The sequence below is a fragment of the Gorilla gorilla genome, chromosome 16 (genome assembly GCF_029281585.2).
Source record: "Gorilla gorilla gorilla isolate KB3781 chromosome 16, NHGRI_mGorGor1-v2.1_pri, whole genome shotgun sequence".
Classification (NCBI taxonomy): Eukaryota; Metazoa; Chordata; class Mammalia; order Primates; family Hominidae; genus Gorilla; species Gorilla gorilla.
Genome location: NC_073240.2, coordinates 78,004,377 through 78,507,231, shown reverse-complemented (window position 1 = coordinate 78,507,231; position 502,855 = coordinate 78,004,377). Strand labels below are relative to the sequence as shown.

The window sequence follows — 502,855 nt, the reverse complement described above, 5'->3', positions numbered from 1 at the left end:
CAGAGGAGCACGAGGGACAGGGGGAGGGGTCCTTGGGTCTGTATACAACAGGAGGCCAAGGGAGTCTTCAAAAACCCCACAAGCCTGCCCCTCCTCCCAGGAGAGACCGACACATGGGCCCCCTCCATCGTCCCAGCCCTGCCTCTCCTCCCAGGAGAGACCGGCGCACGGGCCCCCTCCATCATCCCAGCCCTGCCCCTCCTCCCAGGAGAGACTGGTGCATGGGCCCCCTCCGTTGTCCCAGCCCTGGAAGCCCAGTTGGCACCGTCCTCTGCAGGAGGCAGCTTATATGGGTTCTTACTAACCCCTCTGGGATGCCTCAGGGCTGGTAAGAGCAGGGAGGTCAAGGGGCCAATTTATTCCTGGCTACTGGGAGAGAACGGCCCCCTGAGGAAACTCAAGAACATGAGAAAATTACTAGGTTGTTTTCAGATGGGGGCAGGATCAGTTTGGGGGAATGTGAGTGCCCAGGACCCATGGACTGGGTTTGCCCAAGCAGAGAGGACTGGGGACTGGGCAGAGCCCAGGTGGGTTTTAGTCCAGGTGCAGCCCCTTCAGAGCTGTGTGACCTTCTTCTGTGGAAGAGGGTTGTGAACTCAACTGCTGCTAAAAGCACTGCTGGATTTAAAGGGCATCGTCTGGGAAGCCAGGCTGGAGAGGCTGCTTTCTTCATGCCTGGACAGCCTCTGAGACGGGGAAAGGAGGAGCAGATACTGCCTTGCCCTGGCACACACACAGCTGGAACCTGAGGCCAGAGGTGGTTTGAAGGGTCAGAGCCTTCCTGGGCCACCCACATTCCCCCAGAGCCCTGATGGCCCTGCTCTGCCTCAGACCCCATGGGGTGTTGGAGTCAGGACGCCCTGCTGCCTCAAACCCTACTGGGAGCCCGCTGCTCTGCTCACCTTTTAATCTGGGGCCAAGGGGATGAGGTTGGAAGAAGCTGTTGGGGAAAAGGCAAGATATTGAATCCTGAGAGTCCAGCCTGCTTTCCAGGAGACTGAAAGCAGCACAGCCTCCAGGACTGCTCCTCTATGAGGCAGACATGCCGGAACCAGAAAGGATGCTGAGACTGGGAACCCACCGTCGACATTCAAGTGGACCCGCCCGAGGGCGGCACCAGGAAGATGAGTATTAGAGGGAGCAGTGAGCACCAGGACCCTTCCCTGGTTTACCTCTCACAAGTCAGAATACAAGGCTCAGAGAGGGAAAGTAACCTGCCTAGAGTCACACAGCAGAGTGGTAAATGGAACGTGAGCTTTGGAGTCAGGCTGACCTTGGTTCAAATCCCACCTCCACCATTGAGTCCCACAAGCAGAATAGGGTTAACTCCTATGTTTACAGGGTGTCTGGGAAGATCGAAGACAGTGTTGTAAAGTACCCACCTACACAGGGTGTGGCACCTGTTGGGTACACTAATGACCACTGTTACTAGCATGACATCTTTATGGGCAAGCAAGGGAGTGGTAGCTGAACTCAAGAACTGGTAGGGTAAGGGACTGTGCGGGACACAACAGGGATGGCAAATGGGTTGGGGTAGAAACCAAACCTGGCCATACCCTCTGCTTTGCCACTGGAGGCCTCAGGGCTGTGTGGAGAGGATAGAAGCAGACTCCAGCCCATGAGCCCTGTTTGCCCGGGAGAGAGAGTGGCTGTGCCCTGGGGCCCTGGAGGACAAGGAGACAGGGGAATATGTCACAGAGAGCAGGGGAGAAGGGGTAAGAGGAGGAGTGTAGACCCCTGGCTGGTATCAGGAGTCCCTGGGGAAGTTCTGCCACCAGCTGGCCAAGGGCCCTTGAGTATTTTAGGGCCTGAAGTCAGGGTTCATGAGGTACAAGGAACAGGGAGCACAGCCCACTTGGAGCTAAGTGATTTATGGAACCCTCAGAGAACCTGCTTCCATATCACCTTTCCTGCTTCGTTCCCCAACTTGGTGCCCTCTGATGACATGACAGCCTGTGCAGGACTGAAAGTCACCCACCCACCCCCGCCCCAGCTCCCATTCAAAAACCCCAAGCTCCAGCCTCCTTTGTAGTCTGGCTAAGGCCTTTGATTTCTTCATTCCTAGTCTCCAGAGAAAAAAAAAAGGCTGAATGGTCACTCACCAGCCAATCGGTTGACTGCCTTGAAGTCAGGTGCCCATCCCCTTGTCCAATCAGCTGGGGCCAAGGAGCTCAACCTTGCACAAGCCAAGTTGGGGTGAAGATGGTGCAGAAAGCATGAAGGATTGGATCAGTTATCTATTTCTGCATAATGACCACGCCCACAACTTCGTCTGTTTATTTGTTCCTAGCTCTGGAACTTGGGCAGAGCTTGGTGAGAACAGCTCATCTCAGTTCTGTGTGGCGTCGACTGGGGAGACTTCACTGCCGCTGAAGGTCCTAGATGGCTTCTGACCATGTCTGTTGCCTCGGCTGGGAGGCTAGAAGGACTGCAGGGCCGCTGGCTCCTCTCTTTCCACATGGTCTCTCTGAGTTTTAGACTTCTTTAGGGTAACTCAGCACTCCAAGATGACATAAATGGAAGCTCCCAGGTCTCTCGAGGCCGAGGCCAGGCAGACCCATAGCACCACATTGGCTGCATTTTATTGGCCAAGGCAGTCTCAGATCCCCCTAGATTCAATGAGAGGGAGGACAGAGCCCAGCTCTCACTAGGACAAGCTGCAGTCACACGCAAAAGGGCACTCAGGGTGTGAGAGTTGTCACGGCCACCTTTGGAAGTCACCTTGGAAGTCCCTGGAAGTCACAGGGACCTCTGTGGTGCCTTATTCCTTTGAGGAACCACTCATGGGTGCACAGCCCTGTATGGTTTGCTCAGGAGTAGGGGGCTTAGAGAGAGATGGTGACTGTCCCAGTGATCTACAGCTGGTAAGGAAAAAGCCAGGACCTGAACCCAAGTTTGCTGTGCAGTCTGAGTCCCTTTCCATAGTGAGGGTACGGGGGAGGTATGGCAATAATCACAATAGCTACTGTTCATTGAGGGTTTGTGCCAGGCCCCAGGCCAGATGCTCTATGTGCCTTCTCTTATTTCATCATCCCAGGAGGAGGGGCTTACAGGCTCCCTTTCAGATGAGAATACTGAGAAGTGACTATTTGCGGCCCACCACCAGCTAGGTGCTGACGTCAGGATTCACACTTAGGGCATCAATACTTCCCTGAAACAAAGCCCCACATTGGGCCCAAACCACTCCAGACTCAGGCTTCTCATCTGTGAAGCAGGCACGGCCTCCTTTCTTTGTGGAAGTTGGGGGAGGAGGGCGTGCTGTGGCCTGGATGGGTGAGCACATGGTGGTGGGGGCATGCTCTAAGCTTCTGCCAGTCAATTCCCCCATCCTGGCCCCCAACCCACCTGGCATCCCTGTGGGGCCCTGAGACCCAGGCCCCGCAGCCTGCTCTGAGGGACTGGCACTCTAGGCCTGGCCTGGTCCCTGCTGGGCCACTAGGGACCATGGGGCAGGAGTCTAAGAACAGCAACCACATGACACATCCCTAGGAGTACAGGGCCCTCCCCCGGGAGCTCCAGCCTCTGCCTGCCTGAGGGAGCTGATTGCTCAGCCTGGAAAGGGATTTACAGTCTCCCCTTAAGCCTATTATGGCTCGTCCTGTGGCCCCAGCCCAGGCCCTGTCATCCTGCCAAGTGACAGTGCTGGTGTCTGAGAAGGGGCCACGGAGACTGAGGGATGCCTCAGTGCTCGGCCCCAGCTCCTTCCTACCCCAGCCTTCAGGCCAACCCAGGAGGCCTCACCATGCCCTATATGTGACCCCAGCAGGGACCCAAGGTCTGGCTCTCCCTGTACACCCACTGCCTACGCCCCCTCACTCCCGGTCTGGACTGTGACACAGCCACGTAGACAGCCAATCCTGGGGCTGGGGTGGCAGGATATTCCGGAGGAACAGAGGAGGAGGAGGAGGAAGCTGGAGGCAGAAGAAAGAGAAAGCCAGGCAAGAGAGAGGATAGGCGGGCCCTGCCCGTGATGCATCCCTCCTGGTTCCTGCGGTCCAAGCTCAGCCCAAAGGCAGTGGTCAGCATGGCCGGCTCCCTATTCTGCTGATGAGAACCACAAACCTCAGAGAGGCCCAGCCACTGTCCAAGGTTGCATGGCTAAGCCATGGAGCCTCAGAAACCACAAAATGCCCCTTGTGTGCGCACATTCTGTAAATGAGGAAACTGAGGTACAGTGAGGGGAAACTGAGGTACAGCGTTTTGTGACAGGCCTAAGGTCACAAAACAAGTCAGTCGGCAATAGCACCAGTTCTGACTCAGCTGAACTGGGAGGTGGCCATTTCCACGGCATCCAGAAAACCTTCCTATGGGAAACACAAGGTCAGACTGGCCCCAGGGGGACACCCATTCCCGGGGGCGGGGGCGGCAGCTGGAGGCTCTGACTTCCTGCCTTTGCTGTCTGACTTGCAGACATTTACGTAGCTCATTAAAAAATATGGTGTCGTAAAGAGGAGAGAGCCGGCTCAGGAAAGCCTCGTTCCCCCGTTGACTGCCAGCCCTCTTGCAGGACACTCCAAGGGCGCAGGGAGCAGACCTGGACGGGAGGAGGTATGCAGCTGCCCCTCCGCAGCACCCAGAGCTGGGGCTGGGGGAAGCTTTCAAGGCATCTGTTTTCCTGGGCTCTGTCCACAGCCCTGTGCCAGGAGGTGGTGTGACCTTGTATAAGACCCTGAGCATCTCTGGACTGACCCCTCCCAAGGGCCTAGGAGAAGCCTACACTAGGTATCTCACATTCTTCCAGCTTCAGGGTTCACCCCAGGCCTCAGTGGTGTCCCCTATCTGACTTCCCTGCCCCCACGCCACTGCCAAAGTGCGGCAGAGTCACAGCCTCTCTAGCAGAATGACCTTTATGGCCCAGCCCTATACCTGGGCCCATAAATCCCTCCCTCCACGCCATGCAGTCTCCTGGAACAGAGCAAGGGGTCTGCTGACCCATCCGCCTGCCCCACCCTGGCCACCCCAGGACCACCTCTTGCCCATTTCCCAAGCGCAGCTCAGTCCAGAGCCAGGATGTCCAAAGCCCCCAGGATCCTTGCCATCAGAACAGTCACTCCCCTCCACCCAGAGGTCACCTTTCTGGAGTCTTCCTGTGTCCTTCTCAGGCAGCCTGCCAACGTTGACCACCTGGCGGGAGTCCTCGCCCCTCTGCCTCACTTTCCCTCTCTGTACAGCCAGAGTTGGGTACAACGGGCTCTGAGATCCCAACCAGACAAGATGATCTCTGGGGAATAACAAGGTCCTCTGCCCATGGTGAGCCCAGGCAGAGCTCCTAGCTGGGAAGTAGGGACTGTGGCGAAGCCCTGCGGCCAGAAGCGTGAAGCAGGACTGCCTGACCACTGGCTGGCACCTGGCTGGCCAGGAGCCAGGAGGACAGTTGTTCCCTTTCTCCTGCAGGGCAGCTGGAAGAGACAGGGACGCTGGAAGGTTGATGGGCTCCCAGGGTCATCCAGAGGCAGGAGGGACTGCTGGAAGTGTGGGGTAGATGGGGAATTGTTCTGTGTTGAGGCAAAAAGCTGCAGGGGCCAGGACAGCCTGTGATGGGTTCCCAGGTCCCAGCTGTGCCCTCCAGCTGACCTCCAGCCCAACCCCCACAATAGAAAGCTCTCCAAACACTTTTACGGGAAGACAAGGACCACACCCCAGGAGCACCCTGAAGCCATGGAACCTAGTGTCCCACAGGCAGTGGGGGCGAAGGGATAGTAACCATTCATGTAGAGAGAGGAGATCAAAGGCAGGCACCAGCTTTGCAAGTGTCCCCAGGCCCTTAGCTCCAGTTCCCGGGCTTAGGATGAGGAAAATCTGCTTTGAATATTCCATCCTTGCCCTTGAAGACTCCCCTGTGCCAGAGACAGAATTGCCCCCTCCTTCTGGCTCTTGCTGCTCATGTGGAGTGTAGGATGAGTGTGGGTGGTTAGGGAAGCTGAGGCAGGGTGTTCTGTAGCGTACCACCCAGGCAATGGGGAGCTATGGTGGGTGCTTGAGCATGAGAGGGACACATCTCAGAATCTAAGGAGGAAAGATTTGAGGTGTGGGAACAGAGGAGACAGAGGCCAAGGCTTGTTCTTTAGGATGAGTATGCACACCTCTGTGCTCACACACACAATGCCCCTTGTGTGCAGGCAAGCACAAGTGGGCACACGGAGGAGCTCACATATGTACAGCCTCACATATTCTCCCACAAAGCCAGGCAGCAATTCGGGTCCACACAAAACCTTTTCACATGCACCCATACAAGCACAAACCATCAATATACACCAGATAAATAGCTGTTACACTGGAACACTTACACGTGACACTCTCACCCTTGCATTCACACGAATGCATAGACCCACAGAGCAGCCCCTCCTGCACACACACAGAGGCGCAGACACGCTCGCATGCCCGTCTCCATGCCGCGGCCTCTCTCCTTCCTGGAATCACAGCGCGGCCAGGCTGGCCCCTGGGCTCAGTGCTCACCTCCCCCTCAGACACACACACACACACACACACACACACACACACACACACACACACACACACACACACACACACACACACACACACACACACACACACACACACACACACACACACACACACACACACACACACACGGACTTGCAGGGGGGCAGCCCCCGGAAGCCTCGCTCCTGCCCTCGGAGCCTCGGCTGGCCAACGAGAGCGCGCCGGGCACTGTCTCCTAGGCGACCAGCTGGAGCTGCCCGGCTACGAGATGGGAGGGGCCAGGGAGGGGCGTGGCCACAGGACCCCTGTCCCACCTCCCGCATCACTCGCGACCCTTGTGCCCTCGACCCTCATTCTCAAAGGGTTAGAATGGGGCTAGGCTGAGGGCAGGAGTGGCAGGGGTGCCTCAGAGGCGCCTGATAATGAGCCCAAAATGAATCCCAGAGATGCCCTTCCCTGTGGATGGGCCGGGGACAGGTGCGCATCCTGGCCAGAGGTGAACTGTGTGGCTGCCAGGGGACCTGGCTCAGCTTCCAGTCCTCTGTGACTCAATCCTGTCACCTTCGCAGGATTCTGAAGAGATTACATTGACCTCCTTTCTCTTCCCCAGATGCCCAAGCTCCTTTCCCTCTAGGCCTCACCATGTGTTCCTCCCTCTGCTTGGAAAGTTCCCTACCCTTTCTCCCCCATCTCACACACGCGCACACCTATACACACGCTCACTTTTTTTCTGGCAAACTGCAGCTCATGGCATAGGACACACACACACACACACACACACACACATTCAAAATAAGTCCCCTGGTTTAGGGCCTGTGTAAATGGGGACTAGGCACTACCAGTCCTTGAGTTTTTGATCATGTTGAAACACAAGGCATATGTTGAGGTGGAGGCTGGTCAAAGCAGCTAAGTGCACGGCTTTAACAGCATGGGGTCTGGAGCCAGATGACCTGGGTCCAGATCCTGGCTCTGCAACCTAGCAGCTGTGTAACTTTGGGCAAGTTGCCCACGTAACATGTAAGGAGTAAGTGAGATCATTCCCGCAAAGCACTCATCACAGTGTCTGGCGCAGAGCAAGTGACCAATAAATGTTGGCTTCTACTGTTATTATTCTTGGGAATTCCTCACTCAGCTTCCAGTCCCCAGACTTCATTCAGAACATTCAGAACTGTCGTGGGCCCCTAGACCAGGTGACTCACGGTGAAGGGCAAGCAGGGCATGTCCTTGCCACACAGCCAGACCCATTCCAACACCAGGTGCCCTGTCCAAAAGGGAGACTTGTCTCATTGGGGTAGAAAGTTAGAGTCTGTGGTGACCACCAGTCATAACTGTCTTTGACCACATTGGATGGACAAGCTTATCTGTCTCTCTCTCTAGGAATATTATGGGCAAGCATGATTTCTAACAGGCCCTGTGCTGAGACCCTGCAGGCCTTTTGCAATCTCCAGCTCGTGGCCCATCTACTGCCGCTATGGGCCTCAGAGAGAGCCATCACTGTTCATTCCTCCTGCTCCCGCTGGAATGGGAGGCTGTTCCTCACCAGAGTGTGGTCTCAGCTGCAGGAAGGGGCTTTGCTGAGGGTGTCCTCACTGCTCCTTCATTCCACACCCAGTCTGTATCTATACATTTATCCCAGATTGCTCATACCTCACCCATCTTAGAATCTCACTCCTACTTTTCTCTCTGGTTCCTTTCTCCTGACTCTGGGCCAGGTTCTAGCACAGATCAGCTGTCATTCTCTGTGAACCCCGTCAGTTTCCCCTCCCTGAGTTTTCCTTTCCCCATCTATAAGATGATGTAATGATTCTTGCTCTGGAACACTGTGTCCCTTCCTCCTTCCCACTTATTCATTGAATACCTACTTTCATTAGTCACTGGCTAGGCATGGGAATATTATGAGGAACAAGGTAGGCAAAGCTCCTGCCCTCAGGGAGCTTACAGTCTGAGAGGGAGACAGACTCCAAATAGGGGATCACTCAAACAATACACATTTGAAAATTGTGATCAGGGATACCAGTCCCTGGCATTATGAGAAACCATGCCGGATGGCAGAGGAGCAGGCCCTGTGGTTCACCGAGTGCTCTTTAGCCTGGATGACAGCGACAGTAACAATGTGAGTAATCATAGCTTCCTGTCTCAGCTTCCAAGCACGCCGTGTGTGTGGACTGTGGGCCCTGCCTCTTCAGCAGCATCTCTCAGGGCCTGGGCCCAAGTGGAGCTGTCCTCAATGGGCAGCCCTGCCTTCCTCTCACACCTGGTCCCCACTCTGGGGACGGGCAAGCAGCAGCCCCCTACTCCCTTACTGCAGCAGGACCTCCACTCTACTCTGTTTTGCATAATTGGTTTCCAGTGAGATCCATTGGAAGTGATTTGGCATACCCAGGTTTATGTCTCTGCTCTGCACTAACCAGCCAGACACCCCAGGGCACATTACCACACTTCGCTACAAAAGCGGACAATCATTCCCACCTTACAGCGTTGTTGGGAAACTTGTGCACAATGCCCATGGAAAGCACCTGACTTGTGGATGTTCCCAATAGGTGCCAGCTGCTGCCCTGTGCTGGGCCCTCCAGGGAATGCAGTGTGGGGCTCTGGGCTGGGACAAGTTTTAGCTTTCAGTGTTCTGTATCCAAACCTATTTGACTGCAAGGAACAGTGTTTGAAGACATCCTCTAGCAGGGAGGTTTCTGTAAGGATAGAGTCTCCGGGAAGCCCAGGCCAGCCTGGGGGTTGGGGATGCACTCCCTCTCTCTCCCCTTGGCTCAGCTTCTGGCTGCACATTGGCTCAGGTCACCTGTCCCTCTCTGCGAAGCAGTGGCTTCCTCTTCTGCCCAAGGTGTCTAACTGAGCACAGTTACCCTAAGATGGCAGCCTCAGCTCCCTGGAGCAACTTAGCCTCTGTGTTCAATTCCAAATTCCCAAGAGAAACTACAATGGGCCAGGATTAGGTCGGGTGTCCACCCTTGGTCCAATTAGCTGAAGCAGGACCAGAAGGTCGGGAAAGCCGTCTTTTCCACGTTGTGGGAGAGGCAGGATCTTGCAGTAGGAGTGTGGGTAGAGTGAAAATGATGGCTTTCCCTAAACCAGTGGTCCTCAATCCTGGCTGAATGTTGTAATCACCAGGGGAGCTTTAAAACATACTGATATCTAACTCCCGAAGATTCTGATTTCATTGGTGCAGGGTGCTGCCTGGGTAATAAGCATTTCAAGATCTCCCCAGGTGATTCTATGGTGCAGCCAGGGTACAGACCACTGCTTTAAAGACCTCCTGGTAACTGAGTCCATGCCACAAACGGCATTCATTCCTCTAGTTTGGTCTTATTTCAGGCCAGGTGAGAGGTTTACCCTCCATGGCCTAAATCAGGGTTTCCTGGCCAGTCACAAGAGAAGATAAAGTCAGAATTCTGATTCCTAGACCTAGTCCAGCTCTTGTGAATCAAAATGTCTGAGAAGGACCCCTGGTGAGTCTTGTCACCAAGTAAGCTGGGGAACACTGGGCTAAGTGGTAGCTTTACCTATCAACACACCTGCCATAAGATCATGAGAGGAAGTCAGCCCAAGTGCAATGAAAACTTCTGGGTAGCCGAACAGGGAGGATGCTAAGTTTTTAGCCAACACTACACAATTGTCATCAACAGAGGCCAACCAGGCCCCTCTGCTTTTTCTGAGAGCAATAGGTGGTAGGAGCAGGCCTGACCTCCCCAGATGTCTGTGCCAAAGAAGAGTGGACATTTTTGTGTGTGTCTGCACAGAAGGGCCCCTGATTATGTGAGGTGTTCCTTGCCCTGTCACCCCAAATCATACAACATGAATAGAAACTGCTGTCTTCTTATGAAACCCACTACCCTGGACATGGCCTGGTCTAGGGGAGGGAACCTGACCCAAGCTGGGTCAATCACACCCACATCTCCTTGTTGCTATGCGTGGACAAGGAATTGGCACCTGCCTCAAGTGCTGCTAAACAGAGCCCTTCCCTAGGATAGTTGAACTTGGAACCGGAGCATGTCACTGTGAGTTTTTCTCTGCAGCGGGGCTGGGAAAGGTGAGCCTGGGGGCTACCGAGAGCCAAGTCTGCAGGTCACAGAGGATGTGAGGAGGGGCAGAGCCAGGCTAGGGGGAGTCGCTGATTCTGCTTTTCTCTGTGGTCCCCTGAGTCTGGCTTCCAGAAGGTCCCGGGGTCTAGGACCCAACACCTATGGGGCACGGCATAATTAGCGGCTTTGCTATCACATACCACGGATCACAGACTCCCCCCTTCATTCTTTCCCAGCTAACTCTACATCTTATCTGAGGGTCTATTTCTGGTCACCTCAGTCCTGGTGTCAGTCTCTGTCTTAAGGCCAGTTTCAGTGGATTTCTGTCCTTCTCAAAGTGCCCTTTGAATATAAGGTTACAGAGAAATTTTAGGAAGCACAGTTGCAGAATGAACTGCCAGGCCTCCCTCTCCCAAACTGAAAACCACCTGTCTGTGTCTATCTCCACCTGGAGCTGCAGTCTCTCTCCTCTCTCTTCCCTCTGAATGTCTGTTCCCTTCTCCTCCTTGTCCCCTCTTCTCCTTCATTTATCAACTTGAGCTTAGCTGAGCTTGACTACCCCAAAATGGCAGCCCCTGCCGGGAGCCAACACACCTTGTGTTTCAGCTCCCTGCAGCTAACCTAATCTCTGTGCCCTGATTTCAAATTCCCATGAGACGCACTCTGATTGGCTGAGTTGAGTCAAGTGGCCTCAGCCTGGCCCAATCACCTGGGGCTGGGGGAGGGCTGCCGTGGAGAACCAGCTGCCTTCCTGGCTGGGGAGAGGAAAGCAATGACTAGCATAGTAAGCTCTGGGGGTAGTGACTTCTACCCTGGAGGCGCCAGAGACTATGGGCCTCAGAAAGGCTCCACCTTATTCACTAGCTCCTGGACACCATCGCTGGAACTCTGGGACATGAGGGAAGTTACTTTGGACAGATTTCAATGAAGCCCCACTTCCTCCATGAGAGCTTGTTCTTCAGCAAGTCAAGAAGAGGGTGGGGGTCTCAGCCAGGGGGTCAGCTGGTTCTGCCAGCAGTGCCTAGTGGCTGGCGAGGAGGGATGGGCAGGGGTGACCCTCACCCTCAGCCCCTAGGCAGCAGCTGCAGGCCTGCTTTGCATCCTGTCCAGATATTTCCAGTAAATAAACATTGACGCTTTCGATATCATGTTAATTTCACAGGCGGCTGCTCTGCTGACAGTTTCCACACTCCGCCAGCACCTCTTGTCACTTTTATACTCGCAGGCCGACGCCAGCCTTGCTCACGGGCCGCCCGACGTACAGACATAAAAACAAATGGCTCAGAAAAGCCCTGGCGAAGGGATGGGAATGACATAGGTACCAGGCTGGGGAGAAGCGGTCCTGTCCAGGGTACTAACGTCAACTAGGGCAAGGACCAGGCCACAGGCTTACAATCCACTAGTGTGACCTTGGTCAAGCATCTCCACCTTTCTGGGCCGTAGTTTTTGCATCTGTGAAAAGGGTTCATGTTGTAGGAATGCTTCTTTGGGAACCTGGGCAACCCCTGCCTCTTAAAGCCCCTTAAACTTTCCAGGGGAATCCAATCCAAGTAATGATTGCTGCCTGGCTTTGACCTTCAGCACAACCCCTGGAGGCAGTTTAGGCAGCGATTTGTCGCCATTGTACAGATGAGAAAGTAGAGGCCTAATGCAGGCCAGTGATTTGCTCAGAGTTACAGCAGAGACAGGAGCAGAACCAAGGCAGGAAGTGGGGTTCCTGCTCCTTCAACAGCTGTCAGCTGTATAAGCCAGGGTTCTAGGGCCACAGGGGTGGTAGGGCTGGGGACCCTGTCTTGTCCCAAGCATAGCTGAGCCAGCCCCGTGGAGCCTCTGGGCTTCTTCCTAGCATGCACAGTCATGAGGTCTCGTGCATAAGTGTGGTTATTCCTATTCTAAGCTGAGCTAGGTGGAACTTTCCAGCTAGCACCTCCTCATCACAGGGGCCCTCCTGTGCTCTAGGACTCCCACTGTCCGCCCTGTTCCTGGGCCTCAGGCTTCCCTCTTACCAGCAGCTCACCAGCAACCCACCCCCAGTCCCATCCCAGCCTCCAGTGGAAGCTAAAAGGGGGGTAGCCAGATGCCAGGTTAACTCCTTTCCTTCTCTGGCCACACCTGCACCCTTCCTCCAGGTGGGAAGTGATGCTTGTGTCCACTGGGCCAATCCTGCTGCACATCCCTGCACCACATCCCCAAAGGCCGAGGTTGGACCCCAAGAGGGACCAGGCTGCAGCTAGATCACAAGCGATTGCAGTGACCGCCCACCTCCTTGTCTGCTATTTACTCCCTGAATGAAGGCTTCACTAGCCTAGGATGACAGCTGGGAGCACTTCAGCCCAAGGGTGGAGATGGGGGCAGGGGGCCGTATCTCAGCCTCCCAGTGGCTGTCCAGGGAGGCTCAGATGGCCATCTTTTCTGGGAGCAGAGCTCTGGGACGCCCACATGGCACCTCACACCCACGCACTCCTGGCGCCTGCTTCTGCTCAATAAAGACTTGTTAATGGACCAAAGTGAATTAGAGTCATTAACACTGGTATCAGAGACAGGCAGAGGTCGGCGCCTGTCCTCCAGGCCCAACCCACAGTCTGGGAAACTTGGGCAAGGCCTTCACCTCTCTGAGCCTCAGGGCCCTCCCCTGTAAATCAGGGCATAAATGTCCCCCTCAGATGGCTTCTCATCATCAGCAGGCTGCTGAGGTCAGCATTCAAGGCCTCTTGACCCAGCTCCTTTCCATCTCCCTAGGCCCCTCCGCCCCACATACAGATTCATGTGCTCACACAGCCAGCAGGATGCACGAGGCGCCAGTGTGTCTCCAGCCCTCACACACATTGTTCCCTCTAACAGGAAATTCATTTCTTTCTCCCTCACCCTGCCCCCAGACCGCTAAACTCCTGAGCAGACTTCAAACCCCTGTGACACAGTTACCTCCTCCACGATGGCTTCCCTGACACGTCCCCACCCCAGCCCGGCTTAGGTGGTCTGCTCAGGGAGGGAGGCTGGAGGGGTCTGTGCGCTTTCTTCTTGCCAAAAACCCTTTGGAGAAAGGACGCCAGAAGGAGCACCTGGAACTACCCTCCATTGCCCGTTCTGAAAGTCCAGCTGGGGAAAGCGCCTACTGTGCGCTGGGGTCTGCCTCCACCGTGGGGTCTGTTTCCCACCCAAGAGAACCACTCATAAGGGAAGTTATGTTTTGGACAAATTTGAAAGAATCTCCGGTTTTGCCATGAGCAGTTGCCCAGGAAAGCTTGTTCTTCAGCAAGCCAAGAAGAGAACAGGGGTCCGGAGCAGGGATCCTGCTTCCTTCTGTCATCTGCAATAGAGTTCTTGCCTATTTCAGTGTCTGCCTCGCCCACCAGGCTGCCCACCCGCTGTGTGAAGCCGGAGCCCAGGTCTGTCTCACTCCAGGGCTTGGTGCACAGTAGGCGCTTTCTTTAGCTGGGCTTCCAGAACAGGCAATGAGGGGTAGTTCCAGGTGCTCCTTCTGGCACCCTTTCTCCAAAAGGTTTTCAGCAAGAGGGAAGGGCACAGCCCTCTCCAGCTCCCTCCCCACCCCCCACCCTGTCCCTGCTCAGCACCTTTAGAATCACTTAATTTTTACAGATTTTTCCTCCTTAACTACAGCCCATATAACAATAAATAAACTGGAGGGAGGAAGGGAGGGAGGGAGGGGAAGAAGTACAAGAAAGCTGCCAATCTCTTGTTGCCACATTTCAGGAGCTCTGAGCCAGGACAAAAGGAGGTGGGAGGGAGGAACAGAGGATTTCAGGCTGGAGAACAGCTCACTCTCTCAATCTCTTGCTGTCTTTCTTGCGGGTACTATGACCCTCCTCCCCTAAACCATCACCGCCCAACCCCCAAGTGCTAAGACATGATGCACTGGGTCCTCTCCAGGCCACAGAGAACTTCTGGACCATACTAAGCAAATAGAAACTGCCTAGGCCTCTCCCTTCTCTGGTTCCTGGGGAGGGAATTATCTCCTAAATAATCAATGACAATGGCCATTTTTGAGGGCCTTTTATCTGCCAGGCAGTTCGCTCACCCACTACTTCTGACCCTCACCCTAAGCCATTCTGCAGAGGAGGAAACTGAGGCCCAAAAGATTAAGTGATCTCCCCTTATGAGGGGGTCTGATTGCAAAGTCTGCACTGCTCACAAAATCACACAGCGTCCCACATGAGCAAGCCTCCCTTGTGGGAGGGATCAATACCCCACCCGTGGCTGGAGCACCTCTTGGGGGTTTCGCACCATTATTTCTGATGCCCAGCAAGAGAAACACATTTTCTCTTTCTTTTTTTTTTTTTCTTTTTTTTTGAGACAGAGTCTCACTCTATCCCTTAGGCTAGAGTGCCATGGGATGATCTCGGCTCACTGCAGCCTGTGCCTCCTGGGTTCAAGCCATTCTCCTGCCTCAGCCTCTGGAGTAGCTGGGATTACAGATGCCCACCACCACGCCCAGATATTTTTTGTATTTTTAGTAGAGACGGGATTTTGCCATGTTGGCCAGGCTGGTCCCAACTACTGACCTCAGGTGATCCTCCCACCTCGGCCTCCCAAAGTACTGGGACCACAGGCGTGAGCCACCGCGCTCAGCCCTCTTCCTTTTTCCTCTCTGGCCCATGTATAGACAAGGCAAAGCCACTGAAGTCCTGTCCCTCTTTCTCACTGCACAAGCTGGACGGGTGGAACTTTATTGCAAAGGATGTAAAACCTAAACACAAAGTAGCCCCCCACCGCCTTAAAAAACCCAAAACAAAAGAAGAGAACTCATATTTTTTAAAGCATGTAATCATGATGGCCAAGTCCTGACTTCTAATCCGTCAAAGCCACAGCACCCTCCATGGGACAGGCAGAACCTAGTGTTCACTAGGCCTGGCTCTGGGGTTCTGAGTCACTTTTCCTGTCACTGACAGACTCCCTGGAGAAGAAGTGGACGCTGAAGAATAAAACACCCAAATCCCAGCCTCCCCAGGCCGAGGCTGATTCCCTCTGAACATCAAGAGCCTTGTCCCTCAGAGGACTCTGGACTTCTCTGGTTTAAGGAGTGGTGAATTCCTGTCTACTTCCCCTACCCCCAAGGCTCTTGGCAACAGGAATGGACTATGGTGGCTTTGGCCTCTAGAAGGATGGGAGGAGGCAGCACGCTGCCCTGAATGTGTTCCTGCCTCTGCCCCTGGCCCATGGGCTCTACCCAATGTTCAACTGTGTGGCAGGGCTCACAGGAAAAGGCACATCTCTGCTCTCGGGAGCAGCCAGGCCGGCTGGGGAGGCAGCAGCTAGGGCAGGAACAAAAGGCAGCCATGCAAGGTTTGGCAATGCATTCATTCATTCATTCATTCATTCATTGAATGTTTATTGAATACCTACTGTGTGCCCAGCAGTGCACTTACTGCTGTAGGCATTGGGGACATCTTGAAGAACAAAACTGACAAAAGTTCCTGCCTTTGTCGATCTTGTAATCTCACATACAAGTGGTATATATTTTTTGTAAAGTGCCAGATAGTAAATATTTTAGGCTTTGTAGGCTACATACTGCCTTGGTTGCATATTTATCTTTGTTTGTTTTCTTACAACCACTTAAGAATGTAGTAATTAGCTGGGCATGGTGGCTCATGCCTGTAATCCCAGCACTTTGAAAGGCCAAGGTGGGGGAATTGCTTGAGCCCAGGGGTTCAAGACCAGCCTAGGCAACATACTGAGGCCCCATCTCTACTAAAAATAAAAAAAAATTAGCCAGGCATGACGGTGGGCATCTGTAGTCCTGACTACTCAGGAGGCTGAGGTGAGAGGATTGTTTGAGCCCAGGAGGCTGACGTTGCAGTGAGCCATGATCCTACCACTGCAGTCCAGCCTGGGCAAAAGAGCAAGACTCTGTTCCAAAAAAAAAGAATGTAATAACTATTCTTAGTTTGTGGGCTGCACAAAAACAGGCTGCTGTGTGAAGCTGGCCCACAGTTTGCCAACCCCTGGTCTAGAGCAATGCTGTCCATTAGAAAAATAATGCTAGCCACGTATTTAATTTTAAATTTCTAGTAGCCACATTAAAAAAGCAAAATTAAATAGGAGAATTAATTTTTGTAAAATCATTTATTTAAACCAATATATCTATAATATTATCATCTCAACATGTATGTAATATTTTTAAATGAAGATATTTTACTTCTTTGTACTAAATCACAACCAGATTTTGAATAATTTATCAAAAGTATTTTATACTTATGGCATATTGTCACTGGGACTAGCAACATTTCAAGTGATCAAACATGTGGCCAGTGGCTACAATAGCGGACAACACAGGTTTCATAGGAGGAATAGATAATAAACAAGATAAGTAAGTAAAATACATCAAATATGTGAAATTGGTAACTGCTGTGAGGGAAAATAAAGAAGGGGGATAGGGAGTGTTGTTTAAGAGTCACTTTGACTCCTGGGTGGCCCCCTTGGTCTGGGAACTTCATTCAGGGCCAAGGATCTTGTAATTCCCAGGGAAGCAGGAAGAAAGTCTGCACACTGTGGAACCTTATAGTGGACGAGAACTGACAGATGGCATCCTGCGCAGGCCCTGCCCAGGGCATGGGATGTCTTTCCAGCCCATTGACAGATGCCCGTCCAGCCTTTACTTATTCACCCCTCAGTGGGAGCTCACTGCCCCGCTAGGCAGCCCCTTCCTCTCAGCTGGTGTCTCTGATTTCACCCCTTCCTCCTTCTTGACTTCGCACCAGGAGTGATATATTTTTTCTCAATTTTTTTATGGTAGTAAAATACACACAACGTGCAATGTACTAGCTCAACCATTTTTAAGTGTACAGTTGGGTGGTATTGAGTACACTCATCATTGGAGCAATATTTTTGGTTTTTTTGTTTTGTTTTGTTTTGTTTTTTGAGACGGAGCCTCGCTCTGTCACCCAGGCTGGAGTACAACGGTGCGATCTCAGCTCACTGCAAGCTCCACCTCCTGGGTTCACGCCATTCTCCTGCCTCAGCCTCCCAAGTAGCTGGGACTACAGGCACACGCTGCCATGCCCAGCTAATTTTTTGTATTTTTAGTAGACATGGGGTTTCACCGTGTTAGCCAGGATGGTCTCGATCTCCTGACCTCATGATCCACGCACCTCGGCCTCCCAAAGTGCTGGGATTACAGGCGTGAGACACCGCGCCCGGCCTGGAGCAACATTTTTGTTTTGTTTGGTTTGGTTTTGAGACAGGGGTTCAATCCCGTCACCCAGGCTGGAGTGCAGTGGTGTGATCTCGGCTCACTGCAACCTCTGCTTCCTGGGCTCAAGGGATTCTCCTCCCTCAGCCTCCTGAGTAGCTGGGATTACAGGTGCCTGCCACCATGCCTGGCTAATTTTTGTGTTTTTTGTAGAGATGGGGTTTCACCACATTGGCCAGGCTGGTCTTAAACTCCTGAGCTCAAGTAATCCACCTGCCTCAGCCTCCCAAAGTGCTGGGATTACAGGCATGAGCCACCACATCCGGACTAGAGTGATATTTTTTTAAAAGAAATATTTTCATGTTAAAAGTCTTCAGTGGTTCCCCATTGCTCTTAAGGTGAAGTCCAAAGTCCTCACCACAGTCTACACAGATGCATCAGTCAGGAAGCTTTGGGCTGCAAGTAACAAAATGTCCAGGTGCTACTGGCTTACACCATAAAGAAACATATTGGCTCACAAAACACGAATGCTTAAGTAGGTGGGCCTCAGGGCTGGTTGATTCAGCAGCTCAAAGATGTAATTCCTCCTTACCTATCATTGGCCAGAAGTGGGTCACATGCCTATTCCTGAACCAATCACTGGTTAGGGAATAGAATCAGCAATTTGGCAACATGGCCTCCCATGATCAGAGGTCAGTTTTCCAAACTGCATTGTTGGGGGAAGGCCGGGGAGGATGTTGTGATGCCCATTGTGTCCACTGTATGCCCCTGGTGATGGGTTCGCCTCATGCCTCCAGCTCCACCCCACCACTCCCTGCTTAAGTCTCCCTGATCCAGCCTCCTCTGGCCCACCAAAGTGCCCACCTTTGCCTCTGAGTCTTCACACATGCTGTTCCATCTCCTTGGAATGCTTTTCCCATCCTCTGCCTCCCTCCCTGCCTTTACTTGTCTACCTTCTCTTGTCCCCTAAGCCTCACGTCATTTCCTCAGGAAGACCATCCTGGTCCCCCAATCAGCTTGAGGGTTCCATGAAAAAGGACAGGACCACAGCTGACTCACTTCCCAGTGCCTAGAGCAGAACCTGTGCAGAGTAGGCACTCGATAAATACTTGTTGAATTGGACTGTCTTTGGGCACAAGTCCCAGATCTGCCTCTGACCTTGGACATGACCTTGGCCAGGTCATGGGCTTTTCTCCAGGCCTGATCTGGGTTTGGGATGGTAGGTGGTTGGGTGTGCTAGGCACTGAGGCAGGCAAGCAAACCCAGCTCTGTGTGGCCAAGGGCCACCGGCTGCGCCTCTGTTCAAGACAGGGCCTGTGATGCCCACAGAGCTCATGCAGAGTCTGGGCCTCCCCAGCAGGGACAGCTCCGAGGCTCTAAGTGAGTGGGAGGCAGGGAAAAAGCAGGATTGAAATTCCATCAGGCGCTCACCGAGCCTGCTCCCTGGAGCCCCCACGCCTTTGTTCCATTTAATCAATATGTAATTAAACTGAAATCCCAGCTTAAGAATTTCCAGCGGTGCTAAGACCAGGCTTTCAGAGGGTCTGGCAGAGCCGAGGCTCCTGGGTCCTCCAGCTATTAGCCCCTCACCAGCCTGGCCGGCCTCCGCCTGCCGGGCCTCAAGGTCACCTTCTCCCGCCGGCCAGGCCAGCACAGGACTCCAGTCTTCCGCTCAGCTTCCCAGGAGAAGACACATGCTCACTGGATCCCCCCTGCCGACCCTGGGCCACCGGGGCTCTGGTCACACTCGTGTGAACGGGAAACACTGAGACTCAAGCCTGCCTGCCCCAGCCACCACCTCCTATCTCCTCCCTCCTTAGAGTGGCCCAGACAAGCTCACCAACGCCGCCAGCTATGTGTGCTGAACGCTTGCTGTGTGCCAGAGGCGTTCTGACTTCTCTACATGCATTAACCCATCTGATCCTCACAACAACCCCGTGAGGGAGGCACTACTATTAACTGCAGTTTAACAGGAGGAAACTGAGGCACAGAGCACCAAGGGCCACCTGCTAGTTGACAGTGGAGCTAGGACTTGAACTCTGGACCTGAGCCATTATGCACAAGGGCCCTAGTATGTTGGGACCTCGCTAAGGGCTGCCTTGGAGGGCACAGGCTCCTTGACACCCCCTCACCAGGAGCGGGCAGAGCCCTCAAGCCCCTCCTCTGGCAACTCTGCCATACCTGCCACGTGGCCTCCACACACCCCAGAACTTGCTCTCAGGAAACAGGCAGAAACTCTGCTGGGGTTCACAGGATCAACACCAAAAGGTCCCAGTGATCCTGCAGGCAGCGCTGCGTTCAGGGAAATCTGAAACTCTGCCCTTAGACCAACACAGGCCCAGAGAAATATAACATGAGCCACACACAAAAGGCACATATGGAAGCTAAACTTTCTAGTAACCACATTTAAAAAAGAAGTGCAATGAATTTTAAAATACATTTCACTTAACCCAGTATATCCAAACTATCATCGTTTCAACAATAGGTATTAAATATTATTAATGAGATCTTTTATGTGTTTGATTGTTCTGTACTTCTGAGATCCAGGACGTATTTGTGGTTTTTTGTTTGTTTGTTTGTTTTTGAGATGGAGTCTTGCTCTGTCACCCAGGCTGGAGTGCAGTGGCGCAATCTCGGCTCACTGCAATCTCCACCTCCTGGGTTCAAGCGATTCTCCTGCCTCAGCCTCCGGAGTAGCTGGGATTACAGGCGCCCGCCACCATGCCCAGCTAATTTTTGTATTTTTAGTAGAGATGAGGTTCTACCATGTTGGCCAGGCTGGTTTCGAACTCCTGACCTCAGGTGATCCGCCTGCCTTGGCCTCCCAAAGTGCTGGGTTTACAGGCGTATTTGTGCATTTTATGTTCATTGCCCATCTGGATTCAGATGAGGCATATTTTAAGTGCTCCATAGCCACATGTGTCTAATATGGGTGGCTCCCCTATTAGACAATGCAGCTGTAGAGAGTAGCACCCTGTGTTCTGTTAAAATGCTCCGGGAAAGGAGAAGTTGGGATTCCTGCTTTCAGGGCACTCTGAGCTCACTCCAGCAGGGGACCTGTGGGAGAAAGTCCTCAGGGTAGAATGTGAGGTAACAGGCGCATTCCCTGCCGCCTTTGGGGGTTTCTGGGAAGGGGAGAGCACAGGAGTTAGAGCCTGGAAAATCTGGCTTTGGGGGTCTAGGCACGTAAGGGGGATGGGGGAGCAGGCAGGAGGAGGCCGAGTCCCTCGCAAACCCATCCCCTGCTCACTCTTCTCTCCCTGTCCCTAGCAGATGCCGCTCCGAGACTTGGGGGTCTCTGTAGGGGAGAAGAGGGAGCCAAGCTGGAGGCAGCCCTGGCCCTCTCCCCAGAGTGTTGGAGAACCCAGGCACAGGTGAGCAGAGAGTAGGTGTCCCTGATCCAGGCCTCCTCACCCCTCCTGCCCCTGTGCCCTTGGCAGGCGGGGAAAGCTGCCCTGGGCTGAGTCGCTCCTCACTCCTCGTAACAAGCGTGCTATTGCCTTAATCCCCCTCAGAGTCTGGCACAAGCCCAAGGCCAGTTCCCAATAGGCCTGGCCTGGCCCAGCCCAGGGAAAGGAGGAAAATGGCTCTGTCCCTTCAGCAAGCAGAGGCCACACTTTCCAAACAAATCAGTGCTTCACCTTCAGAAACATCAGAAGCTCAAAGGCAACACAATCAACATCTTACGGTGACTGCCCCCATGCCCTGAATCAAGCCCAGGGAAGTACGCCGTGCACCCCCCAACTGCCCCCCGCCGACCCCCGGGCATAAGCCAGCAAGATAGAGCCGCTGGGGCCTCAAGAGTTGGGAAGCCTCACTCTTGTACTCTTCCAATCTGTTCTTGGAATCTTCCACTCCTTAGAATTATTGGCACATCTGGCCAGGCATGGTGGTTCACACCTGTGATCCCAGCATTTTGGGAGGCCAAGGCAGGCGGATCACCTGGGATCAGGAGTTCAAGACCGGCCTGGCCAACATGGTGAATCCCCATCTCTACTAAAAATACAAAAATTAGCTGGGCATGGTGGTGCATGCCTGTAATCCCAGCTGCTCGGAAGGCTGAGGCAGGAGAATCGCTTGAGCCTGGGAGGCAGAGGTTGCAGTGAGCTGAGATCGCGCCACTGCACTCCATCCAGCCTGGGCGACAAGAGTGAGACTCAGTCTCAAAAAAAACCAAACAAACAGAATTACTGTCACGTCTTAGATCTTTCCAATTTAGGTGTTGCAAAGATGCCTGGAACTAAAGTGTGTAAGTACATCAGTCCCTTGGAAACGTCTCGTTTGAAGAGCTCCCACCTGAGCTGGACTAACGTGCTGCCCTCACCTCCCTCTCCCCTGCTGCCTCTGCAGGGGGCTCAACTATAGCTGAAGTGATCTGCCTGGATCCGGGGCCATCCCAGGACTTCCCATCCAAATGGGCTGTAGTTGGGACCTATTTCCTTTGCACGCCTTTGACACGTGCCTTTGTGAATGTCTGACTTCTCAGCCCTGGGACCTGGGGTGCTGTAGTGAGGACTCCACAGCTGCTCACGCCCCGGCTCCCACACTCCCTTTGTCCTGGGCTTAGTTTCCTGTCACAACCCCATTGCCCAGCCTCTTGGCCTTGGTGCACCCCCATTCCTTAGAGGAGGGGGGCTCCTGGAAATTCTCCTTGTCATTCCTGATGTCCAGGAAGGGCTGCTCCAAAACACCCTAGAAATGTGACAGATTGTCTCCCAGCTAACCCAGAAGAAGACAGCAAAGGAGCAGTGAGTTCCTTCAGCCAGCGCCCAGAAGAAGCTGGCAGCCAGGCACCCACTCTCCAAGAGTGAAGGGCACATAGCTGGCAGGACAGCCTCCCTGACCAGCCCTGCTCTTTGCCGACATAGCCTCGTAGGTCAAGTTTTGGGGCCAGGAAGGAAGAGTACCCCTCCTTCCCCACGTAGTTTACAAAATCTGCTTAAGACGCATTCCAGGGAGCCATCCAGGACCTCAGTAACTGGCCTGAGCTGGCCCCAGACAAAGACTAGAATTAGGTGGGGGAGGCCAGGCCAGCCATCCTGGGGTTTCTGAGCGGACACATCTGTCCAGCATCCATTCCCACTCCTCCCTGTCCCCAGGTAATGTAGTAAGTGGATGGCAGAGCCAGGGCTAGAAATGGGTCCCAGCTGGAGGGGCAGGCACGGGGGGAACTCAGACAGCTGGAGAGGAGTCAACGGGGGTGCCCCTGGGTGGGCAACTGGGCGCCTAAGTGCCAAGTAAGGGCACCTGAGAAGCCACGTGTCCTCTGTCCTCCTGGTCCTTCTGGGACGTGGGCATCCCAGGTGGACTCCATCAGGGGATCCAGGACCAGAACCTACACACCACCCTGGGACTTTGACCCTGAGGGAGGCCAGGGGCTGGGCCCGGGGACATTAGCCCGGAAGCAGGCAGCAGCAGTCTGACCAGGCCACTTCGATCTTCTCTGGCCTGGTCAGATTCCAGTGGAGATGCTGACACAGTCCTGCAGTCTTTTTAAAAGGATGCTATCTGTGGAAGCACCCGGAACCTTGCTTGGAGTATAGGAGCTCAGCTCAGTGCACTCTTCCTGAATCCAGACCTGTAGGCCTTCGGGATCCAGTGCAAGCGCCCAGCGGGAGAGTGGCCAGAATGGGACCCCAGGGAGCAAACGGCACAGAACAAATGGGTAGGGCAGTGGGGCCAGAGCTGTAACAATGACCCTGCTCAAAATGACCAGCCCCAGGCTAGGCGGATCTGGCTGGATCATACTTGTACTGAGCAGGGCAAGAGGGCCCCAGCCAGTTCTGAGCTGGGTAGGGGACTGGCCAGATTGATCTTTCTTGATTGGAGCCACCAGAAAACTACCGGGGCCAAAAGAAACCTCTTTCCTGGGGACGTCCCTGCAGGCTGCTCCCCTCCTGGCCTCCCTCCCTCGTAGCTCACGCCAGCCTTTAAGGATGATCTATGGGCTGCACGTGGAGAAAGGGCAAGTTGAGACTGAAGAGAGAGCTAAGAAAATGTGACGACAGTTCAGCTCCGAAGGGGCAGGTAAGAGCGGGAGGCTGGCTCAGGGGCATGACAGCCATGGTGATTACAGTCCTCCCCAGCCTCCTCCCCTCCCACCCCCGCCAGGACCCTCCTTTGGAGCAGGTGGCAAAGGCTCTTGGGCCCCTGTTACAAAGGCATAGCCAGGGGATCTAGCCCCTGCTTTTGGAGCCAGCCTTTTCTGGCCTGAAGCCCCATCTCCCAGCTCTTAATTAATCTTTCAGCTGCCTCTGAAATAGCACCTGTAGTTACCAGAGCAGGCAGGATGAGAGGAGGGGTCAATGGAGCAGGGTTGGTGTGTGGAGGTGATTTTCAGATTCAAGGGTCAGTAGGTGCCTGGAGACCCTGGGAAGCACACAGCATCACTGAGAGCCCTAGGGCCTTAGCACGTCAGCATCTGGGAGGCATGGGTGTCATGCGCAGCTGAAAACGAGCCCTCCACTTTAGCCCAGAGATTCCCAAACTGCAGTCATTCGAGGCCCACCTCATGATTTTTGCCAAACCATCACACAATCTATATTATTCTTTTTTTTGGAGACGGTGTCTTGCTCTGTTGCCAGGCTGGAGGGCAGTGGTGCAATCTCAGCTCGCAGCATCCTCCACCTCCCGGGTTCAAGTGATTCTTCTGCCTCAGCCTCCTGAGTAGCTGGGACTGCAGGCATGTACAGCATGCCTGGCTAATTTTTGTATTTTTAGTAGAGACGGGGTTTCACCATATCGGCCAGGCTAGTCTCGATCTCCTGACCTCGTGATCCGCCCGCCCCGGCCTCCCAAAGTGTTGGGATTACAGGTGTGAGCCACCTTGCCCGGCTGATCTATATTATTCTTTAAATCAACTTATTTATCTAGAAAGTTTATTTTAAAAGGCACTTTTCTCTTAGTACCCAAAACCCGGTCTCAATTTTCACAAATAGGAGGCAATGTAAAACCAAAGACAATAAAAGTAATAGAAACAAAACCACATTTTAAAATATTAACTGGACAGAGAAGCCAGGAGTCTTTGAGTGTCTGGTCATTTTTGGTTAAGGTGAGAAGGTTTGCAAAAGTTGGAGGTGCTGAAGGCCTACCAGCACCAACTAGAGACGTTCTCAATGTTTCCAGAAGGCTTGAAACCAACTGAAAACAGCGTAACGTTCTAACCAGGTGATGCTTTGATGACGTGATGGCATGTCCGCGTGTGACCCAGAATCACCTTGCTACCACCAGTCATCACCTGGTCCTCCACTTTCATTCTTCCCACCTGGACTGCCATCATCTCTCACCAAGGTTATTACAGCGGCCTCCTCATAGTCTCCCTGCCTCCACTCCTGTCTCTTCCCCACAGGGCAGAGCAATTTGTTAAAACAAATCAGGTTCCATCACTCCTCTCCCCAAAACTGCGAGTGGCTCCCACCTGGCTCAGAAAAAGCCAAAGTCCTCCCATGACCATGAGACCCCATTTCTTCTTCAATGGCTCCTCCTGACACTTCCCAGCTCCCTCCACTCCAGTCCCCAGACTGCTGCCATGAGCCCACCGGGGCCTGGGCACCTGCTATCTCCTTTGCGTGGCTGGTTTTCCCCGGGGTCTCTTCCCTCCCCTCCTTCAGGTTTCTGCTCAAACGTCACCTCCTTGGTGCGGCCCTTCCTATCACCCTAAAATGCCGCTCCCCCTCCCAGCCACTATGACTGAGAGTCTCCTTCCCGACCTCTTTTTCTCCTTAACATTGATCAACATCTAACAGATCATTGATTTTACTTATTGATCTGATTTATTGACTATTCCCCACTAGCTCACAAACTTCATGAGGGTGGGGATTTATGTCTGTTTTGTACCTAGAAAGTGCTCAGCAAATTTGTGTTGAATGAAAGAGCGAACCACATGCCCTCAGCAGCCATGGGAAGCAGATTTTGCTATTACTATTCCTATATTGCAGATGAGAAAATTAAGGCCAAGGTCACAAACCAGTAAGTAGCAGAGTGAGGATGTGGAGACAGACTTCAAACCTTGTGCTCTTTCCAAAATGTCACTGAGTTCAGGCCCTTTGTGTTGTAGAGAGAGAGATGGAGACGTCAGGATAGAACAGACTGGGAGGGAGGACTCCTGTCCTTCATTTGAAAGACATTACAAACTCACTGCAAAGCTGCCCCCATAGGTGACAGGCCCAGGGTCTCCTCACTACTCCGCCCTCCTCTGGGGGCACACATACCCCAAGGACCTGGAGTGGAGGAGCCCCTCTCATGCCCTGCCCCTCCCCACAGCTGCTTTTTTCTCACAGCCCCCACCTCCACCCCACCACCCTGCTCTCTCCCCCAGCCTGCCCCTTCAGTCCTGTACACCCAAAGCCACCTCTAAGGCTCCTGCCACTTGCAGGGGGATGGCCCTGGCAGAGCCCAAGGCCACCTTGCCACAGAACTGGGAGACTCCCTTCTGGCAGAAAGGGCTTTTCGCTGAAATTGCAAAGGAGAGTGGCACCAACGCTCCAATAATCACAGCAAGCGCCAAATTGTTGTTTCCACGATTCACGTCTTTTCCTCTCAGCAGCGCCCTTGGGCTGGTAATGGGAAAGGCATTCCTTCACCCCCAGCCAAGTGACCATGCCCTTGTCCTGGGCTTCCAGAGCATGGCCAGCGCCCTCATTCACTCCAGGAGCCGGTCCTTGTCCCAAGCATCTGCCGGGGGCCACACTGGGGCCGGGTCCCTGTCCTCACCTCCCCGGGGCTCACAGCCTCCTGGGGCCTCACAGTCTGGTGAGTTCTCAGATGTTGCATGAGGGTGTGGGAGCCAGAGGGGACCCCCCCACCCAGGAGTCCAGACTTTGTCCTGAGGGAAATGGGGACCCCTGAGGAAGGCATGAGATCAGAGCCCAGGGTTTGCTTTTGTGAGACTGAAAATCTCCTCTCCCCAAGAGAAACAGTCCCAGCAGGCACCTACCACATGCATGACGGTCTTAGGCTGGGTTCCCCAGAAGTAGACCCCAAGTCAAGGGTTGGAGTGCAGGTAATTTATTTGGGAAGTGACCCCAGGAAGCAATGGGAGGGGAGGGGGAATTGAGACAGAGAAGGGACAGAAGCCAGTACAGGGTGCATTCATGAGAAGGCGACTGCTATGGCCACGGGAGTCTAGTCTCACTGGGGGCCTCAGAGGGGCAGCAAAGAGCACACCTCCGAGCTGCCCTATGCACTGGGAGAGGAGGCTGGAGTATTTGTCCACCACCTCCCTGTGCCTCGGTTGAGGTTGCTTCCTGGAGTGACAGCTCCCGGCATTGCTGGGGTACCCCATCCACGGGCTGAGCTATCTCCAGGGGTCAGAGGTAGCCCTTCAGCAAGAACTGCAGGTGCCTGCAGGGGGAAGCCGTGGGGTGAACAATCACAGGACTAATGAGGGCACCGGCAGGGCCCTCCAGCACCTGCAACACAGAGATTGTTGAAATGTCATGTAATCTCTGAGCCTTAATCTCCTCACCTACAAAGTAGAGACAATAGCAACTCCCCTAAAGGGTTATTTTGAACTTTAAATGAGATAATAGTAGCACAGTGCACAGCACATAGTGAGAGCTCAATAAAGATTTGCTTCCTTCTTTGACAAGATTCTTGACTATTCAAGGCTGTTTTGGAGCTTTGGGAAAAGAAAATACACTGGTAGGGTCATTGATGACTGCCTAAGCCACAGTCCACATTAGAGCCCCAGGCCTATAAACAAAGACATCAGTGATTATTCTCCTGTGCTTATTCCAAAGTCACTAAGATGGTTACCTGGTCCTCTTAGGGAGTACAGTTCCTCCTGGGCCTCTCCTTGCACCAGTAGTGCCATTACTCTGGTGCCACTGTTCATGCATGGTGTCTTAGCCCATCGGGGCTGCTGTAGCCAAATACCTTAGACTAGGCGGCTTACAAACAAGAGACATTTATTGCTCACAGCTCTGGAGGCTGGGAGGTCCAAGATCAAGGTGCTGGCAGATTCAGTGTCTGGTGAGGGCCCGTTCCTAGTAAATAGCCCCTTCTCATGGTGTCCTCACATGGTGGAAGGAGCAAACAAGTTTCCTTGGGCCTTTCTTTAAAGGGCACTAATCTCACTTGTGAGGGCTCTGCCCTCATGACCTAATCACCTTGTAAAGGTCCCACCTCTTAATACTCTTGCACTGGGGATTAAGTCTCAACATATGAGTTTGGGAGAGACAAAGATGGGGGAGACCATGGCACATAGGCAGAGAGGCCTGCAAGGTGTTACCCGGGAGCCTGGGGGCCTGTAGAGAGCAAGCCCTGTCCCCTCCCCATCCCAAATCCTGATTGTCAGAGAGGCCACAGCACCAAAGCCAGGAAGGCCAGGGAGGAGGAGAGGTAGACTGTGCAGAACATGGAGCAATCCTGGGCCCCACCTGCAGAAGAAACCTCCTGGTGAGAAGCCAAGGAGATCACGGCAGGTCTGCTGAGGGGTCAGTGCCCCCTTACCTGGGAGGCTGGGGAGGAGCCCAGGAGAGACTCCATGGAGCGGGAGCCTCTCCCACAAGCCCTCTGGCTCTGTTCTACTTCCCCTCCACATCAGCCTGGGGGTCCCCTGAGAGGGAGTCAGGCCAAGCAGCTTCCTGGCCCTGCCCTCAAGACTACGCTGCTGGCCCAGATGGAGGCTCAGATGTCATCTGGAAGGACAGGAGGGAGAGGCTTCTGTAAATATCAGAAGGGTGAGAGCCACACAGTGGAGCTTATGCAGCTTCCTGGATTCCAGCCAGGAGGAGTGGGGGCCAGGCTGGAGAGTGGGGAGCCAGGCTGGTGGGCGCTTATTTTTTCTGTCCCCACCCTATTCACACCAGAGATGCCAGCCCCCTGCAACTGGCCTAGGATCCCCAGCACAGCCATTGTCACTGCCCCTTTTATGGGCGGAAAACGAATCAGAGCGAGGCTGTCTCCCCTCAATTGCGTTCAGGGCTCCCCTTGCAAGAGAGTAATAGTGGCACTAATGGGTTAGTGGATTTGTCTTCCAGGATCTGCAAGACACTAATAGGGGTTCCTAGTAGCCTCAGGCATCCTTGGGGCAGGGCTCCGAGAGCACCCACAGAGCCCCCGGGAGAGTGGCGAGGGGTCCTCCCGCTGCACTGACCTGGTCCTCTCCCCAACATGAGTGCCCTGGCTGGTGTCCCTCTCCACCTGCATCCCCACCCACATCCCTGAAGGAGGAAGCTCACAGCACTGAGCAGGTGCGGAGAAACTTCCTGCCCACTCCGGGGCATGTCTGTGCTCCCGTCACGTCTCCCTGGCACACACCCCTTAAATGCGGCTGCACGCTCGCCACAGAAGAAGACCGTGGAGAGAGGTCCAGGTGAGGAGGGGACTAAAGGCTGGCTGCTGGGTGGGAGGCCCAGGCCCTGTCAGGACCCGGGGGTGACCTCTGCTGCTTCTCCTCCACTCACCTCCATGGCGGGGGGGTGGTCAGCCACCCTCAATCCAGGTGAGACAGGCCCCTGCCTGAGCCCCGCACTTTAGGGGACCCTGGAACTCTGCCAAAACGGGCTTCTTCCCTCGGCCTGCCAGTGTGCACACTCAAGTCCTGAGGGGTGTCCTGGGGGTGTGTGCAGCGGGGAGGGAGTGGGCAGAGCTTGGCCTTGTCAGCCGGGGTGTCTGTCCCCACATATGTGAACAAGGTCCTTTTAAGGGTGGCACAGAGCTCAGGGTAGGGTAATAGGGGAGGGGCTGGGCCAGGGCCTGGGGCTGGGGTCTGAGGGTCAGTTCTTTCCGACAATTCCATAGCTGAGCCTGGCCTTCCAGGCTGCTGCTTGGCAAGGGAGGAGCCCAGAACGTGTTTTATTTAACAGTTTGTTGGCTTGATTGATAACCTTTAAATATCTAGATACATGGTGTGTGGGCCTCCATTGGTACCATTACCCCACACCTCACAAGTGTTAGGTGTGGGCCGGGGCAGGGGCTGGGGCATTACACAGGAATTCCCTATGCTCTCAGGTAACATCTCTCAGCAGTGGGCGGCAAAGAGTGACTAAGGGCACAGCTGCCAGCAGGCACCAGGCTACGGAGTCTCACCAGCTGGCAGGAGAGACTTGTTCAGCAATCAAGCCTCCATTGTACAGATGACAAAACTAGAACCTAGAGGGAGGCAGGGGCTTGTTCAATGATGTGCAAAACCCCGTGGGCATGCACGGGTGTGTGCAAGTGCAGGGCACCCATGCGTGACAGTGGGGGCAGTGCGTGCGTGGATGCGAGTGCTCACAAGGGCATGGATTGCCGGGTTGGTGGGCTTTTGTTCTTCTCCACATTTGTTCTGCATCAGAGAAGACCCATCATTTCCTTTTCCTGTAATGATGTTGACCTGATTAAAATTTTTATTGGGTTTCACAAAATAATTTCATACACAACGTTCCCTGGGGACCCTGCTGGAGGAGGTAATGGCAGGGGATTGAGTGGCTGGGGGGCTAATAGAAGAGCTAGTGACAAGTAGATTTAGAAAGAGGTTGAGGTGGAAAATAATTCGTGTGCTGCTGAAATGGTCGGTAGGGGACAGGCCGGGCAGCAGGGAGGTTAAAAGCCACGCCTTTTAAGTCATACTCTTAGGAAGGTGCAAGTAGAAACATTGACATGGGCCAGCCATGAGAAGATGTCGGATGGCCCTGGCAGAGGGCCTGGCAGAGGACAGAGAGCAGTGTGGGTCCATGGCTTTAGGAGCAAAGGGTGGATACTCATATATCTCTCCCAGTCCAAGCCTCTGGTCCATCGCTGGGTCAGGAATGTCAGGGTCTGGGGGTGCACTGGGGTCTCAGGGCCAAAGCCAACAGTCTCCAGATGGCGATAGCTGAGGGCAGGCCTTGGAGGCAGCCCCTTTCTGCTGTTAGCAGCCATGTCGTGGGTACATTCCAGGATGTGTGGTACAACTAGCCTGGCTCAGTCCCCTATTGGCCGGGTGACCTTGGGAAAGTCATTTCACCTCTTGAGCCTGAGTGTTCTCACCATAGGAAGCATGAGAGGATTCAAAGAAATAGTAGACGCAAAGTTCCTGGCACAGGTGGGTGCCCAAACATGACAGCTGCTATTGTTATTATTACTACTGTAATTTAGTCATTCTGTTATTTATTCTATAAGCTCTCATTCATTCTACCTACTATCCTATGCACTGGGGATAGAGTAATGAAAAGTCTCTGACCTCATGGGGCTTACATCCTAGAGGGGAAACAAACACCAAATGAAATAAGTGGCACGGTCTCACTCTGTTGCCCAGGCTGGAGTGCAGTGGTGCAATCATAGGTCACTGCAGCCTGGACCTCCTGGCCTCAAGAGATCTTCCCACCTCGGCTTCCCAAAGTGCTGGGATTACAGGCATGAGCCATCATCCCCACCCATGAATTGTATTTCAGATGGTGATAAGCCCTATGGAAAACAATTAAGCAGGGACTTGGGGGTGCTAGGGAGGAGCTGTAATTTAAAGAAGTGGTCAAGGAAGGCCCCACTGAGAAGGTGGTCCTTGAGTATGGATGCAAAGAGGGTGAAGCCGTGAGTCCTGGGGGGCCTGAGCTAAGAGGATCTGAGGCCACAGGAACAGCAAGTGCAAAGGCCCTGAGGCGGGCGTGTGCCTGGCATGCAGAAGGAACATTGACGAGGCCAGCATGGGGGAAGCAGTGTGAGCTGGGGGTGGGGGGAGCATGAACCCTGAGGTTAGAGAGGAGAGGGGGCCTAACCAATATGACCATGTAGGCTGCTGTGAGGACTTGCGCTTTTCTCCAAGTGTGACAGAGCCTCTCAGGGTTAGCCTTCTCCCCGCCAGACGCTGGACTGCGTGGGGGCTTGTTGTACCTTTCCCAGCCCCAGTGAGCCTGGTACCTACTCCCCACCTGAGAGAGGATGGACATGCCAGTTTTTGACTCTTCTCAGGAAAATCCCCAGAGGCAGCCACAGCCTGATGCAGGGAAGGATTTCGGGGTGGGTGGGGGGGGTGGTGAGGCTGAGCAGGCCCCAGGCCCCAGGACTGCATGGCAGCCCTGCCTCGGCATCTGCCCCTCCCTGTCCCGGGTTCCAGCCACCTCTCCTGGCTCTTGTTTCCAGGCCCTCCCTATCTGGGACACCCCAGCTTGTCAGTTCCAACCGTGGTTTTTAAATTCAATATAATTTTATTTTTAGAGACCCGGTCTCACTGTGCTGCCCAGGCTGGTCTTGAATGCCTGAGCTCAAGAGATCCTCCCATCTCGGCCTCCCAAAGTGCTGGGATTACAGGCGTGAGCCACCATGCCTGGCCTCCCACAGTGGTTTTTGTTTGTACAGTGTCACCAAGAGCAGGAGTGAAATCAGTACAATCCCTGGGGAAATGAGCATGCTCGAGGCTGGACAGAGCACCAGCTGGACCTAGCCAGGTGCCAGGCTGGAAGCCCCATCCAGGTGAGTGCCCTGTTGCCACAGACATAGCTGGAAGCACACAAGATAAAGAAGAAAACCGAAACCCGCTGTGGGAGCTGTGACCAGCTGGGGGAGAAGGCTCAAGACGAGAGGCCCCTGTGAAGGACAGGGCTCACTCCTCCTTAACTCAGCCCACTCCCTCGAGTGCCCGCTCTGTGCCAGCCAGCCCTAGGGACACAGTCAAGATAAGTGCATTCCAGGATCACCGTGCCCAGCCGAGGGGGAAGGGGCCGAAGTCTAGCCCATGCTCCACTTGCCAAGCCTTGCACCACAATGTGAGGCTGTGGCCACCCAGAGAAGAGTGTCTCTAATTCTCACAAAGGCACTAGCAGCCCTGGTGCCCTGGTGCGGGCTGGCAGCCCTGGTCCCTGCCAGGAGGAGCTCCTTAGTGGTGGTGGATGGACCAGGGCTAGGGCTGGGGCCTGGATGGTGAGAGACAGATCAGTGAAGGTAAAATCACTGCTCAGTGTTAGAGGGACTGACGGGGGTCAGGCCAGGAATGCCGGAAGAGCTGGCCCAATCTGAGCATCCCCAAGAAGGCGCTGGGAGTAGCCAGGTCCATGTTGGGAGGTGTGTGGGGAGTGGGGGGTGGTACCAGGGAACAGCCCTGGCAAGGGCCCAGAGGTCTGGGCAGCATGGCTGGATGGGGGTTTTGGAGGGGAGGGGGAGAAGGCACTGGGGAAATGGGCAGGGCACAAGTACCCAGCTGGGGGGCTTGCAGGCGACACAGGAAAGCCTAGAGGATTCTAAGTGGGATCTCAGAGGGCAGCAGGTTTGCATTTTAGAGCAGGCTCTGGGTCCAGTGTGCAGGTTGAATTGGAGGAGCCAAGAGGACCACTAAGGCCCCCAGGAGAGAGCTGGAGTGCTGGAGTGGGGCAAGAGTTAAGGGGTGTGGCGTGAAGACCACTGGGACACAGATGTTTCCTGAGTGGGGAGGGAGGAGCCAGGTTCTAGTGGGATGGATAAAGTGGGGATGCTGCAGGCCCAGGACTGAGATGTGGGGCAGAGCCCTGGGAGCAGAACAGATCTGAGGGCCAGGGAAACAAGGGTGAGTTGGGGCACACCTGCCTGAGCGGTGTGTGCAGTCTGCCATTCCCACCCGTCAGAGGTTTGGGAGCCAGCTCTAAATGTGGGCTTTCTCACGCCTCAGCTCTTGCTTCCTCGTTCCACTGGCCCCTGCAGTCTTCTCGCCCTTCTCCTTCTATCTCTGCCAGTCCCCCACTTACCCATCCAGGTCCTCAGATAGAAAGCCCTGGAGTAAGGGGTCAGTGGAAAGGTTTTTGCTGAGTGGAGTTATTTTTACTAAGTGCCCAGATATTTTCAAAGTAGGCAAAGCTGGCAAGGTTGCATGCTTCTAGGGTCTTGCTAAATTGAGGATGGGGGCATGGACCAGCCTGGCTGGCCCAAATATTTGCCATGTTGCTGGGTAACCACCAGTCGGCCTGCAAGCTGGCATCTGTGGAAACGAGGACTTGGAAGGAAATTCACACAGCCACCAGGGGCCTGGAATCAGTTGGCAAAGCCAGGAAGCACCCCAAATGTCTCCTGAGAGTGGGCAGGCTGATCTTCCGGAAGCTGGCCCCCAGGAGAGAACAGGCGTGAGATGGGATTAGCAGCTTCCTACGGACACCCGGTGGCTGCAGGAGCCGGCTTGCGCAAATGAGCATCACGTGGCTCCAGCTGCATGGCCTAGAGGGGGAGGCCGGCTCACTGCTCCATGCCCAGGTTTCTCTCTCCCTCTGTTGTTCTGGGCAGCTGCTGTGGTCACCCACAAGGGAGTACTGGCTGTCTCTATGAGGATCTGCCCATACCATGTCCAGGGAGAACTTGGGGCAGGGAGAGGCACATAGAGAGAGGAGGCAGCCCACCACACAGTGAGGTTGGAGGGGCTCTGAGAGGATACCTACACACACACACATGCGCCCATTCTGATCAACTGGCCTGCTGGAAATTCCACGATTAGGCATGGAATTCCTTAAGAGTTGGGAAGGACATCGGAGGGGGCCAGGACACCTTACATGCAGGGCAGCGATCCCAACCACACTAGCCCAGGCCCAGACAGCACCAGCCTCTGCGTGCACATCCTGAGAGCTGGGGAGAGCACCACCCTCAGAAGCATTTTGTCATCTTGGAGACAGCAATAACTGCTAGCATGTTTCTGAGCCTGAGCTTGACTCTTCCCCCGTGGGAAGGCAGGGGCTATGGGAACACCAGTCACATATGAGGCTGTGATGACCCAAGTGGGCTTTCCTGCTGCCCTAAGAGCCCACAAAGGAGGGCTCAATGGCCAGGCTCTGGGAGAATAGTGTGACAATGTACAAAAAGTAAGACCTCTACCTGTACTTCTCTAATCACAGAGAGCAGGTGGGCAGGCAGAGAGCAGAACCTGCGAACTCCAGACCAAGTACCCCCAGGCTGGGAGAACCAGTGGGGCTTTGCTTCTCTGAGCCTCTATTTTCTCCTCTGTAAAATGGGTACAACATGAATACTGCAGGGGCCATGGTGAGCAGGCAATGGTTAATGGTCATAGAGCCACCAGCAAGGGCTGTGTGACTGGGAGATGAGGAGGTGTCCCCTTTCCCTCTCTGGGTGGCTCCTGCTCTGACCCAAGCATGCCTTATTTTCTCTGGCATCAGAAAGCCCTCTCCTCACTCTATTCCATCCTCCCTCCTTCTTTTCTCCCCTTCCAGCTGAAATCCTCCACACGTGGTTGCCATGAGCCTGCTCCTTGCAGCCTGGACAGCTGCCTTCCGCTCACCTCCACCAAAGGCCTCCAGCAAAGGTCTCAGTCTCAACCCCTACAGGCCTGTCCTCCTCCCCCTCCTCCCCCTCCTCCCTCCCCCTCCTCCCTCCCCCTCCTCCCCCTCCTCCTCCTCCTCCTCCAGCATGAGGCACAGCTGACCATGTTCCTTCACACATTCTGTCTGCCCAAGTCTTTGCGGGCTGTGGGCTCCAGCCTCCCCCTGCTCCTCCCTGGCAGTGAGGACAAAGGCTCTGGCTTAAAGGACCTTTGCTGAAGCCCTGTCTTCTAAAATCTTATTCAGTTCTCCCATACCTCTGGCAGCATGGCACACAGGTGATATTCTGCCCATTGAACAGATGGTGGGACTGAGGCACAGGGAGAGGAGGGGACAGGCTGCAACGTAAAGAACCCAGGGTCTGCAGTCTTGGGTTCACACCCCCCTGCCATTTGCTAGTTGTGCCACCTTAAGCAAGTTGCTCAAGCTCTCTGGGTCTCAGCCTGCTCATTTGTAAAGCAGGGAGGAAGATAATCATATCCTTCTCATCGAGTTGTTAATTAATGAGTGAAAGCACTTAGCCCAGCACCTGCCTTATCGTGAGTGCCTGGTAAGTGTTGGCCCTTCCCTGGGGCAGAATCTCAATGTGGAGGAGTCCAGCTCTGCGGGCCCCACGTGAAGCCGGGCAGCACAGGGTGTGGGCAGGGCGGGGAACTCGGGGCCTGAGCTGCAGCCTCAATCCCGGACTGGGCAGCCAGGGACCTGAGTGAGCAGGGAAAGTGCTGAGCTTGTTGGAGGTGGGAGGCAGGAACGCAGACTCAGCAGTTCTGGCCTCCAATAGGATGGGATGGGATGGAGGGCCGGGCAGTTGTTGAGGGATTCTGCTAAAGTGGGGTTTCTTGTGTCTGCAATGACTCCCTTCCTCTCAGTCTCCCTGTTTAAAAAAAGGGCCTGGCTCGCTCAGTGTTTGTTGGAAGGAAACTCAGGGTGCCCTGCCTACCTTCCTTCAGAGCTCAGCTCCAGCGCCTCCGCTTCCTTATACCAGTGGCCACCGCCCTCCCTTCTGCTCATTGTCTTCATCTTTTAGAGGTGGGTGGCTCGGGGCTCTGCATCACTGGGAGTCGTAGCACTGTGCCCCACCAAGTGCCCAGGAACTGTGGGGCTGGGTTCAAATCCCGCCCAAGCCCTGCCTTTGTTCACAGAAGGAAGAAAGTTCCCATCGCCAGGCACCCACCATGTGTCCCCATCCATAAACTCATCAGTCCTCACAAACCTCTCCCTTCCGAATCTCCAGATCCCCGTGCTTGGAGTTGGTACCCACAGATTCATCTGAGAAAGGCCCTGCATGGCCAGCTGGGGTTGCCAGCTCAGTTCTCCACTTCCTTGTCTTCTGGGAGGAGTCCCTAGTATTCCCCAAGGAACCTCCCCCTTCCCTCAATCCTTGTAGTGGGGCTGACTCCTCCCATGCCCCTAAGGGTCGGCATGTGACGTGGGGCTTGACCACTGAAAGGGCCACATGCTTCTGATCACAACACTTGGTTCAGCTTTGGGCACACGGCCCAAGCTAAATCAATACCACTAAATTCTGGATTTTAGCTGGAGCTGGTGGGAAGATGTTCTGATTCTCCTGGACTTGGAGCCAGTAGGACATAACACTAGCATTTCCAGGGGCCATGGCAGGGAGGGAGCCAGTTTAAGCCACCACTGAGGAAAGCAGGGTAGAAAAGACAGAGAGAGACAATGTCCTCATGCTAGTGTTTGAGCCTCTAGATCCAGCTGTGCCTGAAGTCCATATACCCCTGGATGTCTCAGTTACATTAGAGAGTAAATCCTCTCTCTTTTTTTCTTTTGCTTAAACCACTTGGAGTTCATGCTACTTGTACCCAAGAAAACCTTAACTAATCTAAGAATAAAAATGTTGAAAGGGCAGGGACAGAGCGCTGTGGCACTGCTATAGGGACATCCACCTGGACTGACAGTAACGGTGAATTGGTTCCCTTGGGGGCAGCTGCTTGACCAGGCAGTCACAGTCTCTGCCCTGTCCTGCACCTTGATCCTCAGGGCACTATCCCAGCCTCACCAGCATCAAGTGCAAAGCCTCATGGGAGCGCAGACACCTGCCTCGTCATGCCCTGTCAGAAAAGAGGCTTTGGTCACTCTGGCCTCACCTACTCCTGATGAACCACGTAGAGCTTTCTCAGGGTCCTCAAATCTCCTTCATGATGGCCCCTTGGAGGGCTGCATGGAGACCAGTGTCACAGTTCACAGGCAACTCCACTCGGCAGCTGCAGAAGGGCTCTCTCTGGGGACCTAAGAAAGTCTGGGAGGCCCATCCACCAGCCCCAGAGAGGTAGGCAGACAACAGGATGACAGGCCAGACTCAGAGCAAAGGAAGGTAGGAGGGGCTGTGGGCAGGAGAAGAAAGGGCCACTTCAAAGCTCATAAAATCACAGCCAATTGTACTACCTGAGATGAGCACTGGCTGGTTCCTAAATTATGCAGATTTGTGCAAATATTATGCAAATTAGTCATGCAAAGGTGGCAGGGGGCACTTGCTGACAGCCTGGCTCTGCAGCCTTCTCGTCAGTCAGCCTCGCCTTGTTCAGGGAGTGGAGGAGCTGTCACCTGCCAGGCAGCAAGAAGGGAGGGACAGGTTCTGCCCTATCCCAGCCTTCTGCCCACCCTTCCACTCTGGGGGGCCTCTTCAAAGGCAGGCCCGCCCCCCAATCCTCCACTTCTGGGTCCTGCCATGGACTGCCAGCCCAGGGACAGCCACTCACAGCTGGGCCTTTCTGGTCACCTGGCCCAGCCACACCTTCCCATTGCACAGATGAGGAAAAGAGAGGCCCAAAGCTGGAAAGGACCTGTCCTGCCTCTTGAGGCTCTGTGGACCGACTCAGCCTCATGCACCCACCCGTCACCTCCTTGAAGAGGTGATCTTCTGCATGGTCACAGTAGGCAAACATGCACTTACTTCCTACTTCGCCTTGGGCCCCAGACATCTTTCCCAATCCATTCACCGTACCTAGAACCGATGGCATCAGTCATTAGAGAACTTGGGGCTAAAAGCAGGCAAAGTTTGGTCCCCAGAGTATGGGTGCCGGGGCAGGGCCCTAGATAATTCAGCAACTTCAAAGCCTGTGCTTCCCTCCTTGTGCTGGGAGAGGTGGAGGAGATTCCTCCAGCCTTGGTGCTGTTAGTCCCACCTCGGCAGCCACCTGGGCCGCCTGCCCTTCCTTTCTCCACCGTTTCCTATTCATCCCATCCTCTAATCACAGTGATGGAAACAGCAACCCAGTGGCTCATCTTGGTTGAGCAATTGCTTTGCACCAGGCGCCACTATAAACGTTTGGAATCCTCCCAACATCCCTCTGGGTTCGAATCTATTATTACTCCCATATCATAGACAAGGAGACTGTGGAGCAGAGCGGCAAAATCCCTTGTTTATACTTGCACATCCTATAAGTGATGTGGTGGTATGCTTGGCGTCAGGGCACAAGTTTCAGAAACCCGTTCAGTGCAGTCTCCCTCCTCCTTTTCCTCCAGGAAGGCTGTGCTAAAGCCATCTGCCAATGTTGGGCCACATTCACTGACTAATACTCAAGGCTGCTTCTTTATTCCTCTTTCTTGAACTCCTGTAGCCCCAGTGTCCAAATCCTATGGCTTGGCCTGGAATTTATCTACCAGGCCTGGCCAGGGCTCTCTGAGAACAGGACAGAGCTTAGCTCCACCGGAATTTATTTCCCTGTGGTGGGCCAGCACCGAGCGGTTGCCCACTGGGGGCCCAAGCAGATCTGGGGCCTGAGGGAGAGCAGCAGGGGTGTCGGGGGCCCCAAAGCCTGGACAGCTGTTCCAGTGCCAGATCCACAGAGCCCAGTGAGCCACATCTGGATTCTTCCTCCCTGCCAAGTGCCATTGGTGGAAAAGAGAGAAAGAGAGAGAGAAACAGGAGACTTAGCCACCCTCCAACTGCCCTCATACCTCCTGCTCCCCAAAACAGCTTCCAGCTCACCTGTTCTTCTGTTCCCCAGAGCCCAGGGACCCTCCAGGAGCCCCGACCTGGGCCTCCCGGGATGCTCCCCTGGAGTACAAAGGGAGTCCAGCTGCAGCTTCCAGGAAGGCCCTGAGAGATGTTAGTTTGCAGCCCCTGACGGTACAGCTGTGTGTGCTGAGTCAGGGTAGAGGTGCGGTCTGAACCATCTTCTCCCTGCACCAGAGAATATGCCTTAGTCCACAGAGTTAGAACCTCTTTTATGGTCCCAGATACTTTGGAAAATCTGAAGAAAGCCCTAGACCCTAACATGGAGAGTCAAGGAAGGACCTTGACTTTTCACACCCCACCAACAGGGTCTCTGGCCATTCTCCTTGCCCTTTGACCCCAAAGCCGGACTTGGACCTGCTGGCCCAACTCTACCTGGGCCCCACACCACTCCAATGCCAGTCCAGATCCTGGGGGATGCTTCTTGCTATGCCAAGTGACACCACGATGGGAGGAGCCCGGGCAGCCCAAGGGTCCTAGACGGTCCGTCACCGCTAACCTCTTCCCCCAACAGCCGCCAGGGTGGCAAGAGGCCTGTGGGGCTCTAAACCTGGCTTCAGTGGGGGCCAAGGCCAAAGGGAGGCAGCCAAGGAAGATGGGAAGACTTGGGCTGTGCAGTCAGGCAAAGCAGCTGTGTAGCCTGGGGCAAGTCACCTCACCTCTCTGGGCCGCATTACCAGTGCCGATAAATGGAATCATTGCTACTACCCAGGCTTGAAGTAAAATCATATCCAAATGCCCCAGCACAGTGCCCAACACCAAGCAAGCACTCAGAGAAGGTGAACTGCCTGCTCTTTACCCTGGCCGTGTGACCTTGGAGGGTGCCCATCGTGGACGTCCCAGGCAAGCCCCAAGCTCCCCTCAGACCAATGTGGTTTGCAGCCAGTGGTGCTATATCCACCCTCGGATCCTCAAAATTCCTCCTCTGAGGCTGCCCTGGGCAAGAACCAGAGACAGTGGGCAGTTAGAGGCATGGCATGATGTAAGGGGTAACAAGATGAGCCCACCACTGGCATCTCACAGCCCCAAATGCCACCACGCATGCATCAGCTCTTGGGCTCAGCATTCTGCTCCTCCCCTAGGGGGCGGGGGGCAGGCCTCAGCCCCTTCCTACTCGGGTAGTGTGTGGATCAGACTCTGTCCTTTGTCCAGGTGGGCCCTGTGCACCTGGGGGCTGAGGGAACGTCTGAGCTGGGCCAAGAAGACAGGATCATCAAGGATGTTTCCAGCGCCACCATTTGTCAGAGGAAAAACCAGAAACAACTCAAATGTCCATTAACAGGAAAATTGTAAAAAGAACGAAGGCCCCAAAAAATTTGCACAAAAATACTTTGAAGCGACCGGGCGCGGTGGCTCACACCTGTAATCCCAGCACTTTGGGAGGCTGAGGCGGGTGGATCACCTGAGGTCAGGAGTTCGAGACCAGCCTGACCAACATAGAGAAACCCTATCTCTACTAAAAATACAAAATTTGCCGGGTGTGGTGGCGCATGCCTGTAATCCCAGCTACTTGGAAGGCTGAGGCAGGAGAATCGCTTGAACTTGGGAGGCGGATGTTGCCGTGAGCCGAGATCCTGCCATGGCACTCCGGCCTAGGCTCAAAACTTAGTCTAAAAAAAAACCCCAAAAAACAAAAAAACAAAAAAAAACCTCAAAGCAGTTATAGATCTATATTTAACGTAGGACAATTTTCCTAAACATATGGGGAACAAGCAAATTCCAGAGCAAGATATATCAGTAGGACCCTATTTATGTTATTTAAAAAACACCATATCTGTGCACATGTAGGTATTTTGTATGGTTTTGTTTGTTTGTTTGTTTTTGAGACAGAGTCTTGCTCTGTCACCCAGGCTAGAGTGCAGTGGTGCGATCTTGGCTCCTGGGTTCAAGCGATCCTCCTCCCTCAGCCTCCTGAGTAGCTTGGGATTACAGGTGGGCGCCACCACGCCTGGCTAATTTTTGTATTTTTAGTAGAGACAGGGTTTCGCCATGTCTCAAACTCCTGACCTCAAGTGATCCACCCACCTTGGCCTTCCGAAGTGCCGGGATTCCAGACCTGAGCCCCGACACCCGGCCAGTATTCTGTATATTAATATGATATGTGGGGAAAGTCTGCAAGGTGTATGTCAAACTGCTAATGATAGGAAATGGTGGAGGGTGCTCCGCAAGGACAGGGAGCCTCCTGTGTAATGTGCTGGTTGTTTGAGTTTTTGTGGTGAAAATTTATTCGTGGATTACCTGAATACATGTGTAAATATTTTTAAGATCCTAAGATCATAAAATTGAATGCACACACACACATTTCAAAAGGCTGCACAGGGGTCTGGAGGCCCCACCACAGCTCCCCTGGTGCCCGGTGGACCCCCTGCCTGGCTGCTCTTGGCTGCCTCCCTCCCCCAGCTCCCCTCCCCGCACCACCACAGCCAAGCTCATTAGTTCTCACTGCTGCCCTTGTTCTGACCTCAGGGTTATGGAAACGTCAGCTCTGTTTTCACAACCTTCCATCAGCCATGCTCTATGGCCATCCCTCTCCCCTGATCAGACTCCAATCCCATCAGCTTTGTAACAGCTGCTCCCTCAGGCCCTAGCAAGAAGCCACGAGCCAGGGACAACCTGGGATGAGGCCTGGGGGTCCTGGCTCTCAGGCCGTGGCCCCCTTAGATCCCACGGAAAAACGGCTGCTTCCCAGAATAGCAAAGCCATAAATCTGCTGTACTATGAGGAAGAAAAAGCCTGAAGCCAAACTGCCCTATGTGTGGGAGGTTGGGGGTGAGAAAGGAGCAAAAGAAGACCCAGCCCCGCACTTAGGAGGCCCCAGTCTGGAAAGCCGGGGAGACTCCCCTTGCGCAACAAGCGGCAACAGAACTCAGCGATCGGCCAGACCTTTCGTTTTTAGGTGGAGTAACAGAGGCTCAGGGAGGGAAACGGGTTTGTCCAATACCTCCAGTGAGTCTGCACAAAACTTCTGCCTCACCCCAAGCTCCTGCTCCAGCCCTGAGCTTTGGCTTGTCTGAGTCCTTCCCTGCCAGCTCCCAGTAGCAGAAAGGTCGTGATCCACCAGCAGGAAGCTGACCAGGCAGAGCAGCCGGGTCCACGGGGCCGGAGGCAAGATAGAAGTGTGTGCATCTCTGCGGTGGCCCAGGGAAAATATTGACTTTCTGGCTAATAAAGCCAAATTCCATGGAAGCTACAGCTCCGGACTGAGAAAATACATCAGTGTTTCATAAATATTTGAAAGTGTCCAATGGATACTCACCGTGCGGTGGCTGAAGCCTGGGTTCGAGGGTGAACAGGGACAGAAAGCCCAGCCCTCACACAGCGCGGAAGCTCCAGAGTCACTTGGCCATCCATTCAGAAGCTGCCCGTATTTGTATTTGCTTTTGAAAGCAAAAGGAGCTCTGAAAGGACACACAGGAAACGAAAAGCAGGGTTACAGAGTAGGAAGGCGGAAAGGCTTCTTTCTCTATGCCGTGTTATCTTGTTTGGATTTTGAAACATGTGAATGTAATCCCTTTTCAAAATAATAAAAAAATTTTAAACTGCTTCTGGGGCCACTGTCTCCCTAGTCCTTTCTGGGTGCCAAAGGGAACTGAGGAGGGTATAAAACGAGGCCTGGCCTGGGGGCAACCAGCTGGGGGCAGGGGAGATCCAGTTGTCCGTGCCAACTTCCATCACAGCTTTGGCTTGTGATTGTTTGTGTGCCTCTCTCCCTGCAGGCCTGTGAGCTCTGGAAGGCGCAGAGCTCAGAGGAGCGCATTGTTGTTAAACAATCCTGAGTGTTTTAGGGAGAGCCTCTCCATACTGCAGATGCCGAGCAATGACAGGGTCGTACAAGTACATTCATAACAGGTAGGGGCCTATGACTGTTTACCCCCACTGTGCCCTCAGAATTCCTGCCCATGCCCCCAACCCATGCTGCTGGGTTGGGTTGGTCTTCATGGCCCAGGGTTGCTTGCCTCAGCCTCGATCATAGTAACAAAGCATTCGAGCCAGACAGGCCCTCGGGAGTCACCCAGTCCCGAGGGAGTTATCTAGCACCAAAGGGCGTGTCAGTGGCAAGGCTGGTCCTGGAACCTAGATCAGTTTATGATGTTTAAACCAAATTTCTTTCTCCAATGCATGGCAAGCCCTCCTTTATCCAGATGTCCTTGGTGATGAGGAGGTCGCTTAGCCAGCAGCCTATCCTCCCCAGAGCTTCGCCAAGAGACAAGGAGACTAGAGCCAGACTCCGTCCCAGGTCCTCAGGGCCTTGCTAGGTGTTATTGAAGAACACAGCTTCCTCAGCAGCCTCAGGCCAGCATGGGGACTTGTCCCAAAGCATCAGCAGCTTCTCACCAGCAGGTCTGGGGACCCTCGGGCCTCTGCCCCAGCATAACTCAGCTTCCTAATCACTGCTGTGCACAGCAGGCTTCCTAGGGCCTAGCCTGACAAAGACAAGGGAGAACTTCTACCTCTTCCAGAGCAGCTGGTGGTCAGCCTGAGGCCTGCAGAGAGTGCCCGTGGTCAGCCCCAGCACAGTGGTTTCAATTCCAGCTGCAGGAGAATGGGGACAGAGGAGCATGTACTGGGAGTAGATGGGTGGGAGTTCCTTAAGCGAGGGGGCTGAGCTGGGGCTTCGAAGGCTGCTACTCATCATTTCAGCTGCAGATCCAACCCCTTCCCTCATGGTCTCACGCCTGTATGTGCACACACATGTGCAAGCCTGAACAAACATGCACAAACACATCGTGGATGTCTGTGTGTGTTTCCATATGTGCCCAAGTACACAGGAACATGGAAAGTGCATGCACATGAACAAAATGTCCTTCAACGCACACAGGTAGACAAGCAGGGGGTGCAGTGGAGCTTGGTGGGCCCTCGAATCCTCAGACAGGGAGGCTGGGATGGGGCAGAGTTGGGGACTCTGGCAAACAAGAGCCTCCTACTTCCCAGCTCCGGGTCCTTCACCTACCCCCAGGTCTCTCAAGGGGAGAGGAGAATCGGGGAAGGGAGGAAGCCCTGCACCCCGCCTCTAGCACATGCTTGCATGCCCACACTCCCTTACACCACATGGTGTGGGCGTGAGCTAGAGTCAGAGGGCCACGTTAGGACATTGTTCTGTGCTAATTAGTTTCTGCAGCCCAGGTCGGCCTGGCAGAGATAGGAGACCCCCTTTGGCCTGGCCCAACTCCCAGCCTGCCTGCTGTCGTGGCTGTGCCCCCTGTCCAGCCCACGATCTTCTCTCTCTGCCCTCCTCCTGCACCCACCCCGTCAACCCTCAGCTCTCCCGTCTTGGGGGTGAGCTCTGGGGGTCTCCCTGGGGTTCCATCTGCCATGTGGAGCACTCCTTTCCAAAACCTCCCAGGCCACAGACCCTTGGCTTTGAGCAGATCCCAAGGGCAGTATCGACACTGGCCAGTGGGGCTGCTCCAGCTCTGCTTCCCTCCAGGGACCAACTGCAGCCCCACTGCATGCGCACCTGGGAGAGTCCAATGGGATGCAACTGGGATGACACCTGACATGGCTCATTTCATCCTCTCAGCAAACTGTGGTTACAACTTTTATTCTTATTTTATTAGTGACAGTGGGGAGGGAGGTGTGGTCACAGAGAGTCTGAGCTAGGTGTCACACATGTCCAAACACCTCTTCTCTCTGTCTTCCCAGGCAGCCTTGTCCATTGTGGGGCCTCAAACACCCTCTCTATGTTCCTCAGACACAGTCCCAAACCTGCCCCTCCTGCACTCTCTCCCATCTCAGGAAATTTTCCTCTATTCACTGGCCCCTCATTGACTCCTTTTTCTTCCTCACCCCGAATTCCAAGTCCTGTCTGCCTTTAGGATCTCTCTCAACCCCTCCTTTTCTCCGTGTCCACATTACCACTGTCCTGTCCCAGGCTGCTGTCATCTCTCCCCAGAATGAACGCAACAGCCTCCCCGAGCTACTCACCCGCTCTCACTCTTCTGCAAGTTTCTCTCAGCCAAGCAGCGAGATCTTTCAAAGCCATCAATCAGATTTCATTTCACCACCACCCCTCCCTTAAAACCTTATAATCCTTCCCAGCTCCTAAGGTGGCTGATAGCACCTGTGAGGCTTCTCTGGGCCGGTTCACCACACATCCCCGCAGCACCCTGCCTGCCAGCCACACTGGCCATGCTGCCTCAAGGCCTTTGAATAGCATGGGCTGTTCCCTCCACCTGAAATATCCCTGCTGTGCCCCCAGCAAGATCCCACTTCAGGCCTCAACCCAGGCCTTTCTTTTCCCCTAAAAGAGCATTTTCCTGAACCCCCAAAAGCTCCTCCCTTTCTCTTTCTCATTCTACACTCTTCCTTTAGAGCACTTATCCTAACTTATTACATATTTATTCCTTTTTTTTTTTTTTGTCTAATATCCATCTCTTTCAACAGATATTAGCCCTGAGAAGAAACCAACGTCTATTTTACCGATCACTAGAGCACTGTCCCTGGCACAAAGTCGTTGCTCAAGAAACACTTGAATGAACGAATGAATGAGTGGATGAATGAATGGTAAGCCTCCTTGGCTAGAAGAGAGTGGAACGTGGGCACTCACAGAGGACGGGAGTCGGTACAGGGAGGGCAGCCTGGATCTGCAAAGACAAGGACCCTGGCCTAGCCCAGGACGTGGCTCTGGTTGGAGGGGGCGGACAGTGGAACGAGCCCCCTCGGCTGCTTTGCGGGCAGCGGGGTCAGGGTGCAGAGGGAATGGATGGGAAGGGCTGGGGTGGGCTCATGTGTGGGTGCGTGTGAGCGCGCATGTATGGAAGGAGTGACGCGCGCGCTGGCTGCCGCGTGGGGAAGGGGGAGCCAGTCTCATTGCTGCAGATTTGTATTCCTGCCGACTTTTATTTCAGGCCTTGTTTATTTCTCCTTAAAACGTGGCTGCTATGCCAAGAGTCGTACCGAAATTAGCTGCGAGTGTGTAATTTTACAGCTATTACCCGGGTGTTTCTGTGACTTGGGTAATAACTAGGGAAATATAAACAAACAACAGCAAAGGCAGTTTAGCAAGGAGGCCTCTGAGTTCGGTGTCTCTGTTTTGAAGTGGAACAAGTCCCATCTCTCCCCTGTCTCCATTCCCACCACCCCTCTCTGAGTCACATCCAGCCCAGTAACTGGGGATTGGGAGGCCCAAGGGTCCCAGAGCCCCAGCCGCGAAATCCTCCTCTCGTTGCCCCTCCCCCGGGAAAACAGGCCCATCCCCAGAGGCACAGTCCCACCTACCCACAGCGAAGACCCCCTCATGCTCCTCCTCCACAAAGGCAAACAAAGGCTGGCCTAATTCTGTGATATTTCCCTTCTCTGGTGGCTAATGGCACCAGAGCGTGTGTGACATTTCGCTCTCTCTCCTCTTTTATTCCTGCTTATTATCTGGCTGCTGCCAGAGGCTCTGGGCTGAGGCCGGCACTGGCGCCCACCCCACCCTATCCCTCCTCCTCTTTGCCTCTGTCCCTTTTACTCTCCCTCACAGTACCTTCATCGTCTCCTCCCAAGAGGGACAAAGCTTGTCCCTCATCCTCCAGGCCCCCTCTGAGGGAAATGGGTCCCAGCAGAGGTCTGTGCTGGGAGGGGGTGGCCTTGGGCACCCAAGAGGGGGGCAGGTCCTCAGGACCCTGCATCTCACCTTGGCTCCAATGCAGCCTCACAGAAGCCTCCGGTGTACCCCTCCCTCCTCCGTGCCTCAGTTTGCCTCTATCTGTGCCATGAAGAGGTGAGTCTTGATCCCGAAGGCTCTTCCTGCTCTAGTATTGAAAGTGAACCCCTAAAGGCTTGAGGGATGGCAAAGCCATCGAGGGGTTTTATGGAGCTGTGGGGAGTCTAGGCTGTGGGATTTGCAGCAAGAGGGGTGGGCTTGGGCCAGGAGTCGAGGCAGAGCCAGGGAGCCAGGGCAGAGGAGAAAAAGCTGGAGATCCTTGTGTGGGCAGCTGGCCTCCATTTCAACACACACAGTCTTTGAAAACGCTAACTTTGTTTTTCTTCCAAATAATCTTCATTTTTAAAAAATTACAAGAAAGAAAGCAAAAAACGTCAAACTCCCTCTTGTCTCCCCTAGAAGCAACCCCTGTGAATGCTTCACTGTGTATCATTGCCAGCTTTTTCTGAGGTGTCCCTGTTCTATATATTTTTATACACAGACTTTTTTAAAAAAACAAAAATTGGGTCATGGCATACATATTGATCAGCCACTTGCTTTTTTCCCTCACCAATATATCATGGACACCTTCCAGGTCGGTACAAAAGGATCAATTTTTAAATGGCCACAGGGTGCTCCATTGTACTGCAGGACCACCAGCCCCACACGGAGGGACATCTGGGCTATCTTCAGTTTGGAGCTGTATCTGTTTTCTGGCAGAATAAATAATGGTTACCTGACAACCCAAAGCTTAGCATCTTAAAGCAAGCATTTATTATGTTCGCAAGTCTCCAAGTCAGCTGGGCAGCCGTGGGCTGGGCTGGGCTGGGCTGACTCCCAGATGGGCTCCCTCACAAGTCTGTGGTCAGCAGGAGGATTGACCGGGGCTGCTGGTCTAGGATGGCCTCACCTGGGATGACCCACTTCTTTTCCTCATGTCTCTCATCCTACAGCAGGCCAGCTTGAGCTTGTCCTCATAAATCATGGAGTGGAAATGAGAGTTCAGAAAGAAACCCTCACATTATGGTCAATTGACTTTCAACAAGAGAGCCAAGACCATTCAATGGGAGAAAGAATAGTCTTTTTGACAAATGATGCTGGGACAACTGGATGTTCATATGCAAAAGAATGAAGCTGGATCCCCTTCCTTGTGACATACACAAAAATGATCTCAACATGGGTCAGAGACCTAAATGTCAGGGCTGAGGCAAGGGAAGGCCAGGTTGCTGGGGCCAGAGGTGGGAGAGAGTTGGATTAGCCCCTAGTAAGGCCCTCTTGGTCTTCTACAGTGATTGTCATGATTACTTTTTCCTTGGACTTTTGAAGTTGGCAAGTGTCAGTAACAGATCCTGGGGTGAATCAGTTGACACAAGAAGGCTTTGGAAAGATTTTTCATCCCTCTCCCAGTTTATCTACTTTGGGGTTGGTGGGAGTGGGAATTGGTACAAACTTTGGGGGACAATTTTGCAGTTAATCGCACCATCCCTCAAGAATGCAAGAACCTTAGCACCCCCTCATCTCTCCTTTGCCATCTACAGAAATACCAGCCTCATGGAATAGAATGGTGTCCCTCACAGAATTGCTTCTAACCGCCTCTTTGTAGATCAATCACAAAAGTGGCCCCACACCTCCCTGTATCTACCCCTTTCCAATGTCACTTTGCAGCTCAGTCCATTAAGAGGTGGAGTCAGTTTCTTCATCCCTTGAATCTGGACTGGCTTTGGCCATTGAATGTGGTGGCAGTGACTCTGAGCCAGTCCCAAGCATACACCTGAAGAGTTTCTGTATACTGCCACTGGCTCTCTTGGAAGCCTGGTCAGGATCTGCTATGAATACTTGCCAACCTCAAAAGTCAAGGAAAAAATAATCATGACAATCACTGTAGGAGACCCAGGGGGCCTGAATAGGGGCTAACCCAACTCTCTCCCGCCTCTGGCCCCAACAGCCTGGCCTTCCCCAGCCTCAGCCCAGAAATTTAGGGCTCTCTCCCCATGGATATTACAAACAATAGAACAAAGGGGTGTACACCTTTTGCGATATTGAGAGACATGTCATCACCCCCTACCCCAAATATTATGAACAATATTACAGGGGGTGTACACCTCCTGAGATATTGGGAGTAATATCATTCTCTCCCACCCTGGATATTATGAACAATATCACCAAGGGTGTACATACAGGGTGTTTATGATATTGAAAGTAATATCATCTACCCCCCTGAATATTATGAAAAAGATCACAGGGGGGTGTACACCCCTTGTGATATTGAGAGTAATATCATCATCTCTCCCCCTGGATATTACGAACAATATAACAGTGGAATGTACACACCCTGTGATATTGGAAGTAATATCATCCTCTCCCCTCCCCTGGATATTACAAACAATATCACAGAAAAGTTCACACCCCCTGAGATATTGGGAGTAATATCGTCGTCTCCTATTCTGGATATTTCAAACAGTATCACAGGGGGGTGTACACCCCCTGCGATATTGGGAGAAGTATCATCCTCTCCCCACTTAATATTTCAAATAGTATCACGGGGTGGGTGCAACCTCTTCAATATTGGGAGTAGTATCATCTTCTCCACCACTAATATTTAGAACAGTATCACAGGAAGGTGTACACCCCCATTGGGAGTAAGCTCATCACAGAAAAATGTACACCCCCCGCGATATGGGGAGTAATATCACCCTCTCCCCACCCGGATATTACGAACCATATCAGACCCCCCGCGATATGGAGTAATATCACCCTCTCCCCCTTTGGATATTACAAACCATATAACATGAATGTACACCCCCCAAGTTATAGGGACAAATATAACCCTCTCCCCCCGTGGATATTACAGACCATATCACAGGGGGGTGTACACCCCTCACGATGTGGGGAGTAATATCACCCTATCCCCTTCAGAACATGACAAACCAGATCACGGGGGATGTACATCCCCCACGATATGGAAAGTAATATCACCCTCTCTCACCAGGATATTAGGAACCATATCACACCCCCCGTGATATGGGGAGTAATACCACCATCTCCCCCCTGGATATTACAAACCATATCAAAGCGGGGTGTACAGCTGCCACGATATGGGGAGTAATATCAGCCTCTGCCCCCCTGGATATTATAAGCCATATCAAAGGAGGGTGTACACCCTCGCAATATGGGGAGTAATATCACCCTCTCCCACCCTGGATATGATGAACCATATCACAGTGGGGTGTACACCTCCCACGATATGTGGAGTAATATCACCCTCTCCCACCCTGGATATTATGAACCATAAAACTGGGGGGTGTACACCTCCCACGATATGGGGAGTAAAATCCCTCTCTGATCCCCTGGATATTACAAACCATATCACACCCCCCGCAACATGGGGAGTAATATCATCCTCTCCCCAACTGGATATTAGGAAACATATCACAAGAGGGTGTACCCCGCAAGCGATATGGGGAGTAATAGCACTCTCTCCTTCCTTGGATATTACCAACGATATCACAGGGGGGTGTACACCCCCCACAATATGGGGAGTAATGTGACCCTCTCCCCGCCGAATATTACCATATCACAGGGAAGTGTACATCCCCCGCAGTATAGAGAGTAATATCACCCTCTCCCTCCCCAGATATTATGAACCATTTTACACCCTCCACGGTAGAGGGAGTAATATCGTTCTCTTCTGCCTCAGATATTACGAACCATATCACGGGGTGGGTGTACAGCCCCCGTGATATGGGGAGTAATATTGCACCCTCTCCACCTGGATATTATGAACAATATCACAGGGGGGTGTACACACCCCATGATATGGGGAGTAATATCATCCTCTCCCCCCGTGGATGTTAAGAACCATATCACAGGAGGTGTACACCCCTCGCGATGTGGAGAGTAATATCACCCTCTCCTCCCCTGGATATTACGAACCATATCACAGAAAGGTGTAGAACCCCGCGATATGGCGAGTAATATCACCCTTACCACCCTAAATAACAGGAGGTTGTACACCCCCCGCGATATGAGGATTAATACCACCATCTGCCTCCCTGGATATTACGAACCATATCACAGGGGCTGTACACCCCCCACAATATGAAGACTAATATCACCGCCCTCCCCGGATATTATGAACCGTAACACAGAAGGGTGTACACCTCACGCGATAAGGGGAGTAATATCATCCTCTCCCCCACTGGACATTACGAACCATATCACAGGGGGTTGTACAACCCCCACAAATATGAGGAGTAATATCACCCTCTCTCTTCCTTCATATTACGAACCATATCATAGGAGGGTGTACACCCCCTCTGATATTGGGAGTAATATCATCTTCTCCCCCCCTGGATATTATGAACAATATTACAGGTGGGTGTACACCCCCTGCGATATTGAAAGTAGTATCAACCTCTCCGCACCGGATATAACGAACAATATCACAGGGGCGTGAACACTGCCTGCGATATTGAGAGTAATATCATCTTATTCCGCCTTGGATATTACAAACTATATCACAGGGGCGTGTACATCCCCTGCAATATTTGGAGTCATATCATCCTCTTTCCTCCGGAATGTTATGAACAATATTACAGGGGGGTGTACACCCACTGAGATATTGGGAGTAATATCATCCTCTCTCCTTCTGGATATTATGAAAAATATTACAGAAGGGTGTACACCCCCTGCAATATTGGGAGTAATATCGTCCTCTCCCCACCTTGATATTATGAAAAACATTAAAAAGGGTGTACACACAGGGTGTTTACAATATTAAGAGTAATATCATCTCACACCCCTGGATATTACAAACAATATCGCTGGGGGTTTGCACCCCCTGCGATATTGGGAGTAATATCATTCTCTCCCCTCTTGGATGTTACCAACAATATCACAGAAAGGTGTACTCCCCCTACAATATGAGTAGTAGTATCATCCTCTCCCTCGCTGAATATTACAAACAATATTACATGGGGGTGTACACCCCCTGCGATATTGGGAGTAATATCATTCTATCCTCCCCTGGACATTATGAAAAATATCACAGGAGGGTGTACACCCCCTGCGATATTGGGTGTAATATCATCCTCTTCCCCCCGGATATTATGAACAATATCACAGAGGGTGTACGCTCAGGGTGTTTACGATATTGGGAGTAATATCATCTGTTCCCCTGGATATTACAAACAACTGCAATACGGGGAGTAATATCATCCTCTCCCTCCCTGGACATTACAAAAAATATCGCAGCAAGGTGTACACCCCCTGCGATATAAGGAGTAACATCATCCTCTCCCCCCCGGATATTACAAACTTGTACTTCCCCTTGTGGTCTATGTGGCCTCTGGTTTTCAGGCCCTTGTTCAGGCTGACCCTCTACAAGGAATGTCCTCCCCACCCAGTCTACTTGGAAGCTCCTATGTCTACTTCTGATGCCCAGTCAAGTCTCTCCTGCTCTGCGCCTCCTTCCCTGATGCCCACCTCCCCTCCCCACTCTTGAACCACCATAAACCGCCACTTCATATGCTGACTCTTCCTTGTCTGTTTACATATCTTCCTCCCTCTTGGGTCTGTGAGCACCTTGAGGTCCAGGCTTAGAGCAGGTAGCAACGTGTTTGTGGTGTAAATGATTGAGGGAATGACAAGAGGAGGGAGGCAGGTGCAGAGCCCCTGTCTGCTCCCTCTCCATACTTTCTTCTTCCTCTTCTTCTCTCCCACCTGCTTTGCCTTCCTGGCTTGCTCTTGGCCCGCAGACTCCTTGCAGGGCCTAGTACAGTCCTGGGTCTGGTCCTGCTCAGCTCAGTATATTTGTTTAAATTTATACTCAGGACTAAACATCCAGTCACTCTTTAGCTTGATGTTGCCTGTCCTTCCAGTCATCCCTGTTCCAGTCAGAAGAAGGAACTTACTGTGGGGGGTGGCAGGGGCTGTGCTTAAAGAGTTTGTTTTCCCATGACCAGCAAAGTAGAAGACCTAGGAATTTGGTTCTATTCTCGTTTGCTTCTCTGAGCCTGTCCATGCCCACTGTCTGCCAGTGTCAATCCGGCCCAGCTCTGAGAGTCCAGAGGAACATGTAGGACATGGCAAGTTGACCCTTGCATCTATCAGAGATGGCATTCAATGGGCCTAAGACACAGGGGGCCAGTAATGTGCTGGCCGCACACCTCCTACACAACTCTCATGGGATGTGAATGTCAAAAGCCCTCTCTGAGCTGCTTTGGGAACCAATATGGTGAAGTCAGGCCATCTGGCCACTGACCACCCCCTCCATTCCAGCCAGGCCAGGCCCCTCCTTACCCCATCTCCATCCTTCAAGGACCCTTCTGGAGCCTGCCCAAATAAGCTGAGCCTGTGCCATTCACAGCCCCTCTGTCCACCCTGGCCTGCAAGCTCCCAGAAGACAGAGTTTGGCTTTCAGCAGCCTAATCTTGAACCTGACCTCCACACTGGGCAGACTGGAACATTTAGGGGTTCCTGGTGGGATTTGATAGTCCCATCGCTGTACACAGCAAATGACAAGAGACATTGTTTAGTGTGTCAGATAGTAAAGGCTTTACACTGTACTCATCATCTCATTTGACCCCCATTCCCACATGTGGGAATGCTATTACCTCATTTTACAGAAGAAGAGATGGCAGCTCAGCCCTTGGAAGTCATGTGCCTAAAGTCTCACAGCCACAACTCACATGTGGGGTGCCTGCCTCCCTTAACCACAGTATCACACTGCCTTTGGGCAGCTGTTTCAAGCCCAGAGTGCAATGGACTAACACTGAACATCGTGAAGGACTGGTCTCAGGAGGTACTCAAGGAAGAGGGCTTAAACAACCAGTTAGGCGGCACAATCTCTCTAAGTTTCCCTGCCCTTGAACCCCTATGATCCTGGCACACAGTAGGTGCTCAGTAAATGTTGACCAGTGAGTGATGGCATGAATGGAACCTGAGGGTCTGAGGCTACACAGTCTGTTGCAAGCCCGGGACAAAGATGTGGCACCGGCAGTGTGGGGAGGGTGGAATGCTGGCCCAGGGCAGCCGTGCCCTTGCTGGCCTTATCAAGAAGGACACTGGGCCCCTGCGCCACCTTCCCAAATCCTGCCTCGAGCCTGCCTCCCGGGGAGTTTGGCAGCCACCAAGGCTGGCCTCACTATCTCTCTGTGCTCCTTGGGAGGGAAGCCTTTATCAGCAAACACTGCATTTGAAAGCCCTAATTGTCAAGCACGGTCCCATCAAAGCAGCCGAAAGCCAGGCCGCCCCCATCCCTCATGGCCCAGCAGGCTCAACTGGTTCCCCACGATGGCTGACGGGTGTATATTTTAAAATATCTAAATGCAGCTGAAAATAAAAATTATTTACACTCCCCAACCCAACTGGCAGGCCGCTTGCAAGTGCACGTTAACTGTGTCTCTCCCTCCCCATCTCTCCCTCGCTGATAAAGGGCCATAAACAAGGCTGACACATTTATAATAACCTTTTTTCTTTCTCTCCTTCCTCCCTCTCCTGGGCTCCCATCTTGGCCTCTCACTCACATGCTATGAGGGATAATTTTTTATTATTCTGCCATTAGCAGAGAATAGAGCGTTTGATGGGGGGGAATAAAATGTCAAATCATTTAGAAAGAGACGGCAAAAAAACAAGCCAGCAACTTCTATTTTTCCACGTCAGCGGCGGCTGTTGGGATGTCACCAGCACATACAGGGTCTGGAAATGTCTTTTCCAATGTCTCCCCCTCCCCTGCCTCCCTTTTATTTCCTACTTTCTTTCCCAAGAGGTGGGAGCTGAGTCCACAGGATTGAGGGTGGGGGTTGGGGGGCTGGCTGGGTTTTCCTGCCAGGTTGCAGAGGGAACCTCGGCCCAGGTGGAAGGTGGCGAGGAATTTCTCCGGACATGAAGAGGAGCTCTGCTGAGTTTCTGCCCCGTGGGGTCTGGGCATGTCTGGGAGCAGGTGTGGACGCTGCAGTGTGCAAGCCTCTGTTTATATCGGGAGATGTGAGGGCAGCCAGGGGGCTCTGGAACAGCTTGGCATCATGGTATATGGTGGGGGTGCTGTGTGCAGAGCCTGGAGGGGCTGATGGCACACAGGCTGGAGTCCCAGAAGCAGGTGCCAAAGCACAGCACAATTGGAGTGAGGGGCCTGTCTGTGGGTCTCCATAGACCTGCCTGGCAGAACCTTGGTATGGTTGGTAGGATGGGGGTAACTAGGGGTAAAAGGGACATGGGATCTGCCTTCCCAGTGAGTGTGGACAGAAGGGTGTGGTGAGGCTCCCCTCTATACAAAAGGGGCCTTTCCAAAGAGCCTGGATTCAGAAGGCCGCAGAGGCCCTGTGGCTTTCAGAGCCTGCTCAGCTGCACCAGGGACCTTTCTAAGGCATTTTCTTCTTGAGCTGGAGCATGAAGCAAGCCCTCTTCTTCCCTAGATGGCTGGCAGGAGCCTGCTCTTCCCACCCTGCCGAAGGGCTAAAATCCATCAGGACCTGCCTGTGACCTGGCTGCTGCCTGCACCCCAGGGCCCCTCAAGCACTGATGGAGACCTGGCTGGGTCTCCCTGAGTGGGCCCTCTCTGGGGTGTGACAGTGGAGGAGAGAATACTGACCTCCCCACTGGTGAAAGTGTCCCCCATCGTGTAACCATGGCTCCTAGGTGGGATGCCCAAGCCCAAAACTGCTGTCACCAAGGGTGGGATGCAGGCTTCACATCAGGTGCTGTGCAGGCCCCAGGCTGGAGGTCAAAGGGCTTCGTGGAGAAGTCTGGTAGATTTGGGTTGCTGAGAGAAGGGGCAGGGAGAGTTTCAAGGCCCTCACCTCACTACCGCAGAGTGCGGTGCCCGCACTGTGGTCATCCTAGATGTGTATGTTTAGCATGACATTCTTCAGCAGACTGGCAGAAAAGCGTCTGGAGGAAGGAGTGCCTTTGCTGATTCTTACAAGGGTATCCTATGGCCTAGCACCGGTGCTGCAGGTGCTCCAGGCAGGGCAGCTAGGTGAGCCCAGAGTAGAGGTAGGACTCAGAGGAGCCCAGAGCCCGAAATGGCAGAGTGTCTCGGTCCTGCTGGAGTGAAGGCCCAGCTGGGGCAGGGGGTGGAGGCCCTGCATGCACGTTCTCGAGGCCCATACACGTGTGCACACACACATGGGCTTAGTGAGACACATAATAGCCAAGGTAGCCGCAGGGAGGTGAAGTGATCACTCTTCCTACTCTGCTCTAGCTCCCAACATACAAGGCTGTCCTGTCATTGCAGGACTGGCTGACCCCCATTTAGCCAGCAGGACAGTGGCCTCACTGGACTTCAGCTGTGAGGAAGTAGCCAGTAGGCGACCCCTGATCCCGGGACAGCTGCCATTCCCTTGGCAGTTGGAGCCCCAGTGATGGGTCCGGCTTCACTGTCCATTGGAAGTGGAGGACGTGACATTCATGATGGACTCTCCATTGCCTGGATGGCCACAAAGAGGAGACTCGGTCTCCCCTGCCCCCTCCCCACCCTTGCTGTACAACATCCTTTCTTCTCACCATCAAAGGGACATCTGTCTCTCTGTGGGAGGGAGACCAGCATCCTGGGAACACTCAGCTTTGATGTCCGGCTCAGCTGACTTGGCCAGGCCAGCAGCAGCCCCTCCTCCCTCCCCACTGCCCCGGGCTGCGGTCCCCTCCCAACATGCTCCCTCACACACTGTCCATCTGGCTCCCTCCTCTGAGCCCCCTCCCTCTCTCATCTCCACATCTGCCCCTCTCTGCTCCCTCTTCAGCCCTAGCCCCCAGGATCAGCCCTGGCCAGGAAGCTCCACCTCCACCAGTCCTTGATCTGGATAGGGGGTTCCAGGGGGGTCTGTCCTTCTGCGCTCGCTCCCCAACGGCTGGCTCTACCCCAACCCAAGTCCTCCACCAGGCTCATTTCCCCATCATCTCACTGTGCTTTATGCACATGTGTGTGTATGTGTGTGGGTGGGTGAGTGTGCGCACATGTGTGTTATGTGCTGGCCTCTGACTCCCAGGACAGGGAGACACCCGGAAGTGAGAGCCTGGGTCCCTCTCCTCTGCCCTCAGGCTGGTCCCCACAGTGGAAAGCCTGCTTTGCTTTCTTGCTGTGCCCCAGCAGGGCGGGCCAGTGCTAGGCACCAGTGAATGAATAATGGGGACCTGGGGAAGCAGGTGGAGAAAAGTGGGTGTTATAGCCGAGAGGAACTCCTGGAGGCTGGAGTTGGGACTTTAGGGAGGGAGAAAACCACAAGAGGGCCTCAGCCCAGGGCCCAGGACCCCCCTGAGTGGAGGTGGCTGGCCCATCAGGAGCATGAGATCAAGGCAGCGGGGATAGGAGGAGTGGGTTGACCTGTCTGTCGTTTCTTCATCATCTCTCCCGTGAGGCAGCAGGAGGCAGCAGGCCTGGAGCAGAGCTAACAGAGAGGCTGGAGGTGCCGGCAGTCACTTGAAGGGCAGTGGGCCCCAGGGGGACAGGTCCAGGCTCCCTGAGATGGGCCTGAAACTAGTTTCACTCTGAGTCAAGGATGGGCAACCTCCCTGGAGACCCTTCTCGGCCGCCAGATGCAGATCATTCCCTGAACCTCTGTCCCCTGCCTCTCTGCTTCTCTTTCTAGGCAATAGGACCCGGCTCCTTCCAGCAAGAGGGTTGGAATGAGACAGTTGTGCAGGGTCTGGGAGGGGGGACAGAGTTCGGAGGAGGAAAGGCCACCCTAATGACCTATGCTCTGGAGACGTCAGGCTTTGTTAAGAGAAGTGGGGCACCAGAGGGAGGGAAGCAATGGGTCCCATGTTCTGGGTTCATCCAGGACAGTCTAGGAGCAGTGGTGGGAGGGGACAGGCTGCCGGTGGGGGGCAGTGGGTGGTCTCTGCACATGTCTAGGGCAATTGTGGGCTGTGAAGGATCACAGGACAGATCCAGGGTGCTGGGTAAGGAGCCTTGATGATCACGGGATCGAGGACATGCATCTCTCTCTCTCACACACACACATGCACACACACAAATACACACACACAAATACACACACACGCACACATACACACACATATGCACACACATGCACACACACAAAAGCAAACACACATGCCCACTCCCTACACACACCCTACACAAAATCACACAACTCACACACACATATTATACATATACACACATCACATGTACATGCAAACTCAGACACGTTACACACACACCATAGACATAGCCATAGACACATATACATGCTCACACAGGCACAGATACACATGAGTACATATGCATGGTCATATTTGCATGCCGTACAATTAACAGCCATACAACACACTATGCATACACACATGTACACACAGACATACCAGATGTACACACAGCCCCTGCCTGCTCCCTAGGCTCTGGCAGCAAAAGCTCTCACCTCCTTGCCTTTGCCTACCAAACCATCAGCATTCACGGGCCCTAAAGCAGACAGAACCCGCTCTTCTCCCCTCTAACCCCTCCAGTTTGCTCACAGACCATCCTGCCTCAGCCAGGTCCCCTCCCCTCCCCTCTGAACCGCATCCTCACACACCAGGCACTGCTTTGCCCCAGGCTACCCCGCCCTCCCCTGCTGGCTTCTCTTTTTTTTTTTTAAGCCTGAGGACTACAGTGGACAGGGCAGAGCATGGAGGGCGGCGGAAGCAAGGGGAGGAGCAAGGCTATTCTCTCCATTTTATAGATGAGGCCACCAAGGATCCCACAGGGTATAATGGGCCTTTTGTCTATACTCATCCCAGATCAGGGTTCTTTGAACTGCAGGGAAAGCCCAGCACCCCACACCCCGCAGTGTGAGGGCCAGATCCTCTCCAGGGAGGAACAGCAGGCTGTAGCCCTGGGCCTTGTGGATGGAGAGGACCAGAAAAAGTGGAGATTGCGGTGGAGGGGTTGGGGGAGGCAGTCCTTCCAGGAGGACGTAACAGCTTCAGCCAAGGCTAGGAAGTCGGAAAGTACAAGGTCCAAATGACACCAGCAAGTCCTTGAGCTTGTGCACACTGAGGCACAGAGGGAGAAGGGTGTGGAAAGGCTGGCTGGGGCTTGAGCCTGAAGTGACATGAAGCCAGGCTGAGCCCTTGCTCTGGTGACAGGGAGCCCCTCCTGGCCTTCCTGACAGCCTTGACCTCCAGCAGGGAATCTGACTGAGACCTGCAGCCTCCAGACCTCAGAGAGCCAAGACAGGTAAGAGCTGTCCAGAGCAGGGTGTGGCCCGGGCTTGGGTCACACCTGAGGAGCACAGCCCAGACACTGTCTGGGGCCTAGAGGCTGCCCTGCAGGTGAGGCCCACACAGACAGCCCTCCTGAGATAGGTGGCACTCCCCAGTGCCACCTGTGCTCCTGCTCAAGGACATCTTCAAGTGAATATGACTTAATTATTTGAGTAGTGATCACTGGCCACCCGCAATGCAGTTTTCCCCTGGTTAACGTGACTTCGGAGGGTCCCAGCAATGAGCACCAGGGAAGGGGCAGGTCCTGCTCTCCAGCTTGGGCATAAATCTGTTGAGGGTTCGGGGTGGGAGGTGGAGTGAGGGTGTCACCCTTCTGGACTCATTAGCTGAAATGTCTTGTGGACCTAGGGGGCCAAGTCCACACCATTGCTTGGAACAGACTGGTTCAAGGCTGCTTTGGAGGACTCCAATCCCACATGTTTTATGTTTTGTGTATTGATTCTTTATTGTTATTGTTGATGTTCTGTTTGTTCCAAGTAAATATCTAACAATGTCCAGGTCAGTGGGTTCTACGGATGAAATGCCCCAAGCACAGTGTCTCACCCTAACATGACCTGAGATGCTGGCACATTTATGTTGCTTCCCAACACACGTGCTTGGACACAGGAATGTGTATATGAGGATGAAGCTAGGCAGGGGCAGCCCCTGCCTCCTGCTCTGTCGCCACTGGCTAGACTCCAGGAGAGAAAGAAGGCCTAAGGGGCCGGGGTCAGAAGGACCCCACCTGTCCCAAGAAGGTTGTGAGAAGGTAAAGGAACCCTACACCTAGGGTTCCTCACTCCGGCCAGGCCAGCCAGGGCCTCAGAGGCCGCACGCCTGAGCAACATCCTGAACAGAGCAGTGTGGCTGCGTCATTCAGGGATCTAAGACTGCGCCAGGCCCCATGTGATCTCATGCCCTCCCTGGGCCTTGGGATCCTCTTTTGAGGACAAAAGCAGGCAGTGGTGCGGCTTTGGGATGCCAGCACTCAGAGGCCCCCAGTCCCCGTGGCCCAGGCACAGCAGCCCCAGCTGGTTCTCCCACATGGTAGGAGCTCCCGGTGGCTGTGAATGGGCCTCCCTCAGGCAGGCCGCATGGGCAGTCAATGGGGCAGGGAGGCCATAAATCCTGGCTCAGGAAACCTGCCCCGCCTGGCTACAAGACGGCCACTTAATTTAACCACTGCTGTCACAACAGCTTTGCGGGCCTGCTCGCCTGGGCCTATGGGATTTATGGCCCTGGAAAGACCTTCTCATGCCTCAAGTACTAGTGGAATGCCCAACCCCACCCAGCTCTGGAGAGACGCAGGGTTAGAGCAAGAAGCCCCACCAGTGAGGGTGCCACAGACAAGAGCAGTCCCTCTGTCCCCTCCCTGGGCAGCCCCAGCATCTCACCCCACTCTGAAACACCTCCCTTCTGCTAACAGGGTAGGACTGAGGACTAAGGCAGGGGTGTGGACAGATGGCTCTGCCAGGTTTCTACCCTGAGATGCACTGGCAAGGAGGGCAGCCTCCCTTGCCTCCTCTGAGGATCCCAAGTGGTCCTGTCCTCCCCCACCCCTCCTGCCTCTCCTCTTTAATAGGGACTTCCTCAGAGGCTGGCAGTGGACCCCAGCTCACACCAGGTCAGGGGGCTGGGTATTCATTGACTGTGCTGCCGGCCTCAGCCCCACAGCTGCCTCCTCCAGCATCCAGATGAAGTTCTGCTAGGTCTGGTAATCAGGCTGGATTACCTGGGTAATCCTCCCCGCCCTGAGGCTCCCTGCCCGCTTCTAAATGAGGAATGATGATGTCTCCTGACCTTGGGGGCCACAGTAGAGTGAGCAGGAATACTGATGCCTTGCCCACCCCTCCCCAAAGCCACACAGACTCCGTGCTGGGCTCCGTGCCCCACCCCACCCTCCCAAGTGGAGCCTCAAGAGATTCTACCACCTGTGCTGCTCCTGATGCTGGTTTTGTGTCCCAAAATAATGAGATTCCTTACAACCAGTACCAGCCACGGAGCTGGGCCATCCAGGGTTTCTCCGTGGAACTGGGCAAGCCGGGGTTTAAATTCCAGCTCTGTTCTTCCCTCGCTGTGCAACCTTGGGCAAGATGCTCAGCCTCTCTGAGCCTGTTTTCTCATTGTGAAATGGTGACCTATAAGATTGCTGGAAAGATTCTGTGAGGCAAGACTCCTAAAGCCTGCAGCCAGGGACGGTAACATTGCAGATACCCAGTGGACCCCACTCCCTTTCTGAAGTCTGATAGGGTCTAGAAGGCAGCTGTGCCTTGTCCCCACTTCCCTCCACTAGCCAGTCTGGCAGGATGGGCACTGTCACCTGCTCTGCAGGGGCAGCCCTCCTGGCTTGGGTGGTAGAAACTGGGTGGAGCTGGGCCTGCTGCCAAGGTATCCTCTTAGACCCAGCTGCGTGGGCTCAGGGTCTGGAGGCCTCCAGGAAGCCAAGCTCCTCCTGGCCCCTTGCTGTCCACCCTACCCCCAACCCCAGCAGCTGAGCCAGGCCAAGCTGGCCTCAACAACTAGGCTGGTCCAAAAGAGGCCTCCTGACACACCAAGGCCACCCCATCCAGCCTCCTCCAGCCCCAAACCCCACCCCAGCAATCCCAAGAGTACCCAAGATTGAGAATCTGAGTCAGTGTGGCTGCCAGAGACCCAGCCAAGCCCCTGAGGTGCCCCTGTGGTGCCCCTGGGGAGGCCAGAACACACAGCAACGGCCCCCAGACCTGACCCCATGTGAGCTGGTGATGCTGCTATCTATCCTGCCAGAGGGGGAGCTCCTGGCGTGGGGACCTGGCTGTCTCAGCCAACCTCCCCATCTGTCTCTTGGATCCACGCCCCCAACCTCCACGCTCCCCATGTGCCTAGCCCTGTGCAGGCTGCTGCGGGATACCGTGGAAGGAGTGGGCAGTCCCTGTCCTGTACCCTGGCATGGGGGCGGCCTCCTCATCCCTGGGCAGGTACAGGCCACAGTAGCTGCCGGGCAGCAGCCAGAGTGTGAGCCCCAGAGCCGGCTTCCTGGAGGAGGCAGACGTGCAGGGAGAGAAGCAACGTTCCGAGGTGGAGGGGTGCAGGAGTTCTTCCTGTGGTACCTCCCACCCTTAGGAAGCAGAACGCATTGGCTCCGTTTCACAGATGCCACCACTGAGGCTTGGAGGGGGCAGGTAGCGTAGGGAAGGTCACAGAGCTGGTGAGGGACAGGATCTGGCCATCTGAAGCACAGTTAGAGCAAGGTCATGGGGCCAGCAGGGTGCAGGCTGAGGAAGGAACAAGGAGACAGCTGTGGGAGGAGCAGAGATGAGGCCTCAAACCCCCCATGGTGGGGAAAGAGTCGGGGGTTGGACTTACCCTTCCCCCACCCTTCACACAGCCGGGACCAGGAAGGCTTGGGGAAGACTGTGGGGTGATAGAAGGGCCCCACACACGTGGTGATGGCTCCTCAAAGGCCTGGCCTCTGCCTCTATGGCTCTGGGAGGCTGGGAAAGAGAAGCGGCCCCCGCCCCTCTAATAGATTCCTCTTTGATCATGTTTTTGTGACCTTTGTAAAAGGCAATTTAAATTCTAATTGTCCTGTGAGTACCAGAGGAATCAATTAGAGACAAGAGCCCGCTAATTGTGCAGGGGAGGTGAGTGGGGGGCAGGAGGCGCTGGGAGGTACAGGCATCCAGCGTCCCCACCTCCTGCCTGGTAGCCGGCACTCAGCCTCTCCTCTCCCGTCTGAGGGTGGAGGTTGTCGGGGTCCTGGGGCCGCAGTGCTGGGAGGAAGCTCCTGGGGCCAAGCAGAAGGCTGAGCAGGAAGTCCCCAGGCCGCCCGCTCCGCCTCTAGGCCCTCCCATGGCAGCAGCATCTTCCCTCCACCCCTTCTTCTGACCCTGCCCACCCCTCCCACCCTCAGGAAGAAGGTGCCTTCCTTCCTGAGCCCTGCCCCGCCTGGGTCTGTGGGTGGAGGGGACTTAAGGGATAAGACCCCTAAGGAGACAAGCCCGCCTTGCCCACACTGGCATACCTATCCGTGTACACACCTGGACTCACACTCATCGCAGAGCTCTGGGGTATAGGACACACTCACGATTAGTCCTGATGTTCAGGGCTAGGCCTGGGGGGGTGGTCCCTGCCCTGCTCTTCCACACTGGAGCCCTGCCTGGTTCAAGCACAAGTGACCAGTAAGCACAGTGCCTCGGCCTGACCTTGAAGGCCTCTATCAAGTCTCTTGCCCACACCCACGCCTTGCCCCCTCAGCCAGGCAGCCCCCTGGGCCCCCAAGCCTCAGTCACACCTCTGCTCACAACATTGCCTGGCACAGAAAAGCTTCAGGCCTCTCCAGTCCCACCCTTTCTGAGCCTCAAAGATATCTATAAGACGAGGATGAAAATTATGATAATGTTATATATTACCCTCTTGTAAGGATTATGTAATATGTGTAAAGTCCCCAGAGCAGGGCCTGGTACGCAGTAGGCACTCAATAAATGTATTTGTTATGAACACCCATCATCCCCCCAACAGAGTCCATCTCACTCACATTCCCCCCAACACAGCACACACAGTGTGTGTTAGGACGATCTCGTCACAGACAGTATACCCCCTGAGAGCAGGAATGTGGAGTTTTCTCTCTGTGTCACCAGCACCCAGCACAGAGTAGACAGCAATTAATTGCCCTTGAACTGTACTGGTCTCCCAGAGCCTGAATACTGGCCTCTCTGAGGTGTTGTGATCTTTACAGTGTCAGCCAAGCATGCATCAATAAGCAAAGTTATAGCAACGCCCAACCCTAAGAGAGCACTCACCACATGCCAGGCACTAAGCACTTAATATAAGTGAACTCCCGAAGGGGTAAGTGCTATTATCACCCCCACTTTCAGATGAGGAAACTAAGGCACAGAGAGGTGAAGCAGCTTGCCCATGATCGCACAGCTGGGATGGGCAGAGTCAGGATTTGAATTCCAGGCAGTCTGGAACTCAGAGCTTGGAACTCCTAACCACCACCCTAGAACTCATTAAGGGAACTCTTCTGTCTATGCCCAGTATGTCACAGGATGCAGTGATACAGGGACAGCAGTATACCCAGGACAGTAAATAGCTCCATCTAAAGGCAATTGTGTCCTGAGGACCCAGACAGCTCAGTAGTAACTGATGAGCTTTTGCGAGCATGTGAAGCATCTGATGCCACAGTGATGAACACAGGGACACTGCCGCTGGCTCCTTTAGGGTGGTTTTGAATCTTTTTTCTTTTCTTTTCTTTTTTTTTTTTTTTTTAGACAGAGTCTCACTCTGTTGCCCAGGCTGGAGTTCAGTGTTGCAATCATGGCTCACTGCAACCTCCACCTCCTGGACACGAGCAATCCTCTCACCTCAACCTCCTGAGTAAGTGGGACTACAGGCGTGCACCACCACGCCTGGCTAATTTTTGTAGAGACAGGGTTTCACCATGTTGCCCAGGCTGGTCTTGAAATCCTGGGCTCAAGTCATCCGCCCTCCTTGCCCTCCCAAAGTGCTGGACTTATAGGCGTGAGCCACTGTGCCCAGTGAGTCTTTTCTCAATGGTGCCACTGAAAGTTCCAGTGTTCACATGTATGCCATGAACCCCCAGAAAGCTGAGGATTCCTGGGCATGCACATTGGAAGTGCTTTCTCTATCTTGCCTTCAGTACTCCAGGCTTGCTTCCTTGGCACTACTAAGCTCCCTCTCCTTCATCCTCACCTCAGGGGAGAAAAGGGGGAATGGAAACAGGAAGGTGTTACCTAAGAGCCTCCAGCTGGGTAGTCCTGTTTCCTTGGACTGTGACAAGGATGAGGGCTCAGACTGTGAGCAGGATCAGGGCTCAGTCTATTAGCGAGGTTGGGATTCAGTTAGAGTCTCTGACCCTCAATCTCCACACTTCTTTCCTTGTTTGACAAGGCAGGGTATGTGGTCTGGCTCGCAGATTTCACTGGCCAAATTAGGCATGAATCACCGGGGTTGATTGCAGTGCCTTCTGCTCTCCCACATCCTCCTGGCTGTCTTACCTGTAGCAGTGCTTCTGGGCATGCAGTCACCGCCTAGCTCCTTGCATGCTGATGACCTCTACCCTGAGTGGCAGGGCTACAAGCTAGCTGTAGCAATTTGGGGGAGTCACCTACCTTCCTTCTACTTCTGAATGTCCCTGTAGGCACCTTGAACTCAACCCAACAGCCTGAACACTCCCTGGAAGCCTGCTTCTCTCTGACGTCACCAGTTTCAGCCAAAGGCACTCAGTGGTCCAACTTGACAATGGGACATTGCCCTGGAACCTGCCCCTAGGAAATCAATCCCAAAGCCTCCCCGTCCAGTGGATCACCCCCTGCTCCCCATTTCTTCAGCCACAGGCCTGAATGTTTTTCCGCTGAGACTTAGAACAGCCACCTCAGGGGTTCCTCTGTCTCCACCATCATCCTCTCCTGCCACACTACAGTAACAGTGGCCTTTCTAAAGTGTAAGTCTAACCATGTCACTCCCTGGCTGGACCTACATGCACTCAAGGGAGAGGGCTGAGCTAAGATAGTAATTTGGGATAGATCACTTTACAACCATGAGAGAGGTGGGCTCGCCAGGGGAGGGCGCGTCAAGTGAGAAGAGAAGAGGGCTTAAGCCAAATCCTGAGATTCTTCAGGGATGGGAGGGGAGTACCCAGTCCCAAGAGAGAGCAGGGTGGAGGAAACCCAGGAGCCAGTGCCACTGCAGGAAGGAGAGAAGCTGTCAGGTAGATCCATGCCCAGACCCCCTGAACAGAGCGCTCACTTTGTTCAGCAACTTAGAGGTTGCTGGTGACCTCAGTGAGAATCGTTTTATCTGGGAGACATAAAAAACAGAGGGCAGAGGCGTGGGCAGGAAGTCAGAGGGGGGGCAGTGAATGTACACAACTCTCAGTAATTGGGACTGGGGCCAAGGTGGGAAGATCACCTGAGGCCAGGAGTTTGTGATCAGCCTGGGCAACACAGCAAGACCCCATCTCTTCAAAAATTTTTAAAAAATAACCGGGCATGGTGGTGCACATCTGTGGTCCTAGCTACTGGGGAGGCTGAGGTGGGAGGATCACTTAAGCCCAGGAGTTCAAGGCTGCAGTGAGCTGTGATCCTGTCACCGTACTCCAGCCTGGGTAACAGAGGGAGACTCTGTCTCTGGAAAAATTAAAAAAAGAAGTGAAACTGGGACAGATCTGGCCATGGCAGAGGAGAGCCAGAGTCAAGGGAAGGTTTTATTTGGAATAAGAAGGAGCAGACCCACTCTCAGTCCTATATCCTTGGCCCAAGCCTGTCCTGGTCACTCTCACTACCTTACCCTTCTGGCTCTGGCTCCCAGAGATGCTACCTGCTCTTGAAAATTCTGGCTGGGGGAGGTGGGAGGGAGTGATATACACAGACTGTCAGATTCAGAGTAGGGAGGCCCAGATATAGGGCACGGTCACCTAGATGTCAGCTGCAGATCCAGGGCAGGGGTGCTGGTCTCCTGGGCCCTGCTCCCCCTCTCATTCCCCACCTTCATCGAGCTGGGGCCTTTCTTCATGGAGCTCTAAGAAGGAGAGGAGAGGCAGGAGGGAGCTGGAGGTGGGGTAGAGCACCAGGAGGCTCCGTAGGCATCTGGAGAAGTGAGGAGGGACAGAAAGGAAATATTTACTCAGTCAGGGAGCCGTCAAGGTCCAGAGTTGGGAGTCTGTGATAGTTCAGGTCCTAGGCCTGCCCCCACCTCGTCAAGTGATGCTAGGCTCTGTCCTATCATATCCGAGCCTCCGAGCCCCATCTGTGACCAGACGAGGCTAAACAAGCTGACCCCAGTGGCCTTCCTGCCACGTCTTCCTGAGAGGTGAGAAGCAAGGGTCAGTCTGTGCTGCTCTGGATGGGAGTGGAGCTGGGAGCCAGGGCAGGGCAGGGCAGGGGATGACAGGCACCACTGCGCCATGTTCCAGCCCTTCTATCTGTGTGGAGGACACGGCTGTGAAATGTAAGTAAAACCCAAGGCTAATTTCCTCGGTCAGAAGGAGGAGGCACTGCAGCATTTTCAAACCCTAATTAAACCCGCTCGGGCGGTGTAACACCAAAATCAGTTCCAAGATCAATATTGCTATTCATTTAGAAGTGTAACGAGGTTAGAGAGGTGAGCAAAGGAAATAATTAACTCATTTGCAGCCTTTTTAAACAGAAACAGTCGTTTTAATCTCCAGGGTAATTAGCTATGCTCTGTCCATCAATCATGACCTCGGCCATTATTTTAAGTATTTGATTAATCAAGGAGGAAAGGGGTTAAGCCACCCCTCCAAGCCCCCAACATTGGCCCAGGTATTGGGGATGACCCCTGGGCAGGCACTAGAAACACTTCTCCGGGCGGGGGGCAGTCTAGGCCAGCGTTGAGAGTGGCCAGCAGGGAAGGGCTACAGCACAGAGGGTGTCCCAGGTGAGACACGTGGGCAGGTGGGGAACAGCTCCCTCTCCTGGCTGGTCTCCTGCGAGAGGACAAGCCCTCCCTGGGCATGGAAGTGCTGGGGCCCTGGAGCCCCAGGTCCTGGTCCATGTACCGCGCCTGGCTTGCTGAGTGACCTCAACAAGTCCCTGCTACCATCTCTGTCCGTCCTAGGTGGAGACGGAACCCCATGGAATTAATCCGGAGCTCACGGGTTCTAAGTGCCCAGGGGCCTCCGGCCACTGGAGGGCAGCAGAGCCCCAGGGACCCCTGAGCCCGTGGGCTGGGCTTGCCAGAAGCGGGCGGCGGCTGCGCGGGAGCTGCTGCCTTGGGAAGCCTGGGTTCTGGCGGGTCCGATGGGAAAGTCCGGTCTGGCTGCCATCTCCAAGTCCTCACGGCAGCCGGAGGGGCGGGTAGCCCCGATAAGTGTCCTCATTTGGCAGACCAAATGAGGCTTTGGCTTTGGCAGAGAACCAAAGCCTCGGGGAGTGCCAGGACCTCCCCGTGCGGGCCCCCACACCCCAGTTCCTGAGGCTCATCCCTGAAACCTGGAGGGGACGCCCCCGGAGATAAGGAGGGCAGAGCTGCCCGGACTGGCTTCTGTCTTGTTCTGACAGCCCGGGCGTGGCCACCCTTCTCAGCCAAAAGGGGATCCTCAAAGACCCCTGGGGGAAGCCAAGGCCCAGACATGGGGCCTCAGATGGGGGAAACTGAGGCCTAGAGAGAGGCAGGGCTGTGCTGATGTTCTCATTAGTATTTGTTAGCAAATGTGGGGCACAGAGTCACTGCCTCAAGGTCCTTATGATGCACTCGGGAAAACCGTGTGCAGATGGTGACCAGGCCGTGGGTGAGAGCTCTAGGAGGCAAGCCCGGGGTGGGGAGCCCCGTGGGGCAGTGGGCACAGCCCAGGCAGTCCAGGGAAGCCTCCTGAAGGAGGGGGCCTCTGAGCTGACTCAGAATGAAAGGTGGAGAAGTGTATTCCTGACAGGGAGGAACTGGTGCAGGGCACGAAGGAGTGGGAGTCGGTTGAATGAGTCGTGAATTGGGCATGGCTGGCCCACAGGCCCTGCAGGAGAGCAGGAAGGTGACAGGAGCCTAGGATATGGAGGGGGATCCAGGAGTGTGAGCGGAGACTCTGGAAGGGATGCGTGAGGGCGGCTAGGGTGCATGTGGCCTGCCCTGCTGAGCCCGTTTCTGTCCACTCTAAACAGCTGTACTGGGCGTTGGACCTGCCCTATGGTGCTTGATGTCACTGGACCCGGGACCACCTCTTAGTGCTGTCCTCCTCTCTAGAGCCCAGATGAAAAATGAGGAGACCTTGGGAGGGCAGGGGTTGGGGAGCAAGTGTTCCTAAAGGTTCTGGGTATTCAGGGGTTGGGGAAAAGGAGACGGCCAGGACAGACATAGGCCGAGCCCACATCGACCTTCCTTCCAAGACAGCCCCTCACTGCCCTGTGCCATGCCAGTGCCAGCACCATCATCACTGGAAAGGCCTCTCCTTGCATGCCTTCGGCTTTGGGGAGCTCACCACCTCAAACAGCTCTAATGGGGAGAAATTTTCTTCAGCTGCTAAGTCTCTTGTCTCTCTACAGTCCCTGGCTCTTTGCCTGGGGTACCCTGAGAGCCCTGCCTCAGAGTCTTCTGGGACATCGCTGGGGTGCCCAAGACTGCAGTAGTCAGTCCCATGGGCAGGCGGGGAGTACTGACTGTCATCATCAGCCAACGAGCAACCAGAAAGGCCAGGGGACTTGGCTGGCTGGCCTAGCTGGCATCAGATTTGAGGGGAGTCTTCCAGCCCCAGGCACTGTCTCGGCAGATTGGGGGAGGGCAGGAAGGATGGGAATATGGAAGCAGAAGAAGGAGGAGGAAAAGAAGGGAAGGAGGAGGAAGGAGGACCAGGATCTGGCCTGGAGCTCGGTTGCCAGGGGCAACAGCATTGCATTCTGAGGAGGAACCAGATGCTGAGGAGGGCGGCAGGAGGAGGGGAGCTGGGGTCCAGGCAGCAGATCCAAGGCTCCTAGGGCTTGGGGGCGGGGGTACCCATTTGGCAAGAACCCCAGGAGTCCCAAGTGTGTGTGGAGCCCTGGTGAGAACTCCTTAGTGGCTATTCTGACCCCAGGGCCCAGAGGCAGCATGTGGAGTGGGAGGAAGGCGGGGAGGGCTGGGCCAGCCACATTTGTAAGCTCCCCACAGCCGCTCTCCAGGCTACAATTTGTCTGGGACTCCAGAACGCAAGCAGTTGTGAGGCTGGGACCGGGGCAGGGCTGGGGAGGAATGCTTAATCCAGCCAGCGCTGGAGGCCACACCCAGGCCTGCTGGGGCACTGGCCTTCCCTCCCCTCCTGCTGCCTCAGTCCAGGGGAGGAACAGGAAAAGTGCACACTGAAGGCTGGAGTCCTCTAAGGCCGTGGGCACTCCCAGCCCCTCTCAGCTTCATTTTCTGTGTCTATAAAATGGCGCAAAAAATCCTTGCTCTTGGACACGTTCATCAGCAGTTGTCTACGTGCAATGTTGGGGGCGGGGGGTGCTTGTTAAGACAATAAGAAATAAAGGAGAAAAACGTGATCAAAGGAAGTCACATTCACCTTGCATTTAGTGGGGGATTTGTACCCCTATTTTCCAGGCCAGCAAACCAAGGCTCAGAGAGAGCTGGGTATTGAAAGTGCTGGGAACTAAGCATACCCTGTAAGACTCCAAGCCCTCCCCACCTCTTGTTGCTCCCACCAGGACCTCCCTGATGTTGCCCTTGGAGTAACCCCCAGGCCAGAACTAGGTGTCATTTTCAAGTCTCCTCCCCAAATGTCCCCGCAACCCCTCCCTGGTTTCCTAGCATCAACCTCCATTCAACCTCCTCAACCTCCTCTGCCCCTAACCTGACAACAGGGGTAAAACTCACCCCTTGCCCGAGCAATTGAGGCTCCATCCCACCAGCCAGTTAGCTTCCTGTCCCTGCCACACAGCCACAGCCTAGCCAGTTCCCTTTCTGCCTGCAACTACCATTGTTGTGCAAGAAACCACCCCAAAATATAGTGGCACAAAACACTGACCATTTTCTTCTGTTCATGGAGTCTGCAGGTCAGGCATCGGACAGGGCACAGAAGAGGCGGTTTGTATCTGTTTTGTGATATCTGGGGCCTCACACAGCAGGCACCAGTGGCTGATGGGGGCTCGATGCCTGGGGTCTGGAACCATTCAGAGGCTTTTCACTCACGCGTGAACACGCGGTGGATGCTGACTGTGGGCTGGGAGCTAGGCTGGGGCTGTCCCCCAGAACACCTGCATGGACCCATTCACCAGGCCCGGGCTTCCTCATGGCATAGCAGCCTCTGTCCTAGGAGGACATCTTACCTGGTGGCTCAGGGATCCAAGGGTGAGTGTCTCAGCACGTAAGGTAGAAGCTGTGCTGCATTTTATGACACTCTTGGAAGCCCCAGAGTGCCACTTCTGCCATACTCTATTGGTCGAAGCAGTCACAAGCCTGCCCACGTGTTTTTGTTTTTTGTTTTTGAGGCGGAGTCGCTCTGTTGCCCAGGCTGGAGTGCAGTGACTCGATCTTGGTTCACTGCAAGCTCTGCCTCCTGGGTTCACGCCATTCTCCTGCCTCAGCCTCCTGAGTAGCTGGGACTACAGGCGCCCGCCACCATGCCCGGCTAATTTTTCGTATTTTTAGTAGAGACGGGGTTTCACCGTGTGTTAGGCAAGATGGTCTCGATCTCCTGACCTCGTGATCCACCCACCTTGGCCTCCCAAAGTGCTGGGGTTACAGGCATGAACCACCGCGCCCGGCCCCGCCCATGTTTTAAGAGGGGGAACACAGGCCTACATCTTCAGGAGATGAGGGGCCAGAAAGGCCAGAAGACCCTGTCTCTAGCGGCCCCTACAGTCAATTCACTGTAGAAGGGCCTGCGGGATAGGGGAGATTGTTGGAGCCATCTTCAAAGTGCAAGCTGCCCTGTGGCTCCTCACCATGGCTGTGATGAAAGCCGCCCCCATTCCCTTCCTTTCCCAGCCCTGCCCCTCAGTACCAAGACACTGTCCCCTGCAGGAAACTTGCCTGGATTGAAAGCTATAGCTCCCACACCTCAGGGGACGGAATCACAACCACAGCCATGACGCCTCCAGGGAACATCTGGCCTCCCTCACTCTTCTCCAGAAATCTGGCCTACCCAGCTCCTTCTGCTCTCTTGGCCACTGACTCACCTGTGCTTCCCAGGGCTCCAGTACTGTCTTACTGAGGACTCTCCTGAGACCTCAGCCCCTTGCAGGACCTGCAACCCTATCTATTCACTGATGATCACCCAGTCAGTGGTTTCAGCCTAAACTTTTCCTAAAGGATCAGGTGCCCTCACCTACCTGCCAGGTGCAGAGGTCTCCCTCTTCCCTTGCACTCAGCACAGCCCGAGCCCAAAGGGCAGCCCCAGCCACCCTGGCACTGAAGCCAGAAGCCCCTCTCTCTAGTGCCCCCTACACAGGCACTTCATCTCCAGGCCCTCCCAGCTAAACTCCCAGGTCAGGTCCCTCCTCTCACCTGGCTCTCACCTGGCTGCTGGCAATTGCCCCTTTCCTGCAGAGTCACTTCTCCAAGCAAGCTTTTCTAACATGAAACCCGACCTTGACCTTGCCACTCCCAGCTGAAACCCTTCCAAAGGCTCCCCAAACGTTCAAGACAAAATCCCAGCTCCTTGCCAACACAAGCAGAGCCTTTAACTGCCATTTGAATTCTTCCACTCTCTCTAGCTTCACTTGTCACTGTTTCCCTCCTCCTCACACCTGTGCTCAGGGCTCCAGTCCCCTGGGCATGCTGCCATCCACTTTCAGGCGTTTGCACAAGCTGCTCCCTAGAATTGGAACACCTCTCATGGCCCTCACCTGGAGAGGGTCTGTTCCTCCTCACAGCGCCATCCAGTAGACGTTTCTGGACAATGGAAATGTTCCATTTCTGCACTATTCGACATGCTGTCCACTAGCCAATTGAAATGTGGCCAGTATGACTGAGGAACTGAATTGTTTATTTGTTTTTTATTTAAATGTAAATGGCCACCTGTGGCTAGTGGCTACCATATTGGATAGTATGCAGCTCCAACATAACACCTCTTCCAGGAAGCCTTCCCTGACCTCCCAAGCCTGGGCCAGTTGCTCCCATAATGCTCTGTTCTCCAGGTGTTTATTCACCTGTCTCCCCAGCTGGTCTGTGAGTTCTTTTAGAGGTTATCTCTTGATCATCATGGTATCCCCAGCTCCAGGCTCTTATTAGTGACAAGTAGCTGTGCAGAGTCTATGAATTTTCTGAATCCACATCTAGGCACAGACTGGACCTTCCACGAAGACCAAATCCAAAATAACTCTGCTGAGGATCCGAGTAAATGTGTGTGCGTACACACATGTGCAGTGAATTCACATGTAGTCATGTGCACACCCATTTGACCTTGGCAAGACCCGTGCAGGCCCCCACCCGGCTGGGGACAGTGGTCTCACACACAGATGCTGGCGCGCTGGGCTGGACAGGAAGTGAGCCTCTGAATTGGCTTTTGTAAAAATCAAACGCTGTTTTCATTCTTGTTTCTAAGATGCTTCATCTGCATTGCAGATGAATCTTCAGGGAGTTTAAAAAGAAAAGCTTCCAGTTTTCTGTGTGGGACCACCTGCACTCTCAGCTCCACATTCTATAAACAAGCCCTTGCAGGCACAAGGGGAATTTGCCATTTAAATGAGCCTTCACCTCCTAAGTCAAAGGCCCATTTCTTGGTTATGAAGCTCTTGTTAAAGTTTTGATATTGGGTTTTATTCAGATTGGGCCTCACGCTTCTGTTTCCCCCACTCGTCTCCCCTCCTTTTCTCCTCCTGTCCTGGCTCCTCCCTCCCTCTTAGGACACCACCATACCTCCTGCTCTGTCTGGGATGGGGTCTTCCACCCAACCATGCCAGGGTCCGAGAGAGGAAACAAGCCAGTTTCCTGCCCTCAAGGAGTTCCCACCTTTCTGTTCTGTCCTCAGTTCCCTACGATCTCCTTAAAAAGCAGAACCTTAGAATTATGCACCGGACAAATTCTTAGAGGCCTGATCCAATTTCCCATTGCACAGAGAGAGAGACTGAGGTCTGGGGAATGAACTGGACTTAGCCACACAGAACAGGGGAAAAGAGCCTCAAGCCCTCCATCCTCAGTCTGGGATTCTGGACACCACATCCCCCCACCGCCTACCCCGACTCCCTCTACCCCCATTTCCTCTACCTGGCTGCCACACTGGTGATCCCTGACTCCCTCCTGGGCACAGACTGGTGACTAACCACCCTCAGCTGTGCCCACGGTCTTCAAGGAGGACTCCTATTTAAGAAGTGAGGGGAGACTTCACCCCTTTGCCAGGCAGTCGACAGTTCCCCCCACAGGGATGTAATAATTACCAAGCCAGGCAGCAGGTGCCTCTATTACTGCTATTGTGTTCTGAGTCTCTTAAAATGGCATTGAAAGGGCATGTCAAGATCTTACAGCCTGCAATGGGACCCCCACAGAGGACTGAAAGGCGGCCACTGCAGCAGAGGCAGAAACTGGGTGTCAGGCATATGACTCAGCCAGAGCCTTCCAGAAAGCTGAGGGCAGGGGGTAGGTTGGGGAAGGGCAGGGAGTATGGGCAGCTGGCTCCAGACCCCATTCTGCCACCCACTCTTTCTGTGGACCTGGCTGGCCTAGCCCCTTTCATTCTCCATGCCTCTATTTCTCTCTTTTATTGAGGGTGGGGAGAGGGGAGGAACAGGGCTGCTAATGCCCTATATATGATGTGAAGGGTGGCCAGGGTCCTCTTCTCCCTGTAGCAGCCCCCACGCCTGTGAGCCAAACCCCAATCCGCAAAGGCTCCAGCAGCTACAAGGAGACTCTCTTACCCCAAACAGCTCTCCTAGCTTTGTCCCCAAATTAGCCCTCCCCTGCTTGGCCCTACATCCCTTAGACACTTAGGAACTGAAATCATGAATGCTAGTTGAAGCTTAAGAAAGTCGAAAAAGGAGTCAGTGTCTTCAATTGTTTTGATAATGAGGGCATTGAGCAAAGCACTTTCCAGCCCCCATCAGACATCAGGAGGTGGTCTCCCAGCACTAGACCCCTAGTCTCTCCTGCTTCCTCTCTCTCTACACACACACACACACACACACACGCACACACACACGCACACATGCACACACAGTGTGCCATGACAAGTGAGCTCTGGAAAGGTGGTGTAGTACCTCCCCCACTTGGTGATTCCCAAAACTGTTTAGCATTTAAAGGCTTTGGGAAGTCCTGCAAGAAAGATTCTGTTTAACTTGCTATTTCCCAAGCTTATGTGAGCATACTTTTTCTCAGGGTAGCACCTTTGAATCAGAAGTTACCTTTGCCTCCTGGTAACAGAGATCCAGCCATAGTGGCCTAAACAAACTAGTAGTGTCTTTTACTCTCCCCTGTACAGAGGTCAGCAGCCCAGGGTTGGGATGGTGGCTTCACCATGCCTTCAATGTCTGAAATACCTTCTCTCTCCAGGCTAATCATCCTCAGCACTGCTGTCTATCTTCAGTGTCACCTCATGGTCCATAGTGGCAGCTGGGCTCCATCCTATCTGTATTCCAGGCAAGAAGAAAGAGGAAAGGGGGAAAACCCATGCTCTCTACCTGTCTCCCTTTTCCAGAACTTTCCCTGGAGCCTCGCCCAACAATTCTCTTGCTCATATCTCATTGGCCACCCCTGGCTGCAAGGGTCGCTGGGAAATGTAGTCTTTTAGGTGGACACCTTGCTCCCCAGAATAGAATAAGGGTTCTGTTACCATAGAAAAATGGGAACATGGCCAGGCGCGGTGGCTCACGCCTGTAATCCCAGCACTTCGGGAGGCCAAGGCGGACCGATCATGAGGTCAGGAGATGGAGACCATCCTGGCTAACACGGTGAAACCCCATCTCTACTAAAAATACAAAAAATTAGCCAGGCGTGGTGGCAAGTGCCTGTAATCCCAGCTACTCAGGAGGCTGAGGCAGGAGAATAGCTTGAACCTGGGAGATGGAGGTTGCAGTGAACCTAGATCGCGCCACTGCACTCTAGCCTGGGCAACAGGGCGAGACTCTGTCTCAAAAAAAAAAAAGAAAGAAAGAAAAAGAAAGAAAGACAGGAAAGAAAGAAAGAAAGAAAGAAAGAAAGAAAGAAAGAAAGAAAGAAAGAAAGAAGAAAGGAAGGAAGGAAGGAAGGAAGGAAGGAAGGAAGGAAGGAAGGAAGGAAGGAAGGAAGGAAAGAAAGAAAGAAAAGGGGGAACATGACTCCTGGGTGGACAAGTGCAGTCTCAGTCACTGCTTCTTTGCGTTGCAGTATTCTAGGAACTGCTTGGAGTCAGGACCAGCTGGGCCCAGCCCCTACTTCCTGCCTGTGTCTACAGGCTGTGCGGCCTTGAATAAGCTTCCTAACCTCTCTGAGCCTGTATTATTGTCTTTAAAATGGTGGTTATCATGAGGACCAAACAAGATAAAGTATGTGCAAGCAATTTATAAAGTGTAAGTTGTTATAGAAAAGAAAGATACTCTTTTTTTTTTTGAGTCAGAGTCTCACTCTGTCACCCAGGCTGGAGTGCAATGGCACGATCTCGGCTCACCGCAACCTCCGCCTCCCAGGTTCAAGCGATTCTCCTGCCTCAGCTTCCCTAGTAGCTGGGATTATAGGCGCGTGCCATCACGCCTGACTAATGTTTCTATTTTTAGTAGAGATGGGGTTTCACCATGTTGCCCAGGCTGGCGTCGAACTCCTGAGCACAGGCAATCCACCTGCCTCGGCCTCCCAAAGTGCTAGGATTACAGGCGTGAGCCACCATGCCCGGCCCAATACTCTTGTTTTCATTCATTCCTCTAAAAAGCCTTGTGAAGCAAGCAGGGCAATACCTAGCTCTATATTTGAATGGAGAAGAAACCGAGGCTCTGAGATAAGAATTGACTTCTGTGATGATGAAATCTGAGCCCTGTTTTTGTTAATGGAATGAACCTTGATTCCATCCTGAGCCTGAGCCCTGACCTTGGCCTGAGGTCAGACTGAGCCTTGATCCTGGCCTGAGTTGAAGTTCTGATCTTAGTTTTAGACTGAACCCCAATGCTAGTAGGACTGAACCCTGCTCCCCACCTGAGCCTAAGCCCTGATCTTGATCTCTGAGTCCTGATAAAGAGGGGCCCTCTTGAACCATCTAGCAGCACCCAAAGGTGTCCACTGGGCTTCAGAGAGGCACAAATGGATGATGCTGATTCCTAGGCCTGGAGGATGGGGCTTCCTCCCATTTCGTGGTTCATCCAAACCTTGCTAAGTAGTGGGGAGAGCAGACCAAGTCTGTGGACCCTGGCAGAGACAGCCAAGTAGACGTCCAGAGAAATAGGAGAAGCACATGGCCTGCTTCCCCTAGCAATTTTCCCAGCCCAGACAGCTGTAATGGGGAAGGTATTGAAATTTAAATCAGAGCCCAGCCTAACCTCTCTGCCCGCCTGCCGCCCGCTGCTGCTTCGCCTGTAATCTCAGGCTGGCTATCTCCTCCTTGGGAGAACGACAAACCGACTCAGGGAAAGTGATAAATTTTCAATTTTATTTTAAAATATACCAGATGTGAGATTTTATTGGAGCCATAAATATGTCAAGAGCAATGTTGGTGTGTGATGGGCGATGCCCCCTCCTTGGGGCCTCTCTCCCTGTTTAGAAATTCCATCAGATTCTTAATAAGAGGCTCCAGTTCGACTGCAGCAAAATAGTCTCTATATTAAAGCAATTGAATTTCCATTTGCCAGACATCTTGTGCTTTAAGCTTCCAGGTTCCAGGGGTGTGGGGTTGCTAAGCCGATTCTAAATGAACCTAAACTAATAACTGCACAGCACGCTGGGGGCTTGAAAGAGTGGGAGGGGAAGACTGGGGAAGGGAAGGGGAGGAGGGGAAGGGAAAGGAAAGCAGGGGAGGGAAGGGGAAGGAAGGGACAGGAGAGGAAGAGAGGAGGAGGTGCTGCCAATCACAAACCCCGGGCCGGGGAAGGCAGGGACCTCCCTCACTTTTCCAGCTCCTGCTGCCAGCCTGAGATGAAAATCCTGCAAATGACAGAAGGGCCAGCTCCCTCTGTTCACAAAAGGAAAACTGAGGCCAGAAAAAGGGGTGAGGGGTGATGATGTGGCTGGGATTCTGGTCCCTCTTCCCTCCTCATTGCTTTCATTGCTGTCTTCATTGATTTGCTATTTTGCAGGCCTTCTTGGGTAGGGGTCCTTGTTGAGGTTGGGGCTGCGGAGCAAGGCTGGCCCCCTCCCCCAAGACTCTCCCCTGCACCCTTTGGAAGGCTCTGCTCTGCCTTGGGGATGTGCCTCACTCACTTTCCCCCAACAGCCTTTCTCTCCTGCATCAAGTCATTCTTTGCTCCTGCAGAAATGTCAACCTTTCACTCGACCTCAAGCATCTCCTTATCCTAGAGAATGGCTCAGATTATGGCTCAAGGACATCAGAAGTGAGAGCATCGAAAGGCTGGGACACCAAGGCTCAGAGGCGGCAAGGGCACAGGGAATATGATTCTTCTAGAACAGTCCCTGGACTGTGGGTATGAATACGTGCTGCCTACCCACAACCTCTCCATCCTCCCCGCCTCAGCCAACCTCAGCCAGGTCTAAGTGGCACCTGCCCAGGTTTGACAGAGGTGATGCCCAGGTAGTAAGGGACAGAGTCGCAGCCAGAATTCCTCCCTTGTTGAGAGCAAGGCTCCTAATCTCACTGAGCCTCCATTCTCAAAAATGGATATACACTTCTGAACACCAACAACAAACAAAAATTGTGGGCATACTGTTATTTACACCCCAAAATATTTGAGAGCTTAAATGAGATAATCCATGAAAACTGTGTAGCATAATGCTGGTCCCTAGTAAGCGCTCCAAAATGTTAGCTATTATTATTCCTTTGTTATGATGATAATTATTACTGCCCTGGGTGCTTCCAGTGGGAACTATATCTCCCTGTAGGTCTGTGTCTCCCAAGCTGTCTGGCACAGAATTCTGTAGACAGTAGCTGCTCAATATTGAGTTAAATAGTTAAGAATTTTCCATCCATTGGGACAAGACATGGGCTCTGGAGGTAATCAGAGTAGATTCAAATCCTGGTTTTGACTTCTTTGCTCTGTGTGCTCCATGACCTCTCCAAGCCTCAATTTCCTCATCTGTGAAATGGGTGAATAATCCTTTCCCTGCCTTCTTTCAGGACTGATGCATGAACCAGAGCTGGAGAAAACTTTCTTAAACTACACTCTTTCTTATTCCTCCTGCCTGTCTCATCAAACTGGGTCTTTCTCAGGGACCCTATGTACCTGAGTCCCAGGAGGGTCCTAAGAGAGGCAGGGCTGGGGACAGCTCCCACCATCTGCCCCTGACTCCCCCATCTCCAACCCAATCATGAGCTGTGTGCTGCCCTCCAGGGCCCAGCTGCTGAAAGTGGACCCATGGACAAGATCATGGCAATGGCCATCCTGGTATCACACAGGATGTTGGAGCTAGAGATCTGATAATGTGGCCAGAGAGAACGAACATGTGGAATCAAGCAACAGAGATCAAGGCCAGCCCCAGCCATAGTGACAGCACCACTGGATAATGACTGCCTCATCCACAGGGTTCTGAGCGATGGGGTTTTTGCCTCTGGATGTGGATGTGTGCTTCTCTTTGGGGAGAAGGTCCATAGTTTTCACTATCTTCTTAAAGGACTTCCAGACCCTCAAACTGTTCAGAACCAGGAGCTCAGTTCTCCACCCAGGGTCTGCCTCCCAGCCACACCCATGTCCTTACTGACAGGGAGAAGAGGCAGGCAGAGGGTGCACACAAACCTGAAAGCTCCACTGTCCGGACCCCGGACGGGCCTCAGACAGGACAGTGAGCTCCCCGGAGACACATAGAGAACCGTGGTGAAACCCTCCAGCACGGTGCCTTCCTCATGCCAGGCGTGAGGTGGTTTAAAGTCGAGTGTTCAGTAAAGGGCTGACTCTGAATTGTCACACCCTGGGACAAGCTCCCGATTGCCTCCGGGCTCAGCAGCCACTCTGCTGACCTCCAAGGTCCCTGCCCACTCTGCTGTTCTCTGCTCCTTTATTAGGGAGGGCCAAGGACAGTCTGGTGGTTTGAAGCAGAGGAGTGAAAGTCGTTCCTTCTCGTTGACCCAGCAACGTCTGGATCAGGTGAACTTTTCCAGAGGGCTCGCCATGTCCCTGGCATAGTGCTGCCTGCCCGTGGGGCTGAACCTGCTTCATCCTCCATTTTAGAGATGGAGAAAGCGAGCCTCAGAGAGGCCAAGTGAGTCCATCAAACATTGAGGTCACATGGCCAGTATGTAGGGGCTGGATGGGGCAGAGTGCCGCGAGGCAGTCCTGCAGGGATGCCATCTGCCAAACCCTTTCCTGGAACTCCTCTCTTTTCATTCTGTGGGCCTGCAAGAGAGGCCGGGCAGGGGCGCTGTTAGGAAGCTGAGGCTGCAAGAGTTAGAGTGACCTGCTCAAGGTCACACAGCGAAGATAGGGCAGAGGTGAGGCTCCAACCTAGGTCTTCCAACGCCCCATTCTCTGGTCCCTAAAGAGACAAATGTTACAGATACTTTGCTTTAAGATGTACTGAAACCCATCCACTCATCTGCTCACTCATTCCGCAGGTGTTTCTCAGGGACCTACACTGTGTTTGGGCACTGTGCTAAGTACTGGGGAGGGTTTCAATGTTATCAAAGCAAACAACAATGCCTGCCCTCCTAGAGTTTATATTCTAATGCAGGAGAACGAGAAACAACATAAGTAAGTTAATTACAAAGTGCCAGAAGGCAATACATCTGTGGAATGCAACAGAGCAGGGTCAGGACATGGGGAGGGCCAGGCGGAGGCGGTTTAAAGTCGAATGTTCAGGGCAGGTCTGGTGAGAAGATGAACATCAGGCTGGGTGCAGCAGCACATGCCTGTAATTCCAGCACATTCCACCCTCCTCACCTTGGGAGGCCGAGGGGGGTGGATCACGCGGTCAGGAGTTTGAGACCAGCCTGTCCAGCATGGTGAAACCCCATCTCTACTAAAAATACAAACATTAGCCAGGCGTGGTGGCATGTGCCTGTAATCTCAGCTACTAGGGAGGCTGAGGCAGGAGAATTGCTTGAACTTGGGTGGCAGAGGTTGCAGTGAGCCGAGATCGCACCACTGCACTCCAGCCTGGGCGACAGAGTGAGACTCCATCTCAGAAAAAAAAAAGAAAAAAAAAAAGATGAACATTAAGCAGAGACTTGAAGGAGCTGGGGAAATGAGCCAGCCATGTGGACCCAATGGGAGGAGTCTGTCAGCAGAGGAGCCACCTGTGCGAAGGGCCTGAGGTAGCAGTGGGCCTGGGGTGCTTGTGGACAGCAGGGAGCCTGGTGTGGCTGGAGCAGAGGAATGGGAGAAGAGTGGGAGGCGATGATGGGGGAAAGGTGGGGAGAGAGGAACAGATCATGCCTTGGCATTAAAATTGCCCATGGGCAGATGGGCCTTCCTGGGCAAATCTGAAGGTCTCACAAATGATGGAGTCACATGGGGCTCATCACAACCAGAAGCAGAGTGGGAGTGGGGGCATCCAGCCCTCTCACCTCCCCTGGGAGGAGTCTTCTTCCTCCACCTCTCCTACCCTCACCCTGTGCCACCCCATGCTGCCCCTACCCCACCTCATGCTTGTGGTGTGTCCCCAGGGAGACTGGGCCAGGCTGGGTGAAGGAGGAAGGTCCATAGCCTTCCCCAGCCTAGGAGTCTGCTGGCTGTTAGTCTGAGTGATCTTTGAAGCTGCCAGGCCCTGCAGGTGCACTAGAAACCATTAGCAGGCAAACAAAAGGCCTGGGGAGGCCTATGAAGCCACCATGGAAGCCTACAGCTAGGTTTATTTCGAATTGAATAAAGAGCCCTGAAGCCCAGCCATAACCACCCCCTACTCTCCACACCCCTCCCAGACTCCTGACCTGAGGAAAGGCAGGCCCAAGGGCTTGTCCATGGCCACACAGCAACCGAGGCCAAAGCCCTGGTCATCTCCAGAGGGGAGAAGCTTTCTGTGCCCATGAGTGCAGGGCAAGCCACGGCCCAGAGAAGGCCACCACACGTGAGGCCCAGGCCGGGCACGATGTGCAGAGTGGGTAGGTAGACACTGAGAACCCTTCGGGTGAGGCCCGAGCCAGTGAGTTCAGGGGCTGAGGGTCTCCTCATCTGTTTACTCGCTGTGTGACCCTAGAGAAGTGTCTTAACCTTCCTGAGCCCAACTGCAACATGGGGTTCCTAATAGCCCTACTTTACAGGGTGGCTGTAAAGATGAAGTGAGCTCACCCATCTAAAGCACTTAGGCTACTGTGTGGCTCAGGATAAGTGTCATCCTCCCACTGCCGTCCCTCAAGTAAGAATGGAGGGGTGGGCAACTGCCAGGCGGTTCCCAGGCCTGGGTCCCCAGGGCAGACCGGCACCTCTAGCGGAGCTCATCCCTGAACTGAGGCTGCCTTCCCCACCACCGGCCGCAGAGCCTCAGAGGCAGCCAACCAGACGGGCGCTTTTAACAGCTTTTTAATGTGATGGAGCTCGCTGAGCTTGGAGAGTGGAGGCATGTCAGGGGCTTGCCTGGGGAAGCTTTCAAGGTCAGCCAGCAGCAGCCTGACCTTGAAGCCTGTCCCTTCCGAGGAACAGCCCAGGGGCTGCCGAGACCATTCGCCATCAAGGAGGCCCTGGGGGCCCCAGCTCAGGAAAAGTATTAAAAAAAAAAAAACAAAACAGCGATGAAGAGGCGTTAAATGGATTAAAGAGGCAGGAGGCCAGAGAGGATGAGGGGCAAGGCTGTGCCAGGGACAGCAACAGCAGAGACCTCCTCCTCCAAGAGGCTTCAAATCGGCTTCTCCTCCCTCGTCACACGCCAAACAGTCTTCCAAGTGGAAAGACTGGGAAGATAAGCAACTTCCCCTTCATCTCCTCCTTCTCACAGTCTCCCCAGCAGGACAGCGCTGCTTCCTTCGTCCTGTAGATTCATAAAAATCAGGGTCATCTCCCTGAGAAATGGCTCAATTATCACCTCCCCTCACAGAGAGCACAGAATAAGATGGGCCTTACAAAGTGGGGCCACCCACCAGGCTACCCGCACCCCAGCACACTGCCTTGGCGCTCCCCAGAGAAGGCAAGAACTCTGCAGGGAGGGCTTGGCACTGTCACCGCCCTCCTCCCCACCTTCTGGGGGCCTCTGCCACAGCCCCAGTGGTGGCAGGCCTGTCTAGGCAAGATGGGACTTCAGCCCTTTCCTAGCTGTTGCTGTAAGCAGGCCGGTGGCCAATGGCCTCAAGTCTAGTGTGTAGGCTGAGCCCCTCACAGATCACCTGGCACTTCACTCCCATTATCCTCTGTAAGGTGGGGAGTGGTATACGTCTGTTTTAAAGACTAGGAAATTCAGGTCCTTCAGCCAATAGACAGAGGAACTGGAATTCAAATCCAAGTTCTGGTTCCCAGACCTGGGCACTGCAGAGCTGGCATGGGAGGAGCCTTATAGGCCTCTCAGCAGTGGGTCACATTCTCAGGGACTGGGGGGGCTCCCCCAGCAGACAGGCCAAGGAGACCCCAGGGAGAACAAGAGCAGAGGGCAGCCTCTTCCCAGCTTCCCTTCTGCCCAGGGCCGGGGTCGTGGCCAGGGCACAGTGGGAAAGGCCAGGCCCCTTCCAGGATACACACCATGCCCCAGCCCAGAGGGAAGTCATGGGAAACTAAGGGCTTCAGGAATCCCGGAGTGTCCACCCTACCCCAGAGAAGCCCAAAGGGATGAGGGGATTTCAAGTTGGGCTGGGAACCAGGTGGCCTCGTTCCAGTCCCAGCTCTGCCATGGACGAGGAGTGGCCCTGGACAAGTTCCTGCCCCTCTCCTCCCTCAGTTTCCCTGTTTGTGAAATAGGTGATGATCCTCTCTAAATGGGAAGATCTCTCTGACTCACCCCCAGGAGGATCTGGCCACCCTCTCACTCTAAACTGGCCTGGGTAGAGCCAGTAGCTGGAAGAGCCAGGGCTGAGCCCACCGCATGGGAATTCAGGGATGGGGTCTGCTGAATTCCAAACTTTCAGCAGCAGAGCGGCTGCAGGGCCCGAGCTTTCCCACAGATGCAGCTCAGCCCCCAGAGCAGGCCCCACAGTTCCCACTGCAGCCCTTCCAAGTGGAAACCACAACGCTGTGGAAGCCCGGCAGAAAGTAAACAGAAAGCACGTCCCCAGGACCTCGAGGCCCCGGGCCCAGCCTGGGGCAGCCCTCAGGGAGGCGGCTCCAACCAGAGCAGATTCCTGCCGAGCCTGTCTGGACTAGCCTGGGGCCCCTGAGGGAGGAGGCAGCCACCCCCACCCCCACGCCCCCTGCTCAGATCAGAGAAAATGCTGTCTGCCTCCTGCTCAGAAGCGCCAAGGGGTAGGGGAGAGCAGGCCCGACACCAGGGCACAGGGCCCTGGTCTTAGCGCTGCTACAGACTCCCTAGAGGGGCAAGGCCGACCCTCCCTGTGCCTCACTGTCCCCATCTGAACAACAGACGCGGCACATCAGCTGCTTTCTAAGGTCCTTCCCAAGTACCGAGAGTTTGATCTTAGCACGTGGTACGAGGTGGTCGGCTGAAAAGGGGAGGCGAATGGGGGCTGTCTCAGGGGCTCCAGCTGGGAAGGCAGGCTGGGTCTCTTAGGAGGGACCCACGTGGGCGTCTAGTCCTGGCCTCCCTCTCCCCCTCCACATGCCATTTTACAGCGGAGGAGATAGAGGCCTTTCCCAGGCCAGCCACACAGAAATGGAGCGCAGGGCTCCTTGCTGGCTCTGGGGTCCTGAGCCCAGGCCCTTGAGGAGGCTCATGCAGGCCCTGGCAGGTGCAAGTGAGGATGGGGGGAAGGCAGTGTAGTGTGGGCCAATCTTGCTCCACCCTCTCCTCCCGAACCCCCCAGCTTTTCTCCAGGGCCTAACCAGGCCTCTAGCTTGGACCTGTCTTCGGGCAGGTGAGGGGAAGTGAAGTGCAGGGGACGGGGAGCAGGCAGAGCCGCAGGACTTGTTCCTCTCCATCTCTGGGCCCCTTGTGATGTCCTCTGCCCAAAGGGCCTTGTTTCCCAATCTCCTCCAAAGTTACAAAGTCAGCTCCCTGTCATCCACACAGCGCTGAAGCCATGCTGGGTTCTGAGAAGATGGGGGAAGGCCTCCACTGGGAACCACACCCCACCCAGGACTCAAAGCTTCATTGGCTGGCTCCAACACTCCTGCCCCTTCTGCCTGTGGTCCCTCTCCTCACAGGGCCTGGACACACGTCCCTGAGACTGGTCAAGGGCAATCGTACTCCAGAAAGACCCAGACTTACCTTCCAACTTCTATGCCAGATTGTTCTCCTGAGCAGCTGCAAAAAGCCACCTCACTTCTGTGGCAAAAGACCTTCATGCAGATGGTCTTGATGGCCCATGACATATGTCCAGGCCTGTTAGAATCCTGCTTTGGTCTCTAGACCTACCCCACTATGTCCATGTCCACACGGAAAGGCTCTTGGGATCTCACCCCAGGCTTGCCAGCAGGATCCTCTTCTGGAGTTGGGAGGCAGGAGAAAGAGTCACTGCAGGGAGTAGACAGGACAGGCCCCTGGCACCAGCCACGTGTGGCTGGAACAATCAATGACTGAGCCCTGGACCAGGAGCCTGGGTTCTAGTCTCAGCTCTGCTGGTGACTTGCTGTGTGATGGTTGGCAAGATACACCTTCTTTCTGAGCCTCAGGCGCTGTTTTTGAAGTGGCATTGTTAACTGCTCCTCATTTGGCTGTAGGATCTCCACCACACATCACTGTTACTCCTACCTGGGCTCAGAGCTTTCCCTGGCATCTTTTCCTGCCCACCTCCCCCGACTCAGCACCCCTTGGAAGTGCTCCTTCTTGGGACCTGAGGAGGGCATAGGCAGCATGGCCCACGTACCCACCTCTCAAGAGAGGCCTCCAGCAATGCCTCCTTTTAGCCATAGGCCCTGGGACCAGTGAGCCAGGGCCTACAGCAGCCCACATGGACACATGGACACATGGAAACGTGGCCACACTGCCACAGATTCAAGAGCCCTTCTCCCTGCTGAGCAGGCTAATGCCTTAATCCCTTTACACAAAGCCTGCTGATTCTTTCCTCGGGGGGGAAAGTGGTTGGGGCACAAATTGGCTTATTCCACTGATCCAGAGAGAGGCTTCTCCCATGAGGCCAGCAGATCCATCCCTGCATGTGGCTGTCGCTCAACTCTCTGCAGCACACACACCCATCATTACCCTCACCCCCGAGCCTCCAGGAATCCTTGTAGATTCAGAGATACGGAGACTCCCCGTGGTCCTCCCTCCCTCCTTCCAGGAGAACTGCTGAGTATTGGAGATAGACAGGCCTGGGCTGCCAAGCTCCTACACTGACTAGATTTGGGGTGTCTGACCCCAGGTACTAACTGTTAGGGAGGACACAGAGAAGGCAAGAGAGGATACACCACCCAGAAAATAGTAGAATGGGAGAAGTTTCTCTCCATTCCTTTCACTCACTTTCCATAGCCCTATCCAGGGCCCAACCTGGCCAGAAGAAAGATATTTTGTAAGCTTCCTTCTGGTAAAATTGCAGACCATCCAGAGTGAGGGTAGCCTCAAAAGAAGGGACAGCCAGTGGTGGAGTTTCAGGCATTCACAGAAGAGATCATTTGGGTCAGCAAGCTTTTTTGGTATCCATAAAGCCCATGGCCCTGTGGCACCTGCGTGTGTGCATAGTGAGGTCAAGGGGAAGGTGGCATTTCCGAGGGAGGGAGGCAAGTGGTGCCACGAAAACCAGTTCACACACAGACTCGTCAGAACACCCGCAACAGGCTGGTTCGTAGTGACCCAGAACTGGAAACAACCCGATGTCCATCAGCAGGTGCCTGGATTCCTATGGTACATTGGTGCAATGAAATACTACTCAGCCATACAAAGGCATGAACTATTGATACACGCAACTAACTGGATAAATCTCAAAATCACTATCCTGAGGGAACGGAGCCAGGCACAAAAGAATACATTCTACACAATTCCAACCATGTGAAAATCCAGAACAGGCAGCAGAACGGATCTTGGTGATAGAGGTCAGATGGGGAGGAAGGAGGGGGTGAGAGGAAGAACACGTGAGAGAACTTTCTGGAATGATATGAAAGACGTGTTCTGTATCTTGATTTGGATGATAGATACATAGACAATTGTCAAAACCCATTTAACTGTACACTTAAGGTTGCATGTCAATTTTATCTAGTATGTAAATAATAAAAATAAGCATGGAGTTTTTTTAGTCAGTTAGTTAAATCTTTATTTTGGAATCATTGCACACTTACAGAAAAGTTGCAAGACCAGAACAAAGAATTCACATTCACCCTTCACCCAAATCCCCCAACAACTAGCATTTTACCACAATTGGTTTATCATCCTTTCTCTCTGTCTGTCTCCCTGTCTCTCTCTTCATGTATATATAATTATACATACATTATGTATATGTCCTACATATCATTGTTTTCTGAGCCTTTCAAAAGTAAGTTACAGATATCATAACCCTTTTGCTCAAAATAGTTGTGTGTATTTCCTAAGAATAAGGTTATTTTCTTGTCTTTGTTATCAAAATCAGGATATTAGCATTAATAATAATATTTTCTGATCTATATGCCTTCTTATTCAAATTTTGCCAATTGTTCAAAGAATATCTTGTATTAATTTTTTTTTTTGGTCCAGGATTTGATCCGGGATCCCAGGTTGCATTTACTTGTCATGTCTTGTTAGTCATATTTAATTTGGAATTGTTCCTCAGCCTTTCTTTGTCTTTCATGTGCTTGGCATTTTTGAAGAGTGTGGGCCAGTTATTTTAATAAATGTTCTTGGCTGGGCATGGTGGCTCATGCCTGTAATCCCAGCACTTTGGGAGGCCGAGGCGAGCAGATCACAAGGTCAGGAGATCAAGACCATCCTGGCTAACACAGTGAAACCCCATCTCTACTAAAAAAAAAAAAAAAAAAAATTAGCCGGATGTGGTGGTGAGCGCCTTTAGTCCCAGGTACTCAGGAGGCTGAGGCAGGAGAATGGCGTGAACTTGGGAGGCGGGGCCTGCAGTGAGCCGAGATCGCACACTGCACTCCAGCCTGGGCCACAGAGCGAGACCGTGTCTCAAATAAATGAATAAATACATAAATATTCTTTAGTTTGGGTTTGTCTGATGTATCCTCATGATTAAATGCAGGTTATTGATTTTTGCAGGATTATCACAGAAGTGAAGTTGTGTCCTTCTTGGTGCATCATCTCAGGAGGTACATGATGTCTATTTGTCCTATTACTAGTTATACTAATTTGGATCACAGGTTAAGGTGTGGTCTAGCACTATAAAGTTACTATTTTTCCATTTCTATTTAATAAATATTTTGTGGGCAGCCTGGGCAACATAGTGAGACCCAGTCTCATACATATATATATATATATATATATATATATATATATATATCAATCATATATACATATATGATAAGTCTCATATATCTATATATGATATGTCATATATCTACATATATGATATGATGTATATAACTTACATACGATTATATATATCATATATATGTATATGTATATATTAGCCAGGTGTGGTAGCATGCACCTGTAGTCCCAGCTACTCTGGAGGCTGAGGTGGGAGGATCATTTGGGTCCACCAGAAGTTTGAGGCTGTAATGAGCTGTGATTGTGCCACACTGCATGCCAGCCTGGCCAACAGGAGTGAGACCCTGTCTCTCTCTCAAAAAAAAAAAAAAGTGCTTTGTGGGGAGTTACCTTTAGACTATATACATATCCAGTTCTTTGTCAGATTTTTCACCCACTAATTTCAGGATCTATTGATGATTCTTGCCTGAATCAATTATTACTATGATGCTGGTCAAATGTAATTTTCTAACCTCAGAATTTCCTCTTTATTAGTTTGAATTTTACTATACAGAAGAGCTTTTTCTTTTCCTCATGTATTTATTTATACTTATTATGTTATCTCTGTATGGACTCAGGGATTCTTATTTTATTCAGTGGGTTGTAATTCATTTTTATCATTATTCATTTTGGTGCTCAAATTGTTCCAGGTTTGGCCAGTGGGAGCTCCTTCAAGCTGGCCCCTGTGTCTTTTTGACATTTCCCCATCATTCTTTGAGCATTTTCTTACTTTCAGGTTCATCACGTACTTGTCCTGGAAATCAGCTATTTCTCCAACGATCCCTTATTCATTTTAGGAGAGAATGATCTGGGAGGTAGAATATCCATGACCATATATTAACATCTCTATATAAAGCCATGTGCTCATATGGTTACCTCCAATTTCAATTTAATACCTAAGGGTACATTCTTGTCTTCTCCCTTCCAATACCTGTAACTCACTTCTCCAACAGTGAGAAACTTGGACCCCGTGATTGTCATTATATTTACTCATATGCCGAAGCCTAGAAGTTTCAGAATGGCTAAACCATACCGCTGCAAAAAACAAACCTGCTAACTAGAGTCTGACATTTTTGCAGATCTTTTTTATCTTTTGTCTGGGCGTATATAGTAAAATACTGTGTTCAAAATGCCCTTGGGTCAGATTTTCCCCTCTTTTTAGTGTGGTTGTTATTCATTTGAAATGTATTAGGTTTGTTTGTTTCTGATTGTATTACATTTTAGAGACTTCTCCCATCCTTTATTATTGTTGTTGTTTGAACAGGTAAAGCACTGATGTGGTTCTGAAAGCCAACACTATACAAAACATTTATACTCAGAAAAAATAGCTCTCTGCTCATATCCCTTCCACCCCTTTCCCACCCTACCTTTGTAGGTAACTGATCTCATTCGTTTATCCTTCCTGTGTTTCTTTTTGCAAAAATAATCTTCTATAATATAATATAATATAATATATTATAAATATATAATATAAATTTATATATTCCCCCTTCCATAATATATAAAAGGGTAATATTTTCTTATTTCCCCTTCTTTCTTACACACAAAGTAGCATTCTAGAGTTATAGTTTTGCACTTTAATATTTTAAACTTAACAATACATCCTGGATTCACTCTATCTCAGTTAGTAGAGATTGTCCTTAATTTTTGTAAGCTTACATTTTTATTGAAGAATAGCATACATACCGAAATCATAATGTACAAGTCATAAGCGTATGGCTTGATGATTTTTCACTTCGTGAAAAATGTAACCACCACCACATAACTGTAGCACCCTCATGCAACCAGCACCACCGAAATCCTTTCTTGTCCCTACCCACATTAAGGGACCCCGCTATCCTGACTTGTAACACCATTGATGAATGTCTGGTTTGAAAGCTGTGTAAATGGGTTCATATAATATTTGCTCTTTGGTGTCTGACTCATTTTGCTCAGCATTATGTTTGTGACATTTATCCATGGCTATGTGTAATAATAGCTTGCTCATTAATATTCTATAATTATATGACTATATATATATTATTTATTTTTTTTAGACAGAGTCTGGCTTTGTCCTCCACGCTGGAGTGCAGCGGCGTGATCTCGACTCACTGCAACCTCTGTCTTCCAGGTTCAAGTGATTCTCCTGCCTCAGCCTCCCGAGTAGCTGGGACTATAGGTGCACACCACCACACCCAGTTATTTTGTAATTTTAGTAGAGACGAGGTTTCACCATGTTGGCCAGGATGGTCTCGATCTCTTGACCTCGTGATCCACCCACCTCGGCCTCCCAAAGTGTTGGGATTACAGGCGTGAGCCACCACTCCCGGCCTTGTACCACAATATTTTTATCAACTATGTTTTTCTGGCTGGGCTCAGTGGCTCACTCCTGTAATCCCAGCACTTTGGGAGGCCGAGGTGGGCGGATCACGAGGTCAGGAGATCAAGACCATCCTGGACAACATAGTGAAACCCCGTCTCTACTAAAAATACAAAAATTAGCTGGGCGTGGTGGTGCGTGCCTGTAATCCCAGCTACTTGAAAGGCTGAGGCAGGAGAATCACTTGAACCAGGGAGTCAGAGGTTGCAGTGAGCTGAGATCACACCACTGCACTCCAGCCTGGTGACAGAGTGAGACTCCATCTCAAAAAAACAAAACAAACGAACAAAAACCAAAAAAAAAAAAAAAAACCAAACCAAACCCTATGTTTTTTATGGGTATTTGGGTATTTCCAGCTTTTTGGCTTTATAGTTAGTGCTATGAAAATTCTAGTACCTGGAATGCTTTTGGTACCTAGAAATGTAATTGCTGGGTTGTAGGGTCTGCATATGGTTAGCTTTGGTAGGCGTCTTTAGACGCTTTTGCAAAGTGCTGATATGCCAGTTTGCATTCTTACCAGCCATGTAAAGCACAGTTACAGTTGCTGCACATCCTCACCAACACCAAATTTTTAAAATCTCTCTTACTCATTTTAGCCATCCTGAGGGTGTGTGTTGTACTGGGGTTTTATTTATTTATTTTTATTTCTTTTTACTTTTTGAGACGGAATCTCGCTCTGTCGCCTAGGATGGAGTGCAGTGGCGCGATCTCGGCTCACTGCAACCTCCAACTCCCGGGTTCATGCCATTCTCCTGCCTCAGCCTCCTGAGTAGCTGGGACTACAGGCGCCCACCACCGCACCCGGCTAATTTTTTGTAGTTTTAGTAGAGACGGGGTTTCACCATGTTAGCCAGGATGATCTCAATCTCCTGACCCTGTGATCCACCCGCCTTGGCTTCCCAAAGTGCTGGGATTACAGGCATGAGCCACCGTGCCTGGCCCCATGTACTGGGGTTTTAATCTGTATTTCCTGGATGAGCAAATAGCACTTTTTCCCAGGATCACTAACAAACTAGTCCCCTTGGCTCTGGCCTTGGAATCAGAAGACCTTACCCTGCCCACTCTGATTGGGTGAGTTATGTGACACTGACCTGTCAGTCCTTTCCTGCCATGGCAACAAAAAACTTTAGATTGGGTAATTTATAAACAACAGAATTTTTTTGCTTGCAGTTCTGAAAGCTGGGAAGTCCAAGATCAAGGCCCCAGCAGATGTGGTGTCCGGTAAGGGTTTGCCTTCTGCTCCATAGATGGCGTCTCGTTGCTGTGTTCTTATGTGGCAGAAGAGGCCAGGGAGCTCACTTGAGCCTCTTTTATAAGGACATAATCCCATTCATAAGGGCAGAGCCTTCAGGATTTGATTACTTCCAAAAGGCCCCACCTCTTAATACTGTCACACTGGGGATCAAGTTCTAACATGTGAATATTGGAGGGACACCAGCATTCAGACCATAGCATGATCTATCTAAGTTTTCTCATCTGTAAGTGGGAACAATAACCCTTGGCCTGCGTTTGCAGTAGGCGCACACTGGTGTTGGAGTTGGTGGAGCTCCAGGACTTTCTTCTGGGTTTGTCTCCCTACTTCAAGGGCACAGGTGTTTTTAGAAGACAGGGTTTGTTGCCCACATGCCAGTCGTCTCCCCTACTTCTACCCTGGATCTTTTTCCTCCTTTGACAGCATCTCAGGGCTTCCTCTTCCAGATCACCTTCATCTTTTTTCTATATCACTGAGGCAGGATCTAGGCCAGAAGGGACAATGGATGGACCCAGGAGGTGGCCATTTGCATTTGGCTTGCTCTATTGCTGCGTGACCTGGGCTGGTTTCTAAAAGGAAATGGGGTATAGACATTGCCTGCAGCATCCCTGGGGCACTTTAGTGCTCTTGTGTGCTGTGCTGAGGAGGAGGTCATCCAAGCAGGTTAGCAGATGGGAAATAGACAAAGCATCTTTGTGTACTTAGGATGCCAGATAGACATGCAAATAGCTGCCACATGCCTGTGTGGCAAAGAAAGTACAGCACCCCCAAAGGAACTCTCAAATTCCTTTGAACAGCCTGTGGGAGGAGTGTGCTCCCAGCTTTCCATCCTTCAGTGCACCTGGACTGTTCTGAGATGGGAATGACTTGAGTGTAGAGAAGCCCAGTCCCTTATTCACTCCAAGAAGATGCTGAGCCATGGTGTGGTGCAAAGCGAGAGGCAAGGCTCTGCCTGAGTGTCCTCAGGATGGCTCGGTTGTGGACCCTGACTACAGATGCCCAGAGCCCATGGGGAAGCTAAGGCACAAGCATAAACAACTGTGGACCAAGTTCTGGAGGGGCACAGATGGTTTCTAACATGAAGGGCTGGTGAGTAATGTAGGTAAGAGTGAGGGAAGGTGTAGCAGGTCCAGGGACCAGCCTGTGTACAGTTGTGGAGATGGGGACCTGGGGCATGTTCGTGGAGTGAATGAATGAAGGCAGGTGGGCTAGATCACCAAGGCTTGAAAACTTGGCTGAAAGGCTGGGATTTTATCCAGTGCATAATGACCACTGGTGTTTATGAGAGGGGTTGGTGCAGGCGTGGTAGAATCACAGCTGATCACAGATGCTCACCTTTAGAAGGTCCCCAGCTCACAGAGCCTCCCCTATCGGCTCCCCCACCGCCTTCCACTATTTGAACTCTCTTCCTTATTGAACCAAAGACTTTTCCTGCTCCAAGAAATCCTCACAAAGTGAAAACTCTGGGTGCCAGCTCCATCCTTGATGGGATCAGCTGCTCAGCCCAAGACCCTTAGAGAGGTTTGTTTCCAGAGGCAGGGGCCAGGCTAGTGTTGATGAGAGTGAACACAGGGATAGGTGGGGAGGGATTTTTTTTAACATCTGCTAATGATAGGCATTATATTAAGTATCCGACATTCAATATTTCATTTACTGTTTGTAGCAACCCTATCAGGAAGGCATTCTCCCCATTTTACAGAAGAAGAAACGGAGGCTTGGGCAGACTAAACTATCCACATAGTAAGTGAGTCTGTTTGCAAAACCTGAGCCTTTTCTGCTGCCCCAGGCACAGTGTATGCGAAGTGTCTCCAGGAAGCTGGGTGGGAGGGGAAGGGTTGTCTGAGCCCAGTGCCCATTTGCCCCATGACATGCAGCTCTGAGGCCTGGGCCTCAAATGCCGTCGCCCACAGAGCTGCTCTGGTGATCTCCCCGACTGGATGTTCCTGGCTAAAGGTACAGAATTGCAGTCTTTTCAAAGTACACCAGGAGATGTCAACAGAAAGAGTGAAATTGTGCTCAAATTAGAGACAATTTTCTGGAATCCTCTGTTTTCCTCTCCTTGACAAGCTGAAGCATGGCATCCATTCAGCAGCATTTATGCTTTTAAATAAAATGCTGCCATAGAATCCCTCGAACTGCCATTTGTGAAGCAATATTCTCATCACTATCTCCAGGTCACAGACACTGGATGCCATGTCATGCAAAGGGTTGACTCGTTCACCATTCATTCAACAAGCATTCAGCAAATACCTGCTATGGGACTTGCTCTGTGCTGGGCACTGGGAACACAGATGTGGATGAAACCCATGTAGACCACGAGATCCTCAGTGGCTACAAAGAAAAACAGACATTGTAGAGGATTAAGACCTCTGCAATGTGATAGAGTTGACAGAGGCTTGGAGCAACCCCTGATGGTCTCCGCAGGGGTGGGAGTAGGCTAAGTGATAGGGATGCCCGTGGATCCCCATAGGGATTCAGACAGGCACGTGGGCCTGGCCAGGGCCTCAAGGAGCCTAGGTCTTCTAGGACCAAGGTGAGCGTTGGTGGAGGGGAAGGGAACTCCAGGTGCCAAGAGTGGCTTGAGCAGGGGTCTGGACGAGGGACTGACATGTGCAGGACGGTGAGGCCGCCATGCTGCGGGGACGCGAGGGAGACAGGTTATCAGCCTATCACAGCAGCCTCCACCCTGCTGGTCCTGCAGCAGTGCCCCTGCCTGGCACCTGGCCTTAGTCCCCTTATTTAGTGTCACACACCCTTAGCTCAGCTGCCCTTTGTGTCCCACACAATCAGGCTGTGTCTCACTTCTAGCCTACGCTCTTGCTGTCCCCTTTTCCCGGAATGCCCACACCCCACTCCCCTTCTTCCCCTGGGAAGTTCTGTTTAAGGCTCAGCTTAGCCTTCCCCTCTTCGCAAAGCCTCGGGGTGGAGTTCAGTGCCCTTCTCACCACTCAGACATCTCCCCTGGGGACTCTTGAGGGGGATGGTCATGTTGAGCTCGTTGGTTTGTTTGTCTTTTGGGGAGGGTCTGGGTCTTGGAGCCCCAAGTGGGACACACATGGAGGGGTAGTACAGCGGAGGATGTGTGACCTCATCGCATCCTAGAGGAGAAAAATATCTTTGTTTCTTTTTCAAACACAGGGTCTTGCTCTGTTGCCCAAGCTGAAGTGCAGCAATTCGATCATGGCTCATTGCAGCCTTGAACACCTGGACTCAAGATATCCTCCCACCTCAGTCTCCCGAGTAGCCAGGACTTACAGGTGGGAGTCACTGCACCCAGCTCAAATAACTATCTTAACTGTGAGAAATGGTGAGCCGGCAAAAGTTCACAACCTTGACTATGCATGCGATCAATGCCAGCGATGACTGTGCTGGCCATTCACCATGGCCAGCCGTGTGCTTCTTGTTTTGCCACGGTGTAAAAGTCATACATTTTTCATCAAGAGAGAAAATGAAATCAGAGCACCACCAATTTCTCTAATCCAATTCCCCTCGAGCAGTATTTATACCTTGCCCAGTGTCTAGGGGTCCTAAGGGAACTTTAGGCTTTCCCCCTCAGTGTGTGAGACCACCTCCTCCTTGATGCCTCCCTGGGTGGCCCAACTCCACATCTGCAACTTGCAGCATCAGCCCACTAGAGACCAAGGGCCTCTGGAGGGTGTCATGGGACCCTTGCAGGCTCCTTTTCTCCCCACACCTTTGAATCGGATCTGGCCTTGCTCACAGATCCACTGCCACTCTTTCCCCCTCACTATCCACTTGCTCCTTCTGTCTCACCCACAACCCTGCCCCCAAGGCCAGCCACATTCCTTCTCAAACCTCTGTCTCAGGTTTTCCAAATGGTGGCCCCACGTTCATGCAGGTATGTTCTGTTTGGCCTACAATGTTTAGAGTGTTTTGAAAATCAGCATGAGTGAATTCACTTCGTGATCACCCTTCAAGCTGTGTGCTTAACATTTATGTTTTTCTGCATGTATCCTTCCATTTAAAATGTATTTTTTTTAATCAGCAGATTTCAGGCAAGGCATGGTGGCTCATGCCTGTAATCCAAGCACTTTGGGAGGCAGCAGGTAGGAGGATCGCTTGAGCCCAGGAGCTCAAGACCAGCCTGTGCAACATGGGGAAACCTTATCTCTACCAAAAATACAAAACTTAGCCAGTCTCACAGCCAGCCTCAAATAAATAAATAAATAAATATTTAAAAATAAGATAACTTTTTTAAAAAAACAGCAGATTTCATATCGAAATCCAGACTTCCACCCTTTCTTGAACACTAGGAAGGCCAGTACTGCTGGGCGTTTATCCTAAATCAGGTTTAGCTGGCGGCTGCCTCCTTCACAAAAGACATACACTCCCCCTTTTCCACAGTCTCCACCACTGTCTATTGCACCCACTGGCCACTCCCCTCATTTGTGTACCTGTCTGGCCCCTAGGGCAGGCATTCAAGCCCATTGTCTTTGGGTTCTCCTGATTTATTTCCTACTGCCTCCATGGGGATCTCAGACTCAACCCAACCATGACCAAGCCACATCCTCCTCCACTGTCCCCAAAACCTCCTCCCCTCTAATATTCCCCATCTCAGGAAATGCTTCACAATCTGCCCAGACACTCAAGGAAAAAACCTGGACATTTCTAGGACTCCTTGTGTATCCCTTGCCCCACCTACGACTTATCATAAACCTGACAATTCTGCAAAGCTGCCTGCTGCTCTGCATCCCCACAGCACATGCAGAGTCAAGCCACCGCCACCCGGAGCTGGGACCACAGCAGCCTCATGACTGGTCTGCCTGCCCCGACTCGGGCCCCTCTAAGCTGCTGCACCCTCTGCAGCCAGAGAGGCCTTTGTACAATGCAATGTGATTATGTCGCTTCCCTCTTAGACCCCTTCTATAGCTTCCACAGCTTCCCATTTTCCCCCAAAATCCAAATTCCACAAAGGTCTGATATCAGGGCCTGCCTCCCTCCCTAGCCTCTTCCCACACCTCCTCCTTCTCCATGGCATACACATTAACCTTATTTTAGTTCATGCTGTTCCCTTCAACACTTCACTCCACACTTCACTTTTTGAAACAGGAGGTGTAAATTTTATAGAGTAAACCATCCACATCTTACATGTACAGCTTGAATGATTTTTATGTATGCAAACACGCATGTAGCCACTATCCATTTCAGTATCCCCGAGATCTTCTTTATGTGCCTTTCTGGCAGTACCCACCTATCATTAAATCGACTTTGGTATAGCTTAGTTTTGCCTGTTCTTGACCTTCATAGAAATGAAATTATATAGTATATGTTCTTTTGTGCCTGGATTATTTTGCTTAAGATTATGTCTGTGAAATTCACCCACATTGTTGCGTGTACTAATAATTAATTCATGCTGTTTGCTGTGGACTCTTCCATTGTATAGATATACCACTGTTTATGCATTCTACTGGTGATGGGCATTTGAGTAGTGTTGTGGACTAAATTGTGTCCACAGATTTTATGGAATAAAGTCCTAACCCCTAATGTGTCTGTATTTGGAGACAGGACCATTAAGGAAGTAATTAAACTTTGCAATTATGTAGACAGTAGGGAAAAAGGCTGAGTGTGGTGGCTCACGCTTGTAATACCAGCACTTAGGGAGGCCGAGGTGGGCAGATCACAAGATCAAGAGATTGAGACCATCCTGACCAATATGGCGAAACCCCGTCTCTACTGAAAATACAAAAATTAGCTGGGCATGGTGGCGCATGCCTGTAGTCCCAGCTACTTGGGAGACTGAGGCAGGAGAATCGCTTGAACCCGGGAGGTGGAGGTTGCCGTGAGTCAAGATTGCACCACTGCACTCCAGCCTGGCGACAGAGCGAGACTCCATCAAAAAAAAAAAAAAGGAGGTAGTGAAGGTTAAATGAGGTCATAAGGGTGGGGCCCTGGTCTAATAGAACTGGTGTTCTTATAAGAAGAGAAAGAGAAACCAAGCGGGCCATTTGAGGACACAGTGAGAAAGCAGCTATCTGCAAGCCAGAGAAAGAGGACTCACCAGAAGCCAACCCGGTCAGCACCTTGATCTTGGACTTCCAGCCGCCGGAACTATGAGAAATAAATGTCTGTTGTTTAGGCCACCCAGCCTGTGGCATTCTGTTAAGGTGGCCCAGGTGGACTGATGCAAGTAGTTTCTAATTGAGGGCTATGACACAGCTGCTATAAATACTCTTCTACATGACTTTTGGCAAACATAAGCACTTCTTTCTATTGGCTCTGTCCCCAGGAGTGGGTCATAGGGTAGAGGCATTGATAGAAGGACAGAGAGAAAGAGAAAGAGACATGAATTATTTTTTTCTGAACCATTTGAGAAGAAGTTTAAGCAGATACACTCTCCCAAACCTCATTGCAGCCAGTGAAGGTAGGATGCTCTCTTACTCCCGTCTAATCTTTAGACTCCATCCCAATTTCATTATTATCCCAATAATGTCCTTTATATCGAAAGGGTCCTATCCATGATTACATGTTGATTTAATTGTCAAATGTCTTTACTCTCCTTCAGTCCTAGACAGTTCCTTCATCTTCACTTTTATGACCTTGACACCTAGAACAGTTACAGGCTGGTCATTTTGTAGAATGGCTCACAATTTAAGTTGCTCTGATGTTAACGTGTTTTGGGCAGGAATGTACAAAAGTAATGCTGTGTTCTTTGCATTGCATCCTGTCAGGTTATTCGTGGTCAATTTGCCCCATTACTGGAGATATTAACTTTTATTCCTTGGCTAAGATGGTATCTACCAGGCTTCACCAGTGTTAAATTAATGAGTATATTATACTTATTAATTAACTTATAATTAATTAATTAATATTTTATATAGAGTAAGTTTGAAATTAGGTAAATATCCTGTTTCTCATCAAAAATTTACCCAGTAGGTTTAGTATCCATTAATGATTCTTGACTAAATCAAATATTTCTACAGTGCTTGCAAAATGTGATTTCCTAATTCCATTATCCCTTCTACATTTATTAGTTTGCATTCTACTTTAAGTAAGAGTTTCTCTTCCCCCTATTTTTTATTCATTTACTTACTTGTATTAATATTAACTCACAGATCATCATTTTGATGCTCAAATTGTCCCTGATGTGGCCATTGGGAGCCTCTTCAAGTTGGCTCTTGTGTCCTTTTTTCTTTAATTTTACATCTTTATTTTTTAAACTGTGGTAAAATACACATAAAATGTACCATCTTAACCGCTTTAGTGTACCATTCAATGGCATTAAGGACATTCTCATTGTTGTGCAACCATCACCACCATTCATCTCCAGGGCTCTTCATCTGACAAACTTGAAATTCTGTACCCATTAAACAATGCCTCCTCCCCCCAACCCCTGGCAACCACCATTCTACTTTCTGTGCCCGTGAATTTGACTACTCTATGTACTTCAAATAAGTAGAATCATATAGTATTTGTCCTTTTGTGACTGGCTTATTTCACATAACATAATGTCTTCAAGTTTTATCCAAGCTGTAGCATGTGTCAGAATTTCCTTCCTGTTTAAGACTGAGTAATATTCCACCGTATGGTTATACCACAGTTTGTTTATCCATTCATCTGTTGATGGGACACTTGGGCTGCTTCCACATTTTGGCTCTTGTGAATAATGCTGCTATAAACATGAGTGTACAGATATTTCTTCAAGTCCCTGCTTTCAATGCTTTTGGATGTATACCCAGAAGTGGACTTGCTGGATCGTATGGTAATTCTACTTTTAATTTTTTGAGGATCTGCCATACGGTTTTCCACAGCAACTGCACTATTTTATATTCCTACCAACCCAGTGCCCAAGGGTTCCAATTTCTCACATCATCACCCATGCTTATTTTCTTTCTTTGATAGTAGCCATCCTAATGGGTGTGAGGCGGCATCTCATTATGGGTTTGCTTTACATTTCTCTAGTGATTAGCGATGGTGACCATTTTTCATGTTCTTATCAGCCATTTGTATATCTTCTTTGGAGAAACGTCTATTGAAGTCCTTTTTAATTAGGTTGTTTCTTCTGTTGTTGGACACAGGAGTTCTTTATATATTCTGGATATTATCTTATGTGCTTTCGACATGTCCCCATCATTCTTTGAGCAGTTTCTGTCTGAAACAACAAGATGTTTCAAGTGCTCTATTTCCCCTGCCCCAGCCCTGGAATCAGTCATTTCTCCAAGGAGCCCTGATTCCTTTCAGTGGCGAATGATTTGGAGGCAGATCTGGGCTGTAGATTTGCTCATTTATTTTGGGGGCTTGTTGCTCCCAGACCTTCTCAGTGGCCAGAGCCAAGGAATGTGTGTGTGTATTTGTGTGTGTGTATACACATATATTTATATTTATTTCTAGATCCATACATTAAAAATCATAAGTTCACATCAATACCTCTATTTCCAGTCCATCCTCATAGGATTCACTCAAACTTCTCCCCTTTCCATGTTTTCAACTTCCTTCTCCAACAACAAGAAACCTGGCTCCCACTCTTCGCGCTATATTTATGTATTGCTCAATGCCCTTGCATGTAGCCAGTCTCCTGAATCCACGGGCTACTGCCCTCACTTGGCCACCTCCCTGCTCCCACTAACCCCTTCTGCTGCTTTCACGAAGTGTTGGGGGAAGGGAAGGAGGTCCTACAGAATTTTAAGGGAACTATTCAATTATTCAGGAAGGGAGGAAGCAAGCAAGTACAGGGCTGGATCTTGAAGAAGTTTGCAGATGGCCTCAGCGCATTTCCGCCCCATGTAATTGGGCTGAAAGCTCAGGGACGTGCCTTTTAACAGCCCCATCTGCTCCAGTGTTTCTGGGAAGTTCCTGGGCCAGCCCCTGGCTCAGGGATGCCCACCAGACCATAATGAGCCAGTCTGCTCAGCCTCCACACTCCCAAGGACGGACTACTGCCGGAGCTGCTGGCAGCTGCTGGAGGCCACAGTGTTGCCCTGGGTCCACCCAGCACTTGAACCCTGACCAGAACCCTGAACCTAGCATGGTCAGGCAGGAGGCTAGGGCCTTGGGCCTCAGGGGGACCTGGCAAGGCCTACCCCAGGAGGTCAGCCTGGAAACTGGAGGAGACTCATAACTCATGCAGAAGCTCTTAGCTTAGTACAGCTTCCTCTCCCCCAGTGCATTTAAGCTGCGCTTTACAAATACAAATGGCTTAGAGGTTTCCTTTTCATCCTGGCCCCTGGAATATGAAAGGTTTTGCTTGCTACTGTGGCTTCCACCACCACAGGGACACTGGAAGGGGGAGGAGTGTCTCTGTCCTAAAGAAGCCCTGGTTCAGGCCCACTGCCAGGTTTCAGTCATCCATGCGCAGCCAGGTCGCCCCTGTACCCAGCCTACCTCCCGAGGGTTGGGGGTGTGGGCAAGAGAGCTCACTGAGGCATGCTATGTGCAGAGCCTTCCACTGAGTGTTTGGAAGAATCCACCCTCAGGGAGCTCAAAGCCTATCTAGGGTCACAAGCCCCACCAAGGGCAGGAGCAGCAGCCCCATACACCCGCAGATGCCCCTGTGGGGGGCTAGGAATGACAGAACAGCCACTCTGTGAGTGATGGAAACAGGAAAGATAAGGATGATGGGAAACCCTGGTAGAAACCTTCCAGAAAGACAGACCAGCCTTTCCAACATGATCTTGGATGCATTCAGGTTTTAGGGGCCTGAAACATATATAATTTGCGTAGTTTTTTTTTTTTTTTTGAGGCGGAGTCTTGCTCTGTCGCCAGGCTGGAGTGCAGTGGTGCGATCTCTGCTCACTGCAGCCTCTGCCTCCCAGGTTCCAGCGATTCTCCTGACTCAGCCTCCCAGGTAGCTGGGATTACAGGCATGCACCGCCATGCCTGGCTAATTTTCTGTATTTTTAGTAGAGACGGGGTTTCTCCATGTTGGCCAGGCTGGTCTCAAACTCCTGACCTCAGGTGATCTGCCCACCTCGGCCTCCCAAAGTGCTAGGATTACAGGCGTCAGCCACTGTGCCCAGCCTGGATAGTTCTTTAAGACACACACACACACACACACACACACACACACAAAAGGCTGGGCACAGAGGCTCATGCCTGTATTCGGCACTTTGAGAGGCCGAGGCCAGGCAGATCACCTGAGGTCAGGATTTCAAGATCAGCCTGAGCAACATGGTGTAATCCCATCCCTACAAAATACAAAAAAATTAGCTGGGCATGGTGGTGTGCACCTATAGTCTTAGCTACTTGAGAAACCAAGATGGGAGGATTGCTTGAGCCCAGAGAGATCGAGGCTGCAGTGAGCCATGACCACTGCCCTCCAGCCTGAGTGATGGAGCGAGACCCTGTCTCAAAAAAGAGAAAGAAAGATGAAAGAGAAAGGAAGGAAGGAAGGAAGGAAGGAAGGAAGGAAGGAAGGAAGGAAGGAAATGAAGGTGACTGCTCAGCTGGACTGCCATCCCTTGACTCCCAGCTGTCCTGGCAAGGCTTTCAGCTTCATGACAGTAGCATCAAGCAGAAGTTCACCACATTACAGCACTTGACAGTTTATAAAGCATGTCCATAGATGTGGTCATCTCCAAGAGCAGGCAGGGAAGCTGAAACTGCTGTGTCCCTACCTCTTACACAGGTCCTGGCAGATAAAAGGTTCACGATCCATCTTTGCTGAGTTAACAAAGGGGCCAAAGAGGCCACGGGAAGCAGCTCCTCCCTGCAGGGTTGGGCAGGGCCAGATGAAAACCTTTATTTCAGGGCCCTAAGCCTGAAAAAGGATCAAGTATCCCCCACTTACCATGTGCAAATCAAAATAAAGCTAGTCCTAAACCACAGAATAAGAGTCAGGAAGTCTTACAGCATTCTGGGGTTTCCCATTGAGTCTGCAATGATTTTTAAAAATGGATAATTTCTCCAAAACTTCTCATTTGGGGCGTGCCCTGCTTTGCTGGTGCCAAAGCATATACGTGGCCTGCCAAGCGACCCGTCCAGCCCTGGCTTGGTGCCACTACCTCTTAGGGACTTCAGTGTGGATTCCTGGGCACAAGGTCTCAGAGGTGCAGAAAGACCCTCACCCCAGGGGTGGGGTTCAGCAGGCCTGGATTTGAACCGGCCCCCACCACTGACGAGCCACGTACACTTGGATCAGTCACTTAGTCTTTCCAAGCTTCAGCTTCCTTGTCTGAATGAATGGGCTCACACTCACTACTCATAGAGCTGAGCATGAGGGAAAATGAAATCTGACATGCAAAGGGCCTAGCACGGGATCTGGTGTACAGTGGGTGCTCAGGAAGCAACTATTACCTGCAAGAAGCAACGAAGGGAGTTGGCGGGTCCTTAGCTTTCTGCGCTGACAGCAGAACCTGAGCAGCCATGAGACAAGTAGGTGCTGAGTAGGCGGGAAGGGGCAGTGGCTGGACCTGGGAGTTGGGGTCTTTCCCACACCTGACTTAGCTGGGCGGTTCAGGCTTAGTTCTCAGCCTAAGATGGGCCCTCAGTCCTAGGACCTCCCCGTCCCTCCTCCCAACCTCACTGAGCAGATTAGTCAGGAAGTGTGCACAATGTGCTCATTGTTATTAGAGGAAAACAAAAATAGCCTTGGCCTGGAGACTGTGTGCGTAGGGCTTGGGTGCAGCGGGCTACTTGCTTCTTTAGGGAGGCTTTTTTTCAAGGGAAGCTCAGACTCACAGAGGTGTGCTTGGGGTGGGCCCCCCCAAAGACAAATCCTCCCCAACCTGCCCCTCTCTTGCTCTCCAGACCTACGCTCAGCACCACCCCCCCACAACATGCTTTCCATCCTCATGTCTCCTCCAACCCCCTATCTTTACCCACCCCTGTGCCTTCACTCCCAACAGCCAGCTGTCTCTGTTGGAGAATGGCCCTGAGCTGCCAGAACCACTCTGCCCACACCTATGAAGAACAGGAAATACCTGGACATTTATGTGCTCCATTTGGGGAGGGTAAGGGAGTAAAATTGCCCCTGCCCACTTGCCCCTGATTGGGGCACCTCTGAAGTGTCCCCACAGCTCCCTGGAGTATGAGACACACAGCCCTTCGCGTGGCTTGGCTTGATGCCACACCCTGGCTTGGCTTCTTTCTCTTTGCTTGCGTCCCACTTCCTTGTCCCTCTACTGTCTTTTCCCACTTAGATTTCTCCCTAAGAAATCATTTTCACATAAATCTAGACTCAGTTTTCCTCAGGGGAACCTCAGCTAAGATATTCTGCAACCTCAGGACCAGGCACAGTGGAGGGAGGCACCTGGAGAGACCTGTCCTTTGACTGCTTCTGGGAGGGGTGTGGGGGTGTGTGTACATGCACCTGCCTAGACTCTGCCTTTTACAGCGGGGAGCAGGGAGGAGGAAGGAAGAAGCCTGTATTACTCAGAGCCCTCCAGGGAAACAGAACCAACATGATGCACAGAGAGATTTGTTATAAGGAATTGGCTCACAGGATTATGGGGGCTGAGGAGTCCACACCCAGAAAAGCTGATGGTGTGAGTTCCAGTGTGAGTCTGGGAGCAGGAAGAGATTGACATCCCAGCTTGAAGACAGTCAGGCAGAGAGGAAATTCTTTCTTACTCAGGTGTTTATTCTGTTCGAACCTTCAACTGATTGGATGGAGCCCACCCACGTGAAGGAGGGCCCTGTGCTTTACTCAGTCTACGGATTCAAGTGTTAATTTCATCCAGAAACAGGCATGGTGGCCTAGTCAAGTGGACACATAGCATGAACCACACCAGGGCTGCCCAGGCCTTTGCCTCTGCAGTGTGGTGTGGAGGCGCTGGCCGACCTTCCTTCTCTTCATCACATCCCCACTGGCATAAGGGGCATTGAAACGCCTACAAGGGCCATGGCTGGAATGCAAGGACATTTCCTGTTTCCACAGATGGCTCCCTCCAGGGTCTGGGAGCCTCTGCCTTTGGCTGGAACAGGTCACACCCATTCCGCAGGCGTGAAAACCAGAACGTGGGCTGGGCGCAGTGTGGCAGGCAGGAGTCTCAGAGGCGGAGCTCTGTCTTTTGGCGGCCCTGGCTCAAATCCTTGGCTTCCTTCCCAGAACCCCCACTTTGGGAGGAAGAGAAAAATAAATTGTGTTCTAGGTGCTCAGCAACAAAGGCAAAGTGGCTGAGCAGTGGTAATGAATAGCAAGAACAGGGAGTCAAGAGGGCAGGCGCACACTTCAGGTCTGTCTCGGTGCAGAGACAATAAACACAATCGCCCTGCGGGGAGAACGCACTGCCTCCGGAGCAGGCAAGGGGCATCGGCGGCTTCATCGTGAACCAGCAACTGGCTGAGAGGGAGGGGATTGCACAGGGGAGGACTGCCCATTAAAGACACCCTGATCCTAATGCGAGGCCCTGTGACCTTCTGAAACCTTCTCTAGCTTTTCCCAGAGACGGCTTGGCTGGGGTCGGGGTGGGATATGGATGAGATCACTAGATAAAATATAGGATGCCCAGTTAAAGTTGAACTTTTCATGGGACATACTTATATTAAAAAATTATTTGTTGTTTATCTGAAATTCAAATTTAACTGGGTGTCCTGTATTAATTAATTAAAGGGTTTTTTTTTTTGTTTTTTTTTGCTAACTCTACCACCCCTAGGTGGGGGGTAGAAATCCTACATGGGAAAAGTGGTTGAAGAAACTCAGGTAGTTTATCCCAGTAGCTGGCAGACTCTGGGCACCGGCTCCCAATTCCAGAAGGGCTGTCCTGGGAGAGTTAGATTAGAAGATGGAATGGTTGCATTTTGAAATAGCAGCTACCTGGTCTGTTCAAGAAGAGAGTGGTATGGCAGAAGGAAGACACAGCTCAGGGCTGCAGATCTGGCTCTGCCAACTACTCCTGGGAGCCCCTGAGCTTGCACACCAGTGAATCACAGGTGTTCTCCATGGACATGCCCTCCGGCCCTGCAGCCCTGTAGCCCTGCAGCCCACATCAGCCTGGTTTATATCCTTGCATGCATCACATTTCTCTAGCTGGTGAAATGTGATGGGAGCGGCAGATCAAGGGCTCAGCTGCCTTTCCTCTTTCCTCCAGGCCCCAGGTTGCACTGTATTTCTTGAACATGCGGAGGAGCAGGTGCTGGCTGGTGAGGATGCAGAAGCCAGTGTGTCCTGCTGGTTCTCCTGCATGGGAGGCGTAGGGTGTGGGAGCAGAGAGGGTGAGGCAGAGCCCTATGATCAAGGCCATCGGGCTCAGCATGCTGTCCCTACACGACCTTGCCAGGCTCTTGCTCTGTCCAGCTGGGCATCTGGTGACTGGGCCATCCTGAGGCCCCTGACTGAAGAAGATGTCCTAGGAAAGATGTGTCTGAGCTGCATCAGTTCTGGGAAGCTGCCCAAGCTGAGGCTGAGGCCCTTTACCTCGAACCTGGAAATCTCTGCCTGCTTCAGCCTTGTCGATGACGCAAAGACTCAGAGTGGACGTCCCAACTCATGCATTGCTGGCCAGGACGTGCAGCCATCTGGAGCACAGGCCCAGGGCTGGAAGGGCACTTGTGGGCAGTCACTCCACTGCTTCCTCCTATTCACATGGGGGAAACCAAGGCCTCAAGAGAGGAAGGCGTTTGATCAAGGCCAGTCCAGGATTCTGTGTCCAAACAGGTGTTCACATCCCCTGTTCAGTGCTCAGGGGTCTGCCACATATGACCCCGAACCTCAGTGAGTCAACTAACATACAGTGTGCCAGGCACCCCCAAGGACGCTAAAATCCCACAATAATACAGCAGACATGTCATGGCCCCTATTGCTTCATTGCCTCATAGACACAGGAGATGATGGAGCCTCAGAGAACTGTAGAAACTTATCTGAAGTTGGTGAGTGGCGAGGCCAGCACTGAAGCCCAGTTTCCCACCTGCAAGCTCACTGCCCTTTGCATCCCCCCATTTGTAACGCCCAGTTCTCTGCTGCCAACTTCCCCCAAGGCCTCACAGGCATCTCCAACAGAAGCCCATCTTTCAGCGCTGCCCCTCCAGCGGTCCTCCAGTGCTGCCCCTTACTGCAGGCCCTCCTTCCACCCCAGGACTGCTGGTATTTGCATTGCTCTCTATAGTGTACAAAGCTTTCCCCAGTACATTATGTCAGGTTGATTTCCCCAACGGAAACTCCAGCCCCAGCGGGGAGCACCTGCTTCTCTTGGGCAATTACCCTTGAGAGGCCAGAAGGCGCACCCCGGGCAAAGGGTTCCTTACAAAATGTCAGACTGTTCCAAGCAAACAGAAATGGGCCCTGAGCCAGCTCAGCTGTGGCAGGGAGAACTCTGGGAATTAAGGCCTCCCAGACTGCAGCTTGGTACTCTGTCTCCTTACAAGCCTCATCCCACTTCTCAGCACCTGCAAAGAAGAACGCCCTGCTCATTAGCCACCCTGGGAGCGGCAGACAAAGAGCCCAGCTGCCTTTCCTCCTTCCTCTGGACCCCAGGTTGCCACTAGGCTAGGTGTGGGGTCCCTTGATTTCCTCTTGTTCCCACAGGGCTCCCCACTTATGCAGACATCTATCTATGCCTGCCCCAGAAGGACTTGGCTGAGGACTGTTGGTCAGCAAAGGCAGGACTTTGTTTCTCTTTTACTAAAGATATTTTTTTCCCTATCAAATCTCCTCCAGATCCCCAGGCACTCAAATGCCCAGAGAAGAGGTGCTTTTTGCAAAATTCTGGCTCAGCATAGAGGACACTGGACTTTGAGTCCAAAGACCTAAATTTAAGTCCCAGCTGTGCTGCTTTTGAGCTGTGTGTACAGCTGCCATGTGCAGCTGTACAGGTTGTGCACTACCTTGCTATTCAAAGTGGGATCCAGAGACCGGGAGCATACATATCACAGGCGAGCTTGTTAGAAATACAGACTCTTGGGCCCTACCCCAGAGTGACTGAATCAAAATCTGTTTTAACGAGATCCTCTGGTGATTTAAAGACCCAAGTTGGAGAATCGCTGGTGTATTACGATCCGAGGGAGCACCACTGACCAGGGTGTGAGCAGCACCCCTAGAATCGTGTGACATGCTCTCCTGCTCGGGCAAATCACTTCTCCTCTTTGGGTCTCATTTTCTGGGTCTGCCAAGTGGGAATATAATGCCTCTCCCCTAGGGTGGCTGTACTGCTTACATAAGGAATAAGCATCAGAGAGCATCTCCTGGGGAGAGTGCTCAAGTGGGGTCAGCTAGGGTTGACAAGCCTGCCTCTTTCAGGAGGTAAGCTTGGGAATTTTCACCACCCTGAGGGCTTATAGGAAAAACAGGATCCTCAGGTTTTGGAGCTGGAAAGGATTTGAGGGAATCCTTTGATTGAGCAGACATTCAACTTTCAGTCAACAATTTTACAGATGATGAAACTGAGGAAGGACAGGTGAAATAGCAAAACTGATGGTTTTGATACCAGATTTTGCTATCAGTGACTGAGCTGGGACTGGAGTCCAGCCCAGTTCCATCTCACTGCCCCCTCTCCCCATAAGCCCTAGCAGTCGTGTAAAGTTGTTCTTGCAACTTATCTATCTTTGCTTTGTCTTCAGCACTTCATGGGGATGAACTGGAGGGAGGCTGGATAGAAGTTGCATCTTCCTTAAAAAAGAATACCTAAGCAAATAAGTAGATGGCTCTTTTTCAGAGTTAAATAGGGGATTGTCAGGAAAGATGAAACCACTCAGAAAGGAGTACCTCAACACTGATTTTTTTGTTGTTCGTTTTGCTTTTGTTTTTGCAACAGGGCCTCCCTCTGTCGCAGGGATCCTAGCTCACTGCAACCTTGAACTCCTGGGCTCAAATGATCCTCCCACCTCAGCTTCCTGAGAAGCTGGGACTCCAGGGACATGCCATCACGCCTGGCTAATTTTTTTTTATTTTTTGTAGAGACAGGATCTCACTATGTTGCCCATGCTGGTCTCAAACTCCTGGCCTCAAGTGATCCTCTTGCCTTGGCCTCTCGAAGTGCTGGGATTACAGGTATGAGACATTGAACCTGGCCTTTAACACCTACTTTCTAAGCACTTATGATATTGCTAAGCATTGTGCTGGGCCCTGGGATACAAGATGAACAGATACCATCTCTGTCGTCATGTGGCTCCCAATCTGGACAGGACATGTGACATACACCAGAAACTAATAGTCATCTAAGGCCTTGGGTGGTAAGTCCACCAACTTTATGTGTTAGCAGAGGGATTTGGAGAAGGATGAGAAACCACTGAATGGAGGAGACAAGGAAGATTCTAGAAGATGCTGGATTGGCAAGGGGTAAAGAGAGGTAGGATTTAGATAGAGAGGAGCAGAGATCAGTGTGTGCCAAACTAGAAGTTTGCAAGGTGTGTTTAGGGAACAGGGGACTGGCTTAGAGCAGGGCTTGGCAAATTTTTTCAGTATAAGGCCAGATAGTAAATATTTTAGGCTTTGTAGATTATAAGTCTGTTCCAACGACTCAGCTCTGTCTTTGTAGCTAGAAAGCAGAGACAGATAATAAGTAAATAAACCAGCATGGCCGTATTTCATACAACTTTATTTATAGACACTGATGTTTGAATTTTATGTAATTTTCATGTGTCACCAAATATTCTTCTTTTGATTTTTTTCAACTACTTAAAAATATAAAAAATTATTCTTTGCTTACAGGCGGTAGGAAAACATGTGGGCCAGATTTGGCTCATGGACCATACTTCACCCATTTCTGATCTAGGGGCGAGATGAAAGCTGGGCCTGGAAAGGGATGCTGGGGCCAGATCATGCCAGGCACTGAATACATGGTTAAGGCATCTGGTGTTTCTCCAAGGTTAAGTCAGAGGTAGGAATGCATGATATTCAGATATCCCCAGATTTGCCCCCTCTTCTAAGGCACCTTCCCTCCTAGAGAGTGGCTCCCAACATCCCAAGAAGGGGACCCTTCGTTATGTTGCCTTTTAGTGAACAGAGAAAGACTGAAGGAGGAAGGGTGTGGGGGTACACCTGCGAGTCAATTGTTAGGCTTTCAAGCCCAAAGTACCTAAGGATGATCTAAGTGAGATGTCAAATAGCTGTCACATATCTGAATCTAGAGCTGAGAGCTGAAGATAGTGGTCCTACTTTAAATGATGGGAATAGACAAGTCTCTTCAGGAAGGAATGTAGAGGGAAGAGAATGCAACCCAGGTCGGAGCTCTGAGGTTCTCTACTTCCAGGGCTCAGATGGAGTCCCAAGAGAGCCTGAGAGGCAAAAGAAAGCAGGAGACTGTGATGGCAGAAGCCGAGGGAGAGGAGTCACTTAAAAGAAGGGAGGAAATCATGCCCAATGCTGCTGCAACTTTTGGAGGGTGAGGACAAGAGAGTGTTCTGGTAATGAGGAGATCTCTCAAGAAGTTGCCAGGAGCAACTTCAATGGGGTGGTGGGTGTGGAAATCACAGAGAGTGGAGGTGATGCAAACAAGTCTTCAGAGACATTCTAACCTTTGTAAGACAGATGAAATGAAGCATTAGTCATAGGGAAGGATGCAGGACTGAACTAAACTCAACAGACTTACTACTGAGTGCTTACTTTGTCCCAGGCACAGTGCCAGGTTTGGAGATACAAAGATGAGAAGAGACAGGACTGAATAGCCACACACCAATATGATCAGTATCAGAATAGGCATACGTAACAAGTGGTGCTGGCAAGAGGGATGCTGGAGCCGCGAATTCTGAGTTTGGGGATCAGGAAAAGCATCACAGAATGGGTGCTATCTGATCTGGGCTTGCAGAGCAGGAAGGACAAGGTAAGAAAAGCCTTGCCAAGCAGTAGGAAAGAGGATTTCAAAAAGAAAGTTTAAAAAAGAACAGGGAGGGCCAGGCGCGGTGGCTCATGCCTGTAATCCCAGCACTTTGGGAGGCCAAGGCAGGTGGATCACCTGAGGTCAGGAGTTCAAGACCAGCCTGGCCAACATGGTGAAACCCTGTCTCTACTAAAAATATAAAAATTAGCCGGTCATGGTGGTAGGCGCCTGTAATCCCAGTTACTCGGGAGGCTGAGGCAGGAGAACCGCTTGAACTCGGGAGGCGGAGGTTGCAGTGAGCCAAGATCGTGTCATTGCACTCCAACCTGGGAGACAAGAGCACAAGAGCTGGACTTTGTCTCAAAAAAAACAAAACAAAACAAAAAAAAAAACAGGGAGGGTTTGGGGAACAGCGAGTGGTCTGATGTTGCCTAATGGGTAGTGGTGATGATGGGCCACACAGTAACAGGAGATGCATTTGGAGACATACCCCACCCACTATGGGATAGGCCCTTGCACCCTGCTGAAGAGACTGGAGTTTATAGAAAAGGGGGAATATAAAGAATATAACATTGGTCCACCTGCTCTGTGCCAGGTACCTTAAATACTTTCGAACATGGCAGTACGAAGCAGACCTGAGTTCAAATTCTGGTTCTGCAAGGTGTAATAGCTATGTGGCTTTAGGTCCTTTAACCTAGCTAAGTCTTAGTTTCACCTTAGTTTCATGCTAATAATTCTTATCGTATAGAATTTTTGTAAGGCTTAAAAACAAAAGCAACTACCACAACTATGATCTCATTTAAAATAGAGTGATATGGCTGGGCGCAGTGGCTCACGCTTGTAATCCCAGCACTTTGGGAGGCCGAGGCGGGTGGATCATTTGAGGTCAGGAATTCAAGACCAGCGTGGCCAACATGGTGAAACCCTGTCTCTACTAAAAATACAAAAATTAGCTGGGCATGGTGGTGTGCCCCTGTAGTCCCAGCTATTAGGGAGGGCTGAGGCAGGAGAATCCCTTGAACCTGGGAGGCGGAGGTTGCAGTGAGCCAGGATCGTGCTGCTGCACTCCAGCCTGGGCAACAGAGTGAGACTCTGTCTCAAAAAAAAAAAAAAAAAGAAAAGAAAAAGATATTTGCAAGACTAATCTTGCATTTTAGAAAGGTTGCTTTTGTAGTGGTGTGCAGGACGAACTGGTGGAGGGGAGTTAAGAGGGGGACAAATGAGACTGGCTATACTAAGGCTAGTTAGAAGGCTATTATAGAACTAGTTAATAGCAAAAAAGAGGAAAAACAAAACAATGGGCTATTAGGAGAGCCCCAGGAGAGCTGAAAGCTGAAGACCCCCACAAAGGCCTGTCCTGGAGGTGTTGAGAAGGGCCAGCTGTTAGGGGGATTCCAGGGCTCTGTGTGTGTGTGTGGGGGGGAGCATTCTGTGAATGAGATGTGGAGGGCTGGGAGCAGGGTAAAGAGCTGGGGAGAGGCGTGTAGGATTCCAGGCTCTCCAGCTTCAGAGAGCAGTGGAGTTTTTAACTGAGCTGATAGGTATTGGAGAAAATGTGGGTTTGGGAAGAATACATATTTAATTTTGGACAAATTGAGTTGAGGATTCTGCAGGATGCCAGATGGAGAAGCCCTGAGGGAGCTGGAAAGAGAGATCAGGAACTCCAGCAAGGGCGACTCAGCTCTGAGCTGTTTTATGCAGGAGGGAAGGCCTGGCACTGGAGGAGGAATGCCAAGGTCCAGATGATGTTTGAGCAATAAGGACCCTGGAAGCTCCCCAAGTGTCGGGATTTTAGATCAGGTGGGAATAACGGAAGGCACAGTTCCCACAGAATGGTAGAATGTATTAGAATAGTATGTGCTTCATTTATTTTCCTGGAGACTCGGAGATTGAGAGCTAGAGGGGGTCATCCAGTCCTATATGAAGTCTTCAGCACCTTTTAGGGCCAGGCCCTGAGAATAAGTAAGTGGGGAGACAAGAAAGTCTTCCCAAGAGTAGAATGCCAGCCAATAAAGGTGGAAGGAATAATGGACTTTTAAAAAAATCACAACAGCATGGTGAAGATTCAGACTGATTAGTGGGTTTTATAGTCCTATTCAAATCCCCAAGGTTTTAGTGGAGAGATGGAGATCCGAAGGGGTTAAGTGGTTTCCGAGGTGATGCTGAAGTGGCCCAGTTGGGAATAATAGGACGGTGTCTTTGTAGAGCCCAGGAAAATGTTTTTCCACTATGAGATTGTTGTATGCCTTTTGAGATACATGGGGCAGATTAAAATCTCCATTTCACAGATGTGAAAAATGTCTCCAGGAGCTGAAGAGACCTGCTTCAGGCTGCACCAGTGCTAACAAGTGGCAGAACCGGATGTGAACCCCAGAGTTCCCATCTCCCACGGCATGCAGAACTTCTTCGGCTACCTGAGCTACAGGAACCCTGGGAAGCAGGGCCAGAGGTGCCTGGGGACTGCAGCCCACTGGGGTGGGCATGGGGAAAGAGGAATATCATTTCTGGTTCAAGTTGCTAGTTTTGCAGAGTGTAAAATTACTGCACAGGTCCCAGAGAATAAACAGAGTTAACACCCCATTAAATACAATGGACTTTCAACGTGAGCTCTAGACGTGCCTAGATTGAAACTAGCTGAGCAGGAGCTGGCCCGTGAGTAAAATGTATCACATGCACTCCCTTAATGCTTCCAAAGAGAAAAATCCAGCGCAGGGAGAAGAAAGTGCAGGCAGCAGCTCTGCAGGCTCAGGGCTGAGGATCCGGTAATGAAGTCTTTCTGGAAGGTAAGAAAGGGCTGTGTGCTGCATGCTATTTTTAAACATGCTGGAGCAGCACATGTATCCCTGGCCCACGCACTTTCTCCAGCAGAGGAGGGGCCTGGGGGATGCAGCCAGGAATTTAGATGCTATTTATTGTATTTCCTTTTATCAGTCAAATGATTTTCCTATTTCCCACATAGATAAAGATCTTCCACTTACAGCTCCAGCTTGTTGACCTTGTCAGGACTGCTGTGCAGCCTGAAAATTGGTCCCAGAGAGAGAAGGGCATTGTTTTTAGGGGGTTGCTTGGCGGGTTGGGTTTTTCTTCTCCCAGCAGGGAAGAGATTGGTTTACAAAAAAAAAAAAAAAATTAAAAATCTTCCAGAAAACAAAAACTGATTGTTTTGTGCCTTTTTGCAGAACTGAAAGGCTGTCCACGTATAGTTCACCAGCCATCCCCCTTGCATCCCCCTAATATCTCCACCCTACGTTTCACCAACACACACACACACACACTCTCTCTCTCTCTCTCTCTCTCTCTCTATTAATATCTCTTTCTTTCTCCTGCAGCAGCAAGCCTGGCCCTGGCCCCAGACCCACTGCTGCGCTGCTGTCTTGGCAGGCAGCAGGGCAGAGGGGGTGGCAGCTCTGTCTAAGCTTGTAAGCTGAGCCAGTCTCTTGGCTGTGCCAGCTCTGAGGCCCCTTAGAGATGCCAGTATGCCTGAGTGGGAGCAGTTGCAGCTTCCACTCGGCTGGAAGCTTTGGAGCCAGCCAGGCCTCCAGAAGCTGCATTCTCAGGCAAGGGTATGGCCCGAGGGCTGCTAATCGGCAGGAGGCCTCCTCTTGGGCAAGCTGCCCTCATTGTCTCGCCTTGCCTAGGCCTGCTGGCCAGGTTCACAGGCCAGAGACAGTGCCACTCTTCCTCACCTTCTCGGGAACGGGACCAGCAGATGCTGTGGGAGGCTGGGGTTTTATTGTAAATCCTCATCATTTCTGGCTCATTTAGAGCCACGAAACACAAAGAGAGCCAGCTAGAAGGAGGGAATCCAGCCCCTTGCAGGTTCATCATTTGAACAGCAAGGAGCTGCAGGCCCCTTCCACACTTGCGAGGGTCGGCTATGGATTGTAACAGAGCTGCCGGCTTTCAGGAACCCCAGGGTCTTTCCCACCATTGCAGTGTTTCCTGGCCGGGACAGCAGAGGGCGCCAGCTCTCCTGCCAGCACTGGGTCCCGGGCCGTCCTCCCGCACATCTGGAAATGGGCTCTGTCACTCTCTTGCGAAATAAGGCCAGGGATCTGTCTGTGTCGGATGAATTGGCACCCGAGTGAGCACGCATACACATCAAGAATTCCACTTTCTCATTACTTCTATTTCTCCCTCAAGAGCACTTGTGGAATGTGGGGAATTTGCCTTGCCAAGGCGGCCAACACATCTTGAGTCCTGGGCTTGGTCAGGCCTCGGTGGAGCGCTTGGCGGGACCACCTCTGGTCTGAAGACTTTGCCCTTCCCTCCGACATGCAGAGAGGGGGAAAAAGTAAACGGGAGGACAGGACCTCCCAGATCTTTTTCCCTGGGGAAGAAAACTAAAAATGTTTGGTCCTGACCTTCCGGGCCGTCCTGAAGAAAGCAAATATCCCACATTAACAGGTCCTTGAGAAAGAAGATATAATTCCAAGAAAGCATTTTCTTAAATTACAAGTGATCAGAAATACCAAAGGCATGTGCAAACAATGGAGATGGAAAAGGAGAAACTGGATGGAGGAGGGCAGAGCTGAAGCCAACCCAGGGGCCTGGTTGCTGTTCTGAGGCTGCTTCCTAGACTTCTGAAAGCTGCATGCATTTAAATGTCCACATTTTCTCGCAGAAGCCAGCAATCGGTACTTCCCTTGGCCAAACAACACATCAGTCTAATATGGTGTGGGAGAAATACGTTACATTCTTTTATGAACAGAATGTTAACATCACCTAGAATCAATATTTATATCCAAGAACACAATGAACTGGCTTGTTTTGTGCTGCATGGGTTTAAGACAGGGACATTTGGAAAGAGTAGGGAGGCCGCCCCTCCTCCCACCCAGAAAGGCAGACCCGGGCAAGCAGGCTGAGGCTCCGGCATCTTCCAAAGGGTTTCTGCCTGGGAGACCATGCTCGGCTCCCTTCCTCCCTCACAGTCCTTTGTCTCCTGGGATTGCAAGAGGAAGGCAGAAGCAGCCAGTGGGGCAGGAATTTGTGGCGAGGTTCAGGATGTGAGGCAGCATCCTGTCTGCAGGACAGCCACCTCCCATTCGTGAGGGCTGCAGTGGGGGAAGGAGGGTCAGGACATGCATCCCAGCATTTCCTACTGCAGATCAAAGTAGGGGCGGACACAACTTTACACAAGTCCTTGGATGAGGGGCTTCTAGGGGATGAAAAACTAGGAATAAGGGGGGATGACACTTCTCTTTCATGCTGCTATTTTTTGGCCAGGCAATTGTCCTCATTTGAGGCAGCCATTACAACAGAGATGGAAGCTGAGGTCTCCTGGCCTTGGAGTGCTGCATATTCTTCCAGAGGCTTTTGGGACACTCTATCTAACTCCTTAGGCTGGTTTCTTCCTTGATGCTGTTTTCCACTTTACTGCCTTTTTTTGTTGTTGTTCTTTATTTTTTTGAGATGGAGTCTTGCTGTGATGCCCAGGCTGGAGTGCAATGGCGCAATCTCAGCTCACTACAACCTCTGCTTTCTGGGTTCAAGCGATTCTCTTGCCTCAGCCTCCCGAGTAGCTGGGACTACAAGGCATGTGCCACCACACCCAGCAAATTTTTGTATTTTTAGTAGAGACAGGGTTTCACTATATTGGCCAGGCTGGTCTCGAACGCCTGACCTCAAGTGATCCACCCGCCTCAGCCTCCCAAAGTGCTAGGATTTCAGGCATGAGCCACCACGCCTGCCGGCTTTACTGCCTTTGGAAGCTACTGGGCCTGCAGCCTGGAGTCAGCTGCTTGCTCCTTGCATGTACAATCCTTACCTAATTAGAAAAATAAAAACAAACAAAAGCCTTTCCCCCTTTCCCAGAAGATTTAAGGTTTGCCTGCAACAGACCATCTACAAATGTGAGACTTCTCTTCACCTAAGCAGACTGGATTGGGGCCTCATTTTGCAGAGCAAGCAGGCCCACTTCATTTTCAGATTCGATGCTGAAGGTCACCACTTTCAACCGTAGCACTTGTCTCTCATTAAATGTCTGGAGCTCATTATGATATATCTTGCAGAAAAGTCTTTGCTGCTTTAATAGGCATGATATTTAGAAAAGATCCCTTGGCTTATGTATAAGATTGAGGCATGATTAATCTTGGCCCCATTTAGTTGTGGGTCACCAGTGTTCAGGCTAGAGTGAGACCTCTCTTTGCATGATCACAATTTATAATTTTCCATAATCTATATCTTTTTTTATGTTGTTAGCATGTTTTGTTGCTGTAATTCATTTGGTCTGAACTATTGCTTTCATCTAGTTCTAAGAAACAACCAGTAAATATCCCAATCACATCTGCTATAAAACCAGCCAAGATAAACATATTATTTCGTTATAAGCCACTATGTTTAGCATCCTCTTTACGGCTGCAAAGCTCCCCCTGCAGATATCTCATGTGGCAGACTCATGTAAGTTTAAATATTCTGAACATCTTTACAGGTACTGACTGATTTAAGCCAATGGAAAAGTCTCACTTGGGTCCAGATGTTGTTCTGATGTCAAGGGCAGGATGAAAGAATAGTGAAAGTTAGCAGTAGGGGCCGGGTATGGTGACTTATGCCTGTAATCCCAGCACTTTGGGAAGTTGAGGTAGGTGGATTGCTTGAGCCTAGGAGTTTGAGACCAGACTGGACAACATAGTGAGACCCCCATCTCTATAAAACATGGAAAAATTAGCCAGGCATGGTAGTGCACATCTGTAGTCCTAACTACTTGGGAGACTGAGGTGGGAAGATCCCTTGAGCCCAGGAGTTCAAGGCTCTAGTGAGCTATGATCACACCACTGCATACCAGCCTGGGCAACAAAGAAGACCCTGTCTCAACAACAACAAAAAAAGTTAACATTATGGCAAAGAATAAAACAGTGAAATCTTTAGCCAGGGGTGGCTGCAGTTGGTAGGTTTGACTATCTGCCTTCAGAGCATTGCCAGGATCTGGGAGAAAAGTTCTAATAAAAAAAGTCTCCTTGGAAGTCTTTGGTAAAAGTCATTCCAAGTCCAGGCCCGCCTTTTAAGCTCTAGAATTGTCAATATAAATGCTTACTTACTTAACACCTACATCTGCTGACTTAACACTTGCATCTCAAATAAACATTCCCACAAGGCTGTCTGATTTCCAGCCATTCCCCTGCCCCAGTCTGCTCCTCTTCTAGTCGTTGTCTCAGTAACTGGTGTCTGGACCATCCGTGTGAAGCACAAGATCCCTGTAGGTGCTCTCTGCCTCCTGCCTCCCTCTCATCCGTCACTCATCTTATTCCTTCCACCACCAAAATGGCTGTATTCCATCCTCTTCCCCACATCATTCTTCACTGCTACACCCTTAGTCCATAATACCACCACCTCTGGAGGGATTATAGCCACAGCCCACAATTTAGCTCCCTATTTCAATGCTTCATAGAGTAGTCAGAATAATTTTTTAAAACCACAAACTAGATGATGTCACTTCCCTTTCTGAAACCTTCAGTGACTTCCCCCTGCACTGAGGAGACTATCCCAGATCCTTGGGCTGGTGATAAGACCGCACATGGCCTCTCTCCAATCTCTTGCTGTTTTTCCCCTACATTTCCCTGCTCCAGGTCCCTGGTTTTCTTTCAGCTCCTCTAAATCCCCAATGAAAGCTGGTTTTTGTGCTCTTTTCCTGACTCTCCCTAAGTCCTACTGGTTTTTCATTTTAAGTGTCACTTCCTTGAAGGGGCCTTCCTTGACCCCACCATCGAAAAAATAGTTGCCCACTCCCTGCCAATATGCTGACACACGCTACTGCTACTCTTTTCCTGCATTTCATACCACATGGCAACATCACATCTACTTAAGTTTGTTTAATCACGTTTCTTCCACTAGATACTAGGCTCCATGAAAGCAAGAATTGTTATCTGTTTTGCTATATTCCTATTGCCTGCTCCAGAGGGTAATGCATACCAGTTGAACCAAGTAATGAAAGTAGACTGCATATGGAGAGCTGCCTAAAGGGTATTTACACTGCCTTCCTGGTGAACCCGCCCCACCAGACCACAGTTACCCAAAATTCCTCCTTGAAGAATTCCTCACTGAGCTTTGGGAGGAACCAAGTCAAACTCCCAAATGTCTCTAATCTCCTCTGCTCCTTTACTCCATCCCCACTGCATGCTCTTCTTCTTCCTCTTCTTTATTTATTTATTTTCCTTTGAGACAGAGTCTTGCTCTGTCACCCAAGCTGGAGTGCAATGGTATAAACATGGCTCACTGCAGCCACGACTTCCCGGGCTCCAGCAATCCTCCCACCTCAGCCCCCCAAGTATCTGGGAGCCCCATCATGCCTGGCTAATTAAAAAAAATTTTTTTTTATAGAGATGAGATCTCACCATGTTTCCCAGTCTGGTCTTGAACTTGTGAGCTCATGCAATCCTCCTGCCTCAGCCTCCCAAAAGGCGTGAGCCACCATACCCAACCCCTGACTGCATGCTCTTCTTACCTTCCATCCTGGCTATTTTAACAGTCTCCTAACCAGTCTATCTCCATACTGCCTTGAATTCAAGAGTATTTACGCTAAGGACCACAATAATGGATGGGGGGAAATTACATTTTGATTTTCACAAACCTCTAATTGAAAATTTGCATTTCTTTTGATTATAAACATTGGCAACAAGCCCCAGTAGTATTGGCAGGACCTGTGACTTTGCCACCAACAAGATCACAGATATTTTCGTACTATATTATAGCCATTGCAGATGTTGAAATATTATTTATGGTCACTACTACTTTAAAATTATGGTCATTATTAGAGCTAGATCATGTTATTTAATGCTTTATCAAGAAGCACAGGTATTCCTACATAACACATTGTTAATATTTTGTTAGCTATATTTTAATGTAGTGGATTTCCTTTGTAATTTTATTTGTATTTTATGCACTTGGAAAACATTCCTAGAAGGGTCCATAGACTTTACCAGATTGCCAAAGCATCTCGTGGCAGAAAAATGGTTGAGAGGCTGTGGCGTAGTTTTTCTTATGTCACTGCCTTGCAAAAACAGCCTTGAGGACTTCCCTCTGCCTGCAAAACAAAAGCTAAAACCCTTGGCTTGACATTCAAGGCCCATTTACAATCCATTTTCAGAATACCTCACTATCTTTCTTTTTGGTCAGTGCCCTGGATATAACCTGTGTTCCAGTCACGCTGAATTACTTGAGTACACCAAAAATGTACTTCTGTCTCTAGGTCTATTTCTAGCTTATCTTAAGGAACTACTCTTTTTCTAAGGCCCAGCTCAAAATGTTATCCTGGTAAAGCTCTTTTGCCTTCCCCCAAGCAAAACCACTGAATCTTTCCTTGTGTTTTCCGGAATACTGTGCTCACAGCCGTTTGATCATTTATCAGACCCTATTGTAGTTAGCTTTTGTATCTATTTTTTGTTACATTGTGGGCTTCCAGTGGAAAGGGACTTCCTCAACTTTACACCCAAAACACATAGTGAGTACTTGGAAATGCTTGAAAAAATGAATGTATCTAAAATATTCATTCTTCTGAGGGATGAATAAAATCCATAATTACTATATTAGTTTGTCCTTTAAACCAAGAAATTCTTTTGATAAATATAACATAAGTCTACTTCAAAAATCCACCGGCCCCAAGAAAAATAGGTTGTTGTCTTACATTCCAGTGCCTGGACCCAGCTGCCTTCAGTTGACTTCTATCCTTGAAGATAGCAAAAGCACCCCTCACAGGAGCCCATTTGCTGAGTCTTTAAACCTTCTGACTGTATCAGTGATGTCTTCTCACATTACCCTTCTTTGAATGATGCCAAATATATTTTTGACCAGTCTCCTTTAAGCAGACGCTTTCCATTTCTTGCCCCAGGATTTTCTAATGGTCAGGTTATGGCATGATTTTTATATCCTAGAACATTCAGCTGCTTTATGTCAATCTTAAACAAATGCAGATGCAAGTTTTAAAAATTCTTTTCCTAAGAAGCGTCAAGAATTAAAAAGGAGACCATTCCTTAATTTCACAGTTCAACGCACAACGTGAGTAACTGGATCTACATGTGTGCACATGCGCTGAGGATAGAAGGAATGTTAGCAAACACTGACCTGAACTTAGAATCTCAAGGAACCACAGACTTTTAGGAACTGAAAGGAACTTTTTAACTGATAGCAGGGAGATGTGTGTCTTGCCCAGGGGCTCATCTGTTGTTGGGACTTCAAGTTTAGCCAGTCAAAAACAAATCCTTGATTTTTCTTCCGTGATGTTTCATACTTAAGTCTGCAATCTCAGGCCATGGCACCTCTCTCCATTACCCAGTTTTCCAAGCCAAAAAAACTGAGTCATTCTTCTTCTTTTTCTTTTATAGAGATGGGGTTTCACCATGTTGCCCAGGTTGGTCTTGAACTCCTGAGCTCAAGCAATCTACCCGCCTTGGCCTCCCAAAGTACTGGGATTACACGCGTGAGCCACTGTGCCCAGGAAAAACTGAGTCATTCTTGATTCTTTTTCTTTCATTCTCCACATCCCACTCCTCAGCAATTCCTTTCCATTATACTCCCAAACTATATCCTGAATTAATCTGCCTTTTCCCACCACTCTAGGCTAAGCCACTGTCATTTCTCACTTGGGTTCCTATGCCAGCCTTCTCCTAGTCTCTCTGATTCTTCTCTTGCCTAACCCAAAATTCTCTATACAGCAGCCAGAGTGACCCTTTATTTTATTTTACTTTTTTTTTTTGAGACAGAGTCTTGCTCTGTTACTCAGGCTGGAGTGCAGTGGCACAATCTTGGCTCACTGCAACCCCCACCTCCTGGGTTCAAGGGATTCTCATGCCTCAGACTCCTGAGTAGCTGGGATTACAGATGCGCGCCACCATGTCCAGCTAATTTTGTTTTGTATTTTTAGTAGAAAAATACAAACATGGTTTCACCATGTTGGCCAGGCTGGTCTCCAACTCCTGGCCTCAAGTGGTCTGCCCACTCCCACCTCTCAAAGTGCTGGGATTACAGGCATGAGCCACTGCGCCCGGCCCAGAGTGACCCTTTAAAAACAGAAATCAGATCTTGTCACTCAGTTGTGTAGAACTCTCTTCACATTACACTTATGACAAACTGCAAACTCTTTACGACACTTCTGAGGATCTACGTGATCTTGCTATTGCCTGCCTTGCAACTTCAAAGCCACTCTGCCTCTCGTTTACTCTGCTCCAGCCTCACCAGCTTTTTCTATGCCTTGAAATTCCAGAGTTCATTCCTGCCTCAGGATTTCAGCCTTTGTACACCCTCAGCCCTTCACCGGGCTGGCTCCTTCAAATCAATTTTGTCTTTCTTCAGAAGATACTTTTTCAGAAAGGCCTTTCTCTATCCTAGCTTATATCATTTCCTCTTATCTAGGTAATTAGCTGAGATGAGTTTGTTAGGTTACTTGTTTATAGTCTCTTCTTCCCCAGCAAGGGGAAGAGCTCTATGGGGACTAGGACCCAGAACAATTTCTAACGCAAGAAAGATATTCAACAAATATTTTTGAGTAGGTCTAATTCCAGTTCTCAGACCCACCATACTATGCTACGGCTTTGAACTCATGCCACTCTCATTAGTTATCTCTAAGACAGTACGGCTATAGTGGAATGTAAAGCCACAGTTATCTGGATATAAACCATTTCTCTACCTGTTCCCTGTTCTGTAACTGCACAAGTCACTTATCAGATCTGTGTCTTACTTACTGTAAAAATGAGTACAGTAGTCCTACTCTGTAAAGTTGTGGAATTACATAATTTATATAAAAAGCACAGCAGAGTGGCCTATGGTATATGTCTGTTATTTCTCTTTTCCCTTTAGTCTTCCACAAATTATAACAACTTATATTTAAGTGTCTTCTACTCTATGAGAGGCACTATTCTAAGTGTTTTACATGGATTGACTAATCTACATATAAACTCTACAGGACAGAAATGATAAATATCACTATGTTACAGATGAGAAAACTTAAGTCATACAGTGGTTTATGCAACTTGCCTAAGGTCATATAAGAGGAAAGCAGCAGAATCCAGACTTGAACCCGGCAGTGTTGTCCAATTTCAGAGGTAATAAAACAGTCATTGACTATCTTTATTGTGATCCCATGGTAAGAAACACATTTTACATTAAAAGTGTATGTAGACATATGACTGTATCTGAAGTGTAAGTTTCACAAAATAATACCCTTACTACCTGTAGTGCATTCTGATAGTTTCTCATTTTAATTTTTAAAAATGTTTTTGACCAACTTACTGATTTAATGATCTATGAATGAATCAAAAGTGCACTTTTGAAAAACTGCTTGTCTAAATTACAATTAATCCAACTGTTCTGACCTTCCAGCTACCTCAACCTCTACCAGACAAACTCTGATGGCTATCAGTTCAGATTTTCATATTTCATTTACATTCCAGATAAAGCCCTTATTAATTAGTTAAGATACTGATCCCCCACCCTGACTCAGATCTACTCTCTATTACAAACTCTTTTGCACTTATGGAAAAAATATCTCATCAGGTAAGATTCAAATAACTTTTTCACTCTCTAAAAATTATTTGTCTCCATTAAAACTACTAATACAAGCTGCCCTATGTTAGAAATATTTATGTACAAGTCTGTCCTTCCCACTAGATTATCAGAAACTAGGGAGGGCAGAAACCATGTTTTATAAACATCTTTGTATTCCCAAATAAAGGGTGAATTAAAGTGAAATGAAGAGAAGTTGGTATAAAAAACTCTGGCTCTTAAGTGTTGGATGGTGTGTGTGTGAGAGAGAGAGATTCAAATAAGAGAATCTCTTACACTGAATCTTACATATTCCCACATAAACATATAAGACATCCTCCCACTGATCTGGTGTTGCAGGTGGTTTATAAAAATCCTTCTATCTGGAAAATCTGCATTGGCCATGCACTTAATTTCCCAATGCCATTCCTATCTTCTTGTGGCTCCTCCTTTTGCATTTCACTAAGCTAAGAGAATTTACATTTCTACCTCTGGCAAAAGTTTCCCCCTGTAGACACATAGTCCTGTGAAAACTAAACTGAAATGGTTTCTGGATGAGCAGATGTACATTAACAATTTCACCTAGTCTGACTCTCAATCCTGATTTCTTTAATGGGCTGGCATATAAACTACTGCTTATATCCATAGATATTGAAGTATATATTTGAGTGCAGGCTATATATCAAAGGTAAACAAATAAAGAAAAAACCCCTGACTTGGAACTCTCAGTTGCAAGGCAGGAAATTCTTTCAGAGGGCAGGAAGTAGCTATGAGCTTTTCCGCTAAGCAATACTTCAATTTCCCCACCCTTCGGGAAAGCTTGTCCTGGTGTTGTTTCAATTCAGCAGATGCTGAGCAGTTAGAGAAAGGGAACAAACAACTAGGGGAAGTGTTACCACCTGTTTATGTTGATTTTTACTAAACAAGACTGGCCACCAGCTGTTGCAGGGTAGGGGAAGAGCTAGATGGGAACAGGAAATGGCAACTCAGATGGAAGCCAGTTTTTGGCTTTCTGGCTCTCCGGGGGAAAAAAGTATCACGGAAGTACATGGTCATTCTCAAATGGCCAAGAGACAAAGGCAAGATAATGCACTCCATTCACTAGCATGGCGGGGTTGGGCTTAGAGTGCATAAATGAAGTCACACATAGTTATGAAATTAACGTTAGTTGCCTACTCTATATTCATTTTCTCCTTCTTCCTTACTAAAACCTGTATTGTTGGGCACAGTGACGTCCATGCAAAAATGACATTTCTTGGCCTCCTTTATAGCTAGTTATAGTCACATGATTGAGTTCTGGCCAAATTAAGTGAAAGTGTTGAATACGATTTCCAGGAAGACTCTTTAGAGGGCCCTGACTCAGCTAGGTTTGCTCATTTTGTCCTTGCCCTCTTTTCCTCATGCTGCCAGGAATTTCAAAGTGATGGCTGATGGTCAAGTGGCTATTTTGGACCACGGGGTGACCTTGAGAAAGATCATGTTGTGGTACAGACAGGAGCCTCCATACTAGCCTTTAACTGCCCAACTTTGGCATAGTTTTCTATGAGAAAGACACACTTCTTATTTAAGCTGTTGCTAGTTCTGCTTAATGTAGAGTCAAACTCAATCCTAACTGAGATACCCTGATAGTTACTGGCAATCATGTAACAGATACTTCCTATCTTCCTGTCCTCCAAGGCAAGGTGGATTCTGTTACCTTACTCTATCCTTCTTACAATAGTATAGGATTGCTGAGGCATGTGTTATGTCAGAAGAGGAAACTGGAGTTGAAACAAATCAAGACTTGCCCAATGCCACACAACTGGCTACTTGGAGAGCAGCAGGCTCTGGAAACCAGGTTGCCTCACCCCTAGGATTTTTAAAAGCATAGTAGAAATAGGTGACAAATTTCCTTTAAAAATATTTTGATTAGTTATTTTCAAAAAGCAAGCATTTGGCTGGGCGTGGTGGCTCATGCCTGTAATCCCAGCACTTTGGGAGGCCTAGGCTGGTGGATCACAAGGTCAGGAGTTCAAGACCAGCCTGGCCAACATGGTGAAACCCTGTCTCTACTAAAAATACAAAAATTAGCTGGGCATGGTGGCGTGCACCTGTAATCCCAGCTACTCGGGAGGCTGAGGCAGGAGAATCACTTGAAACTGGAAGGTGGAGTTTGCAGTGAGCCGAGATCATGCCACTGCACTCCAGGCTGGGCAACAAGAGCAAAACTCCGTCTCAAAAAAAAAAAAAAAGCAAGCATTTAAGCACATCTCCTTTCTTCTATCAAATGATCTTCTATCAAGGGGACATCAGAGTCACTGACTTTAAAAACATCCTTGTAAGTTGTCTCCAGAATACTACTGCTATATTAAAATGAATTAGAATTCACTGTATTGTTACAGCATACATTAAAAGAGCTGACTTCTCAAACCGGTAAAGATACATTTTGAAGTAGCAATTAGTAAAATGAATGTGTTACTGTTTTAAAAGCATAACAGATGTCATGATTAATGTAGAGTTGACAAAGTCTTTAAGAGGAAAAAACAGAAGTAGAACTTTTTAATTTATTTTTTATTTTTTTGAGACGGAGTCTTGCTCTGTTGCCAGGCTGGAGTGCAGTGGCACAATCTCGGCTCACTGCAACCTCCGCCTCCCAAGTTCAAGTGATTCTCCTGCCTAAGCCTCCTGAGTAGCTGGGACTACAGGCATGCACCACCATGCCCGGCTAATTTTTGTATTTTTAGTAGAGACGGGGTTTCACCAGGTTGGTCAGGATGGTCTCAATCTTTTGACCTCGTGATCTGCCTGCCTTGGCCTTCCAAAGTGTTGGGATTACAGGCATGAGCCACCGTGCCCGGCCAGAGGTAGGACTTTTTGTTACAAAGCAAGTAAAATTGAAACAGGTGAATTCAATGTAGAAAAGTTTTAATGAGACAAATGTCAAACAAGCACATCAACTTCTTAAAAAACAAAGAAAATCTGAAAGTTTAATTACAAAAACACTTATACAGAAAACTTGGCATTTCAACAGTTCCAAACACATGTACACAAGTTTTTTCTAAAATCAGTCAGAAATAAAATACCTTGTCTCCCTTTCCTCAGCTGCTCCTTATATTTTAATTAAAAAGAAACAAAGAAATCTGTAACACTGAATAGGCAACAGCTTATTTCTTGAGAACATAAAAGTACAGTAATATCTGCAGGTGTACTGGGAAACATGAATTAGGTATTGTGCTAGCCTGTAACTTCATTTACTGCCTCCTCATTGAGCACAGAGGAGAGAGGAGGTGGCACAGACCTGGTCTATAGATACTGACAGTTTTGTGGCATCTGAATCCCATCCACCAGAGGCAGGTGAGTAGCTACTGGGAAAGACAGCATTTCAGAAGCAAGCTGCTTATTTTGTGAAAATGATTTCATACTGTAGGCTCTCTTGAGATCTCATGTATTCCTGAATATGCAAATGTTTCAAGTCACTGTCAAGTGTCCCATCTAGAGTCAGAAGAATGATGATCCTGGACCATGTTATGGCCTTTTCTGGTCACAAAAGCAGTGCTAGCAATGCTGCACAAAACTGAACACAAATGAGAAACAGAAATATGAGGAGGAAGGAAGACAGGACACAAAGCATCTGGCAGAAGGAAAAAACAAAACTCCAGAATGGTCTCTGGATGTCCTTCTGCCATAGACAGTGAGTTCTGGCTTGGGCTTTGCAGACAAGGAGTCTAAGAGAAGTGGCAGAAATAGCAGATGATGGCAGGGAAATAGGAAAATACAGAAGAGCAAGAGAGCTGGCTAGGTTTATAGCAATAGATAATAATGGGGTCTTATTCTAAAAAATTGCCAAGTGATGGTATGTGGGTTTCAGCGCATGGATATTTGATATATGTTCATATAAGACATTTTAAAAACAGATTTTGTTGCTGTTGTTTTCCTTTGGACTAATAAAACAGGCAAGGAGATGCTGAGAAGACAGGATGGTGTAGCAACATGACAGGTAGTTCTGCCCTATGCCCTGACTTATGGGCATACTACGAGAGGGGCCACACTTCTATCCACCTGCCTGCAGTGGTGTGGGGCCCAGACAACGGGCTCTGCTTGCTCTGCCTTTGGTTCCAAAGATCTCAGCTGTAACCTTTAGCCTTGTGCTCTGCAGTGTCAAAACAAAAACAAAAACAAAAACAATGAACAACCAAAAAACCCTGAGGTAAGAATCAGAACCTCTCTTTCCTTTTGCTGTTAAAGGAACCAGAAACTGCTAGGCGTGATGCTTGAGCCCAAGAGTTGGAGGCTGTAGTGTGCTATGATAGCATCTGTAAATAGCCAACACACTCCAGCCTGGGCAACACAGCAAGACCTCATCTGTAAACAAAACAAAACAAAACAAAACAAAACAAAAAAAATGAACCAGAAAGTCCTCTTATGCTGTTAAAGAAAAAATCACTAAGGAGGGGGAAGGAAGGGAAGCCTGTCTTCCTCACATGGATTCAGCAGTTAATGGCTACAGAAGGAAGACAAAGGACATGAGAATTCTTCCTTGCATTTTTGTGAGCTCAAGTGACTATTTTGAATGATATTTCCACCCATCTAGATCTATGAATCATTACTCCTAAAGAAGACAGGAATTCCCTTAGTTTTCACTTACAATAAACTTAGGGCTTTGTACTCTTTCCCTTTCTCCTCTGTTTACAAGTGACCTTTTCCTCAGCAAAAATGCTCCACAAGACATTGTCAACAGATGGGAACAGAAGAGCCTTGCTGGGGCTGGGACTCCATGTCTGTGCAGGAGCAATGCTTAGAAAACAGCAGGCAGTACCAGTGAGGAAGGAAAGAGCATTCTCCTTTAGGGCAGCAATCACAAAGCCACACTGAGGGCTGGCACCCACTGAGCACCGTGTGGGGTAGGAAACACAGCCTTGCTCCACAGGGCACTGTCAGCAAGAAGCTCCTTTCTTTGGAGTCACAGCAGGACAATGATGTGAGAAGACTGGGCCTGTCCAATGCAAGAAACTCTCCTTCAGAACCTTGCTGAGCAACAAAGTCCAGAGGTCAGAAAAAGGAGATGTATAAATTGGTGGGGGCCAAGGAAAGCAAAAATAACCCCCAGAGGCATTTAAAAAAGTGACAGCTAGGTAAGAAAACTGGAGCTCCACTGATAAAAGGGTCTAAGCGAAATTACAATGAAAAGTCTTCCTTTCTGCAGCAGCAGATGTCAGCATCAGGGTCACCTAGTAAGCTGAAGATATGCAGATCCACTTTAACAGAAATGGAAACGGTAGGAACCTGAAGACCCGGGAGAGTGGCTGTACACCTTCAAAGCTTCACATAAGGACAATTCCATAGGAAGCTCATATACATGTTGCTGCTCCCTCATTTGGCTTCCTGGGGTGATGGCCTTTCACTCACTGATAATTCTTTCACAAGCAAAGGGATCTGCACTCTTTCTCTGCCCCCACTCAGTTCAAATTTCCATGGATGGCTTCTCATTCCTCACAAGTAAAAACACTTACGGAACATCTTGGAGTTCTAAGACCTGTAGAATCAGGAAAACAAAACAAAACAAAAACAAAAACAAACAAGGAAAATAACACCAAGAAAGTAAGTATTGAATGGAAGGGGTTAGCGCTATGGATTTTAAAAATGCTTTGGTTTCATAAGCGTTAAAGTGAGTGCAGGGTGTATGTAAATTGAAGAACTCATAAAGCTGTAAGCAGGCAACCTCATTGAGATGTTTTACATAACATTTCAATGAGAAACATGGCCCTGTTCCAGTTCAGCAACAATGGGAGGTAGGAAAATCATCAGCTAAACACAGAAAAGCAACTATCAAGGATAAACCTGAGGAGGGAAAATGAGTACCCTACTTTAGTTTGAAGAATGTATGGTCAATCAAAACCAATTTTCTTCAAGTGTTAACTAAGGATATCTGCATGTATAGAGATGTATTATGTGCATATAATCAAGAACATTTCTCATATTAATAAAAATACAGTCACATAAGATTTTTTTTCCCTAAACTCAAACAGCCAAATATTATCATTGAAATCAGGCAACATATGCATTTTAGTAGTTTATATAAGGTAGTCACCTTTCAACTTAAAATCACCCCCATGGCTTCCTCCTAGCTCCACTTGTCTCTAGGTACTACTCAGCTACAAGAAAGGTGACAGACAGGTAGGGTAATTCTTCCACTGTATATTTATCAAAATAATTTTAAAATGAGCTAAAATTCTATAACATTATAATTCCTGGATTATAATTTTTTTCTGTTTACTTCCTATGTATCTTAATGCTCTATTTCAGGATTTTTTAGCGCTTTCCCCTTCCCCCATCCACCTCTTCCTTAGAGCAATGTTTTAGAAACCCAGTGAATGAGAGAGTTTAGATATCTGTGGTTCTAGTCTTGGATTCTGTACTCATCTACGCAGATATTTTCAAGCAAGATGTTTCTCCTCTCTGGGATTCAGTTTCTTCATATATAAAATGTTAGATTTCTAAAGGTCCCTAATATGCTCCTCTGAAACTTGTAGACCATTAGCTTCCCTTCACTCATTGGCTCCTGACAGTGGATGAAAACTTTGCCAAACTCTTGTCAGAGTAATTAATTGCATCATGAGTGCTGGGGACATCAGCCTCGCTGTCTGTACATATTTGTATAATGAGGCCAAACCAGTATTAATCACAGTCTTTGTAATTGTTTCCTTTGACAGTTTTGGGGGTGTGGGGAACCATCTATTGTTAGTTATGTTTGCATGGCTAGACTGTAAGAATCTGTAGTAATATAACAGTTCACACTTTTAGCTATTTTTTCAGGGGCAAAATATTTGTAGGTTAAAATCAAGGATAATAGTAATATTCTAAGTTTTCAAAGACTCCTCAGAAAACAAATAATATAGTTTATACTCTTGAGATGAAAAAAGCTTTACGAGAGTCTTACTGGCAAAATGCTCAAAATGGAAAACCACTTTTGGGTCAAAACTTAATTAGCTGCTCTGTATCTATGTGAAGAGACACGATGTTATCAATTAATGTTTTCTTTCACAATCTTCCACACTGTTTCTCCCAGCTCTCACTTTTCAAGCCTACAAGAGTGCTAATTGAAAACACTGTATGAAAATGGGAAGGATGATGAGCTCCTGAAAATCCCAGGCCTAGATTTACAAGCTGTTCCCTTCATAAGCAGCAGCAGTAATGCCACTTCTTTATTCTGCAGGGAGTCCAGCCATCTCTAAGAAGTACAGTCCATTCCATCTGGCTACTCACTAGAAGGATAGTAATCCTTTCCCCATCAGAGCATGGCTGAGGCTAAAATATAATGCATTGCCTTGTACAGTTACCATCCAAGGGCATCACCAAGAAGTATAAAGACTTCTGCCTTTGTCTCTACTAGGCATTTATCTTTACATATGTTGCTCAAAGTCCAAACCAAACCAGAATATAAATTATGTATATGAGTGTGCTTATGTACTCACAGGACAAATAAAGATTCAAACCCATGACCATTCTAAGGAACATATCCTGCTGTTGACTCTTATTTTAGTATCCATATATGGCCACCTCATTGTAGAGTCTAATCTTAAAATTTCCACACAGTTTATATGTCTGCAGGTATGGAATAACTTAACCAATAGAGCAAAGGGATGCCAGTTTTGTGGGATGGCATAGTAAAGGGGTATCCTATCTCTAGGCATTTGAATGAATAAACACCAATTCCATTTGAGAAATGACCATTAGTACCAAAAAGTGTCATGGGTAGATCTCTTCTGGAAAAAAAAAAAAAAAAGAGTACATACTACTGCTCATTTGTTGAACATATTTTTTAAAAACTTATTTTCTTTCTCTTTTTTGCTTATTGAGAATTTTATATTTTTATTTTGTTTTTTTTTGAGACAGAATCTTGCTCTGTTACCCTGGCTAGAATACACTAGTGTGACCCTAGCTTACTGAAACCTGAACTCCTGGGCTTAAGTGATCCTCCTGCCTCAGCCTCCTGAATAGCTAGGACTATAGGTGTGCGCCATCATGCTCAGCTAATTTTTTTCATTTTTTTTTTAAAGCAGGGGTCTCACTATTTTGCCCAAGCTGGTCTTGAACTCCTGGGCTCAGGCAATACTGCCTCAACCTCCCAAAGTGTTAGGACTACAGGCGTGAGCCACTGTGCCCCACCAAGAGTTTATTTATTTTTTATTTAAAACATTTTTTGAGACAGTGTCTTGCTCTGTCACCCAGGCTGGCGTGCAGTGGTGTGATAATGGCTCACTGCAGCCTCGCCTTGACCTTCTGAGCCCAAGTGATCCTCCCACTTCAGCCTCCCAAGCAGCTGGGACCACAGGCGCATACCACCATGCCTGGCTAATTTTTTGTATTTTTTGTAGATACGGGGTTTTGTCATGTTGCCCAGACTGGTCTTGAACTCCTGGACTCCAGCGAGCTGCCTGCCTTGACCTCCCAAACTGCTAGGCTTACAGGTGTGAGCCATTGCACCTGGCTGAAGAGTTTATTTTTTAATCTATCAAAACCAGGGAGTTACCTGTTTGTATGGTGAGTCCACATCAACATTTAACAGACAACAGTCACTGTGTTATTGAGTGGTGAATATAAAAGCTTCCTACTTATGTAGGCTCACATACATACAATGTCTCACTGACTACTTCTAAATTATCATTAGTATTTTCCAGAGAAAAGGAAGATTAAAAATTAAGTTATATTTATTTTGTTCTGAGTGCTATTTTGGGGATGATTGCTTCTAAGTTTCCCACTCACTTTTCAAAACCTTTTGGGAAACTAATGCCCAAGAATACAGCTAATAAGTGACAAAGCTAGAAATGAGGTCAAGCCACAAAAACCATGCTTTTCCCATTAAACCATTCTGAAGCAAGCATGAGAAAAAACTGTCTTGAGTCTGTTTTCTTTTATTTTTAGAGACAGGATCTCTCTGGACTTGAACTGCTGGCCTCAAGCAATCCTCCCACCTCAGCCTCCCAAGTAGCTGGGACTACAGTGATTCTCTTTTCTAATATTATTTACTACATTTAACAACCATGCAACAGGAATCTTAACCAAGTCTCCAACTTGTTCATCCAATGTAATCCCAGGGTTTTAGTAGTATTGATAAAGTCTGATGACATCTTATTTTTGATGATGTGCTGGCATATAAATATTTATCAGTGAGCACTCACCATTCCCTAACGATCGAGTCTGTTCACAACTTCTCGAACTGTAGCTATGAAGTTTTCATTGTCTTGGGGATTAGCTAAAATAATACTGTGCAGTCTGTTCATATATGAGTCAATGGTGTCCACTGTAGGTGTCTCTCCACTTCCTGAAGTGAGATAAGAAGAAAGTAAGAAAATCCTCCCTATTCAGTTTTACCATAAAACACAATTTCAAAGAAACAGTGATTCTAATGTGGTCTGCTCCACAGGCATGCTTTTAATTTTAGAGGAGAGACTTTTAGATCTCAAAGAAATGAAATTAGTCCACATACTCTAAATAAACAGATGGGCTATATAATTGCTGTATAGTATATATGAGCAGCTGCATGTAACAGAAGGTTAGACTCGCTCAGCTTTCTGCTATGACTATCCTCAAAATGAAAGAGTATATAAGAAATACCAGTGTTCATTCTCCCGTCCTTCCCGTTAAAACAAAAACAACTAAAAAGCAAACAAACATACATAAGAAGCACTCTCAAGATTTACTACTCAGTTTCCAGTGTTCTGAATAGCAAATTAAGCTTAAAAGAGGGGAAAATAGATATTAAAATATAAATGGACAAAAATTTGAATGACCAGAGAGCCTGAAACATTGGACGATTTTAGCCATTTTAGCCATAATACTGACATTCTATTATATCCAGAGAAGAAAAAATGTAGTTTAATTAATTTTCCTCTGGAGCAGATTTCAATCTCTCCACACCAGTACTAACATAAACAGCACCCCACTCCACACAACACACACACCCCTGTCACTGACAGTTCTCAGGCAGGAGGACTTACCAGGCAAGGGCATGCTGGCAAAGCTGCTGGTCAGCACCTGCCGCAGGGTCTCCAGGTGCTGCTGTAAGACTGTGTTGCGGCTCCGCTCCTGGATCACATCCACCTCCAGCTTCTCCACTGCTGTGCGCATGCTCTCCACGTGCTTTTGCAGGGCTGCATTCCTCTCCTCAAACTCCATGTTGGATTTGCGAAGCTGGCGGAGCTCTGCTTCCCGAGCTGAGGACATACATCCCACAGAACACATGCAGCACTAGAAGGAGTCTCTGAGGAGTCCCAATGACTCTTACAGGGAAGTTCTGCTTAGCTGCCTCTAATTTGCTACCCCACCTCATCTCCCTATTCTCATTATGGCATTCCAGATAGCAATTTCAGCAATGAAACGCCTGACTCCCCAGAGCTATTTTAATTCTTAAAACTAGTCACATTCCATACATAAGATTGCAACAAACAGTTTCAATTCCCAGTATTTTTTTGTTTGTTAGTTTTTGCTTTTTAAATTGTACAATCAGAAGCCTGAGGGGTTTTGCAGGGGGATCCTGGGAGACTGGCCAAGCACAGCTGTAGGTACCCATCTTTACCACAATGGGATCAGATTTGCTCTTACTTATTTTATATTTTGGACTCCCATGTAAGTTTTTATTTGTGCAAGGGGTTCCAGGCTAAGAGTTTGAAGACAAGTGAATTTGTGATTTGCATTTCTTTCCTTTCATCCAGAGACCAAAGAAGCTTTGACAACAATGCCTAGCTTTCCTTCACTGGTCTTTGAGTAGTCCTAAGGAGGGGTAACACTACCATTGCTTTTGAGCAATAAATTTCTTCTGAGAACTAAGTCCCCTGTCAAAAATCTGAGAAACACAAAAAGAAACTTCAGTAATCACCTTTGCTATGGTTCAAGAATTCCTCTGTAAATATAGGGATGTCAAAAACAGACCGTTCCTTTACCTCTGTTTCTTTCTGTGAATCAAGAGGAACAAAACAGTTAATTCTTAATAGAAGATAAATTAAATAATAGTGCCTGAAGACAATGATCATGTCTTCTTTATTCTTTAAAGAAAGAATAGGGTGAGCAGGAATCAGTCCAGGTGAGTCTGTGAGGGAAATGTATTCATCTTTTCATTGGAATCCAACTTTCACAGAGCTTAAGCAGGTAAAGTATTCACTTCTCTTAGGTATACAACTACTGTGCAATTAGAAACCTTAAAACAAAGTTATGTAAATTTCCCTAATGGAGAATTTGAAGCCATTTCTTAGCCTTGTGTTTTGAATAGTCAACAGTATACAGTTGTGAAAGTGATTGCAGTGGGAATTGAGAAAGAGTGGTTTTTTTCAGTCACTTTTGTTGGTTATGCATGTAAAATGCTCCCTGAGATAAGATTATGCAATATAAATTTGCAGAGTGGACAATAAGAATTTTAAGCAGAAATGTAACTGCTATGAGCAATAATTATGATATTCCATTGGTACTTCTATTTACTTATGAGAGGCAGCCTATCTTTGGGGTCTTTTAGATTTTCTTTAGACACAGGAAAAATAAACAAACACATGAGACCGAGAAATCAGAAATAACCAGGCTCTAAAAATTAGAAAGCAAACGATTATGTGAGATACAAAAGAATAACAAAGCCTAAAATTAATTCACCAATAAGCCATTAAAAATAAAAAAGCCTCAAAAGATCATTGCAAAATATATTCCACAACGATCTTTAAGAATAAAGTCAATAACTCAAGATGCTTTGGCTGTCGTTTCTAAAATGAATTTGAAGTTGAAAGCATTGTGAATATTAATTTTAAGTGTCTTGGCATAATGTTCAAAATTTTCCATAACAAAGGTGGTAAAATGGCAGGAAGTGAGAAATGAAGAAACTGCTAGTGAAATCTTAAGATCCCAGGACCTTTATAACATGAAAAACATGCAAACATAATACCTAGATTTCATTCCTATAAACAATTGTTTAAAGCTAGACAGAATGTATCTTTCCTACTCTTGTCACCACTAGCTTTTTTTTTTTTTTTTTGAGACGGAGTCTCTCTCTGTTGCCCAGGGTGGAGTACAGTGGCACGATCTCAGCTCACTGCAACCTCTGTCTCCCAGGTTCAAGCAATTCTCCTGCCTCAGCCTCCTAAGTCACTGGGATTACAGGTGCCCACCACCATGCCTGGCTAATTTTCTGTATTTTTTTAGTAGAGACAGGGTTTCGCCATGTTGGCCAGGCTGGTCTTGAACTCCTGACCTCAGGTGATACACCTGCCTTGGCCTCCCAAAGTGCTGGGATTACAGGCTTGAGCCACCGTGCCCAGCCTCTACTAGTTTTTTAAATATTTGAACACAAAAATGACTTGGTGCCCAGTAGAAAAGCTAAGCAGTTCACAGCTTAAGAGGGAAATCTGACACCCGAGCTCCTGTATTCATAACGGTGGCCGCCTAGTAAGGGGGCTGGGCTGTGTGAACCACCTGCCAATGGCAGCTGAGCAAGAAAGACACTGCAAAGCTATGTAATTTCAGAGCACTTAATTTCTACTTGTATTTTTCTTCCTAACAAAAGAAAGCAAAGTTTCCCAGAATAATTTGAAAATAAACAACAAAATTATCAATCGAAAGTCCCAAGTTTCAACATGCAAAGCTCTACCTCGAGCCAGTTCCCAGGGGATTTCAATGGAAACTAATGTATGAACAAGAAAGGCTGGTTCCAGAAGGAATCTTAGCCATATTTCGCAGTGGCTTTCTCTCAAATTTGCTGGCTTCCCATATGCTTTAACTGTTACTGGGCTGCTGCAGGAAAACAAAGCTTAAGACACACAATCCCAACATGCACAAGGCATAACAGATATAAACATAAGTCCACAGATGACAGCATAAAGACTTAGGACATTATCATCCTATCTTATTCAATCTCCAACTTAACTGCAGTTACATGAGATCAGTTACCTAGCTATACGTCTCAATATCTGCCAGTTAGATGGGTAAAGTGGAGACGCTTGGCTCCCATTACCATGGTACAAAGATCCCTCTCCTCCAAAGTCTTGACTCTCCTCAGACTGGTAATCTTTTCTCTTCTTTGCCAGAGCAGTCCAAATCAAGCTAATTATGTAAGGGCAGAGGACAGCACCACATAGGTGCATTAACACACTGCCCCTTGGTACAGATTCTGAGCACAAAATAAGAAACATTAAAGCAATTAAATGAAACTGTTCAGTCTCTGAAAGGTAACAGAGAAATTCCACTTAATGGAAGAGTGGTAATAAAAACCATCAGCGCTCTTCCATTACTGAGCACATTTCACGGCATGGAAAGGATCCTCCTGGGGGCTTGGGTGTACTTAGGCTGCTCCAAGGATAGCTCAAGGGATTAAAATCGTAAGGATCTGATTACCCTTTCACTGAAAGGGTCTAATTTGTTCAAGCTGAGTGTCATTCTGTCATTTCTCATAAATTAAAGGAGAAACAAAATTATTGTTTCTATCTTAGTTTTCACATGAGATATAGACACTTTCTTGAGAGTAATACTCGCTAACTCTTGGTTCTAGTGGGCTGGCTTTCGATTTGAGAGGAGCAAGAATATTCTTCACTTTGGTTTCCATTCTATATATTGAGTGGAGGTTAAGAGAAAAGAGGCCCTTTTGAACTGAACCTATTTTGCTGTGATCTAGGCTCAGGGCCAGAATTTCAAAGAGTGTGATATGTGCTTCTCTCAAGAGCCTTTTACTTTGGGAAATGCTCTTAACATTGTGTACCAGCCTGAAGTGCTCCACTGCTATGCAGAATGGCTTTCAGGTCAGCATTTCTTTAGCTCTAATATGCCCTCTCCAGTACCTGCCTTGGTAACAATGACTTAGGGATCCAAGTTTCATTTAGGAATACAATAGGTTTCTTTACTATACACAAACCAAATAGTTTACTTAACTGGCAACACATTTTGCTGACATCTTGGGCAACGAGGCCCATTTTTACTTTCAACACTGTAATTTACGCTATGTAGCATGGCACTGTGCTGTCAAGAATGCTAGACTATGACACAGAAGGCCTGGGTTTCTGTCACAATTCTGCCTCTAATTTAATTCAGTAAGTGATTCTGGGTAAATTCTTTCCATTCTATATACTGTCTTAGGCAAGTCACTTTCCTCACTGGCAAAATGAGGTGGTCAGTTGAGAGGATCACTGAGTCTCAGTGTTTTACTCCTCATAGGATAAGTAAAGGGAAATAAGTATGTATTTAGGAGCTATGGTCTTTAGACACTGCAAGATATTTGCTCTTTTATTAAAAACTTACTCATACCTCTGCTCGAGCCATTTTACCCACCCTGAGATGCCCACAAAACCTAGGTCATTTTTAAGTCCTAATTCAATTACTCCTTTCCATGGGCTCCTTCTGTGGCTGCTTTTCACCCATAGTGCTATTTTTCTGAACTTCTATTATACTAAGAAGTTATATGTAAGAAAATTACTGGGTAACAGTGTTTAAAAACAGTTTTAAAACTTTCAAATCAGTTCTTTTATACTGCAATTGTTCTAAAATTATCTAATTTAGGCAACATATTATTCAGTGAAAAATAAAAATGGATGAAGTAAGGGACATTAATTGGGTCAACACGCTTACTAAAGGAGCTTTATCCTGCTGTGGCCATACCAACACATGGATTTACAGAACCTACTGTATAACCTTTTAAGAAACAACTGCTGGCTCTCCATCTACTCACTCCTTTTTTTTTGTTTGGTTTAACATGTGTCTAATCCCGTAACAGGGAAATACAGAGACTCACTTCTTTTCGCAAATCACAGAAATTACAGAAATTCATATCATACTAATGTATCTGAATAAACACCTTCACTTCTCAAATAATCAGCAGCAGGTTCTATGATACAGACTAAATCTACATCTTTTCTGACTGCAACTATCAAGTTTACTGAAGACAAAAATGCTACATATAGTTTGGCCAGCAAAATTCATAGTGATGAAATGAGTCAGATGACTGACACCTATTCAGATGACTGACTAGAAAATGTGAGACCTAATGTTTCAGATTACTGTCCAAATTCTCTTTGGTAACTGTTAAGGATAGAGAAGCTATAAAATAGAGAAAAAAAGAAGCACAGGAATTTCATGATATTGATAGCTGGGCACACAGGCAAAGAAAGAGAGAAGTAATTATACAAATGTCTGCCAATATGAAAAGTTTGCAATATTATTATGATTTAAAATACAAAGAATACATACAAAGTTTCTCCAGCAAAACAACATAACATTTCATCCTAATTAGAACATAGAATGTCATATATAATTACATTTATATAGGATTTATCTGAAGAATAAAATGTAAATATTTACTATGCTTCTCACTTTATAATTCATAGATGGTAATAACGTCTATTTGACCTGTGAATCTGAATCTTTTCTCTATGTTTTAAGGTAACCAACATTTCCTTGATTTAGTAAAAAACCAAACACATGTAAAAGAGTACATCAGAAAATTATTTTTGTTCAAATTCTCAGTTATTTCAGGTCAACTTTGAATAGATTCCATAAAATAATCATTTGTGGAATACCTTCTCAAGGCAAAGGTATCATGATAGGTGGTATGGGGTTGGATATAAAGATGGAAACTAGACTGTGTATGTCCACAAAGAGATTACAACCAAAGAGTATGAGCCCTTGAATTACCTCAAAACCCCTAGGTCAGATCAGCTAAGCACATAACACAAGTATAGAGAGCCATGAGGGTTAAAGGAAGTTAGAGGAAACAAGAAAAGTTTGAAGGAGGAAACAGAATTTGAAATAACACACACACCTAAATCCCATACACACACAGAAACACAGGCCTAAATCCTAACAATGGGGCTGAACCAAGTGGGAGGAAAGAAGCCAGTACACAAACATGTGATAGTGAAGTGAGGGAATAGGAAAGGAGGTGTAAGAACTGAGATACTGGGTCAGGCGTGGTGGCTCACGCCTGTAATCCCAGCACTTTGGGAGGCCAAGGCAGGTGGATCATGAGGTCAGGAGATCGAGACCATCCTGGCTCATATGATGAAACCCCGTCTCTACTAAAAATACAGAAAATTAGCCGGGTATGATGGCACGAGCCTGTAGTCCCAGCTACTCGGGAGGCTGAGGCAGGAGAATCGCTTGAACCCGGGAGGCGGAGGTTGCAGTGAGCTGAGATTGTGCCACTGGCACTCCAGCCTGGGTGACAGAGTGAGACTCTATCTCAAAAAAACAAAAAACAAAACAAAACAAAAAACAACCTGAGATACTGTCGCTTGTGCTCTATCGACATTGTAGTTGAACAGTTCGTTTTAAGCAAATGCTGGATTCTTTAAATAACAACTTTTCTGAGAGTCAGATTTAAGTATTTGGTGATGATAAACTATGGTCAAGTTATAGCTTTCAGCTAGCCCTCATTTCTATACTTCATTCCAAATTCCAGCCATCTTTGGCATTTAAAGCCAATAAAATTCTTAGATCACAGGAAAGGATTGAGGTTAGGGGCTGTAGTTCAATGACAGACACACAACATAAGTGTCTGCCATACGCTAAGAAGCCCCAAGCTAAAGTATCTCATTTAATCTGAATTACAAGATAGGAAATACTTTGCCATTCATTAAAAAAAAAAAAAAATCCAATAGCATTTCAAAAAGCAACATTATTATAAATACATATATATATGATATGTAGACAGATGGCTAATTACCTCATGATCATGAGTGGCCTGCCGGGCTGCATCTAAAAATATAAAAGAATAAGACAACATTACATTTAAAAAGAAAGCAATAACAAAACCCAAGTATACGACTGTGCCAAACTATAAAACCTGCTTGTATATGTAGATTCTCATAACATATGATATTTTTCCTTAAGGCTTTATTAATCGGTCAGCCAACAAAAGTAAGGGAACCCCATGCCTACAGAATTCATAATTAGGCATAAGAGAAACAGCAGACACAGTTCTTAACTTTAGGGAGAAAAGGGTAGAAGAGTGGAGAGAAGACACAAACCAAAGACTACTTATACAACATCTATAATTTTAGCAGGCTAGATGCCCAAGTATAGAGAAGATTGCAATGGCTAAGGAAAAATAGGCTAGTTGTGGATGGTGCTTCAAAAATGACACATGAAAGGCTTAGAAGTGTTAAAGGCAAGTTACTGATATAATTTTGTAGATAGGCTTGCTTACAGGCAGAGAAATGCCTAAACTGGGAATCAGGAAAAGAAGGGCAGGCAACTAACAGGGGTCTCGGAGGACAAGTCAAAATCATTGATAATAGACACGGAAACCCAGTTGAAATTTCTAAATGAGAGCAATGTGATTTTAGTAAAATTTCAAGATAATGCTTGTAAGTGAATACTGGATAGTGGAGAGAAAACAGAAACACATCTTTTATAGTTACCACTCTTAACAGTTGGCTTTATGACACTCCATCACCCACAACAAACTACAAATACATTTGGTTCTGGTTTTGATACCTTGCCTATGAGATTTGCCTTTCTGACGGTCCTGGGTTTTCCTACTGAAGACCTTGTAGGCCTCTGTTTTCTGATACTGTTCCAGTTCCTTCATGTAACGCTCCTTATCTCTGTCTGCTTCATCAAGGTAGCGCTAGGAAAGAAATACAGAATTATTTTCAAGAAAATGAGATCCTATTTAAATAAAATTAAATTACCTATTTGAAGAAAACAGGACAATTAGAACATGGGAAGAAAAGAATATGGGAATATGCCTTAAAAAAGAATCAGAAAAACAAGAGTTGTATGAATAGAATAAAATATAACCTCTCGATTATAAAAGTAAATAGGTCATTATGAGTTTTTAGAATATTTATTGCCTTTTCTAACCTAATGAAGACAAGTTCTATTGAGATCATTCTTATAAAAAATTCATGAAGATGATTAGAGTTATTCTTCTAACTCTATAGATAGAACTCTATATGGCCACTAGAGTCATCCTCATGAGATGTGCACACCACATAGGCACACTTAGTCTTCCCAGGGGAAGGAACAGAATATTACTTTGTTTTGCTGTCTCCAGCCCATTTTGAGGGGATGATGTCATACATCAATTGGCCCTTTAAGAGCCAGGAGGTTGGAGCAATGACGCTGGGAGACACAAAGAACATAAAAATAATGACCTCATCCTATGGACCTAAAAATGGACTACTCTGAGAGAACCTATATCTACATGCTTTGATTGCTTTGTGCTATTAATTATTTAAACAAAGTTCATTGCTCTACCAGGATTATTTTGTTTAATGCTTTGCCCTTTTCATTCACCAAAATGAAGTATAAGAAAGTATAAAAATACTGCTTCTAAATGAACAGAAAACACACTCAGAAATTATGTTAAACACCTTGTCCCGCGTAAGAGCCAGATGTAGGGGATACTCAACTGGCCAAATCTGGTACAATTTAAGCACCAAAATAATTAAGTACAGTAATAAATTATAAACTAGTAGAAAAAACTTCATACTATTATTAGTATGATTTATAACAGACACAATACCAATGATTTGTTACCATACAAATACAATAAGTGGAGGTAGAGGCTGAGCGTGGTGGCTCACGCATGTAATCCCAACATTTTGGGAGACCGAGGTGGGTGGATCACTTGAGGTCAGGAGTTCAAGACCACACTGGTCAACATGCTGAAACCCCATCTCTACTAAAAATACAAAAATTAGCTGGGTGTGATGGTGCATGCCTGTAGTCCCAGCTAGTTGGGAAGCTGAGGCTAGAGAATCGCTTGAACCTGGGAGGTGGAAGTTGCAATGAGCCGAGATTGTGCCACTGCACTCCAGCTTGGGCGACAGAGCAAGATTCCATCTCAAAAAAATAAACAAACAAGGAAACAAATAAACAAATGGGGGTAGGGGGTCGGGCATGGTGGCTCATATCTGTAATCATAGGATGTTGGGAGGCCAAGGCAAGAGGAGGACTGCTTGAGCCCAGATGTTTGAGTCCAGCCTAGGCAACAAAGTGAGATCCCATCTCTACAAAACATAAAATAATTAGCCAGTTTTGGTGGTGTGTGCTACTCAGGAGGCTAAGGTGGGAGGGGTGCTTGAGCCCAGGAGGTCAAGGTTGCAGTAAGCCAAGATCTTGCTTAGATTAGAATGCTGAAGGCTACCTGGTAAATGTGAAGGGAGTGCTGGAGTTGGAAAAATCATCACGTTGTAACCATAATGATAAAGATCAAATCAGGCAAAAATAATCAATGGATGCTAAATCTAGGGGAAAATGTTGATGTAAAACAGGCTGTTTGCATGTTCTTAAATCGTCTCCCCATAGATTACTTATTAATGACAAAGGCCAATTTAAATAATGTACCAGATAAGCAAAATTAACATTACTAGTGAGAAACAAAAGGACACTGTGTGCCTGCATATGTGACATATTGAGAACACACCACCACCTATGCAAGTAATCCCACCAAGAATGCGCAACCTCAATCTAATCACAAGGAAACATCTGAAAAATACACAATGAGCAATGTTCTGTTAAAGGTAAAAGCAGCGGGGGAAGCAGAAGGGAACTGTATTTTAAAAAAATATCAATGTTATAAAAGAAAAAGAAAGATTATGGAAATATCCCAGTTTAAGCTAAAGAAACTTGACTACTAAACACAAAACCTGACCCTAGACTGGAACCTGTTTTGGAAGGGAAAAATGTTATAAAGAAATGACATTCAGTCAACATATGGATGACAGATTAAAGCACTGTTAATGAAAAATTATGAAATTGATGACTACACTATGGTTATATAAGAAAATATTCTTTGACATACACACTGAAATATCCTGGGGGTAAAGGGCTACAATGTATATAATTTATCCTCACATGATTAAAACAAAATTTTGTGTGTGTCTGGGTGTACACATGCAAGTGTGTGTGTGTGCGTGTGTGTGTGTGTGTGTGTGTGACAGAGAGAGAGAGACTGAGCATGCAAAAGTATAAGAAAGACTGAGCATATAAGTGCATATGCAAATGGAGAAATGGAATAAAATGTGTTAACAATAGGTGAATCTGGGTAAAGAGTGTTGGGATGTTCTTTGTATTATTTTTATGTTTGTAACTTTTTGTGTATTTGAAATTATTTCCAAAAAAAGTTAAAAAAAAAAAACAAACACAAAACCTTTGTCCTACGTAATAGTGGTTATCCCAAGAAATAAGCACTGTTATTTTTACATTTTTGTTTATACATTTCTGTATTCTCTGAAAAGAGAATAATAAGCACATATTAATTTTAAAATAAAGAAAAATAAAAAAGAAAAGAATAACATAGTATGTACAGCCCACTATCCTTTTATACAGTAGTGCCAAAACAATGGATGATACTCACTGCTTTCTACTAGCTTGCTACCACAAACACAGAGCTTCAAAAGTTGCAACTGAATCTGATCTCTTTGAAAATTTCTGAATTCAATTAATTCCCAGGAGAGTATTTCTCCATTTGGTTTTAGCGTGTCTGGAATCCTTTTTAAAAAGTGTAAGTCATAAAAGAGTTTAAGACGTAAAAGAAATACAGATATCTTTCAGATGCTGGGAATGCTGGGAACTTTTAACCCAAAGCAGCTCCCACAACCATGACCACTGCTCAGCTTTAGTGGTACTTCAACCAGCTCATGGCTATCTTGTCCTTAATTCCTTTCAAATCTCTCTAATGAACAGATTCATTTCAGTCTGCCCATCAGGTTAGTTTCTGTCTTAGAGGAGAAAGAATTCAAGTTGTTCTTGCTTTATTTTCAATAGTAGGTTAATTTGCCAGAACTCTAGTTAAAAAAAGTATTAAAGCAGTAACACTTTTTCTTAAAAATCTTATGTGAACTGCAGAATTGTGTCAAGTGACTTTTTCTCATTTAATTCACGACTTTTCATTTAACTCAGTGGAATACATTTTATTGACAGATTTCTTAATACTGAACCACTTAAAACAATCTTATGTGAACTCAGCGTATAAAAAGTGGTGCTGCTTTGGTTAAGGGGAGTCCTAGACTCCTTCCCTGCTCACACCCCTCTAGAAAATAGTTTAAAAATCACTAGGCTAGAGAAAATTGCTATGATGGACCCTGCTATTCTGGTCTCCTAGGCACTGTGACAAAATTGCAGAATCAACTGTCCATCCTCTTTGCTTTTCTTATATAAGTTATTTCTGAGATATAATCAAAACCAAACAAAGAGTCAGGAATAGGAACAATTACCTGTTTTTCCTCAGGAGGCAGTTTACTCCATTCATTGCCTAACATCCTTGTGATTTCTGGAAATGGGACTTCTGGTCTCTTTGCTCGAAGTTGTTCTCGACGCTCATTCATGAATCGAACATATCCTGTAAGGGGGGATTTGGGTGCATTGCTGTCTCGAAGAGGTTTCTTCCTCTTTCTTCCTTTGGACCAACCTCCTCGTTTACTTCGTTGCTACAAAACAAAACAAAATAAAAAACCAAAAACCAAACAACAACCATCTCCCAAAATAACCCAACAACAACAAAAACAAACAACAACAAACAAAACAGGATTAAGAGTTGCAATTTGGCCCTGGATATTCAAAGCTCTCCATATCTGTTGTAGGTATTATACAAATGACAGCAATGCAATTTTCGAGGAACTCCAGATGCTTCACTTGCAACCTCTTTTATGTATCACACTACAAAATGTTACACTAAACGGCTATTTTTGTGCTAATCTCAATGTATGAGAATAAGAGGTGCCATGATCACTCAGCTTTGACCTTCATATGCATATGACTGTCCCACAGACAACTGTCAGGTCCTGATTCCTGACAGGAGAGTATCCAAATGGGAAATACAGCAGCACATGCAGCATTGTGGCAGGGAGGCAGACATTGTCAGATTAGAGTAAGATGGTGTCACGTGCACCAGGCAAAAGAAGAAACAAGTTGAAGCAGAAATTAAAAATAACTCACAATGGGAGTTGCTCATTGATAACTTTCAAAGACTAGCTTATTTCCCATAGCAGATAGCAGATAGCATAGCATAGCAGATAGATACTAAATTAATATCTAAGTCTCAGAAAAATTTCAGTAAGTATAATATATCTGAAATGAAGACGAAGTCTTTGGCTTGACAATCTGTTCCTTTAGATGTATATTTTATTTTAATTTTTTTTTTGAGGTAGAGTTTTGTTCTTCTCGCCCAGGCTGTAGTGCAATGGCGCTATCTCAGCTCACCGCAACCTCCGCCTCCCAGGTTCAAGTGATTCTCCTGCCTTAGTCTTCCAAGTAGCTGGGATTACAGGCATGTGCCACCACACCCAGCTAATTTTTGTATTTTCAGTAGAGATGGGGTTTTGCCATGTTGATCAGGCTGGTCTCGAACTCCTGACCTCAGGTGATCCACCCGCCTCAGCCTCCCAAAGTGCTGGGATTATAGGCGTGAGCCACTGCACCCGGCCTAGATGTACATTTTATAGTCAGAGGTCTTTATATGTTGAGTTACCAGTTAAATCAAAAGATTGAATCACCTCTGAAAAAAACTAAAGAAACGAAAAGGACTGAGGTACCACTGATGTTTCACCACAGCCTTTTTTCTTGGCCCTTTAAATAAGATGTAAGGTACATAATATTTTTACTTCATAATTTTACAAATACACACAGCCCTATCAGTTAATATTTCATGGATACAAGAATTCTTATTTCAGACAAGAGAAATATAAATAAACAAGGACAAAAATATCTAAATACTAATTGTAGTACTCTACTCCTCCAAATATATATAAAATGGTATAATTCACCACTGGGCAAATTATGTATTTGGTATTAGGTTTTTCTTTTTTTAAACCTAGTTACATTAAAGCTACCGTGGGCTGGCACGGTGGTTCACACCTGTAATCCCAGCACTTTGGAGCGCCAAGGCAGGCGGATCACTTGAAGTCAGAATTTCGAGACCAGCCTGGTCAACATGGGGAAACTCCATCTCCACTGAAAATACAAAATTGCCCGGGCATGATGGCATGCACCTGTAATCCCAGATACTTGGGAAGCTGGGGCAGGAGAACAGCTTGAACCTGGGAGGCAGAGGTTGCAGTGAGCTGAAATTGTGCCACCGCACTCCAGCCTGAGCAATAGAATAAGACTCCACCTCAAAAAAAAAAAAAAACAACAACAAAACAATTTAATTTTAAGGTATTTAAGAAGCCTTAAGCATTCATTATAATCTTTAAAAATGCAAATAGGATAGATAAAAAAAATTGGTTGTTTTTTTTTTTTTTTTTTTTTTGAGACGGAGTCTCGCTCTGTAGCCCAGGCTGGAGTTCAGTGGCGCTATCTTGGCTCACTGCAACCTCTGCCTCCGGGTTCAAGAGATTCTCCTGCTTCAGCCTCCTGAGCAGCTGGAATTACAGGCACACACCACTGCACCTGGCTAATTTTTTGTATTTTTTAGTAGAGACGGGGTTTCACCATGTTGGCCAGGCTAGTCTTGAACTTCTGACCTCAGGTAATCCACCTGCCTTGGCCTCCCAAAGTGCCAGGATTACAGGCATGAGGTACCATGTCCGGCCAGTTTTTTTAAAATAAGAAAAAAGACAAAAATCAATGGTGGCACTCTTTATTGGCTTAGAAAAAAAAAAGAGTGCCTTAAAACACTGACAATGTAATCAGTTATTTGTAAGAAACACTGAAAGTCCAACAAGGGCATGACTGCCCAGGCTCATACGCCTTTGTGTGAGTTAAGGAAAGTTACCCCCTATGGGAGGGTGAAAGATTTGGTAAGTAGTATGAATCCTTTGGGCACATAGGGCTCCATGCAGCAGGGCTTGCTGAGCAGAGCCTTGAGCAAGGGCATGTACACTTCTCATTAATTACTTATTAATGATTAAATCATTCACTCATTCAACAAGTATTTGTTCAACATCTAATATGAGGTAAGTATACATTTCTTAGGGAACAGGGAAAAAAGAGTCTAGCTGTCTATGTCATTAAAATTATTAATATGGTTCCGTATAAAACAAGAAATAGAAAACAAAATTTTGCAGGTATCAGCCTAAGAATATAAGAAGGTCATATGAACACCTTGATCAACATACCTTCCTTGTGACTGCTTCTTCAGAAGTTTCAGAGGATAGGAACAGAAGGAGATACTTCAGCTTACCTCATCTTCATGCCTCTGTTCATTGCCTTCTGCTGCATTTGAAGACTCACTCTGAAGCAACTGACCTTGGGAGAGATCCTCCACAAATTCTGGATTGTTGGTGGATGATGTGGCGCCACTACTGTATGGAACCTCTGGGTGATTTAACCTGAATAATAGGCAGAAGTATCAACAACACAAAAACTCCACCTATTTACTAAGGTTCTAGATAAATTTCCCTGCCAGCAAAAGCATATGCCAGTCCTTGAATTAATTCCCCCAATAATCTGTATAAATGTAAACAACGTATTCACAGACATTACAGGGCGTTTTAAAAAAACTGGTTTCAGTGCTTGATTAAACCAGGTCAGTTCCATGAAGACATCTCCTACCAAAAACAACTATAATCTTCTTCCAAAAAGATGATCTCCTCTCAACACAGACTTCATGTTTTAGCTCTGAATATGCAGTAGAATCTGACTTTTACATGCTACCTTTCATGTATCTCCAATGTAAAGGGAAAACACTATTAATGAAAAAAGTGAATAGCAATGGGAGTTGTAGAGGCAGTTTGCCAACTATCACAAAAGAGTTATTAAAGGGTGTAAGAAAAATCTCTTAACGGTACATTTCATTGGCTATTTCTTCTTGGATTATAGCGTTTAGTGACAATCAGATCATCTAAGAACAATACTATCAAGTTAAGTAAGTTCAGGTATACATGTTAATAAATCAGACAGATGTACTTACTTCCTGCTCCCACTATACTGTTCCAGATGAGTTAGCAAACCAGATCTCACCCTTCTGAAGAGTGAACACAAGAAGGTACAGATAATGGTAGGGTCTTAGATGGACTTATCTTATTACATGTGGACGAAGGAATAGAAGGAAAGGTAACACCATGTGCTAGTGAGTATTTTTGTTTTTGTTTTTGATCGAGGGAGGAGTTGGGAAGGCAAGAGTGGTAGAAAGATGGATAATAGAGTAATATTCAGTCATTATTCTGAAAGAATGCACAACCCATAGTGTTATAGGGAATAATTACAATGCAACATAAGTACTAAAATAAAGGCTTGTTAAAAGTACCATAGAGGTATGGTAGAGGGTATGATGAATTTTATATGTATGGAGGGATGTTAAGAAAGAATTTATAGAGGAGGTCCTAAAAGATGAGTATGTATTCCTCAAGGTAAACAACACCATTCCAGATAGAAAGAACTTGGTATAAAAGGAGAAAGGGAGACTATCAAGAGGTTACTGTAATAGATTAAGTGAGAGACAAAGGCAGGCAGGATTCTGAGCAGAAGGACAGCTAAGAGATACTTAAGAGGTAGAATGGCTAGGTGTGGTGCCTCACGCCTGTAATCCCAGCACTTTGGGAGGCCAAGGCAGGTGGATCACTTGAGGTCAGGAGTTCAACACCAGCCTGGCCAACATGGTGAAACCCTGTCTCTACTAAAAATAAAAAAATTAGCTGGGTATGATGGCAGTGCCTGTAACCCTAGCTACTCAGGAGGCTGAGGCAGAAGAACCGCTTGAACCTGGGAAGGGGAGGTTGCAGTGAACTAAGATCGTGCCACTGCACTCCAACCTGGGTGACAGAGTAAGACTCAGTCTCAAAAAAAAAAAAAAAAAAAAAAAAGAAAAAGAAAAAGAAAAAAGAAGTAGAATGGAGAGAACTTAATGACTGATTGACTTTAATAGTGAAAGAAAAGAAGAGTCAAAGATAATTCTGAGGTTTCCAATTGATGATTATGTACTTAATATTAATCAAAGTAAAAACAGGGTGTGTGTGTGTGTGTGTGTGTGTGGACAGACACACAAAAAAATGATAAATTTGAAACACCTGTAGCATAATTAAGTAGAAATGTACCACAGACAACTGGAAACATGCCCTAGGAGAACAGAAGTGGAACAAAAGGGCATAAAGATAGACTCGAGAAGCATTAGCCCATGGAAATAATGGACAGTGCTAGATATTCTCCAGAAATACAGTGAGAAGAAGGAAAAGTCAGGATAGAACTCGGCTGAAGCAATATCATTGTATGAGCAAGGTAGAAAAACTAGGAAAGGACACTGAGAAGGGCATTAAGATAACTGGAGAGAAGACGATTGCAGAGGCCAAGGCAGGAAGACTTTTGAGAAGGGTAGTGGCTAATCAAGTAAAAAGTTGCAGATGTTAAATAAGATAGGCCAAAAAGTGTCTGCTAAATTTGAAGACCTGAAGGTCACTGGCAATTTTAGTTAAGTATAGTTTTAGTGGAATTATGAGAATAAATTCCAGATTACAGTGGACCGAGAAATGGATGAAAACAGGAAGCAGACTGTCCTGGGACTGAAAGAAATTAAACTTTTCTGACCCTTTCTAGGAAACATAATAGATGATTTTAGCAGGAGGTTCCTACATTTTTGAGGTCCTTTAAAAAAGAGTAAGTAAAAGAAGCTATGAAATCAATGCCAATCATTTTCTCTGAAAAGAGGTACCATCAAGATCCAGTTTGATCTCTGCAGTGCTGTTTTCCAAATATTTCAATCATTTTAGATGTGTTAGGCAACTTGTTCTTTCACTGTCATTTTCATTTCAACTGTGCCATCAATTTTTAAGTTACTAATTCTTGTAAATTCTTATTTTGGTAAAATATGAGAACTAGGTTTGGGAAAGAGTAGCAATCCTATGAATCCCTGACTTCAGTGGACAGGAATCACTTGGGAATTCACAGGGGAATTCACAATCCCATGAATCCCTGACTTAAGTGGACAGGAATGGCCAAAGGCATCACATGCCTTCTTGATGACAAGTTGGATGAAGACTGGAAAAAAGGGGGATCTTTTGTTACCATGAATAAATTATCCATGTTCCTAGCTAAAGCCAACAACCCTTCTATTTGCACCCTTGATCTCACACCCTCTTGCCTACTCAGGGGCAGATTTTCAGCAATTCTGTCCTTTCCGGCAATACCAATTCTTTTCTCTCTACAGGATCAGTCCAATCAGCATATACGTATGATATTAATTCTCTTAACACAAAACAAAATGAAAAGAAAAAAACTCCATCCCACTTCCAGTTAAGGTCCCAATTTTTCTCCTTTCCTTTAAAGCACAACCCCTGGAAATAACTTGTTTATACTTATTGACTTCTCCTCCCTTAAGTCCACTTCAAAGGAGATATGTGCTTATAACTCTTGTCAAAGCCACCAATGACAACCATGCTAAATCCAGTGTCATTTCTCAGCCCCCATCTTACCTGATGTACCAGAAGCATCTGACACAGTTGATCTTTTCCCCTCCCTTGAAATACTTTTTTTTTTTTTTCACTTGGGTTCTAGGACCCTTCACTCTTCTGGCTTTTCTGCGACCTTTCTAGCAACTCATTTTAGACTCTGTTGATTCTTCCTATTCTTTCTGACTTTTTTTTCTTTTTCTTTTTTTGAGATGGAGCTTGCTCTGTCACCCAGGCTGGAGTGCAGTGGCACGATCACAGCTCACTGCAACTTCTGCCACCTGGGTTCAAGCAATTTTCCTGCCTCAACCTCCCGAGTAGTTGAGATTACAGGCACGTGCCACCACACCTGACTGATTTTTGTATTTTTAGTAGAGACAGGGTTTCACCATGTTGGCCAGGCTGGTCTCGAACTCCTGACCTCAAGTGATCCACCCACCTCAGTCTACCAAAGTGCTGGGATTACAGGTTGTGAGCCACTGCACCTGGCCTCTGTCTGACTTTTAAATGATGGAGTATCCCAGAGGTCAGGCTTTAGAGCTCTTCTTTCTTCCATCTACAGAGTGTTCATTTCTTTGGTGATCTCATTCAGTCTCATGGCTTTGAATGTTATATGCTGATAAGTCCCAACTTTCTCTGTCTCGCCTAAACTTCCCCTAATAGCAGAACCTGATATCAAAGTGCCTATTTGACATCTCCACTTAGATATCTAATAAGCATCTTTAATGTAAAATTTCCAAAACTGAGCTCCTACAATTCCCTCCCACACTTGTTCAGTTTTCCCCATCTAAGCTAATGGCAACTCCATCCCTCCAGTTGCTTTGGCCAAAACTTTTGAGTTGCCTTTGACTGCTTTTTTTCTCCCTTCTTACATTGCGCTTATCCTTTCTTTCGGGCAAATTCTGTTTGGTATACCTTCAAAATATATCTAGAATTCTATACTTCTCACTACCCCTCATTCCCATTATCTTTGAAACACACTCCAATGAGGTTTTTACCCCCACTATTCCACCAAAAACACTCTTGTGAAAGTCACCAGATGATGGTTCTTCAGGCTATCATCTGTCTCCCGAATTATTTTAAGAGCCTCCCTAACTGGTCTCCTTGTTCCAGCCCCTGCTCCCTTCACTCTATTCTCAATACAACAGTCAGAGGGATCTTATAAAACCGTAAGTCAGATCACATAATTCTGCGTGAAACCCTCCAATGTTATCCCACTTCAGAGTAAAAGTTAAAGGGTTTATTTTGATCTCTAAATATTTTGATCCCTATGATCTAGTCTCTTCTTACCCAAAGTATGGGCCTCATACCAGCAGAACTGGCATTCTCTGGGAGCTTGTTAGAAATGTAGAATCTCTGGTCCTAAGATTTTCTAAATCAGAATCTGCATTTTCATCAGCTCTCTTGGCAATTCATATGTTTGAGGAGGACTGATGTAGTCCTCTACTGCCTCTCCTGCTGCTATGTGCTGCTCTAGTCACACTGGCCTCCTGGCTATTTCGATAAGATGGAAACTCTCCTGCCTCAGGGCTTTTGCACCTACTGCTCCTTCTGTCTAGGATAATCTTCCCCAGAAAACTGCATGCCAGTTGCCTTATTTCCTTCAGGTCTTTATTCAAGTCACTTTCTCATTAAACACTTTCTGGCCCATCCTGTCTAAAACTGCATCCCCAAACCCTTCCTATCCCTTTTCTCCACTTTTTTCTTTTTTTAAACTGTAGTTCTTATCAACATAGTATGTGTTTTACTTATTTATCCTGTTTATTGTCTGACTCAACAAGTAGAATTTGAACTTTAAAAGGCCTATGATTTTTATCTATTTTGATCAATGCTTTCTATCTAATGCCTGGAACAATGACACATAGCAGATACTCAGAAAGTTTTTACTGAATGAATATAGTAACTAAGCAGCCTTTAGAAAAGTCTTGGAGAACACTTTCATCTGAGTAGTGAGGTCAAAGGTGGATATCAACGAGGTGAGACATAAATGTGAGGGAAGGAAACACAATTACAAAGTATAGCCTATTTTTTAAAGAGCTCTAAAGAATATTAAAATAATTCATCTTAGGGATTAGCTAGCACTTCAGTCTATTAGTGAACACATTTTCTCTTTGCCAAATAACTTCTAAACATCTAGAAAAGATAAAAATTCAAGTGGAACAGAGATTTTCAAGGGAAGAGGTGGACTACTGTTATTAACCCTTTTCTATATCTCTTTAAATATTTGTCAAAAGATCCCACAGAAAGGAGAAGGGGGTGGGATGGGGAAAGGAACAGAAGTCAGCTAAAGTTACTAAGCATCTTGAATAAAGAACCACATTAAAAAATCTGATCTTTGGGAAAAAACTATTTTAATATCTGTGGTAATTTGAACAGAAAATGCATTTGTTTTTTAGAGCTAGCTCTGTGGCAGGTATTTCCTTAATGGTGACTATATAATTTTCTTAACTGGAGTCACCAGTGTTTGCCAGATTCCACATATTGTTGTACCAGTTCACAAAAACCAGAGCACTGCAAAAGATAATTGAATGCAGATTACAAAGTGGTTTATGATGGTTGTCACTCTCTTTGCAAAGTGAAACAAGTGCACCGTCTATTCTTATGATATAAAACTGCCTCTTTAGGACCTCTTACTTTGCTAGAAGCTTTGTTTTGAGGCCTATGGAGAAGTCCAGTGTCCTAAAGCAGCTGCTTACCCAGCGGCAGCCAGATCATTACTCTCCTTGGAACCATCTTCATCTGCAAAAAGGGGCGGTAGGGTGGAGCTAGTCATCAAGTTTTCCATCTCTCTGAAAGTAAAAGAGAATAAAAAAAAATTAATGGCTTAATTACTTCCATTTCAAGTTCCACTAATTTAAGAGCCAGCCTTCTTGAACTTTATCATATAAGCAACAGAATAAAAACTGACCTAAATATTTATTTTCTTGACTTGGACACATCAATTTAAACTGTATGGTAAATGGGCCTTTTAACCTTGGTCTTATCAACTGACCAGACTGAAAACAAGTTAGGTTTTAACAAATGGGATGTGGTTTGGAAAATTCCTTTTTATTTATCCAGAGTATCTTCAAAAGTATTCATTTCCTGTAGAAATTGTTAAGCAGGGTAACTCAGAAGCATTGCCACTCTGAGCAAGCTATTTAAGCTCTTTGAGCTACAATTTCACCATCTTAGACTAAGACAAAATTGCTGACTTAACCCAAAGGGTTATTGTGAGAGATTAAAATGAAAGTGCTCCATAAACAGAGAAAATCTAAGGTAGTAAGTGCATTGAGTATTATATAAAGAAAGATATTGTTATTACAGCATTACCAGTTCTCAGTCCCAGATGAATCATCTATAGATTAAATGATGGCAAACTGAGCCCTCCAAAAGGAAATAATGCAAAGGAAGTAGAGGATGGAAGGCATGCTGATGTGGCTCTCAGTCACAGAAACCACACTTCCAGGTCAGAAATATGCTCCACACACCATCATAACCGAGAGCAGAAATAGCATGCACCTGGGTACAGGAAACAACTAAGCTTAATTGAAGAAAACAAACAAATCACAAGAACTGAGGTTATCAGACTGAAAGGATAAAAGGACAAAGTGACAAAGAGAATAATTTCATTTGGCATATCACTATGAAAAACGATTTTTGCCTTTCAAGGCTTACCACAAAGGGCATCACCCCATGTAGTTAAAAGCAGCAGTCTTCCCTTCATCATGAAAGGGATATTCAAACAAAACATTCAGCAGTGACCCCAAACATCAGCCACTTACATAGAACTGCAAAGCACTCAAGAAAGAGTGCCTCAATCAACTGGGAGAATTGAGAAGCAAATTATGAGAATTCACTTAGGAGCTTCCTCAGGAGTTATTTCAGGCGCTGCTGCTGCTAAGGAGACCTGGTGAAACAGCAATTAAAAGGAAAGCACAGCAGCAAAGCAGAGCCAGGATCACTCCACTGAGGTGGAAATATGAAGAAAATGCCGATGACACGAGGACCACATTCTCCATGTTCAATGGAGTGATTTATTTCCAAAAGATAACACTGATGTTTTATTCCTTATTCTTACTTATTCTCACTTCTAAGTTTATTATTTAGCAGGCCAAGTTCCATAAACAGCTTGATGGGAAAAACACATCTCTGTACAAATATTACCCATTACAGTAGGTAGAGCACGGAAGGTAGAGAGGAACTTCTCACTCAACCAGCATAAGCACTTTATTCTACTGCAGGAATGCTTGCTACCTCTCTTCAGTTCCTTCAAGATAAGGTGTTTACAAGTGGAATAGCTCTAATAAATATCACAAAATTCCATTCCACATGTTTTACTGAATAACCCTGACTCAAGTGTACTTAAGTTTTAATTCACATTATACAATACAAAGGCCAGATTAAAGCCTGGGCTGCTAACATCACCTCACACCAATGTCAATGTTCATTTTACCAAAAGAAAACTGTAATATCTGTTAGATACCATACAGACTAACCATAGTGAGCAAACATTCAAATGGCCAGGTATATACCTTAAGGAACTCACTTGACTGGCTTCTTTTTTTTTTTTGACAGTCTCGCTCTGTTGCCCACGCCTCCCAGGTTCAGGTGATTCTTGTGCTTCAGCCCCCCAAGTTGCTGGGATTACAGGTACGTGCCACCACACCAGCTAATTTTTGTATTTTTAGTACAGACGGGGTATCACCATGTTGGCCAGGTTGGTCTTGAACTCCTAGCCTCAAGTGATCCGCCCACTTCGGCCTCCCAAAGTGTTAGGATTACAGTTGTGAGCCACTATGCCTGGGATTGACTGGCTTCTTTCTAAAAGTATCCCTAGAAGTCAATGGCCTTTCAAGAACCTTGAGATTCAGCATTTAAAGCTCCTGGCATTGCTCCCATGCCTCAAAAGAAGATATATTATCTGGTGAGGGACAAATGAAGCGTCTTTTCATTCACTATGCCAACATGACCCTGTTAGAGTGTTTTCCAGATATCTTTAGTCATTTCTGAAACGTGGGGAGGCAGCTGGATAACATAACCTTAACAACATATAAACAGATCATATAAACAAAGGAAGTTCAGAGAACACACATTTTTTCCTTTTTTATTTTCCCTCTCTTAAGTTTGTTGTATTCAAACCCATATGGTTTCAGATATATTTTCTCAGTGTTACTGAGTAGTCAGGTCCCTAAGAAATGAGTAATAAAGTGGGTGGAAGGTTAAGGGGCCAAGATCAACAAAAGAAGGAAATGAAGAAAAGTGCAGTGAAACCCAAAGGCCTCTAAACTAGTCCAGTAAGTCGGAAAATACAATGATTCCCAAGAATATGTCTGGGATCCTGGGAGAATGCATTTCATATGGTCCATGAGGGAGTGATTCAAAAGGAATCACGGCTACCAAGCCACTGATTGCCAAAAGCCCTTCACATGGAGCATCTAGGCCTGATGATGTCCCAGTACCAGTACAGAGGTCACACTGAACTTTGAAATTTTATGCAAAGCACTTAAGAAATGTAATGAATGCTGCTCTAAATGAGGAAAGAAGAGAAATTTGTTCAAAGGCAAAGCAATATACAAGTTTGGCTCTTCACTGCACTTTATATAAACAGGTCTATCATGCAGATGTTTCCTAGTAGAGGGGACTTATCCAGTGAAGGCTTCTACCAGGAAGCCTCACAAAAATGGTATTACTTTGCCACTTAGAACACTTTGAACCAGGGTCTGGACCTGAGCTTTGGAAATCCCAAAATTCCCTCTAACACTAACCACTCACTGAAAAAAACCTGATATATAAAAGAGTGCCAATTTAAAATATTTTAATGATGATTATAAAGATTGTAATGAGAATTATATTAAGCATACTAGATACTTAATGACTAGTGAACACATTTTCTCTCTGTAGTCATCTAGTAGGCCAGATCATAATCAGAACATTGCTATGGTCAACATATGGCCAGAACAAAGGAAATTAGGTGGAACTTAAGAAATGTTCCTCAACTAAGATTGCTCTAGTAATCTTTCCCAATAATAGGGATGATCACACCAATGTGACTATGTTATTCCAAATGTGTTGGACAGTGCTGGAAGCATATTTGTACTTCTGGTTTCTGGGGTTGGCTCTTTTCAAGTGCCCTTTTCTTACTTTACACATGCTAACCCCACTTCCCTAAGTCTTTTCATAGAGATGCAGCATATTCCTTCCCCACCACTCCCTCTCCAACCATACACCTCATAATTGAGAGGTGGGATTCTGCCCATCTCAATCTCATTTTCCATACTACAGCCTTTATGCAAAACCCTTGGTTCCTTTAAAACATCAGGTTCCTTGGTTATATCAACCTCATACCCAAAAATCTCTTACCACCATCTCCTATCATTTCAGCTCTCTTAATTCTCCTATTACAACTCACCTTGAACCATACAAACCTCTATTCATTGGCCCTTGATTTTCCCTTCTCTGTCCAGCTTAGATTCGACAGGTACATTGCAAATGTTCTTTTGCCAACACTCAATTCCCTTGCACCACATCTTTCTATACACTAGAAGTAGATCAACTCTGAGTTTTGGCTCAAGATGGTGGAGGAAAAAAATGACAAAATGAAGAGTATTACTATAAATGTATGGTATCCAATCACAACTGGGCCCTCTATGCTCTTAGTAATCACTTTGTATGTTCTTAGGATATTTCCCAACTGCCATGTTATCTCTGTCAAAGTTTTTCAACCAAACTCACCCAAATCCTCCAACTCAGTCAGCATTATCTTTTCACATTCCTCAATCCCAACTCACGACAAAAAGCATACTAAATTGCTTTATTTGGAAGATATAATTGATATACCATAAAGTTCACCCCTTTACTACATACAACTCAGTGGTTTTTAATATATTTACAAGGTTGTGCAACCAACACCCTAACCAATTTTAGAACATTTTCATCACCCCAAAAAGAAACACAATAGCCTTTAGCAAACAATCCCCATTCTCCCTTCCTGCTAGTCCTCCTAGGCCTGGGCAACCACTAATCTACTTTTTTTTTTTTTTTTTAAGAGACAGGGTCCTGCTCCGTCACCCAGGCTGGAGTGCAGTGGCATAATCATAGCTCACTGATGCCTCAAACTGCTTGTCTCAAGTGATGTCTCTGCCTCAGCCTCCTGAGTAGCTAGGACCACGCCTGGCTAATTTTTATTTTTATTTTTTGTAGAGATAGGGTTTCGCTATGTTGCCCAGGCTGTCTTGAATTCCTGGCCTCAAGCAATCCTCCTGCCTCAGCCTCCCGAACTGTTGGGATAATAGGCGTGAGCCATCATGCCTGCCTACTTTCTGTCTTTATAAATGTACCTATTCTGATATTTCATATAAATAGAATCATACAATATGTGGCCTTTTGTGTCTGGCTACTCTCACTTAGCATAAAGTTTTCAAGGTTCACATTGTAGCGTGTATCAGAATTTCATTCTGCTTTATGGCTGAATAATATTATACTGGATGGCTATTGCACATTTTGTTGATCCACATATCAGTTGATAGACTTGGGTTGTTTCTACTTTTTGGTTATTATGAATGCTGCTGCTTATGAACATTTGTGTATAAATTTTTGTGTGGACATGTTTTCAGTTCTCTTGGGCATATACCTAGGAGTGGAGCTGCTGGAACATCTGGTACCACCATGTTTAATATTTTGAGGAAAAATCAAACTGTTTTTCAAAGCACCTCTACCATTTTACATTCATACCAGTAACGTATTAGGGTTCCAATTTCTCCATATCCTCAGCACACTTGGTATTGTCTTTTTTATTAGAGCCATCCTAGTGGATGTGAAGTGGTATCTCATTGTGATTTTGGTTCATATTTTCCTAATGAGTAATGATGTTAAGCATTTTTTCTTATGCATATTGTGCATTTGTTTATCTGTTTTGGAGAACTGTCTATTCAAATCCTATTTCAAATTGTGTTTTGTATTATTATTATTTTTTTTTAGATAGGGTCTCATTCTGTTGTCCATGCTGGAGTGCACTGGTGTGATCTTGGCTCACTGCAACCTCTACCTCCTGGGTTCAAGCGATTCTTGTGCTTCAGCCTCCCAAGTAGTAGCTGGGATTACAGGTATGCACCACCATGCCCAGCTAATTCTTGTATCTTTAGTAGAGACAGGGTTTCGCCATGTTGGCCATGCTGGTCTCAAACTCCTGGCCTCAAGAGATCCACCCACCTCAGTCTCCCAAAGTGTTGAGATTACAGGCGTGAGCCACCACACTCAGCCACATTTGCTCATTTTTAAAATTGGGTTAAAACTGTATTGTTATTGCAAAATTGCAAGAGTTCTTTTTATATTGTAGATACTAGACACTTATCAGATATACTATTTTCAAATATTTTTCTCCCATTCTCTGGGTTGTCTTTTCACTTTGATAGTGGTCTTTGAAATACAAACGTTTTTAACTTTAAAGTACAAATTATCTATTTTTTTCTTTGGTTGCTCGTGCTTTAGGTGTCATATTTAAGAAACTACCGCCTAATCAAAGTTGTGAAGATTTACCCTTATGTGTTCTTCTAAGAGCTTTATAATTTTAGCTCTTAACATTTATGTCTTTGATTCATTCTGAGAAAATGCACCGTATTCTCTGACCTCTACATCTCTGCAACTGCCATTTGTTGTCTTTGGTTGGAATACTTCCTAGTACCCCAGTCTCTCTTGTTTGGCCAATTATACTTTCTTATCCTTCACATCTCACCTTAGATGTGTCTTCTTTCAGCATGTGTTCTTGGATCAATCAAGAATGTATCAGATGCCCCTTTTATGTACTACCAGAGCATTCTGTACTAAACACCCGTCATAATACTTGACTCACTGTACTACACTTGTCTTTTCTAACCCTTAGTTATATGTTTTGTTAGGTTATAAACAGTGCCTTGTTTACCTTTAAATTTCCCCCAGCCTGGTTTTGAGCATATCATGGGCATTTGTTAAATATGCATTTGATGAGCAAATACAATTATGTATTTCACAGCTTCATCATAATATTGTGGCCAGACTTTGCCTAAAGCCACACCTTACCCCTCAACTGAAGGAGGCTCCTCATTCAATTAGTATTTATTTATTGCTCAAGCAAGGCACTTTTGCAGATTATGTGTCTTTTAAATGGATTAACTCTGAAACTGGGGGACACTCAATATATTCTCTAAATGTTTCCTCATATATGCATTCTCCTTTATTATTTGTAAGGAGTGAGACTATCTTCAAACAATAGAGTCAGTGTTCATGTCTACTTTAGTGAACATGGCCGATTGATGTATATTCTGTATTGGAATTTTCAACTTTCCATTCACGTTAGATATTCATGTCTAAGTATTGAATCTTTAACATCAATTTTGCTCAGTGAAGCCTTTCATGGCCTCTGTATATAAAATTGTAGACACCCCCTTTCCTTGAACTGTTCCTAACCTCTTTCCCTGCTCTGTTTTTTCTTGGTACTTCAAACTATGTATCATTATTCATTTGACTTATTTTATCTTGTTTTTTGTCTGTTCCAGTACACTGCGAGCTCAAAATTTGTAGATGCCCACAATTGGCCCTGCAGAACCCATGATTACAAAAAGTCGGCCCTGTATCCATAGGTTCTGTGTCTCTCAAATACTGTATTTTCCACCCCAAACTGATTGAATTTGTGGATGCAGAACCCAAGGATACACAGGGCCAACTATAACTGCAAATTAAAACAATAATGATCTACCACTACAAACCTATTAGAATGGCCAAAATCCCAAACACTGACACCACTAAGTGCTGACAATGATGCAGAGCAACAGGAACTCTCCTTCATTATGTGGGGATACAAAACAGTACAGACATTTCAAAAGACAGGAAGTTTTTTACAAAATTAAACATACTCTTGCCATACAACCCAGCAATTGCACTTCTTACCTTAATATTTACCCAAATGAATGGAAAACTTACGTCCACACAAAAACCTGCACACAGATGTTTATAGTAGCTTTATTCATAATTGCCAAAACTTGGGCATAACCAAGATGTCCTTCAGCAGGTGAGTGGCTGAACTGTGATACATTCAGATAATAGAATATTATTCACTGCTAAAAAGATATGAGTTATGAAGCCATGGAAAGACATGGAGGAAACTTAGTGCATATTACTAAGTGAAAGAAGTCAATCTGAAAAGGCTATATAAATTGAGCATCCCTAATCTGAAAATCAGAAATTCAAAATGCTCCAAAATCTGAAATTTCCTGAGTGCCCACTTGATGACCCAAGAGGAAATTCATACAATAGTGAGCTACCACTACACACCTATTAGAATGCCCTAAATCCCAAACACTGATACCACCAAATGCTGGCAAGGATGTGGAACAAGAGCTCTCCTTCATTGTATGAAAATACAAAATACAAAAATTCCACATGGGATTTCACGTAATGGGTCACAATAAAAACACTGGCACATGATACTTAGTTTATTCAACTTGCCATTGTTTGTTGTTAACAGCTGGCACAGGTGCACTGGTGATGCTACTGTACTGCTTACCCCGAACACATTATTTTTTCACTGTATTAATGGTATGTCACATTTTTTACTGTTAAGTACTTATGTGCAAATAAGTGTAAGAGAATGATTTGCTTATTGGTAGCACATGAATTCTGAATCAGGAATAATGGTGATGCCAAACAATCACAGACTGTACATGTGGGTGACTGAGTGACACCTTTGCTTTCTCATGGTTCAATGTATACAAACTTTGTTTCATACACAAAATTAATAAAATCATTGCTATAAAATTACCTTCAAGCCATGTGTAAGGTAAATGGATACACCATAAACGGATTTCCTGTTTAGACTTGGGTCTTATCCCCAACATATCTCATTATGTGTATGCAAATACTCAAATACAAAAAATTAGCCGGGTGTGGTGGCGGGCGCCTGTACTCCTAGCTACTCGGGGAGGCTGAGGCAGGAGAATGGCGCGAACCCTGGAGGCAGAGCTTGCAGTGAGCTGAGATCGTGCCACTGCACTCCAGCCTGGGCGACAGAGCGAGACTCTGTCTCAAAAAAATAAATAAATAAATAAATAAATAAAAAATAAATCTGAAAAGATCTGAAGCCTGAAACACTTCTGGTCCCAGGCATTTTGGATAAGGGAAACTCAACCCATATGTTGTGAATCCATCCACCTATCTGACATCCTGGATAAGCAAAAGTATGGAGACAGTAAAAAGATTAGTGGTTGCCAGGGGAGTAGGATGAATAGGTGGAACACGGGATTTTTAGGGCAGTGAAACTTTCTACGTGATACAATGGTGGATACATGTCATTATAAATCTGTCAAAACTCACAGACTGTCCAACACCAAGAGTGATGGACACTATGTAAACTATGGTGATTATGTGTCAATATAGGTTCATTGATTGTAACAAATGTAGCATTCTGGTGCCAGGGATATTGATAGTTGGGGAGGCTGTGTGTGTCGGGGGACAGGGAATATATAGGAAGTCTCTGTATTTTCTGCTCATTTTTGTTGTGAATCTAAAAGCGCTCTAAAATATAACATTCATTCATTTTAAAATTGCCATATTATATATTTAGAATATTATAATTATGTATTTTATTATGCCAGAGAACTGGTATAAAGAGGTTTGGGAATAAACACAACTGACTTTGATATGCATACAATTTAACTGGAGGAAGGAAAAGAGGCTTACTAGAGAGTAGTCTACCAGCTGTGAACGTTTAGCTAAAAGCAATCAGTGGGCTGTGGACATTAATCAATATGTTTTACAGTGTGAATGAGAACACTGGCTAATCCTGCCAGGCAGTTAACTGTGGTTCAGTTAAGTGAAATTCAGTTAAAAACTCTTTCACCACAGGTTTTTATATGTGAGATGAGAGGGAAAAAGATGAGGAGAGAGAAGAGGCAATTTAGGAGTAATTAAGTACTTAGGTTTTAGGGGAGGGTTGAGGTAGGGAGAGGCAATTAGGGTCTAAACATAAGGCTTGCTGCTTCAAGAGAAGGGCATAAGGAGGGGTGTGTTTGGCTGGGCACTGGGGTGGGGGTGGACAGAAAATATGGCTCTCTAGACCTAAAATTGATAGCCCAGGCTCCTATGACTATTATTGATCTTTATTTTATTCTTTATTTATTTATTTTTGAGACGAGCCTCACTCTGTCGCCCAGGCTGAAGTGCAGTGGCTTGATCTCTGCTTACTGCAACCCCCACCTCCTGGTTCAAGCAATTCTCGGCCTCAGCCTCCCAAGTGGCTGAGATTACAGGTGCCTGCCACCACATCCAGCTAATTTTTTTTTTTTTTTTTTTTTTTTAGTAGAGACGGGGTTTCACCATCATAGCCAAGCTGGTCTTGAACTCCTGACCTTGTGATCCACCCACCTTGGCCTCCCAAAGTGCTGGGATTACAGGCGTGAGCCACCGCGCCCGGCCTTATTATTGATTTTTAAAACGTTGGTAGGCTACCCTAGGAACCAAACTATAGAGAAACTGATCCATTCATTCAACAAATATTATCTACTATCCTGGGCATTTTCTATGCATTGGGAATACAGCAATGACCAAAACAGGCAAAGATCCTTGCCCTTATAGAGCTCACAGTGTACTGGAACAGACAAAAAACAAGATAAAATAAGTCAAATGAATAATGATACATAGTTTGAAGTACCAAGAAAAAACAGAGCAGGGAAAGAGGTTAGGAACAGTTCAAGGAAATGGGGTGTCTGCAATTTTATATACAGAGGCCATGAAAGGCTTCACTGAGGTAATCTTTGGGAAAAGACCAGAAGGAGATGAAAAATCTATGCATGTATGTGGGGAAAGAGTGGCCCTAGCAGAGGAAACAACTAGTGCAAAGGAGTCCACCTGGTGTGACTGAGGAGGTGGCAAATGTGGCTGGACTGAACTAGTGGGAAAAGGAGATGAGGTCTGAAAGCTAACCGGGGCTACTGGAAGGTTTTCAGCAGATAAGGCATAAAATTTAACATGTTTATAGGATCATTCTGGCTGCTATTTTGAGAACAGACTGAATGAAGATGGAGAGGGAAAAGGGAAAGTAAGGAAATCATTTGGGAAGCGACTGCAACAAAACAGCTGGAAGAATTAGATCAGAATAGCAGTAGTAGAGATGGTGAGAAGTGGTCAGATTCTTAATATATTTTGAAGGTAAAGCTAGTTTCTAAGTTCAAAATAACTGGAAAAAACATCAGGACTAGAATCTGTAAACTGTGGCCTGTATATACTTTAACTGTAGTCTTGTAATCAGTTTAGTAAAAAAGCGTGACTTGTACTAACAATATACTACTTGCAAATTTTTTGAAGCTAAATATAGCGGGGTTTTTTGGCCACAAAAGAAATAATCCAGGCTCCATCTAATGCAAATGCCTAGAGAGTTTATATTTCAACAAACATTTGTTGATCACCTTCATTATGTAACCAAGATGGTGTATGGTGTCAAGTGATGTGTAGCTTTGCTTTATAGAATTTTACAGTCCGTTATCTTCCTTGTAGAGACTCTGTTTTCGAAAAATAAAAAAGGAGAAAAAGAGGCCAGAGTTAGAAACAAAAATGAATCTTCTATCTTTATGATTTTTTTCTCCAAATTCCTTATGTGATAGTACATGTTTTTTTGAAGTAAAAATTTAGAAACTTAAATCAGATATCTTCTTAAAAACCACAGAAGTACTAGATCATCAAAAGAGACTGGCACAGTTCAGATTTCTTGCTAGACAATTGGATCACTGTATATGCCTTTTGCCCCCTCAATGGAACCTTGATGGAGAACTGTCAATATTAGGACGGAAAATGTGTTGTGAAGAAAAAAACTCCACAAAACCAAAACATCTAAGAATAGTATTTTATATCAGTTTTTGTAAAGCACGGTGATAATGCAGGGAAAATAAAAAACACTTCCTCTTCCAAAGCAAAATTTGTCATTTTACAAGCAGAGTGTTGCCTTTTGAGGTCACAGTCCACCTCGTTGGCTTTTTCGTGGTGCCTGTTGGTCCCAAGTTGCCCTTCCTACAGAGGCAATCTAAGCACTGCTTTTATTATTAGTAAACAAGGAGGTGATTGCCCAAGTAAGACAACTTCTGGACCAGTACCTGAACTAAGAGTTAAAGTAATCCAATAAAACCTGGAATTATTTCCTTAGTGTAGAGTACTTCCCCAATTTCCTGGGACATGGGTGTACTATGAAACGGTAAAAAGGTGGGTCCATATAAGCTGGGATGGGGAATGCTGGTAAAGCCTTACTCCCTCTAGAAGGCCTGTGATATATGAAAAGGTGTTTTCAGTGACAGTCAATTTTCTATTTGGAGGAAGAAAACAAAAAACAAAACCAAGCTTGTTTTAAGTACACAAAGCATAAAAAGTTAATGTTCTTGTTTGGTAAAGACACATATGTATACTCTTTTTTTTTTTTTTTGAGACAGAGTCTCACTCTGTCACCCAGGCTGGAGTGCAGTGGCGTGATCTTGGCTCACTGCAAGCTCCGCCTCCAGGGTTCACGCCATTCTCCTGCTTCAGCCTCCTGAGTAGCTGGGACTACAGGTGCCCACCACCATGCCCGGCTAATTTTTTGTATTTTTAGTAGAGATGGGGTTTCACTGTATTAGCCAGGATGGTCTCGATCTCCTGACCTTGTGATCCACCTGCCTCGGCCTCCCAAAGTGCTGGGATTACAGGCGTGAGCCACCGCACCCGGCCACATATGTATACTTTTTACTCACATCTTGGTGATTCACATGCAGGGTATATCAGAAAAGGGAATTTATGTATTTATCAAGAGGAGACACGAGGTTTTTTTTAAAGCTGGAAAACAATGTTTTTCAGTTTATCATATGTCACTATGTTAGGCATCAAAGATACAGAGGTAACTAAGATTTAAAAAACCCAACAACACTTATTATTTTACAGTTCATAATCTAGTAGGGGACGTGGAAAGAGGGTAATGGCTGATGTGTATAACGGTATTTATTCAAATATACGAGAAAAACAGAGAAAGAAGAATTGAATGGGTTGGGTAACCAGCTAAGGTAATTGTTAATTATCCTAATACATTCACAGATGCACTGGAGAGCTGAAGGAAACAGAAAACACCAGCTGAGAAAACACCTGAGAAGGACCACACAGCTCTGGGTCCTTACATGTTTGAAAATCCAGATTCATACTAAGGTAGGTAGCTCTAAAACAATATAATTCAAGGCTGGAGTCTGCGAAAAGCAACTCAATCAGCATAGACGGTAGTCCCCCCTTATCTGTGGTTCTGCTTTGCCAGTGTGTTAACTCATGGTCAACTGCAGTCCAAAAATATTAAATGGGAAGTTTCAGAAATAATTCATAAGTTTTAAGTTATACACTGTTCTGAGTAGTGTGATGAAATCCCATGCTGTCCCTCTCCATCCCACCCAGGATGTGAATCCTCCCCTTGTCCAGCATATCCATGCTGTATACACTACCTGCCCATCAGTCACTTAGCAGCCTTCTAGGTTATCGGACCGACTGTAGCAGTATCGCAGGGCTGGTGTTATTTTACTTCACAACGGCCCCAAAGCAGAAGAGAAGTGAGGCTGCCAGTTTGGATACGCCAAAGAGAAGCTGTAAAGTGCTTCTTTAAGTGAAAAGGTAAAAGTTCCCAACTTAACAAAAGGAAAAAAAAAATCACAAATGCTGAGGTTGCTAAGATCTACAGTAAAGATAAATCTGTGAAATTGTGAAGAAGGAGAAATTCATGTGTACCATATGTATAGGATTTGTTACTATCCATGGTTTCGGGCATCCTACTGGGGGTCTTGGGATGTACCCCCATGGATAAAGGGGAACTACTGTATGAGAAAGCAGAAGTAACAAAGGTCCCTAGTATCTGAACCCAAACATGAAATTCATAGTTAACAATTCCAGGGAAAGGGTCCTTATTGGTTCAAGGAACACTGCTCCTCTATTTTCTTACATTTTACACAGCTCTTCAGCTCAAACCTGCAGCTGTGAGACAACGCTGAAGAGAGGAGGTAGAAAGAATGTTTCTTCCTTTTACAGGCAATAAATCCTAAATCGTTTACCCTCTCAAAAGCCAATGAAGACTGCAAGTAAAGGATGACATGTTTGAGAAGGAAAATTGAAGAACATTTATAAAAACTATAGTGTAATAAATGGAAACTAATCCCATCAAAGTGTTTTTCATTTTAATCAACTGACTTACAAATTAAATTTTCTTCCTAGGAAGATTTCCTAAAAGAAAAACAGAAGATGCTCGATAGCAGAGGAATTTCCTCAGCCAAAAGCTGAAGATAGAAAACTTTAGTTACAGGGAGGCAAAGCAGTTAGTGGTCTTTACTACTCTGAACAGTAAGATGAAATTTAGAGTTTTCTTCACAAGATGAATAGGCACAACTGTAACATGCTTTACAGTTTAAACAGAAAGAAATTGAAAAAGTCAGAATTATTTTGCTATATTTTGCCTTTGAAACCTAATAACAATGCTCAGGACTTCAGAAAGTTACACATAGCCACAGAATTCAAATTTGACACATTTAAGCTCTACAAGACCAGTTTCCTAGGAACATTTCTCCTTTGATAACCTACTCAATATGATAAAACTTCAACTTCCATACACAGAGCCTCAGTTCTCACCCTACCATAGTAATTCAGAACAAGTGGTTAGATTTAATCTTTTTTGTTTAAAAGCTACTGATTGTTTCTTTTTTTCAAGGTGAAATAACAAAGAAAAAACAAGTTTAAAACTACATTAGCTGTAACTTTCATTATATCACTTCAAGATTCTTGGTGTTTACAGCACTTACTAAAATCTGACAAAATCTGTATTTTCAGCATTGCCTAGTGCTGTTCAAGGATTCACTTAGCCCAGGAAGGAAGGACTAAGTCCAGGGAATAAGAATCTACAGAACAATTTGTTTTGTTCTTTCAACATTAAATGCACTCATTTGCCTGTGTTAGCAAGTACTTCTGTCATGAACAGAAGTCTACCACAGTACCAACTAGAGGCGTTATATGAGCATCTGCTTCAATACCCTTATATGTAAAATGGGGCTAAAACTTATTCTATTTACCTCAAAGGGATACCGTGAGGATCAAATATTTCTTTACAAGCTCTGCATACAATAAAAGAATGTGAAAGCTATTTTAAAAATTATATTACAAAGTTATCAATGAAACATTTATGAGAAAGTATATGGATTATAAGTATATTAAAAGAATAGATACAGGTCGGGCATGTTGGCTCACACTTGTAATCCCAACACTTTGGGAGGCCGAAGCAGGTGAATTGCTTGATCTTAGGAATTTGAGACCAGCCGGGGCAACATGGCGAAACCCCATCTCTACCAAAAATACAAAAATTATCTGGGCATGGGGGCACGCGCCTGTGGTCCCAGCTAGTAGGGAGGCTGGGCTGAGGTGGGAAGATTGCTGGAGCCCAGGAAGTTGAGGCTGCAGTGAGCCATTATCGTGCCACTGCACTCCAGCCTAGGTGACACAGTGAGACCCTGTCGTAATAATAATAATAATAATAATAATAATAAAATACATACATACATAAGAAAAAAGACTGGAAGGAAATACATCAAAATATTCAAAGTATTGGGAAGCAGAGATGGGTGGATCACTTGAGGTCAGGAGTTCAAGACGAGCCTGGCCAACATGGTGAAACCCTGTCTCTACTGAAAATACAAAAATTAGCCAGGCATGGTGGTGGGCGCCTGTAATCCCAGCTACTCTAGAGGCTGAGGCAGGAGAATGGCTTGAACCCAGGAGGTGGATGTTGCAGTGAGCTGAGATCGTGCCACTGCACTCCAGTCTGGGTGACAGAGTGAGACCCTAACTTAATAATAATAATAATAATCATCATCATCATCATCATAAAAAATAGATATATAAGAACAAAGATTGGAAGGAAACACATCAAAATGTTCAAAGTGTTGGGAGGCCGAGGTGGGCAGATCACTTAAAGTCAGGAGTTCAAATCATCATCATCATAAAAAATAGATATATAAGAACAAAGATTGGAAGGAAACACATCAAAATGTTCAAAGTGTTGGGAGGCCGAGGTGGGCAGATCACTTAAAGTCAGGAGTTCAAAACCAGCCTGGACAACATGGTGAAACCCTGTCTCTACTAAAAATACAAAAATTAGCCGGGTATGGTGGCAGGAGCCTATAATCCCAGCTACTCTGGAGGCTGAGGAAGGAGAATCGCTTAAACCTGGGAGGTGGAGGTTGCAGTGATGAGGGATCACACCACTGCACTCCAGCCTGGGTTACAGAGCGAGATTCTGTCTCAAAAAAAAAAAAAAAAAGTTCAAAGTAGTTATGTCAGGGTGGTGAAATTATGAATAATTACTTTCCAATCTTTGTTTTAAACTCAACCTTCAGCAGTATGGTTTTGTTACTTTAAAGAAAGAGGAAAAGTGCCATCAAGGATCACAGATGTTTTAAAATTAAATTTTAATTTCACATGCAAAACTTAGTTTCTTTTTTGTAAAAAAAAATATGGCTACACGTAGAGCTAAAATTCCCTTTTTGCCAGACTCTCCATACTCCCCTTTCCAGAAAAACACCATTAGAAGGATTTCTAACTCCAGCCTGAGTGACAGAGCAAGACTCCATCTCAAAAACAAACAAAGAGTTTCTAGCTTATTGCTGAAAGATGCCTTAAAGATAGTTGCTAATGATATATTCTTTCTCTCTCTCATCAGAATTAGGACTATAAGGCAGAGAAGAGTACGCATGTCTAGCAGGGAGAGTAAGGGCACAATTTATAAACCTCATGCTTTATATTAAAAATTCCCTTAAATTCTGCAGTCAGTTTTATAAAGCAGTATTTATTTTAACACAAAAATTAATGTTTTAAATTGCAAGAGGCCAGGACAAGGATCATGTAGCCTCAAAACAGTATTTCGCCATGAGTGCAGTAACACACAGCACAGATTCAGTTCATTTTCTTGACAGATAACTGACATATTTTGATACTGAGGGGAAAAAAGTGTTGTGACTTCCTTATTGAATATCTCCACTATATAGCAATATATTGAGAAGTTCTAACTCAATTTATGTCTTGTTAACTTTCCAGATAAGTTACATGAAAATACACTGAAATTATCAAACAAGAATACCATTTAATTATGGGAAAACAGACCAGGAAAATGAGCTCAGCATTTCCTTAAGAGGTTTAACTCTGAAAATTACAATATATCTGAGGTTGTTATATGTACATTCTTATGTCACTGGCAGGAAAAGTAACAAGCTTTTGGTAAGTTGTTGTTTTACTTCTTGCCAATATACCTTAAGATAAACCTAAAATGTAATGTGTTTGATTCATCTCTAATTCCACTGGCATCTCTGTGCCTTCAGAAATTGGACTCTAAATTGCCTTACATGAAAAAGAAAAGTTATTGGTACTCTCAAGCTCATCATTACAATATTTTTCCACAGAACCTTCTCTGGAGGCATTTATTCTTACTAGAAACTCTGTCCAAATATTTAATTTGGCCCTGGGTGTTTAGTAACATTAGAATATTTAAAAGACAAAGTTGATAAATTACAATCAAGATGTAGTAATGTGAGCTATGAGGGAAAAAAAGCTTAACTGTGATTTCTACAACAAATTCACTCAAAATTTGGAGACAAAAAGCATCTCAAATATTTGATAAAGGATGATGTGCAGCATAAACTACAAGGAGACAACCTGAGGCAGTAGGAAGAGCTCTGAATCGAAGTCAGGAAATCTGACTTTGAGTTCAGGATATGCTACCAACTAACTGGTTTCTGGGATCACTAAATGACTCTGGCTCAAGTTTTTTCACCTGTTCATGAAGAACAAAATCAACTTCAAATTTGTTTAGCTGTCAGACTACATAGAATACTGAGAAACAGTATATTTAATTATATGAACTAGAAACACTAACAAACTAGCAGAAAATAGGAATATATTAAAAATTCAATATAAAATCACAACCATAAACATATATGTACACAAACAAACACAGAGTTCTCTAAGCATGGTATGCATTTCTGAATTCTGTTCATATTTATTTGCTATCTGGGAGGGAGTCTCAGTTTATACTGAGGGCTCTGGAGTCAGACTGCCTAGATTCCAATCTCATCTTCTACGTATTAGCTGTGGAACTTGGGCAAGCTAGTCAAAAGCTCCAAACCAAGGTTTTCTTGTCCTATAAATGAGAAGAGTAATAGTACATACTATATAGAAGTTATCTCAAGAAGTAATCTGTGTAAATAAAGCAGGTAGTATGGTGTCATCATATAGTAAGAGCCTAATAACAATAATGATAGCAATAATTGCAGCAAGAATTTATTGCTTACTAAGTACCAGGCACTATTTTAAGAGCTATATGTGTATGATACCACTTAATCCTCACATCTGCCGTATCAAGTAGATATTATCATTAGCTCCTATTTTATAGTGAACAAACTGATCCACAGAGGGGTTAAGTAACTTACGAATGTTTACTGTGATAGTCACTATGGCTATTCAAAAATATTTAGATCTCCTTTCAGAAACATAAGAGGAAACTTCCTCACTGCCTCAGAGAAGACATAAGGACCATGTAACTCATGGGCAATGAAAGTGAGTGACATATGATTCTTCTGGGCAGAAAATCTGAGTCTATAAGCAATTTGCCATGTTTCCTTCCCCTGAATACAGTGACTGTGGAAGTATATATTATAATGGAGTTTACATCCGCCTGGTTGTCTAAGTGACCACAAAAAGCATAGCCCCATGTTGACCCACTTTGGACAAATAGCATAAGTGAGAAAAGAAAGCCACTGAGATTTTGTGGTTGTTTATTACCATAGCAATATAAATAGCAATAACCTAGCCTATCCTAACTGACACTTTCTCAGTTAATAAATTTCAGATTTAAGTAACATCATTATCTACTTATTTATAGTTAATACCCAAGGTTTCAAAATAAATTATGGGAGAAAATAGTACATTTCTATCCATTTACTTCTTTTTGTGTGTGTAAACCAACAAAAGTTCACTATTATCTAGTTTAATACCACAATTTAAGAATTGCTGGTCTAAATGTCTTCATGATCTTAGGCTAGGCAAAGATTTCTTAAAGAGGACAAAGCACTAACCACATTAGAGAAAAGTGACAAATTGGAGTTCACTATAGTTAAGAATGTCTGTTCATCAGAAGATCATGTTAAAGGAGTAAAAAGGCAAGCCACAGACTGGGAAATTATATTTGTAATACATATATTCCCTAAAGACTCATATTTAGAATATATGAAGAACTCCTAAATATCACTAAGATTAAAAATAAATGACCCATTTTTTTTAAAAAAGGGGGCTAAATACAAAGCAAGCACTTCATAAAGAGACTATCCAAATGATCAATAGCTATAGAAAAAGAGACAGTATTATATACCCACCAGAATGGCTAAAATAAAAAAAAAAATGACAACACACAGTGGTAGCAAGGATGGAGAGGAACTGAAATTCTCTGACGGTGCTACTGGGAATCTAAATGGGGACAATCACTTTGGAAAACTATTTAGCAATACCTGTTAAAATACACCTATCCTATGAACCAGCAACTCCATTCCTAGTAATATATCATAGAGAAATGAGTGTATATAACCAACAGAAGACATGTATCGAATGTTCATAGCAGCTTTTTAAATAATAGCCTCAAAGTGGAACCAACCCATGTGTCCATCAACAGTAGCATGGATACGTTATGATATAGTCCTACAATGAAATCAGTGGAATACTATACAGATTGAACTACTGCTACATGCAACATGGATGAATTTCATAGATATAATGATGAGCCAAGAAGCCAGACCCACGAGAATAAATATTCTATGAATATATTTATATGAAGCTCAATAACAAGTAAAACAACGGTATAGTGACAGAAATCAGAATAGTGGTTATCTCTGGTGGGGAGAGAGAAGGTAATGACTGAAGAGCCTCCTAGAATGATGAAAATATTCACAGGCACATATATATCTATGTAAAAATTCATTGATTTTTGTACTTTACTGTATGTACCACAGTTTTAAAAAGTAAAAGAAAAAAAGCAGCATTGGTTAAGATGAGAATTCCAAGATTAGAAGGTCCTACAAAGATCACTGAGTCCAATCATACAACCAAGGCTCAGCCCCCAACCTGAAAGTCTCTCTTGGGAATGTCTACTCCCACTTCTCAATAGCTCTGACAATTGTAAACTTTTTCTTTATAATGAACTCCAAACCTACGGCCGGGTGCGGTGGCTCATGCCTGTAATCCCAGCACTTTGGGAGGCTGAGGCAGGTGGATCACGAGGTAAGGAGATCGAGACCATCCTGGCTAACACGGTGATATCCCGTCTCTACTAAAAAAATACAAAAAAATTAGCCGGGCGTGGTGACAGGCGCCTGCAGTCCTAGCTACTCGGGAGGCTGAGGCAGGAGAATGGTGTGAACCAGGGAGGCGGAGCTTGCAGTGAGCCGAGATCACGCCACTGCACTCCAGCCTGGGTGACAGAGGAGACTCCGTCTCAAAAAAAAAAAGAAACTTGAAAACATTTTCTCTTGAAATGAAATTTATCTGGTTTAAAATTGGTAGTAAACAGGCATTTTTTCATGGGTTTTGGGAAATGCTAGTAGCCTGAAAGCTGTTTCAAATTGTTGTGCTTATAATTTTCTACCAAACGTACAATTAAGCATCTTATTGTATTAAAGCCAGCTTCAAAAACAATAATTAAAAACTACATCTAAGATGGAGAAAGCAAACCCAAGCTATATAAGAAAATGCAGAATATCTTGTAATATCAAATCATAATAGATGTGTATAACCTATAAAACACGTGAATACATTAATATTGTGAAATATGGTCATTTTTTGCTTTATTCTGATTATTCTGATTAAAAGACATGTCATATACTTACTGTGGTTGCATTATGGCATATTTATGTGACTAAAATAGTTAATATTTACAAACAATATTGTAAATCGCAGGAGTAACCAAATGCGATTAGACTAACTTTTCTTTGTAGGGCCCTTATATATTTTTTTAAAATTGCAGTTTGGCTGGGTCCAGTCGCTCACACCTGTAATCCCAGCTCTCTGGGAGGCCAAGGTGGGAGGATCGCTTGAGCCCAGGAGTTTGAGACCAGCCTGGGCAACATAGCAAGATCCTGTCTCTAAAAAAAAAATAAATAAATAAATAAAACTAAAAACCTAGCCTGGTGTGGTGGTATGAGCTTGCAGCCCAAGGTACTTGGGAGGCTGAGGCGGGAGGATCACTTTTGCCTAGGAGTTCAAGGCTGCAGTGAGTTATCATGCCACTGCACTCCAGCTTGGGCCACAGAGCCAGATCTTGTCTCAAAAAAATGAACAAAATTGCAGTTCTAGAAAAGAAGACAAAGTTATTTAGTCAAGACTGCTACTGAGAACTCTCTACCTTTACTTTTAAAGAGTTTCAACTTAGGGCTGCACACGGTGGCTCACACATGTAATCCCAACACTTTGGGAGGCCAAGGCAGGGAGATCATCTGAGGTCAGGAGTTCAAGACCAGCCTGGCCAACATGGTGAAACCCCATCTCTACTAGAAAAATACAAACATTAGTCAGGTGTGGTGGCGCATGCCTGTAATCCCAGCTACTCAGGAGGCTGAGGCAGGAGAATCGCTTGAACCCAGGAGGCAGAGGTTGCTGTGAGCTGAGATCACGCCACCGCACTCCAGCCTGGGCAACAAGAGTGAAACTCCATCTCAAAAAACAAAAAAAAGTTTCAATCTAAAAAATGTGGGTAGGTGTATTCCTCTGCGGGGGCTTAAATAAAATCTGCACACACTGCCAATTTAGCTTAGCACTGAGAAGACTAATCATCAAAAACTTCAAAAACATCAAAAAACCAGAGGAAACAAGCAACCCCTTCATGCTCTCAGGGCACAGCACACACCTATGAAGTACTTCCCTACCTATAGTTTACCCAGGATGGCATGATCTATTTTCTTATTCATTACATATTTTCAATAATATGTACCAGGTACATGGTTAAGATACCAGCAATACAACGGTGAACAAATTGTCTCTGCCCTCATGAAAAACTACAGTTGGAGGTGAAAGACGTTCAGCAAATATACCAATAAATAAACTTTAAATTTGTTTAAAATGCTCTGAAGGAAAAGAACAGAAAGCTATAGAATAACAGGGGAGATTTCATTTAGACAGGGGACCTCTTTGAAGAAGGAACACATAACCTGAGAGCTAAATGTTAAGTAGGCACATTGCATACTGAGGAATTAGCTTATTAGGACCCAGAGGTGAGAGAGAACTTGATGCTTTGGAGGAAGTGAAAGGCGGCTTGTGGCTGGAGAAAAATGAGCCAGAGAGGAAAGCAACAAAGACAGGTAGACAGGAACCAAATCCAGAACAGATCTGGGGCCATGTCAGAAATCCGGGTTTTCCCCAAAGTATAAGAGTAAACCTCTGAGGAATTTTAAGGAGAAATTTTAAGGAGGGGCATGATGTGACATTTATGCTTTCTAAAGGTTCATTCTGACTTCTGTGTAAAGAATAGATGTGTAAGAATGGATCTAGAGGCCAGGCGTGGTGGCTCACACCTGAATCCCAGCACTTTGGGAGGCTGAGGCAGGTGGATTACTTGAGATTGGGAGTTTGAGACAAGCCTGGCCAACATGGTGAGACCCAGTCTCTACTAAAAATACAAAAATAAGCTGGGCATGGTAGTGCACACCCATGGCCCCAGCTACTTGGGAGGCTGAGGCAGGAGAATTGCTTGAACCTGGGAGGCAGAGGATGCAATGAGCCGAGAACATGCCACTGCACTCCAGCCTGGGCAACGGAGTAAGACTCTCCATCTTGGGGGACGAAAAAAAAAAAAAAAAAAGAGAATGGATCTATAAAGATCAGTAGGGAAGTAGTTACTGCAATAGTCCACCAGTCCACCATAGCATGACGGTGGCTTAGAAAAGGATAACAACAGTGGAGATGTAGCAAAGAGGGTGGACCTGAGATATATTTAGGAAGTAGAATCAATAGAATCTTGCAGTGGTCTGGATAGGGGTGTGTGTAAGTGTGTGTGTTGAACAGGTAAGGGGATTAGTAAGAGGTCTCAAGAATGAGCCCAAGATTTTTAACGAAGAAATTAGTAGACTGAGTTGTCATTTATGGAGATAAGGAATACTCGAGATGTAGAAGTAGAAAAAGTATTAAGATTAGACATGTTCATTTTAAGATGGCTTTGAGATAAAATATCAAGTTGTACTCTGTATACAGAACAAAAGTCTGAGATGGAGACAGGAGTTTAGGAGTTTCCAGCAAGTATAGTAGATAGTATTTCAAAGCATGAATGCGTGGTGTCAGACTATCTCAAGAAAAAAAAAAAAGATGCACCTACATGTTACTGAGGTTAAATGAGAATGTAAAAGATGCCCAAGTTTTTTGACAACATGGAAGTTATTAGTAACCTAATAGAGCCCTTTTGATGGAATGGTGGGGTAGAAGCATACCACCTACATGGTTTGTGTATAGGGAATGTAGAGAAAAATAATATAGTCCTTCAAGTCACTGAGGGAGTGGAGGGTTTAAGTAAACTTAAAGTACAAAACAAATGGCTGGGTGCAGTGGCTCACACCTGTAATCCTAGCATTTTGGGAGGCCGAGGCGGGCGGATCACTTGACGTCAGGTGTTTGAGAGCAGCCTGGCCAACATGGTGAAACCCCATCTCTACTTAAAAAAAATACAATAAAAGAATTTAGCCAGGCATGGTGGCACGCGTCTGTAGTCCCAGCAACTTGGGAGGCTGAGGCAGAACTGCTTGAGCCCAGTAGGCGGAGGCTGCAGTGAGCCAAGATCGCGCCACAGCACTCCAGCCTGGGTGACAGAGAAGACTGTCTCCAAAATAAATAGACTATAAAACAAAAATTATGCAAATTTTAAGTGTACAGCTTGACAACTTTTCATAGACTGTATCACCTGTAGCCCTATCAGAATAAACAGAATATTACAACAAGCAGAAATCCCCCACCTTATGCCCCTTCCCATTCATATCCCTGTAAAAGTAATTACTATGACTTCTAAGATTTGTTCTGCTTGTTTCTGAACTTTATTCATATACTATGTAATTATTTGTACTTACATGCACTTATCTGGCTTCTTTTGCTTGATATTATGCTTGGTGATCATCCATGTAGATACAAGAAACATTTGTTTACGCATTCTATTTCGATGGACATTTGGGCTATTAAGAATGATGCTACTATGAACATTCTTGTCCATTTGTGTCTTTTGGTGAACATATAAATTTCTGTTGGGTGTATACCTAGGAACAGCTGGGTCAGAGGGTCAGAGGGTGTATGATCACCTTTGGAATATACGGCCAAATTGTTTTCCAAAATGGCTGTAAAAATATACACACCTACCAGAAACATATGAGTTTCAGTGTCTTCACATCATCAATACTTGATATTCTCAATCTTTTTAATTTTAGCCATTTCAGTGGGGATGTAGTGAGAGGTCTCAAGATACTGAGAGGTCCCAAGTATCTCACTGTGGCTTTAATTTGCACTTATTTGATGTAAATAAAATAGCTGGGTGCATATTGGCCTTTGGATAGTTTCTTTTGTGGAGTGCCTATTGAAGTATTTTGTCCTTTTCAAAATTTGATTATTTGTTTTTTCCTATTTATCTGTAAGAGCTCTCCAAGTCCCTTGTTGAATACATGTATTACAAATATGTATTCTCACTCTGTGACTACTGTTTTCACTCTCATAATAATGTCTTTTGAAGGTAAGTTTTTAATTTCATAAACTCCAATTTCATGGGTTTATGAAGTTTTTAATTTCATAAACTCCTTCCTTTTCGGATCATTACCTACTCCAAGATCATAAAGGTGTTTTCCAGTTTCTCCCTAAATTTTTCTTTCACATTTAGCTCTATAATCCAACTAGACCTGATTTTTGTATATGTTGTGAGGTAAGGGGTCAAGATTCATTCCCTGCCCCTTCCACACACAACCAGGCACCATTCAATGAAAAATCCATCCCTCCCCTACTGTGGTGGATGCTACTGTTGTCATAAATTAGTTACATACATATGGGATTGTTTCTGGGCTCTCAATTATGTTCCACAGATCTGTCTATCCTTGCGCCATTACCACATTGTAATTACTGTAGCTTTATAATAAATCCTGTTATCTGATAAAGTCTTACAACTTTGTTCAAGTTCGTCTTGACTACTTAGTCTTTTTCATGTCTATGTGAATTTTAGAATCAACTTGTAAGTCCCTCCTTCCATCATGTACACAAATCACCTGAGATTTTATTAGGATTCCATTTAATCTGTAGAGCAATTTGGAGAGAAATGATACCTTTACAATACCAAGTCTTCCAATCTATGACTACCTATTATATCTTGTTTCTCTCTCTGTTTTATAGTTTTCTGTGTAAAGATCTTACAAGACTTAAATTTGATTTGTTTGATTCTATTGTAAATGGCATTTTAAAAATTTCACTTTCTAACTGTTGGTTGCTCGTATAAGTTTGCTTATTAATTCTAATAGTTTGTCTATAGACTCTTTTAGAGTTCCTATATTCCCAAGTAACACATTTAGGTTCACGAAAGAGATTGCTCTGTAAATATCTTCTCTCAAAATATCGCTGCCAGCCCTTGGCATTAAGGCTTAGATGATCTCATAAAACGACTTGTATTCTATTGAAGAGTTTGAGTAACACTGGGGTTATTTCTTCTTTAAATATTTGTAAGAATTCACCAGTGAAGTCAGGTAGACCTGGTTTTCTTTGAAGAATTTTTTTTTTTTTTAGAGACAGGGTCTCTATCATCCAGGCTGGAGTGCAGTGGCACAATCACAGCCCACTGTATCCTCGAACTCCTAGCCTAAACCGATCTTCCTACCTCCCGAGTAGCTAGGACTATAGGTGCATGCTATCATGCCTGGCTAATTTTTAAAATGTTCTTGTAGAGACAGGGTCTTGAACTCCTGGACTTAAATGATTCTCTAGCCTTGGCCTCCTGAAGTGCTGATGTTACAGGCATGAGCCACCATGCCCAGCCAAAATTTTAAATACTGAATTCAATTTACTTAACAGATAAAAACAGTATTCAGATATTCTATTTCTTCACATGTCAATTTTTTATATGCCAATTTTAATAAAGCATTTAACAATTTATCCATTTCATCTAAAATTTCAAATCTGTCTATATAAGGTTGTTCATAGTATCTTCCTACCTTTTTGACATCTGTAGAATCTGTAAAGAAATTTTCCTTTTTCATTCCTGATACTGGTAATTTATGCTCTTTTTTTTTCTTTATCAATATTGCTAGAGGTCTACGCATTTTACTAATCTTTTTAAGGAACCAACTTTTGGTCTTGTTATTTCCTAACGCCAATTTGTTGTCTTTTTTTTTTTTTTTTTTGAGTCGGAGTTTCGCTCTTGTTGCCCAGGTTGGAGTGCAATGGTGCGATCTCGGCTTACTGCAACCTCCGCCTCCAGGGTTCAAGTGATTCTCCTGCCTCAGCCTCCTGAGTAGCTGGGATTACAGGCACCTGCCACTACGCCCAGCTAATTTTTGTATTTTTAATAGAGATGGGCTTTTGCCATGTTGGCCAAGCTGGTCTCAAACTCCTGACCTCAGGTGATCCACCCACCTCGGCCTCCCAAGGTGCTGAGATTACAGGCGTGAGCCACTGCGACTGGCCAACAATTTGTTTTCTATTTCATTGATTTCTATTTTTTATTATTTCCTTTCTTCTACTTACTTTGGGTTTAATTTGCTGTTCTTTTCCTACCTTGATGGGTATTTAGATAACTGATTTTTAACTTTTTTCTATTCTAATATATGCATTTAAGGCTATAAATTTTTCATTGAGTATATCTTTAACTGATTCACACATATTTTCATAATCATGCTGTTGTAAATGCGTTCTAATTGCCATCGTGATTTCTAGATTGGCAGTTATTTTCTTTAAGGAACTTAAAGGTTGCACTCTCTCAGAATATATCCAAGGGAAATGAAATCACTATGTTGAAAAGGTATCTGCACTCTCAGGGTTATTGCCAGATTATTCACAATAGCCAACATATGGAATCAGCCTCAGTATCCATCAACAGATGAACACAGAAAATGTGGTATATACGCACAATGGAATACTATTCAGCTTTAAAAAAAGGAAGGAAATCCTGTCATTTGCAACAAAATGAATGAGCCTGGAGGGCATTATCTGTTAAGTGAAATTAGCCTGGCACTGACAAATACCATATGATCTCATATGTGGAATCTAGAAAACCTGAACTCATGGAAGTATAGAGTAGAATGGTAGTTACCAGGGGTGGGGTGGGGCTGGGAAGATGTTGGTCAAAGGACACAAAATTTCAGTTTGATAGGAGGAATAAGTTTGAGATATCTATTGTACAACATGTTGACTATAGTTAATAACAATGTATTATATTCTTGAAAATTGCTAAGAGAGTAGATGCTCAGTGTTTTTACCACATAAATTGTGTGAGGTAATACATATGTTAATTAGCGGAATTTAGCTATTCCACAATGTATACATATTTCAAAACATCATGCTGTACATGATAAACACATATAATTTTTGTCAATTAAAAAAACAAAAAAAACCAGCTGGGCATGGTAGCTCACGCCTGTAATTCTAGCACTTTGGGAGGCCAAGGCAGGCAAATCACCTGAGGTCAGGACTTCGAGACCAGCCTGGCCAACATGGTGAAACCTTGTCTCTACTAAAAATACAAATATTAGCTGGGTGTGGTGGCATGCACCTGTAATCCCAGCTACTTGGAAGGCTGAGGCAGGAGAATCGCTTGAACACAGGAGGCAAAGGTTGCAGTGAGCTGAGATCACGCCACTGCATTCCAGCCTGGGTGACAGAGGGAGACTCCATCTCAAAATAAAATAAAATAAAATAAAATAAAAAATAAATAAACCAAGTAGGTAAAAGCAAAAAAACAAACAAAAAAGTTACATTGTATTGTTTTCTGGCCCCCATTATTTCTGTTGACAAGTCAGATGTCAGTCTAATTGTTCCTTTGAAGATGATGTGTCTTTTTTCCTCTGGTTACTTTCAACAGTTTTATTTTTACTATGAAGAATGAAAGTGTGGTACTCCTTGTATTTATTCTGCTTGTCGTTTCTTGCACTTTTCAAATCCATGGCTTGATATTTGTCATCGGTTTTAGAAAATTCTCAATCACTGTCTCTTAAAATATTACTGCTTCTAACTTTCTCTCCTCCAGTCATATGTATTTTAGACTTCTTCATCATTTCCTCATGTCTCTGTAATAGTTTCATATTGTTGCTGTAACAAGTTATCCAAAGCTATTGGCTTAAAGCAATACAAATTAACTTTCTTACAGTTCTAGACTCTGCCTAGCAAACACTGTGAGGGGAAAACAAGTTTTAAAAAATAGTTTCTGGGGACTGTCCTTCTCTAGGGATCTTGACCCAAGAACTAGCTACCTGGGGATCTCTAAAATCCAAGTTTTGTCTGCTCCACCCCATAAAACTAACAGCTTCTCTGCTTTTAGAAGAAACCCTCTGCTAAGTTTCACAGCATCTTGTCATGCTCTAAGAATTAGCAAATTCCTAGGAAAAAAGAGAAGCACGGAACATCAGCCCACTTCTCTGAAGCTCCTTTGGTTCTGTGGTTGTGGTTTCTTAAGTCCTGGATGCCTCAGCAGGTCTCTGATGCCTTCACTTTTCTTTTTAATTCTCATCTTTCCTGTTCTTAGCAAAAGCATTAGTCTGCAGCAACCTCATCTCTCAGAGTCATAAATGGAAACCATAGCTTGGGCTCTGAATAAAAACTCTACTGCTTATTAGTTAAGTGATTCGGCAAGTTATTTAACCTAGAGTATTTAAACATTTGAAGTTTCAATTTTCTTTCATGTAAAATGAACGTTAACACTATTTAATGAGGTTACTGTGAGGATGTGAAGATTAAATGAGACATATTTATAAAATGTCTGATAACAAAAACATTCTTATTGTAGGTTTTCTATGTGCCAAATACTTTAATATAGATTTAATAATTTAATGTAGATATAGTTATCCTCCATTTCCTTTTCAAGACCACATATTAGTAAGTGATGAAGCTCAGATTTGATTCTAGAACACCAGTTTTCAATAACTACAAATTGTTGCTTCTATAATGTTGCTTGAGTATTGTTCCTGACACCAGTAAGTGGTCAGTAAATGTAAATTATTATTATACAGAAAATATAAATGCTTCAGAAATAGACACCAATCACATTAGTTTTTCTACTTTGTTTTCTTCTGATGTTTCTCCTTTTCATTTTTGCAAAAACATTCTTACAACATCTTTCAATGTATTCTTAAAGACGCTATTGTGAAAAATGAATGTCTTACAGCCCACTGAGTAGATAGGCAATAATTTGCTTAGGCATTATTATATTGTTGAATATTTAGAAGGTTTCAAGTTTTAGACAGTATAGATATCAGTGCTATTAACATTTTGTGCCTTTAACTATTTTTCTTATTTAAAGTATTTTCTCAGAATAAAGTTCTATATGTGGAATTACTGGCTCAAAAGTATGAACATTATTTGTTGATATAACTGCTACTGTTATTAAGCCAAAAAGTTATGATAATTATGATGCCACCAAGCAACAAACATGAAGGTTTGTATCAAGAGAACAGGGATTAAAGCTATGAAGTATAGGAATGAAGGACATGTGGACATGGGGGAAAAAAAAGGAGATATGAATTTTGAGGCTGGAAAAGAAAAAATGGGGTGCTGGAAATCATTTCTTTTGAAGCAGGCAAGCGCTTGTAATCCCAGCTACTTGGGAGGCTGAGGCAGGAGAATTGCATGAGCTCACTAGCGCCACTGCACTCCAGCCTGGGAGACAGAGCAAGACTCCGTCTCAAAAAAACAAAAAAAACCACCATATTAAATTATTATTATTTTGTTTAGTAGAGATGGGGTCTTGCTATGTTGCCTGCGTTAGTCTCAAACTCCTGGCCTCAAGCAATCCTCCTGTCTCAGCCTCCCAAAGTGTTGAGATTATAGATACAAACCACTGTGCCTGGCCAACATATTATTTAAAAATTATACATATAAATTGCAAAACAACCACACAGATTAAAGGCCTATGTTCTAGAGGCTCCCCCCTCCTTTTTTTTTTTTTTTTTGAGACAGAGTCTTGCTCTGTAGCCCAGGTTGGAGTGCAGTGGCTCGATAACAGCTCACAGCCTTGAACTCCTGGGCTTACGCGATCCTCTGGCCTCAGCCTCCTGAGTAGCTACGACCACATGTGTATATACCACCATGTCTGGCTATTTTTTATTTTTTGTAGAGACAGCATCTCACTATGTTGCCCAAGCCGGTCCCAAACTCCTGGGCTAAGGCGATCCTTCTGCCTTGGCTTCCCAAAGTGTTGGGATTACAGAAGCCACCACACCCAGCCTAGAGTCCACTTATTTGGTGTGTAATCTCGAGCCTTGAATTGCCTTATCTATAAATTGGGATTAAATTTTATAATATCCGACTAAAGCCAGAATTGGAACATCGTATCTCTTGTTTTATATTCCTGATATTAAATTTGTTTTGTGAGTATACCATACTTCAATAAAAATGAAGGAATCTCTCCTTTTTTGCTGATATGCTTTGAATGTCTTACATGCTATGCTTTGAATATCTTATCTTGTGATGAATATCCTGTTATGAATCTTATGTCAGACTTTAAGTTACTATTTTAAAAGGTTACTTTACTTTGTGGGATTCTCTGAAGGCCAAGCCATTTGCCTGCTCTTTCTACAATCACATAAATCTTACTGTGTATACCCAAAGGCAGTTGCTTTTCTACAGCTGCCTTCCTCCTTCTTTGTTACCATCACAGATTTTGGGGTAGTAGGTACCTGATCATCAGGGAGAACACAGAAGGCCTTGAAAATGTGGGTTTAACTATACCAAGATCTTTCACTCTGTTTATGTACTATAGCCTCCCCAGTAAAAACAAAACAAAACAACAAACAACATCTCTGCTAAATGCTTCATTATGAACACAGGTAAGTCAGTGCTTGATTGTCCCAAGTTCCAGTTCAGATTTTCCAATTTCCATTATCCTCCAGTAAATTTTAGTAGTGATACTGAGGGATCATGCAGTATGAGAATAAACACTGGCCTTAGAGGATCTGCATTCAAATCCTATCTCTACCACTTACTGGTTAAGTGATTTTGGGCAAGTAATCTAATCTTTCTAAATCTTATTTTTCTCATACGGAAAAATGCCAAATTATTAGAATTAAGATAACATGTAGTGCCTAGCACAATACTACATAAATGTTAGTCAAGTGGGAATTGGAATTATGGCTCAGTGTGGTCTGAATCTGAATATTATTCAGAAAATAAGGACAGCAGCACTGAATAAAAGTTTTTTTTGAACTGAATAAAATTAGAGAATTTTGATTTCTAGGATCCTCAAAAATCCATATCCTTTAAAGAAGCCATATGGAGTAACACGTATAAGGGTCCTGAATTCCTTCATGTTCCAACAGATCCAGGTTCCAAGGTATGGAAACACTTACCAGATTATAAGCAAAGAGAACAATAATTTTATGTGTGTTCAACTAGCCAAATAATTTTGCTGGTAAAATCGTGGTGAAAACAACATCCTTATACATTGCTGTTATCATTAAAAATCAGTACAATCTTTTAGGGAAATGTAGGTATCATATCTAGAACTACCCATGCTTGTAGAACCATTAATCACACTCATAAGATTTTATCTTCAGAAAAAAAGTCAAATAAGGAAAATAGCTATAGTTTTATTTAATAGTGCCTGGCACATAAAAGGCACTCAAATATTTCTTCAAATGAATACCTTTATTTGTACTGACTTCTCCAAATCACTGCCCTTGGTTCCTTCTCATTAAGATTTATCTATTTTTATTACCTGAGGAGAGCTTTAGAATCAAATTCTAACATCTTTGTCTAGTCTCTTTTCTCCCATCTTCCCCAGTAACTTTGTTTTGATTGCTACTAGACTCCTTACCTTAGAATACTTCCACTCTTTAAACTCAGCTGACCGTAACACAGAAACCAAAAAGACCATATACCACATCCTTGACCTAATCAAGAAGAAATCTGAAGCTTCCTTCAAGGTCATAAGATGTTTTTCTCCTTTGTTAATACCTCTGTAGTCTAAGTATTTACCAAAATCCCTGCTACATTAAGACAAAAACCCAGAAGCTATCCTCATATCCATCCTCACCTGATCCTTAACATACCTTTAGCCCTGTACCTAGCTGCTTATATTTCTCTCTAGGATCTGAGAAAGAATGATCATTTCCTTGCTTTCACACCTCTTGCTTCTTTCTTCTGGCCCCATTCAAAATTCTCTATTCTTCAAGTCTAAGTATCTCTCTCTTTTAGATATAATTCACATACCATAAAACTGACCCCTTTAGTGTATATTTCAGAATTTTTTTTGTACAGTTGACCCTTGAACAACATGGGTTGAACTGCATGAGTCTACTTATACGCTGATTTTCTTCTGCCTCCACCACTTGAGACAGTAAGACCAACCTTTCCTCTTCCTCCTTCTCAGCCTACTCAATGTGAAGATGACAAGGATGAATACCTTTATGATAATCCACTTCCACTTAATGAATAATAAATAGTAAACATATTATCATTATCTTCCTTATCATTTTCTTAGTAACATTTTCTTTCTCTAGCTTACTTTATTGTAAGAATACAGTACATAGTACATGTAACACACAAAACATGTGTTAATCAACTATTTATGCTATTGGTAAGGCTTCCAGTCAACAGTAAGCTATTTACGTAGTTAACTTTTTGGGGAGTCAGAAGTTATACATGGATTTTTGACAACACAGGGGTTAGTACCCCTAATCCCCTCATTGTTCAGGTGTCAACTGTATATTAGTATACAAGATATTTTAGTATATAAGGTTATGCAACCACCACCACTATCTAATTCTGGCACATTTTCATCACTTCCAAAGGAAACTCCATACTAGCAGTCACTCCCATTCCCATCCACTAATGTACTTTCTGTCTCTATTAGTTTTGCCTAATCTAGACATCTCAAATAAATGGAATCACACAATATGTTGCCTTTTGTATGTGACTTCTTTCACTTTAATATTTTCAAGTTTTATCCATGTTACAGCAGGTATTGCTACTTTGTTTCTCTTTGTTGCTGAATAATATTCCATTGTATGGCTATATCACATTTTGTTTAGTCATCCAATAATTAATGGACATTTGAGTTTGCCTTTCACAAATAAGGCTGCTACAAATATTTGTGTGCAAGTTTTTGTGTGAACATGTTTTAAGTTCTCTTGGATATATACCTAGGAGTGGAAATACAAGTTAAGTGTCCAAATATTTGATATCAAAGTCTATTTGGTTTCTGAGTTCAGGTAGCAGAGGGTATCTCTCACAATGCAAACAATTCTATACTAAGCTCTCCATGCCATTCCTACTCAAACACCTACCATCTTCAAAGTCTGCAGACATTAGTAACAATTTACTTTTTTCCAATTAAATTGAGGAGCAGAGATCAGTTCTTACAGCTCCAGTTATATAGGAGGTGCTTAATATATGCTTATCTGACACCCTAAGAAGCTCCCAAATGAGAGAATGATGACTTACTATTCACTCTTTCATTTTATAGATATTTGAGTGTCTAATGTATGGTAGCCATTGTGCTGATGCTGGGCATAATTGTGGACAAAAGTTATTGATCAGTTTTGTCATACTCCAAGAGCCAGCTCACGTCCACAAATATTTACTGAATACCTATGATGTGAATGGTCTTGTGCCAGGTATGACAGTACAGAGTGGAATAAGATCTAGTCTGCAGCCTTTTAGGGAAGGCATAAACTCTACCTACAACAACGCAATAAAAACAAACAAGAGGAGCACTGGACAGTAAGTGCTGTAAGAAAGGTATAATGCTCTGGAGAGTTAATGGACAGAACATGTACAGTTTGGGAGAGTGTAGAAGAGGATGGATATCAGAAAATATTTCTTAAATGTGGTACTTGAGAAACGACCTCAAATAAAGTGGCATTTTGATAGATGGGGATTCCTAGGAAAAAAGAGTGTTTCAGGCAGAAAATAGCATGAGCAAAAAAAAATATTAATGCTGGGTGCAGTACAGATTTTTTTCCCCCCAGAGGCGATCCCGTTTGGATGTGTAGATGAATAATGTGAGGTATGATCATAGCGTGAAAGGTCTTCATTTTTGGTTTTCGTATTTAAATAAGTTTAGGAGAATGAGTTGAAAGTCTGCCTGTAACAATTCAAATTACCTTTGTGATTTGTGCCAAGATTAAGATTCCTTTTCTTGAAACTTTTCTATTTTGTATATCTTCTAATCATGGAAATTAGTGATTTCTCCTTCCCACAAGGAAAAAAAATTAAATCTTGACAACTATGTGAGCATGCTGATAGGGGGACAAGGCTGAAGCTCAGTCAGTCTACCATTGCATCCCATACTGTGGGGAAAATGTAAAGCTTAAAACAGACATGTGGGCAAATCACAATAGCCAGAATAGCAGAAGCAAGATTGGGGGTAAGATAATTGCATTAATGAAGCTTCTGGCACCAGGCATTGGACCAGGAGATTTACATACAACATTCTGATTCCACCAAACAACCCCATTTGGATTTAGGAAAACTGAGGCTTAGGGAGGTCAAATAAATTGCTCATGGTTACCAAGCTAGTAAGCTCAGCCAGTAAAATGCAGAGACCAGTGCTGAATTTGGGCCTATCTGATCCCATATTTTCCCCACTGTTCACTCTCATTTGTTTTCACAATACAAAAGAAGCTAGAATGGTAGGAAAATGACACATGTATCAATGAAAGGGACTGCATATTTAACACAGGGGCTTCTATGGTCTGGAGAAAAATTAGGCTGAAACATTCAAATCTGGGTTTAGAATGGCTTAGAGATTAAGACCAGGAGAGATCAAGTTTAGGGCTGCTTCTTTACCCAGTCTGAACAACGATCATAACATAGATCTTATTTAGGAATACCAAGGGAGCAAAATTCTAGTTTTAATTTGTAAATTAGAGAGTAAACTACAGTAGAATATGAATATTTGGCCGTATTTACTGTATTCAAAGTCCTTGAGAACAGTGACTGGCATATAGTAGACACTCTAAACTTTTGCTTAAATAATGAAAAGTCACGTAAGGGGTATTCTCATTTGAATACCTGTGAAGGCTATGAAATAAAGACAGCAAAGCAGTAAGGTGAAAAACCATTCAGGTTCTTAAGATACTTTCTTTAATCCTCAACCCTATGGCAAAAACAACAACAAAAACAAACCACCACCAAAACGACAAACAAGGAAAGCAACAGTTGCAAAACATTAGCCTGATTTTATAAAGAAAAGTAGATGAAAGAATGAAAAGACACTTCCGTATTATGTATAACATCTCTGTGGATAATCGAATTTCAGTCAGATGGAATCCAGAATTGTGACCTACGGTCTTAATATTTCAAACTGCTGTGAGCAGTGTATCCAATGACTGTCTCTGGAAAAGAAAATGGTTATCTAATCCAAGTATTTGAAAAAAAGATTTGACACTTTCTTTGTTATATATATATGGCAAGTAATGGAATGAAATCTCAAATTCATTAACTTGAAGTAACAGTACATGTACAAAAATATTAATTCTTTAAATTTTGATACTATATTTCTATTAAACATGCAAAGAAAACTGCACAAAGGGCATTAAGAAAAAAAAAAACCTTTGGAGGACAGCAAGCCTCTCTAAAGAAACATTTTTAAAAAGAATAAAAACAGGTTCTATGGACCTTCCCTCTCTATTTTTCACAAGCTTTTCTAATATTTCTTCTTTGATGGAACCAATGAATAACTGCCACTTATCACAAAATACCTTCTTTCAGATAGGTACTTTATATATTGCTTTCTTCTAAACAGTTCTTCAAGCTGCTCAAGTCTTTCAGCTGCAACAATTTTTCTTATTTCTATTATACTGTGTTTCTTCCATGGAGTATCATAAAGACCAATTTAATAAAGACAGTTTCCAAAAGGCAATATTACTCTATCTCAATCAGTATTTTAACATGATATTCTCTATTTTTTTCATTTAGTTCTACAATCTTTCCATACTTCAATAATTCCTAACACTACAGTTTCATTTGTCAGGGTGACCATATTATATTTTCTTCTATATTACATTAATATAGAAGATAGTGAACACTTTTTCTTTAATCAATTAATTCTTACTTTGGGCAGTCTACATGTTCCTAACCTATTAATAACCACAAAGACAATGTTTTATCTTGCTTTTTCAGTCAACTACTGCAGCAATTGTGTGGTCTTTCAAAATATAAATCATACTTGATTTTAAGGTCTTAGATTCTTTTTTAAAAGTGACCACAGAAGACTAAAACATGTATTTTTTTTTTACTGTAATATTTGGTTTAAAACATATTTTCTAATGACCTCTAACCCAAACAGCTATTTATTTATTTATCTATTTTTGAGACGGAGTCTCACTGTCGCCCAGGCTGGAGTGCAGTGGAGCGATCTTGGCTCACTGCAACCTCCGCCTCCCGGGTTCAAGCAATTCTCCTGCCTCAGCCTCCTGAGTAGCTGGGACTACAGGCACACGCCACCACGCCCAGCTAATTTTTGTATTTTTAGTAGAGACGGGGTTTCACCATGCTGGCCAGGCTGGTCTCGAACTCCTGACCTTGTGATCTGCCCGCCTAGGCCTCCCAAAGTGCTGTGATTACAGGCGTGACCAACCAGCTTTTTAAAAAAACTATTATAGAATTAAAATAATCGCAGAGTCTGAGGCTAGATTAAGTACAATCCCAAAAGAAAAAGTACACAGGCCTTATTACTTCAAAAATTCTTGCAAGACAATACAGTTCTAGGTTCACTGATATATATCCTAAAATTACTAACATTATTCAGATTTCACAAAGTAAGCTTCAAATAGATTGATTCCTTCAATACACAGACACACACCCCTCTAAGTATTGTGTTATCTGACAACAGAAGCCAAGGAATCAAAATTATTGAGTGTTTATTACCGCCTCACATATAGTTTATTAAAAATGAGCCACTGAAAACCAGAAAGTTCTTATTGATCTTTTGTCCTTTGTGAGCCAACTTTTTCCTGTTTAGAATCTGAGCTGAGTCTCATGACCCTTGCTTTATACTTTAAAACCACAAAGAACAGATACCATTTAAAAATCAGTGATGAATTAAATTACAAAGGAGGAAAATGTAATAAAATACAACTTTCACAAATGTTACGTGTAAGCTACACATAAGAATTTTTAAGGCTGAAGAAGCTGTTCTCAGGCACAGGGCAAAACCCGTAGCCCAAAATCAACAGGCCTAATAATTTAAGATGTCAATTTTATCAGTTAAGGTAACATCAAATTTGAGTACTTCAGTGTGATACTTTCATTCTGCTAAGATGAAAATGCCCTAGATTTTATGTAAAATATTCAGTCCCCTAAATAAAAAGTTATCTCCTTAAAAGAGAAGCTAGATTTCCTGTTGCATGTCAAGGCAGAGGGCACCACACTTCACCCAGCCAAGGCTGGACTTGAGTAGCAATTCATCAGTCACACAAGCTATGTCGTCTTGCAGAGGTGCATAGAGATTTTTAACAAGGGCTTTCGAATTCTTTGAAGAAAACAGACAATTTTGCTGGGGAGGAAATGCTCCATCTTCCACGTGGAAAGAAACTCATAAATTCTGACTGCAGGTTGGTGTTCAGCACAACTTGGAATAATCTAACTTTTCACATAAAACACAATCCCCAAGCTGCAAGATAATGTCTCCGCGAATGGCACCAAGCACCACCTTTTCAAGCCCTCACCAGCACTGGAAGTGGGTTGGACACCCCCAAACCTTCACCACCCCCCCACAGGAAGTGAGGGTGTCCCCCCTCCCCAGGACGGCCTTCCTCCCCTCCCCCAACCGGAAGTTGAGGCGCCCCCATTCAGCCGGCCTCCAACCGAGACAAACCAGTACCACCACCACCAAAAGAGGGGTGATCTTCAAGGGGTGAAGGGCATCTCGACTGGGGCCACCCCCAAGCTCGCCTTGCTTACTGACCTGCTGACGACAAGGGCAGGAAGGGGCCTAGGGCCAAAAGAAAGTCCCTTGCACAGAGGACAATTCCCTCAGCCCCTCTCAATCGCCTTCACTTCACGCACTCGTCGTCTCACAGCTGGACAAAAATTCTTCCGCAGCACTTCATTTTGGTGTCCTTTCCTTTTCTTTACTTAATCTCTTAACCACCTTTCCACAGGTAACTCCTCTTACCGCATAGCATTTACAATTGCTCCGGTGAGGAGACAAATGAAATATTTTCCACGGTACCTTCACAAAAATGAAGGGATTATTTTGCCCCAATGCGGCGAAGGACTACGTGGTTACGCAAGGTGAGCCTTATTTTCGTGGAGGTTTCTGGGAGATGTAGTTTTTTTTTTTTTATTGCGAAGGCCCCCAGAAAGTAGAAGAACTGAAATTGGTCATGACTACATATTAGCGTCCTCGAAAACATATTCTGTATTCGATGACGGCTGACCTAGCGGGCCCCGACGCCCAAATGGGCCCAGACTCCCCTGGTCTTTTCCTCTGCGGCTTAATCGAACCCAAATTTTCCCTCACGCGGGCCCAAGGTCTCGGCAGCCCCGCCCCTTGTCTTAGCCCCGCCCTCCGCAGCCAATCAGGCGCCCTTTAGGTCTGGTCCTCTGGAGGTTGGAAGGCAGAGAGGAGGGGCCTGGCGGTGACTCCTCCCGCTGGGGCTGAGGGAGACCTGGGAGACGACCGGGGCCCGTGAGCGCGCGCGTGCTCACGGCTCCAGGAGCGCGGCGAGCGGGCGAGGGCGCGCGCGGAGGGGCGGCGCGCGGGGCCGAGAGGAGGCGGGCAGGCTGGTGGGCTGGGCGGGCGGCGGGCGGCGGGCGGCCGGCCGGGAGCGCGCGGTGGACTCGGCCGCTGCGAGTAGTTAGTTAGTTGTTGTTAGTCAGTGTCAGTTGCTCGGCGGCGGCGGCCGTGGTCACCAGGAAGGGGACGGGACGGACGGTGATGGTGGTCGCTGCGGCGGCGTGTGCGCCCCTCAGGTAACAGCGGCCCGGCTGTCCGCGTCCCCTCGGTTGTCTTCTACTCACGCGCCGGCTGTGGGACCAGGGTTGAGGGCGCTGACCCGGGGGAATCCGGGCGGGGCGGCGCGGGTTCTGGGTGGCGGCGCGGATTCTGGGTGGCGCCGCCGCCGGGGCTCTGGCGGCCGGTGCGTCCCGCCCGGCGCGGGCTCTAGCTCCCCGGCCACCCCCGCGCCCCGCCGGTGCCGCGCGCCCCCTGCCGCCCCTGCCCCCTCCCTCGGCGGCGGCCCCGGGAGCGCGACGCCCCCCAGAGGAAGGAAAGTTGGGACCTGCCGCGAGGGACGCCCCCGGGCGCGGCTGGGAGGTTGCGGGGGAAAGTGAAGCCTGGAGGAGCTGGACGCGGGGAGGCCGGGGCAGGAAGGGCTTCTCTGGCTCCTGCCGGGTCCACACGGTCAGCCCGCTCCCGCACCCGGGAGCATCGGCGCAGCCTCGCCGGCAGCGTCGGGACGGAGCCGGATGGCTCCCTGCCTGCTCCCTTCGCGCCGCGGCTGGGGAGCCCGCGAACGTGTGGGCTGGCGGGGTCGTTTGGGGGTTGTGAGTGGTTCGGCTGCTCAGTTTTTTTCTTTTCTGCCCTTTGACTCATCCGTTCTTGCAACTTTTTTTTCCTTCTTCGATGGGGACTTGCCGTCTGAACCGCGTCTGCCCCCTCCCCTCTCGTCGCATGCACCATCCGTCTGGGAGCTTGATTTCGTTTTTTCCTCCTTTGGCTACGTTAAAGATTGCTGAGAGCACCGGGAGAGACCCTCCTCCCCCGCCTGCCTCTGGCCTGTTAAATGTTACTTTTTGCGATTCGTTGTTTTTTAAAGATCCAAGTTCAGGAATTTGAGAGCTGTGGAATGGAGTTATTGGAAGGCTGGCGTTGAGGGGGTAGTGATGAGTTAGAGGAAAACTATGATTTCATCTTTATTGGCCTTGCTATAGAAAACCTAATTCATTTTTTTTCTGCCTCTGTTGAATGTGGTAAGATCATACGTTGAATTAAATACTTAGAGACTTACATAAAAGACTATTTTTAGGTCATTGGATGATGTACGTGAACAGCTTTTCACCTGAGTTGGGATTGCCTTGAGGATTCTGTTTTGGGGCCTACCTACTGATTTTTGTTCAGCCACAGCGTCTTTTTTTTTTTTTTTTTCCCCCGATAAATGAAGTGATGTAGTGATGTGTGTAGTCAGAGAACCCATATTGCTCTCTGCAGTGTGGAAGTGAAAAACGTGAATTATCCACCGGGGTAAAACTTTCCATGAGCAATCTTGGATACTCACTTCATGATGGCTTCTCTCGTAATCTCAGAGCATTTCTAGATAGCTCAATTCACTGACGACCCTAATTACTTTCTGACTTGCCTGGGACTTCTCTTTGGTGATTTATTTAGTAAACTGTAATGGCAGATATGGTACATTTTCTTGGCTTCAAAGTTGAGGGTTATAGCCTCAGCCCAGAGATGAACAATGGAAGTAGAAGTCATAGCATTGCTAGTGAATTTTGGATATGACCAACTCACAAACTATGTGAAAAAACAAACATCCCCTTTTCATTGCTGTCGGGGGGGAAAGGGAAATATTTTATCATGTCTTTATTTTGGATTCTCTAACATGACTACATTATGTGGGAAAAAATGTCAAATTATTTTCTTTAAGGCTTTTTAATGTGTGTTCCTTCTTTTCCCTCACTACCCCCCCACTCCTGTCCCAACTTAGAGGCTAAAATTTATGTGTGACTGTGTTCTAGGGTTGGAAGAGAAATGTTTTGGTGAAAGAAAAAGATAAGATCACTTTGAGCTATTATGATACCTCAACTATTCGTTTTATCCAGTTGATAGTACACAGAAACTTTCACAATAATGTTTGTAGCCTATTAACATTCAAAATTCATTTTTAAGAGTACCCTGAAGGCCCATGAAGAAATAATGCCACTTCATAACTGTTTGCCGACAATCACATTAAAAAATATGTTCCTGGAATGCATTATACGTGTACTCATATAAACATTTATCTTTGTACATTTATGGTAATGTAAATATTTAAGTCTGAGAGCTTAAAAACTTTTATTTGCTTATTTGCATACATGTTTTTCAACATCTAGCAGTGCCAGCCATATTTGCCAAATAAGCATCAGCTATAAATTCATGCTTTGGCACATTTCATGTAATAACTTTTCTAAATTGTTCCGTGGTGAAGCATCATGAGATTAGCATTTGTTTCATGAGAGAGATTTGTTGTTCTTTTTAACTGTACTGATGTGCTGTTTAAGTGGAACAGGTGCTGGGCCCTAGCCATTTGTGTTGATACCTGCCAAATCATACCCTTTTGTTGGATGGGTTGTTTAAGTAATTTAGGAACCAAACTGTGGCCCCTGGTATGCCAAGTGTGAGTACAAGGCTCCATATCAGTGTTGCAAATCCGTGTTTTCAGTGTAAGAGGCAGATGTGTGTGATGAGCGTTATTCTGTCGTTTGCTGATCTCTTTACTGTGATTCCTACCGCTTGCCCCCCTCCCACCCCGCCCCGCCCCGCCCCGCATCCCCCCACCCCACTCTCCTTCCTAGTCCTTTCATTACTAAAGCTCCTGGTACTTTCTAGGTTCCCTCAAGGCTGGTTTGTTTTCCTTAGTGAAGTAGAAATCCTAGTAACCTTCAGGCCAGGAATAGATAGTTTACATTTGTTTGACAAATGTTTGAGTACCTTTTAAGTGCCAGGCATGGTGGTAGGTAGGACCTGAGTATTGCAGAATATGAGATTCCTTTTTGCAAGGAGTTTACAGTTGAGGAGGAGAAGATAGGTGATAACCAATAATTATAGTATGACAGGGGCGTGCACACATTCCTATGGATGGAAGCACAGAGGAGGGGTAGCTGACTCAGACTTGGGGGGATGGGTGGAGGGTGTCTAGAATGCATCTTAGAGTGTTACCTGAGCTAATCTTCAATAATAGGTAAGAGTTAACTAGGTCCAGAAAGAGGGAAAGTACATCTTATACCAGTGCTGTCCTATAAAATTTAATACAAGCCACAAATATGTTACATATACAATTTAAAATTTTCTAGTAACCACATTTTAAAAAGTAAAAAGTGAAATTAATTTTAATAATATAAACTCAGTATATCCAAAATATCATTTCAACATGCCTTCAGTATAAAAAGTAATATTGAAATATGACATTTCCATTTTCATACTGTCTTCAGAATCTGGTGCATAATTTTCTACTGTTTTCAGAATCTGGTATGTAATTTACACTTATAGCACATCTCAATTTGGACAACTACATTCACATACTCAATAGCTGCAGGTGAGTGGACAGCAGCAGCACAGCTTTAGAACAGGGGTGGATGAAGTAATAAGCCAAATCAATGATTGTCTTGTGAACCAAGTTAATAACTTTAACTTAATTCCAAAAGTTGCGGGGATTTAGTGGGGAAAAAAAATTATGCTGTGGTAGAATCAGATTTGTATTTTAGACCTGCCATTTTGACAGTGAAGTGAATATTGAATTAGAGAGGGACAAAACTGGAAGCAAGGACCAGTTAGGAAGCTATTCCTGGTGAGAAATGATGAAGAGTGTAGAAGAGGGAGTGGCTCTATGAGAGATTTAGGAAGTATTATTAACGGGACAGGATAAATCTATTTAGATTATAGAATTGAGCAAGATTGAAGATTTTGGATGATTCCTACATTTCTGTTGTGATCCGCTGAGTAGATTGGGCAAGCAGCTGAAGAGAAGCCAACCGTCTGTGCCAGACAGACCAAAGATGAAAAAAGGAAATAGAGATTTGTCATGGAAGCTGAGGGAGAATATTATTTCAAGGGCTGGGAGTGGTCAACACTGTATCCTGCCTCCAAAAGGAAAAGTAAGATAAAGACCGAATGAAGTCTCTGAGACTTGGTGATTAGAATGTCTTTTATAACTTCAGCTAGAGCACTTAGCTACATTGTAATGCATGGGGGTGGGTGTTGAAAAGTGAATGACAACTGTAAGTGTAGCTAATTGAGAGGGGTACAATGTTTTCAACAAAGGACTCTGAAGGAGTCTGTAAGCAGGGGGAGCTACTTGGGATTTAGAGAATCTTGGACATGCTTAATGTGAGCCTGGAAAGAGCCACTGGAGAGGGAGAAACTGAAGAAGAGTGTATATGTGTGTGTTTGGTGGGCGTGGGAGACTGGCTGGTGGATGGAGACAGGGATTTGAAGGTAATAAGGAATGGGATCCAGGGCGTAGGTAGAGAAGTTGGTCTTAAGTAGAAGGTAGTCTCACTTTTCCAGTGAGCAGAAAGGAAGGAGATGGATGGCAATGTAAATAAGTTTGTAACTGACAGGGCAGGAAGGAAGAGTTGATGACATGTCTTGTGTAATTTTTGATCATCTGCTAAGAGTGAAGGGAACGTGGTAGAATAGGAGTTTTTAAACAATGTATGTGAGGCCAAGTGCTGTGGCATGTGCCTGTAGTCCCATCTACTCAGTAGGCTGGGGCAGGAGGATCGCTTGAACCCAGAAGTTGAAGGCCAGCCTGGGCAACATAATGAGACCCTATCTCTTAAAAAACACACACACAAACAAAAAAGCCAGGTAAAATTAATCCACCCCTGTGAAAGGAATGGAAAAAAAGGAAGTCTGTAGTTTATACATACTCTTTATAAACGGCTTCCAAGGGAATGGCTAACAGCGGATGGGGTGGAGGTAAGGGAGAGAGAGGTAGACAGACACATGACTAGGAAACTGAAGAAGGATTGTTAGTTACATGACTAGGAAACTGAAGAAGGATTGTTAGTTAGCATTGAGGACCTGTTTATTTCAGATTGTAGACCTCACATTTGTAGCAGTACCAATTTGCGTGGTTGATTTTTCTCCAGCAGTGAGTGATCAGACTATCTGAAGAAACTATTTAATACTCTCAAGAACCTTATGAGTTATGTATTGTTATTGTTACTCTCCTTGTTTGTAAGATGAACAGCTTGGGTTTAAATTCTGCCCAGGCTGTTATCTGCTGCTTTGTAGATATCTGTTTGGTAGAGATATCTGAAGGACAGTTGGTTGAGGGAATTAATGATATTGAGTATTGTAGCTCTACTGAGGAACTATGGAGTCCTCCTGGATTATGAGCTGGAAGCCTGTAAGGAGGTGATCCAGTTGGGAGAAAATGAGGAGCGTGAAATGCTAGAAGTCAGTGTGAAGCTGTAGAGCAAATGAAGAGCAAATAATACTAGCTTCTATTTGTGGAGTACCTCCTATGTGCTAGACACTTTAATACCTAATTCTGATCCTAACACTAACTCAACAATGTTGTTATTTACCTTATATTATTTCCTTTGTTCTCCTTCAGATGAAGAAACTGAGGATTAGAAAGGTTAAATAACATATTCAGACACACCCTGTCAAGTGATGGAACCAGGATTCAAAGCCCATTCTTTCTTGTCCAAACCATGTTCGTTTCAAGTCGGAGGATAAGATAGAAAATACAGTAATTGGGCCTGGCACAGTGGGTCATACCTGTAATCCCAGCACTTTGGGAGGCCAAGGTGGGTTGAGGTCAGGACATTAAGATCAGCCTGGGCAAAATGGTGAAACCCCGTCTCTTACAAAAAAAAAAAAAATACAAAAAATTAGCTAGGCATGGTGGTGCACGCCTGTAGTCCCACCTACTCAGGAGGCTGAGGTGGGAGGATCACTTGAGCCTGGGAGGTTCAGTCTGCAGTGAACTGTGATTGTGCCACTGCACTCCAGCCTGGGTGACAGAGCAAGACCCTGTCTCAAAAAAAAAAAAAAAAGAAAGAAGGAAAGAAGGAAGGAAAGACAGAAGGAAAGGAAGGAAGGAAAGAGAAAGAAGGAAGGAAAGAAAGAAAAGAAAGAAAATGCAGGCTGGGTGTGGTGGCTTATTCCTGTAATCCCAGCACTGTGGGAGGCTGAAGTGGGAAGATCGTCTGAGCCCAGGAGTTTAAGACCAGCCTAGGCAACATAGGGAGGCCTCATCTCTAAAAACCATAATAAATTAGCCGGGTGTGGTGGCATGTGCCTGTGGGCCTAACTACTTAGGAGGCTGAGGTCAGAGGATCACTTGAGCCTGGATGGTAGAGGCTGTAGTGAGCCATGATTGCACCACTGCACCCCAGTCTGGGCAACAGAGTAAGACCCTGTCTCAAAGAAACGAACAGAAAAACTGCTGCTATATACTCTTCACCTGGGTTCCTCTAATGTTAACATCCTACATAAGCATGGTGCATTTATCAAGCTAAGAAATTAGTATTGGTGCGATGCTTCAACCAAGCTTCAAACTGCTTTAATATTTTACCAGTTTTTCTAGTATTCTTTTTCCATTCTGTTATCCAAACCTTGATATTGCATTGCTTTAGTTGTCATCTTTGTCTCTTCCAATGTGTGGCAGTTTCTTGGTCTTTTCTTATCTTTTATAACCTTGACACAAGTATTTTGTAGAATGTTCTTCAGTTTAGGTTTGTCTGATGTTTTCTCATGATTAGATTGGGGTTATGGATTTTGGGGGAGAGTACCGCAAAGGTGAAGTGCCCCTATTGTTTCATACAGGAGGTGCATGATATCAAATAATTTATCACTTGTGATCACTCTGTTACGGTGGTTTCTGCCAGGTTTGTCCACTGTAAAGTTACTATTTTTCCTTTCCCATAGTCCATGCACTAGAAACAGGTTGCTAAGTTTAGCCCACACTTAAAGGGATGGGAATTAAACTCCACTTCCTGGAGGGAGAAGTATAAAAGAATTTGTGGACATATATTAAAACCACCACAGTAATTGGTAAATATTTTGAGAGAGCTACTTTGAGGCTTTGCCAGTATCCTGTTTCTGCCCACTAATTTTAGCATTCATTAGTGGATCTTGCCTGCAGCAATTATTGCTGTGGCTTCTGAAGGTACTTTTTTTTATTTTCCTCATTCTTTCTACATTTATTAATTGGAATTCTTCTATAAGGAAGGTTTTCCCTTCTATCTAATCATTTATCTCAGTTCAAATTCATAGATATTTATTTTATTCTTAGTGTTAGAATTAAATGCTATCATTATTTTGTTGCTCAAATTATTCCAGTTTTGGGCCTTGGGATCTCTTTTAGGTCTACTTCTGTGTCCTTTTGGCATATTTCTATCCTTTTTTAATGCATATGTACATGCACACTTCTTTATTCTCTGACACTACCACATGCTTCAGGTTCATCTTGTTTTTTTTTCCTACCTCAGCCCTAGAATCAATTATTTCTCTAAGGAACCTTGGTTCCTTTCATTGGAGGATGATATTTTGAAGCCAAGATCTGGATGCTAAGTGTGCTCATTGCTGTGGAGTATCATTGCTCCTAGACTTTCTCCGTGGAAAGAACTAGGAAATGCATGTATGTATACTAATCCACGTATCCATGTACAATTATGTAAAAATCTGTATTTCTGTATATAAAAATATAAATATACTGATTGTCTGTGACTCTAACTGGATATGTTTTGATACAAATAGATTTACTGATGGATTGGATGTAGAATGTGAAAAGAAAAGAGTAATGGATCACTCCAAGGTTTTTGACTTGAGCAACTGGAAGGATAGAGTTGTCATTAATAGAAATGAGGAAGACTTGAGGACGGTGCAGAGCAGGTTTTTGGGGAGAGTTTAGGAGTTCTGTTCTAGACTGGTTAAGTTTTTGAGATGTCTAATAGACATGCTAAGTAATAGAGATATTAAGTCAGCAGTTGAACATGGGAATCTAGAGTTCAGAGAAGAATGGTCCAGGTTACATTTGGGACTTGTCAGTATAGATTAGATCACCTGAGGAGTGAGGGTAGCTAGAGAAGAGAAGAAATTTAAGGACTGGCCCATGGGGCATTCCAGTCAGAGAGATAAGGAGGAGCAGTTCTACATAATGATAAGGGCTGAGGTGTGGTTATAGGGTGGATTTCATATCGTTAATAAACACTTAATACCTATTATTTGCAAGATACCAAGTTGTGTTTGGGGTTAACATCACTCCCTCCATAAATTTATAAGACAAATTACAGACTTAAAAAGAGAATAGCAGTAGAAGGCCACATACCTGATAAAGATATAAAGTACTAGGGGCTGGGTGTGGTGGCTCATGCCTGTAATCTCAGCTTTTTTGGAGGATGAGGCGGGAGGATCACTTGAGGCCAGGAATTTGAGACCAGCCTGGGTAGTGAGACCCACCCTCAACCCCCATCTCTACAAAAAGTAAAAAAATATTAGCTGGGTGTGCTGGCCCATGCCTGTTTTAGCTACTTAAGTGGCTGAGGCAGGAGGATTACTTGAGTCCAGGAGTTCAAGGCGGCAGTGAGCTATGATCGCACCACTGCTCTCTAGCTTAGGTGACATCGCAAGACTGTATTAAAAAAAAAAGATATGAAGTACTAATGAAGCTTATTAGAGAATGTGGACATAAGAAACTATGAACTCAAGTATGTGTCAGCTATATTTAAACACCGATGTAAGCATGTGTCCGTCAAGAAACTTGTCAAGGCTTTATGTACACACTAGTAATTATCAACCAGTAGAAGTTTCTCCATATGTTAACATTAATTTCGTAGGTTGTTTCTGTTCTTGCTCCCTTTCCATTATTAGGTCTTGGGTTGTTAATTGTGCCTGTAGTCATTGGCTATCAATTAAGCCACTCAGTGAACTGGTGAGGAGTGTTTCTGCTGCCCTCGACTTTTTAACTTTTGGTTCTCTGCTACCTTTTCACAATCGATAGGATTTAACTTCAGACTGCATACAATCAAATGTTTCCATTTACAAGCAGGGTTGTAAATCAAGCAGGGTTGGCCTTACCATCTTCCGTGAATTTGCCCCCCCCCCCTTTTTTTTTAACTATTTCTTTCACATGTGGTCTTAGACATTCACATTTATCATCTGGTTATTAAAGTCAAACCCAAAATAACAATTTTAGAATTTAAAAAATAATTACAACATGTAGCCTGGTAAACCAAAGTTTTAGTAAAACATTTTAATTTCAACCCCTTTGCATTAAAAATAGGTAGGCTTTCATTGCCAGCTGATAAGAGGTGGTAGTATGGCATGAGGCAGGCAAATAGCACCTATCTAGTAATTATTTAAGTGTCAGTCACTCTTTAGGAACTACAAGAAAAATAACAGGTGTATCTACTTTGTAGGATAGGGGGCAGGTAATTGCAGGATTCCATTCTTATTTCTACCTCCGAATAGTTGACAAAGCTATTATCCAGGTTTATGGACCAGTGTGTTGTATTTATTAGTTGTGAGAAATCTGAGCATATTTATATGCTGAGTGGAAAGAGCCAATGCATTGAGTGCAAAGACTGTATCTTATTAGCACAGTTCCTAACAAGTAGTGGATATTCAAATATTTGTTGAATGAAAGATTTCAATAAGGTACTTTACCCTTATAAAATTTAAGACATGAAGATTTATTTAGCTTGTTCAAGAAAGCTGAAGATATTAAAAATTTTCATTGTTTAAGTCAGAGTTAGTGTAAAACAAAATAAATCTGTAAGGTAACATCCTCATTTTAGGCCAAGCCAAACAAATCATACCACTTTGTAAAAACATGATCACGGACGGGTGCGGTGGCTCACACCTGTAATCCCAGCATTTTGGGAGGCCAAGGCGGGCAGATCACCTGAGGTCGGGAGTTTGAGACCAGCCTGACCAACATGGAGAAAGCCCGTCTGTACTAAAAATACAAAATTAGCTGGGCGTGGTGGCGCATGCCTGTAATCCCGGGAGGCTGAGGTAGGAGAATCACTTGGGAGGCTGAGGAGCTACTCAGGAGGCTGAGGCAGGAGAATAACTTGAACCCGGGAGGCAGAGGTTCCAGTGAGCTGAGATCATGGTGAGCCGAGACCATGCCATTGCACTCCAGCCTGGGCAAAAAGAGCGAAACTCTGTCTAAACACACACACACACACACACACACACACACACACACACACACACCAAAAAACAAAACAAAACAAAAAAACCATGATTACTGTCTTTCAAGTAGCTCATAACCTGCCCTCCAAGAATAGTCAAGAATTCTAGTTCAGAAGTCACACTGCCTGGATTTGAATTTACCAGCTCAGCCACTTCCTGGCCATGTGACTTTATGTTAGTTTCTTAACTGTGCTTCAGTTTCCTCATTTGTAAAATAAGGATAATACTTGTACTTACTTTATGGGGTTGTGAGGTGAAATTAGAATATATGTCATGCATATATACAAGTGTTCAGTTTTTAACTGTTATTCTAAAAATGCTAAGAGGCTAGTATCTTAAGGTTTTTTATTTTCTCAAAATTGCATATGCTGAGTGTTAAAGGAAAACAAATCCCTCTGTGAACAAGAAAAAACACTGACAGAAAGTATACCAGTATACTCATAATGATATGTTGAGACAGTGAGTAATGGGTTTTCTGCTTTTTGCCATCTCCATTTTTTCTTTTATTTTTTGAACAGATTTTTATTAAATGCTTAACTATAAGTCAAACACTGGGCTTTCATGAGCATGTTACTTTCTGAGAGTAAGCAACATTGTGGTTAAGAACATGGATTTGGGACCCAGACTGCCTGGAGCTGAATCTCATCTTTACCACTTATTAGCTGTGTGACCTTGGGAAAATCACTTTCTTTCCTGGTGCCTTAGTTTTCTTATCTGTAAAATGGGGGAAGTGATAGCATCAACCTCAGAGGGTTTTTAATGAGCTCATATTTGAAAAGTACTTAAAATAATGCCTGAAGCATAGTATCATGTGTGTGCTAAATAATATAAAAGATGATAGAAATATTCCATTTAAAAATAAAGATTTTAATTTTCCAGTACATTTATACTTTCACCCACATTGACAGGAGCACTTTTATTGTTTAAAGTTAGGGTCCCCTCTTAATTTTCAAAGTAGATTCAGTTTTGTTATTGCAAGGGAAGATGCCATGGTACCACTCTTAAATATTTTTGTGTTTGTTTGTTTTTGAGATGGGGTCTCACTCTGTTACTTAGGCTGGAGTGCAGTGGCATGATCATGGCTCACTGCAGACTTGACCTCCCGGGCTCAAACGATCCTCCGACCTAAGCCTCCTGAGTAACTGGGACCACAGGGGCATGCCACCACATCCGGCTAATTTTTAAAATTATTTTTTGGAGACAGTTTCCCTGTGTTGCCCAGGATCGCAAACTCCTGGGCTCAGGTGATCCTCCCGCCTCAGCCTCCCAAAGTGCTGCGATTGCAGGCATGAGCCATCACATCCTGCTTCAATTCTTAAATATTTTGGAATAATGAGTTGAATATTTCAAATGCTGAAAAACTGCCTTCTTTCTAGGCGTGCTACAATATTTGTAGATTTTATTTGAGTATGAAGTAGTTTTTTAATTGTGGAGGTTTGTGTGAAAGAAAAGTTAAGGCATTGGAGAAACAGTAGAAAATATCTTCCTAATGCCAGTTCTCTACTTCATTTGAAAAACTGTTTCTGCAGCAGTATTCCTAGACTGTTTTTTTTTTAAATTTTTATTTGATAGGTTTTCAGGGAACAGGTGGTGGTTGGTTACACAGATAAGTTCTTTAGTGGTGATTTCTGAGATTTTGGTGCACCCATCGCGAAGCAGTGTACGCTGTACCCCATGTGTACCCCTCACCCCCCTCCCACCCTTCCCCCTGTGTCCCCAAAGTCCATTTTATCATTCTTATGCCTATGCATCCTCATAGCTTAGCTCCCACTTAGAAGTGAAAACTTGTAAGTTCTCAGGTTTTCCATTTCCGAGTTACTTCACTTAGAATAATGGTCTCCATTTCCATCCAGGTTGCTGCAAATGCCATTATTTTGTTCTTTTTTATGGCTGAGTAGTATTCCAGGGTGTGTGTGTGTATGTGTGTATATATGTATATATATGTGTATATATGTATATATGTGTATATATGTGTCTATATGTATATATGTGTATATATGTATATATATGTGTGTATATATGTGTATATATGTATATATGTGTATATATGCGTATATGTGTATATATGTATATATGTGTATATGTGTACATATGTGTGTGTATATATGTGTATATATGTATATGTGTATATATGTGTATATGTGTATATATATGTGTGTATATATGTATATATATGTGTATATATATGTGTATGTATATATATCATGCTTTATCTACTCAGGCATTTGAGCTGGCTCCATTTTTTTTGCAATTGCGAATTGTACTGCTATAAACATGCCTGTGCAAATGTCTTGTTCATATGATGACTTCTTTTCCTCTGGGTAGATACTCAGGAGTGGAATTTGCTGGATCAAATGGTAAATCTACTTTTAGTTCTTTAAGGAATCTCCATACTGTTTTCCGTAGTGGTTGTACTAATTTACATTCCCACCAGCAGTGTAAAAAGTGTTCCCTTTCACCACATCCGTGCCAACATCTAATATTTTTTGATTTTTTGATTATGGCGATTCTTGCAGGAGTAAGGTGGTATTGCATTGTGGTTTTGATTTGCATTTCCCTGATTAGTGATGTTGAGCATTTTTTCATATGTTTGTTTGCCATTTGTATATCTTCTTTTGAGAATTGTCTTTCCATGTCCTTAGCCTACTTTTGATGGATTGTTTTTTTTCTTGCTGATTTGTTTGAGTTCCATGTAGATTCTGGATAGTAGTCTTTTGTCGGATGCATAGTTTGTGAAGATTTTCTCCCACTCTGTGGGTTGTCTATTTACTCTGCTGGTTATTTCATTTGCTGTGCAGAAGCTTTTTAGTTTATTTAAGTTCCGCCTATTTATCTTTGTTTTTGTTGCATTTGCTTTTGGGTTCTTGGACATGAAGTCTTTGCCTAAGCCAATATCTAGAAGGGTTTTTCCGATGTTATCTTTTAGAATTTTTATCATTTCAGGTCCTAGATGTACATCTTTGATTGATCTGGAGTTGATTTTTGTGTAAGGTGAGATGAGGATCCAGTTTCATTCTTCTACATGTGGCTAGCTAATTACCCCACACCATTTGTTGAATAGGGTATCCTCTTTCCACTTTGTTTTTTGTTTGCTTTGTTGAAGATCAGTTGGCTGTAGTATTTGGCTTTATTTCTTGGTTCTCTGTTCTGTTCAAATTGGTCTATGTGCCTATTTTTACACCAGTACCAGGCTGTTTTGGTGACTGTAGCCTTATAGTATAGTTTGAAGTTGGGTAATGTGACACCTCCAGATTTGTTCTTTTTGCTTAGTCTTGCTTTGGCTATGTGGGCTCTTTTTTGGTTCCATATGAACTTTAGGATCATTTTTTCTAGTTCTATGAAGAATGATGGTGGTGATTTGATGGAAATTGCATTGAATTTGTTGATTGCTTTTGGCACTCTGGTCATTTTCACAATATTTATTCTGCCCATCCACAAGCGTGGGATGTGTTTCCATTTGTGTCATCTGTGGTTTCTTTCAGCAGTGTATTATAGTTTTCCTTGTAGAGGACTTTCACCTCCTTGGTTAGGTGTATTCCTAAGTATTTTATTTTATTTTTTGCAGCTATTATAAAAGGGGTTGAGTTATTGATTTGATTCTCAGCTTGGCCGCTGTTGGTGTATAGCAGTGCTACTGATTTGTGTACATTGATTTTGTATCCTGAAACATTACTGAATTCATTTATCAGACCTAGGAGCTTTTTGGATGAGTCTTTAGGGTTTTCCAGGTATACAATTATATCATCAGTGAACAGTGACAGTTTCACTTCCTCTTTACCAATTTGGATGCCCTTTCTTTCTTTCTCTTATCTGGTTGCTCTGGCTAGGCTAGGCTGTTTTTCATTATTTGCCTTTTGGAATCTGGCTGCATCCATACTGCTAAACCTCAAAACTAAAGACTTCAAGTAAACCGCTGGGTCTTAATTCAGCTATTGGTCCTGAAGTTAAAAGAGCTTGTTCGTTTCCAGATTCAGTGAGGAAGGTATTATAATCTAAGAGTGATGAGAAAGACAAAAAACCTATAAAAATCTATTTTCTTCTATGCAGCATAACAGCAAACTTAAATGGTGTCTTACATACCTCTGCCCATACAAACGCAGCTTGTGAAATATTATCAGTGAATATGTAAATCACACCATAAGCAGCATAGAAATAATTTATAGATACAATGGTTTCTAATTTAGGGAGTTAGACCTCTGAATTCCTTAATTATTGACTTAGATTTTTAGGGAGTTAGACCTCTGAATTCCTTAATTATTGACTTAGATTTTATTCACATATTTTAAAATTAAATATATATAAATAAAATTTGAATCTCATAAATGCAACTTGTAGTTGTCAGTTGTCTAGCAAAAAATCTTGTCCCTAGGAAAGGATATGTTTTGTATTCTTTTGTAAAAGGCAGTGACAGGGCTTTATTAAGATGTGAATGCTTATCTTCTCTTATCTTCTGTGGGCCTTCATCGTCTGGATTTTTATGGGCTTGCTGTCTTACTAGAAGACTGACTCCTGCTATATGCAACGATTTCCCTCTAATTTTTTCTGTCCTTTTTGGCTGAAGATCTCAAGTGGAGTTTGATATTACACATTATACCACACATCTTTTAAAAATTAATAGCTTTTATGATAGGAATATAGTTCATTTTTGTTGTAGAAAAGTTGGAAAATGTAGAATAAGTAAAAAGGAGAAAATCTGTCATGCTACCATCCAGAGATAACTAGTGCTAATAATGTAATGCCCTTCTCCTCAGCCTTTTTGTGTATATATACATCTTAAAATACCTAATTGACCTCAGCCGGGCGTGGTGGCTCACGCCTGTAATCCCAGCACTTTGGGAGGCTGAGGCGGGCAGATCACGAGGTCAGAAGATCGAGACCATTCTGGCCAACATGATGAAACCCCATCCCTACTAAAATACAAAAACCTAGCCGGGTGTGGTGGCGTGCACCTGTAGTCCCAGCTACCCAGGAGGCTGAGGCAGGGGAATCGCTTGAACCCGGGAGGCGGAGGTTGCAGTGAGCCGAAATTGCACCACTGCACTCCAGCCTGCTGACAGAGCAAGACTCCGTCTCAAAAAAAAAAGAAAAAAAAAAACAACTAATTGACCTTATACTACATATAATAGGGATGTAGTTTATGTATCAGTTATAATGAATGCAGTAAAGTGGTCACACTGTGAAAGGCATACAGGAGCTGAGACTGATTGAGGAGAGAGCAGATTTATGTTCACTGCAGGAATTGGCATTTTTCTTTTTTTCATATTGCTAACATTCGATAAGTTCAATACATATTGAAGCAGCAGTACCTTTAATAATCTGATAACCTGCTCTTTTTTCTGATAATGTATCATAGACTTTATCATTAATAAATCCTACCTCCTACTCCTCCTATGATCATTCTCCGAATATGTTAGTAGAGCAGACTCTTTATAGTCTCGAAGAATATGTCTCAGATCTCTTGGGTATATCTTACAGCAGTGCTGTCCAATAGAAATAGTGCAAACCACATATGTAGTTTCAAATTTTCTAGTAGTCACATTTAAAAAAGTACAAAGAAGCAGGTGAAATTAATTTTAATGATATATTTTATTCTAGTATAAATTGTATATTGCAACATGCCATCAATATAATCAATTATTGAGATATTTTACATTCTATTTTTTCTGTCTTCCAAATCCAATGTATATTTTCCACTTAAAGCACATTTCACTTCAGACTGGCTGCATTTCAGATGCTTTGTAGCCACAGGTGGCTAGTATTAGCACAGTCCTAGAACATGGAATTTCCCCCCAGAAGATGCAATAAAATTGCAGGTATTCTGGAGAGGTATATGAGAAGAAAACAGCAAAGCCAAGTTACACCATGGATCCTGAACACTCACTTTGCTGTCTCACAAGATGTTAAACCTTTGCCTCAATAAAATTAGGTATTTCTATATTTATGGACCTTCATGTCACACAAGTGTTAAATCTGTAGTTGTCTAAAGGCCTATTGGATATATTATTTGCAGTAACTCTCAGAATGGTCAGTAAAATTGATTCTATATTCTAAAGTTCTGTTTTTAACTACCAGGTACTATGCTCATTACCTGAGTGATAAAATAATCTGTACCAAACCCTTGTGACATGCAGTTTACCCATGCAACAAACTTGTAAATGTATCCCCTGAACCTAAAAGTTGGAAATTAAAAAAAGTCATTCTGTTTCTAAAATGAATTTGTGGCATTGTAATAAATATGTGGCATGGGCATAAAGGTTAGGGATATAGTAGAATAGAATTGAATAAGCTTTTTTTTTAATTGAGTTTGTGGTCATGTGAAAAATATTCCTTAACATCTTACGCTTTATTTTTTTCCTGTAAGATGGAGATAATCCTGCCCTTTTTTCTTAATATGGTTTTGATTGTCAAATGAGATGAATGGAAACTAAAGGGATGTGTTTTATTCATCTTCATGTCCCCAGGACTTAGTATAGGGTATGATATATGAACATCCAACAAATATTAGACTCAGAGGCTGAATATATGTGAAAGAACTTTCTGAATAAATATGCTACCAGTGGAAGCTATTATTACTGTGCTTGATTTGTACTATTTCTTATTTAAGTTCTTTACTGGAATATGAGAACTCTTTAATAATTATTTACCCTTACAATCAATATGTAAGATTGCCCATCATGGTTGTATTTTTACTTACCCGTAATATTTTATTCATTGTATCTTGGCTGTAAATAAATATATTTCTAAAAATATGTCACTATCTTATTTTAAAACATGTTTAGCACTTAAATGTCTCTGCTTTTCTTCAGAGTAAACAATTTGAAATCTTGTTGTTGGTATTGGGAGATAGACTTGACTGCTTTCACCATACCCAATCAGCAGTTTGAGAGACAAATACAATCTCATTGGAGGCCAAGATGATAGAGGCAAAGTAGCAGTATTTTAAATCCTGAATATGGTTCTAGTAACCAGAAAAGGCTCCAATTTAGAAAGGGTTTCTTATTTCTATAATGATGAGAGAAACTCCATCTTTTTCTTCTGCAATGGGATGCAACATTTCATCATTGCTTAGAGTGGAAGTATAACAAAATCATAATGCAAGAGCAATAATGTCTACCCAGAACTGCATTTCAAAGTGATCTTCATGAAAACATAAGCTTTTTCTGGCCTCAGCTATGAGTTTCTGCAACTGCCCACTCACTGAGTCATCTGTAGCAATTGAAAGTTTAGATATTTCCCATTCGTTAGGGTATTTTTTTTTCATACAACGTGGCTTTTATCTATCCTGAATGAAGTAAGCAAGATTCATATAAAATGGCATGTGCAGTATGAAAGTCTGCTTTATTGTTTCCTGGGAATAAATGAAGAACTTTAGAAAGCAGTTGAATATTATCAGTGTACTAGGAACCATTAACTAAACGATACACTATGGGAGTAGTTGGCACAGTTTTCTGTTTTCATTATATTCCCCCACTTTGTACCTTCATTCAAAACTGGAGCATATCTTTCATTATTTGATGACAGAAAGATAATCAGGTTAAACTTGATTTTTTTCTTCTTTTTCTTCACATGATAATTATATACTAATAATTTTAACATGTAATATTTTAAATATTGAGAAAATATGGCATGTTACTAAAAGATATGCAGTAACATTGAAGACCATTTGGCTAAATAAATGGGTGATATGTTGATTGAATGAAATAATTGGTCTCATTTAAAGAGGAGAAGAAGGAACTTGCCTCTTTTCCCTTGATTTATTGCCTTGATCTCCTTTTCTCCCCGATGTCTAGATATGCATTTTAAAGCAATTCTATTACTGAAAATCCTCTGCTTGTTTTTGTTCCATTCTGAATTTTACTGTTTGTTGTTGTGCTTAGGCACAAGGGAAGAGGATTGAAATCTGGCTCTTTTTTTTTTTTTTTTTTTTTCCCGAGATGGAGTGTCCCTCTTGGCTCACTACAACCTCTGCCTCCTGGGTTGAAACAATTATCCTGTCTCAGCCACCATAGTAGCTGGGATTACAGGTGTGTGCCTCCACGCCCAGTTAATCTTTGTATTTTTAGTAGAGCTGGGGTTTCACCATGTTGGCCAGATTGGTCTTGAACTCCTTACCTCAGGTGATCTGCCCACTTTGGCCTCCCAAAGTGCTGGGATTACAGGCGTGAGCCACTGTGCCTGGCCCTCCTTTTCTTTAGTCTTGCTACTTCTGTATCTTGCTTCTGCCCATTCTTAGCATAGAAAATATAATAAAGCAAGATGTACCTAATGGCTACTTGTAATCATGTTGTAAATAATTTTTATTGGAACTTTAAAATTCCAATACAGATCAGCAAAAGCTCTCTAAGAAAGTAAAACTGGCACCTTTAATGTATACCAAATTGCATTTCATGCATTTGACATTATGCTCTGTGTTAATTTTGAGTTCTTTCGTGGCAATGTCTGTTGAAGTTCTAATGAATAACATTCTGTGGAAAATACAAAGATATGTTCGTAGCTGATTTGGGAATTTAATTGAGCTATGAGCTACAATTTTTGTGTTGAGTTTTTTAAGAAACAAAAGAAATGTGATTTTAGGTGAGTATTGTTCTTCTTATACTCTTAAAAATTGTATTATGACTAGTGCAGATTGACTGTCATGGTGTCTGGTCCTTGGGTATCATTTCTAGGAAAATGTTGAAAGAACAAGAAAAAGTATTCTTAATTAGTGCTAAAATGAAACCACTGCTTAAATTGCCAGCAAATTAGACATCTATCAGGAAAGGAAATAGTATGTACAGCAAAAGCAAGGGAGAAGAAAAGTTGCTCATTTATATGGTGATTATTTTGGAGGTAGTAGTTTGCAGTTTGATGATATTATTGTGAACCATTAATCTGTAGGACACATTTATTATAAATGAGTTACAGGGTATGTGTGAAAGCAGTTTTTATAGTATCCAGCCTACTTCTAGTGGGTAGAATGTGGGTTTTTAAAGTGTAAGAGTTTTTTCTTCTGATGTACCCCTTTTAAAATTTAAGATTTCTAAATTTATGCCATTTATTGTATATATTGGGTTTTGTTGGATCTAAATGTTTTGTCAGTTATTCTGACATAAACAATACACAAGATTGTTATGTAGTGTTTGAAATAGTAAGGACCAAATGCAAAATCTTGATTATTTATCTCATTTTAGAGATTAGAAAAATGTTTTAAATTGAGCAAGTGATAGACGAATAATATCTCAGAAAAATTCAAACAATATATTGAAAAAGAAGACAAATCTTCCTTCAATATTTTTCTATTTACCTTCCAGAGGTAATCATTGCAGTCAGCTATGATATCTTTCCAAGCATTGTAGTGTATATATGTAGTTTTATTTTGTGTCTGCATTTTTAATATATTGCAAAGGTTGTTCTACATTCCACCTCCTATCTCAATATTAAATATAGATGCTCCTCAACTTATAATGGGATTATATCCTGATAAATTCATCCCCATGAGTTCAATTGTTTTAATTTTTAGATCCCACAAATAAGTGAGAGCATGCAAAGTTTGTCCTTCTCTGCTTGGCTTAGTTCACATAACATAATGACCTCCATTTCCATCCATGTTGTTGCATATGTCAAGATCTCATTCTTTTTTATGGCTGTATAGTACTCCATTGTGTATATGTACCACATTTTCTTTATCTGTTTCTGTTGATGGACATAGGTTGCTTCCAAATCTTAGCTATTGTGAATAATGCTGCAGTAAACATGGGAGTGGAGATATCTCTTTGATATACTGATTTCCTTTGTTATGGGTATATACCTGAGAGTGGGATTGCTGGATCATATGGTAGCTCTATTTTTGTTTTTTTTGAGGAATGTCCAAAAACTTTCTCCATAGTGATCGTACTAATTAATTTACATTTCCCCAAACAATGTGCATGGGTTCCCTTTTCTCCACATTCTTGCCAGCAGTTATTATTGCCTGTCTTTTGGATAAAAGCCATTTTAACTGGAGTGAGAGGATATCTGATTGATTTTGCATTTCTCTGATGATCAGTGATATTGAACACCTTTTCATAGATCTATTTGCCATTTGCATGTTTTTTGAGAAATGTCTATAGAGATCTTTTGCCCATTTTAAAATCAGATTAGTAGATTTTTTCCTATAGAGTTGTTTGAGCACCTTCTATATTCTGGTTGTTAATCACTTGTCAAATGGGTAGTTTGCAAATATTTTCTCCCATTCTGTGGGTTATCTGTTCACTTTATTGATTGTTTTCTTTGCTGTGCAGAAGCTGTTAAACTTGATGTGATCCCATTTGTCCACTTTTGCTGTGGTTGCCTGTGCTTATGGAGTATTATTCGAGAAATGTTTGCCCAGTCCAATGCCCTGGAGAGTTTTCCCAGTGTTTCCTTGTAGTAGTTTTATAGTTTGAGGTCTTAGATTTAAGTCTCTAATTCATTTTGATTTGATTTTTTGTGTATGGTGAGAGATAGGGGTCTAGTTTCATTCTTCTGCCTATGGATAGCCAGTCTCCCCAGCACCATTTACTGAAGAGACTGTCCTAATATATGTTCTTGGCACCTTTGTTAAAAATGAGTTCACTGTAGATGTATGCATTTGTTTTTGGGTTCTCTATTTTGTTCCACTGGTCTGTGAGTTTATTTTTAATGCTAATACCATGCTGTTTTAGTTACTATAGCATTGTAGTATAATTTGAAGTAAGGTAATGTGATTCCTCCAGTTATGTTCTTTTTTTCTCAGCATAGCTTTGGCTATTTTGGGTCTTTGTGGTTCCATATAAATTTTAGAATTTTTTTTTTCTATTTCTATGAAGAATGTCGTTGGTATATTGATAGACATTAAATTGCCTATTGCTTTGGGTAGTATGGACATTTTAACAATATTGATTCTTCCAGTCCATGAAGAATCTATAGATTGCTTTAGGTTGTGTGGACATTTTAACAATATTGATTCTTCCAATCCATGAACATGGTATATCTTCCCATTTTTTAGTGTCTTCTTCCACTTATTTCATCAATGTTTTATAGTTTTCATTGTAAGGATCTTTCACTTCTTTGGTTAAGTTAATTCCTAGGTATTTTATTTATTTGTAGCTATTGTAAATGGGATTGCTTTCTTGACTTTTTTTTCAGATTTTTTGCTGTTGGCATGTAGAAATGCTACTTTTTTTTGTATGTTGGTTTTGTATCCTACAACTTTACTGAATTTATTAGTTATAATAGTTTTTTGGTGGAATCTTTAGGTTTGTCCAAATATAAGATCATGTCATCTACAAACAATGATAATTTGACTTCTTTCTTTCCAATTTGGATATTCTTTATTTCTTTCTCTTGTCTGATTGCTCTAGCTAGGACTTCCAGTATTATTTTGAATAACAGTGGTGAAAGTGGGCATCCATGTGTTCCAGACCTTAGAGGAAAGGTTTTCAGTTGTTCTCCATTCAGTATGATACTAGCTGTGGTTCCGTCATATATGGCTTTTATTGTGTTGAGGTATGTTCCTTCTGTACCTAGTTTTTTGAATTTTTTTTATCACGAAGGAATGTTGAATTTTAGCAAATGCTTTTTCAGCATCCATTGAAATGATCATATGGTTTTTGTCCTTCATTCTGTTAATATGATGTATCACATTGATTGATTTGCGTATGTCAAGCCATCCTTGCATCTTCAGGTTAAATCCCACTTGATCATGATGAATGGTCTTTTTAATGTGTTGTTGGATTCAGTTTGCTAGTATTTTGTTGAGAATTTTTGCATAAATGTTCATCAGAGATGTTGGCCTGTGTCTTTTCTTTTTCTTTTTTTTAAATGTGTCTTTGTGTGGTTTTGGTATCAAGGTAATACTGGCCTCATAGAATGAGTTTGGAAGCATTCCTCCTCCTCTATCTTTCAGAATAGTTTGAGTAGCATTCATGTTAGTTCTTCTTTAAATATTATGTAGAATTCAGCAGTGAAGCTATTGAGTCCTGAGCTTTTCTTTGCTGGATGACTTTTTATTATAGCATTGATCTCATTATTTGTTTTATTTTATTTTATTTATTTTTTTGAGATGGAGTTTTGCCTTGTTGCCCAGGCTGGAGTGCAGTGGCACGATCTCGGCTCACCGCAACCTCCGCCTCCTGGGTTCAAGCGATTCTCCTGCCTCAGCCTCCTGAGTAGCTGGGATTACAGGCATGTGCCACCATGCCTGGCTAATTTTTTTTTTTGTATTTTTAGTAGAGACGGGGTTTCTCCATGTGGGTCAGGCTGGTCTCAAACTCCCGACCTCAGGTGATCTGCCCACCTTGGCCTCCCAAGGTGCTGGGATTACAGGCGTGAGCCACTGCACCTGGCCTTGATCTCATTATTTGTTATTGATCTGTTCAGGTTTTGGGTTTCTTCATGATTCAATCTTTGTAGGTTGTATGTGTGTCGGAATTTGTCCTTTCTAGGTTTTCCAATTTATTGACGTATGGTTACTCATAGTAGCCTCTAATGAGCCTTTGAATTTCTGCAGTATTGGTTTTAATTTCTTCTTTTTCATCTTTTATTTTATTTATTTGAGTCTTCTTTCTTTTTTTCTTAGTCTCCTAAAGGTTTGTCAGTTTTATCTTTTGAAAAAACCAACATTTCATTTCATTGATTTTTTTTTGTTTCTATTTTATTTATTTCTTCTCTGATCTTTATTATTTCTTCTACTAATTTTGGGTTTGGTTTGCTCTTGCTTTTCTAGTTCTTTAAGTTGCATTGTTAGCTTGCTGATTTGAAATTTTTCTGTTGTTTTTATATAGGTGATTATAGCTGTAAATCTTCCTTTTGGTACTGCTTTCACTATATCCTATAGGTTTTTGGTATGTTGTGTTTCTATTATCATTTGTTTCAAGAAGTTTTACATTTTTTCTTAATTTCCTCATTGACCCACTGGTCATTCAGGAGCATATTGTTTACTTTCTATGTGTTTATATAGTTTACAAAATTCCTCTTGTTATTGATTTCTGGTTTTATCCCATTGTGGTCAGATAAGGTACTTGATATAATTTCATTTTTTTTTGAATTTTAAAGAATGGTTTTGTGGCCTAGCATATGACCTATCCTTGAGAATGATCCATGTGCTGAGGAGAAGAATGTGTATGCAGCAGCTGTTGGATAAAATGTTCTGTAAAGATCTATTAGGTCCATTTGTTACAGAAGTGAGATTAAGTTTGATGTTTCTTTTCTGTCTGGATGATCTGTCCAGTGCTGAAAATGGGATGCTGAAGTTTACAACTATTATCATCTTGGGATCTAGATCTCTCTTTAACTCTACTTTTCTCTCTCTCTCTTGCTTGCTTGCTCGCTTGCTCTTTAGCTCTAATATTACTTTATATATCTGGGTCCTCCAGTGTTGGGTACATATATATTTGCAATTGTTATATCTTCTTGCTGAATTGACCCCTTCATCATTATTTAATCACCTTATTTGTCTGTAGTTTTTGTCTTGAAATCTATTTTGTCTCAAATAAGTATAGCTACCGCTGCTCTTGTTTGGTTTCCATTGGCATGGAATATCTTTTTCCATTTCTTTATTTTCAGTATGTGTGTCTTTATAGATGAAGTGTGTTTCTTATAGGCAATAGATAGTTGGGACATTTTTTGTTTGTTTTTTTAAATCCTTTCTGCCACTCTGTGTCTTTTGATAGGAGAGTTTCGTTCATTTACTTTCAATATTATTACTGATAAGTAAGTAACTTATTCCTACCATATTTTTATTTGTTTCCTGGTTGTTTTGTGGTCGTCTCTTCCTTTTTTCCTTCCTTTCTGTCTTCCTTTTAGTGAAGGTGATTTTTCTCTGGTGTTATGTTTTAATTACTTGCTTTTAATTTTTGTGTATTTGTTGTATGTTCTCTAGTTTGAGGCTACTATGAGGCTTGCATATAATGTCTATCTAGCTATCTACCTACCTATCTGTATATAGATATTTGATAATGGGTTTCAAATAACCCATTATTTTAAATTGGTGATAACACTGATTGTATAAACAAGCAAAGAAAACAACTAATAAAAACTATACACTTTATTGTCATCCCACCTGCTTTTTAAATTTCTGTTGTTTCTGTTTATATTTTATTGTACTGTGTTTTTAAAAGTTATAGTTATTATTTTTGATCGGTTTATCTCTTAGTCTTTCTACTCAAGATATGAGTAATTTAAACACCACAATTACAGTGTTGTAATATTATGTGCTTTTCTATATACTATTAGCAGTGAGTTTTGTACCTTTAGATTATTTTTTTGTTCATTAAAGTCCTTTTCTTTCAGATTGAAGAACTCCTATTAGCATTTCTCGTAGGAGAGGTCTGTTGTTGATAAAATCCCTTTTGTTTGACTTTTGTTTGTCTGGGAAAGCCCTTATTTCTCCTTAATGTTTGATGGATACTTTCACTAGATATATACTACTCTAGGATAAAGGTTTTTTTTTCCTTAAGCACTTTAAATATGTTGTGCCTCTTGTCTCGTGGCCTGTAAAGTTTCCACTGAAAAGTCTCCCGCCAGTCTTGTTGGAGCTACATTGTATGTTATTTGTTTCCTTTCTCTTGCTGCTTTAGGATCCTTTCTGTATCCTTGACCTTTGAAAGTTTGATGATTAAATGTCTTGAGGTAGTCTTACATGGGTTAAATCTTCTTGGTGTTATATAACATTCTTGTACTTGAATATTGATACCTTTCTCTAGGTTTGGGAAGTCTTCTGTTATCCCTTTGAATAAACTTTCTATCCCTGCCCCTCTCTCTCTCTGCCTCCTCTTTAAGCCCAATAACTCTTGGATTTGGTCTTTTGAGGCTATTTTCTAGATCTTTTAAGTGTGCCTCATTGTCTTTCATTCTTTTTTTCTTTGCTCTCCTCTGATTGTGTATTTTCAAAGAGCTTGTCTTCAAGCTTACTGACTCTTCTGTTAAGAAACTCTGGTGCATTCTTCAGTATGTCAGTTACGTTTTTCAACTTCAGAATTTCTGCCTGATTCTTTTAAATTATTTTAGTCTGTTAGTTAAATTTATCTGATAGGATTCTGAATTCACCCTCTATTTTATCTTGATTTTTATTGCATTTCCTCAAAAATAGCAATTTTAGTTTGTTTAAATTTTTAACTTTTAATTTTTATGGGTACATAGGAGTTATATACATTTATGGGGTACAGTAAATGTTTTGATACAGGCATAGAATGAGTAATAGTCACATCATGGAGAATGGGGTATCCATCCCCTCAAACATTTATCCTTTGAAACAGCTATTTTGAATTATATGTTTGAAATATCACATTATCTCTGTCTCTCCAGGATTGATTCCTTGTGCCTTATTCAGTTTGTTTTAATTAGGTCATGTTTTCCTGAATGGTCTTGATGCTTCTGGATTTCCGTTGGTGTTTGAAGTGTTAGGTCATTGAAGTGTTAGGTATTTATTGTCATCTTTGCAATCTGGGCTTATTTGTACCCCTTCTTTTTGAGAAGACTTTCTAGGTATTTGAAGGGACTTGGGTGTTGTAATCCAAGTTTTTAGTTACTGCAGCCATGTCTGCATTAGAGGGCACCCTGAGCCCAGTAACACTGGCTTTTGCAGACTCATAGAGGTGCTGCCTTGGTGGTCTTGGATAAGATCCAGAAGAAGTCTCTGGGTTACTAGGCCAAGATTCTTGTTCACTTCCCTTACCTTCTCCCAAACAAATGGAATCTCTTTCTGTGCTGAGCTGCCTGGAAGTGGAGGAGGGGTGACACAAGCACTCCTGTGGCCACCATTACTGGGACTGTGCTGGGTCAGACCTGTGGTCAGCATGGCACCGGGTCTCACTCAAGGCCCATGGTAACCACTGCCTGCCTATTGCCTATGTTTGCTCAAGATACTAGAACTCTACAATCAGCAGATAGCAAAGCCAGCCAGGTTTGTGTCTTTCCCTTCAGGGTGGCAAGGTCTCCCTAGCCCTGGGTAGGTCCAGAGATGCCATCCAGGAGCCAGGGCCTGGAGTTGGAAACCTTAGGAATCTAGCTGGTGCTGTATTCTAATGCGGCTGAGCTGGCAGTCAAGCCACAAGACAAAGTCCTTCCTACTCTTCCCTTCCCTTTCCACAAGCAGAGAATTCTGTCCCCATGGCCATCATTGTCCCAGGCCCGTGGTGAGTACTGCCTGGCTACTGCTGATGTTCACTCAGGCTCAAGGACCCTTCAGTCAGCTTGTGATGAATGCTTTCAGGCCCAGGACTCTCCCTTCAGAGCAGTGGGCTCCCCTCTGGCCCAGGGCAGATCTGAAAATGCCATCTAAGTGCCAATGCCTGAAATTGGGAACCCTGCAAGATCCCCCTTGGTGCTGTATTCCACTGTGGCTGCACTGGTAAGCTGTAAGACAAAGTCTCCTTTACTGTTCCCTCTCCTTTTCTTAAGCAGGAGTCTCTCCTTGTAGCTACCACAGCTGGGAATGTATGAGGTGTTAGGTCATGCCTGAAGCCAAGTCTCACCCAAGGCCCTTGGCAAGTACTGCCTAGCTAACACTGCTGATTATTCAGGGCCAAGGAGTCCTTTAGTCAGCAGGTGATGCATCCTGCCAGGACTGGGTCCTTCCCTTCAAGGCAGTGGGTTCTCTTCTGGCCCAGAGTGTGTCTAGAAATGTGGTCCAGGAACTAGGGCCTGGAATAGGAGCCTGCTTGGTGGCCTGTCCTACTGTGGCTGAGCTGGTGTCCAAGTTGCAAGACAAAGTCCTCTTTACTCTTCCCTTTCTTCTCAAAAGGAGGGAAGGAGCCTCTCCCCAAACTGCAAGCTGCACCGCCTGGGGTTGTGGGGGGCAGTGTGGGGAGTGGAATTCAAGCACTGCCTTGGTCGCCCTGGCTCATGTCTCACTAGGTTGTGTACTCCCCAAAGTCCACTGGCTCCAAACCCAGCACCACGCCAGGACTTGCCCAGGAATTGCAGTCCTTGTGGCCTAGATTGCCTTTCAAGTTTATTTAGAACCCCAGAGCACTTTAGCCCATGGTGGCAAGGCTCTCTGGAACTCAGGTTCCAGCTGCTGGGATGGGCAATTCCCCTCTGGCTAGGGCTGCTCTAATTGCTCCCTCTGTGGGCACCAGCTGAGTTCTGCCTGGTCTTGCTTTCCACTGTGACAGGGCAGCACTGAGGTCCAATGGAAAGTCCCACAAGCGGTGTGCTCTCTTTCCCCGCAAGTGCACAGCTTCCCTCTCCGTGCCACACAGGATGGGGGAGGGAGGAGGGGATGGTGTCGGCAATTGAACACTGTCTTTCCTACCCTCTTCAGTGCCTCTTTCAGTGATATGAAGTTAAAAAATCAGATGATTTTTGCTTGTTATGAAGGTGCTCTTTTGTGTGGATAGTTGTTCAATTTGGTGTTCCTGCAGGGAGGACGATTGGTGGATGCGTCTATTTGACCATCTTACTCCGCCTCCTCCTCAACAAAACCTGGATCTTTTTTGATGAATGAGAGCAGTAAAGAAGACCGTCCATGAGGGTAGAAAACCTGTGTTTTCCTATTCAAAGTTAGATCCCCTGTACCTCTCTTTATATCTCATATGGCATAGACATGAAGATGTAGGAATAGATGAATGTATAAATGCCATATATATGATGCATATTAATCTTTGGGCCATGAGTTGAAAATAACCTGGCAGTTAAGGCTGCAGAGATTGCCTTGAATTGCATTGGTCTTAATACCTCTGTAATTCTGAGCAGTTAAGCTCTTTGATGTATTATCAAAATTTGAGTTATTTTGTTCTCTTGCTATATTTTACTTTATTCTATTAGAGGTATTACTCTTTTTTCACATAGATTATCATTATCTAAGTTATGATGTAAGCTACACAGGTAACTTTGGCCACACCATTCAGAGTGAACAACTGTGATGAATATTGTTTAGTGTGTATCCCACCAGTGGTTCTGTTATTTCCATATTGAAGATTCTGATTTTTAGTTCAGTTTTGTGAACATTTTCTGCATGCCTTCTTTGTGACAAGCCTGGTGCTAAATGCTGCGGGTGCAAAAATGAATGAACTACAGTCTGGCCTTCCTGTATCTCACTGCCCAGGAAGAGAATTTCAATGCTACGTGTCAAGTACAATTATAGGGGTATATACAGGACCATAGTTTTGCACTTTGGTGTTAATTTGACCATTCTGATATAGAGATAGTTTATAGGCTAAGAGTTTAAAGTATTTCTAATGGTTCATCACGCTTCACATTCTGGTATTATCACTTTTTAAGAACTTACAGGTGAATAATCGGATATTAGTATGTATGTGATCATCTCTCCTCCCCTGTTTAATTTGTTGGTTAAAGAGAGAACTCTTTAGCTTGTTTGCTATCTTATTTCCTTGTATTAGTTTGCACACTGTTAGTATACAATGTCAAGAGTTGGCAGAATTTAGGATCCTTTGATAGTGATTTCTCTTCCCTTTTTTGGGAAGGGATACTAAAAAACAGTGATTCAGACTTCTGTATCTTTGTGCTTTACACTTTTTCTTTTGGATACTTGCTGGTGGGTACTGTTATCTTAGCCTGAGCCAGAAATAGTGCCATCAAATCATATTGCTTTTCATTTCAAGTTGGCAGCATCTTTAATAGCAGTGCAGTAGTCTGGCCTGGTGTTCTCGAGTTGAAAGGATTCTAGCATTTGTACCATAGAGAGTAAATAGTGCCCCCTTTCCCTGGTATCTCTTTTTTTTTTTTTTTTGCCATGAGTTAGGTTGGTGCCAGTACCCTCTCCTCTTGTATTTAAATCTGACCTTTATATTTCTGTCCCGCCAGAATACAAACTTTGTGAGCAGGGTTCCTCTTGTTCACAGAGGTATTCTAGCACTTGGAATAGTGTCTGGTATATAGCAGCTTGCAGTAAATACTGTTGAATGAATGGTATGTGAACAGTGCTACCCAGAAGACTGAATGAATCTTTAATGCACAGTTCTTGTTTCAGAGCAAGGAGTTGTATTCCTATTCTTTATGTGAAACTATGTGGATACTGTGTAGCTCAGCAGTAGCACCATGGGTCTGGGCTGCCTCAACCAGTATCATTTGCTGGGGTAACTAAGAAGATTCTTACTGCCCAGCTTACCCAGGAATAAGGAGAGTCATAAATAGAGTCTTCTAAGTCTGTGGGGCTGGGATTCAAGGTCTCTGTGACTTTAAACTAAAATCCTGATGGGGACAGTGCACCCTCACAGTCCTAGGGAGCCTTTTGAACTTATTCTACAGAGGCAAAGTTCTTTTTGGTTGTGTCATCTTGCAAGGAGTTCCTGGAATTCCCAGGGCATCTGTCTACTGGATTGTGCCCCAGGAAAAGTTGACAGTTTATTGTCCTGTTTAAGAGCTGGGGATCTGCAACCAGACCACCTTGTTGAAATCCTGGCACTGTGATTTCCCTTATTTGTGATCTTCAGCAAATTACTTATTTTGTTTCTTAGTTATCTCATCTTTAAAATGAAAATAGGATCTAATTTATAGTCTAATTTGTGGATTAATAGAGGCAAAGGGCTTAGAACATGCCTGGCACATAGTACCAATGTTCAGTAAATATTAACATGTACATATTTGATACAGAGAAAATTCATACCTGTTTTACTCATTTTCATTCTAATATGCTTTCCTGAGGAAGATGAGAAGCCACGGAGGTGCAGCTGATGTTCTGGGAATTTTACAGAGGCCTACCTGTGCCCATGGAAGTGTGTTGAGCATATGATAGCACAGAACATCAGCTTCTAATGCTGTCATCCATCACCATGTGTCAGGTAGAAAGCAGGTGGAGAACTTTAGCTCTGGAAAGCCCTAATTATCCTCAAAGCAGGCTATGCTCAATTTGACAGTGTCATGATTTTTAATATTTGAAAATTCCAGAATTGCTGCTCTGGATGTAATCCTTTCTTTTTCTTCTTCCTCTTTCCTGCTCTTACTTATACAGTTAGGTGAATATGATGCTCCACTTCCCACACAGATACTCAAATAGCTCTGACTGCTGAAATATTGGTATCTTACTGTCAGCACATAACTTGTTGCTGTGTTATTGACATTTTCACTGTTTTGAAATTTTTACTGTTATCTGGGTTTGAATCCCAGCTCTCCCAAGCCTCAGTTTTCTTTCATTTGTCAAATGAGATAAAAGTATCCACTTCATAGGGTTGTTGTGAGGATTAATGATGAATACAAACCACTTAACATAGTACGTGGCATGTAATATTAGTTGTAAAGTTAATATATCCATTATCATCATTCTCTTTCAAATCAGCAATGAAATACAGACTACACTAATCCCATTTCTGTTTGGAATTGTGAGTCTAAATACAATGTAGCAGTTCCCTGCTTGAAATATACTGTAAACCTTCCAATTGGAGTCAAGATTTTACTGCCTTCTAGAGTATACAGGGATGGTGGAACATAGTAAACCTTGAGATTTGGCTTTCCCGTGTTTGTATTCTAGCCTTTCTACAAAAAGGTAGTAACCCTAGATTTCTATTACATGCACCCCTTGATGCCTCCTCCAATAAAACTGCAGTAATCTAATTTGTACTCTGTCCTTGAATTGAAGACAGAATTAGAAAGTGCATCCAGTACGTTTGGTAGCTAAGTTCTGAAATGGCCTCTAAGATAATTACTTTCATAATAACCTATAAAATTTCATGTATTACCACAAGTTATCATCCTAGCTTTGTTTCGTTTCTTTTTCTTTGACTTGCAAAACATCCCTCCATGAGAGATGGTATTATCTCCCATTTACAAATTAGGAAAGCAAGGCTCAGAAAGGTCAAATAATTTGCCTAAGGTTGCACACCTGTCTAGTGACACACAGGGTTGATTCACTCTACAGCTTTTTCCTTTTTTGCTCAGAATTAGAAAGCTGAATCCCAAAATTAGGGTCAAAATTTTTCCTATAAAAACTTGTAAATGATACAACTAAAAAAAGAGAATGGATGCAGTGGCTCATGCCTGTAATCCCAACACTTTGGGAGACCAAGACAGGAGAATCACTTTGAGCCCAGGAGTTCGAGATCAGCCTAGGCAATATAGTGAAACCTTGTGTCTACAAAAAATTTAAAAATTAGCCAAAGTTGGTGGTGCACGTCTGTAGTCCTAACTGAGGCTGAGGTGGGAGGATCGTTTAAGCCCAGGAAGCATAGGTTGCAGTGAGCCAAGATAGCACCATTGCACTCCAGCCTGGGCGACAGAGCAAGACCCTATCTCAAAAAAAAAAAAAAAAAAAAAAAAAAAAAGCAAAAGAAGGTAGACAGGCAGAAAGAAGGTATGAAGAAAGTTAAGTTAATAAATGTGGAACATAAAAGATAGGATGGAAACAAATTTATTCAAGTATCTTCTCTGGTAAACAATTCATATAAGGCCTGTTTGATGGAGTATTTTTTTTTTTTTTGTAGTGTGAAGTTTTAACTTGGAGACCCAGAATTCAAACTTGAAACTGTAGAAGAGAGGATGAAGAGAATATTAGCAGTTGAAAGGAAAATGTAGAAATAGAAACATTATGTATATTTAACAGAAAACAATGATCAACATGAAATGTTGACGATATGTGTTCTAAGTGATAGCTATATGTAGATATGGTTCAGAGAAGGCAAATTGCATGTATTGTTTGATACACGGAGAGAAGATTCAGGTAAGCATTCTGGAGTTAATATTTCCTGAGTTAGTTGCCATAGTATTAAATTATATTTTTCTGTAAATGAGATGCCAATATGAGTCTTTTTTTATTTGGAGTGTTTAAGCAGGGGAAAAGGAGGCAGACACTGAATAGCAACTGCAACTATCTGAGGAAGTGTTGTAATACACTAAAAGTTCTGATAGAGATTTCATTAGCTGCATGTTAGCATGTCATATCTGTCACTCTGAGGCTTTAACTTTTACCTATGAAGCCCACATTGGTAATTAAACATTTTCACATGTTTAAACTTCTACAAGAGGCTCAAGTTTTGTACCTTCAGTTTACGCGTGATCCAGTTGCATATACTTTTCAAGTTGTTTTTATTTTTTTGAGACAGGATCTTGCTCTGTTTCCCAGGCTGGAGTGTAGTGATACTATCATGACTTACTGCAGCTTTTACCGCCTGGGCTCAAGCGATCCTCCTGCCTCAAGCCCCACAAGTAGCTGGGACCACAGGTGCACACCACCACGCCCAGCTAATTTCAGCTATATATACTTAGAACATACTAAGTATACCCACTTGCTAACATTCACTTCAACAGGGTAAAACTGGCCCTACCTCCCCTCCTTACCAACCAACTCTCCTCTGACTTCTGGGTTTGTCAAGAAGGCTGCCATCCACATAGTTGGCCAGATACCAAAATGCTGAAGTCACTTTTTATTCATTGAGTGTTTCATCTTTATATCTAACCAAGTCTGGTGGTTCTTCCTTTGGAATATATAGCTTGTTCCTTTCCCATCACTGTCACTATTTTATTTATTTTTAATTTTTAATTTTTTTGCTATAGAGGAAAAGCTAATTATTGCTTGTTTTTTGGGAATTCTCATAACTTCCTCAAGTAACTTTGTAACACATTTACCTGGGTAATGCTTTTTCATTTTTGCTTAATTTAGTTATATAACCTTAGTTTGGCTGCTTAGGTATGTCACTGGAGAGCTACTTCCCTATTGGAGATGTAATTCTCAGTTTTGCTAAGAGAGGAGATCGTACACATTAGTTAGGGTTGTCATAAAAGGAGTTGAAAGCATCAGCTGTTAGCAAATCACTTTCCTTATGTGATTGTTTTGAATCTGAACAACAAATCCATCTGTTTTGCCTTAAACAAGAGGTAAGATGTGCATAAAGACAAATATTTGTAACCTAGTATGAGGGAATTCTTACACTACAAAATTATTTTAGGAGCAGGCTAATTATATTTACACTTAGGCAGTGAACAGCCAGTCTTTGAAGAGAGTAAAGCATCAGATAACTTACCATTTTAAAACTCTATTGATGTGTTTGTTTCCAGGAAGAGAGAATTTAATAACTTATTAATTTAAGGGAGCAAGTGTTTTTGTAGAAAAGATTATCAAGATTGTAATCAGGCCTTAATGGGAGTTTTCTTTTGAGAGATTCTAGAAGGAGGGAGATAATGTCTGTTGGAGACTTATTCTATGTTGAGAACACAGAAATAGTTTAGAAGTGTATTAGAAATGTTTACAAACTTACACGTCTGCACTTTATTGAGTTAACAAGTTTACTATGTCTTGTTTAAATAGATTTTTTTGTACTATGGATACACAATAATTGTATTAGAGAAATTCTTTAAAGATCTTTGGTAAGAGGATCCCTCTCCATCTGCTGATTTCCAATATATTTCTGTTGTGCAGTAGCCAGCTATGCATGCCTGTCAATTGAGGTATTAACGAGGCATGAGTTTGCAGTTCAGTAGGAATCTAGACATAGTGGTGTCGTGGGAAGATCTTCTTGCACATGGTCTGATGTGATGGATAACCAACTGTGGGATATGGGGAAAGCAACACTTCTCTCTTGGCTTCATTTCTCACTCTGTAAAATAAGGGAGTTAAATCAAGGGCCTTCTATCTCTGAGTCTCTCATTTTATGATGCCACCAGAATCCCTTCTGAGCTCCTCATGAAGAGGTGTTTGTTCCATAGCCCTTTCTATTTTTTTAATGTAGTCCTTGTTCTGATGGGTATAAACAAAGCCAGCCTAAATGGATTGGGGTTTTGGAAAATTTTTTCCCTCTGATTGTAATTAAGTGACCTAAACAGATATTGAATTTATGACCATAATGTTAATAGCTTTGTGCTACCAACAGCATTTTAACAACAAAGCAGGATTGTTTCCAAACTAGAAATCTATGAAAATTCAAATATTGATGAAGAAGGCTTCACATACTTTGTTGTACATAGAGCCATTCGTAGGAATACTTGGGATGCTCATTCTAATAATAACTTCAGTATAAGAGATAATTAAGAACAAAGACGTTGGAGGTGTACTTCGTGGGTCCACATCTGGTTCTGCAACTTGCTTGTTTTGTGACTTTGGACAAGTTATAATACCTACTAAATAGATTTTCTGAGGAATAAATGCTGAGGAATATATTCCTGGCCTTTAGTTCTATATATGTTTAGCTACTGTTATTAATTATTTTTACATTCCAGGAGTCAGTGCCTCCTATAATAACTCCATTAATCCTCATAGCAGTTCTATGAAAATAGTACCATTTTTATCCTCATGAAGAGACCAAGACTCAGAGAGGCTAAATAATTGGCCCAAGGTCGCATATAAAATGGGTGCTAGATTCAAACCAGGTTTATCTGACTCATTCTAAAACTAACGCTCCTTCCTTCTTCATATATTCTGCCCTAAGCGTGGTCCTTTGGAAATTCTCAGTGCTTTTAACTAGTCAGGAGGCAGTTGGTGTTAGAAGACCAAAGGCTCAGGTGGCATCTAAATAAGTGCCTCTCTTAATCACCATGATAAAATGATGTGACTCTTCTTTAGAAATGTGCCTTTCAGACTTCAGGGTTTTCCATGAATTATTTTCATACAGTGTGACTTCCTTTTGTTCATCATCTCTGCAGATTGAGGCAGCCTTGGCACCCAGTCCCCAGATAGCCTTCCTTATAGTGACCTCGAAGTATCTGGGCTGGGTTAGAAAAAAGACTCCTTTGCCATATCTATGTCCTTACCTTTACAGAGTGAAAATTGTAATACACAAAATAATTACAATGAAGTTAACAACCAGAGCATCCCCATAGCTCCCTTTATTCCTCAGATATTTATTTAATATTTAGCTATCTGACATTTTAATCTGAAGTTTAGTCCTTTTTTGCTGGAAAATTTTAGAATGGCTTTAGAGTGAAACAGCATCATTGAAAATAAAACAATTGTCTTCTCTTTGCAAAACTTTAAAGAACATTTGTTTTAACCACCTGTAACCATTTTTGTTTCGTTTTTTATTTTTATTTGAAAATTCTTTAGCAGAAATAATGACAGACAAATAGGCTTCTGTCATTACTCAACTTCCTTATGATGGTGTTACACTTATTGCTGAGTAATAGTAATTAGCGTGGTTTTGGGTGTAGGCATTTTACATTTTGAATCTGAGAAGATTTTAGGTTCACCCGAGTTGCTGAATCAACTCAGTATTTCAGGAATGTATCTTATACATGGGTTCCAAGTAGTATAAATATTAAAAAGTTAATTGCATATGCTCTGAGAAATTCTGTAAGCACTCTTTCACCTTTATTTCATAGATGAACAGTGAAGACAGTGGTGAGGGGATTTTATCAAGTTTATTTGTAAAAAGTCCTGGCTGGCAGACTTTTTCCTTAGAGCCAGATGATCTGTCACAACTACTCAACTGTTGACATAGAGCAAAAGCAGCCATAGGCAACTTGTAACCAAATGGGTGTGACTATTAAAATAAAACTTTATTTAGGCAGGCTTAGTTTGAGAATCCTAAATGGATCTGGTGGAGGGCCAAGGGAAGGCAGTTGGCACACATGTTGATGAAAACAGTTGTTTAAACTTCTGGCAAATTTGAATACTAACTTAAAAAGGTGTCAGTAAGGTTTATATAAAAATGAAAGCAGTGGTTTGAAATACCACAACAGTAAGGACCACTCTCACAAGGAGTTCTGTTTCCAAAATGGCATAATTTTGCTCTTAATGTATGCTTAATAGAGTAATGCATAATGTATTATTAATTTGGAAACTATTACTTGTCCAGCTACATGTGCAGATTTTCAGTTTTCTTTGTACATTTAAAAATGATAAGTGGAAAGTGCAGTACCATTCAGGGGAGGAACTACTCAATACTTAAGTAGTTATTTGCCAAATCACATTTTAGGTTGTTTCTGTTTTTAACTGACATACTGACTGACGTTTGCCAAAATCTGATTGCATTTGGAAGGAAAATGGCATTGTTGCTATTTTCTCTGCATGAGAATATCTAAAACAGGTGGCTCGCAGCAGGGAAGGAGTAAAGGTAAAGGACAAAAATATAATAGTTTGTGAGCTTTTTTTTTTTTTTGCACTAAATTTCAGATCTAGCTAGGTTATGTTTTGTTTTACTCTGATGTTCAGAATACCTAATTTATTTTCTACATTCCATACCCTCCCTCAGGTAAATAAGGGAAACCCCACTGTATTACAATTAGTATTGAATTCACTTACATTTTTATTATTGAGGTATAATTGTAGATCATTTTGTTAGAGTTTAATCTTTTGATTCAAGTTGACTGGTGTTTTTATTTGCAATCTGTATTTTACAGTGTTTAATCCTAAGTATATGTTTCCATGAACGGGTAGTTTGATTTTTAGAGCTAGAGAGAGTAACTGAGTTAAAGTGCACCAGGTAGCTTAGAAAACATTTTAAAATAGTGACTTTATAATTGCTACATCTTAGAGCTTAAGAAATAGAAAAGTTTAGATTGACCAAAGTCATTCTAAAAAGCAAAGCAAGACCCACATGATTATTTTATATTAGATCACATTTCTGTGCTTTTATTAGAACCATTAATTTGGTAGAATTCCTAAATCTAGTAAGTATTATTATAAAAATGATGTTGTATATGGGGGTGATGCCAGTTTGAGGCTATGTCCCAAGGTATAGCCTTGGGTAGTGTTTTTGCTCAAAGCTTTCTTTTTGTTTTTCACACTGATAGCATAAGGATGTCATGCAGTCCCCAATCTGAATCCCTAGTGGGAAGATTTTGAACAGAGTTCTGACAAGTAGGGTTATCACATTTTTATGTATCCTTTAACAGTTATCCTACCTGGAAAGATCAAAGGAACGTGGAGTCGGATGTTGCAAGTTTTAACTCTGATGTTTCTTCTCAAGGCAGATTTCCTATTGCAGTGTGGATATTCTTCTCTATTTAAAATAATGATATAAACTGGCTGGGCATGGTAGCTCATGTCTGTAATCCCAGCACTTTGGGAGGCTGAGAGGTGTGGATCACCTGAGGTCAGGAGTTTGAGACCAGCCTAACCAATATGGTGAAACCCCATCTCTACTAAAAATACAAAAATTAACTGGACGTGGTGGCGGGAGCCTGTAATCCCAGCTACTCGGGAGGCTGAGACAGGAGACTTGCTTGAACCCAAGCAACGGAGGTTGCAGTGAGTTGAGCTCATACCACTTACACTCCAGCCTGGGCAATAGAGCAAGACTTCGTGTCAAAAAAAAAAAAAAAAAAAAAAGGAGATACAAACTGATTTCATATTTCAACATTTTGATGATTCAGAAGCTGATGTATTAATACATTTTCAAAGTAGATCAATAAACATTTTAAGAAAAGTTATTTTTTCGTTTGTTTTAGTAGTAGTCTGAATATTCATAAAAGTTCATTTTTGGGGTCAGATTGATTCATTGAGCCCGGTATGGAAAAACTTCCTTGTGTATTTAATTTCATTTGGATTCCCCTTTAAGAAGCTAATAGCCATATTCCAAATGTGCATAAAACTGTCAATAGGAAGAATACTGAGGATTCTTAGACAAAATAGAAGAAAAAGAAGAGAAAGAAAAATGACTCCACTCTAGGAGGAACACAGAACTGGAAACTAATGACCATTTTAGTACCTATAATGTGGCAAGCATTCCCTAATTTTGGAATTGACAGTACCCTCTAAGAAGTTTGATAGAGGTGTGCATGAAGGAGGGAGCCTAATGCAGATTTGGTGTGGGTTAGGGAGGGGTGTATTGAAGGGCCCAAGAGGAAGGATGTCAGGAAATATTTCTAAGAGAAGAACTCGAGCCTCACATAGCCACACAGACAAGGTGAAAGAGTATGAGACAAGGTGAAAGAATGAGCCAAGGTATGGAAGTATTAGACAACATTAAAGACTGGGGATCTATAGACATTCAGTAGAAGTGATTGGTGAAGGAGGAAATGGAAAGTAGCATGGTGAAGGATGAGATTGGAAAGGACTGTTGGGTGTCAAATATTAGGGGCCTTGTGTTACCAGGCTATCAAGTCAGAACTTTGCCCTGATGGTGGCAGGGAATCCTTGAAGGAAGCTCTTTGATTTGTTAGCTGTTTCTATTAACCACTCTTGCCCCACTAAAGTTAAAGATAGAGATAGAGATAGATAGAGAGGAGGGAGGGAGGGTATGAGTGAGAGTGAGAGAGAGAGAGAGAGACATGGATGGAGTCTAGCTTGAAACTTTTCTGTGAATTTTAATTTTACAAGGATTTTTGGTTTTTGATATATTGTATCCAAAGGCAGAGAAAATATGAAGGTTATCTTAAAACCCTGACATTAGAATTTTAAAAACTTAACTCTGGTTTTATTCCAAATTTTGGCAAAGCATCTCATTTCTTTTAGTCCCACTTCCAGTTCAGATACAATTAGGTTCTTAGATTCTTGTTTTTGCCCTATCCCTTTTTATCAAGGTGGCTTTGGGGGATACTATGGTGTGCTTTGGGGTTGGGGTAGAGGTGAGAGTGCCTGGAGAAGGCAAGCAGGCAAGCTAATTGCCATCAAAGCAGCAATAATGGCTAAATGAGTACTTCTGAAATTGCTCCTTCTAGAATGTTTTTGGAGAAAATGTTGGGAGAGTAGAGTGTTGTAATTGAAAAGGATGATTTTCTGGTGGTTGAATTTCAGCACTCTGTAACCTGGATGGATAAAAATGACTCTATGCCTTACAAGTGAACCTTTCTGTTTACTCAATGAATTGAATCTGTAATGGAAAAGATAAAGTTTGTTGGTAATGTCAGATTCAGTTCTTCTTTACTGTTCTTAGAGCCATTGCCTTATTCTTTTAAAGAAAAAATTATTTTTTTTAAGAGACAGGGTCTCACTATGTTGCCCAAACTGAAGTGCAGTGGCTATTCACAGGCCCCATCACAGTGCACTACAGCCATTAACTCCTGGCCTCAAGCAGTGCTTTTGCCTCAGTCTCCCACGTAACTTGAACTACAAGTACACATCACTGCATCTGGCCATTGCTATATTCTTTAAGGATCAATTATGTCATGTTGAGTTGGTTTCCTTGCTTCCATTGTCTCCCAACTGTAGTCCTAGATTAGCTTTTTAGGTTATTAATCTTAAAACATGATTTTTAGCATGTTACTCCATTATTTAAAACTCCATAATAGCATTTTGGTGTTTGGGTTCCACAGAGCCTCTGGGATATTCTCTGTGAAAAGGGAGAGAAGGGTTTGGGAAGTGCTGGGGAGCCAAGGCTGACCTAATAAGGCAAATCATATTATTAGCTCATATTGTCTAAATAAAACTTATTTTACCTGGCAATTATACTTCACTCTGAAATTACCTGACAAATAAGTCCCTCCTAAAAGATTGTGTATTAAATGTAGATAGTTTTGGGTTGATGAAAGTGGCATACCAGGGTTTCCAGCAACACTTACTCTGCCATTTGGGAGAGAGGGGAATGCTTGTCAAGCAAATAGTTGTTGCATAATAACTGATTTTTGGCCAGTCATGGTGGCTCACTTCTGTAGTCCCTGCAATTTGGGAGGCTGAGGTGGGTGGATCACTTGAGCCCAGGAGTTTGAAACCAGCCTGGGCAACATAGTGAAACCCCATCTCTACACAAAGTACAAAAATTAACCGGGCATAGTGGTGCATGCCTGTGGTCCCAGCTACTTGGGAGGCTGAAGTGGGAGGATCACTTGAGCCTGGGAGGTCGAGGCTGCAGTGAGCTGTGATCGTGCCATTGCATTCTAGTCTGGGTAGCAGAGTAAGAACCTGTCTCAAAAAATTCAAAAAACTGATTTTCTCATATCTCTTTGACAGTGGACAACGTACATAATAAGCAGAAAGAGGAATAAAAAGGGATCTTGCCTTTAAAGATCAGTTATGTCCAGCCTTCCAAAACTGCACTGATCAGTACCACCAGAGTACTCAGAGAGTTGCTGTTTTTGCTGAAAGGGTGATTCTAATTATCTGGCAGATTTTCAGGTACGCCAATGGCATGACCTAACCATCGGCCTGTATTATTACATAACCAGCCTGTATTATTGATTACCAGGGCAAGTCGTGCTATTGACTGATTCTAGCTCCCAGGCCAGTATTGATTTGCTTTTGGTGGAAGAAAAGGAATGAAAATAATTCTTGACAATCAGTATGTCAAAGAATATAACAAAGACCAATAGAGCTAAAAAAACAAGACAAAACAAAGCTGAGTTTATTTATTTGCCAGGTAAGGAAGTATAGTAAGGATTTTACATTTGCCAGGTAAAGAAATATAGTAAAGAAATTCACTGAGTAATTGTTGAGGAAGAAAAGTCTGGATTTTAGTACTAGAAAAGAGCAGTGGTTAGGGTAGGGTTGGGGTAGTTATCCAAATTAAGGATTGAAAACCAGCATTTTGGATAGGATGGCATGAATTCATAGATCTGTATATGATTGGTTGAAATAAGTCCCATTCTAGTGAAACAGCATTTAGTCTTGGTATCTTGTAGGCAAGTCCTGCTGTAAACGGAAAAGTTTCCTGTTAAAAGAGTTTCTGGCCCCTTTTCTAAAGCTAATTAGATCTCTTATGAAGGTCCTGGACCTAACCAATCCTCTTAAGGGTCCCTATTGGTGTGGTCTATGTTGGATGGGCCCTTGGGTTGGCAGTGAACAGTTCTTACTCTAGATATACACTTCTAGAATATTTGCAGCAAACCCCTGAATCTCTATATATTGGATTTCGGGAACCCTAGCCTAGTATGTCCAGCTAGAAAATGGCTTCCCTCCATGTATACCGTTCTTCCCAGAGGGTATAGAATTGTAAGTATGAGGGTGTTTGATAAGTGTTATTTTTGTTACATTGTATTCAACTTAGGATTTGTATATATTTCTAGATAGTTTCTTTAAAGACTTAAAGTCTCATTTTATTCTTCAATGAGCTCTTCAAAAGTGACTCACGTTCTCTTATGACTTTTTAGTTCAGTAGAGAATGCTAATTCAGGTTCCTCTTAGAAGGACTGCTAGATAATTTTGCTCCTTATGGGAAGGTCTTGCTGTGGACATCCCCAGATTTTTGAGTTTCTATTTGAAATATATGGTATTCAACTGCTTTTATTTCATTGGAGAAAATGTATAACCTCAGATTTTCAGCACTATTTGTAGGTTGCCTTTTTCTTCTTTCTTGTTACCTAAGTCAACACATTTATTACCAATATAACTTGTAATCCCACTGGAGAGGATTGCAGTGCTTTTAGGCAATCTCATTTCAGCAGATATAGCTTTTTAAAAACAAACCAGTTAAAGACAGTCTCAGCTGAACTACAGTTGTTTCTTGTAGACCAAGGAAATATAGGGGTGGCGAGCAAAATCCTCAGACTTACACAGTCCATCTCAACAAACATGTTTGTGCTTGGCTAAAGACGTGCTGATTACTTCTTTTCTATAAATGATATATGAATGAATCCAGCACAATTCTTGGTAGCAGAGATTGAGGGCCTTTTTGTAGTTTGACTCAGATTTCGTCTTCAGGATTATTTAATAACACTTCAAAGGTATTGTGATTTATTTGCTTTCCAGTTGAGTTTTTGACATGTCTATTTTCTGAAGCCAAAGAGAATTGACAATGTGATTTTTAAAAGGATTTATTTCAGCATATAAGTATGCAATGGTATTGACCTTCCAAAAACCACTAAGACATAAAATGTTATAAAGTTTTAGTATATAGTAAAGAATGTGTTAGTATGTCAGCAAAGGGAAATATTTTATTTTCCAATACCTTTAAAATGGAACAAATAACAAACTCTAATTAAATATAATTTGTAATATGTAAATAGTACCGTGAAGTAGCAAGATTCCTGGCAGTTAGACTATTGAATTCTGTACTCTGTAAGAAGCACGAATTTTTGAGGATCATTTCATTTAGCTTTTGCTTATGACTTCCACTGTCCATGTATGTCAAAGAGAGGGAGATGATCTTTCAGTAGTTTACTAAAGAAATGAGCTGCTTCGTAAAATTGTTATGTGGTTGGCCTTTTTACAGGTGAAATAAGAATTACAAAATGCTTGCTTGCTTTATTTTTATGGGATATATATATATATAATATTGTTATACAGAGTCAGTACCTTAGAAACTTACAGTTTTAGGAAATGTGATAGTCAGGCATAGTTTTCTTTTTAAACTCATGTGTAAGATAATAGCATATTCAAATGATAGGCTAGTTGTTTGGTATGAAGAGGAGAGATCACTCTTGGTCTCAGCTTGCCCAGTCTCATAGGCATTGTTGCACTGGAAGAAAATATACCACATGTGGTTTTTACATGTCCAAGCTCAGTAAGTTTTATTAGGTGAAGTAAAGGAGTTGGGCTCTAAGGTGATTTTTGAATCAGCAGGTGATACAGTAGATGAGATTCAGGAAGTTATTCCAGGCACTAACCAGGTAAGAGTTGTAAATACAGTTATGCATGGAATGACAAAGTTTTGGTCAACGAGGACCACAGAAGAGTATAACATTGTTGGCCTGGCATGGTGGCTCACGCCTGTAATCCCAGCACTTTGGGAGGCCAAAGTGGGCAGATCACCTGAGGTCAAGAGTTTGAGACTAGCCTGGCCAACATGGTAAAACCCCATCTCTACTAAAAATACAAAAATTAGCCAGGTGTGATGGTGCACACCTGTAGTCCCAGCTACTTGGGAGGCTGAGGCAGGAGAATCGCTTGAACCTGGGAGGCGGAGGTTGCAGTGAGCTGGAGGTTGCCGTGAGCTGAGATCGTGCCATTGTACTCCAGCCTGGGCAACAGAGTGAGACTCCATCTCAAAAAAAAAGAGTATATAAAACATTGTATTTTTCCCACACCTTGTCTATGTTTATCTGTAATTGTGTTTTATTTTATTTTTTGAGACAGAGTCTCACTCTGTTCCCCAGGCTGGAATGCAGTGGCTCAATCACTGCCCACTGCAGACTCCACCTTTCTGGCTTAAGCAATCCTCCACCTCAGCCTCCTGATCAGCTGGGACCACAGGCATGTGCTACCATGCCCAGCTAATTTTTAAAACATTTTTGTAGAGATGGGGTCTCCTTATGTTGCCTAGGTTGGTCTCAGACAGGGCTCAAGTGATCCTCTCACCTTGGTCTCCCAAAGTGTTGGGATTACAGGCATGAGCCACTGCCCCCAGCCCCTTGTCTGTGTTTAGATACACCAATACCATTGTTATTGCCTACAGTATTCAATATAGTAACATGCTGTACAGGTTTGTAGTCTAGGAGCCATAGGCTCTATTAAATAGCCTGTGGGTATAGTAGGCTATACTATATAGGTTTGTGTAAATACAGTCTACGATGTTTGCACAATGATCACCTACTGATGAATTTCTCAGAATGTATCCCTGTTGGTAAGAGATGTGTAACTGTAATACAGCTTTTGTTAAAGGCATGGTTTCTTTCAAATAAAAAAGTAGAAAATAGCTTACATAAAAAAGCCTTAAAAAATTCTTTTCAAATGGAACAATCTTTGTGAAGGATGCTTGTGTTTTTAAAATGAGAATTATATTTGCACTATAAAATATCCTTATTGTGTCAGAGTTTCTGTATATCATAAACCACTCTTTAAATTTTTCATTATGATGATTAAATAATAAATAATATTCAATTTAGAAAACCAGAAAAGTGTGTCTTCGAAATATGCTGTGGGATGTAGAGGGATTGAAAATGTTTCCAGAAAGAGGCTGTTCAGGACAAGGAAGGATATTATTTTGGATGTTAGACCTTCTCTTAGGAGAGAGGTGATATTTCCTTAGCCACAATATGAGGAGGAGAGTTCTGCTAGGGTAGGTATATTCTGAAGGACTGTTTTTAGTAAAGAACCTCAAGAGCAGGTACTTCCCCCCCCACCCCCCACCCCTTAACCAACTTCCTGGGAAATATAGAGCAGGTAGTATTTATGTGAGAAGGAACTTGGAGAAAGATCAACTCTTCCCTTAATTTTCCTTGTTTTCCCCGTTTTCACTTTTTAATCTTCATTTAGCCAAGTCATTAACTTGTTTGTTAAATGTTTGTTGTGTGCCTTTGTTAGGTATATGGTAATTTTTTTTATTGATGCTCATTTATTCAGAAGAGTTTCAAGTTGCCTGATTTTTTTAAGTGAACTGTACATTTTCTTTTTTGTTATATGTGTTCAAAAAAGTTGGAGAAAGTTTTTTTTAAAATAAATTGTGTTAATCAAACTCATTTATTTTTATTATTACATTTATTTATTTATTTATTTATGTATTTTTGAGACGGAGTCTCGCTCTGTCTCCCAGGCTGGAGTGCAGTGGCGCGATCTCGGCTCACTGCAGGCTCCGCCTCCCGGGTTCCCGCCATTCTCCTGCCTCAGCCTCCCGAGTAGCTGGGACTACAGGCCCCCGCCACCGCGTCCGGCTAATTTTTTTTGTTTTTTTTTAGTAGAGATGGGGTTTCACCGTGTTAGTCAGGATGGTCTCGATCTCCTGACTTCGTGATCCACCTGCCTCGGCCTCCCAAAGTGCTGGGATTACAGGCGTGAGCCACCGCGCCTGGCCTATTACTACATTTATTTTTAACTTATATCGGTCCTGATTGAGTCCTTTTACTTGTGGATCTAAGTGCTTAATTTTTCATTATTTGGATCAAAGTGAGTTTAATGAAAATAGAATTTTGTGATAGCTCTTAAGCCAACTGGCTACATCCTTGATTTCCCAAATCAGGGTCAGAAGTGTAATTACTAAATTATATTGTTTTCCTTAGATATTCAGATAGTCACATTCATTGGAATAGTAGATTGAAGCCTTAACTTCATCCATCTAGTACAGCTTATACACCATGGAACTTCAGTGCTACCTTGGCTTACTTTAACTACATTGAGGCCATCTGGTCAGTTAGTGGGGTGTAGTGGCCAGCACAGAGGCTGTGGGGTAGTCAACTATGAATTTGAATCTTTGCCACTTACTAGCTGACTGTGGCGAGATTATTTTTAATACCAACTCATCATCAGTAAGGTAGGGATGATAGTATCTGCCAAGTTAGATGGTTGTGAAAATTAACAATTTAGGTAAAGCACCTTGCATTCTGCCTGGGATAGTATATTGGTGTTCAATAAATGGTAGATACTGTAACTATTAGTTACATTTTCTTTGTATATATTTTCTGCTTAAATTCATGTTAGTGCTAATAACCAGAATAATTTACCTGATTGTTTTAATTTAAGATTAGTGGGACTTTAAAAGCTTTTCTTAAAGTTGAAATACATCATGGTCTTTAATTTTTCTCCTCTTTTCTAAGTTTTTACTTTAATACAAATACCAAAAAATCAGAATGGTTTTTCTTAATTTGTCCTTAGTAAACACATTATGCTTCCTGTTTGAGATTTTGTCACCTTGTGGAATTTTTCATTAATATAGTGTATAGCACAGCAAGGTTTTGTTTTGTTTTAAATTAAAGATTGATCTTAATAAGATAGTGTTGAAATTAGATAAGCTTCTCTTGCTGCTATTTATCCCTTCCATCTTTATTTTTAACATTTTAATCATATGGCTCTCTGAAACTGCCTACAGCATGAATAAAAGACAATTTTTCTACCAGAAAATTTTAAAGTATTAAAAAGTGATATTTAAAGTATTTACCAGAAAGGAAGGAGCCTAAAAAGATTGTTATATCACCATTTATAAGTTCAAAATTCTTATTATTGAAGCTACATGTTCATCCTTCCTTCAGCTACACACTTGCTCCCCTATGGATGTTTTAAAGACTCTGTCACCACCTTAGCAATATTCTGAGTAACTTGATTTTAGTGTGATATATATTTTATTGATGACTTTCAAAATAATTATACATTATTGAACATTTAATTATTAAATTATAAAGATAAACTCTGATTTTACGTTCTAGGTACATTTCTGTGATTAGAAAATTCTCTCATGGTATTCTGTTTATAATTAATATACCTAGTAAAACTAATTAGAAGTATCTGAAGCCCCTAGCAAAATCTGTAATTAGACATGCCATTTATAATTAACTGACTCTTCTCATTCTTGCCTTTTCCTATCCATTTGAATTAATCACTGTGCTCCTCCTTTAGTGATACTTGTGTTCCTATCCAAGACACTGATTAGAGTTTAATGATCACTGTTTGTGGTATGTTATGGAGACTTACTTTATAGAAACTTTGCTTTTAAACTTTATTTAAAAACATTAAAAATACTTGAATTATATTCTCTATAAAGTATCACATTGAAGATTTTTTTGCACATCATCAAGATAAGCAATTTATTTTATCAAATGCTGAAGGCAAACACAGAGAATAGACAGACTTGACCATTTTCTTTTCTAGTACTTTAGTATCTGGATTTTTCTTGACAGTCTGATCACTGATCATTGTCTGCATAGTTTTGACAGCATGCCCCTTGACCCTGGGCCATTGATAGACCTGGTATGTCTTCATTTATTATTTTGCCAAAGAATTAGAAGCCTGATAAGCTAGGCAGTGTCCTGTGCTTTGGCTATGAAGAGGCAGGAGTGATATTTAAAGTATTTACCAGTAAGTACAAAATAGGCACCAACCAGTTAAGATGGCTGTAGCACTGGATCATGATCTTGAAGAACCCCTTCATCCTTTATGCTGTGTCAGGCTTTCTTGTTTTACCTGCTGGGTTGTAGTGGTGGTGGGGAGACTGGGCCATCAGTAGGCACCTATAGGACTGGTGGAATTTGAGGCAGTGACACTTTACCAGACTATGTTACGGAAGTATTTCAGTACTTAAGTATGACCCTTCAGGCTCTGTTGGTGTGTACCAGTTCAATATTAGTTCTGCCAAGAGGTGTTCAGTCATTGCCTTTAGAGAGCTTACTGTTCTCTAACCATAAGAGACAGTTATGATATAGTTTGAGAGGTACTTATGTAAGTATATAAATGTGCATAGGGGAAGATTGCCTGAATCTTTTTTGGGAAAACCAGGGAAGACTTCCATAATGAGTAGAAACTTGCCAGACAGGTTTAAGGAGGAGATTCTAAACAAGCAAAGGGGAAAATAACAATTTCAAAGGCATAGGGGCATAAGAGAGCATAGTGGATTCAGAGATCAACAGTTAGGAGCAGGAGAGGATGAAGTTTTTCTCTGACACTTGCTTTTTAAATTGGATAAATACATATTAAGATCACATTTATAGTTTCGAAATTGCTCAGTTTTTGATAGATGTATTAGTTCATTCTTGCACTGCTATAAAGAAATACCTGGACTGGGTAATTTATAAAGAAAAGAGGTTTAATTGGTTCATGGTTCCTCGGGTTGTATAGGAAGCTGGCCATCTGCTAGGGTTCTGGTGAGGCTTCAGGAAACTTATAATCATGGCGGAAGGCCAAGGGAAGCAGGCATAAAGAGAGAGAGAGAGAGGAGGAAGGTGCTACACACTTTTAAACAACCAGATCTTGTGAGAGCTCTTATCATGAGAACAGTACTAGGGGGATGGTGCTAAACCATTAGAAACTGCCCCCATGATCCAATCACCTCCCACCAGGCCCCACCTCCAACATTGGGGATTACAATCTGACATGAGATTTGAGCGGGGACACAGATCCGAACCATATCAGTTGAGAACTGCTAGCCTGTCTGATACTTAGGTTCTTCAACCATATCTAAACTATTTTAGATACAGGGAAAGGTAGAATAGGAATTTGTTATAGTTCAGGGCTATACTAAATATTCATAGAGCAAGAGTGTGATTAAACCCTCGCTTCTGATTCATTGAGAGGCTTCTAATGAGCAAACACAGATTCAAACAGATTGAGGACGGTAGTTTTTTTAATGACATAAAACTGCTGCCCATGAGGCTTTTTGGCTGACATCATGAAACTAATTTTGCTTAATGGCTATGGAGGGCTACAAATTCAAATGTGCAGAAAATGCAGTAAATTGCTGGCCTGTCAGATTCTTGTTGCCTGTCATCTTTTATCTGAATGGCAGCTTTTGTATCCAGATTGTCAGGAGCAAGTATGTGGACCCCTTTAAGGTTATATTTGTACATGCTTGAATAATTCAATTCAGAGCCTACTAAATATAGCAAATTGACAGCAGTGGAGCAATGCATCTTCTTATACTTGTGTAATTAGGGAACACATCTATTGGATATCTCTTCTCGTACCAGAGAACTCTTGAAATAAGTCAGGCTTTCATAGTAGTGTAAGTTCTGCTTTTATTGCCAGAGTTGTTGCCTTATACCTTTGAAATATAGTGAAGTCATGGAGAGCAGAGAAAACATTTTCTCTATGACTGTTCAACTCAATGAGTGATTTTAAAGTACCCATTATGTGCTAGGAATTACGTGAAATACAAAGATGAATAAGTGACTTTTCTGTTTTGTTTTTAGTTTTATTTATTTTTTTGGGACAGAGTCTTGCTCTGTCTCCCGGGCTGGAGCGCAGTGGCGCGACCTCAGGTCACTGCAACCTCCACCTCCTTGTAGCAATTCTCTTGTCTCAGCCTCCTGAGTAGCTGCAATTACAGGTGTGTGCCACTGCGCCTGGCTAATTTTTGTATTTTTAGTAGAGACGGCATTTCACCATGTTGGCCAGACTGGTCTTGAACTCTGGACCTCGAGTGATCCTCCCGCCTTGGCCTCCCAAAATGCTAGGATTGCAGGCATGAGCCACTGCGCCCAGCTTCTGTTAATCAAATTATATGGTTTCCTTCCTCAAGCTGTGTTTAGAAAAAAATGTCATGATGATGGTGGTGGTGGTGGTGGTGGTGGTGGTGGTATGTGTGTAGTGTTACAACAAAGGCTACAATAAAGATCTGAGTTACATGTGAATAGATTATTTGTTTCAAAGATGGTTTTGAAATAATTGTTTTAAGTTTTTTGATGGCTTCACTTTTACAACACTTTCAGTTAATGTTCCTTCTCTCTACTTTCTATTATACTGCATAATTAAAGGAAGGAATATTTTCAGTGAAATATATATTATGTTCCAATATTATTAATTCAACAGGTATTTAGGTAGCATCTACTATGCCCTAGGTTTGGAGTGAACCAGAATGTGAAAGGTTGCTATCCATAGAATAAAATTACTTAGTGAAAAGGTAACCAAAATAATGAAGTTTTTACTTTCAGCCCTTTTGGTTTGATTAATGATATGAAAATAACATAATTCAGCCTTAAAGTCACAGAATTTATATTTGATTTTGTAGATGTGTTGGATCTTTCTTTCTTTCTTTCTTTCTTTCTTTCTTTCTTTCTTTCTTTCTTTCTTTCTTTCTTTCTTTTTTTTGAGATGGAGTCTTGCTCTGTTGCCAGGCTGGAGTGCAGTGGCGCAATCTCAGCTCACTGCAACCTCCGCCTCCTGGGTTCAATCGATTCTCCTACCTCAGCCTCCTGAGTAGCTGGGACTACAGGAGTGGGCCACCACACCTGATTAATTTTTTGTATTTTAGTAGAGTTGGGATTTCACCATTTTGGCCAGGATGGTCTCGATCTCCTGACCTCATTATCCGCCTGCTTCAGCCTCCCAAAGTGTTGAGATTACAGGCATGAGTCACCGTGCCTGGCTCGATGTGTTGGATTTTTATGTTCACAAAAGTTATCTGAAGACATATGCAGAAATAGACTGTCTACATTGAATTTTGATTAACTGATTAGCACATTAAATCTGTGGGTTTTGGTAACATTCAAAATTATGGGTAGGAAAGGGACTTTAGAAATTGAGGGCATTCTCTGTGTCATCACTTGGTTAGAGGTAAATCTAGGGAAACAAAAAGATGAGAATCACTACTATAAGAAATTATCCCTTTTGTACCTTTGCTCATTTCCACTGCCTGGAACGTCCCTTTTTCTTCTCTGCTCTTTTTCATATCTTACTCAAAGACTTTCCCAAGGTGGTACCTAAACATTTTCCCCTGAGGTGACATTTTGCTTCTTGGAATTTTATAACATTTTATTTATTACAACTTTCAAGATTTTTTAAACTTTTTTGTGTGTACCTGACCTCTGTTTCCTATTGGATTATAAGCTTTCCAAAGGTATCATGGATGTCAAATTGGGCCATGAAGGATGGAAGGAATTTGGATAGGTGGAGAAAGGAAGTCATGTCCATAGGAGAGAAACCACATAGACCAAGGTCCATAGGACAAAACAGATGCTTTTTCAGGAATGCTAGTAGATTAATTTGCTTGGTTTAGAGAATATCTAAGTAGAGTAGAGGGAGATGAAGTGGGGAGATGAAGTGGGGAGAATAGGAAATGATCTTTGATGCTGAATTAGTAAAATATGAAGGTCATCAGCGATTCACTTTTAGTTGATTAGTTGTGTGTAGGAAAGGCTCAGTGGAGAGTTGGAGGAGAGTGTACTTACTCTGTTGTACCTCTTTTTTTAATTCCCAGATTACTTCACTAAAGGAAAAGGGAGCCAGTGTTGTGGTGAGATGTAAAGCACTTTTGACCCAGGATACAGTAGATCCAGAAGATGGAAACCTATGAGCCATAGTCAGCACCTTTGCAATATCATGGGAAGGAAAGATGGTCTTCATGCCTCCTTCCAGTTCTAATATACTATGATGCCATGGCACAGTTCAAATCTTTGGATCAGAGCCACCACTAAGACCTGTTTCATCCATTTATGAATTATTTAGTTCAGAAGTCAGCAGACCTCTGTAAAGATCCCCTTTAAACTTTTAAACTTTGTGGCAATATACTACCTCTGTTGCATATTCTTGTTTGTTTATGGCCCTTTAAATATGTAAAAACCATTCTTAGCTCATAAATCAGACAAAAACAGGCCCTGGGCTGGATTTGGCTCTTAGGCTATAGTTTGACCACTGATTTAGTTGATTAGGGTACTTGTTCCTGCACATATGATTTCTAGAATTTAGAAAACCAAGACCAACTTGGTGATGGTGTTTTCCCATCTGTCTGTATTTTCAGTGACGACTCATAGGTTGTATTTTCTAAGGGTCGAGAAGCTAATACTTAACAAGAACTCTCCATTTGCATTCCTGTAGTGTTGGCAATTTTGTGTTTTAGGTTTGTGCTATCTTTCTAAGTGCTATGAAAACTTCCTGGTGTCTGAGTCTATTCATCTTTACTATCTGTACCGTGATTCACATACAAATATTTTCTGTGTTGTATCCTTAATGTCTGAGACTATTTTACTCATCTTTACTAGCTGTAACCTGATTAGCACACATTATTTTAGTGCTTCTTAATGGTTATCAGTATAAATAGTGCATTTTATTTGTATTTTATTGTAAATTATGAAGTTTTATACTTTTTGAGTACAACATGTAAGTGCAAATGTCAAACTTGAGAAGGCAACATATTGTATAGTTATAATTAAACATAGTGATTTAATTTCAGTGATCACTGGTTTAAAATCAGTTCTGGATTAGATTCTTCTATATGTGTTCTTTCTCTTTTGCTTCATGTGTATTCCCTATAATGGAGTAGTTATCTCAGATTTTTCTGTCATGAGAAGTTAGTGCATATAGTCCCCTGCATATAGTCATAATCCCTTGTCCCCAGTATCTTGAATTGCTACACTCACTGCTGAACACGAAACAAGTATTTTCTCACTATATTTTTACTTGTTGATTACAATTTGTTAATGATATGTATCCAGTATTTCTATTTGATTAATCAAACACTTCTTGCTCTTTGCTTAATGCTTTGTCTCCATTGTCTTACTTATTGCTTTCTATGTTTCATTTATATTTTTCTACAATTTCTTAGAGTTTTAAACCCTCAAGCAGTTTTTACAGTGGTAAAACTTTTAACTCTTTTTTTTTTTTTTTGAGATGGCATCTTGCTCTGTCGCCCAGGCTGGAGTACAGTGGCGTGATCTCAGCTCACTACAACCTCCGCCTCCTGGGTTCAAGCAATTCCCCCGCCTCAGCCTCCCTAGTAGCTAGGATTACAGGCACCTGCCATCATGCCCTGCTAATTTTTTTTGTATTTTTGTAGAGACGGGGTTTCATAATGTTGGCCAGGCTGGTCTGGAACTCCTGACCTCAGGTGATCTGCCCGCCTTGGCCTCGTAAATTGCTGGGATTACAGGCATGAGCCACCACGCCTGGCCCACAACTTTTAATTTTTTAAGTAAATAAATGCTCAAAACTCATAACATTTTTAAATGATTAGTTATCAATACAGATTCTTATAAACACATTCACACATTATAATACATTCTAAATATATGTTGTATATTACATATTAAACACTGTAGAAAATTTAAGCTTATTTTCAGGAAGATTAGGTAAACAGATAATCATGAATCCAAACAGTTGTTATAGTCACAACTTACCTGTCATTTGCCAGTGTAAAGATTATAAACAGATGTGGTTTACAGATGATAGTTGATGCTTCCACATTCACCGGCAATGGTGATCACTTGAAAGGCCCATCTAGCTGAACCTTGGAGAAACATACCCAAGCTTGGAGGTATCCCTCTACCACTTAGAATGCTGTTTGTACATGGAGGCATGTAATGAATACTGAATGAATAAATTATTAAAACCTCAAGCTTATTCTAGGCTTAAGCTCTGGTTCTCAATAAAATACCACCAAATAAACATAAAAATACATACTTACTTAGAGCATTTTGAAAGTACATAACTTAAGGAAAAATGAAAACTACCTATGTAATATTTATGCAAAGCAAAGCACTATTAACATTGTATGTATTTGTAGCCTCTTCTATGCAAATTTATGTATTACACATTTCAAATTACCCAACAGATGAGCATTTTCCTATCATTAAGCATTTTTATTTTACTTTTAAAATCCACTTTAGTAAAATTATTTATGTGCAGTACAGTTTGAGGGGTTTTGACTAATGTGTATATCCTATTGACAACCGCCATAATCAAGATATAGAACATTTTAATCACTCTTAAAAGCTTCTCTTAAGCCCCTTTGCAGTCAATTCTTTCATACAACCTTTGGTTCCTGCAATAACTTACCTACTTTCTGTCAGTGGAGATTAGTTAGTTTTACCTGTTCTTGAATCATGTACATGAAAAAATTGAGTAGACAGTACAGAGAGTTCCTATGTATGCCCTTTACACAGTTTCCTCTGTTAGTCATTAAGCATCTTTGATAAGCAGTTTTAATGATTGCTTAATATTCTAGCTTATTTAGCAAATCATTTGTACTTTTAGTTTGCTTCTAGCTCTTTTTTGAGATGGAGTCTCGCCCGGTCGCCAGGCTGGAGTACAGTGGCGCTATCTCGGCCCACTGCAATCTCTGCCTCCCGGGTTCAAGCGATTTCCCTGCCTCAGCCTCCTGAGTAGATGGGATTACAGGTGCACACCACCACACCCAGCTAATTTTTTGTATTTTAGTAGAGACGGGGTTTCACCATGTTGGCCAGGATGGTCTCCATCTCCTGACCTCGTGATCCACCTGCCTCGGCCTCCCAAAGTGCTGGGATTCCAGAAAGATTTTACCAATTGCTGGGCGTATGGATCATGCCTGTAATCCCAGCACTTTGGGAGGCTGAGGCATGTGGATTGCTTGAGCCCAGTAGTTCAAGACCAGTCTGGGTGGACAACATGGCAAAACCCCACCTCTACAAAAAATACAAAAATTAGCAGGGCTTGGTGGTGGGCACCTGTGTAGTCCCAGCTACTCAGGATGCTGAGGTAGAAGGGTCACTCAAGCCTGGGAGGTCTAGGCTGCAGCGAGCTGTGATCACGCCACTGTACTCCAGCCTAGGTGACAGAGCAAGATCCTGTCTCAGAAAAACCCGAAAAACAAAAACAAATTTACCAATTTAAATTCCTATGAACAGTGTACAAAAATGCCTGTTATATTACATTATTATAATATTATATATTATTATATTACGTTATCACTTGTAGCTGTCAGTATAGCCTAGATTGTGCTGTAGTAACAAACAGTCCTAAAAATCTCAGTTGCATAATACAACAAAGTTTATTTCTTGCTCATGTTACATGTCTAATACATGTCAGCAGGGTTGTTTTTTTCTCTTCAGAGACATTTAGTGAACTCCATAATGACTGCAGTAGCTGGGAGGTCTGTAAGTTGTGTAGTTGGTCTTAAAGCTTATACTTAGAAATGTGTAACATCACATCTGTGTACATTTCAGTGGCTAAAGCAAGTCATGTTTCTACACCTAAGTTGAAAGAGGGCAGTGAGGTGCAATCTTACCATGAGTCTGGTAAGGAGAAGAACTGGAAGGGTGCCAATGACTATAATCTTATTTCTAAAACAATTATAATTTCATTGATCAAAGATGATATCTCATTTTAATTTTATTTTCTTTGCTAATGTAGAGAACATTTTTTCCATTTTTCATACTTAGTAGACATTGGTTTTATTTAATTTACTTATTTGCTTAGGTTTTATAAACGTGCTATTGATTTACTTTTACATTTCCAGATTTTTAAGTTCTGTATTTTCTATGAGGATGGGCAATCATAATATAGGGAGTGTAAACTGTAGAAAATACTTTCTTTTGAAGAATTGAGTTGATGAAGGAGATTGATTTTTTCCTCCTGTTTATGTAGTACATGTTTTGATATCTTTTTTTTTTTTGAGGCGGAGTCTTGCTCTATCGCCCATGCTGCAGTGCAGTGGCATGACCTTGGCTCACTGCAACCTCCGCCTCCCGGGTTCAAGCGTTTCTCCTGCCTCAGCCTCCCGAGTAGCTGGGACTACAGGCACACACCACCATGTCCAGCTAATTTTTTTGTATTTTTAGTAGAGACAGGGTTTCGCCACATTGGCCAGGTTGCTCTCAAACACCTGACCTCAGGTGACCTGCCCACCTCAGCCTCCCAAAGTGCTGGGATTACAGGTGTGAGCCGCCGTGCCCGGCCTGTTTTGATATACTTTTAATTTCAAGAAATACGAACATTAATCAAAGGCAATAGAAAGTCCAGGAGAATTTCTTAATTCTTGACATTCTATAGATATCTAAAGAACAGCTTAGACATAAAAATTTAGGAGGTAAATGATCAAGTTAGGGTTCTATTGAAATAATTAAATTTCCATACTCAGATTCAACCGTATTGACCATGTCTTTTTCTGTTTGTTTTTTACAATTCAGGTATCTGCCCAAACTGGAACTGATGCTGTAGACATTTCTTTGTGGTTTATCTAAAAACCAAAGGTGAGATAATTTATGAATTCATTTGCCTTTTAATATATATTTTATAATGAGAAAGAATTGTTTTTGAAAAAATTTAAGGCAATATCAAATATCTTTTCCTCTGAGTGTTTTAATAGGAAACTTTTAAAACTACATATAGAGTATGCTTACTTTTAAGCATGTTTATAAGACATTTGAAATAAATGAAACTTGTTCTAGTGATAAAATACTTTTGAGTGAACTTTTTCTTTATCTTTAATACTCAAAGACGAAATTCATACTACTGTTCTCTGATATACTTGAGAATATATTGGCATTATAATCTAATATTTTTGAAGACAAGTCTTCCATTAGTTAAATCATAGATTAAAACAACTGCTATTTTAATGGGCCGTTATTAAGAGCTTTCTACCACTCTACTCTCTTGGACTTGATGACTTTCTGTAGTTGCCTGTTTGGGAGCCTCTGTAATAAGGATATAGGTTAATAGTTGCCTTCTATAGAAAGCTTCCCTTTTACAGAAAGCTTCTATAGATAGCATTCCACTCTAAAGGTAGGATCATAGCCTTTTCCCGTTTCTTACCTGTCTTGGCTCAAGTCCTCTTCTTGTTAAAATTTTTCCAAATACACCTTTGTAAGTCTCTCCACCTTGAGTCTGACTGCTCTGTCAGCCATTTTTATCATTGTCAACAGATTATTTTTTTCTTTAAAAAAATGTCAGCCTGTCAGTCTTCTACTCTGAGTCCTTCAGTATCTACATTCCTTAAGGATTATTTTACAAACTCATTTACAGAGCAATAGTGGTCTAGATATGATATGAACACTAACATCATGTATTCATATTATATCTTTACTGAGAAATAATTTCCATGCCATAAATTCCACCCTTTTAAAGTGTAAAATTCAATAGTTTTTATTATATTTACAGAGATGTGCAACCATCACCACAGTCTAATTTTGGAATATTTTCATCACTCATTTTTTTCTTTGAGATGGAGTCTCTTTCGCCCAAGCTGGAGTGCGGTGGCAACATCTTGGTTCACCGCAACCTCTGCCTCCCGAGTTCAAGCAGTTCTCCTACCTCAGCCTCCCCAGTAGCTGGGATTACAGGTGTGTGCCACCATGCCTGGCTAATTTTTGTATTTTTAATAGAGACAGGGTTTCACCATGTTGTCCAGGCTGGTCTTGACCTCCTAACCTCAAGTGATCCTCCCACCTCGGCCTCCCAAAGTGCTGGGATTACAGGTGTGAGCCACCTGCCTGGCCTTTCATCACTCTTAAAAGTACTCATTAGCAGTCTCTACTCATTCCTCCCTCCCCTCAGCTATTAATTTATTTTCTGCCTAATGTGGACATTTTATGTAAATGGAGTTGCACAATATGTTGTCTTCTGTGACTAATTTCTTTCATTTAACATAAAGTTTTTAAGCTTCATCCCTGTTGAAGCATGGATGAACCTTGATTCCTTTTTATGACTGAATAATATTCCATAGTGTCAGGAGCTTAGCTGGGGACACAGAGCTGAATTACTTTAATCACTTACTGAATTAGGATAAGCAAGAAGTTAAAGCTGAGAAAGTGCAAGTGGATCAACACAGAGGTGGGGATTTTCTCAATGCTGAGGGAGCCCCCAGCAAAAGGTTCCTGCTGTTTTATAGATCTAGGGTGGGTTGGAGGAAAAGGTGCAAAGGCTAGGAGTGGAGGAAGGTACTGAGTCAGAGTGGAGGAAAGTGTTTTTAGTGTTTTCCCTCTGTTGAGGAGGCCTCTCCATAGTTGCCTAAGGAAAGGCCTCAGTTAAAGGCCACAGAGACTTCTGAATGAAGGTACCTGGGCTACTAATGTAGATACGGTAAAGAGCATGGCCATTTAGGAATACCTGAGTCTTGACTGTAGCTTGCTTTAGAGATGTCAGTGCACCAGGTATGCACCAAATCTGGTGTGGGGAGGGCAGTTTTCTCCTGTGAAGCCTGCCAGGTAAAGACTATAATTGTTTATGATCAAGCTAAAAAAAGTGGTCTGGCATGGTGGTTCATGCCTGTAATCCCAGCACTTTGGGAGGCTGAGGCAGGTGGATCACCTGAGGTCAGGAGTTCGAGACCAGCCCGGCCAACATGGTGAAACCCTGTCTTCACTAAAACTACAAAATTTAGCTGGGTGTGGTGGTGAGCATCTGTAATCCCAGCTACTTGGGAGGCTGAGGCAGGAGAATCGCTTGAACCCAGGAGGCGGAGGTTGCAGTGAGCCAAGATCACACTATTGCACTCCAGCCTGGGTGACAGAGTGAGACTCCGTCTAAAAAAATAAATAAATAAATAAATAAAATAAAAAGTCACACTTTTTTTTTCTTTTTTTTTTTCATCCACAATATCTATATGCCATATTTCATTTATCCATTTATCAGTTGTTGGACATTTGGGTTGTTTCCACTTTTTTGGCTATTATGAAAATTCTGCTGTGAACACTTATTTGTGTATAAGTTTTTGGGTGGACATAGGGTTTCATGTCTCTTGGATATATACCTAACAGTAGAATGGCTAGGTCATTTAATAACTCCGTGTTTAACATTTTGTGGAACTGCCAAACTATTTTCTAAAAAGACGGTACCTTTTTACATTCCTACTAGCAATGAATGAGGGTTTTGATTTCTCCATATCCTTGCCAATACTTAACATTGTCTGGGTTTGTTTTGTTTTGTTTAATATAGCCACTCAATGGATGTGAAGTGGTATATGGTGGTTTTGATTTGTATTTCCCTAGTGACTTATTATGAACTTTTTTAATATGCTTATTGGCTATTCGAACATTTTCTTTTTCTTTTTTTAGTTTTTAATTGACAGTAATTGTACATATTCATAGATACATAGTGATGTTTTAGTACATATATGTTAGTGATCAGATAGAGTTATTAACATATCCATCATCTCAGACATTTATCATTTCTTTGTGTTGGGAATGTTCAATATCCTCTTCCTAGTTATTTGAAACTACGTATTACTGTTAACTTTAGATTTTCTTCCTAGCTATTTGAAACTACATATTACTGTTAACTATAGTCATCTTACTGTGGTATAGAACACTAGAACGTATTCCTCGTATCTATTGGTAATTTTTTATTCTTCAACAAATCTCTCCCTGTCCCTCCCTCCCTACTACCAATGAGTGAGAACATGCAGTGTTTATTTAACTTTTTGTTTCTGGCTTATTTTACTTAGCATAACGTCCCAGTCTCATCCATGTTGCTGCAAATGACAGGATTTCTTTTTTTTTTTTCTTCATGACTAAATAGCATTCTCTGGTATATATATATTCCAGATTTTCTTCATCCATTCATCCTCTGTTGGACATCTAGGTTGATTTCATATCTTGGCTATTGTCAGTAGTGCTACAGTAAACACGGAGGTGCAAATGTCTCTTTGATATAATGATAGTCTTGTCTTTGGATAGATTCACTGTAGTGAAATTGCTGGATCATATGATATTCTATTTGTAGTTTTTTGAGGAACCTTCTTGCTGTTCTCCATAGTGGTTGTACTAGTTTACATTACCATCAGCAGTATATAATAGTTCCTTTTTCTCTGCATTTTCACCAGTATTTGTTATTTTTTGTCTTTTGATAACAGCTGCCATCCTAATTGGGGTGAGATGATACCTCAGTGTGGTTTTTATTTGCATCTCCTTGATTAGCAATGTTGAGCATTTTTTCATTCTTTTTTTGATTGTTTTTGGTTTTTCTGAGACAGGGTCTGGCTCTGTACCTACGCTGGAGTGCAGTGGCATGATTATAGTTCACTGCAGCCTCAAACTCCTGGGCTCAAGCAATCCTCCTGCCTCAGCCTCCCAAGTAGACAGGACTACAGGTATGTACCACGATGGCTAATTTTTTTAAATTTTTTGCGGAGATGGAGTCTAATTATGTTGCCCAGGCTGGTATGTCTTCTTTTGAAAAATGTTCATTTATATCATTTGCCAATTTTTAAATCAGATTTTTTTTTTTTTTTTTTTTGCCCTTGATATGTTTGTCCTTGTATATTCTGGATATTAATCTCCTGTGGGATGAGTAGTTTGCAAATATTTTCTCCCATTCTACAGGCTGTCTTTTCACTCTGTTGATTGTGTCATTGGCTGTACAGAAGTTAATTTGATGCAATCCCGTTTGTTTCTTTTGCTTTAGTTGCCTGCGCTTTTCAGGTCTTATCATAAAATCTTTTCCCAGACCAGTGTCCTGGAGCATTTTCCCCTATGTCTTCTTCTAGTGGTTTTATTGTTTCAGGTCTTTGATCCCTTTGTGAGTTGATTTTTGTATAGGGTGAGAGGTAGGGGCTTTAAAGACATTTTTGTTTTCATCCTTTGCCATTTTAAAATTAGGTTATTTGTATATATATGTTTATTTATATTACATATAATATAAATGTATATTTACATTAAATAGAAATACAGTTGTGCCTTGGTATATTCAGGGACTTGGTTTCAGGACCCTTGTGTATACCAAAATTCACACATAGTCAAGTCCTGCATTTGGTCCTACTAACCCACCTATAAAGAAGAGTCAGTCCTCTGTATAGGTGAGTGTCACATCCCATGAATGCTGTCTTTTTTTATCCATGTTTGGTTGAAAAAAATGCGTATAAGTGGACCTACACAGTTCAAACCTATGTTGTTCAAGGATCAACTTATATGTGTATATATATTGGCTGGATACAAATCTCTTATGAGAAATGATTTACAAATATTTTCTCCTATTCTGTGGGTCTTTTCACTTCTTGATATTGTCCTTTGAAGCACAAAAGTGTTTATCATTTTTTTTTTGGTTGCTTTTGGTGTTGTATCTAAGAAACAATTGTCTAATTCAAGGTCCTGGGGAATACTCATGTTTTCTTCTAGGAGTTTTATTGTTTCACCTCTTATTTTTATGTCTGTGACGCATTCTCACTTAATTTTTATAAGTGGTGTAATGTAGGGGTTCAGCTTCATTCATTTGTATGTAGATATCCAGTTGTCTCTGACTATCGGATTATCTTGGCACCCTTAAAGAAAACCAATTGCCTATAAATGTAGGGGTTTATTTCTGGACTTTCAATTCTGTTCCATTGATTTGTCTATCCTTACGTCAGTACCACATTGTCCTGATTGCTGTAGTTTTGTAATAAAGTTTTGAAATTGGGCAGTGTAAGTTCTTCCAACTTTATTCAAGATTGTTTTGGCTCTTCTGGATTGCTTATATTACCATATGAATTTTTGGATTAGCTTGTCAATTTTTACAAAAAAATCCAGCTAGATTTTGATTGTGTTGAATCTGAGGCAGGAATCTTTAAATCAGTTTGGGGACTTTACAGTCAGTCATCCAATCTGTAAACACTGGATGTTTTTCCATTTATTTAGGTCTTCTTTAATTTCTTTCAGTGTTTTATAATTTTCAGTGTATGTCTTATAATTCTTTTGTTAAATTTATTCCTAAGTACTTTATTTTGTTAATAGTATTCTAAGTGAAATTTTTTTTCTAAGTTCATTTTTGGATTATTCATTGCTAGTATATAGAAATATAATTGATTTTTGTATCACACAACCTTGCTGAACTTATTTGTTAATTGTAATAGTTGTTTATAGATTACTTAGGGCTTTTTAATATGTAAGGTCATGTCATCGTGTCATAGTGATAGTTTTACCTCTTTTCTGATCTAGATCCCTTTCATGTCTCTAACTGCTCTGGCTGAAACCGTTTTTTTTTTTTTTTTTTGAGACAAGGTCTTACTCTGTTGCCCAGGCTGGAGTGTAGTGGTGTGAACATGGCTCACTGCAGCCTTGACTTCCTGGGTTCAGGTGATCCTCCTGCCTCTGCCCCTCAAGTAGCTGGGACTACAGGCAGGCGCCACCATACCCAGCTTATTTTTATATTTTTTTTTTGAAGAGATGGGGTTTCGCCATGTTGCTCAGGCTGGTCACAAACTCCTGGGCTCAAGTGATCCTCCCGCCTTAGCCTCCCAAAGTGCTGGGATTATACATGTGAGCCACTGTGCTCAGCCCTTGTCTAGTTTCTGATCTTAGGGTGAAAACATTCAGTCTTTCAGGATCAAGTAAGATGTTAACTGGGTATTTCATAACTGCCCATTATCAGGTTTAGGAAGTTCTCTTTTAGTCATAGTTTGTTGAATGTTTTTGTCAGAAAGTATATGAGATAACGCTTATTGAGATCTTTCTCTATATGCCAGACCCTATGCTAAGTGGTTTATATTTAGCATTTCATGTAATCTTCACAGTAGTCCTGTGAGGTAAAGACTGTTATTTTATCCTCAGATAGAATAGATACAGTCAGATTGTTTATTTCAAAACTTGTGTGTTCAGTCATTATCCATTAAAATTTCTGTACACACCATACTGATTTATATGTTACTTTGTACATGCTAGTTTCCTCCTCCTAAAGTGCTCTCTCGCTTCCCCATATAAAGTTGATTGCTAAGCTATCACCGCACTTTGTACTTTTTCACTATGTTGTGATTGTTTGTATATGTTTCTCTCATTTTAGAAACTATGCTTCTTGAAGTCAGGGACTTTGTCATTTTCATTTTTAAATCCCCCAATGCTCAGTGGAGAGCCGGGAGAGAGAAATATCACAGAAGCAAAGAGATTAGAGTGTTTCGAAAAGGGTGGCAGTGGTCATTAGTGTCAGATGCTACAGAGAAAGTTCAAATAAAATAAAGTTTACAGCATGACTTTTGGTTTGGTCTTTTAGTGACCTTAGTAAGATTGGTTTTTTGTTTTTAGTAGCAGTGGAGACAGAGGACAGATTCTAGTGTGTTGAGCAGTGAATGGGAGTTGAAGAAGAGACTATCAAAGAGTATAGACTACTCTCATGAGAAGTTTAACTGTGAACAGAAGGAATGAGTTTACGGTGCTAGATAGAGGGGAACATAGGGTACTTTTTAATATAGGAGAGGCTTGAACATGCATATATACAGAGGTAGGGGAAAAAGGAAACAAGTAAGAGCAAAATTGTGGAAGTAGAGAGAGAGAGGAGAATAATAGAACAGGCTCCTTGCAGAAATGGCAGATGGCATGTAGAACACATGATAGAACATAAGATTTGCCAGGAATGGCTTCTTTCTTCTGAGGGAAGGAAGTGCTCATGGATGCACCTAGTGACAAATTTGTGGATGTGAATTAGGAAATATAGGGAGTTTTCATTTCCTCTGAAGCAGAGGACAAGGTCCTTGGCTTGGCTATGTGGGAAAAGGCAACAGGACTGAGATACGGGATTTGAGGGGAGTGGTAAAGGTTTGGAATAACTACTGTGGGTCATGGAAGAGTTTGCTTACTAGAAATAGAAAAAGTTTTCGAGGGCCTCTGTCTCTTCTTCTCTGTAATTAAAAAAATAGAAAAGGTATGTGGTCAGAAATTTAGATAGTATAAAATGTTTCATAGATAGTGCAAATGTACAAAATTAAATCTTTCACCTTAGATCCTCTGTCTCTATTTTCAAAAGAAACTAACATTAGCAGTTTATTTACTTTTAAATTATTTTTGCAAACATACATATGCATCAATATATATGGAGTTTATTTTGATCTGTGAGAATTTATTGTTCTACTTTTGCTTCTTACTTTTTTTAAGACAGGGTCTTGGCTCATGCCTGTAATTCCAGCACTTTGGGAGGCTGAGGTGGGCAGATCACTTGATGTCAGGCTTTTGAGACCAGCCTTGGCCAACATGGTGAAACCCCATCTCTATTAAAAATACAAAAATTAGCCAGTTGTAATGGCACATGCCTGTAGTCTCAGCTACTTGGGAGGCTGAGGCACGAGAGTCGCTTGCACCCCGGAGGCGGAGGTTGCAGTGAGCCAATATTGCACCACTGCATTCCAGACTGGGTAACAGAGTAAGACTGTCTCATTTGAAAAAAGAAAACAAAACAAAAACAGTGTCTTACTCTGTCGCTCAGGCTGAAGAGCAATGGCATGATCACAGCTCACTGCAGCTTCGTACTCCTCGTCTCACATGATCTTCCCACTTCACCTCCCAAGTAACTGGGACTACAGGCATGTGCCACCATGCGCTGCTGATGTATGTTTTTTTCTTTTTTAGAGACTGGGTCTTCCTACGTTGTCAAGGCTGGTCTTGAACTCCTGGGCTCAGGTAATCCTTCCACCTCAGCCTCCCAAAGTGCTGGGATTATAGGCGTGAGCCGCTGGACCTAGCCTACTTTTTGCTTCTTAAACTTACTACTGTATCTTGGAGATTTTTCCATATATGTAGATCTACTTCATTTGTGTTTATAGCCACAGGATATTTTGTGTGTGGTTATAGTATAATTTATGTAACCAGCATTTAGATGAATTCTATCTTTACTCCTGTAAAAGTCATGTTGAATAAATAAATTCCATCTTTTAAAAATACAAAATCATTATAATGCCTTAATTCTGTGCCTTAATTTTGGATTTCTATATATGCACACCTTGAACAAACTATAATATGTATAAAAACTGGGTTATTGTTGAAACGTAAAGACAACTTAAATATTTGAAAGTGATCATGCTCAATTTATTCCTGGGATTAAGAATAAGAATCTTATTTTCAGGTGTTTGTAATTTTTAATATTGCTGCAAGAAACATTACTATCCATGACTCTTGTCAATCTCTTATGCGTATGCAAGAGATTCTATTGAGTATACACCTATGAATGTAATTGCTGGGTCATAGGGTAATGAATGTTAAACTTAAAGATATAATACGAAGTGTATTTCCAAAGGGCTTATGCAGTTTTATTCTCCTACCATCAATGTATAAGAAATCCTGTTGTTTTACAGCCTCTCTAATACTTGTTTTTTTTTCAGACTTTTAAATTTTGCTAGTTGAATGATCTAAAGTAGTTATCTATTGTGATCTTTTAAGAAAAACTTTTAAAAGTTGAGGTATAAATTTCAATTTTATGATAAAATACTCAGCTCTTAAATATACAGTTGAGTGAGATTTGATGAATGCATATACTCATGTAGCTACTCTGCTGTAAAAATTCAAAACATTTTATTACCCCTTAAGTTCCTTCAGACTTCTTCCTTGACATTCTTATCCCTCACCAGAGGGAACCACTGTTCTGAATTTTTATCACTGAGTAATGCACATATGGGGCCAGGTCGTGTGCACATGGGCGCTGGGATACAAGAGAAGCAAAATAGAACTTCAGTAGTTCTTTTTCTCGTTTGTTATCCCACAGCTTTGCTGGACTGCCTCTTGTCTCAGGCCTAAGCCACCATTCCACACATAGGGGTCCTAGTCAACCCAGGGGTTTTTCTGAGTTCTCTACATTTTTCCAGGGCTGTAACTTTTCCAGGGCTGATATTCTGGGAGGGGGTCAGCAGTTTTCTATTATAATTCCGATTCTACAGGAATTGGAATCAAGATAAACTTTTTCTCAGCCTTCTTAGACCTGATTTACATAATTACAGGCAACTTTAATCTGGACCCCCCAAAATGGATGAGTTCAAGACTCCTTGGTCATGAGTAAGCCTTCTTCCATGCCAGGTCTGTAGCCCTTCATAGAGGCCGTATAGAGGTATGAGCTGGCTGCAGCAAAGAGTCCTACAGAATCTTGTTGATTTTTCAGTATTGCTTCTCTGAATTTGAACTTGAACTGAACTAGGGATGGCTTTTTGAGTAGGCGGGGCCAAAATGTGTTGTGACTTGCGCAATTATAAAAGGGTCTCTCTGACTTAAAGTCGCTCCTCTTCTGCTTAGTGTTTACTTTAAATTCTAATCTGAACAGTCATTCTTGCCCAAAATGGCCCATGAATTTTTAAGTCTTTTATTGCATCTTTCATGTAAATTTGTATTTTACTTATAATAAGTATGTATAATAGTATTAAAATGTTTTAAATTACTTATATCAAGGAAACTTGCTGATCCAGGAGATCATATTGGATTTATTCCATTGTTTTGCTTACTGTCTGTCAATCATATCTCTCCACCTCCTGCAAGAAATCAGTCCACTACACCATGCTACTTTCCTTTATAAATCCCTGTGTTGTACTTATTTTCTTTCTTTCTAGGCAGTGTGCTTCCAGAGAAGAGGCAGGTAGTGTTTGTCATTTATTTTCACTTGCCTGCCAGATTTGCCACAGAGTTAAGTGGTTTTTTTTTTTTTTTTTTTTTTTTTTGAGATGGAGTCTCGCTCTGTCGCCCAGGCTGGAGTGCAGTGGCGCTATCTTGGCTCACTGCAAGCTCCGCCTCCCGGGTTCATGCCATTCTCCTGCCTCAGCCTCCCGAGTAGCTGGGACTACAGGTGCCCGCCACCACACCCGGCTAATTTTTTGTATTTTTAGTAGAGACAGGCTTTCACCATGTTAGCCAGGATGGTCTTGATCTCCTGACCTCGTGATCCTCCCCCATCAGCCTCCCAAAGTGCTGGGATTACAGGCATGAACCACCGCGCTCGGCCCTACTAAGTGTTCTGAAACTGTTAAATTAATGGACAAAAACATACTTAGTATTCATAACAAGAGACAACACTTTCTAGGCAGAGAGAAAACTATGTATTCATAACCACCATGAGTATAAGTCCTGTTTTTTGGCATGGTTGGAATAAATGATATGTGGGGACAGTTTGCAGGGAAAGGCCAGATCACAAAGTACCTACCTGTAAGCTGTATCAAAGGGTTTTGATTGGGAGCTCTTGAAGGATTCTCACCAGGAGATTAACATGGCTAATATTTTATTTTAAGAAGATGGTTTCGAGAGTAGTATGAAAGATATTTTGGAATGGAGAGACCACTTAGAAGGCTATATATAGTCCAGATAGGAGATAACTTGAAGAGGGGCAGATGCCAGAAAGCTTTAGCAGGTGGAATTCATAGAAATTGGTGACTAATTAAATATTGGTGTTGGGTGAGGAGAAGGAAGTGTAGAAATCAGAGATGACTCTCAAGTTGGGCAATTTAATGGGTGTGGCACTATTTGTTTCCAGTCATTCCTTTCCAGTGTGTATTCAGGTATAGAAGGAACTTTTGGAATGGAAGATAGGATTTTGTAATATTTAGTTTGATGTTTCTCTGAGATAGTTGAGTGGAGATGTACAGATCTGTCTGCTGTTCTTAGAGGGAGGTGGAGGCTTGAAAGGGAGAGAGAGTTTTTGAGGTTAATAGATTTTAGAGAGTGATTGAAGAAGGAATTGCCCGGGATTGAGGACAAAATCCTCAGGGACATTTAGATTTAGCGGATAAGTGCAGAAGAAGGAACTGGAAAGAAGATCATGAAGAAGAAATCAGGAGAGAAATGTGACAAAGGATTTCACAGTAACACCTTTGGCTTTCGTCTCTACCTTGAGATGAGATTTTTCTTTTCTGCATCCTATGTTTGATCTTTGTCCTCAGACCTTTTCTTACTTTGAGCATTCTCTGCTGGGAGACATTGTGGATGAGAAATAGTTTTATTTTTGGACCCAGCAATTGCTGACTTCTTTGTATTCCCCCTAAATTCTGCTGGAAAAGTACTTTCTTCTTTAGGTCATCTCTTTTTTTTTACCTTATATTATACATATAAAAGAAACCAGTTGACAGTTTGGACATTCTGCTTTGAAATTACCTTAGGTAGAAGTAGTAGTTCATTACCAACATTTTCTGTTTTTTACCTTACTGCAGGCAACAGTTTTGCTAAGTTTTCTGCCACTTCATAACAAGGTCTTTCTGAAAACATTTAACTCTCCTTTAATTCCTTTTCAATAGTTTCTACCAGGCTCTTCAAGCCAGGGTCCAGCTTCGGTCCACCACCCAGTCTTGAAACCAGTGTCGCATCTTTTAGGTTTTTGTTATGTCAGCATCCCAGTTTCACATACCAAATTCTGTCTGGCAACGTTGCGGTATAGCAGCCATCCCAAACTTAGTCCCAGAACCTGCATGGCTTTTCTCGACATAACCTTGGAAGTCACTCAGTGTCACTTCTACCACAGTCTGTTGGTAACAAGCAAGTTAAATGCCAGCCTGGATTTAGGGAGTTAACTTTTTCCAAGTGTCTTGTTTAGCATACACGATCGATACTTGGAATGCCTTTGCCACAGAATAGCCGAGGAGTTTCTTTTTCACGGTTATTTGGGGTTGATATTGAAAAGCAGTGCATGTGTTTGCTGCTTCCATGCTTGCAGCTGGATGGAAATTGGCCTCAGAGGGTTCATGGTTTTCTTTGTTATTAGCCAACAGATGCTTGCCAGAGTGTTTTACTCACTGAGTATTTAATGTGAGGGTAATGCATCTCTGTAGCTAATGAGAAGAGCAGTACAATACATTAGCTCATTTGTGTATAGCAAATATGTGCCTTTAGTCCACACATTGATCCTTTACTAAATGTCTTTTTTTTTTTTTTTTTAACAAAGCTGTTATGAACACCTGTTTGGCATATCTATCTTCAAATTGCTTTGACTTTCTGAGAAGTTGATCCTGACTTTTGTATGTCTGTCTTATAGGGAAAATATTTTTTGTCTGTTAAATAATTACCTCAAATCTTCTTGAAACATTAAATTTTTAAAAATTTCAGGTTAATACTCTATATCATAAACAACCTTAGGTTTCTAGGCACAAATATTCAGTTATTCATGAGTATGGTATGAAGTTGCTAATTCTCAATTTGTAATAAAGTATAATAAAAAAAAATAAAAAAAAATAATTGATAAATCTATTTATCTGATATAAAACCTTAATTTATTGAGGATCCTTAACACTGTCTCAACAAATAAGTTCAATTTTATTCCAGTTATCTGCATCTTACTGCATTAAATAAAAATTAAATAGTTTTAAAAAAAAATATGACATATTTCTAAAGTATATATATTTTAAATTTAAAATGTATGTATTTTTAAATTTTGGCAAAATGTCCAGGCTCTCTCCATAGCCCCCATTTCCTCTCAACAGCTGTCCCTCATCTCCCCTTCAGGCCTAGTGGTGCATGTATCTGAATGAGGACCTGTCTTGGAAGTGGACTCAGGGCCATTTGAGCAGAGTTCTGGGGTTTCAGGTAGATAGAAAGTGATTGCTGGAGATAGATCCAGTAAGGCACTTCGATTTGGCCCTCTGCACTGCTCACTTCCTGGGGGAGAGGTATGGCTAGGAGGACCAAATCCTATTGCCTTGATCTAAGGATAGTAGTGATTTTAATAATTTTTTGAGACAGGGATCTAAGGATAGTAGTGATTTTAATAATTTTTTGAGACAGGGTTTGCTCTGTCACCCAGGCTGGAGGCTGCAGTGCAGTGGTGATCATAATTCACTGCAGGCTAAAGCAATCCTTACACCTCAACCTCCTGAGTAGCTGGAACCATAGGCATGTATCACCGTGCCTGGCCAATTTTTAAATTTTTGGATAGATGGGGTCTCCTTATGTCACCCAGGCTGGTCTTGAACTCCTGGGCTCAAGCTGTACTCCCGCCTTGGCCTCCCAAAGTGCTGGTATTATAGGCATGAGCCACCACACCTGGCTGATTTTAATAATCTTATAATAGGTCTACCAGACTTCAGTACCTTTAGACTTTATTCTTTCTGGTCTGTCCTTTTCTTGTATGCCTGGAAATAATTGTGTAAAACTCAAACTGTTACCACACCCGTGTTCAAAACTTTTCAGTGCTCCACATTTTCATCAAGATAAAGTCTTAACATGGCCTGTTGAAGAACCTCTGTGCCCTGTTCTTCTTTACGGTGGAGGGTGTCCAGGTTCTTGGCACCTTGAACAAAGAATTGGACAAAACGCACAAACAAAGCCAAGGAAGGAATGAAGGGATTTATTGAAAATGAATGTACATGCCACAGTGTGGGAGTGGGCCTGAGCATACGGGCTCAAAGGCCCTGTTACGGAGTTTTTCATGAGTTTAAATACCCTTTACTTGGGGTACGCCCTATGTAAATGAAGAGGATGAAGTAAAGTTACAAAATCATTTACGGCATATACCCTATGGAGAGGATATTTCCTGTTATAGCTGAAGTGTAAATTGGCTTTATGTTCCCTGCCTCCAGACCATATTTTCCTGCCTCATTCTGATCATACTTACTTTTTCATTCTTACCTATTACCGAGCTCTATTGTCTTTCCAAGCAAGTACTCTTTTCTGCCCTCCCAACTTTGCACAGGCTGTGGGTCTGTCACATCCTCTCTCATGAACAACCTCTAGTATATCTACCAAACAAACTTATACTGACCCTTTAACACTCAGTTAAATATTAGGTAGTCTGACAAGCCTTTTTTCTTCACCTCCCCAGGAAGAATTAAGTCCTTCCCTTTGTGTATTTCCATAGTGGTTTGTATACATGTTGTTATGGCACTTGTCTCATTATGTAATGTTTGCATGTCTGTAAGCAAAGCCTTCTGCCTCTGAAGGCAGGGGCTGATTTGATTCAGCATGGTATTTCTCTAATACCAATAGTGCCTAGTACACAATAGTGCTTAATAGATGTGTATTGAATGAAGAGTGTAATTAATGGAGTGCTTTACATGTGAGTTGCTCTAAATAGAGGGCCATGTTTGCAGTAAATGCCTGCGTATCCAAGGTGATTGAGAAATGGAGTGCTCCAGTAATTGATCATGTTTCTTAACAGCCAATTACAAATTATCAATTTTAGATAATTGAATAAAAAGCAAAATAGGTTATACAGAATTGATCTGTCTTTATTAATCCATAAGGTGCTTCAGCATGATCATTCTGATTTCTGTGGCTTGTTTAGAGCTATGGCTGAGGAAGCTGTAGGGAACTGAGCTGTAGGGGGATCTGTAGTGATGCTTTGTCACAAGCTGGGCCTTGTTTTTTTTTTTTTTACTTGAATTTCTAACACACATACACTTACTATTTTGCCTATTTAATTATAAATTTAACACTAAGGAGACTCACAATTGTATTATCATGTTTTTTCAAATGTAGCTTAAAAAATTCTTAGAAGACAGACAAGCAACATACCTTAAGGTATATACACTATCTTAATTCAATGGAAAGCTTGCTACATTCAGGCTGTTCCCTATTCAGTGATAGTCCTTGCTGAGCACAAATGAAGTCTTGTGAACTGAGCTAAGTAGTTAATTTGATGATACTCTCTGGCCATGACTATTTCAAGAGTGCTGGATTCCCACCCAAATTATATATTGATTCTTCTAATTCATATGAAATTAGCGTGAGTGGTTACTGTTAATTTGTGTATTGATTTATTGTTCTTTTGTGTTCTCACCTACCCAACAACAGTGTTGCCAGTTAGTAGTTGCAAAACTCAGAGATTACTTTTGTGCATGCATTTTCACATCTTTCGAAGTGGCTTTGAACAGAGACCTATTTGGGGGTATGCTCTTATTATGTTTGCACAAATGATCTGAAAACTATCATGATGGCTGAGCCCTGACTTCCTACATTGCTGTTCTATGTCTTCTTCTTAATCCTAGAACTCTTCCTATAATGCTTGATCCTTTTTAAAGGAAGAATTTGGAATATGGAGCAGATGTATATTTTCTTCGCGACACTCAGAAACGTATTATAAATGTGTCTGTTTTTTAGATACCATATTGTTCAGTTGGCTCCTCTCCACTTGAATCCTTTTCTTTTAATTAGTTTTCCAGCCTGGCTGTCCCCTCAGCTGCAAAACAATGCGGTATTTGTAACCTAATTATTTGTGAAAGTGAATCATCTCAACTTAAGTCTAAGAACGATTGACCTACTTATAGAAGGGTTAGCTTGAAAATCCTACGTGAAGAAAGGACAATGTAAAGGATTGATTAAGTAATTTTAAAGTACGTGAATATTAGAGTCATTAATGATAGAAACGTGGATTCAGTATCATACTCAAGCATATATTCAGTGACTCCCTAACCCAACTATCTGGTTTAAATAATCTATGAACAAACAATAAAAGTAAGTCTTGCTACATTATATTAAGCCAATATCAATTGAGCTTTGGAAAATAGGCCTAAAAATGTGTCTTTGGCAATTTAATTTGCTCCTGTTATGAACATTTTTATGTTAAGCTGATTGACTCTCTTAAATACAACATGGAAACATTTATGTCTTTGTAGTGTGACTTTAAAAAATAATTATTGACTGAGGCCGGGCGTGGTGGCTCACACCTGTAATCCCAGCACTTTGGGAGGCCAAGGCGGGCAGATCGTGAGGTCAGGAGATCGAGACCATCCTGGATAACATGGTGAAACCCCGTCTCTACTAAAAATACAAAAAATTAGCCAGGCATGGTGACAGGTGCCTGTAGTCCCAGCTACTCGGGAGGCTGAGGCAGGGGAATGGCGTGAACCCAGGAGGTGGAGGTTGCAGTGAGCCGAGATCACACCACTGCACTCTAGCCTGGGTGACAGAGTGAGACTCCGCCTCAAAAAAAAAAACAAAAATTATTGACTGAATAAAATTGTGATTGCTTGCTAAGGCATTTTTTTGTATTAGTTAAATTATAAGTAAGAAAGGCTTTAAATCTCGATTTTAAGAGACATAGGCCATACATGGTAAGTCATGCCTATAATCCCAGCACTTTGCGAGGCCAAGGCAAGAGGATTGCTTGGGCCCAGGAGTTCAAGACCAGCCTGAGCAACACAGTTAGACCCCCACTCTACCCCCACCTGCCCGCCCCCTCCCCCACAAAAACAAAAAAGAAAAAAAGATATTCATCATCGGGTTTTAGTCACAGTTCTGTAACTAAGAAGCTGGCTGACTTTGGTGCCTTGGGTTTTCTCATGAGTCAGATTAACTATTTTATCATGGACATCAATTGGATCTTATACATGAAAGTGCTCTATAAAATGTATACCACATTTAGGAATTAAGCAAGATTTTAGCCCTTTTTCTGCCTGCTTTTTCAACTCTGGGCTGGTCACTTAAGCTTGCCAAGCTTTTATTTCTTCATAGGTAAAATAAAGGAGTTTGGCCTGTATATACAACTTGAGTATTGTTTACATTGTGTTTAGCTTTTACAACCTATTATTTATTATTTTTTCTTTTTAAAAAATCAGCTGTTTTTTAAAGACATTTCCCTTGCTTATAGTGTAATTACCAAATAATAAGATGGGATTCCTTTAAATTTAACCTGTTTTATTTAATATTCCTATCAATCTTGTAAGAGTAGGTGGCATGAGACTCATTTTACTGATGAGGAAAATTGAGACTCAGGGATGTTGTATGCTAATTAGTGTGAGAGGTGGGATTCCAGTACAGGTAGGTCTCTGACCCCAGTCGTCTTTTTTTTTTTTTTTAAGCATGTGGCTTAAGTGAAGACACATTGCCATATACCTCATGTAGAGCAAGTTTTTGATCTCCATTGTTTTTTCTTTCTTTTTTTCTCTAGATGAATAATGTCTGACCAAAATGTTTTTGTAGAAAAGTGCATATATTTGATAGCCATGTGCATAGTTTGGGAATTTTAGCATTATAGCACTATTACAAAATGTCTTGTTAGCATTATGCAACATACACAGTATGTTTGGGAATCATTCAGTGCTTAAAAATAAAGTTTATCCTTCAATTAAGGTGAGCTACTTTTTTTTTAGTAGGTATATTTTATTTTTAAATGTAGCATTGTTTAATGTTGTAGATGCTTTTGAACTTAAACACTGTTTTGTGCTTGCTATAGAAGGAAAACAGATGATCTTTATACTCACTAAATTTTTTTTCTTTTAAAAAACTCCTAATTTATTTTGTAACCCAGGAAGAGTTTTAAACATGGAAATATTTTCTGTAATTTCTAAAAATTTCTGTTTTAGGAGGGTGTTGTTTTATGTTGTTTTATTTGTTATTTACATTAAAATTTTTTTAAAGTCTCTGGGCTATCTCAAATGCGTAGGTCAAACAAGTATTAGAACAAATACATCCAGAAACATTCCTTTGTGATTGGAGTTCATTTATGAGTGCTGTGCTTTAACGGTTCCTATTATAAGCCTCAGATACCACCTTGTCCAGGTGTGCCAGCCCTAGATGTTGATCTTATCTAGAACAATATTGCTTTTGGGGTTCCTGACAGCACTGATTCAGCCAGTACTCTGATGCCGATTCTTTCTGATTCAGAAACCTCTTCCTCTGTGGCATTTCTCAACTCATGCTTATCTTTTTTTCATTGAAGGTTTCCTGGTGGTCATTACTAGTCCAAAAGTGAATTTCCATGAATAGTTCATGGGTCATAGTTTTATTTTTATCTTCTCAGCAGATAACTTTGAAATGGCCGTGGCACTTTGAAGAGATCTTATCTTCTGCCGTTGACGTTGTTCACAAAACTCCAGCTACACTGGCCTTCTTTTGTCTTCTATGAATATACCAAGTTTATTCCAACTTGCAAGTCTTCTACTCCTTGTCCCTCTGCAAGGAATGGTCTTCCCTCAGACTGGTGGTTTACTGGATTCTTCTTGTCATTTAAGTCTCAGCTTAAATGTCCCCTCTTCAAAGAGGCTTCCTTGACAACTCACTGTAAATTGGTGCTTCTCAACTCACTTTATTACATGGCTGCGTTTTGTTTTCCTCTTAGTACCAGATCACTAATTGGTAGCTGTTATTTCTCATTAATCTCCTCTGATGGGGACAAAGGGACATTGTGTCTAGTTTACTGCTGTATCTCTAGCACCTACAGTAGTGTCTGCCATAATAGGCATTTCAGTAAATATTTACTGAGTGACCAATGAATGAATATTTTTTCTACCAGCTATTCGTACAAATGTCTTTTCATTCTTTTTCATTTTCCTTTTGGTAGTCAGGAAGATACAATTAATGTTTTTGCAATTAATATTTTTGTATTTTTGACATTTTTCTGTTTCTTCGCTGTTTTGTCTCCTAGTTGAATTCTTTTAGAAGAAGGGAAAAACCTCTTGAGATGTGACTGTTTCCATCTATCTTCTGCTTGCCAGGTGGGTGTCTGAGCCCGTACATCCTAGTCATAAAAGCAATTAGCAGGTAGGAAAATTGGCTTCTAACAGCTGCTTCAGTCCTGCTTGAGTTGGCCTCTCCCCCAAGGGACTATCACTGTCATCCTAGCAAAATGAAATTGCCTTCTCATAAACATTTTTCTGTCTGGGATTATAGAACAGGAACAAATTCCAGGTTTACAAAATGAGTTAAAATATGTCAATAGAATAGAACAAAATAATGACCTGCTGCTGCAATTTGAATTCTGAGTCAAGACAGCAACATTTATTTTCAGAAGAGATGACATTGAAACTGTGGCACTCTTAGTTCTATTGAAATGACTTTATTATGCCAAAAGGGTAGATTTAATAATTTATTTATTGGTATTGGTGAGGAAAGTGGCAATTCTATAAAATATAGCTTTGACTCTTGGTTGGAACTTTGGTTTATGGCATAGTCGTTGTGCCTTCAATTAACTCTATGGAAAGGGACAGGCATTTTTGAATGAATACTACTTGATTTCTTTTCCATTTCATTTCCCCAGGTATTAATTTATTCAGTTGTATTCTTTTTGACCATGATAGACCTTTGCCATTGCTATGTGCTATAATTAATATGTATGTGTAGGCTTTAAATGAGTTTGATTTTTTTAATTACTTATTGAAATGTAATTGTTGTACATATTTTGGGGATACATGTAATACTTTAATACCTGCATACAATGTGTAATGATCAAATCAGGGTAATTGGGATATCCATCACCTCAAACATTTATCTTTTTGTGTGTGTTGGGAATACAAAAAAAATTATTTTAGCTATTTTGAAATATACAGTAAATTGTTGTTAACTCTAAGTTCCCTACTGTGCTATTAATCAATGGGTGTTATATAAACAGTATACCAATTCTGGGTTGTATATTGATGTATGCCGCAGTGTTGTCAAATGAAGTGTTGGTTCACCTTGATCCTTTTTGGTAGGTTAGGATCATCTGATGTAATTCCCAGTCTGAGCTAGTTGTGCAATGTTCTCCCTTTAAAAGCCACCTTCTACTCAATATCTCCTTTTTATCCTTTCGAAACCTCTGGTCTTTCATAAAACTCAAAGAGTTTGTGTCACTAAATTCTGTTTTAAATGTTTTGTTACAAAAATTAAGAGAAACTATGCAAAATGGGGGTATTAGTTTTGTTTTTGAATGAATGAGATATGCCTTACAAAGCTATCCAGTTGAATGAAGGGCAAAAAACACACAATCTATCTCAATAGATGCAGAAAAAACCTTGGACAAGATTTAACACCCTTTCACGATAAAAAACACTCAACAAATTAAGAGTAGAAGAAAACTACCTCAACATAATGTAGGCCATATATGGAAAGCCACAACTAACATCTTAATCAATGGTGGAAAACTGTAAGGTTTTGCTCTAAGATCCAGGGACAAGGCAAGGATGCCTGCTCTCACCGCTTATATTCACCATAGTATTGGAAGTCCTAGCCACAACAATTAGAAAAAGAAAAAAAATTTATCCAAACTAGAAAGGAAGAAGTAAAATTATCTCTGTTTGCAGATGACATGATCTTATATGTAGAAAACCCTGAAGATTTCATAAAAACATGTTCGAATTAAAACAATTAAGCGAAGTTTCTGGATACAAATCAACACACAAATATCAGTTGTATTTCTAATCATTAACAATGACTAATCCAAAAATGGTTTCGAAATGAAGAAAACAATTCTATCAAAAAGAATAAAATACTTATGAATAAATTAACCAAGGAGGTGGAAGACCTGAACACTGAAAAGTACAAAACATTACTGAAAGAAATTAAGACATAAGTAAATGGAAACAGCCCATGTTCATGGGTTGGAAGACACTGTTGTTAAGATGTCAATACTACCCAAAGCAATTTATAGATTCAATTAGATCCCTATCAAAATCCCAGTGACTTCTTTGTAAAAATAGAAAATGTACCCTAAAATTTGTGTAGAATCTCAAGGAACTGCAAATAGCCAAAACAATCTTGAAAAGAAGAACAGAGTTGGAGGTCTCTCACTTCCTGATTTCAAAACTTACTGCAAAAACTATGGTTATCAAAGTAGTATGATACTGGCATAAAGACAGATATATAAACCAGTGGAATAAAACAGACAGCCGGCCAGGCGCGGTGGCTCACGCCTGTAATCCCAGTACTTTGGGAGGCCAGGGCAGGTGGATCACGAGATCAGGAGATCGAGACCATCCTGGCTAACATGGTGAAACCCCGTCTCTACTAAAAATACAAAAAATTAGCCGGGTGTGGTGGCTGGCGCCTGTAGTCCCAACTACTCAGGAGGCTGAGGCAGGAGAATGGCGTGAACCCGGGAGGCGGAGCTTGCAGTGAGCGGAGATGGCGCCACTGCTCTTTAGCCTGGGCGACAGAGTGAAACTCTTATCTCAAAAAAACAAAAAAACAGACAGCCAAGAACTAAATCCTTGCTTATATAGTCAAATGATTTTCAACAAGGGTGGCGAGACCATTCAATGAGGAAAGGACAGTCTTTTCAACGAATCATGCTGGGAAAACTATATTTCCATATGAAAAAAGAATGAAGTTGGAGTCTTACCTTATTCCACATACAGAAAACTAACCCAACGTTGATCAAAGACCTAAACATAAAAGCTAAAACTAAAAGTCCTAGGAGAAAATCCTCATGACATTGAATTTGTAGTGATTTCTTAGTTATAACACCAAATGCACAGGTAACAAAAGAAAAAATAGATAAGGCGGGCGAGGTTGCTCACACCTGTAATCCCAGCACTTTGGGAGGCCAAGGCTGGCAGATCAGTTGAGGTCAGGAGTTTGTGACTAGCCTGGCCAACATGGTGAAATCCCATCTGTATTAAAAATACAAAAATTAGCCAGGCATGGTGGTGTGTGCCTGTAACCCCAGCTACTTGGGAGGCTGAGGCAGGAGAATCATTGAACCCAGGGGGTGGAGGTTGCAGTAAGACAAGATTGTGCCACTCCCCTCCAGCCTAAGCAATGGAGCGAGACTCCGTCTCAAAAAAAAAAAAAAAAAAAAAAAGTAAGTTGGACTTTACTAAAATTAAAAACTTTTGTGCATCAAAGGACACTATTAACAGAGTGAAAAGACAATCTATGAAGAATGGGAGAAAATATTTGCAAATCACATATCTGATAAGGGATTGATATCCAGAATATAAAAAAATTCCTATAACTCACAACTACAAAAAACCAAACAATTCAATTAAAAAATGATCAAAGGCATTTCTCCAAAGATACAAATAGTCATGACCACATGAAAAGATGCTCAACATCATTAATCATTAGGGAAATCCAAATCAAAACACAGTAAGATACCACTTTACACCCATTAGGATAGCTGTTATTGAAAAAGGAAAAAGAAAACAAAACAGAAAACAAGTATTGGCAAGGATGTGGATAAATTGGAACCTTTGTGCATTGTTGTTGATGAGAATATAAAATGGTGCAGCTGCTATGGAAAACAGTATGGCATTTTTTCAAAAAGGTAAAAATAGAACTATCATATGATCCAGCAATGCCACTGCTGAGTAAGTTTTCAAAAGCATTGAAAGCAAATTCTCAAAGACATATGTACACACCCGTGTTCATAGCAACACTATTTATAATAGCCAAGAGGTGGAAGGTACCCAGATGTCCATCATCAGATGAATGGATAAACAAAATGAGGTATATACATACAGTGGGATATTATTTAGCTTTAGAAAGGAAAGAAATCCTGTTACATGCTACAACATGGAAGAACTTGAAGACATTATGCTAAGTGAAATAATCCAGTCACAAAAAGACATATGCAAGCCAGGTGTGGTGGTTCACTCCTGTAATCCCAGCACTTTGGAAGGCCAAGGTGGGAGGATTGCTTGAGCCCAGGACTTCTAGACTAGTCTGGGCAACATAGTGAGACCTTTTTCCTACAAAAAAATTTTTAAAAATTAGCCAAGCATGGTGGCTCCTGCCTGTAGCCCCAACTACTCAGGAGGCTGAGGCAGGAGGATCACTTGAGCCCGGAGATTGCAGCTGCAGTGAGCTGTGATCATGTCACTGCATTCCAGCCTAGGTGACAGAGCAAGAACCTGTCTCAAAAAAAAAAAAAGAAAAAGACATGCTGTATGATTCTACTTATATGAGGTATCTGAAGTAGTCAAATTCATAGAAACAGAAAGTAGAATACCAGGGGCTGAAGGGAGAGGGAAGAGGAATTCTTAATGGGTATAAGTTTCAGATTTGCATGATAAAAAGGTTCTGGAGATGTGTTTCGCAACAATGTGAATATACTTAACATTACTGAACTGTACACTTAAAGATGGTGAAGATTTTATGTTGTGTGTGTTTTTTTTACCATAATGAAAGAAATGAAGCCAGTCATTCAATAACTGTTCATTAAATGGTTGTTTTGTGTTCTGCATACTGCTGGGCTAAGGAGATATAAAGATTACTAAAAGCCCTTAAGTCCTTTAAATCAATGTAACTTAATGCAGCTTCATTGAGGTGTAACATTATTATTTCTTAAATTTTATTTATTGTAAAAATCTAAAACTGTTCTAAAAAATAAAGTCTTAATTTTTAGATCAGTTTTAGATTTTTACAAACACTTCAGACAGTACAGAGCTCCCCATCCCCATACACAGTTTCCCTTATTAACATCTTGCATTAATATGCTTGTGGTACAATAAATAATTTGTCTTTGTCTTAGACTTTTTTACATGGAAATTATAACTCTTGCAATTTCTGAAGTGATAGGTGTATCTTTGTTATGTAAACTTGGTAACTTATGGTGGACCCCTAGATTGCTTCAAGATGGGAGCTGTCACCAGAAAGAACAACCATGTGATTAGAAGGTTGGGACTTTAGGCCAGCCTGACCTGGTGGGAGTAGGAGGGTTTGAGTCCAGTCGTGTGGCTAATGATTTGAATAATTATGCCTATGTAATAACCCCTCAATAAAAACTGTGGACACCAAAGCTCAGTGGAGCTTTTTTTTTCTTTTTCTTTTGAGATGCAGTCTTGCTTTCTCACCCAGGCTGGAGTGCAGTGGCATGATCCTCAGCTCACTGCAACCTCTGCCTCCTGGGTTCAAGTGATTCTCCTGCCTCAGCCTCCCGAGGAGCTGGGATTACAGTCACATGCCACTATGCCCAGCTGATTTTTTTATTTTTTGTAGAGACAGGGTTTCACCATGTTGGCCAGGCTGGTCTCAAACTCCTGACCTCAGATGATCCACCCGCCTCTCAAAGTGCTGGGATTACAGGCGTGAGCCACCACACCCAGGCAAGCAGAGCTTTTTGGTTGGTGAAGACATTGGTGTACTGGGAGGGTAAGTGCCCTAACTCATGGGGAAAGGGCATAGAAACTCTACACTTCGGACCCTCTAAGACCTTGTCCTATGTGTATTTTTTATAGTAAAGTTATAACTTACTCAAGAGGCTGAGGTGGGAGAATTGTTTGAGCCCAGGAGATCAAAAGTTGCAGTGATCTGTGATTGTGCCACCGCAGTCCAGCCTGGTGACAGAGCAAGACCCTGTATTAAAAAAAAAAAGCTATAATTTTAAGTATAGTACTTTCCTGAGTTGTGTAAATCTTTCTAGCCAATTTCTGAACTTGAGGGAGTCATGGAAACCTCTGAAATTATGGCTAGTTGGTCAGAGTGCAGGTGGTCTGGAGACTCCTGAAGTCCAGCTGGTTTCTAAAGTAAAGAGCAATATTGTTTGGGATCATACCCTTTAACTTGTAGGGTCTACACTAACACTGGATGGTTAGTGCCAGAATTGAATTACAATATACACTGTTATGGTTGAAACAGAATGGTGGTACATTGAATTAATGAACCAATATTGATCCCTTATTTTAAAGTAAAGTCTATAATTTACACTGTGGTTCACTCTTTATATTGTATAGTTTCATGAGTTTTGACAAATTCATAATAGCATCTGTCTGCGATTACAGTGGTAATGGTAGATATTCCATTCAAGCAGAATATTTTCACTGCTGGAAAAGTCATCTGTGCTCCATTCATTCATTCCTCCTTCCTCGCCGCTGAACCCTTGGCAACCACTCATCTTTTCTGTTTTCATAAGTTTGCCATTTTCAGACTGTCATGTAGTTGGAATTATATAGTATGTAGTCTCTTCAGATGGCTTCTTTCACTTATCTGTGTTAGTTCAAGCTTCCTGTATGTTCTATGGTTTGATAGTTCATTTATTTTTATTCCTGAATAATATCCCAATGAGTGGACTTAATACACTTTATCCATACCTATTGAAGGACATCTTGTTTGCTTCCAAGTTTTCACAGTTAAGAAATAAAACTTCTGTAAACATTTGCATGCAGGTTTTTGTGTGGACGTTGGTTCTCAAATCAGAATGCAATTGCTGGATCATATAGTAAGACTAAGTTCAACTTTGTGAGAAGTTGCCAAACTATCTTCCGAAGTTACTGCATCATTTTGTATTCCCAGCAACACTGAATGAGAGATCCTGTTGCCCCATGTCTTTGCCAGCATTTGGTGTTGTGTTTTGAATTTAGCCATTGTAATAAGTGTATGGTATGGTAGTTCATTGTTTTAATTTGCAGTTCCCTAATAATATATGATATTGAGCCTCTTAACATATGCTTATTTTTCATATATGTATCTTCTTTGATGAGGTGTCTGCTCAGATCACTGGCCCACTTTTTAATCAGATTGTTTTCTTAATGTGGAGTTTGAGTTCTATGTATATTTTAGATAACATCCTGATTTCAGATATGTCTTTTGCAAATATTTTCTCTCAGTACGTGACTTGTCTTTTCATTAACAATGTCTTTTTCAGAGCAGAAGTTTTAATGATGTCCAACTTAGCAGTTTGTTTTTCTTGGATAGTGCTTTTGGTGTTGAATCTAAGAAGTCATTGTCAAACCTAAGTCACCTAGATGTTTTTCTGTGTTACCTTGTAAAATGTTTATAGTTTTATGTTTTATATTTAGGTGTATAATCCATTTTGAGTTAATTATGTATGAATTTAATTTTGTGTGAATTTTGTTTTACATTTTTAAAATTATAAAATATTTAGAACATACAATTAGATATAAACACTAATATAATGACCTGTATCTAAAGTACTTACCAAATGGCTTTATCAAGTATTGCTTTTAGGGAGGCTAAGGCAGTGGATTGCTTGAGCCCAGGAGCTCTAGACCAGCCTGGGCAACATGATGAAACCCCATATCTACAAAAAAACTAGCTGGGTGTGGTGGCATGTGCTTGTAGTCCCAGCTACCCCACAGGCTGAGATGGTAGGATCACCTGAGCCCAGGAGGTTGAGGCTGCAGTTAGGCATGATTGCAGTACCATACTCAAGCCTGGGCGACATAATGAGACCGTTTCAAAAAAAAAAAAAAAGTCTTAACATTTTACCTTATTAATCTACAGATTGTAAAATCAATGCAGTTGAGACCCTCCCTTGTGAATTCCTCCTTATCTCATCCCTCTCCCCTTCTCAGAAATAACCAATTTACAAATTTTAAAATTTCATCTTAACATTACATGTATTTCTGCAACTTGTTTATTTCAAAATTCAGCATTGTTTTTGAGATTTAGACACTTTTTTTTACTATAAGGAAAAACATTTTAATTTAAAGCAATTTAATGTTAAATAATCAATTTACTATAAGTGTTAATTTTATCATGGTTTCTTACATTAGCTTAGATAGAAATGCATGGTTTTCTGGAATTTACTATGATTTAGTTCTGACCTGAAGGTTAAGTTTTTCAATCCTTTAAAGACATATCTTTAAATTTTATTGTGGGATTCATTTTGTAGAGCCTTACTAAATTGGTTCTAAATAGCTAGATACATATATATATATTTTTTTTTTTTTTAAGATTTTTCATGTGGTGTATGTTTTTTAGAATGTATATACAGTTGAGATTAGATTGTTAATATGCTGTTCCATAGCTAGTCTGTTAAGAATACTCAACAGAAGCTATTGTAGAAAGACTTAATTTTTACAAAATGTGCTGTTAGTTGGGGAGTGTACCTTTTGTAGATTTCTTTCTGGGGCTCTTTTAAAGTCACAGATTTTCTTTAAGCATCAGTTTCTGAGAGCACAATTTATAGATTTAATCAGATAATCTGTGCAATTCAAGGTGGAGGTAAAAGCATAGCTTCCTCCCTCAGCAAGAGGAAAGTGACTTGATTTTGCTTGGGATGGGATGAGTTGAACCTAATTATTTATGCTGATGAATGCAGCAAGTTTCATCCAGCAAAAGCAGATGTTTGCAGAATCTTCTGTGGCCTAAATTAAATCTGAACCATACAGGATTGCAGTCTTTAGAGAAGGCTACTCCCATTGTCTGCTGTATTAATTGTGCATGCTAATCTGTCACTGCTGATTTGATTATCATTGCTTATTTACCCTTTCATTGGTATACAGTTTGAGTCCAATAGCTAAAAAAGCTCAAATTTTTACTGCTTTACACATTTGAAAAATAATGACCTCTTTTTACCTCAAGATAATTTATTATAGGTTCCAGAAAGTGGTATGATGGTACTTCCAATTCAGATTATTTTTTTCTATCAGCACCCCCAAATTATTGACAGATTCAGCTGTAATTTAATGAGAACAGACTAATATGACAAGGGAATTGATTTTTTTCTTAAGTCCTTGCTCTTCTTAGCTCTATTGCATGAAACGCTAAAGTAGCGTTTTCCATTCTGTCTTCCTCAAGGATAAAATGTGTTCCAGATTTTGTCTCCCCAGCTCTTCTTCTAGTGACACTATGTTCATAACTGTGCTATAATAATAAAGGGTTACTGACAAATGACTTTTCCGGGTTAATTTTTTGCATATGCCATGGTTTTAGATTTCATCTCATTCATGGGAATTAATCCATGGTAAAGGTTTTGTAGCATATCTCTGAGGTAAGTGAAAGTTAAAAATTCTGTTGGTGTGGAATCTCTGCCAGACTACATCTTATCTTCTGTTTGGTATTTTGTGTTCAGGATCTTTGTATGCCAGGATGATGAATTCAGATTAATCTCTGGATGATGTTATAGACCTATTAATTTCAGAGAAATCATCAAATTCTTAGTTTGATCATGTAGTTACTTCACATTATTATAATCTTCAATGATTATTTCTTGATTTTTAAAATAAATATTCACTGATGGTTTCTCCTCTCAAATAAATGAAATATCATTCCTGGCACCTTTCAAAATAAACTTCTTGTCTTGGCATACTTAGAACCTTTTTTTTTTTCCCTAGTGGAGCTTTCATGTCTGTATTATCTTGTCTTGGCTGAGTTTATTTGGACTTCTTTTACTCTTCTACCTGCTTCTCAAACTTCATGGGCACAGGTAGGATATAATGATGCTTCTTACTGTTGGCATCTTGAGGGCTAGCCCCGCATCTTGATTGGTTACTTTGTTGTCTTTTTTCTCTTTTTCCTATCTTTACTCATTCTGTTTCCTCCATAAACACCTACTATAATCTAGTTAATTTATGTCTTTGGATATTTCTATATCTTTGGAAAATATTATATAGTGTTTCGTACATATATATATAGGTTATTAATTTTCACAAATGGCCTTGGTCTGTACATCCCATTTTATTCTTTTTTTTTTCATTTAGCCCTATATTTAAACAATCTATTTTTGTTGCTATATGCAATTCTGGTTCATTACTTCTGACTGCTATACAGTATTATATCATGTACACACTCTTATCCATGTGTACTGTGTATTTGTCTTATTTATACATTTTTCTGATGGCACTTGGGTGTATTCAACTCCATGTGCCATTAATAATGTTGCAGTGATAATCTTCATTTTATTTTATAGAGGTATATAATCAAGAATGTGATTGATCTGTTGTTGGATGTCCGTTATTAAGTTCACTAAGTATTGCCAGATTGCTCTGTAGGATGACTAGATAGTTTTTACTGCTTTGAGCAGTGCATGAGGATTCACAGACTCTATATTTCATGTGGACAACAAGCAGCAAGCAACTGAAGAGCTGCTTTTATAGACATGATTAGCAAATGGCCAAATTATTTATGTGTGAGTAATATAAAACCAAAGTAGGTTACCATTAACCCCTCACTCAGAAGGGACTCCTGAGTGGAAAAGCTGCCTTGGTTCCTAGTAAACGTCTCTATAATGAGAGCTTTTTGGTGAGAGAATATGAGGGTGAGCCCTTGTTGCAAGTAACTCTGCCTACCAGCCATGTGGACAGTTTAGTTCTGCAAGATGTAAATGATTAGATTCTTTGTGCCCATTGTGGTTCTTGGAATGCAAACATGAATGAGGCTGATTCTCTGCCCCTGAAGCTCTGTGGTTGTAGAACAAGTAGGTGCAGGTCTTGTGCTCATCTGTCTTTTGGAGAGAACCCTTTGCTTCATCTCAGAGAAGTTGGCACTCACTGTTTAGTCTTTCATAGCAGTCTTTTAATGGCACTGTTATTCTTGTTATCTTACTTTCAAAAATTAAGACACAGAGATACCTGGGTCTATTAACTCTGATCATTTGGAGTCCTACTAGTCCATCATTATACCTAACCTGGTAAAAGATTTCCCAGAAAGAGATAGGTGTTCTTATTGTGGCATTTGTTTCCTGAAGTGCAATGATTGGGGTGGGAGGGATGGCATGTTGTCAAGTCTCTTTGAATTGGTAAAATGGAGATTGGAAACTATTACCTAGAAGCATGGATTAATTAAAAGTAGTGAGAGGGCTGTGTACAGTGACTCACACCTGTAATCTGAGCACTTTGGGAGGCTGAAGAGGGAGGATTATTTGAGGTCAGTAGTTTGAGACCAGCCTGGGCAACATGGGTCAGCCTGGGCAAGACCCTGTCTTTACAACAGCAGCAAAAAATTAGCTGCATGTGGTAGTGCACGCCTGTAGTCCTAGATACTCAGGAGGCTATGTCAGGCGGTTCGCTTAAGCCCAGACTTCATGGCTGCAGTGAGCTATGATCATGTCACTGTGATCCAACCTGGGCAACAAGCCAGACCCTGTCTCTTGAAAAAAAGTAGTAAGCATCAACGTGATGTATAGTGATAAGAATACAGATAACAGTATTGGGCAAAATAGCAGGAAAAACAGTTTCCTATCTTCACCCATCTAAATTTCCATTAAAAAGACCACTAGATACATAGATGAATGGGAAAAACACTGCATGTGTATTAGAAGCTAGAGCTTAATGCCACTCATGCCAGAAAACCCAGAATAATCTTTGTTAGGCAGCATTGCTTATGGGCCTGGAATGAAAGAAGTAATTGAGGAGGAGCCCCTCAAGGAAAATCTTTCTGAGAGAGGACTCTTAAGTTGGGAGGGACAGTAAACTTAATGCATGTTCCTACAAAGCACAGTGTTTAAATCCCTCTCTTGGCTCTTTGACCAGAAGCATTTGTGAACACTGTTTATAGATCTAGAGTTTGCTTATAGCACCTCCCTAGAAGAAGCCTGTCCACATAGGTGGCCTAGTCACTAAGTTCCCAGCTACCAACCCTCCTGCCTCAAACCATGTTCAGATTGCTGGATAGCTCAACTAGCAATCTGTTGAGATTTGTGTTCTCAAAAAGGTTTAGTCATTAAACCTGGGGAAGCTGGATATCAGTAATAAAAAGGAAGCAATCTGACAGGATTCTGAAGGCATGAAAATACAGTTGCCAAATTAAAATCTCTGGATGCAGTGAATAGCAAATTAGACATTGCAAAAATAAATCAAAATGACAAAATAAGACAAAAGGAAGACAGGTCAGGAGATAAAATGTATTGTACAAACAGCAAGAATATCAGAAAGAGAGAGATGGAGCACACACATTGTTAAAAAAATAGATAGAAATGATGCTGATCCAAAAGTAATACAAATAAAAATATGAAAATATTTCCTGCTGGACTTTTCGTAATTGGAGGCATTTATGCTAGAGACAATATGAAAGGAACCGAGTTGATGGAGGTATAGAGAACCAACCCATAAATTCTCGCATGAAAGAGCAAACTGCCTGGGTCGTGAGTGGAAGAGATGCTGAATAAATCTGACTAAATCTCCTCTACTTCTCGGAAACAAGGATAAGCAGGTACAAGTAGAAGCCTGGCAAGATGGGAGACCTTCATCTGGAAAATATTTCTTCTTCCTGGAATAATAAAAGGCCTTCCTTCTGGTGTCAGGACCAGAAACACTACATGGTTGGGCAGTCATTTCAAAAGAGAAGACAGCATTACTATTATGCACAAGTGATCAGTTATCTACCAGAAAATCTAGGAAAATTACCTGAAAGCCTATTTGAACTAAAATTATGTGGTTAGTTACGTCTAAATGTACTGAAGTCAGTACTTTTTCAATATTCAAGGAATACCTAGTTGGAAACTACAATGGAGAAAAAAAATTTAGAAACAATAAAACAAGTACAAATTATTTTTTAAAAACCTTACAGGATAACATAAAGAGAGTTGAATAAGTACAGAGATTAAACATGTTTCTAATAAGCAGGACTCAGTCTTATATTAATTCTTCCCAAATCTATGAATTTGATGCAATTCTAATCAAAATCTAATTAAATTTTTGATTCAGAAGTGGGATGAAATAGGGAAATCTAACAAAATTGGTCTGAAATTGTTCTAGAATAAGTTTAAAAGAAAATTTTTTGAAGGAGTAGCATTATGAAGTTGGAATTGCACCACCATATATTAGAAGATTTTCATAAATCTGCAATGATTAAAACCATATGATATTGACTAAGAATGGAACAAGGTAGAGTCCTAAAAAAATACAGATTAATGTATGATAGTGAAGCCATTTCAATTCATTAGGAGAATGAATTAGTAAACAAAAGTGGTAAGAATATTGACTTAAAATTATCACAAGAATATAAAACTAGAGTTGTACTTCATGCCATGAGCTAAGATTTCAGATGGTTAAAATAATGAAAACATTTTAAAATAGAATAAAAACATAAGGAAATGTGTGTGTGTAAATATATAATCAAGTAGTGGAGACATTATTTTCTATTTTTAATGTTTAAGAAAATATTTATTCTTAGATAAGCTTATATAGTTGTTAGAGAAAAGAAATATACAAGCAAAAAGAAGAAAAAATACCCAGACTTCTACTCAGTTAGAAACCACAAAACCACCACTGGTTTCTAACTTGATAGCATGTTGGTTGTATATAGAAGTGCTCTTCTAAATGCAAAATTAAATGAAGAATAACACACAAAAAGTGATTGAATCCGGCACAGTGGCTCGTGCCTGTAATCCCAGCACTTTGGGAGGCTGAGAAAGGAGGATGGCTTGAGCCTAGGAGTTCAAGACCAGCCTGAGCAATAAAGTGAGACCTCTTTGCTATAAATAAATAAATAAATAAATAGATTTAGTTGCACAAAAAATTATGTATCAAATACCATCAACAAAATTGAAAGGCAAATGTCAAATACGAAGGAATATTTATGCCATGTGATAAAAATTTAACACCTTTAATGTATGAAGAACACTTATAAGTCAATAAGAAATGAATACCTGAATAGGAAAAGGAGCAGTCATGAATAGGGCAGTTTGTCATGGAAAACAAAATCAACCAATAAATGTGGGAAAGCATCATCAATCTCATTAGTAAACAAAGAAATGGATAATAAAACAATAAGGTACCATTAAAAAAATGAAATGCCTTTTAAAATCTACTGATAAATGTGGGAAAGCATCCTCAACCTCATTAGTAAACAAAGAAATGGAAAATAAAACAATAAGGTACCGTTAAAAAAAAATGAAGTACCTTTTAAAATCTACCAGATTGGTAAAGTTTTTAAAAATGATAATGCCACCATGGGACAGGGTGCTTGGAAACAACCACTGTCCATTAACTAATAAAATTTATATTTTCCTCTAACTTTCCTATTAATTTTTTTTTTTTTTTTTTTTTTTTTGAGACTCAGTCTTGCTCTGTTGCCCAGCCTGGAGTGCAGTGGTGCAATCTCAGCTCACTGCAACCTCCGCCTCCCGGGTTCACGCCATTCTTCTGCCTCAGCCTTCCGAGTAGCTGGGACTACAGGCACCCGCCACCACACCTGGCTAATTTTTTTGTATTTTTAGTACAGGCGAGGTTTCACCGTATTAGCCAGGATGATCTCAATCTCCTGACCTCGTGATCCACCCCTCTCAGCCTCCCAAAGTGCTAGGATTACAGGCATGAGCCACCGCACCCGGCCAAAAATTTTTTTAACAAACAAAAAATATATGGTGACCAGGTATTCCTGTTTAGTTTCAGGGGGAAAAAAATCAACTTTTTGTGTTTTGTCAAAAAAGGACTCACATATGCATTGTTAGTGAGGAGAAATGTAAGCTTATATTACTAGCTATTCTCTAAAGCAACTTATTTTTTAATTTATTTTTATATTTTTTTGAGATGGAGTCTTGCTTTGTCACCCAGGCTGGAGTGCAGTGGCGTATTTTTAGTAGAGACAGAGTTTCGCCATGTTGACCAGGCTGGTTTTGAACTCCTGACCTCAAGTGATCCGCCTGGCTCAGCATCCCAAAGTGCTGGGATTACAGGTGTGAGCCACCTCACCCAGCCTCTAGAGCAGTTTAGAAAATGTATTAAAAGCATTCAGAGTGCTGGGCACAGTGGCTTACGCCTGTAATCCCACCACTTTGGGAGGCCAAGGCAGGCAGATCACAAGGTCAGGAGTTCAAGACCAGCCTGGCCAATATGGTGAGACCCCGTCTCTACTAAAAATACAAAAATTAGCTGGGCGCGGTGGCACGAGCCTGTAGTCCCACGCTACTCAGGAGGCTGAGGCAGGAGAATTGCTTGAACCCAGGAGGCAGAGGTTGCAGTGAGCTGAGATCGTGCCACTGACTCCAGCCTGGGCAACAGAATGAGACTCCATCTCAAAAAAAATAAGTAAGTAAGTAAATAAATAAATAAAAGCATTCATGATCTAAATACTTTTTGATCCAACAATTGTACTTAAAATAATTTATCCTAGAGAAATTATCAGAGCTGTGCAGGAAGACATGTATTTCAAAGATATTCTGTGTATACAAGGATATTTATGATACAGTAAATGTAGAAACAACCTAAATATTTAAAATAGAAAATTGTCCAGGCATGGTGGCTCATGCCTGTAATCCCAGCACTTTGGGAGGCCGAGGCAGGTGGATCACCTGAGGTCAGGAGTTCGAGACCAGCCTGGCCAACATGGCAAAACCCTGTCTGTACTAAAAATACAAAAATTAGCTGGGCGTGGTGGCATATGCCTGTAGTCCCAGCTATTGGGGAGTCCAAGGCACGAGAATCAGTTGCGCCCAGGAAGCAGAGGTTGCAGTGAGCCAAGATCATGCCACTACACTTCAGCCTGGGCAGCAGAGCAAGACTTCGTCTCAAAATAAATAAATAAGTAAAAATTTTAAACATAATAAAATATAAAATTGATTCAATCTACTACATAGTATATGTCTATAATGGAATGCTATGCAATAATTAGGAATGCTAATAGTAAATGACAAAAGTTGAGTATAAATTTTAGATATACTTTGATCCTAATTACTCAGCCATTCACTCACAAATACTTAGTACCTACTGTATCCCAGGAATTGTTTTGGAACCAAGAGATAGAGCACTGAGTGAGGAAAAGACAAAACAGGTCATTTCTTTGCCTTCATGGAACTTACATTCTAGTTAGTAGAGAGAGAACAGTGAACAAATAATTTGTCAGTTGGTGATAATTGGAGAAAAATATAACAGAGTAGGGTGATAAGGTGTACCAAGGGAGGGAAAGGGAAAGAATGTCGTTTTATATACCGTAGGTCAGGGAAGTGTCTGAAAAATATTTGAATAAAGATCTGAAGAAAGTTAGGGAGGAAGAGAGCAATGTTTACATCTGGGGTAAGAGTATTCCTTGTGGAGGGAACTGTGTTTATTCCAGCAAGAGTAAGGAGGTCAGCTTAACCAGCACAGTTAAACCAGGGAGGAGAATGTATGGGAAACAGGGTGAGAGAAGTGGAGGTTAGGGGTGAAAATGGAGGACCTTGTAGGACCTTTGTAAGCACTTTGGATTCACACATTGATGAGATGAGAAGCCATTGTAGGGTTTTGAGCAGAGGGATGAAATATGACTGATATTTTAAAAGATCTTTTTAGTGGTTTGGTGTAGAATAGACTGGAGAGGAGCTGTTATGGAATCATGGAGATAAGAGGTGATTGTAATAACCCTGTCAAGAGATGATGGTAGCTTAGACCAATGATGAGAAGTAGTTTGATTCTGGATTTACAACTCTTGCCCACAAAGCCTTGTTAAAAGCAATAATGAAATACGTACATCAACATGTCAATAGTTATCTCTATTTGGTAGTATTGCTAGTGATTTGTGTTTCTTTATACAGACCAATGTTTTTCAAAATTTCTATAGTATTACTTTTAAAAGCAGTAAAAAACAACTAAAAGTGACGTCTACTTTTTTGTATTTTTTTCTTGATTTCAGAGTATTATGTGCATTTAAAATTTTAAGAATTTTTTTTGTTTTTAATATTAGGCAGTCACTTCTGTCTTGTGATTCAGAGGGTGAATAGGTCCAGCTCTTAAATTAGAACCAAGATATTAGTTAACTGACTAGTGTAATTGATCAAGGAAGGAAATTACACTTTTTTCCCCCACTACAGAGGACTGTATTCAGCATTTTCCCTGTCATTCTTGTTTTCCTCTGTAAACTCTAGAAACCCACTTTCATATATTGATAAATTCAATGCCATAAGGAACAATTTTTTCTTATGTATTCTGCTGTTCTTACCTCATCACTAATGCAGAATAACTCAGTGATGAAAAACCGTGCAATATAGTTCAACAGAATGGTCATGTCCAGGTCATCCTTGCTAATGAATGAGAGGTATATCATTGATTTCCTGAAAATCATTTGTATGTATCATTAGAAAATATGATTTTTTTCCTCTGACTTATCTTTCTGATTTGCTTGATTACACCAAATAGTAAGACACTCATAAACCTGCTTACTCTAACTTAGGTGTGAGGTCTAGTGGTCCAGAGCATGCTGGTTGGCAGAGAGGGGATTAAAAGTCAGGGTGGGATTCAGACATGGCTATAGACAATCTGGATTTGATTGCATTCCTAAACAACAAATCAACAAAACAAAACCCTTAATTATCTGGAAGCCTAACTTGAATGTTCTGTTGGTCAATAATAGTAATCCTTGCTTTCACTGGTAAGGTTGAGTCCTGTAATATTAGTTAGAAAATAGAGATTCTGGCTTTTTACTCTCAGAAGAACCCCTCCAGGTGACATGAAGAGAGGACAAGATAAAATTTTGTTTTGCTCTGCATTTTGGTTCTGAATCATGTTTTACAAGTAAATTGCAGATTTGTAGTGGGACTTGTTCTATAAACAACAAAATTGCTTCATGGCCTGTTGGTTGTATCTTAGCCCATTAATTAAAAATAAATGTGCTTTGTTTCATTTTCATGAAAATAGAGAAAGTATATATCGTCTTAGACTGTAGATTCTAAAGAAATGTAATACATGAACTAAATCTAAAGCTTTCTATACCTTCTGTATCTTTCTATGCCTACTAAGCAATTTATGTGGTGGATAAATGTTTTATCATGTTTGACTTGTTTTTCTTTGTTTACCTAATTGGCATGTAGATTTTCAGTTCAGTTTTTTAGTGATCCAGGATGGATGTGTTTGTTGTTGCTTCCTGAATGTTTCAGTGAAAATAATTCCTTTGCTCCAAAAACAACTATGTGGTTTATAATGCTCATGTTTTTTGAATTTTTCCATTACTTTCCTGTGAATTGTGTATGGCACTGTGGAAAGAAAATAGACTTTGCCTTCACACAGACCAGGTTGAATCCCAACATTGTCATGTAATAGCTGCATGAATAGCTGTGAGAGCCTCAGTTTCCTCACCAATCAGACTACATTATGGATTTCTTACAGTGTTCCTCTAGCATTATGCCTAGTATATGGTAGGCAGCCAATAAGTATTACTTCTTTGTATTTTCCTTCCTTTATATTTTGTTTGTCTTCTTTATCGAATAGAACCTTTGGTAATTTTATTACAGTTTAAGGTAATTTATATAAAGAGCACTTTTAATGGTGAATGAAAAGAATGTCAGTTACTAAATTTGGTCTGCATGGTGTCAGAGCTTCAGTCGAGGCCTTGCTTTTTTCCATTCTTTCAGAAAATGCTTATTATACAGTTTTGTGGTACATTCAAAATAAGTACTTGTGCCAGAATATCCTGCAAGATCCTTGTGCTAGAAGCTTTGTATACCTTGTCTAATCCTCACAACTATATAAGGTAGATATACTTTCTTTTTTATTGAAGGGGAAATTGAGGATCATATCAGGAAAGCTTTTAAAAATATTTATGTACTAATGGGCCAATCAATGGATTAAAATACATGTGGTATACTGTAAAGTGATCTTTTGCCATTGGAGAGTGAAGGTTCCATTATCAGATCAGAGTAGTCTCCACTGGGACTTCAGAGTAGTGGTTGTCAAGAAGCTGTGAGGGAGTTGAGTTACTGCTATTATTTGTGATATTGGAGGCATCTTTGAAGTCAGTATGCACTGTTGCTGTTTCAGGGTGCTTTGACTAAGGTTTTTTTCTTTTTTTTCCTTCTTCTTCCATAATGTGGCTTATCAATTAATTCTTAAATCTTCAAAATGTGAGTATCTTCCTTAATTTTCATCCTTTATCTTTGGATATTGCAATAATGTTGCATTTTCCCCCCTTATACAGTATTTGTAATGATTCTAATTATATCAAAAGGAAAATCTAGCGTGGGTATGAATTTTTTTTTTTTTACATTTGGTTTAGTGTTTTAGTTTTTCAGGGTTCACATTAAAACAACAACAACAACAATGATCTATACCTAGTTCTTCTTTTCTGTTAAAAAGGAAGATTAGGTCTTAGTATATTTTATTATTGTTGATATAATGTTCCACTAATGCTTAATATTGATCTTTTGTCATATATATTTATATACATTATAAAAGAGAACTTGTTTCATAGTTATCTGCTTGTTATTTACATGAAATATGAGTGTTAAAGAAATACAGACAGATGTTTAGAATACATTAGTGCCAAGTGTGAGTTTTTATCTTATTGGCATAGGAATTTACAATGATTCATTGGTTTGTTTCTTTATTTAACTGGCTGATTCCAGTTTAAACATACCCTTGCCCCAACAATGATTTACTTTATTTAGAACCATAATCTGATGAGTGCAGAGACAACCTCAACCTAACATCCAAATATTTGATTTCGTAGTTATTAAAACATTAATATACTAATTACCATCATGTTGACAATCATCTGGGAATACTTTTTAGTATGAAAACTTTGAATATTTTCATATTTCTAAAATCCAGGTTACTCATTTATGGTCTTTTCAAAGTGTAGTTTGTCCAGTGGTATTATTAGTTACTTTGGAAAGCAGGTAAGTATCAGAAATGTTTGGATTTTCTTTACATATTCTAAAGCCTTGCTTTAAATGATAGTCAAACATCATAGGCTGCTAAGTATTTTTGGATGTGGTTTGTTGTTGAATATGTTTACTTGAGGCAAATAATAGTGGGCCCTTTTGGGATTATTTTACCTTGCTAAACTTAATTTCTGAAGATTTTAAATATGGTACATGAGATAGGTTTTCTTCTGTCTGCCTGCCTATAGCACGAGCTCTTTGTCACCAGTATTTTTTTATATATGTATATCCCACATGTCAAGCTGTTTCCTAAATAGAACAGTATCAAGAATATGGACCCTGAGTAATTCTGCGTTTGGTGGAAAATGAGAGACAATCAGTTTCAGAACCATCTTAACATCTTAGGGAGTTGTTTTTCCAACATTGCTAGGATATTGGATCTAAGAGCTAAGAATTATTTTTGTTTCTCTTAGATTACAAGTCAGGCAGTTTCTGTGATGAGAGAAATATTCCTTGTATCCAGAAAATGCTGTCATCAGATGGAAAGTGCAGACTGAAATAAGGAGAGGGAGTCTCAGAAGAGAGCTTTTTAGCTTTGTTAGATTTATGACAGTAGAAAATGTGTATTCTCATTCTTACAAATGTTTTAAAATGATTTTGGCATTTCTGTTTCTTTGGAGATATTTTATGTCCTTTCTTTTATTTCTCCTAATTTAAAATTTCTGGCTTTACTTACCTGTTTGAAAGATTATCAAGACGAAGTATTATGGTTTGTCATCACAAGATAGTAGTTGAAAGTGTTTATTGATGTTTTTGAGCATCTCCTTTATCAAAGTTAATAGACCCTAATGTGAAAGTTCATTATGTCATTCTTTAAAATCCAAAGATGAATCTGTGTGTTGGGGGAAGAGAGTAGCGGGAGGGGGAAGTTAATTGTTCAAGATAGATGGCTAAAATGGCTTAGCAAATGGGGAGACTTAACTGCTTATAGTCTATGGAGATTATTTGAGATCAGATTTCTCTTACAATTTAGAACATTTAGTAAACAAATTCAAACTATATGGTGCTGGATTCTAAATCATAGAAGTTAGATTAGTCTATGGTTATGTTTTTTTTTCTAAATTTGTACTAATTCTCTGTTCTATTTATATGGTCACCTTATATTTGTAGCTATTTTAAAATCTTAATCCATTCTCCAACTTTAACTTTATATAAGGTAACCAAAATTTATTATATTTCAGGATGACCTAAATTCATATCAAAGAATCTTAGTCACTAAGAGGGAGAGGCATAAGAAAGCAGTGGGTATGGCACAGCTGGATTTTCAGATCCCAGTTAGAAAATCATCATTAAATATATCAGCTGAGAAATTTGGTTTGTATATTATTGAGAGAAACTAAATCCAAAGACCTCACAAACATCTTTTTTAAAATCAGTTCCAAAATAGAAAGGTAGCACTTACTCTTGGGAACTTTCATTTGCCAAGAAAATGGAAACTTTACAAGGAGATGAACTGCTTCTGGCTTTTCAGTGGCCCCATCACTGCTAATTTACCCTCTCTATATAAAAGCGCTTGACAGCTGAGTTCCACCTATTTGCCATGGTCACACCAAGGAAAAAGTGTTTTATTAATTATTTTATTTATTTATTTATTTATTGAGATGGGATCTTGCTCTGTCACACAGACTGGAGTGCAATGGCACGATCAAAGCTCACTGTAGCCTACCACTCAGGCTCAAGCTGTCCTCCCATCTCAGCCTCCTGAATAGCTGGGAATACAGGTGTGTGCCACCACGCCTGGCTAATTTATTTTTGTAGAGACAGGGCTCCCTATGTTGCCCAAGCTGGTCCCAAACTCAGTCTCAGCAATTCTCCCACCTTGGCCTCCCAAATTGTTGAGATTGCAGGCATGAGCCACCACACCCAGCCAAGGGAAGGGTTTTGAGAGAATGTATTCTAGCTGTTTTTTTGTTTTTGTTTCTTTTCCACATTATCTTTATATTTCACTCTACTTGGGACCTAAGAACTGAATTCAATTTGATACATCACTGTTTGCTTCAAATTACTGTATAAACACTAGTGAGACAAATATGTCTAGTTTTTTTTTTACATGGATTGTGGGTCTGATATTAGAAGTTGTTTGTTATGGTTTGAATCTGTGTCCCCATCCAAATCTCACATTGAATTGTAAACATCAATGTTGGATGTGGGGCCTGGTGGGAGGTGATTGGATCATGGGGGCAAATTTCTCATGAATGGTTTAGTACCATCCCCTTGGTACTGTCTTCACAATAGTGAGAGAGTTCTTGCAAGATCTGGTCATTTAAAAGTGTGTGGCACCTCCTATCCGTTCTTGCTCCTGCTTTTGCCATGTGTAATGCCTGCTCCCCCTTTGTCTTCTGCCATGATTGTAAGCTTCCTGAGGCCTTCCCAGAACCAGATGCTGCTGTGCTTCCTGTATAGCCTACAGCACTATAAGCCAAATATACCTCTTTTCTTTATAAATTACCCAGTCTCAGTTATTTCTTTATAGCAAAGTGAGAACAGCCTAATACATTGTTTTTAGCTGGTATAAAAACAGTATTTTATTTTTTCTTTTGGGACAGAGTCTCACTCTGTCGCCCAGTGGTGCGATCTCAGCTCACAGCAGCCTCCGCCTTCTGGATTCAAGTGATTCTCATGCCGTAGCCTCCTGAGTAGCTGGGCTTACAGGCACCCACCACTATGCCCAGCTAATTTTTTGTATTTTTAGTAGAGATGGGGGTTTCACCATGTGGGCCATGCTGGTCTCAGAACTCCTGGCCTTAAGTGATTTGCCCGCCTCAGCCTCCCAAAGTGCTGGGATTACAGGCGTGAGCCATCACACCCAGCAATGTGGATCAATTTAATAATGCATTCACTCAGCAAACATTTATTGAGCGCATATTCCATAACCAAGTATTAGGAGTACAGAGATAAATAAGATGTGTTTCCTGTCCTGAGGATCTCATTGTCTGTCTCTAAAGTCTTAAACTTTGTTAAATAGGGAATCCTTTCCCCATTTCTTGTTTTTGTCAGGTTTGTAAAGATCAGATGGTTGTAGATATGTGGCATTATTTCTGAGGGCTCTGTTCTGTTCCATTGGTCTGTATCTCTGTTTTGGTACCAGTACCATATTGTTTTGGTAACTGTAGCCTTGTAGTATAGTTTGAAGTCAGGTAGCATGATGCCTCCAGCTCTGTTCTTTTGGCTTAGGATTGACTTGGCAATGCAGGCTCTTTTTTGGTTCCATATGAACTTTAAAGTAGTTTTTTCCAATTCTGTGAAGAAAGTCATTGGTAGCTTGATGGGGATGGCATTGAATCTATAAATTACCTTGGGCAGTATGGCCATTTTCACGATATTGATTCTTCCTACCCATGAGCGTGGAATGTTCTTTCATTTGTTGGTATCCTCTTTTATTTCATTGAGCAGTGGTTTGTAGTTCTCCTTGAAGAGGTCTTTCATGTCCCTTGTACGTTGGATTCCTAGGTATTTTATTCTCTTTGAAGCAATTGTGAATGGGAGTTCACTCATGATTTGGCTCTCTGTTTGTCTGTTATTGGTGTATAAGAATGCTTGTGATTTTTGCACATTGATTTTGTATCTTGAGACTTTGCTGAAGTTGCCTATCAGCTTAAGGAGATTTTGGGCTGAGACAATGGGGTTTTCTAGATATACAATCATGTCATCTGCAAACAGGGACAATTTGACTTCCTCTTTTCCTAATTGAATACCCTTTATTTCCTTCTCCTGCCTGATTGCCCTGGGCAGAACTTCCAACACTATGTTGAATAGGAGTGGTGAGAGAGGGCATCCCTGTTTTGTGCCAGTTTTCAAAGGGAATGCTTCCAGTTTTTGCCCATTCAGTATGATATTGGCTGTGGGTTTGTCATAGATAGCTGTTATTATTTTGAGATATGTCCCATCGATACCTAATTTATCGAGAGTTTTTAGCATGAAGGGTTGTTGAATTTTGTCAAAGGCCTTTTCTGCATCTATTGAGATAATCATGTGGTTTTTGTCTTTGGTTCTGTTTATATGCTGGATTATGTTTATTGATTTGTGTATGTTGAACCAGCCTTGCATCCCAGGGATGAAGCCCACTTGATCATGGTGGATAAGCTTTTGGATGTGCTGCTGGATTCGGTTTGCTAATATTTTATTGAGGGTTTTTGCATCGATGTTCATCAGGGATATTGGTCTAAAATTCTTTTTTGTTGTTGTTGTGTCTCTGCCAGGCTTTGGTATCAGGATGATGCTGGCCTCATAAAATGAGTTAGGGAGGATTCCCTCTTTTTCTATTAATTGGAATAGTTTCAGAAGGAATGGTACCAGCTCCTCCTTGTACCTCTGGTAGAATGTGGCTGTGAATCCATCTGGTCCTGGCCTTTTTTTGGTTGGTAAGCTATTAATTATTGCCTCAATTTCAGAGCCTGTTATTGGTCTATTCAGAGATTCAGCTTCTTCCTGGTTTAGTCTTGGGAGGGTGTATGAGTTGAGGAATTTATCCATTTCTTCTAGATTTTCTAGTTTATTTGCATAGAGGTGTTTATAGTATTCTCTGATGGTAGTTTGTATTTCTGTGGGATCGGTGGTGATATCCCCTTTATCATTTTTTATCGCGTCTATTTGATTCTTCTCTCTTTTCTTCTTTATTAGTCTAGCTAGCGGTCTATCAATTTTGTTGATCCTTTCAAAAAAACCAGCTCCTGGATTCATTGATTTTTTTGAAGGGTTTTTCGTGTCTCTATTTCCTTCAGTTCTGCTCTGATCTTAGTTATTTCTTGCCTTCTGCTAGCTTTTGAATGTGTTTGCTCTTGCTTCTCTAGTTCTTTTAATTGTGATGTTAGAGTGTCAATTTTAGATCTTTCCTGCTTTCTCTTGTGGGCATTAATGCCATAAATTTCCCTCTACGCACTGCTTTGAATGTGTCCCAGAGATTCTGGTATGTTGTGTCTTTGTTCTCATTGGTTTCAAAGAACATCTTTATTTCTGCCTTCATTTCGTTATGTACCCAGTAGTCATTCAGGAGCAGGTTGTTCCGTTTCCATGTAGTCGAGCGGTTTTGAGTGAGTTTCTTAATCCTGAGTTCTAGTTTGATTGCACTGTGGTCTGAGAGACAGTTTGTTATAATTTCTGTTCTTTTACATTTGCTGAAGAGTACTGGCTAGCCATATGTAGAAAGCTGAAACTGGATCCCTTCCTTACACCTTATACAAAAGTTAATTGGAGATGGATTAAAGACTTAAATGTTAGACCTGAAACCATAAAAACCCTAGAAGAAAACCTAGGCAATACCATTCAGGACATAGGCATGGGCAAGGACTTCACGTCTAAAACACCAAAAGCAATGGCAACAAAAGCCAAAATTGACAAATGGGATCTAATTAAACTAAAGAGCTTCTGCACAGCAAAAGAAACTACCATCAGAGTGAACAGGCAACCTACAGAATGGGAGAAAATTTTTGCAATCTACTCATCTGACAAAGGGCTAATATCCAGAATCTACAATGAACTTAAACAAATTTACAAGAAAAAAACAAATAACTCCATCAAAAAGTGGGCAAAGGATATGAACAGACACTTTTCAAAAGAAGACATTTAAGCAGCCAAAAAACACGTGAAAAAATGCCCATCATCACTGGCCATCAGAGAAATGCAAATCAAAACCACAAGGAGATACCATCTCACACCAGTTAGAATGGCGATCATTAAAATGTCAGGAAACAACAGGTGCTGGAGAGGATGTGGAGAAATAGGAACACTTTTACACTGTTGGTGGGACTGTAAACTAGTTCAACCATTGTGGAAGTCAGTATGGCGATGCCTCAGGGATCTAGAACTAGAAATACCATTTGACCCAGCCATCCCATTACTGGGTATATACCCAAAGGATTATAAATCATGCTGCTATAAAGACACATGCACACATATGTTTATTGTGGCACTATTCACAATAGCAAAGACTTGGAACCAACCCAGATGTCCAACAATGACAGACTGGATTAAGAAAATGTGGCACATATACACCATGGAGTATTATGCAGCCATAAAAAATGAGGAGTTCATGTCCTTTGTAGGGACATGGATGAAGCTGGAAACCATCATTCTCAGCAAACTATCGCAAGGACAAAAAACCAAACACCGCATGTTCTCGCTCATAGGTGTGAATTGAACAATGAGAACACATGGACACAGGAAGGGGGACATCACACACTGGGGCTTGTTGTGCTGTAGGGGGAGGGGAGAGGGATAGCATTAGGAGATGTACCTAATGTTAAATGACGAGTTAATAGGTGCAGCACACCAACATGGCACATGTATACATATGTAACTAACCTGCACGTTGTGCCCATGTACCCTAAAACTTAAAGTATAATAAAAAAATGCTGGGGAAAAAAAAAATAAAGTCTTAAACTTTGGCACAGAGAAATGTGAGGCTCAATTAGCTGGTCTAGATAAGCTCATTTAACTCCCAGATATGAAAAACAATGAACTACCAAGGCAAGGCATAAATTGTTGGTGTGGATATTCTATTTTATTTTGTCTAGAAAACCTTGGAAGTAAGATTCTAGTAAACAGTGGAATTTTTTCTCCTTAGAGAGTTTGGTAGTCATTACTCAATGTTTTAATAAACTTTTCCCCAGGGTCTACTGTTTGTAAGCATCATGATCAGCACTAGGGATATAAAATATATGAGATAGAGTGTTTTATTCTTGAGGAGGTCAGTGGGGGAGACAGCTATATATGCAAATAATTACAGTATGGTGGGGATAGATATTTTATTATTGAATTCTGTACCAAGTGATTTCTGTTGGTAGGAGTGACACTAGGGAGTAAAGAGGAACTAAGGAGGTCAGGTAACAGGGACGCTGGGCAATAAAGAGAAACTAAGGTCACCAGGCCAAAAATCCTGGATGACTGAAGGAGGCAGCCAGTTCTGCCTAGGAGAATCTTTCAGAAGCTCTTTACTTCTACATCATATGTTAGCAATTTCAGTGATGATTACTAAGAGAAAAACAAAAGTAAATTTTAAAGCACAAGAATATCTTTGTTACAAAGAAGGCATTTTGTTATTTATAATAAAATCTCATGTTGGTTCTGCTTTGTAGTTGACCTTTTAACGATATTTTTCATTGGGAGCAGCTTCCCACTTTGCAAATGAAGAAAGTAAACAAACAAAGAGTAAAAGATCATCCACAGTGATATTGCCAGAAACAGCAATGAATTTGCTCTGCTCTAAATGGGTGCATCTATAAATTTGGTATTAGAAGGCCTATAACATTAGAACAGATAGCCTTGTGGGGTGGAACTATTTAAGAGGGATTGATGGTGCACAAAATTAGAAAACAGTGGTCCACATTCAATATTTTTATTTTATATATTGGCTAGTTGAAGTGGTTGGTGTTCTTATTCCTTAAAACCTATTAAAAAGTAAAACACTTCAGAGAACGTTTTATCTCAGTGTTCTAGGTCTGTCTATTAGCCAAAGTGCCCTTTTCCATTATCATCACAAGCTACTCCTAGAATCTTCTCTGCATCCAACAGAAATTTCCTGTCTGGCAGTTACAACCAGTTTTTGTTTACTTTCTTTTATTTAAGAACTTTAAAAATCAGTGATTAACTCTTTGGTTACTTCAGAGATAATGAGTATAATCAGTATACACTTATTTTTCCTTATATTTGATATTTTCTTCAACAATTTTGCTCCTTTTTAAAGAAAGGTGTTTGTAGATCACTCAAAAGATTTAAAGCCTTGAGTTTTATAAGTGGTGCTAGGGCACGCTTTTTTTTTTTTTTTAAACTACTTTTGGGGCAAATTATTTCTTGCCTTCCATTTGCCAGAATTTCACCTGTTATAGACCAGAATAATTTCTCCACCTTTTCTGTAAGAATAGTTTAAAAGGTAAGTGCTAGTAGGACATTAGATCAGAGTAGTTACTAAATTTCAAAGTATTATATCATAGTGATTATGAATATTGTTACAGCTGGAGACAGTCTTCTTTGGATCCTATTAGGTTGTCTTCTTGGTTCTAGTGCAAGGTGTGGCAAAGCTTTACTTTTGAATTAGCATTTTATACTTTTGCCATCTTCAGAGAGTTTGTAGAACATTGACCACATTGTTAGGTGGTTCGTGGTTCAGGAAAGCAAATACTAACTCCGACTGTAGTAGCTACCTGAAGCACCTGTTCAGAATTAGGAGGTTTATAGGGGACATTTGGTAAGGAGGGGTGTCATCTATTAGCATCTGACATGATTGCAAGCTGGGGAGAGAGGGAGTGGGTTTTGTGTTACTTATACCACATGTTTGCTAAATTCATAAAGGAGAATTAGAACAGGTATTTATTCTAATTAATAAATTATAAATTATATTTTATAAGATACATTAATTTATAATTTATAACTTATAAATTATAACTTATAAATTAATGAGTCATTCTTACCATATCCCTCTTCAGAAAATCATTCTCTCTGTTCACATACCTCCAGTGAGAAGCTTACTGCCTGCCTGAGATCCCACTCTGTCGTTGGACAGCTCTGTTAGAAATTCTCCCCTGTGGTATTTTTCTTCCCATACATTTACTACTGTGTGTTTCAAACATTTATGAAACCCTAATATAAGGGGTTTCTGGCAAGGGTTAATTATGAGGTTTTGTGTCATTTATCCTTTTTGCCCATTTGAAAACTTTTAAGTTAAATATTCACAGGAAGTTGCCAATATAATACAGAGATCTCCTGTCTACTGTTCACCAGTTACCCCAAATCATAACATCTTACAAAACTGTATTATAATAGCAAAACCATAAAATCGACAGTGGTGTAATCCATAAGCCTTATTCAGATTTCACTAGTTTATATACATTTGTGTGTGTGTGTGTGTATGCATGCATGCATGCAATTTTGTTACCTGTGTAGATTTGTCTAACTATCAAAATAGTCAAGATACAAAGCTGTTCCATACCTACAAAGATCTCCCTTATGCTACCCCTTTATAGTTACCCTCAATCTTCCCTCCCCCTGCCAATTCCTGGTCCCTGGCAACCATTAATCTGCTTTCCATTTCTGAAATGTCATCATTTTTAGAATGCTATATAAATGGAATCATACAGTATTTGTATATAGCCTTTGAGATTGGCTTTTTACACCCAACATGATTCCCTTGAGATCTATCCAAATTGTTACGTATATCAATAGTTATGCTGGTTGGTGTTCTTTTTAATAATTACAGATATCTTTCCTTCTAAGACTACAATAAACATTTGCCTAACTATATGAATATTTGAAATACTATAAAAGTGATTAAACTTGTAGAGCTGTTCAATTTGAATTCAGTCATTTTATAGTACATGTGATATCTCAACTTTGATAATTTGTTGCTGAACTGTGAGGGCTAACGAGGAGTGAAAGACTGAGAGTCAGGAGACCCCATTCTTCTGTCTGTTTTTAACCAGCTCTGGGAACACATGCTCATGATTCAACTCATTTGTGCTGCTGCTGATGTGGCCAAGGGTTGTCTCCCTGATAAGGTAATTGTCAGGATGAAATGAGACATAAAAGTCAAAATATACATTTACCTATAGTATGTCAAACAAAAATAAATGTGCAAGGTACAAATTAAAAGGAAATATACTGAATTATTAACTGATTGTGTCTGGTATAATGAGATTGATAATAACAAGTTGTTTAGTTTTTTTGAAAAGAATTGCCTTTTCTAATTTTTCCATAATGAAGGCATATTTTATCTTTGTTTTTCTGTTCATAAAAATAATGCATACTTAATAAAAATGGAAACATGACAGATATTTACACTAGGAAATAAAAACTTACTGAAATTCCCCACCCAGACTTAATGATTTTGAACTCTTTGTTGTATTTTTTTTCTATGCACATAGTAAGCTTTTGTTATTATTGGAACAGAAAATGAGAATTTGCTGTGCATATTGTTTTGCATCTTATTTATTTATTTATTTGAGACAGAGTCTTGCTCTGTCACCCAGGCTGGAGTGCAGTGGTGCCATCTTGGTTCACTGCAACCTCCACCTCCTGGGTTCAAGCAATTCTCCTCCCTCAGCCTCCTAAGTAGCTGGGACTACAGGTGCACGCCACCACGCCCAGCTAATTTTTGTATTTTTTTTAGTAGAGACAGGGTTTTGCCATGTCGGCCAGGCAGGTCTCAAACTCTCGGCCTCAGGTTTTCTGCCTGCCTCAGCCTCCCAAAGTGCTGGGATTACAGGTGTGAGCCACTGCACCCGGCTGCATCTTACTTTTCACTAAGCTATGTTGAACATTTTTCCATAGGTATACATATAGTTTTAATAGCTATATTGTTACTTCACTGTGTACATGTAGTATTCATTCATTTCGTCAGCTATTATTCATTGAATACTTGCTGTGTTTAAGGCACCATGGTGGGGAAACTACGATGAATAATATATGAAGCTTACATTTTTGTGGGAAGACAGGCATTAATGATGATTAATTTCTCAATTGACCATTTGATTACAAATGTTATAAGCACTAGGAAAGAGCAGTACAGGGAGCTATGTAAGTGCTTATTAGAGAGACTTAACCTGCTTTGGGAACCAGGGAGAATTTTCCAGGGAAAATAACTTTGTGATAAAATCTAAGTATGTTTATGTAAGAATTAGGATATGGGTGATGAAGGAATAGTACATAGATAAGTAGATATATACATATACAGCTGGAAGGCTGTATGTCAAAATGGCAATCATATTTATTTGTGGTGATGGCATTACAGAAGTTTTAAAAGGCTCTATTTTCTAATTTTTCTATGGTGAACATGTATTTATCATTTGACTAAAATAGAAAAACTAAACCTGTTGGGTATGTGAATACACATGCACGTAAAGAAAAACAAAACTGATAAAATATATCTCACAGTGTTAATACTGTGGTGGCATTACAGTTAGCTATTGAATTTTTAAACAGGCTTTTTAAGAGCAGTTTTAGATTTCTAGAAAAATTGAGAAGATGGTACAAGAGTTTCCATATGCCCTCCCCCTAATACACACGTACCCTATCATATTTATTAACATCTTATGGTGCATTTGTTACAATAAATAAACCAATATTGATATTATTAGCTAAAATTCATAGTTTATTCAGATTTCCTTAGTTTTTACCTATATCATTTTTGTGTTCCAGGAACCCATCTAGGATACCACACTTACATTTAGTTTTCAGGTCTTCTTATTCTTTTGGCTGTGATGATTTCTCTGATATTCTTTATTTTTTTATGTTCTTGACAATTTAGAGGAGTACTGGTGAGGGATATTGTAGAATGTCCCTCTTTTGTGATTTGTCCAATGTTTTTCTCATGATTAGACTCATGGGTTTTTTTTCCTGTACATATATAATATATATAGTTGTTGATTTTTATTTTTTTATTTTTTATTTTATTTTGTTTTTTTACTCATCCGTGTTTCTGTTTATATATGGGATAACAAATTCAGGAACAATGGGAAAGTAATATATAAAACCTTAATAGGAAATACAGTAGAGATTACAAAACACTACCATTTGATTTTTTATGCAAATACTTAAATATTCCAATATTTTTACTCACTTGCTAAATAAAGCACACGACTCGAAATGCTAAGTAATTCTGTTAGTCTGAATCTTTTAAAGAATAACATGTTGGTGAAAAACCAAAGTTGTTTAGTAAGGTATGTATGACCTTGTTTATTATCTATCGTAGACATCAAGATGATCATAGTTAATACCAATTTAAGCTTTACAGAATACTGTTTTAGGCCCAATATTGATATATTAAATGAAAGTATCAGAGAATCTTGTATTTATGGCATCAGGCTATAAAGATCTATTCAAAACCATTTTTGTCAAAGTTTAAACACTGGAACAAAAGTCAAATTGTTTCTAAATGAGACACAAAATGATTCTTGCTATTAGTGCAAATTTTGTCCCATGGGTAATACTGTTGTCTTTTTCTTTTTTAAAAAAATTATTTCGATTTTTATTTTAGATTCAGGGAACACATGGGCAGGTTTGTTAGCTGGGTATACTGTGTGATGTTGAGGTTTGGGGTACGGATGATGCTGTCACCCAGGTAGTGAGCAGAGTGCCAGTAGGTAGTTTTTCAGCTCTTGCTCCCGCTCCCCACCCTACCTCCCCAGTGTCTATTATTCCCATGGGTCCTCAGGTATTATTATTTTCAAGTTTTTTTCTTTACATGAAACTACGGAAAGCAAAAGTATGTCATGCTTATAGGTTACTCTGTACATTTATCATTCTATTAATAAACATCTTAAGTAATTAAGTAGTATATTAAGGCCATCAACCAAGTCATTATCTCCTACCAAAGGACTACTGTTATTCAATCATCTAGAAAATTCATTTTAGGCAGGACGCAGTGGCTCACATGTGTAATCTCAGCACTTTGGGAGGCCGAGGTGGGTGGATCATGAAGTCAGGAGTTCGAGACCATCCTGACCAGCATGGTGAAACCCCGTCTCTACTAAAAATACAAAAATTAGCTGGGCGTGGTGGTATGTGCCTGTAATCCCAGCTACTCAGGAGGCTGAGGCAGGAGAATCGCTTGAACCCGAGGAGGCAGAGGTTGCAGTGAGCTGAAATCGCACCATTGCACTCCAGCCTGGGTGACAGAGAGAAACTCTGTCTTAAAAAAAAAAAGAAAATTCATTTTAATGGGTTATATTACAGGGTTGAGGTCAGCCTACAGACCCAAAATAGGTTAACTGAATTTTTTTTTTTTCATATCAGGTTTTACTTTTTTCATTGGAACAGGATTTGAGGGTGGGGATACTAAATGTGGCAGGGTTCAACAAATTTACATTTTATCAAAATAAGGTTCTTAAAGAATACAATGATAGCATATGCTTTAACTCTTATAACACAAACTCTCATGTTAATTGATGGTCACAGAAAAATACTGTAATGCTTTAAACAAAAGTTTTAAAATACATCAGTGACACAAGTTTTGAAAGGAAGACCACAGAAATAAAGTCCCATTCTCATCACATCATATCAAGGGTATATACTGTCAGCATGACTTATCGCTGTTGATGTTAACCTTGATCACTGGCTGAGGTAGTGTTTGCCAGGTTTCTCCATTGTAAAGTTATTCTTTTCCCCTCTTTCCATATACTACTCTTTAAAAGGAAGTCTTGGCTGGGCACGGTGGCTCACACCTGTAATCCCAGCACTTTGGGAGGCCGAGGTGGGTGGGTAATCTGAGGTCAGGAGTTCGAGACCAGCCTGACCAACATGGAGAAATCCCATCTCTACTAAAAAAAAAAAAAAAAATATATATATATATATATATACACACACACACACACATATATATACACACATACACACACACACACACACACATACATACATACATACATACATACATTACTGGGCATGGTGGTGCATGCCTGTAATCCCAGCTACTCGGGAGGCTGAGGCAGGAGAATCGCTTGAACCCAGGAGGTGGAGGTTGCGGTGAGCCGAGTTTGCGCCATTGCATTCCAGCCTGGGCAACAAGAGTGAAACTCCATCTGAAAATAAACAAATAAATAAATAAAATAAAAGGAAGTCTTTGTGCACAGCCTATGTTAGGTTGCACTTCCTAGAAGAAGTGAATAAAGTATTTGATTATTCTGCCTAGGAAATTTGTTTATTCTTCCTCATTTATTTACTTACTCAATTATTTATATTGGTATGAACTTGAAGACTTATTTTATACTTTGGATTTTAATCCAGTATTACTTTATTTCATTGCTCATATTGTTTCAGCTTTAACCATTGGAAGTTCTTTCAGTTGCCTCCTGCGCCCCTTTGACATACCCATATCAACAATATTTTGTGTGTGTATTTAAGCATTTAAAAAATTTTCTGACACTACAAAATGCCCCAGGTTTATCTTGTGTATTTCCTGCGGTAGCCCTAGAAATAGCAATTTTTGCCAAAGGGCCTTCCTTTTATTAGAGAATAGTGTAAGAAACCAAAATCTAGATATTATTTTGTTTTTGCTTAATATTCTATTCCTACTTCTGGTTTTTCCTTTTATTTTAAAAGGCTTCTGATAAGCCAAATATAAATTCTACCATGTTAAATGTATTTTGGCTCATTCATTATCCATTTCTAACTACCTTGTCCTTCCCTTCCTTCTCCCTTTAGACATCTTTCAGCTAGGGTTGGCCCTGTGACACAGTGCTGGCCAGGGACATGTAAGTACAAGTCCACTGGGGAGAGCTTTCTTTCCATAATCAAAAATCAAAACCTTATGGGAGATATTTTTAGGCCTTCAGCCTTCTTCCTGCCAGGAATATGGAACTGATGCCTGGAGGTTCATCATGAGTATGAAAACAAATTCGAGGGAATGCACAGCAGATGGATAGAAGGACTTTGTTTTGTGATGTCATTGATGACCTGCAGTCAAACCATTCCTGGTCTGCCCAGCCCCAGACTGCTGATTACCTAAAATAAAATCCTGTGTGTTTAAATTGTTGTTACCTGGTTTTTCTGTGAGTGTAGCCCCACACATAGTCTTAGCCAATTCAGTTATTTATTTGGTTGGCAGAATTGTTATTTGTTTATTTATAAAATACCTGTTGAAGACCTACCATGTGTAAGCCTCCATAAAATGGAGCACAAAGAAAGAAACTCTTATCAGTCAGTATTGGCTCCATACTCTCTGAACCCAGGTTTAATAATGATGTACAGAATAGGATAATTACATGAGTAACTATAATTAAAAATGGAATATAGTAATATGTGTCACTTAGTTGGTCACAGTTACCTGTCATCTGTTACTGTAATCTATTTTTCTTCTTGTATTCTCTGTGTCAGCAAAAAGTTTCACTATTTACCTAGTTTCGGAACAGAAACCCAGGAGTAGTACTAGTCCCTTTATTTTCTCTAACTCCCCACGCCCTGTTTTTCCTACCTTGTAAAAATTTTTTGGTCCGTTTATTTCCTTTACTCCTGCACTAATTATGACTGTCATAAATTTCTCTCACATGATTCATACAACTCTTCATACCTAGTATCCCTACTCCCAGTGTTCATCCCTCCCCACACTACTAACTAGGCAGTCTTTCTAAAGGCACTTTAAAATCTTGTTTTTCTCTTCAGTAAAATTGTATATTGGCTCTGCGTAGTCTCTAGTGTAAAGTTCAAATCTTTTCTCCTGTGAAAGCCCTCCAGGATCTGAACCTGCCTGGCTATCCAGCTCCACCTTATGGCACTGTCCTCATTACACAGTGCCCCCCACCAGACGCACACCTTATCTCATTCCAAACATTTAACAACTTCTGCCTTCAGTTTTCTTTTTCTTTTTTTTTTGTTTTTGTGGGGGCTGGGGGGGTTGGAATCTCGCTCTGTTTCCCAGGCTAGAGTGCAGTGGTGCAATCTTGGCTTGCTGCAACCTCCGCTTCTTGGGTTCAAGCAATTCTCCCTGCCTCAGCCTCCCGAGTAGCTAGGATTACAGGCACCCGCCAGCATGCCTAATTTTTGTATTTTTAGTAGAGACAGGGTTTTGCCATGTTGGCCAGGCTAGACTTGAACTCCTGACCTCAAGTGATCCACCCGCCTCTGCCTCGCAAAGTGTTGGGATTACAGGTGTGAGCCACTGCACCCGGCCTGCCTTTAGTTTGCTATGTCCTCATTTATTTCTGAACATTCCTTCAACCCTGAAATTCTTACTACTCCCAATGCCTTTTAGACCTTAATTAAGACTTAGAGCTGGTCATTCAGAAAACTTCTGAATTCTCAACCTATCCCTGTCAAGAATTCCTGTACCCAGCCTCTGTTACTGCATAATAACTCTGGCAGTTATCATATGGGAGATGCCTCTTGAATTCATCTACTTCCGTCTTCATTACCACCACTTTGTTCTAGGCTACCATCATAATAACCTATTTAAATGGTCTGTCTGCACCTACTTTAATAACTTGTGAAATCTATTTTTTAACCAGTATCCAGTGATTTTTCAAACTACAGATCTGATCGTTATGGCCCTGTGTTTAAAAAATGTTCTCTGGTTTCCTAATGATCTTAGGCTGTAAACTAATACCTAAAATGTCCTGCATAGATTTGTTCCTATCTACTTACTTCTCAAGCCTCATTGGGTTTTTGTTTGTTTGTTTAGTTCTTTAAACATACTATGCTCCCTGTCATCTCAGAACCTTTGCATGTGCTATTCCCCTGTCTGAAACATTTATCAGTTAGATTTCATCCTTCAGATCTCAACGCTTCTTTAGGTTATCCTCAAGCCAGGTCTAGGTCAGATTCCTTTGTTGTATGTTTTACTTTCCATGTCTTTTGCATAAACTTATATAGTGGAGCAAGCTGACAAGCACATAGTTGCATTTAATTTTCAACATTGGTTGTAGCTCCCATCTAAAAGTAGCTTTTCTGCATGTGCCCTTCTAGAAACCTTCACTTGTATGCAACTGGTCATTTCACTCATCTCATTAGACTCCTGTCCTGTTTGGACTTCATGGTGCAAACTACTTAAATGTGGCTCTTGTCAGCACCCTAGGTTCTTTTGCTCAAAACCTTTTTTACAGCCCAAGCCATTTGTTCTCTAATTTTTAGTTGTGGTTTATTTTTTGTGCTTTGATATGAAACCTGCAGAGAAAGCAGTTTACTTTGTTCAGAAAAGTTCTAAGTAATTTAAGTTCTGCTTAAACAGTGCTATGACCAAGCTAGGAACATAAGAGACTTGTAAAAGGAGTGACTCAGGGACCCCAGACTTAAACCTATTAGTTCAAACTTTTGTATGACTTCATGAACTCCTGAAAAACATCCAGATTTGGCCATAAGTTTAAACATATATCACAAAGTCGTAGGCTCAAACATTCAAAGAGGCTTTAGAGTTACTGAGTTTTAGTCCAGCCACCTCTATTCAATGTCAGTTGGTTTCTGAGTGTTCTCTACCACCCATACATAAGAGATTGTCTTCCTTCCATGTAGTGAGCTGAAACCTGTCTTCTTACAAATTTAGTCCACTAGTTTGGGTTCTTAGCACTGTTTGTGAAATGACAACTCAGGTATGAGAAGACAGCTACCATGTTCTCCCTAAACAGTTTTTCTCCAGGAAGAATAGCCACAGTTCCTATGTCATGACTTAAGGTTCTTTTATTGTCCTGTTTGAATATTTAAAGTTTTGATTGTTTGAATGTTTTGGATTACTCACCACTATGTCCTTTTCTATTAGTATAAATAATAAAGGTGAGTGTATATAAAACAAGTTAATAGTTTTTTATGGCAAATAAAAAATATGCAATGACAAATTAGTTGTGAGACTGAAATACTACTTGGTGTTTAGCTCACAGATCTAAAAAGCTATTTAGGCTTTTTTGGTGGATTAAATAAAGGGTGGGGACAGAGGATAGTTGAAGGAAACTGGAATAGGTGATTATTTATGTAATGTGTGACCACTTCCTTCACTTTATTACACCATTACATTTGCATATTACTATCATTTTCAATCTGTGATCAGCTGTTTAATTTTAGAAATGCAATGTATTCAGCATTTTGCAACCACCACATGTAGATTGTTGATTTTCTGGAAGCTGTAAAGGTGTTTTTTTTTCTTCCCTTGCTGGAAAATGCACATTCTGTCATTAATTATAAAACTTGTGGCAGCCTTATATGTCATTCCTTCTGTCTGTGCAGAATACAGATTTACTACTTGCTTCAATTAGGAGAGTCAAAAGCAATGGTGGCCACCGAACTTTCTATGAACTTCAAAGTCCTAAGCATAATTTGTCAGGGGTTTCTAAGGTTTCTCTTTTTACTTTTCCTTTATCTTACTCTGGGATAAAACCTCCATAAATGAGAAAAGACATATTCATCTTTGGTAATGGCACAAACTTGTTCCTTTCTGATCTTTAGCCACTCAGGTGCTAAAGTATTAATATCAAGGAAAATTATAAAATGCCTTTATACTAATTATTTTATATGCAGCAAACATTGGAAAAGGAATATTCTCCTCCTTTTACCTGATGTTTGTGGTTTTACTCATACTCCTGAAATGCAGACATTTCAAATAGAATCTTTCCAAAGTACTGCTTTTTTTGGATTTTTTTTGGCTTTGATTTTGTATTGTATACAGTAACATTTTTCATGATGTCATGTTATTGACCCAGCTTTGAGCAGAAGTTTTAGTATCCACAGCATCTCAATAATTTCGCTTGTTTTTTCTTCTCCCTCATTGTAACATCTGTTGAAAGGTACAGGACCAAGAAAAGTCCTTGTGCAACATTAGCAAGCATTTAATTAAGGGGTAATGCCTGTGGTACCAGAGTATGTGAAGTGAAACAGAGATGCTTAATCAGCCACAAAAGCTATTTACTGCTTCGTAAACCTCGGTGCTCAGTGTCATAAATATTATTACTGTTCTAGGACTTCAGAAAAGTATTGAAATATCAAAACTGATTTTTCTCTGCTGTTAAAGTATGGAAAGCTTTCCTCCTAATAGAATTTGTAATGAAGCTGACATTTGGGAGAAGCATACATAACTGAAATTTATTAACTGGAATGTGATCAGAAGGGACTTAAATACAAATGAGGGGTATGTTGAAAGTAAAGCACAGAGGAAAAGGTTTTATCTCTATTAAGCCTGAAGTTACCCTGAGGAATAAGTCACATATATTGCCATATATATTTCAAACGCCTACATGGGCATGGACTAATAGATGCTTCCTGTCCATTAGCTTAAATCTTTATAGCAACTCTGTAAACTAAGTTGGTTCCAGTTTTACAAATGAAGACATGGAAGGAAGCTCAGAGAGATTAAGTCACACAGATGTGTATGATAATGCCTGTGCTCTTTCTAGTACTTCAAACTGCTTATTAGATGAAAGCTTATATTAAAAAGCCTTTAAAATATTTATTCTGTTGAATATCTGTTAGTATACCTGAAAAGCTCAATTGTGCTGTGTTAATTCTTAAATTTTTAACCTTTTATTTATTCTGTTTTCAACATCTGTTAAGCAGCTAGTATATTCCTAACACTAAGTATTATGAAGCCTGTAACTAAATAAAGGACAAAAGTATCCTCAGAATTTCCATAGTTAAGTCTAAAGGAGGATTTAAACTTGAATTGTTGAAGAGGTCTTATTGATTCCTTCCCACTGAGTCTTCCTCCTCAGAGTTTACCAGGTAAATACCCCAGCCTCTATACTCAAAATTTGAGAGCAGGATCAAAGAGAGCAGGGTTCTCTTTTCCAGTACTTGGACTATTTGCCAGATCCTTTCCAAATTGTATCCCTTCTGTTGAGAGGGGGAAGTACATGCAAAAGCTAAAATGCATAATCCAATTTACTCTATATGATCCAGCTTACAAGCACAAATAAGGAAAGAGTTTATAGTCTTGTTGAAATGCCTTGATAGAGAGGAAATTGTATACAGTGGAAACCTAGAGGAGGTAGTTAGCATAAGACCTCCTGAAGAGGAGTGGTTTTTATAAATAAACTGATTGTTAAGAGAAGGCAAAAGCTGGTTAGTAAGGAAGCTAAGGGAAGGCTTTTGTGATGATTCTAAAATTTTATTAACCCAAATGTTTGTATTATCGATTGATTACGCTTCTCTTTCCTTTGTTATCTACGACAGTAGATCTCTGTAGATCTTTTATTCTGGTAATGTTTTCAAAAGGACTCTATGTTCTTTGTGAAAATGTCAGCATTAGAAGTTTAGAAGTTTCAGTTGTTGATGCTTACTTAAGACGGTTTAACCAAACATTGTGTCCAGTCCCCTCATTTTACACATAGAGAAGGTAAGGTCCAAATAAGCTGTGATACACTTAATGTCAGATACAGTAAGCATCAGACCTGGGACTTGGCTTGGCTATTAGTCATGGTTTCTGTCCTGAATCTCTAGTTGAAAAATGCATGAAGGTTACTTATGGTTTAATAATAAAAATAATTTATGTTTCCATTTGGTATTTTTCTTCATTGGCTTTAAGAGAGAAGTGATTGAGGAAATATGAAGTAATAGAAATATTTGACATAGTCTTATGGGCAATAATTTATTTAGGTAAAACATATGGAACCTTTAATTCAGAAGGTTCAGCTTTCTAAAGGGGAGTCACTTAATTTCGAAAGATGTTTATGTACATGCCATCTTTCTAATGTATAATATAGTGGAAAGACAGCAAATTTAATAAAAAGCCTTATTCTGTGAGGTAATGTTGGCAATAGCACTTGTAAGCTCAGATTTATTCATACATTCTTCCTTTAACTGGCCTTTTAACTGAAGTAAAATTGATGGGAAAAGCATCAAGTTATGGAGAGTTTGGAATTGGGATGCCTTTGGTTGACTGTGATTATCATAATGTATTTCAACCTTGAAACTGAGCCCTGGATGACAGAGGAAAGCAGCTGAGACATAAGAAAATGCCAAAGACAAAGTAACCTTCAGCCAGTCTATAAAAGGAATGATTAGGCAGTTCAAAACGTAAATGCCAAATTTTATCACATGGCCATTTCCTGGGATTTTAAGTGATTATAACTATTCTTTCTCTGGAACTAGAAATACACTTTAATTCTGATTGGCATAGGAAAGTATCCTGCATCTACTATCACCCTTTTTCTAGTTGCGTTATCCAGGAAATAGTGTATGCAGGTAAACCAAATAATTTCTGAAAAACAATGCAAGTGTTATAAAAGTGAAAGGACAAAAGTGTTCTCAGAATTTCCATAGTTATGTCCAAAGGAGGGTTTAGAACTTGAATTGTTTAAGAGGTCTTACTGAGTCCTTTAAACTCTTAGTCCTTTAAACTCTTCCTGACTCTTAGTCCTTTAAACTCTTCCTGACTAATTAGTCTTCCTCCATCATCTTTCTTAATATACTTTTAAAAATTCAGGACTGAAAAGAGAAATGACTAAGCAAAAATGCACGTTAACTGCCATTACAAGGAGAGCAAAACGGGTTGTACCATATGTACTAATCTTTGCTAGTAAGAATAACCTACAGTGTATATAAAATTTGGGTGTTATATGTCTAAGTACCTTTCATGTTCTGAAATTCTTGCCGTGACCCTAATCTATTATTAAAAGTAATGGCAAAAGCCACAATTGGTTCTGCAGTAACCTAATAGTCAGCCTTACGTGTCCGTGGGTTTCATATCTGTGGATTCAACAAACCACAGATTGAAAATATTTGAAAATAAAAAATAGCAACACAATAATAAAAATAACACAAATAAAAATACAGTATCACAACTATTTACATAGCAAGTAATCCAGAGATGATTTAAAGTATACGGGAAGATGTGCACAGGTTATATAAAATACTATGCCATTTTATGTAAGGGACTTGATCATCTGCAGATTTTAGTGTTCACAGGGGTCCTGGAACCAATTCCCCACAGATAATGAGAGATAACTATAGCACGGAGACTGTACTGTTCTCTCCATGTCCTACTCATTCTCTGTTTTATTCCACCCTATCCACCAGTCAGATTAATTTCCAAAAAACTCCATAGTAATTATCTCTTCTTTTGTCCTGGTCAGGAACTTTTAGTGGCTCCTCATTACATATGTAATTCAGTCTGAGCTCTGGTTCTCTAAATACCTTTCCACCCCTCTTTATAGACCTTCGCCTCTGGCCAATTTTGTTCCCTTAATATCCTTTAGCTGCTATGTGGACTTTCAGTTGTTCCACGCCCCTAATAAAATTTTATCAAATGACTTAATTTCTCTGCTCTTTTGTTTCCTTGTTGTTATATGGAGGACAGTGGATTTAATGGCCGTTATATTTGTTTAGTGATTTCTAATTTATTCATAATTTTTCCATATATTGTTATATTATCCCTCCATCTTTCCCTCCCACCCACCCTCCCTCCCTCCCTCCCTCCCTCCCTTCCTTCCTTCTTCCCTCCTTCCTTCCTTCCTTTTTTTGAAACAGGATCTTGCTCTGTTGTCCAGGCTGGAGTGCAGTGGCTCAATCTCAACTCACTGTAGCCTCAACCTCCTGGGCTCAAGAGATCCATCTCAGCTTCCCAAGGAGCTGGGACTACAGGCACACACAAAGATGCCTGACTAATTTTGTTTACCTTTTGTAGAGATGAGGTCTCACTCTGTTGCCCAGGCTGTACTTCATCTTTGTGCCCTTTACAGTAATGCATGCAGGAATGATCCACATTGTACAGATAGGAAACCTCAAGTCCAAGTAGGCTAGGTGATTTGTATATGAAAGTTGTTCTAAAACTTTTTAATCCCAGGAAGTACCATTTACAATAGCACTCCCAAAGATGAAATATTTAGGTGTAAATGAAAGAAAATGTATACAGGATTGGCCAGGTGTGGTGGCTTATGCCTGTAATCCCATCACTTTGGGAGGCCGAGGCAGCGGATCACGAGGTCAGGAGATGGAGACCATCCTGGCTAACACAGTGAAACCCCATCTCTACTAAAAATACAAAAAAATTAGCTGGACGTGGTGGCGGGCACCTGTAGTCCCAGCTACTCGGGAGGCTGAGGCGGGAGATGGCGTGAACCCAGGAGGCAGAGCTTGCAGTGAGCCGAGATCGTGCCACTTTACTCCAGCCTGGGAGACAGAGCGAGACTCTGTCTCAAAAAAAAAAAAAAAAAAAAAATGTATACAGGAGCTACAGTTAGAAAACTGTAAGGCACTGATAAAAAATATACATACAGATATCTATAGGTGGAAAACTACAATGCACTAATCAAACAAGATCTAAAGAAATGGAGAGAGATTCTGTGTTCATGGATTGAAATAATATTGTTGTGATGTCAGTTCTTTCCAATTTGATCTATAGACTTGACACAGTCCCAAATCAAAATCCCAGCAAGCTATTTTGTAGATGTCAACAAACTGATTCTAAAGCTTATAAGGAAAGCCAAAGACCTAGTATAGTCAATGGAATACTGAAGAAAATTGGCAAAGTTGTAGTACTCATACTACCTGGCTTACTGTAAGGCCACGGTAATCAAGATACTATGGTGTTGGTGAAAGAATAGACACATAGATTAACAGAACAGAATGGAGAGTCTAAGATAAATTCACATGAATATAGTCAACTGATTTTTAACAAAAGATGACATTTTCAATAAATGGTGCTGGAACAATTGGATGTCCATATCCAAAACTGAACCTAGACACAGACCTTATAATTTATGCAATAATTAACTCAAAATGGAGCATAGACCTAAATATATAACATAAAACTTATTGAGGAAAACATATATGATACTGGGTTTGGTAAAAGATTTTAAAATACAACATCAGAATGATACATGAAAGAAAAATATTGGTAAGTTGTGACTTAGTTAAAATTTAAAACTTCTGTGAAGTACTCTATTAAAAGAATGGAAAGACAAGCTATAAATGGGGACAAAATATTTGTAAAACACTTATATAACACTTGAATCCAAAATATACAAAGAACTCTTAAGACTCAACAATGAGAAAATAACCCAATTTAAAAATGGGCAGAAGATCTGAAGAGACACCCCATCAAGGAAGATAAGCAGGTGGCAAAATTAGCACTTAAAAAGATGGTCAACATGGTGTGTCATTAGGGAATTGCAAATTAAAACAATAATGTGGTACCACTACTCACCAATTGGCTGAAATTCAAAACACTGACCAAATTCTGGTGAGGATGTGGAGTAACAGGAGTAACAGGAACTCTCATTCATTGCTGGTGAGAATGTAAAATGTTACAGCCACTTTGGTGGCAGTTTCTTGTAAAACTAAACATGATCATACCATGCAAATCAGCAGTTATGCTCTTAGGTATTTACCCAACTAATTTGAAAACTTCTGTTCACACAAGACCTGTACACAAATGTTTATAGCAGCTTTATTTATAATTACCAAAACTGGAAGCATCCAAGATGTCCTTCAGTAGGTAAATGGATAAACTGTGGTACATTCATATAGCGAAATATTAATCAGTACTAAAAAGAAATGAGCTATGAAATCATGAAAAGACATGGATGAATCTTAAAAATGCACATTGCCAAGTTAAAGAGATCAGCCTGAAAATGCTCTGTGAGTCCAGTTATATGACATTCTGGTAAAGGCAAAATTAGAGAGTTGGTAAAAAGATCAGTGGTTGCCAGGGACTTGGGAGCAAGGAGTTGATGGGAAGGTTGAATAGGTGAAAAACCAGGACTTTTTTAGGGTGATAAGTATGATACTGTGATGATGAATATAAGATAGTAAGCATTTGCCAAAACCCAGAGAATTTTATAGCAGAAAGAGTGGATCTTAATGTGTACAAATTTTTGAAAACTTATTTAGGAGGTCAGAGTTTCCAGGATGGAATGCAAAATGTGGCAAAAGAGTCTAAATGTATTATAAATGTATCCAATAATCTCACTGAAGGGAGTGAAGAAACAAGTTGCTAATCTAAGTAACTTTGGAAATGAGTGGCATCTGTATGACTGTTTAGTCTTACTGTACTTACTTTAAACTAAAGGAACTATGCATAAGCCCTGTACTGTACTGATAAAGTTCTGTCCCATGGGGAACAAGGTATGGATTAATAATGTTGAAATTACCATGCATGTATACTGGAATTGAACAATTAAGAAAATGGGTGGCAGTTGTTAGAAGCCACGTTTTTCACTGTTGTAGTGTTGGTTACAGGTAAGCAATGAGAGGCTAAAATGATCCATGTGGTAATGGATTCATGTTGGAGACATTGGTATGAACTGATTTAGCTTAATGTATAGATACACATGGTTGCATATGGAAATGTTTATAGATATATGTATATGCACAGGTTAGTGTACATATTTACATTGTACACTAAGTCAACGTGTACTAGAAGCAATGAAACTCCAGTAGCAATTATCATACCTAGTCCTCAGATCTTGGGGAGTAGAAGTCAGGGTTATCCAATGTTAGGAATCAGGATTCCTTGGAGAAGTGGCTGATTCTAGCCCTGGGGTAGGAAATATACAAGATGTATGGAGCCTCTGGAGTGACAGAAAATAAGAAAGTACTCAAAAAAACAAAACAAGACACAATGATAGGAGTATGTCAAGGGGACACAGGAGCCAACTGAAAGTTCTTCAATGACCAAAGCTGGAACAGTTTGAGCAACAAAATAAAAGTATTGTTGGATCATAATCCAATGTATAAAGTAAATATCTACGAATCTTTACTGATATAAACAAATGGTTGATGTTGACCTTGGGAGGGAATAGATAAATCTCCCATGCAAAAGAATTCCAAATGATTTACTTAGACATTCCACCCTCAATGAAGTGGGGCAAAACTCTCCCCTCCATACATTAGGCTGTTCATAGTGACTTTCCTTCAATGAGTGCAGTACAGAAAGGGTAACATTATAATAGAGAAACCTGATAAATTGTACCTCAAGCCAGATGATCAGGGTCAGCATCAACAGAGATGTCGTGTATCCTTGATATGATATGATGAAAATGACACTTTACCTGTGTGGTTTTTCTCCCCAAAACACATTATCCCAGTCTAATGAGAAATCAAATAAATCACAGTTTTGCAAAACATATGACCAGTAATCCTCAGAACTGTCAAGGTCATAATGATGGGTTGCATGATGATCCCCGCTCCCCTAAAAGATTATGTCCACATCCTAACCTCTAGAACTTGTGAATGTGATCTTATTTGTAAAAAGTGCCTCTGCAGATGTCTTTACATTAAGGATTTTGATATGATGATCATCCTGGATTATCTATTGGGCTCTAAATCCAATGAGGGGTGTCCTTATAAGACACAGAAGATAACAGGCAGAGGAGAACGCCATGTGAAGTCAGGCAGAGATTAGAATGATATAGCCACAAGCAAAGGGATCCCTACAGCCACCAGAAGTTAGAAGAGTCAAGGAATGATTCACCCCTAGAGACTTCTAAGAGAGTGCAGCCCTGCTAATTACTTGATTCTTTGATTTCTCGTCTCTAGAACCATATAAAAATAAATAAATTTCTGATCACTTGAGGTCAGCAGTTCAAGACCAGCCTGGACAACATGGCAAAACCCCATCTCTACTAAAAAATACAAAAATTAGCTGGGCATGGTGGCACATGCCTGTAATCCCAGCTACTCTGGAGGCTGAGACAGGAGAATCACTTGAACCTGGAAGGCGGAGGTTGCAGTGAGCCGAGCTTGCACCACTGCACTCCAGCCTGGGTGACAGAGGGAGACTCCATCTCAAAATAAATAAATAAATAAATAAATAAATAAATAAATGCTGTTTTTTTAAGCCATCAAATTTATGGTAATTTGTTATAACAGCCACAGGAAACGAATACAGTCATAAAAAACAAGGAAGGTCTAAGAAACTGTCACAACCAAGACTAGCCTAAGGAGAATAAATGTAATGTGATGCCCTAGATAGGACCCTGAAACAGAAAAAGGGCATTAAGGAAAAACTGAAGATACCTGAATAAAATATGGACTTTAGTTAATAATGTATTTATATTGTTTCAGTAATCATGACAAAGGTATCATACTAATGTAAAATGTTCGTAATTGGAGAAACTGGGTGTAGGATACATGGGAACTCTATGTACTATCTTCACAATTTGTCTATACATCTAAACCTGTTCTAAAATAAAAGTTGTATTTTTAAAAAAAGAAAGAAAAGGAATAGATACCTTTCCTGGGAATAAAATGAAACCAGAATATTCCACCCCTCAAAAGCAAGAGTTTTCTTACTTTGGCAATTATCTGTTGGAGGAAGCCTGCCTACTAACAGTACTCCTCTCTTCCTCAAACATCCTGTAGTCAACCTTGCTGTTCAAGGCAGATGAGACCATTGGGAAAACAGACCTCTTCAGCTACAGCAGAAATCAGTGCAGTTATTCATTCTAAACAAATTAGCCCTTTGGCTTTCGTGTTACTGACCTTCCTTCCTGAATAATTCAGTCTAAAAGTTTTAAGACAGGGCCCAGGAAGGTGTAGGTGCTAGGGTTTCTTGGACAATGACTGATTCTAGGGCTGGGACAGGGAAAGCATAAGACAAGATGTGCTGGACACATCTCCCTGTACCAGAAAGTAAAGTAGAGCTCGAAGAATGAGGGGATTGTATCTAAAGGATGCAGAAGCCACCTTGAGGGGGCACTCACTGGCCAATTCTTGAACAGTTTGAGCATCAGACTAAATAGTCATACTATCAAATCATAGCTCTTTGAATAAAATAGGAACTCGTGAGACCACAGTGATCTAATAAATTAGTGGGGAGAAGAAAAGGAATAATGGAAAGATCACCATTTGCCAATTATTGTAATCAGTGATCTTTCTAATTCCATGATTCCTAGCTGATAGGATGCAGTGAGGAACACAGCAGCATTTGTATGACACTTCTTTCAAAAATGCATAACTGAAATCTAATTTTGAAGAAAAGAGAATTCCAAGTTGAGAGACTTTCTACAACATACCCAGCGTGTAACGTTCAAATTTATAAAGATTATGAAAGTCAAGGAAAAACTTTAGAACTATTCCAGATTTAAAGAGACTAGACAAACTTGACGATTAAATACATCTTGTAATACCCTATTGGATGCCTTTGCTACAAAAGACATTAGTGGAATAATTGGTGAAACTTCACAGGCTAGTAATGTATCATTGTTAATTTGTCAATTTTGATGATCGTATTATGGTTATTTGGGAGAATATTTTTAGAGGAATTATAAACAAGTTATTAGGGATGATGAGACATAATGTCAGCAACTTTCAAATTGGGAAAAAAACCATTCTTGAACTTTTCTGTTTGAAATTATTTTTAAAATTAATTTTTAAAGCTTTCAATAAAAGCCATTGTGAGTTGAGTGGATAAGAGGAGACATTCATTAAGAATACATCTGATCAATGAAATATCTCCAGACCTTGAAGAAAATTAAGATATTAAAGGGAAATACTGATGATAAAAAATCAATTCTAGAAAAAAGAGATTGTGGAAAGAATTATTGTAAGAATCTTATAAATAACCTTGGAAACTTTATATTGGGTGAGATTTGGTAGTTATTGCTTTTTGTTGGCCTGTTGCATTGCCAAGTGTGGGAGTGAAAGTTTAGCATCCAGCTGGGTCTCACAGGGATTAGAGGGCAGAGGGCCAACTAGCACCACTTTGTACCCACAAGAGGGTATATGGTAGTGCCAGTTGGCCTTCTCCCCACCTAGGCACCTCTGCCTAGGTGCTGCTTGATGGAGTGGAAGTTTAGCTACCGCTAGGCCCTGGTAATGCTAAGGAAATGGAGAGGAGGGACAGTTTTTTGGAGGTGTAGAAGGAGCTTGATTTTGTACATTAACTTAGGAGAACCTGCCAGAGATGAGGAAAAGAAAATTACACAATAGAATTTATAGAATAAATCCAAGTATACTATTTTCCTACCCCTAAACTATGATCCTTGACATCTCAAGGCACGTGGACTCTGTGAATAAAAATTTTTAGAAAGGATAATCTTTAAAGCACCATTTAATTTACTATGTTTCATCCAGCAATTTGAGGCTAGATAAGAAATGTGGTAAGAGATAGTTGTTGGGTCTCCTCAAAGTTGAAATTAAGGATACCGGCCGGGCGCAGTGGCTCACACCTGTAATCCCAGCACTTCGGGAGGCAGAGGCGGGCAGATCATGAGGTCAGGAGATCGAGACCATCCTGGCTAACACAGTGAAACCCCGTCTCTACTAAAAATACCAAAAATTAGCTGGGCGTGGTGGCGGGCGCCTGTAGTCCCAGCTACTCGGGAGGCTGAGGCAGGAGAATGGCATGAATCTGGGAGGCGGAGCTTGCAGTGAGCCGAGATTGCTCCACTGCACTCCAGCCTGGGCGGCACAGCGAGACTCTCTCCAAAAAAAAAAAAAAAAAAAAAAAGGAAATTAAGGATACCAAACAAAAGAAGCTATAGGACTTTTTTTCGTTAATAATAAAGATCAGAGGGCAGATTATTTGCTGTGACTTGACCTAAAATACTGTGACATTCTTTTTTTTTTTTTTTTTTTTTTTTTGAGGCAAAATCTCACTCTGTTGCCAGGCTGAAGTGCAGTGGTGCCATCTCGGCTCACTGCAACCTCTGCCTCCCGGATTCAAGCGATTTTCCTGCCTCAGCCTCCTGAGTAGCTAGGATTACAGGTGCGTGCCACCATGCCCAGCTAATTTTTGTATTTTTAGTAGAAATGAGGTTTCACCAGATTTCACATGCTTACAGATTTTAAAGAGTTTTAGAAACATCTTATTGCACTAAGATAAACTGCCCCATGAGAAATATTTTCATCTGCTTGACCAGCACTATTGATGAGGTGATTGAATTCCTCCAAGGAGGACAAGCTGTTATGTCAGCTGAAGTGACATATGCTTTGGGGAAGAGGCAGTCACAGGTGTTAGTAGCATATACTCTGCCAACACAAGTTTATAAGAAGATTCATTTTTTAAATTTTCAGCTTGGAGTGAGTTTGAAATACAAATATTTTACTTCTGTTACTATCAGAGGCAGTGAAAACATTGATTTTAAAGTAGCTGCTATGAAACATATGCTTTTTTCTGTGAATGGCAGTAGTACTTCCTCAGAGCATATATCAAGTCAGCTGCTTCAGGGAGCATTTCACATTCTCTGTGTATCCTGAGACCTAATTTTAGCAAATACAAATCATCTAAACTTGCAAATTCAATTTGATATCCTAACTGGGAATGGCAGTGGAGCACAGTCTGAACCTTTCAGATCTGCATATTTTACAGCTGATTACTTCTGATTAAGTCCAATTTTGGTCATTTTAGACTCAACGGGAATTTTGATCTCTGATGTCATAATGTGACAGTGATTGATCTCCTGGGGCATTCTCTAAGCTGTAGTACTTGGTACTTTGGGCCAAAGTTCTGTGTGTGTGCTTGTCCCTCCTTTGTCTCGTTCTCTCCCTATATCCCTTTCTTCATTTTTAATATTTTCTTAATTTTTCAGTGTTAAAAGAAAATTATGGGCCTCTTTAAACATGAGACCTCCTAAGAACAATCCTAGATCATAGTTAATAATCTGCCCTAGGATAAACTCGTCCTCTACCATTTTATTTTATTTTATTTCAATTTTCAGATTTAGATACCTGCATTTTACTTTTTTTTCAATTTGTCATTTATTTTATTTTATTTATTTATTTTTTGAGACAGAGTCTCGCTCTGTCGCCCAGGCTGGAATGCAGTGGTGTGATCTTGGCTCACTTCAACCTCCGCCTCCTGAGTTCAAGCAATTCTCCTGCCTCAGCCTCCCGAGTAGCTGGGATTACAGATGCCTGCCACCACAGCTGGGTAATTTTTTATATTTTTAGTAGAGATGGGGGTTTCACCATGTTGGCCAGGCTGCTCTCGAACTCCTCACCTCAAGTGATCTGCCTGCCTTGGCCTCCCAAAGTGCTGGAATTACCGGCGTGAGCCACCTCGCCTGGTCCCATTTATTTATTTTTATTGATACATATTAGATGTACATAATTTCAGGGCATATGTAATAATTCAATATTCATATAATCAAATCTCCTTTACCATTTTAGGTAAGGGTAATTCATGAGCCAAAGAAGATAAGGCATCCTTACCTCTTTATTCCCTAGTGACTCATTTTCACTGTCTAGGTTGCTTTCTTGGTGCCTTTCTTTCCCCTCCTCTTTTTAGTTTTTATTGAAAGAAAATAAGGGGAATATTTTAAACAGCAGTGAATCTTTAAATTAATACACTTCCTTTTCCATCTACAAAGTTGAATATTTGAAATAGCTCTTTATATTAAAATACCACTTACATCTTTTAATTTTAGAAACATCAGCACATTGACGTATCATTTCTTGCTTATTCCAGGTACCCCAAATTTTCTTTGTAGAAGAAATATTCACTGTTGAAGCTTTAGCTGATGAAGCTATATGAGCAGATAAAACAGGAAGAGAAACATTCTTTCTCCCCTCGTTTATAAACAAAAATCTATGTAGTTGAAACTGGGTGGATATAGCTATAAAACATAAGCTCATTCTTACTGTTTGGACATGTTTTACTTCTTGTTGAAATAGATGTTCCGCAACTATAAGATAAGAAGTCTGATCCACTGTTTGGAATTTTTCAGTTGATGGTGCATTATGTAATACTGTGTTGGAATTTACTGGCCTGCAGTCTTGAGGTAGTGTTTTGCATTAAGATGAATCAGTTTTCAGTATCAAGTAATTCCATGGTAACCTACATGGAAAAGAGTTTCTGCTTAAATGAATCAGAGTATGATGAGGCTTTATTAATAAGGTTGAGACAGTTGAATATTTGAGAAGTGAGAGTTAATTTAAAAGACTTGAGAAAAGACCATGTTCTTCAAAGCATCCATAGTCCACAAATCTAGTAAAAGTGAAGATCACTTCTCACTGTAATAGTCTGTAAGGATTTTTTTTGTTTTAAAATGTCTTTTTTTCTCTTCCTTAGTATTGGCAACTGTTTTATGTTGTATATACCATGCTTATTTTAATATAACACTCTTATAAATGAAGACCTACACAGCTTAGTAAAAACTCAAGAGAACAGGCCATCATGTTATCATTTATAGAACTAGTTCTGACTACCACTGTGGCCTGTGCATATATATATGAGCCATAAGGTCACCCTGAGTGGTACTTTTTATAAGCTTAGTCAAGGTTATTAAAGCCAAAGGAAAACTAATATTCAATGCTTCTACTGTTTTATTTATTACTCGATTTAATTTAGAAGTACTTTGGGACCTTGACCTACATCAGTGCCATTCATCCATTGGTAGTAAATATTAATTGATGAATTGAGATTTGTTGTCAACTGTTCTGTATTAACCCATTTATTTTGTTTTTCGTATTCTCCTTTTTAAATTGTATATATCATATCATTGCAATGAGAAACCAGATTTATGTTATAAAGCATTTTTTCCTTAATGAGGTATAAATATCAGTTACAGTTAGTTTAGTTTCCTATAGCAATGAAAGAAAAAAGATCAAGTTCAAAAACTCATCTAACCATACATATTATAATGTCCAGCATCTATACTAGGTATTGATAGTGTTTAATTTTTAATTCATATTGTTGGTATGCCAGATGCTCTATGCATACTACATAAGACTGCAAATTTCCTTTCAGGACCTAAAAGGGCTGTTGTGTTTATAATGCATGTGTTTATCGCATTTTACACATTTCAATGTGCATTCATATTGTTATATTTCCTTTATTCTCAGAACAACCCTGAGAAATAAATAAGCATTATCTTTTAGGTAAACCAAGGTTCAGTAAGACTGAATGTTTTGCCTAGACAAAAATTCAGACCTCTCGATAACTTGTTAATGTTCTATCTGAATCTTTACAGAGAGCAGTAAAATGGTATATTATTTCATAATCATAGATGTCAAACTGCTATACAAATCTTTATTTGCATAGTACTTATAATTTTTAAAATACCTTTTATATTATTTAAATAAAATTATAAAAGCAGAGTTCTTCTGTTATATATTTACTGTAGTTTCCTTTATTAGACTCATACATTCAGTAGACACAAAGTACCTGTGTGTTCTAGGTACTGGATTGTTTGCTAAAGCACAAAGCCAGTCTCAGCTTTCAGAGATCAGGCCATCAAGACACTGTTGTCTTATCCAGCAGATATGGACAGTGTGATATAGGCCAAATTTGCTGAGGGCACTGGAAAAATGCTTTTGTTTCTCCTGTTTTGGGGGTAAATGTGTGACTGGCACTGTCCTTTTTCCTGCCATGAATGCAGAGCTAATGCTTATATCTAAAGCAAACAGCTTTGAAGCAACAAATCAACACACTTAGCAAAAAGATAGAAAGAGCCTTGGACTTGATGACCCCTTCAGCCTCTGTACTAATCCTAGACTACCTACCTCTGGACATTTTGTGTGGAGGGAAATAAAATAATGCCCTGTTTTTTAAAGTCATACATAAATCAGAGCTTCAATTAATTGTAGACAAATATTTTCTGTCTCTATATTTTTTACTTCCTTATAATGGAAATTCAGCATACACTAGACTAGAGAATAATATAACAAATCCACATCACCTAGTTATAATAGTAATCAACATTTAGCTAACCTTTTACATTCTTGCACTTTTTCTCTTAGTAATTATAACTACGTTTAAGTAATTCTATAATAAAAGTGTGTGAAAATACTGTGGAAGCACATGGAAGACTGACTAACATGGCCAGTGTTGGAGGGGCTTCAAAGAGGAGGTAGCATTGGCAGAAGCTTTAAGGTCAAGTAGAGAATGGAAAGAGCATTTCTAGTGGGAGGACTAACATGTATAAAGGGTTTTTTAAAGCATGGCATATTCAAAGAGGGGGAAATAGATTACTGTGGCTGGAATATAGTGATTATCAGGTATGAGTGTCAGTATGATTCTAAAAAGATGGCTTGGTGCCAAATCATGAATGGACATATATATCAAAAAATGTGGTGCTTATTACATAGGTACCAGGAAATGAAGAATATGATTAGGTTTGGGTTTTTAACAGAGAACAGTGGCAGTAACATTTTTGGAGTATGAGATAAAGAGGGAAGGCAGTAAACTGTGCCAATGGTTCAAGTAATTAGAAAGGCATTTGGTGATAACAGTAGTTGTTTTAGGCAGGGGGAGATAAGTTTAAGAGATAATTCAGGGGAAGAATCAACATGATTTGGTGCCTGGCGAGGATGTGGAGAAGGGAGATAGTCATAGAATGACTTGAATAGATGTGATGATGCCAGGATTAGAGTAATACAGCAGAAGACTGGTTTGGAATAAGGGCATATGATGAGCTTAGTATTTTAAGTTTGAAGTGCTGATAGGTCATTCAGGTAGAGTATTCTTTGTGCCAAGTGGAGATATAGAACTGGATCATAAGAGAATCTCACACTAGGGAGTTCTATAACTTGCCTTTCCTGCTAAGTATGTCATATGTCACAAGTTCATATATATAAGACTATATATATGTAAGCATTCATATATATTCATATACATACATAAGTTAATCCTTATTATTCACTAACTGCGTATTTCCAAATTGGCCTACTTCCTAAAATTTATTTGTAATCCCTAAATCAGTACTTATGGTGCTTTTGTAATAATTTGCAGGCACGCTCGGAGTGGTAAAAAAATTTGAGTTGCCTGATGTGCAAATTCTCAGCTGTAGTTGAACAAGGTGATACTCTTGATACTCTGCCTTCTTGTTTCGGTCCTTATACTGTAAACAAGCATCCCTTTTGCAGTCTACTTAATGCCACATTTTTCACATTTTCTGTGCTTTCTTTTTTTGGTAATTTTGCTTTTTTAAGCAAATGGCCCCCAGTGTTGTGCCAAAGTGCTGTGTAATATTCCTAAGTGCAAGAAAGCTGTGATATATCTATGCAAGACATATGTATGTTAGGTAAGCTTCTCTCAATCATGAGTTATGCTTTCAGCCATGATTTCAGTGTTAATGAGTAAATATATATTAAGTAAGGTGTCTTTAAACAGAAATACAGATAAAACAAGGTTATGTGTTGGCTAGTTGATGAAAATGTTGTGACCAGAGGCTCCTAGAAACCTAACCCTCTTTCCCATTTTCCCTAGAAGCAGTGGTTCAGTGTTCACTAACTCAGTGTTTGTGGCAATTTAATGGACCATAACTACCACAGATAACAAGAATCATTGTGTGTGTGTGCGTGTGTAGAAAATCTGCTACTCTTTTACAAATAACCCTTATATTTGTACAGTGTAGGCATTAGTCCTAATTTTACCTGAAATTGTGATCACAAGAAATATATAACTCTTTTTTTTTTTTTTTTTTTTTTTTGAGACGGAGTCTTGCTCCGTCGCCCAGGCTGGAGTGCAGTGGCACAATCTCGGCTCACTGCAAGCTCCGCCTCCTGGGTTCATGCCATTCTCCTGCCTCAGCCTCCTGAATAGCAGGGACTACAGGCACCCGCCAACATGCCGGGCTAATTTTTTGTATTTTTAGTAGAGATGGGGTTTCACCGTGTTAGCCAGGATGGTCTCGATCTCCTGACCTCGTGGTCCACTTGCCTTGGCCTCCCAAAGTGCTGGGATTACAGGCGTGAGCCACCGCGCCTGGCCATAACTCTCTTTTTTAGTGAAAAATAAATGCATACAAGATGAAAACAGTTTGCTGTTTTAGATCAGATGGATGATTTCATATTCCTTAAGTCAGAAGGTTTTTCATAAAATGGAATATTGAAGGAGTACAGGTGACATTGACAGCATTTAAATGATCCTCTATAGCACACTTGAGCATAATGTGATTGTCAGCATCATATTGGTGGGCCGCCAATTTCTTTTATGGTTGATGTTATTCTCTTTAGCAAGCTTGTAACATTATCAGTCGCTTTTCTCTTAAAGAAATTTATTTTATAATAGTGTTTATGTGTGAGGAGATTTCATAATCGAAGACTAGTGTGTGTGTGCATTTATATCTGTCAATTTGCTTGAATATGACAGCTCAAAAGCATTTTTTAACCTTTCATTCACGAATGTTGGTTCATATCAGTAGGGGTGTTTTAAAATGACAGCTATTATGTGAGAATGAGAATTACCCCTACTTTCTGACATATCAGTGTTATGTTGAAAATTAACATTCAGCTTTGTATCTCACGTTTTACTGTCTGCAAATCTGAAAGCAGGGAATTGGCATTTACAAAGTCAAGGACAAGCCATCATACAACCCCATGCATTGACTGTTACACTTCAAAGTGATTCTGTGCTTGTTAGCATATATCTGTTTCCTAATCATCTTGTTCCTTGGTATAGAAAATATGCCTTTGTTATTGTCTTATATGGCTATATAGTTAAATGCTTAAAATAAAAATGATACAGACCTACATTTAGAGATTCTTCAGTTTGGGGTGGCTGATTTATTTGTGCTGCTTATGTTTCTGACTTGATCTTCTTCTGACTGATTCTGTAGTCTTCTAACTAAGGTATTAGGGTGAATGCTTTCTGTCTTTACTGCAAACAGTAGATTTTATGTCATCAAGAGTAGTTATCCAGCCTGGGTAACAAGGCAAAACCCCATCTCTACAAAAAAAAAAATAGAAAAGAATTAGTCAGACATGGTAGTGTGCACCCGTAGTCCCAGCTACCAGAGAGGCTGAGGTGGGAGGATTGCTTGAGCCTGGGAGGTGGAGGCTGCAGTGATCCATGATCACGCCACTGCCCTCCAGTCTGCCAGTCTGGGCAACTGAGCAAAAAAAAAAAAAAAAGAAGAAGAAGCTGGGCAAGTTGGCTTATGCCTGTAATCCCAGCACTTTGGGAGGCTGAAGCGGGTGTATCACTTGAGGTCAGGAGTTTGAGACCAGCCTGGCCAACATGGTGAAACCCTGTCTCTACTAAAAATATAAAATTAGCCAGGCACAGTGGCTCATGCCTGTAATCCCGCACTTTGGGAGGCCAAGACAGGTGGATCACTTGAGGTCAGGAGTTTGAGACCAGCCAACATGATAAAACCCCATCTCTACTAAAAATACAAAAATTAGCCAGGCATGGTGCTGAGCACCTGTAATCCCAGCTACTCTGGAGGCTGAGGTAGGAGAATCTCTTGAGCCCGGGAAATGGAGGCTGTAGGGAGCCAAGATTGTGGACTGCGCTTCAGCCTGGGCAACAGAATGAGACTGTCTCAAAACAAAATTAGCTGGGCGTGATGCAAGGCTCCTGTAATCCCAGCTACTCGGGAAGCTGAGGCAGGAGAATCGCTCGAGCCTGGGAGGCAGAGGTTGCAGTGAGCTGAATCATGCCACTGCACTTCAGCTTGGGCAACAGAATGAGACTCCATCTCAAAAAAAAAAAAGTAATTATAACAGCGTCTTTTTCTCCTTATTTTTGGTAGATGACCTTAATATTCACTCTTCACATGGAAATACCTCATAGATTTATTCTTCTGCATTATGACTAGTGTATTATTTTAGGTGTTTTGGTTTCTTTCTTTCTTTTTGAGACAGAGTCTGGCTCTGTCGCCCAGGCTGGAGTGCACGATCTCGGCTCACTGTAACCTTCGCCTCCTGGGTTCAAGCAATTCTCTCTGCCTCAGCCTCCTGAGTAGCTGGGATTACAGGCTTCTGCCACCATGCCCCACTAATTTTTATATTTTTAGTAGAGATGGGATTTCACCATGTTGGCTAGGCTGGACTCGAGCTCCTGACCACAGGTGATCCGCCAGCCTCAGCCCCCCAAAGTGCTGGGATTACAGGCGTGAGGCACTGCACCTGGTCGTGTATTTAAGTTTAAGGATTGATGCTTTTTAATTATATTGCATTTAGAAAGCAAAGTATTTGCAGTTGAAATCCTCTGTGAATTTAACATCAAGTATACTATATTTTCACTTTCCCTACTTATTTGGAGCAACCTAATGTTCTAGTATGGAAGACTGTTTTGTAAGATTAACCAGCCCTTGACCTAATTGAAATAGAGTCTTATGTTACCTTATTCCAATTTCAATAAACTATTATGCAATATAGAGATGTGTTATAATTTGAGAATTTTATGTAAAGTTCTTCAGTAAGTGCTAATTCAGTGGGGATACCTTCTTAAACCTATAAGGATGCAGGGAAGTGACTAAAAGATGAAAATATTTCTCTAATATATCTCTAATGAAAGTACAGGATAGTACCTAAATGTCAACTTTGCCATATGGTTTCAGAAAAAAATATTTGAAGGTCTTTGGTGAATTATTGGTTATAGTATCTAAGCCTCTTTATAGGGATAGCTGCATTTGTTAATTTATATTTGCTGTTTACTGTTCCTCCAAACCTTGCAATACATGTCTTCTTAGCCTCCTATGAATGTCTTCATTTCCATCTCTGTTTTACTCATTCAAATACTTTTTTTTTTTTTTTTTTGAGACGGAGTCTTGCTTTGTGCCCATGCTGGAGTGCAGTGGCACTTTCTCGGCTTACTGCAAGCTCCGCCTCCTGGTTTCACGCCATTCTCCTGCCTCAGCCTCCTGAGTAGCTGGGACTACAGATGCCCGCCACCACACCCTGCTAATTTTTGTCTTTTTAGTAGAGATGAGGTTTCACCATGGTCTTGATCTCCTGACCTCGTGATCCGCCTGCCTCGGCCTCCCAAAGTGCTGGGATTACAGGCATGAGCCACCGCACCCGGCCTCATTGAAATACTTTTATTTCTTCTCTTCAACAATCTGAACAATTACTCCTTGGATCCACCAGGTTAAGACCTTTTTCTCCAAAAAGACTTACTAAAATCCATTTAGTTTCCCTTCTCACTGGTTTTATGTATATAAATTATATGCTGCTTTGTCATTAGTTTGTGTAGTTTCGTTAATATTCAGTTAAATATCTCCTGAGTGCTTGTTGCAATGATATGTGAGCTTGGTGGTGTAGAGAAGTATGCTGTGGTCAGGGTTTCCAGAGAAAGTGATCTTGTACCTGAATAAGTAAGTATTTCCTATGTGTGGAAGGTAGGTAAAGATATACTGGCAAAGAGAACAGCATGAGAATATATGGGACTGACAAATAGTTCAGTATGTCAGTGGTGCAGTAAAGTGGGAGATAGGAAATAAAGCTGAAGAGATAGGTATGAGCCTGGTCACTGAGGACTTTATATGTCATACTTGGACATTTATTCTTTGAATAAAGGACCTTATTCTGTTAGTGCTGGGTTGCTTTGAAGAGTTTGGCATAATGAGGGTTTGATATATGATAGCGCTTGATGTGGCAAAATTTTTATTTTAAACCAATCATGTTGGCAGAAGTATGTAAATAAATTTGAGGTAGGATAAAATTAGAGATGGGGAGATGAGTTAGGTTACTGATTTGGTCATATTGAGAGATAACTTGGATTTAGATACTATTAATAGGGATGGAATTGAGGAAATAGACTTGGAAAGTGTTTAAAGTAGAAATCAATAAGAATTGAAGATGACTGGTGAAGTGTGAGATGATTGCCCGACTTTTGGCTTGAGAAGTTAAGGGGCTGTTGTTCTGCTGTGACAGGGACTTTAAAAAGGAACAGATTTTAGGAAAAGATGAATAGCTCGGTTTGGGATATATTGAGTTTTTGCCTATAGTACCTTCAGTTAGAAACGTCCAACAAACAACTGGATGTAGGAGTCTGAGGCTCAGGTGAAAGGTTAGGATTCAGGGTTTTCATTTGAGTTCCTCCCAGTCCTGGAGGAATACAGAAAATGTGAGTAGAGTGTGAAGTGGGCAAAACACTGAACCCTAGGAGGAAAGGGAAAAAGAGGAACCCAAAAAGGAAACTGGGAAGGAAGAAGTTCTATGTCTTTGCCTAATTACTGTTAAAAGGAGGACAACTTTATCCTTTTTGAATCACTCTTTAAGCATTCTTGAATAGTAGGATATTATATAATGTTATGTAGTAGATAATAAACGTTTAAGTTTGCCACTTATTTGGTCAGCTGGAAAACATTTCATTTACTTGGAAATTGCGTTTTTATATTTTATCCATTTTCATTACTTGACAAATATTTTTTAATTCGTATCATTTCATGAGCTGCTATGTACTAGGCACCATGAAGTCTCCTATTCTGGTTTTGTTGTAAGAATTACTCTGACCCGAAGGCACTGATTTACAGTAAATTTTGCATGGTCAGTCTTATGTGGATTAATATGGTAGTTGAACATCCTTCTCTTCCTGAGTACAGTGTGGCCTTTTTAATCTTTTTCATCTCTCTGGGTCACTATTTCTTCATTTTCTTAAGTCTGTTCATTTTTTAGAAACTCAAGAACAGAGTCTACCAACAGGTTTTAGAGATCTACAGGGTACATGACTGGGTTTCATGACTCAACTAAAATTATATGCAAGATATGATGCATATATACACATTTTTATGAAGATGCAATTTATAGCTTCTTTTGGATTATCAAAGTTTTATATAACTCACCACTCACCTTCCACCCAAAAGATTAAGAACTGTAGGAACCAGAAGTATTTTTGTGTAATGTATTATAATAAACTACACTGTTTCATGCAACCCCTGAATAGTGAAGTTATCTTTAACAGAGGTACTGCTATTCTTTGAAAGTAATTTTTTGAAGTAAGGAACAAATTTATTTTAATGCACTGTAATATATGTTTACTTTTTGGCTACTTAAGCCTATAATGTTTCTGTTGTATTAACCAATTAAAACACCTCTTAGTGATTTTATAGCTTAAAAATAAGTTCATCAAATAGAATAAGTAAGAGTTTGATTCTGCCTTATGGTGAATTAAAGAATGCTTAGTTTTAAAGAGTGATTCAAATGCCCTTTATTAATATATCTTCCCCACTTTGCATCTTCTAATAGGAAAAGAATACTTGAGATCCATTTGTAAGGAAAGAAAAGGAAGCAACAACATAATGCCCAGAGTTGGAGCCAATTAAACCAGGTTTGTACTTTTTCTTTCCATAATGTAACATGTTTATTCTGGTCTTAAATCTCTTTTATTAATCTCCTGTCTTATTTCAGCAAAAATCTAATAATTTTAAACCTTGCCATAGTAGTATGGAGGAGATAAAGGTGAATAAGATATGCCCTTTTCAAACTATTTGCAACTAATGCAAAAGAACAGAAATCATAACAGTCTCTGAGACCACAGTGCAATCAAATTAGAACTCAGGATTAAGAAACTCACTCAAAAGCGCACAACCAAATGGAAACTGAACAGCCTGCTCCTGAATGACTACTGGGTAAATAACGAAATGAAGGCAGAAATAAAGATGTTCTTTGAAACCAAATCGTCTTTGAGAACAAAGATACAACATACCAGAATCTCTGGGACACATTTAAAGCAGTGTATAGAGGGAAATTTATAGCACTAGATGCCCACAAGAGAAAGCAGGAAAGATCTAAAATCAACACCCTAACATCGAAATTAAAAGAACTAGAGAAGCAATAACAAACAAATTCAAAAGCTAGCAGAAGACAAGAAATAACTAAGATCAGAGCAGAACTGAAGGAGGCAGAAACACGAAAAACCCTTCAAAAGATCAATGAATGCAGGAGCTGTTTTTTTGAAAAGATCAGCAAAATAGATAGGCTGCTAGCCAGACTAATGAAGGAAAGAGAGAAGAATCAAATAGATGCAATAAAAAAAAATGACATAGGGGATATCAAATGATTAGCAACTTAACTATGAATATGAAAGACAAAATTATAAACAGCTAGATAGCAATCTCATTTTAACATGGAAAGTTTTGTGAGGTTTGGTAAATTGCTTGAGGTCAGAAGCTCTTAAAGAGTTAAGATGGGACTCAGACTCATATCTGTTGACTCCAAACCGTATTTGCCTTCCATTATGTCACAATGTTCCCTATTTTATTTAAGTTTAGTTGTTGTGCAACTGCTGATTATTGAAGTAGAGGGTGGAGGACATATGTATTTCATATAAGGAATTTACTTTCATTTAAGGAATTTATTTCATTTACTTTCTGATGAAGTAAAAAGGGGGAGAGTATTCTCTATTCCTCAAAAGTTTGGAAGATTAGAGATGGGAACTAACGTTTATAAGCACTTACTATGTGCTAGACACTATTGTAAGGACTTAACGTGAACTAACTTATTCACGACAGCCAGGTGACTTACTAATCTTTAAAACAAAGAAATAAGCAAATTGTCCGAGATCACATAGCTAGTAAGTACCAAAAGCAGATTCAAAACCGTGTATTGGGAAAGGTTAGATAGGGTTTGTAAACCCATGTCTATTGACTTAAATTTTTTTTTTTTTGAGACGAGTCTCACTCTGTCGCCCAGGCTGGAGTGCGGTGGCGTGATCTTGGCTCACTGCAACCCCTGCCTTCCGGGTTTGAGTAATTCCCCTGCCTCAGCCTCCCAAGCAGCTGGGTCTACAGGTGCGTGCCACCACACCTGGCTAATTGTGTGTGTGTGTGTGTGTGTGTGTTTTAGTAGAGAAGACGGGGTTTCACCGTGTTAGCCAGGATGGTCTTGATCTCCTGACCTTGTAATCCGCCCGCCTCGGCCTCCCAAAGTACTGGGATTACAGACTTGAGCCACCACACCCAGCGGACTTAAAATTTAATATTACACAAACCAAACAAATAGCCGGACAATTTAGTCTGAGCTCCTTTTGCTATTAGTGTCATTTGTAAACATTCTTAATTCAACTATTAGCAGTTAAATCGCCTCACCAAAATAATATTTCCATCTTAACAAGCTTTTCATTGTAACCAGTTTGAAAAAGTAATTTAGGTTACATGATCCTATGGTGAAGAGAGATTTTAAATTCACAGAATAGTGAACAGCAACATATGATAGAAAGGACTTTGAGGTGGGGCTCAGATCTGGGTTCTTTCAATTCCCAGCTTTCCTACTGACTCATGTGCTCTACAAGTATCTTAACCTGTTTTCATACATTTTGTAAGATGAGAAGATTGACTTCATTGTTCCATAAGTCCCTTACAGTAATACAATTATCCTATCAGTAGATTTTTAAAATGTGCTTCACATGTGAATAGCTAAGAATTTTTGGTTGTGAGATAAGTCTTTAGAGATCACTTCATTGAATCCTCCCATGTGAAGATGGTGAGACTGAGACCTTCACATTTGTATGGCACTGTAAACATTTCAAAGCTCTTTGCTCTTTACATATATTAATCTCATGTGAGCCTCATCACCATACTCTTGTGGGTTAAATATCATTTTCTTCATTGTTTACATGACCAGATTGAATTGGTCATATAGCTGGGCTAGACCAAGTGACTCTGTGACTCTCAACCAAGTTTATCATGTTTTCTTGCTTTAGTGAGACTAATTACATCCTTCAGTGAAGTACTATTTTGTGAGAAAGTGAGAATTCAGTGATTTATGAAAAAATCCAAGAAGGAGAAACAAACATTTTCTAATATGAAAGTAGTAATGACTACAGCTATATAAATAACACAAAGAGGTAGGGAAGTGGCAAGTAATAAGGTCTATGAGTTGATTTAATTTTGGTTTTCATTTATTCCTGGATTAAGAATAAGCATAATTGACTTTTAATATCCTTGTGTTTATCAATCACATACGTTATCCTGACTAATGCAAAGAGAAATCATACTTTATAATAAAGTATTCATAAATTGTAGGTGAGCTAAGGAAAATTTCAGTTAATTTAAAAGGATACTTTGAAAATGAATAAATAAGCATGGGAAGCTAAGCTGTATGTAAAATCAGTTATTTCATTGCCTTTATTGAAGTGGGTTTTCTTTTTTATTTCCACTTTGTAGTTGTAGAGCTACAACTTCTGTGTAACTTTTTAGTATTTTTTTAATTGGAAAGAAAATAATTTTAAAACTAGTATGTGGGTATGAGCAGTTTTTCTTGTACAATTTTTTTTTTCTAAATTGTCTTTCCTTTAAAAGAAACTGACTTTCTAGACCACATGGTATGATGGTGCTTTCTCTGCAGATATGAAAATTTGATCATTAATACAATCTCCAGTTGTTGTTCTATATTAAAAAGTGTTTTTTAAGATGATTAACTGCATGTTTTCTGTAGAACTAATAAAAGAAAGGAGGATCTCCCAGATGGTTCTAATCAAATAAGGAAAACAGCAAAGGATGGCGTTGATATACAACAAAATTTGAAAGCAACATTTTGAGATTTGACTTATTTTAGAGAAGAAAAATGTATTATGTCCTTTCTGAAGTCTGTTTTTCTTAAGAGTCCATTATAAGATTCTCTTGCCCAGCTGCTGATGTTCTTTCCTGATGCCCTGCCCTACAGAGCTCCACCTCTTATTGCGTACCCATTTTCATGCCATCACAGATCCATGGAATTCAAAATGATATTTGATGTAGACTTGAATAGAGCTAGTTTTTAATTCTCAGCTCTATGTATGACTTCAAAACATATGCAAAGGTTTTTTTTTACAGCCACTTTTTAATGGTGCTTTAAAGGAAAAGATGAAGAGGCCCCTTCATAGTAATTAATTTTTTGGTTTTTGTTTTGAGATAACTCAGGAGCTAGTTTCCTGGAAACTTCAAACTCCTAACACAGTTTCATTAAATTGTACCTATTATAATATGATTGTGTCTTGCTAACCCAGACTGTAGTCATTTTAAGGACTACTGTTAGTTTCTCACTGGCCCATTGTGATTTAGTGTTCATAAAAAAGTTATGACATTTAACTGAGGGTTTAGAATTTTTCAAGATGACTGGGCTTTTTCCTGTGATTTGTGAGTTTCTCTTGTTTGGCTTTAGGCTTAAAGAATTCCTGATCTAGAGTCAACTGCAAGCAAGCCAGGCTTCCAGGCTGGTGTCCCATTCTTATGAAAACATTCCCTTTGTACACGTGGATGGCCTTGTGATTCAGAAGGCATGGTTTTAATACACAAAGCCTTTTAACTTTTTAAACTATTTAAATAAAGAAATTGCTGAAACAGTAAATTTTTTTTAATGAGTCATGTTGACAAATTCGTTAGCATTAAATTGTTTTTCCTAGCCATTGATTATTTAGTTTTAATGTAGATTTATTTCTATGTAGTCTGGTTTCTGTGCCAGGATATTTTCTAAAAATGAGATAAGTTCTTAGATGTATGGAAATTCGAGGAACTCTTTGATGTCATATTCAGTAAACCTCAGGATGGCAATAAGGGAAATATGGAGCTGTTGATTTGTGTGTATATGTATGTATGTGTATATTTGGGTGTGTGATCTAAACACACAGGAAATAAATTTGATTTATAGCTTCCTTCTTGACCAAGTTATTTTAAAGTTTAACATGGTGATAGAATTATATGGAAATATTGATTGGTTTTTTCTTTTGTAAGTGTATTGCTGCTTAGCAATTAAATGATTAAATGTAGCTCAGGGCTTCTTTTTATTTCTTCATGCTGTATTTGAAAGAATTAAATGGGTTGATTCAGAGTTTTAAAAAGTAGAAGTATAGGTAATAAAGGAGAATTACAGAATCTGTTGGCCTGCATTTGTAAGATCAGTCCACTTTGAGTTGCCCAGTTATTTGAATTTATCAGAGAAAAATAGTACCAAGTAAGTATAAATATTCAAGTAGTTATTGAATATTTCATTAGCTTATGTATGCCACGTTTATTTTTCTTAATTCTCAATGTGAGAAATTTGGATGATTTTCATAAATATTCAAAAATTATTTTCCTGTACAAAATTGAGAGTATTGTTGAAAGAGATAATAATTTGCTCTTGGGTCTTTTTATTTCTTTTATGAAAACCCATCTCCAAAAAAATTTAAATGAAAAGTTGCTAATTGCAATGAGGGTTTTCTATGAAGTTATTAAATTTGATTCTTAAATTGTATGAACTTCCTCAATAGCTTTGCTTATTCTTATATATAAACAGAACATTTTAATATAAGATTTGGTAGTATAATACATTGCTAGTCTGCAGCTCTTCTATAGGAGAAATGAAGATCTTTGCAAAAGATTTGGGGACTCCAGATTTTCTATGTAGGGTTAAAAAAATTTTTTTGATTATATTGAATGAATTCAGTAACAATGGCTTACTTTCTTTTCTCCAGCAATATGAATACCATGCCTTATAAAAATTAATAACAATAGGCATCATTTGGCTGGCAGAAATGGCCGTTCACATACTTTTTTACAGCAAATATAGACATGGTCTGATATAATAAAGGAAATAGACTTTTTTTTTGAGATAGAGTCTCGCTCTGTTGCCCAGGCTGGAGTGCAATGGCGAATCTCGGCTCACTGCAGCCTTTGCTTCCTGGGTTCAAGCGATTCTCTGACCTCAGCCTCCTGGGATTACAGGTGAGTAGCTAGGATTACCGGTGCCACCCCACCTGGCTAATTTTTGTATTTTCAGTAGAGATGGGGTTTCACCATGTTGGCCAGGCTGGTCTCGAAACTACTGACCTCAAGTGATCCACCTGCCTCAGCCTCCCAAAGTGCTGGGATTACAGATGTGAGCCACCATGCCCAGCCAGGAAATAGAAATCTTGTACAGCTCTTATAGTCAGAAGCCTGATTATTCCAGAGATGAGAGTGCTATCTAATAATCATCTAAACAAAGCTACTAAGTAAGGTCAAATGTTTAGAGCTCATAAAAGATCACATAAAACCAATAAGAAGAATATTGCAAGCCAGCCCACACTGTCTGAAGGAAGTTTATGGAGTCAAGTTGAGTACATTAAAATATTTTGTGTTCCTTGTTAATTCTAAAATAATAAAAATTTAACAGAAACATGGAATAGGAGTAGGTTTTAGAATAAGAAAAGGCTCAAAAAAAAAAAAAGGAAATCATTTGATTATCCCCTTACATTTTGCAAAGTGAAACTAAGGGTGTGAAGCTACATCCTCAAGTGTTATATAGGTGGTAACAGAGCTAAGACTAGAATAAACTTTATGTATCTATTAAATAATTGAAGATAGAATTTGAAAAGTTCTGATAGGAAATTATTTTATTTTGTTGTTAATTTTTAAGATTTACATACAATAAAACTGACCTTTTTTTTGAGATGGAGTCTCACTCTGTTGCCCATGCTGGAGTGCAGTGGCATGATCTCAGCTCACTGCAGCCTCTGCCTCCCGTTTTCAAGCGATTCTTGTACCTCAGCCTCCTAAGTAGCTGGGATTATAGATGCCTGCCTCCATGCCCAGCTAATTTTGTGTATTTACTAGAGACTGAGATTTCACCATGTTGGCCAGGCTGGCCTCGAACTCCTGACCTCAAGTGATCCGCACCTCAGCCTCCCAAAGTGCTAGGATTACAGGCATGAGCCACTATGCCCGGCCCAAAACTGACTTAACATAAGTTCTGTGAGCTTTAACACATGTTCGGATCCATATAACTACCACTACAAACAGGAAACAGTCCCATCACCCTAGAAAACTTCTGGCTTTCCCTTTTTGGTCAAAATCTCTCCCTACATCTAACAATTACTGATCTGTACTTCATCACTATAGTTTTACCTGTTCCAGAATATTGTATAAATGGAATTTTTTTTCCTAGCTAAACTGTGTCCAGCTTTATTAAAGATACCTTCCATAAATAATCATGGTATTTCAGGCAGGACATGGGCAGAAAATCATTAACAGCATACAACAACTTTCAAACTCCCTTCTTCAATGGACTGCCAAAAATCAGAAAGCCACTATAAACCCAGTGAAGTCTTCATGTGATGCTCTGAACAGGGAAAGTTTAGAGTGAGGGTTGACATTTCACATTTAGAATGTTGTTTAACAACTTTTCACGAGCCGATCCTGACTCAGGAAGTGAAATGAAAATGACAGAATTTATCTGAAGAACCACTGCTCCTTTGAGGGCCTCCATCTCAGTGGTATCACTGGAACATCCAGATTGTCTGACACACTGGTAACCAATTATTGGGGGTCAGATCCCAGCAGATGTCTGGGTTAAAGGGAGTTAAGTCTATGCTGAAAGGTGGAAAGGGAGAAAAGAACATAAAAACAAATTTGTCTTTCCATCCCACAGGCTTTTGTGCCAAGGAGGCCCTGTGTATCTAAGTCAGGGAATCCCTCCTCCTGAGATCCAAGAAGAAGTCTCTCAAAACTGGAAGGGAAAGGTATTTTCCCCACATCAGTCCAGCTTTGGAGACATTCTATTAGTGACAGATGCCCCTTCCCCCAAAAACAACAGTAAGTGTTCTGTGTGCTAACAGCATAGCTTTGAAACACACACACACACACATGCACACGAGCACCTTGGGAGGCTGAGGCAGCCCGATCACTTGAGGTCAGTTCAAGACCAGCTTGACCAACATGGTGAAACCCCACCTCTACTAAAAATACAAAAATTAGCCAGTTGTGGTGGCGTGTGTCTGTAATCCCAGCTACTCAGGAGGCTGAGGCTAGAGAATGGCTTGAACCCAGGAGGCGGAGGTTGCAGTGAGCAGAGATGATGCCATTGCACTCCAGCCTGGGCGATAGAGTGAGACTCTGTCTCAAAAAAAAAAAAAAAAAAAAAAAAAACCCACAAAATTTTGCATTTTTATAAAACTTGATAAAAATAGTATTTCAAACTGTATAGTCACCAGAAGTACACAGTTATCAAAAATGCACGTGCTTCACTTGGCATCTCCAGCACCCTCACCTTTCTGTGCCTGGTCTATTTTGGCATCTCCATTTTCTGCAGGCTTATTCCCCTCCTTGCCAGTGTCAGCTTTTCCCGTTTCTCCTTTGAGTACCTTCTCTCCATTCTTTGCAGGGACCTTTTTAGGCTTGGTCTCTGGCTTTGGAGGAGCAGGTTTAGTAGACAACCTTGCAGATCTTCTCTGTGGTTTGTCCCTCACTTTGGCTTTATCTCCTTTAGCATCCCCTTCAGCCTTTCTCTTGGGCATGGTGCTGGCGATGTGGTAGGACATAGGTGCGTTGTGTGGGCTTTGGTCAGTCTGGGGGTTGTTCTCCCGGCTTCTTCTTCACACTGCTCCTATAAATTGAATTATTATGTACTCTTTTGAATCTAGCTTCTTTCTCTCAGCTTAATTTTTTGAAATTCATATGTTGTGTGTATTAGTAGTTCATTCTTTTAATTGCTGAGTAGTATTCCATTGTATGACTATACACAATGTACTTAATCACCTGTTCATGGACATTTCATTTCCAGTGTTTCTTCAAAAGACTTCATTTTTTTAGAGCAGTTTTAGGTTCAACATCAAAACTGAGAAAAAGATACAGAGATATCCCACATACCCTCGTCCCCACGAGCGTATAGCATTCCCTATTATCAACATCCCCACCAGAATGGTACATTTGCTACAATTGATGAACCTTCATTGAGACATCATAATCACCCCAAGCCCATAGTTTACATTAGGGTTCACTCTTGGTGTTGTACATTCTATGGGTTTGGATAAATGCATAATGACAGCTGTCCACCATTCTAGTATCATATAGAGTATTTTCACTGCCCTAAAAATCCTGTGCATTCTGCCTATTCATCCCTTTTCCTTCTCCAGCCCCTGGCAACCCACTGAACCTTTTACTCTCTCCATGGTTTTAACTTTTTCAGAATGTCATATAGTTGGAATCATACGCTATGTTGCCTTTTCAGATTGGTTTCTTAATTCAGATTGGTTTGTTAATTCATAACAGTTTTTATCTGTTATGAATAAAGTTGCTATAATTTTTTTCTATTAGACAGAACAAAAATATTTACTTACAGGTATGGTGATCCTATTAGTGAGCTCTTAAATAATTCACAGAATTAATTCACTTTTTAAACTTTTTATTTTGAAATAATTATAAATTCACATGAATTTGAAAACATAGTACAGAGAAGTACCATATTTACTGTACCATTCACCGAGTTTCCCCTATTAGTTCCATCTTATGTAACTATAGAACAATATTAAAACCAGTACATTGACATTGGTGTAAAGCGAGTAGTATATCGTTCTTTGGTATTTTATCACATGTGTAGATTCATGTAACCAACACTGCAACCAAGATACAGAATTCCTTAACCCAATGATATCCCTGTGCTGCCTCTTTATAGTCACACGCACACCCACTCCCTTTCACCATCCCTCACCCTTGGTAACGATCTCTATAATTTTGTCATTTTGAGAATGTTATATAAATGGAATCATGTAGTATAAAATCTTTGAGATTGGCTTTTTTAACTCAGCATAATGCCCTTGAGATCCATCTAAGTTGAGATGTCAAGAATCATTCCTATTTATTGCTGATATAGTTAGTTTTCCATGGTATGGATGTGTCACAGTTTGTTTGTTTTTCTGGCTTTCCTGCAGGTTACTTGAATACCTTTTAGAATTCAGTGTTTTAAAGTATATCTCTTTGTATGGCCTTTTTGTCCTCACTCTAGATACTACTTTTTGTATGTAACAAGTCATAGTCAGCTGTACTACAGTGCTACTTGGTGATGCTACATTTTATCACTTCCAGTAAAGTATAGAAACTTTTGCTCCCTTTAGTCCCCCCCATTTAATTATCTTAACATTTTTATATGTTTCTAATATATGTATATGTGTATATTACATGCATGTTTATATATATTTTTATGTGTATTGATGGTTTTATTTTCTTTACATACATTTTGAACCATATCATACAGCATTATAATTTTTGCTTCAACAGTCAAACATAATTTGGAGAACTCAAGTGGAATAGGAATCTGTTGTGTTTATACATATTTTTCCTCCTTCTGTCATCCTTCCTTCCTCATTATCCACGATTCCTGGATTATCCGAGATCTTTTTTCATTTCCTTTCTGTTTAGAGAATTTTCTTTATTCTTTTAGAGCAGATCTGCTAGTGAGAAATTGTCCTTTCTCTATAAATATTTTTATTTTTTTCTTCATTTCTGCAGGATATTTTTGCTGGTTAAAGAACTCTGAGTTAACAAGCCTTTTCTCCTAGCACCTGAAAGATATCGTGCCAGTTCCTTCTGGCTTCCATGGTTTTTAATGAGAAATTTACTGTCATTAAACTGTTTTTCCCCTCTAGGGAAAATGTTGTTTTTCTGTTGCTGCTTTCAAGATTTTTTCTATGTCTTCAGTTTTCAGAAGTTTGACTTTTATGTGTTTTGGCCTGGATTGATTTGGGGTTTACACTGTTTGGGGTTTACTTGGCTTCTTGAATCTGTAGGTTTATGTCTTTTGAGAACTTTTCAGTTCATATTTTTTCAAATTATTTTTCTGTCCTTTTTCTCCTTTCCTTTTGAGACTCTGATGACATGAATATTAATCTTTTATTATAGTTTCACGAGTCACCAAAGTTCTGTTTGTTTTTTTAGTTTGTTTTCTTCCTATTGTTCAGACTGGCAAATTTCTATTGTTTTATTTTTAGTACATTGATTCCTTCTTCTGTCACATCCATTCTGCTATTGAACCCATCCACTGACATTGATTTCAGTTATCGTAATTTTGGTTTTGTAATTTCATTATTTACATTCTGTATTTCTTTGCTGAGACTTTCTTTACTCAGGCTTTCTGTTTTTTTCATTTGTTTCCAACGTGTCGGTAATTGCCTGTTGAAGCATTTTAATGGTGGCTGCCTTAAAATCCTTGTGAGATAATTCTTTTTCTTTCTTTAAAAAAATACATTTATTTCTTTTTTCCTTTTTTTGAATTTTTTTATTTTATTTATTTATTCATTTTTTTGAGACAGAGTCTCACTGTGTCGCCCAGGCTGCACTGCAATCTCAGCTGACTGCAACCTCCGTCTCCCGGGTTCAAGCGATTCTCCTGCCTCAGCCTCCTGAGTAGCTGGGATTACAGGCACGCGCCATCACACCCATCTAATTTTTGTATTTTTAGTAGAGATGGGATTTCACCGTGTTAGCCAGGATGGTCTCGAAACTACTGACCTCATGATCCACCCGCCTCGGCCTCCCAAAGTGCTGGGATTATAGGCATGAGCCACCACGCCCAGCCTCATTTGTTTCTTAAAATCTGTGTATAAGTGGACCCACTTGATTTAACCTATGTTGTTTAAGGATCGACCGTACGTTACCAAGATGTACATATTTATTTTATTTTTGGAATTTTGTCTTATTTCAATAGGTTTTGGGGGAACAGGTGGTGTTTGGTTACATGAATAAGTTCTTTAGTGGTGATTTATGAGATTTTGGTGCACCTATCACCCTAGAAGTACACGCTGTACCCAATGTGTAGTCTTTTATCCCTCACCTCCCTCTTATTCCTCCAAGTCCTCAAAGTTCGTTGTATCATTCTTATGTCTTTGCATCCTCATAGCTTAGCTTCCACTTTTGAGTGAGAACATACTATGTTTGGTTTTCCATTCCTGAGTTACTTCACTTGGAATAATGGTCTCCAGTTCCATCTAGGTTGCTGCAAATGCCATTATTTTGTTCCTTTTTATTGCTGAGTAGTATTCCATGGTATATATATGCCACATTTTCTTTATCCACTTATTGATTGATGGATATTTGGGCTGGTTCCATATTTTTGCAATTTTGAATTGTGCTGCTATAAACATGCATGTGCAAGTATCTTTTTTGTATAATGACTTTTTTTTTCCTCTGAATAGATATCCAGGAGTGGGATTGTTGGATCAAATGGTAAATCTGCTTTTAGTTCTTTAAGGAATCTCCATACTGTTTTCCATAGTGGTGTACTAGTTTATATTCCCACCAGCAGTGTAAAAGTGTTCCTTTTTTCATGACATCCACACCAGCATCTATGTTTTTTTATTTTTTGATTATGAGTTTTTTTATTTTTGGTTTTTTAATTTTTGATTATGATTTATTTTATTTTATGGTTATTGTTGCAGGAGTAAGGTAGTATCTCATTGTGGTTTTGATTTGCATTTCCCTGATCATTAGTGATGTTGAGCACTTTTTCATATGTTTGTTGGCCATTTGTATATCTTCTTTTGAAAATTGTCTATTCATGTCTTTAGCCCACTTGATGGGATTTTTTTTTTTCTTGCTAATTTGGTTCCTTGTAGATTCTGGATATTAGTCCTTTGTCGGATAGATTGCAAAGATTTTCTCCCACTCTGTGGGTTGTCTGCTTTCTCTGCTGATTGTTTCTTTTGCTGTGCAGAAGCTTTTTCTTTTTTTTTTTTTTTAGTATTTCTTTTCTTTTTTTTTTTTTTATTATACTTTAAGTTTTAGGGTACATGTGCACATTGTGCAGGTTAGTTACATATGTATACATGTGCCATGCTGGTGCGCTGCACCCACTAACTTGTCATCTAGCATTAGGTATATGTCCCAATGCTATCCCTCCCCCCTGCCCCCACCCCACAACAGTCCCCAGAGTGTGATATTCCCCTTCCTGTGTCCATGTGATCTCATTGTTCAATTCCCACCTATGAGTGAGAATGTGCGGTGTTTGGTTTTTTGTTCTTGCGATAGTTTACTGAGAATGATGGTTTCCAATTTCATCCATGTCCCTACAAAGGACATGAACTCATCATTTTTTATGGCTGCATAGTATTCCATGGTGTATATGTGCCACATTTTCTTAATCCAGTCTATCATTGTTGGACATTTGGGTTGGTTCCAAGTCTTTGCTATTGTGAATAATGCCGCAATAAACATACGTGTGCATGTGTCTTTGCTTTTTCGTTTAATTAAGTTCCATGTATTTATCTTTGTTTTTGTTGCATTTGCTTTCGGGTTCTTGGTCATGAAGTCTTTGCGTAAGCCAGTGTCTAGAAGGCTTTTCCCAATGTTATCTTCTAGAATTTTTATGGTTTCGTGTCTCAGATGTAAATCTTTGGTCCATTTCGAGTGGATTTTTGTATAAGGTGAGAGATGAGGATCCAGTTTCATTCTTCTACATGTGGCTTGCCAATTATCCCAGCACCATTTGTTGAATAGTTTCCTTTTCCTACTTTATGTTTTTGTTGCTTTGTCAAAGATCAGTTGACTGTAAGTATTTCTCTTTATTTCTGGGGTCTCTATTCTGTTCCATTGGTCTCTATGCCTGTTTCTATTCCAGTACAATGCTGTTTTGGTGACTATGGCCTTATAGTATCGTTTGAAGTTGGGTAATGTGATGCCTCCAAATTTGTTCTTTTTGCTTAGTCTTGCTTTGGCTACATGGGCTCTTTTTTGGTTCCATGTGAATTTTAGGATTTTTTTTTTCTAGTTCTGTGAAGAATGGTGGTGGTATTTTGATGGGAATTGCATTGAATTTGTTGATTGCTTTTGGCAGTATGGTCATTATCACAATATTGATTCTACCCATCCATGAAAATGGAATGTGTTTCTATTTGTTTTGTCATCTATAATTTCTTTCAGCAGTGTTTTGTAGTTTTCCTTGCAGAGGTCTTTCACTTTCACCTCTTGGTTAAGTATATTCCTAAGTTCTTTGTTTTTGTTTTTAACAGCTGTTATAAAAGGGGTTGAGTTCTTGATTTGATTCTCAGCTTGGTTGTTGTTGATGTGTAGCAGGGCTACTGATTTGTATACATTAATTTTGTATCCTGAAACTTTGCTGAATTCATTTACTAGTTCAAGAGCTTTTTGGATGAGTCTTTAGGGTTTTCTAGGTATATGATTATGTCATCAGCAAACAGTGACAGTTTGACTTCCTCTTTGCCAGTTTGGCTGCCCTTTATTTCTTTCTCTTGTCTAATTTTTCTGGCTAGGACTTCCGGTACTATGTTGAATAGAAGTGGTGAAAGTGGACATCCTTGTCCTGTTCCAGTTTTCAGGGGGAATACTTTCAACTTTTCCCCATTCAGTATAGTGTTAGCTGTGGGCTTGTCATAGATGGCTTTTACTACCTTAAGGTATGTTCCTTCTTTACGAATTTTGCTGAGGGTTTTAATCATACATAAAGGGATGCTGGATTTTGTCAAACGCTTTTTCTGCAATCTATTGAGATGATCATGTGATTTTTGTTTTTAATTCTTTTTCTGTGGTGTATCACATTTATTGACTTGCAGATGTTAAACCATCCCTGCATCCCTGTTATGAAACCCACTTGATCATGGTGGATTATCTTTTTTATCTCTGTTGGATTCGTTTAGCTAGTATTTTGTTAAGGATCTTTGCATCTATGTTCATCAGGGATATTGGTTTGTAGTTTTTTTTTTTTTGGTTATGTCCTTTTCTGGTTTTGGTATTAGGGTGATACCGGCTTCATAGAATGATTTCAGGAGGATTCCTTCTTTCTGTATCTTCTGGAGTAGTGTCAATAGGACTGGTAACCAGTTCTTCTTTAAATGTCTGATAGAATTCAGCTGTGAATCCATCTAGTCCTGGACTTTTTTTGTAGGTGACTTTTTAATTACCATTTCATGCTTGTTGCTTGTTATTGGTCTGTTCAGAGTTTCTGTTTCTTCCTGGTTTAATCTAGGAGGGTTGTATATTCCCAGGAATTTATCCATCTCCTCTAGTTTTCTAGTTCATGCACATAAAGGTGTTGATAGTAGCCTTGAATGATATTTTGTATTTCTTTGGTATTGGCTGTTATATCTCCCATTTTGTTTCTAATTGAGCTTATTTGGATCTTCTCTCTTCTTTCTTGGTTAATCTCACTAATGGTCTATCAATTTTATTTATCTTTTCAAAGAACCAGCTTTTTGTTGTATTTATCTTTTGTATTTTTTTGTTTGTTTCAATTTCATTTAGCACTGCTCTGATCTTGGTTGCTTGTTTTCTTCTGTTGGTCTTGGGTTTGGTTTGTTCTTCTTTCTCTAGCTCCTTGAGGTGTGACCTTAGATTGTCTGTGCCCTTTCAGACTTATCAATGTAGGCATTTAATGCTATGAATTTCCTGTTAGCACTGCCTTTGCTTATCCCAGAGGTTTTTATAGGTTGTGTCACTATTATCGTCCAGTTCAAATAATCTGTTAATTTCCATCTTGATTTCATTTTTGACTCAGTGATCATTCAGGAACATGTTGTTTAATTTCCATATATTTGCATGGTTTTGAAGGTTCCTTTTGGAGTTGATTTCCTTTTTTTTATTATTATACTTTAAGTTCTAGGGTACATATGCACAACGTGCAGGTTTGTTACATATGTATATATGTGCCATGTTGGTGTGCTGCACCCATTAACTCGTCATTTACATTAGGTATGTCTCCTAATGCTATCCCTCCCCGCTCCCCCCACCCCACAACAGGCCCCAGTGTGTGATGTTCCCCTTCCTGTGTCCAAGTGTTCTCACTGTTCAGTTGCCACCTATGAGTGAGAACATGCGGTGTTTGGTTTTTTGTCCTTGCGATAGTTTGCTGAGAATGATGGTTTCCAGCTTCATCCATGTCCCTACAAAGGACATGAACTCATCCTTTTTTATGGCTGCATAGTATTCCATGGTGTATATGTGCCACATTTTCTTAATCCAGTCTATCATTGATGGACATTTGGGTTGGTACCAAGTCTTTGCTATTGTGAATAGTGCCACAATAAGCATACATATGCATGTGTCTTTATAGCAGCATGATTTATAATCCTTTGGGTATATACCCAGTAATGGGATGGCTGGGTCAAATGGTATTTCTAATTCTAGATCCCTGAGGAATCACCACACTGACTTCCACAATGGTTGAACTAGTTTACAGTCCCACCAACAGTGTAAAAGTGTTCCTGTTTCTCCACATCCTCTCCAGCACCTATCGTTTCCTGACTTTTTAATGATCGCCATTCTAACTGGTGTGAGATGATATCTCATTGCGGTTTAGTTTTGCATTTCTCTGATGGCCAGTGATGATGGGCATTTTTTCATGTGTCTTTTGGCTGCATAAATGTCTTCTTTTGAGAAGTGTCTGTTCATGTCCTTCGCCCACTTTTTGATGGGGTTGTTTGTTTTTTTCTTGTAAATTTGTTTGAGTTCATTGTAGATTCTGGATATTAGCCCTTGGTCAGATGAGTAGAATGCAAAAATTTTCTCCCATTGTGTAGGTTGCCTGTTCACTCTGATGGTAGTTTCTTTTGCTGTGCAGAAGCTCTTTAGTTTAATTAGATCCCATTTGTCAATTTTGGCTTTTGTTGCCATTGCTTTTGGTATTTTAGACATGAAGTCCTTGCCCATGCCTACGTCCTGCTCAACGAAATAAAAGAGAACACAAACAAATGGAAGAACATTCCATGCTTGTGAATAGGAAGAATCAATATTGTGAAAATGGCCATACTGCCCAAGGTAATTTATAGATTCAGTGCCATCCCCATCAAGCTACCAATGACTTTCTTCACAGAATTGGAAAAAACTACTTTAAAGTTCATATGGAACCAAAAAAGAGCCCGCATTGCCGAGTCAATCCTAAGCCTATGAGCTTAGCCGTTGAGCAGTGGTTTGTAGTTCTCCTTGAAAAGGTCCTTCACATCCCTTGTAAGTTGGATTCCTAGGTATTTTATTCTCTTTGAAGCAATTGTGAATGGGAGTTCACTCATGATTTGGCTCTCTGTTTGTCTGTTATTGGTGTATAAGAATGCTTGTGATTTTTGCACATTGATTTTGTGTCCTGAGACTTTGCTGAAGTTGCTATCAGCTTAAGGAGATTTTGGGCTGAGACGATGGGGTTTTCTAGATATACAATCATGTCATCTGCAAACAGGGACAATTTGACTTCCTCTTTTCCTAATTGAATACCCTTAATTTCTTTCTCCTGCCTGATTGCCCTGGGCAGAACTTCCAACACTATGTTGAGTAGGAGTGGTGAGAGAGGGCATCCCTGTCTTGTGCCAGTTTTCAAAGGGAATGCTTCCAGTTTTTGCCCATTCAGTATGATATTGGCTGTGGGTTTGTCATAAATAGCTCTTATTATTTTGAGATATGTCCCATCAATACCTAATTTATTCCAAAATTGACCACATAGTTGGAAGTAAAGCACTCCTCAAAAGAACAGAAATTATAACAAACTGTCTCTCAGACCACAGAGCAATCAAACTAGAACTCAGGATTAAGAAACTCACTCAAAACTGCTCAACTACATGGAAACTGAACAGCCTGCTCCTGAATGACTACTGGGTACATAACAAAATGAAGGCAGAAATAAAGATGTTCTTTGAGACCAGTGAGAACAAAGACACAACATACCAGAATCTCTGGGACACATTTAAAGCAGTGTGTAGATGGAGTTGATTTCCAATTTTATTCCACTGTGGTCTAATAGAGTGCTTTGTATAATTTCGATTTTCTTAAATTTGTTGAGAGTTTGTGGCCTGTCATATGGTCTGTCTTGGAGAATGTTCCATGTGTTGAATAGAATGTATATTCTGCAGTTGTTGGGTAGAATGTTATGTAAATGTCTATTAAGCCCATTGTTTCTTTGTTGACTTTTTGTCTTGATTACCTCTCTAGTGCTGTCAGTGAAGTATTGAAGTCCCCCACTATTATTTTGTTGCTGCCTATCTAATTTCTTAGGTCTAGTAGTAATTGTTTTATAAATTGGGAGCTCCAGTGTTAGGTGCATATGTATTTAGGATTGTGATACTTTCCTGTTGTATTAGACCTTTTATCATTATGTAGTATCCCTCTTTGTCGTTTTTAACAGCTGTTTAACAGCTGTTGCTTTAAAGTTTGTTTTGTCTGATATAAGAATAGCTACTCCTGCTTGCTTCTGGTGCCCATTTGCATGGAGTATCTTTTTCCACCCTGTTACCTTAGCTTTATGTGAGTCCTTATGTGTCAGGTGAGTCTCTTGAAGACAGCAGATACTTAGTTACTGAATTCTTATCCATTCTGCCATTCTCTGTCTTTTAAGTGGAGCATTTCAGCCCATTACTTTCAACATTAGTATTGAGATATGAGGTACTATTCTATTCATCGTTCTATATATTGCCTGAATACCTTTTTTTTTTCATTGTGTTGTTGTTTTATAGGTCCTGTGAGATTTATGCTTTAAGGATATTCGATTTGGGTGTATTTGGAGGATTTGTTTCAAGATTTAGAGCTCCTTTTAGCGGTGCTCGTAGTGCTGGCTTGGTAGTGGCAAATTCTTTCAGCATTTGTTTGTCTGAAAAATACCATATCTTTTCTTCATTTATGAAGCCTAGTTTTGTTGCATACAAAATTCTTGGCTGATAATTATTTTGTTTAAGGAGGCTAAAGATAGGATTCCAGTCCCTTCTAGCTTGTAGGGTTTCTGCTGCGAAATCTATGTTAATCTGATAGGTTTTTCTTTATAGGTTACCTGATACTTTTGCCTCACAGCTGTTAAGATTCTTTCCTTCATCTTGACTTTAGATAACCTGATGACTATGTGCCTAGGTGGTGATCTTTTTGCAATGAATTTCCCAGGAGTTCTTTGAGCTTTTTGTATTTGGATGTCTAGATCCCTAGCAAGGCCAAGAAAGTTTTCCTCAATTATTCTCTCAAATATGTTTTCCAAACTTTTAGATTTCTCTTCTTCCCCAGAAACACCAATTATTCTTAAATTTGGTCATTTAACATAATCTCAAACTTCTTGGAAGCTTTGTTCTTTTTTTTTTTTTTGAGATGAGGTCTCACTCTGTCATCCAGACTGAAATGCAGTGGTGTGATCTCAGCTCACTGCATCCTCTGCCTCCCAGGTTCAAGTGATTCTCCTACCTCAGCCTTCTGCATAGCTGGGATTACAGGCACACACCGCCACACCCAGCTAATTTGTGTATTTTAGGAGAGATGGGGTTTCACCATCTTGGCCAGGCTGGTCTCAAACTCCTGACATCAAGTGATCTGCCCACCTCGGCCTCCCAAAGTGCTGGGCTTATAGGCGTGAGCCACTGTGTCTGGCTTGTTCATTTTTTAAAAATTCTTTTTTCTTCTTTGTCTTTATCAGATTGGGTTAATTCGAAAGCCTTGTCTGCAAACTTGATATTCTTTCTTCTACTTGTTCAGTTCTATTTCTGAGACATTCCAGTGCATTTTGCAATTCTCTAAGTGTGCCCTTCATTTCCAGAAGTTGTGATTAGTTTTTATTTATGCTATCTATTGCACTGGAGATTTTTCCATTCATATCCTGTATCATTTTTTTTTATTTCTTGGACTTCACCTTTCTCTTATGCCTCCTCTATTGGCTTAATAGTCGACTTTCTGAATTCTTTTTCTGGCAATTCAGAGATTTTTTTCCTGGTTCGGATCCATTGCTGGTGCGTTAGTGTGATCTTTTGGGGGTGTTAAAGAACCTTGTTTTGTCTATTACCAGAATTGTTTTTCTGGTTCCTTCTTATTCGGGTAGACTATATCAAAGGGAAGATCTGAGACTCAAAGGCTGCTGTTCAGATTCTTTTGTCCCACGGGTTGCTCCCTTCATGTGGTGCTCTTCCCTTTCCCATAGGGATGGGAATTTCTGAGAGCCGAACTGCAGTGATTGTTATTTCTGTTCTGGATCTAGCCACCCAGCAGAGCTGTTAGGCTCTGGGCTAGTACAGGGGAGTATCTGCAAAGAGTCTTATGATGTGATCTGTCTTCAGGCCTCTCAGCCGTGGATACCAACACCTGCTCTGGTGGAGGTAGCAGGGGCATGAAGTGGATACTATGAGGGTTCCTGGTTGTATTTTTGTTACACAAGCTGGTTTTGTGTTGATTGGCCTTCAGATAGGAGGTGGTGCTTTCAAGAGCATATTAGCTGTGGTAGTATAGGGAGGATGAGGAGAAGGTTGGGACCATAGACCTCTCAAGAGGCTATATCCTTCGTCTTCAGCTACCAGCAGGACCATCAGATGTGGACAGGGTTAGGTGTGTCTGAGCTCAGACTCTCCTTGGGCAGGGATGTGGCTGCTGTAGGGGATGGGGGTGTGTTTCCCAGGCCAATGCAGTTACGTTCCCAGGAAGATTATGTTCCCAGTTATGTTCCCAGGAAGATTATGGCTGCCTCTGCTGCATCACACAGGTTGCCAGGGAAGTGGAGAATGCCGGCAGCCAGAGTCCTCACACAGCTCCCATGCATCCCACAGGCCAAAAGGCTGGTCCCACTCCCACTGTGCCCCCGCCCCCACCCCCACCAACAACACAGAGTTGATTTCCAGGCAACCAGTGAGGAGGGCTGAGAACTTGCCCCAGGCTACAAGCCTCCCCACTGAGAAAACAAGCTGACTCAGAGTTCCTTGGCTGTCCCACAGAGCCTACAGCAGCAATCCAGCTCCTTCAAAGGGTCTGTGGATTATCTCGGTTTCCTGGTATGTTCTTGTGGTAGTTGTTGGAGCAGAAGTTCGTGATGTGGGTCTCTGCATGCTGCTGTAACCATCCAACTGGGAGCTGAAGTTAGTCCTGCCTTCTATCTACCATTTTTCCTCCCTTGTAAGATAATTCTTCTGTCTGTTATCTTGGTGTTGGTATCCATTGATTGTCTTTTCTCATTCAAGTTATGATTTTCCTGATTCTTGATATGGCGAATGGTTTTCAGTCAAAACCTAGACATTTTGGACATTATGTCATGAGATTTTGCATTTCATTTAAGTCTTCTGTTTTGGCGGGTCTCTTTAAATAGTATCCTGGCAAGGGGAAAGGATGTTGCCTCATTACTGTCAGGTAGAGGAGTAAGTTCAGGGTCCTAATCATCCTCCAGTGACACTTGGCAGGAGGCGCCTGTTCTGGGCCGAGGTGGGAGTTTCAGCTTCGTACTAGGCCTCTGATGATACCCACTCTGTGGAGTAAATACCTAGGAGTAAAATTATTTGGTTCTTTGATTAGTTTTTAAATTTTATTGTATTTTTTAATTTTTTTTTATTATTATACTTTAACTTTTAGGGTACATGTGCACAATGTGCAGGTTAGTTACATATGTATACATGTGACATGCTGGTGCGCTGCACCCACTAACTCGTCATCTAGCATTAGGTATATCTCCCAATGCTATCCCTCCCCCCTCTCCCCACCCCACAACAGTCCCCAGAGAGTGATGTTCCCCTTCCTGTGTCCATGTGTTCTCATTGTTCAATTCCCACCTATGAGTGAGAATATGCAGTGTTTGGTTTTTTGTTCTTGCGATAGTTTACTGAGAATGATGATTTCCAGTTTCATCCATGTCCCTACAAAGAACATGAACTCATGATTTCTTATGGCTGCATAGTATTCCATGGTGTATACGTGCCACATTTTCTTAATCCAGTCTATCATTGTTGGACATTTGGGTTGGTTCCAAGTCTTTGCTATTGTGAATAGTGCCGCAATAAACATATGTGTGCATGTGTCTTTATAGCAGCATGATTTATAGTCCTTTGGGTATATACCCAGTAATGGGATGGCTGGGTCAAATGGTATTTCTAGTTCTAGATCCCTGAGGAATCACCACACTGACTTCCACAATGGTTGAACTAGTTTACAATCCCACCAACACTGTAAAAGTGTTCCTATTTCTCCACATCCTCTCCAGCACCTGTTGTTTCCTGACTTTTTAATGATTGCCATTCTAACTGGTGTGAGATGGTATCTCATTGCGGTTTGGATTTGCATTTCTCTGATGGCCAGTGATGGTGAGCATTTTTTCCTGTGTCTTTTGGCTGCATAAATGTCTTCTTTTGAGAAGTGTCTGTTCATGTCCTTTGCCCACTTTTTGATGGGGTTGTTTGTTTTTTTCTTGTAAATTTGTTTGAGTTCATTTTAGATTCTGGATATTAGCCCTTTGTCAGATGAGTAGGTTGCGAAAATTTTCTCCCATTGTGTAGGTTGCCTGTTCACTCTGATGGTAGTTTCTTTTGCTGTGCAGAAGCTCTTTAGTTTAATTAGATCCCATTTGTCAATTTTGGCTTTTGTTGCCATTGCTTTTGGTGTTTTACACATGAAGTCCTTACCCATGCCTATGTCCTGAATGGTAATGCCTGGGTTTTCTTCTAGGGTTTTTATGGTTTTAGGTCTAACGTTTAAGTCTTTAATCCATCTTGAATTGATTTTTGTATAAGGTGTAAGGAAGGGATCCAGTTTCAGCTTTCTACATATGGCTAGACAGTTTTCCCAGCACCATTTATTAAATAGGGAATCCTTTCCCCATTGCTTGTTTTTCTCAGGTTTGTCAAAGATCAGATAGTTGTAGATATGCTGCATTATTTCTGAGGGCTCTGTTCTGTTCCATTGATCTATATCTCTGTTTTGGTACCAGTACCAAGCTGTTTTGGTTACTGTAGCCTTGTTGTATAGTTTGAAGTCAGGTAGCGTGATGCCTCCAGCTTTGTTCTTTTGGCTTAGGATTGACTTGGCAATGCAGGCTCTTTTTTGGTTCCATATGAACTTTAAAGTAGTTTTTTCCAATTCTGTGAAGAAAGTCATTGGTAGCTTGATGGGGATGGCATTGAATCTATAAATTACCCTGGGCAGTATGGCCTTTTTCATGATATTGAGTCTTCCTACCCATGAGCGTGGAATGTTCTTCCATTTGTTGATATCCTCTTTTATTTCATTGAGCAGTGGTTTGTAGTTCTCCTTGAAGAGGTCCTTCACGTCCCTTGTACGTTGGATTCCTAGGTATTTTATTCTCTTTGAAGCAATTGTGAATGGGAGTTCACTCATGATTTGGCTCTCTGTTTGTCTGTTATTGGTGTATAAGAATGCTTGTGATTTTGTACATTGATTTTGTATCCTGAGACTTTGCTGAAGTTGCTTATCAGCTCAAGGAGATTTTGGGCTGAGACAATGGGGTTTTCTAGATATACAATCATGTCATCTGCAAACAGGGACAATTTGACTTCCTCTTTTCCTAATTGAATACCCTTTATTTCCTTCTCCTGCCTGATTGCCCTGGGCAGAACTTCCAACACTATGTTGAATAGGAGTGGTGAGAGAGGGCATCCCTGTCTTGTGCCAGTTTTCAAAGGGAATGCTTCCAGTTTTTGCCCATTCAGTATGATATTGGCTGTGGGTTTGTCATAGATAGCTCTTATTATTTTGAGATACGTCCCATCGATACCTAATTTATTGAGAGTTTTTAGCATGAAGGGTTGTTGAATTTTGTCAAAGGCCTTTTCTGCATCTATTGAGATAATCATGTGGTTTTTGTCGTTGGTTCTGTTTATATGCTGGATTATGTTTATTGATTTGTGTATGTTGAACCAGCCTTGCATCCCAGGGTTGAAGCCCACTTGATCATGGTAGATAAGGTTTTGGATGTGCTCCTGGATTCGGTTTGCTAGTATTTTATTGAGGATTTTTGCATCGATGTTCATCAGGGATATTGGTCTAAAATTCTTTTTTTTGTTGTTGTGTCTCTGCCAGGCTTTGGTATCAGGATGATGCTGGCCTCATAAAATGAGTTAGGGAGGATTCCCTCTTTTTCTATTAATTGGAATAGTTTCAGAAGGAATGGTACCGGCTCCTCCTTGTACCTCTGGTAGAATTCGGCTGTGAATCTGTCTGGTCCTGGCCTTTTTTTGGTTGGTAAGCTATTAATTATTGCCTCAATTTTAGAGCCTGTTATTGGTCTATTCAGAGATTCAGCTTCTTCCTGGTTTAGTCTTGGGAGGGTGTAGGTGTCGAGGAATTTATCCATTTCTTCTAGATTTTCTAGTTTATTTGCATAGAGGTGTTTATAGTATTCTCTGATGGTAGTTTGTATTTCTGTGGGATTGGTGGTGATATCTCCTTTATCATTTTTTATTGCGTCTATTTGATTCTTCTCTCTTTTCTTCTTTATTAGTCTAGCTAGCGGTCTATCAATTTTGTTGATCTTTTCAGAAAACCAGCTCCTGGATTCACTGATTTTTTGAAGGGTTTTTCGTGTCTCTATTTCCTTCAGTTCTGCTCTGATCTTAGTTATTTCTTGCCTTCTGCTAGCTTTTGAATGTGTTTCCTCTTGCTTCTCTAGTTCTTTTAATTGTGATGTTATGGTGTCAGTTTTAGATCTTTCTTGGTTTCTCTTGTGGGCATTTAGTGCTATAAATTTCCCTCTACGCACTGCTTTGAATGTGTCCCAGAGATTCTGGTATGTTGTGTCTTTGTTCTCATTGGTTTCAAAGAACATCTTTATTTCTGCCGTCATTTCATTATGTACCCAGTAGTCATTCAGGAGCAGGTTGTTCCGTTTCCATGTAGCTGAGCGGTTTTGAGTGAGTTTCTTAATCCTGAGTTCTAGTTTGATTGTACTGTGCCCCGAGAGACAGTTTGTTATAATTTCTGTTCTTTTACATTTGCTGAGGAGAGCTTTACTTCCAACTATGTGGTCAGTTTTGGAATAGGTGTGGCGTGGTGCTGAAAAAAATGTATATTCTGTTGATTTGGGGTGGAGAGTTCTGTAGATGTCTATTAGGTCTGCTTGGTGCACAGCTGAGTTCAATTCCTGGGTATCCTTGTTAACTTTCTGTCTTGTTGGTCTGTCTAATGTTGTCTGTGGGGTGTTAAAGTGTCCCATTATTATTGTGTGGGAGTCTCTTTGTAGGTCTCTTTGTAGGTCTCTAAGGACTTGCTTTATGAATCTGGGTGCTCCTGTATTGGGTGCATATGTATTTAGGATAGTTAGCTCTTCTTGTTCAATTGATCCGTTTACCATTATGTAATGGCCTTCTTTGTCTCTTTTGATCTTTGTTGGTTTAAAGTCTGTTTTATCAGAGACTAGGATTGCAACCCCTGCCTTTTTTTGTTTTCCATTTGCTTAGTAGATCTTCCTCCATCCCTTTATTTTGAGCCTACGTGTATGTCTGTATGTGAGATGGGTTTCCTGAATACAGCACACTGACGGGTCTTGACTCTTTATCCAATTTGCCAGTCTGTGTCTTTTAATTGGAGCATTTAGCCAATTTACATTTAAAGTTAATATTGTTATGTGTGAATTTGATCCTGTCATTATGATGTTAGCTGGTTATTTTGCTCGTTAGTTGATGTGGTTTCTTCCTAGCCTCGATGGTCTTTACAGTTTGACATGTTTTTGCAGTGGCTGGAACCGGTTGTTCCTTTCCATGTTTAGTGCTTCCTTCAGGAGCTCTTTTAGGGCAGGCCTGGTGGTGACAAAATCTCTCAGCATTTGCTTGTCTGTAAAGTATTTTATTTCTCCTTCACTTATGAAGCTTAGTTTGGCTGGATATGAAATTGTGGGTTGAAAATTCTTTTGTTTAAGAATGTTGAATATTGGCCCCCACTCTCTTCTGGCTTGTAGAGTTTCTGCCAAGAGATCAGCTGTTAGTCTGATGGGCTTCCCTTTGTGGGTAACCCGACCTTTCTCTCTGGCTGCCCTTAACATTTTTTCCTTCATTTCAACTTTGGTGAATCTGACAATTATGTGTCTTGGAGTTGCGCTTCTCGAGGAGTATCTTTATGGCGTTCTTTGTATTTCCCGAATCTGAATCTTGGCCTGTCTTGCTAGATTGGGGTAGTTCTCCTGGATAATATCCTGCAGAGTGTTTTCCAACTTGGTTCCATTCTCCCTGTCATTTTCAGGTACACCAATCAGATGTAGATTTGGTCTGTTCACATAGTCCTATATTTGTTGGAGGCTTTGTTCTTTTTTTTATTCTTTTTTTCTAAACTTCTCGCATTTCATTCGTTTGATCTTCCATCACTGATACCCTTTCTTCCAGTTGATCGAATCGGCTACTGAGGCTCGTGCATTCATCACGTAGTTCTCGTGCCGTGGTTTTCAGCTCCATCAGGTCCTTTAAGGACTTCTCTGCATTGGTTATTCTAGTTAGCCATTCGTCCAATCTTGTTTCAAGGTTTTTAACTTCTTTGCCATGGGTTCGAACTTCCTCCTTTAGCTTGGAGTAGTTTGATCGTCTGAAGCCTTCTTCTCTCAACTCATCAAAGTCATTCTCCATCCAGCTTTGTTCCATTGCTGGTGAGGAGCTGCATTCCTTTGGAGGAGGAGAGGCGCTCTGATTTTTAGAATTTTCAGTGTTTCTGCTCTGTTTTTTTCCCCATCTTTGTGGTTTTATCTACCTTTGGTCTTTGATGATGGTGACATACAGATGGGGTTTTGGTGTGGATGTCCTTTCTGTTTGTTAGTTTTCCTTCTAACAGTCAGGACCCTCAGCTACAGGTCTGTTGGAGTTTGCTGGGGGTCCTCTCCAGATGCTGTTTACCTGGGTATCAGCAGCGGAGGCTGACAACAGCAGATATTGGTGAACAGCAAATGTTGCTGCCTGATCATTCCTCTGGAAGGTTTGTCTCAGAGGAGTACCCGGCCATGTGAGGTGTCAGTCTGCCTCTACTGGGGGGTGCCTCCCAGTTAGGCTACTTGGGTGTCAGGGAGCCACTTGACGAGGCAATCTGTCCGTTCTCAGATCTCAAGCTGTGTGCTCGGAGAACCACTACTCTCTTCAAAGCTCAGTTGGAAATGCAGAAATCATACATCTTCTGCGTTGCTCACGCTGGCAGCTGTAGACTAGAGCTGTTCCTATTCGGCCATCTTGGCTCCACCTCTTTTACTTCTGTGTATGAACTACTGCTTATCTATCTAGTGAAATATTCATTTGTCTGTATGTATTTTATCTCTAGAAGTTATTTTTTGGTTCTTTTTGAAAATCCTCTATTTCTGTCGCCATTATATTGCTTTTTTCATTTATGGCTTTGAATATAGAGCATAGTTATTACAGCCCTTTTAATGTCTTTGCCTGCCATTTCTATCATTTCTGTCATTTCTGGGTTTCTTTCTATTGATTGATATTTTTCTGGTTATGGGCCACATTTCCCTGATTCTTACTGTGTCCAGTAATTTTTTTATTAAATGATAAATATTTATGAATTTAAATATTTGAGTCCTTAATCTTGTTTTATATCTTTAAATAATGTTGGACTTCTTCCTGAAAAGCATTTTTGTTAAGTACAGATTAGTTTGTTCAGTTCTAGGCTTAAACATTCCTTTCAGGCATATCTAGAGTGGCCTTTATTCTAGGGCCCCTCCCTCAGTGATTTGTCCCTTCTGGGGACCCTGCTGATTGCTTTGTATATTTGGGTTTCTCTCTTCTTGCTGAAGGGAGCTTGTTGAATTCTTGGTCCTATGTCAGCTCTGAGAATCTTTGTATTGCAACTATCTGGTAACATTTTTTCCTTAGATGTTCTTCTCTGGTCTCAAAAAAAATTTTACCCTTCTTAATGTAACATTGTTATCTAGCTAAATGCTCAGGAGAACCCTTATTCAGATTACTTTAGCTGTCTCCCTCTTCTCTGGAATTCTGCTCCATAAATTCTAGCCTTCTTGGCCTCCTTGCAGTTTTTTCTATCTCTCCAAGTAAACAAGATTGCCAGGCTCTGTTTAAGTTCTTCCTCCCTCTACTGAAGTGGTAAATTTCTTTCTGGCTGAGAGCCTGAGTTGCTGGTAGGACTCCCCTTATTTCTGTTTTCTTAGGGATCATAATACTGCACTGCCTGTGTCTGAAAATAGTCCTTTCCAGTATTTTATGCTGTATTCTAATTGTTTATGATGAGAGGATCATCCTGGAACTGTTTACTCCCTCATGGTCAGAAGCAGAAGTTGAATTATTGTACAATAGGTTTTAAGGCTAACACCTTTGCAGAATTCAGAAGCTCCCAATATTGTTTCCTAACACTTATCCATTGATATACTTTTTCTCAGTATTGTTATAAATGAACTGTGTCTACTATGGGAACTATTATTTATTTTTCAAATCAGAGATCCCATTACAAACTCTAAATCAGAAACTGATCAGAAGAAAAGGACATATCATACTTAATAAATTTTATGAATCAGGAAAATTGATTTCTTGAGAATATAGAAATTGTCTCTATTATGAGATACTAATTTTAAATATAAAATTATTAACATTTATTAGAAATATGAAGGAATGGCATTACCAGAGTGTAAGGACTAAAATAAACCATTTGATCTAGTCATTTAAAATATGAATTCCAAAATTTTAGCAAATAGCCATCTTGAATGTAGTTTGTATTAGAAATTTGGTAAATGTTATCTGTAAAGGGCCAAATAATGTATATTTTGGGCTTTGTAGGCATTTAGTTCCTGTAACAACTACTTAACTGTACCTTTATGGTAAAAAATCAGCCATAGACTGGTTCAATATACGCAAATCAATAAATGTAATCCAGCATATAAACAGAACCAAAGACAAAAACCACATGATTATCTCAATAGATGCAGAAAAGGCCTTTGACAAAATTCAACAACCCTTCATGCTAGAAACTCTCAATAAATTAGGTATCGATGGGACGTATCTCAAAATAATAAGAGCTATCTATGACAAACCCACAGCCAATATCATACTGAATGGGCAAAAACTGGAAGCATTCCCTTTGAAAACTGGCACAAGACAGGGATGCCCTCTCTCACCACTCCTATTCAACATAGTGTTGGAAGTTCTGCCCAGGGCAATCAGGCAGGAGAAGGAAATAAAGGGTATTCAGTTAGGAAAAGAGGAAGTCAAATTGTCCCTGTTTGCAGATGACATGATTGTATATCTAGAAAACCCCATTGTCTCAGCCCAAAATCTCCTTGAGCTGATAAGCAACTTCAGCAAAGTCTCAGGATACAAAATCAATGTACAAAATCACAAGCATTCTTATACACCAATAACAGACAAACAGAGAGCCAAATCATGAGTGAACTCCCATTCACAATTGCTTCAAAGAGAATAAAATACCTAGGAATCCAACGTACAAGGGACGTGAAGGACCTCTTCAAGGAGAACTACAAACCACTGCTCAATGAAATAAAAGAGGATACCAACAAATGGAAGAACATTCCACGCTCATGGGTAGGAAGACTCAATATCATGAAAAAGGCCATACTGCCCAGGGTAATTTATAGATTCAATGCCATCCCCATCAAGCTACCAATGACTTTCTTCACAGAATTGGAAAAAACTACTTTAAAGTTCATATGGAACCAAAAAAGAGCCTGCATTGCCAAGTCAATCCTAAGCCAAAAGAACAAAGCTGGAGGCATCACGCTACCTGACTTCAAACTATACAACAAGGCTACAGTAACCAAAACAGCTTGGTACTGGTACCAAAACAGAGATATAGATCAATGGAACAGAACAGAGCCCTCAGAAATAATGCAGCATATCTACAACTATCTGATCTTTGACAAACCTGAGAAAAACAAGCAATGGGGAAAGGATTCCCTATTTAATAAATGGTGCTGGGAAAACTGTCTAGCCATATGTAGAAAGCTGAAACTGGATCCCTTCCTTACACCTTATACAAAAATCAATTCAAGATGGATTAAAGACTTAAACGTTAGACCTGAAACCATAAAAACCCTAGAAGAAAACCTAGGCCTTACCATTCAGGACATAGGCACAGGCAAGGACTTCATGTGTAAAACACCAAAAGCAATGGCAACAAAAGCCAAAATTGACAAATGGGATCTAATTAAACTAAAGAGCTTCTGCACAGCAAAAGAAACTACCATCAGAGTGAACAGGCAACCTACAAAATGGGAGAAAATTTTCGCAACCTACTCATCTGACAAAGGGCTAATATCCAGAATCTACAATGAACTCCAACAAATTTACAAGAAAAAAACAAACAACCCCATCAAAAAGTGGGCGAAGGACATGAACAGACACTTCTCAAAAGAAGACATTTATGCAGTCAAAAGACACATGAAAAAATGCTCACCATCACTGGCCATCAGAGAAATGCAAATCCAAACCGCAAGGAGATACCATCTCACACCAGTTAGAATGGCAGTCATTAAAAAGTCAGGAAACAACAGGTGCTGGAGAGGATGTGGAGAAATAGGAACACTTTTACAGTGTTGGTGGGATTGTAAACTAGTTCAACCATTGTGGAAGTCAGTGTGGCGATTCCTCAGGGATCTAGAACTAGAAATACCATTTGACCCAGCCATCCCATTACTGGGTATATACCCAAAGGATTATAAATCATGCTGCTATAAAGACACATGCACACATATGTTTATTGCGGCACTATTCACAATAGCAAAGACTTGGAACCAACCCAAATGTCCAACAATGATAGACTGGATTAAGAAAATGTGGCACGTATACACCATGGAATACTATGCAGCCATAAAAAATGATGAGTTCATGTCCTTTGTAGGAACATGGATGAAATTGGAAGTCATCATTCTCAGTATACTATCGCAAGGACAAAAAAACCAAACACCGCATGTTCTCACTCATAGGTGGGAATTGAACAATGAGAACACATGGACACAGGAAGGGGAACATCACACTCTGTGGACTGTTGTGGGGTGGGGGGAGGTGGGAGGGATAGCATTAGGAGATATACCTAATGCTAAATGATGAGTTAATGGGTGCACCACACCAGCATGGCACATGTATACATATGTAACTAACCTGCACATTGTGCACATGTACCCTAAAAATTAAAGTATAATAATAATAACATTAAAAAAAAATCAGCCATAGACAATATATAAACAAATGAACTGGCTATGTTCTGATAAAATTTTATTTATGGACCATGACATTTGAATTTCATCTAGTTTTTATGTCTCAAAATATTCTCCTTTTGATTTTTTTCAACTCTTTGAAAATGTAAAAACTATTTTTACCTAGCAAACCATATATAAGCAGGTGGCAGGTTGTATTTGACCTATGGGTAAAGGCTTGACAACCCCTACTTTATGATTAAAAATCTCCTCAGTAAGCTATCAGATTCCTAGTAGACTATTGTATTTCCATTCTATATGATTTTTTTTTTACCTGAAACTGTTCGCTACTATTAAGTTAAATAGCAGCGTAAATAAGATCACACCAATTTTAGCCTGTAGGGCTTTGAAAGATTATATAGTGTCAGAGGTTTGAAATCATTTATAGTGTCTGAGTTTCTTCAGCCAATTGGGGAGTTGAGGCTAGTGTCTAATTTATCTTACTACCAAGCCTGCACATTTTATATTTTTCAGTCATGCAAGGCTAATTCCTTCCTCCCTATTTTTGTTTTATTATGCTTATCTTATTAACGTTCCGAAATTAGTACATAGTTCTTTATCCTGAATTTAGTCATTTTTGGATGAAGTTGTCTGGGTACTCATGAACAGAAAGTCCCTTCACCTTATATTTAACTTCATGCTATCCCCACCTACAAGATCTTGGATTTTTTTCCTCTTAGTTCACAATCTTGAGACAATAGCTTCTTTTCTGCATTACCTGTGTGTCTATAATGTCTTTCACATGACCCTATTACCCAGTTAGAACACAAAATACATTTCAAAGCATATTTTCTTTATTCTACCTGATGTGCTTTAGCATACTGGTCAGTCCCCTGTTAGAATGCTCAGAATTTGTTATCTAATATCTATCTGAAGCAGGATTGAAATATATGCCCTACTATTTTGTTTGGTGCTATATCCATAACATTAATTCAGTCCCTAGTTTAGAAGAATTATTATGCATTTCATGGTTTATAACCATAAGTGTATTTTCTTTCCTTCCTCCTTAAGGTGTATAGTTGATGTTCTTTACCAGTAGCCAAAATCCAGTACGATGAATGTTCTGGAAGAAAGGGCTTAGGTTTAATTTAGGTGAGTGCTGCTATTGCATCATAAATGGTTGGTGACATAGTTGCATATGGCCGCATATTTTGGGAATATTTTTCTTGTTTGCATGTCTTCATGATGTTTTCCCAAAACGTCAAGAAATAAAACAGAAAGGTAACTTCTTTCTTTTCTAATGCAGGGAGAGAAGAACTTTTGTTTTCAAATATGAAATAAAAATAAGGATTGGTACTGGCAGAAGCTTGGAATAAATGGAAAGTCAGAACCCAAACACAATTTCCATTGTTAGTAAAATAAGTTAACACAGGAATAAATCATTAATAGGTTTAAAATCAGGCCAATTTTTTAAATTTTGGGCATGGTACTGGTATGATATTCAAGATACCTTCTCACAAATTGTTAATTCATTGTTTTGATAATTTAGAAACATTTTTTCTAGGATCATTATGTACTCCTTCCTATCTTATGACATGTGTGCCCTATATCTGGAAAATTCTACTACTCTTAAATCTTTACATGTCTGGCTCATTTTATTCAATTTCAACTTGGCATCATCTCCTCAGAGAGTTTTAGTTTATATGCTATCTAAAACAGCATCTTCACCTTCCCATTCTCTTTGTAACACTCAATTTTATTTTTTTCAGAGCATTGAAGATCTCTGAAATCAGTTTATTTGTCCATCTTTCTGTACTAGAAGGTAAACGTAAACTCTGTGAGAGCAGAGATCTTGCATTTTTATTGTTTCTCTAGTACTTAGAACACTGCCTTTCACACAGTAGTTCTTAAGTATATAATTCATATGTGGTTGACTAGAAGGATGCATAAATAAAAGTATGTCAGTGGGCATGGTGGCTCACACCTGTAATTCTAGTACTTTGAAAGGCTGAGGTGGGAAGATACCTTGAGCCCAGGAGTTCAGGACTAGCCTAGGCAATGTAGTGAGACCCAGTTTTTACAAAAAATGTAAAAATTAGCAGAGCATGGTGGCGTGTGACTGTAGTCTCAGGTACTCAAGAGGCTGAGGCAGGAGGATTTCTTGAGCCTAGGAGGTCAAGGATGCAGTGAGCCGTGATCATGCCACTGTACTCCAGCCTGGATGACAGAGTGAGACCCTGCCTTTTAAACAAACAAACAAAATAATAAATACTCATTGCTGCTTACTTGGTTAGAAAATAAAAAATAAGACTAAAGAGAAAAAATTTTAAAAAAGAACATATCCTCAATGACCTGTGAAATAATAAGCAGTCAAACTTATGTATATTGGAATCCCCAGGAGGAAGGGAGAATATGGGACAGAACAATTTTTTTTTAAGAAATAAGTGCTAAAAATTTCCCATATTGGGCAAAAACATAACTCACAGAATGAAGGTCAGTAAACTCCAAGTAGAATAAATGCAAAGAAAATCAAATCTAGACATATAATAGTCGTACTACTAAAGTCCAAAGATAGGCCAGGCACAGTGGCTCACACCTGTAATTCTAGCACTTTGGGAGGCCAAGGCAGGTGGATCACCTGAGGTCAGGAGTTTGAGACCAGCCTGGCCAACATGGTGAAATGCTGTCTCTACTAAAAATACAAAAATTAGCCAAGTATGGTGGCAGGCACCTGTAATCGCAGCTACTCAGGAGGCTGAGGCAGGAGAATCGCTTCAACCCAGAGGGTGGATGTTGCAGTGAGCCAATATCGTGCCACTTGAGCCTGGGCAAAAGAGCAAAACTCCATCTCAAAAAAATAGAAATAAAGTTCAAAGATAAAGAGAAAATCTTCAAAATAGCCAGAAAACAAAAGAAGCATTAAATACAGGATAGCAATAATATTACTGACAGCTGACTTATCAGAAAAATCGAAGACAAAAAATTATGGAATGACATTAGTAAAAAGTTGTAAGGAAGAAGAAAAAACAAAACCTTTAGGTCACAATGCAATATCCAATGAAAATATCATTCAAAAATGAAGGTAAAGTAAGACAATTTCAGATTTTAAAAACTTAGATATTTATTGTTAATAGACATACAATATAAGAACTACTAAGAGTTTCTAAGCTGAAAGGCAGTGATATCAGATGGAAACTCAGTTCTACAGGAAGAAATGAATACCACCAAGGTGATAAATACAAATGGCTTTTTTTTTTTTGTCTGTCACTTTCTTTAAAAGAAAGCTGACTTTTTAAAACAAAAGTTGAACGGTATCATTATGAGGTTTTGTAATATATGTAGAGGTATAATATATGATCACACTAGCAAAAGAATATTATAATAAATGGAATTACAGTCATCCTTGGTGTGTCCTCAGGAGATTGGCTCCAGGACCACCCCCCCTCCCATGCATACCAAAATTCACAGATGCTCAGGTTCTTTATATAAAATGTGGTGTTTGCATATAATCTATATACATCCTCTTGTATATACTATATAATAACTCAGTTATTTTTCTTGTGTTTGGTGTTACAGTGAACTGTTACAGTGAAACAAATTAGGGGTTGGGTCAGTTTTGAACATGCATAAAATACATGCTCAAGAATCAGAAATAGGTAGACATGTATTTAATTTTGGGTGATATTTTTAAAAACGAAATTAAAAATCATACTTGAGCCTAAACTAAAACTGCAAAGTGGCTAGTGAAATATTTACATTTGGAGATACCTGCTTTCAATATTTTAGAGAGGTTATACCGAAGTTGGACATTGTGGCCCTTAGAATCATATTTTTATAAAGTTCGAGTTTAATGACTTGTCATTCAGTTAGTATTTATATACTTCCAGTAGAATAAGTCTCTACAAAAACAATCAAATGAAGACTTAGAAAATCTCAAGTGCATCGGTGCTCTTTCGGTTCTCGTAAGTTACTGGTTCTTTGGTATGCCATGGGGAGGTCTTGAGTGTGTGAGGTTCTATGCGTGTCTCCACCTAAGTAGAAAAGATATTTCTTAAATGAATTAGATGAATTATAACTGTTGAGTGAGGGTGATATTAGGAATATCTAAGAAAAGATGTCCAATATATTTGAAATTATATTACTCTCCAGTTTTGCTCTATTTTTTTTCTCTGGCAGTAAACATTGCTATCTTCAGAAACTAAGGAATGAGAGGCAAAGAAGAAAGGACATTCATCTTGGAAAGACCCAAAGCACCTTGAAATTTGGAAGGAATGTTATGCTAGCTGCTAAAACCACCTTTGTCACCAGAATGAATGAAGTGCTTCAGATTTAAACAGTAAGCAGAATTCTCCTAACATGTTACATTTCCACCAAGAATTTTAGATGACTGGAAAGAATTTCTTTTTAAGTTTAAATGTTTAACTTAAATGCCAAACTATAGATAAAGCTGAACATTTTATAACTTATTTAGCATAACCAGGCTTTGGTCCTTAATGTTTGCTCAAAAGACTTTTTTCCCCTAGTTATAAACTTAATTTAGAAATGTAAGATTATTTGAGAAAGAATATGGAAAATACTAGTATATTTATAAGTCCATCTGATGCAGGGCAGGTGAGCCCTAAAGCAGAGCTTAGCCCATGAGGGATCTTGGCTTTGCGAAGGCAAGAATTAAAGGGCAAGCCAGAGGTAGAAGAAAACAGCTTTACTGAACAGGCAGTGTTACAGCTCCAGTGGTATCACAGCTCTTTGACTGCTCCTGCAGAGCAGGGGTACTTTGTAGGCAGACAGTAGCAGCTCAGGACAGTTTTGCAGTCATATTTATACCTTCCTTTAACTGCATGCAGATTAAGGGATGATTTATGCAGAAATTTCTAGGGAAAGGGTAGTAATCACTGAGTCATTACCATGGAAAGAGGCGGTAACTTCTGGATGTTGCCATGGCAACAGTACATTCACATGGCATGATTGAAGGCTGCTGTCCCCCCTGACATCCCCATTTTAGCTAGTCCTGTATCTGGTCCAGTGTCTGAGCCCCACCTCTGGAGTCAAGTCCCGCCTCCTACCTCACATCCTTCAACAATTATTTTTTCGTTTCATAGAAATAATCAAGCAACATAGGTAGTAGTTCCTATTCAATATGCAAAGGATTTTTTGGTGTTATTTTTTGAACTTTATTTCTTGTTTTATTTTCCTTACTTGACATCTAGTTTCTAGATATCTTATTTTAATATAATCTTTATTTACTCTTTTGCCTTTCTTTCTCTCTACCTTTTGAAAATCATTTTGAAAGAATTGGGAGTTATAAAATGGACAAGAATCCAAAATAGTAAAGGAGAGGGAAATTTTGAAGGATTATAAGATTTTTTCTTCTTGTGAAATTGAAAATACTATTTGATTTCAAGTAGTGTAGAAAGCAATTATATGAAGGCTTAAGATCCTTTATCATTCTTAAATCCTCTTAGTCCTAGACCAGAATTATTTCAATGCATGTTTTGTAAAGATTCAAATATTTCCAATTTTTTACATGAAATCCTAGTGAACAATTATAACTCTTATTCATTGGATTTCTACTAATTTGATTTTGAGAGATAATCATTTGTTTGGTTGAGTCACTATGTCTTGATAGTGAATGGGTATGATGGACCGAAACTAGTTTCTTGCTTTGAAATGCAGGAGATATGAAAAGTCAATCAAATAGCATCATGTACTAGTTCTAATAATTCTAAGGAATGCAGAACCTGTTTCATGTTGATAAATATGAGACAGGAGAAATTATATACCAAAGAATGAATGTTCTAATTATTCTTCCCTGTACTAACATTAACCTTGATTAAAAATATCTTGGATGGGGCACGGTGGCCTGTAATCCCAGCACTTTGGGAGGCCAAGGCAGGCGGATCACTTGAGGTCAGGAGTTCAAGACCAGCCTGACCAACATGGTGAAACCCCATCTCTATTAAAAATATAAAAATTAGGCCAGGTGCAGTGGCTTACGCCTGTAATCCCAGCACTTTGGGAGGCTGAGGCAGGCAGATCACAAGGTCAGGAGATCGAGACCATCCTGGCTAACATGGTGAAACCCTATCTCTGCTAAAAATAAAAAAAATTAGCCTGGTATGGTGGCAGGCACCTGTAGTCCCAGCTACTCAGGAGGCTGAGGCAGGAGAGTGGCGTGAACCCAGAAGGTAGAGTTTACAGTGAGCTGAGATTGCGCCACTGCACTCCAGTCTGGGCAGCAGAGCATGACTCCGTCTCAAAAAACAAAAAACAAACAAACAAAAAAACACAAAAATTAGCCGGGTGTGGTGGCGCATGCCCGTAATCCCAGCTACTCAGGAGGCTGAGGCAGGAGAATTGCTTGAACCCAGGAAGCAGAGGTTACAGTGAGCCAAGATCATGCCACTGCACTCCAGCCTGGGTGACAGAGTGAAACTCTGTCAAAAAAAAAAAAAAATACATATATATATATCTCTCTCTTAACAGTGATTTCTTTAAAAAAAAATCTCTAATTGTGGGTTAAACCTCTACTTGTGGCATTATTGGAGCTTTTTTGTGCCCTTGTCACTGGTAGACATGTGGCCACATTCACCCTTCTAAAATATCCAGTAAATTCTTTCTGGTTCTCAACTATTTAAAAAAATTTTTTTTGTTGTTGAAGAAAGGAACTTTTAAAACACTGCAGAAATTAAAGTGTTAAGTGTTAACTTATGCAGGTGAGATAATACATAGAAAGTGATCAGATTTCCCTGTCTCTCTGTTATTGATTTAAGTGTACCTATTTAATTATATCTGTTTCAGGGCCAGGCATAGTGGCTCACACCTGTAATTCCAGCACTTTGGGAGGCCGAGGTGGGTGGATCACCTGAGGTCAGGAGTTTAAGACCAGTTTGTTTTCAAGATTATAATATTATCAAGAAACAGATTTGATTGGAACTTCATCTCTCTATACTGTAAAATAACTGCACTGATTCTCCCACCTAGCCCAGTTCAGAAATCATATAACACATCCATGAGGTACATAGCAGACCATCTACATTTACATATTTTTCTGGCCCCATCCAAGCTGGTTGTGTCCAAAATTTATAATCTACCGTGACTTTGAAGAGAGAATAGAATCAGATTTCTAATTGTGCAATTCACAGAATTTCTAATTTGCACAACTAGAAATTTAGATTTTTAATGGTGTGAACTATCATGGCCACTAAAGAAGCTAAAATTTAAAGAGTAACATTCTAGCTGTGTAATGCTAAGATTGAGTCAAATACTTTTATCTAAGTTTATTTCATTAGCTGAAAATTATGGCCCTTGTGGGTAGGGGAGTATATTCTTACAGACAAAGAATAATTTGATATCTGTCTACAATCTGAAACTCATAACACTTGATAGGTCTTTAAAGCATTATTTACAATGCCTTCATTTAGGAAAACTTTCCTTTTATAGGGAAACCTATGTGCAATTTGTCCAGAAAAAAAAAATTTTAAATAGTAGTAATAGGCCAGGCACCATGGCTCATGCCTGTAACCCAACACTTTGGGAGGCCGAGGCAGGAGGATCACCTGAGGTCAGGAGTTTGAGACCAGCCTAGTCAACATGGTGAAACCCCGAATCTACCAAAAAAAATACAAAACTTAGCCGGACGTGGTGGTGCACATCTGCAGAGTGACTCGGGAGGCTGAGGCACAAGAATCACTTGAACCAGGAGGCAGGGGCTGCGGTGAGCCGAGATGGCATCACTGCACTCCATCCTGGGTGACAGAGTGAGACTCCATCTCAAAATAACTTAACATAAAATAAAATAAAATATAGTAGTAATAATGTGTACTGAGTGCTTACTATATATGAAACATTGGGATTCACTTTTAATATGCTTAGTCCATTGGGCCTATACTGGGTGGCTTGAAAACAACAGAAATTTATTTCTCATGGTTCTGAAGGCTGGGGAGTCCCAAAGTACCAGCATATTTAGTATCTGGTGAGTGCATCTGCTTTCTGGTTCATAGATGGTGTCTTTTCACTGTGTCCTCACATGGCAGAAGGGGCAAGTGAGCTCTCTGGAATCTCCTTTATAAGGATTCTTACTAGTCCCATGCATGAGGTCTCTGTCCTCAGGATATAATCACCTGCCAAAGGCTCCACCTCAAAATGACAACACATTGGGGATTAGGTTTCAGCATAAGAATGTTGAGGAGGACACAAATATTCATTCAACGGAATACGGATTATCTTTAAACCTTACAAATCTGTTTGACATAGCTCTTGTTATTAATATTTCCATTTTATATATGAGGATATCATTCTCAAAGTTAATTGTCCAGTATCAAATGACTATTTAGTGGTACAGCTAAGCTTGTCTGACTCCACAACCTCATCTCAACTACCAAAGCTCACTTGAGAAAATAATAGATTGGCCAGGTGCAGTGGTTCACACCTGTAATCCCAGCACTATGAGAAGCCAAAGTGAGAGGATCACTTGAGGCCAAGAGTTTGAGACCAGCCTGGGCAGCATAGCAAGGACCCCATCTCTACCAAAAAAAAAAAATTAATACTACCAAGGAAATATTTAATAATATCAGTTCTGCACAAATTATGCCAGGAAATAAAAGAAGATTTAACACTTCCCAACTCATTTTATAAAATTAGTAGTATTGTGATATCAAAACAAGTCAAATAGATTACAAGAAAGAAAACTACAGGCATAGACAAAAAAATCTTCAAGAAAATATTGGCAAATCAAAACCAGCAATATGTAAAAAGGATAATGCATTATGAAAGTAGGTTTTATCCCAAAAATTCAAGGTTGTTTTAATCTTCAGAATGAATTGATGCAATTCACCATATCAATAAATTAAAAGAATAGGAGGCTAAGACAGGCAGATCACTTTAGGTTAGGAGTTTGAGGCAGACCAGCCTGGCCAAAGTGGTGAATCCTGTCTCTACTGAAAAAACAAATAAAAAAAATAGCCAGGTGCGGTGGCACACACCTGTAATCCCAGCTACTCTGGGGCATGTTGAGGCCCAAGAATCTCTTGAACCCAGGAGGTGGAGGTTGTGCCACCACACTCCAGCCTGGGCGACAGAGTGAGACTCTGTCTCAAAAAAAAAAAAAAAAAAAGAAAAGAAAAGAAAAAAGAGAAAAAAAAAATTAAAAACCCCATATGACCCATATAATTACTCAGTGGTTAGATACTGCATTAATTCATAATAAATAATCTCAGCAAACTAGGAATTGAAGGAATTTTCTCAGCCTAGTAAAGGGCAAAGATAACTATCATAGAGCTGATGTAACACTTAATGGTGAAAAAGTGAATGCTTTCTTCCTAAAATTGAGAACAAGACAAGGTAGTCATAGCAAGTTCAGTTAAGCAAAAAAAGAAAAATGAAAGAAATCAAAGGAATGCAGATTGAAGAGGAAGAAGTAAGCTCTCAGTATTTGCAAATGAAATCATTTTCTATGCACAGAATCCCAGAGAATCTACCAAAAAGTCTACTAGAACTAATGATAAGTGGTGAATTACTAAAGTCACAGGATTCAAAATAATTATATAAAAATCTATCATATTTCTATACACTATTTTTTTTTGAGACAGAGTCTCACACTGTCACCCAGGCTGGAGTTCACTGGCATGATCTCGGCTCACTGCAACCTCTGCCTCCCAAGTTCAAACGATTCTCGAACCTCAGCCTCTTGAGTAGCTAGGATTGCAGGCACCCACCACCATGCTTAGCTATTTTTTTTTTTATTTTTAGTATAGACAGGCTTCACTGTGTTAGCCAGACTGGTCTCGAACTCCTGACCTCGTGATCCGCCTACCTCGGCCTCCCAAAGTGCTGGGATTACAGGCATGAGCCACCATGCCTGGTCCTTCTATACACAATTAATAATTGGACATTGAAATTATAAAATTTACAATAGCATTTATAATAGCACCATGAAACACAAATACATAGGTATAAATTTTTTTAAATGTGCAACATCTGTGCTGATAATCTACAAAGCACTCATGAAAATAATCAAAGAAAATCCCAATAAAGAGATATTGTGCTCAACTATTGGAAGAGTCAGTATTGGAGTTGTTTTTTGGTTTGTGAGAAAGTGTTACTCTGCCACCCAGGCTGGAGGTCCAGACCGCTCACTGTAGCCTCAACCTCCTGGGCTCAAGTGATCCTCCTACCTCAGCCTCGTGAGTGGCTGGGATTACAGGCATGAGCCACCATGCTTAGTCAATATTAAGATGTCAGCTCTCTCAAATTGTTCTATAGATTGAATAAAATCCCTATCAAAAGTCCAGCAGGGGCCAGGCACAGTGGCTCACGCCTGTAATCCCAGCACTTTGGGAGGCTGAGGCAGGCGGATCATGAGGTCAAGAGATCAAGACCATTCTGGCCAACGTGATGAAACCTTGTCTCTACTAAAAATACAAAAATTAGCTGGGAATGGTGGCACACGCCTGTAGTCCCAGCTACTCGAGAGGCTGAGGCAGGATAATTGCTTGAACCCTGGAGGCGGAGGTTGCAGTGAGCTGAGATCACACCACTGCACTCCAGCCTGGCGACAGAGTGAGACTCTTTCTCAAAAAAAAAAAAAAAGAAAGTCTAGCAGGTATTTTTTTATAGGAGTCGACAGGCTGATTCTAAAATTTTTTTGGAAAGGTAAAGGAACTAGAAAGCCAAAAACAATTCTGAACAGAAACAAAGTGGGAAGACTCACACTACCTGATTCAAGACTTACTAATCAAACTGCAGTACTTCAGCAGTATATTGTCGTTAAAAGGGTAAATAGATCTGTAAAACAGAATAAATAGTCCAGAAATAGACACACACATACGTTCAATTGATTTTTAACAAAGATGCAGAGGTAATCTATGAAAAAAGATGAGTTTTTTCTTTTTTCTTTTTTTTTTTGAGACGGAGTCTCACTCGGTTTCCCAGGCCAGGCTGGAGTGCAGTGGTAAAATCTTGGCTCACTGCAGCCTTTGCCTCCTGGGTTCAAGTGATTCTCTTGCCTCAGCCTCCCAAGTAGCTGGGACTACAGGTGTGTGCCACCACGCCCGGCTAATTTTTGTATTTTTAGTAGAGACAGGGTTTCATCATGTTGGCCAGGATAGTCTTGAACTCCTGACCTCAGGCGATCTGCCTGCCTTGGCCTCCCAAAGTGCTCGGATTACAGGTACCATGCCTGGCCAAAAAGATTAGTTTTTTTCAAGAAATGGTACAAGAAGAGTTAGACATCTTTTTTTTTTTTTTTTTTTCAATTATTTGAGACAGAGTCTTGCTCTGTTGCCTAGGCTAGAGTACAGTGGCATGATCATGGCTCACTGCAACCTTGACTTCTTGGGCTCAGGTGATCCTCCCACCTCAGCCTCCAAAGTAGCTGGGATGGCAGGCATGTGCCACCATGCCCAGGTAATAGGCATCCATTTAAGACCGAAAACAAAAACATACAAAAGATACTTGGCCTATACCTTGACGTAGGCCTTGGAAATAAATGAAAAAGAGTAGATTATTAAGAGATTCACTTTGTAGAAGTAGGGGAAGAAATAAGACTGTGAAGAGAATTGAAACATTGAAGTGGTAGGGGGAATTATTGGAAGACAGTTCAGTGTTTGAGAGGCATTATGTATTGTAGAAAATGTGTATACATTATGAATAAATATTCTTTTATTCCACTAGCTTATTCAGCACCTTACAATTCACAGAACATTGTGTTAGATTGGGAGGGTGTTATAAAGGTCCTTTGAGGCCAAGTATGGTGGCTCACACCTGAGGCTGAGGCAGGTGGATCACTTGAGGTCAGGAGTTTTGAGACCAGCCTGCCCAACGTGGTGAAACCCCATCTCTACTAAAAATACAAAAATTAGCTGGGCATGGTGGTGCATGCCTATAGTCCCAGCTACTTGGGAGGCTGAGGCATGAGAATTGCTTGAACCCAGGAGGTGGAGGCTGCAGTAAGCCGAGATTATGCTACTGCAGTCCAGCCTGGGTGACAGAGCAAGAGTCCATCTCAAAAAAAAAAAAAGAAAAAGAAAAGTCCCTTGAGGAAATCATATATAAGTAATAACAAAACACTGATAAATGCTATTATAGTTGGACCAGGAGAGCCCAGAGGAGAGGGCAGTAAATACCTATATTCATCCCTATTGGCTTCCCTAGCTAGCCCAATGAGCTCCAAGTGCAGAAGGGAAGTAAAGGCTGGAGTATTCTGAGCACTGAAAAATGTTAATAGATCCACTGTCCCTTTGAGGACTTTGAGAAATTGTTGTTAATTTGATAGCTAAACTCCAATATGGGATCTCTTCCATCTGCTGCCACTGAAATCTGTGATAATTACCTCAGTCTCAAATAATAGATAAAGTGAAACAACCTGATGTGGTTTCTTTTTATCCTCCTTTTGCTGTCATTTGATCTACTTAAAGTGGGCTAGTCTTTCTCTTGCCTGTAGTTGCTAGCCATTCTATACAGTCTCTATCACACAGCAAAGGTATTTTTTTTAAGACTACCAAACTCTGTAGAAATGAAAGATAATTTTTTTCATAAAGGAGTCTTCATCATATTCCACAGATGTGGAAAAGAAAAGTAGGAGTTGAATGTGATCGCTTTTGCCAACCATCTGTGGGTTTCTTTTTCTTTTTTTTTTTTTTATTTTGAGAAAGAGTTTCGCTTTTGTTGCCCAGGCTGGAGCGCAATGGCGCGATCTCAGCTCACCGCAACCTCCGCCTCTCAAGTTCAAGAGATTCTCCTGCCTCAGCCTCCCGAGTAGCAGGGATTACAGACATGTGCCACCACGCCTGGCGGATTTTGTATTTTTAATAGAGACGAGTTTCTGCATGTTGGTCAGGCTGGTCTAGTATTCCCGACCCCAGGTGATCTGCCCACCTCAGCCTCCCAAAGTGCTGGGATTACAGGCGTAAGCCACCACACCTGGCCCATCTGTGGGTTTCTAATACACATTCTCATCCCTCTTTGAAGGATTATTCATTGCAGCTTGTAGTCACACTTTCCTTAAAGCAAGAACTGCTTTTATTTTCCCTCGGCCTTCTATCACATAGCAAGAGCGTTGGTGGAAATTGTTTTTCCATAAAAATAACTGTGCCACCTACTGTTCAAATGCTACTGATTAAGAAAATCATTGATCGATTTTTCCTGGGGAATAAATTAGGCTTTTTCCTGAGAGTGGAAAGAAATAAATAATCGGATGTAAAGAATGAAGATGGCTGTGTTTTATGAGGAAAATGTTTATGCAGTTGCCATGGAAACAAGATGTAGGCATTCAAAATAGGAGCTTATGATATCTCTGTATTTGTCAAACATAAATCAGATATGAGTTGCATTCATTCTTGTTCTTGGCTCAAATTTAGTCTGACACATATGGTTATGTAAAATATGCTCCTGCTTTAGTATATTTGCTTAATATTTGCAAGAATCTAGTAATACACTGGCTGCCATGTTTTAAAATCATATACTGGAAGCACAGAAATAAACTAGGGAAAGCATTTCTCAGCAAACAATTCCTAAAAGATAGCAGCACAATCTCATTGTGACTTTCATAATTAACAGGGGTAATTAATTTTTCTTAATTGAAACATATTCACAATGTTGGGCCTAGTTAATTGGTACAAGCTAATTGTGAGTGATGTCAAATGCTGAATATGCATAGTTTGATAGTTTCTTCTTATTTAATATATGTGATTTCATTTCATAAGTAGAGTAAGGCACAATAGGCAGTGTTTCTGAATGATTGTTATACTTTCCTGTTGGAAGACATCAGTTGACTTCAATTTCATGTGTTATAAGTGAGGCATGATAGAATTCTAGAGAAAGCATAGATGGATTTTGAGGATATGGAGAATTTGACAAAATTTTCCATAGCTTGAACTTTTTTCAGTAACTGATTCCAAGGATAAGACAGAAAATGCAAACCATACCTGCAACTACTGCCTTTTAATGGGCACACAAACTAAAAATAGGAAAATCTAAAAACAATTAGAATAGACCCCTTTCGTGGAAAAAAAAGTGATACTCTCTTAACTCTAATACTTTATCCTTTCATGCCACCTTTGTTAGCGATTTCATAGCCCATCAGTTTATCATCCTGTGTATTTTCTCCTGTTACATTTCCTCAAAGACATGCACTTTGAGCAGATAGCCTAGAGGCTTAATGTCTTATTAAAGCAGTAATTGTTTAAATAGTGCAATAAATGATACAGTAATTTAATGAGACCAAATAGAGATTGGTGGGAAAAGGCTAATTGGAGAAGGCTTTTCAGAGGAGCTAAGTTTTAAGTCAAAATTTAAAAGGTGAAAGACCTTTCTAGAGGGCATTTTAACAACATGTATTATCAAAACTTTAAAAATATATATATACACACACATGCATAAATATATATGTATTTATGTGCATACTGTTTGATCCAAAAAATGTACTTCTAACAATTTATCTTAAGGAAATAAAGATGTGTGCAAATACTGAATTAGGAGAATATTTACTAAACCCTGTTTATAATAGAGAAATATGGAACATACTGTAAATACTAGAATTCAACATCAAGTACAAACGAATGGGTAATTAATGTTAGGATAAATCCAGAAATTGAGTGTATAGCTATTTGAAATATTATAGAAAAATATTGATGTGGAAAAATATTTGTTATATATTATTCAGTGAAAAAAAGCGGGAGTTTGATTGGAATTGTATTAAATCTACAGATTAGTTTGAAGAAAATTGACATCTTTACTATGTTGGGTTTTCCAGTTGATGAACATAGTCTATCTCTCCATTTATTTTGGTCTTTGATTTCTTTTATTAGCATTTTATGGTTCTCAGCATACCCCTCCTATACTTGGCTTTCTTAGATTTATACCCAAGGATTTATTTAAAATTTTTTTTTATTTGGAGCTGATCTGAAAGTTTTTTTTTAAATTTTGGTTTCTATTAGTACATTGCTTGTATATAGAAATATAATTGATTTTTCTATGTTGACCATGTATCCTGCAATCTTAAAATACGTATTAATTCTAAGAAGTTTTTTGTAGATTCCTTGGGATTTTTCACATACATAGTCATGTCATATGCAAATAGGTACAGGTTTATTTTTTCCTTTCCAATATATATGCCTTTTACTTCTTTTTCTTGTCTATTGCACTAAAACTTTCAGGATACGTGGAACAGGAATGATGGTAGTATAGGCATTCTTGTCTTGCACCCTTTTCAGGAGGAAGCAGTCAGTCTCACTATTAAATATGATATTAGCTGTAGTTTTTTTGTAGGTGCCCTTTAATTATGTTGAAGTTCCCTTCTATTTCCAGTTTGCTGAGAGTTTTCATTATGAATGGCTGTTGGATTTTGTCACATTTTCCATATCAATTGATATGATCATATGGATTTTATTTTTTGAGCTGTTAATATAGTGGTTTACATTTATGGATTTTTAAAAAAATTTTGGACTTTCTGTATATTCCAGGATGAACCCCACTTGGTTGTGATGCATTATGCTTTTTACATACAACAGGAACATTTTGTTGAGATGTTTGTGTTTATGTTTATGAGAGATATTGGTGTATAGTTTTTATTGATTTTTTTAGTACTGTTTTGCCTCTTTTAAATTTTTTTTTCTGCCAAACAAATTATACCAAACATTTTGCCTGATTTTAGCATCATGGTGAAGCAGATCTCATAAAATGAGTGGGAAGTATATCTTCCTCTTCTGGAATAGACTGTACAGAATTGAGATTTTAATTTGCATGTCACTGAAGAATAATGACATTGAATACTCTTCCATGTGCTTATTGGCCACAGAATTTGTTTTTGAGGATTAGTGTCAGACTTACCATGTTAATATATATTGAATTCAGCCAGAGTTGGGCCCTCTTAAGGTTTAGTTTAGGTCTCTAAATGAAGGTGGTGTTGTCAGTTTTACTATGATTACACCCGTGGATTTACTTTTACAATAAAGTTTTTAAAACTGAGGCCATATTGTTTAATGTATATGATCATTAATAATTTATAAACACAAGCTTTTTTTTTTTTTTGAGACAGGGTCTTACTCTATTGCCCAGGCTCACGGCACCCTCAACCCCCAGGGCTCAAGCAGGTCCTCCCACCTCAGCCTCCCAAGTAGCTGAGACTAAAGACACAAGCCACTACACCAGGCTCATTTTTTTTTTTATTTTTTGTAGAGACGGACTTCCTGTGTTGCCCAGGCTTGTCTTGAACTCCTGGGCTCAAATGATCCTCCCACCTTGGCCTCCCACAGGGCTAGGATTACAGATGTGAGCCACTACACCCAGCCAAACAAAACATTTGTAAAGAAACAAGAGAAAATAATTTTTCTCTAATGTTGAAATAGTGAAGTATTATAGTTGTATTTGGAAATGAATTAAAACTTTTATAAGAATTCAGTGAATATTACCTATTAAGAAGTTGTTTTGCCAAGTGGCATATGAATGTTTCTGAATGACACAGATGATAAAGATATGAGCATTTACTTGTCAGCAAATGGGCATCACTGTGTTTTGCTAGTATCTAAGCATTCCTGAAAATGGAGCTGTCTCCAGCTGGTTATAATTAGGTTTGGATAATTTCCTGCCTGGAAGACACTAAAGTTTCTTTAATTTCTGGGATCCACAGCTTTCTAGTTATTCTTATTTCCTGCAACTTAAAAGTGCTCATCTATTTGTCATAGTATTTAAAAAAATACAAACAGAAACATATAATTAGGTTGCCATTATTATTGACAGATTTTACTCTCTGAAATTTGGAAATGTAGAATTGAGCAGTTGTGTGATTTCCTAGAGAGTGGTCTTTGAAAGATGCATTGAAAGAAGAATGTTAAAAGAGCCCAGGAGGTATGTAATATGTGAGAGGAATACTCTGTAAATCCCATAATCTTGCTCAGTTTGTAAATCTGGTAATGATTGTCAGCTCCTGTGACATCTGGAATTAAATTTTAGTCATTGTAAGATTTTGACGTATGAAGGGACATCCTATTTCACTTGATCTTCCTTTATGCCATGTTTTTCATCTACTTACTTATACATAGCATTAGAAGAGCTAACATTTAATAAGCATATGCTGTTTGCCATGCATGATACTAGTCTCTCTTCTTATATTATCTCTAGTCCTCACCACAATTTTGTAAACCCAATTTACAGCTGAAGAAACTAAGGCTCGAAATGTTGTTTTTGCCTAAAGTCATATAATTTAGTAAGTGGTGATTGAACTCAAATTAGTCTGATCCCTAACCTGCAGTTTTTCTGCTCCTGTACCAGTGTTTCTTACCCTTGTTCAATTAAAATAGAATTTCTGGGGTTACACTTTGATATTTGAGTAATGTGCATCTAGAGTTAGAAACTACTGGATAAACACCCCCTTCTTACTATTATGAGATCATATTTTAGTAGAAGGGAATGTATAGTAAAAAAGCACATTTTCCCTTAAAAGTATGTACAATATTGTCCATTTATCTCTGCCAAAACATATCTATTTGAAACTTCGGTACAAGATGGTACATTGAGAACATGCCTCTCCTTGCTACTACACATTCCTAAAAATAATCCTCCTCTCCCTCTCTATAGAATATATAGTACCAATTAAATACAACTGTGATAGGAAACAGCAAAACTTGCCAAAAACCATGGAGAGCCCTTGATAAATGGCATTGGAATGCAGATAAGAACTATAATCTAAAATATGTGTAGGACTGGAATACTGCAAAAGGTATGAATGGCTATTTGGGGATTCTTTATGTCTAGCCTCCTGGACAAGGAGACATGTAGAACTACCTCTCCCTACCTTTACAGTTTTTTCTTGGTGTTTGACATGCAAAAACAAGAAATTTGGGTGATTTAAAAGCCAAGGGAGTACTCCCAATGCTGTCAATATCCAGAACAGATAGGAAACCCCTAGAACACTAACTATCCATTTTAACTACCCGGTGGCACATCTTTCTCCCCTGACTCATGCTACTGTAATCACATACAGCCATCACAGACTAATAGGATATCTCTAAAGTCCAAACAAAGATAGGGTCACAACCCAGAATCACAAAATATTTGAAGAAAACTAATATCATGAAGGAGAGTACCAAACTATATAAATAGAAGAACTAATGCCGAAGGGATAAGAGTTAATAAAGAAAGCAAAACAAGAGTTTTAGAATAAATATAATTACTGTCCTCAGAGACATGCAGGATGACACTGCATTCATCAAAAAAGAAAACTTTAGAGCTTTTTGAAGTTAACAATTCAAAAGAAAGGACAAACAGGAAGAAAAAAAGGCGAGTTGAGAGACACTGAGGATAGACAGAAAGAGTAGCAACCAGCAATAATCCTATAATTACTAATGCTGGATGCAAAAAGATAGTGGGATAGTATATTTTAAAATTCTTTGGGAAAATAATTTTGTACTTAAAAGTTCAATACCTGCCCAAATTATAAAACTGACATTTTTTAGACATGCAGTACTCATGATAAGCATAATTACTAGATGAAAAGAAACAATATTTTCATTCAAAACCATTAGGGAGAAAGAAAAATGGAACATAGAAAATTCAGTAAAGGCAACATATAGCTGGAAAAGAAAATACAGAAGCTATAAGAAAACATGAGAAATAGAAATACAATGTAGAATGGTTGCATTCACTTATTAAAGGGTAGCCTCTCAAATCAGTTTGAAAAATGTTTGCTGTTTACAAGGAGCACATAAAACATAGACTAGAAGGTTGAGAAAAAGATTAATCAGGCAAATAAAAAGTAGTAGGCATAGCAAGAGAATTCAAAGCAAAAACTCCTTCAATTAAAAGAAATGAAGAGATATTTCATTATCATCTTGGTAAATTGTTTTATAGATATGAATTCACTTAGCAATATAGCTTTGACATAAAGAGAAGAAATCTAATAATTTTTTTTAATGTGATAAAAACCAAGATCATAGTGGGAGATTTTAGCACACATCTTTCAGAAGTTGACAGAACAAAGTAGAAAAAAATAAATATATATATTTATGTAACATGAACAGTTAATGAGCTTAATGTAATTGATATGTAGAGATAAACATTCAATATACAAGAAACAGTCACAAAAATTGATCAAATATTAAAACACAAGAAAATGTAAACAAATATTAAAAGAAACAAAATTATAGACGCCATGTTCACAGACCATAGAAGGTAAAACTGGATATTTGAAAAAAAAAAAGTTTAGCAGGAATAAAATAAAGTAAAAATGGGAAATAACAAACATTTTAAAAATGTATGATGCCAAGAGCCCTACATATGAAAACCTGTGGGATGGTGTCAAAATTTACTCAGAAGAAATTTACAGTTTTTAATGCATTTCTTAGAATATTAGAGAAATTTAAATTTTTAATCATTTTTATAACTTTTTGTACTTTATCTTGTAGAAATATTTTAGGATTTACAATCTTTTTTAGTGAAACATTTATCCAAAAGTAACTAATATCTTCAGTGTTACTTGTTTCTTCTGTTTAATTCATGTAAAATTAAATCTCCTTATTGTAAAAACTGCATTCATAGTATAAGCCCACTTTAAAAAAAATTATTTTCTAGCCAGGTGCAGCAGCTCACACCTGAGTAATTTATAAAGGAAAGAGATTTAATTGACTCACAGTTCCACATGGCTGGGAAGACCTCAAGAAACTTAACAATTATGGCAGAAGGTGAAGGGGAAGCAAAGCACCTTCTTCACAAGGCAGCAGGAAGGAAAAGTGCCAAGTGAAAGGAGAAGACCCCCTTATAAAACCATCAGATCTCATGAGACCTCACTCACTCTCACGAGAACAGCATGGGGGAAACTGCCCCGATGATCCCATCACTTCCCACCAGGTCCCTCCTGTGATACCTGGGGATTATGGGAACTACAGTTTAAGATGAGATTTGGGTGGGGACACAGCCAAACCATATCATTCCATCCCTGGCCCCTCCCAAATTTCATGTCCTCACATTTCAAAAGACAATCTTACCCTTCCAACAGTCCCCCAGTCTTAACTCATTCCAGCATTAACTCAAAAGCCCGACTCCAAAGTATCATCTGAGACAAGGCAAGTTCCATCCGCCTATGAGCCTGTAAAGTCAAAAACAAGTTAGTTCCTTTCAAGTTACAATGGAGGGAACAGGACTTGGGTAAATACACCCATTCCAAGTGGGAGAAATTGACCAAAACAATGGGACTATAGGCCTCACGCAAGTCTGAATCTATAGGGCAACTATTAAATCTTAAAGCCCCAAAATGATCTCCTTTGATTCCACGTCTCACATTCAGGTCACACTGATGCAAGAGGTGGGCTCCCATGGCCTTGGGTAGTTCTGCCTCTGTAGCTTTGCAGAGTACAGTCCCCGTCCCAGCTGCTTTCACAGGCTGGCACTGAATGTCTGCAGCTGTTCCAGATGCACAGTGCAAGCTGTCAGTGGATCTACCATTCTGGGGTCTGGAGGATGGTGGCCCTCTTCTCACAGCTCCACTAAGTAGTGCCCAGTGGGGACTCTGTGTGGAGACTTCAACCCCACATTTCCTTTCCACACTGCCCTAGCAGAGGTTCTTCATGAGGACTCTGCCCCTGCAGCAAACTTCTGCCTGGACATCTGGGTGTTTCTGTACATCCTCTGAAATCTAGGCAGAGGTTCCTAAACCTCATTTCTTGACTTCTGTGCACCCACAGGCTCAACACCATATGGAAGCCACCAAGGCTTGGGGCTTGCACCCTCTGAAGCAATGGCTCAGGCTATATTTTGGCCCTTTTTAGCCATGCTGGAGCTGAAGCAGCTGGGACGCACGGCACCATGTCTTAACACAGCATAGAGCAGGGGGGACCTTGGGCCCAGCCCACAAAACCATTTTTCCCTCCTAGGCCTCCAGGCCTGTGATGAGAGGGGCTGCCTTGAAGGTCTGACGTGCCCTGGAGACATTTTCCCTGTTGTCTTGGTGATTAACATTCAGCTGCCCATTACTTATGCAAATTTATGCAGCTGGCTTGAATTTATTCCCAGAAAATGGGTTTGTCTTTCCTATTACATTTCAGGCTGCAAATTTTCCAAACTTTATGCTCTGCTTCTTCTTGGACAGTTTGCTGCTTAGAAATTTCTTCTGCCAGATACCCTAAATCATCTCTCTCAAGTTCAAAGTTCCACAGATCTCTAGGACAGGCGTAATGCACAAGAGTCACCTTTGCTGCAGTTCCCAAGCCTTATCTCTATCTGAGACCACCTCAGCCTGGACTTAATTGTCCATATCACTATCAGCATTTTGGTCAAAATCATTTAACAAGTCTCTAGGAAGTTCCAAACTTTCCCACATCTTCCTGCCTTCTTCTGAGCCCTCCAAATTGTTCCAACCTCTGCTTGTTACCCAGTTCCAAAGTCACTTCCACATTTTCAGGTATCTTTACAGCAGTCCCCCGTGACCTTGGTACCAATTTATTGTATTAGCCAGTTCTCACATTGTTAGAAGGAAATACCTGAGACTGGGTAATATATGAAGGAAAGAGGCTTAATTTACTCACAGTTTTGCATGGCTGGGAAGGCTGCAGGAAACTTAAAATCATGGTGGAAGGTGAAGGGGAAGCAAGGCACCTTCTTCACAAGGTGACAGGAGAGAAGAAGTGCAAGCAAGGGCAACGCCAGATGCTTATAAAACCATCGGATCTCATGAAAACTCAGTCACTACCATGAGAATAGCATGGAGGAAACCGCCCCTTGATCCAGTTCTCAAGGGAGGATTGGATCTCTTGAGGCTAAGAATTCAGGACCAGCCTGGGCAACAGAGCAAGACCCTGTCTCAAAAATATATATATATATATTTTTTAATTAGCTGGACATGGTGGTCCGTACCTGTAGTCCTAGCTACTCAGGAGGATGAAGCAGGAGGATCTCTTGAGCCCAGGAATTCAAGTCTGCAGTGAGCTATGATCGTACACAAATTTTTTTAAATTAAAAAAAAAATTTTCTGTAATCTCAGTATCTCTCCAATTCTGTGTGTTCATCCATTCATTTCTGTGTATACTTAGAGAGATGTGTGGAATGGTACTCCACTAATATTAACACCTTTTCTTTCTGGGTAATGGGACATTGGTTGATTTATTCCTTTTACTATTTTGTGCTTTTATGTATTTCTTACATTTTTCGTGGAAGCATGCTTTATTTTATAAAAATTAAATTATTTGCTTAAATAAGTAAACAATTGTATTAAAGATTTTTAAAACGAATGACAAAATAATTCAAAGAAAATAAAGGACCAAATTAATAAGGATGAATGCAGAAATCCAACAGCAGTGTTCATTAAAAGATAAATAAAATAGATAAATCTTGGCAAGTCTGAAAAAGAAAGAAAAAATATTAATCGATATTGGTAATTAAAAAAGGAAGCATAACTAAAACTACAGACATTTGTAAAATTATAAGAACTTTTATGCATAAGTTTTACACTAATAAATGTGAATGCTGTGTGGGCATGGTGGCTCACGCCTGTAATCTCAACACTTTGAGGGGCCTGAGATGGGAGAATCACTCAAGTCTAGGAGTTCAAGACCAGCCAGGGCAAGTTGGCAAGATCCCATCTCTACAAAAAATTTAAAAATTAGCCAGGTACAGTGACACCCACCTGTAGTCACGGCTACTTGGGAGGCTGAGGTGGGAGCATCACTCGAGCCCAGCAATTTGAAGCAGAAGGGAGCTATGATCATGCCACTGCACTTCAGCCTGGGCAACAAAGTGAGACCCTATGTCTTTCAAAAAAAAAAGAGGTTTAATAAAATAAACATGAATGCTTAGACAGAATGGGTAGTTTTCAGAAAAATATGTTTTATTCAAATTGTAATAAGGAATGGTAAAAACTCTGAATTAATAATTATAAGAAGGAACTGTTGTTAAGTGTGATATCCAAGTGGAGATGTCAAGAAGACGGTTATACAAAAAATACTAGAGTTCAAAAGAGAGAAATGGACTGGAAATAAAATTTGGGAGTAATAAGAATATAAATTAGATGATATACACAGGATTGGATAAAATCCCTTAGGGCAAGAGAATGGATAAAGATGGGAAAAGGAAGATAGGGATATTTTTGGTCACTCCAACACTGAGAAATCTAGTACTGAAGAAGCCAATGAAATAGGCTAAGACGGAACTGGACAATGAGTTGGAAAGAAAACCAGAAAAGTGTGGTAACCCAGAAGCTAGAGAAGGAAATATTCCAGGAAGGATGGAGTAATCAACTATATGAAATGATAATAAAAGGTTTGATAAGGTGAGAACAGAGAATTAGCCAGTGGTCTTAGGGGAAATACAGTCTTTGGACACCTTAATTAGCAGAGTTTTGTTGAACTGATGGGAACAAAAACCTGAACTAAGTGGATTGAGGAGAAAATGGAAGGTAGAAAGTGAAGGGCACTCTTTTTAAGTAGTTTTGCTTTCGAAGGTAATGGAGAAATGCAGTGGTACTTAGAGGGAAACTGGAGTACAAGGGAAAGTTATTTTGTTTTTTAAGATGAATGGGATTATGGCACATTCATACACTAGTGGGAATTATCTGGAATGGAGAAACTGATGATGCAAAAGAGAAAAAAGGACCGGGTGCGGTGGCTCACGCCTGTAATCCCAGTACTTTGGGAGGCCGAGGCGGGTGGATCACTTGAGGTTAGGAGTCCGAGACCAGCCTGGCCAACAATGTAAAACCCCGTCTGTACTAAAAATACAAAAAAATTAGCCGGGTGTGGTGGCAGGTGCCTGTTATCCCAGCTACTCAGGAGGCTGAGGCAGGAGAATCGCTTGAACCCAGGAGGCAGAGGTTGCAGTGAGCAGAGATCACACCATTGCACTCCAGCCTGGGTGACAAGAGCAAGAATCCATCTAAAAACAAAACAAAGAGAGAGGGAAGAAAGGTATTTCAAGAACATTCCTTGAGAAGTCACAAGTGGATGAGATCCTGGCCACAAGTAGAAAGGTTATCCTTAAGGAAGAACGTGAACACTTCTTCCATTGTAAAGGTAGAAAAGGCAGTGCGTGTGAGAGTAGATGCAGCTAGGTTGGTAGAATTTTGGGGAACATGAGATGAAATTCATCTGGTTGGATCTATTTTTCCACTGAAGTATGAGGCTAAGTAGCAAGTGACCTGGGGAAGGGATGTTAGAGATTTGAGAAGACTAGAAGATTGGTGAAACTCTTATCTCAAGATGGAAAGGTAAATATATAGAAAGAAGTGATTGGATTCTGTATCTGACAGTGTTAAATCCCCATTTGAGATTTGTGATAATAAATTTTAAGTGAGCACAGTTGGCACAGTGTGTGTGTGTGTGTGTGTGTGTGTGTGTGTGTGTGTTTCCTGACACTGTTCATCTGCTCAGAAGCAGGCTTAGTGTAAGCTCATGGTTGGGTTGGCATTTTACTAGTAAAGACAGGGAAGGAGAGTCAAGAGAGTGTTTGCAAAATGGAAAACATGATGATTGTTCATGGAATTTAATATGGGTAAAGAGTGAAGTGAGAATACTGATTAAAATGATAAGGGCAATGATTTTGTATCTCAGTGAGATCCAAGAATTGTTGGAGTAAGCCTCTACATTTTAAGCAAACATCTCAGGTGAGTATGATTCCTGTGGGCTGTGGGCCACTCTTGAAGAAACCTTCACAATTGCTTTGGGTCATAATAGTAGTATTAAAGTAATACATGTGTTTTGTTTTGTTTTGTTTTTCAAATTTCACTGTATATCTATTTAAACATAGTCAGAAGTACTTTTAAGAAAATGAATTTGTATGAGTGTGTAGGAAGATACTGATTATCAAGACTTCAGTAGTGAATAGACTACTGCTTGGAGGAAATGAGTGTAACAATTATTCTCATATAAATTTAGCTTTTAAAATATATTACTAGATGAACAGCTGTTGCATTCTACCTCCATATGTTACAATTTCATATGCAATTAATTACTCAAATATTTAACCTGTCATTTATTTCTGGAGGTTTGAATCTATATTTATTTTTCAAATTTGAAGTTTTTGACCATATCTGAAAAGAAAATTATACTCTAAAACTTTTTTTTACTTACAAGAAAATTCTGATCTTTCAGTTTCATTTGGGCAGTTAACCAAAGGGAAGATGTCATCTTTAATTACCTGAATTATACCTAATTCTGCAAGTGCAACTTGTTCTCAGTAAAACTTTTGTCTAATTTTAGCTACTTCCCTTTGCTTGCAAAGCTATTGCAATTTTCTTATTAAATTCAATTTGCACCTGTCTTGAAAGACTTGATGAAAAGTGGACAGAGTAGGTTAAACCGGTAGAGATTCCTTTTTTATTGAAACCCACTTATATGTAGCATTTATTTCTGAGCTTCACTGAAGAAACATCATGAAATTAGTGGAGCCTATTATACTTTTTTTAACTACTGAATTTATATTGCAAGAAAGGTTAGAATGGTTTCCCCCACATCTATTCTTAATTAACTGTAGCTGTTTTATTATGAATTTGGTGGGGGCCTTTTTTTCAAGTACCTCATATCACTGTTGATTTACTGTGATTATTAGATGCCTTTGGATTATTGTATACATTGTTGATGCTTTTTATGACAGCTTAAATTAGTCATCAAATATTATATATTACGCCCAACACTGGGCTGGTCCTATAGAGAATACAAACTAAACACAATAAAGTCTCAGATCTTTTTTTTTCCTTTTAGATGTGTATATTATCCCCTAATTTTTGGTTTTTACTTCTTCATACTAGTACTACATGCTATAAACCAAATTATGCTTCTTACTGGGTTTTTGTGGTTGGTTTGGTTTTTTGTTTTGTTTTGTCTTGTTTGAGACAGGGTCTCACTCTGTCTCCTAGGCTGGAGTGTAGTGGTACAATCATAGTTCACTGTAACCTCAAACTGCTGGACTCAAGTGATCCTCCCACCACAGTGAGACAGAATCTCATTGTGTTGCCCAGGCTGGTCTCAAACTCCTGGCCTTTAGCAGTCATCCCACCTTGCTTTCCAAATTGGTGGGATTACAGGTATGAGCCACTGTGCCCAGCTCACTTCTTGTTGTTTGATAAATAGATCCCACTCATTGTTTCTGTGTCTCTTCTGTGCTGTTTCTCTTCCACCTTCTTTCCAATTCTGAGTAATCTGTCCTCATTAAGACTCCCCTCAGGCTGGGCACAGTGGCTCATGCCTGTAATCCCAGCACTTTGAGAGGCCGAGGCGGGTGGATCACTTGAGTCAGGAGTTCGAGACCAGCCTGGCCAACATGGTGAAACCCTGTCTCTACTAAAAATACAAAAATTAGCCTGGTATGGTGGTGCGCACCTGTAATCCCAGCTACTTGGGAGGCTGAGGCAGGAGAATCACTTGAATAGCTGTGGTGGAGGTTGCATTGAGCTGAGATCGCACCACTGCACTCCAGCCCGGGCAACAGAGCAAGACTCCGTGTCAAAAAAAAAAAAAGACATCTCAAATGCTGTCACTTGCATGATGTCTTTCCAGACACTTCCTTCACCCAATAAGTATTTTATAATAGCATTTATAATGTTTTCCCTGTCTTAAATATTGGTATATTTTATATTATTCTCCCCCTCACTTGAAATTATCTCTTTGAGAATGGTGTCTTGTTTTACTAATCTTTGTATATACCATGTCATAGCCGGCACATATTAATCACAAAATAATGTTTGTTGAATCAAAGGTTAGAAACAGCTAAAGAAAGGCCAGGCGTCGTGGCTCACACCTGTGATCCCAGCACTTTGGGAGGCCAAGGCCGGCGGATCACCTGAGGTTGAGAGTGTGAGACCAGCCTGACCAACATGGTGAAACCCCGTCTCTACTAAAAATACAAAATTAGCTGGGCATGGTGGTGGACGCCTGTAATCCCAGTTACTCAGGAGGCTGAGGCAGGAGAATAGATTGGATCCGGGAGGGAGAGGTTGCTTTGAGCCGAGATTGTGCCATTGCACTCTGGCCTGGGCAAAAAGAGCGAAACTCCATCTCAAAAAAAAAAAAAAAAGAAAGAAAGAAAAGAAAGAAACAGCTAAAGAAAAGGAATGTATGTGACAAAAATGGTCAGGAATCAGATACCTCTGGTCATGAGAGAAGTTATTAATGTTGATTTACTGGAGAGGAGAGGACTTGAGCTGAGCCTCATGCATGGGGACCCTAAAGTAAAACCCGTAAGAATGATGAGTGCCATGAGAATAATAAATTCTGCTTTAAGATGGCAGTTTTCTGAAATTGGGTAAATAGAGGAAATTTGTTATTTTATTTTTTCCCTGCTTGCCATTTTATGAATGATACAGCCTTTCACACAGTTGAATGTATTGGAAACAAAATCATACCTAGTGCAGAAAATCTTCATTGTGTTCTTAGAGTAAGGATGTCTCTGCAGGTTATTACTAGCCACATTGTGAAAGGTGCTAAACTTCAATGAAGTGCTCTGCCTCATGTTTTTTTCAAATGTAGTAGAAAGGCCTTAAGAAAGGTATATCTTATTTGAGGCCCTGGAGATTGTTTTCTTTCCCAGGGACTTGGTACCTGATCTCTGTTGAGTACTCCACAATCTCTTGGGATGGTTTTCTAGGGGACTGCCTGGTTCAGAATGGGGAAGTAGGTCCTGACTGGCTGCTAGAATGAGAACCTCTGGAGTAGCCTGATAATAAAAGGCCAAACTTTCTAGGGCCAATACATCCTGAGTCATAGAGAAGCCACATAAAGAGTCCCCTGTGGCAGAACTAAGTCTTCTAGAGGAGAGTAAAGCTGTTCAGACTGTCAAATGAAGGACCTGAAACCAGGGCTAGCTTATCCCATTAGAACCTAGAGTCCTCAATACTTTTAGGGGCACATGAAAATGCTTAATGTCTTTTAAAATTAGAAGGAAAATACCTTTTACTGTTGAACAAAGTATTTTAATATATAACATTAATATATTTGTCTTCATACCAAAGTAGTCATAAAGTATAGTTTTTAATTTTTTTAATGGGGAAAGCACCAAAAAGACAAGTATCAAAAGTCATAATTGGGCCCTGCCTGGGACCTACCCATCCTCTCAGGGTTTGTGCTAGACTGTGAAAGAGCAGCAAGTTCTGGGCAAAGGTGTGATATTTTAATCCAGTTGTTCTCTCTCTTTACACCTTAATATCTTCATCTGTTTGATGAGGACTGTGGACCAGCCAACATTAAGGGCCCTTGCAGGTCAAACTTTATTAAATGAAGTCCTGCATCAGAAGCTCTGCACAAGTTCCAGGCCAAAGCAAATTATCTAACATGATTTTGTTGTCAACTCATATCTTTGATGACCCATAGGGACCCAGAACAGGCCTGCTAGCCACCCTATAATTTTTGTGAGCCCACTCGAAAGTACATGTTCATAAATGTTAGAACATGAGAATCGTGGTATTATAATGCAACTGGTAAAAGATTAGAAGTAGCTAAATGATGAGTTAATGGGTGCAGCACACCAACATGGCACATGTAAACATATGTAACAAACCTGCACGTTGTGCACATGTACCCTAAAACTTATAGTATAATAATAATAATAAATAAATAGAAATAATAAAAAAAGAAGTAGTAAAATACCTTATATGTTGTAAGTGTCCAACAAATATTTATGAATAGATAAAATATATATGTAGAACATTAGCTTCTTTTCTTTTTTCTTTTTTGAGACAGTGTCTCACTGTATCTCCCAGGCTGGAGCACAGTGATGTGATCATACCTCACTGCAACCTTGAACCCCTGGGCTCAAGTGATTCTCTTGAGTAGCCTCCCAAGTAGCTGGAACTATAGGTGAGCACCACCATACCAGGCTAATTTTTTTTTTTAGTAGACCTGGAGCCTTGCTATATTGTCCAGGAAGGTCTTGAACTCCTGGGATCAAGTTATCCTCTTGCCTTAGCCTCCCATAGTGCTGGGATTACAGGCATGAGCCACTGTGCCCAGCCTCATTTTCTTAAGAGAAAAATATATTTACTAGAAAAATTATTAAATCATAGGACTTTTTTCTTATTTATTCTCTGCAGCAAAACAGCATAAAACATTTTGGAGATGGTTGTATCTAAAGTGTTTAAATCTCATTTCTATAAATTGTAAACTTCTGAAGATTAAGCCCAGAACTCTTCTAAATTGTTGTTTTCTATATATTTATTTGGTTTTTTTCTTCTTGGTCTAATCCTAAGTATGTGCTATATTAATATATTAGAGCAATATTGCTCTTACTTCTACTTTTCCTGTCTGTATGTTGTTCATTTTCGTATTATGGGTAGAAAGCCATCAGCCCCTGTTTGATCTTCCTACTATAGTCAATGTGCCTCTGTGTTACTTATACTACTCCACCCCCCTTATTTGTTTAGGGATATCGTGTGTTAGAAAATGGGATGATTTAATGGATGCCTACAAAATATGTAATAAGAATGGTAAATTTGCTGAAAAACAAGTAATTACAAAATGATAAACTTATTCTAGATTGCCATTTTTGTTTTTCCAGTCTAGTAATAAATACAAGTTCTCTTCCTTTGATATACATCAGAAGCACCTGAACTGTTTCATATGTTTGAGCCACCTCTCAGACCTGCTGGCTTAGGATCTATGGGAATGCAACTCATGCATCTGTATTTTAATAAAGATTACAGATGATTGTGACAGGCACTAAAGGTTGAGGACAACTGCCATATAGTAAAATAGAATTGTAGACTCTGGAGCTAGATAGATCTAAGTCCAGAGTTCAGACATACCATGATCTAAGTGTATGATCCAGTCCTAGGTCTATGAGCAAATCACAAAATCTCTCTGAACTTCAGTTTCCTTGTCTATAAAATAGGGGTGGTAATACTTTATAAGGAAGTAGAGGGATTAAAGGAAACAGTAGATGAAAAGTGCCTGGCGTATGTTAAGTGGTAACTATTGTTATTCTGGTAGCATGACATTATCCTCAGTTTTCATCTTGACTTATGAAGAGTGAGGTGTTTCTCACAGTAGCTCTTTTCTGCATCCAGAAGAATATGCAGAACTTCTCAAGCTATCTTTTCGTGAGACAGATTTATTTTGGGCTTTGAACTTTCCTCCAAGTTTTTATTTGGACTATTCAGAAAATAGTGTCAGAGAAAATACATGGCATCTCGGTTTTCAAATTCCACAACACTCCCTGGAGTGGCTAATTATTTCTGGACCCTGTTACAAAGTTATTCATTGTCTTATATTAAGAACAGATATACTGGTATATCATGAACTTGGGACATAAACTTACTAGTTGCAAAACCATAGAACAATGGATTTTTGTCAGTGAAACATGAATACCTAATTCGTTATCATGGCAACTTCATCTTTGTATGTTTATGTTGTCAGTGTCTGGATTTGTAAATGATAATGTTTCAGATTTTCTTTTCAAACATCTCAGATCAAATATCAAAGACAGGGTTTTTTTTTTTTTCTTGAAATATCTTTAGAATGTTTAACTGATAATGTAATGCAAAAAGCCACAAGAGAAAAGAGAACTAGTGTTCTGTTTCCTGGTAATGGTCTTTCCTGTCTGTATTACATTACACACATATATATGTGTGTATGTGTGTGTAATATATATATATATATATATATATCTCCCTTTATTTTCAGTTGCTGTGACTTTGACAGAATTAAAAAGAAAGTATTGATTTTTTTTTCTTGGTTAAGGATCGATTAAATACTTAGAGCATAATGCTCAGCATAAACATTTCATTTACATGAACTTTGCCTAGCATTTAACAAGACTGGCTAGCTGCATTCTCTTATGAAATACACATTCACAATATCTTCTCAGTGAAGGGGCCATTTCTTTATGACTGTGTGTTTCGTCATATATTGAAAAACAGAGAGTATATTAACTATTTCAAATGTAAACATTACGAGTGTTAGAGATTACATAACTTCATGCTTGGTGTACCCTTTCTACTTCTTTCTAGAATTGCCATATATATATATATATATATATATATATATAAATTATACACACACACACACACACATTTATAGAAAGTCTTGCTCAGATTTCACCATTGCTTACTTCTGGACCAGAACACCTTATAGGAAAATTTCATGTCACAACTATTTTTAGGCAGAAACTGCAGCAGATGAGGATATAAATAGATGGAAACAGTTTTAACCACCTATATCTTTATCGATCTTTGACTCCAAGCAGTTGCAAGCTTGGCATTATGGTTTATCTGAAAAACTATTCTAGTATAGCACCAGTTAATGAAATAAATTGTCTGCTATATATAGGTTTTGTGTGAACATGCAAATGAAATGTACTGTCTCAGAATAATGTGGTTGGGGAAATATCTGGAGACAAATACAATGCAATTGCAACATAACAGTTACACACCAGACTCTTAACAGGAATAATGTAGTGTGATACTTGAAAGCCTAAACTCTGAAATCAGATTGCCTGAGCTGAGATCTCAATTCCTCTATGTAACCCTGGGCAAGTTACTTCAAAGTGCCTCCGTTTTCTTATCTGTAAAATAACCATTGATTTGAAATGTGGAGGATTTTGAAACCTAAGCTAAGAAATGTGGGTTTGATATGCTGAAAAATAGGGAGCTACTTAAAATTTTTGAACAAGCAAGTCACATGGCGAAATTAATTGAGGAACATTGTATTTGTGATTGCATATGGATGGAGTGGGAGGACCTAGAGGCAAAGACATTAGATAGGAGACCACCAGAACAAACTAGACATGAAAGGTGCAGCTGTGGAAATGGAAAGAGATGGGCAAAACCAAAAATCACCACAGAGAAAAAAAACATCCAGATTTCATGAATAGATTGGATGTATTTTGAAACACCTCTCTCCATACAAATGAAATAATTCAGCAAAATTCTAGAAAATGCTGGTGTAGCAGCTCAGTGGAAATCTCCCGTAAGTGCTGTGAGAAATTATAAATTCTGGGGACTCCAGCTGATACAGTGTGCATTCACTTACAGCTTCCTTTGCCCCTTTGTACACTAGAGCACAACAGGAAATATTGGCTTATCTCTGTAGGAAGTGTCTCTATAGGAGTTGCTTACTGAACTGAATATCTTTGTTTAGAACTAATTGACCTTTCTAAAGAGCTTACTCAAATAAGGCAGACTTTAACCATCTGATAAGTCAGAGACAAATCAGTCCTCTTCTAAGCAAGGTTGACAGTCAGTGCAAGAGAAAAGAAAGCACAGAAAGAAAGGCACCATCAGACAAAAGAACAGTGTATTAGTAAAAACCAGATAATTACGAAAATTTTATTTAATGTGAACATTGAATTCTATCACAAATCCTTTTCCTGCATTATGATGGTATCTGTGTGAACCAACCTTTTTTCAGCCCTTTTTGTTATAGAATGTTAAGAATGTTAGTTTACAAGGTTATAAAGTAGAAGAGTCTAATTAGAAACCAGAAAATATCTCAGTCTTTTGGTCGGAATTTGTTTTCCTTTGGTTAGATTCTTAAAGTAGAGAAAAAAAAAACTACTACTTATTTTGTAAACATTTTGAGGATTTTGATTCAGATATTTTAAATTATTATGAGAGATAAAGAATAACCCTGTCCAAAAAAGTAAGAAAATGAATAAAATTTGTTTAAAAGAGGATTCTCTTAAAATATAACCAAAGGGACAGATTTTGACAGCAGTCTTCATTGTTGTTCCATATGATTGTTTTCTAAACCTAACAGATGTAAGCAATAAATAAGTAAAAAAAAAAAAAATCTCTCAAATAAGGCTATTGGTTTCCTTCAAAATTAACTCATCATCTGGTCAGATATTTCCAGAAATTGTTTTTAACTATCTGGCAGAGCTACTGTTTTCAGTGAAGAGAGGGATCCAACAGTGATTTGATGTTTTAGTTTATATAACAGGACAGTGGTAGTATCATCAATCAATTACTTAGCAGATTTAATTAAGTATTCTCTCTATGGTCAAATGCATTACCATTCTTCCCACTAGTCTAATTGTTTGAGTATTGGCTTGCTATTTAAGAGAAGTAAGTTATTTTTACAAGACCTTTTGTCTTGACAAAATAATCCATAACTCCTTTCCACTAGCCACAGTATTAGAGACTACTGTGGACACACACACAAATGTGTTTTGTGGGGTAATATCCAGATTGCTTGCTATGATAGTTAAATCATGTGGAAAACCTTGAATTTTGATGAAGACAGCTCTTGCTTACAAATGCATTTTATCCCCACAAAACATATCTTGGCTCTGATTACTCTAAGGTAAAACTCTACTAAACATGTGCTGCTGCTTTTCTTATACTTGGCTGGAAGCTATGAGTGAGTTAGTGAAAGGTGCAAATGAAACTAAGTTCTTACCAGGTAGAACTGAAATAATAGAATACTGACTTCCAAGTTTGCTTCAAAAGGGCTCTTAGGAAGTGAATTCACAATTTACAGTATTAATCAAATGAGGGAAATGCATTAGAATATCTTGTTTCTGGAAGCTTTGTTGGCTATAGGCTAATTTCTAGCTGTTTAGACCAGTTTTGGCCATCATTTAGTCACTAGTGACTTAATTATAATTAAAATTATTGCTTCTCAAATTTTCATATACATACTAAAGCACGGACTGATTCTAAATCTGGAGTGGGGCCTGAGACACTGCATTTCTAACAAGCTCACAGGTATTACCAATGCTGCTAGTTCGTGGACTGTATTTTGAGTGGCAAAAGTCTAAAGAGTTGTCCTTGTTACCTGTGTCACCTGTCTTCTTACTCTGTTTGACTTTTCGCCTGTAAGATTAAATCTGTTTGCGCTTTATTTTGCCATTTTGAACTATTTCATAATGCTATGCTTTCTATGGCAAAGAAAATAGCCTCTGGAAGACATGCCCTTTTATTAGTGGGAACTCCATGCTTTCTCTGGAGTTCTGGCAGGCTTTGTCTGGAGTTTGTCCAGAGGGGTATAGTGAAGGGACCCAGAAGAGCCTTTCATTGTTTCTGCTTGCAAGAAAAATCAATCACCAAGACCAGTTGATTAACAGAGATTTTCCCACTTAACTCATTATGTGAAAGGAGCGTGGATTCTGCAGTAGAACCTGTGTGACCTTGGTCAAGTTACTTAATTTATTTGACTCTCAATTCCTTAGTCTATAAAATCAAAATAAAATGAAAATTCCCTAGTCTGTAAAATGCATAAGGTCATTGGGGTAATTAGTGATTAGCAGTAATATATATGAAACACTTGGATAGTATACTGTCTGCATTGTAGTAGGCATTTAATAGTTAATAACAAGCATCCTTGTCACTGAGTGGAATGAAACAAGCATTAAAAACTGTTTAATTTTCTCAATGTGAGGCATTTCATTTGTAAGGCAGCAAACAAGAAGAGAGAAAGAAGGAGAAACAAATTTTGTGATTTGTTTTCTATGAAAGAAAAAGGTTAAACGTATGTTTTCATTTTTTTATGTTTCTACTTCATGTTTTAAAAAATTATTCATTAGATTCCTTTGGAAAACTTGGGTCAAATCATTCTTCTGAATGTCCATTAGAATTCCTGTGATTCAGAAAAATTTTAGATCCTCAACTTTATTTTGAAAAAGAAAAAAAAAAGAATTAATTCCATTCCATCCTAACTCACCTGAATTTTTGAGGCCAAGATATGCCCCAGTAGTGGCATTCTTACTGTACTCTTTTTCTGAGTATAGTATAGAGGAGAATCATCAGGAACACAGCTGGCGTCTTGAGGAGCACGACTTAAAATTGGCATTTCATGCTAAACCTGGGCAAGCCAACATTTGTTCAGTTAGTAATGTTTTCAGGCAGAGCCTTTGATTCGGCCCAAAATTCCTGCAGATTATCATAGAAGTATTTTTATTTGCAGCCAAAATCCTTCACAAAACTTCTTAGTACATTCTGAAATACAAGCATATAGGCTATAATGGTTTTTTAAATTCCCTTTTCTCTCTCACATTAACTGGTTTTCTTATAGTGTGCCTAAAATGTTTGCCCAGTTAGGTGCTTCATAAAAGAGATTTTTTCCAACAGCACATGTGTTCCAGGATAACCTATTGGCTATATTATATAAATGGGAACTCTAGTTGATGGGATATTCATCTGTAAGAAAATATTCTCTCAGTACCCCTGGGCTTAGCAATACTATCATTTGTCTCACTTCAAAGCTAATTGAAATCAGCCAGCCTATGTTTCAAAATATCTACACGTATTAGCAACCATCTGGCTGCTCACAAATGATGAAGACATTTAATATGAAACCTGGTTAATGCACTACCCTCTCACCTCTAGAGAAGAAATCTTGCCTAGGACATCCATAGTCTTACTTTAGTGTTGGTCTACAACAGGGCAATCATTTAGGTCCCCAAACTCATAATAATTTTATATAATCCCTCCCAAGTGACTGACCACGTGATAGATGTTAAAATGATCTTTGCTGGGCTCATTCACGACTGCAATGACAGAGTGGAAAGTTTATGTATAACCATCAGACCTAGAATATCTAGAGTACATTGCATGTGGGTAAAGGGCATATGCTACAGTTTTTTAGTAACTCGAACTTATTTTTTCTGATTATGAAAACAATAAATATTAAATGAATTCTATCCTCATAGTAGAATACTTGGAAGACATACATTTCCATTCATTATCTTGTTATTTATTAGTCTTTCAATCTTTTTTATTAAGTTTATATACATTGTTTTTAGCAAAACTAGGATTTTCTGTATTTAGTTTCTAATCTACTTTTTAAACCTAGTAATATTTTATGAACATTTTTCAACTAAGTAATCATCTCCATTTCAATAACTGTATAACATTCTCTCCTATTGCTATACTGTCTATGAGACATATAGATTGTCATTTCCCTGTCATAAAAAACACATAAGAAATATCTGAGGAAACTTATTCGTGCATATAGATTAATCATTGAACATATCATTGCCTTCCTTTAATTTAAATTCCTAGAAATTAATTGCAAGATGAAAAGACATGTGAATTTTTAATGTACTTTGTTTGCTTTTACTTTGTTTCATTGTTTTTTGCCTGGGGATGTTTTGATACATATTGCCTATTTTAAAAGCAGTTTGATAGATGATTAACTGGTTCCTCACCGTTTTTTTTTTTTTTTTTGAATTTTAGCTTGTATGAATTGTAGTGAGCTATTGTATTGGCAACATTATAATTATTTTTACTAAGGTATCTCAGGTAATTTCTCATATACCTATCAGCTCCAATCATATGTTGATAAAAGGGATGTATTCCGTAGTCAAGTAACATCTAAGTGGTAACAAGGCAACTTTTAAAAGACATTTAATTTTTTCTGAAAAGCCTTGAAGCTTCTGAGTAAAAGTTGCAACTTTTAAGTAAATCAAACCTCAATGCATAGTACATTTTTGTTAATCAACTCTCTAAAACCAAATAATTTTACCAAGACTGCATCATTTTTTACCAAGTTTCTCATGAAGAATTTTAACTGACAGTCTTTTCATTGAGGAGCACACTTTTACTCATTTATCTACTAGCTAATTATGACCATCTTTTCTTCCTCCCGTCTTGCCCCACTTTGAAAAACAAAGTATCTTTTGCTTTTGTCATACTTAAATTGCTAACATCTGTAAATTCTTTTTGTGGAAGAGGGAGGAAATGTTGATGTCTACATGCTTCTCAATATGTATTTAAAAATTTGCATATGAGTCAAAATAAAATTATTTAACAACTATTCAACTAAAGTATGGCCTATTAATAAATGAATTTTAGCATATAAAATTACTAGGGTATAAAATTATAGTAGAACCAATGAATTTAGAGTCTCAATTAGTTAAAAAGTGTGTTTTGAAGATAATGAGTACTTTTTAATTGCTACATATTGTTTTCAGTTGAGTTTTATTCTTTGCAGTAATGGTAGCCAGAAAGTCATTTTTGCTTGTAGTATCTCAATCAAAAGATATTTTATTCTTTTTCCAGTCTTCACAGGCCCGACCCTTTGGTGTATGAGTACTGATGGGACTGCAGTATGGACAACCCCATAATTAGGCTTGCAATTATGGAAGCGTTACACTCTACTAGGAAGTAAATTTGAGATATAAGGTTGATTTTTAATTTAGCACCTATATAGGTATATCCTGACTAAAGAGTACCTGCTATATGGTAACTGATACTAAAGTCCTTATAATCACAGTATGTAATTGTCTGTTGTTTACCAAATTAACTATGCTCATACATATAAAGGAATTATTTTACATTGATTTGCTTGTATAATAGCCCTCACTATTAAATAAACAATGTGTACACTCCCTCCAAATAACTTTAAAAATCTTATCTTTTTGTGATAATTCAGATTATTGAAAAATTTCGGGGTCATCAATCATTTGCTGAATCATCTTATTTCCAATCCTTCCTTTCTATTCTTTCTGCCGCTAGCCTAGTTAAAACCTCATTACCTCCCACCTGCACTTCTGGAACTGCCTCTTTATTATTCTCCTACCTCCAGTCATTGTCCGTATTGCAATTCATTATATACAGTATACATACATTAATCTTAATTTAGAATATAGATATGATTATGTTATCCTTCTGTCTAAAATATATATTTCATTAGCCATACTCTTAGATCTAGCTGGTATTCAACAATTTACATGATTTAATCCTAACTTCAAATTATATTATTGTTCATCTCACTGCATCTTACTGTTCATATGATTTCTTACCTTCATACCTTTCCTTGAGCAGTTTAGTATGTCATTCCTTTCTCCACACCACCCCCACACTCACTTGCAACCAGGAACTAAGTGCAGTCTGTGCAGTGTGAAATGGGTAGCAATGGCCTACACATGGAAAAACATATAGCCTTTCTGGTCTAGTGAATCAGAAAAGAGAAACTGGGAAAAAAAAATAATGCAAAATATACCTGGGTGCAGTGGTGTGTGCCATTAGTCCCAGTTATTCAGTAGGCTGAGTCAGGAGGATCACTTGAGCTTAGAAGTTCAAGGCTTTAGTGCACTATAATTGTGCCTGTGAATAACCACTGTATTCCAGCCTAGGATACATAGTAAGACCCCATCTCTTTAAAAAAAAAAAAGAAAAGAGAATTAAAGACCAACGTTCCTCATGAAAATAAAGGCATAATTCCTTAACAAAATGTTAGCTAACTAAATCCAACAATAAATAAAATGAATAATAAAATCATCCCAGGGTTGCAGTGTTGGTTTAACATCTGACAATCTATCAACATAATTCACCATTTTAATAGAATATAGGAGACCAAAAAAAAAAAACAAGATTATTTCAATAAATGCGAGAAAACATTTGACAAAGTCAAATGACATCTTGTCATGATAAAATGTTTGTATCAAAGTAATGGGGAAACTTTAATATTGTAAAGAAATTTCCTCAACCTGATTGAGGTTATCTACCAAAAAAACCTACAGATAGCATTATATTCATCTTTGATGATGAATAGCTCAGTGCCTTCTATCTAATGTCAGGAACAAGGCAAGGATGTCCACTTTTACCACTTTTATTTAACATTGTTCTAGAAGACTTATCCGGTGCAATAAGGCAAAATATAAAGGCATACAGATTGGAAAGGAAGAATTAAAACTAGCCTTATTTACAGATGACGTGATCATATATGTAGAAAATGCTAAGGAATTTTTTAAAAGATACTAGAATAAATTTAGCAAGGTAGCATTATACACAGTCAATAGACAAAAATCAGTTCATTTCTATATATTTGCAATACACATTTGGAAAATGAAATTTTAAGAAGCAATTCCATTTACAGTAGCATCAAAAAACAAAGTATTTAGGATAAATTTAACAAAAAATATGAAGAGACTTCCAAAAGTTTGTGGAAATGAAAAAATATATAAACTTTATTTATTAACAAAAGCTCCATCCAGTTCAAAACACTTTTATAAGCAGTGATATCAGCCATTTAGTCTATCCATAAAGAACCTGGGGTCCTGGGGATTTAACCACATCAATGCGGTATATTTTACATTATTAACTGAATAAAAATGAGTTGCCCTATTTTTTTAAGATTAGGAAACCAAAAGAAGTCGGAAGGAACCAAACCAGAACTATGAGGTAGATGCCTAATGAAAACTGTCAAAACATTGCTCTTGTTTAATGAGAAGAATGAACCAGGAACGTTGCTGTGGTGGAGGACTCTCTGGTGAAGCTTTCCCAAGCATTTTTCTGCTAAAGCTTTGGCTAACTTTCTCAAAACACTGTCATAATAATCAGATATTATCATTCTTTTGCCCTCCAGAAAGTCAACAAGCAGAATGCCTTGAGCATCCCAAAAAACTGTTGTCATGACCTTTGCTGTCTACCAGCCCACTTTTGCTTTGAATGGACCATTTCCACATCTTGGTAGCTATTGCTTCAACTATACTTTGTGCTCCCCACAACCTGCCCTTTTTTTTGTTGTTTTTTTTTTTTTTTTTTTTTTTTTGAGACAGAGTCTCTCTTGGTCACCCAGGCTGGAGTACAGTGGCACAGCTCACTGCCACCTCGACGTCTCATACTCAAGTGATCCTTCCACCTCAGCCTCCTGAGCAGCTAAGACTGCAGGTGCATGCCACCATGCCCAGCTCTTTTTTTCTTTTTTGTACAGGCAGGGTCTCCCTATGTTGCCCAGGCTGATCTTGAACTCCTAGGATCAAATGATCTGCTTCAGCCTCCCAAGGTGCTGAGATTACAGGTGTGAGCCCCCGCACCCTGCCTGTACTTTGTCTTTAAGACCATACTGGTAAAGCCGTGTTTCATCTCCTGTACAATTCTTCGAAGAAACGCTTCAGGATCTCAATCCTACTTGTTTAAAATTTCCATTAAAATCTCTGCTCTTGTCCGCAGCTGATCTAGGAGTAATGGTTTTGGCCCCCGTTGAGTGGGAAGTTTGCTCAACTTTAGTTTTTCAGCCAGAATTGTGTAAGCTGAACTAATTAGATGTCTATGGTATTGGCTATTGTTTCTGCTGCTAATCATGAGTCCTTTTCAATTAGGGCAGAACAAGATTAATTTTTTCCTCACAAATAAGTGTGAATGGACTGCCAGTGCAGGCTTTATCTTCAGCATCGTCTTGTCGCTTCTTAAAAGAAGTTATCCATTTGTAAACTACTGATTTCTTTGGGGCATTGACCCCATAAACTTTCACAAGGCATCAGTTACTTCACCATGCTTCCACCCAAGCTTTACTATAAAGTTGATGTTTGTTCTTGCTTCAATTTTAGCAGAATTAATGTTTCTCTGATAGGGACTCTTTTCAAACTGATGTCTTATTCTTCTTAACACCTTAAACTAGATCCCATTCAGACATGCTATCACAACTTAGTATGAGTTTATTTGGTGCAGAAAAATTTGGAAATCCATGCAGTTTTTCCATAATACACATTTTCCATGAACTTTTCGAAGATCCCTCATATTAAAGACTTACACACTGAAAATACAAAACGTTCCAAAGGGAAATTAAAGAAGACCTAAATAAATGGAGCAGTGTACTGTTTCATTGATCAGAGGACTCAAAAATTGTTAAGATGGCAATCCTCCTCAAATAGACATAAATTTACTGCAGTTTCAATCAGAATTGCAACAGGTATTTTGAAGATATGGACAAGCTGTTCTTAGATTTATATGGGAAGATAGCCTAAAATAGCTAAAACAATTTTGATAAAGTTGGAAGACAGATTACTTGATTTCAAGATTTACTGTAAAGCTGTAGTAATCAAAACAGTCTGGTATTGACAAAAATAAATATAAATATAAAATATATCTCAAAATCGATCATAAATCTAAAGGTAACAATTAAAGCTATTAAACTTGTACATGAAACCATAGGGAAATGTGTTTGTTACACGTGTTAGGCAAAAATTTCTTTAAAAGATCATTGGCTAGGTGCAGGGGCAACATAATGAGACTCCATCTCAAAAAAAGAAAAAGATAATCAAAAGCACAAACTAAAAGAAGTTATCGTTTAAATGTCCAGTGGGCCTTCTATAGCCATGGGTTCTGCATCTGTAGATTCAACCAACCAACCTCAGATCGAAAATATTTTTCTGAAAAAGGTTGGTTGTATCTGTACTGAACATGTACAGACTTTTTATTGTCATTCCCTAAACAGTGCAGTGTAACAATTATTTACATTGTATTAGGTATTATAAGTAATTTAGAGATGATTTAAAGTATACGAGAGTGTGCATAGGTTATATGCAATTACTGTACCATTTCATATAAAGGACTTGAGCATCCTCAGGGGTCCCAGAACCAATCACCCACAGACACTGAGGGATAGCTATACTTTATCAGAATTAGGAACTAGCTTTTCGAAAGACAATTAAAAAGGCAATCCACAAACTGGGAGAAAATTTTTGCAAAGCCTATGTGATAAAGATCTTGTATCTAGAATACATGAAGTTTTACAACTCAGTAAGCAAACCCAATTTAAAATGAGCAAATGATTTGAACATGAACTTCACAGTAAATATATGAATGGTCAGTAAGCACATGGGGAGACGCTTAACATCACTTATCTGACAAATGTGAATTTTAGCAAAAGACCAACAATACCAAGTGTTGATGAGGTTATGGAGCAATTGGAATTCTCATATATCGCAAGTGGGAATGCAAAAATGGTACACAGCTTTGAAAAACAATATGGTAATACCATATAAAGTTAAGCCACTCACCATTTGACCTAGCAGTTCCATTTTAAGGTTGATATGGTTAGTTCTGTGTCCCCACCCAATTCTCTTGTCGAATTGTAATTCCCAGTGTTAGAGGCCTGTTGGGAGGTGATTGAATCATGAGGCTGGAGGACTCCCCCATTGCCGTTCTCATGATAGAGTTATCATGAGAGATCTGGTTGTTGGAAAGTGTGTGACACCTTCGTCTTCACTTCTCTCTCTCCTGCTGGCCATATGAATATGTGCTTTCTTCCCTTTTGCCTTCTGCCACAGTTGTAGGTTTCCTGAGGCCTCCCTAGAAACAGAAACCTGTACAGCCTGCAGAACTATAAGCCAATTAAACCTCTTTTCTTTTCTTTTTTTTTTTTTGGAGACAGAGTCTTGCTCTGTCGCCTGGGCTGGAGTGTAGTGATGCGATCTTGGCTCACTGCAAGCTCTGCCTCCTGGGTTCACGCCATTCTCCTGCCTCAGCCTCCCGAGTAGCTGGGACTACAGGCGCCCGCCACCGCGCCCGGCTAATTTTTTTTCTTTTTGTATTTTTAGTAGAGACGAGGTTTCACCAGGTTAGCCAGGATGGTCTCCATCTCCTGACCTCATGATCTGCCCACCTCAGCCTCCCAAAGTACTGGGATTACAGACGTGAGCCACCACGCCCATCCTAAACCTCTTTTCTTTATAAATTACCCAGTCTTGGGTATGTCTTTATAGAGGTATGGGAATGGACTGATACAAAGATATTTACCCAACTGAAATGAAAACACATGCCCACCCAGGAATGTGTTCATGAATGTTTATAATAATATTATTCATGATAGCTGAAAACTGGTGAAGAATACATTGTGGTGTATCCATTCCATGGAATCATACTAGCCATAAAAAGGAGCGAAATAATGATACACACAAGATTAATGTATCTCAAAAACAACATGGTAAGTGAGGCAAGTCAAACATGACTACTATGTAGTATATAATTCTATTTATATGAAATTCTAGAAAAGGAATAGCAATAGTGACTGACAGCAGATTAAAGTGGTTATTGAGGCCAGGAGTTAGGGAGAAGGGATCAAGTGCAAAGGGACACAAGGACACTTTTTGAGTGAGGGAATTGTTCTATATCTTCATTGTTATGTTGGTTATACAATTGTATACAAATAACAAAAATTATCAAACTGTACACTTAAAATTGGTGAATTTTATTGTATGTAAATAATGTCTTAATAAACAAGAAGGAAAATAAATAAATCCTGTTCATCATGTAAGCCCAGGTTTGTGCCACCTATTTTTTGTTTTTGTTTTTGTTTTTTTTGAGACAGAGTCTCACTCTGTCACCCAGGCTGGAGTGCAGTGGTGCGATCTCAGCTCACTGCACCCTCTGCCACCTAGGTTCAAGCGAGTCTCCTGCCTCAGCTGCCCGAGTAGATGGAATTACAGGCAACTGCTACCACACTTGGCTAATTTTTGTAGTTTTAGTAGAGATGGGGTTTCACCATCTTGGCCAGGCTGGTCTTGAACTCCTGTCTTCATGATCACCCACCTCGGCCTCCTAAAGTGCTGGGATTACAGTCATGAGCCACCGCGTCCGGCTGCCATCTGTTTTCAAAACCTTTATTTTTTCTACTGGAAGCCATGTAGAAATGATCTCTGAACTCCCAGAACTCTTCATCTGTAAATCTTAGGGTCCTAATTATCATTTTCTGTGTTTTGTCATTTTATGTATGTATTTCTACTCCCCTACTAGGCTAATTTCTTTGTGTATAGGGACCATTTTTTATTTTACCTTGATTCTCCCAAAGCCTAATTTTTGCATGTCTTTTTCTATTTCCTTTTCTCAAAAGCATTGCATAGAACATTATTCCAGTTAATGAAGGGTTCCAGTTAATTGGATTTCAGTCTTTTCTGACTGCAAACATACTGCTTTCAGAATACATTCAGCTTAGGGAATTATGATCTTTCAGAATTTTCTTTATTCAAAAGATTTTTTTTCAGATTTCAAGCTTATGTGTTCCTTTAAAAAGATGTTTATTGCTAATAAATGAAAAATTCACTTTTGCTAACACTGAACTTTAGGAGGTATTACATTGATCCTTATATAAGGGACATCAGGTATAAGAATTCAGATATCTCAGGCTGGGATTTTGTGAAAGAGCTAGAAATGCTCTCTGATGAGATGTTTCTCATATCACTCTATAAAAAGCCAGGCTCATAACATTAAATCTGAATTAATTTATGCCTTTTTCATTGGACTTTTGAGATAATATTGCCCTGGTTTGTTGTTTATAGATGACCTATGTACAAGTATAGAGTTTAGTGAAGGGAGCGGATAAATAAAATGTCCTTTGGCCTCTGTTGAATAGGAACAAGCAAACTTTAGAAAGAAAATTGATTGAATAAAACTTTATCAAATTCTGTTATGAGTCTCCGGTATGTCTGTATTTTGTCTTGTTGAGTCCAGAGGAGATCCATGTGCTTTAGATGACACAATTGTATAAATAGCAGAGTTGATATTTATTTTAAAATTTAGGAGACTGACTTACCTTTTTTCCCAAAGTTAGGGCTATTCCACTTCCCCAAGTAAGCAAGGCTAATTTTTTATTTTCTCAAAAGGAGCTTTAAATCCAAATAACTTGAACAAGTAGTTAACTGGACCAACAGTTCTATACCAAATATACCAAAGAGGTCATTGAATCTGAGATATTATGAATTAGGAAAAGTACTAAAAAGAGAACCTTGGCCACTAAAAAACCTGGGCTGAATTCCCAGCTCAGGCACCCTAATGGCTTTAATAGCTTAACCTTGGAGGGAATGTTCACTTTCCCTGAGTCTGTTTCTTCATCTGTAAAATGGAAATGAAAAATCTTTCTTTATAAGTTTATTTTGAAAATTCAGTGATTATATATTTTAGTTTCTAGAACATCTTCATATCCAATAGTTATTAGTTCTTTCCCATACTTGATCATAAAGAAAACATAATGTATGAGTCTTATAAAAGGATAAGATGAGGAACTCAGTAAATAATAATGAATAAATGTTTTATGAAAACACCAGAGAAGGAAACAGTATTTTGCATTTTTAATCATGATAAATTTTGAATATAAATTATGATCAAACATCTTTACAGTCACTTTTTTTTTTTTTTTTAGATGGAGTTTTGCTCTTTTCTCCCAGGCTGGAGTGCAGTGGCGTGATCTCGGCTCACTGCAACCTATGCCTCCCGGGTTCAAGTAATTCTCCTGCCTCAGCCTCCTGAGTAGCTGAGATTACAGGTGCCTGCCACCATGCCTGGCTAATGTTTGTATTTTTAGTAGAGACGGGGTTTCACCACATTGGTCAGCCTGGTCTCAAACTCCTGACCTCAGATAATCCACCCACCTCGGCCTCCCAAAGTGCTGGGATTACAGGCGTGAACTGCCGTGCCTGGCCTACAGTCACTTTTACTGAATAATAATTATAGCAGTCATAAGTCATTATTTTATTTTGCTCAGCATTTGTATGCTGAGTAATTTTGCTGTTAATAAATCAACATTATTTAGCCAGAATTGAACTCACCTCCATGGTATCTTAGTGGAGCCATAGAACCTGTACTACCCAGAATTTCATCCATGTTTAATATTATATGGTACATCAAGCCACAGTATTCCTTTATTTGTGTAAACTTAATAGTTTGCTGAAAGTTCATTTTAAAAATCTATTGTTTTGAAACACCTTATAAGGTAAAATAAGCTTACATGCCTTGTGAAGTAATATGCTGTAACACTAGGGACAGTATACTTCTCGTATATGGGCCAATTTTAAGTACTTTAGGTTTTACAGGGCGTAGTCTCTGTTGCAACTACTCAGTTTGCCTTTGTAGCACAAAAGCAGGTATAGGCAGTATGTGAATGGATGTGTTTGCCTGTTTTAATAAAACTTTCTTTACAAAAAGAGATGGCAGACCAGATTTTACCCATGGGACATAGTTTGCTGATCTCTACTGTAATAAAATAGCACAGATCTAGAAGTAGAAAACCCTGGAGATAATATTCCTGACATAAACTAGCTGAATATTGCTAAAAAACCAAATCATTAAACTTCCTTGTGAATTTTGTTTTTGTTTTTGTTTTTTGAGACAGAGACTTGCTCTGTCGCCCTGAGCACACAAGGCCAGAATGCATTGGTGCAACCTCGGTTCACTGCAACCTCCACCTCCCAGGTTCAAGCGATTCTCCTGCCTCAGCCTCCTGAGTAGCTGGGATTACAGGTACCTGTCACCATACCTGGCTGATTTTTGTATTTTTACTAGAGATGGGGTTTCACCATGTTGGCCAGTCTGATCTCAAACTCCTGACCTCAGGTGATCTGCCCACCTCTGCCTCCCAAAGTGTTGGGATTACAGGCGTGAGCCACTGCGCCCAGCCTGAATTTATTTTCTTAATCAATGATTTCTCTTCCTATTCCTTCAGATTCCTATTTAAATTTTATCTTTGGTCATCAAAAGTTTTCTGGTTTAAAAGACACTTTTTCCTGAAGGATATGGAGGTAATCTAAGGACAAAATCAGTGTAGAGTCTTGACTTTTTACTGGATTTAAAATGGACTTTTTACTGGATTTAAAATGCTGGATTTCAAATGAATTACATATATATTGCTTCTTCCCTTTGGGAACTTTGAGATCTAAAAGAACTTCAACTTTATGATCTGCAAGAACAAACTAATGACTTGTCCATCAATATATTACCAATATATTACCAATAACTTTAGTGATAGAAGCTTTAATATACATCTCTGGTATATATGGAAACTATAAGTTGTAGGTTGTGTAAAAATAATTGCATTATATTGCCTTAGTGTAACATAAGAAGTAAATATAAGGATAGTTACCATTTTTAATCACTTATGCTATAGCACTTAGTTATCCTATTTGATCTCTGTAACAACTGGTAGTTGCTATTGTTAATTCTTATTTGACAGATGAGGAAACTAAAGTTCAAAGACATAAGTAACTGGCCCAGGGATACATAGAAAGGGAAAGTGTCAGAGCTGAGATCAAACTCAGTGTGTTAGTTTCTTATTACTGCTATAACAAATTGTCATAAACGTAATTGTTTAAAACAATACATTTATTATCTTGGAGTTCAGGAGGCCGGAAATCTGAAATAAGTTTCACTGGGCTAGAATCAAGGTTTTGGCAGGGCTGCATTCCTTCAGAAGGCTCTAAGGGAGAATCCATATAAGGTAACAATTTCACAAGTTCTGGGGATTTGGACATCTTTGTGGGGTCATTATTCTGCCTACCACACCCAGTGAAGAAAAAATTTTAAAAATATTCCATTGTATCCTCTCAGCATCTCACAGAAAGGAAGACCAGCTATTATCATCCCATTGTGCAGGTAAAGGATCCTGAGGCAGAAGGAATTTGTGACTTTGCCAGAGTTTTCTAACTAGTTAGCCCAAAGGGATCTTTTAAGTCCAGAAAGCTCTCTGCTGTATCATACTTCCATAACATTTTTATCAGCATTACGCATCTGATGCTAATGTAGGTGTATTGCTTTCATGTCTCTAGATAATCAAATTTGAATTCAACCCAAATTAGACTTGATTCAGTGCCCTTGCCATCTGTTAGCTTGTTTGATAGTTTCTGGTATAAAAGACATCTTTTCCTGAAGGATAAAGAAATAAGCCCAGGATAAAATGGATGCAGTGTCTTGACTTCATTCGGGTTGTTTTGAAAATCTCCGTTTGCTAGTGTTTAGACTCAATAGCTGAAGGTACATATATGGAAATCTTGGACTTTCTATATCCTCTCTTATATGTCACAAACAATTTTTTTCTTTTATATTAAAAAAGAGACATAAAAGGGTTATCTTAGACTAGACTTTTTTAGATCTGGTTTCAATTTTCTTTGTATAGAACTTTTTTCAACACTCATTTCCTGGCTTTCCATTATGCCAGTAAGTAGTTGAATCTATACTGTCAGTTTACTTGCTAGTCTGTAGACAAATCTTCCCTAATTTCCAAAAATAGTTAAGAACAGACTGGAGATAGTCCTTCAAAAATTAGTACAATGGAAAGAAACCCTTTAGATAACATCTATGTTTTATTGCTGCTATACAAAGCAGTAATAGAGGTGGTAAAGACAAATATTATTATTTAATAATTGGTCATGACTTCCTATTTTTCTTAGGCCATTCTTTCAGTTTTTCACCAGTGAGTTAGTTCTCTATAGTTAAGTATTTCTGTCTTACCAAAACCAGGTATTTTCACACATTTCATACATTAGGCTTTAGCTGTTTTATAACCCATCATTTTATATTGTTTTATTCTAAATAGAAGATTGGTTTTTTTGTTTCATTTTCCTAGCTTTTTTACTTTGGCAGAAAGAATGGTGTTTTTTCCCTATACAACATTGCCTAGAATTCATAGTTCTTCTAGTTAATGTAAGCATTGTAATTAAGAAAGTAGAGGAAAAGATGAACATAATACTCGCCCTAAGAGGAAGTTGCTGGCCTCACTGATATAAGTCCTGTGGAAACAATACTGAGAGTGACGGTATCGTTTTCCCAAAGATACTAGTGACTCTAGACAAGGGAGTGGTCAAGTACAGAGAGGAATGGGATGTCCTGAGATCAGAAACTAGAGAAGATATGTGGTTATGAAAGATTATAGAAACAGCATGATTGCATAGAGTTGAGTGGGACTTTGTAATGAGTCAGGCCTGGGTTCAGATCCCAGCATACTACTTAAAAGTGGTATAGCATTGCACAAGGAATTGAGTATCTTCAATCCGCCATTTTATTAAAATGTACTAAAATGATGATAGTTACTGCCCCTCAAGATTATTGTATTGAATTAAAGATGCGTCATACATAGTAGTACCTGAAGCACAGTATATAGTAGCTGTAAAGATAAAAGCAACAGATTTAAGTTGACGGGCAGATGCAAAGCACAGTTTGCTTAATGTTGGATTTTCTCACCAACTCTGTTGAAAGTCTTGGGGAAAAGCCACACTCAAAGCCTTATCCCTTATTTCACAGTAGCATGGATCCGTTTTTAGCCCAACCTGTTCCTAGACCTGTATGAGCCTGGAGCTGAGCAGGAGCACTGTGAGAGTCTTGAAAGAAAAATTGGAAGCCTAGCTGGAAATGTAAAACATGGTTTTCTTGTTAGAACCCCTTTATCAACCGAAGTCCATAGTTTACATTAGGATTTTCTCTTTTTGTTGTACATTCTATGAGGTTTGACAAATGTATAATGACAACTGTGTAATGTGTCCACCATTATAGTATCATATAGAATAGTTTCACTGCCCTAAAATTCCCCTCTGCTCCACCTATTCATTCCTCCGTTCCCCCTTATTCCTGGCAACCACTGATCTTTTTACTATCTCAACATTTGGTTTTGCATTTTCCAGAATGTCATATATTTAGAACCATACAATATCTAGCCTTTTCAGATTGATTGGCCTCTTTCACTTAATAATGTGCATCCAAGGTTCTTCTATGTCTTTGTCTTTTCTTGGCTTGGTAACTCATTTTTGTCATTAGATAGTATTTGTTGTATGGGTATACCACAGTTTGTCCATTCACTTTCCTTACTTCAAGTTTTAGCAATTATGACTAAAACTACTGTAAGCATTTTTCCTTTCATAATTGAGATTTTGTTGGTTGTGTTGAGGACCAGTCCACAGATATCTCAATTTGTACACAATTCTTAACATACGTACCAAGAATCTGAAAAGCTTATGTGTTGCAGTTCTTTTTTAAAGTTATTCCAGTGACTTCCCAGCTTAAAATTTGGAGGCAGTTTCCTTACATGGCTATCAAGTACTGGCTATCAGGCATCTTCACATGTTCATAAGCTGTTACATACATCCTACCAATTCACAATTTAATAGCATATACACTATATACTCAAAGTTTTCATCTTTCACAGCACATTAACAGTTATTAGGGAAACAGGACTGCCACAACCAAAGATGTTACAGAGTGCACACAATTCTGATAAGGAGAGCCATGAGCAAGGAGTATTTTTCTTTAGGAATCAATTCTGCTATAAAACAACATGGGAATAGGAGTAATTTAAAATGTTCAAGAGATTAAATGCAGAACTGTGGCTCCATATTGCCAGTTAGTATGCTTTGTATTATAGGATATAACTATATCCTAAAACTAACCCTTAATCTATGGAATGTTAAGCTGAAACCCAAGACAGTCAGAGCCTCCCATAACTCAGTATCCTACACCATCTTCTGTTGTACCAAAAACTAACTAGCAAATTATTTAACTTCTTTTTTTTTTCTTAAAAAAAAAAAAAAGGCATTTGATCTTAAAAAAAAAAAAAAGGGATGAGATGGGATTCCATGCTTCTTGAAAATGTGTCTAGGGCTACTAAAAAAACTTGCACTTACAAAATAGTTGATAAAAATATTCCTCTGGATTGTACAAGAAGAGAAATAGTGACCACTGATAAGACATGTTATGAGATATTAATCAGACTTGGCTTCTTTCTCTCTGGCTTCATCAAAGGCTGGACATGCCTCGTTTTTAGTCTTTCCATTTTCTGCACGTAAATCTTCTTTAGTTTCTTGATTAGCTACTTTGGCCTGTTTTCCCTTTGTTCCCCTTTTCCCTTTTTTTGAACTTTTTTATCTGAAGATTTGTCCTTTCCTGCTGCCTTTTTTTTTGGACAGAGTCTCACTCTGTTGCCGGGGCTGGAGTGCAGTGGCACAATCTCAGCTTACTGCAACCTCTGCCTCCCAGGTTCAAGCAATTCTCCTGCCTCAGCCTCCTGAGTAGCTGGGATTACAGGTGCTCGCCACTACTCCAAGCTAATTTTTTTGTATTTTTAGAAGAGACGGGGTTTCACCATGTTCCCAGGCTGGTCTTAAACTCCTGACCTCGTGATTCACCTGCCTCGGCCTCCCAAAGTGCTGGGATTGGCTTCCTTTCCACTTTTGCAGGAGCAGATTTAGCTGACCACCAGGCCAATCTCCTTGGGCTCTTCCTTCAGTTGGGCATCTTGGCAGTGGGGAGGGTATGACCTGGTGCCTGCAGGCTACGGCGCAATGAGAGCCTTTGTGAAGCTCGCTGCCTGGACACTGCTGCTCCTCTCACCACCCAAGCTGCTCCTATAAACACTTACATGCAGGTTTTGTTTGGACATAAGTTTTCAGCTCTTTTGGGTAAATGCCAAGAAGTATGATTGCTGAATTGTATGGTAAGAGTTATGTTTAGTTTTTCAAGAAACTGCCATACTGTCTTCCAAAGGGTCTGTACCATTTTGCATTCCCGATAGCAATGGATAAGTTTCTGTTGCTCCGTATCCTTGCTATCATTTGGTTTTGTCACTATTGTAGATTTTATACATTCTAATAGGTGTGTAGTGGTACCTTACTGTTTTAATTTGCAATTCCCTAATAACGTGATGTGGTGCATCTTTTTATTTGCTGTCTGTATATTGTCTTTATCTGTTTCTTCAGGTCTTTTGCACACTTTTTAAATTGGTTGTTCATTTTCTTATTGTTGAGAATTAAGAGTTATTTTTGTATTTTGAATAACAGTACCTTTGCAGATACGTGTTGCAAATATTTCGTATCACTATGTGGCTTGTGTTCTCATTTTCTTCACAGTATCTTTTGCAGAGTAGACGTTTTTAATTTTAGTGAAGTTCAGCTTACCAGTGCTTTCTGTCAAGGATCATGCCTTTGGTGTCAAATCTAAAAAGTCATCACTAAACTCACCATCATCTATATTTTCTCCTATGTTATCATTTAGGAGTTTTATTGTTTTATGTTTTACATTGAGGCCATTGATTCATTGGGAGTTAATTTCTGTGAAGGATATAGTATCTGTATTGAGATTTTTTTTTATTTGGATGTCCAGTTGTTTCAGTACCATTTGTGAAAAAGGCTATGCTTTCTCCACTGAATTTCCTTTGTCAGAGATCAATTGACTGTATTTGTATGGATCTGTTTCTGGTCTATCTGTTCTGTTCCGTTGATCTATTTGTCTGTTCTTTTGCCAGTATCACACTGTCTTGATTACTGTAGCTTTATAGTATGTCTTGAAGTTGGGTAATGTCAGTCCTCCAATTTTGCTCTTCATCAAAATTGTGTTTATTCTTTGGGTTGTGCTCTTGATTTTAAAATACAAGAATAAAACTTTATCATTGTATTCTGCTTTGCCTACCTATTCAAGCAATAATATAAATGATTTTTAAATGATTTTTAAATTTTCACAGCTACTGTTTCCCAGCTTTTTATTGTCTCTGTTTTGTTGACTGTTGAACAATACCAGTTTGAACGGCGTGGGTCCACTTACATGCAGATTTTTTTCAATAAAAGTTATGCTGTGAGTGCCTGCCTCTCTTACCTCCCCTTCCACCTCCTCTTCTGCCTGTGCCACTCTTCAGATGCCAAAACCAACCCCTACTCTTCTTCCTCCTCCTCAGCCTACTCAACATTAAGACAATGAGGATGAAGACCCTTACAATGATCCACTTTCACTTAATGCATAAATACATTTTCTTTTATGTTTTTCTTTTTTTTTCTGAGACAGGGTCTGGCTCTGTCGCCCAGGCTGGAGTGCAATGGTATGATCATAGCTCACTGCAATCTCTGCCTCTTGGGCTTAAGCCATCCTCCCACCTCAGCCTACCAAGTAGCTGGGACTACAGGTGCACACCGCCACACCCAGGTAATTTTTGTATTTTTGGTAGAGACAGGGTTTTGCCATGTTGCCTAGGCTGCTCTTGAACTCCTGAGCTCAAGCAGTCTGCCCACCTCGGCCTCCCAAAGATGATTTTCTTTTTTTTTTTTTTTGAGATGGAGTCTCACTCTGTCACCTAGGCTGGAGTGCAGTGGCATGATCTCGGCTCACTGCAGGCTCCACCTCCAGGTTCATGTCATTCTCCTGCCTCAGCCTCCTGAGTAGCTGGGACTACAGGCGCCTACCACCATGCCCAGCTATTTTTTTGTATTTTTTTTAGTAGAGACGGGGTTTCACCGTGTTAACCAGGATGGTCTCGATCTCCTGACCTTGTGATCCGCCCACCTCGGACTCCCAAAGTGCTGGGATTACAGGAGGCATGAGCCACCGCACCCAGCCCCAAAGATGATTTTCTTAATAACATTTTCCTTTCTCTAGTTTACTTTTTTGTAAAAATACAGTATATAGTACATACAATGTACAAAATATGTGTTAATCAACTGTTTATGTTATGAGTAAGGCTTCTGGTCAGCAGCAGGCTATTAGTAGTTAGGTTCTGTGGTAGTCAAAAGTTATATGCAGATTTTTTATCACGTGAGGGGTCAGCACTCCTAACCCATGTTGTTTAAGGATCTGAGAAATAATCTAGTGCTAAATTGCAAGGTGCGCAATTGAGCAACACCCCACAAATCCAGGCAGAAAACATGATGCTTCTTGAACATAGAGGTTTTAAATAGCTAAATGTGAAACTGCATCCAAAAGACTAAATGTGAAACTGCATCTAAGACTGCACCCAGTCTTAGATTACAGGCAGCTTTAACTAGAAGACTGCTTTAATATTAAAGCTTAGCCTGATTTGGAACAATATTGGAGTCTAAAATGAATACCAAGTTTGACAAAAAGCAGATGAATCAGATGCACAAAGGGAACCAGTGTGATCTAAGTATGACATCTAACACAGTTAGGTTTGGAGATTCTGCTTCTGCTTCTGTCTTTAAGATACAATGCTGAGTTAGTCATTTATGCCCCTAGCTAAGTGACAGGCTGTATTCCAAGGTGCTAGGCATTCCTTGGAATGTGGCCATGAATATATTAACATAAAAACAAACTCTGAATTAGCTTTTCCCATATGATATACCAAAATGATGAAAAAGCAATATTTGGGATATGCTAGAACTTCAAGCAGTATATCTAGCATATCAACACTAGAAAGAGCCTTTGACTAATCAAAGGGAGACAGAAATGATCATTTCTTTATGAGGTAAATCTTCTTTAGTTTCTTGATTAGCCACTTTGGCCTGTGATGTTTGGAAATAGGAAAACAGTGGCATTAAGACCCAAAGGCTTGGGCCAGGCGCAGTGGCTCATGCCTGTAATCCCAGTACTTTGGGAGGCCGAGGCAGGAGAATCACGAGGTCAGGAGATTGAGACCATCCTGGCTAACACGATGAAACCCCATCTCTACCAAAAATACAAAAAAATAGCCGGGTGTGGTGGCGGGTGCCTGTAGTCCCAGGTACTCGGGAGGCTGAGGCAGGAGAATGGCGTGAACCCGGGAGGTGGAGCTTGCAGTGAGCTGAGATTTCAACACTGCACTCCAGCCTGGGTGACAGAGTTAGACTCCATCTCAAAAAAAAAAAAAAAAAGACACAAAGGCTTATCAATTTATACAATAAAACTAAGGGTTGATATATGTCTTAAAGTTGGAAAGACATTGAGTGGTAGAACCCCTTTTTACTAATCTGTTCCCTGAAATCAATAACATTAATCCTGAGTTGCTTGAACTCAACTTGATGCATTTAGTGTATGACATGTAAATCTGAGGAGAAATGCTAAAACATTTGGTAGCATCTACATAGTTGATGAAGAGCTCACATCACAGTATATGAAGAAATTTTTTAAATAATATATTTTACTCCAGAGGTAAGTTATGGTAAAGTATGAGTCTATATGTAGTAACTATCTAAAATTAGTTAGAAGGAAAAATATAGAAAGAAAGAAGAAATTTAACCATTTCCCTACCAAGCAAAATGACGTGAAGCACATTTGACCCTAATGGAAGATCTTTCAAACATGAAACAATCACCTGCTAACATTAAAGTTTCTATTGAATATGCCCTTTATTCAGTTTATCTCCTCCTCTAATTTTGTTGTCAGTAGTTCTGAAATGAGTAGATTTTCAAAATAAATAAACAAAAGCCTTTTAGATATTGAATATGGTTTTCAAATTGAGAGGACTTTTAAATTGTAAAATGTGAATCTACTATGCTATATTCACAGTTTGATGAAACTTGGTGGTTTTCAGTAGAGTGCTTCTTAAACTTTAATATGTTTATAAAGTACCTGGGCATCTTGTAAAAATGTAGATTATGATTCAGTAGGTCTGGGGCTACAGACCATACATTGAGTAGTGAATTTTAGAATGTACAGTTGACCCTTGAACAATGTAGAGGTTGGGATGCTGACCCCACACACAGTCAAAAATCTGCATGTAACTTTTGACTCCCCAAAAACCTGACCACTGTTGAGCATAAGCCTTATCAATAACATAAACAGTTGATTAACACTTATTTTGTATTCTATATGTACGATATACTATATTCTTACAATAAAGTAAGCTGGAGAAAAAATGCTATTAAGAAAATCATAAGGAAGAGAATATATTTACTATTGACTAAGTGAAAGTGGATCATCATAAAGGCCTTCATCTTATTTGTCTTCATGTTGAGTAGTCCGAGGAGGAGGAAGAAGAAGAAGGGTTGGTTTTGCTGTCTCAAGGGTGACAGAGGCAGAAGAGACTGAACAGGTGGAAACAGGCAGGAAAGATAGGCCCACTTGATGTAACTTTATGGAAATATATTGTAATTTGTCTGAATTTTTTTGCTATTTTATTTCTCTAAAAATGTTTCCATACAGTACCAGTCTTTCTTCCATTGTTTGCTTTAGTTTAGTGCCTGTATCATAGAGAAGGGTCCATGTTGTAAAAGAAGTCAAAAGCAGTCTTGAATCGTCAGAATCCTTCTACTGGATTGTCTAACCTCAATCTGTTTTCTGGCACTGCTTCTTCTACATCTTCATCTTCATTGTCTGGTGCTGGTTTGGAAGCAGTCATCTCCATCAAGTCATCTTCCGTAAATTCTTCTGAATTAGCTCTTCGGTGTCTCCAAGAGCCATATCTCGACACCTTTTACACACACACACCCTACACTATTTTTGCCATATCCGCAGTCTCTTTCATGATTTCTTCGATTAACTCTGTCATAAATCCCTTGAAGTCATGTACAACATGTGGACACAGAGTTTTCCAGAGGAATTTATTGTTTGGGGCTTGATGGCTTTCACAACTTTTTCTGTAACAACAATGTCATCTTCAACAGTTTAATCCTTCCAGGCTTTCATGGTGTTCTCTCTATCAGAGCTCTCTTTCACAATGTTGGCAGTCCTTTCCACATGGAACTTTGTATAAGCCTTAAAGGTCCTATGGTCCCCGATCTAGAGGCTGAATTAGAGACATTGTGTTTGATGGCAAGTAGACCACTTCGATATCTACAGTGTTGAACTCATGGTATTCTGGGTGGCCAGGGCCATTGCCTAATACCAAATGAACTTTAAAAGGCAGTCTCTTACTGGCAAAGTACTTTCTGACTTCAGGAACAAAGCATTGATGGAACCAGTCTGGAAAAAGGGTTCTCATTCAGACCTTCTTGCTGTATAAACAAGAGTGGCAGCTGGGGCTTATCATTTCTCTTCAAGACTTGGGGATTACTAGCTTTATAGATAGGGATAGTCCCAATCGTAAATCTGACCACATTTGTGCAAAACAGTCGAGTTAGCCTATCCCTTCCTGCCTTAAATCCTGGTGCTTGCTTCTCTTCCATACAAATAGATGAAATAAATGTCCTTGGTGGCTTTTTCCCCCCACAAAATAGGGCACTTTCATTTGCACTAAAAACCTGCTCAGGCAGATATCCTTCCTCAATGATTTTCTTAATAGCATCTAGGAATTTATCTGCTGCCTCTTGGTTGGCAGAAGCTGCTTCTCCTGTTATCTTGACATTTTTTAAGCCAAATCTTTTTCTAGAATTATCAAACCATCCTTTGCTGACATTAAATTCTCTAGCTCCTTCACTTTCCCTTTGCTTTAAGTTGTCATATAATGACCTCACTTTTTCTTGAATAATATTACAGTCTCTAAGTATACCTTTCTTATAGCAATCCTGCACCCATACAAATGCTGTTTTCAATATGATACAAAAAGGTATTTCTCAAATAGTGCAAGATTTTCATGCCTGCTAGCATTGCTGCATTGATGGCTCATGAACTTCATTTTCTGTTTTTTATACTGGTCCTTAGGCTAGATTCCTTTGTCTTGCAATGGTGGGCAGTTAAAGCTACAGACCTCAAACTACAGTACATAACAAGCAATTCAGCTTTTTCTTAAAGTGTCATAACTTTTCTCTGCTTCTTGGGAGCACCTCCAGCATCACTTGTGGCATTTCATATGGGTCCTATGTGTTATTTAGGGTTTACAGCATTGCACTAAAAATAAACATGATATGATAAATACACAAGAACCTCAAGAAATCACTTTTTACTATAATACACAATTTATTGGAGAGATGAACTGTTCATGTGGAGATGATTAGCATCACATGGCCTTTTAAGCAGATAGAATACTTGAGTGTACCTCAGTAGCAACAGAAGGTGGCTACAAAATTATTACAGTAGTATAGTATTATAATATGTGGTTATTCATATACTTATGCAGTTATTTAATACTACATCTTTACATTTGTTTACATTTCTCTCATTTAAGTTTTGATAAATTTTAACTTTTCATAATAGATTTGTATATACTCTATGATAGTAAATGATAAAATATACTATCCATATATTTTATGTATTCATGACATACCTAACTTTTTCATAATTTTTTTAATATTTCTAGGTTACATGGTTTGTCTGCGAGTTTTATCAAATTGTCACAAATCACCATAAAATTTTCCAATATATTTATTGAAAAAATCCATATGTAAGTTGAACTGCACAGTTCAAACCCATGTTGTTCAAGGGTCAACTGTAGTCTGAAAATTGTCGTGGTCTACTTAGATTATTATAAATCATTGCTTTCCTTTCAGTTAGTCAGAGTTCTTAGTTCCCTAACATGGTTTCTTTTAAATGTTTGGGCTAGGAATTACACTTGGTTTTGATGTCTTGTTTTCCTGGGTTTTGTCTTATCTCAGAACACAAGACTCTTATAAAAACCTACTTCTATGCTAGATGCTGTATCAAAATATTATTAAGGTAGAAAAAAGGTAAAGGTAGAACCAAAAATTTAAAAATAACAGAAATCTGTCAAAAATTATTAGACCAAAGTAACAGAAACTTTCAAAAGATTATTTAATTATTGCATAGAAACCTCTTGATGAATATGTTCTTGCTATTTTGGACTTTCAATTATGTCCAAATTAATTAAATTCTGTTTGGATAATATATAAATTTCACCTCTTGTTTTTAGGCAAGATCCCAAGGAAAGTAATAAAATGGCCTTTGTCATGAAGGAGGCTTTTCTGGTAACTACAAATTTTGTTGTTTCTGTCATTGGCTACCCTTCCCTAAGCATTCTTTTGGGTGATATTCTAATTTTAAGCAATATCTATTGCCATGCATCAGAAACAGGCACAAATGTCTCAAAATTCTGTCTTCCAAGCTGTTTTAGTCTGGGTGTGGTGGCTCATGCCTGTAATCCCGGCACTATGGGAGGCCAAGGCAGGTGGATCACTTGAGCCCAGGAGTTCGAGACCAGCCTGGGAAATGTGACAAAACCCTGTATCTTAAAAAAAAAAAAAAAAAATTAGCCAGGCATAGTGGCAGACACCTGTAGTCCCAGCTACTCAGGAGGCTGAGGTGAGAGGATCACCTGACCCTGGGGAGGTCGAGGCTGCAGTGAGCCATGATCGCACCATTGCACTCCAGCCTGAGTGACAGAGTGAGACCCTGTCTGTAAATTAGTTAATTAATTAATTAATTAAGCTGTCTTAGAAGGTTAAAGTATATTGTCTTTAATTTTTAAAGTATACCAAAAAATCACATTTTCTATTATAACCTCTCAGTTTCTCTGAAAGTAATCATATTTAGGCTGTTATTCAGTGATGTTTCCTTCCAAGTTGATTATTTTTCCTACCATTTGCTATTATCTGGGGGAAAACACTAACATTTGTTAGTGCTTGCTGTATACCAGTTAACATGCATGTCTCACAACACCCTTTTTTCTCCAAAGCCCATGTTTTATGTATGCCTTGCTGTCTCCCTACCTAATCAGCTGCTCAGTTTTCAGTGCCTTCAACAAATAAGAAACCAGTGTTTCTCAGTAAATTTAGAGAGATTTGGGGAATTTCCTACTATTAGAATACATTTGAAATTATGTTGATCCAAGATAGTATAAAATAGAAGAGTGATGAGTATGAGGAGCTAAGAAAACTAATGACTTCTAAGATTTCTGTCACATTCAAAAAAGAGTACCTAGTAGGATTCTGAGACCTACCAATAGGTTATTATATACCTTTCTCTCCAATGCTAACAACATTTGAGGAAAATCAGAGCATGGCAACCTGTCATGCAGGATTGCCATTTGCACTATTTTATTCCTTCAGCTAGCAGTGCTCAGGCTTTCACCAGCTGACAGACAAATTGAGGAGGAAGGGAGTTGGATCAAGAGCCTCATTTGATCTGTCCTTCACCCATTGTCCATTTAACAAATGACCTTGATGAGTCTGTAAGATCTTCTCTTAGTAGAAACACTATAGACTCTATTTAGCTGGCTCTTGCTTACGAAGGTTAAACAGATTATACAGGGATAGCAAGGCTCACCAGCTGCTTAGCATGAAATATTGAGTGATCTGGAGGGAGACACAAGAGTGATGGCATTGCTACTGCAAATAATTGCAGAAGACACTTGTGAGTATTGCACAGTAAATCTGCACCTTCCGTGGGCACTCATTTGAGGGGAGGCTTCCTCAGGATGGAGCGTCGGCAACACATGTCTAATAGGTGCATTCATTTTAATATGCTCATTCATTGAATAGGCCTGATTAATTAGTACATGTCACCATCTGGTACTTAGTGAGACTATTCATTTTTAAAATGTTGAAATTGCAGGGAATGGTGCACACCAATTAAAATCCTTTTAACTGAATTGTTTTGGTATAAAGTATACATGTAGGAGGACTTCATTGGAATTCAGCATGCATCTAAGGTTACACACATCAGCCTGAAGTCAATTAGAACAAAAGAAGTCAAGAGAGGGGAAAATGAAAGAAGAGCTGTCCTTTTTCTGAATGTGTCTGCTCAGATATTATGCTTTCTCTCTGTTTTTCTATTCTTCCTCTCACTTGTCTTGATTGTCCTCCTACCTTTTATTTATTTTGGGTTCATTTCTTTTTCTCTCACCTTCTATTTTTTATCTTTTGTTATTGTTCCCCACTTCCTCATCTCCTCCCCACCTCATCATTTTCCAGTCACTAGTTAAGACAGGAGAGTTGGGTTAATAACTTTAATGATACAGTAAAATTTTAGCTCTCTATGTTCCTTTGAAAGAATGAATTCTAGTTGGCCAAAGTTTCTGGATAACTGTGGGTTTGAGCTCTTTAAGCATTAAAATATTTTTAGTTTGAATAGTCATTTGGTGCTTATGTGACCTGAATTGTTTTTAAAATGCATACTAAGATTTAGGGTGCTTTTTTTCTCTGTCTTTATTTTTATAGTTTTCTATAAAGAGTAATTATTTTATAATTAAATAAACTTATAGTAAATAATTTGTTTAAAAATCTTTCCAAAATACATTTCACATTTTAGTTGTTTGCTTCCCTTCTTAAACACAGAACCCCGAACATAATTTACTATTTTCTTGCTATCTTGCTATAATTGGTGTCAACATCAATTACAGTGCTATTCTAAAATATAGTGATGCCCTTAAGGAATATAGGGCTATTTGCCCACATGGAAAAGCTTTTTCAGTTCTTAAGTTTGGTTCTTGTATTTTTCTTTCTCCCCCTTTGCTGTCAGGTAGTCACTTGTCACTTGCCACTTCAGTCTGAATGCTGCTGTCTCCTTCTAAGTTATTTTGGTCTATGAAACCAGATAGCAGAGCATCATTTATTCATCTGTTCAAGAAACATACAGTGCCAAGACTGAATAAGATATATCTCCTGCACTCAAGGAGCTAAGACTAGTGGGGGTCGGGGGGTGGAGTAAGGTATGCAAAAGCCATATGATGGGAATCTGGGGAAGGGAGCAGTTAATTCTAAGAGGAGGATGTGAGACTTCACAGGGGAATTAAAATTTGACTGGAGGATCAAAAGATCTATAGGATTTTGAACAATTGTTATATGAGTGGACATGGAGGAGATAATGGCTGCTTTAAAAATGGTAAGTCAGTAGCAGATCACAAAGAGCATTAAATTTTATTCTAAGGAGTTTAAATGTATTATATATGCAACTGAGAACAATTAATGGCTTTATGAAGAGTTAAAGTAGTTAAGGAGCTGTATTTTAGAGGAACTGGGACACAAAATATACTATCTCAGTATTTCAGACAAAGAGCAATGAAAATCCAGGACTCAAGTTATAGCTAGATGGGTCAAAGGGAGAGGACAGATTAGGAAAGACAAAACCTGACAATTGATTGGATATAGCATGAGAAGGACCAGGAGGAGTCAAAAGTTGACCCAGTCTGAATGTCTGCCAATGTTTTGATACCATTTACTGTTACGGTACCTAGAAAAAGGTTGAGCATACTGTGTTTTGGAGGAAAGATGTAATTAGTTGTGTTTGGAAAGGTGTAGTAGGCAGCCAAAGTCTGGAGCTTCAGACGACAGGAGCAAGAGGTATAATTCTGGAATATAGGTTATAAAGTATATGTTATATGGCAAACTCTGGAAAGTTGTTCCACCCTTAAATATTTGGGAATAGACAAGATCACAGAAGAGATGGCTAGAGAGTTATTTTATTTTATTTTATTTTATTTTATTTTATTTTATTTTATTTTATTTTATTTTATATTATTTTGAGATAGAGTCTCACTCTGTCACCCAGGCTGGAGTGCAGTGGTGCAATCTCTGCTCAGTGCAACCTCTACCTTCCAGGTTCGAGCAATTCTCCCACCTCAGCTTCCCAAGTAGCTGGGATTACAAGCGCGCACCACTATGCACAGCTAATTTTTGTATTTTTAGTAGAGACGGGGTTTCGCCATGTTGGCCAGGCTGGTCTCGAACTCCTGACCTCAAGTGAGCCACCACACCTGGTCGACAGTCTTTTTAAAAGGGTAATTGCGGAAAGGACATTTGGGTACCTTTTTTAAAAGAGCGGTGGACACGTATCTCCACTCAGATTAACATTAGAGTCTCATTTGGTTCATAGTAAAGTGGATAGGGGATATACAAATAAGGCAGCCTGAGAGAGACAGCTATAATTCATTAAATTATAAGTAGAGCATTCACCTTTATTTCTGTACAAACAAGATCAATAAAACTAATTTAAGCTGATCAAATTAAATTTGTGTGTAAAATGAGTCTATAAATGAAACTATAAAAGGTGCTTTCCTACTCTGTCTAGTTTTCAGCTGTATCCTGAATAGGTAATCTTGCCAGATGACTATATCCATAGAGAAGAGGTGTTTCTTCTTATATGTGAGAATTATTTTTGTTTCAGGTTATTAAAGATCTCTGACTCCAACTTCATTTGTCTCTTGTTAAATTTGTTTGAATAATTCAAAATGGTATTTTAACCCAAATTTGCATGTATATAATGTTTTGAATAGATTGTAAATTTGGGGAAAGACTTTAAAGGTACTCTTGTTACCAAACAGCATGTTCATTCTGTGAAATATGTCTGTGTGTCTGTACGTATACACCTTGATCTGTGTACAGAAAAAAGACACAGAAGAATATATAGTCAGATTTGGGGGTTTCTTCATTGCTTTTTGCATATTTTTATTTTCTGATTACTTGTATAATATAAAGAATTTTTTTTTTCATTTAAAAAAAAAGGTAAGGACCGTTCGGCCTAGAGAGTTTGAGTAAGTTGTCTGTTTTTACAAATCTTATTAGCAATGGCCTTGAGTGTTGTTCATTTGTGCCTCTGAGGGTTCTCCTAATTGGTGAGTGGTTACGATAGGAATGGAAATACTCCTAGTGCTCTGGCACCCACAAGGGCCAGGGGCCCAGCACCTCTTCAAGAATGGCTGGCATTCCACCTCTCACTTTCCACTGGGAGGTGTTTGGGCTCACTTTAGTAGTCCAGTGATACAAACCACAGGTAGATATCTCACTGATGAGGAGAATTAAGACCCAGCATAGTTTTATTGGGGGATAGTTTAGTTTTTCCTCTGTCAGACTGCGGTCTCCTTATATGTTAATATCCAGTAACTCCCCAGAGTCTGAGCTTCTGCTGTTTTCTTGAGAACAGTCCTGTGGAAACCTATTGTCATGTGCTCATGCACATCTGGAGTTCTCGAATGCCCTGGTCACAGTTCCCATCCTTCATGGTCCATCACTGGCCTCATCACTTCAGTTACTAAACCCAAGTCTCATTTTTCTAACTTTATTCTGTAATAAAATAAAACTAACTAAAGAATTGTCACTTTGCCTTTTTCATTTTCTCTCCCATCCGCCTCAGCATCCTGCATCTTCTTTACTGCTCTCACTAAACCACTTGCAGTCAAGGTTTAGAGTCAAGTTTACATAAGTAAATAGTAATTAAAGATCTGGATATTTCTCAATGGGAAGAATTTTAAATCACACACTTTGTTTTAGAATGTGTTTGTTATTTCCATTCGGACATCATCTGTCTCATGATTTTCTGCAGTTAAAGTAGTGCAGTTGGTGCTAGCTTGATTGTCCACATTTCAGTATATCTCTGGGAAACTGATCCTGGGTTTTGATCTATACAGACCTCAGGGTCATCTTTAGTCACTCTTATTATCCCACTGGTTGATAAAAATTATCAATTTAGCCTCTCACATCAGCCCCTGCTTGTTAATTCCCACTGCCACTATATTAGTTTGGGGCCTTCTCTGGACTAGTATTATACTAGTTGAAACAACTACATTACCTTTCACCTTGCCTCCTGTCAATATATTCTTTCCATTTCCACCTGAATTCTTAAAGCACAATAGTATCACGTTACCTTATTGCTCAGCAACTCCTTCCTGATAGAATCTGACAGCATCTCTTGAAATTGATGCAAAACACAAGTCCAAGATGGAATGCTAAAGTTTCCTTGCAAGTCACTTGCTCAGAACTTGGAGTATGTTTTCACTGTAGAAGCAATAAGTCTTAAACAGGTTTACAAGGCAGCTAAAACTTTCAATTAAATCATCCATGATAACTGAAGTCTAACCTAAGCATAGTTAACAGTGTTCCCATTGAAATAGCTTCCCAAGTGCCCAATTGGTATGTCAAGATGGGGTGTGGATATGTGTGGAGGAGATTAGAGGGATCATACCCCTTCCTGGCCTCCGCTGGATATAGAAATTTAATAAAAGGAGAAAAGAACTAATATTTATTAAGTGCTTACTATGAATCAGCCTTCGAGTTAGGCACTTTATATATTTTATCTTAATTCATTTTCATAAGAGCTTTGTTGACGGTAGTTATTATACTCCTTTAACAGATTCTTAGCAAATTAGTAATGTGAATAAGATCACAAGAGGAATGCTTACCTGACATAAGAGATTATTGTTTTTAAGCACTACTTTTCAAACTTTGGTAATTCATAGACCTCCTTTTAACTGAAAAAAATAACTGTGCTCTGTCAGTGTTGACGTACATTATTATAATTTTACTTAAATACAAAAAAACATAAAGTTAGGTATAAATTCTTTATGCTTATAGTTGTCATTTAGCTATAAAACAAATTTGAAAGTTAAGTACAAAAAAACCCTGCAAAACTAATGAAATGCAAATTAACAGCAATTTAATATAATAGATGAAGTTTTGCTGAAACTAAATTGCTGCTTACTGTGTGGGTAAGGAGCTGCCAGCCACCCTAGTTTTCTTTGCAGTTTTCATTACCATTGGCTGTCTTCTTATGCCACATTTCTTTCTACGGTATTGAAAAATTCAAGATTGGTACAATACACAGTGGTTGCACCATGATGTCATTTTGGTCTTTACTTGGTAGAACTGTATCATCTACATATTAAGTGAGCCTTTCTTTTCTCATTATTTCTTACAGTTAAAGTAGTGTGCTTGGTGTCAGCTCATATTAGAAACAGAAAGGTATTTGTAGTCCTGGAAATTATATTGCTGTGCTTAGTTAATATGGCCATTGCAATGATCCTGCCTGTGTTTACATTAGTTTATTTTAGATGTAAACTTTACTTTCAGTTTAATATTCAGCTCTTTTGGAGAACTCATAGACCCTTGAAAACACATCCCGGATTCCAGTGTGAGAAGTATTCTTTGACTGCATTTTAAGTTATGTATTTACAACCATTAAGAAAATAATTCCAACTTACTTATTAGAACAGGTCCAAATATCTGCGCTAGGAAAGACTAGTTTATTGTGGTATTTCCTCAAAAGCAATAAATCTATACGTCTTCAAAGTATTGTGTAATTCAGACTTTCATTAATTTAGAAGTACTTTTTCCCTTTAAAAGTCTAAATTATAAATGTTTTACAGTATGTAGTGTTCACTCTTTTCTATAGCTGGGAAAGGTAAAATTTCTTTTAATTGGAAAAATAATGCCTCCTGCCAAACGTAAAGTAACACAAGACAATAAAGCCTCCAAAAATGAGTGAAGAGTGGTAGAAAATGACATTGCTCACTCTGATTATGTGGCTATAAACATTCAAGCAGGATTTTTCTTAGAATCATTAACTATTTTCTTATTTCTCCTTCCTTCCCAATTTCCTTTTTCCCACCTTCTCTTATTTGAATTTTGCTCTGCCCTTATTTAGTCTCTTTCTTATTCCCTGTCTTCTCACATCTCAATCAGCTGTGACTCCCTAATTTAGCCTGCAGTCCAGCTTTCTTCACTTGGCGGTTGGCTCTGAGGTTGAGGGCAATGGAGAGGAGGAACAGAGCAAGGTGACTGATAGCAACATCTCACCAACTCACTCTCAACCAGCCACTTCAGTGGCCCCTCCAAATCAGAGTGGTTCCTGACTTGGAGAGCTGGATGAAAGATCGTGCTTAATTTGCCTCGTAATATTACTTCCTCAATACTCTGAAACACAAAAAACACAACTTTGAGACAGCCTATTAGCTAAGTTTATGCCTGTTTGTTTCCTTCTGGCTTATTCTGCAGTGAGCACCTGGACTGATCATCTTAGAGCTGAGGAGGGGAAGGTGTGGGTGTGCCTATTTCTTACAGTTCTTCATTCATGGTGGAATTCCACTATGGTGGACAGTGCTGCTGCTGCTGCTGCTGCTGTGTGGACTGTCTTTCAGACACTGCCATGTTTATGTTTAAAGCAGCCTCCAGATGCCATGAAGCTATACCATTTATGCATGCATACGTGCATGCATGCATTTATCCTGGCTCTGCCATTTACTAGCTACGTGACCTTGGGCAAGTTTCAGTTTCTTCATCAGTAAAGTAGGGCAAATAATAGTATGTCTATCATAGAGTTTTGTGAGAATTATGAGGTGTTTGTTTTGTTTTGTTTTTTTTGAGATAGAGTCTCGCTCTGTTGCCTAGGCTGGAGTGCAGTGGCGCGATCTCGGCTCACTGCAACCTCCCCCTCCCAGGTTCAAGTGATTATCCTGCCTCAGCTTTCTGAGTAGCTGGGACTACAGGCGCGCACCACCACGCCTGGCTAATTTTTGTATTTTTAGTATGGACAGAGTTTCACCATGTTGGCCAGCCTGGTCTCAAACTCCTGACCTCAGGTGATCTGCCCGCCTTGGCCTCCCAAAGTGTAGTGTTGGGATTACAGGCTTGAGCCACCGCACCTGGCCGAATTACGAGTTTTTATGGGTAAAGGGCCTGGTACTTAGTAGTAAATGCTAACTAGAATTATTCTTGAGTGCAAGCATTTATTTAGTATCCAATGTATTCCAAACAATTCAAGAGATATAGAGAGGAAAAACACTTAGACCTGCCTTCTGGGGACTTACATAATTACAAAACAATGTGGTATAATCGAGTTAGGCAAAACTTCATCACAGAGGTAAAATTTAAACTGCATCTTGAAGGATAAATAGGGTTTCAACAAATGGAACAGCATTAGAGGAAATACATTCCAAGCAGAAGAAAAAGCTTGTGAATAAAACTATAAAAGACTATGGAGTCTTGGCTGTTATTAGATAATATTTTAACTTATTATCTGATGTATACCTTCTTAAATAGGGGTCTAAAGTGGTTTCAGGGAACATTTTGGAACTTCTAATCTTATAACTAGTTATTACCAAGTTTATAATAATTATTATTAGTAGTAGTTAACTGATGCGTCAAAGAGTTTGAATTTAAAAATTAGCTGGAACTGAGCTGTGCTGCTTTGCAGGGGTGCATTTGTTGTTACATGATTCTTATCCTGAGATGACTACCATGTGACAGGAGCAGTGAATTGTTAGAAAAACTGCTGTGGTTAGAACAATTGGAACTGGATGGGCTTCTGGAGATTTCATTAAGTTTCCAAAATTAAGCAGATTTTACTTTGGTTTCTTCTTTAGATAGGAGAACCTCATGTTCTTGTGATAGCAAGGAATGATAATTTTTTTTTTCGGTCAGATCTCAAGAAAGTCCCTTTTACTCATGGAATTTCCATTTGTGTACCAAATTTAAGCTGTGTTTTATCTTCTGCAAAACTTCTTCCTGCAGCTTTGCTTTCACTTCCTCTCCCCACCCTTTTAGTCATATACTGAAGAGTTTGGCAGCTGGTTGAGGTGTCAGGTCAGCATTTTTCACTGTGGAAGAAGGAAAGGTTGGGAACAGTGACGTGGGTATGGTTGTCACATTTTCCTTTCCTTTTTTTTAAGTGACCCACATGTTCTTTAACAAAAGCCTAGTGAGAACCTTGACTTGTAAATTGTCCCCTAGCATCCTGAAGATGGACTAATATGTGGGATGACATATAGGCAATAGATCCTCACTGAGAGTGTCCTTAAAAGCCCACGTACAGCAGTGAGGATTCTTGACTCTGCCTCCATGGCAATGTGACAGATTTTATGGAGAGAGATGGTGGCCTTCGGGAGTCACAGAATTGGAGAAGGAGCTTAGCAGTTCATTCTCCATCCTTCTTTATTATTAACAGATTCTCCTTGGGTGCCTTTAGGAAATGCTGTATATATGGTGTTTAATCTCCCACCTACACACTTTCCTTTTCTTCACTAACGGAAATTGAATCCAGCTTGAGGAGCTCCAGCTCTTTCTGCTGGCCAGTTTATTTCAAGATTGAAATCCATTGTGGATTTGTTTGTTGTTTTTTTGTATTTTTGTGGGGGTTTTTTTGGTATCAAATCTGCCTGAAACTGTTGGACTAGAAGCAAACTAATTATTGTCATTGTATGGCAGTAGAGAGAATAAAAAACAGTAATAGGTTCTTAAAAAGCTGTCATGACTTGAAGTGAAATAGGCCACTCTTGAATAGCTTCATCTATAGCCTGAAGGGCTTTGGTCCTGAAAACTGTCAAATATGAAATAGGATTTTAGATCATGGAATCCTGGCTACCTCCTAGGGGCAGCTTCAGCCATTAAACTCTCCCATAGACTATTTCATCTAGAAGATTTGCTTTGAGATTATAAGGAATGTGGAGGTAAATGAGCTTTTCTTATCAAACATTCCATTTGGGTGCTCTGTATCAGACCTGTTCTGGCAAATAAATAGAAGACACCAGGATAGACTGTTTTATTTCCTTGTGTAAGTGCCTCAGGAGACACATTTCTTATTTCTCAAGCATAACTTTGGAGACTGGAGTTTCCCATTTGGGGAGCGTTGGTGTTGAGCAGGGAAAGCTGCTAGTTATTGATTGCCATTGAAGTCATTTCACAAAGGCTGTAAAACCCAAGGATTGCTCTTTGGACAGACCTGCATCTGGTACAGATTCCCCCTCTATGAGACTGTTGTAGGTTAAAATAGTTTTGACAGTGTCTTTAAGTGCACCTCTTTGTCTCCAAATATAATTAGTGTTTAAAATGAAGCCCTCGTGGTTAAGGTTTTGTGGCTTAGACAGCAGCTCCATCTGGTGCTTGCTAAAGGTGTTTGCTTGGTTCATGTCTCGGTTTTTTTGTTTGTTTGTTTTTTATTATTATACTTTAAGTTTTAGGGTACATGTGCACAATGTGCAGGTTTGTTACATATGTATACGTGTCTCGGTTTTAAACCAGATGAATACAGATGGACACAAACTTGTAAGCGAATGTCATATGCAACATGGGTTTCTAGTGCACACAACACTGACATAAGCAAATGGTGTTCCTGGTGAGTCTCATTTGGCTATTCTGTTGATAAGTGATAGCTGTTAATCAACTTAGCCATCTTTTGACTGAATTAACTTACTTTTACTCAAAGTAGGGAATTATTTTTACTATTATCTACTAGTCTTTGAAAAAGCAAATATATTGTACTACTTACAAAGAGAAAACTTAATCCCACTCTTATCAGAGTCTGTTTAACTTGGTTAACAAGATATTATGCCAAGATGCCTTATTCTTTTTTGTATTCAGTGCTGCATAGTGCTAAGTACACAGGGAATTTTTTAATTTAAATTCTTGGTGACTGACAGGAACTGCCCCCAAACTGTTAATAAAAGTTACTTCTGAATAATAGGTTTACATATGGTTTCTATTTTCTTTATGCTTTTCTGAGTTTCCACAGTGAGCATATACAACAAAAGAAAAAAAAACATCTACCAAAAAAGGTAAAAACAAAACATATTGTAGGTAGTTGTAGCCTTGAGTCCCAGTTCTGGGTCTTTCTTATTTACTGTGTGTCCTTAGGAAAGTCACTTTCTCTTCTAGGCTTCAATTCCTTTGTCCGTAAAACACAGTTGAATTAGAAACCTGCACAGTTTTAACATTCTAAGTATTGTGATTCTTCCCTCTTTCCTGTTTTTTCAGCCTCTCACCCTGGCCTGTATCTTTCCCCAATATTACCATTCAACATTATCTAGGTCTTCCCATCTTAAAATAAGGAAATCCTTTCTGGACCCCCATCCTCCTAGCTCCTTCTTGCTTCTCCTTCCTGCCTACTCTTCTCCAAAAGTTATCTACCATTGCTCTATTATCTCACTCTTCAACTCACTGCAGTCTGGTTTCCATCCCCACCACTGAACCAAATAGTTCATGCTAAGGTCACTGATGAGCTCATGTTGCCAAGTCCAATGGGCATGTATGTAAGTCCTCATTTTCCGTTACCTCTCAGCAGCATTTGAAATAGTTACTGTCTTTCTCCTTCATGACATTTCCTCATCTGGCTTCTGTGTCATCACACCTTGGCTGTTAGTTTTCAGTTAGGGGAGAGGAAGTAGCCCCTTCTCCCTGGTTCACCCACCAACGCCACCTCCTCAGCTCACTATTTTCTTTTCGGCCTAAATATCTCTATACTAGTAATTCCTAAGCAGAGGAGAACCACAGAATTCTCATCCATGTTTCAGACTCCTAAATTCATATACTGTCTTGTATGCAGGGTGACAAAATATGGACTCATAATCTTCCCTTCAAAAGTTGCACCTCCTCCAATGTTGTCATCTCAGTAAATGGCTCCATAATCATTTGAATACATAAACCTAAAACCTCAATACCTTTTACTCTTCAAAATCCAGTCATTCCTGCATCTTTCTCTGCGTTCCCTGACACCACATCCTAATCCAGATCCTCATCAGATCTTAGTTTGCCTATGTCAGTCTTTTAAGCCTCCTGTCCTGTTCTTCCCGAGTCCATTTTCTACATAGCAGCAGAGCTGTCTTTTTAAAGTCAGGTTTATTGAGGGTAAATTTACATGTAGTAAAATTCAGTTTTTTTAAGTGCATAGTTCTATGAGTTGTTTGTTTGTTTTTCGAGGCAGAGTCTTGGACTGTGGTGCAGTGGCACAATGCAACCTCGGCTCACTGCAACCTCCGCCACCCAGGTTCAAGCAATTCTCATGCCTCAGCCTCCTGAGTAGCTAAGATTATGGGCGTACACCACCATGCCTGGCTAATTTTTGTATTTTTGGTAGAGACAGGATTTCACCATGTTGGCCAGGCTAGTCTCAAACTCCTGGCCTCAAGTGATCCACCCGCCTCAGCCTCCCACAGTGCTGGGATTACAGGCATGAGCCACCACGCCCAGCCTACCTGCCGGTTCTGTGAGTTTTGACAAATGTATGCAGTTATGTAACCACTGCCACCTAACATTTAGATTGTTTCCAGCTTTTGGCTGTAAACCTTTGTGTATTGGTTTTAGTGTAAACAAAAGTTTTTATTTATCTTGGGTAAATACCTAGGAGTGGGATTGCTGGGCTCCAAGGTAAGTTTATGATTAACTCTATAAGAAACTGCAAAACTGTTTTTCAGAATACCTGAACCATTTACATTCCCACCAGCAATATATGAGTTTCAATTGCTTCACATCCTCGCTAGCATCAATTGTTTTTGTTTTAATTTTATTTTAACCATTCTAATAAATGTGTAGTGGTAGCACATTGTAGTTTTAATTTGCACTTCCATGTGGCTAATTATATTTACAATATTATAAATTTTATTTACTACAATATTATAAATATTGTAAATTATATTTACAATTTTTATATTGTTTAAATGCAATCCATGTATCTTTGGCTGGGCACAGTGTCTCATGCCTGTAATCTCAACATTTTGGGGAGGCCGAGGCAGCTGGGTCCCTTGAGCCCAAGAGTTTGAGACCACCCTGGACAACATGGAGAAACCCCATCTCTATAAAAAAATAGAAAAATTAGCCAGGCATAGTGGCATGTGCCCATAGTCCCAGCTACTCCAGAGGCTGAGGTGAGAGGCTTGATTGAGCCAGGGAGGTTGAGGCTGCAGTGAGCTGTGATCATACCACTACACACCAGACTGGGTGACAGAGTGAGATCCTGTCTCAAAAAAAAAAAAAAAAAAAGATCAAAAATCATATATATTTGGTTAAGTGTCTGCTCAAATCTTTTACCTGTTTTTTATTGGGTTTTTCTTTTTGTTGAGTTTTGAAAGTTCTTTATATATTCCAGATACAAAGTCCTTTGTCAGATATGAATGTTTCACATAATTTCTCCTACTCTGGGGTTTGTCTTCATTCTCTTGTCATTTTTTTTTTTTTTTGCAAATGTTTTTGATAAAATGCAAAATATATTTAGGTACAATATTTTATAACAGAGGTTTGCTAGTGAGAAGAATGAAATTCCATTTTGGGGAGGATAACATTGTGCTTGATGGGGGTTCAAAGTTAGTACTTCCTCTCATCAAAATTGATTACAAATGTTCATCTATTAATGCATATCTGTAATGAAATTTTATGTATTTCATAATTTTATAATTTTATGTATTATCTTTGAAAAATGTAATTTCACACAGCTGATAGATGCACCAGTGGAAATCCTGCAATTTGTAGAGTGCCACAAAGCAGTAAAAGTGAAGCATACAGTCTGTGTGTCACACATTTCATAGCTACTCATCTCTCCATTGTAGCACAGAAGCCACCATAGGCAAATGAGTATGTAAACAAATGAGTGTGACTGGCGTTCCAATGGAGCTTTATTTGTGGGTATTGAATTTAGAATTTCATATAATTTTCACTTGTTGCAGAACATTATTCTCGTTTTGATTTGTTTCCAACCATTTAAAAACATAAAAAGCATCCTTAACCTCGGGATACAAAAACAGGAATAAGCTACGTTTGGCCTCTGGGCTATAATTTGCTTACCTTTCCCCGTTCTTCCCCCCTTCATCTATCAGTGTTTTATAGTTTTGCTCATATAGATTCTAGATTTTACACATATTTTGTTGGACTTATATACCTAAGAATTTCATGGGTTTTGGTCAGAGCTGTCTTTTTAAAATGCAGATTGGATTATGTTGTTTCCCCTATTCAAGACCCTTCAGTGGCTTCCCACTGCTCTTAGGATAAACTCTATAATCTTTAAAAGCCTAAAAGGCCTTGCATGATCTGGCCCCTGGTCTCCTTTTCAGCTTTTTTTTTTAGACAAGGTCTCACTCTGTCACCCAGGCTGAAGTACTGTGGCACAATCTCCTCACTGCACCCTCCACTTCCCAGGCTCAAACAATCCTCCTGCCTCAGCTTCCTGAGTGTCTGGAACTATAGGTGTGTACTACCACACCCAGCTAATTTTTATATTTTTTTTAGAGATGGGATTTTATCATGTTAGCCAGGCTGGTCTTGAACTCCTGGGCTCAAGGGATCTTCCCACCTTGGCCTGCCTCCCAACATGCTGGGATTACAGGCATGAGCCACTGCACCCAGCCCCGAAGCTTCATTTTCAATGCATTGAGTTTGAGGAGTCTACGAAATGTCTAAAACGTTCAAGGGTAGGTGGAAGAAGAGGAATCTATAGTGGGCTGGGAAGTGTTAGAGAAATTGGTGGATAACAGAAGGAGTGGTATCAAAGGCATTTCTGGGAGGGAATGTCACAGAATCATTGCAACAGAGACATCAAGCTGAAGATTATGTGTGGATAGATAAGAGTGCATAAAATTATAGTTAAAAAGCTCACTTTCCAAATGCTGATTGGCTAAAGGGAAATTACAAAGTACACAAATTAGTTTAGCTCTCAGTCTTTTAATTTAAGGAAAAGTTTAGGAATGGAGTCAGTTTTTTCAAGTCACTAATAATGGTAAGTCTCATAGTGCCTTTTTCATTCAGATTTTTTGTCTTCTTTTCCCCTCCACAGATTGATCATTCTTAGAAGAGCTGCTGTAACACATAGGGGAAGTGAAAACTAACAGATGAAAGTTTTGTCATGCACTGAAAGAAAAGCATTGTCTGTGAAGTTCTATTTTTAAAAATGTCTGCTTGTAACACCTTTACTGAACATGTTTGGAAACCTGGTGAATGCAAGAATTGCTTTAAACCTAAAAGTTTGCACCAGCTTCCCCCAGACCCTGAGAAGGCACCCATCACCCATGGCAATGTGAAAACTAATGCCAATCACAGTAACAACCACCGCATCAGGAACACGGGCAATTTCCGGCCTCCTGTGGCTAAAAAACCCACTATAGCTGTGAAGCCCACTATGATAGTGGCAGATGGGCAAAGTATATGTGGTGAGCTTAGCATCCAAGAACACTGTGAGAACAAACCTGTCATCATAGGGTGGAACCGAAACAGAGCTGCTTTGAGTCAGAAACCACTTAACAATAATAATGAAGATGATGAAGGAATTAGCCATGTTCCTAAGCCTTATGGCAATAATGATAGTGCAAAGATGTCAAATAACAATAATGGACTAACTGAAGTGTTAAAGGAGATAGCAGGCTTGGATACTGCCCCTCAGATAAGAGGAAATGAAACAAACTCCAGAGAAACATTCTTGGGAAGAATAAATGATTGCTATAAACGATCATTGGAAAGAAAGCTTCCACCAAGTTGCATGATAGGTGGGATAAAGGAAACTCAGGGCAAGCATGTTATTCTGAGTGGGAGCACAGAAGTGATTAGTAATGAAGGGGGCCGGTTCTGTTACCCAGAGTTTTCCAGTGGCGAGGAGAGTGAAGAGGATGTACTTTTCAGTAACATGGAGGAGGAGCACGAGAGTTGGGATGAGAGTGATGAAGAGCTGTTGGCCATGGAGATTCGCATGAGAGGGCAACCTCGCTTTGCCAACTTCAGAGCAAACACTTTGTCTCCTGTTCGATTCTTTGTGGACAAAAAATGGAATACCATCCCCCTGCGAAACAAGTCTCTGCAGAGAATCTGTGCTGTGGACTATGATGACAGCTATGATGAAATCCTGAATGGTTATGAGGAAAATTCTGTGGTCTCTTATGGACAAGGAAGCATTCAGAGCATGGTGTCATCTGACTCCACATCACCAGATTCTTCTTTAACAGAAGAATCACGTTCTGAGACAGCCAGTAGTTTATCCCAGAAGATTTGCAATGGGGGAATATCTCCTGGTAACCCAGGAGATTCTAAGGACATGAAGGAAATTGAGCCCAATTATGAAAGTCCCTCTAGTAATAATCAGGATAAAGATTCATCACAAGCTTCCAAAAGCTCAATAAAAGTTCCAGAGACCCACAAAGCAGTCCTTGCTCTCCGATTAGAAGAGAAAGATGGCAAGATTGCTGTACAAACTGAGAAGGAAGAAAGTAAAGCCTCTACAGATGTTGCTGGGCAAGCAGTAACCATAAACCTTGTCCCCACAGAAGAGCAAGCAAAACCTTACCGAGTTGTGAATCTGGAACAGCCATTGTGCAAGCCATATACTGTCGTGGATGTGTCTGCAGCCATGGCCAGTGAGCACCTCGAGGGCCCTGTTAACAGCCCCAAGACAAAAAGCTCATCCTCTACTCCAAACTCTCCAGTCACATCATCTTCATTGACACCAGGACAAATAAGTGCCCATTTCCAAAAATCCAGTGCAATTCGATACCAAGAAGTATGGACTTCTAGCACCAGTCCACGACAAAAGATACCTAAAGTAGAACTAATTACTAGTGGAACTGGACCAAATGTTCCTCCAAGGAAAAACTGTCACAAGTCAGCACCTACATCACCCACAGCTACAAACATTTCCTCCAAAACCATCCCTGTTAAGTCACCTAATTTGTCTGAAATAAAATTTAATAGTTATAACAATGCTGGTATGCCACCTTTTCCAATTATCATTCATGATGAGCCAACTTATGCTCGGAGTTCCAAAAATGCTATCAAAGTTCCCATTGTTATCAATCCAAATGCATATGACAATCTAGCTATCTACAAAAGTTTTCTGGGAACAAGTGGAGAACTCTCAGTGAAGGAAAAAACCACAAGTGTAATAAGCCATACTTATGAAGAAATAGAAACAGAAAGCAAAGTGCCTGATAACACCACTAGCAAAACCACTGACTGTCTTCAAACTAAAGGGTTTTCAAACAGCACAGAGCATAAAAGGGGCTCAGTGGCTCAGAAGGTTCAAGAGTTTAACAACTGTCTCAACAGAGGTCAGTCTTCACCACAGAGAAGCTATAGTTCCAGCCACAGCTCCCCAGCAAAGATCCAGAGAGCCACCCAAGAGCCTGTGGCCAAAATAGAAGGCACTCAGGAGTCTCAGATGGTGGGCAGCAGCAGCACTAGAGAGAAAGCAAGCACAGTGCTTTCTCAGATTGTGGCTTCAATCCAACCCCCACAGTCTCCTCCAGAAACACCTCAATCTGGCCCTAAAGCTTGCAGTGTGGAAGAGCTTTATGCCATTCCTCCAGATGCTGATGTTGCTAAGAGTACACCTAAGAGTACGCCAGTCCGGCCCAAATCTCTCTTTACATCTCAGCCTAGTGGTGAGGCTGAAGCACCTCAGACCACAGACAGTCCTACCACCAAAGTACAGAAAGACCCATCCATAAAGCCAGTCACCCCCTCTCCCTCCAAATTAGTGACTAGCCCCCAAAGTGAGCCACCACCTCCCTTTCCCCCGCCACGCTCTACTTCTTCTCCTTACCATGCAGGTAACCTTTTGCAGAGGCATTTCACCAACTGGACCAAGCCAACCAGCCCTACCAGGTCAACAGAAGCTGAATCAGTTTTGCACTCTGAAGGCAGCAGGCGGGCAGCTGATGCAAAACCTAAGCGCTGGATATCATTTAAAAGCTTCTTCCGCCGTCGGAAAACAGATGAGGAGGATGACAAAGAGAAAGAGCGAGAGAAAGGGAAACTGGTGGGCCTGGATGGCACAGTCATTCACATGCTGCCTCCTCCTCCAGTTCAGCGCCATCACTGGTTCACAGAGGCAAAAGGAGAGTCCAGTGAGAAACCAGCCATTGTCTTCATGTACAGGTGCGACCCTGCTCAAGGCCAGCTCAGTGTGGATCAGAGCAAGGCTAGGACAGACCAGGCAGCAGTCATGGAGAAGGGTAGAGCAGAGAATGCATTACTACAGGACTCAGAGAAGAAGAGGAGTCATTCTTCTCCATCACAGATTCCTAAAAAGATTCTCAGGTATGTAAAATAGACTGGCAGAATATGGGAATTTTTTAACACATTTTCAGGTGCTAAGTTTTTTATATCTTTTAAGATTGCATAAGAACCATTTCTGTTTGTAAGTAGCACTCTGTGGCCATCATCTATCTTTATAACTGCATTCCAAGATTAGAATAGTATTAAAGTGATCTTACTGCACTGAACAAGGTCTATAGCCCTGGATCTTTGGCTTGAGTAGCCTATTGCATTCTGGTGAATGCAGAGGAACTTTAGCATAGAAAAGCAAATCCACAACACCTTAATAGCAATAAATAATATGTTGTTTTGGAATGTGATGGTAGTGTGAGGAAGAAACAGGATCAAATGAATAAATGGTGGTACTGTTCTTTCCCTCACTGTAAATGAAATAAAGCTCTTCCAGCAATTCTTTTTGTTTTTTATGAAGGTGTTATCTCTATATGCATTACTTATTTTAAGGGAATATTTGTTTTTTTATTGCTGTCTCTTTCTGTCCTCCTTCCAAGTATTGTGGAAAAAAATGGAGGGTGGTAAGCAAGCAATTTATAGTTATTTAGCATGTGGGTGAAATAGGAGAAGTTGAGTATTGAGACTGAGACCCAGTAGTATAATATTCAGTTCAGCTAGACAGATTGCATACCCAAATCAGTTCTCTAGGCATTCATTTTCTTGAATACCTTAATAACTATTTATTGATCACCTATTCTGTGCAAGGTATATAATAAATATTTATCTCAAATCCTTATAAATTTGCTATATTCTTCAGATGAGGAAACTGAAAACCCGGGAAGTTAAGAATTGAACAGAATCACAAAGCTAGTGCTTGTCAGAGCTGGAATTCAAACCTCGATCTCTCATTCTAAAGCATGTATCCTCCTTATAATTTTGCATTCTTAACACAAGATCAATAAAAATTGTTATATTCTCACTTGTAATCATTCACATAAATACATATGTTTAGGAAGCCTAAGTTTTTCTTTCTTATTTATATTGTAAACAAAATGAATTAACTGCCAGTAAAAACAAGGAACTTTTATCCCAAGTTTGTGACTAATAGGATGATTTCCCTATGCTTCCTGTCCTTTTTATTCTTAAAGATATGCCCTGAGTACTCCATTCATCTGATTCTGAGTCCTTCTCCCTCCTTACTTAAAGTAAGAAGTAAAGAAAGAAGGGCCTGCCCTTCTTTCTTACAAACATAGCAAATTCTGATGGATGGGGCAGATTTACCCGTTTTTCTTTAGAAAAGTATAATAAAAAATGAAGTGAACACTTAATGCTTTTACTTTTCCTAGCAAAATGCTAGGAAGTTTTATACACATTCTTTACTAAAATGAGCTTTTTACATACCTCCAAATTGTTGTCAAAATGCTAACAAGTCTGTTTTCCTTAAATCCATGTAGTAACAAAGCAACTAGGATGGTAGTCTTAGAAAGAACAGTCTTGTCATTGGTAGTTGAATGTTATATTCCATGGTAAGGTATTCAATGACAGAATGTACTCCAGTAGTAATAAAATACATGTATTTCAGGGCCGGGTGTGGTGGCTCACACCTGAAATCCCAGCACTTTGGGAGGCCAAGGCGGGCGGATCACCTGAGATCAGTTCGAGACCAGCCTTGCCAACATGGTGAAACCCCATGTCTACTAAAAATACAAAATTAGCTGGGTGTGGTGGCAGGCGCCTGTAATCCTAGCTACTTGGGAGGCTCAGGCAAGAGAATCACTTGAACCGGGAGGTGGAGGTTGCACTGAGCCAAGATCACACCATTGCACTCCAGCCTGGGCAAAAAGAGTGAAACTCCATCTCAAAAAAAAAAAACAAAACAAAACATGTATTTCAGGTGCCTGATTTATTTAGAAAAGAGGCAGCTTAAACAGCAAATGGTTGGAGTTACGTAGGAGGGAATGGTAGACAGTTCTTACATGGTGTCATTCCTGATTAAGTACCACTGTAGTGTATTTATCCACATCTTAGAAGGCATAGTCAAGAAATGTTCGGCTTCTTTCTGTGGAAAGAGACTCTCTCCTTTGGCTGCATGCCATGGTATATAGGCTTGAGGGCAGCCCAGGCCCTGGGCTTGGCAGACCTCTTACTATACAGCTTTTATTTTCACAATTAGGTTATACATAGGCCAGTCAGGTCTTCCAAAATGTATCCGTTTTTTGAAGTTAACATCTATGAATCCAAATAGCACAGTTCATTTGCCCATTGGTTCTTAAATTTAACCATGTTCCAGAATCATCTAGAGAGCTGTTAAGACACAGATTGCTGATCCCCACCCCTGGAGTTTTTTATTCAGTAGGTCTGGGGTGGGTCCTGATAATTTGCACTTCTAATAAGTTCCTGGGTGATACTGATGCTGCTGGTCCTTGGGTCACACTTAGAACTGCTGGTCTCACCACCATTATAAAGATACATGCTATAGTCTGAGTAAAGCAGTGATTGAGATATTAAACTTTTCTTTTTTTTTTTGAAAAATGTAAAACTTTATTTGTTAGCATTTTTCTTTTTTTTTCTTCTTATTATTATACTTTAAGTTTTAGGGTACATGTGCACAATGTACAGGTTAGTTACATATGTATACATGTGCCATGCTGGTGCGCTGCACCCACTAACTCGTCATCTAGCATTAGGTATATCTCCTAATGCTATCCCTCCCCCCTCCCCCCACCCCACAACAGTCCACAGAGTGTGATGTTCCCCTTCCTGTGTCCATGTGTTCTCATTGTTCAATTCCCATCTATGAGTGAGAACATGCAGTGTTTGGTTTTTTGTCCTTGCGATAGTTTACTGAGAATGATGATTTCTAATTTCATCCATGTCCCTACAAAGGACATGAACTCATCATTTTTTATGGCTGCATAGTATTCCGTGGTGTATATGTGCCACATTTTCTTAATCCAGTCTATCGTTGTTGGACATTTGGGTTGGTTCCAAGTCTTTGCTATTGTGAATAGTGCCGCAATAAACATACGTGTGCATGTGTCTTTATAGCAGCATGATTTATAATCCTTTGGGTATATACCCAGTAATGGGATGGCTGGGTCAAATGGTATTTCTAGTTCTAGATGCCTGAGGAATCACCACACTGACTTCCACAATGGTTGAACTAGTTTACAGTCCCACCAACAGTGTAAAAGTGTTCCTATTTCTCCACATCCTCTCCAGCACCTGTTGTTTCCTGACTTTTTAATGATCACCATTCTAACTGGTGTGAGATGGTATCTCCTTGTGGTTTTGATTTGCATTTCTCTGATGGCCAGTGATGATGAGCATTTTTTCCTGTGTCTTTTGGCTGCATAAATGTCTTCTTTTGAGAAGTGTCTGTTCATATCCTTTGCCCACTTTTTGATGGGGTTGTTTGTTTTTTTCTTGTAAATTTGTTTGAGTTCATTGTAGATTCTGGATATTAGCCCTTTGTCAGATGAATAGATTGCAAAAATTTTCTCCCATTTTGTAGGTTGCCTGTTCACTCTGATGGTAGTTTCTTTTGCTGTGCAGAAGCTCTTTAGTTTAATTAGATCCCATTTGTCAATTTTGGCTTTTGTTGCCATTGCTTTTGGTGTTTTAGACATAAAGTCCTTACCCATGCCTATGTCCTGAATGGTATTGCCTAGGTTTTCTTCTAGGGTTTTTATGGTTTTAGGTCTAACATGTAAGTCTTTAATCCATCTTGAATTAATTTTTGTATAAGGTGTAAGGAAGGGATCCAGTTTCAGCTTTCTACATATGGCTAGCCAGTTTTCCCAGCACCATTTATTAAATAGGGAATCCTTTCACCATTGCTTGTTTTTGTCAGGTTTGTCAAAGATGAGATGGTTGTAGATATGTGGCGTTATTTCTGAGGGCTCTGTTCTGTTCCATTGATCTATATCTCTGTTTTGGTACCAGTACCGTGCTGTTTTGGTTACTGTAGCCTTGTAGTAACCAAAAACCTTTGTTCTTTTGGCTTAGGATTGACTTGGCAATGCGGGCTCTTTTTTGGTTTCATATGAACTTTAAAGTAGTTTTTTCCAATTCTCTGAAGAAAGTCATTGGTAGCTTGATGGGGATGGCATTGAATCTGTAAATTACCTTGGGAGATATTAAACTTTTCTTTAAGGCACATTGGAGTTTTCACATTTCATGATGTCCCAGACTAAGTAGAAAAAGAGGTATTCAGTAGCTTTTTTTAACTTTTTGAAAAGTTTAAAACATGAATATGCACATTGAAAAATATATACCATTTGCTTTTTCAATAACTGCCTCATTTACTTGGATACACCATTGGTATTTACTTGAAGCAACTTTGATAAGGAAAACATTACCGTCAAATGTCAACATTTGTGTTTCAGGCTTGATGGCAGTGTGATCGTTAAATTACCACCCCACGGCTGGGAGCACACTGCTGAAAGAAATGAAAATACAGTTTTTCTGTAAATAAATGAATATTTCAAGTCTAAACTGTATATAAGGAATGAAGAATGAAAAACGAAAAAATACTGTACTAAAGGCCAGACCCCAGGCTCTGAAAGATGAGGAACTTTATAGAGCCCTTCATTATGGGATTAGATTGTTACTAAGTTCATTTATTTAACTGTTTAGGAAATATAAATTGAGTGTCTTAACTGTGCCATGTAGTTGCCATCAGGCCCTGGAACAAATAGGGGGAAACATTATCCTGAAATAACGGGCTTGGGTTGAACTTCAACTATGTGTCTGATCCTTCAGTGTACAAGGCTATAAAGATACCTATCACATAGAAGTGATTTGAAAATTTCATCAGAAAACATATAAAAAGCTTATCCCAGGGTCTGGCAGACATTGAGTGCTTAAAAATGTTAGTAGGCCCTCTACCCTCAATGGATAAATTCTAAAACAATGTGTTCAGAGTGATTAATTCAGCTTAATGCAGACTTCTCAGGAATAAAATCCAAAGCAGATCTTTAAAGACAAATAGGATTTTGCCAGCTGGTTGGGAAAGACATTGTAGGCCAAAGGAACAATATATGCAAAGTCACAGAGGTGAGGTTGGTGGCAAACAGAAGCAGGACATGTGGCTAGAAAAGGATAATGAATAATCCAGTGGGTGTAAAACATTCAAACTCAGAAGGAAAGAATAGAACGATGATAACCAGAGGCTTTTGGGTGAGGTGGGGTTGATGGGGAAAGGAGAGGTGTTTGCCAAGGGTACAAAGTTCCAGTTAGACAGGAAGAGTAAGTTTTAAAGATCTATTGTACAGCATGGTGACCATAGTTAATAATGACATAGTACATATTTCAAAATTGCTAAAAAAGTAGATTTTAAATGTTCTCACCACAAAAAAAAGATAAATAGGTAAGGTGATAGATTTGTTAATAACTTTATTTAATCTTCTACAGCATATACATATATCAAAACATCACATTGTACCCCATAAATATATACAATTATTATTTGTTAATTTAAAATTTTTTTAATTAAATTTTAAAAATAGTCCATTGGTTCTTAAAGTATGGTCCATGTAAGGTCAAATAGTGATCATGCCAACATTACTATTTTTATAATACAAAGACACTTGTCTTTTTCATTGTGTTGACAGTTGCATTGTTGGTGCATAAACAATAGTGGTTAAAACTACTTGCATCTTAGCATAAATCAAAGCCATGGCACCATATTGTACTAGGAGAGTTTGTTGTTGTTGTTGTTTTTAAGTGAGTTTCACTTAATGTCCTTGGTGGGCCAGACACAGTGGCTCATGCCTGTAATCCCAGCACTTTGGGAGGCTGAGGCAGGAGGATCACCTGAGCTCAGGAGTTCAAGACCAGTCTAGGTAACATAATGAGACCTTGTCTCTACTAAAAATTTTAAAAATTAGCTGGGCATGGTGGTGTGTGCCTGTGATCCCAGGTACTCAGGAGGCTGAGGTGGAAGGATCGTTTGAGCCCAGGAGGTCAAGGCTGCAGTGAACCATAATCATGCCACTGCACTCCAACCTGGGTGACAGGGTGAGACCCTGTAAGAATTCCCTTGGTGATGTAGTAAATTAAATCTCAACCCAGGAGTACCTGTCTTCTTAAAAATTCTGCGTAATTAAATGGGAAGTACACGTAGAATACTTCTGCTGTGTAACAAAGTATGATGGTTTTCTCAAAGAAAAATACTTGTGAAATAGTTTGAATTGTGAAGCTGAACTAGCCCCCTCTTTCATGAACCACCTTGAAAGAACAACTGACAGACAAACTGTGGTTATTCAAATCTGAGAGTGTTTGGCAGATATTTTCTTAAGAATGAACAAAACAAACCTATTACTTCAAGGAAAACAACTAACTGTATTTGTTGTCAGTGATATAAAATCCAAATTTTCAAGCAGAAATAAGAATTTTTAAAAACTTATATCTGCCACCATGACCTCAACAGCTTCCTAATACTTAAACATTCTTCTGATTAGATTGATGGTTGAATTTGCAAACTTTTAAAAGTATTATATAATGAAATATGTCAACATTTAGAGGATCTGCATTAACTCAGTAAACCAATAATTTCCAAATAACCCAGTGCATGATATTATAAAATTATACATGAGTAAAATCCATTCAAACTGCAAGATAGATCAATGGCTTTGAATGTAACTGAGTACAAGAAGTTTATTGATATGGTTTCAGATTTCACATTGCAACTAACCTTTAAGAAACTACCACTTATCAGATTCTGATATGGTACCAAAGAATATCTACAGTTATCTAAAAAGCTATTAAAATACTCCTCCTTTTTCAGCTTATGAATCTGGGTGAGACCGGATATTTTTCATATACTTTAATCAAAGCAACATATCACAGCAGATTGAATGCAGAAGCAAATAAGGCAATTCAGTTGTCCTCTATTAAGCCAGATATTAAAAAGATTTGAAAAAAATATTATTTAGGTACTATTTACTGGGTTTATTTCGTTAATTTTTAAATTTTTATTTAATACTTAAATTATACATAATGCACTTAATTATGGTGTATGTAGTGATGTTGGAATACATATAATGTAAAGTGAGCAGATCAGGGAAATTAGCATATCCATTATCTCAAACATTTATCATTTCTTCATGTTGGCAACATTCAATATCCTCCTTCTAGCTATCTGAAACTATATAATAATGTTACTGTTAACCATAGTCATCCTACAGTGCCATGGAACACTAGAACTTATTTCTCCCATCTAGCTGTAATTTTGTGTCCTTTGACAAATCTCTGCCTATCCTTTTCTTCCCCCATTTTTCCAGCCTGTCGTATTCTCTCTTCTACTTTTTACTCCTATGAGATCTACTTTTTTTTTTTAAGCTTCCACATGTGAGTGAGAACATGTGGTGTTTAACATTTGTTCCTGGCATTATTTCATCTAGCATAATGTCCTCCAGTTCCATCTATGTTGCCACAAAACAAGTTTTTTTTTAAAAAAATGGATTAATTATTTTCAGATGTTCTCAGTTCCAGTTTCTCATTTAGATGTCAGTTGATATAACCTGTACAAATAGGAGTCCGTGTGATTCTCAGTTTTTAAGAGTGCAAAGCAATCCTGAGACCAAAAAGTTTGAGAAGTGCTGAGACAGGCTGTAAATGACATGTTGAAATGTTTGGCTTTTATCTTGTAGATTTTGTAGAGGAAACAGTTTTTAAGCAGGAAAGTAGCATGATTTTTTTAATAAAATATTTTCTGGCACTAATATTGAAAATAGGTTAGAAGATGGGACACTAGTGGGTCAAATTTTAGTTCAAGAACGTGTACCCAGGCACCATTTCTATGTGGCAAGTTTGGATTCAGAGAAACTAATTTGGTGGTTAATCTGGTCTGTGACCAGTTAGGAATTTCTCAACTATCATTTTTAAAATGGTACCTACCTACCTACCATCTCTGCAACTCTTTGGTGTCCATCACATGGAGGAATTATACTGCACAGTGGGAAGAATGCCAGCACTGTAGTCAAAGATTTGAATTCTGACTTACCCTGAGTAGTTGTAACTTTTGACATAGTATCTCTGAGCTAAAGTTTCCCTACCTATACCATAAGAATAATAATACCTACCTTACAGACATATTTTGAGTACTAAATGTATAATATCTGTAAAACGTCAGCATAATATCTAGCAATAGGAGTTGACCTCATTACAAAACTATGCCTAAGGAACCAGAATTTAATATCATCCTTGCTTAATATCTTGCCCCCGATACCTATTCTGAGAACAGCCGCCTACTCTTTCTTAAATGTAAATCTAGTTATATCCCCACACTCCCCACACTGAAGAAGGCCCTACATATGTGGCATCTGCCTACCTTTTAATCCTAACATTTTGGGCTTAATCTTATCCTCTTATTCATGAACCTCTAGTTATTCTGGCTTCCTTTTCTTCTAAGTGCCTTGTTTATAATATTGACTTTGCAATCAGTTCTACTGGATTACCTTTTAATTGGGACTATCTTAAAATTGATCCTCTCTTTTTTTTTTCATTTTATTTTAAACTTTTTATGATTGAAAATTTTAAACATGTACAAAAGTAGATAGACTAGTATAGTAAACCACCATTTACCACAAAACCACACTTCAACAGTTATCAATTTATAACCAATCTTGTTCTATCTCTGCCTCTATTCACTTCCCCCCATTATCTTGAAGCAACTTTTTTTTTCCATTATAGTCATATACGAAAAAGGGGTTCTTTAAACCCTAGTAGCTAACCCCTGGCTAAACATCATCGGGTATCAAAAATTTTAAAACTATAAATATTCGGATGACCCTATTATCTTCATCCCTGATCTCTTCCCCCAAGAATCATGTGCAATTTTCCACTTGATATCTCCACTTCAAATGAAACATATCCAAAACAGAACTCTTAATTTTTCCCTACAATTCTGTCCCATCACAACTCTTCCCTTCTTGGTAAATGGCCCTCCATTCATTCAGTTGCTCAAGCCAGAAAATTAGGGGTCATCTTTGATTCTTCTGTTTCCTTCACCCCCAACATCCAAAATGTTGGATGATTCAACCTCCAAAATATATTCCAAGTTATCTACTTCTCTCTAACCTCTGCTTCTACTACCTTGGTCCAAACTACCATCATCTCTGACCTGTTTACTAATGTATTTCCTGATTGAGCTCTCTGCCTAATCTCTTGCCCCTGGTAACCTAATCGCTTTAGAACAGCCAAGTACCCTCTTCATTTTACTCCTACCTTCTGGGTTCAGTTTCCTTCTTCTTGACAAATACCATTTTTAGTGGTTCTTTCAATAAGCTGTGGTGGTAAACACTTGGTTAGTGACTAAAATCATGGTTATCTTAGTGTTATTTAATCAATAACACTTGGTTATTGATTAAAACTATGGCCAATGGGCCGTAGTTACTTGCATGTTAATTTAGTTTTCAGGCATAAATTCTGTGTCCAAATTATGTTCCTCAATGTAAGAATACCTCCCAACACAAATTGCCCAGTTTAGACACTTAGTCTCACTCTTATGTAAATAATTGTTTTCATACTTGGTTGACAAGACCTATTGCCAATCTGTGCTTAAATTTTCAGTTCAACCAGGCATAGTAGTGTGCATCTGTAGTTCCAGCTACTTGGAGGCCAAGGCAGGAGGATCACTTGAGCCCAGGAGTTCAAGTTCAGCCTGGGCAACATAGCAAGGCCTCCTTCTCACCATCTCTAAAATATGAACTAAAATTTAATTCAAACAGTTTTTTTCTAATGAGAAAAATCTAATGTAGACATTAGGAAAATAAAAGTAACACTCCAGCTAAAGTTAAGGGTATCATTTGCTGCCTGAATGGCCTTTAGCTAACCTTTCTAAATCTACCACCCCTGAATTTCATGCTGCTAATTAGCAAAGACCCCCAGCATGTACATCTGGGATACGATGTAAGTCGTTTCTTTAGGACTTCCAGAATCATCTCAGGAATCCAACTATGTCTAGCACAGCTGGGATTCTGTCCAAACCCCAACTTCTGGTTTGGACAGGCAGACTGAATTTGAAATACCTTTCTTTGCACACTTAGGAATGCTATTCATCTGTATCAACCTTCCTTTACCCTTCCAAGTCCTTTTGGATCTTCTCAAAGACCTTACATAGCTAAACTGTATTCCTCAGTAATCCAGGAGTCAATCCTGAGAGCCCCCTAATCCACTCCAGAGTTCAAGGGTGTAGACCAGGAGTTGGCAAACTATGGCCGATGGGCCAGATCCAACTTGTTACCTGTTTCTGTAAAATAAGTTATACTGGAAAATAGCCACACTCATCTTTTACATGTTGTCTATGGCTGTTTTCAAGCTACAACAGGGTTGAGTAATTGCAGTGGAGACCATACGGCCCACAAAGCCTAAAATACTTACCATGTGGCCTTTTACAGAAGTTCGCTTACCCCTGGTAAGCCATAATATCAGATTTGTCTGTGGTTGTCAGGCATGCTAGTGACATACAGCCGTTCCAGCCAAATACTGGAAAGGTTTGGTACTCTCTATAGTAACCAATATAGGCCTATTAATGTGTGTGTGTGTGTGTGTGTGTGTGTATGTATGTGTGCACACATGCATATGTGCATGTACATATGGTATGGAAAATGAAAATCCCAGCACTTCTTAGACTGGTAAAATGTCATGTCCTTCTCTCTGGAAAATTCAGTTAGAAGCTTCAATTGTTTTAATGCTTATGCTCCAGTTATATCTTAATTTGCATTACCTCTCCCTTGAGTTCATGTCCTTTGTAGAGACATGGATGAAGCTGGAAACCATCATTCTGAGCAAACTGTCACAAGGACAGAAAACCAAACACCGCATGTTCTCACTCATAAGTGGGAATTGAACAATGAGAACACTTGGAGACAGGGCAGGGAACCTCACACACCGGGGCCTGTCGTGGGGTGGGGTCATGGGGGAGGGATAGCATTAGGAGAAATACCTAATGTAAATGACGAGTTAATTGATGCAGCAAACCGACATGGCACATGTGTACATATGTAACAAATCTGCACGTTGTGCATGTGTACCCTAGAACTTAAAGTATAATGAAAAAGAAAAAAATTTTGCATTACCTCTCCTTTTTACTAAGAGAATCCTATCAAAGTTGTCTTTTCATGCTTAGGACGAAACTGGCCCCAAGATCAAACTTCTACTTCTCATAAAGAGAAAATAATTGAAAACAGAAGCTGAAAATAGCTGCTCTCTCTCCTGATCACATGTTATTTTGCTGTAAAGAAACTTCTGGACTATCAGCACTTATAAAAATCACATCTACATTTGCTGACACATTTTTCCTGAAGTTAAGATGAGTTCATGAAGTCCTTACTGGTAAATTTTTAAATAATCATGTTTTAGAGAAAACTGATAAATATCTTACTTTATCGTAATCATGGAATGATACAGTATGGTTATGTTTGTATGTACCAGAATGGGGTAGTCTTCAGACAGCTTTGTTTCTTTTCCTTTTGGGAGGTAATATAATCCCAGAGAAGTAAACTGACTAAGAATAAACCTCAGAAGGTTAGGAATGGTTCCAAATTATTACCCCCTCCCTGCTTTTTCATAGTTCATTATGAATTTCTCATCTGTGACTATTCAAATTATTTTATTTGCCCTTTCCTGCTTATATCACTTCTGAAGAAAATTTTTCTACTCACTTTTCACGCCTTGCTGCTTGTATACTTATTCTTGTGTTCTTTCTGGAGGAGGAAGGCAGTGAAAAATAGTTTCTCAGAATGTGTTCCTGGGACCAACTGCATCACCTGGAGTATATAAATGCGATTCCTGGGCAATGCCCCAAAGCTATTAAATCAATCCCTAGAGATGGGAGCAGAGAACCTGCAATTTTAACAAGCTCCCCAGGTAATTCTTAGGTACATGAAAGTTTGGTAGCCATTGGCATAATATTTTAGAACGTAGACTTTGAAGTCACCGAGACCTGGGTTTGAATCCTGCTTTTGTCACATTAGTGTCATCTTGGATAAGTTACTTGAGCTCTGCTTACCAGTTTTCTCATCTAGAAACTGAGAAGCAAATAATGTAACTGCTTAAAGGACAAACACTTAGAGCTAAGCTACAGGGTTTGAATCTCAGCTCCACCAGTTACTAGCTGTGTTACCTGAAGCAAGTAACTTAATCTCTCTGGGCTATAATTTCTTCATTTATAAAACACAGAAAATAGCCTGCCTAGTAAGTTGTTGTGAGACTTAAAGGGGGATGGGATTCCCCCCCGGGGCACATTTGACAATGTCTGGAGACTTTTTTGGTTGTCACAACTGGGAGGCAGGGGATAATTCCAACATCCAGCCTTTAGCAGGTAGAGGCAAGAAGCGCTGTTATAATCCTGCCATGTTGGTAGCCCTCCACAACAAAGAATCACCTGGCCCAAAATGTCAATAGCCCCACTTTTGATAAGCATGGCTTAAAACAGGCACATAATAAGCACTATGTAAATTTTGGCCACTATTGTTATTTGCTGTTATGGGAATAATAAGCCTTACTCAGTGTTATTGTTTGAAGATATTTAAGCACAGTGCCTAGCATTCGGTAAATGTAGGGATAGTGGTGGTAGTGATTATTATTAGGAAGCCAAATATCTAGAAACACAGTCATTCTATAGCTAGAGCAGCTTCAATTTAAGGAAAATTTTTTTGGAAATGTAAATTATTAACTTTTTTGGTTTGTTTATTTAGGATTTTCAAAAGTAAAATACATCTGTAATCATTAATACCCTACCTTTCAATAATAGCTGTTTTTTTCTTCTAACTAAAAGTAAAAGCAGTTTTATTTCTTCATCTTCACAATCAAGTATTTATTGCTGGGTTTCTGCAGTATGGCAAGCTTGCCTTATCTTAACAGTGTGGTGGAAGGAACATTTACGTTAGAGTTGCATGGTATCTATTCAGACCCCAACTCTACCACCACCTTACTACCCATGTAATTTTAGGCAATTGATTTAACTTCTTTCAATCTCAGTTTCCTCATCTGTAAAATGAGAATTATTGTATCTACCTCCTGAAGAGTTTTCATGAATTAAGTGGAAAAATGCACAGCTTGTGCAGTGCTGAGTAGCTGTGTGTTCTGAGTACCTATAGGTTCCATTCCTGCCCTACATCCATTTCCTCGGTCAGCCTGCAGTGTTTTTGGAGTTAAGTGTATGTAATCATTTCTCAGCATCTCCCTACTCTGACTCAAAGAGCAGAGGGAGATAAGAGGAAAGTGAAAAAAGGTGCACTGACTTGCTTCTCCATTGCTTCTGGGCATTTGGGAAAAAAAGTCCGGGGCCCCAGAAAGGCTGTTCCAAGGGTCGGGCGCAATGGCTCACTCCTGTAATCCAAGTACTTTGGGTGGCTGAGGCAGGCGGATTACCTGAGGTCAGGAGTTTGAGATCAGCCTGGCCAACATGGCGAAACCCCGTCTCTACTAAAAATACAAAATAATTAGCCGGGCATGGTGGCAGGCACCTGTAGTCCCAGCTACTTGGGAGGCTGAGGCAGAAGAATCGCTTGAACCCGGGAGGCAGAGGTTGCAGTGAGCTGAGTTCGTGCCACTGCACTCTGGCCTGGGCCACAGAGCGCTGTCTCAAAAAAAAAAAAAAAAAAGGCCAGGCGTAGTGGCTCACACCTGTAATCCCAACACTTTGGGAGGCCAAGGTGGGTGGATCATCTGAGGTCAGGATATCAAGACCAGCCTGACCAACACAGTGAAACCCCGTCTCTACTAAAAATACAAAAATTAGCCAGGCATGGTGGGCACCTGTCATCCCAGCTACTCGGGAGACTGAGGTAGGAAAATCTCTTGAACCTGGGAAGCAGAGGTTGCAGTGAGCAGAAATTACGCCATTGCACTCCACCCTGAGCGACAAGAGCAAGACTCCGTCTCAAAAAAAAAAAAAAAGAAAGCCTGTTCAACATCCTTCCTGGGTTAGTCCCCTTGGAGAAGGCTATGGGTGTTTTCTTCTAATACCTTGCCTTTTCAGGAAATGCATATCAGTATCTCACCCCATTCTTTAGAGTGAATCAAGGCCAAAATTATGATGCTGAGGAGCTACTTCTGTTATTGAGAATGTTATTCTTATTGAGAATGGCAACCGTATTTTATTGCTGTTTTCCAAAATCAATTGATCTTTTCTGTTAATTTGCACAGATGCCATTCTGACTTTGTATTTCATAGGATTTTAAAACTGTAATTTTTCTTAGTATTGTGAAAGTGACAGTGATTTACAGAGGGCTATGTTTTTATATGCTTTGTTGTCTTGTAATCTGGTGCCTTAAAGACACTTTTAATTTGCTATTTGAGTCTGTTTTTTAAAAAAAGTGGGTCTGTACAATTTCAGAAAATTAGAGTTCATTCAAGACCTTGCACATTGCTGCCAGTCTTCCCCATCTCGAGACCTAGCTACTTCATTCACACCAGTAAGAGCTACCTTTGTTTGACCAGACTATGTTAGAAATATTAGCGGAACTCATCAGATATCAGATAAAGGTTAATCTCAGTTCAGGATAAGAAGTTTAACGTTTTCAGTTAAAGACTACAGAAGGCTTAGCAGAAAATTGGAGACACTAGATAGTGATCAATAGACACACACTTCTCTATCTGAGAATGTCAGTGATTGGAAAGTGTGGAATCAAGTTGATGACCTGGAAACTAAAGATTAAGAAATGTCACATTCGTAGGAGGTCCTAAAGGTGAGAGACAAAAAGAAATGGGAGTGTTTTGTTTTGTTTTGTTTTTTCTCCCTTTCAGTAGATTACAAAGGTGTGAGATTTGATAACTTTGAACTCTCCTTTTCATGTGTTAATGTAGATCCCACATCTGCAGAGTTCCGTTATCCCTAGCAACCCCAGAAATACGCAGCTCTGGAAACCAGTAACAAAACCATGACGTTTTGTTTCTAATGTGCTTTAGTCTGATTTTTCGGGGTAAAAGGAGGTTTTAAAAGTCACACATTTGCTTATTGGCTGTCGTGGGCAACTAGAGACATGTGTACCTGCTGAACAGAGCTAACAAATGGAATTCAGAATAACATTTGCCCCAAGAGGCAGGTAGTCTCTAGAAGTCAGATTTCACTTATTGTCCCATCTGAAGCTGAGCGAAGGTGGTTGAATTTGAAGATAGGATTGAACTGAAATTGTGGAAATACTTGGATATTTAAAGGCCTTTAACCTGTTCTAATGTGGAATTTGATTTGCCTTTTTAAAAAGTACATTCAGACATTTAACAGAATTTTTACAAAAATCTGTCTTGAACGAATATCCCAGAGAAACAAAAAAAGGGTTATTTCATTAGATGGTGTAATGATTAATCTCTACCACCTGGGTAAACCAAGTGAGCTTCCCATAGGAGATTGCTTCTGCAGCTTTGAATTATGTATGAATATGGCAGACTGATGAGATATAACCTTCCAAGGGATTTGTTTATATAACAGACAAATCTGTAACAATGTAACTATTTCCTTTGAACACCTTATATTCATTCTGCATGTTCAGAAAATGATTTGTCTTTGTGGAGATTATGACATGGTTTTTTAAGTATTAGGTCAGACATACCAAATCTCAATTAAAAACTGGTCATTAATGGAAAGTTGGTTGAAGAATTTAAAGTATAGTCACACATATGTTGTCTTCTGTGTTGTCTGTCTGTGAAAGCAGAAGCAATGCTGAAGGTTCAGGACAAAAAGTAGGCCAAGTCAGAGTTTGACCCAACCTGAAGATCAAGGACCTAGATATCAACACCATAGTTATTACGGAAGTAGGAGTGTTTCAACATGAATTAAAATAGCAGAAATGTAAAAACCATAACTTCCTCTTAGTGGGCCATTTGTCACTTAACAATTTTGTTTTATAGTAATCAATATCAAATTGTACTTAGGCTGAAAAAAAATTAGATACACTGGTCATTATTTGCCATTTTAAGATGTGCTAACATATAGTATATAAGAAATTCTCACAGATTTCTTGCAATTTTCATTCTAAATAATTTTTTTACCAGCTGTCTCATGGATGAAATGGAAATTTTTATTTTTTCCACTAACTCTTTCTTGATGCCATCAAGTTTGTTCAGAAAATCAAAGCAATAGAGAAACAGTACCCAGGTTTGAATTCCCATTTTATTGTTTTCTCCATCACATTAAACATCTCCTAATGAAATGTTGGTGGTAAAACATTTTGTTAGGAGATAAAGCTGATATTTGTAAAGTATCACTTTAGTATTTGAGTTTTCTGATTTTATGTCCAAATATGGAACAAATCAATGGTAAATCCTTTTTTTTTTTTTTTTTTTTTGAGATGGAGTCTTTCTCTGTCACCAGGCTGGAGTGTTAGTGGCACAATCTTGGCTCACTGCAACCTCTGCCTCCCAGGTTCAAGCGATTCTTCTGCCTCAGCCTCCCCGATACCTGGGACTACAGGCGCCCGCCACCACGCCCACCTAATTTTTGTATTTTTAGTAGAGACAGGGTTTCACCATGTTAGCCAGGCTGATCTCGAACCCCTGACCTCAGGTGATCCACCTGCATTGGCCTCCCAAAGTGCTGGTATTACAGGCTTGAGCCACTGCACCCAGCCTTAAATTCCCTTACTAAATTAATGTGCCTAATGATAAATTAATCAGAGATTTTCCTTTTTTCTTTCTTCCTGAATGATTTGTCTGTTTATGTTGTTTATATTTAGTGACTGAATCAACCTTCTCTGATACTTTTCTCAATTTTTTTTATTTTTTAGTCATAGTATGTTGTTATATCTAACCTTGAACTCTGAGAACCTCTCCCTTTTCCCCTGTCTCTCTTTTATTTTTTTATTTTTTTTTTTTTTTTTTGAGACAGAGTCTTACTCTGTCACCCAGGCTGGAGTGCAGTGGCGTGATCTCTGCTCACTGCAACCTCTGCCCCCTGAGTTCAAGCAATTGTCCTGCCTCAGCCTTCCGAGTAGCTGGGATTATAGGCACCTGCCACCACACCCGGCTAATTTTTGTATTTTTAGTAGAGACGGGGTTTCACCATCTTGGCCAGGCTGGTGTTGAACTCCTGACCTCGTGATCCACTCGGCCTCCCAAAGTGCTGGGATTACAGGCATGAGCCACCGCGCCTGGCCTCTTTTATCATTTTAATCATACAAAGAGCTATTCTTCCTTTAAGCATTAAGACATGACATATCACTGATGCATTTTTAAAATTCTTACTCCTTTTAGAGACTGCTGTCACTGTAAATGCAGATTAAACGTTTTAGCATCCATTTGCAAATCCATGTGATTTTACTTTATCAACTCTATTTGCGTAGTTCTTTAGAGTTGACAATTACTTTAATTGATGATTTAATATACCAGTGCACTTATTTAAAATGTGCTCATAAAAACCAGTCTTTATCTGGAATATAGGCTGTGCTGCCTTAGTTTGCAAAGGGTTAATAAAACTAGCTTTCACTTTGCTTGGTTCCCCAAAGGTAATTTGGCACATTTCCCAGACCAAACCAGTAAGGTAAGGGTCAAGGTGCAGTGAGTGATATTAAGGAACAGAATCAAGCCTTTTCTCATGATTTGCCTAACTTGTAGCTCTCCAGAACTCAGTGGAATCTATGGTTTATCTGAGTTTCAGAGCATGATTAACAGACTCGAGAAGGCCCTGTGAAATTTTCCTTTAATGGGGAATTGTGTTAGTGAGCACAGCGGGTGAGTTTTCTAATATTTCTTGCTTTTAAGTATTCATGTTTTATTTTGTGAAGCCCTTCAGAGTACAGAGCTGTGTTATATGTACACATGTGCAGCGGGCCCAGGGAGTTCCTCATAGGTTAATAGCAGCAGCTTTTTCTGTGGTTTTCACTATAACTGAGCTTTGTTGTGAATAGCCCATTGCCTAGGATGAAAACAGGCAAGTGAGGATGGAATCGTGGCTTCTGAACCCTTCACCAACCCTTTTTGACAAATGGGAAGGAACACTTTCTTTTAGTAATAACCAGGAGATGGAGAAAGAAAGAAGGCAGGAGTAAGTCTGAAGAGATTAGGAGCCAAGAAACAGCTATTCAGGAAACCTCTAAAGCTGACTTTAGAGCAAGAAATGTCTGGAGCTTTAACATTTTTTTTTCTTTCAAGTGTGGGGGCTGATTTTGTTTTGAGACAGAGTCTCACTCTGTTGCTAGGCTGGAGTGCAGTGGCACGATCTCGGCTCACTGCAACCTCTACCTCCCAGGTTCAAGAGATTCTCCTGCCTCAGCCTCCCCAGTAGCTGGAACTACAGGCGTGCACCACCATGCCCAGCTAATTTTTGTGTTTTTAGTAGAGACAGGGCTTCACCACGTTGGCCAGGATGGTCTCCATCTCTTGACCTCGTGATCCGCCCGCCTCAGCCTCCCAAAGTGCTGGGATTACAGGTGCGAGCCACTGAACCTGGCCAGGGGGCTGATATTTTTAAGGGACTTTATATTTATTGCTTTGAAACTAGAAATGGTTTCTATTAACTTTTGCCAGAAAACATTTTCCCTTTCTTGAAGCATGTTGATAACTACTCAGTAATATACACTCTTGACACGAAGTGGTGCCTGAGTGTCTTGGAAGTGTCACTTTGTTTTGTCTTCGCTAATGCGTGGAGATAGATCCCCCATGTTACCTTGATTTTATGGTGCTCCATATTATGAGAAACCAGCTTTGTGTGGAGCCCCTCTTTTGGGTTGATGACCGAGGGCAGCCCATCGAGAAGAGGCAGTATGGTTTACTGTGTGAGGCCTCCTTTATATATACTACTCTCTTGACTGCTAGAAAAGTGATTCCTTCCAACCTCACCACTGTCCTCAAGAGCCAGATCCCCTAATGGAACTTCCAGCTCATTGCTTATTCCCAGTATAGAGAGACCTCTGGCTCTGCCAACTTTGAAAGGATATTTTTGAAGTTGTATATCCAGCAGACATCAAGGCTTATTTTTCTGTCCAGGCACATGCATAATTTCCATAATGAAAAATTGATAAGAGGGTACTCCTTTGCCTTTAGATCTACTCCCTTAAATCCACAGGCGATATATGTTCTGATGGCACACGATCAAACAAAGTACCTCTTTAAAGAAACTGGTAAATGTCACCATGACTCACTGCCAATTGAAAATCCACAAATAACCTGTAATCATATATAAGTTTCCTTTCCTTCCTTCTTTCTTTTTTCATAAAGAAACCAGGAAAAATAGCTAATGAATGTGTGATAATCTAGGAATACTTTTCAGTGGGCCCAGCAAACTTTAAAGATGCATGATTTTGAATTAATTTAATTGACCAGTCCATTGAGATTTTCTAACTAGGCCAGTTTTCTCTACCGGCAACAGAATTGGCACAGTTCAGGCAGATTGGGGAATGGGGAAGATGGGAAGAAGTAGCTATAAGCATATGAGCAGGCAATGGTAAAACAAGATTGGTCATATACTGGTATGCAGCCAGGAGGATGCTTCAGATTCATTTTAATAAATGAGATTAACTAGACTACGAACTTTCTTTTCCATTTGCCTTCCCTGCTGCATGCAGACAGGCAAAGGTTGATGCTTCTATTCTCTTGGCAACAAGACCTTCCTGGCCTCAGTGTACCTACTAAAACAATGGCTTAACTTCCTTATGCAGATAGTTTAATCTCAACTTTATTCCTGATCCTGATTTAGTACACACTAAAGTGTGTACTAAATTCTATATATAAATTAAAACTATGTAGTAAAGTACTTGATATTTACCATAATATTAGAATACTATAATTAGTAAGTATAGTAAATACTTTACTAAATACTTGAGTATATTTGTCTTTAGCCAGTTAAACATTCAGCTCCTTCTACCACCAACATCACCACCTCCCACCTAAATAAAATGTTTCACTCTTTGACTGTTATTCTCAAGTTCCCTTGCAGGCTACCATACCTGCTCTATCAAATTGGGTTCTCGATATGTGTGAATCAAGGTAAATAGAAGTATCTGCCTAAATGAAGTACTGCCTTGTGTTCAGACAAGTGTATTGGGGCTTATGACCCATTACTGTGACTATAGGACCAGTTATTTACATTTATGGGAAGTATATGCCTTCCACAAATCTAAATTTTAGTAGAACCTTTCAATACCAGTGTGACAAGTGGTCTGATTTGTTTCAGTCACATGACCCATGAAGTAACAGAGGATTTTTCTCCTCGGGATCCAAGAACTGTTGTTGGGAAGCAAGATGGCAGGGGCTGCACTTCAGTCACAACAGCATTGTCCCTACCTGAACTGGAAAGGGAAGATGGAAAAGAAGACATTTCAGATCCTATGGACCCGAACCCTTGTAGTGCAACATACAGCAACTTAGGTAAGTGCAAATGTCCAATAAGTAGTATTTAAACTTTGCCTTTTTCTGTACTAGCCAAATGTTCTGTTTTCTTGGAGAGATGGTTTTTATTGCTCCATGAAGCAGAAGTTGGACCATTGGAGTTACAAATTTTAAGTCACATCAGAAAAACGTTCTGATGTTTACTAGGCATGTATTAAACACCTGCACCCATGAGCCCTGTGCCAAGTGCTAAGGGTTATTAACACTGCTTTGAGGGACTCACCTGGGGGGAAAGAGGTGAACTTGTTAATTATTTCAGTGTAATATAAATACAGTGATAGAGATATACACATGGTATATTTTTAATATTACACAGAGGAGGGTGTCAAAAGATACCTTTCTGGAGATAATTCCTGAACTGATTTAACTAGCTGACAAAGGGGAGAAAGAATATTCCAATCAGAGACAACAATATGAGCAAAATCATGGAGATGCATGTAGGCACCACAAACATTTAGTGTTGCTGAAATGTGAAGTGGAGAGTTAGCCAGTGTCATGCATTTCAGGCTAAAACCTTAGACTTTTTGCTGTTTATGTTAGTGAGCCATCAAAGGTTTTTAAGCAGAGGAATAACACAATTAGATTTGTTTTTTAAAACATCCATCCTGCAGGCTGCCATGTGTATGTGGATTATTTGGTAGCAGGAAATTTGGTAGTTAGATACTATTGCAGGATCACACAAAGGCATGAGAAAGGGAGGCCTCCACTAAGATAGTGGGAGGGGGGACAGTAGACAGATTTGAGAGATATTTAAGACGAAAAATACACAAGATTGGATAATGTAAAGAATCTATAATGTATCCCAGATTTCTGGCTTGGATCAAGCAGACTCAAAAAAGTAAAGATCCCTGTCATTGGAGGTATATAGGCAGAGGCTGATGGACCATCTCTCAGAGATATTGTGAGGAGGATGCTGCACTGCAAAGAGGGTTGAGCTAAATTACTTCAGAGGTGCCTGCCAATGCAAAGATTCTGCAATTCTCTGATCATCTTCACTCGTCTTCCTTGAATGCTCAGTGACTTCTTACCTGTCTCCCTTGAGTGCCACACACTTTGCTTCCTTCTGAAAAGCAAAGCCTGAGGCAGAATAAGGATTTCTCAGTGCTCTTCTTCCATGAAGTCAGGAGAGAGGTGAGTAGCCTGGACTACTACATGCAGAGCACAGGCAAGATTCATATGAACCACTGACCAATCCTTAGACTGTTTGGAAACCAGTGGCATCTATCATTGAAGTTTTTTTTACCTCATTTCTCATCTCCTTTCTTCTTTGTCCTTTTCCTTTGTCAGGTTATTGTAAGGAAAAATAATTCTAACACTAGCTAGTGTACTTGGAAATAAAGGAGTCCCTAAGAAGGCCAGAAGATTATGGTAACACTGTGGGAGATAATACTTTAATATCTCTTTTTGGGAAACTCAATCATAACAACCCATATGCAGTTGAAAATACATTTTGTAAGAAGAAGACTTCCATTCTAAGTTCCAGAAGCTTTCTGTGATTTGGGAGTAGGGGAAACATACTATAGCTTACCTAAACTGCTATCTTGGATACTGTTTTCAAGTTGGAACAGATTTTATCATCAAACAGCTTATTGGACTTTTCCCATTATTTGATATTTTGTGAGGCATATTATAAAATGAAAATGTACTGTTTACTTACTGTATACCCTCAGACAGCATAATATATCAGAAATTATAATATCTTCTAGACATTCTTATTAAACCAAAATTTCTTTCATGATAGCCTCAGTAAAATATTTAATTTTTACTAATTGTACCATATTTGATGGCATCTCTATAAATTTTTATTAGCTGACATTAGTTAAAATTATTTTATTTTGGGAGCCAAGATGGCCGAATAGGAACAGCTCCAGTCTACAGCTCCCAGCATGAGCAACGCAGAAGACGGGTGATTTCTGCATTTCCATCTGAGGTACCAGGTTCATCTCACTAGGGAGTGCCAGACAGTGGGTGCAGGACAGTGGGTGCGGCACACCGTGCACGAGCCGAAGCAGGGCGAGGCACTACCTCACTCGGGAAGCGCAAGGGGTCAGGGAGTTCCCTTTCCTAGTCAAAGAAAGGGGTGACAGACGACACCTGGAAAACTGGGTCACTCCCACCCTAATACTGTGCTTTTCCAACGGGCTTAAAAAACGGCACACCAGGAGATTATATCCCACACATGGCTCAGAGGGTCCTATGCTCACGGAGTCTCACTGATTGCTAGCACAGCAGTCTGAGATCAAACTGCAAGGCAGCAGCGAGGCTGGGGGAGGGGTGCCTGCCGTTGCCCAGGCTTGATTAGGTAAACAAAGCAGCCCGGAAGCTCGAACTGGGTGGAGCCCACCACAGCTCAAGGAGGCCTGCCTGCCTCTGTAGGCTCCACCTCTGGGGGCAGGGCACAGACAAACAAAAGGACAGCAGTAACCTCTGCAGACTTAAATGTCCCTGTCTGACAGCTTTGAGGAGAGTAGTGGTTCTCCCAGCACGCAGCTGGAGATCTGAGAACGGGCAGACTGCCTCCTCAAGTGGGTCCCTGACCCCGGAGCAGCCTAACTGGGAGGCATCCTCCAGTAGGGGCAGACTGACACCTCACACAGCCGGGTACTCCTCTGAGACAAAACTTCCAGAGGAATGATCAGGCAGCAGCATTTGCAGGTCACCAAAATCCACTGTTCTACAGCCACCGCTGTTCTGCAGCCACCGCTGCTGACACCCAGGCAAAAAGGGTCTGGAGTGGACCTCTAGCAAACTCCAACAGACCTGCAGCTGAGGGTCCTGTCTGTTAGAAGGAAAACCAACAAACAGAAAGGACATCCACACCAAAAACCCATCTATACGTCACCATCATCAAAGACCAAAAGTAGATAAAACCACAAAGATGGGGAAAAAACAGAGCAGAAAAACTGGAAACTCTAAAAAGCAGAGCACTCTCCTCCTCCAAAGGAACACAGTGCCTCACCAGCAACAGAACAAAGCTGGATGGAGAATGACTTTGACGAGTTGAGAGAAGAAGGCTTCAGACGATCAAACTACTCTGAGCTACAGGAGGAAATTCTAACCAATGGCAAAGAAGTTAGAAACTTTGAAAAAAAATTAGACGAATGGATAACTAGAATAACCAATGCAGAGAAGTCCTTAAAGGAGCTGATGGAGCTGAAAGCTAAGGCTCAAGAACTACGTGAAGAATGCAGACGCCTCAGGAGCCGATGCGATCAACTGGAAGAAAGGGTATCAGTGATGGAAGACGAAATGAATGAAATGAGGCGAGAAGGGAAGTTTAGAGAAAAAAAGAATAAAAAGAAACGAACAAAGCCTCCAAGAAATATGGGACTATGTGAAAAGACCAGATCTACGTCTGATTGGTTTACCTGAAAGTGACAGGGAGAATGGAACCAAGCTGGAAAACACTCTGCAGGATATTATCCAGGAGAAGTTCCCCAGTCTAGCAAGGCAGGCCAACACTCAGATTCAGGAAATACAGAGAACGCCACAGATACTCCTCGAGAAGAGCAACTCCAAGACACATAATTGTCAGATTCACCAAAGTTGAAATGAAGGAAAAAATGTTAAGGGCAGCCAGAGAGAAAGGTCGGGTTACCCACAAAGGGAAGCCCATCAGACTAACAGCTGATCTCTTGGCAGAAACTCTACAAGCCAGAAGAGAGTGGGGGCCAACATTCAACATTCTTAAAGAAAAGAATTTTCAACCCAGAATTTCATATCCAGCCAAACTAAGCTTCATAAGTGAAGGAGAAATAAAATACTTTACAGACAAGCAAATGCTGAGAGATTTTGTCACCACCAGGCCTGCCCTGAAAAAGCTCCTGAAGGAAGCACTAAACATGGAAAGGAACAACCGGTTCCAGCCACTGCAAAAACATGCCAAAATGTAAAGACCATCAAGGCTAGGAAGAAACTGCATTAACTAACGAGCAAAATAACCAGCTAACATCATAATGACAGGATCAAATTCACACATAACAATATTAACTTTAAATATAAATGGGCTAAATGCTCCAATTAAAAGACACAGACTGGCAAATTGGATAAAGAGTCAAGACCCGTCAGTGTGCTGTATTCAGGAAACCCATCTCACATGCAGAGACACACATAGGCTCAAAATAAAGGGATGGAGGAAGATCTACCAAGCAAATGGAAAACAAAAAAAGGCAGGGGTTGCAATCCTAGTCTCTGATGAAACAGACTTTAAACCAACAAAGATTAAAAGAGACAAAGAAGGCCATTACATAATGGTAAAGGGATCAATTGAACAAGAAGAGCTAACTATCCTAAATACATATGCACCCAATACAGGAGCACCCAGATTCATAAAGCAAGTCCTTAGTGACCTACAAAGAGACTTAGACTCCCACACAATAATAATGGGAGACTTTAACACCCCACTGTCAACATTAGACAGATCAATGAGACAGAAAGTTAACAAGGATACCCAGGAATTGAACTCAGCTCTGCACCAAGTGGACCTAATAGACATCTACAGAACTCTCCACCCCAAATCAACAGAATATACATTTTTTTCAGCACCACACCACACCTATTCCAAAACTGACCACATAGTTGGAAGTAAAGCACTCCTCAGCAAATGTAAAAGAACAGAAATTATAACAAACTGTCTCTCAGGCCACGGTGCAATCAAACTAGAACTCAGGATTAAGAAACTCACTCAAAACCGCTCAACTACATGGAAACGGAACAACCTGCTCCTGAATGACTACTGGGTACATAATGAAATGACGGCAGAAATAAAGATGTTCTTTGAAACCAATGAGAACAAAGACACAACATACCAGAATCTCTGGGACACATTCAAAGCAGTGCGTAGAGGGAAATTTATAGCACTAAATGCCCACAAGAGAAGGCAGGAAAGATCTAAAATTGACACCCTAACATCACAATTAAGAGAACTAGAAAAGCAAGAGCAAACACATTCAAAAGCTAGCAGAAGGCAAGAAATAACTAAAATCAGAGCAGAAGTGAAGGAAATAGAGACACAAAAAACCCTTCAAAAAATCAATGAATCCAGGAACTGGTTTTTTGAAAAGATCAACAAAATTGATAGACCGCTAGCAAGACTAATGAAGAAAAGAGAGAAGATTCAGAGAGACGCAATAAAAAATGATAAAGGGGATATCACCACCGATCCCACAGAAATACAAACTACCATCAGAGAATACTACAGACACCTCTACACAAATAAACTGGAAAACCTAGAAGAAATGGATAAATTCCTCGACACATACACCCATCCAAGACTAAACCAGGAAGAAGCTGAATCTCTGAATAGACCAATAACAGGCTCTGAAATTGAGGCAATAATTAATAGCTTACCAACCAAAAAAAGGCCAGGACCAGATGGATTCACAGCCACATTCTACCAGAGGTACAAGGAGGAGCTGGTACCATTCCTTCTGAAACTATTCCAATCAATAGAAAAAGAGGGAATCCTCCCTAACTCAATTTATGAGGCCAGCATCATCCTGATACCAAAGCCTGGCAGAGACACAACCAAAAAAGATAATTTTAGACCAATATCCTTGATTAACATTTATACAAAAATCCTCAATAAAATACTGGCAAACCGAATCCAGCAGCACATCCAAAAGCTTATCCACCATGATCAAGTGGGCTTCATCCCTGGGATGCAAGGCTGGTTCAACATTCGCAAATCAATAAATGTAATCCAGCATATAAACAGAACCAAAGACAAAAACCACATGATTATCTCAATAGATACAGAAAAGGCCTTTGACAAAATTCAACAACCCTTCATGCTAAAAACTCTCAATAAATGAGGTATTGATGGGACAAATCTCAAAATAATAAGAGCTATCTATGACAAACCCACAGCCAATATCATACTGAATGAGCAAAAACTGGAAGCATTCCCTTTGAAAACTGGCACAAGACAGGGATGCCCTCTCTCACCGCTCCTATTCAACATAGTGTTGGAAGTTCTGGCCAGGGCAATCAGGCAGGAGAAGGAAATAAAGGGTATTCAATTAGGAAAAGAGGAAGTCAAATTGTCCCTGTTTGCAGATGACATGATTGTATATCTAGAAAACCCCATCGTCTCAGCGCAAAATCTCCTTAAGCTGATAGGCAACTTCAGCAAAGTCTCAGGATACAAAATCAATGTGCAAAAATCACAAGCATTCTTATACACCAATAACAGACAAACAGAGAGCCAAATCATGAGTGAACTCCCATTCACAATTGCTTCAAAGAGAATAAAATACCTAGGAATCCAACTTACAAGGGATGTGAAGGACCTCTTCAAGGAGAACTACAAACCACTGCTCAATGAAATAAAAGAGGATACAAACAAATGGAAGAACATTACATGTTCATGGGTGGGAAGAATCAATATCGTGAAAATGGCCATACTGCCCAAGGTAATTTATAGGTTCAATGCCATCCCCATCATGCTACCAATGACTTTCTTCACAGAATTGGAAAAAACTACTTTGAAGTTCATATGAAACCAAAAAAGAGCCCGCATTGCCAAGTCAATCCTAAGCCAAAAGAACAAAGGTTTTTGGTTACTACAAGGCTACAGTAACCAAAACAGCACGGTACTGGTACCAAAACAGAGATATAGATCAATGGAACAGAACAGAGCCCTCAGAAATAACGCCACATATCTACAACCATCTCATCTTTGACAAACCTGACAAAAACAAGCAATGGTGAAAGGATTCCCTATTTAATAAATGGTGCTGGGAAAACTGGCTAGCCATATGTAGAAAGCTGAAACTGGATCCCTTCCTTACACCTTATACAAAAATTAATTCAAGATGGATTAAAGACTTACATGTTAGACCTAAAACCATAAAAACCCTAGAAGAAAACCTAGGCAATACCATTCAGGACATAGGCATGGGTAAGGACTTCATGTCTAAAACACCAAAAGCAATGGCAACAAAAGCCAAAATTGACAAATGGGATCTAATTAAACTAAAGAGCTTCTGCACAGCAAAAGAAACTACCATCAGAGTGAACAGGCAACCTACAAAATGGGAGAAAATTTTTGCAATCTATTCGTCTGACAAAGGGCTAATATCCAGAATCTACAATGAACTCAAACAAATTTACAAGAAAAAAACAAACAACCCCATCAAAAAGTGGGCAAAGGATATGAACAGACACTTCTCAAAAGAAGACATTTATGCAGCCAAAAGACACAGGAAAAAATGCTCATCATCACTGGCCATCAGAGAAATGCAAATCAAAACCACAATGAGATACCATCTCACACCAGTTAGAATGGTGATCATTAAAAAGTCAGGAAACAACAGGTGCTGGAGAGGATGTGGAGAAATAGGAACACTTTTACACTGTTGGTGGGACTGTAAACTAGTTCAACCATTGTGGAAGTCAGTGTGGTGATTCCTCAGGCATCTAGAACTAGAAATACCATTTGACCCAGCCATCCCATTACTGGGTATATACCCAAAGGATTATAAATCATGCTGCTATAAAGACACATGCACACGTATGTTTATTGCGGCATTATTCACAATAGCAAAGACTTGGAACCAACCCAAATGTCCAACAACGATAGATTGGATTAAGAAAATGTGGCACATATACACCACAGAATACTATGCAGCCATAAAAAATGATGAGTTCATGTCCTTTGTAGGGACATGGATGAAACTGGAAACTATCATTCTCAGCAAACTATCGCAAGGACAAAATACCAAACACCACATGTTCTCACTCATAGGTGGGAATTGACCAGTGAGAACACATGGACACAGGAAGGGGAACATCACACTCCGGGGAATGTTGTGGCATGGGGGGAGGGGGGAGGGATAGCATTAGGAGATATACCTAATGTTAAATGACAAGTTAATGGGTGCAGCACACCAACATGGCACATGTATACATATGTAACAAACCTGCACTTTGTGCACATGTACCCTAAAACTTAAAGTGTAATAAAAATAAAATAAAATAAATAAATAAATAAAAAATTATTTTATTTCATTGTATTCTCAGTTATGAAGACTGGTAGAAAAAAAATAAAGCATTGCCTCTGTGAATATTCTAAGTGCCTAACATATATTAGCTCATTTAATCCTCACAACCATCCTAAGAGTTATTATCCCCATTTTTCAGATAAAGAAAGTGAGGCAGAGTGCTTTGCCTAAAGTCACAGAACCAATAGGAGTTTAACCAGCTGGAATCCAGTCGATCTTAGCCACTAGACTTTAATGTCCTTAATCACTAAATTCTTGTAAAATGCTGAAGGGCTCCTACTGTTTTCCTTTTTTTAAAAAAAAGAAGTCATGTACTTTCAGACATAAAATTTAAGACTTAAAAAAAATCATCATCACTTTGCATTCAAAAACTTAAAATGATTATAGATGCCCTATCAGAAAGATAGCTTTCTCTCTACCTGTTGCCTTCCTTTTAAAAGTATGTGATGCTGCCAGGCACGGTGGCTCACGCCTGTAATCCCAGCACTTTGGGAAGCCAAGGTGGGCAGATCACTTGAGCTCAGGAATTCAAGATTAGCCTAGGCAACATGGCAAAACCCCATCTCTACAAAAAATAACAAAAATTAGCCGAGTGTGGAGGCACGTACCTATGGTCCCAGCTACTTGGGAGGCTGAGTTAAGATTATCCTTGAGCCCAGGAGGTCAAGGACACAGTGAACTGAGATTGCACCACTGCTTTGCAGCCTGGGTGACAAAGGGAGACACTGTCTTAAAAAAAAAAAAAAAAGTGATGCCGATAAGATATTGTCCAGTTTTCCTTAAGTGCTCAAGTGTCTATATACTTGACTCTATAGGGTATAATACATTATGATACAAGGTTGCTTCTTTGGAAAGGTAATAAAGTTGACTCCAATAGTTCTAAGCTAAGGGGGTTTTGTTTTGTTATTTTTCCTAATGAAACAAGTATTTTAGATGGCATTTTGGAAATTTCCTTTTTTAATACGTTCAACAAGTCATTTGCATGCAGTTTTAAACTACTCCTTTCAGTAATGTTTTATGATTTAAAGACTTGATAACTTTTAAAAATGGTGTGTTTAAAAACTAAAAGACAGCAAAACTTCCTAACGCAATGGCTTTAGATCCTTTTAAATAGTCCAGAACCAGTCCATAAAGACCACTTTCTCTTTTTTCTTTTCTTTGTTTCTTTAATAAGGCAGTGAATGGATTGACAGATGTGGAAGAAACTAAGGGGGAAAAATTCAAGGCTTACCATCATTTTTACTGTGGAATTTGTTTCTGAAAATTACATTGTGAAGCAGGTTTAGGAAGCAGTGTACTATAGCAGGAAAAAAGATAGATTTGACGGATCCATGGGATTTAGGTTTCTATAACAGGTGTGTCATTGCCCACCTGCATGATTGTGGGCTGGCTATTTAACATCCCTGAGCTTCAATTTCCTCATCCAAAATGAAGGAATAGTGACATCTGCTTTATAGAGCTAGTGGCAGAGAAGTACTTGGTACATAGACGTCCTTACTAGTTGTGAATTCCTTTATTTCTCCCCAAAAATATACTCTTTTTTTTCCTTTTAAAAAAATACTTTAAATTTTAAATTTTCTTAAAGACAGGGTCTTGCTCTATCGCCCATGCTGGAGTGCAGTGGCGCTATCATAGCTCACTGCAGCCTCAAACTCCTGGGCTTAAGCAGTCCTCCCTTCCCAGCCTCCCGAGTAGCTGGGTCTACAGGCGTGCACCACATGATCAGCTGATTTTTTAATTTTTTTTTTTTGTAGAGATAGAGTCTCCCTATGTTGCCCAGGCTGGTCTCAAACTCCTGGCCTCAAGCAGTCCTCCAACCTTGGCCTCCCAAAGCACTGGGATTACAAGGGTGAGCCACCATACCTGGCTTCCTTCTCCTTTAAATATGTTAGATATGGTAGCCAGAAAATGTAAAGTGGAAAGGATTTAAAATGCTTATTAAATGGCTTAAATAAGCAGAACAACAAAATGTAAATCTAAAATATTGTGGGCTTCCTGCACAACTCATGACCAAAGATGTGAAATGAAAAACAGACTACAGGATCCCCAAGGTAGCTAACAGGGAACAGAGGAGAGGTGACAAATAGCGACAGCTGTGCAGATCCAGTTCCTTAAGATCTGCCAATTATAACAAAACAAAGGGACATGGACAATTTGTTGTGTAATTCTCACATTTCTTATATAGTTTTAAAAAACTCCATTTAAAAAAAAAACTCAACTGGAATAGGCCTTGATTACCCTCCTTCAGAATCTCCCGTGAGTCCTCTACCCTCTCAGCCATCTTATTACTTCCATTGTGGTGCAATAGGAGTTGTGATTGAACCATTCCCACAAAGAGCTCCTGATTTATGCAACCCATATATTTTTCTTTTTTACTTTAGGCATCTACCTCCAGGATTAATTCAGATGTCATTCTTCTTGTCCTTAATGTAAATAATGCAAACTTTATTTTGTTCATAACTGAATTATTATTCAATACAGTCACCACTAGGCATATATGGCTTCTTAAATATAAATTTATAAAAATAAAAATTCACTTCCTCAGTCTCACTAACAACATTTCAAATGCCTAGTAGCCGCATGTAGATAGTAGCTACTGCATTAGACAGTGAAGATATAGAACATTTCCATTGTTACACAAAGTTCTATTGAACAGCTCTGCTTTAAAGAATGTGTTATTTGGGGGATTTATATTGTCTTCTATGTTGCACAAAAATCACATTGGTCTTTATGCAACTTGACAACTTAAGAAGGTTGACCCTCACAGAATGATGATTTTACTCTGGGTGGTGATCATATAAGATCACTTAATGAACTCTGATCTGTAACACCTTAACTGACCCCAAGCTGAATTTTATAGGGTGTCTGTCCCCCAAAATGATTCCCTAAAGAAGTAATAAAATTTGTTTGAATCAGACCTTGAACATTTTCCCTGTGTTTCTGTGTTTATCTCAAAATAGACAGAGATCACTGTTTTTTTAATGTGGCATATCTGACTGCTTTATCAGACTGCTAAAATCAGGAGCATGTAATGAGATAGCTCTCCTTCAATCACTTTGTAACCAAGTACTCATATCTTCTACATTCCTTTTTAGAAAGATCTATAATATCTCCCTTTATTCAACCGATTTTTGGCTTGTTCCTCTTTCTGCATCCCAACATCCTAGAGCATTATCTAAAACACACAGTAGGTACTAAGAATGTGTTTGAGTGAACGAGCTAAAAATGACTTTTGGATTTGACTTTAGAAGATTACCAGATTAGGAAAATCTGGCTCTGCTCAGGAAAGTTCATCTAGGAAAATTTCAAGTCTATGTGCTCCATTAATCAGCTGGCTTTTCTTTTTCTAATATGAGGCTTCGTCCATAGGTTTCCTAATTAAGGAGTTATGTAAACCATGCCTCTGTTTCCTTTCTATAGATCAACACAAGAAACTGTGCACATTTTCTCATTTTACTTACTTTGAGCATCTCCTTTAGGCTTTATCCTTCAAACACTGAAAGAAAACACATAAGTCTTCTGTCTCCAGAACTTCCTTTGGCATTAATATTGATTGTTAGTGTTAAATTTTACGGGGTGGATATACTTAAAAGAATGTCATTACCTTGCTGGCCTTGATGTTGTAATTATAGAATAATGTCGTTATAAATGCCAGCTTTTTAAAAAAAATTATTCTGAGGATTACATTATCATTCACTCATTTACTCAACAAATAATTATTGAGCAGACATTATTCCACACACTGCATAGCTAATGATTTGAACCAATGGCTAAAGAATTGCACAGTTTTAGATCATTTAGATGCTTAAAAAATAAAAAACAGGTTGAGAGCTTTGAACATTTGTTTGAGCAGTTGTACTTCCTAAAATTGTAATTATTTCTATTTAAAAAGAAATCATACACTCTGTCCGGAAGTTAGCTGCATTCCCATTTAAAAATAGTTTTCCATATACTAGAATTAGTTGAGAGAGTGCAGTATTTAAATTACGTAGATAAATTACCCCCAAATAAATAATCTCTGTTTTTGGAGAGGTTTCCACTAATGAGGACTTACAAAAATTAAGTCAGCCAGCTGCTATACGACTGACATTCTTTAAAGTGGTCTTTATATCTGTTTATTTGAGGCTAAACCCAAAGTTTTCTTTGGAAATCAGGTTTGTTTTATTGTTTGGCATGAAGTTGATATCCCCTGTGATTTGCCAGTTGTTGCTTATATTTGACTATGGTAGGCCTCAGCACAGTAATAATGCCCAGGTAGATTAGGCCCCTTCTTCCTAAGCTGCTGATGCCTGCTGGAGGGGGATGATACACTGAGCGCTAGGTTCAGCCAATGAGAGACCCTATTCATTTGACAAGGCTGTTGCACAGTGATGGTGTGTGGTTTATAAACTCTTCATATTCCCTGCTATGCGCTAGTGGAGGCGATGGTCTCTTATTTTGTTCTGCCTTCTCTTTCTTATCTGTATTACTTGTTTTGAGCCCTGGGGAGAAAATTAGGGACGAAGATTGAAATTATAGTTTAAATAGGAAGATAAGTTCTATTTATTTGGGTTTTAATGCTTTTATTCAGCAAACATTTGTTGAACACCAACTATCTCCCTGGTGCCAGGCTAAGTGCTGGGAATACTAATGTATTTTTCAAGGACTTCTGATCTTTGGGAGAGATAGACATGGGGCTGGACTTTTAGGACCATGATAGTTGCTGTGATGCAGATATTTAAAGGTTTAATGAAAGCCTTTGCCTGGAGGAGTCTGGAAGAGGGTCACAAAAGGCATATCTTTTACTTGTAGCAAATGGAGAGCCACTGAAGAATTTTGAATAGAGGCACAATCAGGATTTTTTAAAAGATTCTGTGAGCTACCTATGAGATGACAGGAGGCAGAGAGATCAACCAGGAAGTCATGCTACTCCTGCACAAGTGGGTCATTGTTAGTGTTCTTTATCCCTAGCACCCTAAGACTGTAATGATTACCTACCAGGTCATAAGCAAACATTTGTTTGCTTTCCAGAACATGATATAGGGCCCGTCAGTCTGAAGACATTTTTTTTTTTTTTTGAGATGGAATCTCACTCTGTAGCCCAAGCTGCAGTGCAGTGGCATGATGGTGGCTCACTGCAACCTCCACTTCCCAGGTTCAAGCGATTCTCATGCCTCAGCCTCCCGAATATCTGGGACTACAGGCACATGCCACCACCCCCAGCTGATTTTTTGTATTTTAGTAGAGATGGGGTTTCACCATGTTGCCCAGGGTGGTCTCGAACTTCTGAGCTCAGGCGATCCACCCACCTCGGCCTCCCGAAGTGCTGGGATTACAGGCATGAGCCACCGCGCCCGGCCTGAAGACATTTTTAAGTGGGGAGAAAGTAAAGAGGTAGATTATGGAAGCTCAGAAAAAGAGAAAAGTAAGTTTTGAGTGTGGTTTAGTCAAACATATTTGTCCAAAAGAATGTTTTTAGCATATAGCAAGGCAAGATTTAGAACACAATCTATTTTTTTCTGTTTAGAACACTGGTATGCCACAAAAATGTAGAGTATGTGATGTTATATTAGGCCTGCTGAAAGCTGAGCTTGGTGTCTGGTCCCAGGGGCTTGACAGGAATGTACAAGATTAAAAGTTTAAAATAAAAACAGCTAAGATACCAAGCTTTTAAAACATTGACCCAAATGATTGGAATTCAGTTAGGAGAACTTGTCTTTCTTGGAGGAAAAAAACTAAAAGTGCAAACCAGTTTTAGACTTAGGAGAATGGCTTGACCTACTTGCATGGGCTGTGGAATGTTTGTGGTTTCATTTGGAACGCATAAGTTTCTGATTCTCATGTGGAAATCTCCTTAGCTCCCAGGAGATCGTATCCTGCTATTTGGGAAGAGAAGCCACATTACTTATCTTTATTTCCTTGCTACCTTGGCTGTCCATTTCCATTTTGAATTGATGACCAACTCTGTTGACTCTGTCTCTCAGTCCGGCAGCCACTTACTGCATACCTGCTGTGCGCCTTACATCACATCAGGTTCTGAGGGGATGTAAAAACACACACTTTATAAAAGGCTGAAAATGCTCTAGTAAAGCAAAAAGTGCTAAGAGAACACAGAGGAAGAAGCTATGGCTTCCAGTTTGAGGTGGAGGAGTAGAGAGTAGGGAAGGCTTCATTTGGTAAGTGCCATTTGAGCTAGGCCAAGGACAGACACCCTTGCTAAGGCAAAAATGTAAAAATAAAAATATGGAACATATTAACAGGAAATGAGTGATTCATAGGAAGGGTTGATGAGAAATAGTGGTAGATAAGACAGAGAGCCTTGACCAACTTGCTGAGGAGTTTGAACTTCATTCTCTAGCTGGCAGAAAGTCACACGATCAGCCATTCTTCACCTCCTCTGATAAGCATTAAAGAGCTGCTGATGATGATAGACCTTCTTTCCCTTGTCAGTTCTGAGGTTATAAAAGAAAAAAAGGTACTTTTGGAATTCTCCATTTCTCTCATGTCCGTGATTATTTTTGTTTCTTCTAATTTGGAGAAATGGGTAGAACATGGTTGCCCATAAAGCTTCTTATAGGGCCCACACTGGAATAGGTAAGAATAGGTTCATGTTCTAGTTTTCTTATTTATTCCATTCTGCTCTCAGCCCAGATTCTTTGCTTGGTCTTGGGTTCACAAATGAGACACAGTCCATTCCCTCAATGAGCAAACCAGTAGGGAATTCAGAACGGAACACAAGTCAAGGGTTGTAAGTGCTTACAGAGAAATATTCACAGGGTCTATCTGAGGGCCCAAGAAAGGTCAATTCTGGGGAGTGGAGTAAGAAATATTCCCTAGAAACAGAATATTTAAAGATGAGAGGAGTGGGAAACTATTCCTGGAAGAGGATCAGCATGAGCAAAGACACAAAGCACAAAGGAAGCGTAAAATTGGCCAAGAGTGCTGGAGAAACCGCAAGTAGTTTGGTGGCTCTGACTTAGGATATAAGAGGAAATGCGACGAGAAACAGGTATATCAGGGCCAGATCATGAAAGGCTCACTTTCTTTGCTTGAAGACGATCTTTAGGACAGAATTTTTTAAAGCAGAGAAGTGTCATGAAATGCTTTGGCATTTGAAAAACATCTCTCTAGTGGTTTGTGTGGTGAGGGAGGTAAAACTGGAGACAGCAATAATAGGAGACTGTCACAGTTGTCAGGCAAGGATGATAGGGCCTCAGCTGGTGCAATTCACTGCTTCTAACCTTCTCCGTGGTGCTTCATCTCTGAAAGGTCTAGGTAAGCAACTGAAAAATTAGGACTTATTACAAAGCATACTTCTGTTGTCTTGTAAATAAACCATGGTCTGACGTCTCACATTAGCCAAGAGAAAATAGGGCTGGGGCAGCTTTGGGAAGGAGACCCCACCATCACAGGAAACATTCAGTAAATGCCAAGCCCCTACATCCTTAGTTAAGGGCACAGAGGAATGAGAAGATAAGACTGGAAACTGAATTGATGGTTGTTTCTAAGAATGGATTGTTGATTTTCTTTATTGAGATATAATTTATATTCCATAAAATTCACCCTGCTAAAGTGTGCAATTCAGTTAGTTTTAGTATATTCACAGAATTTTGCAGGCATCACTAATGTCTAATTTCAGAGCATTTTCATCATCCCAAACAGAAACCCATTAGCAGTCACTGTCCATTCTCCCCTTCCCCCAGCCCCTTACAACAGCTAATCTACTTTCTGTCTCTATGCCTTTATATATTTCTGGAAATTTCATATAAGTGGAATCATATAATATGTGGTCATTTTTGACTGACTTCTCTCACTTAGCATAATGTTTTCAAGGTTTTTCCATGTTTTAGCATACATACATCAGTACTTCACTCCTCTTATGCCTGAATAATAGTCAATTGTATGGGTATACCACATTTAATTTATCCATTCATCAGGTGATGGACATCTGGTTTGTTTCTACTTTTTGGCTATTATAAATGCTGCTGCTTATGAACATTTGCATATAAAGTTTTGGTGGACATGTTTTCAGTTGTCTTGGCTATATACCCAGGAGTCGAAATGCTGGGTCAAATAGTAACTGTATGTTTAACTTTTTGAGGAACTACCAAAATATTTTCCAAGATGGTGGCACCATTTTAGATTCCTACTAGCAATGTATAAGCATTTGAATTTCTCCACATCCTCACCAACACTTGCCTGTGTCTTTTATTACAGCTAACCTAGTAGATGTGAAATGATGTCTCAGTTTGCATTTACCTCATGAGTGATGATGCCAAACATCTTTCCACACACACTGGCCATTTATATATCTTCTTTGAAGAAATAGCTATGCAAATCTTTTACCCGTTTTTACTTGGGTTATTTATCTTTTTCAAGAGTTCCTTATATATTCTGAATATAAGTCTCTTATCAGATATGTAATTTGAACATATTTTCTCCCATTCTGTGAGTTGTCTTTTTTACTTTCTTAAAGATGTCCTTTGAAGCATAAAAGTTTATAATTTTTATTGACTTCCAATCTACTTTTTCTTTTGTTACTTATACTTTAGGTATCATATCTAAGAAACCATTACCTAACCCAAGGTTGCAAAGATTTATTCCTACTTGTTTTTAAGAGTTTTTAGTTTTAGCTCTTATATTTAAATTTTTCATACATTTTTAGTTAATTTTTGTGTATAGTGTGAGGTAGGGATTCAATATCAATATTTTGCTTGAAACTGTTCTTTCCCTGTTGAATTGTTTTGGCAATCTTGTCAAAAATCAGTTGGCCTTAAATATAAGTGTTCACTTCTGCACTCTCAAATATGTTTCATTCATCTATATTTCTATTCTTACGCCAGTACCACATACTCTTGATTACTATAATTTTGTAATAAGTTGGAATTGGAAAGTGTAACTTTTCCAACTTTATTCTTTTTAAAGACTTTGACCACTCTAGGTTTCTTCTATTTCCATATGAATTTTAGGATGAGCCTGCCAGTTTCTGCAAGAAGTCTAACTGGAATTTTGATAGGGATTACATTAAATCTGTAGATCAATTTTGGGAATATTTCCCTTTTAACAATATAAAGTCTCTGATCCATGAGCATAAGATATCTTTCCATTTGCTTTTTAGTTTCTTTCAGTGATGTTTTATAGTTTTCAAAGTACAAGTCTTACACTAGTTTTGTTAGGTTTATTTCTGGTTACTTTATCCTTTTTGATGGTGTTGTAAATAGAATTGTCTTCTTAATTTTATTTTGGATCATTCATTTATAATGTATAGAAATGAATTGGTTTTTGTATGTTGATCTTGTATCCTGTAAACTTGCTGAACTGGTATATTCATTCTAATAGTTTTTTTGTGTGTGGATTTGCTACGCTTCTCAATATACACGATTATATTATCTGTGAATGATGAGATAGTTTTACTTTCCTCTTTACAATCTGGATGTCTTTATCTCTTTTTCTTTCCTAATATCCCTGACTAGAACCTCCTGTACAACATAGAATAGAAATGGGTGAGGTGCAGTGGCTCACACCTGTAATCCCATCACTTTGGGAGGCCAAGGCAGGCAGGTCACTTGAGCTCAGGAGTTTGAGACCAGCCTGAGCAACATGGCAAAACCCTGTCTCTATGAAAAATAGTCCTGGCTACTTGGGGGACTGAGGTGGAAGGATCACTTGAGCCTGGGAGGTCAAGGCTGCAGTGAGCTGAGATTGTGCCACTGCACTCCAGCCTGGGTGACAAAGCGAGACCCTGTCTGGAAAAAAAAAAGACACAAAGAAAAAAAAAAAAGAAATGGCAAGAACGCAAATCCTTGTCTTGTTCCTGATATTACAGGAGAAATTTCCAATCTTTTATCATTAATTATGATGTTAGCTCTTTTACAAAGATGCCCTTTCCTTTATCAGGTTGAGGATGTTCTCTTCTGTTTCTAGTTCATTGAGTGTTATTATTATGGAAAGGTGTTTGGTTTTATCAAATGTTTTTTGTGCATCTATTAAGGTGATTATGTGAGCTTTTTTCCCCCTTTATTCCGTTGGCATGGTATATTACATTGATTGATTTTCAGATGTTAAACCAACCTTGCATTCCTGGAATAAATCCCACCTTGTTGTGGTGTATAATCCTTTTTTATATGTTGCTGGATTCGGTTTGCTAGCATATTGTGTAGATTTTCACATCTGTATTCATAAAAGACATTAGTCTCTAGTTTTCTTTTTATGTCTTTGTCTAGTTTTAGTATTTAGGTAATATTGGCTCCATTGAATTCAAGTTGGGAAGCATTCCTTCCTCCTGTTCTATTTTTTGGAAAAGTTTTCAAAGGATTGGTATTAATACTTCTTTAAACATTTGGTAGAATTCATCAGTGAAGCCATCTGGTCCTGGGTTTTTCTTTGTGGGAATTTTTTAAAATACTAATTCAATTTCTTTCCTTATTATAGATATCTATAGAATTTTACTACTTTCTGTCTTTCAGTAGTAAATATTTATTCCTTCATTCAAGAAGTTGTTATTGTTGATTCTATCTAGACCTTGTTCTTGGCACAGAGATTACAGCAGTGAATAAAATAAAAGCTCTGGCCATCTTGAAGCTTAGCATTCTCATATTTTTTCTCTTCTCTTACTCTCTTGCTCTCTCTCTCCCCCTCCCTCCCTCTAAATATATATATATAGACACAATTTATATATATATTATATGTGTATATATATGTGTGTTGTTTGTTTATATTTAATATTGTTCTATTACTTATAAAAATATTACTACATGACATGGGTGGAGAAAAGAGATCCTTGAGTTTGCAATATATATTGCTGTAGCTTATATAAATTCTTAGATATTCTTGAAGAAAGTAGTGTGCATGGGAAATGGATATAGTCATGTGCTATATAATGATGTTTTGGTCAACAATGGACTGCACAAACAACACTGGTCTCATAGGATTATGATGGAGCTGAAAAACTCCTGTTACCTAGTGACATAGCCATTGTGACATCACAGCGCAAGGCATTACTCACGTGTTTGTGGTGATGCTGGTGTAAACAAACCTACTGCACTGCCAGTCATAAAAGTATAGCACATACAATTATGTATAGTACATAATACTTGGTGATAAACTACTGAGTTACTGGTTTATGCATTTTCTGTACTATTACCATAACTTTAAAATGTACTCCTACTTATTTTTAAAAAACTGTAAAACAGCCTCAGGCATGTCCTTCAGGAGGTATACCAGAAGAAGGCATTGTTATCTTAGGAGATGACAGCTCCATGTGTGTTACTGCCCCTGAAGACCTGCCACTGGGACAGGATGTGGAGGTGGAAGACCGTGATACTGATATTCTTGACCCTGTGTAGGCCTTTGTCATCATTGTCCCTGTCTTCACATGGTGTTTTTTCTTATAAGGACACCAGTCATACTGGATTAGGGCCCACTCTAATGACCTCATCTTAACTTGATTACATCTACAAAGACTTTATTTCCAAATAAGGTCACATTCACATGTACCAGGGGTTAGGACTAGTAATATGTGTGTTTGTGTCTTCGTTTTTAACAAAAAAGTTTATAAAAAAAAAAGTTTTGTTTAAATAGGGAAAGATTTGTAGCATAAAGACACAAAGAAAAAACAATATTTTTTTTTTTTTTTTTTTGAGACAGAGTCTCGCTCTGTCACCCAGGCTGGAGTGCAGTGGTATGATCTCGGCTCACTGCAACCTCTGCCTCCCAGGTTCAAACGATTCTCCTACTTTAGCCTCCTGAGTAGCTGGGACTATAGGCATGCGCCACCATGCCTGGCTAATTTTTGTATTTTTAGTACAGACACGGTTTCCATGTTGGCCAGGCTGGTCTCAAACTCCTGGCCTCAAGTGGTCCACCCACCTTGGCCTTCCAAAGTGCTGGGATTATAGGCATAAGCCACCGTGCCTGGCCCAAAGAAAAAATATTTTGAAATAGTGTACAGTGTATCTTAAGCTAAGTGTTATTATAAAAGTTAAACAAAATTTACAAAGTTAAACAAAATTTAAGTTTATAAAGTTAAAAAGTTAAGTAAGCTAAGGTTAATTTATTATTGGAGAAAATTTTTTAAATAAATTTAGTATAGCCTAAGTATACAGTATATATAAAGTCTACAGGAGTGTATGGTAATAATATGCAAGGCCTTTACATTCACTCACCACTCACTCGGTGACTCACCCAGGGCTACTTCCAGTCCTGCAGGCTCCTTTCTTGGTAAGTGCGCTATATAAGCATACCATTTTTTATCTTTTATACTGTATTTTTACTGTACCTTTTCTACATTTAGATACACAAGTAGTGTGTTAGTCCATTTTCACACTGCTGATAAAGTCATATCCAAGACTGGGCAATTTACAAAAGAAGGAGGTTTATTGAACTTACAGTTCCACATGGCTGGGGAGGCCTCACAATCATGGTGGAAGGCAAGGAGGAGCAAGTCACATCTTATGTGAATGGCAGCAGGCAAAGAGAGAGCTTATGCAGAGGAACTCCTCTTTTTAAAACCGTCAGATCTTGTGAGACTTACTCACTATCATGAGAACAGCATGGGGAAGACCTGCCCCCATGATTCAGTTACCTCCCACCAGGTCCCTCCCACAACACGTGGGAATTCAAGATGAAATTTGGGTGGGGACACAGCCAAACCATATCATTCCACCCCTTGCCCCTCCCAGATCTCATGTCCTCACATTTCAAAACCTATCAGGCCTTTCCAACAGTCCCCTAAAGTCTTAACTCATTTCAACATTAACTCAAAAGTCCATAGTCCAAAGTCTCATCCGAGACAAGGCAAGTCCCTTCCACCCATGAGCCTGTAAAATCAAAAGCAAGTTAATTACTTCCTAGATACATTGCAGGTACAGTCATTGGGTAAATACAGCCATTCCAAATGGGAGAAATTGGCCAGAACAAAGGGGCTACAGGCCCCACACAAGTCTGAAATCCAGCGGGGCAGTCAAATCTTAAAGTTCCAAAATGATCTCCCTTGACTCCATGTCTTGCATCCGGGTCATGATGATGCAAGACATGGGTTCCCATGGTCTTGGGCAGCTCCATCCCTGTGGCTTTGCAGGGTATAGCCTCCCTCCCAGCTGCTTTGAGGGGCTGGCATTGAGTGTCTGTGGCTTTTCCACACACATGGTGCAAGCTGTCAGTGGATCTACCATTCTGGGATCTGGAGGACAGTGGCCCTCTTCTCACAGCTCCACTAGGCAGTGCCTCAGTAGGGACTCTTTGTGGGGGCTCCGACCCCACATTTCCCTTTCACACTGCCCTAGCAGAGGTTCTCCATGAGGGCCCGACCCCTGCAGCCAACTTCTGCCTCAGCATCCAGGTGTTTTCATACATCCTCTGAAACCTAGGCAGAGGTTCCCAAACCCCAGTTCTTGACCTCTGTGCACTCACAGGCTCAACACCACATGGAAGCTGCCAAGGCTTGGGGCTTGCACCCTCTGAAGCCACAGCCTGAGCTCTACAGTGGCCCCTTTCAGCCATGGCTGGAGTGGTTAAGATACAGGGCACCAAGTCCCTAGGCTGCACACAGCAAGGGGACCCTGGGCCTGGCCCACGAAACTACTTTTTCCTCCTAGGCCTTCGGGCCTGTGATGGGAGGGGCTGCCATGAAGACCGTTGACATGCCCTGGAGAAATAGTTCCCATTGTCTTGGGGATTAACCTTCAGCTCCTCGTTACTTATGCAAGTTTCTGCAAATTTCTGCAACCAGCTTGAATTTCTCTTCAGAAAAATGGTATTTTATTTTCTATCACATTGACAGGCTGCAAATTTTCTGATTTTTATTTTATTTTTATTTTTATTTATTTATTTTTTTGGAGACGGGGTCTCACTCTGTCACCAATACTGGAGTACAGTGGCATGATCCCGGCTCACTGCAATCTCCACCTCCGAGGTTCAAGCGATTCTCCTGGCTCAGCCTCCTGAGTAGCTGGGACTACAGGTGTCTGCCACCACACCTGGCTAATTTTTGTATTTTTAGTAGAGACAGGGTTTCACCCTGTTGGCCAGGCTGGTCTCAAACTCCTGACCTCAAGTGATCCACCCGCCTCAGCCTCTCAAAGTGCTGGGATTACAGGCATGAGCCACTGCGCCAAACCAAATTTTCTGAACTTTTATGCTCTGCTTCCCTTATAAAACTGAATGCCTTTAACAGCACCTAGGTCACCTCTTGAATGCTTTGCTGCTTAGAAAATTCTTCTGCCAGATACCCTAAGTCTTCTCTCTCAAGTTCAAAGTTCCACAAATCTCTAGGGCAGGGCCAAATTGCTCCAGTCTCTTTGCTAAAACATAACAAGAGTCAGCTTTGCTCTAGTTCACAACGAGTTCCTTATCTCCATCTGAGACCACCTCAGCCTGGACCTTATTGTTCATATCACTATCAGCACTTTTGTCAAAGCCATTCAACAAGTCTCTAGGAAGCTGCAAACTTTTCCACATTTCCCTGTCTTCTTCTGAGCCCTCCACACTGTTCTAACCTCTGCCTGCTACCTAGTTCCAAAGTTGCTTCCACATTTTCGGGTATCTTTTCAGCAACACCCCACTCTACTGGTACCAATTGACTGTATTAGTCCATTTTCACACTGCTGATAAAGACATACACGAGACCAGGCAATTTACAAAAGAAAGAGGTTTATTGGACTTAACAGTTCCACATGGCTGGGGAGGCCTCACAATCATGGCAGAGAGCAAGGAGGAGCAAGTCACATCGTATGTGGATGGCAGCAGGCAAAGAGAGAGAACGTGTGCAGGGGAACTCCTCTTTTTAAAACCCTCAGATCTCATGAGACTTATTCTCTATCATGAGAACAGTACGGGAAAGACCTGTGCTGACTCAGTTACCTCCCACTGGGTCCCTCCCACAACATGTGGGAATTCAAGATGAGATTTGCGTGGGGACACAGCCAAACCATATCCAGTAATTAACATTGTGTTATAATTGCCCACAGTATTCAGTACAGTACCATGTTGTACAGGTTTGTAGCCTATAAGCAGTGGGCTATACCATGTAGCCTAGGTGTGTAGTAGGCTGTACCATCTAGGTTCGTGTAAGTACACTCTATGATTTTTGCGTAGTGATGAGATTGCCTAACTCTCTCAGAATTTATCCCTGTCATAAGCAACACTTACTATTACAATCCCAGATTATATTGGTGCTTACCGTTGACATGCTGCAAGGACGTGATTTTAACAAAACAAACCACCACCCCTATTCATTGTCATCCTCAGCACCATCCAGCACCTTCTACTCTATATGAACAATAGTAGGAGAATGTATGAGTCTCCTAGGACTGCTGTAAAAAAGTACCACAAATGGGTGGCTTAAAACAACACAAATATATTCTCTCACAGTTATGGAGGCTAGGAGTCTGAAATCAAGGTGTCAGCAAGGCTACGTTCCCTCTGAGACAGTGGGTAGATTCCTTTCTTGCCTTTGTCTGGCATCTGGTAGTGGCCATCAATGCTTGGTATTCCTTAGTCTGCACCTGTGTCACTCCAGACTCTGCCTCCAATGTCATGTAGTGTTTTCCCTCTCTGTCCCTGTCTTTACATGGTGTTTTTTCTTCTTATAAGGACATCAGCCATATTGGATTAGGGCCCATCCTAATGACCTCATCTTAACTATTAAATCTACAAAGACTTCCAAGAGGTCACATTCATAGGTACCAGGGGTTAGCACTTCAACATACCTTTTTGGGGGATATAATTCAACCCATAACAGGGCCTTATAACTCTGAGATCTTGAGTAGAGGCCTCATTTTAATAACAGAACTAATTTTTAATAGCCTTTATAGAAGTTTCATGTATATTTTTCTGTCTTTAAAAAATAATGTGTTCTCTCTGTTATACAATAAGCCCTGAAGGTATATTCAAACACACATGTGTTTTATCTTTTTCTAATCATAAATGCTGGAAACTAAGCACAGGTGAATGGTTCTCTAACTAGGGCTTATAAAAGATGTTGAAAGATAGTATCTCTCAAATCACAATGTATATGCCCACCAAAATAAAAGAGAATCACATAAGAGTTTGGGAATTCGTGTTCAGAACAGAAGTTGACTGCTCATATACACTGTTCCCCTTACCACAATCACAGGAATCTTTTACGTAGACCAGTTTAAGCAATGTCAGAATCCATCTCTATAGTAAAATAAATAGCATGGCTTTTGAAATTGTATTCATGTGTTGGAAAATGTTATATGCATGACAAGTGCTATATATAATACAATGTAACTTTGGAATAAAAAGAACAGAATAGTATCTTCTGAGCCCCTGTCTAATGGTCACATTGCTAGTTTCAATTCTGTTTTTAATAACGCTTCCAAGTATTTTCTTTATCCACAATGCTATCATCTCTACTCTGTCACAATCCAAGTATATTCAAGTGTCTGTCATCCCTTAATATTCTGGTGTGGTGAATATATAGCACTCCGAAGGGTAGGACTGGAGAATCTGGTTTCCTTTTTGAAAACAAAACTCATCACCCAAACCAGTGCCCTGTTCCTAGACAGGGCCAAGACATTATGCATATTTGTTGTTCCCACCAAGGCTTGGATACTTCAATGTTTAGGTATTTGTTCTTTGGTTGTTCTCTTTTCCCATTTTGAACTAAAGAGTTGACTTATTCTTACATTCCCATGGCTACCTCACTCATTTCTGCTCAAGTTTCAGTTATAAAATTAGATTGAAAACTTTACTTACTCTTTTCTTTTTATTGCTTTAAAAACAATACAGGGCAATCTAGAGCAGCCATGATACCTCCCAAGCAGCCACGACAGCCCAAGGGAGCTGTGGACGATGCCATCGCCTTTGGAGGGAAAACAGACCAAGAAGCACCCAATGCTTCCCAACCTACACCACCCCCACTGCCAAAGAAGATGATCATAAGAGCCAATACAGAGCCAATCTCCAAGGACCTCCAAAAATCCATGGAAAGTAGTCTTTGTGTCATGGCTAATCCCACCTATGATATCGACCCCAACTGGGATGCCAGCAGTGCTGGTTCTTCCATCAGCTATGAACTCAAAGGACTGGACATTGAGTCTTATGACTCCTTGGAAAGGCCTTTGCGCAAGGAGAGACCTGTCCCCTCAGCAGCAAACAGCATTTCCAGCTTAACCACTCTCAGTATTAAGGATAGATTTTCCAACAGCATGGAATCCCTCTCCAGCCGGCGTGGGCCCTCTTGCAGACAGGGCCAAGGCATCCAGAAGCCGCAGAGACAAGCACTTTATCGAGGACTTGAGAATCGGGAGGAAGTAGTGGGTAAAATCCGAAGCCTTCATACAGATGCCTTGAAGAAACTGGCTGTTAAATGCGAAGACCTTTTCATGGCTGGGCAGAAAGACCAGCTCCGTTTTGGAGTGGACAGCTGGTCAGACTTCAGGCTAACCAGTGACAAACCATGTTGTGAGGCAGGTGATGCGGTTTACTATACTGCTTCATATGCAAAAGATCCACTTAATAACTATGCAGTCAAGGTAAGAAAATATAAATCTCATGTTAAGTCTTAACCAGTACATTGTTACTGGGATGGATTCATTCTGCTTTTCTCCTTTCTTTCCTTCATTCCTCCATTCAGCAAATTATTGAGCATCTACCTCTTACCCAGATACTAGATTAAGCAGGGGGCTTATTTATTATTTAAAGAAAACAGATACGTAACTTAACAGAATTACAACAGTATACTGCATGCAAAGATAGAGGTAAACAAGAATTCTATGGGATCTTGGAGATACCTTAACCCAAACTCTAGAAGTCAAAGAAGTCTTTTTTTTTTTTTTGAGATGGAGTTTCACTCTTGTTGCCCATTGTGGAATACAATGGTGCAATCTCGGCTCACTGCAACCTCCGCCTCCCAGGTTCAAGCAATTATTGTGCCTCAGCCTCCCGAGTAGCTGGGATTACAGGTACCTGCCACCACGCCCTGCTAATTTTTATATTTTTAGTGGAGATGGGGTTTCACCATGTTGGCCAGGCTGGTCTCAAACTCCTGATCTCAGGTGATCCTCCCGCCTTGGCCTCCCAAAGTGCTGGGATTACAGGTGTGAGCCACCATGCCCAGCCAAAGAAGTCCTTTTAAAGTAGGTAACCTGGCCAGGCATGGTGGTTCATGGCTATAATCCCAGCACTTTGGGAGCCCAAACCAGGTGGATAGCTTGAGCCCAGGAGTTCGAGACCAGCCTAGGCAACGTGGTGAAACCCTGTCTCTAAAAAAAAAATAGAAAAAATTAGCCAAATGTAGTGGCTCGTGCCTGTAGTCCCAGCCACCCAGGAGGCTGAGGTGGGAGGATCACCTGAGCCCAGGAGGTCAGGGCTGAAGTGAGCCATGATCGGGTCACTGCACTCCAGCCTGGGCAACAAAGTGAGATCCTGTCTCAAAAAAAAAGTAGGTAACCCTTGAGCTTTGCTTTTTGCAAGGGCTACCTATAAATATGAGGTCTATTATGTACCTTTCACTGCATGTTTCTGTCTTTTTTTTAGGCTGGAGTGCAGTGGCATGATCATAGCTCACTGCAGCCTCAGGTGTGTGCCACCACATTTTTGGTTTTGGTAGAGGTGGTGGTCTCACTGTGTTGCCCAGGCTGGTCTCAAACTCCTGGCTTCCAGTGATCCTCCCACCTTGGCCTCCCAAAGTGCTGGGATTACAGGCATGAGCCACCATACCTGGTTTATGTTTCTGACTTTACCCTTTACCAGCTAAGAAATGCTTGTCTACCTCTGCTCTGTAACTCCTTTGCTCCCTAGAGAGACATTTTTATAGAGGAGGATAACTAATGTTTATTGATGTTCCTGGAGCTTTATTTTTCTTATGTAATTTAATCTTCACGTCAACTTTATGAGATTAAGATCTTTTTCTCCATTTGACATATGAGGAAAATGAAGCTCCAAGAAGTAAGGTGACTTGGTTAGGATCACGCAGCTAGCAAGTGGTAGAGCTGAGTTTTTTGTTGTTGTTTTTGTTTTGTTTTGTTTTGAGATGGAGTCTCACTCTGTTGCCAGGCTGGAGTGCAGTGGCGCGATCTTGGCTCACAGCAACTTCTGCCTCCCAGGTTCAAGCGATTCTCTCCTGCCTCAGCCTCCCTTGTAGCTGGGACTATAGGTGTGCACCACCATGCCCAGCTAATTTTTGTATTTTTAGTAGACACGGGGTTTCACCGTGTTGGCCAGATGGTCTCAATCTCTTGACCTCGTGATCCGCCCACCTTGGCCTCCCAAAGTGCTGGGATTACAGGCGTGAGCCACCATGCCTGGCCAGAGCTGAGTTTTAATCACAAATATTTCTGACTCCATAGCTGCATTTTGTCCATTGTGCCACTTATCAATTTCTTACATGTAGATTGCTTATTTCAGATGACCCACTTCTTCAAGACAGCTAAACTCTTGACATCAAGAATTCTTGCCCAGTTACATTCACTGTAACAGAAAGCCATAGGTTTCATCAATATAATAAAGTGTGGACTTTGAAGTCCAAAAGATTTGGGTTCAGATCCTGGTTCTGCCTCTTAGTAGCTTTGTCAATAATGGCACCCATCTTATGGAGCTGTTGTTTGGTTAAAAGAAAACAAAATGTCCCTAATAACTGTTCATTTCATTAACTACCCACTAGCTTCTTCCCTAGGTTACTTTAAGAGAGTAATGATCTTTGAGCCTCAATTTCCTCCTCTTTCAGATGTTTACAGTGAATGTAGGATCAAGTGAGATAACGCATATGAAAGGTTTTTGAAGAACACAAAGCCCTATATGTAAACTTAAGGTAGTGTCCTCCATTCCCATAGTCCCTTTTTACTGATTCTATTCACTGGTTCAAAACCAATTAACATATCTAAATGACTTTTACATGTTAATTTGGCTTAGAAAGACCAGATGGTATCTTAGAAAATTAATGGATAAGGTAAACGATTGGCCTTACCTGTCTATCAAGACAGAATGTATGTTCGAAACAGACCTTCAGCTAGCTACCCTCTGCAGTTACAGTATCTACACCAGTTGACTGTCTGATGTCACTGGCAGAGTAACCCTGTGCTCCAGCCCACACTTTTTAAATTAAACTGAGGGATAAACTGTAAGGAGGGGGATCTGGATTCAAGTTAATACATTACTATTGAGTTTAAAAAGGTATTTTGAGATTCTATATAGCACTTAAGAGCTGTTATATAAATTGAGGTTATGGTGCCTTTTCTATCTTGGGCCCTTATTGCTGCAAAATCACCAATGCAGGATGAGTACCTGTTTCAGAAAGGGACATTGAACTATCTGTTCTTTCAAAACAATTGAGAAGTAGGACTTGACTAACTTTATGTATTATTGCCGTGGAATCTTGTCTCTTTCCCAAATCAGTGGTCTGGTATTGATTTCTTTGCTTATAATGATGTAAAACAAATCTCCAAAGAACAGATGGCAAGTGGTTATATACTAGGAGTTGTTGGCAGGTTTGGAAAAGGATATTTTACACTAAATGCTAAATATAAATGTCTCTTTTAAGACCCTTTGGTATTTCCAGAAGTGCCCAATTGATTGTACTATTATTAGGGCTCTGTGAACCCTGCCTTTGCAGAGATAAGCAAAAGACACTAACAGTTGGCCCACACAAACAACTTTTTCTGTTTATCTTCTTAAATTCCCTTCCCATACTAAGGGAATTTATAATAGTCTAAAGGGTGTAACTGTCTCTTAAAGAGACTAAAAGTTCTTTAAAATGTTGCAAACAAAAAGTCAGTGGTAGACTGGGCGTGGTGGCTCACACCTGTAATCTCAACAGTTTGGGAGGCTGAGGCAGATGGATCACCTGAGATCAGGAGATGGAGACCAGCCTGGCCAACATGGCAAAACCCCGTCTCTGCTAAAAATACAAAAAAAAAAAAAAAAAAATAGCCAGTCATCGTGGCGGGCACCTGTAATCCCAGTTACTCGGGAGGCTGAGGCATGAGAATTGCTTGAACCCAGGAGGCGGAGGTTGCAGTAAGCTGAGGCACTGCACTCCAGCCTGGGCAACAGAGTGGGACAACATCTCAAAAAAAAAAAAAAAATCAATGGTAGAATTTAGCAATTTGAAAGCCAAAGGATATCACCCCTCCTCCTTAAATACCAAATCCACTGCAGTCATAGAGTACTAACTGTATGTTATTTTAGTTTGCTCAAGTTGCGTAACAACACACCATATTCTATATGACTTAAACAACAGAAATTTATTTTCCCTATTTCTGGAGGCTAAAAAATTCAAGATCATGGTTCCAACTTATTTGCTTTCTGGGGAGGGCTTTCTTCCTGGCTTACAGCCAGCCACCTTCTCTTTGTGTCCTCACATGGCAAGGAGTGAGGGAGAGAGGAAGGAAGAGAGTGCAAGGGAGAGGCTATGCACTGGTATCTCTTATAAGGACACCAGTTCTATTGTATCAGGGCCCTATGCTTATAACCTCATTTAGCCTTAATTACCTCTTTGTAGGTACTGTCTCACATTGGGGGTTAAGGATTCAACATATGAGTTGGTGGTGGGGAACACATAATTTAGCCCATAGCACTCTACCTCTAACCCATCCTGCCTCAGAATATCTGTCCTTATAGCATGCAAAACACATTCCAACAGCTCCAAAAGTCTTATTTATGACAGCATCAACTCTAAAGTCTAAAGTCCAAAGTCTCATCTAAATATCATCTAAATCAGATATGGGTGAGATTCAAGGTATGATTTGTCCTGAGGCTCTCCAGTTGTGAACTTGTGAAACCACAAGTTACATGCTTACAAAATACAACTGTGAACAGGCATAGGATAGACATTCCTATTCCAAGAGAAAGAAATCAGAAGGAAGGAAGGAGTGATAAATCCTGAGCAATTCCAAAACCTGGCAAGTCAAGTTCTATTAAATCTTCGGCCCAAGAATAATCCTCTTTGGTTTGATACTCTCCCCTGCAAGCCCACTGGGGTGGCACCATCACCACCATGGCTCTGCATAGTGGCGCAATACTGAGGCACTGGTCATGGTTATCCTAGCCTACCAGATCTCAAGAGGCAGCTTCACCCTTTGAAACTGAGGATGGAACAGCCTTGCCTACTGGTCCTTTGGTGGGAAAAGCAGCCCTGATGTTTCTGTATCACTTTCAGGATCATTCTTCCCTTTCCTTGAAGAACAGTACATGTTTGCAGCCAAATAGCTCTCTGGGTTAGTCCTGTAGAATCCAAGTTCAGTAGCCTTCCTTTATTTTGTCCCACTTTGTCCCTTTTAATTCAAACTGGCAATGTCTTTGCTGGTATAATCCCATTATTATCCCTGACTTGTGCTGAGATGGCTGGTTAAGTCCATAAGTCATATCCACCTTCTCTTTATCGAATAGTTGTTTAGCCACACCCTTGGTATTCTCTTAGAACAAGCTTTCCCTGTTTTTTTTTTTTTTTTGAGATGGAGTCTCACTCTGTCACCCAGGCTGGAGTGCAGTGACACGATCTCGGTTCACTGCAGCCTCCACCTCCCGGGTTCAAGTGATTCTCCTGCCTTAGCCTCCCAAGTAGCTGGTATTACAGGCGTCCATCACCACACCAACTGCTTTTTGTATTTTTAGTAGAGACAGGGTTTCACCATGTTGGCCAGGCTGGTCTTAATCTCCTGACCTCAGATGATCCACCCACCTCAGCCTCCCAAAGTACTGGGATTACAGGCATGAGCCACCACGCCTGGCCTCACCGTTTTCACAGTATGGATAGACTGCAAATTTTCCAAGTCTTCACGTTCTGGTTTCTTTTTGCTCAACAATTCCTTTTTCAGTTTGTCTCTCTCCTTTCACATTTTACTATGAGCAGTCAGGAGGAACCAAGCCACTCCTTCACTTTGCTTAGAAATCTCAATTTCATCTCTTGCAAGTTTTGTCTTCTACAAAACACAGTCCTGCTAAGTTCTTTGCCACTTTATGACAAGGATTCCCTTTCCTCCAGTTTCCAATAATGTTCCTTGTTACTATCAGAAACCTCATCAGAATTGCCCTTAGCATCCATATTTCTAGCAACTGTCTGTTCATGGTTATCTGGGCTTTTCCTCACATGCATCTCAAAACTCTTCTAGCCTCTACCCAATTCCAAAGCTGCTTCTACCTTTTAAAGTATTTTTACAACAGCACACCACTTCTCAGTATCAAAATCTCATTCTGCTCAGGCTGCCATAACAAAATACCATAGACTGAAAAGGATAAATTTATTTTCTTACAGTTATGGAGGCTGGAAGACCCAAGATCAAGGTTCTAGCTGATTTGGCTTCTAGTGAGGGCTCTCTTCCTGGCTTACAGATAGCCTCCTTCTCACTGTGCCCTTACATGACAGGGAGAGAGAGAGCACGTGAGAGAGAACACAAGAAGCATGTGCAAGCACGCCCCAGTGTCTGTTCTTAGAAGGACACTAATCCTCTCACATCATGGCCCCACTCTTATGATCTCTTTTAATTAATTACCTCCTTGTTAGCCCTGTCTCCAAAATGCAGTAACATTGTGGGCTAGGGCTTCAACATATGAAGAGGTTGGGGAGAGAGACAATTCTGTCCATAGCAGGTGTCATGTTTGTCTTTGTTATAAAGTAAGTGGTTTTAACTCAGGACTTTTCCTGGATTTGAAGGTTTTCCTCTTTCATATTTATTCTAATCTTCATTCAACATGATTAGCTTTATTATTTGTATTGGTCTTAAATGAAAAGGCATCACAGCACTGAATAAAGAGCTTTGGAGTCAGCTGACCTGGGTCCAAGTTCTGAAGATATCACTGTGTATTTTTATGCAAGTCATGCGCCTCTCTTGGTTTTCACATCAGTGTATATTAACTGCCCTACTTACCTCAGATGATTGTTATAGTACATGTGTTTATGTAGTGAATCAGTTTTATAAACTGTAAAGTACATATAAAATAATGCATTATTGTTATTAACAATAATGGAAAATTGCTGCTCAACATCTTATAGATCACTCACTATTATTCTTTCTTAACATTAGGCTTTGGCTTGAGCATATTAGATAGGTTCTGCATTTAGGTATTCTTTCTCTTTACTTCAGAGATGTAAACATCTTTGTTTTTCCTTAAAATTATGAGAGAAAGCTACAGACAGCTTCAAGAATTTAAATATTTCCAAAAATTGGAAACAAACTAGGTACCTTATATTAAGGAACCAATATAATAAATTATGGCACATAAGTCCAATGGAATGTTTGTAGCTGCTAAAAGCAGTAATTATGAAGACTATGTAAAATTATGAAAAACATTTTTTAAATGTCACATGAAAGTAGCAGAATACCAATAACATGATCATAACTTTAAGAAAATTGACCTACAAAATGGTAATACTCAAATAATTCCTATGTCAAGGTGGTAACAGTTATTTTGATTAGTTAAAAAATGATGTCCTAATGTCTTTTCAATTAAAAAACAAGAATCAGATTTTGGATCATTTAACACTAAGCTTATTGAAAACAGGTATCCTTAGTTATTCATCTCTGTAGTCCCATCCTCTAGTACCAATTATAAACAGCACCTGTTTAATGCTACTCGGCTTTTGCATACTCTGGTTCCTCTCTCTGGACTGCACTTCTCCCGGGAGGCAGTATAATACAATAAACAACTTCTGCATTGTGATCTGCTGTGACCTATTTCAGAATCACCTGAGGGATCCTCATTAAAAATGTCATTTCCTACAGAATCAGAATGGCTGGCAATAAGGCCTTGGAAACTGCATTTGTAGCAAGTACCCCAAGTGGTGCCTATGTACAAAATGTGAGGACTGTTAACAAAGTGGCTAAGAATTTAGGCTTTTAAGTCAGACAGACCTGGGTTTAAATCTGTGCTTTAGCTACATATTAGCTGTTACCTTTGCCATTACTTGCCTTTTCTATATCCAGTGTGTTTATCTGTAAAATGGAAAAAATACTTCAGGTCTTCTTAAAACCATTGTAAAAAATCACAGAAGTTAATATGTGTGTAGTGATATATATACACACACACACATACACACACACACACAGTGCTGAGAGCATCATTTGGCACAAAGTTAAGCATTTAGTAAAAGTTGGTTATTCCTTCCTTTTCACATACTTAGAAAGCTCCTATGTATTCTTAAAGAATCCAGCTCTGAATTTTCTTCTTTAATTTTCTGAGCACATGTTGCACGCTATACCTACTGGATTTCTTAATCATTGTATTATCATGAGACAGTTGTATAATTAAACAAAAACATGCTTCCTCTCCCCTCTCCCCTCTCCCCACTATTATACCTGACCTTTCCCATGGCGGGGACCATGGCTTATTAATTCTTCTATCCTTAGCATCTATTATAATATCATGTACATAGCTGGCATTCAATAAATATTTCTTGACCCTTCAAAAAATGTTTACTGTATAAAACATTGTGATATTTGTTGTAGTTTACAGAAATACATATGAATGAAACAAAGGCCTTGCCCTCAAGAAGCTTATATTCCAGTAAGAAAGACAAAGGCATAAATAATAGCTCTTAAAACAGATTATAATGAAAGTTCAGAGTGGTATGCAGAGATGTAAAGATAAATGAAGATTAATGAATGAAATAAGTTATTAACACTTATCTTGGGGCCAATAAGAAAGGGCCTTTTGTATCCACTTTGCTATTCTTTGTGGTAAATGCAGTACATTGAGAGAATAGTGGAAAATTAGGCTACGGAGAGATTAGAGAACAAATTTAGAGATTTGAGTGATGAGCTTAAGAGGTTAGACTTTATTTTGTGTTTTTTGGGAAGCCACTAAGTATTTTTAAACAGAAATAACATAAGATTTTGGATGACAACTATGGTAAGAGAGGTCAGAAGGACTGGAAGCAAGGAAGCCAGTCATTATGCTATTGCAGTAGTCCAGGTAAAATGAGACCTGATGTAAGGCAAAGGAAAAGAAGGGGCAGATGGCTAAAGAGCTGAGGAAGGCAGTAGACCATGTCTGGTGAGTATGGGATTAGGGCAGTGATGCTAAAATTTCAAGGTAGAACAACCTCCAAGAGAATGGTGATGCCATTAGTTGAAATATGAATCAGAAAAGCCAGAAAGATGAGATCTCAATGGGTTATGCCCATAGGGCAGCCAAGTTGAAAGAACCCCAGGATCCAGGTAAAAATATGGCTTTGGTACTCAGAAGAGAGCTCAAGCCTAGAAATGTGGTCATAGACTTGATTTAGTTGAAACTGTGGGACTACATGAGATTGTAATGGAAGAGTCTGCAAAGTGGGAAAAGGCCCACACATCTAAGTGACCCAAAGCAGGAGCAATTGGAAAATCTGTAGCAAAAGGCAGGGCCCTACAGGCCAGAGAGTCCAAGGTTGCAGAGGGCTTGTGCAGAATGAAGACTCAGAAGAAGGCAAGAATTTAATGTCTTGTAAGTCTCAAGAAAATGCAATGTTGGTAATAATTGGGGTGAATGCCAGACACAGTGAGTTAAAGAGTGAATAGGAAGAGGAAGCTGTGGAGGCAGTGAGCACAGCCTACTTTTTAAATAAATGTTTTGGTGAAAGAAGAGCCAAATTGATTTCCAAACAATATTTAATTTTCAACTCCCATTTTCCATCTCATCCATATCTTCTTTTATCCTCTCTTCCCCATTTGGTGAGCCACCACCCAGATTGCATTGTCTGTCTCTGTGGGCTATATATTGGCTGGCCTTCTGCCGTTAACTTAAATATTCCTGCTCGCAAAGTAAAACTTAACATAAACTTAAGCCTGAACTTAACTTCCCTGTTCTCTAAATAAAAATCTACCTTGCTTTTTCCGTTTCAAAGAATCTGGTTAAGCACTGACCAAGTACATAATCCTCATATCCTCATAGTAGACTAAATCCTCATATCTAAATCCATAGTAGACTAATCCCTCATATCCTCATAGTAGACTAAAGCCAATTTTAGAAGGGCCTTCACCATTCTACACAGTGGGAAACTAAGGCCAGAGAGGAACAATCACTTCTGCATGGGGACACCAGCTTCGTGGCAGGCTACCTCCTGACTCCTAGGTAGAACCTCTCCTATTATTTCATGCCTGAAGCAGTAAACTGACCTTGCTTTGTCTCAGTGTTGTTTCTTGATGGAAAAATGACAGCCTTTTGCTTAGAATCAGGATGGACAGTTGGCAAAATTATGGCTTAGTATCACTGAGATATTGTTTTTTCATTGCACTTATGAGATCATTTTATAAAAAGTACTACCATGCAAGACCACAGAGGAAATTTGGATGCAGTTACTTTGAAGAGGATGCTAAAAATTTCACATAAGCAAAAAGTATAAATTTTTTAGTTATTTTCCAACAGTTCCAGAATTGGGATAGTAGGTATCTTTAAAGTAGTCCCAGTCTTTGTTCTCAAGGATAGAGCACACAAAACTCAGTAAAGATGTACACTTCCCTGTTACAAAAGTGGGGCTGCTTCCTTTCTTCCGGCTGTGCCAGAATCTTGTTAAAAGCTTGTAATAATGTAGAGGTGAACTGTGGAGACCAACATCTTTTACTGCATTTTTGACTCCAGAGTCTCCGTTTATCTCATTTGGGTGGATGCTGACAAAACAGGATACTAAATGAAAAAGCATTACAGGAACAACTATGATTGGTAGGAATTTACAACTAGTTCAGACTATATATACAGGCAATTAATTACTGGCTTAGTGGTGAGGGAAAAACTAGAGGGGAAACCACTTCCACTTTCATAATTCAAAATAAATATTTTTAACAGTGAAACTTTACAGAAAGTGATTGATCAGCAGCCAACTACACATACTCATGGCCATCCTAGTTTGGTGTCCATTTTGTTTCAGGCTCAGTGCATACAGAAGCACCTGAGTCTCAACTGGGAATTGATTTAGGAAGGAGAGGCTTTGGATGTTTGTGTAAACCTGGAATCAAAATGAGTAGTCTGGTGGGAAAAGGGAGCATGGCTTTAATTAATGAGGTGAGAGGATATAGTTGAGAATCACAAGTTGGAATTCAAGTTAATTGAATTCCTAATGTGGGCCCTGAGCTGGTTATTGGACTACTCTGTGCCTCAGTTTCTCTAGTGTGAACATCCTGGGCATCATTCTGTCAGCCTAAATTACTGGCTAAGGAACACAAGTTATTTTCATTGGATACACATGCTGAGTGGGAGAGTGAAAAGCTTTGGTGAGTACAAGTCACAAATAAAATGGTGAAATCTTACACAGTTACCTTCTTGAATTTCTCTTCTAGGATCCAAAATCACTTTCTTGGGCATGTGAACATTTTTGCAGCAATTCAAGCTGTAAATTACCTGGCCTACCCAGCAGTTCTCATAGCAGATTCCTACAACATGGAGTCCTGAGTACTTTGGGCCCACACAGCATTTTATATATTAAACACTTAATCTATTTTGAATATAGTTGTAACAGCATTGAGTGTGCGTGGGTCTTAGCTCTGTAGCAGCAAGTATAGCAATACTCCTCCTAGGCAGATCAAGGAATTGAGGTCAATCACTGATCAGCCTGTATTCTTAGAGTGGGATTATACCAAATACTGGATATCAATTTAGAAGTTGCAGGGTTTCATTCTACGCTCACTCCCATTTGCAGTTGTACTTTTGTGTGATATGACAAAATGGCACAGATGATGTAATGTGTGTGATTGTTAATGTTTCTCATTTTTGTTCCTCCACAATTCATTCCCTATAGCATCCATCTCACTTAAGTTTCACTGAGGCACTATAGAATGCATAGAGTGAGATGGAAATGAGATTCCCTGCTGAGAAACTGGAAGTAGGCTGAAGGCATACTGGGCCCATAATGGAAAAATCAGAGCTAATGTAGAATATTTTTGAAGAGTCTTATATTTTGTAATTACTGCTTTCTTTGGGGCAAAGGAGAGAAAATTGAATCGAATGACAGAGAGCCATGTTGTTTTGTATAGTTTTGTGCAGTACAAAATCAGCAAACCCCCAGGGCAGCCTGGACTCAACAGACAGCCCTCACTGATCAGATTTCATTCATTTGTGTAGTCAGGTCATTCATGAGTGTTTATTATTCAGATTTATCTGCCGTTGCCCCCACCCCATCACCTTGCCAACTTTTATCTGTTTCATAAAAGCTGTTCATATATTCTACCTGTTCCGAGTAAATAAGCCCTATGGCAGCACTGGATCAGATGCTGCCTTTTCTCAGAATCTTTTACAGACATATGGAGCAAGTACTATGTGCCTTGCTCTGTGCTAGGCCCTAAAGATACAAGTATCTGCTTGTAAGATAGACAAAAAAATGTCGGAGGAGGGAGGAAAGGGGACAAGGGTTGAAAAACTGTTGGGTACTGTGTTCAGTACCTGGGTGATGGGATCAGTTGTACCTCAAACCTCAGCATCATGAGATATACCCAGGTAACAAACCTGCACATGTACCCCCTGAATCTAAAATAAAATTGAAAAAAATTATAAAAAACAAAAACTTTTTAAAGATAAAAAATGTGATAACTGCAATAATAGAGATATGTACAAGATATGGAAGTAACACAGAAAGGGGGTTTAGGGTATTTAGCACTTCCTCTCTCTGATAAAAGTAATGCCTGAGAAGGGCTTTAAAAAGTAGGAATCCCTCAGGCAGATGAGGGGTGACAAGGAGCCCCAAACTGAGAGAACACCTGGAGGGTAGAGTGGGTGGCCGGCTGCAGATAGCTCAATATAGTAAGAGCAAATGGAACACAGGTGGGAAGTAGGACTGGAAAGGGAGGCAAGGCCAGGACTTTCTCCTATGAGGATAAAGCGGAGCCGCTAGGAAATTTAAATAAGGAGGAAATACCAGCTGTTGTTTTTTAATGGCTCTGTAGCCGTGTATGTGGAAGATGTATTTGAGGGGATCACATTAGAGGCAGGCAGACCAGTTGGAAAGCTTTTGTGGTTGTCCAGGCAAGTGATGAAGGTAGCAATAGAGATGGAGAAAAGAGGATAATTTGAAAGTTATTTAGAAGAAAAGTCAATGAGAGTTGATAATTAATTAGCCATAGGGAGTGAAGATGCAGGAGAAATCCAAAGTGAATTTGGTTTCTCATCCAGGTAACAAAGCCATTCATCAAGAGAGGGAGTACTGGGAAAGCAGTGAGTTTGGTGGGACGAAGAGTTCAGGTTTGGTTATGTTGAGTTTAAGTAATCTATGGGTTAGGACATATATGGGAAGAAATCAAGTAGGTCATTGTATAGATGAGCCTAAAGCCCAAAGACAAGGGTGCGTTACAAATGTAGACACGGAAGTCAGTAGTGTATATGACATGGTTGAAGCTATGAGCAAGCTTGCTGAAGAGAGTTTGTCAATGAAAAACTAGGATGGAGAGCAGGCACTCCAAACACCAGCACTTCACGGAACCTTTGGGAAAAAGGGTCAATGAAGAAGAATGGGTAACACCATGCCATTCAACGACAGATTAATTCCATAGTCATATCATCCAGTTTTGCACAGGTCCACCTTTCCCCCTATCCCTCTGACTTAGTTGCCTTAAACAGAGTATCTGTTGTTGAGAGAGCATCAAGAGGTATGTCCTCTCACAGGTCCCAGGCTTTGTGATCATTCTGAAAGGTTCAGTAGTGTTAGACAGCACTATCTTCTCCCCAGCTATTTTTAATGGGACTTTACAGTCAAAGCCCCTGATGGTCTACTTTTTAGAAGTTAGCTGTCTAGGTTGAAGTTACTACAAACATAAATGCTTTTTAATGACAAATTTGCCTCAAAGGTATGCAGGGCAGTTGTCATGAGCAACATGGAAAATGAGCCCCTGAACTGAAATGTATGTTTGGAATTAAACTTTTCAGGTTGTGCATGACGAACCATTTTCAAGCTCTGTTTCCCTGCTAAAATTGTAAATGTTGGGTTCTTTGACCCGAGTCTGAGAAGGTCTCAGGAGAGGGTAATTTGGCTATGATTCTGGAAGACAATATGTTGTTTCCCCTCTCCCCCAGTTTTCCAACAGATGATTTATCAGTGGTTAAAGGGTCCCCACCCCCTGTATTTAGGAATCTGGTCAGAATGCTTCAGGATGCTGTGTCTTACAGATGGGAAGTGCTCAGGAGCCATGAGATACTTGTTTGAATGATCAATTGATAATGAATTAATATTTTTCCCTTCTCTGTCCTCACTGATCTTTATTAACCCAGACAAGCACCCAGTTTCCCTTCAAGCCTCTGTTTTTGCAACTGTAGGTTATTCATGTTGGTGCATATGTATATACCAGCTGACTGGCTGTCCCTTTTGATGTTCCTCTGACTCCTTTGGAGAATAGCTCAAGCGGGCATTTCCTGTGAGCTGGCAAGTGGGCGAGGGTCACTGTGCCCAGGATGGGCTTCTCTTCCTGTCTATGCTCTTCACACGAGGAGTTCCCTTGGCATGCATTTGGTATTGCCAGCATCATAGAAGCAAAAACTTATCCAGAAAGAGGCCCTATGGTGTATTTTACAAGAAGATTCAACCTTCAGCAGCCTGGTTTTGTTCTCCTGCTGCACAGTTTATAAGTAAATGACTCCTGGATATTGATATTGCAGCTCCCTCTAGTGTCACTGTGGCTCAGGCTCTCATAGCATTTTTTCTTGCCTTTCAGAAAATATAGACAGCACAGAATCTGCCCAATTCACAGCATTTTAAGTAGATTTTCCCAAACATAGCCAAGGCAAATATGAGGTGATTTTTCCCCTATTAGAAAAGGGAATGTTTAATGAAGATGTGGGACCATTCCAGTTCTAGTTTATTTTTATTCCTATTTTTAAATTTTGGGGGTCCTAGGAGGAGTCCTGAAGTAATCATTTATAGATTAAAGAGTAGCTGGCATGAACAAGTAGAATCTTTCTTGAGATTCCTCCTGCTAACTCTTGAGATGCCAGCTACTCTTCATAAAGAAGGAATGTGAATTCTTTTCAAGAAAGATAATGAGAGCCAAGAAGAAGTTACTTTAATCCCTGGTAGAGAAAATACTGGGTAAGGGCAGAAGGAAAAAATTTGACAGGAAGAACCCTATCCATTTGTTCTGAAAAATTGGTTTGTTTTCTGAAATAACTTTTGAACTAGAAATTTGTTATCTGAAGTCAGGTCATTTTGAGGTTTTTTTTTTTAACTAAAGGAGTTATTAATATTTGAAAAATGGCTACAATGTGGTACCTAGAATAATATAATACTCCTACCTAAATTAACATCATTGCAGGCTCCATAATAAAGATTTATGAGATACCCATCAAGCAAAATCCTATTATGGAAATCTCCATTGGTCTGTGTTTGGGTTGTAACTGTTTTCAGGGTTATGAACCAAGTAAAATCACTCTTTTTCCCTCCTCTTTTACACTCTAGTCTTCTCCCTTTTGCCTTTGCTCTTAAAGCTAGAGTGACTCATTATTCTTCAACCTGTCTATGTATTATAAAATGAAGAGATAAGGAAGTGCTGCCCACTCAGGTTAGCTATCTAGGGAGACCATTTTCCTTTAGAGCATCCAAAATCGTGAAACAATTTATCATTTCTTCTTCATAAATCACTTTGATCCTTTATCTCAAGTAGATCTGTGAAGCTAAACATAAATTCTTATTGTAGTATCCACACTCTTGTCTACTCACAAAGCTCTGGAGGACCTTATAAAAATGTGTGTGTCTGTGTGAATGTCTAGGTATAATTAGAATATCACAATTAAAATATGAGTCACAATTAGAATACCTTCTCTGCTTCTAATATTAAACTACAAGGTCACAATTTTTTTTTCAGCCTGACTTGACATAGTTAAAAACTAGACTTGGCCAAACAATTCTCTCTCATAGCTTTAGGTTGCCCTGTCTTGGATTCTAACATACTGCTGGTGTTAACTTGTTTGTCAGGGCTGACCCTGGCTTGGAGGTATTGAATGTTAGCAGTTTCTTTTTGTCTGTCCTCTATCAAATTTGTGGTCAGAGAGCCTCACTGCTGTGGCAGGTGGCTGTCAGGACTCAAAATAAAGATCTATTTTTCTGTTTTGCTCATTGTTTCAAAAAATTAGGATTCTCTAAGATTGCATTAGTTTGACATTTGCAAGTTGTTAACTGCTTTAGTCATTATCAGTGTTGCATTTGTACAACTTTGTAGTTTACAGATGTACGCCATATACTTGATCCCAATTAATCCTCACAACTGCCCTGTGAAGTAGATTTCAGTGTTCTTCATATTGTCTCCTTTAATAGGGAGACTGAGACCCAGAGAAATTAGTGAAATGCCCAAGGTTATACAGCTAGTAGCAAAGCTAAATCCCAGGCCTCCCAAGCCCTTGGAGAGTGTCCTTTTTTATAATGTAACAGCTAGAGTTTAACCATCCAATCTGATTCAGCCAAATTTAGTGGTATGAAGAGTTGAGACCCTTGAGCTTTCATTCCAGAAGACAGTATAATATTGAGCAAATTTAACTGGCAGTGGGGATAATGGTGCCATGTGCTGGATCCTATACAACTAAACAATGACTAGTATAGAATTTTTAAATACCTGGTAACACTTAAATGTGAAATATTGCCAACAGTGCAGTTACAAAAATAACAAATGTTATGATTGATGAGCATATAGGATTATATATTATACTGCATATACTAAGACTTTGAGAGCTTTCCAGAGATAATATTTTCTGAAAGATATGTGTTTGAACTTGAACTCAGGCTGGGGATGTCTGTTCAAGACCAGAAGTTTGCTTAAAAAATAAATACTTAGTATATCCTCAAACTGAATTAGATAGGTAGTAGAAGACTTGAAGGAACTTGTGCTCAGATATAGATAGATAGATAGATAGATAGATAGATAGATAGATAGATAGATAGATAGATAGATAGATTTCCATGGCACTGATCACTGATATCAGGCTTCTTTAACTGTAATAAATATGATAAACTAGAGAATAAGAGAAAGAGAGAGAGAGATGCTTTTCTCTGCTGAGACTCCCTTGCCTTTGATCTTTTTTTTTTTTTTTATTTAATCTATTTGAATGGAAATCAGAATGTGCTGCTTCTCAGAACTGGGTCCTATCTGAATCTTCCTAAGAATGTATACATTTTTCTTTTTAAATAAAAATGACCAGAAATTGCTTTTTTAAGTTTTGCTTTTCTGTATTATTGTAATAAACACGCAGTGTAAACACTACAGAGAGTGCATGTTCCTGGGAGCCTTTGATATTTGTAACATGTGGCAGTGTGCCCCTGCTGAGGAGGGAGAGCAGAGAATGACCCTCAGTTAACAGGGCTGTGGAGCAGACTCCAGACCAGACTATTATGATCCATGAACTATTATTAGAGACTCAGTCTTCCACGGTCAGCCTCTCTATAGCATGAGAATAACCCATTTGGGGGTGGTTTTACTTACTTTTTGCTTTGATAACCCCTTAAGAGTAGAAATACAATCGTCACAGTATGTAGAACTCTTGGCTAACTTTTTTTGATCAAAAAATTCTTCCTTGATCCATACCACTTAGTAAAGTTCTTTATGAAAGGTTTTATTGCCTCAATAGTGGGTATTAAATGAGGCCTGTTAAGAGAAAGCATAAAACTCAGAAAACCACCATTGAAATGTTGGCTTTGTTCTGACTAGGTCAGACCAGTGACTCTCTCAACCCTACCAGTGAACCATGAGTGCCAGTGTTGTGACCATCACAATGACATTCATTGAAAAGTTAGGAAAACCCACAGTTTACCTGGCCAATGTTATATCACTCTCCTAAGCTGTGAGATGTTGACACAAAGGGCGATGGGTGATGAAATAAGGTATTTTGGTCTCCATTATGAGTCCATTGGCCTGCTGTATCATTCTGGGCTACAAACCTCTGCAGAAGTAAGTGAAAAATTATTTCATTGTTGTTGTTCTGATGAGGTGCAAGGTTATAGTGGAAAGAGCAGGCTTTGGCATTAAACAAACTTAGGTTTGCACACATAACCCTGGGCTTTTTTTCTTTTTTAAATTCTTAGATCCTCAATCTACTTTGAAAGGTTAATGTGAGGACTAAAAATGATACACATAAAGTGCTCACCACAGCCTGGCATGTAGACAACCATGAGAAATGGTTACCACCATTATTATTGTCACTTAACATGGGGCAAGCCTTGCTAACAACTTTACTATATGATCGTTTGTCCCTAACCAGTCACCTTCCAGTTAATCTTCCCTGATACATCGTAAACCTGGTTATGAGAGTGTGAGTTTTGAATTGTTTTATTATCTTTCAGATCTGTAAGAGCAAAGCTAAAGAATCTCAGCAGTATTATCACAGCTTGGCTGTCCGGCAGAGTCTGGCTGTCCATTTTAACATTCAGCAGGACTGTGGTCATTTCCTTGCTGAAGTCCCTAACCGTCTGCTTCCCTGGGAGGATCCAGATGACCCTGAAAAGGATGAGGATGACATGGAAGAGACTGAAGAAGACGCCAAAGGAGAAACGGATGGGAAAAACCCAAAGCCCTGTTCTGAAGCAGCATCATCCCAGAAAGAGAATCAGGGAGTCATGAGCAAGAAACAGAGGAGCCATGTTGTGGTCATCACCAGAGAGGTTCCATGTCTTACTGTGGCTGATTTTGTGCGAGACTCTCTGGCCCAGCATGGGAAAAGCCCTGATTTGTATGAGAGGCAGGTGTGTCTGCTGCTCTTACAGCTATGCTCTGGTCTTGAGCACCTCAAACCCTACCATGTCACTCACTGCGATCTACGCCTAGAGAACCTGCTACTTGTCCACTACCAGCCTGGGGGGACTGCCCAAGGCTTTGGGCCTGCAGAGCCCAGCCCCACCTCATCTTATCCCACTAGGCTTATAGTGAGCAACTTCTCTCAGGCCAAGCAGAAGAGCCATCTGGTGGACCCCGAGATCCTCCGGGACCAGTCTCGCCTTGCCCCAGAAATCATAACAGCTACCCAGTATAAAAAGTGTGATGAGTTCCAGACAGGCATCCTCATCTATGAGATGCTGCACCTACCCAACCCCTTTGATGAGAACCCAGAGCTGAAGGAGAGGGAATACACACGAGCAGACCTGCCTCGCATCCCATTCCGCTCCCCCTACTCCCGGGGTCTGCAGCAGCTGGCCAGCTGCCTCCTGAATCCCAACCCTTCTGAGCGGATCCTCATTTCAGATGCCAAAGGCATCCTCCAGTGTCTGCTCTGGGGCCCCCGCGAAGATCTCTTCCAGACTTTCACCGCCTGCCCTAGCCTAGTACAGAGGAACACCCTGCTCCAAAACTGGCTAGACATCAAGCGAACACTGCTCATGATCAAGTTTGCTGAGAAGTCCCTGGACAGGGAAGGTGGAATCAGCCTTGAGGACTGGCTTTGTGCTCAGTATTTGGCTTTTGCCACTACAGACTCCCTCAGTTGTATTGTGAAAATTCTGCAGCACCGTTAATGTGTACCTGGATGATGCTTTTACTACATCTTCACCTTCTTCATGTCACCCATGCACTTCCCCTCCCTAGTGCTCACTCCAGATTCAAGGAAAGAAGAAAGACAAACCTCTATCCCTGTCCATGAACAAGTGGGTCCATTCAGAAAGGTTATCCACTGCCCCAGATTGAATGAGAAGCTGAGTCTGTCTTAACTTTACAGAAATTCAGCTGCACAAACTTGCGGTTGCCTTCCCTTGAAACGCCTTCTATCCTAATAGTCCCATAAATGCAGGTAAAAATGAAAATCCATATTCTTGAAGGGACAGCTTCTTTGCTATGAACTCAGCCAGTGAGCTGTGTCCATTTCCTCCATAATTCTGGATATCACCTATCTTTTTAGCACCAAGTATTTATTCTCACTAGCAGTAGACAGACTTAACCAGTCTCTACCATGACCCAGTAGACTCTGACAACAGACTCTTCCTTTAAGGTGTCAACAACTGACTTACTAGGCAGAACTGCCATCCTTAGCATCAGCCCAGTTTTGGTTACCAGGGACTATATCTTTTGTTCCAGGAGACAGTAGAAAGAAAAGAAAAGATCCCATCCTTGGGTCATAGACCCATTTTCATTGCCATTATCTGTAAGTGTGTGCACTGCATGGAGGACAGCCCTAATAGTCTCCCCTCTGCTGCCACTGCCTGATTCTCCACTCTGTCCCCACTTGCCAGTGAAGTTTGGATTTATCAGCCACTTGTGGCCCATTACAGAGCTGACCCAAGGTGGTGTCACCAATGCCTCAGCAGGGTGGAGTGCAGTTCAGAGCTTATAAATAGCTGGCAGGGCATGAGGAGATGATTTTCTTGCATGTGCAATTCTCTAGGGGCCATCAGGAAACAGAGTTTAAAGTACCCTTTGATTACTGTCAGAACTGTCAGCATTTGCAGTTTTCCCCGAGCAATAATTGGCCAGCTCCCTTCTATCAGTAGCCAGTGTTAACTAGTTTACCAAATGCTGTAAACAATTGCCCTGAATGAAATAGCTGTCAGTGGAGCTCTAAGATCTCCTTTAGAGGGCACAGTGAGGTGGGCTGTTGGGATGGCCGTAGGCAGGGGAGAGGAAGAAGGCCACTGATGAGACTGCTGACCTCCTCAGAATGTTGACCTCTTCTAGAGAGACTGCCTCCCAGTGTTTAAGTGGCTCATTGCTCCTTCTGACTCTCTGTAAAATGGCTCTGGAGGACAGCTCACAGGAATTCTGATTGCTGAGGTGGGTGATTGAGAGCTGTTCACCATGTGTGCAGCCTGTGCTCCCCTTCTATGGATATATGTGCAATTTTTGTATGTATTTTTTTTAGCTGTATATTACAGTGTTTATGTTGCAACTTCACCTGAAGCGAGTCTACAGAAACCTTCCCCCTTCTTCTCTTGGCACATATTTGCGCTAAGAGATGAGCGTTCCTTCCACTGGGGTTGTGTGTGTGTGTGTGTGTGTGTGTGTATGTATGTGTGTGTATGTATACACATGTTCACCTGTGCTTGTTTTATTCAAAACTGTGAGTATGTGTTTACTTTGACCTTGAAATCCCAAGAGTCACTCGAACAATATGTGTGTGCACTTGTGTGCCCATGTGTGCGTGCACACGCATGCTGGAAGTAGAGGCCAGGCCTCTAGAGAAGCAACCTGTGGCAGGGTTGACAGACATGTTCTCTGTGCCTAGTGAGTGAGTGAGCCCTGAGGCCCCTCATCTACCAGTGCAGAGTTTCCTTAAAGCCAAGACTGACTGTGCAGTATTACTTACATAGCACATTAGTGGCCTTGGAAATTTCTAAACTTTTAACATTTTTAACAGCTTTTCATGTGATTCATGTATATCAAAGAGGATCAGGAAAGGAAAATAATGTATTTTATTGTGCTCTTATTACTTTTTTAAGTGATTGTAATATGTGAGGCTCTATTTGGAGAATGTCCCTTATCCCCTGGCCAGCAATATAGGACTCACAGGAAAGAAGGCTGGTTAGCCCACAAAGAGTCTTGCCTCCTCTAGCCAGAGTGCAGGGCTCTGCTCCTAGGAATGGCCATGGAGTGGGCATGCTGCTGCAGGCCAGCAGTCTGCTCTTGGTGTCCTGGGGCATGGCCGCGCCTGCCTTGAAGGTTGGTTTTGGTTCATCTTAGCATAGAATATGTGCACATAACTCCTTGCCTGATTATGCACTGAAGGGCAGCACACAGACCACTGACCATGTCAGCCAGCACATTCCCTTAACCTCCCCCATCTCCCATCTTGCAATGTCTTGCATATTGAGATATACCTTCTCAATGTCATGTTCGTGGTGCCTTGCCCATGTAAATTTGAATGTTGACTATTTAATGAGGTTACATATTTAATGCCGAATGTTTCCTGGTCCCTCTATTTGTTATGTCTCTACTTATCTTTTTTTTTCTTTCTCTTTTTCTGTTATGATTTGGATCCAGTCTTCACTTTAACTCTATGGTATAATAAGCATGGACACCTCCACTACCATTATCTTACAGCACTGGTAAACCGAGCACCTCTTCATATCAGATGTTTTTAGTACTGTTTTTATATTCAGATTTGTTAAGGGCAAAAGATGAATGCAAACTAGCCAGAGAAAAGCCTCAGGCTTCCCAGAGACAGGTGGCTGGATTAATTTTTCTCTGGGTGATGGCCAAAGAATGTGAGATAGAGAGGGAAGGGGGTGTTACAGGTTAGAGCAGAATAGAGAAAGAAACTATATTTCTAGGCAAAAAGTACTACATGAGTTGGTCTTCAGAATATTTTTCCAAAAAAAATGAAATTCAGTCAGTTTAACATTATCACAAATATTTTTCATTTTAATTGTGGTAGGACCTTTGAATTTGTTCATCAACTGGAAAGAAATCCTACCCTCTGTAGACACATACACACACACACACACACACACACACACACATATATATATATATGTTTGAATTGTGACTAGTATAGCACTTTACATTTTCTCAAGTAACAGGAAGTTATTGCCTTCAATATTGATTGGAAATTGTTTTCTATTGAAGTCTATACTGTAGCGTTTTCCATTTATATTGAGAGTTTGAACAATTAAGCTCCTATTGGAACTTTTCCTTAAGCCACATGAGCATGAACAATCTCTGTGACACTTGGGTGCTAGAGAAACACAACAGTGGCTAAAGTAGCCAAGAGCAAGACTGAATGTATAGCAGAGTGCCTTGTTAGAGTGGTAACCTAGTCTTGGAAGCAATTCAGTGGATGTTTCATAAAGAGGACTAGAACTTCAAGAAGCCTCCTGTGCTGGCTGAGGTGAGCCCTTTTGGTATATGTACACTACTGGGTTGCCTAGAAGCCAATTCATGAAGAATAACAGCAGGATGAGAAAAAGAGTCACTGTAGCCTGTGGAACAACAATGTAAGAATCACCAACCCCTAGGCTGAGCTAGAACTGGAAGCCAGGAATATGGCAATGAGTTTCAAGATTTGCCCTCAGAAGATGAACTGGGTGAGGTATGGGTTGAGGTGAGGGCACAAGCACTCATCCTACCTACCCTGCTGCTGTTGAGGAGCTACAAGTAAAACATATTGGTTAGGATTTTAACAGTTGGAGTAGCCTCCCATTATCAGATTAAGTGGGGGTCAGTTTTGCTTCCAAACTCAGAATAAGTTTGTAAACATGGGAAAGTCTAAGCCAAGAGATCTAAAGCTCTAGAAATATTAATGACATTTCTGGGAGTAAAACTACGAAAAATTATATCTTAAAAGTTTCTAGTAGTATAAAGTTCCCAGGCCAGGCGCAGTGGCTCACGCCTGTGATCCCAACACTTTAGGAGGGTGAGGTGGGCAGATCACCTGAGGTCAGGAGTTTGAGACCAGCCTGGCCAACATGGTGAAACTCCATCTCTACTAAAAATACAAAAATTAGCCGGGCATGATGGCAGGCACCTGTAATCTCAGCTACTCGGGAGGCTGAGGCAAGAGAATCGCTTGAACCCAGGAGGCAAAGGTTGCAGTGAGCCAAGATCACGCCATCGCACTCCAGCCTGGGAGATTGAGCAACTTCGTCTCAAAAAAAAGTTTCCAGGAAAGATCTTTGGGTCCTACTAAGCGTCTCAATTTTGAGTTATGAATACTTTGGTTCTGGGAAGTAACCTGACATTTGGTTTTGCTGGAATTAGGGTTTTCGCTAGATTTGACTGCAATTAGGATTTCTTCTAGATTTTACCAGCAGTGATCTGAAAAAGTACAGGCTAGTCACAGAAATAGAGATGGATTTAGGATACTACACTATATTTCAAATGATTCTAGATGTGTAAATATAGTATGAACATTCTTGGAGAAGGGTGAGACAAACTGGACTTGCTGGGCCAACCCTGGCATGTTTTTCATTCTCCTCACTAGTTGATAAGGATTGAAAATTCTGCTCCAGCCTAATGAGTGAACAGGATGGCTGCCCACAAAACCAAGTTATTAGCTTTACGTCATCGAAGCTCATATTCTCAAAGGCCCAAAGTGCTGTGCCGAGACAAATCCAAGTGCTACTCTTGCTGAAGTGCGCACTGAAGTCCAGCTGTCCGTGCTTACAGCAGTGCCAAAAGTGGGGATTCCATGGACCAAAAACGGTGCCATAAGGGAAGCCAGAAGAGTTGCGGTGCAAGATCCTGGGAGAGATTATACCAAAGAAATCAAGCCTTTTTATCCTGATGCTTCTAAGATGATGAGGGTGAGCTGTGACAGATGCTGTGGGAGGGGAGTTCACATACATTCCATGTCAAGGCATTTAGCTGATAAATCCATCCTCAGAAAAGCACCTTTTTAAAAAGAAGTCCATTTTGTATATTAGAAGATGATGATGATGATGAAGATGAAGAAAGCCCTGGCAGATACAAAGTTCGTCAGTATTTAAGGAGAAGGATCTCTTCCATGTCCCCTTGACATGACTGTGGCTATTGCCCAAACCTCAGCTTGAGAACATCATATAATACTGAGAGCGGAAGATTTTTTTAAAGAGATATGGTAGTTTTAATAGGTTTGTTTAAAGAACTCTTGGGAAATTTCTTAACAAATTGTAATTGTTTTCATAAACCTTCCTACAGAGTTGTGTACCATTCATCATCACCATCATTTAATATCTGTAAGTGCCCAGAATGTACAAGGTGCTATACAGCCGTTAAACACCCCCTCCCTGCAACTGTTTAAAATTAGAATAGATTTTTGCATCACCCACTGCTAGAAGCTTTCCCCACCTAGGTGGGCTGCAAGGGCCTGCATTCCCAACATCCCATTACATGTTTCCCGCTCCAGAAAGTCTCTGGGTTTATTCCAGCTTTTTATCTTGACGTGTCCCATCCACCCCCATGGTTTGGTTTGGTTTGGTTTGGTTTGGTTTTTTAAATCAAGAAAGTTTCAGGGAATCAAAAGAGGTTGGACATTTTTTAACCTAGCAGAAGTACAGAGTCATATATTTTGCTACGAATATTGTTGTAGTACAGAAAACCCACTTTGCCTGTTAGTGTGTGGATAGTATGTGTGTGTCCGCACTCAATGATAACTTGAATGTTGAACCAGACATAGGGTTCATTTTTGAAAGGTTAAACCACACTGTTTCAGGAACTTGCTCCAAATACTACTTGGTTATCCCTTCCTTTACCAGTTAGAACTAAAGAGTGTGATGTATGAACACACTGGGTTGGGATTTTCTGTTGAGGATATGCAGGGGCATTTTGGCATGAGGCAAATACAGAAGCAAGATTTCATTCTACTTGGTGATTTGAATCATGACAGTCCTCATTCCAATCTCTCTTTAATTCTCTCTGGCCCTGCCCACACTCTATATTTGAAAATCTTGTTTTTGCTCTTTCCGGAGCTTCACCCCTCTACTTACATATTGTAAAGTTGTATAAATCTATCATTGAAAGGTCCCCTCTGCCAGCAGTGGTGCCACCCTTTGGTTTGCTGTGGTACTTTGCTGTGTACTCCGTGGCATCATGTTACTGTGTAAATAAATTCATTTTAATACACACTAAAAAACAGACAAATGCTTGTCCTTTTGACGACTCTTCCACACTGACATGCTGGGGAGGGTTTGGTTGCAGACATGGTTATGTCTTGTCCCCCCAGGGTAGGTGCCCTGTCCATAACGCAGGAAATGATGGCTTTCAGCCTGTGTGCCTTCTGCACTCTGGGTCCTCATCCCCTGCTGACATGGATTATATTTCTCTTTATTCCCTGTCTAATCTGAGGAAATCAGGCCCCAAAGAGAAAGCAAAGGCATTCTGCTTTTCCCAGACCTCAGAAGGCTGCAGGTTTGCTGTGTGAGATTGCCCCCTGGTGAGCAGTCACCTGCAGGCTTCCTGGGTTTGTACTGCATGTTGAGAGGCTTGGTTAGCTGGCTCTGGCTGACCCTCTCCGTGGAAATCACAGCTATTCAGGTAATATGAGCGGGGGCAGGGCCTGGTACTGCATCATCTGCAAGATTCGCATGCCTTTGACACAGTGATACACAGGGGCGTCACAAAGGCAGACAAGCTAATGTGTGGACACTTCAGCAGCGCAGAGGAGGCCTCCTGGCTTAAGCAGGAAGAGTCAGCAGTGGTAGCAACAACTGCCACATTATGAGAGGAGAATAGATGAAAAGGCAAACATGTAGATTCTAAATTTAGAGCAGATTTTAGAGCACCAAACCCTTTACAGTGGACACTGTCTCCAACCCAGTGTCTCTGCTCTTCTCCACTAGCAAGCACTCTGGAATTTGCAGATGCTGTTTTTAAGGCATACCCCAGAAGAGTGGCTGCCAGACTTGAGGTTTATGTTGCTGAGGAGCAACATAACAGAACCCATGTTGGTGTGGACCCAAAAGCTCTCTGTGTGTTGCCTGGGCCCAGGAGGAAGGGTCAACAGCAAGCCTGACTAGACAATCCCCAGGGACACAGGCCCTGCCTGCTGCAGCTGTGTAGCCTGCTTGCTGGAGAAGAGCCTAGGAAACTTCCCTTCTAGTTGTCAGCACAACACACTGGCTTCTGGGGGAAAGGAAGTAAAGAAAAAAGTAGGCAGTTGGGGTTGGGAGGTCACAGAAACAGAGCACGCCAGGACCGGGCTGCTGTGTGAAGCTCTGCTGGCCTGAGTGGTCACCCTGTGTGCCAGGCCAGGTCTCACTAATGCAGGACTCCATAACAACTGTTTCAGTACTGACTGATTAAATTAAATATTAAAAGCTGAAGGGGCCAGTGCCCTTATACGAAGGCTGAAATGTAACCAAAGCTCCACTGGGAGTTTTGCCTAGACCTTTCCTGGGCCTTGAAGCATGACAAAATAGCGAAGGAATTCTTAACAGGACCTGTTTAGGATTAAACAAGTTTATCGGGGGTCTGAAGGAACTCCCCATACCTCCATGATTTAGCAGGAGACAAGATTAAGGGTAATCACCCCAGCACTTGGACACATTTAGATTAAGTAAACTTACTGAGGCTCCAGAGGAAGGTCTTCAAGACTCAGACCTTAGTTATAGATTGAAAGAAGTTGGC

General features: G+C 41.4%; 3 protein-coding genes and 1 long non-coding RNA gene across 53 annotated transcripts; 1 reads left to right on the top strand and 3 right to left on the bottom strand.

The window, feature by feature from the left end:
• Window positions 1-76,557: 76,557 nt before the first annotated feature.
• Window positions 76,558-85,085, bottom strand: LOC101131444 (uncharacterized). The gene is made up of 2 exons (XR_176390.4): window positions 84,335-85,085; window positions 76,558-79,567 (listed from the first exon to the last, which is right to left on the bottom strand). It is a non-coding gene; the product is annotated as an uncharacterized lncRNA (long non-coding RNA).
• A 39,988-nt stretch (window positions 85,086-125,073) lies between these two features.
• Window positions 125,074-190,348, bottom strand: HMG20A (high mobility group 20A). Its single transcript, XM_004056583.5, has 10 exons — window positions 189,600-190,348; window positions 152,152-152,244; window positions 146,257-146,404; window positions 143,351-143,563; window positions 139,623-139,755; window positions 138,850-138,881; window positions 133,042-133,117; window positions 132,164-132,379; window positions 131,345-131,487; window positions 125,074-127,698 (listed from the first exon to the last, which is right to left on the bottom strand). Exons 2-9 carry the CDS (start codon window positions 152,238-152,240, stop codon window positions 131,351-131,353), a joined length of 1,044 nt encoding a protein of 347 aa, XP_004056631.1. The 5' UTR covers window positions 152,241-152,244; window positions 189,600-190,348; the 3' UTR covers window positions 125,074-127,698; window positions 131,345-131,350.
• Window positions 190,349-190,408: 60 nt separating this feature from the next.
• Window positions 190,409-501,362, top strand: PEAK1 (pseudopodium enriched atypical kinase 1). Of its 50 annotated transcripts, XM_063699085.1 has the most exons (14): window positions 190,436-190,609; window positions 245,472-245,534; window positions 249,254-249,370; window positions 253,590-253,640; window positions 264,280-264,349; window positions 313,940-314,077; window positions 324,064-324,145; window positions 356,103-356,155; window positions 358,510-358,669; window positions 426,781-426,900; window positions 427,487-430,734; window positions 450,800-450,993; window positions 475,749-476,494; window positions 494,176-501,362. In XM_063699085.1, the coding sequence occupies exons 11-14, from the start codon at window positions 427,601-427,603 to the stop codon at window positions 495,337-495,339; spliced, it is 5,238 nt and encodes a 1,745-aa protein (XP_063555155.1). In that variant the 5' UTR covers window positions 190,436-190,609; window positions 245,472-245,534; window positions 249,254-249,370; window positions 253,590-253,640; window positions 264,280-264,349; window positions 313,940-314,077; window positions 324,064-324,145; window positions 356,103-356,155; window positions 358,510-358,669; window positions 426,781-426,900; window positions 427,487-427,600; the 3' UTR covers window positions 495,340-501,362. The 50 variants fall into 50 exon arrangements, with proteins under 50 accessions (XP_063555141.1, XP_063555140.1, XP_018866634.1 ...); XM_063699073.1 differs by lacking the exons at window positions 264,280-264,349; window positions 426,781-426,900 and adding an exon at window positions 399,099-399,221; XM_063699081.1 differs by lacking the exons at window positions 356,103-356,155; window positions 426,781-426,900 and adding an exon at window positions 399,099-399,221.
• LOC101130226 (non-histone chromosomal protein HMG-17-like) lies at window positions 331,719-332,047 on the bottom strand. Its single transcript, XM_055363905.2, has one exon. It carries the CDS (start codon window positions 332,045-332,047, stop codon window positions 331,775-331,777), a length of 273 nt encoding a protein of 90 aa, XP_055219880.1. The 3' UTR covers window positions 331,719-331,774.
• Window positions 501,363-502,855: the final 1,493 nt, after the last annotated feature.

Bases quoted from the DNA above. Each gene is read 5' to 3' on its own strand.
- HMG20A (XM_004056583.5), bottom strand. From the start codon at position 152,240: ATGGAAAACTTGATGACTAGCTCCACCCTACCGCCCCTTTTTGCAGAT. The intron at 133,118-138,849 runs GTAATTAGCCAT...CTTGATTCACAG, and splicing joins AGGCCACTCATGATCATGAG to AAAGAAACAGAGGTAAAGGA. The intron at 131,488-132,163 runs GTAAGTCCTCCT...ATCTCACTTCAG, and splicing joins TGCCAGCATGCCCTTGCCTG to GAAGTGGAGAGACACCTACA.
- LOC101130226 (XM_055363905.2), bottom strand. From the start codon at position 332,047: ATGCCCAAGAGAAAGGCTGAAGGGGATGCTAAAGGAGATAAAGCCAAA.
- PEAK1 (XM_019011089.4), top strand. From the start codon at position 427,601: ATGTCTGCTTGTAACACCTTTACTGAACATGTTTGGAAACCTGGTGAA. The intron at 430,735-450,799 runs GTATGTAAAATA...GATTTGTTTCAG, and splicing joins ATTCCTAAAAAGATTCTCAG to TCACATGACCCATGAAGTAA. The intron at 450,994-475,748 runs GTAAGTGCAAAT...AAAACAATACAG, and splicing joins TGCAACATACAGCAACTTAG to GGCAATCTAGAGCAGCCATG.